This window comes from Lepidochelys kempii, chromosome 1 (assembly GCF_965140285.1).
Source record: "Lepidochelys kempii isolate rLepKem1 chromosome 1, rLepKem1.hap1, whole genome shotgun sequence".
Classification (NCBI taxonomy): domain Eukaryota; kingdom Metazoa; phylum Chordata; order Testudines; family Cheloniidae; genus Lepidochelys; species Lepidochelys kempii.
Window position 1 is genome coordinate 160,872,526 of NC_136380.1, and position 576,716 is coordinate 161,449,241.

The 576,716-nt window shown below is 42.2% G+C and overlaps 9 protein-coding genes, 4 long non-coding RNA genes and 1 pseudogene across 33 annotated transcripts; 7 read left to right on the plus strand and 7 right to left on the minus strand.

Moving 5' to 3' along the window:
• Positions 1-1,626: 1,626 nt before the first annotated feature.
• B3GALT5 (beta-1,3-galactosyltransferase 5) lies at positions 1,627-37,636 on the minus strand. Of its 4 annotated transcripts, none has more exons than XM_078854535.1 (3): positions 37,483-37,636; positions 4,868-5,067; positions 1,627-3,938 (listed from the first exon to the last, which is right to left on the minus strand). In XM_078854535.1, the coding sequence occupies exon 3, from the start codon at positions 3,936-3,938 to the stop codon at positions 2,994-2,996; it is 945 nt and encodes a 314-aa protein (XP_078710661.1). In that variant the 5' UTR covers positions 4,868-5,067; positions 37,483-37,636; the 3' UTR covers positions 1,627-2,993. The 4 variants fall into 4 exon arrangements, with proteins under 4 accessions (XP_078710661.1, XP_078710659.1, XP_078710664.1 ...); XM_078854533.1 differs by lacking the exons at positions 4,868-5,067; positions 37,483-37,636 and adding exons at positions 22,721-22,832; positions 25,138-25,268; XM_078854538.1 differs by lacking the exon at positions 37,483-37,636 and adding an exon at positions 22,721-22,802.
• Positions 37,637-42,910: 5,274 nt separating this feature from the next.
• On the minus strand, positions 42,911-136,706 carry SH3BGR (SH3 domain binding glutamate rich protein). Of its 3 annotated transcripts, none has more exons than XM_078854542.1 (8): positions 136,622-136,706; positions 75,083-75,268; positions 62,849-62,929; positions 56,063-56,137; positions 55,390-55,491; positions 48,017-48,046; positions 45,321-45,408; positions 42,911-43,379 (listed from the first exon to the last, which is right to left on the minus strand). In XM_078854542.1, exons 2-7 carry the CDS (start codon positions 75,203-75,205, stop codon positions 45,361-45,363), a joined length of 459 nt encoding a protein of 152 aa, XP_078710668.1. In that variant the 5' UTR covers positions 75,206-75,268; positions 136,622-136,706; the 3' UTR covers positions 42,911-43,379; positions 45,321-45,360. The 3 variants fall into 3 exon arrangements, with proteins under 3 accessions (XP_078710668.1, XP_073216679.1, XP_078710669.1); XM_073360578.1 differs by having other exon boundaries at positions 45,321-45,411; XM_078854543.1 differs by lacking the exon at positions 48,017-48,046 and having other exon boundaries at positions 45,321-45,411.
• Positions 76,938-78,717, plus strand: LOC144930128 (protein FAM200C-like). The gene is given in 3 exon segments (XM_078851186.1): positions 76,938-77,424; positions 77,427-78,122; positions 78,125-78,717. Coding segments are annotated over 3 exon segments (1,776 nt in total).
• Positions 96,641-131,181, plus strand: LCA5L (lebercilin LCA5 like). 4 transcript variants are annotated; one of them, XM_073360521.2, is made up of 9 exons: positions 96,679-96,723; positions 100,128-100,480; positions 102,906-103,420; positions 111,603-111,740; positions 114,711-114,804; positions 116,521-116,598; positions 126,252-126,361; positions 126,709-126,832; positions 128,325-131,181. In XM_073360521.2, the coding sequence occupies exons 1-9, from the start codon at positions 96,683-96,685 to the stop codon at positions 129,077-129,079; spliced, it is 2,208 nt and encodes a 735-aa protein (XP_073216622.2). In that variant the 5' UTR covers positions 96,679-96,682; the 3' UTR covers positions 129,080-131,181. The 4 variants fall into 4 exon arrangements, with proteins under 4 accessions (XP_073216629.2, XP_073216622.2, XP_073216648.1 ...); XM_073360538.2 differs by having other exon boundaries at positions 96,690-96,723; positions 100,397-100,480; XM_073360528.2 differs by lacking the exon at positions 116,521-116,598 and having other exon boundaries at positions 96,641-96,723.
• On the minus strand, positions 132,995-144,487 carry GET1 (guided entry of tail-anchored proteins factor 1). Its single transcript, XM_073360591.2, has 5 exons — positions 144,270-144,487; positions 139,411-139,576; positions 138,016-138,083; positions 136,622-136,736; positions 132,995-134,221 (listed from the first exon to the last, which is right to left on the minus strand). The coding sequence occupies exons 1-5, from the start codon at positions 144,357-144,359 to the stop codon at positions 134,148-134,150; spliced, it is 513 nt and encodes a 170-aa protein (XP_073216692.1). The 5' UTR covers positions 144,360-144,487; the 3' UTR covers positions 132,995-134,147.
• A 127-nt stretch (positions 144,488-144,614) lies between these two features.
• HMGN1 (high mobility group nucleosome binding domain 1) lies at positions 144,615-154,734 on the plus strand. 2 transcript variants are annotated; one of them, XM_073360611.2, is made up of 7 exons: positions 144,615-144,935; positions 145,546-145,578; positions 145,666-145,695; positions 145,774-145,833; positions 149,327-149,458; positions 150,982-151,013; positions 153,557-154,734. In XM_073360611.2, exons 1-6 carry the CDS (start codon positions 144,921-144,923, stop codon positions 150,994-150,996), a joined length of 285 nt encoding a protein of 94 aa, XP_073216712.1. In that variant the 5' UTR covers positions 144,615-144,920; the 3' UTR covers positions 150,997-151,013; positions 153,557-154,734. The 2 variants fall into 2 exon arrangements, with proteins under 2 accessions (XP_073216712.1, XP_073216704.1); XM_073360603.1 differs by lacking the exon at positions 150,982-151,013 and having other exon boundaries at positions 144,617-144,935.
• Positions 148,898-163,237, minus strand: LOC140917540 (uncharacterized). Of its 2 annotated transcripts, none has more exons than XR_012160885.2 (3): positions 158,785-160,514; positions 149,679-149,712; positions 148,898-149,483 (listed from the first exon to the last, which is right to left on the minus strand). It is a non-coding gene; the product is annotated as an uncharacterized LOC140917540 (long non-coding RNA). The 2 variants fall into 2 exon arrangements; XR_012160884.2 differs by lacking the exons at positions 148,898-149,483; positions 149,679-149,712 and adding exons at positions 156,507-156,840; positions 162,802-163,237 and having other exon boundaries at positions 158,785-158,884.
• Positions 163,238-163,507: 270 nt separating this feature from the next.
• Positions 163,508-277,077, plus strand: BRWD1 (bromodomain and WD repeat domain containing 1). Of its 8 annotated transcripts, none has more exons than XM_073360442.2 (42): positions 163,508-163,772; positions 163,936-163,994; positions 164,152-164,181; positions 164,351-164,410; positions 167,979-168,129; positions 170,896-170,994; positions 171,688-171,848; positions 173,649-173,870; positions 178,740-178,840; positions 182,166-182,236; positions 184,084-184,184; positions 186,886-186,926; positions 195,195-195,293; positions 196,550-196,700; positions 197,368-197,502; positions 199,610-199,738; positions 200,675-200,900; positions 201,787-201,972; positions 202,797-202,980; positions 204,311-204,404; positions 205,557-205,697; positions 207,619-207,704; positions 215,991-216,183; positions 218,111-218,236; positions 218,372-218,479; positions 218,912-219,036; positions 219,175-219,257; positions 220,038-220,149; positions 224,059-224,120; positions 229,518-229,673; positions 229,974-230,094; positions 236,984-237,109; positions 238,164-238,242; positions 239,889-239,933; positions 242,829-242,975; positions 250,706-250,858; positions 251,178-251,347; positions 254,355-254,587; positions 255,814-256,011; positions 256,629-257,606; positions 261,524-262,504; positions 271,021-277,077. In XM_073360442.2, the coding sequence occupies exons 1-42, from the start codon at positions 163,706-163,708 to the stop codon at positions 272,217-272,219; spliced, it is 7,989 nt and encodes a 2,662-aa protein (XP_073216543.2). In that variant the 5' UTR covers positions 163,508-163,705; the 3' UTR covers positions 272,220-277,077. The 8 variants fall into 8 exon arrangements, with proteins under 8 accessions (XP_073216543.2, XP_073216552.2, XP_073216561.2 ...); XM_073360451.2 differs by lacking the exon at positions 271,021-277,077 and adding an exon at positions 262,873-263,137; XM_073360460.2 differs by lacking the exons at positions 256,629-257,606; positions 261,524-262,504.
• Positions 210,132-210,250, plus strand: LOC140905662 (5S ribosomal RNA; annotated as a pseudogene).
• A 10,529-nt stretch (positions 277,078-287,606) lies between the features above and the next one.
• Positions 287,607-309,927, plus strand: PSMG1 (proteasome assembly chaperone 1). Its single transcript, XM_073360662.2, has 7 exons — positions 287,607-287,872; positions 290,267-290,376; positions 293,579-293,730; positions 294,315-294,377; positions 298,340-298,538; positions 299,186-299,322; positions 309,400-309,927. Exons 1-7 carry the CDS (start codon positions 287,739-287,741, stop codon positions 309,472-309,474), a joined length of 870 nt encoding a protein of 289 aa, XP_073216763.1. The 5' UTR covers positions 287,607-287,738; the 3' UTR covers positions 309,475-309,927.
• Positions 309,928-332,323: 22,396 nt separating this feature from the next.
• Positions 332,324-384,900, plus strand: LOC144930909 (uncharacterized). Its single transcript, XR_013636390.1, has 3 exons — positions 332,324-332,445; positions 357,269-357,458; positions 384,552-384,900. It is a non-coding gene; the product is annotated as an uncharacterized LOC144930909 (long non-coding RNA).
• On the minus strand, positions 369,527-372,875 carry LOC140917565 (uncharacterized). 3 transcript variants are annotated; one of them, XR_012160904.1, is made up of 3 exons: positions 372,856-372,875; positions 371,601-371,721; positions 369,527-370,405 (listed from the first exon to the last, which is right to left on the minus strand). It is a non-coding gene; the product is annotated as an uncharacterized LOC140917565 (long non-coding RNA). The 3 variants fall into 3 exon arrangements; XR_012160903.1 differs by lacking the exon at positions 372,856-372,875 and adding an exon at positions 372,661-372,711; XR_012160902.1 differs by lacking the exon at positions 372,856-372,875 and having other exon boundaries at positions 371,601-371,941.
• A 134,322-nt stretch (positions 384,901-519,222) lies between the features above and the next one.
• Positions 519,223-537,343, minus strand: ETS2 (ETS proto-oncogene 2, transcription factor). 2 transcript variants are annotated; one of them, XM_073360648.2, is made up of 10 exons: positions 537,037-537,343; positions 532,423-532,494; positions 528,599-528,719; positions 526,666-526,785; positions 526,128-526,328; positions 525,022-525,105; positions 523,859-524,080; positions 523,465-523,732; positions 522,708-522,822; positions 519,223-520,735 (listed from the first exon to the last, which is right to left on the minus strand). In XM_073360648.2, exons 2-10 carry the CDS (start codon positions 532,492-532,494, stop codon positions 520,520-520,522), a joined length of 1,419 nt encoding a protein of 472 aa, XP_073216749.1. In that variant the 5' UTR covers positions 537,037-537,343; the 3' UTR covers positions 519,223-520,519. The 2 variants fall into 2 exon arrangements, with proteins under 2 accessions (XP_073216749.1, XP_073216739.1); XM_073360638.2 differs by having other exon boundaries at positions 536,664-537,343.
• A 17,606-nt stretch (positions 537,344-554,949) lies between these two features.
• Positions 554,950-574,034, minus strand: LOC140905343 (uncharacterized). The gene is made up of 2 exons (XR_012156830.1): positions 573,896-574,034; positions 554,950-555,599 (listed from the first exon to the last, which is right to left on the minus strand). It is a non-coding gene; the product is annotated as an uncharacterized LOC140905343 (long non-coding RNA).
• Between the last annotated feature and the right edge of the window lie 2,682 nt (positions 574,035-576,716).

A 576,716-nucleotide genomic window follows, 5' to 3' on the forward strand; every position in this document is an offset into this window, starting at 1 on the left:
AAATGGGTATAGCAGTACTTCCTCACAGTGGTTTTGACAGGATAAATACATTCCAAAAGATAATGAGATACACAGGGGCCCTCTAAGTACCTCAGAGTTTTGAGCCTGCTCAGCAGTGTGGAAGACTTATTTAGGCTCTATTTCTCAGAGGGCAGCATTAACCTAATAAACAGGAATAACGACTATCCTGAGAAGGTGTCTCTCACATCCCAGGTGAGTGCCCTAATCACTAGGCCAGAGGGTTTTCAGCTGTGAAGGTTTGTGTGTGCATCTCTCTCTCTCTCAGGAAAAGGGGGCTGACCTGGGTTATTCTCCCAACTCCAGGACAGGTTTCACAGCTATGAATGCCAAATGACGATAGGTGCCTAACTGCCTTTGAAGGGTTCCTACTGGCTAGCTTAGGCAGCTCCCCACTCAGGTTGGTGACTTCTGTGAATCCCTTTCTTAGGTGCCTGACCCTCTCCATGCATTGTATAGGGAGCCTGGGTGCCTAACTCAGGGCTGAAGATTCCTCTAGGTGGCAGGGTGTTGCAGCTCCTAAATCCTTTTGTGGATTTAGCCCTTGGCCTCTCTGCCTCAGTTTTCCATCAGTAAAATTGGAATAGCAACATCTCACCAACGTGTTGTGAGGATAAATATATTAACAATCAGGATTTGCTCAAACACTGTGTTGATATGTATTTATAGGGCGCCTAAGATGGAGATGGAACATCCTCTTCTGTCCCTTGAAGTTCCAAGGCATCTGATTCTAAGATTCCAGTCTTGGCCTAGCTCTAGTCCTAGCAGCCTTTCCTTGTACATTTAACAATACTTTTATTGATAAGACATAGAAGTCATTTATAAAAATAGTTTACCTTCACATTTCCATGACCCTTTCTGCAAACAGTGTAATTTTTTACCCAAATGTTTTGTACCACAAAGAAGCATATTGTGGTGGCAGCTACAGTGACAGTATCATATACTATCTACTCTGGAAATAAAGTTCTCCTGTTCTTGACCAAGGGAATTATATGCTTGCATTGGAAAAGAAACCTCTTATTAGAGCAGTGGTTCTTAACCAGCGGTCCGGGACCCTCGGGTGCCATGAGCAGGTTTCAGGGGGTCCATCAAGCAGGGCCAGTGTTAGACTCACTGGGCCCCAGGGCAGAAAGCAGAAACCCGACCGCATGGGGCTGAAGCCCAGGGTCCTGAGCAATTTAGCTTCACGGGGGCCCCTGTAGTATGAGGCCCCAGGCAATTGCCCTACTTCCTACCCCCTAACTTTTAAATGTAGAGAACCAGTCTTGGCTTTTATATGTAGAGAATCAGTCATTGTGGCACAGGTGGGCCATGGAGTTTTTATAGCATGTTGGGGGCTGGGGGGCTCAGAAAGAAAATGTTTGAGAACCCCTCTATTAGAGGACCTCTCCCCCAAGGTATTTTAGAGACGGAAAGATATGACTCTTTGTTTTTTAAAAAAATAACCCTTTTAGAAAAATGAATTTCAAAGCATTAGTTGCACTCTCAAGTAGAAGACAACCAGACAGACAAAAAGCTTTAATAGCAATCTTTTATTACAATAGTATCATACAGCAAGTTTTGTTAATTTGATATTTATATGTTCTATGCAAATAATGTAAAGAGTGTCATACTTTTTATATCAGCCTTAAAAAAGTCGCATGTGCAAATTCAAGGGGAGAATAGACTCATATTTAAAACATTCACATTTTGTTACATCAAATACACTATATACAAATAGCCCTTTTGTTCATTCAGCTTTTACATATATGGCCTGAGTATAATCATAACAATTGAGGCTGCGGTTTTCAAAAGAGACTAATGGAGTCAGGTGTCCAAATCCCATTAACATGATGGCGGCACCTCGTGCTCTTCAGCCCCTTTGACAATCCCAGCAGAAAGGGAAATGTGATGTTTGAGTTTAGAATTTTGCACTATTTACTAATTGCTCTGCATTCAAAAATATACCTTGTACTGAAGGGGGAATATAGCATGTTGAAATACATTATTTATTTACCAACTCCAATATTCTGTCAGCACTATTGATTTTTTCTTTCCATTGGGTTCTCGATTAAGCCTTGTATGCATAATTTTAAATGTGAAATGTATAACAGAAAACTAATGCAGTGATCTTAAACGCTCAGAAGTTAACCTATGGTACTTAAGACCCTGCTCCTCCAACAGGCTCTGAATAGGTAGATCTGTACACCTGTGCAAAGCCCCATCAACTTCAGCAGGGTAAAGGGTTTCATGCAGATGCATGTCTCTGCTCACACACAGCTCATTACAGGAGTGTGGCCTAACCTTGTTATAATGTGTCAGGGAATGGACTTTGGACTGTAAACTTTTAATGTTAGGGAAAATGAAAAAAGGATAGAGAGAACCAAATCATATGTAAGCATTCCCAGCCTTCTGCTGACATTACTATACGTGTTGGTACAGAGACAAAGCAGTTTTGTTGTCTTTTGCTCTAAAGAAAGTCCAGTGTTTGCAAATAAATAACAGCAAATTTGCAGAGGGGCAAGAGATTAAAATATTTATCTGTGTCTTTTTGACTTTACAGGTCCCCGGCCTGACTTCAGTGGCCGAGTTTTGCCTGACTAAAGGCTAGGTTTACCACCTTTGAAATGCAAAAAAACCCCGGCACCACTCCCACCCCTACAAGACCCCTGCAAATCCTGCCCCCAATAGCCACTTACAGTATCTAGAGAGATAACACATATAGATAAGATTGATAACATCATTTTCTTACTTAAACACTGCAGCATCTTTAGCTGGACACAGAAAATTTTAACATTAGATATCCCAGTGTAATGTGGTGATAATAATTCAAATCTTTAGACCCATGTAAAAAAAAAGGCAGATTAAATTATTTTTCTGGCAACTGGCAAATCCATAAAAAAATGGCCCAGCCACTCAACTACTGGCCAGGTGGTAACCCTTCTAAAGGCTGGTCCTGGAGCTTTTTTGTGTCACTTTTCGTTAGCTCAGCTATTTCAATCATCTGGGCATTTTTCATCCATTGAGCTCTCCAGTGCATTCCAGTAGATCAGCAGTTCATGAGGTTTCACATAATGGCATGTCACAATTTTCTTGAAGCGACAAAGAGAGAACTCAACCCTGTCTGAGAAGAATGTCTGTTCTGAATGAAGTTCCTCCAGGTTGATTTTTAGTTTAGCAAGACACAGTCCTATGAAAACATCCTCCAGTTTAATAAAAGGGACACTTTCTGAAATTTTATAAATCTGACTAGCAACATCGGTGGAGAAAACATAACCAGTCCCTGAACAAAATGGAGGATATGTTAGTCCTGGATATTCATCTTTACTCACATACCATTTACTATATATCTTTCTTATTGGGAAGTCATTCATCTTTAAAAAGCCTGTGAAGAATCTAGTGTTTCTGTTTTTTCTTAAAAGAAGTTCGGTCAGGTAAAAGATATTGACAAACATATCTGTGTCAGTTTTCATCACAAACCTGGATTGATGACAAAATTTGTGAACCCATTCAATTCCCATCATTGTCTTTAAAGTCAAATTGTAATATGCATCTATAAAATCCTTCTGGATAATGTCTCTGTATTTCTGACTTTCAGCAATAATACCAGTTTGATCATTTTGGTTCATGGTGGTTCCCAGAAGAAAATATGTCATGATGAGGTTGCCAGCAACTAGTCTGTGTTTCCCCCAGGTTTCACGGATAGCCATCCTAGCTTTATTCTCGCCATGTGACGATGTCACAAGGAGTACCAGGAACGGAGGAGTCCTACTGCAGTCTATATTTGGCAACTGCAAAAAGTTTCCGCTCTCTGTTATAAAAGTCAGTGACGTGGCCTCTTCCTTCTTTTGACAGAATATACCAATTTCAATCAAATACAAACAAGCAGAGGCCAATACTACAATTAAAAACAAAAGAATTTTGAACCTCTTTGAAGCCATCTGAAAGAAATAAAAACAAATGGTACATTGGAAAATAATCTTGCTCCTTTGTATACCAAACTCTGTGCTATTGCTTGGGGATTTAAGGGTGTTCTCCCTTCTGTGGGACTCAGCAGAGTGTAGCCTTGCCCCCAACAAGATCAACATACAAACACCCACTGATGGCAAGGGCATTCATGCAGATACGCCAGACCCATCACAGACTCTTTGCCTCCAACATGACATAGAAATATGACTATCAGAACTACACTGCCAGGAACTCTCCCACCAGCTAGTGCTCCAAGAATGCATCCCTAAAGAGAGAACTCTACAACATTGATTGTAGGAAGCAGGCAGGAGTTTACCACAGACCTGATGGGAGAGGATAGTAGTAATAGCTTTATACCTTATTTCTCCATTCATTTTTTGACAGGTGACCATGCCCTGAGTTCGCAAGCATGGGCCACTTAAAAAGGCTAAACTAGACCACTAGTCTCTCCTTATCTCCACCCCGCCATTTATAATGGGAGCTGCATATCGATTCAGAAGTTGCTCCTATGCTTTCCTCCCTTTCTGGGGTCCTCTAGGGAACAGTGTTGAGGTCTTGGTGGCCATTTTGAAAAGAAACAGCAGATACGTTGAATTGTGTTTCTCTTTTGTACAGTTCTGTGTTGGTTCAAATGATTAAAACACAAAAAAGGAGGGCTTTGCATTTTACTCCTCTTTTTGGAGGAAAGATGTAATTAAAAAAAAGTTAAACAAAATAATTCATGCTTGTAAGCACAGAATATTCTTTGATTATCTCTTAATCCCTCTTATCCACTCAGTACAAATCTTAGATGGAACAAGCCAGAAAAGCCACAAAGTCTTAGTGATGGGAAAATAAAACACTTTTATATTCATAGTTTAACTCCGAGAGACAATTATAATTGAATTATTTACATACGTACAACGTGTGTGTCGCCAGTATCCTTTGAAAATTGCAGTCACAAAATAAAATTTTAGAACAGCTGCGAGTTTTAGACCAAAGGGAAAAGAGGGCAGAGAGAAGAGTATATAGAGTTATTTCTTCTTATGACCTTAGATATTGCCATTCTCTAGCAGTTATTCTCAGCTCTGGATCCCTGCAGAGCCACCAAGAGGTTCTTTCCTAGAATGTGGGGAAGAGAAAAAAAATGGTACTACAGAGACTACTCTCTCTCTTTTTCCCCATGTACTTTTGATAGGGAAATTAGCTTGATCTTCTAAAATTAAAGCGTTGGGCTTCTACCCATGCAAGGAATTAAAAACATACATGGTGGCATACATACAAAGGCAAGTTTATATTCTTCAGAGCCGCAGGTTCCTTGGGAGCTTAATCCTCTGGGATTGCTCTGTGTAGAATGTCCAAAACCACTTCAATGTCCTTCTTTTACTCCGATTCAGGTTCTTGAAATACCATGAAAATATCTGGTCACGAACGTAAGTGTCCTTAAAGTTCTGAATAACTGTTCTTGGCGCCAAATCCAACTCATTTTACTCACATGAATGGTCCCATTAATTTCAATGACACTTCTCGCATGCATAAGACAAGCAAGATTCGGGGCTATTGCTTTATTATAGATCATCTCCAGTCTGAGGCCTGCAGTGAACTCCATTGTTACTAGACACAAATCCACTTTTCAGATATATATATAAAAATACGCCACATGCCTTCTTCCCTTCATTTGCCTGTTAATTGTCTTTAGATTGTAAGCGCTTCTGTTCAGGGATATGTTTTTTTAATATGTTTGTAAGGCTCCTAGCACACTTTTGAAGCGACTGTCTCTGTGGAGTAACTGCTCACTAATGTGAATAATGGAATCACAGTCTGGCCCTTAGTGCAAGAATGGAAACCTGTCTGGTTCTGAATATAAGCATGGTAACCACTAGCTCCATTTAATCTTTATCCAGGTTTTTTGGCCTTTAAGTTCCCCTTCCTGCAAATGATCACACGCAGCCAGAGTTGAAAGGTTTCTGCTCTGGCACAGCAGTCTGCCTGTATGGATTGGAATCTCAGTTAGAAAGGTGCATTTACTGGAGCAAAGCAATGTCTGGTTTTAATTGTTTTCAGTCCAATTGATACTTACCATTTTTACTTGCTTCATCATACACTTTAAATTCCATTATGCTAATTTTAAGAAGTTGAATGTTCTTTTACTCTTTTGAAAGAAATTGTGTGCATGCACCCAGAGGTGTGATTCTTAGAAACCAAAAAAAAATATGAATTGAATGCATTTTCACTCTAATAATATTTTGCTTTTGCAATGTTCTTTCATTCATGTAGCTGAAGTTCCCCTCACCCCCCCTAAATTTTCTTACCCAGATAAATTCAGTAAGCTTATTTAGTTTTGGTGGAAGCATTTGCTGCTCACTGACACAGAGTCCTTGGTCTCTTACCTGTTTTTATTTTATTCCCCTGGTAATCCCAGAGGCAAGGCAAGAATGACTATCGTGATAATATTTTCAGTTTTGTGTATAAGCTGTTTTTTCTCTATGCTTCTCATCATTGTAGTAGCTGAGCAGTTGCAAACATTAATAGATTTATCCTCACAACAATCCTTTAAGTATCATTAGCCCGATTATACAGACGGGGAATTGAGGCTGAGAGAGATTAAGGTCGTTATCCTGAAAGTTGCTCCCTGCAAATGGATCCAGACACCTCTGTGGGGTCAGCACAACTCAGTGGGACTCCATGAAGGTTCAGGGATCTGCCCACACAGATGCAGTTGCAGGTGTGGGACCTAAATATCTAAAGCTGTGGGCACATAATATTTGCAGGCACTTTATAAAATTGTGGTTTACCCAAATGTATACAGAAAAACTGTGGGAGAGCCAGCAAGAGAATCCCCCTTTGCTGAGTTTGCGTCCAATGCCTTCACCACAAGACCATCCTTCCTGCTTACAAGTGAACAGGGGGAATCTGGAAGTTAAAAAAATACCTAATATTAAAATAGGCGACTTCCAAAACGACCCTGTTTTGGCTCATCTTTAGTTCAGTATGCTGAAGTTCTGTTTGCCTTCCTCACTAACAGCTGAGCTGCTGCTACCTTTCAGTGCCATAAAGCAGGTATTGAAATTCCTCAAACTTCCAGCTCCTCTCAATGTATACATTTTCAGTCCTGCTCAATGCATGCACCAGTGGCATATAGTCCAGTCTGCTGCATGGGGTACATAGGAATCAGAAGGGTCACAGTGAAGTGAAAGATTGGTTATATGGTTGCATCCCTGCTCCATGCAGCCACAACTTGCTCCTTGTGCTTAGTGGGCTATGGCTAACCAGAAGGGAGAGGGTATCAAGGAACAGCCACTACATGTAACATGGTCTACTAGGACTCCACTGTGAGTTACAGTGCAACTTCTTTCACAAAGAACAGCCATAATTCTTTCACCATGGCTTCTCATATCACAGACATTTGCCTGTTCAGAGTGTGGGGAACCAGCCGTTGGACTCTTGAAAGTAGAGATGTTGAAAACATCAATTATTTTTTGCAGGCAATTTAGAAAAATTTTCTTTGTCTTACTTAAATTTCCTGGTTGCGGGGGAGTGGGACAATTTTTAGTTAAAAGGTTAAAACTATGAAGGGAAAACCAAAATATTCCATTTTCAAAACACTTTTTTGGCAAAATGTTTCAGTTTTCAGTAAAAACGTTTGGTTTTCAAAAAATTAAATTTTTTTACCAAAATATATTTTCAGATTTGACCAAAATGGATTTTCATTTTGGACATAAAGCCGTTTTCCACCTAAAAAAAAAAGTTTTGGCCAATTTTTTTCAGACGCGTCTACTTGCAGACCCTCTTGTCATTGTTCAGGGTGGGGGAGATGACCCATGGAGGGGAAATCACTCTGTGAAGATGTTCCCAGATGTGTACGGTGTGCACAGAATTTCCTCATGGATTTTTGGGTTCTGAATGATTGCCTGGCCCTACCCCTGCTGTGCTGACACATTTGCAGCGACTGCCTACGCGAGCCTGTGCTCTCTAGGTTTAGCCTCTTCAAAACCATGAATTTGTATAGGTAAAACCTCCCAGTCCACAGCATTTTGCCCAGAAAATGGACGACACAGGCCTTGCTCCTTTCTGCCACGCACTTCCCTAAGAGTCCTTAATGGGCCTGTGTACCTGCACTACTATGAATATTTTTTAAACATTAGCTGAAGCCCATGTGCCTACACAGAGTACTGAGCCATATCTGTCAGCCTTACATGTATAACCCACACACCTCCTGGGCGTGGTGCTCCGTCCCCTCAGTGGCACTGAGACCACTTGGAGATTAATGAGTCTACTACAGCCTTAGCTAAAGGCCTTGTGGCTTTTTGCTCATGCAGTAGATGCTCGTGCACTCAGCTCCAGAGACCCCAGTTCAACCCTGCTCGCCAACGACTGGGGGTCTGTCAGTGTTACACGTGCACTACAGTTAAGTGTGGTTTCCTTCCAAGTCATAACAGGATATTTTCAATATTCACCATATTAAGGCTGCTTCAGGAGAAATACTCCTGGGGGAATTCTGCGCCACTGCATGTCTGCAGAATTCATGTCCCCTGCATATTACTTTGCTTCCCTACAGAAAAATGACTTTCTGACAGGGAAGCAAAGGGAAGCTGCAAGAGCAGTCACGCACCACTCCCTAACTGCGCAGGTACATTGTTTCAGGCACCCGGAGCAGCCGGTGGAGGGGTAAATCATTGTGTGGCTGGAGACACCCCAGCCAGTGGCTCCTAACCTGTGCTGGCGGCAGGAGAGGGTGGGACTTCCTCTTCCCCTACAAGGAGTGGCTGGGGCTGTGTCAAACCCAGCCCCAGAAGCCTTCCCCAGCTGCAGGAAGCTCAGCATCCTCCCCTGCTTTCTGACCCCATTGCTCCTCAGCTGTGGGGGGTGGGGAGGGTGTCACTCAATGGGGACCTGCTCCCCCATCCACATAACCCCCATGCGTCCAGACCTCCCATACTCAGACACCCCTGCCAAGTCTCACCCAGTACATCCAGAACCCCCCTAGCCCTCCATACCCAAATCCCACCCTACTGAACCTTAGCCCCTGCATCTGGAGGCTGCCTACACCCAGACCCCCTGCCTCCAGACCCCCACCCATGCACCCAGACCAACCCCCACTGAGCTCCCTGCACTCAAACCTCCACCCTGATGCACCACCCCTTGCACCACTTTGAGCCCCCACAGCCAGACCCGACACCACTGACCTCCAACTAGCTGCACCCAGACCCTGACCCCACCAAGCCCCAGTTCTCCAGCACCCAGACACCCCCCCACTGAGACCCCCACACCAAGACCCATCTGCTGAGCCCCAATCACCTTCATCTGGAAGCCCCTGCAGAGTCCCATTGCCCCTGGAACTCCACCAACGAGCCTGTGTGCATCCAGATCCCCCACACCTAGACCCCCCACTGAGCTGCCTGCACCCAGACTGATCCACACAGAATCCTCTCACCCCACACCTGGATCCCCCCAGACTGAGCCCCTCTAAAATTGGATCCTGCCTGGTTGAGCCTGCCTGCTCCACACCTGGTGTGCCTGGCACAGAGGGGAAGGGCCCCAGGGTGTTTCTGGGGCAGGCCCAGGCCTTGTGTTGTGTCAGGGTCATGTACAGCCTCACCGCAGAGTCCATGTCTCAGGGGTGGGGTGTGTGGAGGTGCAGGGTGATCTCCCACCTTCGTGCAGCCAGTGGCCTGTGCTCCCTACTGCCATGCTGGAGCCTCTGCATTTATTTATTGACAAATAAAACTTGCAGAATTTTGCAGAATTTTAAAATATTGTGCACAAAATTTTTAACTTTTTGGTGCAGAATTTTTAAGTTTTTGGCACAGAATGCTCTCAGGAGTAGAGAAAGGAGCATCTTGTGGTTAAGGCACTGAACTAGAATTCAGAAGAGATGGCTTCGCTTCTCAGCTCTCCAAAAGATTTCCTGTGAAATCTTAAACAAGTCACTTTCTCTCTTCATTCCCCATCTGTAAAATGGAGGTAATAATACTCCCTCTTGCCCACTCGTCTCTCGTCTGTTTATATTGCCAGTAATTTGGGGCATGGGCTACCTTTTACCATGTGTATGTACAATGCCTCACAAAATGGGGCCCTGATCCGGACTGGGGCTTTTCAGCTGCTATTGTAATACAGATAATCAGTAAATAACTTTGGTGGGATACAGGCTTAAAATTAAGCAAACATTTAAGCATTCTGCTGGACTGGGGCCTAAAGCCCAGATACTCAAAGGTCATATGCTCCTCACTTTTATTGATTTCAATGGAAGTTAGGACCCTAAATACCTTAGTGGATCTGGGCCTCAGTCTCTAATTCAGATTTCCATCCTGCTATGTGCATATGCTTATGGAAAAGTCCTACAGAATTTAATAGGGATAAAACAGTAGGATTCTACAGAAATTACTCTAAAAAACTAGAGAGATTTATAGCAAATTATCTCCTTTCTATAGGTTATCTTGAACCTCCTCTAGTATTTTATATCATGAAAATATATCTTTTCTGTTCTACAGGAAAGTCATCATTTTCTATTAAGTTCTATTAAAAGGAGGTTAGATTAGATGACCCTTGCAGTCCCTTCTAATGTGATGATTCTATGATTCTACAGGACTTTTCCGATATGGGTTTGAGCTGAAGATTGCATTGTGTCTAGTTTTTCAAAGGGTTTTGCTACTTCCATTGCTTTATCTGCACGGTGTTCTTTTTAGGGTATTGACCATTACCTGCTTTTTTGCCATTGAAAACTTTTTCCTTAGACTCACTGGTGCAGCAGTAAAAACAATGAGGAGTCCTTGTAGCACCTTAGAGACTAACAAATTTATTTGGGCATAAGCTGTCATGGGCTAGAACCCACTTCATCAGATGCATGGAGTAAAAAATACAGTAAGCAGTATATATATGAAAAGATGGGAGTTGCCTTACTAAGTGAAGGGGACAGTGGTAACTAGGCCAATTCAATTAAGGTGGAAGTGGCCTATTCTCAACAGTTGATTACTTTTGTAGTGCTAACGAGGCCAATTCAATCAAGGTGGACCTCGCCCATTTACAACAGTTGACAAGAAGGTGTGAGTATCAGCAGAGGGAAAATTACTTTTTGTAGTGACCCATCCACTCCCAGTCTTTATTCAAGCCTAATTTGATGGTGTCCAGTTTGCAAATTAATTCCAGTTCTGCAGTTTCTCGTTGCAGTCTGTTTTTGAAGTTTTTTTATTGAAGAATTGCCACTTTTATGTCTGTTATTGAGTGTCCAGGGAGACTCAAGTGCTCTCCTACTGGCTTTTGAACCACGTTGCCAACTCTGTCCCCATATCTTTTCAAGGGACATCATCATAGGACCTAACCACATCAGCCACACCATCAGGGGCTCATTCACCTACACATCTACTAATGTGATACATGTCATCATGTGCCAGCAATGCCCCTCGGCCATGTACATTGGCCAAACTGGACAGTCTCTACTTAAAAGAATAAATGGACACAAATCAGACGTCAGAAATGGTAACATACAAAAGCCAGTAGGAGAACACTTCTATCTCCCTGGACATTCTATAGCAGATTTAAAAGTAGCCATACTTCAACAAAAAAACGTCAAAAACAGACTTCAAAGAGAAACTGCCGAACTACAATTCATTTGCAAATTTAACACCATTAATTTGGGCTTGAATAGGGATTAGGAGTGGCTGGCTCACTACAAAAGCAATTTTCCCTCTCTTGGTATTGACACCTCCTCATCAATTATTGTGAGTGGACCACATCCACCCTGATTGAATTGGCCTTGTCATCACTGGTTCTCCACTTGTAAGGTAACTCCCTTCTCTTCGTGTGTTAGTATATTTATGTCTGCATCTGTAATTTTCACTCCATGCATCTGAAGAAGTGTGTTTTTTACCCATGAAAACTTATGCCCAAATAAATCTGTTAGTTTTTAAGCTGCCACTGGACTCCTCGTTGTTTTTGTGACTCCATGGTAAGATTGGTACAGTGATCCAGGAGTTCACATTTGTCCCTGGCTTGGTGAATTCTAATTACAGAACACAACACCAGCTTGGGCTGTCTGCCCTGTTTTTGACAGTCTACCTGAGGTCAGCATTCACAGTCATGAGCCACTCCAGACAAAGACAATGCGTGTAGCTGTTTATTGCTTTGTCTAGATCTGTATACTTCTTGTGCTAGATAAAGAGTGATTGGTTTTTAGAACCCTTTCAAAGTCTGTGTGTTCAATTATCACGTGTCCCTAAGGATGTGAACTGTAAACCAGAGTAACCACAAGGTTGGAGCTTTGGGGAAAAGTTGTGCTTAAGCTACTGAGAAGTCTGGCGGTGTCAGCACTGGTCCTGGGGGCCTAAGGCAGATGGGTTCCATGTTGATGAAGGGGTAACATGATCAAGAGCTTATGTCCAGGAAGTGTTCCAGAGAGGCCAAGAAAAAAGAGAGCACTGTTTACCCAGACCATGAGAAATGTAATAGCACACAAGTCTAAGGACCCAAATACAGCAGCCTGGTGTAGTTCTACAAGGGCGCTGTGACACCTTAGTACACCCACATATAAAGCCTTAGGCATTGTTTCCTGTTAAATATAGCTTTAAAATGTTCTAGTTATACATTTAAAGGACTTGACCCTCTAGAAAACAGTTTCTGCTAAACCAAAGGGAAAATTGGAGACTGTCATCTGACATGGAAGCCCTTCCTTTAGGCCCTATTAATTATTATATTTATTTATACAGTACAAGAGGTGTAAGGTTGCCTGGCATACAGGATCAGGGAAAATATTCCTGCCATAGGGAGAGGAGTAACAGTCTGGAGTCCTTGTGAGAAAAGGAGACTAAAAATGTCAGTTTAAAGAAATATTCTGCTCAGTTATTCTGGTGCAAATCTGGAGTAATGCCACTGAATTCAGTGGAGTTACTTTAGACTGGCACCACCAGTGTTACTGAGATCAGAACATGGCCTAATGAGCCAGCTACATCACCTTGGTGTGGTTTGGAGAACTTATTTCCCCCTCGCTGTAGTAAAAGACAAAAAACTAACAAGAGACTCAAAAGTCTTATGACACAAAAAGTAGAAGTCTGTTGTTAAATATCAAACAGAAGGGACGGTCCTCATCTGATGTAAATCAGCATTGCTCTGTTAAAGTCCATAGAGCTATCCTGGTTTACACTAGCTGAGGATCTGAATTAAAATGGTGTTATTATTTACTACAGGAAGTGTCTGTCTACTTTTGTTTATTTCTTAAGTGGCAAAACTCAAAAAACTTCCATTGTGGCCAAGAGCTACCAGTTCTTCTCTATCCACTATATATTGAATGGAGCCAAAATGTCAATACAAGGTTCATAACTATGTGTTAATTTAGGCATGAAATTTCCGCAGAGCGGGAGTCAAGCAGCCCCTGGGAACAGAGGAAGTCGGCACCTGTGAACATAGGTATGACCAGGGAATAGAGTATATACAGAGAGACACAGTAAGGACTTGAATCAAGTTAGTAATGATAGTTGTCTTTTTCTAGCTACAGAATCAAATTAAACACTTACATAAGTAGTCCCTTTGAAGTCAATGGAACTACTCATGTGTGTAAAGTTACACACAGGTAACTGAAGGATCAGGCCCTGACAGTAGCAAACAATGACATTTTATGCTTTTTGTGAGTTATTTTTTGTCTGCACCTAGTTGGATACAAAAATCATTTTAGTAGGTTTAACAGACTTAAAAGTGGCAATTCTTCAACAACAGACTTCAACGATAAACTGCAGAACTGGAATTAATTTGCAAACTTGACACCATCAAATTAGACCTGAATAAAGACTCGGAGTGGCTGGGTCGCTACAAAAAATAATTTTCCCTCTGTTGATACTCACCCCTTCTTGTCAACTGTTGAGAATGGGCCATATCTACCATGACTGAATTGGCCTCTTTAGCACTGACCGCCCACTCGGTAAGGCAACTCCCATCTTTTCATGTGCTGTAATATATATACCTACCTATGGTATTTTCCACTCCATGCCTCTGATGAAGTGGCTTATAGCCACAAAAGCTTATGCCCAAATAAATTTGTTAGTTTCTAAGTTGCCATAAGGACTCCTCGTTGTTTTTATTTAATGACAGTAGATGTTGAGATTCAAAAAGTTCAAGCATTATAACTGCTAAAACACAAACTGTCAACATCATATGTCAAAATGTTTGCCTTAAATCAAACTCTTAAGTTCTCAGGCAGCATTTTTCTTTCTATGACTATCTGTAAATTTTGATTATTATCTATGGAAATAATTTTTCTTTGGTTTGTGTGTTTATGATGAAGTTGATGTTTAACAACATTTATCATTAAAAATCTAATCTTTCCAAGCCTATAAATAGCTCTTGCTTCATCATGAAAAATTATTTATTGCATCCTCATTTACAAATGCTTATGGAAAGCTGTGCTGACATCTAGTATTGAATTTTTATAATTAGTCATTTGAGTGAAAGAGGAAAAACATGAACATGATATTTTTTAAAAAAGATGAGGGGCTTTCTCTTGTTACTTGGGAGTGATCTAAATGGATATAAAGAACGATGAAAAGAAAGGATACACAGAATTGATAGAGCTGCAAATATATCTTTGAACAAAAGAGAACATATTAGTGATACACATGTTGCAGATATTGCTATCAAATTTCTGAGACTATCAGTAAGATTTAAGAACAACCCAATAAGTTTTCAATCATGTGCATTCTTTTTAAATCAGAACCTCTTTTGGAAGGTTTCTTTTACCATTTTAGCCACTTTCATTGCCCATGTAAGATACCTCAACCCAGCACCCCCCTACCATTCTCTGCCCTTTCACTCCATGACAATTCTTAGCTTGTTTGTTTTTTAGTATTTTGAGGGGTTTTGGTTTCTAGTGTAGAATTTTTTCAACTGTGTCTTTTAACTATCGTATATATGTGTGAGAAGGGGAGTTTGGTGCTTTTTAAGGCTAATGATCCTAGAAGTTGTCCAGTCTATCCATAGAACTAGCACAGTGCAGGCAGTGGCAATGCAGGCTTCCTTCACTCCTCCATTAATGTGCCAAACCTCAACCTGGAGGGAACACTTCCAACTATTCATTTCAGTGGTGCCAGGCAAACATTAACAAATACACTCACAGGGCATGAACCTGTAAGATCACCCTTGTGGTGCTTACTAATGTAAGTAGCCCCATCAGCTTCAAGGGGACTGCTTATGTGCATAAGTGTTTTCAGAATTAGGCCGAGTGATTGTTTTCTTGATTGTTTGCATAGAAGTAGGGGGGAGGGGAAATGCCTTAATAGTTGGAAGCATATAATCCAGGTGAGATTTCAGGCAAACTGAGGAGGCAGTGAGGGAACCTGCATTACCATTACCTCTTCTGTGGGTAGGTAGGACAATTTCCAAGACCACTATGGCACCTTTTAAGAGCAACACATACGCACTCTTATCAGTTAGATTATTTATTTATCAACAGTTTAGGAATTCTCGATCAATATACTCACGCTGAATGTTAAATACTATGTGTATCTTCTTGCTTAATTTTATACAGTATTATAAATACTTTAAAAACAGCTAATGTAACAATTTTTAAAAATACTTGAACATCTGCAGATATTCTGTGCTGTGTCAGGACCACATGCTGCACGCTTTGTTCATTCTCGCAAGCCCACTGATTTGTGGGGTATGACTTATGGGAGCAAGGCAGTGCTTAATTTGTAATGGAAGAGCTGCTGGGGCTCAAGCAATTAGATGCCGGGGCTCAAGCAGTTTTTTTACTTTTATAACTGATGTGGAGACCCCAGAGGTGCCAGGGCTATGAACTGCCAAGACTAGAAGTGCCTCGGCTCAGCCCCAGCAAGCCCTGATACAAATAAAACACTGGAGCAAGGCAAGCTGAATTTCGGTCCTAATCCTGCTCTCACTGAAGCAAGTTTTCATTGACTTCAGCAGAAGCAAGATCAGACCTGACGGAAGGGTTCTATATGCTAGAGTTAGTTACCCTCCCTTCCAAAAGTTGTCTACTATTGCAGTTTCTTAGGGGACTAAATAATGTGGATGCATATGAAATAAAAAGAATCCAGATCCCCTTACCTCACGTTTCTGCAGAGCACCCTCCGCTTTTATAGCCATATTGTATGAAAGCTGCAGTGAGTGGGCTAAAATCTCTGTCACAAGAAGCAGATTAGGGTCTTTTACTTCTTCACTGGTGAGTGATCCTGATGCAAATGAGCCCAAATAAGATGAGAAATGATAATCTCCTTTAGAAGTGGGAGTGGGAGCAAATATCAATGTAGCAATGGAACCCTGATCTCTGTGTGTGGGAGTGTCTCTCTCCCTCTTGCTACCTCATTCCCTCTCTCTGGTAGTTAACAGACTAACAGTATCACTGCAGTGTGATTGGCAGGAAAAGGAAAGTTAGGAACTGTCTACAAATGTTCTTATTTTGTACTTGGAGAAGGGGGAAAATATACCCGTGCATACACCTTAAATCACAACCATGAAGATAAATCCTAGCAGATCTAAGAAAATTGTGTTCTAACAGAATTAGCCCTTTGTTGAGGAGCACTGAGAAAGCCCCAGCTCTACTCTCATAATGGAAAGTCACATTGCCTTGCGTCTCACAGTGGGAAACAAATCGCCCACTGCCAAAGAGGCAGTCTTGAAGCATTCCCCAAGTTATGAGAACTTCTCCACTGACAAATCACAACACAGTGAAAGGGGGTAATGGGGCACATACCAATGCTCCCATAAGATTATCACTGACATGGCTTGGCACACACCCTTTCCTGATCTCTGTTTCCCCTTCTTTTCCTCCTAAACATTCCTCGCTTGATAATTGTTTTTATTTCTTTAGCCATTTATTATTTCCATTCTATTATTTCAGGCCCTGATTCAGGAAAGCAGTCCTACTTAGGATAGCTCTGAAACATATGCTAAATTAAGCATGTGCGTAAGTGCTGTCCTGAACAGGAATGGATTTAAGCTTGTGCTGACATGCTTTCCCGAGTTGGGGGCCTACATGCTAGAGCTATGTACATAGATATGAATTTTTTCTGTGGTGGCCTTTTTTTTACTATTGACAATCTGAGATGTTTAGAGGCCTTCAATTATTGTATATGGGGTATTTTATTCTGTTTTTTACTTTGTATATGCTTCTACCTTGTCAATAATGTATCCACAAATAATTACTGATTTAGTATTGTCTAGATTTATGCAGAACATGTTTTAGGGGGAAAATGTTCTGTAGGCAGCAATCCTCTCAAAGAGAGCCTTAAATCCTTGAAGTTATGTACATACTTAAGTGCTTTCCTGAATGAGGGCACAAGTCCCATTCCTGCAAGGTACAGCAGTCCCCACACATACTACCCATTGCAGGATCAAGGCCATGCCTGGGGTACTTGATTCGTTCACACACAGGAGTTCATTTCCTTTCTAACTCAGTCCTTGGGGGATAGATTCTGCATTCTTTCCACAGGATAGGGGTGAGGGTGCAGTATCTGGCCCTTCCACTATACGTATTTCTTCCATATATCTTTCCCATCCCCCTTCCCCTCCCCCGGTATCTGTTGCAAAAAAGTTCACACAAAACTCCCACCAATCCACAGTGTCTTCTAACCAGGAGAAATTTGCTTAACTGCCCTTGAATCATTTCCCAGAGTGCCTTGCATACTCCCTTCAGAAAATAAAAAGTTAACGTGAGTTTCTAGGGCCCAACTCCACACTTCTTTTTGTGGCAAAGTTAACCCTCAAAGTGCAGTTGACAGGACAAGGTTTCAGTGCTATTTACCTAAAGAAAATCAAATGTATTGGTTACAGTCCCCACCACAGCAATTTGCAAGCCCAGCCTTTAGGCCTCAATAGCGCATTGCAATGAGGCCCACCATGTTCAAATGGTCATCTGGACTAAGTCATTATTGTAAGTGGAGCATTTGGTGTGCCAGGGCTGATGTGAACTTCCTCCAGACTGCTGGCTGCCTGCCTGCCTGCAGCTTGTACAGTTCATGAGCTGCCTATGTGGCCCTTAGGCCCTGCAAAACCACATAACTTTAAGCATGTAATTGAACTCAATGAGGGCATTAAGTGCAATAGGACTACTCACACACTTAAAATGAGGCATATGAATAAGTCTCCGCAGGGTCAGGGCCTTAGTCATAAAAGGCCTGGTCCTGCCAAGTGTTAAGAACTCCTGTGAGGCAATGAGTGCCCTCAACTCCCATTCAAGGGATGAATGAACTCCTCTAGAATGTACAATGACTTTACCATATTCTACAGAGGGTTTCACATAAAAGCACTTGCACCTTTTAGATTTTATTCAGCAATCCCTTTAAATCAGCCTCCAAATTTTGATAGTGCAGGTCATGATTTTCCCCAGGATTAAATACTGGTAGACTTTGCAGTATCTTATCCATTGTTAATAGGAAAACAGTGCTGCTAAATCTGCACCATCTGGTAGCCTCTAATAATGAGGCATGTATAAATAAGTGCTTATGATGACAGTCTCCCCTAAAAGATCCAATTTTGAGAACTGTATCACCCATCTAGTTGCATATGTCAAAGTTCCAGGGATGCTGCAGCTGTATTGCCCCTCGATGGCCCACCAACAGCACTGTCTTTAGGCTTCTGGCTCCCAGCCATCACTCCCTCCTGACCGGGGATATGAAGGCTGCGTAGTTCCCTGCCTTATACCGTGATAGCGTCAGCAAGCCAGTCCGCCTGAAAAGGCCACCACCTGTGCTTTGCTTTATGACCAGTGTCATGCCCAGAGTTACAAGTTACCACACAGCTCCTTCTAAGCAACCACATTTATTCTTCAAGTAAAAGCATTACAGAGAAAACATAAAAACAATAAAAGTTCCTAAACGCATGCTAAAATACTAACTAGAGATCATCCCCCTGCAACTCCAGCCTACGGCACTGGTAGGTTTTAGTCCTTCAAAACCCACAGCTGGGTTTCCCCTGTGGTTACAAGTTCATATCCATCTAAAAAAGATCCAGGATTAGAACAAAGGTTGTTTCTTTATACCGCTGGGGCCTTTGGTCTTGGCCTTCTGTAACAGGTAATTGGCAGAAAATGACCCTCTCCTCAGGGCACAGCTTCAAAAGGCTGGGTTTTTGCATAACTGGAGTTGGGGAATTTGCATTAACTTCTCCCAAGGGATTCCGCAGGAAATCCACTTCACACTTATTGTCCCAAAAGTCCATACTTCTCTGGCACATTTTCAGTATAGTCTTTCTAACTCCCAGGTCTTACATCTGTCACCCTCCAGAGAGGTTACATACAATCCCAGCCCACAATAATACATACACTTAATGCAATAAGGTCTTTCAAGGATATTGCAGGAAATTGCCAAATCTGTCACAGCATGAACACAGAGTCATAGAGTTTAAGGCCAGAAGAGGGACCGTTATGACCAGCTGTTTTGACCTCATGCCTAAATCAGGCCAAAGAATTTCACCTAGTGATTCCTGCATCAACTCAATAACTTGTAGTTAACATAGAACATACATTTTAGAGAGACAGCCACTCTTTATTTAAATAGTGCTGGTTGGGAATTTTCCAATGAACCAGTTTTTCATCAGAAAATGCCAATTCAATGAAACTGAAATATTTTGTAGAAACATTTTGGTTTTGATGAACTTTCACTGAAACACAGACAGGTTTCCATTAGAAACCTGCCTAGGTTCCCGCCAGCTTACCTGGTGTGCTGCTCTGGAGCTGGGCTTCTAGTGTCAGCAGCTCCAGGACAGCCCTGCCCTACATAGTGTCTTGGGGGAAGGGATCCCTGGGCTTCCAGGCTCCTTTCCACAGAGCCAGAAACCTGGGAGCCCTGCCTGTAGCACAGACTCTCAAGGTCTAGCCTCCCAGCTCTGCAGCAGGGAGCCTGAGAGCCCAAGTTCAAGCTGGGGCTCTCAGGTCTTCTACACCCCCTGCTCCATGGCTGGGAGCCCAGCAGCCCAGGAAGCATGGGGAGTTCTGGGTCACACAGTTTGGGGAGTCCCCCAGGAGTTGGACAGCCAGCTGCTCCATTTCATTTAGAAAAGAATCAAACCAAAACTGTTTGATTTGTCTAAAACAAAAAAATTCACAATTTCCATCCTGTGGGAAATGTAGAAATTTCTAGTTTTCTAAAGTGTTGGACTTTCCCATAGAAAGGAAATTCCAAGTTTCAACCAGCTCTAGATTTAAAGACTGCAAGTGACAGAGGATCCACCCCATTCCTTGATAAGCTGTTTCAGTGCTGAACAACCTTTGCTGTTAAACATTTGTGCCATATTTTCAGTGTGAATTTATATAGCTTCAACTTCCAGCCTTATATCTTGTTATGCCTTTGCCTGCTGGATTAAAGAGCCTCCCAGAATCAGAAATCTTATCCCTGTTTAGGCATTTATAGACCATGATCCAGGAGTGGCAGAAGGTCCCTAAAAATGGGGGGGCCAACAGTGCTGAACTCCTGGCCCTAGCCTCTGTGCCGCCCCTCCCCGCTGGGGACCTGCCCCTGCACCGCCCCTTCTCTCCAAGGCCCCACCCTCACGCCACCCATTCCCTCAAGCCCCTGCCCTCACACCGTTCCTTACCCTGAGGCCCCGCTCCCGCACCACTTCTTCCCCACAAAATCCCACCCTCTGCTTGCTCCTCTTCGCCCCCCCATCTCTCAACTTTACAACCAGTAAAAAGTGGGGGGGGCATTGCCCGCAGGCTGCCCCCCTTCCAGCACCCCTGCCATGATCAAAACACCTCTTTAATTTTCTCTCCAATAAACTAAATAGATTGAGTGCCTAAGGTCTCTCCTTTCTTTAGCTTTTCGGTTTTCAGTGCAGGAGTTATCTGTTTTCTGTGTCTATACAGTATGCTGCACAATGGGGCCCCAATCCAGATTGGGGCTTTTGGGTGCCACCATAATATTAATATTTACTATCACCGCTACTATTAGTAGTGACATGTTTTCCAGACCTCTAATAATTCTTGTAGCTCTTTTCTGAATTCTTTCCAGTTTGTCAACATCTTTTTTTGAAGCGTGGACACCAGAGCAGAACACAGTATTCCAGTACTGGTATCATCAGTTAAATGCAGCGGTAATACCATTGCCTTACGTCTACTTGATATTCCCCCTGCTTATACAGCCAAAGGTCACATTAGCCCTTTTAGCCACAGCACTGCTCTGTGTTCAGCTGTTTATCTTTCATAACTCCTAAGTCCTTTTCTGTGTCATTGCTTTCCAGGATACAGTGTCCTATCCTACAAGTATGATCTATATACTTTGTTTTTACAATTATATACAGGTCATCTAATCTGAAGACAAAGTACTGATTCTGGAACTTGCTGATGGCACTTTACAGTAACTAGATATATGCATGAATCTGTCTCATTTTCAGATACAGTTTGTGCTGCTTTTTCCACATAGTCTACTTTCTCTGTACAATCCAGCCTTCTGCATTTTGTTCTTTAGAGCAGTGGTTTTCAACCTTTTTTTCATTTGTGGACCCCTGAAAAATTTCAGATGGAGGTCCTACCCCTTTGGAAATTCAGACTGTGGTTCATGGACCCCTACCATAGAAGTCTTAGACTGAAAACTGACTGAACAGAATTCAACTATAAATGTTACATGTGCTTGGACTGGCATTTGACGCAGTGTGAGAAAGGGTGCCAAACTGTTGGCTTCTCTGGTAACAACAACACTTCTGGGTTTTGACTTGTAGGTGGGGGTAGTCACATAATTTTGATCAGAAAAATGGAATGCCTTTTCTGGGATCTGAAACTTTATTTTCATAGTCACCTTTTGTGGACCCTTTAAACATCGTCTGTGGACCCCCAGGGATCTGCAGACCACAGGCTGAAAACCATTGCTTCCTCCCTTGACCTGCGCCACTTCCAGCAGCTCCTATTGGCCTGGAGCAGTGAACCACGGCCACTGGGAGCCGCCATCGGCCAAACCTACGGACGCGGCAAGTAAACAAACCGGCCTGGCCCACCAGGGGCTTTCCCTGCACAAGCAGCGGAACAAGTTTGGGAACCACTGCTTTAGAGCATATGGCATTGCGTGTGGCTCACAAAATACAAGGGTAGCATTTTCCTTTATTTTTAAGTAACCTATCTGTCCAGTTTATTGTCAAACACACAGTATTTGGAAAACAATTTTAGATGGTCATTTTTCATACTCACAGATTACAGGACTTCCAGTTGTTTGAGAAATACTTAGCTACTCCAAACATAATCAAAGAAAATATAACAGAGGGCAGGGAAACCAGTGCAAGCAAATGAATCCTTGCATTCTTGAGAAAATACCACCCAGACAATAGTACAGTCCCATAGAAATAATGATTGACAACCAAATTTCCTATCACTCCTTTTCCTCCAACTGGTCTGCCTGCCAAGATTTCCTGAATCTGGCTGGAGCCCGGATTTAGGGCCCTGGAGGGTGGGAAGGTCCCAGAGCTCAGCCTCCAACCCAAGCCTGGAAGTCTACACAGCAATGCAAAGCCCCTCAGCCTGAGCCCCGTGAGCCCAAGTCGGCTGGCACTGTGCAGCTGCAGGTTTTTCTTTGCTGTGTAGACATCCCCCTAGGAAACCCCAGGAGGATTAACAAAGGATCAATTGATAATAGATAGCTAAGAGTTTGCAGTAGTTGGTTATGAGTCACATCCCAATACTCTTTAACAACTGGACCTGTCTACCATATATGCATTAAATCTTCTCTTTCATCCCAATTTGGCCAACATTTATCCCCATTCAATCTATATATTGTACACATTTTTAACCTGACCGCTGTGAAATATCATTGAAACAGTATCTTAAAGACATTTTCTTTTATCATACCACAAACTGAGTCCTCTTTTCCGGATCAAAGCCCATTCCTTTGGGGTAATTCATTTATTCAAATCCTTTTCCCACCATGTCATATATGGACATTTCTTTTCAGGAAAGTTGTCTGCAAAGATTAAGATATTAGTTATAATTTTTTGTTTCCTAGTTGACCAGCAGACATCATTTCTATTAAGTTAGTTTCTGTATAAAAATTTTCTAGGAGATTAAGTAATATAATGCCTAAGATACTGGTACCATGGGAGAGTGGGCCAACTGATAATTATTATTATTTTATTTATTTCTGGTTGTTCATTTACTGAAAACACTTTTTTTTTTTTTTTACAAAATTTGGACATTTAATGAAAAAAACTTGTATAAAAAAAAGTTTCTGTCCAAACAAACATTTTGACCAACAATTTTTGACCAGCTCTATTTATAAGTTATTGACAACTTTTTACCAGCCTTAACTTTAATTTAGACTGTTTTCCAGAAGAAAGAGCCAGTGGTCAGCTATGGAGAGTGAAGTTCTTAAGGACAGCCATTGGGATTCTGTGCCTCTCCAGAGGTATATAGAGGAAGCAGCCCCTTTGCTCCCCCAAACTGCAATTGTGACAGGCCCTTGTACACGTCAAGCAAATGGGGGAAGGCTCCCTGTGCATTCCCACCCTCCCTCACCACACCACACCACACCACACTGGAGCTCTGAGCTAGGTAAGTGTGTTGCTGTTAGCACAATAGAACAAAGTACTGTATTAAAAAGAGTCCCTCCTTCTTGTAATTCTCTTGCATTTGAGCATGTAAGCACCTGCTTTTAGCTTTCAGATGGAGCTCAGTAAATGGAGTTCCAGTTTAGAAAAATAAGGCAATTTAATTTTTGTTTTAAAAAATAAGATACTGGTACCATGGGAGAGTGGGCCAACTGATAATTATTATTATTTTATTTATTTCTGGTTGTTCATTTACTGAAAACACTTTTTTTTTTTTTTACAAAATTTGGACATTTAATGAAAAAAACTTGTATAAAAAAAAGTTTCTGTCCAAACAAACATTTTGACCAACAATTTTTGACCAGCTCTATTTATAAGTTATTGACAACTTTTTACCAGCCTTAACTTTAATTTAGACTGTTTTCCAGAAGAAAGAGCCAGTGGTCAGCTATGGAGAGTGAAGTTCTTAAGGACAGCCATTGGGATTCTGTGCCTCTCCAGAGGTATATAGAGGAAGCAGCCCCTTTGCTCCCCCAAACTGCAATTGTGACAGGCCCTTGTACACGTCAAGCAAATGGGGGAAGGCTCCCTGTGCATTCCCACCCTCCCTCACCACACCACACCACACCACACTGGAGCTCTGAGCTAGGTAAGTGTGTTGCTGTTAGCACAATAGAACAAAGTACTGTATTAAAAAGAGTCCCTCCTTCTTGTAATTCTCTTGCATTTGAGCATGTAAGCACCTGCTTTTAGCTTTCAGATGGAGCTCAGTAAATGGAGTTCCAGTTTAGAAAAATAAGGCAATTTAATTTTTGTTTTAAAAAATAAGATACTGGTACCATGGGAGAGTGGGCCAACTGATAATTATTATTATTTTATTTATTTCTGGTTGTTCATTTACTGAAAACACTTTTTTTTTTTTTTACAAAATTTGGACATTTAATGAAAAAAACTTGTATAAAAAAAAGTTTCTGTCCAAACAAACATTTTGACCAACAATTTTTGACCAGCTCTATTTATAAGTTATTGACAACTTTTTACCAGCCTTAACTTTAATTTAGACTGTTTTCCAGAAGAAAGAGCCAGTGGTCAGCTATGGAGAGTGAAGTTCTTAAGGACAGCCATTGGGATTCTGTGCCTCTCCAGAGGTATATAGAGGAAGCAGCCCCTTTGCTCCCCCAAACTGCAATTGTGACAGGCCCTTGTACACGTCAAGCAAATGGGGGAAGGCTCCCTGTGCATTCCCACCCTCCCTCACCACACCACACCACACCACACTGGAGCTCTGAGCTAGGTAAGTGTGTTGCTGTTAGCACAATAGAACAAAGTACTGTATTAAAAAGAGTCCCTCCTTCTTGTAATTCTCTTGCATTTGAGCATGTAAGCACCTGCTTTTAGCTTTCAGATGGAGCTCAGTAAATGGAGTTCCAGTTTAGAAAAATAAGGCAATTTAATTTTTGTTTTGGAAACATACTTCTCAGTTAAGAAATTTTAAGAAAATACTGCATAACACGTGCACAACAAATTATTGTTGCTTCACTTATACAACAGCCTCCTCAGAGCCAATTCAGCAAAGTAGACAAATATTTTGATTCATAGCTACATCTAACAGGAACCTTCAGGTATAGTCAGATATTAAAATAAACTATTTTGTTGTATGAACTACTTTTTGCTCATGTAAATTCCCAGAGTTTGAGAGTAATTAAGAATGTCAAAACTCACATTTTCTCCTCAGGTCTTCAGGCTCAAGAGGTGCCCGAGCTAATATTGCAATCAGCCTCCTTTCTGTGCCCACTTGAATATAGAAAAGCCTTTGGTGCACTGATTAAAATCCCAGGACTGAGGCCTCTTGGACTGTGAGAACCACTTCAAGTATGTCAATGCAGTAACCATGGTAACCAAGCTACTCATGCATACTTAAAAAGAAAAGGAGTACTTTTGGCACCTTAGAGACTAACCAATTTATTTGAGCATAAGCTTTCATAAGCTACAGCTCACTTCATTGGATGCATACTGTGGAAAGTGTAGAAGATCTTTTTATATACACACAATGCATGAAAAAATACCTCCTCCCACCCCACTCTCCCGCTGCTAATAGCTTATCTAAAGTGATCACTCTCCTTACTTTGTGTATGATAATCAAGTTGGGCCATTTCCAGCACAAATCCAGGTTTTCTCACCTCTACCCCCCTCCCCCCACACAAACCCACTCTCCTGCTGGTAACAGCTTATCTAAAGTGACCACTCTCCTTACAATGTGTATGATAATCAAGGTGGGCCATTTCCAGCACAAATCCAGGGTTTAACAAGAACGTCTGAGGAGGGGGGGGGGGTAGGAAAAAACAAGGGGAAATAGGTTACCTTGCATAATGACTTAGCCACTCCCAGTCTCTATTCAAGCCTAAGTTAATTGTGTCCAATTTGCAAATGAATTCCAATGCAACAGTTTCTCGCTGGAGTCTGGATTTGAAGTTTTTTTGTTGTAATATCACAACTTTCATGTCTGTAATTGCGTGACCAGAGAGATTGAAGTGTTCTCCGACTGGTTTATGAATGTTATAATTCTTGACATCTGATTTGTGTCCATTTATTCTTTTACGTAGAGACTGTCCAGTTTGACCAATGTACATGGCAGAGGGGCATTGCTGGCACATGATGGCATATATCACATTGGTGGATGTGCAGGTGAACGAGCCTCTGATAGTGTGGCTGATGTTATTAGGCCCCGTGATGGTGTCCCCTGAATAGATTTGTGGGCACAGTTGGCAACGGGCTTTGTTGCAAGGATAGGTTCCTGGGTTAGTGGTTCTGTTGTGTGGTATGTGGTTGCTAGTGAGTATTTGCTTCAGGTTGGGGGGCTGTCTGTAGGCAAGGACTGGCTTGTCTCCCAAGATTTGTGAGAGTGTTGGGTCATCCTTCAGGATAGGTTGTAGATCCTTAATAATGCGTTGGAGGGGTTTTAGTTGGGGGCTGAAGGTGACGGCTAGTGGCGTTCTGTTATTTTCTTTGTTAGGCCTGTCCTGTAGTAGGTAACTTCTGGGAACTCTTCTGGCTCTATCAATCTGTTTCTTCACTTCCGCAGGTGGGTACTGTAGTTGTAAGAATGCTTGATAGAGCTCTTGTAGGTGTTTGTCTCTGTCTGAGGGGATGGAGCAAATGCGGTTATATCACAGAGCTTGGCTGTAGACGATGGATCGTGTGGTGTGGTCAGGGTGAAAGCTGGAGGCATGTAGGTAGGAATAGCGGTCAGTAGGTTTCTGGTATAGGGTGGTATTTATGTGACCATTGTTTATTAGCACTGTAGTGTCCAGGAAGTGGATCTCTTGTGTGGACTGGACCAGGCTGAGGTTGATGGTGGGATGGAAATTGTTGAAATCATGGTGGAATTCCTCAAGGGCTTCTTTTCCATGAGTCCAGATGATGAAGATATCATCAATATAGCGCAAATAGAGTAGGGGCGTTAGGGGACGAGAGCTGAGGAAGCGTTGTTCTAAGTCAGCCATAAAAATGTTGAGCTCTATCAAGCATTCTTACAACTACAATACCCACCTGCGGAAGTGAAGAAACCACATACCATACAACAGAATCACTAACCCAGGAACCTATCCTTGCAACAAAGCCCGTTGCCAACTGTGCCCACATATCTATTCAGGGGACACCATCACAGTGCCTAATAACGTCAGCCACACTATCAGAGGCTCGTTCACCTGCACATCCACCAATGTGATATATGCCATCATGTGCCAACAATGCCCCTCTGCCATGTACATTGGTCAAACTGGACAGTCTCTACGTAAAAGAATAAATGGACACAAATCAGATGTCAAGAATTATAACATTCATAAACCAGTCGGAGAACACTTCAATCTCTCTGGTCACGCAATTACAGACATGAAAGTTGTGATATTACAATAAAAAAACTTCAAATCCAGACAGCTTATGCTCAAATTGGTTAGTCTCTAAGGTGCCACAAGTACTCCTTTTCTTTTTGCGAATACAGACTAACACGGCTGTTACTCTGAAACCTGTCATGCATAATTGGTGCATATGAAGTCATGGCATAATGGTACAGGAAAGTTTAAAATAAAGTGGTTACAATCAAAATTATATTGCAGTTTAACACTGGAGAAAAATGACTGTCTTTAAGAAATGAAGAAATCCAAAACATCAGGAGTGAACTTTTACTATTCAACAATCAAACATTTAAACAGTTAGTTACTGTAGTCTCTCTAGTTCAGCTTGTCATAGGTTTCCATTTAAAGCATGATTTTGAACCCCTCTAACAGGGGTGGCCAAACGTACTGACTCTCCGAGCCACATACAGTAATCTTAACAAATTTGAGAGCTGGGCATGCCTGCAGGGGCTCGGGGCTTCTGCCCCACATAGGAAGCACCAGCCGGGGCTCAGGGCTTCTGCCCCACATGGGAGGTGCCAGCTGGGGCTTGGGGCTTCTGCCTCGCAGGGTATGCCTGCCCCACTCCTGCTGAAGCCCCAAGCCCTGGCAGGCACCCCCTGTGGGACTGAAGCACTGAGACCTCCCTCCCCATAGGAACTGTAAGTAGGAGTGCTGGGGGTAGTGCTGGGGGTTCTGCCACACCCCTTGGCTTGAAGTTGTTTCCATTATATACAATGTTTACAGTTTGGTACAATAGCTCTCAGCACCCCTACTATAAAAATTGTTCCAGCACCCCTGTCCCTCCCCCCGCTGAGCAGAAGCCTCTAGCCCCACCACCCCACTGCAGGGCAGAAGCTCCGAGCTCTCCCCTCCCCATTCCTCTCCCAGTCTGGTAGGCAGAGAATGGGGGGGGAGCGCAGAGGGAGCTCTGCGAGCCACACATCAACTGTAAAAGAGCCACATGTGCCTCACAAGCTGCAGTTTGGCCACCCCTGTCCTAGAATTTCAGCAAAGGGAAACCAATTTCCCTGAAATGTCATGTGTATACTTCTACAGAACCTAAAGAGACATGTTCAGGAAAGTCTGAAGTTAATGAAACAAGGTATATTATCAATTATTACAATAGATATAAGAGATTAAAAGAAAAAGATGATTCGCTTTTTAGAAGTTTCCTAAGCTTTTTTTCTACTTGATATTTCAAAAACATTTTGGCCTGGCAACTCTAGATTTGTTTATTCTATTTACTTTAGTATGGATTGACTAGTTTTTGAAAGGGGATGTGATTTTTGGAGCAATTTGACTTTCTTAAAAAAAAAGTCTAAGAAGTTACAGAGTTACTAGAGGAACTTGGACTGTGGCTTCTTAAAAGCTGTGGACCAAATTATACTCTGAGTCACACTGGTGTAAATCCAGAATAACTCCATTGAAGCAAATGAGGCCAAGTTTTCCCCCTCAGACACAGATGCACACAACTCATTCTGGATTCTCTGGAAGCTGTGTAAATGTATTTGAAGGGACAGTTTAACCCACTATTTCAATAGTCTGACTGAGAGCAGACTCTAACCCTTTATTTGTGCTTGCTGGTTACTACATGTGGGATTTAAAATTAAACATTCACCAGATGAAGGCTCCATGCTACCACAATACTTCTTCTGAGGCTTTTAAGCCTCACAGGAAGTTTGTAAATACTATATTAGTCCTGGACCTTCCAAAGGCTTCCTCTCCCTCTACTTGGTAGTTATTAAATGTTTAAAAACTGGGAATTGTAAATTAAGGACAAAGGCCCAGTTATTCACAGATCACTTAACTCTCATTGATATCAATGGGAGTTAGGTACCTAAATACCTTTGAGGATAGAGTTAGGCACCCGAATACCTTTGGGGGATCTGGGCCTAAGTTTCCCAAATACCAAACATTTGAAAGTTTGGGAATTTAGAGTTCACGTAGTGCAAATAACCTTAACTCTACCCTGTCTTCCTATCTCTGATTGCTCTACATCTGTGTGGGACACACTGACAGCCACACATCATAACTTTTTCTACTGTATTCTCAGTGTTCTTCCTGTAATGTTTCATATTAAGCATACTAATATGAAGAGACCACATAAGAGCCATGTAGCAAACTAGACTATCCTTGATCCTTGCTTTATAAGCCAGCTGTCCAGTATCACATGATAAACAAAACAACACTACCCATCATACATTCCTGTTATAGTAAAGAGACTACAATATTTTCACATCTTGCCCACTATGTACAATGTCACTGTAATAAACCACATATCCAAGGCAAATTAATAAGGAATATGTCTAACCCACACCCATTCACCCACCTTCTTCCTGGAAACTACAAAGACAACTATAATCATCTCAAACACTCTCTTGATGTGAGGCTGAGACCCAAACATCTGAGAACAACCCTCCTTCCTGCCCCTCATCATTGATCAAATAACGCCTGTAAATCATAGAAAACCTATTCTCCAAAATAAACTATTACCTGTTGCATGTAGAGGATAAAGGATCTAGGACAATTACAGCTGGTCAAAAAATCCAATATTATTTCAGTGAAAAATTTTGAACAAAACAAGTTCATTCTAATTTTTTCACTGAAAATTTATATTTTTTTCATTTAAAAAATCACAATGAAAAGTTGTTGATTTGAATTCACACCTTTGTTTCATTCTGGGTTTTTTTTTGAAAACTAAAAAGTAATAAAAATATCAATTCAAAAGAAATTATTACTATTTTTTGTCAAAAATTTCATTTGCTATAAAATATTTTGATTTTGGCAAAATTGCATTTTTTAATCAAAAAAAAAAAAATTGTGGCCTGAAAATTTCAACCAACTCTAATGAAAAAAAATTGAAAAGTAATTGTGATAATTATCAGAGATATTTTTCTACGTCATGGAATGATGCACAGTATTGCAACATGGGGACAGCATTTGTGGGATCTTAACTCTGAATTTCCACACCTGTGTAGTTTACTAAAACTTTAGGTCAGATTCATCCTGGGTTAAAGGAGTTATTGCACAGATTAATTTGGCCCACTACCTTTAACTGAAAATTTTCAGGCCCTCATATTACATATTTTTATAATTACTTCACACTCATAAGGTTCTTCTGATGTAACCGATCTGTCTGCATAACCTTAAGCTTCTTGCCTGGCAATTATAATAAAATTTTGTGAAGAAATAAAGGTGAGTGGTGCTGGGTGTTAGAAGTAGGGTAGAGCAAAAACAGCAGAACAACTACCACCTTGCCATTCATACCACCAGCCCTGGATAAAAAAGCATTGCATTTGGCACTAGTACAGATGACTGTTGATTGGAAAAATCAATTTCTTTCTGGTGGTTACCGAGAAAATGGATGGGAATCATAAGAAACAGCCATTGACTGTAAACTGTATGGTTTGAAATTACTTAGCAGTGCCCACTGAGCCATTTAGTCCTGATCCTCTGATCTACTCAACTCAAATCTCAATACTGACCTGCTCAGCCAGAACACAGGTATGAAGAGACCAGGCTCTCAGCTCCCCACATTGCCCCTCTTAGGTCAGTGGAAGGACTCCTATTCAGGACGCACACCACCAACCCCAGGAGGGTAGTATGGACATGTACCACCCCTAAGATAGGTTGACTTACCGTTCTAGCGTAGACATACCCTGAGACACAAATTGACAGCCCAAGAGTTCCTTCTCCATATCAACCTCCTGAAACTCACAGTGGTCAGATATGCCTGCTAGCACTTCCTTCACATGATCAAGGTCAATCTGTCAAATTCATTGTGACGTTGCACATACTTTATGAAAATATGCTAATGAGCGTGAATATAATGTAATTGAAATATGCTTCATGCAAAAGGTCTCTTGTAAGGTATCATTACAGAGCTTATAATCTGACTGTTCGAAGGCATCAGCTAAAAAAGCCATCTCATCCACAGATTTTACATCTTTGTCCCATAGACATTGCTTTACATCAGCCTTACATATGCTTAGGAAATGCTCTTGAGCAACAAGATTCAACATTCCCTCCAAACTTGCCACCTCTTTACCCCTCACCCATTTTCCCAACAAATTTTTCATTTTGTTTACATATTCCCCATTACCCATACCAAGGGGAGTCTCTGACACAACTCAGACCAAACGTACTGCTTCAAGTAGAATCACTAGTGCAAGTACGGTGGTACTTTCCAGTGCACAGTACTGGCAAGAGATTTTAGGGGGTACAGGGTACTGGAGAGACTTGGGGCTAGCCTCCACCTCCAGAGGTGGCGGGGGGGGGGGGTGCTGTGCTCTGGTCCTTAAAGGAGCAGAACATGGCTAGGGAGGGCATTCATTCTTTTTATGGCTTTAACAGCACAATGCATATGCTAACAAACTTAAACAAAGGCTTTGTTTAAGTTTGTTAGCATATGCATTGTGCTGTTACCCTGGTCAGGAGTCTTCAAGAGGAGAGGGGTGAGGGGGATGGAAAGTGTTTAAAAAGTGGTTTTGGCTCTGTTTCTCCCCGTTAGTCTGAATTATCCATGACATTCATACTGCATCACAGGAAGTCCAGATCATTAGAGGAATGCCTCTGCTTGCACTGACCAGAGGATGTTTGGATTCTGATGTCAGCTCAGTTCTGCAGCCTGACAGCTTTCAGGTATTGTCCCCAGTGTACATAGAATTCTTCTTTGCAGCCAAACTAGTCTAATATGCATTTTGCTGACTGGAACTGAAGCAGCAAAACAAAGAAAACAAATGCCTCATTTTCCAGCTTTATGGGTGAGAGAACTGTAAGTGAAGATTATAATGCCAGACACTGATGACCTTAAACCAGCTGCCTCAGGAATCTGCCAAGAACTTTGCTGAAAATATGTTCCTCATTTTAGCAACATAGCTAAGACTTATCACACATCTGCCCTCCTTTATTCGAGTGACACTCTTTCTGATCTGACAGCTCAGGCATTGTCAGTTTCATCTAGAACAATTTACAAGCTTGGAAGCTAATCCTGTAAACCCTTAACCATTTGATCAATCCCACTGAAGACAATGGGACTATTTGCATGTCTATGGACCACTTTTGTGGTAAGAGTTTCAGGAGTCTGTTCTGTTCCTATAAAGGAAGCTGAATCTCCCATTGAAATGCAATGTTTGGATACAATACCATAATGCAGTTTAGGATACAGTTCTACTTAAAATTTGTCTTTTAATAAGTCATACATATACTGAAATGGCTCCTCACACAACTCCCATATTCCATATAAACAGACGGAAATACTACATATTCTGGGGGAAAGTGAGTAGTTAAGCATGTTGATGTTTGTATATGCAAACACCCATTTCATCACTGTACTGGAAAATATAGCTGAACTTAATTTTCTATGGAATTTGAAGAAAGTTTAACAGCCCCAATTGTTTTCTGTGTTAATCAGTGTGAACCTGAAAAAATCACATGCCTTCTAAGAGAAAAGAATCAGTCCACACTTACCAAAAAAAAAATTCCTTCCAACTGGTGTTCAGAAGAGTGCTACAAGACACAAACATAACCTCATGAGCAGAGGGCAGAGAAGATACCCTCCCACATTATGACTAGCAAAAATAATAAATAATAATAATAATAATAAAATCTCAAAGAGGCAGAGGTTCACAGATTCGCAAACCTAAAAACCTGTGTTATGCTTTAAACCACCTCAGCACATACCAGGTTTATGAACATTCAAAAGTTAACTGCAAAGGAACACTGCAGCCCATTAACCTGAATGTGTGCCAGCCAGTATGCCCTCACTGACTAAAGGTGCAGGCACACCTGAACAGCTAAAAATTAACCTTGCCCTTTTAAGCTAAAAAGAGTCATGTCACTGGCTCCATCTCTGTTGTTACATAACAGATAAAACACCTGTAGGGCATGGTGCTGGCACATAGGGTCTCAGGTACGTGGTGTGATTTTTCAGAATCTCTTTTGGGAACAGTCATGTAGGTGAAATAGCTGGTACTTATGATTATGCTATTTCTATGCATGTATATTCATCTTGGTATCTGAAGTTATGAATATTAGCTATGTTTACTACATGTTTGCTCCTGTGGTAACGCCCACAAAAGTATGTAGCCAGCACATGAAGGGACAAGTCAAGTTGAATGGCCCATTAAGGAACACTTAGCTCACAACGGACCCGGGAAAATGCCCATCTACACTTCATGGACTTTTTGTGAATGTTCTAACTGGAATATGGGTCGGGGTAATGGACATATAACTTGCCCATGTGACTCCAAACACCATCTTTCACAGTAAGAACAGATTTCCCTTTACTTGGCACTTGGCAGAAGCTAAAAGGCCCAGGCCTGGAAACATATCCATTTTGCCTCCTTCCTGCTCTGGCCTCTTTCCTGCTCCAGCCTCTGTACTATGAACATATACTAATGGGAGCATTCTAACCAAGGGACTGAGGACTTTAAGGTAATCTGGAGCCTTCATATTTCCTTGATCCTTTGCACATGGACTTATGAGTTGGATATGGTACAGAGACTGTTCTAGCCTCATTGATTGCTGATTTCTCCCTTGCAACTGACAAAGATCAGATGTCTGCTGACTTCCTCACATGAGTCAGCAGCTTTGATACCTGTGGTATAAGCAACATAGCCCTTGCTTGAGTGGTTTTGTTCTTTCCTCTCCAAATGTCAAAGCCTGTTTCCATTGAACTCAATAGCAAAACTCCATTTGATCTCAATGGGAACAGGATTTGGCAGCAAGAGATCAGAGAATGCGATTTTGATCAATTGCTTATCTGTCCAGAGACGGTTCTCATGCATGTTCTGCCAGGCTGATTTTGATTGCCCTTCCTGTATGTCATGCTGAGGAAAATAATAAAACAATTTGGGCTGTAGTTCTATCAAAATGCACATGGCACACACCGTTCTATGCCTCTTTTCCATCAAACTCCAATGGCGCAGCATCTTTGCTTTCCTAGTGACTGGTGGAGAGCAACACTTAGATAAAGGCAAGTGGCAGAAGCTTAGTTTGTACATAAGGGAGGCACTAATCGTGTGTTAAGGGAAAGTGGGGTGATTGTCCTTCCTGTCCTTCTTTCATTTAAGAAGGGGTGCTGCTGGATCCTCAATGACACCTGGAAGTACAGGTGGCACCAAGGTCCCAAAGCATAATTTTACAACTGCATCTGTTTAACAGATGCAGTTGTAAAATTTTAGACACATAAGGGGGATGCTGGAGGGGATGGGGAGAGTGTGGGGGCCCCGGGCGGGGTGGGGAGGAATCACATGGAGGGTCATGTGCAGAGGTCACGTGCCCTCCCTTGTGTCCCTCCCATGAGTGCAGTATAGGCAAGAAATTATTTCTGCTTGCACCACTTGGTAGAATAAACAAACAGATTTATTAACTATAAAGATATATTTTAAGTGATTATAAGTCAAAACATAACAAGTCAGATTTAGTCAAATGAAATAAAAGCAAAACACATTCTAAGCTGATCTTAACACTTGCAATACCCTTAGAAACTTAGATGTTTCTCATCACAGGCTGGCTGGTTGCTCTTCAGCCAGGCTCTCCCCTTTGATCAGCGCTTCAGTCGCTTGGTGTGGTGTCTATAGATGTAGGTGGAAGAGAGAGGAAGAGCATGGCAAATGTCTCTTCCTTTTATCATGTCCTTTTCTCCCTCTTGGCTTTGCCCGCCTGCGCCCCCCCCCCCCCCCGAGTCAGGTGAGCATTACTGAGTCTCTCCAAGCAACAGTGAGCAATTCCCCTGGTGTGGCCTCATGCAGGTGAGACATTGCATTGTAGCTTCCTTAACGGACAATGGCTGTTGATGGGTTGTTTGACACCCGACCCGGGCGTTGGTTACTTTCCTTGCTGTTGCCTCTGGGGAGCTAATATCTGGCTGATTCCCCCAATTTACAGCATGTTTTAGTAACAACCATACTACACAATTCTCATAACTTCATATGCATTAATGATGTACATATATGGATAGAGAAATGACTTTCAGAAGATCATAACCTTTCCCCTGATACCTTACAAGGCATGCTTTATACGTAAGATCACGATTATATGAAAATGAGGCATATGGGGGTTACAGCACGCTCCCCCAAGGTACAGAATGTCACACACCTCCAGTGTAGTTTGATTGTATGCCAATAAAGAAACCACAGTGACAAGTTTAGAGTTGAGCTGAATTCTTGGGAACTGAGTCAATAATGTCTCAGAAGCCACTCCAACATATTCCTGACTGGATAAAGTCTCTAAGGCTACCCCAACAACCGCATGTGGGAAGTGAACAATCAAATTGTCAAACATATTTTCCTCACCTGGAGTCTCCTGGGAATAGACCCTGTGACATAGGGCCAGAAAGGGTTAAGCAACTTGCAGGCTAAATGACCCTAAATTCAACCTTTAAAGACATATTAGACAAGTATAAAAACAACCAGGAGTCTGGTGGCACCTTAAAGACTAACAGATTTATTTGGACAGCTCTCCAAACTGAAGCAATTACTCACCAGCAACTACACACCACACCACAGAAACACTAATCCAGGAACCAATCCCTGTAACAAACCCTGTTGCCTACTCTGTCCCCATATCTACTCTAGCGACACCATCATAGGATCCAACCACATGAGCTACACCATCAGGGGCTCATTCACCTGCACATCTACTAATGTTATATATGCCATCATGTGCCAGCAACGCCCCTCTGCCATGTACATTGGCCAAACCGGACAGTCTCTACGCAAAAGAATAAATGGACACAAATCAGACATCCAGAATGGTAACATACAAAAGCCAGTAGGAGAACACTTCAGTCTCCCTGGACATTCAATAACACTGCAATTGTCTACCAGCTGCAGGTGTCCTAAGTCAGCTGACTTGGGCTCGGGGGTCTGTTCAAAAGCTTCTTGTGGTCCGGATCCCTCTCCTACAGCATTACATTATTTTTTTTAATTGTGATTTAATACAGTTAGTCAAGTTTTCACCTAAGCAAAACTTACATAGCTCACCATGCGGGTGAAAAGAGAGGATTTGAGATTATATCTTCTATGTTGTTTTGGTGTGAGAATATAGAATTTATACTTCCAAAACTAGGAGACCAAAGTGAATGTACAAGCTGAATGTATCTTTGAAATGTGTACTGTTAGTCGAATGTGTTGACTGAGGGAAACAAGGTCTAACACAACTCAATGGCATTTCTCTGTTTGTTTATAGGACTGGACCATATGGGTACGTCTACACTGCAATTGTCTACCAGCTGCAGGTGTCCTACGTCAGCTGACTTGGGCTTGGGGGTCTCAGGCTACAGGGCTGTAAGATTTCTGTATAGACATTCAGGCTCAAATGTCTACACAGCAATGTCACAGCCCCACAGCGTGAGCCCAAGTCAGTGGATATGGGCCAGCCATGGGTGTTTAATTGCAGTGTAGACATACCCTAGATTTCCCCAGAGCAAAGGGTCCACTAGCAGGTCTTCTTAACTTATACACCATGGGGTTGATGTAGGGCAATTAACAATATAAATGGAGAGATAATTAAAAAGAAAATATTAATGAAAGTGTGTTTAGCAAATGGCAAAGACAACGTAAGGGAAAAGGCTACTACAAACACCAAAGAAGATGCATTTTAATTAAATATCAATGTAACTTTCGCACCCTCGTGGCCAAGATGGAGTCTGCTCTGCAGGCAGCTCTGGCCAAGAGACGGCACATGCAGGAACGCAGCAGGAAAAATCCCTTCCACCCCAGGGGCACCTGTTCCAACCCCCCCCCCCCCCCCCCCGAGTGAACACACAAACCCACAGGAAAAGTACAATGGATACAACAAAGGGAGATATTTATTTACAGAGGGATGAGAGGAGAAAAACAACAAGGAGAAGTATAGGGGGAGCAGTAGAACAGGGTTGCATCCAAACCAAGGCCCCACCGGCCCAGTGGTAGCACAGTCTGAAAGGGCAGACACTGCACACAGAGTTCAGGAGTCCTGAGCAAAGTTCCAGTCCAGCGGTGAGTCTTGGATGCTCCTGGTCGTCTTCGGCGCCAGTGAACTTTCCCCAACAAACCCCCCCCCCCCCCCCCCAGTGCCCTCTTCTGCCGCTCTCTGCAAAGCCACACAGAGCGACCACCTCCCCCGCTTCACTAGCTACAGCCTCCCTCCTTATTCCCAGTGCAGAGTCACAAGCCGCAGTACTCACAGCCCCATGCAGCTCTGGGCAGCAGTGATACTGGGTCCAGCTCCGGCCTGTCCTTCTCGGGCGCGTCCTCCCTGGCACAGTGCTCCTCCTGGCTCCTGTCCTGGGGAGTCCCCGACCGGCGGCCCTGTCCTTCCCAGGCTTCCGGCAAGTTCTCTCTGCTTCACTTCATCCAGGGCCTCCAGGCTGCAGCCCTTCCCTCTCTGGAGCCCCAGAGCCACACCCCCAAGTTTCCCTCCTTTCCCTCACTGCTCCCCCTCCCTCCTAGGAAAAAGATTTAAAGGGGCCCATGCTCTCTAAACCCCAAAGGGGTTACATCAATATGCTGAGTAACTGGAAAAATTTGAAATTAGATTTTTGTGTATGAAAAACTGATTATTCAGAAGCTTGTAACAAAGGTTCTGTTAAGTGAAACACAACTGGTTTTTTAAAGAAAGATTTGTTTCTATCGTCTGTGTGATGTGACTAAAGAATTTACCTCCACTAAAAGGTGCCATGGCAGTATTTGGAGATCTGCTGCTCCCAGCTGCTGCACCATCTCTGGCACATGGGGAATTGGGTACAGTTGGACAGCTCTAAACTGAGATTTATTTCTCGGGGACTATCCTGCTTCAGCCATCAGCTAGAAGGGGATGAGCCAAACCCTTTCTCCTACTTCCTCTTTGAACCCCCTACCCCTTCCTTTTATACTCCACGGCCAGAGTAGCCATGTGAAAGGCAAGGGGACCTGTTACTTGCATTCTGCAATGTTCTTTGCTTGTCACAGCCTATTTCATGGTGCGTATTTTTTTGAAAAGTAGTTACTGTGTTTGTATCTACCAGACCTCATATTCCAAGATAAGGAGAGATGTACTTTGCAGATTGGCAGGTAGGATTGAGACATTTTACTGATCATATTTTAAAAATCTAAATTAGCAGTACACTATCAAAGATCTAACAGCATAAAATATCTCAGCTGTTCAGGCATGGTCTGAAAAGGAGAAGAAATTTAGCGAACAACTTTTGACGTGTTTTAGTCATAAGCCAAAATATTACAAACTACTTCTGATTTTAGAGTAGCAGCCGTGTTAGTCTGTATTCGCAAAAACAAAAGGAGGACTTGTGGCACCTTAGAGACTAACTTCTGATTTGACTTTTTGAACAGTTTCGATTTGTAATGGATGGGCTATAGCAGTGTTTCTCAAACCTGGGTCAAAAATCCCAGTGGGGTCACAAAAGGCAATCACGGGGGTTGTGAAGTGTTGAAAATTGTATAATAATCTAAAGCAAAGATAATCTTGCTGCCTGGCTCCCCACATATCCTCACCCTTCAAGGCCAAGTACCCTGTGTCACCCTCTTGAAACACACAAATAGATTTTATAGGCATATCACTTTCATCATGGATACATTTACTTTAAGAGTAAAAATGTAAGGAGTGAGTGAAAAATGTTGACTTTGACTAAGAGATTGCCAACCTGAAAAGGTTGCGAAACACTAGGATAGAGCAACTGCAGCTGACTAAAGAGGAACATTACTTGATGCTTGTACCAAGGAAACTATTGATCAAGTACATTTGTCTCCATTCAATTCATCCTCAAGTTTCATCAGAAGAAACCCTTAATGTAAATAAATGTCATGAAAGATGGTTAACCAAAATAGGGTTCTGTAGTTTAATGGTATGATTTTACATCATTCATTTCCTAACACAAAGGAAATTCCAGTATAACTTCCTTCTCTAAATGAAACTAAAGGAAAACACAGGCACTGGGCTAGAAAGCATTGTTTCAAATCCAGTGAAATCAGTGGCTTTCACACACTGGGAGGAGCAGAGGAAAGTGATGTATTCCAGACACAATATAAACAGATCTGCTTCCCTCAGTAATGCAGAAGAATGGGTGCTGCAACTAAGCCAGCTGTAAACAATTCAAAGGGAGGAGATAAGGAGAGGGTAAAAAGCTGTTTAAAAGCATATTTGATCTCCAAATTCTAACAAAGTTTATCTGTTTATTTCAGGCCTTGTCTACACCAAGGATTTTCCAAGCTTCAGCCATCGCTGCCTATCTACTGTAGCTGCACAAGTCTAAACCTTTAGCAAAGACAGGCAAAGTCAGTACAAGCCACGGTTTGCACTGACCCAACATACCCCCCACTTGATACTGAGGGATATTGCCTATACTCGGGGTTTTCATCTGCTGGTGGCTGGCCACAATGGCTGTCATCATCATCATGATATTCCTATTATGCCTCTGGTGTTTAGGCAGTGACAAAGCTTCTCCACTCCTGGCTGTTTCTGGCAAGTCTTTCAATGGTTCCCCATCAGGTTTTCCAGCTCGGCTTCCACAGCTCTTTGCCATGTTGTTTTCGGGTGGCCTCATTTTCGCTTGCCTTCCGGTGTCCATCTTATTGCCACTCTGGTGATGGAATCAGTTTCCATCCGAAGCATATGACTGATCCATCTCCAATGCCTCCTGGCAATGATGGTGCTCAGATCCTCTTGGCTGCACTGTGTCAATAGATCTTAAAGTGAGATTGTTCTGGGCCAAAAGATACGAAGGATTTTTCTGAGGCAGGTTGTATGGAATGAAGACAGTTTGGACATGTCATACTTTGTCATTTCCCAGCATTCTGCACTACAAAATAGTGTGGAATGGTGTTGTCCATCATCCTGTCCAGAAAACAGAAAAGTTTCTCCTGAGGCTGTTGTTAATCTTCCTGATCCCATCCATCTGCTCTCGCTGACACCCAGGATGTATAAGCTGTAGCGTCTCATCTCGGCTATGACCTGAGCTAACTTCCCTGTTTTGTACATTGTCCGTATATTCCAAAAACCAAGTCTGGTTTTCGTCTTGGTGTTGAGCACTTCAGTCTTCATGCCAGTTGCTTCCTTTCGGCTTTCACCACTGGCAGTCATACGGGTCATTGACTCCTGAAGGCCATCACACACAGTAATGGTCAATTTCTCTGTCGCTGTTTCTGTAATGTATTTTGTTTTTTACGGGACAGGGTTGTTAGCCCTGTGCCTAACCCCCAACCTGGAGGACCAGGGTGTCTGTTTTTTCTGGCCCCTCCCCCACAGACCAATGCAGCATGGTTGAACCTACCAGGAGCAAAAATCCCCTGCCAACACAGACTCTGGGGATCGTTAGAGCATTCAAGCTGTCCCATCACGACAAGGCACAGACAACAGGGGACAATGGCTGTAACTAAGACAAATTCCACTGTTGAGAAGGGGCTTGATTCACCTCGCCCATGTTGGTGTTAATCAGAAGTCAGTCCATTGAAGGCAATGGTGATGCTCTGATGTACAATCAGTGTAAGGTCAGAATCAGGTTCCAGGCCTCTGATACAACCTTAAAACTTTATCTAATAGTTTACCTTGTCTTGTATGGGCATAACAACTGGAGAGAAGGTTTCTTCACATCGGGGTGCAATTCATCCCTTCACTGTGGAGGGCATCAGCATAAGGCTTAATGCACCACATAAGCTTTCAGGACCAAGGCCTTACTGGTGTATGGATTTTGTGCCGGTTCTCTTCAGAGAGTTGAATTTCATCCATGCTGGTTTAATCATATGCTTCATGATGAGGGAGAGGATTAAAAAAAAATTGAAAAAGGAATCAACTGATGTAAAAATAACTTGAGTGCTTTTATTAGACCAGGCTGCAGCCAGTACTCTCCCTTCATGGTCAAATGCAGAGTCACTGCTGCCTAAAGTATTCCAGCCGGTGCACTCAAAAGACATTTGCTGCCATAAATGCATGGTCAGGGTCCCAAGGGAATGGGACAGAGGATTTTTGCCTTGTACCCATGAATACATTGTATTCCTTGTTTGGAAATGTTGTAGGGGGAGAGACAGTTGGGCACGCAATCCTACTGATTTTCAGAGGGAAATGGGCACCAAGTTGTCCTTTTTATCTTTGAAAATCTTCCACCTTAAGGAACAAGAAAATCATGGCAAGACAATTCAATACTGAATATTAAAGATGGCGGGGGGGGGGGATTGTTGGTGAGGAGCCTTCCTGAGGTAATTTACTTTCAAAAGAAAAAAAGCACCAGGTAGTCTATAAATACAATTATGGTGGCAATTTAGCCCAACTGATGCTATAACTTACTGTGACGTGTATTTTTCATGATTATGGTGCATGTTTTGGTGTGGGTGTTAATGAGGGGTTATTTTCTATGGAGTTAGATCAAGGGGGGTTATGAAACCAAGCAGGAAAGATGAAACAACAGCCTAGATAAGGAGCTTCCTCACAAACACAATGCCCTGATTTATAGCGATGAAAATGTGACTTCTCAGCCCCAGCCCTGGTGACATAACTGTCTCTGAAGAGAGAAGCCAAAGGGAACGCTAAGCCATTAGAGGATGCTGGGGTCTAGAAAAGGCTGGGGATTGAGTGAGTGCCAGGGGGTGCCCCAGGATAGCAGCAGAAGCTGACAGTCTGGCAAGGCAACATACAGACAGGGAAAGGCTGATGTGATCAGGACAGCCTCTTTCTCCCAGCCAGAGATGGGGGGTTAGCTGGTCTGAGGGGCACTAACAAAAGCTGGCCAGGAAAGATGCAGATGTACCAGGCCCAGGCGTATAGTGCTTTTATTAGTTTTACCCTTTGCTCTACATGTTTTGTACCTTTAGCGGAAGGAGTAAGTAGTGCTTTGGTCTGAAGGCACTGTCTGAGTCATTTTAATCAACTCTCTGGTCACAGGTCCCCATAATGAAAGGGCTGACAGTTGTATTAAATGCAGTTGGGCCTGTTGTATTAATATAGTCGGGGAAACAGTGGGGCTGTAGCCCAGACTGCAGGTTTCCACCCAGGGTGAAGTGCAGGAAGCCAGGCCTGTCACGCAAGAGAGACTAAAAGGGATCTAAAATGCAGTTTGCCCTGTAATTAGCATAGAATCTCAGGGTTGGAAGGGACCTCAGGAGGTCATCTAGTCCAACCCCCTGCTCAAAGCAGGACCAATCCCCAATTTTTGCAGCAAATCCCTAAATGGCCCCCTCAAGGATTGAACTCACAACCTTGGGCTTAGCAGGTCAATGCTCAAACCTCTCCCACCAGCCAAGAGCCCCTCTCCCCCCCACAAGCCAGACTCCAGCCCCCCCTTCGTTACCCCCTCCCCCGCTAGCCAAGAGCCCCTCTCCCCCTACAAGCCAGACTCCAGCCCCCCCTTCATTACCCCCTCCCCACCAGCCAAGAGCCCCTCTCCCCCTAGCCAGACTCCAGCCCCCCCTTCATTACCCCCTCCCCACCAGCCAAGAGCCCCTCTCCCCCCAGCCAGAATCCAGCCCACCCCCGACCTCCTGAGGGGAGGGACAAACTAGGACAGCGGGTAGAGGGAATTATTCTAACCCCTCTCACAACCCCCTTCCCCACAATTGTGACACATTTCATGGTTAAATTAATGCCTCGGTGGACAAACAGAAGGCCTGACCTAAAATGTGTTTATTTAAACTACTGTACAATGGAAATCACACTCATTTTAAAGGCCAGTTCAGAGATAAGCAACACAAAGCTTGTACACAGGGATCTTCTTTGGAGTTTTCAGTGCTGAAGTTCTTTACCTCCTAATACAGTTTTGATGCACAACTGTGGTTATTTACTGAGTGCCGATAGTGTGCTTGGCAGAGTACAAACATGGAGGAAGACACGGTCCCTGCCCCAAGGAGCTTACAATCTAAAATTAGACATAGACAGTACTGTTAGAACATATAAAGCTAAGATATTGTCAGACAGAATTAAGGTGACCCACTTTAACAAAAGACCAGAATACCAATATATATATAATATAGGGCAGAGTGGTGTCTTGTATTTTGGGGATATACAGATGTCTATACATGTGTTGGTGCAAAACGCAATGGTGGGTTGTTTGGGGGGAAGAGGTGGTTTTATTTTCTCTGGTGCTGCACGGACTTGTGCTTCCTGAAGAGGAAAAAAGTAAATAAATAAATAAAAGTAGCACTGTCATAGAATTTCACATACAAAGCACTGTACAACATTAGGGCACATTAATCCCCAAGCAGTGAAGGAACCCAATGCTGGGATGAGGTATAGTAAAAGAAGGGAGGGCTGGCCCCTCATCCCTCACAAAGCCATGCTGAGACACTGGGTCTCCACCCTGGCATCCATGAATCTGCTGAGTTCTGTGGGTGGAAGCCCAGATACTGAAGTCACTGGGAATTCCATTAACTTCAAGGGGCTTTGGATCAGCTTCTGCCTATACTGCAAAGAAGGAGAGAACCTGTCCCACCAGCGACAATCTGCAAGAAACACTGAGTTTCCCATTCCCTAAACAAGTGTTTTCCCAGTTGGGAGCTGAGCTGGCCCTTAATAACCATTTCTTTTTAGAGAAGAAGGAAAAACAAAGAAAACCTGGGGAATTAAATACAAAAACATACTTTGATGTAACACTAAATTTACAATATTAAACACTCAGACATCTGGTCATGGAAGCATTCAGAGGCCCTTTCTCCTCTCACCTAGCAGGTGCTAAGTCAGGAGTAACCCTTCGAAGTCAATGGAGTTGCAGTGATGAAGAATGGAGAGAACTCATCCACATCAGACATATTGAGTATGATGATTTATTAGTTTGTACTGCTGTGTCTATATCTTAATACAGAATGGGCTCAGTCCTGGAGTTGCATATGCATTCAGAAATGCATGTACAACTCCAGTAGGAGATGCATGACTATTTCTGAGGGGAAAACTGAGCTCCATATCTGCAAGGTGGGTTTTTTCAGAGAATCTTAACCTTTACATTTCCAGACTTCAGGGTTTAAAATGGGAACTTATTCAATATTTATTTATTAATAATTAATTATTATTATCATTATTATTATCATGGACAATTTTACTTTTTATATAAAAAAGTGCTTTGAATAGAACTGATTATCATTTTTACAAACCATGTAAACATTCCAGTTGTGCAGGAAGGAACAAAAGTTCAATGTACTGGTGAATAGCACCCTAGTATGCAGCTACTGTAAAATAACTCTTTAGTTATAGTAGGTGACACAAGTCTATCAGATCACTATGATTTTGATCCATTCGCAAAATATCAAGGTGGGCAAAAAAAAATCTGGGAAGAATCAAATCAATCAAAAAAAAAATCTCCAGAGTACAGTATACAGAATTAGGTATTTAAAAAAAAAAAAAAAAAGAAAAAGATGTATGACTCTAGGGACTTGCTATAAAAATACACTTCAAATACATCCACTTGGCCAAAAAAGAGGGTGCGAGTCTCTCTGTCTTCTGCTTATTACTAGCCAAATCAGAGAAGTGATAATGGCAGTCCTCGGTGGAACTGATCATCTTGGCTTCCTAGTTAGGAGACTGGCCTCCTCTGATGACATCTATACATGGTTGAGGCCATAACGAGGGGTGAAAAGGATAAGTGTTGGTACCTGAAATACTGAGTATGGAAACCCCCAACACCCTTTCTATATTTTCTTTAGGGATAATGAGAGGGGTTATGTGTAAGGGCTGATGCTTGTATTCCTATCTTCCTCCGATTGCAAAAATAAATATAAAAAACAGCCAGCTGCTGAAGTTAAAGGGGCACTGTCCCCTTAAAATCTAGTCAAAAAGTAGTTAAAAAGTAGTTTCACACACTACACTTGCCTTTGAGGCTTCCTGGTGTTCTTTTGATTTTACAAGTCACTCTTCCTGTTTAAATATATATATTTGTCTGACTTTTGGTAGTCTAAAAGACTCACAAACAACAGGGAAAACTGACTGACTATACAGGGGTGGGAATAGTAATTAACTGTACACAAAGTGCTGTCAGGGAGAATCCGGATTTTGAAGTATATGATGCTTCCTTATGCTTGTTTAAAAACTAGAGCAAGCTGACTTCATAATTACCTGAAAAACCTTTTGAAGAAAAAAATGCCATAACAAAGTACTAAGATTCTTCCTCTTCCTCCTGTTCTTCTTCTTCTTCTTCCTCCTCCTTCTTTGTAGAACGGGGGTTCAAAAGTGATCACAGGAAAGTTGAAAGAAAAATGAGCAGTCTTGAAATACAGGTCCCTAAATTTGCAACTGTATCTAGATTATGTATCTAGCAGATGTCACATTCATTAGTGTATAAAACAAAATTAGCACAGATACATTTCATGATGGTTTTTTTAAAAAAAACATACACACAGTGCACTAGCCTTATGGTATTAACAGGCAAGCTTTGAGGTATAAAAATGCTTTTCACAAAGCAGTTGGGGGAACAGATACATCTAAGCTGTAAACAGATGCTAAAAGATTAGATTTTGAATATACATGTATGCAAATATGATAAGCATCTGACGTTTTGGATGAGATCTTACTCTATAGCAATGAGAAATTCAACATACATGCCCCATGAACTAGGCTACTGCAAAGCCTGAAGTCATTCAGAGTCAAATAATAAGCCTGTGTTTCCATTTCCAACATGTTCTTTGCTTTTTGAGACATAGAATGAATTTCAGAAGTGAAAAACAAAGCAAAAAAAAACCTTTCTGACTAAGGAACATCAGCCAGCCAAAGAAGCCATTATCTGAAAGTTGCCATTTCCATACCACAGAGAAAACAGCCTATGGGTATGTCTACACTGTAATAAAAGACCCCTGGCATGGGCACAGCTAGCATGGTTAGCTGACTTGAGCTTGCGGGACTTGGGCTGGAGGGCTATAAAATTGCAGTGTAGACATTCAGGCTCAAGCTGGAGAAGGTTGCCATTCAGGCTCAAGCTGGAGCCTGGGCTCCAAGACCACATGAGGAAGGAAGGCCTCTAAGCGTGGGGTCCAGCCCAACCCCAAATGTCTACACTGCAATTTTATAGTCCTATGAGCCCAAGTCAGATGGCCTGAAACTCAGTTCTGTGGATTTTTTAATGATAGTGTAGACATACCCTCTGTTTGCTCTATCTTCCTCCGCATAGCAAGTGAAGCTTTTAGCAGGCAGTTCTACTCTGAAAGTGACTAAAATGGCATTGTAATGTTTTGCGTTTATTGTCCTTCAGTGATTTCTGGATCAAATATGCTCCCTTTGCAAGTAAAAAGTATTGCTAACTGCCACACCTACAAAGTCCACCCACATTGTGAAAAATTAAGGTGGGTTCTTTCAGGATTATGCATAACTAACAATTAAATACTGAGCAACTAGAGTTCAGTTAGAAGTTCTGATGATGATATGTGAGGCAGAATATAACCCAGTTCTCTCTCCCAGAACTATATTGACTCTGCAGTGCTAACAGAAACAATAAAAAAAAAAATCCTTCAGTCAGCAAAGTTAACGGTTGTAACTAAATACACACGTAGGTGTGGAGCTCTTGAGTACGAAGGTGCCAGTTTAACATAACTGCATTAAAGAACCATTCCTGCAGAATCACACTTTATAAAGCAAACTTTATAAAGCATTAAAATGAGCTTCCCCTTAGAGTAACTGAACTGGAAAATGCCCATCCAAATGGAATTTCATATGGCATCTTTGGAAGTATTTCCAGTCTATCCTTAAGAAGGATTTCTTTGGCCAGTGTTGTTGAGAACAATCCAAGAAGCCTCATAAAAAACTGACATCAATCCAGGTTTTGTGTATTGGATTTGAAATTCAAATCCATTAAATTTACAACATCAAGTGTAGAGATACATTTTTTAAAAAAAGCTCTGCATGACATCGCTGTGATGTATGAATGTTCAGTGAGATGCTGGAGCAGAACCTAGGGAGATGTCTGAAGAACATCAACACAGCAATAAATGGATGCAGATTCCTTCCACCTTTTACAAGGGAGTCTCACTTCTCTCAAGTTTAGAGTTGGAAACCAAAGTGAAAGGGTTTTTACTCTTCTGAGGCACTGGCTGATAGAAGGAGTGAATACAGAAAAGCTGGGGCATCCCTAGCTATGAGTAGCTTGTAGGTCTACGTGACACAATACTGACCATAGCCATGTATATATAATAAACCTATGACAGAACACAGTAATGTGGAGAGATTTAGAATGTATTAGCTATTTTCCAGTATGAATCAGCAATTAACTCCCAAGGGTAATTAACCTTACTGAGGATATTAGGGAAAGATTTAGGACATAAACTGCAACCCCGGGGGAATACTCATAGAGGTAAATTTAATCACCTGTGAAAAGGTTTGATGGATAGGGCTCTAAGAATCTTGGGCAGGAAAAAGTTGCCCTGTAGAGACAACAACACCTTAACTGGAAGGATGGTTTTTAGGGATTCAAGATATTTGTAAAGCATAATCAAGATAGTTTTAAATTAATGAGTTTCAAAGGAAATGAGTGTCTTGGGAACCCACAGCAAATTTTATTAAAGAGCCTTTGAACAAAAGGTTCTTTTCATTTAGTTTCTAATTATCAAGGTCAAAGGTCTGCTCCTCAACCAGTTAGATACGGGCACTGAACAATAATTGTCCCTAACCAGACTTTAATATCAGTATTTCAAGTTTGGAAGTGGGTAGATGTCAAAGAGATTTGTGAATTTGCTAACTTCTGTTGGAGTAGATGGGGATGAGTGGGCACTGCACGCATGCACACACCATAATTGAAAACATAGTGTCTGAACATTCTACTGCACCTCTGTCACTGGGTGTTCTTCCTCCTTTTCCTACACAAAAAGATACAGAAAAGATTTTTAAAAGGGCAGATCTAAGAAAAATGTCAAAGGTCATAGAGGGAAAACACAGGTGAGACTAAAACCAATTTAAATTAAAGCAATTATGTGGAATTATGAGCTATATTTTGAAGTATTGTTCCCTTGGGGCTCACTCCCAAAGAACACTTACACTATGGTTCTACTCGGAAAAGTGACTACAAAATTATAATAATAGAGTCTTATATCTTTTGTCACTTAATGACTTCCAGTCAATTCTGCTCAGTTTACAAGCAAAGCACTGCTGTTTTTAGTCCTAATTGTCCACCCTTCAAAATCAAAGTGGAATTTGTTACTGAGTCTGCCTAAAAACCCTAAAAATATACATTACAATTATTTGGATGTGAATGTGTGCATATTTAATTGTTTTTCCTAAAGTTAATTAAGTATTTTAGGGGGAAAGTGTCAGTGCAGACACCAGTGAGAGTTGGTGGCCGCACTTTAAGGCCACCAAAAATTTGTTGTGAGAACCCCTTGCCTTGGCTACTTGGGAGTGGAGCTTTTGAGGCCCAGTATCCTGGAGCAGCTCACAGCAGGGATTGGGTGGGAAGAGCTGTCAGGCCCTACATTTACCACCATTTGTTGCTAGTTCCTGATTCTGCTGTTGTAACTTTTGTTGTGGAGTGGCCTTCCAGAATCTGGGCTCTTCCATATAGGGTGACCAGACAGCAAGTGTGAAAAATCAGGACAGGGGGTGGGAGATAATAGGAGCCTATATAAGAAAAAGACCCCAAAATCGGGACTGTCCCTATAAAATCGGGACATCTGGTCACCCTACTGCCATACAACTCCTTAACTGAGACAGAGCCACAGCTTATTGTATCATCTGTCATATGTTTCTTGGCATAGATCAAGATATCTTTAACTAGCCAGGATTCCATTCGAATTTTTCTATGACATAATCACCAGCACAATTAAACAGGCTGGATTATACTCTACACCGAGCTTTCCTTTTTAAATTGTATGAAACAAAATAGTGAATAGAGCCAAAATGTCAGTACAAGGTTCAAAACTTTGTGTTAATTTAGACATGAAATATAAAACTATGGCACTGTAACTGTTTTATTTTGGTTTGAATGAGCAGAAGTTGGTCAACATGGTAAACTGAAACTCCAACTCGGACCTGACTAGAGTTCAGAAGATGCAACCATATGGTTGCAAATTACAGTGGGCACTGATGGAAAGGTCACCCTTTCAGAACATGAGACACACTGATGGCTTCTAAATTAACTGTAACCAATCAGGGGAAAACCTGGGCACGGACAGCTCAGTGAAAACCTCTGCTCAACGGCCAGATATGGTCAAAAAAGCAAACCAGAGGAGTTAGGCTGTAGAATAAATAGAGAATAAAACTGAAACTAGTGTAATGCCATTATATACATTGAAGCTACATGCTCACCTTAAAGACTGATGTCTACCTATCTTATGTATTTATATAGCCTCCATGACCATAGTAGCTGAGTATCTGACAATCTTTAACATATTTATCCACACATAATCCCTGTAAGGTAGGGAAGTGCTATTGTCCTCCCTTTACAGATAGGGAACCATACAGCGTCTAAGTGATTTGTTCAATTTCGTATAGGAAGTCCATGGCAGAGCAGGAAATTTAACCTAGATCTCCTGAATCCTGGGCTGGCACCCTAACTGCTACACCACCCTTCCTTTCTTCAGTTTTGGTTACCCTCCCTTACAAAGAATACAGCAGAAATAAAAATGGTGATCTTCTAGGAGCTAGCAGAAGTTCATGAGTCTAATGGGATCTGGAGTACTGTATGACAGTTTTGGGGGGAGATTTTTTCCTCTATTTTGTGCCACTTGAAGGAACATTTGAACATTGCTGGAGTCTGGTGGGTGAAATATGCTCTTTGAGAGAACTCAGAAGAAAAATCAGGTTATGCCATAACCATAAAAAGATCACTTTAAACACATTATTCCCCCCCATACCCAGCTGTTATACTGGCCAAAAGACACTGTTTTCCACCGGGGACTCAAACCTATCTTGTAAAAAATGAAGACCAGAAAGTTGTTAGTTGTATAGAAATGGCATTGCATTATGTCATTACAAAGCCTCTCATACACAGCTGCTTGATACCTGTTAAGACTTCAACAACTAGTTCCAGCATTCTGTTCCCATTTGAAAACCATTAGACTAGAATGCCAGCCTGAACAGCAAGTAACTCAATACAGCCAAGGGGTGTTCTACAGCCTTATCCAGGGCTTCCCCCGAGGTCTGAGGAAAGAGGTATTAAATGGCCACCATGTGCAAGCTGAAAGTGAGCAAAGCTTGGAACATGAACAGATGCAACTGAAAGATGAAATTCAGCCCTGTGCCAAGAGCTGGCACAAGGACTAGGCACCACCTAAGTCCCAGTAAAGCCCTATTTTGAGGGTTAAAATGAAACTTTAATGGATGCCTAACCCTTATGCATGGAGGTGCATCTGATCCTTAATGATTTAAAATAAGTGAAGAGTGGGAAGAGGCTTTCAGAGAGGGGTACATCCTTTGGGAAAACCCTGCAACCAAAGGAAAAAAGCTTCTGTCTTCATTTTTAAGGTCTGTTGCTGGCAAAGAGGTGAAACGTCTGTGACTCCCATTCAAAGAAGACAGGCTCAGTTCAGCATAGTGTTTCTACTACCTTCTAAGCCACACAAGCTACAGAAGATTCTGGGTACAGACACAGCAGTAGGTCCACCTATTCAGAAGAAAGGTCAGACTGCAGCAGAAAGACATGCCCCAACCAAACAACTACAGTCATGCAGAGTAGTGGTGGGGTGGGGGTGGAAAGGCAGTCATGTGGAAAATCATCTCCCTCTCTCCATACACCAGGGTGAATAAAAATCAATGATATTTTTTAAAAAATCAGATTTTTTTTATTTAACTCAAATTTTTGGATAAAATGCTTTTTGAGGAAAAAACCTATCTAAAGATAGTTTTAATTAAGATACATTATAGCTCAAAGATATCTCATCATGGAATAGGGATTATAACTTCTAATTCTATAGTATGAGACAATATATTCATTTAATGTTTAAGAAAAGTTTTGAAAATGAGTTCCAATAATTCATGGATTAGGGAGCCAATTTTATGGGGTTCCAGGGCTTCTGTATAGATTATTTAGGTTAATCTTTCTATCTACTCAATGGGACTCAGTGCTCAGTCTAGAAGATACCATCAGAGATGCTTAGTTTTGCAGTTCTCAAACTGTGGATTTGTGTCTCCAGAGATAACATGCTTGTTAAGAGCAAAAATGTTTTTAAATAAATAAATCAATACTATATAGAGGTGAGAAATAACAGACCTCAACCCTGTTGTCCCTCTGCAAATTTGTGTACACAGAGTCAATCCCGTACCTCTCTCTAAAAGTGCAAAGTTTCAAAAAGTTCAATGAACAGAAGATTGTCTGGAGATAAATGTAAGAAGGGAGGGACAGGCAATAGGAACAAAAGTGAAACTGTTTGAGCAGCAGCATATTCCAGAAGTTTTGAGGTCTTTCTGAGTGTAGCCTTCATTGATTTGAGATCTACCATACCATTCTCTCACTAGAAGGGAAAACCTATAATGGCAGCAGGCCATAAAAGAGACCCAGTTTGGGAATAAGAACCATTCAAGAAATATGTTTGCTGATGATGTTTTAAAGAAAGTCACACCAGTGAACTGGTAGAAGTCACGTAAGCACTTGGATTCAGAGACTGTTGAAGTGATAATCTCACTTTTAACAGCAGTAGCTTCTTCTGCCTGTGTAGAAAGAATATTTTCTTCCTTTGGACTAATTCATTCAAAATTGAGAAATTGTTTGGGACCTGAAAAAGCAGGAAAGCTTGTTATTCTTTTCCAGATTATGAACAAACAGGAAAATGAAAGGGAAGACGACTGAGTTAGCTGCAGAAGCCAATATTTTAAGTTTCTCATGTTGACCTGGTTGACATAGTCTATTTAATTTCAGTTTTTTTCTAAAAAAAATATTTCATTTAACTATTTTAGTTTAAAACAATTTTAACAAAAAACAAACCTGATTTTAAAAAGCCTGAATGTTTAACTACATTAAAAAATTCAGATGCTTGTTTTGTTAAAATATTATATGTTTGCTGTTGAAGAAAAAAATCCAGAACAATAACGTTGTTTTAGCTAAATAAAACAATTTAAATGTCTGTCTGGTGATGTTCTCCTCCTAATACAGCATGGCAAGAAAATGCTCCAAATATTAATGATTAACCTGTTGAATTGGAGATAGTTCACCTCCCAATGACTTCATAAATATCTGCTTCAATTACCTTTGGTAAATGAAAAAAACCAAACAATCATTCATTTTCTGATATAGCTGTAAAAATAATCTGAAATGTTTTCAAAATAAATCACTTTAAAAATGTATATTGTGTACCTTCTTAAAATGAAACCTACATCTATCTCTGAGTTGTGAAGAATATGTATTAAGGTTATAACCAGTGATGGGCTGCCAAAATCTTAACAACGGGTTCCCTCCTCACCCCACGAGGGGGTCGTGGCCCACCCCCACCCCCCGGGACTCGTGCCCCATCCAACACCCCCACGTTCCTCGACGCCCGCCCCCCAGGATCCCTGCCCCAGCCACCCCCCTCCCCTGTCCTCTGACTGCCCCCAGAACCGGGCAGGAGGGTCTCGTGGGCCACCGTAGTGGGTGCCCACCCCTAAGAGCCAGAGGCACCTGCTGGGGAGCGAGGTGGGGAGTCCCGGCGGTGCTTACCTGGGGCAGCTCCCAGGAAGCATCCAGCAGGTCCCTCTGGCTCCTAGGGGCGGGGGAGCGTAGCTGGGGGGGGGGCAGGGGGAGCAGCTGCTCCCCCCACTGATCACATCAAAAGTGGTGCCTTAGGCACCGACTCCGTGGGTGCTCCAGGGCTGGAGCACCCACAGGGAAAATTTGGTGGGTGCAGAGCACCACCAGCAGCTCCCTGCCCTGCACCCGGCCCCGGCTCACCTCCGCTCCGCCTCCACCTCCTCCCCTGAACGCCCCCCACCCCCCCAGCCTGGCTTCCCACGAATCAGCTGTTCGGCGGGAAGCCGGGGAGGGCTGAGAAGCAGGCCGCGGCTTCCCACTCAGGCCGAGGGTGGCGGAGGTGAGCTGGGGCAGGGAGCGGTTCCCCTGCGCACCCCCCTGGGTTACCTGCTGCGGCGCGGGCAGCCCTCCTCACAACCCCCTGCCCCAGCTCCCCTCCACCTCCCTGGGCCTGAGAGGGAAGCCACCGCCTGCTTCTCAGCCTGCCCCGGCTTCCCGTGCGAACAGCTGATTCTCAGGAAACCTGGGGGGGTGGAGAAGCAGAGCGGGGCGGCGCATTCAGGGGAGGAGGCAGAGCAGAGGTGAGGTGAGCTGGGGCCGGGGGTCGGGTGGGGAGCTGCCGGTGGGTGCTCTGCACCCACCAGATTTTCCCCGTGGGTTCTCCAGGGCTGGAGCATCCGTGGAGTCGGTGCCTAAGGCGCCACTTTTGGCCGGTTAAATTTAGAAGCCCTTTTAGAACCGGTTGTCCCTCACGGTTCTGAAAGGGCTTCTAAATTTAACAACCGGTTCTAGCGAACCAGTGCGAACTGGCTCCACCTCACCACTGGTTATAACAACCAACAAGAATGCAGTTTTATGTAGAAATCCATGATTAAATCGAGTCTTCCTGACTAGTGATTTAAATCATGATTTAAATCAATTTGATTTAAATTAAATCCACCCTGTCATACACATGGGCAGTCTGTGCCACGCACTCAGGGGAATTGGACCAGACCAGTAACTTAAAACACCTAAACAAGGAGGAAGAGGTTCCCCTCTTCCACAAACATACATAACCATCTCCACCATTCTGGATCTGCAGCATATTCACAGACAGCACTCCCACGGGCTGTTGCTGTACCAGACTCCTGAATAAACCACAAGGATAGCTGTATAGTTCCCAGCACATTTCTATCCACTGGCACCTTTCTGAAGTTAGCAAATTAGAGCAGGACCTGACTGGTATCTTTCACAAATAGTGGCAAAAATCCAGAGTGGCTGGTGACGGGACACTAGATAGGGAGGGTTCTGAATTACTACAGAGAATTCTTTCCTAGGTGTCTGGCTCATGGGTGTTGCCCACATGCATCTAACTGATCACCATATTTGGGGTCAGGAAGGAATTTTCCCTGGGTCAGATTGGCTTAGTCCCTGGGAGGGGTGGTTCATCTTCCTCTGGAGCACGGGGTATGGGTCACTTGCAGGTTTAAACTAGTGTAAATGGGGGGTTCTCTGTAACCTGAAGTCTTTAAACCATGATGCGAGTACTTCATAACTCAGCCAGAGGTTAGGGGTCTATTACAGGAGTGAGTGAGGTTCTGTGACCTGCAATGTGCAAGAGGTCAGACTTAATGATCATGATGGGCCCTTCTGACCTCAAAGCCTGTGAATCAATAAGGTTTGCACCAAGGCAGTGCAGACGCAGTGGTACTGGCAATGCTTGTGCAACATGAGGAGCACTTTTGTATGGGGAAAACAGGGTTTTACAAGCACCTCAGGTGCCTGAACCATTGATGGCAACAACTTTTCTCTCCGGTATAGACAGTGATTGAGCTTCTAGTTTCCGGATTATTCCTCATACTAGTTCTTAGTTCTAGGTGAGCTTAAAAAATGTGCATGTTTATAAGTGGTGGGGGGAAGCTGGTAACTAAAGGACAGCTATTGTTAGTCAAGACCTGCATTTACATATGTTTCCCATGCAGGTCCGGTGCAACCACTGGGCGAACTAGGCGGTCGCCTAGGGTGCCAAGTGGTTGGGGGCGGCGGTGGAGCGGAGGTAAGCTGGGGCAGGGGGGCGCGGGGAGGGCCGCCTGCAGCAAGGGGGGGACGGCGCACAGGGGAACCGCTCCCCGCCCCAGCTCACCTCTGCTCCACCTCCTCCCCTGAGCACCGCCCTGCTCTGCTTCTCTCCCTCCCAGGCTTGCGCACCAGACAGCTGATTGGCGCCGCAAGCCTGGGAGGCGGGAGGAGCGGCAGCGTGCTCGGGGAGGAGGCAGAGCAGTGGTGAGCTGGGGTGGGGAGCTGCCGTGGGTGGGGGGCGGCGCAAGGTGGAAGTTTCGCCCAGGGAGTGAAACCTCCTTGCACAGGCCCTGTTCCCATGATTTTTGTGAACTTGAAGAAGAATGCACACAAATGCCAGTTGTGGCCAATTTTAAGATCAAAGTATAGCCAGCTCCACCCTGAGAGTTATGCTGAGGAGTTTAAAGATTTATATGGAGACATCTGGATTTAATTAATTTAGCCCAGATGTGGATTAAACTTCCAGAGAAGAAAAGAGAAAATTACCTGTTGCTCTTCTGATGGCAGTTCAATAGAATTAGCGACTGCATTTACATTGTCTTCTGTGTGTGCCTCATTTTCTTCAGTTACTTCAGACTTTTCAGTCTCCTGACAACAAAGGAAAAGCACAGCAGAAAGAACATCAGAGGGGGAAGAAAGACAATAGATGTACAAAACTGACTGCTTATGTGCTCTCTCAGAAACTCACTGTTCAAAGCCAAATAACCATTATACAGTTGCCAACATTTATTCAGACATTGGGCTATCTGACTTATTTCTTTCCAGGGAAATGTACAAGCAGCTAGTACAGAGTTCATTTTTAGTGCTGATGCAAGTTTACGTGAACTGTTCAAGATCACACTCATCCATACAGAAACCGTGGTTGCATGAGTGTACTCACTCCCTTTAAGACAAAAGGAGCCTCTTTTTTAAGTATGTGAATAGGCCCTAAGGATTTATTTGTCTGTTCCTTTTTAAAAAAAACAACCTCATCTCTAGCTCTGCTGTTAGGCGAAAGGGCCACAATCCTGTGAATTCAATAGAACTATTCAAATTCTTAAAGTTAAGCATGTTGCTTAAAGGTTTTGTTGGACTGGAACTCAGGGGGAATAGAACATGCTGGATGATTAGAATGGGTGAAAATGGACTTCTGAGGGTGAACAAAATACTCAGTTATTACTTCCACAACTTTGTGCTCTTCACCCGAAATGTCACCGTTTGGAAGGTTTGATGTCTCTTCAGCAGTTTTCACCTCCTGAATCAGGGAAAATGAACAATATGTGAGAACCTGAATGAATCTACAGAACAAAGCTGGAGAAAGAGCAAGCAGGTGCTAAGAAAAAAAATGTTTAAAGATGTCTACCAGCATGACAAATTTTGGCAACTGACTCAGTACCTCTTTATACTGATAGTATTATTATTAAAAGGGCATTCCAAGAGCCATTTGTTGGTTTAGTGTGCCCTTTACACTTCTGGCTTTTGGCCATGCAAACTAACAAAGGAATTCTAGAATGAAAATGCTAGCCATGCCCCATAAAGGCTCTTAACCTTAAAAAAAGAATTCTAGTATTATGAGAGGTTTTATAAATTTGTTGAAATTCTCTTGCAAAATATTGCATTTATCATTTTGCTTATGTGAATGACAGTTCTCTTTAGAGACACTTTTTTGTAGTGACTCATAAAATTTAAAGACATAGCTCTTATTGAGCATAATCTTTAAAAAAAAAACTGTTATGCCTTTAGATTTCTTATGCCCCTATCCTCACTGGCATTAATGACTTTTTATAAATATTTAAAACATACACAAGAAATGAGGATAAAATGTCCATAAAAATATACCACCATACAAACTATCCCAGGCTAACAGGACACTTACCCAAAATACAAGCTTAAAGGAATGGTTAGGAGAATTAGACTGTTAGTAATATTTTACCACCAAATATATACACACACCCAGCTTGACTGAGATGTGCATGTCTACTACCAAGGGCAGAATTTAGCTTTGTATGATGTGTGAAAGAAACTGACTCAAAAACATATGAATGATGAATATAGAGTCATACTGAAATAACACCATTTGGAACCTAGTCATGAAACTATCACTTCAAAGCACCCCAAATAGTTTTTATTAATTTAAAATTAAGCAACATTCCTGCAAACTGATGAGTCTTTTTCTTGTCAATAAAACACATCTATCAGTAGTTCATACAGCTACCTTAAGAGTGCACATTTTCTCTTTTTCAATTTCACATTCAGAGATGCTTTAAAAGGAGAATTCTCCATTTACTAAAGTATATATGGGACTAAACTTCAAAATCAGCATAGCAAATCCAAAAAGGATTTAGGGATGAGTAACACATACAGGTCCAGATTCTCATCTGCCATAAATCAGCATCGCTCCATTGAATTCCTAGAACAGCTGCAGAAAGGAATAGTGTAGCAGGGAGCTATCTGCTTTCTGGAGTTCTGGGAGATGTAAGCTATGCTCCATTTTTGCTAAATAACAGTAGACAAGGATAAACCCATTACTTCCCCACAACAAATAAACCACTGTCAGCATTCAAACCTGGCTAACTACCCTGAAGCCATGATGGTACAATACACTGCTTGCTAACTTAATTTAATTTAAGTCACAGTCTTCTCATGAACAGGATGCCTCTCCTGTAACATTTGAGAAAAAGATCAAGGGATAAGTCATGCTATACATCTGAACACACAGCCATGGTTTTAAATTAGTCTCAAAACAAACATCCCCAGAAACAATCTCTTGACTTCTTTGAAAAATGGGTTCCCTTTACAAAAACAGTAGCTTGGATATGCAAGAAATAGAAATATTTTCAAAACCAGAAGCATACTAGGGGATAAAGCTATAAAAAGCCGTCAGCTAATCTATACCAACTAGAGATTAATCTACCAATTAGGCATTACATTGTAAGTGTTTTTCTGATTGATGGTTCCTTTTTCTTTACTTTATCTCACCTAATTATTTCTTGACACCCCATCTAGGTTTGGGGGGCCAGAGGGAGGTTGGTTGTTTTTAAGCTTGCTCAGTACCGCAAGATTATCTTTCCATGCACATTAACAAAGACTGATAAAGAATGTTGAAAACAGAAATGCCACTCCCACCTTCTCCAAATTCAGCCAGACTTCTAACATAGCCATTCAGTCTCACATTACGTACAAGTATGAAAGAGGTAGGGGCACCAGGAAGATATCTCTCCAGCCTTACCTCATCACCCTGGTGATACCTAGAGACTAAGGTATGTGAGCCTAAATCACTAGAGTTACAACCTTTATGGGGCATGACTCAGATTCATATGCCTAAACCCCTCCATCTACACTGGGGGTCTGATCCAAAGCCTGTTGAAGTTAGTGGAAAATCTACCACTGACATGTATGACCTTTGGATCAGGCCCTAAAAGTATAGCCATCCCCTGCATTCAGATCTGAAACGATACGTTCTTTTTCGTTTGGAAGTTAGGATTAAAATAGACCGGGTTTAAGATCAGGTGGTCCTTCAGCGCACATAAATAGATTAAAGAGCTTATAAACACAAAACTTCTTCTCTCCAGAGGAGTATAAAACTGTATTACTCATCCATGTTAAATGATACCATAGGAGATGTAATAACGGTTTTGGAAGGCTAGAGATGTAGCGGCAGATTGAATTAGTCCTGGTATAAATCAATAAGTAATTTGGCTCTTTGCAATGTCCTGTAAATTGAGGGCTAACAACCCCATTGGAAATGATAATATACTCAGCACTTAGAAAAAAACATCAGGTGCTTTGCCCTGACCCTGCAAAGACTTATGCAAATACTTAATGGTAAGCACAAGTGTGATCTCTAGTTGAGTTCAGCCGAGCTCCTTGTGTACTTAAAGGTAAGCACACATTTAAGTGTTTTGCTGGATAAGGGCCTACAAGTGCTGTAAAAACATGTATCAATATTATTATTAATTCTTTGTATTGTAGTAGTACCTGGGGACCCCAATCATGGAGCAGGGTCCCTTTGTGCTAGGCGCTGTACAAATTCAGAACAAAAAGATGGTCTCTGCCCCAAGAAGCTTACAATCTAAGTGTAAATGAGAGAAACTGGTGGATACCACAGATAGGCAGGGCTCGTCAGACAATACCAGTCAGCATGAAAAGCATCATAGCATACCAGCTTCATGCTAATTGTCCTAAAGCCTCAGTGAGGAGAGATACTGTGAGGGAGAAGCACACTAACTGACTTGTTGGCTTTATAAATTTTCATGTTATGGTTTTAAAAAATTACCTCTGTGTACTAGTAAGTTCCTAAGACAAGAAGAGATTTACTGGGAAATATTGTTTAAAGAATTGCCATTACCACCACTACCCTTCTAAATTCACCATGCGTCTCCAAATTCATGCCACTGGCCATCGCTTTCACATTTCTCCCATTACACTTCACACGAGGGCTGAATTGACAGTCAGGTGAAAGAAAAGCAGCAGCAGCACAAGGAGGTCATTTATATGACAAGCTATAACCACTCTGGCCTCCAATGAAGATGCTGAGAAATACTCTGCAATAAATGCTAAAAATAGGTGTTTGTCCTGATCTGTAGATCTCTCTCAAATTCAGCTGCAGATTTTAGATGGTGCTAGCTGTAAAGATAGTTCCATGTTTTAATTTTTTTTTTAAATGCTGTAAGGCATTCAGCTCCAGATCTGAAAGGCTAGCACCTTGGTACAGCAGTTAAAGCAGTAGAAACCATTCTTTGCTTGTTACTAATAGCACCAAAAGGTTGTTTTTCCGGCAATAGGTCCTAAGCATATTGTTTTCAACATTTGTGGCGTTGCCACTGACTGGACATTTTAATAGCCTCAGGTGTAAGCTAGGAATAGGTGAACTCTTTAAGGGGAAAAATAAAGTACTTTGCTCCACAGGAAAAAAAAAACACCTAGCTGAGCAATGCATGAAGGAATGGATGGTGTATGAAGTGAGAAAACAGGAGAAATACAATTTTCTTAATCCTATTGATTCACCACATTTTGATGATGATGATATGTAGCACATGTAGCTTCTTTAACACCCTAAACGCTCTATGGACATTCACTAAATTATTTCTCACAAGACTCCTCTGAGATAGACATATAAGTGTTGATATTCCTGGGATAGAAGTGGGAAACTGAAGCAGAAAGTTTAAAGGATTTTCCCAAGGTCACCCAGGGAATCACCAGCAAAGACACAATTAATAGTAGTAATGCCTTTGTTTTATGTATGTAAATAATGTAACTTTTCGTTTGTAGCTCTCAAAGCTCTTTACAAAGGAGGTAAGTATCATTATCTCCATATTTACAGACAGGGAAAGAGGTGCAAAAATGCGACGTGAGTCACCAAGCAGAACAAGGACTAGAATCCAGGTCACTTGAGTTCTACTCCAGTGTTTTGTCCACTAGGTCATGTTAAAACAAAGGAGTGTATTGCTACCAATCTTGTGCTCAGACTATGTCTCACCCGCCCACTTGACTCATTATATCCACGTCTGCCATGAGAATGATGGCAATATTTAGATCTGATCACATTTGAGTATGATCAAAGATAGAGTTATAAGCCCCCTACATGAACATGACATGTTAGGGACAAGTCAGCACAGCTTCTGTAAAGGAAAATAATAGCATGCCTCTCTATTATGCTAGAATGCATGTCAACAAAATATAGTGGATAGAGGAGAACTGGTAGAGATAGCCTATATGGACTTTCCAAAAGCCTTTGATAAAGTCCCTCACAAGAGGCTATTAGCAAACGACAGAATTATGATGTGAAAGATAAAGCATTGCCATGTTTTAGAAACATGAGAGAGAAAAAAAGAAGAGGAATAAATGGTCACTTTGCATAACAGAGCAAAGGTTAACAGTAGAGGAGCCTCTGGGACCTGTATTAAGACCAGTACTCTAAGACCTAGGAAAGGGGTGAACAGTGAAGTGGGGAAATTTACAGTGGATACAACATTATTTAAGTTAGACAAAACTGGTGAAGATTGTGAAAAAATTTACAGGGACCCCACAGGAGAAAGGAGGCAAACGATTCATAAAAAAAAGTGATGTATATGAATACTGGGAACATCCACAATTACATTGGTTAGGATTAAAAAAATAGAAGAATATAAACCTTCATGCTTCAGGTCAAAAGATGACCACTAACTGATGAGATTAGGAATAAATTTTCTCTGTGTACAGGTTAATTTCACAACTGTCGGTTGCAAAGTTTCTTGCAGCTTTCTCTGAAGCATAAGATGTCAGAGATGGGATATTGGACTAGATAACCACTGTTCTGGTCAAATTTGGAAATTCCCTTGTTATCTCTATCCCTTCTATAGGTGGAGTCGGTCTATTATAACAAGCATTAATTATGAATCAGTGTTGTGCACAAGTGCCACTTCATCAACACAATCTGCACATTAGTGAGGAGGATGGAATGCCCCCTCCAGCACCATGGAACAGATGTAATTCAACAGGCAAGAGGTGATCAGCTATGAAACCGTGTGCAGGGGAAATCAGCACATCCAGCACAACAGAGCTGGAATCTGAGCTTTATGTGGGACAGTGCAGAAGGGTGGCTTGTGGCACACCATGGGACTAGTTAAACAGCCCATGGTTGTAAGGACCCAATATCGACAACTCCCGCCGTCAGATTAAACAGAGTCACAGTCTCCCATTTCCTGATAGGGGATATCCACCCAGATAGGGGAATGGATTCTGTATCCGAGCCCTGCATAGTTCTCCCATACAAAGCCTGTTCACTCAGGGCTCTGTGCAATGGGGTTTGTATGGATTTCACCCATAATTTAATTAGGGATTGCCGTATGGTTTCAAAGTTGAATATGGCAAAATATATGTGCTTTTTTAAAAGTAGCAGAAGAGGTTGTAACAAATTCCTGGTGAAAGAAGACTTTCTATTGGAAAGCCTTCATTGTTGATTTTTTTTCTTAAAAGACTTTGCTGCAGTCCTGTGCCAGCAAACTAACTTCTTATTTCAGAGTAACAGCCATGTTAGTCTGTATTCGCAAAAAGAAAAGGAGTACTTGTGGCACCTTAGAGACTAACCAATTTATTTGAGCATGAACTTTCGTGAGCTACAGCTCACTTCATCGGATGCATACTGTGGAAACTGCAGAAGACATTATATACACAGAGACCATGAAACAATACCTCCTCCCACCCCACTCTCCTGCTGGTAATAGCTTATATAAAGTGATCACTCTCCTTACAATGTGTATGATAATCAAGTTGGGCCATTGAGTGGTCAGTTTGGATGAGCTATTACCAGCAGGAGAGTGAGTTTGTGTGGGGGGGAGGGGGGGGGAGAAGACCTGGATTTGTGCTGGAAATGGCCCACCTTGATTATCGTGCACATTGTGGGGAGAGTGGTCGCTTTGGATGGGCTGTTACCAGCAGGAGAGTGAATTTGTGTGTGTGTGTGGGGGGGGGGTGAGAAAACCTGGATTTGTGCTGGAAATGGCCCACCTTGATTATCATGCACATTGTAGGGAGCATGGTCACTTTGGATAAGCTATTACCAGCAGGAGAGTGAGTTTGTGTGTGTGGTTTTTGGAAAGGGGGGGGGGGGGAGAAAACCTGGATTTGTGCTGGAAATGGCCCAACTTGATTATCATACACATTGAAGGAGAGTGATCACTTTAGATAAGCTATTACCAGCAGGAGAGTGGGGTGGGAGGAGGTATTTTTTCATGCTTTGTGTGTATATAAAAAGATCTTCTACACTTTCCACAGTATGCATCCGATGAAGTGAGCTGTAGCTCACAAAAGCTTATGCTCAAATAAATTGGTTAGTCTCTAAGGTGCCACAAGTACTCCTTTTCTTTTAACTTCTTATTGCAGCACTTGTCACTGTCCATTATTTTACATGCTGAATCAGGGCCTACACCTCCATCTTTTACTAAATTAAAATGAATGGGCCTCAGCAAAGAACAGAAATTCATACCTTTGAACCCGGAGGAGGTGCCAGACCCAGGAATGAATAAATAATGTTTTCTTCCTTGGCAGAGAAGAAGGATTCAAAGTCCTAGAAAAGGAATTAAACAAAGAACAAGAAATTGGTAAGAAGCATACGCAAAAGAGAACAGAACCTACAAATCCTTCCATACATTGCCCCAAATCACTACTCTCATGACTAAGGATTTTCAGAATCTGAGACATAGAAAGAAGCATATTTAGAGCAATGTGTTTAATGCCACTTGGCAAAACGAATACACTTCTGCATCTTTGTAAGGACTAGGCAGAATCTGGCCTTAAGTTAGGTACAACAGAGCAATGGATGAGAAACAAAGTAAGGGGGAAGGAAGGACAAGGGTTACAACAGTGATGGATCATAAGATGTGCTTGATATTAAATACACACACCCTGTTAGTTCCTCTTTGGATAAAGTTGTTAGACTGTAAGTGTCCCAATAATTTACATGTACGTACATGGTATCTCCAGTGGATAACCAGACCTAGGATCACACCAAAACCAAACCACTGGCATCATTTAAAAACAGCACCCAAGACAGATAGTAAGAAACACAGCAATTTCAATGTGTTCCTGGTATCTAATAATACTCTATACGTAAGTAACCTTATAAGTGGATACTCTACCATACCCATGGTAGAGTTACCTCTACATTTTGGTAAATTAAGGACAACTGTATGAAAAATGTAGTCAAACTTATTTTTAAACAAACAATACCCCATAAGGTTTTATCTGTGATATAAACTCATACATTTTTATCACACTATATACAATCCTTTGCATAATTACTGCTGAAACACAAGACAAAAATGCATCATATATTATTGAGTATCAGCTATGCCAGACATTAGGTACAAAAATAAGGGATTTACCTCAAAATATGGGACACTCCTTAAAAATAAGGAGCAAGTGATCAATCTACTCTAGAGATCCAGATCACATAATGAACAGGATGTTTTTTTTTCAATTTCTTCCTTAGAAGTTTTCTTTGTCACAGAATCATAGAATCTCAGGGTTGGAAGGGACCTCAGGAGGTTGTCTAGTCCAACCCCCTGCTCAAAGCAGGGCCAATCTCCAATTTTTTCCCCAGATCCCTAAATGGCCCCCTCAAGGATTGAACTCACAATGCTGGGTTTAACAGGCCAACGCTCAAATCACTGAACTATCCCTTCCCCTCCCCCCCCCCCCGCCACAGGTAAAAGCAAATGCAGGAAAACAACACAAAGTGCTCAGTGTATTTAGCCCTGGTCTACACTAGGACTTTCGGTCGAATTTAGCAGCGTTAAATCGATGTAAACCTGCACCTGTCCACACGATGAAGCCCTTTATTTTGACTTAAAGGGCTCTTAAAATCGATTTCCTTACTCCACCCCGACAAGTGGATTAGCGCTTAAATTGGCCTTGCCGGGTAGAATTTGGGGTACTGTGGACACAATTCGACGGTATTGGCCTCCGGGAGCTATCCCAGAGTGCTCCGTTGTGACTGCTCTGGACAGCACTCTCAACTCAGATGCACGATTGTTTGCCGTTGCTGTGATGCAAGGAGGGGCGACTGATGACACGGCTTACAGGGTTGGCTTAACAGGAAGCTAAAATCTACAAAGGGGGTGGGGCTTTACATCAAGGAGTATTTCAGGCAGGACTTCACGGAGGGTTCCAATAAGAAATGGTGCACCTAAGTTATTGTTCTTATTGGAACAAGGAGATTAGTCTGGCCTCTGATTGATACATGGCTAGATTTACCTCGCTGCACCTTCTCTGTGAGTGACTGCAGTGTGACCTAGAGGAATGAGTCCCCTAGAAGGGGGGCGGGGGGAGGTTTGCAAATGAGTACAAAACAAATCTGGTCTATTTCTTGTTTTGATACACTCCATCTATCTTTTACATCTTTGGCTGGCAGCAGACGGTGCAGAAGGACTGCATGCCATCCACATCTCATGGCTGCTCGGCAGAAGATGGTACAATAGGACTGCTAGCCATCCTCATTTCTTGCCTGCCCGGCAGAAGATAATGCAATAGGACTGCTAGCAATCCGTATCACCTGCCTGCTCACCATAAGATGGTTCAATAGGACTGACTGCAGGACTAAAGAGAATGACTTGATCAAGTCACTCCAAATTTAGTTCCTGCGCCCATGTCTGCCCAGGCGCTCCTGATCGACCTCACACAGGCAACCAGGAGCACCTCGGACATGACGATGATGGCTACCAGTCCTATTCCACCGTCTGCTGCCACAAGGCAATTGGTTGCTGCTGCTGTGTAGCAATGCAGTACCGCGTCTGCCAGCACCCAGGAGACATACGGTGACGGTTACCTGAACGGGCTCCATGCTTGCCGTGGTATGGCATCTGCACAGGTAACTCAGAAAAAAAGACGCGAAACGATTGTCTGCCCTTGCTTTCACGGAGGGAGGGAGGGAACAGGGGCCTGACGCTATATACCCAGAACCACCCGCGACAATGTTTTAGCCCCATCAGGCATTGGGATCTCAACCCAGAATTCCAATGGGCAGCGGAGACTGCGGGAACTGTGGGATAGCTACCCACAGTGCAACGCTCCGGAAGTTGACTCTAGCCTCGGTACTGTGGAAGCACTCCGCCGAGTTAATGCACTTAATGCACTTAGAGCATTTTCTGTGGGGACACACACACTCGAATATATAAAACCGATTTCTAAAAAAACGACTTCTATAAATTCGACCTAATTTCGTAGTGTAGACATACCCTTAGAAAGTGATGAAGACCTCTGTGTAGACACCAACAGAAGAAGCAGCTTAAGTAAGAGATTAAGTAAAGAATATAATTGTCAACGTAGATGGTTTATAATGAATACTAAAAACTAATTTCAAGACTCATTTGACTTAGCTTTTAAAAATGGTTATCGTAACTGCCTTTTTTAAAAAAATAACACTGCACAGCACTGAGATGCTTTCACAAAGGATGTTGTATAAATATAAATTTGTAGTAACATGCAAATTCTTTTTTCCCAATATAGCTTCACACACAGAGTCAAATACTGCACATTTATAATTTACAGGTGCTGCAGCTGGTCTGCCTAGCTTTATAAGGCAGTTGCTATTTAATGGTATACAGTCACTATGTAACTTATCTTTATGGAATCTCAAAAATCTTTATCGTGACACAAGTTGGGCAAAAGGTACAGACTCAGACTCATAGACTTTAAGGTCAGAAGGGACCATTATGATCGTCTAGTCTGATCTCTTGCACAACGCAGGCCACAGAATCTCACCCACCGACTCCTGTAACAAACCCCTGACCTATGTCTGAACTACTGAAGTCCTCAACTTGTGGTTTAAAGACTTCAAGGTGCAGAGAATCCTCCAGCAAGTGACCCGTGCCCCACGCTGTAGAGGAAGGCAAAAAAAAACCCAGGGCCTCTGCCAATCTGCCCTGGAGGAAAATTCCTTCCTAACCCCAAATATGGTGATCAGCTAAACCCTGAGTATGTGGGCAAGACTGATGAGCCAGACACCCAGGAAAGAATTCTCTGTAGTAACTCAGATACCACCGTATCTAGCATCCCATCACAGGCCATTGGGCATATTTACCGCTAATAGTCAAAGATCAGTTAATTGCCAAAATTAGGCTATCCCATCATACCATCCCCTCCATAAATTTTTCACACTTAGTCTTGAAGCCAGATATATCTTTTGCCTCCACTGCTCCCTTTGGAAGACTATTCCAGAACTTCACTCCTCTGATGGTTAGAAACCTTCGTCTAATTTCAAGTCTAAACTTCCTGATGGCCAGTTTATATCCATTTGTTCTTGTGTCCACATTGGTACTGAGCTTAAATAATTCCTCTCCCTCCCTGGTATTTATCCCTTTGATATATTTATGAAGAACAATCATATCTCCCCTCAGCCTTCTTTTGGTTCGGCTAACAAGCCAAGCTCTTTGAGTCTCTTTTCATAAGACAGGTTTTCCATTCCTCAGATCATCCTAGTAGCCCTTCTCTGTACCTTCTCTTAAACATGGGAGACCAGAACTGCACACAATATTCCAGATGAGGTCTCACCAGTGCCTTGTATAACGGTACTAACACCTCCTTATCTCTACTGGAAATACCTCGCCTGATGCATCCCAAGACCGCATTAGCTTTTTTCACAGCCATATCACATTGGCGGCTCATAGTCATCCTGTGATCAACCAATACTCCGAGGTCCTTCTCCTCCTCTGTTACTTCCAAGTGATGTGTCCCCAGTTTATAACAAAAATTCTTGTTATTAATCCCTAAATGCATGACCTTGCACTTTTCACTATTAAATTTCATCCTATTACTATTACTCCAGTTTACAAGGTCATTCAGATCTTCCTGTATGATATCCCAGTCCTGCTCTGTATTGGCAATACCTCCCAGCTTCGTGTCATCCACAAACTTTGTTAGCACATTCCCCCTTTTTGTGCCAAGGTCAGTAATAAAAAGATTAAATAAGACTGGTCCCAAAACTGATCCCTGAGGAACTCTACTAGTAACCTCCTTCCAGCCTGACAGTTCACCTTTCAGTATGACCCATTGTAGCCTCCGCTTTAACCAGTTCCTTATCCATCTTTCAATTTTCATATTGATCTCCATCTTTGCCAATTTAGCTAATAATTCCCCATGTGGAACCGTATCAAATGCCTTACTGAAATCAAGGTAAATTAGATACCCTGCATTTGCCTATGTTAAGATAAATAGGGTCTGTTATCTGTCCCCCTGCCCTTAATATTTATATAAGAAAAGTAAGCACTTCATGATTTGAATTTACATTCAAGCTCAAAATGGCAAACTAACTGTACCAGGTACCTCCTTTGACCCTTACTCATAAAAAACAGTTACTAACCTTCCATAACTGTTGTTCTTCAAGATGTGTTGCTTATGTCTATTCCATGTTAGGTGTGTGTGCTTGCCACATGCACCAGTGCCGTAAGTTTTTCCCTCAGTGGTATCCATAGGGGACTGGCTCTGGCATCCTCTGGAGTGGCGTGCATATACACCAGTATAAGGGGCACCGCCGGCCCCACCCTCCCTCAGTTCCTTCTTGCCGGAACTCTGACAGAGGGGAAGGAAGGCGAGTCATGGAATGGACATGAGCAAAACATCTCTAAGAACAACAGTTACAGAAGGTTAGTAAACATTTTTTCTTCTTCGAGTGCTTGCTTATGTCTATTCCATGTTAGGTGACTCCCAAGCAGTATCTCCAGAGGCGGGTAGGAGTTCATGAACGTGTCGATCGCAACACAGCTTTGCCAAAGCCAGAGTCATCTCTGGCCTGCTGGGTGAAGGTGTAGTGGGTCGTGAAGGTGTGCACCGACGACCACATTGTGGTCCTGCAGATAGCCTGGATAGGGATTTGTGCCAGGAAGGCTGCTGATGACGCCTGAGCTCTAGCTGAATGGGCCATCACTATCGGTAGAGGTACAACCTGTGCCAACTCATAGCAAGTACGGATGCAGGTAGTAATCCAAGATGAAAGCCTCTGTAAAGACACTGGGAGGCCTTTCATCCTGTCAGCCACTGTGACAAAGAGTTGAGTCGATCTGCAAAAGGGCTTGGTGTGCTCTAAGTAGAGAGCCAGAGCCCGTCTGACATCCAGGGTGTGCAAACCCCTCTCCTCGTTGGACGTGTGAGGCTTTGGTCAGAACGCTGGTACGAAAATGTCCTGGTTAACATGAAAGGGCAACACCACTGTTGGCAGGAAAGCTGGATGGGGATGCAACTGATCCTTGTCCTTGTAGAACACCGTGTATGGAGGCTCCGACATAAGGGCTTTAATCTCTGAGATTCACCTCACTGAAGTGATAGCCACAAGGAAAGCAACCTTTCACGACAGATGCGAAAGAGAACAGGTAGCCAGAGGGAGAGGCTCAAAGGGAGGGCCAGTGACCCTAGGGAGGATTAGGTTAAGGTCCCATTGGGGCACTGGTTCCTGGACCAGTGGAAAAAGCCTTTTGAAGCCCTTAAGAATCCTGATCGTCATTTCATGTGCGAATACTGATCTGCCCTGGACACAGGGATGGAAGGCCTTGATTGAGGAGAAGGCTAGGCCCTGATGTTTCAAGTGAAGCTGGTAGTCCAGAATGGACTGCAGAGAAGACTGAATATGGGAGATCCTCCACTCCAATGCCCAGCAGGAGAAGCACTTCCCTTTTAATTCATGTCTCACAACATTTGTACAAGTAACATTTAATGTTCCTAGACAGTGAAGTTCTCTTGGATACTTGAGGAGATGCCTTTTCATGAAGTTTTGTGTCGGAACCATCTATCTGTCTCAGGTTCTGAACACCTTTTCCTCCTGTTTATGAATGCTTGTCAACAAGTCAGGGAGCAGAAAGGATAACAGCTGGGCCCAGATCTTCAAAGGTATTTAGGAACCCAACGCCCAGGCATTTCAATGGGAATTAGGTGCTTAAATACCTTTGAGGATCTGGGCCCATGTAACTAAATCATGGGCCCATGTCAGACCAGTCATGACATGAATGAGGAATAGGTTTCATGACTATTTTGTTTAACAATTGTAAATGATGAGCAAGTCTGTAATAAATAAAATCAAAATCTGTTCATGGATAATTCTCAAACAGGGGTCAAAGGGATGATCTATGTGCTGTAAGTAGCTAACCAAGCTCTAATGGTGACTAAACGGTGCTATGTAGAAGCTGACTGAAATCAGTATGGGCATAGAACTAAAGGACCTAAGTGGCCTGGTTGACTGGATAGATGAAAGATTCACTTTTGGGCAGCAGCTCTTGCAGTTTTGCGGGCTGAGCAGCCTGTCCCTCCATATCTGGCTATGTGCCCACGAGGTTTATTGTTTTCTATTCCGCATGTGACACCTCTGCTGCTATTGTTTCCAGATGTGACCTTCATGTTCTGGAAAAATGTCTGATGCTGAACCTGGCATTACAAGATGAATCTAATACCAAACAATAAAACAGGGAAAAGATGTAGGGCTCTGTCTAGAATAATATACCAGGGAGTTCAATCTAATTATGCAACAAGAAAACTCAGCTAACCAGTAGGGAAAGAAATAAATTTCCCCTTGTAACACTGGGAGCTAATGGACTGAAACAGTGGGGCAATTATTATTTTATATAAGCCACTGTCTAGGAAAAATGCACTATACCTGGCTGAAAGAGAGAACTCAAATATCAAGGAAGATTCTCCTATAAACCTTTCCTCTTTACATTTCCTCTCCTTTTTTTCCATTCATATCTTCCTTCCCTCTCTGCTCTTTCCCTTTTCTGTATCCTTGTGTGTGGTAGATGTGATGGTTTTATGTTTTGTGTGTATTGTATCTTTCCATTTCTAGGAATTTTTCACATCTGCAGAGCTCATTGCCTGTTTTGTTCCCAGAGTTGCTCGGTGTGATAAGGGAAAGTGGGGTGATTGTCCTTCCTGTCCTTCTTTCATTTAAGAAGTTTTCAATTTGGGGTGCTGCTGGATCCTCAATGACACCTGGAAGTACAAGTGGCATCAGGGGCCCAAAGCATCATTTTACAATTGCATCCGTTTAACAGATGCAGTTGTAAAATTTTAGACAGGTAAGGGGGATGTCAGAGGGGTCAGGGAGAGCGTGGAGGCCCTGGGCTGGGGGTGGGGCGGGGAGGAGTCACATGGAGGGTCACACGGGGAGGTCACGTGCCCCCCCCCTTGTTTCCCTCCCATGAATGCAGTACCAACAAGAAAGGATTTCTACTTGTACCACTGCCAGCGATGCAGGTGCCTGGCTGGGCTCCAGAGACGTGCTGCCCCACATGGGCCTATGCTGCTCTCCGGATTTTCCCTTTTCAATGTGGGATGTCAGGGAACGCCCTCTCCCGGTGCGCTTCCTCTGCTTCTTAGCAGGTACCGGGGGCTGGGACCGGCATTGGGACGCTGATGCCGGTGGCGCACTTCGCACCAATACCACTGTGCTCGGAGTCCAATCTCAGCGGCTTGGAGACTGGCGCGAGACCCAACTCCATGAGGAGCACTCTCGGTCTTATGTCACGCTGCTTTTTAGTTCTTGGCTTGAAGCTCTTGCAGATGTGACACTTATTGCTAACGTGGATTTTCCCCAGACACTTCAAGCAGCTTTGATGAGGGTGGCTGATTGACATAGGCTTTTTGCAACCATCACAAGGCGTGAAGCCCAGGAACCAGGGCATGCCCTGTCCCTGGGCTAAGTCCCTTAGGGGACTATCTAACTTATCTGCAGTACTATTCGCTAACTATTAATAGAACTAAAAGAACTACTTATCTAAGAACTAGTTATACAATGAACAATAGGAAGAACCACTGGGTAAGAGCACTTGCCGAAGCAAGGAGATGCTCTAGCACGGTCACTGGCGATAAGAAAAAACTAGGGGAGGGGGAGCCGGAGGCCCCCCTTATACTGGCACATATGCGCGCCAGTCCAGAAGGCATCAGAGCCAGTCCCCTAGGGATATCACTGAGGGAAAAATTTCCGGCACCAATGCATATGGCGAGCACACACACCTAACATGGAATTGACATGAGCAAGCACTCGAAGAAGAATATTTATGGTATGGTATTGCCTTCCATTGGTTTAAACACATTACTATAAGGAGAGGTTATTTGCCCATTGCAAGCCCATATGCAAATATAAAAGCCCATGGGGCCTATTAACAGTTTCTGTCATAAAGTGGTGAATATTTATCATGTAAGCGATGCATATGCCAAAGCATTACAAGCAAAATAATCTGGTCGAAATGCTATCCATTGGAACCATTGCAGTTACTCTGTGTTTTACTATTTGCTTCCATTTATATTATAGGTTCCTCCTCCTCCAAAGTGCCTAGCCCGATGTGCCTTAGACATATACTTGCCTTCTTCAGTGGGGGCTTCATTGGATCTATAGCATTGCTCACTTACAACTACATGTGGAGTAAACAAGAACCCAGGCTCTAACATACAGGTTATGGAAAGAGATCAATAAAAATACCATAGATACTTAACTGAAAACTCAAGCAGGAAAATACATTCAAAATGGGACACAAGACCACCCTTGGTAGGAAACCTTTAGTCTTGAGTGACTCAGTATCGCCTACCCTAGGTATTCAAAATTCATGAGTCAGGCAGCCAAAAACCATGAGAGTGATTTAAAAATCACAAGATTTTAAAAATAATGAATCTGAGGTGCTTTTTATTTGCCTTCTAGGCTTAAGCCATTAGGGTGCATTCGGGTCATATTTTCAAACTTTCCTCTACAACCATTAGGGCTAGAACATACGCTCTCTTTTTGTTTAAATCAAAATGAGATTTTCATGTAATCACATGACTCTGGGAGCTGGAAGTGAAGATAAACAGTAAATTATCATGAGATTCATTGTAATATTGCAAGAGTTAGCTACGCACACAAGGTGAAGAACTGTCTGAATTAACTGGACTCTTAGTTCCAGGAAAAATTATGAAATAAATTGTACTCTGATTCAAGGAACAAATTAGATAATGTACATTCTGAGAGAGAAGTCCTGAATTTTTACAGAAGTGAAATTGTCTAATTCTAAATTATATGAGAGTTTGGGCTATAACTCAAAATAGGATCACATACAGAATTTCACATCTGGCCTTTGATCACCTCAAAGTTGAGGCCCAAACCCAAGCCACAGATCTCTTCTTATCTATAACAAAGGAAGGAAACCTGTTTGCTGAGAATCTGTGAGAGGAAAGGCTGTCTCCTTGAATCTTTATGATCTGGACAAGTTGTCCCATTTAAGAATATCCATTTTTTAAATCTTTATGAGGTCTGATCATCAAAAGACAAGAAACATTGGACTGAATTTTCAGAAAGGGAGCCCTAAGGTTCATGTGCAAAAGAAGTTCAAACAATTGCACACTTACAGCTGAGTATTCATTTATGTTGGTTCTGAGCATGACTGCATGTACAAATAACTAGATAGCTGCCTAAATATCTACGTGCAACAGCCAAATTTGCATGCAAAGATAAGCTTGTATTTTTGCCCATGGAACTCTGAGTTCCAGATATAAAAAAAATATTTTAGTCATTTGAGCGGGGATCAGGGCTTATTTTCATTTGTAAAGCACTTAGCACATTGTGTGCACTACCAGAAAAATATAATACATAAAATAAATAAATAAATTATAACAATAATAATAATAATAATTGTATTCCTCTTTCAGAATTACAATCTTGTATATTGTAAACTAATTGTAAATATATCTTTTTTCTACTAAGTTCTGTTACCTCGGTAATTCTAATGGTACAATCTATTTATGTCATCAAGGAGATGATAACTAAGGCTACGTTTTAGTCACTGGTATTTTTAGTAAAAGTCATGGGCAGTAAACAAAAATTCACAGCCCGTGATCTGTCCATGACTTTTACTATATACCCCTGACTAAAACATGAGAAGGGAGAAGGTGCAGGGGACAGCCAGGCAGGGCCCCCCGGGGTGTTCGGGGGGCACGGCCCCACAGGGTGCTGCAGGTGCTGGGGGGCGCAGCCTGGGAGGGCACTGCAGGTGTTTGGGGAGGGTGTGAACCGGGGGGGGGGAGGTGCCACAGGTGCTGGGGAAGGGTGGCCTGGGGGGTGCCATGGGTCCTTGGGGGGGCCTACCCTGCGGGGGCGCCATGGGTGCTGGGAGGAACGGGGAGGAGCTGCAGGTGCTGGGGGGAGCAGGGAAGTGTCCTGGGTTCTGTGGGGTAGGGTTGGTGGGGCTGGGGCAGGCTCCCTACTTGGCTCCTGAGCTCCACGTGCTACTTGCTCTCTGCCCCAAACCCTGGTTCTGCAGCTTCCATCGGCTGAGAACTGCAGCCAATGGGAGCTGTGGGGGCGGTGCCTGCCGGCAGAGGCAGCACGTGGAGCTAGGAGCTGAGGGAGGGGAGCCCCCCTCTCCAGGTAAGCACCACCCCACACCCCAATCCCCAGCCCTGAGCTCCCCCCCATGCCCAAATTCCTGCTGGTGGAGGGCAGGGGGCCTAAGACGGCTCCAATAGCAGCCAGTGCACCTGGCCTGGGGGCTGCCCAAGCTGCTCAGGCGGACCCTGGGCCAGGCACACCAGCCACTGCAGAAGTCACGGTGGTCAGGAAAAGTCATAAAATCCATGACTTCCGTGACAAACACTGAGCCTTAATGATAACTAACAGCCTGATCCAATGTTCATTAAAGTCAATGACAGCATTTCAAGCACTGGATGAGGCCCAAAGGGGCTTCTTCGTAGCAAATGCGCAATGTGACTCAAGTGGTACGTTACCAGGATTCATCACCAAATTTAGTCCGATGGTTGGATCATTAGCTTCCCCGGCTCAGTCCAGGTACAGACTGGGACCTAAGGGGCTGTCTGAGAGTGCTGAGAGAGTGTTATTCACAAATATCCATACGGAAAAAAAAAAAGCTCTATTAAGCATTTACAGATACAGTCACGGAGCCTAAACAAACTAATGAAACCCCACTCTTTGGCACAAAGGGGACAAAAGGAATAGAAATCATATCAGAAAAGGCCTCAAAGTTGCTGGAAGGAAGGAAGGAAGTAGAGCCAAGAAAGCAACATCCTGCACCTCCTCTCTGAGCTCCAGTGGTGCCCCTCTGCACAAACATCGTAGGGGTGGGACTCCCGGTTTATTTGCTGGGGATCCCACATTTATTTGCTTGCTTTGTATGTGTGGGAGGAGGTCATGTCAATCCAAAGGATGCAGAGCTGGACACCAGGACTGGGGAAAGGGACAGTTGCTCTCTAGGGTCTTGCCCCCTGACTACCCAGTGGAAGTTGCAGTATTGCCCATTCAGCACCCTTTAGCCCCCTCAAGATAGGGCAGAAGTAGAGTGTGAGCAGGGAGCCAATAGAAGAACAGCTCATGAATAAGCTATGCTATATTAGGGGCTGTGGTGAAGTGGGAGGGAACACATGATTTCCAGGGAGCTCCCATAAGAGTGGCAGGCTGACACTCCATGTACTTCACTGAACCCACAAGTCACTGTCTCTGCAGAGGACAGTTAGGAAACTCCATGCAGTTCACCAAGCAGAGTTTCCCTAATAAGTTTTCCCTCCCTGTAGGTGTCTCTGTGAAAGGGGACAATCAGGCCCTCTATTTTCTCTTCTGGGCTAAAGAAACATCTCCTAAATCTATTAGCTCGAAAGAGGATCTCAAATGATTTGAAGAGTGGTGGAATTTAGGGCACTTGTGAAATGTCCTGAAGGAAGAATGTCTGCAAAGTTATGAAAATATCAAATGACATCTCACCCCACAGTACTGCTCCTCATTGAAGATCTGTGGAGGGAGGGGGATTCCATTTTGTGGCTTCTTTTCACCTGGGACGTTCTCTCTCATCCATTTCCTGTTGTCCTCGTCACCAGCTATGTCCATTTGCTTAAAGTCAATCTTGTTGGCCTCTAAGAAGCCCACTACTTCTTGCTGTTTCTTCTTAATCTAGTTAGAAGACAGAAGGAAAAAACAAGAATTGTTATTTTCATGTAAACTAAAAAAATAGAATCGTTATATTAAGAACCAATGCAGCTATATCAAACTTGATGCTTTATCCAATATAGAACAGATTCCTTTAAGCTAGTCTTTACTTATGAAATTTTATTCTGCCAGGAATCTTTTCTTTTGGGCCTGCCCCTTAACACTTAGGCCACAGGTACAATTAAGGATGCTTGATGAAAAATGTTTCCTTAGCTCCTGTATTGGAAACTTTCCCCACTCAATCTGTGCTTTGCGGTTTTACAGGAACATCAAGAAGCGTTGTATACACAATGTTAGGGCATAACTTCCATTGTGTATCAGATAAAATTTAAACATGTCACTTGTACATTTTTATTCTAATATTCTGAGCAATTGGAACCCAGAAACCAATCCTGCAGCATATGCCATTAGTTTGCAGCTATAATTCTGATGATTATTTTCTGTTTGTTTGGTGAGAGGCCTGCACTATTCAGGGACTAATGGCATGAGTTTGAGTTTAAGCACCATGCATGCTTCCTCACAGAGTTCTGCTAATCACATGCACCTAATCTGTGACCAGCAACATCTGTGTTCCAGACCTGGGTCTCTCTTACTGCCACTTTTGCTAAACCATGTGGGAATTTAATGACATGTCAAAATGGTTACTAGAATGATCCCACCAAGGTAATTTTTGCTTGTGACTCATCAGATGATTTGAAAGCTGATTTGCAGAAATGAAACATTTGACCACTGAAACCCACAATGCCACCTAGCCAATGTAATTCAGATCTTAGCAATGAGACAGGAAATAAGCCTGCAATTTAATTTACTGCTATGTGTCTATAATCTAATCAGACTGAAAAGCTGGAGAAGAAGTAGACAGTCAGAACATTTTATTAAAGGACTCATTTTCATTAGCGTTATTGTTAAAAATAATAATGAAAACCCCTCTGTGTTTATTTCTACTAAGACAGAAATAAAATGACAATGTGTACAATTTTGGGACAAAAACTTAGCTTTGTAAAAAGGGCTAAAACAGACACTTGGGATGCAAACACTGATACAAAGTGTTTAAAACATACAAGTGAATATGCAACTGATCAGTCTAAGACAGTGGTTGTTAACTTGGGGTGCTCTTTCAGGGTGTGTGAGACATGCCAGATTTTTTTAGAAGGCAAATCATCAAAAACGCAAATTAAGCACAGGCACATACGTACAGCTACTTTGTTTCATTAAACCTCTGTATTTATTAACATTATACGTTTTGTAAAACGATTACTGTAATATACAAACAAAACATTTATTTTCAAGTTTTTAAGCTAATTGTAGTGAAGTTATCTCGCTACAAAATACAGTGTACCGCCACGTTGCAGGGTATTTCTTGACTCATGCGCAGATGATGATGTGGCAGGGCCGCGGCTTTGTTTGAATTCAGTTAGCCTCTAACTGTTAGTGCGTTGGTTACAGTTTACTTCCACAGCAAAACTCCGCAACATCTCTGGGTAGTACTTCCCTATTTTTGTGTGCCTACTGGACTATTATTTGTGGTGAGTAATAACAAAACTATTTTACATATATTTAATATGCATTTAAAAAAGTGTATGGGCTCCCGTATCTCCATTTATATATTTTTTTCATTTCAGTAACCCTTGCCATGTCGAAGAAACGCAAATGGAAGGACGACTGTGTTCGTTACGGGTTCACTTGTACGAAAGAGAAGGATGGAAATCAACGACCACGATGTGTACTGTGCAGCTCATCATTTTCAAACGCCAATCTCAAACCATCGAAGCTGTCTGAACATTTCAACAAACAGCATGGTGGTGCGGCTGCTGGACATGACATTGACACCCTGACGTCTACGAGGGCACGATTTGATCGTAGCGGAACCTTGAGGACGTTTGGGTTTGTGTCACTTGAGAAGCCCTTGTTACAAGCATCCTATCAAGTTGCATATTTGTGTGCCAAGGAAAAGAAGCCTCATACAGCAGCTGAGGAATTAGTGAAACCTTGTGCATTGGAAATGGCAAAAACAGTATTGGGACCAGATGCACAAAAGAAGCTTCAGCAAGTTCCCTTGTCAAATGGCGTGATCCGTTCTAGAATTCATGAGATGAGCCAGGATATCTTGCAGCATGTTATAAAGATATCAAAGCTAGTCCTCTTAAAGTGGGTATTCAGCTCTACGAGTCAACTGACGTTGATGGCTACAGTCAGCTGTTGGTGTTTGTGCGGTACGTAAAGGAGAAAGAAATCTTAGAAGAATTGTTGTTCTGTGAACCATTGCAATTAACTAAGAAAGTAATTGATGTGTTCAATCTCGTCAAAGACTTCTTTTTGGAGCATAGGATAACGCTTGACGTGTGTGGATCAATTTGCACCGATGGTGCCCCTTCCATGCCAGGAAAAAATTCAGGATTTGTTGCCTGTGTAAAGAAAGAAGTACTTCATATCATGATCACACATTGTATGTTGCACCGTCATGCACGTGCCGCAAAGACTTTGCCTACAAAATTGAAGGATACTTTGTCTACTGTGGTGAGCACGGTAAACTTCATCAGAGGACGTGCTCTAAATCATTGCCTCTTCCATGCTTTTTGCGAAGAAATTGGTGCCGAGCACATTGTCCTTTTTTTCCATACAGAAGTGAGGTGGCTTTCCCATGGCCGAATGCTTACTCGTATTTTTGAAATGCGTGAAAAAATAAGTCAGTTTCTTTGTAACCAAAGCAGTAATTTAGTTGATGACTTCGAAAATAGAGAGTTTATCCTTTGCCTAGCGTACATGGCAAATGTATTCACACACCTAAATGAACTCAACACATCTATGCAAGGAACTGGATGAACACGGTAACAGCCAGAGAGAAGTTATCTGCTTTTATTCAGAAACTTCCAGTTTGGATAAAGCGTGTTGAGAAAAGAAATTTCACTAACTTTCCTTTTCTTGAAGAAACAGTTGTTTTGGAAAATGAAGGAATGACCATCACAACGGAAGTGACAAACCATTTGCAACAGTTGAGTGACTCTTTCCAAGGATATTTTTCCACTAGAGATCTTGATGTGGCAAAGAAATGGATACTGGATCCATTTCTTTTTAACCTGGATTCCATCAATGATAGTGATTTGATGAAAGATGATCTCATTGAATTACGTGCCAATGGCCAAATCTTAATGGAGTTTGAGACAATGAAGCTTGAGCATTTCTAGTGTGCTCAACTAGCACCGTTTCCACAACCGGCGAAGACAGCGCTGGAGATCCTTGTGCCATTTGCCACTACATACGTGTGTGAGAGAGGATTTTCATCACTCTTACACATCAGAACAAAGGTCAGAAACCACCTAAATGCAAGTGATGACATGCGTGTGGCTATTTCAAAAAAAGTTCCTCGTTTCTCAAATCTCATTGAACAAAAGCAACAGCAAAAGAGTCAGTGAGCTGGTAAACTTAAAAGAAGTGTGTAATTTTTCATGGATTCTTAATTTTATTGTGAAATTAAAATAAATATATAATTCTCTCTCTTTCATTCTACAGTTATGAAATATCTAGGTTTAAAGAACTGACCTACTTCAACAATTTTTTATAAGGGGTGCGAGAACATATTTTGAGAACCAAAGGGGTGCAGGCTGCAGTAAAGGTTAAGAACCACTGGTCTAAGACCATGTCTACACTACAAAATTATGTTGACCTAAGTTATGTAGGCAAAGAGCCGCCACAATTATTTTGTCTCTTGTGAGTGTCCACACTACGCTTCTCGTGTAGGTGGTGTGCGTCCTGACCAGGAGCGCTTGTATCAGTGCAGAGTACAGTGCACCATAGGTAGCTATCCCACTGTGCAACTCATCACCATCCAGCGCAGGGTGTTTTGGGAAGTTTTCGCAATGCCTCCTGGGGCCAAAATGAGTCATGCAGGAGTGACTGGGAGCAAGGGTTCAACTTCCCATAAAGTTATGTGCTCCATCCCATCATTTCATCTGCATCTCATAATATTTCATGCCTCTTTTCAAAATCCCCACAACTCGCTCATCCCTCCTTGCTGTCCACCATCGCTGGCAGAAACATGCATCCTGCACAGCTCTGACTATTGTGATGAGCATAGTGAGCACAGGCCATCTGATCCTGCAATATTTGCAGAGATGCAAGCAAAGTCATGGATAACATGACAATTCCTTGGAGGTTAGATTGCAGTGGGACATAGAAAGAAACAATTAAAGGTTGGTGGTGACATTCACAGACCAAATGCACAGGGTGGAGTGCCTGTTCTGGGCCCAAGCACAACCTCCCAAGCCAGGCTCTCACAGGCAGCCACCCTGCTGCACAGAACAGGAAGCCAGAGTTGCCAGTGTGAAAAGTGATTGGTCCTGCCCCCTCTGCTACCCACCTGGGCCTCGCTGCCAGGACAGAGGCCGAGTGTGCTGGAAGGCAGGCACAGCAGAAGGACAGAGCCCCTCTCCCTCCCTCCTGGCAGACCAAGAAGAAATGGGGGGTGTGCACTTGACCCCACATGCCTCCCTATGCATCGCCAATGCCTGAGCCCTCCAGCACAGGGACACCAAAATGAGAACTGCATTTACAGTTGAGAAGCGAGTGGCGATTGCACTATGGAAACTTGCAATGCCAGATTACTACCGGTCAGTCGAAAATCAATTTGGAGTTGGGAAATCCACTGTGGGGCTGTTGTGATGTAAGTGTACAGGGCCATTAATCACCTGCTGCTACACAGGACTGTGACTCTGGGCAGTGTGCCGGACACAGTGGATGGTTTTGTAGCAATGGGATTCCCAAACTGTGGTGGGGCAATAAATGGCATGCTTATCTCTATTTGAGCACCAGACCACCTTGCCACAGAGTACATCAACAGAAAGGGCTACTTTTCTATGGTAATGCAAGCGCTGGTGGATCACTGGGGATGTTTTACTGACATCAATGTGGGCTGGGTAAGGAAAGGTGCATGACATGCACATCTTTAAGAACAGAGGACTTTCAGAAAGCTGCAAGCAGGAACTTTCTTTCCCGGCCAGCAGATTACCATTCCCATTGGGAATGTTGGAATGCCAATAGTGATCCGGAGAGACCTAGCCTACCCCTTACTCCCCTGGCTCATGAAGCTATACACCTGTCATCTCAACAGCACCAAGGAGCGTTTCAATTACAGGCTCTGCAAGTGCAGAGTGACAGTTGAATTTGCCTTTGGTCGTTTGAACAGTCGCTGGCATTGTCTACTTATGAGATTAGTCCTCAGTAAAAAAAAAATCCCAATGGTTATAGCTTCCTGCTGTGACCTACATAATATCTGTGAAGCAACAGGGGGGGAAAGTTTCTTGCTGGGTGGTGGAATGGCTGTCTGGTGAATATGAACAGCCAGATGCAAGGGCTATAAGAAGAGTTCAGCACAGAGCTATATGGTTCAGGGAGGCCTTGAATGACCATTTTAATAGTGAGCCACAGTAGTGTGTCTTGCTGCAGTGTGCTCTACCTGGCCTTGCGCTTTTACAGCCTGATATGAACCTTGCAGTGAGTGCTGTGTGTGTAGGAATATAGCATTGCAGATGTAGATGCACCTATTAATATTTTCTGTGAATAATGTTATGGGTTCTGTGACAAAATGAAGTAACAGGATTTGGTGAGTGTCAGGCCTCCTCAGCACCAGACAGCATATGTTGCAAACTAATAAAAATGAATTATGTTCCAAAAAAATAGAATTTTATTCTGTAATCAGGCAAATAAAAAAGCACATATAGAACTTAATAAAACTTAATAAATTAAGTGAACAGAACTTATGAAAGGGAAAGAACAGTCATTTCTATTTCAGGTACATGCACACCAGCCATGTATTTCACAGGTTAGTGTACATGGAGCTGTGATTGTCTTTAATGTCTCCCGGGTTGGAGGGGTAAGGCTCGTGCATGGCTCTGATGCCACGTGGAATGTTGTTGGGGGCGGGGGGGGGGGCATCAGGAGATTCCAACATTGAGTTGTCTATGGGCTGCAGAGGGAGGCGAGCATGGGATTCTTGGACCTACAGGTCTATCAGATCCGCAGCATCTCTGTTTGCTGCCTCAGAAGCCCATTATATCTGGTGCACCTCCTTCGTCTTATCCTGCTTGAGCTCCCAGACTTTTCTCCTTTCTACTCTTTCCTTCTCCACGCTGTCTGCAAGGGTCATCCTCAAGGCTCTGGTCTCATTCTCTAATGCAGCACAGGTTTGCAGCATCTCCTGGACCATATCATCCCAAGTCCTCTTCTTTCTCCTCCTGACCTGGCTCAGGCATTCCACAAGTGTGGAGGGAGAGACCCTCAAGGCCACAATACCAGCAGCTGAAGATACAACACACAGAGGGTACCATTATCAGTGTATTCACAACAGAAATTGAAACTTAGGCTACTGAACTCACTCCCTTTGATCCACACAAGTTGTAACCACTACATTCTCACTTCTCCTTGAGATTGATACAGAACAGCGCCAGTCACATCATGAGCCATGGTGAGCCTAGGGAGCAGGAGGTCAAGGGGAGAGATTAAGGAAATGAGGGATAGTTGGGGATATCTCACAGGCACGAGTCTATGTGTATAGGGCAATGGAACTGAATACTCACACCGTTTTCCACAGGCAGTGGTGATTTTAGACAATATCTCACTCCTGAGGGTAAAAGAGACAGAGAGAGCCCAGCCGGTGCTGGCATCCTGATGCCACCCAGGCCCATACACTGCTAGCCTGTGCACTGCAATGGTGTCGGCTGACGTAATCTCTGAGTGGTGTGGGAAAGTATACTACCACAGCAGCAAAAATAAGGCAGTCCTCCCTAGAAACTTTCAGCAGAGGATTGCAAAATACCTCCATGAGAGTTACTTCGAGATCTCTACGGAGGATTCACGGGATACCCCGGTGCACATAAACAACTGCTCTGTGTGGCCCCTCTGACTAACTCTAGAGGGGAATGAAAAGCACATAGCAACTTACCTCTCCTGGTTGTTTCACTGCCTCTCCTAGCACAAGTACAAAAGAGTAAATCAAGAGATGTGTCCTGCTACTTTGGGGGTTCCATTCCTGCAATTTCAAAGCAAACAGCATACTTACCAGAGGTTCCTTCCCTTGCATCAGGCTAGGCCATGCTTGACTGTCAGCACTGGCTGGACTGCAGTGGAGTCAAAAACATGGCCTGGCTCACTACACAGCTGGATCACCTAGTCGCCTGTCCCCCATACTCCTCCTCCTCTCCTTCATCCACCTCCTCTTCCTCTCCGTTCATGGTGGAGGCCTGTGACTCAGGCTCCTCCGAAGTATCCACGGGGCTCTTAGGGGTGAGGGTGGGGTCTCCGCCGAGGATGGCATGCTGCGGTTCCTCACCAGATCGATTGTTGGCCCGCCTGGCTTTCTGGTAGGCCTGCCACAGCTCCTTGGCTTTCACACAGCACTGCTGTTTGTCCCTGTTGTGGCCCTTTTCCTGCATCCTCTGCCCAATCTGCTCGTTCATGTTGACGTTTCTACAGCTGGATTAGAGCTCTGTCTGCCCAGCCTCTTCTCCCCACAGAACCAGGAGATTTAACACCTCTTGGGTACTCCAGGCAGAAGCTCATCTGCAGCATGGAGCCAGCTTGGTCAGCTGCAGACTACAATGGAGAGCTGCTAGGTGTGTTTGCCAAGTTGGGCAACAAGGAAAAGGAATTTCAAAAATTTGCAGGGCTTTAAAGGGAGGAGTGGCTGCCTGGCCCCTGGGCAGCAGAGTTCACAACAGTAACCAGACCAGTGAGGGTGGGGCATTGTGGGACAACTCCTGGAGGCCAGTAACAACCAATGTAAGTAACACAATGTCTACACTGACACTGCATCGACCTAACTGCACTGACCTTGCCTCTACGCTGCTCAGGGAGGTGGTGTTATTAAGTCGGTGTAGTGGGCCAGTTAAGTCAGCGAGAGCAAAATTTAAGTGTAGACACATCCACAGCTAGATCAATGAAAGCTGCCTTGCGTCAACCTAACAGTGTAGTGTAGACCAGGTCTAAGAGGTGGTTTTGTTTTGTTTTTAAAAGGAGATCGTTTTTAAAAAGGCCATTTAACTGCACAGTTCTTTTAAGGAAACTTTCTGATGACAGGATGGGTTGCCTTGGGCACTCACAAGGGCATCACATCAAAAGAAATTAACATGAGAACATCTGTATAAATCATACACAAAATAGACATTCAAACAATACTAATGCTTATACCTAATCCTATAAAAGCCAGTAAACACACTGCTGACAGCTCTAATTCCAGCATTATCCCATCTCATTGTGCACAGGAATTTAAGCACATATGGTATACAGGGCACAACATCACCTAGTGCTCCAAGAGCTTTGTGAGGAGGAACGACAGTTGAACTGCAACCCAGCATTCCCTAGTTTATGGCTTTAAATATGGGTAAACAAGGTTTGTCTAATTTCAGACTCACATAGGTATAGTGGGATAGAACATTCAGCTCAAACAATATTAGGACAGAGAGTAAAACAAATACAGAGACATTTAAAAAAGGAAACCAGAGGTGGGGGAAGGACCTCAACGTTTATTATTTTTTAATATCTGGTGATTCTTAAGCCAGTGTGGTACTTAGTGGGGGGTCATGATTTTTGAATGCCTGGAGCTGTCAATGCTGTATTATGCATTATTTACACATAGTTGTAAAAGGTGTGACTCACATTAATGTTATCTCAGGTCAGAGGCAGCTTCAGATTTTAAAAAGTATCAGTAAAAGTCGATTGTACTATGTTCAAAACAGTTCTGAATAAAAATCTTGGCCTGTGTTTTAGTATCAATACACGGGACTGAGGGCATACAAAGTATCATAACAGCTTATACTGTATTGGTGAACAAAATATGGAAATCAGAAAATAGGAATTCTGTTCTCATCTCTGCCCCAGACCTGTTATCTGTTGTTTGCATTGCAATAACTTTAGGCACCCCAACCAGGGCCCCCATTGTGCTAGGCATTGGGTACTTAGATAAAGTAACAATCCCTGCCCATATAACCTTTAACAGCTCTATGCCTCAGCTATAAAATCATTAAGGCCCTACTTGAATCCCGGGATGATCTTCAAATAATTGCGGCTGAATTGTGGACAAGACATGAAAAATCACGGAAAAGTAATAATGGACTTTTATTAATAGCAGCAATTTGGAAAAGCCAGAGTTCACCTATTTGTTTTTTAAAAAAATCCTGGAATGATATAAACCCTTAAGTGTTATATTATGCCTGCTAATTTTTTTGATAACCAGACATTTTGCTGCAACTATATTACATTCTTTTTTTTTTTTTTTTTTTTTAAGTGACCGGTATTGTCAGGGTTCCTTCCCCACTCTGAACTCTAGGGTACAGATGTGGGGAGCCGCATGAAAGACCCCCTAAGCTTATTCTTACAAGCTCAGGTTAAAAACTTCCCCAAGGTACAAACTTTGCCTTGTCCTTGAACCCTATGCTGCCACCACCAAGCGTGTTAAACAAAGAACAGGGAAAGAGCCCACTTGGAGACATCTTCCCCCCAAAATATCCCTCCAAGCCCTACACACCCTTTCCTGGGGAAGGCTTGATAAGAATCCTCACCAATTTGTACAGGTGAACACAGACCCAAACCCTTGGATCTTAAGAACAATGAATAATCAATCAGGTTCTTAAAAGAAGAATTTTAATTAAAGAAAAGGTAAAAGAATCACCTCTGTAAAATCAGGATGGAAAATACTTTACAGGGTATTCAGATTCAAAACACAGAGGATGCCCCTCTGGGCAAAACCTTAAAGTTACAGAAAACAGGAATAAACCTCCCTCTTAACACAGGGAAAATTCACATAAACCAAAAGATAAACTAATCTGCCTTGCCTGGCTTACCTATACTGGTTGCAATATTGGAGACTTGGATGAGGATGGGTTGGAGAAGATGGATTTCTGTCTGGCCTCTCTCAGTCCCAAGAGAGAACAACATGTAAACAAAGAGCACAAACAAAAGCCTCCCCCCCGCAAGATCTGAAAGTATCTTGTTCCCTTACTGGTCCTTATTGGACCTCAGGTGCCAGCCAGGTTAGCTGAGCTTCTTAACCCTTTATAGCTAACAGGATGTTGCCTCTGGCCAGGAGGGATTTTATAGCACTGTATACAGAAAGGTGGTTACCCTTCCCTTTATATTTATGACAGGTACAATGTAAAATTCAAAAGACTAAATGTCTTAACACAACTGCTGTAGAAATTGAGTCCAGTCACTTTAGCCTTTTACATTGAATGTTAGTGCAGTACTAATTGGATACTCAAAATGTATGCAAAATTGTGGACCGTATAAAGTAGGGTAATTAAAATCAAAATTGCAGAGGAAGACAAATATTGCAGGATCCCCAGTTTCTGCAATATCATGAAGTAGGGCTTTAGTGATAACACTTATCTCTGTGGTGGGGCTTACTTAAGCAGTGACTGTGAAATTATTTGAGTCCTGAGATGCTATTTTGCAACTCTACTGCACCTATTATTTTGTGTGCCAGTAGTAAATGCCAAAATATAGTAGTAAATAATAATAATAATAAATGCTGCTCACACATAGCATGCCCTTTTTGCTATCATCTGTACAGATTAAGGTAAACAACCCCTCTCCATCACCAGTGCAAGCCTGACTCCACCCCTTTACCACTCTTGCATCTCAGTAGGGACAAGGAATGGATAGTCGACTCATAGATGGAACAACAGCTCCTTTCCTCCAGTCCCTTGGAGGGGATTGGACTGGGAGTTAGAATCATAGAATATCAGGGTTGGAAGGGACCTCAGGAAATCATCTAGTCCAACCCCCTGCTCAAAGCAGGACCAATTGCCAATTTTTGTTCAGCTGTTGGGTCCCTGCTGTCCTCCTCTCCATTCAGGAGGTGCCTGAGGGGGTAGGGGTGTGAGATGTGGATGTGGGGTGGAAAGAAGAAGAATACATTAAGGGGGATATGATGAAATCATCATGCTCATGCTCTGTTCAGACACTGCTCTTCTATGCACTCAAATGGTGAAATTTATGTCCTTGTGGAAGGCCCATTCAAGGCCCTCGTGTACATTACTGAAGTCTCCTTCACCCTTGTGTGGGTGAGGGGATGGTGCAGATAAATCAGCCATACAGGGTGCATTCTCTTTGTGCCAAAGGTGGGCTCCATGAAAGCTCTATATAGATCAATCTAAAGGGGTACCTAAGGTGGGGCCCACAGGATCTGATCTCACACATAGCTCCCAACAGTCCCAGGTTTCACAGGACTATCCCACTTTGACCTCCCAGACCGCCTGCCCCAGTTGAAGTGACTTCTGGTCCATGGGTCTGGCTGGGCTTGGCTCCCTATTCTGTGCACTGTGACCTACCCTCGGTGCACAGGGTTGCAGCATCACTGTTTTGATCCAGCTCCCCTGACAGGTGGGCAGCTGGTCCACATTTGAGTGAGTGATGCTGCTGCATCCTGGCAACCACTGGTAGTTTCATCTGTTGTGGAGTAAAATATTTTCATCTATATCCCTGGCATCCAAAGTTTACCCACTGACCAACTGTCCATAGGTGTCCAGCAACAGCAGAGGGTATCTGGTCAGCAAGTTTATAGCAGCATTAAAGCTGGCAAATAAAGTTGATGCAGTTCTCTGATCTGACGCGATAAAAACAATCTGTTTCTGATGGGCTGACAGAACTATTTATGTTCATTACATTGCTGCTTCTGTTGTGGCTCGGCATGCTATCCTGTTTGTCTGTTTGCAATATGAGCTCAAGCCTACATTTGGCCAAATTCACCCACCCCGTCCCTCCCAGATACTAGTGCTCTGGCATGTATTTCAAAGTAAAAGAATACAGTTATTCTGTATTCAGCACAATCCTGCTGAATGGATGAGTTATTGTAAAACTGAAGTGTAAGGGCTCAATACTTCAAATACACAGGCCTTCACTTGCCCTCAGCTGGCTAAGTGCCTGCTATGTGACCTCTTTCCTCTCCCCTCCTCCGCAACCATGCAGTGGACTGATATATACACTATCCAATCCAAACATTAACACACACAATTGTTATCAGGGTCAGCAAGAATTAAAAGCCTAAATATGTTGTTTACATTTTATGAAATACATTTTATGAAAGCAGGCTCTCTCAGGCAGAAGCGGCTCCGTGCAGCTCTCCAGCTAGCTGCCAGGGAGAGTGGCCGGACAAATGTGTGCGATGAGACGCAAAGAGAGAAGGACAGACAGCTCCCCTTTCCCCCCCAACAGATAATGGGCAGGGAGAGCGCTGCAGCCCCAGGCTTGGCACAGGGTGGGAGGGGTCACTGGGCAGGGGATACACATGGGTCAGTCATGTGTTCTCCCCTATAGCTTGTGCCCCCATAGTATGGGGAGGCACAAGTCATCTATGCCTGGCAGGCTGCCCCCATCCCTCTCAGCTCCCCATTTCCCTTTGGGAGTGGGAAGAAGCCGCCCAGGCTTCTTGCCCCTGCAGAGCAGGGTCCAGGTGCCCCAACTTCTCACCGCTCTTCCACCCTCCCTACTACCTGCCAGGAGCTGGGCAGGTTTGTCAGTTTCACAACTCAGCCATGAAATTGACAAGACAGTCAAGGGTCCCAACTGAGCAAGGTGGGGGAAGCCGCCTGGGCTTCTTACTCTGACTTTTTGCTGAAGAATTGCCACTTTCAGGTCTGTTATTGAGTGGCCAGAGAGATTGAAGTGTTCTCCAACTGGTTTTTGAATGTTATGATTCCTGATGTCAGATTTGTGTCCATTTATTCTTTTGCATAGAGACGGTCCGGTTTGGCCAATATACATGGCAGAGGGGCATTGCTGGCAGTAGGAGAACACTTCAATCTCCCTGGTCACTCAATAACAGACCTGAAAGTGGCAATTCTTCAACCAAAAATCTTCAAAAACAGACTCCAATGTGAAACTGCAGAACTGGAATTAATTTGCAAACTGGACACCATCAGATTAGGCCTGAATAAAGACTGGGAGAGGTTGGGTCATTACAAAACCTAAACCTAATTTCCCCAATACTAATTTCCCCCTACTTTACTCACACCTTCTTGTCAACTGTCTGAAATGGGCCACACTCATTACCACTTCAAAAGTTATTTTTCCTCCCTTGGTGTCCTGCTATCAATTGAATTGTCTCATTAGACTGACCTCACACTTGGTAAGGCAAATCACATCTTTTCATGTATTTATACCTGCTCCTGTATTTTCCACTCCATGCATCTGATGAAGTGGGTTCTAGCCCACAAAAGCTTATGCCCAAATAAATGTGTTAGTCTCTAAGGTGCCACAAGGACTCCTTGTTGTTTTTGCTGAAACAGACAAACATGGCTACCATTGTGAAACTTGTCAATTTCAGGGTTCCTGCTGAGAAATTGACAAGACAGCCAAGGTAAGTAATACAGTGTCTACAGACACTGTATCACACCAACATAAGCCCTACAATGCTACACAAACAGGTGGCTGTGAAATTATCTAGTTAAAATATAATCATGCAAATCATTATTGTGACCACTGTTATATACTTGCAACGAATCTTATAAAGAGTGTAACACATGGCTGGAAAGGATTAAGCATCTTGCAGGCTAACTAACCCAGAGTCAGCCTGTAGAGACATGTTAGAAATGACAATTAAGGCCTTTCAAGGCTAGAACTTTGAAATGCAAACCTCTATTGTTAAAGAATGAAAGGTGATACTTATTGTGTGTATCTTAGATGATAGCCATGTAATCAGACAGTTCCTGTCTGTCACTATAACTATTAATTCAGAGATCAAAAGGGAATATTAACATTTAGATGAATCTTGGGTGAAATACTGTCATTGTCTATATTTCTCTTTGAAGTTTGTAATAGACTACCTAATGGATAAACTGCCCTATGTTAATTTGTGTAACTAATTACAGGTGGTGCTTAGGAAACAAGAGGTTACATCAAAAGACTATTGTTTACCCATGACTGTATGGTCAACCAAAACTATATAAAAGACCTTTGGGTCCTGATCCTGACATCTCAGATCTGCGTAAGCTTCATCAGGGGTGGTTTGAGCTGCAAGACTGAGGTCCCAGTTCATCGGCAAACACCCTGAATATGATATTGGACATTGGACTATAACCTATGGACTAAATTCTAAAAGAACTCTTTGCAACTACAAAGCTCACCATCTCTGCTGTGTATCTGAAATTCAAGAATTGAACTCATGTCTGTAGGTATATTGATCTTTTAACCATACTCTGTCTCTTTTCTTTTTTAAAAATTTTAGTTTAGTTAATAAGAATTGGCTGTAAGCATGTATTTGGTTAAGATCGGGAATATCCATTAACCTGGAAGGTAACGTGTCTGATCCTTTGGAATTGATGAAATAAGACTTTCAGAAATCTTCATCACATTTGACTTGGGTACCTGGATGGAGGCCTGAGGCTGGGTTACTGTAAGGGAACTGTGTTGTTGGTTTCTGGGCAACTAGTGAGGTAATAAAGAAGCTGTTTTGTGCTGGCTCGGTAAATGTAAGTACTGAAATATCCACCAGCTTTGAGGATAGTCAGCCCCATTCTTCGCAGTTCACCGTAACTGAGGGACCTCAGATGCCCCCACTGGGATTCTGTTCACAGTGGCAAACCCTTTTTGTGTGGGACTAGGATGATCAGCACAGAGGAACCCCACCCTCTGCCACTCTTATTATGAAGGGAAATGATTGGACTTACTGAGAATATGCAAGGTATGGGCCCAATCCTGCAAGCACTCTGCATGGCAGTAGACACAAGGAGCACTTCTAAGTGCATTGACTCATCTCCTTTTATAATTACAGATTGATTCTTAGAAGGCAGGTGAGCACATAAAAAGGTCAGATATAACAAGAGCTTATAAAGTGACATAAAAAGATTTCGGAGGTGTCATAACCATGAACGGCAGTAAGGAACATTGGAGGAGATATGGTATTCTCTCTCCTTAAGAATGAAACCCCCTTTTCTATTTATTATACAGCAGTGTACTTCTTAAGAAAATGTATCAGCTTACAGGATTTCTAAACACTTTAAGAGATAGTTAGGAAATGACTTCAATGGTTATCACTTTTTCAAGCCAACCATTTGGTAAATCTAGATGCTAAAATTAAGTGTTGATCTTCATCTTTCCTTAATGAATAGCTCTGCATCAACTAAATGCTTCTATTAGGATATCTATAATAGAGAATGTATTTAAAATATGTAAAGATTTAGTAAGGGAAAAATATATACAATAGATTTCACTCCAGAGCTTAACTGATTTTCACCAGCTGAGGATCTGGTCTATGGCATCAAAATGTAATCAGGTTCACTGGACTCACTTTGGGAAAATATTTTACTAAGTCAATAGCATATTGCAAATACAGATCCATATGAGTAATTTTTAAAACAGCAACAATTGAGCTAGACAGAAAAGGCGGGTGACACGGTAAAATCTTGTATTGGATCAGCTTCTGTTGGTGCGAGAGACAAGCTTTTGGGCTACACACAGCTCTTCCTCAGGTCTGGGAAAGATACTCAGATTATCACAGCTAAATACAAGGGTGAACATAAATATTTAGCATAAGCAGGTTTCAGAGTAACAGCCGTGTTAGTATGTATTCGCAAAAAGAAAAGGAGGACTTGTGGCACCTTACGGTTAGTCTCTAAGGTGCCACAAGTACTCCTTTTCTTTTAGCATAAGCAGTTAGCACCCATTAACACCACTTCACCTTGAATTGTCCTTTAAAATATGTGCAAACTACTTATGCTAACCTATCTGTTCAGCCTTGTATTTAGCTGTGACACCTTTCCCAGACCTGAGGAAGAGCTCTGCTCTGTCCAGCTGGAAAGCCTGTCTCTCTCACCAACAGAATTTATTTAGTCCAATAAAAGATATTACCTCACCCACCATGTTTCTCTAATATCTTGGGACCAACACAGCTACTATAACACCACATACAACAATTGAGTTACGCAGACTTACACCTTTTGAGTTTGGGCCAGTCGTGTTTTTATTCTGTTTCAAAATAAGAAGCATTTGAAGTAACAGCCAAACTGGAGGCTGCATCAGTAATACCAGTACAATTTAAATTCTGAATTGATAAAATTCACAGAAGGACAATACAAGACTGCTACAAAATAAGGCTTAAGTGGGACTTAAGCAATGTGTGTGCCTTGTGCTGGCCCTCTGTATGAGATGAGTTTCATGCTATATATATTTAAAGTTTATAAAAAAGGGCACTTTCCATTCCTATTGCTCTATAGTAATACTACAATAAGAACAATATGACTTCTTAGAAAAATCACTCAAGCAAAATATTTTGTTAAGGAATAGTTAAGTTTGCAGGCCCATATCAATAGTCTGAGTGTATGTTACCTTTTGAGAACAGTGGTGTTTAACAACGCATAAACATAACACACCTGTCTAACATTAGAAATCCAGGAAATGCAGAATTAAAGTTGTGCTTGAACCATTTTTACACAACTAACAAAAAAAATAAAAAAAAGTCAACCAAAATGTGTTGACATTTCACAAGCATAATATTCATATACAGCTAACAACGACTGAAGATTGGGCTCAAAAAATGCAAAATTTATAACGTCCATCTGGCATTGATCACCTTTCTTAGCAATAGTAGTTCAGTAGTAAAGTAGTAAATTGCTTTAGCAGTGCTTAAACTGGTGCATCTGGATGATAAGCATATGTAATCTACTGTTCAGGGCATGTTATGTGTCCCTTTCATTTCAGTGCCTTATCCATAGAAGAAAGGAATCTGCTACAGATGCCAGCTAGGTGAATATACAGTATCTCTGATTCAGGAAAGCACTGAAACGTGCAGTTTTAAGCATGAGTAGTCTCATTGGCAGCAATGATTTAAGCACGTGCCTAAGTGTTTTAAGGAATTGGGGCCTTAGTCCAGAGGCTCATGCTCTAGTCTCACATATTCAATTCTTGGGAATAACCAAAATGATAGCCATTGCACACACGTAAAAAAAGTCTGCAGAGTGACTTCAGTCATGCTTGCAGCCTTTCCTCAAGGACAGCTGATTGGGAACAAAGATAACTAGGTATGACTTTCCTTCCATGATCAAACATCAGAAAAGAGTAAATCTGTGCAAGGTAGATGGCAATTTATACAGCCATTTAAATAATCTGTGCTTGACTACAGATTAGCAACCCAACAGTATTTTCCTTATCGCTGTTCTCATACTTTACATCTCATTTTTTCATATAAAAACAAAAGGTTGGTAAAATGGGTCTAAAAAGTCTACAATAAAAGTGTTTCAAGCTGAAAAGCTCTGTGTTAGCAAGGTTAGTAAGAGCTTTGTCATTTCTCTGTTATGATCCTTTTGAGGCATTAGTGGGGCTCTACTTAGTTGCCAGAGACAGTGACTCGTCCAGAGAATGGTAGCTTTTTCGGTACTTTTCAACTCTTCTGCTCTGGAAGTTTCTTAAGGAGGTGGTGTCAGTGTAACTGTAGAGATGCAGTTACAGTTATGTGCATGCACTAGCCAGTTTGTTTACTGTGTCACCGTGATTGAGTGATTGCTAAAGCAGGGCTGCAATCTGAGCTCCTCTGGGAACTGGATATAAAAGGAAATAGTCCTTTCCCAGTTCCCACCTCCCCTGGATTTCCAGCTCTCTCTTCTCTTCACATGCCCTTAGCTTCAGCCAACGTGTTGTGCTGACAGCTACAGCAGCAAGGTTCAAAACTAAAATCTCCAGTATAGCTTTTCAAGAGACAAAAAAAAAAAAAAAAAAAAAAAGGGGGAAAAAAAGGCGCAGGGAGGAATAACTGGGAACAATTTTACTCTTTTCACTTTGGTTCTGGCTTATTCCTGGAAACAATATCCACTATGCAACAGCATTAAACCCTAGCCGAGTCACAAAGTATTGATCAAAAGTAACTATATATAATTTCTGCTGCAAACAACCTAGCTCAATATTTTTAGGGCAATGGGCAACAGAATAGCCTATTTTGTATACACCTATTGTATATATTATTTGCAAAGAGATTTCAGTCTATTAACTGAAATTATATTTAGACATCAATATATTAATTGCAATTAGAATTTAAATACGCACAACCCACATTTATTAACTATAATTCTCCATGTGTGGAGGCACTTGCAAGAATTAGCTATTAGATATGAGACTAGAGACATCTCACTGTTTCCCTCCCATTCAGACCCAGGCTCACCTGGTAACTAATACATACATATCCCATACTTAGACACCAGTTAATTCACAAAAATACTGATCCTGATAGAGAGAGGGTAGGGGTGAAACATACATTACATGAGTAACCTACCGCTGTAGACCCAGAAGATGTGGCTACAAAGACTTTGATCACCATTTTGACCGTTATAGAAGAGAACCACCAGAACAATCCTGTTATCTACAAGTCACCGGAGCCCTGAGAGTGAGCCTGACATGCAACAGCTCCCAGGGCAGCCAGAATCCCTTCCCAAATGAATCTCCCCTCCACATCAATCTAACCAGTTTTAGCCTCTCCCTCCCACTGTTATCCTGGGCTTTCCCAACTTCATTGGCTCTTTTAGGTATTTTGGGAGCCTAGAAGCTGGGAGAGGATTGGTTGGCAAAAGTATCTATAGCAGAGAGACTTGCACCTGCCCCTAGCCTCTTCACTTTAGAATTGACCCGGTGACAGTCCATAAAAGGCAAGGGAGAGTGGTGCACCAATCAGACAGGGCAAGGGAAATGCTGGTGGGGAGGGGAGGGGAAAGAGTGTTGGAAGAGTTTGCAAAGCTGCAGAACAAAGTTTAAAGGGATGTCAGCATTTTCATAATAATCCCCTGTATTCAAGAGCTCACACCCACTCTTGGACTAAAATAAGGAGCCTCAGTTTGAAGTTTATACGTAGAGTAACACCCACAAACTCTACCTTTAAAAACAAAACAATTTGGAAACAACAATTCTGAGATCAGCCTGAACTAAAGCCGCAGTTTCAAACACTCTGAGGCTTTGCGAAATTCAGATCAGGATCCAAACTTTATGGCTCTATTTTCTCTTTGCAATATATGTTAGGTCATTGTGAATTTATTTTGGGGTGGGCAAGATGGGGGGGAGGCATGCGGATGACTCTATGCATGAGACACTAAAAAATAAGTTTTTCTGTACTCTGTGTGGCCAATGAAGATCCCATGGTACTTTTTGTAAAAGTAGGGCCAGGTTTCCTTGTGAAAATATTCTCTTCTCTGAGTAGTACAGGGCACTGGTTTTCCATGTGATTGCTGCTTTTCCTCCCATAGACGACTGCCTGTCAGTGGTGCTGAATACACATATTGTTTAGCTTTTGGGGATCTTTCAGAATGAACTTTATTTTAGGAATGTGAAATATCACATTTTTAAACTGTAAGGGCCAAATTCACAACTGGTGTAAGTAGGCTCATCTCCATTGATTTCAATGGAATTGAGACTCCTAATGCCAGAGGTGAATTAGGCCTCAAGAATTTAGGCCTCAGTTCTGCAAAACGTTTTAAAATGTTTAACTTTAAGATTCAAGGCTTCAAGGCTCCAATCCTGCAAATGCTTAACACTGAACATAATGCTAACTATAATTGACTCCAAGAGAGTTATACTTATAGTAAGTAGTAAGAACTGCACTTGGCAAATGACTTACTACCTATTTGGACCATTATATAATTTTAAAGATACATTGCTCTGTTGTGTGAAAAATTATTTCCCTCTTTATGTAAATGGAATTCTGAAGAAATTTATTGAAAACAAACAACAGAATGTCAAACAAACAACAGTGTCAACAGAATGGATACTTTATAAAGTTCACTATTTCTCAATCTCTGTCACCTGCTTCTCCAGTAAGGAGGCGAGAGGCAGTCTTACAAGTAGTGAAGACAGGTAGTAAAAAGCTTTCGCTGACAATTTTTCTAAAAAAACAACAAAAAAAGAAACTATGCCAAAAAAAAAATCGTACTTCATGCTAAAACTCAGCATACAAGCATTTACCCAGGAGACTTTTTTTTACTAAATTCAACAAAAATTATTTTAGAGCAGAGCAATGATATGAATTCAAAGAAACTTGGACCCTGTTTTTTGTTAAATTTGGATAACGAATGCTGAGATAGCTCAAATAATGCCAGACTTCCATTGCATCTGTCCTCTCTGTTTTTTTCCCTCCATCCTGCCCCACCTCCACTCCCCTCTTTCCTTTTCTTATCTGGTTTTATATTGTCTGGTTGTGCAGCTCTGACAAGCTGTAAAGTGGTATAACAGAATAATTCTATTGGATAGCCTGCAAAAATGTGCAATATCTGGTAACATATACAAGCTGAGTCATTTACCTTTTTGTATTTTTATGGTTTCTTTATTAAAATAAATTAAAAAAATCACAAAATAAAGAGTTTAGCCAGTTTTCAACTATTACTTTTATTTATTGATTTGAATAGCATCTTTTACAGGCCTCAAAATGCTTTGCAGAATTACAAATGAAGGGTCTCATCCTGTAATCATTTTCTACAAGTCATAGTACCAACTATCATGAATAGTCATGCCACTAATAATTATTAAACATACCAGTATTCACAGGATGGGGCCATTAAGGCATTTAGTACCTTGCAGGACTGTGACAAAATGATGAACAGTGCATTACTCATTTTTATTACCCAACTATCAAGAGCAAGATCCTGTAGGCACTCTGTACCTGAAACTCCCATTGAACAGGATCTGGCCCAAATTTCTATTGATTTAAAACGTCATATTCAAGGTTTATGCAGTGGGGCACAATTCCTTTTATTCCCAGGTTTGAAGAAAATTGTTTCAATGTTTATAATTATATGAGTAAAATATCTATTTAAATTTTTCATTAATATTTTTTATCCTAATATACTCAATTAATTTCATTTCAGCCCCTCCTTTCTCTGGAGCTTGAGAATAAGGCTGGGTGTGTTATTGCCTCCTCTCTCTTTGGGATAGCCTGTAAGGGAGGATTTTGCTGTGTGTGTTTCACCCCTCAGTCATAGGCTCCCTACAGCATAATAGCACTGCTGGGATTGTAGCGAGAAGAGAGCCTGGTGTGTTTCTAAGGCATCAGACATTGGGGGTTATTACATGGATCTGATGGAGCGAGCAACAGGAGCGATCACTGCTGCTGTTCACTGTAAAATAGATCCGGGGTGGCCTTCCCCTTTCAACCCCTGTGGGTGGATATTGGGGGCTCTGATAACTGGTGTAGGGGGCAGCAAGGCAAACACCACAGAGCGCATTTATTCCCGAATATAGAAAGCGGGGACGGGGGGGGGGAGGGGTGCGAAGGCGAGGAGAGGAGAGAGCATGTGGGAGGGATCGAGCAGAAATAGGAAGGGGAAGGCGGCTGAAGCAACAACCCCCCCCTGAGAACACTGAACTACAAGCCCCAGGATGCACAGCGCCAGAGTGCCCCGTTCCCATAGCAACAAAGAAATGAAAACAGCTTCTCCCGCTAGGGCAGTGGAGAGAGCCAGGTAACGAGGGGATGAGAGCCCCTCCCTGTGCGGGGTGGGGGGGCAGGGGAGTGGGGGGGGCAGTGCGAGGAGAGAAGGGGGGCTTACCTGTGGGGGGGCAGGGGAGTAGGGGGGACAGTGCGGGGAGGGAAGGGGGGGCTTACCTGTGGGGGGGGCAGGAGAGTAGGGGGGACAGTGCGGGGAGAGAAGGGGGGGCTTACCTGTGGGGGGGCAGGGGAGTAGGGGGGACAGTGCGGGGAGGGAAGGGGGGGCTTACCTGTGGGAGGGGCAGGAGAGTAGGGGGGACAGTGCGGGGAGAGAAGGGGGGGCTTACCTGTGGGGGGGCAGGGGAGTAGGGGGGACAGTGCGGGGAGGGAAGGGGGGGCTTACCTGTGGGGGGCAGGGGAGTAGGGGGGACAGTGCGGGGAGGGAAGGGGGGGCTTACCTGTGGGGGGGCAGGGGAGTAGGGGGGACAGTGCGGGGAGGGAAGGGGGGGCTTACCTGTGGGGGGGCAGGGGAGTAGGGGGGACAGTGCGGGGAGGGAAGGGGGGGCTTACCTGTGGGAGGGGCAGGAGAGTAGGGGGGACAGTGCGGGGAGAGAAGGGGGGGCTTACCTGTGGGGGGCAGGGGAGTAGGGGGGACAGTGCGGGGAGGGAAGGGGGTCTCTATCTGTGCAGGAGAGAGGTGCAGAGGAGCTCCAGGGGGCCCCTCAACCAGGTTGACCTTCCTGGCAGCATCTCCATCCCTTGTAGGGCTTGTGGTGTCCCAGATTCTAACTCCATCCCATTCCTGCCCTAAGCCCATTTGTTCTTCAGACTGAGGCGGCCTGGTGGTGCCCTGGGCCTTGGACTGGCTGATTGGGGGACCCACTGAACCATATGGTAACACCCTCCTCACCCAGGCTGTGCTGTCCTGTTCTTTCTTTCGACTGTCTTCAAACCATAATTAATCTCTCCCCTCTCCCCACTCCTCACCCCTATTTTTGCTGCTTTTGGATGCCTGGGGCCAAATGATGGTTGAAACGGAGTTTGTAAACCGTGTTCGAATGTAGACCCTTGCCTAATACCTAGGCTAAAAGATGATTTCTGATCCCTGATGGATCATTGCAGTGGCCCAGAATCACGGCGGCAAAGTACTGCCCCTGCCACTCTTCCCACCCCATCTGCTCCCAGAATATCCCATGCATTAGGGTATCCCTTGTGGGGAGAGAGGAGAGGTCCCTGCACAGGGGTGAATTCCCCTGACAGGTTTCATATGATGTGAAGAGGAGGCAGGGTGAACCCCACACAGGAAGCAGTCCTTCGAAGAATCACAATTTAAAAATGGCACTGCTGAAAGCGTAACTTAATCTGTTGTGCTAGCTCCTAGTAGCTCCAATAAGTAAAATGCAGTGAATAAGCAATTACACATCCTCTGATTTGTTGTTCCGATCTCATGTGAATAATAACTAGAAGTGTGTGAAATATTCAGAAACAAAACCCCTCAGGTATTTTCTGTCTTTTTATCAATATGAAAATTGCCCTATTTTCTGAAAAACTCACCAAAATTCACAGTTCATTTTGCTCGAAAACTCGAGTGGAGGGAGGAAAGGACACATTTTCAAATGCAATTGCGCCTCTTTGAATATATGGCAAAAGCACATGAAAATGTACCTAAGTCAAGGACTCATAAATCTGGAAATGTCTTAGTTTGATGTTATTTTCTGAATAAAATAGAGTTTATTATTTCTTTTTATCCTCACTATTTAATATGAACTCCCCGACTGGTACACTAAATTTTGTCCCTCTTCTGAGACTCCTGAGAACATATGCCTATATGGTGTTAAGCTCTTAAATAACAAAGATTATGTATAGTATTCTCTTTCTAGAATCTAAGGGTTTGTCTGCACAGCACAGTTAGCCTTGAGTTATAACTCGAGCGTTATCCCTAACTCAACTCCCATCCACACACAAAAATCTCTAGCTGGAAGTAGATGGTGTTTTAAGCTTGAGCTAGCTGGCCTGTCCGGGCATGTCTACACCGCATCTGGGAATGAGCCTTCTGGCTCGGGTCCACAGACTCATGCTTGCGGGGCTTGTGCTAGCACTATAGAAATAGCTGTATAGACATTGCTTTGACATTGTGGCTCAGTCTGGAGCATGAGCTCTTAAGCCCCTTGCCAGGCTTCAGAGGCCAAACTCCAGGCTAGCTGCAGCGTCTACAAAACTATTTTTAGAATGCTAACATGAGCCCTGCTAGCATGAGTGTGTGGACCTGGACTGGGAGGCTCCCTTCCAGATACAGAATAGCCATGCCCTGGGGAGTTGAAGCTCCAGTGCTTCTAATGCTCGAACTAGTAATGTAGTAGGGTTACAACAGGTCCAGTTACAACTCAGCAACAGCTTCTCCAGTCACTCTATGCTGCTAAACAAATCACTCTGTAACTCCAATGTTGAGTTGGACACAATGGTGAAATGAGGACAGACACATTGATGGATTTTAAGTAGCAGGCCACAACTTTTATTAAATTTTAAATACAGGGGAGGGGTGCTACCTGCCCATCACATATACTCTCCTGTACCAGCAATTTAATTGTTTCCAGTGTGGGAGTTACAGGGCTCCTACCATATAACCCATAACTCAGGGTAAGCTCTTTCACTGATGGCCCCATCAAGTTTCCCTACCCCTTGAGGCTGACGGGTGGCATTTGTTTTGAAGTGTGGTCGCACTTGAGCTAGGCTAGCTCCAGTGCATTAATCTGAGTACTAACTTGAACTAGAGTGGCCAGGTGCTCGGTTTTCGATCAGAAAGTCTTATTGAAAAGGGGACCTGACAATGTCTGGTCAGATCTACTGACTGGACACCCAAAGTCTGGTTACTGCGGGTCGGGGAGGCAGGGAGGCGCAGAGTCATCACCCTACACCAGCCACTATTTAGCCGGGGCTGCCTTCTATGGGCATTGCAGCTCCCAGCCCCGGCTCTGCAGGCAAGTACCTCCCAACCCGGGCAGAGGTGGGGGAGAGAGGGGAAGAGCTGCAAGTGACGGGGGGAAGGGGAAAGAGGAGCAAATGGGGGTGCTTCCTCAGGGGGATGGGGCAGGGAAGGAGTGGGACCTCAGGGGAAGAGGCAGGGAAGGGATGAAGCCTGGGGGGAAGGGGTTGGGCAGGGACAGGTCTTCAGGGGGAAGGTGTGGGGCAAGGATGAGGAAGGGGAGGTTCTAGCTCTCCTGCTGGAGTGTCCGTTTTTTAAATATTACAAAGGTGGCAACCATAACTTGAACTAATTGTTGCAGTGAAGATGAGCCCTAAATTATTGCCTTATTTCAGCCCACACAATTGTCTGTTTCTATTAGACTTAAGGAGAAAATATACTTTTGAACAGGCAAATAAATACTAAGTTTTTTCATGTTTATGTGTATAAACTGACAAACATTCCACTCCTGATAGGTCATGGAACCCATTTACAATGTCCTCTACTAGCAACACAATGATGGCCCTAGATGACTGTTTCCTCCGTATTATAGTGCCAGAAGATAGTAAGTCAGAAAGCTACACAAGAAGCAGAGGCAGTAATGAATCTCCTAGGACCAGTAAGAGCACCAGAAGCAGCAGTAGTAGCAGAATTAATGATTATAGTAGGTGCAGTAGAGAATGTGAAAGTGAAAGTTCTCATGTTAACTACTCTGATGATTTTCTCACTGACTATTTGGAATCAGCTGGCAATAGCAATTATTTAGAACTGTCAGGAACCAAAGAGAAGAAACTACAGAAGAAAAATAAGAAAAATGATCAGCCAAAAGGTAAAAAGAACATTGTTCTTGTTTCCCCACTAATGAATTAGATTTTTGACAATAGCTAAATAATATACATATGAAGATTGGTACTATCCCCAATTTTGACAGTTTTTGTCTTAATATGTCACATAAAATAAAAATAAGTTTTTTGTTTTAGGTCTATTTCAGTCTCATTTGTCAGCCAATGTAATATTGAATTAGCCATATTATACAAAATATATTCCTTCTGTGTAAACACTAACAATAAAGAAAATATCCCCCATCAAACCCACATTTTTACTTTCATGTCTGGAAATGGATTTCCTTAATTTCCACCATTCAAGTGCACAAAGTGACTGTAAAACTCAGGGGCCAACTCCTACCCCGTCCAAGACCCTTGCAGGGTCCCAAAAACGTGTCCAGCCCGAGCCTGAACGTCTACATTGCAATTTTATAGCTCCACAGGCCTAACCCTGCGAGCCTGATTCAGCTGACATGAGTCAGCCATGAGTCTTTTATTGCAATGTAGACATACCCTTTGAGCCTTCTTCCATGCAGCCCCATACAACTGGAATTCCCAACTCCCATGACCTCATCCATCATGCCTCCACCCCTATCTCCTTCAAGCCCCTCCTTTTGAGATACTTCTTCCAAAAGGCCCATAAACCTAGTCTTTCCCTCAAAGAATTGTTAATAAGACAGACTAGAGAAAATAAACAAATAAAACTAGAACACACTATAGTGAAAAATCATGGAATTAACAGGACACCAGCTAACTTCACTGTGTAATCACTTGTTTGTGTAATCCCCTCCCCAACCTTCATCTGTAACATGATCCAGTGTCTCGAAGTTAAAGCCAGACAAATTCAGGCTGGAAATAAAGTGTATTTTTTAACAGTGAGGGGTAATAAATCACTGGACCAATTTACCAAGGATTGTGGTGGATTTTCCATCACTGGTAATTTTAAAATCAAGACTGAATATTTTTCTAAAAGCTCTGCTCTAGGAATTATTTTGGGGAAGTTCTGTGGCCCGTGTTACACAGGAGGTCAGACTAGAAGATCACAATGGTCCGTTCTGGCCTTGGAATCTATGAATCCGTCAGGTCTGGCCTTACCATGAGGTGAACTGCAGCGCCTCAGGTGCTAGACTGTGGGGGGGCCCAATAGGACCCAGAGTTTCAGAGTTTTGGCCCAAGTGAGGGGGCATGGGGGCGTCATTTGAGCTCGCCACCTCAAGTGCCAAAATGTTGTGGGCTGGCCCTGGAATCCGTGAATCTATTATGTTTTCTATTTAAAGCCTGTTCTTGTAAATAGTTCATATCCAGAACTCCCACTGAGTTCAACAGGGGTGCTTAACAGGACCTGGCTCTTAGATTGCCAGCTGTTCAAGGCAGGGACCCTGAATGCATATTTATCTTTAAAATGGCTAGGAGATTTTGGGTGCTATATAAATTATAATACTAATTCTCTAGAAATGCACTTCCTGGAATGCCTTAGAGTTACTTTGAAATTGAATGTATGCATAAAAGCAAGGAAAACAGTCAGACTTATAGTCCCAACCCTTTAAATTTTCAGTTATACTTCAGAAAGGGACATTGATGCTTAGTAGTGGTACCCTTAGAATTTCAGGCTGTCAAGAATATTTATCAAATACAGTATATAGAATGGAAAACTGTATAACTATTCTAAATGCCTGATAATTTAAACAACACTACATATGTGTTTCTAAGCTATTTTTGATTTAGTTCAAATAAAAAAATGGTTTTAAAATGATACAATTGGTACAGAATTCCTAGATGCAGGTGTGTTAGGAAATGTGTTATTACCATCACTTTGTTTTCTGAATTTTTGCAGTAAGTTATTGTTTTCTTCCTTCTTCATCATGAATTGAATTTTCCTAATCTAGGGCCATATCCAACTCCACTGAAGTCATTGGGAGTCTTTCCATAGGGAATTGGATCAGGCCCGTACAACCTAATCCTCTGACAAAACACACACTGACTTCAATAAATTACTCAGAGACAAACTTTATTTTAGGTGGCGCTGGGGAGACTGTTCTGTAAGCACATCCTACCAGCCCCAGAGAAAGCCTAATTTGTCTCAGAGAAAGCTGTTGCTGGAATATTAGCACTAAGGCTATCTAGAGTGAAGATGGTTCCTGCAGGAAGACAGTGGTCAATAGAATGAGGAAGTGAGGGAACCTTTGGACCTCATATGGACCTGACTTTAGTTGTGGCCAAATGCTGCCAGGAAAAATCCATGCTATAGATGTATCAGCACAAAATATTTGAACAGTGAATTTTTAGTACAGATTTTGAACTCTGTGCGATACATACTGCCTTTAAGTAGCTTAGGATAACTAGTTATGAGTAAAGATATGTACTGATTTTGCTTTCTGTACCATTAAATGATATGTAAGTCACTATTAGTTTGTTTTGGTCTGAATGCAGGAGGCAAGAAGTTGCCACCTAAGAAGATGCAATTCCAGAATACTTCATTTTTAAGTACTCAGAATAATATGATTTCCCAGAAAAAAGATGCTACGGCTCAACGTATATTATCTGCAAGACTTCACAAAATTAAAGAACTGAAAAATGAACTGTCTGACCTCCAGCATAAACTGGAAGCATCAAACTTAGAAAACCAGCTTCTGAAACAGCTTCAGTATCGGCACTTGAAAGCAATAGGTAAATATGAAAATGCAGAGAATAACTTGCCTGATATTATAGCAAAACATTATAGTGAGGTAAGATCTCTAAGGGGACTCCTTAGGAAGTCTCAGGAACAGGAGCGAAATACATCCAGGAAGCTTAGAGAAGTTGAAGCAGAGCTGTTAAAGACTAAAGATGCCTTGCAAGTATTGCAGAAACTTTCAGAAGACACGAATCTTGCAGAGAGAGGGGAACTTACTCATAGATTATCAATCCTTACAGAAAGAATGGAAGCCAATGATAAGAGAATACAGGTAATATGGAACATGTCCTTGTATTTTTAGAACTATAATAGGAAACATTTTTGTGAAAGAATAATGCAAGATTATTAATCAATGCATATAAAATGAATATTTATAGTGCAAGCTAACAACACAGAAATTCAGAGCCATTTGTTTTAATCCAAAGCTTTCCAAAGTTTAGTGATATTATGAATGAATTACCCATAACTTTAATAAAATCTTGCAAAAATGTATCAATGAATTAAACTTGGAAATAAAGATTAGTCAAACTGTTGCCCTATTACCTTTAAAAATATGACATACTACTGGAGAGCTGTCTCCAAGTCTCCCATTCACTCCTTAGTACAGGTGTAGTCAAACATATTGCAGCTGTTGACTAGTGAATTAAGCATGAGTCAGAAGTCCTAGTCTTAGGTCTACCACTGATCTGATACTTGGCACTAGGGAAAAGACTGAATTTATTTGAGCCTTAGGTTATCCTTCTGTTAAAAGGATGGACAGCATTAAAGGAGGGTGATGTGAGGCTTTATCAATGAATATATCTGAAGTGCTTTGAAATTCTTGTATGAAACGTGCAGTATAAGTGCTAATATTATTATTTATTTCAAGGGGGTTTTTTTGGCAGAGTTAATATTTAATTAATTTATATTGTGACCGTCATTGTGATATCTAAGGGTATTTGACCAAAACTAATAAAAACAACGTTGCCAACATTTAAGTAGACAGCACCCTTGTTAGGATGCAATATTCTTCCAGAAGGAAATGGAGGGAGGTGAAGCATGAAGAAATAATAAAAGATAATTCTCAGTAAAATGAGAATTGGGAGAGTAGCCATTGGGAAGAATAGAAAAACAATTGCCTCATAAATTCATAACACTATTTCCCCCTTATTTCTGGGTGTGGCGATCCCCTAAAACTTACCTCAGAGCTAACATGATCCCCTATCTGCCCACCTTTGATGCCTCTCCCCCTCTGCACTACAGCGACCTGTCTCCTGTGGACAAGCTTGTATATCGTTCTTTCTGAAGCTCACTAAGGGTATGTCTACACTACGAAATCAGGTTGAATTTATAGAAGTCGGTTTTTTAGAAATTGGTTTTATATATTCGAGTGTGTGTGTCCCCACAGAAAATGCTCTAAGTACATTAAGTGCAGGAACTCGGTGGAGTGCTTCCACAGTACCGAGGCTAGCGTCAACTTCTGGAGTTTTGCACTGTGGGTGGCTATCCCACAGTTGCCGCAGTCTCCGCTGCCCATTGGAATTCTGGGTTGAGATCCCAATGCCTGATGGGGCTAAAACATTGTCTGGGTACATATCGTCAGGCCCCCGTTCCCTCCCTCCCTCCGTGAAAGCAAGGGCAGACAATCGTTTCGCGCCTTTTTTCCTGAGTTACCTGTGCAGACGCCATATCACGGCAAGCATGGAGCCCGCTCAGGTAACCGTCACAGTATGTCTCCTGGGTGCTGGCGGACACGGTACTGCATTGCTACACAGTAGCAGCAACCCATTGCCTTCTGGCAGCAGACGGTGCAATATGACTGGTAGCCGTCATCGTCATGTCCGAGGTGCTCCTGGCCGCGTCGGCCGGGAGCGCCTGGACAGACATGAGCGCAGGGACTAAGTTTGGAGTGACTTGACCAGGTCATTCTCTTTAGTCCTGCAGTCAGTCCTATTGAACCGTCTTATGGTGAGCAGGCAGGCAATACGAATTGCTAGCAGTCGTACTGTACCATCTTCTGCCGGGCAGGCAAGAGGATGGCTAGCAGTCCTATTGTACCATCTTCTGCCGAGCAGCCATGAGATGTGGATGGCTTGCAGTCCTTCTGCACCGTCTGCTGCCAGCCAAAGATGTAAAAGATAGATGGAGTGGATCAAAACAAGAAATAGACCAGATTTGTTTTGTACTCATTTGCTTCCCCCCCTCCCCTGTCTAGGGGACTCATTCCTCTAGGTCACACTGCAGTCACTCACAGAGAAGGTGCAGCAAGGTAAATCTAGCCATGTATCAATCAGAGGCCAGACTAACCTCATTGTTCCAATAAGAACAATAACTTAGATACACCATTTCTTATTGGAACCCTCCGTGAAGTCCTGCCTGAAATATTCCTTGATGTAAAGCCACCCCCTTTGTTGATTTTAGCTCCCTGAAGCCAACCCTGTAAGCCATGTCATCAGTCGCCCCTCCCTCCGTCAGAGCAACGGCAGACAATCGTTCTGCACCTTTTTTCTGTGCGGACGCAATACCAAGGCAAGCATGGAGGCCGCTAAGCTCACTTTGGCAATTAGGAGCACATTAAACACCACACGCATTATCCAGCAGTATATGCAGCACCAGAACCTGGCAGAGCGATACCGGGCGAGTAGGCGATGTCAGCGCGGTCACGTGAGTGATCAGGACATGGACACAGATTTCTCTGAAAGCATGAGCCCTGCCAATGCATGCATAATGGTGCTAATGGGGCAGGTTCATGCTGTGGAACGCCGATTCTGGGCTCGGGAAACAAGTACAGACTGGTGGGACTGCATAGCGTTGCAGGTCTGGGACGATTCCCAGTGGCTGCGAAACTTTCGCATGTGTAGGGACACTTTCATGGAACTTTGTGACTTGCTTTCCCCTGCCCTGAAGCGCATGAATACCAAGATGAGAGCAGCCCTCACAGTTGAGAAGCGAGTGGTGATAGCCCTGTGGAAGCTTGCAACGCCAGACAGCTACCGGTCAGTTGGGAATCAATTTGGAGTGGGCAAATCTACTGTTGGAGCTCCTGTGATGCAAGTAGCCCATGCAATCAAAGATCTGCTGATATCAAGGGTAGTGACCCTGGGAAATGTGCAGGTCATAGTGGATGGCTTTGCTGCAATGGGATTCCCTAACTGTGGTGGGGCCATAGACGGAACCCATATCCCAATCTTGGCACCGGAGCACCAAGCCGGCGAGTACATAAACCGCAAGGGGTACTTTTCAGTAGCGCTGCAAGCTCTGGTGGATCACAAGGGACGTTTCACCAACATCAACGTGGGATGGCCGGGAAAGGTACATGACGCTCGCATCTTCAGGAACTCTGGTCTGTTTCAAAAGCTGCAGGAAGGGACTTTATTCCCAGACCAGAAAATAACTGTTGGGGACGTTGAAATGCCTATATGTATCCTTGGGGACCCAGCCTACCCCTTAATGCCATGGCTCATGAAGCCATACACAGGCAGCCTGGACAGTAGTCAGGAGCTGTTCAACTACAGGCTGAGCAAGTGCAGAATGGTGGTAGAATGTGCATTTGGACGTTTAAAGGCACGCTGGCGCAGTTTACTGACTCGCTTAGACCTCAGCGAAACCAATATTCCCACTGTTATTACTGCTTGCTGTGCGCTCCACAATATCTGTGAGAGTAAGGGGGAGACGTTTATGGCAGGGTGGGAGGTTGAGGCAAATTGCCTGGCTGCTGGTTACGCGCAGCCAGACACCAGGGTGGTTAGAAGAGCACAGGAGGGCGCGGTACGCATCAGAGAAGCTTTGAAAACCAGTTTCATGACTGGCCAGGCTACGGTGTGAAAGTTCTCTTTGTTTCTCCTTGATGAAACCCCACGCCCCTTGGTTCACTCTACTTCCCTGCAGGCTAACCACCCTCCCCTCCTCCCTTTAATCATTGCTTGCAGAGGCAATAAAGTCATTGTTGCTTCACATTCATGCATTTTTTATTCATTCATCACACAAATAGGGGGATGACTACCAAGGTAGCCCAGGAAGGGTGGTGGAGGAGGGAAGGAAAATGCCACACAGCACTTTAAAAGTTTACAACTTTAAAATTTATTGAATGCCAGCCTTCTTTTTTTGGGGCAATCCTCTGTGGCGGAGTGGCTGGTTGGCCAGTGGCCCCCCCACCGCGTTCTTGGGCGTCTGGGTGTGGAGGCTATGGAACTTGGGGAGGAGGGCGGTTGGTTACACAGGGGCTGTAGTGGCAGTCTGTGCTCCAGCTGCCTTTGCTGCAGCTCAATCATACACTGGAGCATACTGGTTTGGTCCTCCAGCAGCCTCAGCATTGAATCCTGCCTCCTCTCATCACGCTGCCGCCACATTTGAGCTTCAGCCCTGTCTTCAGCCCGCCACTTACTCTCTTCAGCCCGTCACTTACTCTCTTCAGCCCACCACCTCTCCTCCCGGTCATTTTGTGCTTTCCTGCACTCTGACATTATTTGCCTCCACGCATTCGTCTGTGCTCTGTCAGTGTGGGAGGACAGCATGAGCTCAGAGAACATTTCATCACAAGTGCGTTTTTTTTTTCTTTCTAATCTTCACTAGCCTCTGGGAAGGAGAAGATCCTGTGATCACTGAAACACATACAGCTGGTGGAGAAAAAAAAAAAGGGACAGCGGTATTTAAAAAGACACATTTTATAAAACAGTGGCTACACTCTTTCAGGGTAAACCTTGCTGTTAACATTACATACATAGCACATGTGCTTTCATTACAAGGTCACATTTTGCCTCCCCCTACCGCGTGGCTACCCCCTCAACCCTCCCCCCTCCCCGTGGCTAACAGCGAGGAACATTTCTGTTCAGCCACAGGTAAGCAGCCTAGCAGGAACGGGCTCCTCTGAGTGTCCCCTGAAGAAAAGCACCCTGTTTCAACCAGGTGACCATGAATGATATCTCACTCTCCTGAGGATAACACAGAGAGACAAAGAACGGATGTTGTTTGAACGCCAGCAAACATACACTGCAATGCTTTGTTGTACAAGGATTCCCGAGTACGTGTTACTGGCCTGGAGTGGTAAAGTGTCCTACCATGGAGGACGCAATAAGGCTGCCCTCCCCAGAAACCTTTTGCAAAGGCTTTGGGAGTACATCCAGGAGAGCCGCAAATGCCAGGGCAAAGTAATCCTTTCACATGCTTGCTTTTAAACCACGTATAGTATTTTAAAAGGTACACTCACCGGAGGTCCCTTCTCTGCCTGCCGGGTCCAGGAAGCAGCCTTGGGTGGGTTCGGGGGGTACTGGCTCCAGGTCCAGGGTGAGAAACAGTTCCTGGCTGTCGGGAAAACCGGTTTCTCCACTTGCTTGCTGTGAGCTATCTACAACCTCATCATCATCATCATCATCTTCTTCGTCCCCAAAACCTGCTTCCATATTGCCTCCATCTCCATTGAAGGAGTCAAACAACATGGCTGGGGTAGTGGTGGCTGAACCCCCTAAAATGGCATGCAGCTCATCACAGAAGTGGCATGTTTGGGGCTCTGACCCAGAGCGGCCGTTCGCCTCTCTGGTTTTCTGGCAGGCTTGCCTCAGCTCCTTAAGTTTCACGCGGCACTACTTCGGGTCCCTGTTATGGCCTCTGTCCTTCATGCCCTGGGAGATTTTGACAAAGGTTTTGGCATTTCGAAAACTGGAACGGAGTTCTGATAGCACGGATTCCTCTTCCCATACAGCGATCAGATCCCGTACTCCCGTTCAGTCCATGCTGGAGCTCTTTTGCGATTCTGGGACTCCATCATGGTCACCTCTGCTGATGAGCTCTGCATGGTCACCTGCAGCTTGCCACACTGGCCAAACAGGAAATGAGATTAAAAAGTTCGCGGTTCTTTTCCTGTCTACCTGGCCAGTGCATCTGAGTTGAGAGTGCTGTCCAAGCGGTCACAATGGAGCACTCTGGGATAGCTCCCGGAGGCCAATACCGTCGAATTGTGTCCACAGTACCCCAAATTCGACCCGGCAAGGCCGATTTAAGCGCTAATCCACTTGTCAGGGGTGGAGTAAGGAAATCGATTTTAAGAGCCCTTTAAGTCGAAATAAAGGGCTTCATCGTGTGGACGGGTGCAGGTTTACATCGATTTAACGCTGCTAAGTTCAACCTAAAGTCCTAGTGTAGACCAGGGCTAACACTGCTCTTGTAGGAGGCTGCTAGAGAGCTATGGAGGATGTTCCTTCCTTACCCCCAAGGGTTGGGCAAACTGCCTTTGCAGTGTTCCCAGGGTCTTAGGGGTTGAAACACCAAGCATCACAATGCCCAACTTTTAGGCGCCTAGAAAATCACAGAAAAAACACTAAAAAGAAAAGGAGTACTTGTGGCACCTTAGCGACAAACAAATTTATTTTGATCACAAAGCCTGAATTTGGTGCCTAGGCTCCTATACAATGAACGGGGAGAGACAGGCAACTTAGAAAGCCAACACACTAGACAGGGAGCCAGCTAAGCTACCCAAGGGAGATGCTGATGAGAGGGGTTTGCTGAGCCCCAATCTCTCTCTGAGATAGGCACCTAAATCGGGGCTTCAGGGAGGTGCCTAGGTCTGTTTAGTGATCCACAAATGGGAACCAGGCACATAATGTCAGGTGACCTAAGCCCTTCTTGAAGGAATGAGTTGTGCACCTGCCTCACACCACACAAAATGGCCACTGGAGGAGTAGGAGGTGGTGGTGGTGCCCACCATATAACTTTAGCTCTGTGCTTAGAACACTCACCTTATGCTCTTAACTACTGAGCCATGGGATATTCTGATATGGGGATCCCTCAATCTCTCCTTTGAAGCTGTTTCATTGTGGATTAAATAATGAAAAAGTGAATGGGCCTGGGGTCTCCCATATGGGTACCCTAACACACACACACACACACACACACAAGCAGTCATTGGATTAGAGAGAGAGAGAGAGAGAGAGAGAGAGAGAGTGAGAATGACTTTGTAGGCTGGTGGTTAGAGCACCCACATGGGAGACCCCCAAGTCCAATAACCCCTCCTCCATTCACTCCTTCATTATTTATCCACAAAGGAACAGCTTCAGCAGGAGAGACTGAGGGAGCCCCACATCAGAATATCCTGTAGTTCAGTGGTTGGAGAACCCTCCTGAGAAACAGGAGATTCCCCTGCTCAAGTCCTTTCTCACCCTCTGGCAGAGAGGGGGGAATTGAACCTGCATTTCCCACATCCCAGGGGAGTGTTCTAACCACTGGACTAAAAGTTATAAGGTGGGCACCACTCTTTCCTCTTCCAATGGATTTTGAATGGGACCCAGTCTGGAAGGGAAGGCACCTACTGGATCAAGCCCCATATGCAATTTAGGCAGCTCAGTGCCTATCTTCCCCCAGTTCATTAATCACTCTGGGCTTAGGTGGGAGGGAGGCATCTGGACTCCCAGAGTGGGGCAGTGGTGGGCATGTCCCAGAGTCTAAAACTTAGGCACCTAGAGAACTTTTACAGTGGAAAGTTAAGCGCCGAGTGAGTTTAGGTGCCTACAGGGTTAGGCAGCGGCCAAGCAGAAGTTTTGTGGATTGCAGTGCTGCCACACATGGGGATTTAGGGGCCTAACTCTGGAGTTTAGGGGCCTAAAGTGCTTCATGGATATCTTTACTTTTACTCCTTCCAATTTAGATGTAGATCATTCAAATTTGAATTCATAACAGTATCAAACACAAATATTTTAATCAAAAAGTAATGGCGTACAGAACTGTTAAAAATAATGTCCCTGAGAGCGTGTAATAAAGGCATAGGATGAGAGAAAATAAAGAGGATTCCATGCCTTTAATGTCTCATACTTCTTTACTCTCATTGTCTTTATGGGGAAAGCCTCCATCTCCGATTTTTAATAAAATCTCAGAACAGTGAAGTCTTCCATTTACCCTCCAGAAATTCATTTCTACTCTATCAGAAGAATAACTGAACTCAGCTGCCATTCTGAAAGCTGTTCATTTGTAGAACCCGCGTTGAGAATCAGTAGAAAGTCTTGCTCATGAAGACTTTGCAGGATTGGGTGCTTAGCTTATAATTTTGATACTGACACAATGGCAATTACAGTTTATCCCCTGGATTCTAAATGATACAGGACCTGATTCTCATTTATACTGCCAGAGTGGTGTAAAGGGGCCTTAATGTAAATGAGAATCAGGTCCTGATGATCTCCCAAAAAAAGACTGTACTGGATTAACACATTAGGAATTTAGTATATTGAGTTATTTTTAATTTTTTAATACCTATATATTCATTTTGTTTGGTAACCAGCTTTTTGTTAATTTTAGATGTAAATGGATACACTGCATTTTTGTTTTATTACAAACTTCTAATTTCAGATTTTATTTACAGTAGAATATGATTATTAGAAGTTTCATTTTTCATTATGTTACTCTGCTTATTTTTTAAACCTGATGTGAATTGAAATTCTTCAGCTGTTACAGTGAGTATATCTACATGGTTAAATATGTAATGTTTCTAGGGCTTAGAAAAACAGCTGACATTGAACAGTAACATCTTTAGTCGTCAATTGGCAGCTGAGAATAGAAAGACTATAGCAGCTCGGACAATCACAAAGAACTTACAAATGGAAATTAAGTCTCTTCAACAAAAAATTAAGGTACTCAAGGTTTAAAATAGGGTTTTTTTTATAAAAGTGCCACATGTCTTGTGTTACATGTTCCTGTTACTTTCATTATATTCTTAAATAAGATAACTAAGGAATATGTAATGCAAAATGTATACACTGCAAAAATATAAAAAAGTAAAATAAATTAAATTATCATTACATCTATTTGTCAGAATCTGAAGTAGATTAATAACTGGTAGAAATGCAATTAACAATATCTGCCTGTTACCATTTGATGAGTCTGGATCAGCATGTTATGCTATAACTGTAGCAGGGTCCCACAGGGGTCGGTCCTGGGTCTAGTCCTAGTCAACATTTTCATTGATGACTTGGATAATGGGGTGGATAATATGCTTATAAAATTTGCAGATGACACTGTGACAGGTTGCCCTCCTTAGGATGCCACCTGATGTGCTGAGATACCACTAAGCCCGCCTGTTCTGCCACCTGGGCATCTTTTTTACCTGTCTTGCGGAGCCAGGCTATTAAGCCTCCTCCAGCACACACACAGGCAGCGCCATACCCAACTGCAGAACAACACAGATGCTGAGATCAGCTCTGGAAAGACTCATCTTAAGGGACTTGCCCCAGCACTCAGGTGTCCACCTCTCTTGGAGTGCAGACCCAAAGGTATATTATAAAATCCACCTCCTCCCTCAGTGTGGAGGAACGTATGCACAACCTCTTATTCCCCCACCCCCAATTATGAATTGCACAAACGGGGTTATATTATAAACAAGAAATAAGTTTTTTAACTACAAAAGGTGAATTTTAAGTGGTTAAAGAGATAGCAAACAGAACAAAGCAGATTACTAAGCAAATAAACAAAACACGTAAGCAAAGCTTATTTCACTAAATAAATTAGTTACAAATAGTAATTTCTCACCCTAGATATTGTTGCAGGCAGATTACAGAAAGTCTTGAAAGGCAGCTGCACTGGTCTCCAGCTTGAGACCTCAGGTATTATTACTCACAAGCTAGACACCCTTCCAGCTTGGGATCAACCCTTCTTCCCCAGTTCAGTTCTTGGTTCCAAGTGTTTTTCAGTATCTCTTTGGGTGGGGAGGCAGAGGAGAACCACAATGAGGTCACTCCCCTGCCTTATATAACTCTTGTGTAAGGCGGGAACCCTTTGTCTTCCAGTGGAAAAACACTGGCATTCCAAAAGGGAAGGTGGGGTATCCAGAACCAGGTTACTTGGACCCATGTCTCTGCATGGCTGTGGCAGCCATTGCTCATAGGCTGTTTCAAACGTCCACAGGAAGACTAAGCTATTTTACAGTCCATTGTCTTTGCTAATGGGTCATTAGCACTGTCTGGCTTTCTCATTGTTGTACCTGAATGGCTAGTTGGGGGTGCACCCAAAGTATCCCATTTGAAATACAGATACATAGTCAATATTCCTACTTCAGATACAGAAATGATACAGGCGTACAAATTAGATAATCACATTCAGTAAATCATAACCTTTCCAATGATACCTTACAAGACCCATCTTGCATAAAGTACATCTCAGTGATGTCATACCCATATCATAAGCATATTTTCATAAAAAATATGGAGTGTAATGTCACAGACACCAAGCTGGGAGGGGTTGCAAGCACTTTGGAAGACAGGATTAGAATTCAAAACGATCTTGACAAATTGGAAAATTGGTCTGAATTCAGCAAAATGAAATTCAATAAAAACAAATCCAAAGTACTGCTCTTAGGAAAGAAAACTCAAATGCAGAACTACAAAATGGGGAGTAACTAGTTAGGCAGTTGTACTGCAGAAAAGGATCTGGATGTTATAGTGGATCATAAACTGAATATGAGCCAACAATGTGATGCAGTTGTGAAAAAGTCTAATATCATTCTGGGTTGTATTAATGAGAACGTCGTATGTAAGACATGGGAAATAATTGTCCTGTTCTACTTGGTACTGGTGAAGCCTCAGCTGAAGTACTGTATCCAGTTTGGGGTGCCACACTTTAAGAAAGATGTGGACAATTGGAGAGAGTCTAGAGGAGAGCAACAAAAATGACAAAAGTTTTAAAAAGCCTGGGGTCTTTTATTAACCCAGAGTAAGTAGTTAATACCTGGGGGAGCAAACATCTGTGCATATCTCTCTATCAGTGTTATAGAGGGTGGACAATTTATGAGTTTATTCTGTATAAGCTTTATACAGAGTAAAACGGATTCATTTGGGGTTTGAATCCTATTGGGAGCTGGATGTCTGGGTGCTAGAGACAGGAGCACTTGCTAAGCTGTTTTCAGTTAAGTCTGCAGCTTTGGGGGCGTGGGTCAGACCCTGGGTCTGTGTTGCAGCAGATTAGCGCATCTGGCTCAACAAGACAAGGTTCTGGAGGCCCAAACTGGCAGAGAAAACAGGCTCAGAGGTAGTCTCAACACATCAGGTGATAGTCCTAAGGGAGTCTGTGTAACCCAACCTGTTGCATCTCCATCTCTTGAATGTAATGTTATGAAAAATCGATATGAAAGAATGTAAGTGTGTGTTAAGGCTTAAAAGAGATCAGAATTCAAATTCTGAGTTTAGATCTCTGAAGAAAATGACAGGTTTCAGAGTAGCAGCCATGTTAGTCTGTATTCGCAAAAAGAAAAGGAGTGCCACAAGTACTCCTTTTCTTTTTGAAGAAAATGAGATTGCTAGTTCCCATTTATGGACATCATAGGCTCACTCCCATTGGCACAATTCACCATGGTTGATAGTTTCTGTCCAAGAAAGGCTTTGGACTGGAATGTGAGGATTTTCACATTTGAGTTAAGATCAACGTGTATTGGTACAGTGATGTGTTAAACCTTTTACAAAGTGTCTGCCTGCAGAGCGTTTGTCTCAGGCCACAGCTACTTGTTCTCTATTTTCATGAACATTATTACATTCATTAACACTATTTTAAGATGAGGCACTGGAGCTGGTAAAAGGTAATCATTAAGTTTGATAGTGTGGATTTTTTTTTAGGAAAAGGAACGAGAAGTTGGTATAAAAAATATCTATGCAAATCGGATGCTTAAAGGTCTACAGGACAAAGCTGATCCAGTACCTCGCAAAAAAGGTACTGTATATCTGTAATATTTTTTATTTTTATATATTTTAGTGTTGAACTTGCATTGCTTTATAACTGGGACATAATGGGATAAATTTTCTAAAACAGGGACCTAAATTGCACCTGTAAATATGCAAAATGGGTTCTTGCGCATGCAGTTACCCCTTTGGACACACAATTACTTTTCTTTGCTCATGTGGATGCAACTAAGTAGCCCATTTCTGAATATTTAACTTAGTTTATGTAAATGAACTTTGGGCCAATTTTTACCTTTTTTTAGTGACATTTACATAGACTGTACAGTATATGATACTGTGTCTGTTAATACTTACAAAAGTTTTGGAAAATAAAGTGTAATAATGATGAGATGTAAGCAGTGTTTCTGCCTTAAGTACATAATCTCTGCATCGTTAGATCATTAGCATTCAAACAGTATTTCATATTACAGCACCACAGATTTTGTATAGTATGTTTGAACATAGCTGTGCTCTCTAACACCACTGTAGTTAAGGTTATGTCAGGGTTTTATTTGTAAAATCTGTTAAATTTTAAATTTATAATTTGTCTGCAAAAATTACTTTGGCCTGAAATTTAGCATTTTATTAGTCTAGTAGCAAACTTGCCTTACCCATTTCTTTAAAAATCAGATAGGCAGTTTAAAAATGATATAAATACTATTTCTGATGGTATGTGTGTAACCAAGATAACTCAAAAACTAAGATAAAATACCAGCATTGCTGCTCCAATCTTTACAAGTTAGTGGTTTTAGAAAATCAGATTTCTGGGATTCAGCTTGCCCCCTAAATCTAATTGCGTTTCTGCTGAGTCAGCTGATCTGAATCAGACAGAGCCAACAACATCCAGTGAGAAGTCCTCTCTGTGATGTCACAGGCCTTCGGTGCCTTTGTTTCAGGTAGCTTTTTACAGCAATGGCACTTCAGCAGAAATTGTTTCTATGAAGAAAAATTTCAGTTAGAAGCTTTCACTCTTATATTTGATCCATAAGATGAGTAAAGGTTTGGACAAGGTTTGCAAGAGGTGTGTTGCAAATTTCTTCAGTAAATACTGCCAAATATCCTGCTAAGAGGACAGGAGTAAGACATTTCTAGGCTGCTGCATCCAATCCGAGGCTTCCCTCTCCTCAGTTCTAATAAGGTAAGACTCTGTACCTCACAGTACACTTCATCCAGCTCAAGCCTCGCTCATTTCCACTCTCAGTTTATAGAGATGTTTCACTTGGCTATGGAAGAAATGCATTATACCCTTATCAGCCTGTCAAGATATCTGATCACTGAATTATATCTCTTGTCACCTCTGCCAGTCATCATGTGCAATAAACAAGGATGGTTATTGTTGTTCTTTGCAGTTTTGTGTGACACTTTCCACCTCGATCTAATTGTCATATCCAACAGTGTCTTTTGTATATATGTTAAATGTTCAATATCTTACGAATGCATACATGAGTTATTATGTGTTTATGTTGTTTGTCTGATAGCCCTTGTTATGTGATGCTTCCATTCCATGAGTTAGAATGTTTTTGGAGAACAGAAAGTACTGGATTGTTGCTGTTGTTTCTAAAATATAGTATGGGTATTATAAGATATGCATATACTGTATGAACTCACTGCAAATATACGGATGTTGTTTTAATTTTTTTTCAATATTCATTTAATGAATAGTTTCTTGAATGATTCTATCATTTCCCCCAACTAACATTTCAAATAGGGAGGAACCCTTTTCTAGGAGGGCTGGTTTCCAGTCACAGAGAAGGAAACATTTCTTGGCGTTTACTTACAGTACCAGGTAAATAATAATAATAATTAATAATAAAAACAGGACCCAAATAGCAACTGGATGAACAAATTTAAAATAAATTAAGGACATTCAAGTGGCAACTTCAAAGACTATTTTCCTAACCCGTAAGCCCTGGAGATTCTGTTATACATTAATCTCAAAGATGCATAACTTCCCATGAGCCTTTCACAGCTAAAGCTTCTAAGGGTATGCCTACACTACAGTCAACACAGTACCACTGTAGCACTGTAGAATAGGTGCTTCCTATACTGATGGAAGGGGTTTCTTGTCAGTGTAGGTAATCCACCTCTCAGGCTTGTCTACACTTACTGGGGGATCGATGCGTGGCGATCGATGCATCGTCAGTCAATCTAGCGAGTCTAGTGAAGACCTGCTAAATCGACTGCAGATTGCTCTCCTGTCAACTCCTGTACTACACCGGATCGAGAAGAGTAAGGGGAGTCAATGGGAGAGCGTCTCCCGTTGACATCGCGTAGTGTGGACCCTGTGGTAAGTAGATCTAGGCTACGTCGACTTGAGTTACGCTATTCACGTAACTCAAATTGCGTAGTTTAGATCGACTTTTCCCTGTAGTGTAGACAAGACCTTGACAGTAGCTAGGTCGATGGAAGAAGACTTTAATTGAATTAGCTGTGTCTACAGTAGGGGTTAGGTTGACCTAACTATGGGGTTCAGGGCATGAAATTCTTCATAGGCCTGATCATAGCAGTTAGGTTGACCTGGTTTTTATGTGTAGACCAGGCCTTAGACTTGCATTTTGAGGGTGAGAGATCCCAGACTAGGGCTTGCTTCTAAACAGTATTTACAAGACTGATGGTCACAGTGACAGGTTGTCTGACAGAAGAAGAGCATAAGAACATAAGAACAGCCATACTGGGTCAGACCAAAGGTCTGTCAAGCCCAGTATCCTGTCCTCTGACAGTGGCCAATGGCAGGTGCCCAGAGGGAATGAATAGACAGATTATCATCAAGTGATCCATGCCCTGTCACCTAATCCTAGCTTCTGGCAAACAGAAGCTAGGGACACCATTCCTGCCCATCCTGGCTAATAGCCATTGATGGACCTATCTTCCATGAATCTATGTAACTCCCTTTTCAACCCTGTTATAATATTGGCCTTCACAATACCCTCTGGCAAGGAGTTCCAGAGGTTGACAGTGCGGTGCATGAAAAAATACTTTCTTGTGTTTGTTTTAAATCTGCTACCTATCAATTTGATTTGGTGGCCTCTTGTTCTTGTATTATGAAAAGGAGTAAATAACACTTCCTTATTTACTTTCTCTATACCACTCATGATTGTATAGACCTCTTTTATAGAAGGGGAACTCTGTTTTCCTTTGGTTAGCTTCATAGATTCCAAGGGACCATTGTGATCATCTAGTCTGACCTCCTGTATAACACAGGGCATAGAACTTCCCCAAGATAATTCCGAGAGCAGAGCTTTTAGAAAAACATCCACTTTTCATTTAAAAATTGACAGTGATAGCGAATCCACCACTATCCTTAGTAAATTGTTCCAGTGATTAATTACTTTCACTGTTAAAATGTATGCCTTATTTCCAGTCTGAATTTGTGTAGCTTCATTGAATTGTGTTATACCTTTCTATGCTAGATAGAAGAACCCATTACTAAATATATATTCCTATAGACGGTTATCAAGTCACCCCTTAACCTTCTCTTTGGCTATGTCTACATTACAGACCTTACAGCGGCATAGATGAACCGCTGCAGTGGTGCCGCTATAAGATCTCCTGTGTAGCTGCTCTATGACGGTGGGAGAGAACTCTCCTGCTGGCATCATTAAACCATCCCCAGTGAGCAGCAGTAGCTATCTCGGCAGGAGACCATCTCCCGCCAACACATCACTGTCCACACCAGCACTTTTGTCAGTGAAACTTTTGTTGGTCAGAGGCTGTTTTTTCACATCCCCCAACGGACACAAGTGCTAGTGTAGACAAAGCCTGTGTTAAGCTAAATAGATGAGTACTTTGAGTCTCTCACTATAAGGCATGTTTTCTAATCCTTCAGCCGTATTAAAATGCATATTGGTTGCTTGCATCTAGTTTACCAAGTTTAGTTAGCATAAACAAAGTTCAAACAGACAATCAGAGAGATTGCAATAATTGAATTGTTAGAGAGCCTCCTTCCTAGTTGTCAGAGTAACAGCCGTGTTAGTCTGTATTCGCAAAAAGAAAAGGAGTACTTGTGGCACCTTAGAGACTAACCAATTTATTAGAGCATAAGCTTTCGTGAGCTACAGCTCACTTCATCAGATGCATATCGTGGAAACTGCTGCAGACTTTATATATACACAGAGAATATGAACCAATACCTCCTACCACCCCACTGTCCTGCTGGTAATAGCTTATCTAAAGTGATCATCAGGTGGGCCATTTCCAGCACAAATCCAGGTTTTCTCACCCTCCACCCCCCCACACAAATTCACTCTCCTGCTGGTGATAGCCCATCCAAAGTGACAACTCTTTACACAATGTGCATGACAATCAAGTTGGGCTATTTCCTGCACAAATCCAGGTTTTCTCACATCCCCCCCACCCCCATACACACACAAACTCACTCTCCTGCTGGTAATAGCTCATCCAGACTGACCACTCTTCAAGTTTAAATCCAAGTTAAACCAGAACATCGGGGGGGGGGGGGGGCGGGTAGGAAAAAACAAGAGGAAACAGGCTACCTTGCATAATGACTTAGCCACTCCAAGTCTCTATTTAAGCCTAAATTAATAGTATACAATTTGCAAATGAATTCCAATTCAGCAGTTTCTCGCTGGAGTCTGGATTTGAAGTTTTTTTGTTTTAAGATAGCAACCTTCATGTCTGTGATTGCGTGACCAGAGAGATTGAAGTGTTCTCCGACTGGTTTATGAATGTTATAATTCTTGACATCTGATTTGTGTCCATTTATTCTTTTACGTAGAGACTGTCCAGTTTGACCAATGTACATGGCAGAGGGGCATTGCTGGCACATGATGGCATATATCACATTGGTGGATGTGCAGGTGAACGAGCCTCTGATAGTGTGGGTGGGGGGATGTGATTTGTGCTGGAAATAGCCCAACTTGATTGTCATGCACATTGTGTAAAGAGTTGTCACTTTGGATGGGCTATCACCAGCAGGAGAGTGAATTTGTGGGGGGGGGTGGAGGGTGAGAAAACCTGGATTTGTGCTGGAAATGGCCCACCTGATGATCACTTTAGATAAGCTGTTACCAGCAGGACAGTGGGGTGGGAGGAGGTATTGGTTCATATTCTCTGTGTATATATAAAGTCTGCAGCAGTTTCCACGATATGCATCTGATGAAGTGAGCTGTAGCTCACGAAAGCTTATGCTCTAATAAATTGGTTAGTCTCTAAGGTGCCACAAGTACTCCTTTTCTTCTTCCTAGTTGTGTCAGTCAACAAATAAGAGTGCACTAGAATCCAGTCTTTTCTTCATATGAATGTTCAGACAGGTACATGAGATATATCCCTGTGGATAAAATTACTTCTGAAGAGCAATTTTTCCCCTTTGCAATAATACAGGATTCACCCCATGATAAATATTTATCAACAAGCTCCAGTAGATACCTCCCCACTCTGCTACAGATGTGCTCCCCTCAGTTACGAAGTACACATACTGATCACTGTGCTATACTCCTATATAATCCATATATTCCTCATGGACAAAATATGAACATTCCCTGGAAATTACATTTCATATAAGCTTGCAGGGGCTGTTGCTATCCTCCATGGCTATAGTTTTTGGGGAAAAAAACTTTTTTTTTAAATGGAAAAAACAAATTAATGGATTTCTCAGCCCATTATCCCTTGCACATGAACATGAGACACCGATACTAGTCTGGGTTAGGGGAAGGAATTTTTGTGCAGAAGCCCTTCGTTAAAATATTGGCAACATGTTGCTGTCCCGAAATTGGAAAACTAAACTGGCACTTCTTTGATGAGGGGCAAGTACTTAAACTTCATTTGCTAGATACTATCATAAGGAAACTTTCACTTCTGTGAATATTGCAGAGTTCTTAGAAATTGAGTGGCAATATGCAGACTTACTGTTGTCTTCTGTCTATTCCTTTCCTAATGTACTGCCTCTACTGAATGTCTGAATCCCAGTAAGTGTTAGCTGGCAATTCATGTTGTGGGATTTAAAGACATGTCACTGCCTGATACTGGCCCTGTAAAAAGGAGCAGGGCTAGTGCACCTGTGCCTTATCAGTACAGTCCAATCTGGCCAATTAATTGATCTTAAAAGCGGGTACCTGAGCCTTAGGGGAAGGGAGACCCAGTGAGTTAGGAGGGAAGATCTGACAGAGCCAGGAGATTATGCTTCCTGGGAGAAGGCTGAAGGCAGGAGAGCAGCAAGAGGGATTTGCTGGCTGGTGTCCCCAAGCCAGGGGGCCAGGGCTGAAGGCCAAAGAACAGCAGAGGGAGTTGCCTGCTGGCTCTAATCTGGAGAGCTGGAGCCAAGGGCCAGAGACGGCTGAATACAGGGAGCAGCAAGGACAGAGGTGGATTAAGATTTATTGAGGCCCTGGGCACAAAGAACATTTGGGCCCCCCAAACCCTGGGAGCCCAGGAGTACCAGAACTGGGCCATGCCCTCCCTCTTTTTAACGTGTTCGTAGTAGCCCTGGGCAGGCATTAAGTTGTGGCGGCATGGGTGTACTTTGTGGGGGGGGAGGGGAGTTTGCCCCTCCAACTGCAAGCCTTGGGTAGAGGCAACAGGAGGAGCAGTGCCACATGTGGCTGCTGCCTCAGGCACAAAGCCCAGGCAGCAGTGCAGGAGCAGCCTCGCAGCAGGAGCGACCCAGTGGGGAGTGGGCGGTAGACTGGCACCTGGAGTCAAGTGCAGGCACTGAGCAAGCCTGAGTAGAGTGTGGTGGCCATTGAGGCCGGGCCAGTAGCAGTGGGAGCTGCACTGGAGGAGCCCTCCCTGCCCAGCTCCTTGCTGCCTGTGACCTTTCTGGGGCTCCCTGCCTCCTCCCAACTGGGCCAGGGCCTCCTCTCCCTGCAGAGCACATCTGCAGGCCCGGGGAATGGGGCAGGAGGCTGGACTGGAGTCCCCACCCATGAGTCCCACTGGCAGCGCTGTGCCCTGGGGTGCAGGGACACGGGCTAGGGGCTGTTCTCAGGCACCCTGGCCCCCACCCAGGGCAAGTGGAGGGTCTGGGGCTCCCCACAGCTGCTCAGGCTCCCTGGGCATTGCCCGGCTCTGACTTCTGTTCTGGCTGGGGAGCAGGGCAATGGGAGGGGGGGTGGGGGAAGAGGAGGAGCAGGAGGTGGGGGCACAGTTCCAGTGCTGGTGGCCCCCACACTTCTACCCAGGTTTTGGTGCTCCTGCAGGGGCCCCTAAATTGGCCAGGCCCCCTGGGCATGCGACCCATTTGCCCGTGTGTTAATTTACTACTGAGCAGGGAGCTTACTTGCTGACATCTCTAGGGCCAGAGAACAGGACCCAGAGGGACCATGAGAGAGCCTGGGGGAGTGAGGAATGCTCTCCTGGGAAAGATGATCTCCTAGCAGAGAAGCAGAGGGGGTTCATGCTGGGAAGAGAGATGTTGCACTCCAATTGGATGAGCTGGGGTTGCTGCTGTCCTTGCAGAGGGACAGAAGAAGAGGGCCAACAAGGAGCCTAGGTGTGGTGGAAGACACCAGAATATGGTATGGATGGGCTCCCAGCAGAGATGATAGGAGGGTGCTTGCTGGGAAAGCAGGATTTTTAAGAACTATATCCACAGGGTGTGGAAATGGACTGTGTTTGGGACTCTTGTTGAGGACTAATTGAGCTACGTTTTGGTAATAAACCTTGTGGATGGACTAGAGGGTAAGCTTGCATGGAGTTACTGGGGACTCAGGGAACTGAGGCAGGTGTAATTATCATGCTGTGGGGGGAAGTGGGTGCTCCAGGTAGGGCTGCCCTGTGACAAAACACATATCCCCACTTCCCACCCAGAGTAGGGTGACTTTTTTTAGTTATGATGTGTTGGCTTCAAATTTTAGTTACACGGCAATAATAAAGTTTTACTTTAAGTCTTATACTTCTTTTGTTGTTGCACTTTTGTTCTATTGTGTTATTCTTATTTAAGTTCTGTTTCTGCTTGCATGAGATGAGGAAGCTCTCAGGTGGGGAGAAGTCTGTAATTTTATATATGGGGGAAGAGTTCTGACAAAGGTCTGAGGGCTGGTATCTCTGCCAAATGGGTTTGGTTCTGAGCCTACCAGTTAGGACTGATTTAGAACCCAGAACTGGAAATGCCACCAAGTAACTTGTCTTCTGTCCACATTCTGAGTTGGTTTTCCCATGATCACCTTGATCAATCGGTCCATCAGCCCTCACAGAAAGAGCGCCGATCACAATATGTCATTGGTGTTGTTGTAGCCAGTCCTTCAGCCACCAACGGGCCAGGCTCTCAGTGGCACTTGTCCATGATATATTAAGAAAAAAGATATGCTCCCCCTCAAAATGGCCATTTTCTATTTTTTCATTTGTGAAAAAAGACTAATTATATATTTCTTGCGTGTCTGAGTTAACGACTTGAGATTGTCGAAATTACAGGGTCAATTGAAATTATCTTAATCTAAGATTATCAATCAGATTAGTACAGCACTATACAGAATGAAATAGATACATTACTACCCTTTGTTGTCAGACTAAGAGCTGTATATCTGTCTGTCCTGCATCTGGAAGGGACGTGCAGTTTTCATTCTCCCAACCTAAGTTTCCATACCAGTATCATTATATAGGGTTTCAGACAAAGGAAACCTAGTTGCCAAGAATATTCTCCCAGAAACATATATTGTGATGTCATTTCTATAGAGTCTCAGTTTACCTGATTCACAGGAGAAGGCATGATTATTTACAGCTGAGAGGACTAACAATTCTTCAAATTAATATCTCTCAATGGGTCTTTCTTACCCCACAATCATTCTTCCATATTGATTTCCCCAACAGAAAACATCTGACTGCTATAACAATAATTTCTTATTAGTTTTCCTAGTTAAGATATGCTTATGCCAGCATTTTATATGTATGTTAAGGAGATGGTTTTCCAAGAACATGAAGGTGCCCTGGAGTTATTAAATACAGCATAATGAATGAATTTCTGAATAGGGTTATTTACTGGTCAAGACCAGTGTTCTAGGCCTTAGAATTCAGACATACTCTTTGCTGAAGATAAAGATTCTAAAGAATAGCTAATATATATAAATGAATCAAATATACAGAAATAAAGAACTAAAGGTATTACTGTTTACTAACAGGTTTCAGAGTAATAGCCGTGTTAGTCTGTATTCGCAAAAAGAAAAGGAGGACTTGTGGCACCTTAGCGACTAACCAATTTATTTGAGCATAAGCTTTCGTGAGCTACAGCTCACATCCGATGAAGTGAGCTGTAGCTCACGAAAGCTTATGCTCAAATAAATTGGTTAGTCAACTAAGGTGCCACAAGTCCTCCTTTTCTTTTTGTTTACTAACAGGTACTAACATAAGGCACATCTAAATCTCTAGCTCCCCCTAGTCCTGAATCTAAGAAATGCTCAAAGGACTTCTTCTGACAAGGCTTTTAAAACAACTCAATAGCACTCACCAAAGATTCAGAAAGAAAAGGAAGGTTCTCTGTAGCAGTGGCTCTCAATATTTCCTGACTATTGTCCCCCTTTCAGGAGTCTGGTTTGTCTTGCGTACCCCAAGTTTCACCTCACTTAACTACTTGCTTATAAAATCAGACATAAAAATACGAGTGTCACAGCACACTATTACTGAAAATTGCTTACTTTCTCATTTTTACCATATAATTATACAATAAATCAATTGGAATATAAGTATTGTACTTACATTTCAGTGTATAGTATATACAGCAGTATAAACAAGTCATTGTCTGTATGAAATTTTAGTTTGTACTGACGTTGCTAGTGCTTTTTATATAGCCTGTTATAAAACTAGGCAAATACCTAGATGAGTTGATGTACCCCCCTGGAAGACCTCTGTGTACCCTCAGGGGTTTGTGTATCCCTGGTTGAGAACCACTGATTTATTGGACCATTGCCACCATAGCTGTCCACCACACTGGTCCAAAATCCTTAAGAAATAATTTCCAAAATGCTAGCTATGAAGATCCTTCCTAGCTACCACCCAGCAACAGTTCAAGGGAGACAAAACAAAGCCAACACCAGGAAATCATGCTGCAGCCAATGCTCTGGTTTCAAACCGAGTGTGCTAGATGTAGAAATACTCATGCTGCATCCTCCCATTACTGGTTTAACCAATTGATTTGCTACTCTAAGTTATTATCAGAAATGCTCTGATCAGGAAAAGGAAACGCTGACAACTTTGTGTTCAATAAATGAAGCCCTCATGATGACACCTTTTTTTCCCCTTCTGCTATGTTTTTGTACCCCTTACATGGGGCTAGATTCGCAAAAGGTGTATGGGTGTTGCATCCTGTCGTCTAATGAAATTCACGGCCCTTTTTAGGCATGGAGTGAGAGTTAATTTTTTTTTAAAAAATTCACAGAAGCCAGCATGCTGGGAGCAGGGAAGCCATTTAAGCTAATCAGAAGGAAATGACGAGGAGTGGGGCTTAGGCCCCATCTCTGAAAGGAAGTTAGGTGCCTTCCTCCACTTGGGATTCACAGAGTTAGGCATCTAAGCCAGTTCAGTTTTTTCTCATGAAAAATCAGGAGGTAGCACGAGGAAATTATAGGCAATAGCCCAGTGGTTAGGGTGTTCACCCAGGCTATAGAAGACTCAGCTTCCAGTCCCTCCTTTGCTGGACTTGAACTCAGGTTCCAATATAAGTGCCCTAATCACTGGGCTCTTTCAATCTCTCCTGTTGAAGCTATTCCACTTTTAATAATTATTATTAATTGGGCCAAAGAGAGAGTATGAGAATGACTCTATAGCTCAGTGATTAGGGTACCCACCTGCAAGAGGGGGCTTCAAGTCCCTGCTTTAAATCAGGCAGAATGGGGACTTAAGCCTCGGTCTCCCACATGGCATGTGAGTGTACTTCTCGAAAGCTTATGCTCAAATAAATTGGTTAGTCTCTAAGGTGCCACAAGTACTCCTTTTCTTTTTGCGAATACAGACTAACACGGCTGTTACTCTGAAACCTGTCACTGGGCTATTGGTTATAAGAGGGAAAATTGACACCACCACCATTGTCTTTTGTGTGTTAGGCATGCTCTGAATATGCCTACCTGTCAGGTAAGAGGCCATGGAACACCTAGTTTGTGAAACTTGGCAGGTCTTAGACATGAGGTAGGGCATCAGGACTTAAATGGCTTTGTGTATGCCTGCTGGCAGAAGCATAGGTCCCTACGGGACTCCTCTGGTGGACACTTAGGCACTTATGGAGGTTAGCCAGCAGCTGAGTAGTGGTTTTGGGAATGCCAGTGGTGCCTGTTTTATCTGTGTGGATTTTGATAGAAACTGTTACAAACCTCTTCTGCCTTATGTTTTTTTATAAAATGGCATTATGGGAATAAAGAATACATACCCGGAGCTAGAGATGTTTAAAATAATAGATTTCCATACCAATATTGGTTTTATAGGTATTATCTATTTCCAAATATGGCATTGTTTCAGAAACTCTGTGCTTCCCTTTAATACTTGCTCTTCTTTCTACAGGTGTTAGTTTAAGCAAATCAGTACAAGTAAATAAGCAGAATTTTAGATCAGCACAGGTTTCACATCATCAAAAACAAGGAATAGTCAAGAGTGCAGCTCTATTCCTAGAGGTATGAAACATTTGGATCCCATTTAACCTCAAAGTTTCTAATGTGTTTGCTCCTATATCATACTTCATTCCATAATTTTCAACTTTTTTTCTGAATATCCTTAATTTCAGTGTGTTCTGAAGATGTATTGCATGCACCATTTTTTGTTTAAATATAGTGGTATTATTTTAAACATATAAGGATACTTTTGTGAGGGCAAAAGTTACTATATGAAATAAATGTATGATAATCTAAATAGAACAGAAAATACCAAAAATGAGCGTCTTGAGTCACAAAAAAATCACTGATCATTCACTAACATAAGTGTAGCTTTTTTTACCATTATCTTTGTTTATCTTGAATTGTAGGAGAAAAAGACAACTGAAGACATAAATCAAAAAGTAGAACCCTATGAAGATACAAAACATAAGATAGAAATTGAACCAACCAAGAAACCATCAAAGCAAGAAACTTCTAATAAAACATGTAGAGGTATACTTTTAATTTTTCATAACCTCATTTGAGCTTATGCAAACAGAACAAATGAACTACAGTACACTGGTAATATACGCTGCCGTGATGGCCATTAGTCTGTATCTGACATACAACAAACAAGTTCAACAACAGCGTTAATACAAGCCACTGAAGTCCACCTTAGTGATGCTGTAGCACTTATGTAAGTAATTTATAGTTGGTTTATATATGTCTGTGCTTCTGGCCTTCTTATAGCATTCTTGGTGACAATATGCAGAAATCAGGTGCCTTGTTTGAGCAGATAATGGATTATGGTGGTTTTATTGACAATTTATGCTGATCAACTTGATCCTGAGTGATAGGCTGCTGACCCCTATCATCTGGCCTTCAGAAGGGTGGTTTCAGATGAGGGTTGAGAGGTAATTTATGCTGCTACTGGAACCTTGTCTAGAGTTTGTCTCGGTCTACCTTGTCTCCCCAATTGTCTCAACAAGGATTGAGATCAGAGCCCATCTGCTCTCAAAACTTGTCCTCCTTTTGGTTTGTCATACCCCAAAGGTGCACCAAACCTGCTTGACCCTGTTTTGACACTATTAATGCTGTTATCCCTGAAGAGGCATATCTGATGTAGCTGCATGAACAAGGGGAATCCACCCTGCAAGGGGGGGAGGGTTTCTTACTGAGCCAAAATCACTCCTTGGTGGTCTTCAGTCCTTGGTATAAGGCCTTTCTGTTTATCTCTGTTAATCTTTGACTATTTTCACTTCTCCTTGTGATCTACTTTTTCTTTAAGGTTGTGTTTTAGCTCATTTTATTGTTTGGCAGTGAGTAGTTCTCTCCAAGACAGTGAGACCATCCCTATTTTTTTTTAATTGTATAGCAACTTGATATATAAGCCTTGGGTGCTCTCTGTGTGTATACTACCCCCCCAAAACAACCCAAGTAATGCCCACACTACAGAGCCAATACAGCTAGGATATGATAAAGTGGAATCTATTCCACCTTATTCAACATCAACAAAATTGTCACTTAAGTTCCAGAATTCTTCTTTATGATGGGTGATGATACTGAAGACAAAAAGAACACAATGTGAGTTTAGATCCCATGTTGAATTTGTTTGCAGGGCTGGTAGTTGGACTTTGTCATATAGAAGTATATTACTTTTCTAGGTTCACCATTTACAAAATCATGGAGTATTAAAAATTATCATGAATAAAATTATCACATTTATACACTGAATAAAGTTAAACAACTGGAAAAAAAATGTAATAAAAGCCTAGAGGAAAACTCTAGGGTCGATTTAGCGTCCGGGTGCTCTATCTAGATCTAACAAATCTTCTGGCATACTCATTAGTGAACAGTATCTTCTTAGTAATCTCATAAAACTGGTGAAATATAAACAAGAATGATGTTATATAGATTTACAGAGGTAAAATGTCTTTGCACTATCTAATGCTCTTAAACAATTTTTAAATTAAAAAGATTCCTAAATAAAAATATTCCATTGTAGAATTTTTAAGAGATGAAATACAGCTCACAGAAGAAAAAACTCATTTTGAATTTATGGAAAGAAAAAAGAAAAATAGAGAAGTGCAAAAACGGAAAGCTGACTTACTGAAAGAAGAACTGGAGAAACTGATGAAAGCAGGACAAACTCGACCGCCAAACGATGTCCCAATAAGGAAGAATAATCAGGAAAAAGTTGTAGCAGAAGAGAATGAAAAGGAGGAAAGAAAAAGTAAACAACTAAGTGACAAAGGAGCAGCAGAAGATAAAAGTGTAACTTCAACGCAGAATAACAGAACACCCACTAGACTAAAAAAACAGTATACCTTCACAGAAGCCACTGAAAACTTGCATCAGGGGCTTCCTGCATCAGGTCCAGTGTCCAACACAGGCAGCCTCCGCAAAAACAGACAAGCTGGTCAGCACCAGAGTGAGACAGCTGAATTGAAGGCAAGAAATTCATTTGGCATATATGAGCCATCATTTGGTAAAGTTACCAAAACAAGGCAGAAAGACACTGCTGCAGAGGATGGATGCTATGTTCGTACAACGCTAAGAGAGAGGAAAAATTCTCTTATGGAAGAACTCTTTGGACCAAGCGGTGTCTTAAACAACCATTCAACCCCTAACACAAAAGGGCTTGATAAAGAACAAACAATTGTGGACAATGAAACGTTACATAATTATACAAGTGAGATTTCAGACTCTGACACTGGTCTGCAATGTGGAGATTCTAAACTTACACTAGGAAAGTCTTAGCTAACAACTTCATCCTCAGACTTAAAATAGTTTTAATATTCAATTGATTTATAAGTTAAATTGTTTATCTTTAATCTTGAAATATGCAGTATGTTTAACATTTGTTGAAAAGCAGTGTGTTGCCTACCAGTTTTGGGTTTTTGCCTTCATTATTTGTAAGATTTCATTTAAATCTTATTAGAATTTTTATCTGAACCATTCTTCAGCAATAAAACTGAAATGGAATACTCAGTTACAGGAGAGTATTTCTCTACAAGTGCATTATCCCAGTGCTCATGCACTCTACTCAATTGGTTGAACATTCTTGGGCATATTAGAATTCACCATAATACAGAATATTAAAACCATGTTTATGCTAGCTGCAGTGAAAGGCTGTCAAAGCTGGAAAGCAGTTGAAGTCTGTCTGGAAAAGTAACACATTAAAGAAGGGCTTGTGCTACAGAACAGTGAAGACAAATAGGATTGAAATATCTACTGGATTTAGGGGGAAAATTCTGCCCCTATGAAGTCAGTGAGGTCAGGATTTCACAAGTGTTTTAAATATGTGTGTAGCTTTTAAATCTGAGCCCCTAGTCTAGCAAAGCACTTAAGCAGTTTCATAACTTTAAGCACAAGTAGTTCTTCACTACGACTATTCCTGCTTAAAGTTATGCAAGTACTTAGATACTTTAGTGGATCAGCGCCCATATATAAAATGCTTTAAGACTATAAAAGTAATCATCTGTAAGCTATGTTTTTATCCAATAGTGGCATGACTCTAAAAGCTGAAGCGTTTCAGTAATCTTGTGTCAGAATAAGAGAATACATTAATTCAAACTGCCATAAGTTTAAAGTTGAAATGCTGGGGGCAGATAGCAGGCCTTTATTGGTGAAAGGTCTTCAGCTCTGGAATTCAATCATCCACCAACCCTCAAGAATGACAGGCAGCCTTTAGGGTGAAATGCAAGATCTTTCACTTCAATCTGGATTTCTAAGTGAGATTTGTCAGCTGGCTAAGGTGATTGATTTGCTTTTATGGTCATTATTTGGCCCTGATACAATAAAAGTTAGAGTTCAGTCCTGAAATATCCTCCAAAATTCAAACAAAATTATATTTTCACCAGCTCCAGAAAGCTCTGAAGCTTCATTTGTTGCCATTGAAAGTTAGAATTCCTCAAAGCACCCCACCCCAACCACTGGACTCAGGTGATGAAGTCTGCACTATTTTGCCCACCTAATATGTAGTTTTGGAAAAGTAGGGGATGCCCACTTCTCAAGTAGCCTTGCCTTTGTTTACTGTTTTGGTTTTTTAAAATCTGTACAGTCACTTAAAGTAGGATGTTTCAGATACGTAGCAAGGGTCAGAAAAATCAAAGACAGATTTTTTTTTCCTAATTTTCAAAAAAGCCAAGGACATTTAAAAACAGTTGCGTAAACATTAATTATCCTGTAACAGATTCCAATCACTTTTCAGGATTAAGATACTCTGCATGTGTTCACATAATAGTATTTCTCTTGGTATTTGATAGCTTTTCTCCTAAAGATAAGATACTTTGATTAAACTTTGCAATGAAAAACTTCAAAGATCATGGGTGTCATCAAAGATGCATGTGGAAAGAATATCTATGAAATATTTCTTTTGTGTGATTATAGCCATACCCAGCATATGGAGCAGTCACATTCAAAAAATACTTAAACCAACACCTTTGTTCACAGTTCTCAGAGCCAAAACTTCATTGCTCTTGCTCTCCCAAGGAGGTTAATTAAAGAAATCAATAGGATTACTTGTGTGAATAAATAGAGCAACACTTGGCCCAGTAAATGTAACCAAAACAGACAACACAAATCTACTGCTAAAGCAGCTTTTCTTTTGGAAAAAGATGCTGCTTCTACTGGTCTTGCTGCTCTTTCACTTCAAAACAAATGAAATGCAAGACTTTTGAGCATCAGCAGATGCGTCTAGGGCAGAGGTGGGCAAACTATGGCCTGCGGGACTGTCCTCCGCGGCCCAAGCTCCTGGCCAGGGAGACTAGCCCCCAGCCCCTCCCCTGCTGTCCTCCCTCCCCTGCAGCCTCTGCGCAACGCACTGCCAGCACTCTGGGCTGCGAGCTCCCTCCGCTCTGAGCGGCATGGTAAGGGGGCGGGGAGTGGGAGGGTTGGATAAGGGGCAGGGAGTCCTGGGGGGCACTCAGGGGACAGGGAGTGGTTGGATGGGGCGGAGGAACAGGGGGACTGGATAGGCATGGGAGTCCTAGGGGGCCTGTTGGGGGGAGGGTGTGGATAGGGATCGGGGCAGTCAGGGGTGGTGGTTGGATAAGGGGTGGGGTCCTGGGAGGGGGTAGTTAGGGGACAAGGAGCAGGGGGGTTGGGAGTTCTGAAGGGGCCAGTCAGGGGGCGGGAAGTGGGAGGAGGCCAGGCCGTTTGGGGAGGCACACCCCTACCCGGTCCTCCATACATTTTCACAACCCCAAAAAGTTTGCCCACCCCTGATCCAGGGGACCAGTGTTAATAGTATGGTTAAAATAATCTCCGTTTAGTGCCTCAAAGTTTGTGTATGTAATGCACTGTTTCCTCGTTTATCTCCTTAGGAACTACCAATTATCTTCCAATAAAATGATCGTTAATCTTTTCAAAAGTTTTAATTAAAATGAATATGGCATGAACCACCTATTTAATGAATAAAGAAACCATGCACACCGGTTCTCAATCCCTGTATTTTTTTCTTGGTGCTGCATATTTAATGCATAAATATTAATACAGACTCAACATAACCAACATAAAAAAACACATTAAAAATTCACATACAAAGAAAAGCATTTCATGCACACACACAGAACAGATATCATGACCTTAAGAATTCATTCCTAAACAAAGCGTTCATCTGGGGGCGGGGGATGAGAATCAGGCACATCCCTCTAGGACTATGAAGGGAGCTGAATGTAGTGGAACAGATGCGGGTCCATTGCACCGGGCAAGCAGGTGAGCCAACGTTCCTGGAACTTACACAGGCGTGTTATGTGCCCCTTTCCACGTGAGTTTTTTCCATGCCAGTGTAGAGGCATGCAGGGCTTGTGGATCAGGGACTCTGCAAATCCACTGACCATTGGCCCTCCAGGAAAGGAATGACATGGGCAGTGGACAGTGTAGCCCAGCAGTTGCAAAACAGTTTTATCACTGTTCAGCAGGTTAGTAGGGAGGTCCCTTACCCTGCAGGACCATATGCATCCAGCCTGTTTACTGTAGCTTAGCACTGGAGAAAAGAGGATTCATTCCAAAAAGTAAAGTTTTTCCTCTGCTAATTATCGTTTTCTTCAAGATTTTCTATTACTTAGAAATCCGAGTCCCTGACTTACTTTATTACCTTGCAGACTGTCTTGGGCTATCCTGGAAGATGACGTTACTCATATTTTGAAATGTTTCAGAGTAGCAGCTGTGTTAGTCTGTATCCGCAAAAAGAGAAGGAGGACTTGTGGCACCTTAGAGACTAACAAATTTATTAGAGCATAAACTTTCGTGGGCTACAGCCCACTTCATCAGATGCATCAAATGGAACATATAGTAAGATATATATACACACACACAGATAAGTTGGAAGTTACCATACAAACTGTGAGAGGCTAATTAGTTAAGATGAGCGATTATCAGCAGGAGAAAAAAAACTTTTGTAGTGATAATCAAGATGGCCCATTTAGACAGTTGACAAGAAGGTGTGGGGATACTTAACATGGGGAAATAGATTCAATATGTGCAATGACCCAGCCACTCCCAGTCTCTATTCATTACACATATTGAATCTATTGTTACGTATCCCCACACCTTCTTGTCAACTGTCTAAATGGGCCATCTTGATTATCACTACAAAAGTTTTTTTTCTCCTGCTGATAATCGCTCATCTTAACAAATTAGCCTCTCACAGTTTGTATGGTAACTTCCAACTTATCTGTGTGTGTGTGTGTATATATATGTTCCATTCTATGCATCCGAAGAAGTGGGCTGTAGCCCACGAAAGCTTATGCTCTAATATTTTGAAATGTTAGTGATTGCGCTTCCTTCTGAAGTTTAAACATTTCCTGCTTCTCCTCCTCAACCATGAAACAGGAAGAGACTGGCCACATCGTTCCTTCCCAACAGAGTACAAGTTGGGGCCATGCTCTGGCATGTCTTTGAGACTACCGCTTTTCTCCCTCTTCCTGGGCCAAGACAGAAAGAGGAGGAAAAAAGGAGACTTCAGGACCAGAGCATGACCCCAGTGATATTCCCTCAAGATAGGGGGAAGAGAAGTATTTTGACAGGGAGAATCAGGTCTGGGGCTAGGAAGAGCCATTTGGGAGAGGAGATAGAATACGTTCAAGAAAGTGGGTCTCCATTGTCATTTGGGAGCAGACAGGAACAAGTAGCCAGCCACCACATATTTGGCAGTTGAGAGAGGGCCAGGGAACAACTCTAGATTTCAATTAAATCAGTGGTGCATCTTCTAAAACAGCCCACAAATGCTGAAGTCCGCAAGGTAAAGTCAGGAAATCGCATTCTAAAATAAGCAAGCAGTAAATCTATCTCCCTACTCCACCGAAAGAAAATTATGTGAAGCAGTCTCCATACTTCTGCCAAAGAAATAGTAAAGCCCCAAAAGAATCCCCACCCACTCTGTAATTCACCTTAAAAAGCTATAGTTAATCCAGCATTGCAACTGATTCTCAGTGAAACTGTAATGACAAATTCTTGTTTCTACAGTTAACCAGTGTATATACTAGCCATCAACAACAAAAATGAGGCGTTTATCAAAAGAAATGTTATTCTTTAAAAGTTATTGACTAAGAACTTGAGGGATAAGTCAAGGGAAGAAGGTATGACCAATAAAGCTTATTGATAAATATTGAACTGAAATAAAAAAAGATGAACATTAATTCATGCTTAATTATTACATTGTATACAACAATTGTTTCCTTAGATGGACAGGGCTTTCCCCCTTTATACACCAGAAGTGAAGTACTTAGTGCAAGCTCTGTATTTTGTCTCTTGTAAAAGACTCCAGGACTCCACTTTCTAACTGTAATAACGGAAATGCAGTTTAGAATTCTGGGATTCCTTCTCAGCTGAAAGGGTGAAGCATAATGGCCACAACTTTGTTGCAGACGACAAGCCAGCATGTAATTCCAACACCCCCTGAAGAGAGAGAAAAACCTGATGTGCATCATTGTATCAGTAACTCTCAAACACACATCTCTAACTCTGGTAAGTAACTCAGGAAGTTTCAAAAATGAAAATTTTAAGAAATCAAGGGATAAAGTATTTATACCTAATTCTGAGAGAATCTGAAAGTCAGGGAGACGGTACTAAATGAGAGGTACAGTATGTATGTACCAATGGGTGGCATACATATCCTGCAGCTTCTAAACATACCTGTTGTATGATTAGAGATATATAACTTTGCTGTTGAAGACAAAGGTGAAGTAGAAAGGGAGCACCACAGTAGAACCTTCCTTTTAAATTAAAAAAAAAAATTCAAGGTGGGTAAAAAGAACGTTTCCTGAAAATGCTCTATTTTCTTAAAGAGATGTTTTAAATATGTATACCGGGGAAAAACTACTAACTCCGTCACTGCTGGACCCTCCCTCCAGATACTCTTGTGCTACTGTTTTAAATGGCCTTCCCACTAAAACCAACAGTGTTGACATACAGTAGTTATCTTTGGCAGAATAGAGTGTTTCCAGACTGAAGGACACCAGGAAGTTCAGCAACAATAAAGTGGTAAGTAAACAAAAAGAAAAAGATAATACTCCTTAAAAATTAAAAGTATTACAAAACTAAAGAGAATTGTTGTTTCCAAGTGAATGTACTGCTGCACACAAGTTTAAAAAAAAGTGCCAAATTCTTAGAAAGTAGAACAGTAATTTTTAATCAAAAGCTGGATTTTCTTGGCATCCCACAAAAGCTGCTTGACACTGACCAATCACATTTCACAATTCACTTTAGGCTGGCAAAGCAAAATAAAAAACAAAGGGAAAGATTCTGGATGAGCTTTTAGTTCATTATGTGGCTTTGAATCTTTTTTGGAAAGTTTCTGCATTTTTATGCTATGTCAATTCAGTATCATGTTTAAAAAATGAAAATTATTTCCTTGGGATAGAGGTGGAGAAACTATTCTTTTCAATGGTTTTAAATGTTTCTGTACTGGCAGCAGCATAATTTAGAAGCATTATCAAGAGCAATAGCCTTCCTTCCCTCATGATTATCAACTAAGACAAAAGAAGAGGATGAGAGAGAGAAAATTGAACAGAACTGTTCAAAGCTTTATGTATTGTTTAAGTAAATGCCTTTCAAGGACTAATCCTTCCCAGCACCACAGAAACAGTCCTGTCTCAGCAAATTATCATGGTGAATAGGGACCATTCTCAAGAAAGCTTTTAAGTGTTAAAAAGATAGCAACATAATTTAGAATCCTTTGAAGAGGACACCATTGGCACATATAGGCTTGTCATCTGTGTTTTAGCTTGTGGGCATATATATACGCGTTATATTGTCCTTGCAGTCTGCCCATCTGCTCAGCTCGTCAGTATACGGCAGTCAGGGTCTCCATTCAGAAACATGGATCTGAGACCTCAGAGAAACCCTGAATCTTGAATTTACTGTTAGGTAGTGCTGGAGAAAAGTTGCATTTTTTTACCTCTCTGTTGAAGCTCTTGTTTTCAAAATGATAGATTTTCAAAGATCAGGAAGACAATGTGGAAAGATATAGTATTTTTTAAGGTAGGCAAAAGTTTAGACTTGACACCTTTTAAACTGTCTACCAACACCTTGCTAAGGTCTCTCACTAAACACTGAATCTTTCAAAGTCAATGTAAAGCTCCCCTTGACTTCAGTGGAAGTGGGAGTGGGCCCTCGAGCATTACTTTTCTAAATTCATTTCAGATCACTTTATATATGACCTGTACATGATTACTCTAATCTAATGTGAGGTTTTGGCTTTTATTAATTTAAAATTGATCTCTAGTTTATTTTCCCTACATAAATTCCTTTCAACATCTTTTTAGTTTTAACATAATAAAGGAAATACATACAGTTTCTCTCAGAAGCAAAGGCAGGGTTCTGCTAATGGCCAACGGCCCAGAAAGGAATATCCCAAATGGAAATATGGTGAATGAGGTTTGTAGAAGAGACCAGACATCCAGGGAGGCTTCAGGAATTGCTTAAACTTACTTCCGTAAAAAAATTAAAGCCAAGAAGGGAAACACTACAATGCATTTCTGTGTCTAGGCCCCCATGCAGCCTAATCATGTTTCCTTCAGCAAAGGAAGCTGAGAGCAGGCTGTTCTGTCTCTAATCACTTTTTTCAAATTTCCCATAATGTGAAAGAGGCCTTTATTTTTAACGTTATTTAATATTAAAATTGCAGTAGGGCCCAGAAGCCTGCTCAGTAAAGACTGTAGTTTAAAATTCTCTTTGTTATTAGAAAGATAGGTAAGGAAAGCATTTTTATCCTCCATGTGCCCTTTCTCGTTATACTATTGGAATCCACATACACTTGGAGAAGAGAAATGTATTCTATTTTACACACAATCTTACCTGCCACTCCTGTAGGAAAGGCTACTAAACGTTCCAGTGGTGCTAGCCATTTGCTTGGAAGCACAGTAACTGGCTCAGAATAATATTTCCAAATTAGTGAGATCATCAAGGCAGCCTGGAATGAAAATTCTCATTAGCCAGGACAATAACACATGAAAAGTATGTTCAAATTTCTATTTTGTGGCAGTAAATTAAAATATGAATAATTATGAAGTGCAGTTAAACTTACAAATGTAAGACCATGCCCATAAAACTACAAAAAGTTGTTACAATCTGAATGCTACTTAATCATCTTAACTAGACACACAATATTAAAATGTCAACATCAAAATACGGTCTCTTGGGGGACTGGATGGCTCATAGAAAAATGGTGCTTTTTACCTGTAGGTGCTGGGTCAATTTTAGCCCAGATAAACAGTGATCAAAAGCTGTTACAATCTGATGGATTTTTATTTTTTTCAACCAGGATAAACTGAGTTGATGGTTATAGTCTGCTACAAACTAGACTGGTGTCCACATCAAGAGAGGGAAAAAAAACACCTCACAATGGATTCTAATGGTCACCTTTTTTGACAGTCTCAGCAGAGAGACAAAACAATGAATTGGCATGAAATCTGAACTATTCAAGAAATGAATCTAAACCCTCTTTCAAGGAAAATTTCAGTCCAAACAGTTAAAGTCTGGTAAAGTTATAAGCAACTGAAAACAGGGTCTTATAACTGTAAATGTGTAAGCAACCTTAACAACAGGCAGGGCTACCAGCCCAGTTTACAAAGATAGATAGCACCTATCCTGGGCTCCAGCTGCCTCTGACATAAATAACAGAGCAATGACTTAATAGATAAGGCAAGAAGCCTCCTCTCCCACCAAAGCCAGAAAACAGCAGACCAGACTTTAAATCAAACTCAAAAATCCCTCCTCCCCACAAATACCACCCTTCCCCCCCATTAGCAATATCCTCTCTCCCTGGAAATAAGTGTTTTACTGATGAGAGGGTTTGCCATGCTACATATAGTCAGAATGTCAGATACACTTCTATGGCTTTATCTACATTAGCACTTTTGTTGGCAAAACTTTTGTTGGTCAGGGTGTGAAAAAAAACCCCACACCGTTGACCAACCTAAGTTTCACCAACAATAGCGCTGGTGTGGACAGCGCTATGTCGGCAGGAGAGTGTCTTCTGCCAACACAGCTATCACTGCTCATTGGGGGTGGTTTAATTATCCTGGTGGGAGAGCTCTCTCCGGCTGGTGGGAAAGCTGCAACGGTGCAGCTGTGCCGCTATTAGGTCTGTAGTGCAGACATAGATAAGTATTAGCCAATAGCTGCCGAATGGTAAAATATCATTGTAAGTATTTGTTTTAATAATCCATCGTAATAAAGTGTTCACTTACTTGTAAAATGTAGAATACAATATTTATCACCCACTTTATTTTGGCTAATTGAGCAGTTCGTGCTTTCACTGTGAAAAGAAAAGAAATATTGCCATCTGTATTATTTATATAACAGTAAATGTGCTTAGCTCAAACTGGTGAATTAACAACATTTCACTTTCCAAATGAAAATATTCTGTTCAAAAATTATACTCCTATTTATGTGCTGTCTCTGGCAATTTATTATTGGAAAACATAGGCATTCTTTTCATCGTCCAAAATATCAGTGTATGCTACAGAGTATCCCTCTGCGAGTAAGATGCTACCTACTTCCTTAACCAAAGCTACTCTGGGGAATGTTTGAAATAGTGGTTCACCAGACTAAGAAATGTCATGTGTAACCAAGAGTTCTATCCCCAACCAAAGGGAATCTCTATGGCTGCTGACCTATGAAAACTTATGTTGGATTAAACACAAACGAGAGTACTCTCTTTTCCATAGGGACAGTGCAATCTCTTTAGCAGACACAGACTATTGCATTAGGCATTCTGTCACTGACTTTTTTTAACCATTTGGGCTCAGGGAATGTTGTCAAGAATACTTTCCTGCCCAGCTGAATGAATCTCATTCAAAATGAAAAATCATTTTAGTGTGATTAGTCCAAATAGTTACATCTGACAAGAAAGGCTGTTTTCTCAATTTGAGTTTCAACCACTGTGATGCTTCAGAGCAATGTAAAGGAATCCACCAAAAAGAATATATCTTTAAACATGGTGGCCCAGCGGCCAAAAGCTTTATTAAACAGCTTTGTAGAGACAATGCACTGTAGTTTTACCAAGAGATAAACTAGGTGAGGCCAACCACAGGCAGGAGGCAGAGGACTGACCATGTCTAATTAGCTTGTGCTAAAATCTCCAGTCAGTGCCTTGTCTCCATTAGGACTTTACAAAGGGACTGCTAACATGCATTAATTATCCTGCTGAAGAAAAAAACACCTTTTTGCAATGAAGCCAAAGCCTTACTAGCTCACTTTCATGTCTTAAAGACACGCTGCTATTTTGACTTGAACTAAAAAATTCTAGGTGTACTGACTGACTGGAGTGTTTCTTCAGACATAGAAAATGAAAACTTGTCTTCTGCCTCAGTTTCCTTGTGAATTCTTTCTCTGAATTGCTGCAGTTTGGGGAGATTCTAAATCCCACCCCTTTAGTATTATGTACAACAGAAATAAAAAACAATATTAATAAAGCCCTCAAACTTAAAAACAAAAAAAAACCAGAGACACCACTGCTTAGGGATAAAGAAAAAAGTGAAAGGCTCTACAAATAAGGTCAAATACAGTCAAAATAAAAACACATACTTGGAAAAAGATGTGTTTTTAGGTAAACTGAACAAGTGGCAAATATTGCACTCTACCATGAGTTTTAAGTTTGTCAGTCATTTTGTTAATCTTTCTTTCCAGTCGGGCATATCTAGCAAACTCATCCATCATACTAATGGTTGAGAGTTCTTGCTTCATGTTCTGAATGTCAGCTCTCATCTGGGACTCCTGCTCTGCATCCTTCTGTAGCAATCTGGATATCTACAAAAAAAAAACAAAAAAAAAAAAGGAACTCAACCAGCTATTTAGTCAGAATTTAGTATATATTTATTTTCTTAAATATATAAAAGAGCAAATACCATACTTTCTATATACTTGTACAATTTAAAACTTATACCACAGAATAAATTTACAATATCAACTAAAGGACTCAACAACCTCACAGAACAAATTAATCTTTACTCCCACCCCTCAGAAAAATCTTGATTAAATACATAGACTGCAGCATAGCCTCAATGTCAACAAATTCTGGTTCTTTGTTAAGCTGTGAAATGGAGTTTGAGTGTTGAGGCCCAGTCACTAAGGGCTTGTCTACACTTAAAATGCTGCAGCAGCACACGTGCACTGCTGTAGCACATCAGTGAAGATGCTACCTACACTATTTGGAGGAGTTCTTCTGTTGGCACAGATAATCCACCTCCCCAAGAGACAATAGCTAGGTCAATGGGAGAATTTTCCCGCCAACCTAGCATTGTCTACACTGGGCCAGGTCAGTTTAACTGCTTCTGGATTTTTCACAATCCAGAGCGACAGTTACACCAACCTAATTTCATAGCTCATTTTATTCTCTAGTAGTCAAAGATTGGCTTAACCCCTGAAGCATGACATTTAATATCCCTTCCAAAATTCTTGTTACCTTTAAGTATTATAATTCTGATGTCCTTGCTATCCATATAAATGGCTAGGTCCTTTTTTGAATCTTGCTAAATTCTTGGTCTCAGCAACTTCTTGTGACAATGAGTTTCATGCTTTAATTACATATTATGTGAAAAAATATTTCCTTTTTACCAGTTTAAATTTGCTAACTTTTAATTTCATTGACCGTGCCCTTGTCTGGTATTGAGACAGGGAGAACATTTCTCTGTACCGATCATTATTTTATAAACTTGTATCATCTCCCCTCTGATTTGTGTCTTTCTAAGCTAAGCAATCCCCATCTCTTCATATAAGTTTTTCCATGCCCCTAATCATTTTGTCTTCTCTGAATTCCCTCTATTTCTGCACTATTGTTTTTAAGATGATGTGAAAAGTGCTGTAGTCCTCTAGCTGAGGTGCACCACTGATTTATACATTTTCCAATTTATTTGCCATTCCATCTCCCGTGCATCTTAACATCTGGTTAGGGTTTTGCTGTTGTTGGGTTTTTTTTTTTTATATCCACACTGGAAGAGGTGCATTGAGCTGGCTACCATAAAACCCAGATCACTTTCCTGAGCTGATATAATTAACTTCCACCTAACAAGATTCTATGAGTAGTTGAATTTTTTTCCCTCCAATGTGCATTACCGTGCATTTACTGACTTTTGTAAAGAACCCAGGAGGAAAAGGGAGAGGAAATAATATGGCTGATAAAAGTGCACAGGCTAAAGGAGGGTCAGAGAGGACCAGCAAGAGACCTAGCGGGGCATCTCAAGAAGCTAAGAGTGCTGCAGTTACAATTTCTGGGATAGTAGTACTCTACATAAGACAAACATGTACAGGTTCTTTATTTTAAACTCTTGTAACTTTGTGCTTTATTCCAACTACTAAATAAATATATTTTGTTTTAAGGCATCTGTTACACAATATCCCTGGTCACAGGTTCCTGAAAGGAGAAAACACAAGTGTCCAAAACCAAGTCAACCTTCAGTAATAAGTGGTTGATAGGGAACCAGGTGTGCTACTCCATGCCTATCTAAGAGTAGAATTGTTTGATTCCATCCCAAAACAAGTTAAGGACAAAAAGCCTAACACTTCAGGCGGTAGGTCACTCAAACACCACAAAGAAAACAGAGCTGCAACTAGTAATGATGACATCGGTCTTCTAAGTTTTTTTACTTATATAGTTTGTTGATTTTTCTAAAATAATTTCAGTACACCTCTTTAAGTGTTCCATTACTTAACTATTGTGAGATAAAAAGAATGGGCTGGGGGGGGGGGGGAATTTTGCAGTGTATCTTTCTGCCTAACTTAAAATGAGAATCCACAATCTGAATGTTGGGTTTATATGGACTTATTCTTCAGAGCAGTGGTCTCCAACCTATTTACGCAAAAGATCACTTTTTGAATTTAAGTGCAACCCAGCATCTACCCCACCCAGCTCAGTCCAACCCCCCGCTCTCTCTGTTGCTCACTCTTCCCCCACAACTCACTTTCACTGAGCAGGGATTTGGGAAGGGGTGCAGGCTCTGGGCTGGGGCTGATGGGTTCCAAGTGTGAGAGAGGGCTCTGAGCTGAGCCTGGAGCAGGGGTTTGGGATGCAGGAGAGGGTGAAGAGTGCGTGCTCTAGAAGGGAGTTTGGGTACAGCAGGGGGCTCCGGGCTGGGGCAGAGTGTTGGGGTGCAGGAGGGGGTACAGGGTGCTGGCTCCGGGAGAGGGCTCAGGGCTGGGGTGCAGGCTCCCGCCAGGCGGCACTTACCTCAGTCGGCGACACAGCGGAGCTAAGGCAGGCTCCCTGCCTGCTCCAGCCCCATGCCACTCCCAGAAGGGGCCAACGTGCCCCTGCAGGGTGGTGGCACATGGCTCCGTGTGCTGCCCCTCTGCAGGCACTGCCCCCGCAGCTCCCTTGGCCACCGTTCCTGGCCAATGGGAGTTACAGGGGCAGCGATTGCAGGCAAGAGCAACGCAGAGACCCCTTCCCCCCCAGGCCGTGCTTGCCACTTCTGAATGGCATAGGGCTGGAGCATGCAGGGAGCCTGCCCTAGCAACAGCACTGCTATACCGCCAGACTTTCTGCGGCCGGAGATCACGATCGACTGGGAAAGTCTCCAGGATCTACAAGTCGACTGCAATCGATCGCTTGGTGACCCCGGCTCTATAGTTTCTAAACATTTCTAAAATACTGTCGATAAAATAGAGTTACGTCTTTCATGATAATGCTGAATAGCTACTTCAGAAGGATGATGTTAATATTTAAAGTTAAAGATTTTTTCACGGTTATTTTTGGTAAGTCACAGAAAGATTGTGAGCAATAAACAAATTCATGCAGGCTCGTGATTTGTCTGTGATTTTTACTAAAAATAATGGGGATAGGGCCTGATGGGGGAATGACTGAATACAGACGACAAAAAAAGATTCAGAAAGTGTTTTTTGACAAATGGATCCTTACTAGGCAAATTAATTAACAATATAATCACACAAGTTCCAATTATTTTGGTAATTTATTTCAAAATCCCTGTCAGCAAGTATGTCTATAACAATACAGACCAAAAAAAAATTCAAGAAATGTTTTTTGACAAATAGTTTCCTTACTAGGCAAATTAATACAGAACTCTGAGTAATCATTCATTTTAATTAAAATACAGAACCACATTTCCCACACCCCTCAGAAGCAGTGCAAAGGCTTGGGGAAGTCAGGGATAATGGAGGAGCTGAAAGAGAAGGAAGTAATTGCTGGGAAGGAGCCTAGAAGTGAGGAGGGTTGGTGGGTGTGTATGAGAGAAGCATGGAACAGTTGTGATTTTTTGGGAAAGGAGATTTTTAGGGAGTTGAGGAGCCTCCCCCATGCAGACCCTGGCCGACCCCTAGCCTCTCCCACTCAGTCAGGCACATCTGCCACCCATGTCCCCATGTGTCCCTGCACCCCCACGCCTCTTCCCTTAGTCCCTATGCATCCCTGCATCCCCTGCCATTCAGCCCCCATCCATATGTCCCCCCACTAGCCCTTCTGAACCCACCTGCGTGACCCCCCCAGCAGCCCAATCTCCCCCCACACACACTGGTTTTGTCTGTCCCCCATACATCGTGCCTCCTCACCTGGCCCAATGGGCAGAGCCAGGCTCGCTGAGCTGGCTGCCCTCTAGTCTGGTGCCATGGCAGCCCCAGTGGGTGAAAGGTGTAGCTGCAGCACCTGCCCAGCAGAATGTATTTTTTGTAGAGAAAAAAAAGTCTGTGGGGGGGAAATGAATTCTACGCGTGCACAGAATTCTCCCAAGAGTATAATAGGTTCAATTTATGGATGAGGTTGTAGGAGTACAATCTGTGGCTGGACACGAAACAGTGATTAACATACAAGGCCTCTGTAAAGGCCCTTTTGGTCACTAAGAGCCACCAAGGAATGTCTGGGGAGGGAGGTCAGTTTTTCTGAGACTCTAAATGAGCTCTCCGCTCGGGTTACTGGCAATTGATAAAACCCTGAACCCGGCCGGGGCGAGCGGCGTTTCCTGCACAGGCCTTTAACGAGCACCTACCACTAGGACGGGCCCTTGGCCTCAGGGAGCCAGGTGCCATTTCCAGGGGCAAAGCCTGGCAGTGACAGCAGTCGCCTGAGGCCAGAGCACAGAAAACCCGGGGTGGGACGAAGCGCTTTACGCACCCTTGAGTCACGACGGCCCCGATAGGGCCGAGCTCGGCGCGGGACAGCGGCACAGGCCGGGCCTTTGCCAGCCAGGCCCCAGGGCCGGGGCCGTTTCTCCCAGGTGCCTGTAGCTGGCCCCGGGGCTCAGGCCCCAGCCTGGGCTCAGGAGACCGCGGCTCAGCTTCTCGCCCGCCCAGGGCTCCCTGCGCCAGTGCCCCGGCCAGGCCGCCCCAGGCTCCCGAGGGGCGCGCGCGCCGCAGCCGGGCTGTGGTCCCTGAGAGAGGGAAACACCGGCAGCGTCTCCGGCGTCCGAGCCGCCAGCCGGGAGTTTACGGCCACTGTCGCGAGCGGGGGCTGACGGTTGCTAAGGAGGGAGCCCGGCGCGCTGACGTCACTTACAATAGAGGAGCAGGTGGGCAGGAGGATTTTGAGAAGGTTGCACAGAAACACCGAACTCAGCACGAGCAGCCACGCGCCGCTCTCCGCCATCACCCACCCCTCGCAGCCACCACCGAGCTACCGTTACTACAACGCGCACGCGGCCGCCATTGTCCAACCGGACTCCTCCGCCTCGTGGCATTGCGCATGCGCCAACCGCCCCCCCAACCAGAAACCCGCCCCATCCCTGCTCCAGCATAGAGGGCAAGCGGGACGGAAGGCGTGGCCATGTGAGAGACCTTGACCAATCAGGTGGGTGCTCATCCCCCTCCCCCTGCTGGAGTGATGGGCCACGCCCCACGTCCCAGAGTGAGCGACAGGGCCCGCCCCAGGGGCTTGTTGTGATTCGAAAGCAGCCCCGCGGGAGGCTCGACCCAATGGGCGCGCGCGGCCGCCAGTGAATGGGACGCGCCCCCTCCCCCCTAATCCGGCTGCATCCTGTTGCAGAGCCGCTGGCGCTCCTGGGATGGGGGAAGGGCGGGCTCCGACCACTGCGCAGCCAGACTAAGATTCACGCACAGGCAGCAGCCGCTCGCTGAGAGCGAGTGAACACGGGAAGCAGCAGAGACCTCAGCTGCACCAGCGAGTTGTTGGTCGGAGCCACCTCGCGTCATGCCGAGGAGAAAGGTGCGGGCTGAAGCCGCTCCCCACAGCACCGAGCCGCCGACCGGACGCTGCGGTGCCGGGCTCAGCCCGGGCTTCTCGCTTCGCTGCCCGCAAATTCGCCGGGCTCGGCTGACACTCGCTTCGGGGGCCGTTGGGTCAAATGGCGCCCGGAGCATCAGCGCCCCCCTCCTGCCGGGCTCGCCGGGACGCCAGGCGGACCCGCCAGCCTATCTCGGCGCTGAGCGGCCGCGGGGCCCTTCTCCCGACCCGCGGCTGCTGCGTCACTCGAATTTTTTTAGCCGTTAAACGCGACGGCACTCGGGGTTGGAAATCCGAACGCGGCGGCGGGAAGGGGCGTGTGTCTTGACGTCACTCAGCCGTGACCGCCTTTAGGGAGGGGGAGGAAACTTGGGCTTTGCGCTTGCGCACGTTTGTCCGATCACTCGCCTATGCGTTTCAGAGTAACAGCCGTGTTAGTCTGTATTCGCAAAAAGAAAAGGAGGATTTGAGGCACCTTAGAGACTAACCAATTTATTTGAACATGAGCTTTCGTGAGCTTATGCTCAAATAAATTGGTTAGTCTCTAAGGTGCCACAAGGCCTCCTTTTCTCCTGTGCGTGTTTGTTTGCAGGTGAACGCGGCCGAAGCGGAGGCGCGGGACGAGGTAAGTGCCGGGCTCCCCGCGCGGGCTCCCGGGGGAGGGCGCGGGGCAGGGATCCGACTCTCACGCTGTGTCTGTCTCCCCTTCTAGCCCAAGAGGCGGTCTGCGCGCCTGTCAGCTGTAAGTATAGACATCCCCTGGCTGCCCCTTCCTAGGCGCTGTGTGAGGGGCGAGCACTAAACCTGCTTCTCTTTCCAGAAACCTGCCCCCGCCAAAGCCGAGCCCAAGCCAAAAAAGGCGGCGGCAGCAACAGCAAAGGTGAGTGAGACACACCTATGAATGGCACAGACTGTCCTTGTGTGGCTTGGTCGACACACCAATGTCCAATGTTGGTTGGATGATACAGCTGGATCTAGGGCAGATTTCAACTACAGATAAAAATATTTCGTATCTTTATTGCTACCTGAACGGGAAAGCGTGTATGTACTTGCATTTTAAAAGACTACATAGAAATTCTTGGTTTAACATTACAAAATGATTTTTGGACTTGTATTGAGTTCAGTATTAACTCAGGGCATATGTATTGGCAGAGCTGTACTGATGCAGCTGCGCTCCTATAGTTCATCTGGTGAAGACACTCTGTAATACATAGACACATGTGAAATACGGAAAATATCCCATTTTCTAGTGAATTTAATCTTGGCTATGTAAAATAAAGTCCTTAAGTTGCAGCTGTGAAATAATTTAGTGTTCTGATAGTATTTTCTGTAAATGTACTTGTGAAGGAAGTATATGACTATATGTGACAGTTCTAACCAGTAGGCTTGCAGTATGCAAATGAACTGAGACAGTCTGTTTGGGTTCTCAGCCATAATTTTACCCACTATACATGATTAATCTTCAAATTAAAAAAATGACTTTTTCTCTTCTCTTGACCTCAATTTTAGAAATAGAGATGCATGAAGATTTTGTGTATAGAAGCCTTTTAGATTAAATTTATATAATATTGAATGTTTGAAATGAAAAAGTAGGAAAGCTGTGAAGCATGGCTAAATATGTATGTCTTAAATTTTGCTAATATTCCCAATAAATATGTTCATTCCCATGACTATTCTGTCTAGAAACCCATCTGCTGCAGTTTACTTATAGTATTTGTGTATATAATAACAATTGCCTGATAAATCCCGTTCTTATTGCATAATACTGTTCTATAAATAAATGGCTGTGCAAAGTGTTGAAGTATAGTAGTGTCCTAGTTAAAAATTCTATCCTTTAGATAAATGAAGGTATTGCATCCTCTCCTTTGCCTCTTTTCTTAATACAGCATTATTAACAGTGAATTCCTTAGTCCTTTTGTCTAAACACAAGAACAAGTCTTAATCTGCTGTTCACTTAATGGCATCAATAAAATTAATGTTGTTAAACAAAAGTATTAAATTGTTCTTTTATATTAACTCCATGCTGCTATATTAAATATTTTCAAACCGTGGATATCAGCTGAAGCATTCTTAGAATGCAACTCAATGATACAAAGTTTGTTGGGAAGTTTGTACTGAATTTTTTTTTTTTTTTAAATGAAAATATTACTTCCATTGAGTCAGAAGAAACCTCTAGCTTAACCATACTAGTTCGGGCAAAAAATATAAAGCCTATGTCAGCTGACTGTTGAATGTGCTCTTGAAAACATTTTAATGCATTATTAAATTTTTTCCATTAAGTTATAAAAAGAGGATAAAGCTTGATGTGTTTAGCCCTTCTATTTCAGAAGCACCATACATTATTATTCGGGCTGTCAGGCAATTAAAAAAATTGATTGCAATTAATCATACTGCTAAACAACAATAGAATACCATTTATTTACATGTTTTGGGATGTTTTCTACATTTTCAAATGTATTGATTTCAATTACAATGGAGATTACAAAGCTATGGTGCTCAATTTATATTTATTTTTATTACAAGTATTTGCACTGTAAAAAATGTGAAGAAATTGTATTTTTCAGTTCATTTCATACAAGTACTGTAGTGCAATCTCTTTATCGTGAAAGTTTAACTTAGTGTAAAATTATGTATAAGAAAACCTGCATTCAAAAATAAAACAATGTAAAACTTTAGAGCCTGAAAGTCCACTCAGTCCTACTTCTTGTTCAGCCAATCGCTTGGACAAATAAGTTTGTTTACATTTGCAAGAGATAATACTGCCTGCTTCTTGTTTACAATGTCACCTGAAAGTGAGAACAGGCGTTCTCATGGCAGTGTTGCAGCCAGCGTGCCAAGATATTTGTGCGTCAGATGTGCTAAAGATTCATATGTCCCTTCATGCTTCAACTACCATTCCAGGGGACATGTGTCCATGCTGATGACGGGTTGTGCTCGATAACAATCCAAAGCAGTGCGGACCAACACATGTTCGTTTTCATTATCTGAGTCAGATGCCACCAGCAGAAGGTTGATTTTTCTTTTTTGGTGGTTTGAGTTCTGTAGTTTCCGCATTGGAGTTTTACTCTTTTAAGACTTCTGAAAGCATGTTCCACAGCTTGTCCCTCTCAGATTTTGGAAGGCACTTCAGGTTCTTAAACATTGGGTCGAGTGCTGTAGCTGTTTTTAGAAATCTCACATTGGTACCTTCTGTGTGTTTTGTCAAATCTGCAGTGAAAGCGATCTTAAAATGAACAACGTGCTGAGTCATCATCTGAGACTGCTATAACATGAAATATATGGCAGAATGCGGGTAAAACAGAGCAGGAGACATGCAGTTCTCCCCCAAGGAATTCAGTCACAAATTTAACACATTTTTTTTAATGAGCATCATCGGCATGGAAGCATGTCCTCTTGAATGGTGGCTAAAGCATGAAGGGGCATACGAATATTTAGCATATCTGGCATGTAAATACCTTGCAAAGCTGCCATGCAAATGTCTGTTCTCAATTTCTGGTGACATAAATAAGAAGTGGGCAGCATTATGTCGTGTAAATGTAAACAAACTTGTTCTTCTGAGCGACTGGCTGAACAAGAAGTAGGGCTGAGTGGACTTGTAGGCTCTGAAGTTTTATTTTGTTTTTGAGTGCAGTTATGCAACAAAAAAAACCCCTACATTTATAAGTTGCACTCTCATGACAGAGAGATTGCACTACAGTACTTATATGAGGTGAATTGAAAAATACCATTTCTTTTGTTTCTCATTTTTGCATTGCAAATATTTGTAATTAAAAATATACGCTTTGATTTCAATTAGAACACAATACATGAAAATGTAGAAAGAATCCAAAATATTTAATATATTTCAATTGGTATTCTATTGTTTAACTTTGCGATTAAAACTGCAATTAATCATGATTAATTTTTTAATCCCGTTTAAGTTTTTTTTGAGTTAATGGTGTGAGTTAACTGCGATTAATTGATAGCCCTAATTATTATTTTTGTTACAATATTAGCATAGACAAGTCATGGACTTTGCAAGCTTCTCTGGGCAATTCTACCAATGCATTTCACTTCTGTCTTCCAGCATGTATTTTCCTCAGTGTTAGGCCTCTCAAACAGGTTGCCATTCATCAAATTGTATAGTGGTTATGTAGAGGTAGTTATGGGGTCTGAGAAACCACTACTAACCTTCTTACAAATATTTTCGTTTCTGATCCCAGTTTGACTCTCTTATTTCTGGAACGGAGATATTTTTTTTTCTATATATCTATGGAAACCACCTTCACTGGTTATGGAGTATATAGTTTCTGAGGTTTTTTTAGTAATATTGAGAATTAGTAACCAACTTGTTTTAAAAGGTTATCTAAATTCTTACATTCATTTAATTGTAGGATAAATCTGAGGACAGGAAAGCTCAATCAAAGGGGAAAAAAGGACCAAAAGGAAAACAGATTGAGGGGACTAATCAAGAAGAAACAAAGGACAACTTGCCTGCAGAAAACGGAGAAATTAACAGTGTGGAGGTATAGTAGTAGCTTTAGTCTTAACCTAGACAAAAGATTAGTTCTTGATTATGAAGAGTTCATATAATGTAGTGCACTAGTTAATCTAAACATCTATCAGACATCAGATTTAGTTTCTGCAAAATCTAAGATATAAATGTATGTTGCTGAGATTTTCACAGCAGCTTAGGGGATTTAGCCATGCATCTTCTATTAACTTTAATGGAAGATATATAGTTACCAGAACTGGTGTGAAAATTCATTCAAATCTTTTCCTGTGGAAAAATAAGAAACATTTTCATAACTCAATTTCCATGGAATATAGCTTTTACTAAAAGCTCAAAATGAAAAGATTTCAGCCAAATGTGGCAGTAGAGCCTCAGGGGAGTTGTAGGTTGCTCCTCATGTGCCCCATCTCTTTGGGCTGTGAACCCCAGCTGGAGTACATCTCCCATAATGCATGATGGCAAGGAACTTCATGTTGCATACAGCCCTCATCCAGAGAGGAGACTGGTGCATTACGGAAGATGTGTATCTGGGGTCCCAGCCCATGGAAGAGAGTGAGTACACAAGGAGCAAACTACAACCCGTGAAATGCTACAACTAGTCAAAAAACAATGTTTTCTGCAGAAAGTGAGAAACATCTCACAAAAATTCCATTATGTTAACCAACTCCCTCCCCTCCCAATAGCTGACAGAAAATTTTCAACCAGCCTCAGTGGCTTTGTCCTCTGACTGTTCTGAAAATCTCTAATAGTTTCTAGTCTTCATGGTTGCAAAGAAATACTCTAGAAGGATAACTGATGCAAATTCAAAAGAAGACTTTTTAGAGCTATTTTCAGGCTGTCTGCAATGTCAACTGCTTCGTTCATCTCAGTGGGATATTAATCTGACTTGGTGTCAGTAGGCTCAATACATTGATTAGCCAAACAAAGGTCAGAAATAGTATTTGTTGAATGCAACAGTTGTTCTTCAAGCGATGATGTCCCTCTGGGTACTCCGCTGTAGGTGTGGCAGCGCCCCCTGTGCCTGGGATTGGAAATCTTCAGCAGTGCCCATTGAACTGCACATGTGCACCTCCCCCTGTCACGCTATGAGCAGGACATGCATGCGCACACGCAGCTAGTGGGTCTCCTTTACCTTCAGTAGATAGTACCTTACCTGTCAGTTTCAGGGCTGGTCTACACTACCGCGGTAAATCGATCTAAGTTATGCAACTTCAGTTAAGTGAACAACGTAACTGAAGTTGATGTAGTTATATCCACTTACCATGGTGGCTACACTATGCTCTGTCGATGGGAGAGCATCTCCTGTGGCCTTCCCTTATCCTTCTTGGAGAGATGGAGTACACAAATCGATGGGTGAGTGCCCTCCCATGGATTTAGCATGTTTTCAGTTAAAATCGCTGCATCACAGTTAAATTGATGCACTTGCTGCATCAATTACAGCAGTGCTGATCCACTACTAAGTGTAGACATGTTGAGTGTAGTTAGTACTACAGTACTTGTATGAGGTGAATTGAAAAATATTTTTTGTTTTTACAGTGCAAATATTTGTAATCGAAAATAAATATAAAGTGAGTACTGTACACTTTGTATTGTGTTGTCATTGAAATCAATAGATTTGAAAATGTAGAAAACATCCAAAAATATTTAAATGAATGGTATTCTATTGTTTAATTGTGATTAATCGCACTGTTAATGTTTTTAATCACTTGACAGTCCTATTTTAAAGATAATGTTCATTGCATTTTTACTGCATAAATTTATCTATCAAGATGTATTCTTTCAAAAAGAACTGGATACCTTCGTGGAGGATAGGTCCATCAATCACTATTAGCCAGGATGGGCAGGGATGTGAAACCATGCTCTGAAGTGTCTCTATACTTTGTTTGCCAGAAGCTGGGCATGGGCATTGGGGATGGATCACTTGATTACCTGTTCTGTTTATTCCCTGTGAAGCACTTGGCATTGCGTACTGTCAGAAGACAGGATACTGGTCTAGATGAACCATTAGTCTGACCCTGTATAGCTGTTCTTATGTTCTAAGCTTGTATGAATTCATTATTTTGAAGTTAAGGGACAAAATACTGGCTTGATCTAGACCAGTGGTCACCAATTGATTGCAATCTCCAGTGGTGCAACAGGGCTGCCTGCTTTGGCCCCATGCTGCTCCCGGAAGGGGCCAACGAGCCCCTCCCGCCTGGGGGGGCAGGCACATGGCTCTGCATGCTGCCCCTCTCTGCAGGCATCGACCCCGTAGCTCCTGTTGGCCAGGAACAGGGAACTGTGGCCAATGGGAGTTGTGGGGGAGGTGCCTGCAGAGAGGGGCAGCACGCAGAGCCACGTCTCTCTCCCTCCGCAGGGGCGCGTTGGCCCCTTACAGGAGTGGGTGGGACTGGAGCAGGCAGAGAGATTGCCTTAGCTGTGCCATTGCCCGAGGTAAGTGCCGCCTGGCAGGAGCCCACACCCAACTCCCCTCTCAGAGCCAGCACTACATAACCCCTTCTGCATCCCAACTCTCTACCCCAGCCCTGACCACCACCCCCCCGCTGCACCCACGTGCCCCCCAACCCCCTGCTGCAGGCTCAGCCTGGAGTCCCCTCCCACTCTCCAAACCCCCCAGCCCAGAGCCTGCACCCCCTTCCCCAGCCTGGTGAAAGTGAATGAGGGTGGAGGAGAGCGAGCAATGGAGAGAGTTGAGGGTGGAGTGAGTGGGGCCTCAGGGAAGGGACAGGGTAGATCCTAGGTTGCCCTTAAATTCAGAAAGTGATCTTTTTACATCCAAGATTAGAGACCACTGATCTAGATGCTCTGCCACTATTACTCAGTCGAGATATTTAATTAAATATCTGCAGAGATGGACTTCTAAATTCAAGAATACTGTGACATGATCACGTTTCGTCTTAAAACATGTTAGGAACCTTGAAATAGTTAAAGTAACAATGCAAATAGTGCAGTGTGGAATAACCCATTCAAACGTTTGCTTCTCTAAAGATATGCTATTCCCCAGGATCTAAGCTTCCTAGTATGAGAGAGTACTCATTAAATCTTAAAGTATTTTGACCTTTAAGGGCATCAATTAATGAAATGGACTCCTTTTTTTAAAAAAATCCCTTCACCTTTAAGCCTGTCTTGAGCTGGAATTGTTTTACATCACTACCTCATATGCATTCTAGAATCAGTAATACTGTTTAAAAAGTTAACCGTTTAAACAAAAACGCGATCCTGCCAGCGCGGTTGGGGCTAGGGCTCCTTCAGCCGGTATGGCCGGGCTGGCTGGTGCTGCGCCGGGCTGAACGGTTAAGACAGGTTAACGGGTAAAACTAATACTTACCGGTTAACCTTTTAAATTCCTAATATGAGGAGCAGACTTCCTAAAATTTGAGTCAGTTACATTTCACTTTAAGTTGATTTGTGTTGTAGAATGTTGTCAAAGGGGACTGAGACTGGTTCATTAATGATTGGTTAAGCTCATGAATCAAAATGCGTGAAGACTTTAAAAAATACCATATATACTCATTCATAAGCCGAATATTTTTTTCTAAAAAAGTGATGCATCAAAGAGCGGGGGTCGGCTTATAAATGGGTCTACACCAAAATTTGATGATTTTAAACTCTATGAAATCATTGCATTGAATATCTAATACGTTGTAGTTTCATTTACCTGGAGCCCCTCAGTTCCCTGTGGCTGCGGTTCGCCATTCCCAGCCAATGGGAGCTGCCAACCGTGGCCACAGGGAGCTGACGGGCTCCATGCTTGGGAACGCTCCAGGTAAACAAAACGTCCCGGCCCGCCAGTGGCTTACCCTGACGGGCCAGGAGCCAAAGTTTTCCAACCCCTGAAATATAGGGTCGGTTTATGAAAGGGTCATACTGTTTTTAGCTATCCATCTTGGGGGGGTCGGCTTATAAACGAACAGGCTAATGAATGAGTATATAAGTGATCATTTATCCTCCACATTTGATACGAATTTTGCTCTAAAATATACCTGATTTGTAAATCCTTTTGAAGCTACCATACTTCTTTTACTGTTAGATCTTGTGTGTGAATTAAGACGTTGAGAATTTCAGGAAACTGTTATACTAAATGTTCTCTATTTCTCCTCCCCTTTTTCAGGCTCCAGGGTCTGATTCAGCAAGAGAGAAAGAAGCCAAGTCTCAGTAATATCTCTACCAAGTCTTTTATCAGTGGTCCCAGTACCTACCTTCCTTGTACAATTCAGAGGAATATTTTTATCAACTATTTTGTAAATGCAAGTTTTTTAGTAGTTCTAGAAAACACACTTTTTAAAAGGAGGGAGTCCCGCCACATCCCATTTTTTTTACATAATTAGATAAGTGTAAATGCTGCTTTCTTTTTTTAAAGATGTAAAATCAGATACTGGTTGTCTGTTTTCTGTGTAGCCAGAAATTAATGGAATGTTAGATTAGGGAGAGACTTTGAAATTCTGATTACACTTAACATTCCATAGGCTGTGAGGAACAGTTTTTATATCCTGTTAAATGAGGCATGACACGGATCAAACTTTGGAATCATAAGTTGAAAATGTCTTAACATTTTACATATCTGTATCCACTGTGTCTGTAGAGTTACTTCTGTTATGAAACTGCTCCTTGGTGTTGGATCTCCCTTTCAGAATTGTGTATTATCTGTGACTTATTTTTAGTAGTGGTAGTTTTATTTTTGTCAATAACTTTGTAACTGTGCTGTGAAAGATTGGAAACCTTTATTGGGTGTGTAGTGAGTGTGATGTTACTGAGCCCTGGTCTACACTACAGACTTATGTCAGTATAACTGTGTTGCTCAAGGGTTTGGAAAATCCACCCTCCTAAGCGATGTGGTTATACCAACCGAACTCCCAGTGTAGACAGAGCTATGTCAATGGAAGGGCTTCTCCCATCAACATAGCTACTGCTGCTTGGGGAGGGGGAGTACCTTCGCCAATGGGAGAAACTCTCCTGTCGGCATAGGTAGCATCTTCTCTAAGCGTTACAGCAGCACAACTCCCAACTGTGCAGCTGTGCTCCTGCAGTGCTGTAAGTGTAGACAAGCCCTGAATAGGTGGAACTTTCTGTATAGCAGATCTAACTTCATATGACCGTATTCAAGATACTGGTACATCATGTCCAATTTTAAAGGACAGTTTGTCAACACAAGTTAAGATGAAAAGTCACTGGAATAATGGTTTTTTAAAAGAGTAAAAATATACAAGAATAAAAAATTATACAAATTGTTCATGGTGTGTCTATGTACTGAACACCAAACGAGCCAATAAAATCTTGGTTATAAAAGGACATTGCTTTTGTTGCCCCTGGGTTGACTTCAGTGACTCGTGTAACTCATACAGAAGTCTGTTTACTGGATTTTATTTTTCTTTGAAAAACTGAGAGAAACATGTACTAATTGATACTTTAATTATATATTCAGAGTGAATAATGTCATTCCTGGAGGTGAGGATAGAGAGGGATTTTTTTTAATTGCCAAGTGTCCAGTTGCAGTCTTACCTGGGTTGACCAATTGGAATGTTGATATCATAATTAAAATTGAGTGGGATTGTATGATGAGGTTGCCTGTGCTGGTGAGACTCTGAGTGCGGCAGCAGCCCCTGGGATCCCTTCCAGTTAATGTTTTATGTTCTTAAAATCTCATCTTCAGGGCTTCATTCGGTCAGCTGCTGGGAGTCAAAAGGAAATTTCCCCCTTCCCTTCCCTTGATGTATTCTGTTTTTTGCTTCTTTTTGTTTTCTTTTCTCTAAAGCATCAAAGATGGGCAGGGTTGGCAATTTACTTGGGAAAATTAGTTTAGGATTGGGCTAGTATTTACTAGTATCTAGTAAATACTGTCTTAATCTGGGAAAAATAAAATTATTAGAACTATACTAATGAAAAATACTGAAATATTTAGCAAATTGGTAATAGATTTGCAGTAATATAGTCTGCTTAATTTTAATTATAGGAACTAAAAACAAAAGTGTCAATTTAAAGCTGTACGCTATTGTCTAGGCTACCTCAAGTAGAAACTGAAACTTTGGAATCTGAGAATGCCTGTTCTTTGTTTAGCTATGAAAATTAGATGTTTAGCAAACCAAGAAGAGGAATTTTCAGATTGAGAAGTTTGTTAGTTTGGCAATTTAACTCAAAAAACTGTCTAGTCCATTACACTGTCTCTTGATCTGGCTGGCTGGAGTGCAACTGAACTGAACGAGTAGAGTGACTTAGGACAAAATATTTCTGCATGAGCCAAGGTGGAGGACTACTTGACCCAATTCATAACTATTTTGAAAAAGTTCATAAAGTTAGCAAAGAGTCTTAAATGCAGAAATTGCAAAGAAAAGGTGAGTAGGAAGGGAGGCTGAGGAAACATTTTACAAAATCCACTGGAAAGAACAGACACCAGAACCACTGACTTTAGCTAAACGTATGCAAGTATTGGAATTGGCCTCTGAGGATGAAGATACGGATAATATGATATTACCATTGCCAAGTTACAGTATGCTTCTGGGGATACACAGAGCTGTGCGCCATTGTGTTATCTCTCTCCCTCAGTAAGGATGAGTTTTGCTGGTGAGTAGACTGTGTCAACCCCCTGCCATGCCAGCCTCTCTTCCTTACCCAGCAAAATCCGCAGGACATTCCTGACCGACTTTGCCTACCAGGTAACAATTAGTGAATTCCAGTCCCTAAGCTTCTAAGAGATGTTTCAATTCTATGCACAACTCCTTTCACTGCTTTCACAGAAGATAACAAGTTTGCTGTCCTGTTAGTACATCACAGCTTATTAACTGGTGTAAATATACTAGGGCTGTTGATTAATCGCAGTTAGCTCACGCGATTAACTCAAAAAAAAACCTAATCACAATTTAAAAAATTGTGATTAATCGCATCGCACTGCTAAACAATAGAATAACAATGAAATTTATTAAATATTTTGGATGTTTTTCTACATTTTCAAATATATCTATTTCAGTTACAACAGAACATAGTGTACAGTGCTCACTTTATTTCTGATACAAATAACTGAACTTTAAAAATGATAATAGTATTTTTCAATTCACAAGTACCGTAATGTAATCTTTTTATCATGAAAGTGCAATTTATGAATGTAGATTTTTTTTGTTACATAACTGCATTCAAAAACAAAACAATGTAAAAGTTTAGAGCCTACAATTCCACTCAGTCCTACTTCTTGTTCAGCCAACAAAACAAGTTTGTTTACATTTACGGGAGATAATGCTACCCACTTAATTACAATGTCACCTAAAAGAGAGAATAGGCATTCATGTGGCAATGTTGTAGCTGGCGTTGCAAGATATTTACGTGCCAGATTTGCTAAAGATTCATATACCCCTTCATGCTTCAGTTGCTGTTCCAGAGGATGTGTTTCCATGCTGATGACACTTGCTTTAAAAAAAAGGAGGGGGGGTAAATTAAATTTGTGACTGAACTCCTTGTGGGAGAATTGTATGTCTCCTGCTCTGTTTTACCCACGTTCTGTCATATTTCATATTACAGCAATTTTGGATGATGACCCAGCATGTTTGTTTTAAGAACACTTTCACTGCAGATTTGACAAAACGCAAAGAAGGTACCAATGTGAGATTTCTAAAGATAGCTACAACACGGGACCCAAAGTTTAAGAATCTGAAGTGCCTTCCAAAATCTGAGAAGGACGGGGTGTGGAGCACGTTTTCATAAGTCTTAGAAGAGCAACACTCCTGTGGAAACTACAGAACCCAAACTACCAAAAAAGAAAATCAACCTTCTGCTGGTGGCATCTGACTCAAATGATGAAAATGAACATGCATCTATCTCTCTGCACTACTTTGGATCATTATTGAGCAGAATCTGTCACCAGCATGGATGCATGTCCTCTGGAATGGTGGTTGAAGCATGAAGGGACATATGAATCTAGCGCATCTGGCACATAAATATCTTCCAATACTAGCTACAACAGTGCCATGGGAGCACCTGTTCTCACTTTCAGGTGACATTGTAAACAAGAAGTGGGCAGCATTACGATTGGATGAACAAGAGTAGGACTAATTGGACTTGCAGGCTCTAAAGTTTTACATGGGTTTATTTTTGAATGCATTTTTTTTTTTACATAATTCTACATTTGTAAGTTCAACTGTCATGATAAACAGATTGCAATACAGTACTTGCATTCGGTGAATTGAAAAATACTATTTTTTATAGTGCAAATATTTGTAATCAAAAATAAAGTGAGCACTGTACATTATTCTGTGTTGTAATTGAAATCAGTATATTTGAAAATGTAGAAAACATCAAAATAATTAAATAGTAATCTGTTATTGTTTAGCAGCACGATTAACTTTTTTTAATCACTTGACAGCCCTAATTTACACCCTTTCTCTTCACACAGCATTTCATGGGTTTATAGTAGAGGTAAAACAATTTTATTAATAGAAGTGCATGGACTAAGTGTACTAAATAGAAGGGAGTGAAAGTAGAATAGATTACAAGCAAATAAAAGTGAAAATGTATCTAAAACTTAAAAGCCATCTTACTACATTGAGATGGTTTTTCTCACCAAGTCTCCTAGGTTTTACTGGCTAGTGTTGCCAGCAGGCCCATCAGAGAGATTAGATCAGTTGATGCTTTGAGTAGTGTCCCTATGGGTACTCCAGTGTAGGTATATCTGCACCCTCTACTTTTAAGGGAGATGAGTCTAGGGAGATGCCTGTGAGCCACTCATGTAAGGCCTCTAAGAAAAGGTCCACGTGTCCCCATAGCGAGCCCCGGTCGAGCAGAAAACCATTTCTGGCTCTGTCCATATCTTTGGTATCAATGGTACCAAAGCCATCTAAATCTAAACCCAGCGCCTGCAATGTACCGAACTGACAGGACAAGTCAGATTGCCTTTGTGACAGGTTGTCACTCCCAGGGTGCAGTCTGGGAGCAGAGAGAACCGCTGTGGGCTCTGACCTCCCTAGCTGGGCAGGCCTCTCGGGCTGTTGTCTTCAGTTTGTCCTTGAGTGGCTTAGATAAAGCACTAAGGTAACTCAACTGGCTGTGTGGTGTCACCCCTGTTGTGGGGTGATAACAGGGCTCTAAGGGGCATTAGGGCTGGCCCTACAGCTACCACTACGGGAAACATCTCTGACAACTGTGCACGTGGCACGCACAAACCTAGCATGGAATGGACAGGAGCAACACATCTTAAAGAACAACAGTTATGGAAGGTTAGTAACTATTTTCTCAAAGGTATAATGAACCTCTTCCCACAACCCAGACTTCCCATTCCTCAGTGGGATCTCAACCTAGTGCTAAAACGGTTGACACATTCCACCATTTGAACCTATGGTCACTTGTTCATTAACTCACCTTTCCATGAAGATGGCACTCCTGATCACCATCACCTCTGCAAGAAGGATAGGGGAGATAGCGGCTTTGATGGTGCACTCCCCTTTCACTGTGTTCTTGCCTGAAAAAGTCACACTTAGGTCACATCAAAAGTTCACTCCCAAGGTGATTTCTGCATTTTACATGAATCAGCTTATTCAGTTTTCAGCCTCTTATCCTAAACATCAGGATAATAGGGAATCCTCCATAGGCTCAACATGAGGAGAGCCTGGGCCTTCTATTTGGACAGAACAAGAGCTTTCAGAAAATCTCTGAGAATCTTACTCTCCATTGCAGACAAGTCAAAAGTTACAGTGATTTCAGCTCAAAGACTCTCTAAGTGGGTTATGGGCTGCATTAAACTTTGTTACCACTTGTGTAATGTAACACCCCCATCTTCAATGTGCATGCATTCTGAGGCCAGTCTCTTCCAGTCACCTTCTTGAAGGTATCCTATTATCAGAACTCTGCAGAGCAGCTACCTGGACATCTGCACCCCACTGCCATCCTGGGGGATTCATTTGCAGATGCCAAATTTAGTGCCACAGTACTATCATTCATATTGGACTTGACTGAAATCTTAGCTCCAGGGGTGGGCACTGCTTGAGTCACCTACAGTGGAAGAACACCCATAGGGACGCACATCATGAAGAATCATTGTTACTGCTCAAAGTTAGTAACTTCTTTCTTTTTGTCTCCTTTTAGATGAAAGATCAATACAAAGTCTCTGTTCCTTGCATTTCCAAAGGGATTTCTTTGCCTTATAAGTCAGGAAGGCTTCCTGGGTATTCAGTTTCTTGTGTCTCTGAGGTGCAGGAGCCATGTTCATTCTCTGTTTCCGTTCAGGCTCAAGATGATCCCTGCTGGTTTAGCTTTGTTTACAGCTAATGCAGATTTCAGTAAACCCATTATTTTGTCTCAGACAGACCTGTTTATCACCTATACCTAGAGTAGGCTTCTTTTGTTTTAAACATGTTCTATTAATGTCATGCAGAGGGAATCCATAATTTCACATATTAACACATGAATTTTACCATATTAATAACCATGTTGTTAGCTTTCATATACCTCACAAGTCATATTTTGTACAAATATTGCAGTAGTATGTAGGGTGTGAATACAGGGGTGCCACGGGTTAGAAAAGTATATTAAAAGAAAGCCAGATCCAGGTTGGCTAAAGCCAAAGAGGAGGAAGTATCACTGTCAACCACAAATGGATATGTTTGTAACAAAAACAATCCCAGAACTAAAACAGATAGAATTGAGAATTGCAGAATTTTTTTGTGGCTGTGATATTTCCTTTTCTGTTATTGAGAATCAACTTTTCAAGCAATGACCAGCTGCCTAAGGCCAAGCTCCAAAGCATCCAGTCAAAAGCAGGTAGAAGATGAACTGTTAGATGTGGTTACAGATGGCTTGAGGGTGGAGGCACAAAACAAATTACATGGAAAATAATTTAATACTGGATGCCTGGAACAATGTGCACATTGGCCCAATGACAGCTAAATGTGCACAGATAAGGGAAACTATGGTTTATCAGCAGCTGATACTGGAAGCAATAAGAAGAATGGAATGTAGTGTGCTATCCTAAGAGAAGCCAAAAGAAACAGCAGATAGTATTCACCCAAGAGTTCTGAAGGAACTCAAATATTAAATTGCAGAACTACTAATTAGTATAAAGAAAAGGAGGACTTGTGGCACCTTAGAGACTAACCAATTTATTAGAGCATAAGCTTTCGTGAGCTACAGCTCACTTCTTCAGATGCATATCGTGGAAACTGCAGCAGGCTTTATATATACACAGAGAATATGAAACAATACCTATTCCCACCCCACTGTCCTGCTGGTAATAGCTTATCTAAAGTGATTTCCAGCACAAATCCAGGTTTTCTCACCCTCCACCCCCCCACACAAATTCACTCTCCTGCTGGTGATAGCCCATCCAAAGTGATAACTCTTTACACAATGTGCATGACAATTAAGCTGGGCTATTTCCTGCATAAATCCAGGTTCTCACATCCCCCCCACCCCCATACACACACAAGGTAGCCTGTTTCCTCTTGTTTTTTCCTACCCCCCCCCCCCAGATGTTCTGGTTTAACTTGGATTTTAACTTGAAGAGTGGTCAGTTTGGATGAGCTATTACCAGCAGGAGAGTGAGTTTGTGTGTGTATGGGGGTGGGGGGGATGTGAGAACCTGGATTTATGCAGGAAATAGCCCAGCTTAATTGTCATGCACATTGTGTAAAGAGTTATCACTTTGGATGGGCTATCACCAGCAGGAGAGTGAATTTGTGTGGGGGGGTGGAGGGTGAGAAAACCTGGATTTGTGCTGGAAATCACTTTAGATAAGCTATTACCAGCAGGACAGTGGGGTGGGAATAGGTATTGTTTCATATTCTCTGTGTATATATAAAGCCTGCTGCAGTTTCCACGATATGCATCTGAAGAAGTGAGCTGTAGCTCACGAAAGCTTATGCTCTAATAAATTGGTTAGTCTCTAAGGTGCCACAAGTCCTCCTTTTCTTTTTGCGAATACAGACTAACACGGCTGTTACTCTGAAACCTACTAATTAGTATGTAACCTAGCACCTCAATCAGCCTCTGTACAGGATGCCTGGTGGATAGCTACTATAATGCTGAGTTTTAAAAAAGGCTCCAGAGGTGATCCTGGCAATTACAAGCCCGTGAGCCTAACTTCAATTCCAGGTAAATTGATTGAAACTATAGTAAAGAACAGAATTATCAGACACATAGATAGCACACTATGTTGGAGAAGACTAAACACAGCTTTTGTGAAGGGAAATCATGCCCCACCAATCTAATAGAATTTTTTGAGGGGTTCAACAAATGTGGACAATGCATACTCATAGAAGAAGTACGGGGAATAAACAGGAAGAACTAGAATGTTCGTGAATAAACACAACTATGAAATAGTTGGCATCACAGAGACTTGTTGAGATAATACATGACTGGCTATAGAAAGGGGTGAAGCTTGCTCAGGAAGGAAAGGCAGGGGGAAAAAAGGAAGAGGTGTTGCCTTGTGTATCAAAGGTCTATGCACTTGGAGTGAGGTTGAGATGGAAATAGGAGACCAACTTGTTGAAAGTCTCTGGGTAAGGATAAAAGGGGTAAAAAAACCCCAAGGATGTCATAGTACGGGTCTACTATACCTAACCAGGAAGAAGAGGTGGATGAGGCTTTTTTTAAACTAACAATTATTCAAAGCACAGGACTTGGTGCTGATGGGGGACTTGAACTACCCAGACATCTGTTGGGAAAATAATACAGCAGGGCACAAATAAACCAACACATTTTTTAAATGCATTGGAGATTATTTTTATTTCAGAAGGTGAAGATAGCAACTTGCAGAAAGGCTGTTCCAGATTTGATTTTGGCAAATCAGGAGGAACTGATTGAGCATGTGAAAGTGGAAAGCTAGTTAGGTGGAAGTGATCATGAAATGATAGCGTTCATGATTCCAAGGAATGGAAGGAGGAAAAACAACACAATAGAGATAAAAGGATTTCAACATGGGCAGTAGGTGGATCTTTCCTTGGGGAGGCTAGCCCCGGCTCCGCCCCTTCAGCGGGAGTTAGGCATCTACATACCTTTCATTATCTGGACTAAAGTACACTGCAGTGGAGCGTGAATGCCAGCAGCCTCATGGAAATACAGAATATTTTTTGGATATTTAGGGGAAACTGTGTGCTGTTGGTAACCCTAACTCAGGCAGCGTAGCAAAGCTCATATCCCTTGCATAGGCCTTAAAGTGTCACAGACTCTCCCGATCCAAACCTTATTTGTAAATGGTCATCGTGAAGCTAAAGGCAGAGTGTTGAGAGTGAAAGTAGCGCAGTAAGGGACAGTGACCTGAACACGTTTGCAAGGCAAAAGGACATGGGCAGTTAGAAGCCCTGTGGGCTCTTCGCTGGGAACCCAGCCCAGGGAGGTGCTCGGCCCACCTTGAGTTCTGGGACCCTTCAAGCGAGAACCAACCTGGAAGCAACACAGGGATGGACGGGTCAGAGAACGACCCAGCGGCGCTAGTTGGGCACCAGCGCCTCCTGCCTTGTTCTGGGGGGTTTGGTCCCGCGGGCGGGAGCGCTCAGGGGACCCCCTAAGAGGTGCCCGATTTCACATGGGGCGAGGGGAGGCGCCGTTGTCGCTCGCTCCCGTCACAGGGGGGCAGGGGGCAGCAGCGCCCTCGCGGAGGAGACGCGCGTTGCCCCGGCCCGGGCCGCCACCGTTCGCCCTTCCCCCACCCCCGGGGGAACCCTTCCCAGCGCAGCCTCCTGCCCTTCCGCAGCCGCCGGCCCAGGCCCCGCGGCCCCGGCCCGCCATCACCAGCCCGCTTCGGCCTCCGCCGCGGCGCAGCAGCTGCCCGTGCAGCTCCCGCAGGACGTCGCCGGGCGGCCGCACGCACATCCCCCACTGCGCCTGCGCCGCCAACGTGCAGACGTTCCTTCAGTGTCTCGTCACGGCCTTTCTTCTTACGTCCCCTTCCGCGGCCGGATCTCGCTTCCCCCTGCACCCATAGCAGCAGCAGCAGCGACCTCCCCATTAGCTCCAGCACTGACAGGCCGCGGGCTGCTTTTTACCCCAGAAGGGTTCACAGAAGAATATAAACACTCCTCTCCAGCGCCGCCCCCTGTGTCCCCGGCGAGGGACTATTTTTTCACCCACCCCTCCCCGGCGGAGACGGCAGCCTCGTCACTGCGACGGGTCGCTCCGCGGCAATGGCGGCCGGGCCGTGGCTGAGTTAGAGCGAGGAGGGGGAGGCTCGCTCGCGGTGGGGGAGGCGCTGATAGGACTATGCCGAGCGGGGCCCTGCCCGCGCCAAACGCTGCCTGAGCCCGTGTCCTGCCTGGGCAGCGGTAGGAGCCGCTGGGCCGCCCCCGACATGGCCGAGCCCTCGGTCCCCTCCTCCTCCTCCGGCGGCGGCGGCTCCCTGCCGCTCATGGAATCAGGTAACAGCCCAGCGCGTGAGGGAGCCGGCCGGGCGCCGCCGGTTCCTGCTGCTCCCCGCCGCCATCTTCCCGGTCATGATTATGAATTACAGTCGCTGAGGGGCTCCCCCTTCCCCCCCTCCCCCGCCCCGCGTTCATCGCTCTCCCCCCGTCTCTCTTGCAGAGCTCTACTTCCTCGTCGCCCGCTTCCTGAGCACCGGGCCCTGCCGGAGAGCGGCGGAGGTGAGTCGAGCCCGGCAGCGCCGCGCGCCCCGCCGCCGCCAAGGGCTCCGCTGCCTGGCCCCGAGCCCTGTGCAGCTGCGGCGGCCGCTGAAGCAACGGCGAGGTTTGGTTCCCCCCTCCCTAACTCGTGTGCATCTGTTTCTTCCTTCCCCTGCAGGTGCTGGTGCAGGAGCTGGAGCAGCACCAGGTCTGTGTGTGTGACACTCTCTGTTGCCTTTCCCCCTCTCCTCGTGCCTTTTTCCTTTAAGTCATTCATCTCCTTTTTTAAAAAAAAACCAACCCACGTTGTTTTGAATTTGCTCTCCCCTCACCCTTTCCCCTTTTAATCACTCATTTTTGTTTCTTTCTCAATTTAGTTGCTTCCTAAAAGGTTGGATTGGGAAGGAAATGAGCATTGTAGAAGTTATGAAGATTTGGTGAGATTTAAAAACAACGTTGAATTAGAATAATAATGTTAATGTTAGACCCGCCACTTAATAAAAAGAGCCTTTACGTTTATTTTTGTATTTCACTCTGGGTCTGGGAGGAGACAGAAGGGTGACTTTTAGAAGGGGTGTTTGACGTCTTTACCTTAAACTAACAAACAAAAACATAAGGGGCTAGGGCTGTTTTTAATTGGAGGATATTGTTATGTAGCACAGGCGGGGCTGGAGGTTGTGCCACTTGCCCTTGTTCCTGCCTACCTATGGGGAAGAGCCAATCTGTTAAGAGGTTTCATTTCTGTGTTTCACTAGGAGACTTGTTAAGCAGGTTTTGATTGGATGGTATTTATCTTCTATTTGGTTTCCTACATCTGCTGCTTTCAACAGATTAGAAAACAAAATCACTGGTGCAGAAATTGTGGATGGGGATTTGTAGTGGTGTCTTTCTGATTTACTGGCCATAGTGTGTTCTTAATAATCAAAATGTTCCAAAAGATGCCCTTTGGCTCAGGGCTGCACAACTTGTGCCAAATTAATTGCACTAACTGTATTTACATCTCTACTCTGAAATTGTTGTAACTGTTCCTGGTGTTCTGTGTTACTGTTTCTAAAATACTACATGATAATGTGTGGCTATGTGGATACAAACTAAAGGGAAGACAGCATCAATATAGGAAGTCTGTAGTTCAGTTTATATTACTTTTTAAAAAAGCTTGGAGTAGTTAGTTACAAGTGATATCAAATTCTGTTTTTTTCCTCATGTTTTTCCCTACTTTGACAAAGTAAAGTGGTATGTGACTGAAGGTACAGGGGAAAGAGTGATATTGACTACACACAATTAAAAAATGTGAAAAATATAGTTATAGGTTAAAAACAAAAAGGTAGCCACAAATGTAATTTTGGATTTGACAGTTCTCTTATTTGAGCAAATGTATATAGTACTGCTTTAAATCAGTACACTGGAGGACCAATCCTGCTCACTTTACTTGCATGAAGTCAACAGGATTACTTTCCAAGATCTGGCCTAAATTTAGGTAAGCACAGAAAGTTTTCTTGTAAAGGACGTATGTAGGCAATTCGATTCTTCTGCAAATGTGGTGCTGGCATATATATTCCTGTGCTGAGTCTCATTGACTTTGGGGCTTCATGCATCTGTCTGTGCATGTGACTTCATAGGATTGGAGCCTTTGTGTGTGTCCCCCTTCTCCCCTACAACAACAACAAAAATTCCTGTGTGTGCTGTTAATAGTTTAGGTTATCAAAATTTCTGCTTTTTGTCATATCTTTTTTACTTTGCCATTTATGCTGTTTAGATACTTTTAATTGTCTAAGTGTAAAAATAGGCTTATCAGTTTCACACTTCTGGTTTTGGGTTTCAGGAACAGCTGGCAAACATTTAAGGCCCAAAACCTGCAGTGTTGACCATTTGGGTGTATTCCATCTCACACCAAGTGCTCATTACAGAATCTGAGCCTGAGCTTAAATAACTGCTGTCACAAAAAGTCAAAACCAACCATTAAAAATATATATTTTATTAGGCTTTTTAAAATTTCCTTTAACGAGACTTGCATTGGGTATAAATTACACAAAGGTAGTATCTTTTTATAAATTATATTTTTATATATAATATTTTTATAATTATATTTTATATAATTTTTATAAATTATATATTTTGTATTTTGTAAATGTGCTTGAAGGGGGAAATTAAGCCTTCTACTTTGAAGCATCTTGGTCAGTACTCTTGTGTCTCTTTACAGGATGTGGCAAACATCTTCAATAAATAAGATTTTAGTATACTACTTGATCTACCAAATATTGTTTCGCAATCAGTGTTAGTAACATGATTACTGTATTATACATTCAGATACGTTTCAGTGTGCAGTAACACTGACTCTTTCACTGAATTCATTTGTCAGGTTTTCAAATACGAAGTAACGAATAAACTTTATTTCAGTGTCTTGAGTAATCACATTTTTTCTTCAGGCCAAAAAACAATATAAATATTATGGTTTTAGAATTGACACTACTTACAGCACTGGATTTTTTTAAAGCTAATTTAATTAATGTCACTAATTGTCACTAATAATAAATAGTAAAAATTCCATTTAGTTGTCTTGTTTACGTTCTGCTTACTACTTGTATTTATGTCAATTAAGTCACCTTAACATTAAGTGAGTTCCACTTTCAGATTCTTAGTGCTGCAGTATTTGGGCTTTAAACACTGCTGGGGATTTCTTAAAATTTCAGTGTAAACAATCATTTTTATTTTTTAAATTACAGAAAATTTTCTATTGGTCCTAAGTTTTATAATTTATTTATTTGAAAACTTAACTTTAAGGTAATTCGGGTGTAATTTAAGTTGAGTTTGCCCTTTTTAAATATACAGAAGTCGAGCCAGTGGTTTTGGTTCTCACAACTGCAACTCATCCTCCATGTACGTATGAAACGTATATGCAGATTAAGACAAATAATTGCCAAATGGGTGTACAGCAATAGTGTGTGGGGGTTTGATTTTTACTTTTCTGATTATGGGACAACTGAGCCTCAAGTTAAGGTTGACTTATTGATATTTTGATATTTTTATCTTATGGGAACACTAATTCATACTTATAAACAAAAATGTGGCCAATTTGTGGAGGCTGTGGGAACCCCAACTTTGACTCTTACTCAAGTAGGTTGTCAGTCATGAAGTTGTATACATGTTTTTTTGCAGCGAACTTTGAAAAAATGAAAATATGAGAAATGTGCGTGCATTTTTGGTTGCAAGATGTTGTGTTTGTGTACAGTTGGATTCTAAATTAACTATATCTGAGAATCCTTTGTGAGTGGGTAAATTACATGATCTTATTTCCCTAAGATGTCTGTGGAAGTTTTGCCATTGAGTCAGTGTGAGTAGGATTGTTTGCTGCATCTCATAGTTTCCTTGAAGAATCCAATGCTCTTTCCAAAGGAGCTAGGTAGATGACTTGAGCCTTAAGTGATGTCAGTGGACTACAACTTTCCAGTTTGTACAACTCTTATTCAGCATAGCCAATTATATTCATTTGTCTCGTGTTTGACCATAACCTAACTTTTTTGGACCTACAGTAGACAAAAAATGAGTCAAGGAGTCTTAATATTTTTGTGGAGTGTTGGTTAAATCAGACCCCAAAAGAAGTGAGCATGAGACATAATTACATCATGTAGAATTGAAACACGGAAATTTGTGTCCATCTGGAGCAAAGTGATGGTGTTGCTTATCTGAAAGCTTTACTCTTAACTGTAGTAAAATATCTTTTGTGGAAAATACTGAATATGAGAGGGTGCTCCAATCTGAGCCATTTGTGTGAAGTCTGTATTTTCCATAGTAAGATGCTGATGTATAGTATGTCTCTTTACAACAGCTTTCCCATTCCTGGGTAATTCACTACTGTAAAGATCAGAGTTCATATAGCTGATTCTGCTCTATGAATTATAGAATATAAATATTTAGGCACTTCTAAATGTTAATGTAAATACTGACATACATAGAATCATCTATTTTAGATATACCATATTTGTTTTAAACTTAAATTCTTATCAGGTCTTATCCAACAAACATGTGGCTCCAGATCATTTGTTGCAAATTTGCAAGCGTATTGGCCCTATACTGGATAAAGAGATTCCACCCAGCATTTCACGAGTGAATTCCTTACTTGGTGCAGGGAGGCAGTCATTGCTACGTACAGCAAAAGGTATTGTTTTATTTTTAATTATTTAAATTTTTGCAATACTGTGGGGGGTGAGGGGAAAGGGAAGCCTGTCCAGGGGTCTGAGTGCTATTGCCATGTATAAAAGCAAACAAAAGTAAACCCCGCAAATTTTCCAAGACTAGGAGGGGAAACTGAAACAACAGTGGCCAGTTAGGGCTTTACAGATCAAAAACAATGGACTGACTTCACCCAGAATCCAATAGAGAGCAAATGCAGAGATATCTCACCGTGTTCACCTAGTACTTTCCAAATACTTTGCCCAGTGCGTGGATAGGGGCACAGAAGAGGGCTTGCTTGCTTATGTTCAATCCAGATAAAGAGGAAAAGGTGTTGGTAGGATGAGGGGAAGCAACTGAAAGATAAGTCAGTGATTATATGTGTGCCTTTACTCTGGGTATATACCTGCTGGTTGTTATGAGCATTTGGCGTTTGGGTACTGTTGGATTCCCAGCTGCTCTGTGACATCAATGACCAGGACAGCTTTTTTCATTTGCACTTGACCACGAGTTGAGTTTCTTTGACCTGCACTTCGCTAATTTGATCCATGGTTTTGTTGTTGTATCAATTTAATCTTGGTGTGCTATGCATGGAGATAAATGTGAAACTTCACTTAAGCCAGCTTCTTCAGTTTCTGAGCAGATTAAGGTGTAGTTGCACCTCCAAAATTTCTAAAAATAGACATTTGGTGTTTATTGCTAGATTGTGAATGTAGGTGATTAATGTTTAATTTTTGAGCAATGGTTGCACAATTGCTTCTTTCATAGAAGCTGGCAACTTACTTTTCCTACAGAAAGGCATGACAATCTCTTTCAGAGAGGAGGGACATGTATCTGCCGTCCAGTGAAGGTAGCCAGTACTAATCAAGCTGTCTATGACTGAACAGAACCACTGATTGAAAATTTGTGGATGTTATGGAAGAGGCAAAGAAACCCTCTTCTCACAGTCATGACAAGATGTTTTAAAAAACGCAACCTTTTGATACGTGTCAGATTGGCACAAGACTGCTGTTACCAGTGCTCTACCTGTCTTTAATCCCACTTCAGTTGTTGATGGGTCATTCGTAAGCATGGTGACCTGCGAGAACAAGGTGGGGGAAGAGAATGCCTAAAAGCCACTTAATAGTTGAGGACAAAATATTATAAAATCCAACCCAAACCCTTCTTAGAGTAGTTTTTATTTGGAGTAATGTTCTCCCTTGGAGCCTTTTGGAAATGCTCTGGTTTTATGTGCCTTCGTGTACCATCAAGTGTTCTTGGCTTCAGCTGAGGTCCATTCCAGTCTCAGTTTGTGGAGATATCTCTCTGAGTATCTGCATCAGATCATGATGAGGCTTTTCAGTGTATCAAGGCACTCTGTACACGAATGCCAGTCCCTTTTTGACTCTGCTCGTGGCTCTCAAGGGGGATAACATGGAAGTGATCCATTTTTTGGAGTAGGAGAGCTCCTGCACTTTGTGTTTGACAGAAATGGCTCACTATAACGCCACCAATTTGCCGGACTGGTTTTGGCACGTGTCTTCCCATTCACATTTTAGTAATACGTGTGAAGTCAGGGGTCTCATTCCTGATCACGGCAGTTTGACAGTAATGCTAGGCTGGTGATTAAGTAATCAGTAAGACCTTCAGGTTTTTCCAGAATATTTGTGTGTGTGTATATGAAATTCTGTGGGGTCTGTATTTTTTAACTGAAAAAAACATTTTATGAGGTGGAACTATTTTAGTGGATGCCAGTGCATTTCCCAGTTACCTCTCTTCTGCACTTTACAAGCTGCACAGCGAATGACGCAGTGACTTTGCGTTTGTTGTGAATCAAACTTGCTGCCATTTCAGCACTCGACCTGTTAAAATAAAAAAACTTTTAATATTGGGGAAAGTCTCCTCTCTTCCTGTAGTCAAACAGCTGACCTGTTGGCACAAATTTAAAAATAAATAAATAAATAAAATCCACCTTTGGGCAGAAAACAATCCTATAAAATTTCAGCCTAAAAGGTGGTAATGTTGGAAGGATATAAAACGGGTAGAATGGAAATGCTTGTGCAACCCGATCTGTAGTACTAGCTACTTACATATAATATGTAAAAAAGTGTCTCTTATGGTGATATTAGATGGACAGAGTGCAGCTTTTTGAGCGGGAACTTCTAGTTTTAAATAAATCTAAGTGCTTCCATTGTTTTGGAAAAAGGGACCCAAAATACTTTTCAAGAATAACCTGGATATATGTGATCTTATTTTTATTATCTGTAAACTGCCATGAAGACGGTGCTAAAAATATATTGTGCAAGAAAACTTTATACATTGACTTCAAATAGCCAGAGTTTTCTTGCTTTATTTATCACAACATTAGTAATGCAAATAATAACTCAATTAGTAAATCATTTACTGGAGAATGTAGCATCTGCATTTTGTGCAGAAATGAGTAGGTTGGTACTTCACAAATAACTGAAGTCCTCTGAGCCTTTGGAGCAAGTGACTAAGTGTGTCATTATCAAACCTCCCTTGCCAGGACAGTATCGTAACCTGTCTTAAAACTAGGCTTTCAAACTGTTGTTGGAAAGTTTTAGGTTGTGAGGTTCTGAGCTTCTTCAGCTCTTATTAAACTTAATATTGCGGTACGAGGCCCTTTGGCAGGCTTGTTCATTACTATTTTTGCTAAACTTTATAATGGATTTTAGAACAGTAACGTTTGTGTTGCTTTTCTGAAATGTGCTCTTATGGGTAACTTTCTATGCAACTAATATTGATGTTAAAGATTGCAGGAATACTGTTTGGAAGGGCTCTGCTTTAGCTGCTCTTCGTAGAGGAAGACCTCCTGAAATTCCTGTGAACTATGGCCCTCCACCAAACCTTGGTACGTAGATGATAAAATCACTTCGAACTTTAGTGTGATATGTATTTCTTCACACTTATACTCCCGATGCTTCTCTTCATATAAATAGTGATGGAAATTGCATTTAAGAACCAGCTCTAGAAGTTTACCTTTAGAATTTTCATATTACTTCAGTGGGGCTTTGCATGATCACATGGGTCCACCCATGTAGAATTCATTGCAGGAGTAAGATGTTAAATTCTAAATGAAAGTCTTTCTGCTTTAAAAAACCTAGTGTACTAATAAGCAAATAGAGATACTTATGGGATCTGCAAGTCAGTGGTGTTTGGTTAAAAGGACTCTGTTTACCTAATTTATGAAAGTACATGGCAAAATACAAGATAGAAGATGCTGTCTGTTTTTGTAAAAAAAAAAAAAAAACTACTTTATTTGGGGCGAGGTTAAATTAAAAAAATGCCCCACTTGTTTGTAACATAAACCCACAAGCTCAGAATAAATTTTGGAGTTCTGTGCACAAGCTAGAGAGTCACTTTACTAAATCCAGTAATCTGTTGGTTATGGAAGCAAGACAGAGTGGCTATCTACAGGAGACCTGTTTTTTTTTTTTAATTATTATTATCTAGGCCCCCTAGAAATAATTTTTAAACATGGCTTTTCACATGATTTTTTTTTTTTTTGCTTGCATTCTTTAATCTATTTGTATTTCTGTTTTAGTGGAAGTAAATCGTGCAAAACAATTAACTGGGTATGCAACATATAGAACATCGTTTCCAGGAAGTATGTATCAGCACATAAGGATGCATAGGCGGATTCTTGGCCATCTCTCTGCAGTCTACTGTGTTGCATTTGATAGGACTGGACACAGAATATTTACTGTGAGTTTATGTTGTGAATGATGGGTCTTCTAGAACTATTTCTAATTGGATATCGGGAAAGTAGCTTTTAAATGCTCAGTATTTATACCTGGAATATTCAGACCTCAAAATTTAAAGTTTAGAAATAAAAGATAATTATCTCCTGCACTTCATTTGGGTGAACTGTTTGGCATGTGTATGGAGGGAGGCATTTTTGAACTCTGTTAGCTGTTATTCCTTATTAGGTACTGATATCTACATACATGCTTTTTTCTCTGATACATTTCTGTTTTGGGTGTTGCATGTTTGTGAATAGTGGAGAAGGCGGCTGGTTTTATGGGACAGAGCTTTTATTTAATAGCCATTATTTTGGGGATTTGGTAGTGGAGGGAAAATTAACAAAAAGTCCAATTATTTTGATGTCATTTCAAATGTCTTCTGCTTGTGTTTGATATCAGAAACTGCTGTTATCTATTTGGATGAAACTAGGTACTGTGAACTTCAGAGTAAGCCAAAATAACAAGGGATCGCTTTTGTGTCATCAAACAGGCTGAAACTAACTTTTTTCCACTTAGGGCTAGAGTAACAAAATAATTTAAGCAGCTAAAATGGAAGCTAGATACCTAAATCCAACATTTAGACACCACTGAGATCCTCAAAACCTCTGCTCAACTGATGTCTAAAATTCCTCAGTGTCTCTGAGTTCCCACCAGCAGTGTCCCTTAGATGCCTAGGTTTCTGCTAATGAGTATGCACACACTCATTGTGCCTCTCTCCTGTCTAAACCCCAGCAGGGTCTTCAGACTGGGTGTTGCCCCACTTGTGAGGCTTGATCCAGTTATTCTCAGAGCTTGCCAGAACACTCTGTCAGTGCTGGAAGGGAGTGGTGGGGCGGGGGGAGGAGAAGGAGGCAGCCTCTCTTATAATCTTATTCCAGTGCCTAGGGCACTCAATTGCATGTGGGAGTTCCTAGTTCATTTCTCTCCTATACCTGATGTGGCAAAGAAATTTGAACTTGGATTTCCTACCTCTCAGGTGAGTGCTGTAGCTCTTGGATTATACTTATTTTTTTTTCTTCTCTTTTTGGCTCAATGAATATTTAATTATTTATGCGCAATGGAATAGTCTCAACAGGAGAGATTGAGACCCACACCACAATACTCTATAGTCCAGTGGCTAGGGCTCTCACCTGAGAGGTGGGAAATCCAAGTTCAAGTCCCTACTCCGTGTTAGGCAGAGGGGGAAATTGAGTCTGAGTCTTCCACACACCCCAGGTGGGTGCTCTAACCACTGGGCTAAAAGTTGGAGGCTGCTTCCTCCTCCCTCCCTCTTTCCATGGCTGTTTCTTGAAAAAACCAGTTTAGGCACCTAACTCCAGGTGAAGGTTCATGGGTGAGAATCCCAAGTAGAAAGAGATACCTAATTCGATTAAAGGGGTGGGGCTTAGTTCACATCCTTCTCAGTATTTCCTATTGGCTAATTTAAGATGCTCTCCACTGTGTGCTCGTTTTTGTGGATTCCATTCTTGGGTGCATAATTCTCCCCTTGTTTTATATTAGCAGCCTAGGTGCCTAACTCAGGGCTGTGGATTCCAAGGGATGGCAAAGTGCCTATGTCTTTTTGTGACTCGAGCCACTATGCGATATGACTAAATTTAGGTTCCATAAATACCAATAGCATAAGCAGGGTTTAATAGAAAATCTTAATTTTCCATACTCAGAATGGAGTTCATCATCTTTAAAAACAAAACTGAAGCAGACCGTATCTTGAGTATTTTATAAACTTGAACTTATGCCAGGTTCTGTAACCGTTTTTTCTTAGGGTTCAGATGATTGCTTGGTGAAAATTTGGTCTACTCACAATGGCCGCTTGCTCGCCACACTACGAGGTCATTCAGCCGAGATTTCAGATATGGCTGTGAATTATGAAAACACTATGATTGCAGCTGGAAGCTGTGATAAAATGATCAGGGTATGGTGCCTGAGAACTTGCGCACCAGTTGCTGTGCTCCAGGGACACACGGGATCCATTACATCTTTACAGGTATATTTCTAATTAATGGGCATGTCTATCCTTTGTGTAGTAGCTTTGTGTTAACATCTAATAGCACATAAGCATTAAAACATACTAATAACGTAATGATGTTTAGTTTTATACCTTCAAAATCATTGTAAAAACCATTGACTGTTTTTTAGTGTAAAACAGAAAGCAACGTGTTTTATTTGATCTTGTGGTTTTATTTTGCTGTTAGTAAGAATTGTAGTATTGAATAAAAATCCAGTATCATCTTTTGACAAAGGTGTGTAAGCGAAAAGTATTGTCCAAATAGAAACAAACAGCAATACTGTAAAAGACAACATTCAGGAGTCAGATTTATTATGCTGTTCTCTTGCCTCGACCTGATTGATACACCCTACACTTCTAACTCACTAGAATTTTGGCTGATGATAGTGTTTTTTAAAAAAAATTCATGCAGTGCTTAAATACTGTGAAGGTCTTGACTTGAGGAAAGTACATATAAATATTATAGGTGTTCCAATAAATTGAAATGCAAGATGTTCAAAAAGCAAACAAAGAAGTTCAGACATTAAACAGGTTACAGAGTAGCAGCCGTGTTAGTCTGTATCTGCAAAAAGAACAGGAGTACTTGTGGCACCTTAGAGACAAGTCTTGTGAAGAGAGAAGCCAGTCAGCCCCATGTGGCTCTCAAATCACAGAATTCCATTTATAAAAAAAGCAAACTTGAAGGCACTAGGCTGGCTAAACCTGTAAACAAAATCTGAGATAAATTGCACAAAAAATCTATCCTCAAAACTTAGGTCAACAAAGCTACGGCATTCAGGGGTGTGGAAAAATCTACACCTGAGTACCGTAGCTGTGCCAACCTAATCCCTGGGGTAGACATAGCTAGGTCAACCAAAAAAAAGCTTTTACACTGACCCAGCTACTGCTGCTTTGAAAGTTGGAATTCTTTCAGTGACAGGAAAAACCCATTCCGTAACTGTAGTCTGTGTCTATGCTGCAGCGTTAGAGTGGCACAGTGTTACCAGATTTACCTGTTACTTTGGGGTATGCTCATTTATTAGAGTTTCTCTTCGGGGGGGGTGGGGGGGTTCTGTAATTCTATCAATGTACTGCTTGTGTCACTTGTGTTCTCATACAGAGCTCTACTTCTCTCTTCTGAAAGTTTCCTCCCAATGGAGCTATCCTGCAGGACCTAGGTTCCCCAGGGTGGGGTTCTTCCAGCCGTAGAATCAGATGAACGAGAACACACACGCACACATTAACACAGCGCATCTGAGAGGACCAGGTTAATCAGCACTCCCAAGCTAACTCCTTACATGTCCCTGGACTCAGTAGGCTGAGTCAAGTAGCATTTCCAAGCTGTCACCCTCATAGGCCCTTGGATTCAGCGGGCTGGGTCCAACAGCACCTCCAAGGTGTCACCCTCATATGCCCTGGGCACTGCACCGGAATAGAGTACGTCTGAGCAGCCTGGGCTGAGCAGCACTTTCAGTCTGCCACCCTTATATGCCCCTGGACTTAGCAGACTGGGTCGAGCAGCACTTGCAAGTTACCACCCTCATATGTCCAAGGTTCAGCACGTCCCTATTCCCACTTTCACATTACTTGATGAGCAAACCACACAGGATTTTTGGGCACTGCAGGGATCTTTATCTTAGGTATGAGGAGGGTTGCTGCAGAGCAAATCAGGAAGCCAAAAAAACACCCACGGGGCGGGGGAAAGAGAGAGAGAGAAGCAGCCAGCTTAACCATGAAAGTTATTTATTGCCAGGTAACTATAGGGGAGCCAAAAAAACAAAACAGTTTTATAATCAAATTTAAGTTAGATTTAATATTATAAGTCAGGTTTAGAAAACTATAACTGATCACACAAGTGAAGGTCAGAAGGCTATACCTAGAGAGAGAGAGTTGGGTTCTCATCACTCCATGAAGCTTGAATCGATCAGGATTTCTAGGTGGTGGTGGTAGCAGAGGGTCCGGAATGCTGGAGACCTGCAGAGCCCACAGCATGATCAGTTAGGAGAAGATTCAGTCCCCATGGATCTAATGCAGATTTTGGATCCAGGCATCAGAACACATGAGCATGTGTAGGGGTTTTTGTAGGGAAAGAACAGTGGTTCAGGGGAGAACACTAGATTTGTTTGTGGGTAAACTGATGGCTCAAGGAAGTATACCAAAGTTGTTTTGTTCAGGCTAGACAATAGGAGCTGATCATTCCTGGCAATGGGCGATGTTCCTTCCAGGGAGCCCACAGTGCAATTAGGCAGCTTCAATGTTTTGGATACCATTAAAGGATTTATTAGTACAATTGGTCTGATAACTACTGAGCTGGGTGTGTGCTGGTGTGGGTTCATTAACATCTGGAGCAGAGATCCCCATCATGCAGTGCTTTCCTGCTTTTCTGGTCCCATAGTTCAGTGTGGTTCTTGCCTGGAAATCTTGGTTCTCCATTCTGTATGCTAATGGAGATGCATCCCTGTCCCATCTTTGATGCAAATGAGGCTAGGGGAGTTTCCTTAATCCTGTCACCCTTGTCCAGAGGAGTTTAGTTGTCTTCCCCCACTGCCTTTTCATTGCTTTTTGTAAGTCTTTCTTCTGATCTGCTTTGGTTCAAGCAAAGGCTGGGTGGAGGGGGAAGGTCTTCTGTGAGTCAGACAGGCTGGGTACTGCACTCTGGTTCCCCAAGAATACAGAGCTGATAGGTAACAATAGCTTCAGTTTTATGGCTGTGCTGCTGTAATGCCTCTAATGTAGACATGACCAGGGATGTGTTTGTGTCATGAGTCAAGAAAGCTAAAGAGAAATTAATTCAGTAATAGCAGTTATACTAGTCATAGGATGCACTAAGATTATCTAACCTATAGGAGGACAAGTACCTGACTCTCTCAATTGGTGGCCAAAGTCTAGGGAAATTCTGCTGCCCATGTGATAAGAGCCTGGATTTAATGTCTCTGTTATGTTAATACCCTCTGACAGTGAAAATTAGTTACTACTTTTGTATTTTGAGACAAATAACTCCTAACCAGTAAAAATTTTACAGCAAATTGAAGTTCTGATAGGTTGGAGGGGGAGCGGCAGTAGAGTGGTAGGTAAATGTGGCAAGTTATTTTAAACTTTGTGGCTTTGACATGACTGAATTTTCTTTCAAACTGTATGTTTGGTATTGACATTTACTAAGGTCAGAATTTTCAAAATTATAGGTGCCTAAAGTTAAGAATAGTTTTGATTCTTTTTTAATAAAAGGACAATATTAGGATAAAATTTACATATTTCATTTAAAAGAAAATATATTAATACTGAAGGATACAAAACAAAAATAAAACTCCTATACGCACGAAAACATGCTACCTTAACTGTTCTATGTCAACATAAATTATTAAAATCAATACTTTAAAATATCTAATCTACTCTTGTCACTTACATTGTTTCCATTCTCTCAGTTTAGAGTAAAAATAGACTAATCAGTTTCACATCCCACTTGTATGTTAGGATGTTCGGAATATTCCTTTCAAAGAACTATTTCTCAGGTTTAATATTAATTTATTTTAAACTTACTTTATATTTCAGAATTAAATTGATTTGATAATGTGTGAAGAAAAACACCCTAAGCTTGAGAAACAGCAATCCACAGTTTCTGACTTTACCTTAAAACATGCAACCATAGGACTCTTATTTTGGGAACAAACCATGCACAAGTGTGTTCTGTATGTTCTGTTGTGCGTAGTAGGTAATCCACTGTCTAGTTTCAATATATAATGTACTTTAATGTGAGTGCTGTGTGTTAATCATTGTCTTCCAAACTTTGCATATTTTAGGACCTTGTAATTCCACTTTTAACAAATCATACAGCAGGTTATTTATTAGAAACTGTATACAATTTGCCACCAGTGCAAGCTGGTTTGGGAGAGAGAAGTGGAAGGCTGGCATCTTTACCACCCCCTTGTCTTACAGAAATCAGTAGAAGATGAGCTCTCTTTCACCCAATTCTGTTTCCCTACAGCACTCTGGAGTTGAGGTTCCTTTTCATTCCTGCACAGTTTGTGGTGCTTGTAAGCATGGCTTTGTCTCAGCACCCATTATCCCTGACTTTTAAAATGCAGAATGCGAGTAGGCTGGTGGACTTGTTGAGTATTTGTACCTGAGACAGTTGTGTTGAATTTTCTTGTTGGCTGTAGCTAAGCTTTGTAATTTTAATGCTACTTTTACAAAATTACAAAAGGTTTTTGGTGTTGGGAAGAGTTAAAAAAAGTTAACCACTATGTATGTTGCTTTTCACATCTCCTGTGTAGCTATTTTTAAATAGGTAGCCACCTGTGTAGCTTTGAATCAGAATCCTTAAAGAAAAACATCAGTATGTGAACTTACATGTACAGAGCAAGTACCTGTAAATGGTTAAACAATGCTAGTTTGTGTGACCTGGTTAAAACAGAATTTATAACAAGTACCTACTGAGTGCAGATTTCCTCCACTGTCTTTAGAATTCTGTGTTTGCTACCTAGAATGATTCACTGACAAATTTTCAGTGAACTGCGACAGTCAATTGAGTTTTTTTTAAAAGGAGTAAAACATCTCCTGCACTTGCCTCTTTTTTTCTTTTTAAATATAGTCATGGCTGGAATACACAAGATAAACCCAACTTAAAAAGGGAATTTAAGACGCAAACCTTTGATTTCAGGACCTATAACTTTGTTTGTGTCAACAGTTGAATTTCAACTGTTCCCATAATTCATTAGAATCTAGAATAATTTAAAAAAATTATATGAATTTGTAAAAAGTTAACTTATTTCCTTACTTATAAAATAATTTCAAACAGGTAACATTGTCATTAAAAAGAAAAAGTTGGCAAGTTTTTATTTTAACATTTCCTGTGTATGGCTTTAATTTTAGTTTAGTCCAATGGTCAAAGGCTCCATGCGCTACATGGTATCTACTGGTGCAGATGGAACAGTTTGCTTTTGGCAATGGGATGCAGATTCCATGAAATTCAGGTATGTAAGTGGGTTGCTGTTGAGCTCTTCAAATGTCGTCTCTCCTTTCTTGATTACAAGATGGCAGTTATTTTGGGGGGTGTAAATTGACTTGTTACGTATAAATAATCTTTTGATGTTTATACACAGAAAGCTTAATATCCCACACAACAGCCTACAGAATATTTTAAGTGCCATTACACACTGCATTCATTACAAAATTGTGATTGATTCATTGTCCGGAGGAACAAACAAACCAATTCACTAGCTTCTTACGACATCAGAAATGCTGTGGGAAAAGTAAAATTGAGAATCTTAGTATATTAGACCCATATCGTAAAGGTATTTTTGCTGTCTTTGAGTTTGACAGTCCTGTTGTTCTGGGACCCATTACTTTTGTTCATTTCATGAAACTTGTGTGTAAAAATGTATTTAAAAGATGCTGCTGTCATTCAATTCATAACTGCCACAATTTACTGTTTTGATATGCAATTTTTTTACTAAATTAGTAATTAGGCTATTCCTAGTACTAAGCAGGAATCCATGATCAGAATATATTTAATATTTTTCCATGGAAGTGTTCATAATATCTAATACAGAATACTCAAATTTGTTGAACTGTTCCAGTATGTCTAATGTGGAAACTTCCAATACTTGAGCAAAAAAGTCTGTAATTCAGATTGTGAAAAGAAATCACTTATGCCTGTGCCAGTGAAAGCAGTGTAGTTGCAAAGGTGTTACTAAGGCATAATTTGGCCCAAAGAGCTTTTTAATGATACATGACACAGAAAAGTCCCAGGTTCACTCTCTGTTCCCAGTTTGTTTATAGGGCTAGTAGTTAAAAAATAAGTTTAAAAAATATATACAAGTAATATTTACTTCTATAGTGCATTTCAACTGTAGATCTCAAAGCACTTTACATTTAATATTATTGTGTCCAAAATCCCCAATGAGGATTTGGCCCCCATTGTGCTGGGTGATGTACAAACATAAGACACAATTCTTGCCTTATGAGGGGGTTTTGTAAACAAAATACATGTGTTCTGGAAGTCATTAAGGTATTTAGCATGGAAACCTATAATGCCATTTTTACAGTTAATTTTTGGAGTAGAACAGCCTTTCAGTTGTAGGATTTTTTCTTAGTTGACAAAGTTGGGTATATAATGGACTTTTTAAAATCTTACCTTTTCATCTCTCCCAGATCCATGTTTATCAGTATCTGTTCCATGAGTGATTGCAACACATGCTTAGCTGGTGACATTGCATCATCACAGAGCATGAAACCAAGCTTTTTACTCAACAGTTGCATATCTTTACAAAACTTTGATTTTTAAATCTGTTTTATACCTCATAAAATTACATGAAGCTGCAGAATCCTGAGACATACCTTACCCTTGTAGGCCAAGCTCCACACTTGGTACAATGTCACCAGCATAGCACTTACTGGATATGTCATGGAGTGTGTAAATCAGATTTGCAAAGGAGAGAGAACCCAAACTGTGGGGTTTCCATATTACCTCTGCTATTTTAGGCTGTGTATTCATAAATTTATGAATATATTTAAAAAAAATAGGACTGTCAAGCGATTAATCTGATTAATCGTGCAATTAAACAACAATAGAATACCATTTAAGTATTTTTGGATATTCTGCATTTTCAAATATATTGATTTAAATTACAATACAGAATACAAAGAGTACAGTGCTCACTATATTTTTTATTACAAGTATTTGCATTATATAAAAACAAGAGAAATAGTAGTTTTCAATTCACCTAGTACAAGTACTGCAGTGCAATCTCTTTATCATGAAAGTTGAACTACAAATGTAGAATTATGTACAAAAAAACCTGCATTCAAAAATAAAACAATGTAAAACTTTAGAGCCTGCAAGTCCTCAGTCCTATTTCTCGTTCAGCCAATCGCTCAGACAAACAAGTTTGTTTACATTGGCAGAAAATAATGCTGCCCGCTTCTTTTTTACAATGTCACCTGAAAGTGAGAACAGGTGTTCTCATGGCACTGTTATAGCAGGCGTCGCAAGATATTTATGTGCCAGATGCACTAAAGATTCATACGTTCCTTCATGCTTCAACCACCATTCATGGGGACATGTGTCCATGCTGATGACGGGTTCTGCTCGATAAAAATCCAAAGCAGTGCAGACTGACGCATGTTCATTTTCATTATCTGAGTCAGATGCCTCTAGCAGAAGGTTGATTTACTTTTTTGGTAGTTCGGATTCTGTAGTTTCTGCAGTGGAGTGTTGCTCTTCAGAGACTTCTGAAAGCGTGCTCCACACGTCGTCCTTCTCGGATTTTGGACGGCACTTCAGATTCTTAAATCTTGGGTCAAGTGCTGTAGCTGTCCTTAAAAATCTTACATTGGTACCTTCTTTGCGTTTTCTCAGATGTGCCATGAAAATGTTCTTAAAATGAACAACATGTGCTGGGTCATCATCCGAGACTGCTATAACATGAAATATATGGCAGAATGCAGGTAAAATAGAACAGGGGATGTACAATTCTCCTGCAAGGAATTCAGTCACAAATTTAATTAGCGCATTATTTTTTTACCGAGCGTAATCAGCATGGAAGCATGTCCTTTGGAATGGTGGCTGAAGCATGAAGGGGCCTACAAATTTTTAGCATATCTGACATGTAAATTCCTTGCAATGCCGGGTACAAAAGTGCTATGCAAATGCCTGTTCTCACTTTCTGGTGACATAAATAAGAAGTGGGCAGCATTATCTTCCCATAAATGTAAACAAACTTGTTTCTCTTAGCGATTGGCTGAATAAGTAGTAGGACTGAGTGGACTTGTAGGCTCTGAAGTTTTACATTGTTTTGTTTGAGTGCAGTTATGTAACAAAAAAAAATCTACATTTGTAAGTTGCACTTTCACATCAAAGAGATTGCACTACAGTACTAGTATGAGATTAATTGAAAAATACTGTTATTTTTACAGTGCAAATATTTGTAATAAACAGTATACACTTTGATTTCAGTTTCAACACAGAATACTATATGAAAATGTAGAAAAACATCCAAAATACTTCATAAATTTCAGTTGGTGTGCTATTGTTTAATAGTGCGATTAACGGATTAATTGTGATTAATTTTTTTGTTAATCGCATGAGATCAACAGCCCTAAAAAAAAAAAAAAAAAAATCAAACCGTTTACTGTAATTCCAACTTCTCACAAAGAAAACATACACACTTTAGCTCCTCAACATTGGTGATTGTGCATGTGTTTGTGGCAATGTGAACTCAGATTTTGAAAGATTGTGTTAACCTTTAATCTTTACGTTGCATGTCCTGATTTTTCAGCAACTTTTTTCTTTTAAAGTAATCGGCCAGTGAAGTTTACAGAGAAATCCAGGCCTGGAGTTCAGATGCTTTGTTCTTCTTTTAGCATTGGTAAGTTGTATGCATGTTGATATTGGTTTTTCCACTAATGTACAGACACATTCTGTCAATTTCAACTGTCCTACATTTGTAATAAGTCTTATAATTCCTCTCCTTACACTCCAGAATTGGATGTAAGGATCCATATAACTTTATCCTGTTCTTCCTACAAAGCCTTGTTCTATAGAATCATAGAAATGTAGGGGCTAGAATGGACCTAGAGGTTATCTAGTCCAGCCCCCTGCCCCGAGGCATGCCTAGACCATCCCTGACAGGTGTTTGTCCAACCTGTTTTTAAAAACCTCCAGTGTGCAATCCCTGTCAACCTCCTGCAGAAGCCTCTTCCAATGCTTAACAAATCTTATAGTTAGGTTTTCCATAATATCTGAATCTACACCCCTGACTCCTTCAGACTTGCTCCCAGATCCCTGCAGTCATTGCTGATCTGATTGGGGTCATACCTGGCAGTATCATAAGTGTCTATGTGGATGAGCAGCATGGGGTAGTCGTCAGAGACAGATGAACCTCGCAAACTTTCCATAACACCTAGGATGCAGGCTCCGGGCAGGTAGGGCATCTTCCGGGACAGCCGATCAGGCCAGCAGATGGGTAACGTTCAGCATCTGGGAAAGAATGGACAAAGATTTTCTTAACAAAGAACTTGTTGCAAGGTCCAGTTGTAAGCTACTTTGCCATCTCCTGTGCTGAGCACATCAGCTACTTCTGGAGCATTCTTCCTAGTTGAGCAACAAGAGTGTAGTGTAAATACAATGTTGGGCTCTTACATAACATTATAGAAGATGTCTGATACGCCCTGTCGATACCTCCAATCTAGAGAACTACATGATCTCTTGCATTTTCAGTGGGGGTGTGTGTATATATATATATATATGTGTGTGTGTGTGTGCTCTGTGCGTTCAGTAATGCTCTGAAGATCTATCACAAAAACAGTAGGTTGGCTGAAGGTATTGTGACAGATCTGCTGCTGCCTTTCTGGCTTGTGATTGGAGGGTGATAGCTCATCGGGGCTGGGGAAGGCTCTGTAGCCCTTAAGAGGACCGTTGGAGACCTGGGGGGACAGCGCTGAAGGTAGCTGTTCCAGATGGTGACTGAGCTGGGGTTTCTGGAGTTGGATTCATCTGTGTTAAGAGAAACAAGATACATGTACATAATGTAAATAAAATACACAGTGTGAGGTCCTATCAGTTTTTCTCCAGTAACCAAAACTGACCAGCTATAAGGCCCTGAAATTGACCAGCATACTTATAAGGGTCAACAGTATATTTAAAATGTGTAATGTGAATTTATTGGCTTTGCATGCACTTTGCACATGGCTTAATGTCTTGTATGTTTTGACTATGCTTCCTTCAGTTCCCAGTGATTGGATGAATTCTTTATAAATAAAAGCAGGAGAATGAAAAATGTGTCTGGATTTTTTTCACTCTTTTACTGTTTCCCTGCTATAAAATCTCTCCGCTTGACCCTTAATTTCGTTTACAATATGTGGATATTTCCAGTGAAAAATTGCCGGTGTAACACACTCTTTTGAAGTATGGAGAAGTCTTTCTGCTCTAAAAACAGTATATAATTTTAACTGCAACCTTGTTTTAGAAAGTTCTCATTATTATTGTTTCCTTTAATCTTTCATACTAAAATGTAGTGATTTTACTTTTTTATTATTTATGGCTAAAAAGGATTTTTTAAAAAAATGAATTTTCACTCCACCTTTGTATAGTGGTGGGAAAACAGCAAGAAATTTGACATTTGTCAGAATTTTAATCTATCATGTTCTACCTGATATTGTAACAAATTAAAATTCTTATCTGTGTCAGCTTTTTAATTACTGTTTGAATTTTCAGGTGGTACATTTCTAGCAACAGGCAGTACAGATCATGTTATCAGGATGTATTTTTTTGGCTCTGAAACACCTGAAAAAATAGCTGAACTGGAAAGCCATGCTGTAAGTAAGATTGTTAAATCTACAAGTCACCTATTTAAAATACTTGAAGAACTGTGTTGGGGCTTCTAGCAGCATTCTAGATATGGCTTTAAAAGTTTTCTGGATTAGATTTTCCAGTATGCAAAATTTTAAGTGACGGTAACTTGAAACACTTTATATGGGTTAAATGAATTGAGGGAACATATCACAATGATGTTCTTTTAAGTATGTTTTATTTTAGGTATGTTTCATACGCTAAGGCCTCCTTATACAGTTCTGCAGGTGTGAAGTAAGGTAAATGTTTGTTCTTGTTTTAAGGCTCTTTTACACTTCTACAGCAGTATAAATGCAATTTATTACTGCACCACAAATGAAAGTACGCACTTCTGTCTTGCATGTTTAACAGTAGAACCCTTTTTAAACATGCAAGACAGAAGTGTGTACTTTCATTTGTGATGCGTTAATAAATATAGGTTATACATGTTAAAATGATTATATTTATCACCTATGGATTTAATCTTGCAATACTGTATGCTATAATTTGAAATTCAGTGACTGTTTTAGATCAGAAATACAGTTTATGGCTATTTTCAATAAATATTTCTTCTTACAACATAAGTTCTAGGATCACTAAAGGCCACTTGAGTTGCATTAGTTTGACTCTTTGTATTTGACAGGACTGCTCCCAACATTGCTTTCCCTAATGGCTTATGTAACCGACTGAGTATCTTCAGTGATGGTGCCCAATTTTCTCTTCAATTGCTCTTACTGTTAATAACTTAATGGCTAGCCTAAGTATTTTCTAACATGTTCCATGCTTAAAAAAAAAAAAAAAAAAAATCCTTCCTTTATAGATGTTCTCTGGGGCCTGATTCACATTTATACTGCTCTGGAAGTGTAAAGGAGCCTTAAAGCAAGAATAAATTACATTTACCCTTACTTCACACTTGCAGAACTGTAAAAGGAGGCCTTAGTGTGAGAGAATTTGACCCTTTGTGTTTATAGACATTGTGATCTTGGGTCCTCTCCAATACCATAAAAACTTAGCTTCTCTCCTTTGGTTCTTGTAACTGTTATTACTGCCTTATTTGGTAACTTGATTTAGTGTTCCTCCCCTGTTTATTGCTCATCTCCTGTAGGAACCAGATATCTACCTTCTATTATGGGTGCAGAAGCATTAGAGGAATGTAGACCAGCAAGCATGCTGACTTAAAAAAAAATCCGTAGAGAGAATGAGTGGGGGTGGAGGGGCAGGTAACTCCTAATTCCATAGGACCACAGTTTTATCAGTATGAATTGGGGATGGTTACATTACTTGTGTGCCAATAAACCTTAATACATGAAGGTGTGGTATATAATGTGTACCACATGCTTAATAAAATAGCGTTTGAGTTTTTAAATTTTTTATGTATCATTTGCCTGTGAAGTAAGGCACCTTTAGCACCATGAGTCCAGCTGTACAGGACTCTGATAGTTTTGTATCTCTTAAATATGTTTAAAACACCTCCTACATGTCAGTTTTAGAGGCAGTTACCTTGGTAATTTTCAGGGTCAGAAACAAGAATTGTCTTGTTAGGAAGTGGTGTATTCACTTAAAGTGTAAAAATCATATTTCCAGAGCTCATAAGTTTAAATATGCTAAAAAGAAACTTATCAGTTGTGCAGGATGGGGTAGTGCATGTCGTGGGCCATGGGCGGGTGTGGTTTGTGGAGAGGATTCTATATTTAGGCCAAGGAGAAAAGAACACTCTTCTGGCAGGTTATTTTTTTTTAAATGACTGAAGTTGTTTAGAAGTTTTAAATGTTAGAATGGGTGTCAGTTGTGATGCACTAGTGGTCAGAGTGTAAGAAAGGCTGTCAAAGATGTATGAGAATTACATTTTATCTGTAACTATGTGGTCTAAATGTGGTGATTAAATTTTTTTCCCAAGCGTTATTGATGGCTTTTTAAATACTTACTGTCTTTCTTATATCCCTGTTTCAGTTGCTTTCTTTCCAAATAATACTTTAACTTCCTCATTTTAATTATATGTTTTGGGAGGTGATAAGAGTTGGAGTGTTGATCATTACCTTTAGAGAAGACTTCCAAAACTCGCAAATTTTCTGGTGTGGGTACATCATCTCCTTGCCCATTCATTTTATCTTGATGAATATGAATAGCTAACTATTGTGTGTGTTTGGAGTGGGGGGAAACTTGCTTACTCTGCGCAAATACAATTTTGCTGTAGAAACCAGTTCCTCTAGATTCTAACTTGCTTAGGACAGTGAAAGTCCAAATTCAAATTTAAGTGCCTAGTTACTAATGGAAAGCTACTTATTGATGGGTCTGCAAAGTTTCACAAATTCATTCCAAGTATGTTAGCAAGATGAGTTTAAAAAGTGGACCATTCTTTTAAAAGTTGCAATTTAAATTTAGGGTCAGAATCTTAGCAAATTCTACTAAGATCATTGTATAGGGATCTGCTGACCTTTCAATTATATGTACCAGTTAGTATCAAAAATATTCTGTACTGTGAAACTTTAATCAAAATTGTTCTGAAATGGGAGAGTTTTCTGCAGTGTTGCAAAAGAGATCACATTCTCTGGGACTTGGCTAATACTTTTTTCTGATCCTGTATGTTAACGTCTTTTGTAAAGAAGGCTATGTACATTTTTCTAAAAGAAATTAAGTTCCTGATTAAAAATTAACTTCTAACCTCTCTTAAAAACTTTTCTTTTGCAGGACAAAGTGGACAGCCTTCAGTTTTCGAACAGCGGTGATAGGTATGTTGCAAGACTCAAAATGTAAATATGTCCTTTAAATGTTTTGGCATTAAATACCTACTGTTGCACTCATATGGAGTGCTCAGCTAAGAAAATCTGATACAGCTATAATTTGAAGGATGGTCTACGTTTCTCTAGAGTGCAGTGTTCACTTTAGTTTCAGCTCTGTGCTTTTGTTCCCTGTGAATATTTTAACATACCTTCAATTTGGATAAGCTGATTTTTTTTTAACTATATAGGAAAGTGTTGTCATATTTCTAATAAGAATTAAGGGTGGGCTTTTCAAAGCACTAAACGCTGGCCTAACTCTGCTTCTTCCATTTAAGGCAATGGTAAAATTCATGTGGTCTTAAATGGGAGCAGAGTTAACTGATGCTGAGCAGTTTTAAAAACCACACCCTTAAAATTTACAAGGCAACAGTGCATATATTTAAGCAAAGGACCCTGTCTGGATTGTCCAGGTTGATCTATCCTTCTAGTCACATTTAAGATTTCTCTAAAGCTGCTTTTTTTTCCCCCCGTTTTTTGTGCGGTTTTTATGGTGTTTTGTTTTAACTGGCTTTCTGGTAGCTTGTTGGAGAGAGATCTTGAATATTGGGTGTGATGTAACAGGAGAAGGGAAAACACCTTTGATTTGCTAGCTTCTGCTACTGGGGGTCCTCACAGTAGATGGCTCATCCTTTGACACTGCCAAGATCCCCTCTCACTCTCCCCCCACCCTTGCTACACACACTTTCTGGTACCCGCTTCTCTTCCCACAGCTAGAAATGTGCTGTGCATCCTGCTAGTGTCAGTTACATCACAGGGCACCTTCTCTTCCCCTCATCTGAGCCATCAGTTTCCCAATGCATAATCCAGCCTTGCAGGGCATACTCTCCATTTAGCCTGCTTATCAGTTCCAGTGTTACCCTTTTTGTCACCCTTTTTCCATGTCGGATGCGAGGAACGCTACACCTCTGCATCATATCCACTAAGAGCCCCCTACTTGGATCTAAGGCTTCAGGGAAAGGAAGTAGTAGGAAGAAACTATTTAATGTTATCATAATGCCCATAGGGCCGTCAAAGTGTTTGGACCCCCTTGTACTTTGTGCTGTACAGAGACAAAGATAGATTCAGTTTCTCTTTGAGTGCTTGTTCATGTCCACTCCACTCCAGTCAGGTGTGTGTGTGCACACATGCATGATGGCCAGAAGATTTTTCCCCTAGCAGCATCCACTGGGTCGGCCTGAGTACACCCTGGAGTCACGCCTTCATGGCGCTTAATATAGAGCCCTGTCACCCCTTCAGTTCCTTCTTACCGCCAGTGACAGTTGGCTGGAACTTAACTCTTGCTTAGCAAGCACGTTCTCTACTCATTGTATATAGTTACCTTAGTCTTAGAGTTCTTAGCATAGAGTTGTTGGGGGTTCCCCCCCATCCTGCCTCCCCAGAGCAGTGGCATGCTGCGATCCCTGGGGTTTAAAAACTGTGTGGCGTGCGCAAAGCACATGCCAAAGAGCAATCCACACTCCTCATGTTTACAGTGCCTAGGGGAGGGACACCAAAAGGATAGCTGTAAGATCTGCCATGTAAGATCACCCTAGAACTCTTAAAGAAAGGAAACAGCAGCTGAAGGTGATCCTAGTGGAGGCAGCCTATGCCCTCACTCCGACCTGGGCTCAGGGGACCTGGCCTCTAACGCTTAGTCTTTGACGTGGAGCTCCCCCGCACCGTTGTCAGGCTCAGTGCCAAGAAAGGACTCCTCTCGAGATGCTTGGCACCGCCATGGCACCTCGCGAGGCCCAGCTGACAGCAAGTACCGATCCCACTCGCTGGTGCCTCAGAAGAAAAAGAAACTGGACAGCCGCTCTCCTATGGCCAAACCCAGAGATGTGAGACCCCAGGTGGGCCACAGTTCTGGATCCCCTGCTGGGGCCGTGTCAACTCCTGCCCCCCACCAGTCGCCGCTCCCTACACAGCAGCTACAGCTCCCTTCAATGCCGGAGGCTTACCAAGCCGCTCAGGACCTCCTGCACCTTACGGTGCTGTTCTCGCCCCCCAGGAGGGAAGAACCTTCAGTGCTGGTGGACCTGCCCCAACCCCCTGGTGCAATCAGAAGGGAAGCCGGCTATGATGTCGAGGTGCTCCCCCTTGCTATGTCCCTCAGCGCCGGCTCACTTGGACAGAGAGCCTACCCACTCAACCGAGCTCTTGACGCTCAAGGCACCGAGGCTTGGCTCCTCCGTGGTCTTCAGTCTCAGAGACCTTGGAGTCAGAGTCTGACTCCTATCACTCCAGGAGAAGCAGGAACTGCAGATCAAGGTCTGGGAGAGACAGGAACGAGCCCCAGGTGTGGCCTCTGTGATGGCAGAACCCGCCTCAGTGGCCCTTCTGGACGCCCTGGGCTTTTCACCAAGCACAGGGAGGAATCCAAGGTCACAGCTCCATGATGTCTTCTGTGGCTTCAGCCACCTTTGTCACGCCATCAGCTACACGTCTGCCCTCGGCACCTGCCCACACACCAACGCCTCTGACAGCGGCACCATCATTGACTCCAGTACTGTGCTTGGTTCTCACTTGGTTCTGCCAGCGTCCTCGCACTGTCTCCCACGCCGGCACCATTGTCAACTACGACGCAGGCACCAGCAGCGTCGACGTTGGGCCCTCCGCCTTCCTCAGCGCCTGTGAGCGGATTGGCGCTGGTTCCTTCGGTTCCTCCTATCATACTGATGGCTGTGCCAACTCTTGGTCTGTCGGCTGCAGCTCTGGCACCGTCGGCTGCACCCTTAGCACCAATGCTGCCCCTAGAGTCTCGGGGGATCCCTGGGGCAGATGGCAGGGAGCATCCGCTCATTATGAACGCTTCTTCCTCTTCATTACTGGATGAAGCATTGGTGGGTACAGTCATAACTCCTGCGCTTGAGGACAACAGGGTGCTGCAGCAGTTGCTGTGCAGGGCCACTCAGGGTCTGGGCATTAAGGCCGAGGAGGTAGTCAAGGAGGCTGATCCTGTGGTGGACATCCTTGCACCCTCAGGGCCTTCCCGTATTGATTGTGGACACCACCAAGACCCTGTGGCAGACCCAAGCACAATGAGAGGCATTATTTCATTCCCTCCACAAGGGCTCGGACATTTCTACTTCCACCCACCCCCTGACTTTCTTGTTGTGGATGCTGCTAACCAGTGTGAGACAGGGCTTTCAAGGGCCCTCCCCAAAAAACAGGGAGGCTAAGCGTCTAGACCTTGTTGGGAGAAATTCTATTCTACAGGGGGTCTGCAGCTCCATATCTCGAACCAACAGGCCATTGTCAGCAGGTGCAGGTACATGAACAACACCTGTGCAGTGATGGCTAAATTTACTGAGCTCCTCCCTTCGGACTACCGAACCAAGTTCTCGGCTTTGGAGGAGGATGGGAATCGAGTCTCCCGTGCTTGCCTCCAGGTTGCATTGGATGCTGCAGATGCTGCCACTAGGCTCATGGCGCCTGGCTACAAGTCTCTGGGCTCCCTTAGGAGTAGACCAATAGACCATTCAGGACCTCCCATTCAAGGGTGAGACTCTTCTCTTGTCCGTCTTTCAAAAGAGGCTGCGCAGCCTGAAAGACTCACGAGCCACCCTCAAGTCTTTGGGTCTGCACACTCCAGCCACATGGCGGAGACACTTCCGACTGCAACCTCCTCCGAGATTCCATCAGCAGAACCGACAGGACGGTTCTTGGAGGAGGAGGCAACACCCAACCTTAGGTCAGGGCTCTGGCCAGCCCAAGATGCCCTCTGGCCCTAAACCAGCCTTTTGAAGGTGCAGTCAAGGACAGCGCACCAGATCAGAGACTGCATCTACTCCGCCTTACTTTTTCCTCCGGACTATCCCCTTTCTACCGTGCATGGTCCCGTATCACCTCAGACTGCTGGGTGCTCTGCCCGGTAGAGAGGGGATACTCCATCCAATTCTGTGCCTTTCCACCCCCCTTCCCTGTCCCTCTTCAGGGACCCTTCTGATGAGCATCTACTCATCCAGGAGGTGCAGTTACTCCTATCACTAGGGGCAGTGGAGGAGGTTCCTCTGGAGCACAGGGGCAAGGGCTTCTATTCCCGGTATTTCCTAATACCGAAAGCCAAAGGTGGCCTCAGGCATATCTTTGACCTGCGAGAGCTCAACAAGTTCGTGAAGAAACTCTGGTTCTGCATGGTCTCCTTGGCCTCCATCATCCCCTCACTAGATCCAGCAGATTGGTATGCCACGCTCAACTTGAAGGACGCGTACTTTCACATTGCAATCACTCAGACCCAGAGGAAGTACCTCAGGTTTGTGGTCAATGGTACCCACAAACAATTTACTGTCCGCACGTTCAGCCTGTCAGAGGCACGTCGAGTATTCACCAAGTGCATGGCAGTCATCACCGCGTTCTTGTGGAGGCACCAGGTACAGGTGTTTGCATACCGCAACAACTGGCTGATCAGTCTGCTCCAGGACCCAAGTGAAAATTCAGGTCACATTTATCAGAGCCACCTTCGAGAGCCTGGATCTACTCCTAAACTAAGCAAAATAGACTGTCTCCTGTCCAGAGGATAGAGTTCATAGGGGCAGTACTGGACTCGACCCAAGCCAAGGCATACATGCCACAGGCGAGGTTTCAGGCCTTCAGCAGCGTAATCCGGGGCATCATGCATTTCCACACCACTCCGGCATGAAACTGTCTGAAACTTCTTAGGCACATGGCGGCCTGTACCTATGTGGTGTGGCACAGCAGACTCCGCTTCGACTGCTCCAGTCGTGGCTAGCGTCAGTCTGTTGTCCAGCCCGGGACGGCTTGGACAGGATCATGATCCTGCCTCGCCTGGTCCTCGACTCGCTTCGGTGGTGGACCGATGCTCAGCAGGTGTGCTCAGGGGTCCCCTTTGTTGCCCCACAGCCATGTCCGTTGTTGGTGACGGATGCGTCAGACTTGGGCTGGGGAGCTCATCTGGGAGACTGCATAACTCAAGGCCTCTGGTCTCAAGCAGATCTGTGTCTCCACATCAGTGTCAGAGCTGAGAGCGGTGTGCCTAGCATGTCAAACATTCTGTCCTTACTAATCGGACAATGTGTATTAGTCATGATGGACAATACAATAGCAATGTTCTATATCAACAAATGGGGGTGCATGCTCCTCTCCCCTGTGCCAAGAAGCCTTCATGCTATGGGACTTTTGTGTAGAATATTCACCTGCAGGCTTCGTACCTCCTCAGGATTCAGAACGAGCTGGCAGACCACCTCAGCAGGTCGTTCCACAGCCATGAGTGGTCCCTTCACCTGGACATCGCAATTTCAATCCCCTAGTGGTGGGGGTTTTCCCTAGTAGACTTCTTTGCCATGTGACGCAACAGGAAGAGCCAGCAGTTCTGCTCCTTCCAAATTCACAGCCTGGGCTCCGCAACGGATGCATTCTTCCTCCACTGGGGAGGTTCTCTCCTATACGCCTTTCCACCCATACTGCTCATTCACAAGGTGCTGCTCAAGATCCGCAGAGATCAAGCTCTGGTCATACTGATAGCACTGGCCTGGCCCCATCAGCACTGGTTCAGTTCCCTCCTAGACATGTCCGTGGGAGCCCTGATTACTTTGCTGCTCTCCCCAGACCTTCTCACACAAGAACGCGGACGTCTCCAACACCCCAACTTCCAGTCGCTCCATCTTATGGTGTGGAAGCTCAATGGTTAAATCCATTGGAGCCTTTCCTGTTCAGACCAGGTTAGACAGGTCCTCCTTGGTAGTAGGAAACCCTCTACAAGAGCCATATACCTTGCCAAGTGGAAGAAATTTTCAGTCTGGTTGGCGCAGTGCCGTTCGCCCCCGATGCTGGCTTCATTGCCGCACGTTCTAGACTATCTCCTTCATCTGAAGCAGGAGGGTCTCTCATTGCCTTCTATACAGGTGCACCTAGCCACCATCTTGGCTTTCCTCCTGGGTGTGCAGGGCCGCTTGGTGTTTGCTAACCCCATGGTCAGCCAATTCCTAAAGGGGCTTGACAGCTTATACCCTCACATCTGTCAACCGCTCCCTGCCTGGGACCTCAACTTGTTCCTTTCTAGGCTCATTGGGTCCCCCTTTGAGCCTTTAGCAACATGCTCCCTGCTCTACCTCTCCTACAAGGTCGCGTTCCTGGTAGCAATAACCTCAGGTGTCTGAGCTCAGAGCCTTGACATCAGATCCTCTCTACACCATGTTCTTTAAGGACAAGGTTCAGCTCAGGTCTCACCCTGCTTTCCTCCCGAAGGTTGTGTCGCAGTTTCACATCAACCAGGACATCATCTTCCTGGTTTTCTACTGTAAACCTCATTCCAATGCCTGGGAGCAGAGACTCCACTCTCTGGATGTCTGCAGGGTGCTGACCCTTTACATCGAGAGGACGAAAGCGTTCAGAAAGTCAGTCCAGTTGTTCGTGGCAGTGGCGGACAGGATGAAAGTCAGCTGGTTTCATCCCAACACATCCCTTCATGGATTGTGTCCTGTATCCATGAGTGCTACGACCTCACATGTGTTGCTGTACCTCCGATCACTGTACACTCTGCCAGGGCGCAGGCTTCATCTACAGCATTCCTGGCTCAAGTTCCCACCCAGGAAATCTGTAGAGCGGTGACGTGGTTCTCCATACACACTTTCGCCACGCATTATGCGATTACCCAGCAGGCCAGAGATGATGCGGCCTTCGGAAGAGCAGTACTCCAATCAGTGGACAGCTCCAGCCCCCGCCCCCTCCGAACTTGGCTTGGGAGTCACCTGATTGGAATGGATGTGAACAAGCACTGAAAGAAGAAAAAACTGTTTCTCACGTCTCATAACTGTTCTTCAAGATGTTATTCATGTCCATTCCAATACCCACCCTCTTACCCCTCTGTCAGAGTAGCCGGCAAGCAGGAACTGAAGGGGTGCTGGGTCAGTAGGGCTTTGTATTGAGCGCCATGAAGGCGCGACTCCAGGGGGCACCCAGGCCAACCCGACGGCTGCTGCTAGGAGAAAAATCTTCCGGCCATCGTTGCACGCACACACCTGATTGGAATGGACATGAACAAGACATCTTGAACAACAGTTACGAGAAGTGAGTAACCGTTTTTTCTTGCACCAAGGAATTTACAATCTAAGAAATGGACTTATTTGATGAAGTGTGCCAAGTATTTCTGTGACACGGCACTGCTGTCTGCTCAGCTGTTTTCTTTTGCTAGTGGATTCAGCAAACCACCCTAATTTTACAATGTGCTTTGATCAGGAAATGAAAGCAGGGTCTGGAAACAGGTATTTCTGTAACAAAATTGTATGAAATCATTTTAAACTTTTTTTCTTCAAGTATGGTTTTGTAGAAAATGTATTTTACAAAAAAGTGTGGCTGCATGAAAAACACCCTAACTGCTGCTATTATATTAAAATGAATGGGTATGATGTTATTAAATGCAGAAAAGATCCAAGACCATAACTGAGTGGCATATTGATAAATCAAAAAAATATTTGTGTCCTTTAGTTCTCCTGGTATATTTGCAACTGGAACCATAAATTGCATACATCTGGTTTTTACTGGAGACCTAGATAAGTGACTAAGAATGCTTTTGTAATCTACATCTGGCCTGGAGGTTGCAGTTTTTCCTTCTAAATATGGCTCTTTCTACAGTAATCCTTGTCTTTGGCACTTTCATATTGCAGTAATCCAGTGCTATCTACGTGGGGCTACTATTTTATGCAATCCATAAATTATAATCTGTAAAAAGTATGACTGCTTTCTTGCTTAGCCATGCTTCTTGTGCAGGATATGGATGGAGCTCAGGCATAAATCTACCCTTTATTGCAATTTCTTTCCCAGTGCAATTTTAAAATATGATTTTTGATCTGTAAAGCCCTATATGGATTGCATCCTGGATATCTCAGGCTTACCTTCTCTGTCTGATGCCATAGCATTTGAGCTAAGGGTTTTGATTTAATAAGGAAGGACCTGGAGACAGGTTTTTCATGAAGAGTCCTTAACTCAGAACTTGCTTTCCTGTTGTTTTGCTGGTTCTCAAATTTGTTGACCTTGTGCTTACATAGAAAGCTCATCTTTTTCTTTGGCTTTCTCTGGGAAAGAAATCTGAGTTTGGGTTGTTGGAGAGTCTAAGCCTGGGTTGGAAAGATAACTTGTTTTGGTCGTTATTCCATTTTGTAGGTTTTATTTAACCTTGTGTTTATGCCCCCAGAACTCTGGATGGGTGCATTTTTAATTCGAAATATTGTGAATATCTGCTTTTGTGTACTAGATAACATCTTTTACAATTATTTCAAGGTTCATAAGTGGCAGCAGAGATGGAACAGCCCATATCTGGCGCTTCCAGCAAACAGAATGGAGGAGCATCTTGTTGGACATGGCTGACAGGTTACCAGGGTAGGCTGAGTGTCTTCTATTTATGTGTGTTTATGGGGAGTCAGAGTGAATCTTTCAAAGTACCTATCTGCTTGGAATCTAATCTAAATTCTGCACCTTTTAATTTTAAGTAAGCATGTGTGTTGTTTTTTATTAGTCTATTAAAGAAGTTCCTCTTCTGTATAATATCCATTTTTTTTCATCAGAAGAAAAATGCCCATTCTTTAGTGAAGCCTGCTGCGTCTGATTCCTTTCTAGCAATCCAGAAGCCCTGTTCCTACCGTAAATTGTAACTTTATCATAACTTGATTTGCTTTAATTAGCATAGCAATTTGATTTTTTTTCCAAAAGTGTTCTCTAGTTTTCACCCACATATTATGGCATCTCAAACTGCTCCCAGAGTTTCAAAATTAAAATTCCAAAAATCTAAATGTGCTCCTAATTTTGAGGAAGTCAGTTTCATATGGGCTCCATCTAAAAAGATGGAGGTAATTTTGTGCACTGTATCCAATAAATACACTAACATTTTTAGCAGTGCTTTCCCATCCCTTCTTCAGAGGCCTACATTCAGTTAATTGAATTTGTTTTATTTTAGGTCTCCCTTGTTTTCCACAAATCTTTTTGACGTACACATGTAGGGACTGTGAATTAAGACACACAGTGGGTTCAACAGTCTTTTTTTCTTTAAAAGAGAAGCAAGAGTAACTTACAATCAGACTTCAGGGCGGATTGAGACTCCCAGGTCCTTGGTTTCTAGTATCTTTATAGTTTATTCTGGTTCTTAACTTCAATATTCAAATAAATTTCTTATTGAACTGTACTGTGACAACTTACAGAAACATCCCATTCTCATGAAATTTATCTAATTAAAAAAAAAAGTGAAATAGGATAGCTGAGCATTATTGGACTGTTGGGTGAGGGGTTTTTTTAAGTATCAGTTCTTCAGTAGATTCACTAACATTTTGAGCCTAAAACATATCAGTGGTATATTTCCCTTAAATTAAAAAGACACTTGTTTTGCATGCAATTTTGTGATTTAAAGTAAAACCTACCAAAGCAAGAAAACTCAGATTTAAAGTTTTTAAGATGTCAACACATTCTACGGTCAAGTTACTGCAGAAATATCAAAATAGTGGACAAGTTACGCCTAGAGTTTAATCCTTAGCTCAGTATGTCAGATTCTTAGCATCACAAGAGTTTGATTTTTGTTTAGATATTGAAATGAACATTTATTTTAAAAGTTATACTTACACTGGCGCTGGTCTCTTTTTAAATAGTGACTCTCATTCTGAAGAAGACCGATTTATGAAGCCTAAAGTAACAATGATAGCTTGGAATCAAAATGATAATTTTGTTGTTACTGCTGTGAATAATCATCTGCTAAAAGTTTGGAATTCTTATACTGGGCAATTACTTCATGATATGGTGGTATGTAATGATCTTACCTGCTTTTTAAAATATGCAGCCTTTCTCTTTTGATAGTATTAAAGTGGCATTTGCATGTTGAATTGGTCATTACATTTGATTGTCTTGGAAGCTTGTATCTGAATATAATGCATGTATCGTACTTATTTGAAAAAAAATAAACACCCAAAAACCCAACAGCTTTCCTTCCATCAAAAAACATCCCTGTTTGTTTGAGTAGCAGCTGTGTTAGTCTGTATCCGCAAAAAGAAAAGGAGGACTTGTGGCACCTTAGAGACTAACGGATTTGTGCAAAACAATAAAATTGAGCCCACCTTCCATGTGAAGTAGGGAAAAGCTTGACTTTTCTCGAATAAATATCAAATCCCATTTTTCAAATTAAGTAGGTATGTTGCCATATTGGTTTGAATCCAGACAATGGTATAGTTCAGAAACAGTCTTGTCTTTGTCACAAGGTGCCCTGACTCTTGCACCCATGTACAGTGTTTGTCACTTTCACAATTGCATGAATGTTGAGCCACCAAAAGTTCAGATTTCTGGAGGCAGTCTTGAGGGTCTTAGAAGTGTTAGATGATGGAGGAATCATGATGGATGCATGAATTCAGAACTGACTAACGTATTAATTGTAAACTTGTGATTTTTGTATGCCTATTTTTCTATCTTAAAATAGGGACATACGGATGAAGTATTTGTGTTGGAGACCCACCCTTTTGATTCAAGGATTATGTTATCTGCAGGCCATGATGGCAATATCTTTATATGGGATATTACAAAAGGCATCAAAACTAAGCATTATTTTAACATGGTAAGATCAAATTATTGTACATTCCTCTGCCTTTTTCAGGATTTGCAACATGTTTGAGCAATTGTGATCATAGTGTCTTCTCTCCCCATTTCTTTGGCTTCTAAAATGGTGGTTTGATATTAATTTGGCCCTGTTGGTCTTTAAAGCCCTTTACCTTGTGTAGTCCCTTGTTCTATTTAGACCAGCACCTCAAAGCTCATTCTGACAAATAATTACATTGTCAGCTGTAAGAATGCTACTGTCATTTAAGTCAGCAAGTGATGGTGCCTTTTTTTGTGGTTCACTGTAGCTATGCGATGACTCACTGGTGCGGCCCCTCCTGCTGGTCGTCCAGGAAATTAGCTCTCCAGCATATGGAGCGCCCTCTGCAGGCTGGTGTCTCGCCAGCCACTGGTCCTGTGTCCCTCCTGGACCCCGGTGCCCTTTACCTCAGGATTCTGCCCCAGCAGTATCTCCTCGCTCTGGGTCTCCTCTCCCAGGGGAACCCCCAACCCTCTAAACCCACCTTGCCTCAGTGGCTACTGTCAGTCATCAGCTAGGCCCCGCTCACTGGGGCAGACTGCAGGGTAATGGCGACTCATAACTGCCAAGAGGTTAGGGCCAGCTGCCTCTGCCTATTCCCAAGCTGCCCCTCTGCAGCCCCAGTACCTTTCTGGGCATTTACAAATGCCTGCAGCCTGGGGGTTTACCAGGCTGGAGCTCCCCAGCTCCCTTTGCGCTTCCCCAGCACTGCTCGGCTTCAGGTACCTTCTTCTCAGGCAGCTAGTCCTTCTGACTCCAGGGCTAGAGTGAGACTCCTTTGCTTCTGGCTTACAGCTGTCTTATAAGGGCCAGCTGGGCCCTGATTGAGCTGGCTGCAGCTGTGGTCAGCTACACTGTCGGCTTCCCCCAGCTGTTCTTAATCCCTTTCCCTGCTGCAGCCTTCTTCAGGGCTGCTTTTAACCCCTTCCGGGCCAGAGCAGGGTGACCACCCCACTACGTTCACCCAGCTATATGGAGCTCATTTTATTTTTGACAGCTGTCTTAGCCCATCCTTCTCCACTTTTAAATAACTTATTTTTTCCCCAAGTTGTGCTAGTATAACCACTGTTCACACTTTTTTTGTTTCTTTCTAGATGTAGACAATAAGGGATTGGCTGTCTTGTATTTTGTCTTGAGGATATCTTTGTACAGTGCTATAACAGTGAGGTGCTTTGAAAAGTAGCATTTGATATTAAAGTGGGTTTGTTTAAAAATATAAAGCTTTGTAAAAAGCATGTTTTTAGCTGTTCAAATTACAGGTGATCCACAACTTTAAATAAGGCCTTGGCTACACTGGGAGGGGGGGTCGAACTAAGATACGCTATTCACGTAGCTGAAGTCGAAGTATCTTAGTTCGACTTACCTGGCCATCCTCATGGCGGTGAGTCAACCGCGGCGGCTCCCCCGTCGACTCCGCTTACTCCTCCTGCCGAGGTAGAGTACAGACTTCGATTCGGGGATCAATTTATCGCATCTAGATGAGACACGATAAATTGATCCCTCATAGATCGATCACTACCTGCCAATGCGGCAGGTAGTGAAGACGTACCCTTAGTCTCTCAAAATTTGGACCTATCTAGGAAACTAAATAGTTGACTATAGACTCTTGACTTCGCAATCTAAATATAATTTTATGTTCCTCTTTATTTATATTGAGAATAGGTTACATATAGTAGAGACCTAGGATAAATCTCTAAATTTCTCATATTCCCCTCTCAGCAGGGAAAAATGGACTGTATTTGGGGGTATGTTGCTGGTGGGGCCCAAGCTTGTAATCAGATCTGCATGGGTGAATGCTTCTGCCTTTGCAAAGTCCAACTGACTTCAGAGAGACTCTACAGGTGTTAAGGGGGTTTCAATGCAGATCCAATTCCAAGATGGGAGTCCTAATTATCATGTAATGGGGAACGTTAAATAAACTAAATGTAACAACAAAATTTCACTGTAACGTGTAGTAGGAGAAATATGACCTTGTTTTTAACTAACACGGAGTCTCTGGTAATTGAAGTTTGGAGAAGGCTGTACAGTATTGCTTGTTCCAAAAAATATGACACCACTTACCTTGAATTTCATGCCCTCAATCTAGATTGAAGGACAAGGACATGGTGCTGTTTTTGACTGCAAGTTTTCATCAGATGGACAACATTTTGCCTGTACAGATTCTCATGGGCATCTGTTGATATTTGGTTTTGGGTGTAACAAGCCTTATGAAAAGGTAAGTTCAGATTTCTGTTGACATTAGCTTTTCATGATGATGACTAGAGGAATATAAATTCATGTGAAAAATATAATGCACACTTGGATATATGTATTTACTATCTTGACTTTTGTTTTTTGCTTTTCTTAATAAGCAGTAATTTTTCTTACAAGAATGTATGAAGTACCAGTCTATTGTAAAACAACAAACAAAAATTTTGTAAAAAATGACCACTCTAGTTCAACATTTATCATTTGAGGGTTTTTTCCTAACTATCCTACCTATTCAACTTGGGATCAAAAAGTGAAAAGTCGTTCATTTCTTCTTGCTTATTTTTATATTTTATACTTTATTACCATCAGTAATAGAAGTTCTGACTGTTACCTTTTTGACACTTTGCACCCCCACTTTCCTTCAGTGCAGTTGCTTGGATGTAACTGAAGGCTTAATTTTGATTGCAGAATCTTTTTCTGGTGTTAACTCTTGATGAAGAAAGAACCCAACCTGACTTTGAGATCCTATGGCAAATTTGTAGGTTAGCAGTTGGAAAATCATATGTTTAAATGGAAACAAAGCAAAAGTTTGCTAAATGTTAAATTAAAAATGTAAATTTGAAATGCTGTTTTATAGTTATTTTTCAGGGTTAAACAGCAATTTTATTTAATATAGCATTGCAGAACTTTCAATGTATTATCCTCTCAAAGATCTCCATACTGAATACTTTTAACTGCTTGCCTATCAAAATTCCTTGCTTTTGTGAGGGATATATCGTCAGAGCAACACAAATCTAGGATGGCATAGGATCTTTGTGTGGCTTTTTTCCTTTTGAGAACTTGGTCTCTCAATACCGATTGTTGCAATAGGAGGTAACTTAGTATAATTTTCTTCTACGTGCAAGTTCTTTAACATATCCTTTTTTCAAATTGACAGTATGCAAGCTTCATTTCTTTCCAGATTCCTGATCAGATGTTCTTCCACACTGACTACCGACCATTGATTCGAGACGCTAACAATTATGTCCTAGATGAGCAGACACAACAGGCTCCTCATCTCATGCCACCTCCGTTCTTAGTAGATGTGGATGGAAACCCTCATCCAACAAAATACCAGAGATTAGTACCAGGAAGAGAGAACTGTGCAGACGAACATTTGATTCCTCAACTGGGATATATAGCAACAAGTAAGAATAGTAGTTTTAACTTCAGGATCTGTCTGTGTCTGTCTGACTAGACTTTAGAACCATTACAGTTCTTTTGAATAGGAAAAGATTAATGTTCTACATTTACCTCAAAGCTATTTTTATATTTTACTTGAGATTTATGTACTTGTCTTGTACCGCAAATATCTACCGGATGTAATATTGTCTGATCAAGCGTATTTGCTATAGTTTCACCTTCTAGTTGCTGGTTTACAAAGAGGATATAATCACAAATGCACTGGCAGGTAATGAAGGTGGTGGTTTAGCACAAATTGAAAAAGTGAGAGTTCTTTGGAACAAAAGATTTCGTCCTTCTAGTGTCTTTTAGTTTATAACTGACTTCCTGGCTGTATGCAACCATAGCATGGGTATACAAGAATCAGTAAAGAATTTGAGACACACGTCATATTAAATATTACCCAAAAAAAAAAAAATCCTTGCCTGTGGTATGGATAACATCTTAAAATTATTGAAACAGCTTCTTAATCTAATTTGCTTTTATGCTGTTTACGCTTTGCATTTCTTGGTTTGGAGAAACAGTGAAAATAGTCTGTTTCACATTTTTATGGAGGTTTTTTGGTTAATTAAATTTTCTGATGCCATATTTGGGTTGCAGCGATTGCAAATATATTTTTTAAAACTCATGAATTATTTCTGTTCATTTTAGGTTTGGGAAATGTCCTTTTTAAAATATGAAGTAATATAAATAACTTGTGGGTGATTATCTACATTATGTTTCAGAATTATCCTCATACTCAATTTTAGACCAGCTTAATTGTTAAGGTGTGCTGTGAAGGTGATCAGCACAGCCAACTTTAGTTCGATGGCTGTTAACCATTTTGCTTGTTGTTTGCATTAAATTTACCAGGTGATGGAGAGGTTGTTGAGCAAGTGATAGGCCAGCAAACTGTTGACCAGGATGAACAAAGTCTGGAACGCAACATTCTTGATGGCATGATAAGACAGTTACAGCAACAGCAAGACCAAAGAACTGGATCAGATCAAGAAGTTGTTCCAAATGGACTACAAAATGGAGAAGGAACACCTAGAAGAGGTCAGTAAATACTGATAAATATTTGTTTAGGTGTGGGGAGGGGGAAATCACTTCATCTGAAGAGTTTTTTGTGCTACTTTTGAGTATGAAATAGACTAGAACCCATGTGGACTATCTGTTACCATCTGGGATCAAGATGCCCTATAAAACTGGGATTTTTGGCTGTGCCTTTTGGGCTAAAACACCTCCAGGTACTTCTGTAAATGTATCTAAAAATGTTGAATCTCCAGTTTTTGGTACATACAACCTTAAACATATAAAAAGCATTGGTTTTGATTGCAGGCAGCTAAATATTTAAGGATATATGTAGAGTACTGTAATATTTCAAGAGTTCTTGAAACTCACTTTTTACTTGTATTTTTCTAAAGTTTGCAAAAATGTCTTTTCATTGATTAATGGTTTCTTCTCCCTTTCTTTACCTTGTGGACTTCAAGTGGATTTAAAATGAACATGATTCTGTTCAACATGTATATACCTATGACTATATAAGTGTCATGCTGGGAATAGTATTTAGGTAGCTAGCTGTTGGTGCAAAATCAGCAGGAAAAACTCAGAACATCTTTCATACTGTGTTGCCTTTCACTGGGGTTTGAAAGTAGCAGTGGAAGTAATAAAGATTTTTAAAACAGCTTGAAATCCCGAATTTATTTATCACGAGAGAAGGCAATCTATTCACACAGTTTGATTCTTTAATATGTTTCCTGTGAGCTTTCTTTCGTTGGAGAATGTTAATTTCTAATTTACAGTCAAACAATTGGGGCAAACTAGACACCAAAGGTGTCCAGTGGCAGAGGATTTTCTACTCTTTCATCATATTTTTTTAGGGTTTAGAAGGCCAAGTTTAGACATCCAGTCCCCCCCAAATATTGGTCTGCGTCGCAGTGGGCAAGTGGAAGGTGTACGTCAAATGCATCAGAATGCTCCACGAAGTCAAATTGCCACAGAGCGAGACCTTCAAGCTTGGAAACGAAGAGTAGTTGTACCAGAAATACCACTGTATTTATTCAGGTGCGTGAAAATTTAGCTGGCTCATATGAAGGACATCTCTTTTTTTAAAAAAAAAAAAAAAAATGTTGCTATCAATATTACTCCAGATGTTTAATACCTTAATGTTCTCCTTTATTCAGTGCTATTGGGCCTACACTAAAAATATACTCCTGTGCAAATTGAAATTATTAAATGTTAATTTCAGTTGCGTTCAAAACTAAGTTGGTAAAAGTATGCGAAATAAGGGTGAAGGGAGAACTAACTAGTTGGAAAATAACTTGAGCATGTAAGAGGATTTACTGCAAATAATGAAGCCTGTTCCAAAAGAATTGAAGGGCTAGTTAGGTTCACTGAATGCTCCCCATTTTTCAGAAAAGTGAGGGTTATAAGGTTACATTCACTAACTTGGAAAGATTAAAAAAAATATTTGGGGGGCTCCTGAGCGACTCTTCTCCTGGTACAAGTTGCTGTCCAGCAGTAACACAGGAGGAGCACTGCCTGAACAGGAGGCAGAAGAAGGTTCTTGAAGACAGCTGGCTGTTGCTTTCATACAGGAGCATTACATGCCTGGGAGGAAGAGGAGTAGCATTTGTTGCTGAGGATAAGGAACAGCAGCACTTGTAGCCAAGGGGGCTGTTAAAAGCTTTTTCCTTCAGCCCAGCCTCAGAGCCAGGTGTCTGCAAAAGGGAAAGAGGACGAACTCCTGTTGTCATCATCAACTGCTTGCAAAGCCTGGTGGTTGTGGGGAGGAAGAGAAGCAAACCCTCTAGTGTTAAATGTATCAGCTAAGATTTTGGTTGAATCTACTTTACTTGGCCAGCATGTTTAAAAGAAAAATCTAGAAACCTGTTCCTTTGCAAACATCAAATATGTTCTTGATGCCTATCACTGTACATGGTGCCTGTTAGCATGATTCTAGTAGTGTAGATGGGACCAAAAAGGTGTGTAAGGGAGGTGATCTATCCATATATTTGGACCTACTTCTACTGATGGGACCATAGATTGAAAATGGAGTGGGGATTTATTTCATCCTACAAGGTGGTGAATTTGGGAGAAAAATCCTCTTGTAAATTCTGCTTATCAACCATGTCTGCCAATGTGTGAGGAGAGTTTTTTCTTTATGAATTGATAGCTATATAAAAACCCTAAAAATGTAGAAACCATAGAATTTCTTCATCATGTTATAACCATTCCAAGAGAGGTTAAAATTTGGACATTTAAAGTGTCAATTTTGCTAGGTCCAGTGTCGGAATATAAAGTATTGTAAAGAAGACAAACCTGTAACTACTCAATTTACTTTCAGAATTGTGATTTTACTTTTATTTTGACAAGTTTCAAAAATCTCTTGTAGAAAACAGGAGGAGTACCGTATTGCAAAAGGAGAGGAAGAGAGAGCACTCTATACAACAGAGAGGAAAAGGAAGACATTTCAGTTCTCAGAAAAGGTATGAAACTGATATAGTGAATGATGAGCTCTTAACTTCTGCATGAGAGAGCCACGAGTTGAAAAAGTACGTACAAAAGTCTCTGAAGATACCATCTTGCAGGATTCTCCCAGATCCCAATGCCCCATTTTTCTGGTAATTTTTTTATTTAATGGTGACTCCCTTGAATTGGCTTTTTTTTTTTTTTTCTGGGAGCTTCACCTTCCTCCATCCACGGAACTGACTGGAACTTAGTTGGCAGCTTGTTTGACAGTCGAGAGCGCCTGGATTGGACTTCGTGCTGCTATTATTGTATTAAAGGATTCAAGATTTTATAGACAGGGCAGTTTTCCCAGTCACCTACAGTACTAATGAGTGTAAACATAGTGAGAATCCTCCAAGATATCTTCAGAGTTTATAGAAATTAGTTCGGAATAATAGGCTAGTTAACTTTTTTTTTAATTGAGTAGATTTCAAGTTGGTGTGCTACTAACAGTAAGTGAAAGGATGGATTTGCGACAAGTTCTGTTAGGTTGTAAAATAACCACTATTAATTTTATAACAGCTTCTTAAAAAATTGAACCGTGAAAGTGGCCTGCCTTTCTCTCAAATTCAGAAGGACTATATATTTCTTGTTTTAATCTATGTTGTCAAAATAACAGCTTATTTTTATATTTAAAACAACTCTTGTTTTTGCCTTACCTTTCTTTATAGTTATGTTGTTTGTATCTTCTCATATGACATAATTTTTTCTTTAATTTCATAAACTGCTCAATTCCACAGAAGATAATCAAACTACAGAATAAACTAGGAGTCTGTTTATGTAAATAATCATAGTTTCACTACACAACTATAATTAACTATAATTACAGTTTTAATCTTTTTTAAAAACTTACTGCATTAGGAGTTACGATTTTGACACTACTGTAAGGTATACCACATTTAAGCAAAAAGTGGGAACTCTGAATAGCTTGTAGACCTCAGCTCTTCAAGAATAGATACTCTTTGCATTCTTGTATGTTCACAATATTTGTTACAAGTCTATACAATTAAGTTTACTTTCATACTGTAAAGCTATATTTAACTTATCTATTTATGCAAAAATTGGATTGCATTAATTCAGCATTGTATCTTTATCTGTAATGCCTTACTTTTTACTTCTGTATATATTAGAGTGACTCTGAAGCTTCACTGATACAATCCAAGCGTAGACTGCATAGGCGTAAATATCCAAGTTATCGAACACGGAATAACACAGAACAACTTGATTCATCTGATGAGGAAAGGGATGACTGTTTTGGCTTTATAAACCAGGTAAGTGCTTTTCCAAATTCTTTAATTTAGTACCTGGAATTAGTGGAAAGTATTGTGAACGTTTCATAAAATGTCAGATTTCTGTTGCAGAAAATGCATGCATCCCTGTTTTTACAAAAACAAATATTTCTTTAATATGCTAACTGTCAACAGATATTACTAGTGCTCTAGGTTGCCCAACACTTCAGTTATAAAACCTTGCTTTTGCTTGTTTAAAAGTACTGTTGCAAACTGTCTGTCTGTTTGGGCTGCTATTTTCCATGCCAGTCATCTGCCTCAGGTTGAACATTTCTGAAAATTTCAGCAAAAATAGCTTACCCATTTCCAAGGAAGAGATTTTTTTCTATTGTTTTTTTTTTTAAAAAAAAACAACCCACCCTTACAATTGTTTCATTGAGAAGCTCTAGTGCCTTTATGCTTTTGTAGTAGGGATTTGAAATTTGGCATTGGCTACACCCTAGTTTCAGATGTCTTTTGTTGTTCTGTGGAAAAACTGCCCAAATTTATCCAAATTTATAATTCTTTGGTAAAAAGTATGTTTGCATATGCTCAGTAGTGAGTTTTGGCAGCTAAATTCTCCAGAGATTCTGTCTGTGTTGGGCAGGGGTTGAGCAGGAGTTTCCCTATAAGCGCTGCTCTTGGCTGCGGTAGTGGTGGGCACAGGAACAGAAAGCAGTGAGACTCTCTTGTGCCTTTCAGTGTTTCCCTTCAAATGCAGAGGGAACAAGAGCTGGACTTGGGGATTGAAGAACTGGGGCTGGGAAATATGGTAGTTGAAGCCAGGGGGAGAGACTGGTAGCTATGCTATAGGGTTGAGTCAGGGTCGTGTAGTGAAGAGACTGTTGTCTGTAGGAACCCTGCTTCATCTGTTGCAAGTCAAAAAGTGTATAGTGAATGAGACAGGGTTGCAGGAGTAGAGGACAGTATCGTGGTTAAGGCAGTTGAATGCACAGGCAACCTTAATTCTGGCATTTCTTAACTCTGAGTTCTTGACTATGCAACCTTAACAATTTTCTTTTAACATATGTTTCGTGCAGTATGCTGTAGGATACAACCTGAGTCATGACCAGCTCTGATAGCCCTCATGCTGATACGCAGTTACTAGGTCTATTTTCAAAAAAAGCAGTCCTTAACTTCACAATGGCCTATTGCTCCTAGGAATCTGAAATTCACATGGGCAAAAACTGCAGGAAATGTTAAAACTTTTGCAGTATATCGCGGGATATTTTACGTTCTATGTAATCCATTTTGTATTTAAATATACACTGCTTTACTTCAAAAAATTATTGAATTTAAGGCCAATCTATATGCTGAAAATCTACAAAATCACCATGCCCATTTTGTATGAAATATTTAAGGAAAAACAAATTTAGAGAAGTTAGAATTCTTCTGTTTTTATGGGGAGGAGGGGCATGGTATTTTTTCATTTGTGAATCCCCTTCCTCTACCATGTTAAATCCTTCTTTTGCATGGTAAGTGAGCCAAATTCTGTCATACATTGACTTTGTGAGGACATCAAGAGTCTAAGATATTGCAAATTATATTTCAGAATGAGTATTAAAATCTTGCAAAGCGTGTGCAGTCAAAGAATTCTACAGTATTCCTAGGCAAAACAGTGAGGCTACCACTGGGAGGTGGGCTGTTGTAGCCTTGGAAACAGCTGTAACAGTTCTTACGGCCCCTGTGTTTCTGTGCAGTCTACCCATGTTGAATAATTTAATGTGCAGTGCTAGTTTGTATTATTGTTGAGGAAGTCAGCTCAAATAGAAATTAAAGAACTTTACTTCACTATTTTTAATAATCTGTTATTTTTTAACGTACTAAGGAGATCTTAGTGTTTAAAACAATATAAAACTTACAATATGCACTGCAAAAAAAAAAATTAAGATTGATAGTCAACTAAACTTTTTTTTAAATCCAGGAAGCAGAAGAAAGTGACTGTTTGGATTCTTCTGATGAGGAGGAAGAATGGAAAAGTGACAAGAAAAGCAACAGTAACAGTTCTAGGTAAAAAAATATTTCTACTTTCTCACTTAAGTCTTTTCTGAATGTTGTCAAATTTTGTTTTTGAATGTCTAACACAAATGTAGATTAAAATCTCCCATATAAAGATCTAGCATGATTAGGCTACTTGAAGAAATCCATTCTTTGAAAACGCACTGGGATTAGGGGCTTTTTACCAGCAATCAAGGAAGATGGTGAGTCAAGGGACCTGTGTGTGTGTGTGTGTTAAACAAAAAACCTCACCAATATTCACTTCTTTACTCTTACTGAGATTTTTTTTAAAAAAAGTGAAGCCACATTTTGTGCATGCCAAATACAAATATCTTGTTAAGGCAACATTAAAGTTAAAAAGTTGATGTTTGGATTACCACAGTGATTTTTATTATCCGTCATAGAAATTTAGGACTGGAAGGGACCTCGAGAAATCAAGTCCAGCCCCCTGCACTGAGGCAGAACCGAGTAAACCTCTACCATCACTGACAGGTGTTTGTCCAATCTGTTCTTTAAAACCTCTGGTTTTAGGGGATTCCACAGCCTCCCTTGGAAATCTATTCCAGAGCTTAATGACCCTTATAGTTAAAAAGTTGTTCCTAATATCTAACCTAATCTCCCTTGCTGTAGATTAAGCCCATTACTACTTGTCCTAACTTCATTGGTCATAGAGAACAATTGATCACTCCTCTGTATAACAGCCATTAAATATTTAAAGACTGTTATGTCGTGTCGTGTCTCTCCTCCCCCCCACCCCACCCCCCCGTCTTCTCAAAACTAAACATGGCCAGTTTTTTTAACCTTTCCCCATAGCTCAGGTTTTCTAAACTACTTATTTTTGTTGCTTTCCTCTGGACTCTCTCCAGTTTGTCCACATCTTTCCAAAAGTATGGACACTGTACTCCAGCTGAGACCTCACCAGTGCCAAATAGAGTGGGACAGTTACCTTCCCAGACTTACATACAACATGCTTTTAATACACCTGAGAATATTAACCTTTTTCACAACTGCGTCACGTTGACTCATATTCAAATTGTGATTCACTATAGGCCCCAGATCCTCTTCAACAGTACTACCACCAAGCCAGTTATTCCCCATTTTGTAGTTGTGTATTTGATTTTATCCTTCCTAAGTGAAGTACTTTGCATTTGTCTTGTTTGAATTTCGTCTTGTTTGAATTCAGGCTGGTTCTCCAATTTATCATAAGAAGTGCATAAGCTAAATTAAGTATTTAGAAATCAGCAAATACAAAAGTTAAGTAGTCTGATACCACTCTTTCTCAAATACAGTTTATGAATGTAAGAATGTGCGGTGACCTGTATTGTTTTAATATGAGAAATGCAGAATTTTTGTTTCCTGGTGTGAGTCTTCAGTGCACATTAAGGATCTGTGAATAGTGAGTCCTTTACATTTAATTTCATAGGCTTGTAAAGGAAAAAGTTGGAAGATTTCCCCAGTAGTAGGGCTAATAAACAAGGGAAAGCACAGGCAAGTTTCACCTTTTAACGTCCTATAACTGTGTCCTTTAAGAATTTATAGGCATGATTTGGCTAATGGCTATTTTAAGCTATGTACATGTTTCTGTGCCAGTGCAGAAGACGTAGTGATCCCAGAGTTTACCAACATTAAGTTCTTTGAGAAGATGCAGCCGTATATTCCTAGTAAAATGGCAGTGCTCATGCTTTTAGACCGTCCCTTGGCTTTATGAGGTAGCGCCGCCCTGGCCACTCTGTTTCCTACTCACCGCTTGACAGCTGAAGTCGGAGCTCTGTGTGGTTCTCGCTTCACAACCTTGCAATTAGTTGTTTACTGTATATAATTAATAGTAGTGTTAGTTAAAAGTTACAGTATATAGCACAGTGTTAGTGGCAGTGCTCCCCAGTGATGCCCTCACCTGGGTTCAAGCATTGCCCTTTGTGGGGAGTGGTGATTCCTAATAGCGACCCCTACACGTGGTGCTTGCTCTGCCTTGGCGAAGCCCATCTTAAGGAGAACTGTTTGATCTGCAGATCATTCAAAAAGAGGACTTACGTGGCACGGGACCTTTGCCTTAAATAGCACCAGCTTGAGCAGTCCATGAGCCTGACCCAGTACTGAAGCTTCTGACGCACCATCTGTGGAGGGGAGCGGAGGGCAGACACCTCGTACCATCAAGTTTGGCTCAGACATCTGTTGAGGCTGGTACCGATGAGAACAGTGCTGGTACTGACAGTCTTAGTGGTGTTGACATACCAGGCTGCGGCAGAATTACTTTGCCTTTTGGTACCATCCTCGCTGCAGGTTCAAGATTTCAGGGCTGACACCCATGATGGCCCTTCAGTTGGAGTGTGCCGCTGAAGTCTTGGCACTGAACCACAAAGCTCTCATTCTGGGGCTTGGTATGGACATGGTACCAGAGACAGTACAAGGGTCTTCGGTACTGAGGCCATCCTCTGCACCGACACAATCAACACCACCCTGAACACACCCGATCTTGTCTGATCTCGGAAGCTAAGCAGGGTTGGGCCTGGTTAGTACTTGGATGGGAGACCTCCTGAGAATAGTGGGTGCTGTAGGCTTGGGGGGAGGGATAGCTCAGTGGTTTGAGTATTGGCCTGCTAAACCTAGTGTTGTGAGTTCAATCCTTGAGGGGGCCATTTAGGGATCTGGGGCAAAAATTGGGGATTGGTCCTGCTTTGAGCAGGGGGTTGGACTAGATGACCTCCTGAGGTCCCTTCCAACCCTGATATTCTATGATATTCTATGATTCTACCACAGATGGTTCCATGGAGGCTGTCGCCGCGCTTGATGTCAACGCACCCGGGTGCTCCAGTACTGTTGTTTGCACCAAGACAGACCCTGCCTGCTCCATCAGTCTTTTCAGCACTAGTGTTGCAGACTACATTGGGGGCGCCTATCTTGACCTTGTTCTGGGCCACAGATGAGTCGGATCGCCCAGTGGAATCTCCCCTCCCACATCTCCTAGGTCTTGGGACTCCTATGCTTCAGAATCAGGTTTCTCGCCCTCCCACTCCACGTCACCTGAAGAAGTCTAGAAGCCACTGGTGGACCAGTACGGCTACCAAAGTTGGTATGCACCTCAAGGCCTGGCGCCTACTGGCCACCAATTCCTTACCCATACCAGTGGCCACCTTGGGCCCGGTGACAAGCCGTTTGCTCCTGGAGGTCTTGCTTGTTGTCAAAGTCAAAGTGAGATCCCCTGCTGATGCAGCATTAGGGGCTGTGGACCAGCCACAAGTCCAGATGCCTGCGGTTTCCCATCCCATGGAGCAGCCAGAATTTCCTCATCCGGAGACACTGCACCAGGAGCAGGATCTGCTGGTAGTCCAGCCAGCAGCCTCATCCTTGTCCCTGGATGGTACGGTTTTGCCTGGTTCATCTTCCCCTTCCACCCAGAGGACTTCAGGGCATACCAGGACCTATTATGTCAGGTGGCCTTGTCACTGGGTATTCGGGTGGAGTTTTTCCAGGAGAGTACCCATAAACTTGTGGACATTTTCCAGTCCTCTGTCCCTGGGAGAGTGGCCTTCCCTATTAACGAGGCACTCCTCGGTATCGCTGGTGGCCAAGCGGTTGGAGAAGAGCTATTTTGTGCCGATACAGGAATACAAGGGGTTTTATTCCTATCTGGCTCTGAACTCCCTGGTGGTCACAGCAATGAATGACAGGACTCAGCAGAGCAGATTCAAGTCGTCGTCCTCCAAGGATAGAAACTCAAAAGTGCCTAGGTCTTCTAGGCAGGAAGATATACCTCTCATCATCACTGCAGATGAGGATCGCGAGCCAGCGAGTCCTGCTGGCCAAATATGACTTCCTCAATTGGTCAGCTATGGCCAAATTTAAGGAGCAGTTGCCCAAGGCTTCCTGGATGAATTTTGGGTGTTGTGTTGCAGAGGGCTGCTTAGTCACAAAAGTCAATGCACTCTGCCCTTCATGTGATGGACACTTTGTCAGGGCGATGGCCTCAGAAAATTACTAAGAGGAGGGCTTCCTGGCTCCAGAACTCAGGAATTACACTGTATGTCGAGCAAGCTATTGAGGACTTTGCTGTTCAATGATAAGACCTTGTTTTTGGACAAGACTGATGAAATCCTGCATTCCTTTAAGGATTCATGGGCTACCTTAAGGTTGTTGGGGGTATATATGCTACCTGTGCAGAGACACTGTTACAGGGCTTAGCAACTGCAGCCATACAGGCCACAGCACCCCTTCCCCCCAAGACAGTAAGCCTGCCCCAGGAGGAGGGATAAGTCTCACAAGGGGAAGCACTCGAGCTCGGGGCCTGGTCGTTCTTCACACCCTCCTTCGACATCTGCTAAGCACCCATTTTAACTTGTTGGTCTAGAGCCCTGTGCCAGTTGTTGTTCTTTCTCCCTTGTCCACCCATTCCTTTGCAGACAGGCTGTCCTGCTTTTACAATGCCTGGGTCTCGATAATGTCTGACTACTGTGTCCTACACACTGTCAGATCAGATTACGCCATCCAGTCTCCACACCCCCTCTCCATCCCTCTTCAGGTTCCCCTCTCACGAGATGGTGCTCTTCAAGCATGTCAGCTCTCTGATAGCATTGGCAGTGGTGGAGGAGGTTCTGTGAGAATGGGATGAGGCCTGTCCTTGACCTCCGTGAACTCAATAAATCAAGCACGTGAAGTTCTGTGTGATCACTCTATCAGTTATCCTCCCTGCTTTGTCTCAGAATGACTGGTTCACTGCTGTGGACTTTGCAGACTTTGCCTACTTCCATATGGCCATTCTGCTGAGTTAGTATCTTCGCTTAATGGTAGGAGACTGCCACTTTCCGTACATAGTTCTCCTGTCTGGGCTTCCTTCTGCCCTCTGGGTTTTCACCAAATGCATGGCAGCGGTCATGGCATATCTCAGGAGGAAGAGAATCCATATCTTCCCCTATCTTGATGACTGGTTGCTGAAGGCAGCTCCAGAGAGGACGTTTTTGCTCACACTGACACCACACTATGCTTACTCGACCATTTGGGTCTCAGTCTAAACACCATGAAGTTGACCTCCACTCCCACTCAGCAAATAGTTCATTGGGGCCCTGTTAGATTCCATGAGGCCAAGGGCGTTTCTGCCAACCAACTGCTTTCAGATGATTCACCAGCTGTACCTCAGTTTGCAATAACAAACGTCCATGTGTGCCTGAACCTGTTGAGCCACATGTCCGCACATAGTCCACCGTACCAGGTTATCTCTTCATTCTCTTCAGATGTGGCTCAGGATGGTTTACTGTCCTGCCCTGCATTCTCTAGGCAGGTTGGTTCACCTTCCTCCATCAGTCCTGCAGTCCTTGCTCTGGTAGGAATCTCCGTGTAATGTGGGCAAGAGATCCCCTTCTCTCAGCCTTCTCTGACCCAAGTCATTGGTTACTGTCGCATCCCTTCTGGGCTGGGGAGCACGTCTGGACTCGCGGTTGCAGGATCTGTGGTCAGAACAGGAGGCCTTACTCCATATTAGTGTGTTGGAGCTTTGGGCCATCAACAATCTGTGTTATGCCTTCCAAGACCAGATCAGGCATTCAGTGGTCACATACTTAAGGACAGTACCACCACAATGTATTATATGAGCAGATAAGGGGGAGCTCACTCCAGATCATTCTGCCTGGAGGAGATCAACATGTGGCAGTTCTGTATCGAAAAGACATCACTTACCAGGGGGTCAAGAAGTGTCTTGCCGATCATCTCAGCAGGGTTTTCTTCCCAACCATGAGTGGTCCCTAAAGATGGAAGTCCTTCAGATGATGTTCACAACATGGGGCATTCCGACGATTGACCTCTTTGTGATGAGGGAAAACAGAAAGTGGTGCCTATTCTTCTCTTCAGAGGGACTCATCCTAGCCTCCCTCTCTGATGCTTTCCACTGCAGCTGGAAGTCTACTCTGCTGTATGCATCCCCCTGCTATCCTGGTCCTTCCCCAGGTCATTACTAAGCTGAAGGTGAATTGAGCCAGACTCATCCTCGTTGCCCTGGCATGACTGAGGCAGCATTGGTTCTCAGATCTCTTCGATCTGTCAGTTTAGCCTCCCATGCTGCTTCCTCTCCTTCCCAACCTCCTCACAAAGGACTACGTCTACCCTGCATTCAGTGATCAGCTCCTTGCACCTTATGGCATGGCTGCTGCATGGCTGAATGAAGAAGACGGGTGTTGCTGGGAGGCCATTCAACAGGTCCTACTTAACAGTGGACACTTTCTACTAGAACGCCCTACCTGGCGAAATGGAAGAGGTTTTCTATGTGGTACTTGGCCCATGGGGACCCATCCAGCAGAGGCTTCCATCCAGGACATCTTGGAGTACCTGTTATACTATCAGGAATTGGGCTTAGCATTCAGCTCTCTGAGAATGCACTTAGCAGCAATATCAGTGTTTCATCCACCTATCCAAGGGAAATTGGTTTTCTCCTGTGCCAAGGTGACACGATCTCTGAAAGGGCTTTTCCACCTGCATCCTCTAGTCTGAGAACCAGATCCCTTCTGGGACCTGAACACTGTTTTAGCCGCTCTAATGGGGCCTCCATTCGAGCCCCTTGCCTGTTCTGTGTCAGAAAACTGCATTCTCGATTGCCATTACCTCTGTCAGGAGGGCGTTAGTTGCAGGCCCTGATGGCTGGGCCTCCTTACGTGCAGTTCTTCAGGGACATGGTTATGCTTCAGCCACTCCCAAAGTTTGTATCCAAGGTGATCTCTGTTTCATTTGAACCAAGCGATTTATTTTTCCCTAAGCTGCATTCTTCCACGTAGGAACAACGCCTCCATATCCTTGACGTTAGATGCTGTGTATCTTTCCATCTGAACAGGACTGAACAGTTTCGGGCTTCGCCTTGCCTGTTAGTAACATGTAGCGACCGCATGAAAGGACAAGCTGTCTTTGAGCAGACCATCTCTAGATGGCTTTGTCTTGCATTAAGAGTGCATATTAGATAGCATTGGCCACGCCTCCAAAGCTGGTATGGGGACATTCGATCAGAGACCGGCAACATCAGTGACATTCCCAAATGACATGTCTATATTGGACATTTGTAGGGCAGCCACATGGTCGTCCATGCATACATTTGTGGACCTTTACGCAATGACCATTTCTTCCAGAGCAGACGATAATGTTGGAAGAGTGGTCTTGCGATCCTTGTTCTGGTAGACTGAGCTCCGCCTCTGGATGGAGGTACTACTTCCTAGTCACCTACCTGGAATTCGTGTCTGCATCTACGCGAAGAAGAAGAAACAGTTACTTGCTGTAACTATGGTTCTTTGAGATGAGAGGCAGACTTGTATTCCACGACGCACCCTCCATCCCCTCTGCATTGGAGTCTTTTCCTGGGCTTTCGGTGTAAAGGAACTGAGCAGGGGTCAGAGCGGTGCTGCGTCAGATAGCCAAGGAAGGGACTACAGGCACGAGGCACAAGCGCCACACCTCCTACAGGTATTGCCAGGCAAAAGACTCTGGCTCCAGTGTGCACACAGATCTTCTTGGAATACACGGCTGCATCATATTTTTCTTTTTACTATTAAAAGTACTAATCCAAACTTCTAAATTGGCCTGATTTCTAAGCCATGGTGAAATCCATAGTTTAACAATTATAAATGTTTTTATATCAGCAGACTTGTCTTCAAAAGCATGCACTTAATTAGCTGCACACAATGTGCACTGCATATCTTAAAGTCTGTGCCTATAAGCTTAATAAAAATTTGCGTATATTTAGTGTGGCATATTCTGATTCTCAGAGTTTGTTAAATCAAACACAATTTTTTCAAAACTGTTCTCATCCTCAGGGATGACTGTCCATGCCAAGTTACAGCTGTTTTTGTTGGAATCCTGTCTAACAATAATAAGCTATGATTAGAATGGCTTTTAGAAAAGGGAAGTTTTTGTTTTTTTAAACCCTCAATGAAATAGAGATGTCTGAAAGTATGTATCTTCTGTTGCCTGTGAGTAGGCAGGATGTTCCTATTTATTGGAATCCTGCTTCTGAAATACAGTAAAGGAACACATTAAATGTTGTACAGAATTTCTATAAGGACAAAAATGTCATAGTTGCATTCTAGTGACTGAAGAATTAGTGCCATAAGTTAAAACTGCTAGCCAAAGTGAAGGAATTAGAAATGTATCACAGCAATTAAATCTTCCTGTACTACTCCTGACAACCTCCAAAACCACTGAAGATCAGGACAGTGGAAAAGGAACTTTACACCTACAAATATTGTTATAATTCATTTAACATTCTTAACTAGTTGTCAGCTGTTTGAATATCTAAATTCCATTTGTTTCCATTATTTTCCCCATGAACAGTGACTCTTCAAGTAGATATTCTGACTGGATAGCTGATGCAGGAATAAATCTCAAACCTCCTGTGCGAACATCTCGACGCAAAGCTATCAGATATTGTAGTACTTCAGAAGATGAAGTATCAGCAGAGAAATCTTCTCCTCCAAAGAGGAGAAGAAAAAGAAGGAAAAAACCCAAACCGAAAAAGCAGGAAGAGGTATTATACAGTTAATTCCTTCTGTTCACTTAATTCTTGATCGATATCTCTTTTTACATTTTAAATCTTGCACCTGGGAATTTATGGAGTTTGTATACGTTACCTCCGTATTAGGCAGAGGTATTTATGATATTACTAACTCTGGTTGCTCCTTCCCCTTTTCAACACCCCCCCCCCCCCCCCACACACACACAACATTACATCGTCTAATTAAATTTTATGGACTTTGCTTTACAACAAGTAACTAAAGCCTCCTCACTCTTATGAGGTCCAAACACATGGCTTTTCTTACCCTTTACCACTTTTATAGCATCTTTGAATACAAAAGCAAGGAATGCAGATACTTAAGGGTTTTATTTGTTTAGATTTTAGAACACTCTTGGTGCTTTTCTGAATTTTAAAACAGTCTTTGATACAAAAACGTCTAAAAACAAATTAATTGAACTGCCATTTAGTATCCTCAACACAAACCTTTCCATATCTAGCTGATCCACTCTTATAAGCCTGCCCCTGTTTCTCAGTGCCCATTCGAGAAGTCAGATGCCTAGAACGCCAGAAATCTGGATTCGGGAGAGCTGTGACTATGGAATTTGGTTCTTCTACAAAATGTCTTTATTTTAAATTGAGGGGACTCCAACTCTGGCATCTCCACTGATTACAGTTGTCATAGTATATTACATTTGAGGGCAGATGTGTCTTCCCTGGTAACCAGTTCCCAAACCATTTAAAGCTTTATTGTTTAAAACCAACACTTTAAGCTCTCTGGAAACTTACTCGCAGCCAGTAAAGGCAGATAAGAACTGATGTAATGTGCTGTCTGCATGATGTACTGCTTAATAGACAAGTGATTGCATTCTGCACCAGCTTCACTTTCTGAATCTTGTCAAGGTATGCCTTACATAAAGTGCAGTATAGTAATTCAATAGGCCTAGAATAACCAGGGCAAATTCTGCATCCAAAGTGAAGTCACATTCTCCTAGTCAAACATTAGATGGTTCACCATACTGATGATTAGGATGAGAAAACTTTTTAAATAAATTAAAGAAAATAACTGGTTAGAACTTCAGCCCTATCACCAAAGGAGTGTAAATAATCATTCACTTAAATAACTTAAGTCTTCAAAACAGCACAAGTATTAAATGGTTTATAGGCCTTGTTCTGGCCTCTGCACAGGGGGGAATTTTACCCTGAATTCCTTGGTAAATTCTAAAGTGATGGAAAATAGCGTTCTGTAATGTGGAGAACGAGAATCTTTGAGCGCTTCAGGTAATTCTGCAACTCTTGTAGCCAGGGGACTGGTGGTAAAACAGAGTGCCTTTCAAATGTATGTCATCATACAATATAAAATGTATGTAAGTGTGTTTTTCTCAAAGAATTATTTTGATTATATAATCACCTTTGATTCTGAATATTAGTTTTGAAGTGGCAGATATATAATAACTTGGAATTTCTTTGCTTTAAGCTACACTTGGTACACATCTAAATAGTCTGAAGGTTTTCTGTTTAATAAAATGAGATCTATCTCTATCTATATATCTCTATCTCAATAGTAGTTGCCAGACAGTGTACATTAGAATAGTAGTTTCAAAAATTAGACAAGTCTTTTGATAGTCATGTTAAGAACTACCATGCAGCTCTGAGAGAACTGTGCCCTACAAGTTTATTGGGAGTAGAGTACTTTATGGTTGACATACTTAATGATGACAATGGAAGAACTGCAAATATAGGAAGAACGAAAATACCAAACTTGAGTACCAAAATGTGGGCTTTAGGAGATTTTTGGTCTTAAGGTCCTGGATAAAGCTTAATTGATGATTGTTTCATGGTATTAACTTTGTGTAGACTTTAGAAGAAATTCTTGGATGACAAGTTTTCATGACACTGCACCAAGAACATAATTCTAATGTATAACTATCCTGTTTATCAGAATGTGCAGAATAGTACTCCCACACAGCCAGTAAACGAAGATGTGTTATATCTCTACCATCCTCCTGTTTGGATAACTGACACAGCACTTCGAAAATCTCCTTTTGTTCCCCAAATGGGTGATGAGGTGAGAGCTTTTATCAAAAAGTGCTATAAAATTTTAGGTTATCTAAAAGTTAACATAGCAACTGGCACTAAAAATAGAAAAATATGTACTTTAATGTTTCAAGTAAATAATTTTTGTGGATTTTTATTTTTACAGGTAATATATTTTCGACAAGGTCATGAAGCTTATATTGAAGCAGTCAGAAAAAATAATATTTATGAACTAAACCCCCACAAGGAGCCATGGAGAAAAATGGTCCTTAGGGTAAGAATATATTGAAGTTGTTACATGTTCAATACTGGTAATATGTGTTTAACGGTTTACATTAGCATTTAAAATTCTTTGTGTAAATATAACTAGTGAGGACTTAGCTATGCAACTTCCCATTAATATCCTCCTACCAACGTAAAGGAGGAAGAAAGCTTTCTTCAGTCATCAAAGAAACCTTCAAAATTGCCCATGGGAGGCCTGGACTTCACTGCAATAGAAACATAAATCTTGATTTTAAAAAGGGTACAGACTCTGTGTAAGGATTTGGTTGTCTCCCAATAAAACCTCATACAGTATTTAACAATATTGGCTTTTGAGTGCTAAAACTATTCAGATGTTTTGTGTAATAAAACTAAACTAGAGATTGTCTCTAGTGTAGGGCTGAAACTTAATGGAATTTGTTGCTTTCATTTTTGTTTGTTATAGGATCAAGAATTGGTAAAAATTGTTGGGATACGATATGAAGTTGGTCCTCCTACACTGTGTTGCCTGAAGCTTGCCTTTATAGACCATGCCACTGGAAAACTTTCAGACAAATCATTTTCTCTCAAGTATGTGTTTCTCTGCTGAAAGCATATGCTAGATAACATATTTTTTTAAAAGAGGCATTCCTTAGCTTTTTTCCTCTACACAACATAGCATAATATAATATGACACACAAATGAAAGCTAATTTTATTTTTTATCTAGATACCATGACATGCCAGATGTCATTGACTTCCTTGTATTGCGTCAGTTTTATGATGAAGCACGGCAGAGGAATTGGCAAGCTTGTAAGTCTTCACCTTCCAAGTGTCTGGCAATACAGTTTTAGAATACAAAAATTTTCCACTGTGGCTAGCTTCTGAGTATGTTATGTACAATTCATTGTGTTGACATTGATTTAAAAACCGCTGTGTGGCTTGTGTCCTGACTATCGGAGACTTCCAACAGCTCTCTACCATCAGATGCTCCACTGTTGCACTTGAGGTCAGCTGAGACCCTTTTGCAAACAGTTTCTAGAGATTTGAACATGCTGGAATTAGATACTGATGGAGAGACCTGGACTATGAAATGGAGTTCATTGCCTCCTAAACCCTTTGGTATGCTAGAGCCAGCATCTGGCCTTCAATTTATAGTGTTAAGGCTCATCTGTTTTTTCAGGACTTTGCCTCATTGTGGTTGAAGTCATACAAGTTTTTATATATTATAAAATACTCAGCACCTTTAGTGATGCATGCCTTCCAGACTGAAACATATATTAACATCTTGTTGTTTACATGCTAGTATATGTTTGGATTTTAGAGCTTACTGTGAAAATGTACATTACTTTGTGTAATGGGTTATTTTTCTTTTATCTAGTGTCTGTTTTTTGACGTAGATACTTATAATTTTAAACCAAAATATACTATTGGAGGTCAGACTAGATGTTCATGATGGTCCCTTCTGACCTTAAAGTCTGAGTCTATTCAATAGTTTCCTCCCCAGTAATTCCATCCTCACAAAAAAGCATAATTAAAAACTTTTGGTTACCAGAATATGTATGAGTGGGGAAATGGTTCTTTCTCTTACAGCTGATAGATTCAGATCCATTATTGATGATGCTTGGTGGTTTGGAACAGTGTTGGGTCAAGAGCCATATCAGCCACAGTATCCAGATAGTCACTTTCAGTGTTACAGTGTTAAGTAAGTACAGAGGCTTATAAAATGTTTGTTTACACAGTATAAATCATGGCTTATATTGATGGGCTGGAGGTGTAAGAATGCACAAAAGATTGTTGGTTGAAAACCTAAAGCTCCATTAGCAAACTGTCTCGAATGTATTACCAAAATGCAGTAATTTTTCATGAATAGTAACTTAATGAACATAACTTGCTAAATACAAATTGTATTTTATATTTGTGAAAGAGAGGAACCTCTTATATATTACTATATATAATATAATAACTTATATATTATGGGTTACCGAATCTTCTCCATGGAACAGCCAAGGAAGATGCCTTAAAAAAAACAAAACAAAAAAAACACACAGCATCAGTAGTGCAAACTAACACAATGGAAATGATTTATTTTGGATTTTAATATTTGTCGGTTTGTACTGGGACATGGAAATGTTTAGTTTCTGTATTTGTTCTGTCCAGATCTTGCCAGCTTTATATGTATTAATATTCAAATATTGGATCCAGAACAAAATTGACTAAGATATGCTCATATATTCTTAAATTTAATTTTAATATGTAAAATGGTATGCAGTGTGCAAACCTACTGAGTGGCAGATATGGAAATAAAAATATTTTTGGAAGCAAAGTACATCTCAAAGTATTTAATTTTAATATCTATTCCCTTGTAGTTTAAAATCCAAAATATGTTTGTCATGGTCTAGTCAACCTCCTTTATCATTGTAGTAGTTCTTGTTCTTGGGAAGGACAAGTGTGTGGAGCTGCTTTTTGGTCTCTCATTTAGTGACATTTGCAACATATGTGAGAAGAATCTACAGCTGTTGGCCTTCATTTCTGTCCTCTCTCTCCATACTACAACTATGTTAAATCTGTAATATATGTGCTAGCTTACCACAGTGTAAGGTTTGGGAAGCTCTGCTTTACCTAGCTGCATGCATGTTAATCAGCTATGCGGAGGGGGAGGGGTGCGCCCGCATGCGCTACATACAAAAATCTTATGTCACCTCTTCTACTCAAAAGCAATCTGTGCTTCTATCCATAACGGAAATTTCCTGCTCTGTCAGCAGTGCTGTCCTTTTATTTAATCATCTTTGCATGCTATTTCAGCTCCTCTAAACTTCCTGTTCTTTCTGCTGTCAGCTAAATTATTGATACAATGGGTCAAAATGTTCAGAGAAATGGTGGTTCTGTCCCCAGCTCTGCCCACAAGCTACTTTTTTGCTTTGACTAAACACCAGATTAGTAGCCAGTAGTATCAACCGATGTATAATGCACAAATAATTAGTGGGGCGTCACAACAGCACCATAATTTGACATATGGTTAGTGTACCCTTCAATCCATTAAAGATGACAGAGCACAGAATGCAGGGTCCATGATATCCATCGGCACCATAGATCTGCAATTACCTATATTTCTTTATGGGCCTTTGAAACCCTGCTTTCTCCTGACCCCCAGTTCATTTGAAATACCACTTACTTGCAAAAGGTTAATAGCAGAGGAGAAATGCAGCAATATCAAAGTGGCTGAAATTGCTATGTGACTATACCTGTCCTCTATAAACCACCATAGGATGAGTTGGACCAGCTCATGGTAGCTTGGCAAGTCAGTAGCAGGCTTTTTTGGACATGGGATCTTGTGTTCGGAATCTGGGAAGCTAAGAAACTTGCTTCAGTTTAAATAGTTTTAAATTTGTGCAAACTCCTACATGTGGACGCTTTTTAAAATCTGTTTACATCTGGTTTATACCAACTTAACTTTGCAGCGATGTAACTAAATCAGTTAAACCATTACAATTATAGGGTGAGCTGCACCTCTGTCCATTTGTGATCTGAGTATGCCCCACTCAGGTGTTTAGCCTTGTGTCTTTACCTGTGTTTGGGGTGGAATTTTGCAATTTTCCCGTTCTTGGACCAGGAGCTAGTTACAGTACCCTTTGCATCAAAGATTGTTAACTACAGGTGTTGCTGGGTTTGAGAATCTGTGATTCTTCCCTTCAGGAGCTTGTGACCAAACAACTGTCTTAAAACAAAAGTGTTGTTTCTTTAGCAGTCAGAGCAAAACTTTGGAGAAAAAAGGATATTAAAACAGTCTATGTGCATGTCTGTCTTACCTGAAGTCCTGCTATTCCATGATGCAGACCTAGACAGACATGGCTTCTCCAGACAGCCCTGACTGGTTCCTGCATCTGTCTGATATCTTCCCTCCCCCCTCCGCCTCCCCCCCCCGAGATCCTTTTAATACTTGTTGAATTTTGTTCCCTTGTGTTTGCAGGGCCTCAGTCATACTTGGTTAAATCCAATTTTGTAGACTGGACAGTCAGTCACCAAAGCTAGTAGCTTTGACATTGTCCCTTAAATTATAAGTGTTCTTTGATAGATGGTTGTGTTGAGCCTTTCTTCCCCTTCATGCTTGAATCCAGACAGTGCTGAGTTTAAAATAAAAATTCATAAAGTAAATACCATCCCAATAACCAAACCAGCATACAGTATTCATAAATATCACAGGTTAGTTCCATATTATTCACATAGATGTAAAACAGGTGAAAGTTCTATAAGTAGACCATGCTTTTCCCAAAGGCTGGTCTAAACAGTTTTCATACCAATTTAACTGTATTGTTTTACTGGCATTGGTTTTTAAACCAATATAATTCTGATATATAAAGAGCTTATACTGAAATACGTTATATTGATAAATGTACTTGTGCACTGGTGTAATTGCATCCATACTAGGGGTTTCTAAACCAATATAATTAAATTGATACAAAAACTGAGTAAGCAAGCCCTAAGAAGTCTATAGTTTCTATGGTTGCAAAGTAAACCTTCAAACAGCAAACAGAGTGCAGACTGAACAGTGATGTCTGCTTGAGTTTGCAGACAGCTTAAAATAATTCTGAGAAGTGTAGATTGCCCTGATCAGCTAAATAGGTATTGGTTACAACACCTAACTATGGTAATTTAAATATCAACATCGTTAGCTATTTCATTGCTACTCAAAGCATAAAAAAATCTATACAGGAATTTAAATCAGTCTCTCATATTCAATTATCAAGTGAATATACTATTAGATGTGAACCAGACTAACTATTGCTTCCTCTTTTTCTCCCTTTTGCCTCCAATCCTATCACTTTATTTCTTCTTTTCCCTTTACTTTGTACCTATTAGCATGCTGCTCCCCATGACCGCAACAGTCTTTGTGCTCCACCAAACACCCCATTTCTTGGTCTACCTTCCTCCAAATCCCTCTGTATTTCCATTTCTTAAAACAATCCTTCTCCATTGACTGGAATATTTGCACTGTCCTTCTCGTGTACTAGTACATTGATCTTATTTGTTTTATTTAGACTGTAAACTCTTTATAGCAGCACATATATGATCTGTTTGTAAAGTGCTGTGTGAATTTATGGTGCTATGTAAATGTTTTAGAAGTAGCTAAACTGATTGATTGCTGTTGGCTTTGCTGAGTCAGAATTTTGACTATCCAGCAGAGCTGTTGCAAATTTTCCTTCAAACCTTCCAATATTTCCTGGCTGCTTGCTTCTATTTACTTTAAATACATTGTGAAATTTTCTGACATAAGCTTCAGACTGGTGAGTGCTTTTGACTGACTTTGTTTGAAATGTTCTTGGTCTGTAAGTTAGACACATTTTCTTTCTGTTCCCATTGATATAGTAGGAGATCAGTTAAGCATTGCCTGGAGTAGGAGCGCTATTGTAATTTTAAGCTTTTAAACCAAACTATGTTTGCAGTAGCTTTGCCTCTAAGAGAGCTTGGTTTGCTCTGTCCTTCCTATATATTTGTACTGCAAATTTCATTATGCTTAAAATCAAAGGAAAGATTCCTTACATTTGTTTGGAGAGAAACACTTATATATGAACATAATTTAACTTTTTTGTTAATTTCCTTGTTGTTTAAACAGATGGGACAACGGTGAAATTGAAAAGCTTAGCCCATGGGACATGGAGCCTATTCCTGATAATGGTATGTGAAAAAGCATTAAAAGCCTTTCATCCCCTTGTCTATCTCCAAAATATTTGTTTCATGCAAGTGGTAATACTAATCTTGATATTTTCTTATATGGCCCCTGTTACCATAGTACCTGAGCATAGTCTTATTTTATTATTGTAGGACACTATCATTTTTCATATACTTTTAAGGGTGGAATTGATATAATGGCACAGGTATTCTATTACGGTTAAGGGTCTGATCGTTTCCATTAAAACTGGTTTTGAGAGGAGGAAAGTGGAAGGAGGAAATTTGTTTTCACTTTAAAATCTCCGAATCTGGATATTAGGCTAGTTTTAGACTATTCCATGTCTTTTTCCATATGTTTTTTTATTTATTTTTTCCCCCCCATTAAATGGCTGAAGTATGTAGATCACAAACTTAAGTACTCCTATAGGTCAAAATGTGTATTCTATTTTAAAAACAAATAGGGGACAAGTGGAACCAGTCATGAGGCATAGAATCCTGTGACTGTGTCAGTTTTCTACAAAAGAGGCTTTGTAACTTTTGTTGTAATTCAGAGGTTCCATGGCCAGAAAGGACCATTGTGATGATCTAGTCTGACCTCCTCCATAACATAGGACATAGAATTTCCCCAGAATGGTTCCTAGAACGTATCCTTTAGAAAAACATCCAATTATGATTTTAAAATGATGAATGATGGTAAATCCACCACAACTCGTAGTAAATTGTTCCAGTGGTTAATTGCTCTGCATCAGAGCCCTGTTTTCTTCCTGCTTTCTTATTGGTGTGTTGAACTAATTAAGGTTGACATTTTAAAAATTCTCAACTTCTTGGCTTGTGCCAAGATTCCTACATTAATCGTAACCACACAACTCAGGCTGATTATCAAATATAATGAAATATGCACTCTATGTGCAGTCAGCAAAACTTTATAATAAATTACTAAGGTATATCTAAGGTTACTACTAGAATCAAAATCCGCTTTAATGGTGGTCATTCCAGTGGTCCATCTAATCCAGCATCCTGTCACTGTCATTTGTAAGTATTAGATGCTTCAGAGGGAAAGTTAATGAAACCTTGAAGAGGGCAGTCATGCAATAGCCACCCCAAAGGGAATTTTCTTCCCAGTTCCCTGAGTTAGGAATTGCCTTCCTTTCCAAGCTAACTGAAATTTTTTTATTCCTATCTAGTGTAGTTGTGGATGTTCTCAGCTGACTAATGCTTTTTCGAAGTTAGCTAAACTCTTGGCCTCAGTGATATCTTGTGATAAGTTCCACATGTTTGCTCTGTAATAAGAGCACTTGATTTACCTTCACTATACTGTTCATTATTTTGTATACTCCTCTGTAAACTAAGTAGTCTGTATGTTTTCAAAAGCTCTTCTGTGGTTAATTTTTACATGCTTCTAATTGGTCACCTGTCCATGACCCACCTTTTTTGCAGAACAGCTTCTGTCCTTATTTGTCCATCGCTAATGGGTTTATGTCCTCCACCTGTGGTATTCAGAGGTAGTCCATTTTTTCTGGAGGCTCTGGAACTAAATACCTTACTCCGGATCAGGACAACAGATTTTTGTCTCTGGCAACAGAAAAAGTTGGTGGTTCAGTTTCTCCCAGTTTTGTTTTATAACTTCAATTTCTATACGTTTTCATACAGTAGCAACACATAGTCTCTCTTCCTTATCCTCCCCTGGATTGGATATTTGACAGCATTGTGGCTTCAGCTGCCTGGATCTGCTGCTCGAGTACATTCCCCTCAGGCAGTAGCAGAGCTGTCCTACAATCATGGGGCTAAATTTAAGTGGCGAGTCTCATGTGAGACAACCATACACAGACTCTATATATGCCCTGCCTGTTCACAACACTAAGAGTCTTAAGAGATGGCTGGTAGTGGTCACAGAATGACTTAGATTGCAAGTTGCCCATGTTATCCATGAGTGTACAGACACTAATCAATGACTTATCCAAGGCAACAGATCCATTCATGACTAGCCAGCTGTGGCAAAGGGTTTACAGTCACCAGTTCTAAATCAAGAACATTTTGGACCCAGTGTTGAAAATATGTTCACCCAGGAGTCAAGACAGGTTTGGTAATGGTCATGAGTAACCATTTATCTCTAATGGCTTTGGATTGCTGGTGTCATGCATCAGTGTTGTGCCCTGAGTGGAATTTCTTAAAATGAGCCTTCAGAAATTCCTTGAGAGATCATGGAAGCATGCACCTGGTACAGTGGAAAAATTAGATGCCATTCTGATCACATCCAAATGTCCCTTTCTTAGCAGCTAAATACAGACCTTCTGAAAGCCAACCCAAATTCCACTCTATACCCTTGCATACTCAATATGGAAGAAAGCCTCATAGGTTGGGGAACAAAGTCCCAGCTCTGAGTACCTAACATTTTAGTTCACATAACCAGCTCTGTCTAACACAAACATAAACATTGGCCATATGGGATTGGACCAGTGGTCCATTGAATGCAGTATCCTGTCTGACAGTAGCTAGTACCAGGTGTGTCAGAAGAAGGTTCAAGAAATCCCACAGTGGTCAGTTATGGTGGTCACAGGGGAAGTTTCCTCCTACTTCCGGTTAGAGGTTGCTTGTGATTGAAGTATGATCGTTGGACTTGATGGAAAGTCAAGGAATCTCGATTGCACTGGGTGAAAAGACCAGTCCTCTGCAAACAGGGACTCTTTCATCTGAACCTGGACCAACTACAGTTGAGTCTGGGCATTGGAAGAAAATCAGTGGGGATTCTTCATTAGCCTTGTTGATGCATTTTGGTATCAGACAGAACTCAATCAAGAAACTTTACTCACTGGTCTGGTAAAATTGTTTCTGTGAGAGGGGAAATAGTAAGTTATTTTCTGGGCTGGAACAGACTTTTTTCTATATTTGTACAGTGCCCAGCATGATGGGGCCCTGGCCTCTGGATGCTGCTGTAATACAAAGTAGCAGTGTCTCCACTACATTAGAATTTCTCCACAGTGGTTGATAGGAGTCCTATGACCAAGCACCATAGCAAATCAGGTATCAGCCTAGTGGTGGTTTTAGGCAATCACAGTAGGCTGTCCATCTGAGTCTCATCAGGGGTCAGGTTTAATTGGAGTGACAAATTAAACTGGCTTGTGGCTGACCTTTGTAGTTGCCATTACCTCAGAAAGTTGCTGTGGACAAGATGTTAAAATCCTGCATGGTATGCTAGACATCTGGAAACTTTATGGAGAAGGAATCAAGGTTTTCTTTACAAGGTCCCTAAAGGCATTGGGGGGAGGAAGGGGAAATTGTATGAAACACATATAAAGAAAATTTGGAAAGTAGATTTCCATTCTTCTGTATAGGCATCCTTTGGTAGGAAGGTGCTGCTGGTTCCCAAATAATTATTTAAATTACAAATCTGTGGCTTTGTGGGCATGTTTCCATTTCTACCTATTATTCTACTTAAAACTCTGCTGCTTTCTTTCCCCCTCTTACGTTGTTCAATGCATGCTATTTCGCATTAGTGATGAATGAGGAAAGAAGCTGTGCTGCAGAATATGAAATTTAATAACTTTCTGCTAGTAGCTTCTCTCCTCATTCATGCTACCCTGGTAGTCTGATGAAAAGCAGACTATAATTCGTAACATTTAATTTTTTTTCTCTGAAGGGAGAATGAGACACAATTACACTAAGTTTAATATATTAGGTTTGTCTTCATGCTAATAATCGGTTGCCTGGAGTATTTCTGCAGTTTTGGAAGAATTCTTCCAGTGGCCTGAGCTGGAGGGCTAGGCTCAGTCTTGGAGCCTCCAGCAGCAACATTGAGCCACCTCCCATTTCCACTGATGGGGGCATTAACCAATTAGTGATCAGTGAATGAGAGAAGCTACTAGCAAAAATAAAACAAAAAACCCAAAACCCTAGAATTCCTTTAGAGCAGGGGTGGGCAAACTTTTTGGGTCAAGGGCCACATCTGGGTATGGAAATTGTATGGCGGGCCATGAATGTTCACAAAATTGGGTGTTTGGGTGCAGGAGGGGGGTGAGGGCTCCGGTTGGGGTGTGTGGGTTCTGGTGTGTGGCCGGAAATGAGGAGTTCAGGGTGCAGGAGGGGGCTCAGGGCAGGGGGCTAGGCAGGGGTGGGGGTGAGAGCTCTGGTTGGGAGTGTGGGATGGGGATGAGGGTTTTGGGGTGCAGGAGGGAGCTCCAGGCTGGGACTGAGGAGTTTGAAGGGCAGGAGGGTGATAACGGCTGGGGCAGGGGGTTGGGGCGCAGGAGGGGATCAGGGGTGCAGGCTCTGGGTGGCACTTACCTCAAGCAGCTCCCAGAAACAGCGGCATTTTCCTCCCCCCCACCCCACCCCCCGCTCCTATGTGGAGGTGCGGCCACTGCACACTGCCCCATCTGCAGGTGCTGCCCCTGCAGCTCCCATTGGCCACAGTTCCTGGCCAATGGAAGCTGTGGGGGCGGCTCTTGGGGGGGGGGGGGGGGGAAGGCAGTGTGTGGAGCTCCCTGGCTGCCCCTACACATAGGAGCTGGAGGAGGGACATGCCGCTGGTTCCAGGAGTCGCGTGGAGCCACAGCATCCACGGAGCGGGGCAAGCCCCTGACCCCACTCCCCGGCTGGAGTGGAGCAAGCCCCGGACCGTGCTCCCCGGTGGGAGATCGAGGGCCAGATTAAAACATCTGAAGGGCCGGATGCAGCCCCGGTCCATAGTTTGCCCACCCCTTCTTTAGAGATAGGAACTAGGTACGGTATTTCAGGTGATATACTATTGAGATATATAGCATAATACTCAGTATTTTTCATGCTATTCTTTAGGCATACTAACATCTGTTAGCTTTTTTGATCTCTGCTGCACTGCGAGCAGACTTGGTACTTGTCCTTTGAGTGGTCACTTAAAACAGGTTTCATTGTAGAACACAACATAATTGAAAGGAACTGCTAGTTTTTCTGTTATTCCATGGAACATATGGTATTACCCTGCATATCGTGAGTTCTTTATACGCTCAGTTACCCTTACTGTGCTAAGAAAAATGGTGTAGCTGCACTAGGACTACCAACTGTGTAAGGTGTAGTGTAATCAAAAATACTAACATCTTTTGCTAGTGGACATGTGCTTATCAGGCCTAAATTTAAACAGACAGTCTGTAAATGCAAACATTGTTAACAGCTACTTATATACAGTTTCCTTCGTTAAAAACAAAATTGGCCATTCGTACATTAACGTTTCTTTGTTGCAGATGAGTTTTTAGAATATTCTGCCATCTAAAGACATTTTGTGTTCCTAAACATCAAACTCCCCATCTTATGAGATTAGGCAAGATTTTACATAGTGTCAAACTTGGCAAGCATATAGCTTATTAAATTCTCATTTATTCTTTTGTTTGTGTTCTTTCTTCTCTCACCTCCCCATTTACTATAAAACTGTAGTTGATCAACCTGAGGAATTAGGAGCTAGTCTTTCTGTAACTTCCGAAGAAATGGAGAAGCTACTATACAAACCCCAAGAGGGAGAATGGGGGAAAAGATCTCGAGATGAAGTATGTGAGCAGATTATCAGTGGCATTGATCAGCTTCTGAATCTTGGTGAGAACACAGAAAATTAGGCAGTTCTTTGCTCTCATAGCAGTAAATTTTTATAAATTGGTATCTGAGACCTAGTGCTGATCCTTTTTTAAAGATTTATGATAAAGTACTGTAGTTTTGTGTGCAACCTGGTATACAACCTTTATCACAAATCTATATTCAGGTTAATAGGTTTATACATAACCTGTTTTGTTAATCGTGGTTATAGTAGAACAGTGTGAATGCTTGTATGAAAATCCATATGTATACAGGCTTTGAATTTGTTAGCTCAACTAACTGAAATATTACTATTTTTGACAGACATTTCAGCAGCTTTTGCTGGTCCAGTTGATCTGAGTACATATCCAAAGTACTGTACAGTGATAGCTTATCCAACGGATCTTTGCACTATTCGGATGAGACTAATCAACCGGTTTTACAGGTTAGTCTACTTTAGCAGTAGAAAAGAGGAAAACTATATTATCTTCACTAAGTTTCCATCAAGTTAAGTGACCTACAAAGATCTAAATATTTTTTTGGACAACGCACCAAAAAGGCAAAATGTTCTGTTTGTAAACACTGAAAATGAATAGCACTATATGAATGCAAAGCTACTAATATTTTATAAGTTATCTGAAAAGTGATTAGTTCTGTAATATTAAAAAAACTAAGATACTAGTTCCTTGTTTTCTCTTCTAGTGATATCACAATTATAAACATTGGTTTAAATTATTTATAAACAAAATTAGTTGAGCTATTTTGGAATAAACGAGCATGAAAACTGCACGTCTGTTTTTTAAGACTAGCAGTCAGGCAATGTAAACTGAATTTCTGAAGTGCCACGCTTGCCATAGATTTGAGGTAAATTTTCTGAAAATGGGACTTAGGCATTTTAGTGACTTAGGAGCCTGAATCTCGTCTTCTCAAACCCTTCTGAAAATGAGACTTGGGTACCTAAGTCGCATAGGTGTATTTGACAATGTTAAGAGTGTTTTAGTTATGATACATGGGGCTTGGTTTTCAGAGATGCTGAACGCCTGCAGTGCCCATTGACTTTAATGGGAGTTGTATGTGCCCAACACTCCTGAAAATCTGGCCCCTATTATCTTTGCATTTTAGTTTCCTCATCTGTAAAATGGTGATAAAACTCACCTTTTGTGAAGTGCTTTGAGATTTGTGGATAAAGTGGTAAATATATGTTTGCCAATTATTATAATTTGGTTAATAAATAGCTATAAGGATTTGGTTAGGAAGTGGTAAAATTAAGCCCTGTACGTGGCCATGCAGCACATCACCTCCATTTGCTTATAACTTGAGTCCTCAGTTTCTTCAAACTTGCAGAGGACCTTTACTCAGTAATGCTTCTTCTCAGGTCGTGATGATAAGGATAGATGGCAGGTGGGGAAGAACCCAGTTGGAAATGGTTATGTTTTAGGACATTGTGGTAGAGAGGTCATATTTTAACAATATTTATTTGTTTTCTTTTAGTTTCCTTTTCTGCTGGTGTGTGGCTTTTTGTTTTTTGGTGGGGGTTCTTTTTTTGGAATAGCACTCCTTCTTCCTTTAGAGGTGACTAAGATAACAAAATACATGAGTTTTCTGTATGCTGCATTCTCAGTACTCTATCAAAAGAGGCATCAGGTCTGTGTGGCTCAAAATAGAATTTGATACAATATACAGTACCAATTAAGTAACAGGGTTTTTATCATTTTCAGATGGGTCACATTGTTTTAAAATAATATATGGGCTTGAAAGCTTATGAACCTCCAAAGGAACTCAGGCCAAATGCAGTAGTGTCTATGCAAGTGAGATTTCAGAACCTGGGGGTGCCAGAATGCTTATTCTGAGCCATCAATATTTTGGATAGCTGGAAAAAAAACCTGCCATTGTGGATATTACCTTGGAAGTAGTTGGTTTTGAGGACTAACTCGTAGGAGCCTGGCGGACACAAACTTCATATACAAATTAACTAATTTTAATGTAGTTTTATCTTGATTTGTATTTTTTTTCAACTTAACTGACTCATGAAAGCATTCCACTCAATGTATGATTGTGTAGTCTGATAGTTGTGGAGAAATATGAAAGTATTTGCACTTTGGTCAGGAATATGCTATATCCCCAATGCTTGACTAGCATTAACATGAATCTCAAAATTGAAGGGGTGGGAGGAAAAAAAAGATTACTGTGTGATGTAGAAAGGGGTACTTATAAATTGTTGGACGCTAAGTAATTTTGTTTTCAAAATTACTAAAAACATTTAGTTTAGAGAAACAAGAAATGGGAGGCCAGCTCCTGCTGTTTCTCTTACTGCCAACTCAGGAGTGTGGGTTCCACTATTGACTCTCAGGGATTCTTCTACATTGCTTAGGGGATAGCAAGCAAACATTTAAGCCCAAGCAAAGTAATCAGTTATTAACCAGGGCTATTTCATTATTAAAGAAAGGAAAAGAAAATAGCACATATGACTGAACACAAATGATAAACTGGTTATTTCTATTACAATCTCTTCTGTATGGCTTTCTATGGAGAGTTTTTGACAGAGATTATGCCCCTGATAGTGAACACCTGTGAAGTGTGCTTTTCTCTTGGTAAGTTAAGACCAAAGTATATTATTTCCCAAAATTATTGTGAATCCATTTTTTAGTATATCCTTAGATAATGAAGAATGTCTATAGATGGACAAAAGTATTTTGTTTCAGGGAATGTGGACCTGTTAATAAATAACCAGCCAATTTATATTTGATAAAGTAAGCAATCTTAAAAACATCTTATGAAGCCCAAGAACATATTTAAATCAGTTACTTAGAAGAAGCCATTTAAAGAGCTGTCTTGTGACAGGCCAGTTAAGCAATATTAAAAATCTAAAATCCAATTAAATCCCCCTTTTTTCTGTTTACCAATGTTTAACCTGTCTCTTCTCATGAATACATAGTCTAATCACTTGATTAACAGGAGAAACTGTTAGTATTTTAAGTTACAATAGCATTTTAGTGTTCCAGGAAATGATTACAGGAGTTTTAAATCTAATCCCTTGGCGGTGACTTTAACTTTCTCTCACCAATCCATGTTGAAGTCTTGGGGTGGTTTCCTCTTGAGTCTTCTCTTTTTTTTCCTTCCTTCTTGTAGAGGTGGACAGGATGAGTTATGGAGTGCTTGCTGTTTAAGGAGCATATCAGGGACTGTGAGTGCTCACTTTAGAATCTGAAACCCTTTTTCTTTTGTGAAATTATAAGAAAATACCTCATTCATTCATGCTTGCTTAGATTCAGGTCGGTTGCTCTCTCCCTTTCATTGGCTTCAGGCCTTTGGTTTTGGTTTAGGTGGTACTTTGAGCTCCTGAATATGCAATATTTCTTTATTGCCTTTGTTCTTCTTGTGGCAGGAAAGATCCAGAAAATTCTTAGTTAGTTTTAATATTCTTTTTATTCAGTCCATTTTCTGAGATTTTTTTTTTCCTTTTCATTAGTTTGACAGGAAATGAAATTCTGTTTTCAAATAATCAATCTTGTTCTTAATATAAGAGTTTTTAATTCTCAGAACAGCTTTTTAAAGTTATCTAACTCTTAGAAAGTCTTTAGCCTAAGTTGTTGACTCTACATGGCAATTTTTCGAACAATGATTTTTTTTTCTCTTGTGTTGGGTGAAGGTTTGCTTGTCCGCTGTCAGTAATCAATTAATTCCCCATTGATCTAAATATTCTATGCTTAAATGGCTTCTTGCATTAGTAATTAGTCTAATATCTCATGTCCTTGCTATATTTGTATATAAAACATCTTACTATTCATACTGCAATGTAGTTGCTGAGCCGACTAGAGGGGATGCCATTTTAGATTTGGTTTTGGTGAGTAGTAAGGACTTCATAGAAGAAATGGTTGTAGGGGATAATCTTGGTTCAAGTGATCATGAGCTAATTCAGTTTTAACTGAACGGAAGGATTAACAAAAATAAATCTGCAACAAGGGTTTTTTATTTCAAAAGGGCCTACTTTCAAAAATTAAGGAAATTAGTTAGGGAAGTGGATTGGACTGAAGAATTTATGGATCTAAAGGCAGAGGAGGCCTGGGATTATTTTAAATCAAAGCTGCAGAAGCTATCGGAAGCCTGCATCCCAAGAAAGGGGAAAAAATTCATAGGCAGGAGTTGTAGACCAAGCTGGATGAGCAAGCATCTCAGAGGGGTGATTAAGAAAAAGCAGAAAGCATACAGGGAGTGGAAGATGGGAGGGATCAGCAAGGAAAGCTGCCTTGTTGAGGTCAGAACATGAGACCGGCTAAAAGTCAAGTCAGGTAGAGTTGGACCTTGCAAAGGGAATTAAAACCAATAGTAAAAGGGTCTATAGCCAAATAAATAAGAAGAAAACAAAGAAAGAAGAAGTGGGACCACTAAACACTGAGGATGGAGTGGAGGTCAAGGATAATCTAGGCATGGCCCAATAGCTAAACAAATACTTTGCCTCAGTCTTTAATAAGGCTAAAGAGGATCTTAGGGATAATGGTAGCATGACAACTGGGAATGAGGATATGGAGGTAGATATTACCATATCTGAGGTAGAAGCAAAACTCAAACAGCTTAATGGGACTAAATCGGGGGGCCCAGATAATCTTCATCCAAGAATATTAAAGGAATTGGCACCCAAAATTGCAAGCCCATTAGCAAGAATTTTTAATGAATCTGTAAACACAGGGGTTGTACCATATGATTGGAGAATTGCTAACATAGTTCCTATTTTTAAGAGAGGGGAAAAAGTGATCTGGGTAACTATAGGCCTGTTAGTATGACATCTGTAATATGCAAGTCTTGGAAAAAATTTTGAAGGCGAAAGTAGTTAAGGACATTGAAGTCAATGGTAAATGGGACAAAATACAACATGGTTTTACAAAAGGTAGATCGTGCCAAACCAACCTGATCTCCTTCTTTGAGAAAGTAACAGATTTTTTAGACAAAGGAAACACAGTGGATCTAATTTACCTAGATTTCGATTAGGCGTTTGATACCATGCCACATGGGGAATTATTAGTTAAATTGGAAAAGATGGGGATTAATATGAAAATTGAAAGGTGGATAAGGAATTGGTTAAAGGGGAGACTACAACGGGTCCTACTGAAAGGTGAACTGTCAGGCTGGAGGGAGGTTACCAGTGGAGTTCCTCAAGGATCGGTTTTGGGACCAATCTTATTTAATCTTTTTATTACTGACCTCGGCACAAAAAGTGGGAGTGTGCTAATAAAGTTCGCGGATGATACAAAGCTGGGAGGTATTGCCAATTTAGAGGAGGACAGGGATATCATACAGGAGGATCTGGATGATCTTGTAAACTGGAGTAATAGTAACAGCATGAAATTTAATAGTGAGAAGTGTAAGGTCATGCATTTAGGGATTAATAACAAGAATTTTAGTTATAAGCTGGGGACGCATCAATTAGAAGTAACGGAGGAGGAGAAGGATCTTGGAGTATTGGTTGATCATGGGATGACTGTGAGCCGCCAATGTGATATGGCTGTGAAAAAAGCTAATGTGGTCTTGGGATGCATCAGGCGAGGTATTTCCAGTAGGGATAAGGAGGTTTTAGTACTGTTATACAAGGCACTGGTGAGACCTCACCTGGAATACTGTGTGCAGTTCTGGTCTCCCATGTTTAAGAAGGATGAATTCAAACTGGAACAGGTACAGAGAAGGGCAACTAGGATGATCCGAGGAATGGAAAACTTGTCTTATGAAAGGATACTCAAGGAGCTTGGCTTGTTTAGCCTAACTAAAAGAAGTTTGAGGGGAGATATGATTGCTCTCTATAAATATATTAGAGGGATAAATACCGGAGAGGGAGAGGAATTATTTAAGTTCAATACCAATGTGGACACAAGAACAAATGGATGTAAACTGGTCGCCAGGAAGTTTAGACTTGAAATTAGACGAAGGTTTCTAACCATCAGAGGAGTGAAGTTTTGGAATAGCCTTCCAAGGGAAGCAGTGGGGGCAAAAGATCTATCTGGCTTTAAGATTAAACTCGGTAAGTTTATGGATGAGATGGTACAATGGGATAACATGGTTTTGGTAATTAAATATTCATGGTAAATAGGCCTAATGACCTGTGATGGGATGTTAGATGGGGTGGGATCTGAGTTACCCACAAAAGAATTTTCTGTAATAGCTGGCTGGTGAATCTTGCCCATATGCTCAGGGTTTAGCTGATCGCCATATTTGGGGTCGGGAAGGAATTTTCCTCCAGGGCAGATTGGAAGAGGCCCTGGAAGTTTTTTGCCTTCCTCTGCAGCGTGGGGCATGGGTCACTTGCTGAAGGATTCTCTGCTCCTTGAAGTCTTTAAACCATGATTTGAGGACTTCAGTAGCTCAGACATAGGTGAGAGGTTTTTTGCAGGAGTGGGTGGGTGAGATTCTGTGGCCTGCGTTGTGCAGGAGATCAGACTAGATGATCATAATGGTCCCTTCTGACATTTGTATCTATATCAGGCAGTTATTATATGAAGGTGTGCATTTTGATACAAAATAGTTGGAAAAATACATTAAAAGAAGCTTATACCATCTTAAGCATTTGAGAAACAACAAAGGTTTTCAACTTTAAGTGGAAACATGAGTTGGAAGTAAGCAGTGTCTTGTGTAAAACGTTTCCCCCTGTAAATGTTATCCAAGTCTGAAGAACGAAGACAAAATAAATCCATTTCAATAAGGATATTTCTAGAAATCTTTTGTGGGTTTAAAACCAGATTTTTCTTTGAAAAGTGTGGGGTTAGGTTTTTTTCGGGGGGAGGGAGCGGAGAAGAGATGGAGTTAGGCTCACTTTACCTCTGGATTTGTTTCTCTAATAATCCAACCATACAGTCTGTTCATAATCAGGTTTCTTCCTAAAAGTATTTACATGGTTTGTCTACTTGATGTTTGCTTATCCTTGGGAGATTGAAGCAGAAACCTTCCGGAATTTCTTTGATCAGCTTCAACATTTTGTAGCATAATTAGCTAAACATGTATATTATGTTTTCAATAATCCTGGCAGTAACATTCTTTTAACTATACCTTAATATTCAGTAGAGGTGCAAACAAGTTGGTAACTACTTAAACTATTTTATCATTTTTGCATCAATTTTGAAGTCTCTCTCTCCTCCCCCCTACAGCTGCCACTTCTCTGGCTAACCCTGAATATTTTATGCTGTTTTCCATATGAATTGTTTTAAATGAGATTAAGGTGGGGTTCTATACTATAGGATTGCCAGTTTAGTATACTAGACCTAATAGGGACAGATATTTACTGAGTTATTTTTCTTTTCTTCACTCCTTTTTAGTATTAAAAAATGTTAATTTGTTTTATAATCTTAAAGGAGGATCTCTGCATTGGTGTGGGAAGTCAGGTGCATTGAAAGTAATGCCAGCACCTTCAATGAACCTAAGAGTGCTATTGCTCGGTCTGCTAAGAAGATCACTAAACAGCTGTTAAAGTTCATTGAGTAAGTCCTATTTCAGTCTGAATATAATTGTATACATATTTCATTTACCTGGGTTGGAGATAGCACTTGAATTTCTCAATTTTGGCTTACTCCGTATTTTTTTTGCAAAGAATATTTGAAGCCTTCAGAAACTTTCACGTTCTAAACATTTCCTGAACTATTTATCAAACTAACTTTGAAGCATCTTGAGATGTCTAGTAAAGGGACATTTTTAGCACTCCTATTTAATCAGCATTTATTAATATTCGAGATTTGAGAAAGGTCATTCTATAGAACTTGTTCATGAGAGAACTTACAGCTGCAAGCAAAGGGTTCTGCTCATTCCCACACACCATCTGAATATAGTTTCATTAGGCATTTAGAGGTAAGTCAGTTTTACTGTTTGTCACACACAAGTATTCTCTACTCTTTTTTAATCTACCTGATCTGGTGTATTTGAGATTTTATATTATTTTTCACACTATAGAAAACCTGTAGGGTCTCCTGTTTTATCTAGACTAGAATTAAAGACCTCAGCCAAAGGCTAATCAACAAACTAGTGCTTGTAAACCATCTAGCATGGAGATGTTCCAATCACAACAAGTTACCATTTGTCCTACTGAAGACGTTAATCTTAAAATGCTTTAGCTGACCTGAGAGAAATTGTTAAACATGTACTACATTCTTTCCTAAATAGAGAATTCAGAACGTTTTATATCCCTTCCTTTCTTAACCATTACCACCTGCTTTTTCATTGGAAAAACTTCCAGCCGGCCACTCTAAATTCAGTTATAAATCTAAAGTTAGGAAGCTGAGATGGCTGCATATTATAATATATGAATTAGCTAGCAGATTCTGCAGAAATCATTTGAAATTGGTAAAAGGCATTTTTAATTAAATTATGTTGCCAATGCCCTGTTTACTGAGCTTAAAATTTCTTCCTTAAGCATGCCTTTTCAGACTTTAAATTCTCTTGAAAAATTATTTTCCACCGTTCATATGTGTTTTAAAGTCTAGAAAGTGGTAACCGTTTTTCCATTATTCATGTAGTAAAGCTTTTAATTCTACTTTACAGTGATCCAGTTTGTACAAACATATTTGAGCTTAGTAATACAACAGAAGATGAGCAGGACTCTCTTGATGCTGCTGATCTGGTAATAAACTCGTTTTTTTATTTTAAACAAATATTCAAAGTAGGAGCTTATTAGCTGTGATCAAGTAGAACTGTAAGTCTAGTTACTAGCAGCAGCAAAACTAATTTTAAATATTTTTTAAAACCTATACTTTTATAATATGCCACAATTACAAATGTCTGGGTTATAGACATATACCTGCTTTATATCCATATATTTTATACATAATTTTTATTTATATAATGGCCCAGTCCATTATTTGAACTTCCCCAAAGTTTGAGGATGTTTGGATCTGGTATAGGTAGATATACCATATTTCATAACTATATTTCAATAATTGTTGAGCTGTGGATATTTATATGTAAATAATATTGCACATGGAGTGTACATTTTACAGATAAATCACTGTTATCAAGTGTAGTATTCTTTTCCTTCCCTCCCCCCCCCCCCCCCATGTGTGTGGCTCAGTTGCTCCATACCTATTACATGTGTAGTATATACATATATTACTACATCTGAAGACATATTTATTGAATTATATGTAACTCTGGGTATTTTTTTTTAATTGGGGTACAAAAATCATTATATATTTAAAAAATGGTAATGCCAAGGGTTCAGAACACGAAATTATAGATGTGATGAGAGCCATTACTGTTTGATATAATTACATTCATACTTTTGCTCTGAATTCTTTTCTTTATTTAAAAAAGATAAAATTGATTATTGATTACTACATTTGATTATGCAATATAAAACTAACAAATTCACTTCAATATTTGAGAATAGTAGTCTAATGCATTTATTATAATGTGGTGAGTTGTTGATAGCAATGCATACAGTGTGTACATTTGGAGTGCCACCTTTTGGTATATTGGTAGTATACATAAAATTAAAAAATAGTATACTACTTTTACCAAAAAGACATTTCAAGTATTTTTTATTCCTAAGCAAAAGTTTTTAAAAATGCTGAAAGGCACATGTTCTCTATTCAGGACTAAGACCAGGGAAACTCTGAAATTCAGTCCATAAGTGACTCTTACTACTCAAACCATGAAAAACAGTGTTTCTCCAGAGTTACTTTTGGTGGGATTTTCATGCCTGATCGTCTTTTGCTTCTGAGCCAGACAGGCAAAACTTGAAAAACTGTAAGATTTTTCATCTGCCACACACAGTCTCTCATGCCCTTTAGTGCTGAAAGTTGGTGGTATTGAGCTCTGGTTTGTCATAAGGTATCCTTTTTATATAAAAAGCATCTGATAAGAGGTACCAAGAGTGCAAGCATCCTTCTGATGCATCAGTGAAACCCCCAACTCTGTGTGCCTTTGCATCAAGGCTTCCAGTATCATCCATCCATTGAGGTTCAGGATATGATGCTGGAGCCAGGAATGTTGAGTATTGATTTGTGTTTAGGGTCCTAAATAAGTCACTCCTCATTTGAGGCCTCCTTAAAGGCTACAGTATCCCCTTTGATGTTTCCCTCTTGGCTTGTCAGGAACTGTTGGAACTCCTAGCTTCACTGGACGGTTTTCTATAATGTCCGTCACAATAGATAGTATGTTTACTGTTTTCATTGTAGTATAAATTATAATGGCAGCTTTTGTCTCAATCGTTGTTACCTATTTTATGTTGTGAATTATTTTTGAAGTGGTGTGTGGTCTGTTTTGTAGGAGAATGATAAATGTCTTCCAAGAAGTTCTTACAGAAGAGTAAAAGTAAGTTGGCCTGTCCTTACCATAAATATTGAAATACCAGCTGTCTGAAAAGTTGGTCAGCAGAAACAGTAGTGAAATAGCAGAACTTAGTGGAGCGTGCTACCTTTTGTAATTAATGTCTTTCCTAACTTTCCTAGTGATAACTGCAAATAATCAGATACAATTTTTTAAAGATTTCTTCAGTTTTTTTACTTATTCCTGTAACGAAGTCATAATGCAGAACGTGCAATGGATACAACTGATATTAGAACAGACTTCAATAACTGAATAACTGCAAATATAGTACCTAATTAAAGAAAGGAATAAAGTGATCCAGGAAACTACAGGCCCTTTAGTTAGACCCTAATTATATGCAAGGTCTTAAAACAAATTTTGAAAGAAAAAGTAAGTAAAGGCACAGTGGTAAAGATAATTGGGTTAAAATACAACATGGTATTGCAAAGGGTAGATCATGCCAGACCAACCTGATTTCTTTGTGACGATAACTAGTTTTGTAGACAACGGGAATGCAATAGATGTAATCTATCTGGATTTCAGTAAAGTGGCTGATATAATTCCACAGGGGAAGTTATTAGTTAAATTGGAGAAGATAGGGATTTATACGAGAATCAGATGATGAGCTAAGGCACTGGTTAAAGGGGATGTTGTAATTGGTCATGCTGAAAGGTGAACTGGCATGCTAGAGGGAGGTAACTAATGAAATTCCTCAAGGATCAGTCTTGGGACCAATCTTAGTTAACATTTTCGTTAATGACCTTGGCACAAAAAGTGGAAGTGTACTAATATTTGTAGATGACACAAATATTGGGAGGTATTGCCAATATGGAAAAGGACCAGAATATCATAAAAGAAGGTTTGGATGACCTTGAAAACTGGAATAATAGAAACGGGATTAAATTTAATAATGCAGAGTGCAAACTCATGCATTTAGGGACTAATAAGAATTTTTGCTGTAAGTTGGGGACATATCAGTTGGAAGTAATGAAAGAGGAGAAAGACCTGGGTGTATTGGTCGATCATAGGATGACTGAGCCACCAATGTGATGTGGCCCTGAAAAAAGGCTAATGCAATCCTCGGATGTATCAGGCAAGATATTTCCAGTAGGGAAAGAGAAGTGTTAGAATCATTGTACAAGGCACTGATGAGACCTTATCTGGAATACTGATGCAATTTTGGGTTCCCATGTTTAAGAAGGATTAATTCAAAGTGGAATAGGTGCAGAGAAGGGCTACCAGGATAAGAGGAACAGAGAACCGGGAAACTGAAGAAGCCTGGCTTGTTGAGGCTAACAAAATGAATGCTAAGAGGCGAAATGATTGCTCTCTCTAAATACATCAGAGGGATAAACACCAGAAAAGAAGAGGAGTTATTTAACATAAGGGCCAGTGTTGGCACAAGAACAAATGGCTATGAACTGGCCATCAACAAGTTTAGGCTCGAAATTAGGCAAAGGTTCTAACCATCAGAGAAGTGAAGTTCTGCAATAGCCTTCCAAGGCAGTATTTGGGTGTAAAAAAACTAAATTGTTTGAAGAATGAGCTTGATAAGTTCATGGAGGAGATGGTATGATGTGGTTGCCTAAATGGCATGTGGCCCATCTTCAACTGCTACTAGCAAATAACTCCAACAGCTGGAGATGGGACACAAGATGAGGAGGGCTCTCAGTTACTTTCCAAGGTGTCTGACTGGTGGGTCTCTCTCACATGTTCAGGGTGTAACCGATGAACATATTTGGGGTCGGGAAGGAATTTTCCCTCGGGTCAGATTTGCAGAGACTGTGGGGGTTTTTCCACCTTCCCTTGCAGCAGGGGGTACAGGTCACTTGCTGGTTTGAACTAGAGTAAATGGATTTTTAGTAACTTGAAGTCTTTAAATCAAGATTTGAGACCTTCAGTAACTCAGCCAGACATTAAGGGGCTATTATAGGAGTGGTTGGGTGAGGCTCTGTGGCCTGCGATGTACAGAAGGTTAGATTAGATTATCATGATTAAGGCTACGATTTAGTCACGGAAGTCGCAGAAGTCACTGAATCCGTGACTTCCAGTGACCTCCGTGGCTTCTTCCAGTGGAGAGATGCAGAGTCCCCCACAGGGGTAGGGAGCTGTGGGGTACCCCTGCTGCCTGTGGCGGCCCCTGGAGCCCCAGCGATCCCAGCAGGTTGTGGGGGAGCCCCGGCTGCTCCCAGCTGCTGCGCAGCTGCCCTGCTGCAGGGACCCGCTGATCCCCATTTTGTCACAGATATTTTTGATAAGTCATGGACAGGTCACAGCTTCTGTTAATTTTTCTTTATTGCCTGTGACCTGCCCATGATTTTTACCAAAAATATCTGACAAAATCTTATCCTTAATTATGATGGTCCCTTCTGACTTTAAAGTCTGAGTATATGAACCTAATGTGTAAACGTTGGAATTATTCAGGAAACAAAGTCTTAGGTCTTTTCTTTAAGGTTTATACCTAAGGGACACAGGACAGTGTTTCTAGCAAGAAAACAGCTAGAAAAAAACCCAAGATGTGGGTGTAACCCCTTTGATCACTGGGTATACTTGTTTTCCCAAAGGAATTTGCAGAGATCAAGAAAGAGAGCATCTATGCACCCCTATCACACTTAAATATAATAGTATGCTTAATCCTCTAGGCCAGCCAATCAGGAAAACTGGGTTGAAGAGGAGAAAATTCTTACTCAACACTTATCAAAAATTGAAAAGCAGAAATTACAAAAAATGCAAAAAGTAGAATGCTTTTTGCATTTTTTTTGCTATTAATTTTTAGTTTCTTTACTAAGATACTACTCTCGAAGTTTAGCCAGCAATTTCTGCAACGTATTTAAAATTCTAATTGGAATTATTTTTGAAACTTAGTTTTTTCAGGAAGTAATTTTTTTTTTTTTTTTTAAGAGACGGGTTATGAAGAGACGAAGCAATATGAAAATTAACTATGATGAAAATACCTGGAAGAAACAATGTATGGAACTGGTGAATTTAATTTTCCAATGCGAAGATTCTGAGCCTTTTAGACAACCTGTTGATTTGGACCAATATCCTGTAAGTTATCCTTCATAAATCTTAAGTGATTTAATGTTTGTCTTATTTCTCTCTTTTGGTACAGAACTTGTACCATAATAAGACTGTCATTCATGAAGTTGGCTTCATAGATTCAAGCTCTTGGAGCTATGTGCTATATTCTCAGTCCAGAACTGTTGACACAAATTAGCCTTGCCATGTGCCTAGGTATCTATGTCCTATCATCTATGAAAAGATTTACATTGTCTGTATTCTTAATTCCTAGGTCTTTTTGTTTGTTGTTGAAACTGGAACTGCTTATCTCATACTAGTATCATTTTGTGTTGCTTGAAGTTAGTTACTTGTAATGGGTGTTTTAAAAAAAAAAATTTACAATTTCCTTGAGATTCATGGGCAGGGCTGTCAAATGCTTGGCATGAATTCAATCTGACCTATTTTTTTTATTTGTGGACCATATGACATTCATATTCTATAGAATCTAAGCTTTCATTTGAAAAATCGTCAATTCCTAGCCCCTGTGGTTGCAAAAGAAAACCTTGTAAATGTAGACCAATGCAGTGATGATTGCAGACAGCGTGAAACCGTGATTGAGAAGTGTGAACTTCTTTTGTGTGCATTAACTTCTTTGGACTGTTAACTTTAAATATTACTTTCTTGAACCACTTCATGGATGCCAGACTTTCACCCCACCTCTCCCCAGAGCTTGCAAAGACAGGAAGACTCACCTACAACTACTACTACTTAAGAAAGCCCTTGAGGCTAGATCCTCTGTATCTGTTCTGATTTCGGTTCAAAGGTCTAAAGAGCTAGCCTTGGCCCTGGTGGCCTCAGTCTGTTCCGTTTGACTGCAGGGTTCCAAGAAACCGCAGCCCCTACTGGGACTGGGATCAGTTCCTATGGCTCCTCCAGTCAAACCCCCAAGGTGATAATGTCCAAATTGAGGGCTGTCTGGTCAGATCCCACACTCTGGTTCTGTAAGAAAGGTTAAGGAACAGTTCGGCTGGTCTCGTTCATACCATACCTCGTGCCTCACAGCAGTCGGACTTTGATGTAATCCCTGTGGCAGCAGGACCAGGGTCAGTTCAGCTACCTCTTCCAGATGTATGCATGTGGTGTCTCTGAATGAGGGTCATCATTGCCTTCAGTTTCGGATTTTGAGATGCCGAGGAAGAACAGCATAGAAGCAAGATGGCCAACTCTAGCAGTGCGAGTTCCTGTGCATCAGAACTATGCATCTTGTCTGATTCTGGGAAGGCTGCCACAGTTCCAAAGCAGCGTCCTGTTCTACCTCTAGCTTCAGTAACAAAAGAGACAAGACCATGAGTGTCTTCAGATCCACTGGTTTCAGAGTAGCAGCCGTGTTAGTCTGTATTCGCAAAAAGAAAAGGAGTACTTGTGGCACCTTAGAGACTAACCGATTTATTTGAGCATAAGCTTTCGTGAGCTACAGCTCACTTCATCCGATGCATACTGTGGAAAGTGTAGAAGATCTTTTTATACACACAAAGCATGAAAAAATACCTCCCCCCCCACCCCACTCTCCTGCTGGTAATAGCTTATCTAAAGTGATCACTCTCCTTACAATGTGTATGATAATCAAGGTGGGCCATTTCCAGCACAAATCCAGGGTTTAACAAGAACATCTTGAGGGGGGTAGGAAAAAACAAGGGGAAATAGGTTACCTTGCATAATGACTTAGCCACTCCCAGTCTCTATTCAAGCCTAAGTTAATTGTATCCAATTTGCAAATGAATTCCAATTCACCAGTTTTTCGCTGGAGTCTGGATTTGAAGTTTTTTTGTTGTAATATCGCAACTTTCATGTCTGTAATCATGTGACCAGAGAGATTGAAGTGTTCTCCGACTGGTTTATGAATGTTATAATTCTTGACCTCTGATTTTGTGTCCATTTATTCTTTTACGTAGAGACTGTCCAGTTTGACCAATGTACATGGCAGAGGGGCATTGCTGGCACATGATGGCATATATCACATTGGTGATATATGTGATACATTCTTAAACCCCCCCCCCCCCCCCCGACGTTCTTGTTAAACCCTGGATTTGTGCTGGAAATGGCCCACCTTGATTATCATACACATTGGAAGGAGAGTGATCACTTTAGATAAGCTATTACCAGCAGGAGAGTGGGGTGGGGGGAGGTATTTTTTCATGCTTTGTGTGTATAAAAAGATCTTCTACGCTTTCCACAGTATGCATCCGATGAAGTGAGCTGTAGCTCACGAAAGCTTATGCTCAAATAAATTGGTTAGTCTCTAAGGTGCCACAAGTACTCCTTTTCTTTTTGCGAATACAGACTAACGCGGCTGTTACTCTGATTTCTGACACCAGACTCCCCGGTGGGGAAGCAACGGGCCATTGCTGACCTGCTGCACATTATACCATCTCAGATTCTAGGCAATTATTTGGATTGTTCTAAACCTATTGCTTATGTCTGTGTGTGCTTATGTCTAATAAATTGAAGTTTTAGATAAGAGCACGCTTACTTGTATTAATCTTCCATCAGATAGAATTGCTGTGCTTTCATTGATTTATTCCTGACAGCCCCTGGAGTGAAACAGTTTAAGTTACCGCTGCTTTGGGTTTTGAAAACCCTGGGTAACAGTGCCCAGGGACTTACTGATGACCATGCCAAGACCTCTTTAGTTACTCTTCTTGTAGAGGCGACATTTCATCTGCAAGGAATCTGAAAGCCCAGAGATCCTGTGGTCTGATTCCCCTGGATCTGTTGATGTCACTCCCCATCCTGACTGGGTTTTTGTAGTCGGCCAAATTTGTTTGGTCCGATCCCACCTCTTGTCTACCTATCTTAAAGAAGGCGGACAAACTATACCAGCTACCCTTGGACAGGTTCTCGTATTTTCATACCCACCCTGTGAACAACTTGCTGGTAATAGTTGCTGCCAGCAACAGGGCAAGGATGGGACAACTACACTTCACCCTGAGTGACAGAGGGGAAAGAAGATTGACTCATGGAGGAGAAAGGTGTTCTCCTCATCCCTCGGTATTAGGATGGTGAATTGGTGACTTATCAGGCAGTTATGGCTTGTGACCAGTTCCTTCTCTGGGAGAATGTTGTCTTCTCCAGGATGTACCTAAAGACAGGAGAAGGTTGTCTAATGCTATCTTATTGGAGGGTCAGAATGTAGCTAGGTATTTCCTCAGAGCTTCCTTCAGTGCCTCAGACTGCTGCCAGAGGATTGGGTCTGCTGTGGCTATCAGGATGCATACATGGCTTTGATCCTCTTGTATAATTATGGACACCAGAAGTAAGCTTGGACGATCTCCCTTTTGAAGGGGAAGGTCTTTTCCGTATAAAGACTGGCAACTTACCAGAAAAACTGAAGGATGCAAGTTTGACCGCTCAGTCTCTGGGATTAATCCCACCCATTGAAAGGAGGCCTGGCCCTCCTTTCAGTAGCAGAGGCAGCAATGCTCCCAGCCTTCAGCACCCTACTTTTCATCCAGTCAGAGACTCAAATTACCAACAACCTGCAGCCTCACAGAACGGTTGCAGAAAGAGACCTTTCAAACAAGGTTGCAAACCCAAATAGCCCACTTCCTCATCAGCCCCCTCATTCCGGAACACCAAGTCTCAGTTTTGACATGATGTCTGAGAGTCTAGGACCAGCCAGCTACCTTTTTTCTACCCACTCCTTTGGAGACAGGCTCTACCCCATTTCATCCACAAATGGAGGCAGGCAACATCAAACAGTGGATTTTAGAGATCATGGGAAAAGGCTATGGCATTCAATTAAGAAATGCTGTCTTCCTCAAACTCCCCTTTCTATCCCTCCTCAGGGACCCCTCTCATGAGGCAGTTCGCACAGAAGTGGAGAAGTTGCTTTGTTAGGAGCAGTCAAGGAGATTTCTGCTTACCTGAAGGGTCATGATTTTTACTTCTGATATTTTGGGGTGCTAAAGAAGAATGAGGGGGTTCTGATCGATATTAAATTTAATGGAATTGAATAAATACATCTGGAAGTTTCATTTCCATATGCTGACCCTGTCTTCAGTAATCCCTTGCTGTCAGTCCTGGATTGGTTCCCAACTCTCAATCTAAAGGACACTAATTTTCACATTTCAGTTTCAGAAACATCAAAAGTACCTTTGATTTGTGGTAGCTGGGAGCCATTTCCAGTACAAGGTGCTTCCATTTGGCCTTTCTGCAATACCCAGGGTATTTACAAAGTGTCTCTCTGTGGTAGCGTTGTATCTGAGGAAGCAGGGTATATTTGTTTGCCCTTATATGAACGATTGGCTATCAAAAGCTGCTGTGGTGAGGACTTTTCACATAGTTACTATGACCAGTCTTTTCTTCTTAGCATCCGAAAGTCAATCCTCTGTTCTACACAAAGGATCCTTTTCATAGGTGCCATATTGGACTTAGTGGTAATGAGAGTTTTTCTACCTGATGACAGGTTTCTCAAAATGAAGTAAGTGTCAAGAATTTGAAGTTGCCCCACATAGAGGGTGAGGTTCTTCCTGAGTCTCAGGGGTTTTATGACAGCCACTACCTATGTGACTGTTTGCCAGTTTAAAAATGAAACCTGTGAGGCAGGTCCCAGGCTTACAGTCGAAGTTGAGCTAGCCTTCAGCTGTTGGTCACTATACTTCAGAACATCATAGTCTCTCTGGACTGGGGGGCAAGCAGGACAAACATGCTCTGAAGTGTGCAGTTCAGTTCTTCAGGTTCATCTTGGACAGTGATTTCAGATGCCTCACCCAATGGTTGGGGGCGGTATGCTTGAATCATTTAAACAGTTCAAGGACATTGGTCTTCTCAGGAAAGAACGTTGCACATCAACATACTGGAACTAAGAACAGTTCATCTCGCTCTAAGAGCATTCCTCCATCAGCTGCCAGGAAAGGTTGTGCAGCTAGTAACAGACATGTCTGAAAAGTATTATATTAACAAGCAGTGGATGATCATTCCGCCTCCTTGTTTGCAGAGGTGATAAATCTGTGGGATTCATGTATCTACTATGAAATGTATCTTGTGGCACTACATTCGGCTGGGGAAAGCAATGTAGTTGTGGATAGTCTCAACAGAGACTGCTCTCAGATGCACATGAGGTCCCTAAAGATTAGGTGGTTGACCATATTTTCCAGATGGAGTCAACCCAAATGTGGACCTATTTGCAACTACGTTCCAAAGAACATGTCATTCTTCCTGTTCTAGAGTGGGTAGGAACAGACTGTGTCAGATGCTTTCCTGCTGCGCTGAGGAGAGGGGTCTGATGTGTTTCTTTTTCCCTTGATACAGCAGGTGATAGAGAGTTGTTAGGATAAGGCAAGATAATACTCATTGCCCAATCTTGGCCACATTAGCAGTGGTTTACTGATCTCCTTCAACTGTCCAGTGGAGTCTTCATATACCTCCCTCTGTCTCCAGACCTCATGTCCCGCGAGGGGGACAGGATTTTTCATGTAAGTCCCTTCGCTTGAGCGTGTATGGTCATACTTTGTCTGCTCTTGAGCAGTCGTGTTCATCTGTTCATACTAGTTAACTCTAGATAATGGTCCATTAGAAACTGTTATTTCCTAAAATGGTCTAGTTTTCAGGCATGGATGCAGAGGAGGTCTGATTCTCAATATTGGTTGGACTACTTAACGTACTTTAAAAAATCAAGAGTTGTCTAGTCTAACACATCATTAAAGGTCCATTTGGCAGCCATCTCTACGTATCCTGCTTTCGTTGATGGTAGATCGCTGTTTGTTCTTGCTTCAGTTAAAAGGTTTATAAAGGTGTATCTAAGATATGTGCCTCCTGTTAGGGACCCTCTCCTTTCCTTAGACCGGTTTTGACCATGTTGGTGAAATCTCATTTCGCCCCATTGGCTAAATGTTCATTTTATCATTTGGTGTTTGACTTTCACATTAATCAGTCTGTTAATTTACCATTTTTTCCTCTGAGCTACATTCTAGTGAAAAAAGATCTGTCCTCCATACATTGGCTGCCATAAGGGCACTTGCCTATTTTTTGGACAGAACTAAGAGCTTTTGTAAAATGACTAAATTGTTTCATATGCCAGGAACAACATGGGGTATACCGTTTCTTCTCAGACTATTTCCTGGTGGATTAAGCAATGTATTGCTGAGCGTTAAACACGAGCAAAAATTCCGGTAGCTGCTTCGATTCAACCACATTCCACTAGAGCTGCGTTGCTGCTTTCTTTTCTTGTCTGAGGCAGATGCCTCAGACTGAGATTTGCAAAGCTGCAACCTGAACTTCAGTGTTCCCTTTCACCAAGCAACGTGCTCTGGGGTTGGCAAAGTGGTGCTTCTGTTTTTATTCCCTGTTCCAACCTCCAGGTTAGTCTCAGTACTGCTTGTCAATCTTTCCCATAAGTAGGAATATGCAGAGCCACTCTCAGAAGAAATGAAGATTACTTACCAGTAACTGGAGTTCTTCAAGATGTCTCTGCATATGCACACTTCCCACCCTCCTCCTCCTTTCTGTCAGAGGCCTTGTGATTATGTCTCTGGCTTTGCAGTGGAAGGACCTGAAGTTGGGCGGGTGCTTCGTGCCCTTTATAGTCTCCACCTCAGTGGTGGGATACGAGAGTCCTATATCTGTTTCTGCTAGAAGAGGGTTCAACCAAAAGGAGGTGGAGTACCCATAAGTGGGAAATGTGGAGTCATCTCAAAGAACTCAGGTTACAGGTAAGTAACCTTCATTTCTTCCTAATACTTCCTCTGACCCTATTAAGAACACATCACATAACATGTAAGAACCAAAGTGTGCCATTAGTCATCTTGTTCATTTACTTGTATATTATGTCTTCCTAACAGTTTTTGTTCTAATGTTTTTTAGATTATAAGATATCTGTAGCAGGGACTGTCTGTGTGTGTTCAGTATTCTGTACAATTGGGCCCCAATCCTGGTTGGGGTCTTTGCATGCTAAAGTAACATAAATGTTCAGTAATACTCAAAGGTTCGGAAGAAAGTAGTGTTACTCTTCCGAGCTCTGCCCAGTTAAGATGACAAAATAAGATAATGCTCCAATAGATTATGTTGTCTGGGTTCTAGTCCTTGAGTTTGGCTCTCCCTTTATTGAGGTTCAAATACACCCATGGGCTCTGTTGGACTCCATGGTGGGGCTCAGATGCCTTGCTGGGCACTGCGCAGCCCCTTCTTAATTGAGGGGAGGGGAGAAGTAAGTGGTGGTATCTCTTAAGCCTGCCCTGTAAACTCAATCTACCAATTTACATAGTCACTTGGAGTAGATAGTATGAAAGATCTATGCAATGATCTTCCCTCTGCTTTGATAATTGGTGAAATAGTCAATGTTGACATTTAATGTTAACTCAGGTGCCCAATAATGATAACTTGCATTGAGAAGAATGGGGACAGTTTACCCACTCAAAGCTATAAAGCCCTGTGGACTCAGACATCACTGCATTAGCTGCTCTTTGTTTATATTCACGGTTTTCTCTGCTACCATAAAAGATGGAAACTTTTAAAAATGAAAGCTGCTGTAGTATGTACTCCCAGGTGGGACAGCAGCAACAGAGGCTGAACCTAAGCCATCTGAACCTAAAAGCTTGAGTCTTTTTTGCTGGGGTTGGGGTGTTTAAATTGCTGAGGTCAGAGCTCAAGACTTGAGACTATTCAGCTGTCCTTATTGTGCTAATAGAAATAATAAAATAACACACCAAAATTCTTCTGCTTTATTGTCTATATGCCCTTTTGAGCAACTGAAATTTTTTTGCTCCGTATCTTTTATCTAGGACTACAGACATATTATAGACACTCCAATGGACTTTGGTACAGTGAAGGAGACGCTGGAAGCTGGAAATTATGACAACCCGATGGAATTATGCAAAGATATAAGACTAATATTTAGCAATGCAAAATCTTACACTCCAAGTAAAAGATCAAAGGTAACTTTTTGTACGCTATGCTTTCATAATAGTCGTCAGGTTGGGCTAGGCTTCATTTAGTGTTGGGTCCTTTATTAATACCTATTTAGTAATGCAACAGAGCAAGCTACCAGTCTGGTGGGTTTGGACAAAGAATAGAGTGCAACAAAAGTATTCAGAAAAAGTAGGTGTCAGTCGTATGTCTCTTGTAGCTCTAATTTATGCTGAGTCATTTTGTCATTTTCTCCAGATGGTCTCTTCAGTAAATTCTTGTTTTTGTAAAACACTCAATTTACTCGTAAGATACTTTGTAATTTAAAGTTAACATCTCTTTATTTAGATTTATAGTATGACCTTGAGATTATCAGCGCTATTTGAGGAAAAAATGAGAAGAATCGTTTCAGACTTTAAAACTGGCCAAAAACACAATGAAAGACTACGAAGAAGCCAGAGATGTAATAGGAGGTTGCAAAGTCATAGCATGGTACAGCACCCTAACAAAACACTCAGGTAAATAGATTAAAAAGATTAATGCATTTGGGGCATTTTCACTATTGTAAAAATTATGCTTGTTGCATCAGTTTTGTAAGATGGCAGCATGATCTCCTAGGATTAACTTATTAGTTAAATGGTTAATTATAGTGAAATATTTAGTACAATTTTTTTTGCAGCAGTGAAGACTCGCAAAGAAAGTCCTTTGTGTAGTGCAAAATAAATTTATTACAAAACAGTTATGAGCTTATGAAGTAGAACCATTTTTAATCTCCGCTTTAGCCAGACAACCAAATTTTAACTGACTGAAATTATATGAAAGCTGGAAGGCTTAAATGATAACCAATTACAAGTTAGTAAAAGTTGCTAGCCATAATAAGGATAAGTTGTTATAACCAAGCATATATAGTAGGAAGTTATATTCCACATGTATTGTAATGTGGTGTTGGTAGCTCATGGTGAAGTTTACCCAAAATTTCCAAGAAAATAAGCCTCAATATCCCTAATGCAACATGGTTAATTCCATGTTTTATTCCACACTTTGTGTGCGTGCATGGTGGTGTGGCAAGAAGTCTCTGAGGGTCAAACCTCGTGGTGGTAGTGATTGATGCAAATGTAATTAGTCTAGATTTATCACCTACAAATCATTTTCAGCTGCTTCTCCACCAGTCCTTTTAAATGTGTTTTTCCCTTCTGTGCTTGCTATCCAGAGGCAATGGCTCTCATTGCCTAGCAACGTGTATTTGGATATATCCCTTTCTGTTGCCACCCAGCCATTCTGCTGCTGGCAGCAGAAGAAAGGTCCACCTACTTTGGCCAAATACAGTTCTTTATTTCCCTACTGTTTCTGGCAAGTAGTGAGCCAACTTAGGTTTTCAGCGCTTAACTGTAGAGCATATGGGGGCAGTGGCAGGTGCGCTGAGCTTATTAGGATCTGTTACAGGAGTATTCCTCACATTCTCAATCTGCTCCCTTCCCTCTACCAAACAGCAGGCAAGTATGGCTGAAATAAAGAAACACATAAAGAGCAGGCAATGCTCTATCTGAAACATCAGTCTCATTCATATCTGAAAAGGAATTGTGTGTGACATGTTCCCAGCACACAGACCTTCACTGAGCCGAGGATTAGGGTTTCAGAGGATTATTGAGACCTCATTTCCTCTTCAGCAGAATTCAAGGAGTGCTTCAGATAAGTCTCTGCAAATTACAAGACACATCTTGACCACAGCATGCACTTCTTGTCCCTCAAAAAGAATCTCTGGCTGTATGAATTTGTGGCTGCTTAATTAGAAAAATCTTTTTAGTGAGTCTATAACCCAAAGGAACCAAGTTACCACTTAGTATCCTAAAGTGGTAGGTATTTTCTAATGTGAGCAAACAAAATGGCCTCCTTCAAGGCTCCCCAGAAATCTCTGGATGACTTTCCTATATGTGGTGGATTCTCAATCTAATTCTTGCCCCATGTCTTTGCCCATGAAAGAGGACAGGGGGAGGAGGTCACAGAGGGGAACACTTGGTATGCTCCCAGCTAAAAGTCTGCTAGGAGGTAGCTATGGAAGAAGTGTACAAACGTCCCATAAACCAAGAGATGTAGTTTTATGTGTAAGTCTCTTAAGACAAGTAGAACAGGTGCAAGAGGTGCAGAATTCTCTCTGGCTAAGGCCAAGTCCACACTAAAGATTTCTGCCAGCCCAGTTGTGTTGGCCAGAGAGTTGAAGAGGTGTGGTTCTTGACCAACATAGTTGTGCTATCAGAAGCCCCTAGTAGTACACGCAACTATACTGGCAAAGTTGCACTTTTACCCGTGTACTTTGTTTTTTGCTTAGGTGTGGTGGAATAATATTCTAGTAAAATCACAGTTTTGGTGGTATAAGCTGCGTCCAGGGTAGGAGCTCTTTGCCAGTATACTATACCGGTATAGCCATACCAGCAAAGAGCCCTTAGTGCGTATGTGGCCTAAGTGTACAAGGATGCCTTATTCTAAACAATGAAGAACTCAAGATTTAAAGGACTAGTATATATGTTAATTCAGGGCTTTATCAGGTAACAAATTTTCCCTTTAGGCTTTTTTAATGCTTTAATTTCATTTATTAGAAGAAATATTTCTGGTGTCGAACAAGTGCTCTTTCTCTCTTCCATTCCTCTACCAGAAGAGCATTGTTCTCCAGTAATCAAACTGAACCCCAGGCTTGTGTGCAGCACTCACACAGGTTAGATTTGAGTTACGGTGGAAAACTATAGACTTCGTGTATTCATATTTCTGGGTACTCACATTTTATTTCAGAGAGCAGGATCTTTCTCCCAGGTTGTACCTGTTAGCTGGTGTCTTTGGGACTCTGTTTATCATAGGATATAATTGGTACACATGGTCCTTTTAAATGCCTATTGCAACTGATAAGTGAGGATTCTAGGGTACATCAGAAATCCAAAGGCAGCTGCTGCAACTTGGAAAATAGGGGGAAAAACATGATCAGCCTCAGATTTATGTATATATGCATAGTTGATATCTAATCCATTTCCTGATTTAATTAGATATTTTCACTGTAGGTGTAAATTGCACTTTTACCATGAGCACTTAGCATCAGCTACTGAGTTGTGAATGGTTTCAGAGTAGCAGCCATGTTAGTTTGTATTCGCAAAAAGAAAAGGAGTACTTGTGGCACCTTAGAGACTAACAAATTTATCTGAGCATAAGCTTTCGTGAGGTACAGCTCACTTCATCGGATGCATTCAGTGGAAAATGCAGTGGGGAGATTTATATACATAGAGAACATGAAACAATGATTGTTACCATACACACTGTAACGAGAGTTACAACTGCAGACATAATAAAATGTAATATTTTAGTTCACAAATTTAATCGCTTTTCACCAAGTTGGAAATGGTACTGAATACAGTCTGTTTTCTAGCAATAGCAATTATTGCCTTTTATCCAAGTTTCCAAATATTTCATTATTTCCTATTGAAATATTCTGCTCGCTTACATTGTATATTACAGTTATTTCTATTTCCTTTGTATGGCTAGAAATGTGAAGCAGAAACCCTTAAAATCTCAGGCAAAAATTGAATCTGAGCAGGAAGATTCTTCTACCCAACCTACCTCTAGCAGAGCAGCATGCGTTACAAGCCATAAAATAAATGCTAGCACCTATCCCCACAGTTCTGGTGAATCTTCTGATTCTGCTTGCATGTCCTCACGTGAAAGAAATGGAAAAGCTAGAACTACACCCGTAACAAATCATTCTGTGTTGTCATCAGGTGAGAAACAAAATCTGTTTTAAAAGTTGTGTTTGCTTATATATTAAACTTTAGCTATAAAATGTTTGCTAATATTTTTTTGCCTTTGTAGGCAAAGTTACCATAATTCCCATAAATTCTAGCTAAATAACTCTTAAAAATACAAAGCTTTTAAAATGCCTTCTGTAGGAAAACCTTGTCTCTGAGAACTGTGAATGTTTTGTAATAACATCTTGTGTTTTCATGCCGTTTGCATGTTAAGTATAGAAGTCTTCTGTTTTAAAGTTGTATAGAACCCAATAAGTTTCTTTAGTTTCAGCTTTTACTAGTGAAAAGCCTGCAGTAGGGGAAACTTATAAGTAAAAATACATTTATAATCAAAGAAGCAGACTTGTACACCATCTTTCAATCCTGTTGGTAATAGTCTGTGTGCCTGTACTCAGTTTCACATGGGGAGTCATCACGGAGCTAAATGGCTTGTTGAGGGGTGCGAGGGAGAAAAATGGTCCTGTCAGCTATACTTATTTGCTGCTTTAAAAATCTTCTGCTAAATGTGAAAATGGAACCTTGAAGTCTCAGACAACAGTCTTAGCAAACAGTGCTTGTGATGAACACTTTGAACTTGCCATGTCAGTACATTTAACACATAAATATGATTTATATTTAACTGTGTGTGTATTGCACACAAAACGCTATGCCAAAAGGCTATTAAGATTTCAAAGTTACGCACTCAGATGAAAGGAAGTGCTGGAATTAATGTTGCCTATGCAACACATGAAGGCCGCCCTGTCATATATCACATTTTTATTCCAAAGCATGAAGGTGCCAAACTCTTAAAGAAGAAGCCACCACAATTTTATTAACATTGCAAAGCCTTCCTTGAAAATGGCTGAACATTTTTAGCTGAACCTTAAAAAAAGAAAAAATGCCACCAGACAATGTAGCATGAAAAAATTCAGCCCACATACTTAGTTTGGCAAAGTCATGAGCAACTGAAAACTGTCTTACAATGGAAAATGTCAGCCAGCTATCACTCACTATAGGTGACACTACCAGTGCCACCTATAATGTATGCCCTACTGTCATTGTCGTCTATAAACAATACACTGTGAAACTAATTATATGGAAGTGATATGTGTAAGAAACATTCTGTAACGTGTAAACCAGCAAATTACAGCTACTAATTAATTTTCAAGGTAACTAATTTGCTGTGTTCCTACTTAGAATTCTAATATTTTTTTTACCAGAAAGTGAAATAGAAGGCTCTTCGGCTTCTTCCTCTGCCTCCTCATCAGGATCTTCCTCCTCTTCTTCAAGTAGCTCAGAGGAAAGTAAAGAAAGCTCTATGGCTCTTGCATCCCCAGTATTACACAATGGCATATCCAGAGCAAAGAACAGCAGCTTTAGGGAAACCAGAAATAGAGCAGCTCAAAGAAAGCAAATGGGTAAGATTCAATTAGTGTTTTCTGTGAATGGCCAATAACATAAGAAAATGCACATTCAGTAGTTACTATGTGGTGCAATTAAGTTCATGTTAATAACCCTTAGAAAAGTTAAAACTGTATGTTAACATTTTGAGTACGTGACTGAGGCTAGCTTAGTGGCATGGCACTTGTACCAATACTGTTGCTGTAAGAGTTAGACTTTTCTCATCTTACTGTCTGCTCTGGTGAAATAATTAACATTAGCACTGAAGAAAGTTACTAGTAAGGCAAAGAGATAGTCAAACAGTGAGGATGAAGGTTTTGCAACTCCCTTAGTTTTTAATTATAAAAAAGAAATTGAATACAACTGATACTGATGGTATAATGATGGTTTAAATACAAATAAAGCAAGCTTCAATTCACGGTGAATGCTCATCTTTTAGATTTGTGAAGAATGAGAATTGTTACCTTTATTTTCTAGTTAAATAAAATGTTCCATGTAAGTTGCAGCTACTACTACATTTGTACTTCAGTTCAGTTTGTGCCTGAGTTGAACTTGTTTGACTTTACAGGAAATTAAATTTAACATAAATGGGTGTCCTTATATTTAAAATTGACAGCGATCCTTTATTTTATAGGATCGGTTTCTCAGGGGAATAGAAATATCAGAAAAACTGCCAGGAAAAGGCTATATAGAAGTGACTCTGAAAATACTTCAGCAGTGGCTTGTGAATCATTGAGTAACAAAACTGGTAGACATAGAAAAATTCCACGCAGAAGTGCTACTGTGGCTGCTAATAAATTAAAGCTGATGAGTGATGTGGAGGAAGAGATCTCCAGTTCAGAAAGTATTGGCATTGGAAGCAAGAACAGAAAACTGCCCCACCGCAATGCTTCTGCTGCAGCCAGGAAACTGTTGTTGGAAGGCTCTGATGATGAGACAGGTTTAAAGTCTGAAAGTGAAAAAGAATTAAAAGAACCGTATGCAAGGAAGAAAAAACTTTCTCAGCCTGGTTCATCTGCTGCTAGAAGAAAATATATTAGTGAATCTGAAGATGGAAGTTCAGATTCTGAAACTGATACAAGAAAGGCACAAAAAAATAGGCAAAGCAATAGCAAAAAACCACCACACAGGAGAGTCTGTGCTGCATCTCCTAAAATTAAAAATCCCACAGTAGAATTTTCAGAGGATGACTCCAAAAGCCATAAGTCAGAGGATGGGATCAGTCAGGAAGTGTCCAAACAGTCAACTTCTACACACAAACAGCATGCAGTGAGCAACTCATCTGAGGATGAGGAAGATTCTGAGTCACGCAGGTGGAATGGTAGAAAAATCAAGAAGGTGACGAGTCAAAAACCTGTAACTCCATTCAAAAAAGCAAAAGTCTTGAGTGACTTGGAGGACACAGCAGAGTCTGAAACAGAAGTGAAGGAGAATGGAAGAAGTTCTGTGTCAGAGAGCATGGAAACTTCTGGGACTGCAGGGAGCTCAAAATCTGGACCGGATGCTAGTTTCAATTGCTCTTCTAATTTAGCATCTGAAACTGATACCAATAATAGTAACTGTAGCGATGCCATAAACACAAAAAGGAGGAAAAGGGAAGTCACTAAAAAAGGTATGTTTAAAAACTTAATGTAACTAAATCTGATACTGACTAAATTAAAATGTAGGATTGGTGGTTATTAGGAAGATTTGGACTACTCAAAATGGGTTCCTTGCCATTCTGAAGGAAACTTGTGTAGGAATATTGTAAAGTGCAACAATGATAGACGTATAAAGGTGTATGCTGTTAAAATTGGGTAGTGATCAGTGTAATTTTTCAGAGGAAAATTATTTCCCTTCCTCATGGCACTAGATCTCTTGATGAATGCTGAGTGTCTTACTATTCTGGAAGTATATTCATATGAAACTATTAATGCAAATATACTATTATATCATTTTTAACTTGTACTTTCTGTCCACATTGTAATATTTAGCACAGATGACAAAATATTCTTCAGTTGAGAAACATATTTAAGTATGAATTGTTTCATTTCATCCAGTAAGTTTACAAATGGTTTCACTGGGGACAGTTCATTAGTAGAATATGGAGTGTTATGGGTGACTCAGATATTGCCTTTGATAAGCTGTGCATTCAAGAATCAATAAATATGTATGTTCTAGATTCTGTTCTTGAATGTCCTCATGATAACTATAGCTAGAGTATATAGCACACAGCCACTATTAAGGTTACCTGAGTGTTTTCTTTCTGAAAGCCCATTTTCGTTTATTACAGCCTGGTGAATTTTTCACCTTTCAGGCTGGTTTCCACCTGAGGGTGGTCATGTTTTTATAAATGTGAGCAAAGGCATTTCTGCAGTTTTTGAGAATGAGTAGTTTGGAGGTGGGAAAATGCTTCCCCTATTCTTTAAAAACAGGACCGTGTAATTTTTAAAATATTTTTTATATATATATTTATATATTTATATATTTTTTTTAAAAACAGCTCCAGTTCTGGGAAGAAAGTAGAAATTTTGCATGGCTATAGGGCAGTGTTTCTCACCCTTTTTGATACCAGGGACCAGCTTGCTGCCTTCCTAAACTCTGCCAGGGAAATCTCAAGGATCAGCACCAGTCCGCGGACTGGTCATTGAGAAACAGATATAGGGTAATATTTTCAAAAGCACCTCACTGACTTAAAAACTTTCTCAGTTAGATGCTTTTCACAATGTTACTCATAGGCCTTATATTGGAGGTGCACTTTAAAGTAAGTGTTCCGATTAGCTCAGATTATCACTTTTTTTTTTTAAAACGTGCAGGCATTGTACATTTTTAATAACAATACTTTTTAAAAATAACTCCTGGAAATATAAAGTAAAAGGGCTGTTAATGCAGTCGCATAAAATTTTGAATAGAAATAAGTAATATGGTGCCCTCTATGTTGTCATGGGTATTTAATAAGGTTTCTATGATTTCCAGAGAAGCCCTGCTTCATTCAGTGAGATGTTCAAAAGTTCTTGCAAACCCCATATCATGGTTTGTCTACACACAATTTCTGCCTCAATTTAACTAAATTTATAGTTGTAAGCAAAACACATTTACATCAGTATGAAAGTGTTCACACTGAGGAGTTGCACCAGTTTGAGTAAGTTTGTTTTTAAACTGATTTATGTAAATTGGTGCAAAAACTCTGTAGACCAGCTCTCACGTTAGGTATTTTTGTGCAGTCTGGCCTAGTTTTATATCTAGGCATATAATGAGAGTCATATTTGAATTATTTCCTTTTTCTAGCATATTTCCTATGGAAAACATAAGATTGCAAAGTGAAGCGCTCAAGTCAAGAAATGTCATGTTTTAAGGTTGCATCTGAATACTTTGTATATTTGCCTCAGAAAAGTAATTTAAATTTTACGATCAACAGGGATTCTAGAAATCCTTTTGCCACAGGAAAAACTCGAAATTTGCATTTTTACAGAGAATCTTTAGTTTTTACATTTTGTGAAAAAATAACATGTATACAGTAGAACCCCATTTATGTGAGCCTCCATTATCCGGCTCTCCATATTAACCAAATTGGTGCTGTCGGTTGTCAGCCCCAGGCAGTGGGGCTCACAGCTGAAGCTCTTTGCCCATTCTCTGGATTATCCAAATTTTAGATGATCTGATCTGGCCCTGGCCCCAATTAGATCAGATAAAATGGGGTTCTGCTCTATATTGTGGCTAGGGAAGAAGTTCAGCCTTTCATTTTACTCATTGAAGAAAACAGATTTTGGGTTTTTTTTTATCGGACAGTTTTGTTTTTATCATGGGAAAGCTAGGATCCCTGATGATCACTTACTATTTTTTCCATAGATTTCCTGCAGGTTCCTGTATTCTAGCCCAAATTGTTTGCATTTACAATGGTGTAAATTAGGAGTAAATCAGCTGAAATCAATTAACTCTACTCTGAATTTACATGAATATATGAAAAAATGAATTTGAATAAAATAATATTTGGCCCTCAATATGCAGGTTGGATTTGTGTACAGCAGCAAGTGAGCCCGAGATGTGTACTCATTTAACTGTGAGAAAAACTTATTAAATATTTGTATTTTTAAATTAAATGTATTTGCATAGAGAAAATCTTTTTTTTTGTTGACAGCTAGCATTTTATATTGTGTACACTATTCCTTTTTGCTTCTAAGAAGCAAGTTATAAATAAATGTTGAATCCCTGCCGGGTCCACTGCAGACTCTACCTGCTCACTAAATGAAGATGGGGCCCTGTGAAAAAAGTTAACCTTTAGTTTGGCGTGTCCTGACTGAGTGCTTCATAGGCAGCCTTAACGTTGCTTTAACTTACATTTTCTATAAAATGCAGTCAGACCCTGATGTCAGCTAGCACTTCCTAACTAATCATACAGTATCTTTCGTAAATGTAAAATAATTATTGCTACAAAAATGACTTAATCGTTTGGGGTTTTTTAAAACACGGAAATATTTCCTTTGCTTATAGGTTTGATAAAAGTATATATTTGCAAAACAAAGTTTGGGCTGAAGTTGACCAGATATAATGTCCTTTTATCATTACATCTTCCTCATCAAATCTGAATTACGCATTTTCTGGATTTTTTGGATTAAATAAAACAAGTTTTTGGAGTTCTAGAATACTAGTAGTATGAATTTTTTTTCTACTTTTTAGATTCATTTCTTAATTCCTTTGTTTTAATTTTGGGGCTTTTATTTAACAGACTTAATATGGTGGTCGCCCACAGCTTTCTGTTGCCACAGATGACATGGTAATTTTTTAGGGCTCTGATTCATTCAGATAGTTTTGCATCACTCTGGGTCAAAGCAAGTATAAAACCAGCTGACCAAAGTTAGTAAAAGGATTACCCTGGTCTCAGCACATCTCCAGGTCACCTAAAACTGTTGTACCTATGCTGCCACAGCACAGAACATGTCAGAGGGAAAGGCACATATCCAGGATGGGCTCCAGTGATTCCTGGCTATTGGATAGGCATTTGGAGCCATGGAGAGCCAGGAATAAGAAGAGCAACGTGGAGTTGTGCTCATGCACTGGGAACTCACCTTGATGGCCCAAGGATTAGGGGAATGCAAAGGTGTTTGAAAGCCATCTTTGAATGGCCTTTGTCCCATATCTGGTCTTTTACCAAGAACAGATCAACCAAACTGCAACAAAACAAATAATATTTTTTCTTGCAGGTGCATTCTTAAAATGGGGGTGAGGAGATGGACTTTTCAGGGCATGTAATTCAGAGAACGTAAAAATCATAGGTGGAATGATGATATAGTTGGCCAAAACCTTAATTGCTCTCCACCGAATATAACATGTAATATGTTTGAATTACCCTTGCTATTATAAAATAAAAATACAGGTGTTTTTATCACCTTATTAAACACACAGTGTGAGCTGTTCTCCAGTGCTATTCGGGTTTGTACATTGTTAGTACTAAAATATAAATTTTTCTTGTTCTGTTTTAAAATATTTGTCATAAATTTGTCATATTTAATTTAACAAATATTTAAATCATTTTTATTTTTTATATTATAGGATCTTTCTCTCAAGAGAATGGTCATAGCAGAAGAGCTACCAGGAAAAGGTTCTATGGGAGTGACTCAGAATATTCAAAGGGGGCTTACAAAATAGTGAATGACAAAGATGATGGTCGTAGAAGAATTCCACGTAGAAGTGCAACTGTGGCTGCCAGTAAATTAAGACTAATGAGTGATGTGGAGGAAGAGATCTCCAGCTCAGAAAGTGTTGGCATTGGAAGCAAGAACAGAAAACTGCCCCACCGCAGTGCCTCTGCTGCAGCCAGGAAGTTGTTATTGGATGGCTTTGAAGATGACACAGGTTTAAAGTCTGAAAGTGAAAAAGAACTAAAAGAACAGTATATTAAACAGAAAACGCTTTCACAGACTAGTTCATGTGCTAGAAGAAAATATATTAGTGAATCTGAAGATAAAAGTTCAGATTCTGAAATAGGTGCACAAATGGCACAAAAGAATAGGCAAAGCAATGGCCATAAACAACCACACAGGACAGTCTGTGCTGCATCTCCTAAAATTAAAAATCCCACAGTAGAATTCTCAGAGCAGGACTCCAAAAGCCATAAGTCAGGGGATGGGAGCAGTCAAAAAGTATCCGACCAGTCAACTTCTGCACACACACAACATGCTGTGAGCAACTCTGAGGATGAGGCAGATTCTTTGTCAGGCGGGTGGAATGGTAGAAGAATTAAGAAGATGACCAGTCAAAAGTCTGCAACTCTTTTCAAAAAAGCAAAAGCCTTGAGTGATTTGAAGAACACAGCAGAGTCTGAAACAGAAGTGAGGGAGAATGGAAGACGATCTATGTCAGAGAGAATGGGACCTTCTGGAATTGCAGGGAGCTCAAAATCTGGACCTGATGCCAGTTTCAATTGCTCATCTAATTTAGAATTTGATACTGATTCCAATAGCAGTAACTATAGCAATGCCACAAACACAAAAAAAAGGAAAAGGAAAGGAAAAACAAAAGTCATTAGAAAAGGTAAAAATTTTAAAGCTAATGCATCTAAATCTATGATATTGTCTAGACAGAGGAAACGACGTAGGATTAATATGGATAATAATGACTGGGAGGATTTGGACTATACAAAATATGAAAGAGCTCCTCAACGCTCTAAAATCAGAACTAGAAATCAGGGTAGAAAGACTGCAAGATATGATGATAGAGATTTAGACAGTGTGTTCCAACTGGGAGATTATAGAACATAATGGAGGGAAATCTATTCCACTTTTGTGGTAATATTAGAATTCATGATGAATGGTAGCTGTTCTTTGTCATGAGATTCAGGGAAAACATTTATATTTTTCTGTGAAAAACTTAATCCTGTGACTATCCTTGTCGTATTTCAGATTGCATTTGCTGGTCCATGTAGCAGTATGTAGCAACTGATACCAAAAATGTTTCATTTTGGGGCAGTATTTTAGTGGAGACTGAAATGTTACTGCTCAGAGTAACAGTTTTCAAAACCAGTTGAACACTGGCCTGTATGTTGCTAGCACAATACTGAGGATCGGTGCTATATGAGAAAATTGATGGCAAGAGTTTTAGAAATTTCAGAATCTCAAAGTGGACTGTTCTAGCACCTGTTCCTTATTCTAAAGACTTCATCTAACGGTAACCTACTTTTATAATAAGTCTTATCATTAGTCCTGTTGATCTTGACATCATGAGTAAAGTAACAGTTACTTTACAAAGTAGAGAACTATTTTTATTTTTCCAAATTATTTGCTTTGTTAATGCAGTTGAATACATAAGAGCCATTAATTTAAATTTAAATAATTTGTATTGTTTGACTGAAAGGTGTTGTGTTTTAATACAGTGTTGCTTCCATGAGGTAAATTGGAATCTGCAAAATTATTTATTTTAATTTTTGTTTTGATGGCAGTTTTGCTACCTTTTTTTTAGGTGAAAACATAGTGTGTCCAGGATAGCAATATTCTGGTATTTATTTGGTGTCTGCATGCACTCCTGTTCTTACTATTGGTGTAAATTTTTAAGATGATAAAGCTTTTTGTCCAACAGATACAGTGATGTCCCCTATATCTGTTTCTCCAAATTTCATGGGATATTCTGATTTTTCATGTGTTCAGCCAAAGTGTTAAGTCACTCTTATGGTCCTTAAGAGATTTTCTTATGTACAGCATCTCATTGGCAGACAGTTGATAATGAATAGCCCAAAGTTGTAGTCTCATAGAAATGTTCATTAGCTTAATTTTGCTTTTGCAGTTTCAACCTATTCTCGAGTTTATTCTTCTCCATTTCTCATCTTTCTTTCATATGCATTTCCATGTGCTAAATGAGATGTAATTCCAGTTTGGGAATTTTTTTGGCAACTTGGCTCATCAGAATGACATTGGGATTCACTGGGCCATATCTAGTGTGTCGCTACAACTTCCTCTTTTAGGAGATTGGTGGTTCTTTCATAGTTGAGCCAACTTTAAAGACTCTTTACAGTCTTTATATTCTCTTTTCCTAACTATTCCAAAGATGTTAGGGAGATAGACACTAGTCCCAAAAACTGCTCTAACTACCTTATCTCCATCTTCTCCCCTCCCCCCCAACCTCCCAAAAAAAGATTGCAAAAAGTAAAGAAAGAACATCCCAAGTGCCCTAGCAGACCTTACTTTAGAGAATTCCCACAAATATTGCAACAGAAGCAATTGGGCAAGTTTTTTTTTACTTGTTCTTTTTGTTCTATTGTAAGTGGGAGGCATCTATACCATCCTCGTAGGGACTACAACTAGTTTTAGGGCTTGGAGAATTCTCATGACTTGTAATCCCCAGTAAAGGGGATTGAATCTAGCATATGGAGTTGTGGTACATGGAACTTGTATACATACTCTTTAGAAAAATCTCTCTCTCTCGCTTTCATCTCCTTTTTGCAGAGTGCTTTTTTTAACTATACTGCAGAAGGACCAGTCTTTTCCCTGGAGAGGTCTGCGCTTTGTGAAGCCAGAACATGTATAGCTTTACTTGTGGTTAGCACCCTACATATATTTTCAACTTCATGTAGCAATCAGTAGGTTGAATAGGAGTGTGGGGGAAATAGAGGCATGTTTTTACAGTAACTCTAAGATCCTGGATGAAATAATACTGTAGCCAGCAATGGTAAATAATTCACCAGATAGTAAACTGAATAAAGGAAAAGTAAGAATTTAATATTTTATATTCATATTTTGTTAGCCTATATTGTACCTTTGCATAAATTATATCTCTTATAGCTGCAGTACTCTTCCCCCTTTTTCTAGTCTCAAAATTGTTGTTGAATTTAAAGTAACATGCCCATGTACTACTTGACTCAACTTCTAAAAACTACTTTTTTTTTTGTTTGCTTGACACCAAACATGATTAAGAATGAAAACACAAAAGATAACATTTAACTACTCTGCCCATCTTGCCTGGGCGTGGGCTTGAAGAGAGGGTTACTATCTTTCATACCCCACTGTAAAAAAAAAAAAATGGGGCCCAGAGTTATTTTCCACCTCTAACTTCACAGCTGAAGAAAGATGACCTGCCTTAACTGCATTATAATAAGTTAAAATCTTCATGTTAAAGTTACCCTTTTCCAGTTATTAATTCAACCAAAATAATTTCTTCAAACTACCAAATATGAGGGGGGAGGATATGGAGTTGGGTCATCACTGTGTTTCTAACACAAACTTATCAAAATGTTGCCATTTCGTTCTTGCAAACTGACCTACATTTTTCTTGATTGCCACATAACTTATTGTCACACTTTAAAATGAGTATTGTATGCCGCCTTCGGCAGATAGTTTTGATATATTTTTGTGACATATGGATATATGTTTACATGGGGTGAGAATCTCAGGAAGAAAGTCATCTAAGGTGTTTTGTGACTAATTCTGCTATCTTGGCAATTTCCCACAAGAAAATTTTTGACCTGTTAAGATCTAAACACTTATTAATTTCTGCCAAATGCACCAAGTGATTTCTAACATCAATTAAATGTATAAGAATGGCAGGTAGAGTAGATGATCAGCAACAAAACAGTCACTGAGCCCTTGATTGCCCATTAAACTTTATATGTAGCTGCATTGCCATAGATACTTAGTTCTGTTCAGTTAATATTTTTTAAAGTATTGGCTTTATTTTCAGCACCCTTCAGTAACTTTTTGGTATTAAATGGCTCTTATCTGAAACTTGTTTTGTAAGTAGAAAATATTTGAATCCACTATATAACTTACTATTTTTGGAGACATGAAAAATTATTTTTCAAATTCTTTGAAGAGTTTTTTTTAATATTGTAAAAGGGAATCTTTAATTTTTATATAAAATATTACATCCAATTTGAATTTATATATTTTGTGGTAGAAAGGAAAGAGAAGTGATATAAACACCAAGGAAAATTTTCCTGACTTAAGACTTTATGTATTTCCTTTTAAAAGAAAAAAAGAGCTGCAAAATGCTATCTGTTCAAAGGTGATCAGTTAAAGATTTTTTTCTTAAACTTCTGTGGGAAAGTTGTTAACCATGATAAATGTGAAAAGTGCCAAAATAGATCAGCCAGCATTGAGCTTTGATTTTTTTTTTTTTTTTTTCTGGGGCAGGAGGGGGAATTGTTTTGCCATTGGTATGAAAGGTGGATGTTTTAACCTGTCATCTTCTGCAGCTTGAAGAAAATCTGGTTTATATCCCTTTTTTCCCTATTACTCTCTGGTTAAATTGTAGCTCTCAATGTATTGTACTTTTATGTTCTTGGATTCAAAATGTTAATATGTCTTCCAGTTTCTGGTATCTTAAATAGAGCAAAAATTCAAATATGAATCATTGTCTCCTCTCTTAATGAAAGAGTGCTAATCCTTCCAAAAAAAAAAAATTATACAATTCCTGAGTTAAAATGTGTCGGTTTATTTTTAATGTTTTTTCTTTACAAAGCAATAATTGGTTTTTAACAGCTAGATCAAACTGGCAACGATAAATACAGGTTTTTTAACACTGGATCAGTGGTGCAAAACCAGCCGTGAGGGCCACATCTGTTAATGCCAAACCTGAGGGATGCATCTAATTAATATAGTAAATTATGAAGTATTTTAATCTGAGAGATAGTTTATCCATAGAGCTTCTTGATGTCTTGCTTTTTTTTGAAGGTGGCCATACTTGTCATGGAATAATTATACTTTATATAGTACTCCTCACTCCCCAGATACAGCAGCCAACGCATTGAAGTGCTGATAAAATAGAGCAGTGTGATTGCTGACATTGTGTTATGGTTTGTTTAAATTGGTGTCCCTTTAAGCAATAAAATACTGCCCTCTTAAAATATAAGCAATGAAATGAGGGCATCTAATTTTAAGGGAAAGACTGAAAGACAAGATAGTATGTGTCAGGCAACACGAATGTTCTGAAACTTCTAGAAAAGCAAAGGTGTTCTTTATAAAATGAGAAGGGATGGAAAGAGTTCTGTGCTGCATGGGGCTCACCACAGCTGAAGCATAATCAACTGCTGATCTTGGATGAGATAAGATCTGTGTTGAGAGTAGTATGTAAAAACACGTGCATCATGGTACAAAGCTAAAGATGTGGAATCAAAATGTATTCAGAGCCAGCATCCTTAAGGGTTTCAAAAACCAATAGAGCTGATTTAAAGAGACACTGATTAGCACATTTCAAATGTGAGTTGCAAATATCCTTAGGCACCACATCTGCCCAGGAGGACAACTGCCATTTCTGTGCTTTTATAATTTTCCTGTCTTTAAAATGGTTTTATCTCCTCTATTGCTGTGTAGAAAATCCCACACATACAGGAGAAACTATTCTTTTATGTAGAGGAAAAAGTGAAACTAAATGTTGGCAATATTTTAGTGTAAATATGCAAAGGAAAACTAAAAATGGGAAATTTATTTTCTCATTTTTTCATTTATAGTAATTTGGGGGATTACTCAGACAGTAATGTAATTATTTTAAGTTGATGGGTGTCCTGCTCCTCAAGAGGCAGCCAATATGACAAATGTAAGGCTGTCATAATATAATTGTGATAGTTTAAATTAGTATGCAGCTCCACTCTGAACAGGCTGCATTGGTTTCTGCTGAAACTTAGGCTAATTTGACCCAAATTCACAGTTTTAGTGCCCTGAAAAAACATTTTCCATTGAATTTACAATTTACCAAAAAAATTTCACTCAGCTCTAACTGGACACAGTAGAATGAGGTTTATATGATGATTCATTTGAAAGCACTGCAGCTATTTAGTTTAGTCACTTTACTCCAGATTTTCCAAAACCAAAGAATTAAGGATGTTCTCAAGTTTATCACTGTTAGAGTGCACAGATCAGTGATGGGGTGGAGGGGAGGTGTCAACATTTTATAGTCCCTACCTGTCCTGTTCTAGACTGGAAGAAGAGGAACTCTTTCTTTGGAACATCAAGCATCAGGATGAAATTGGTGATTCAGGCAAACACTGTTCTCTGGATCTTCAGGGTACTTGTCTGCACAGCCAAAATCATTGCATCACAAATCACTTTGCAGTATTGGGTCAGTGCTTCCAAAGTCCAGCATTTCTGGTTGTCCTGGCAGCACCACCATTTATGGTAATTCTAGCAACTGCAGTAGGAGATTTATTGTATATACTCCTTTGATTGGCTTGTGTGAGGGGAGACATTTTTGGGGGGCATTTACATTTAATTGGGACATCTCCCAGGGAACTAATTAAGCTTAGTAATACTAAATAACAATACTTAATAAGGACAATTCTGCCTACACCACATTGTTTTAGGTGTCTCTTGAAATAGCTTTCAGTCCTGTTATGGCTGTGATACATGCAGTGTGAGAACTTCAGTAGTTTCTGTTCTGATATGTTATATTGGCTCTTTCCATGCCACTACATATTGCCACCAGTGTAGCTCCTGGCACTAGGCAGGCAGCAGACGTAGTCCTTGTCTCATTGTAGACAATGCCTTCCATTCAACTCCTAGATGGGCTTGTCCAGGGACAACAGGTTCTGCAGTTCCTCTGACAGCAGCAGCTGTACTAATAAAAATTAGTGTATGCTCTTACTCAGGAGTTCTTAATGGAGACAACAGGTCGTCCAGCAGATGTTCTAATTAAATGGATTAAGATTAATAAAGTATCACCACTTAGCACTTATGTAGTCCTTTCCATGAATTTGTGTTTTTCAAATTTCGTTTTTTCAGAAAATTGAGAATTTGCCAATACATTATTTTGAAAAAACATGAAACCAAAATGTATAGTGTCAACCTTGCTATTGTATATAATTTTCACCACAATATTTTATAAAGTTGTTTTGTTTTGAACACTCAATATTTACTGAGAATGTATGTTCACTAGACTATGAAGCACCTAATAACTAGAGCCCTACGCAGATTCAAAATTTGTATCCACATCCAATCTACAAAAATGGTCCGTGAATATAAAGTGGATATCCGCAGATTTGCAGATAGGAAAGTTGTATCCGTATCTAATCCATGATCCGCAAAAATGGTCTGCAGATAGGGATCGCCACATATATAAAGCAGATATCTTTGGATTTGCAGGGCTCTGGTAATAACATGCTTTCTCATCAAAGGCTAAATTAGAAATCTTTTTTTAAAAAAAGATTCATCCACAGAACAATATCAAATGTATTAAAGATACATTTCTGACCATCTGAGAAGGGTAAAAAGGGGTTTGTCCTTATTTGCTGCTTTGTGATATACAGATAACCTAAAAAGCTTTTTTTCCAAAAGTTTTTTCTGTTTTTAATCTCTGTGGATTGTAGGTGGTATTGTAATTACAGTAATAAAATATACAGTCTTAATACAGTTTTATGGAATTTCATTAAACCAAATCTATAAACAGTGATCCCATCCTACCATGGAATCCATTAGTGCAGCACAGCCCCCCCCCCCCCCCCGTTTCCTGGATATATTATTTTTAATATCTAAAGAAATTAAACAAACTAGGTTTTAAAGACATATCATGACATGTCAGAGAACATTAGATACTATCAAGTACTTTTATATTTAATTACATTAATTATAACATAATTAAGTTGATATCTTTTTGGAAAATTAACATTTCTTTACTAGTTTTGTACTTTCTGTTGTCAGTTTTTTCACATTCCACCCCTATCGCTGCCTGTTTTATGTCTCAAAAGGAAGATTTTTTGGTTTTTGGCCTTTCTGTTCCCTGTCACTGTGTAGTATCTGAGCACCGGTCATCTATGAAAATAGAGAGATATTTTGTCTTTCTTGCTTCACAGTCTGTAGAATAAATAGCATTGTAAGTAGGGCCCTACCAAATTCATGGTTCATTTTGGTTAATTTCAAAATTTTTAAAATTGTAAATTTCATGATTTCAGCTATTTAAATCTGAAATTTCACATTATTGTCATTGTGGGGGTCCTGACCCACAAAGGAGTTGTGTAGAGGGGAGGGGGGGTTGTAGTACTGCTACCCTGAATTCTGCGCTGCTGCTGGCAGCAGCAATGCCTTCAGAGCTGGGCAGCTGGAGAGAGGCAGCTGCTGGCCGGGAGCCCAGCTCTGAAGACAGAGCCACCACCAGCAGCAGCGCAGAAATAAGGACGGCATGGTATGGTAAGGTATGGTATTGCTGCCTGCAGAGCTGGGCCCTTGGCCAGCAGCTGCCACTTTCCGGCCACCCAGCTCTGAAAGCAGCACAGAAGTAAGGGTGGCAATACCGTGATCCTCCTTAAAATAATTTTGCAACCCCTTTTTAGGTCAGGACTCCCAATTTGAGAAACGGTGGTCTCCTCTGTGAAATCTGTATTGTATAGGGTAAAAGCACACAAAAGACCAGATTTCACAGTCCATAACCTGTTTTTCATGGTTGTGAATTTGGTAGGGCCCTAATTATGAATTTATAAGACCTCGTGTCTCTGTGTGAAGAATTTAAGGGAGAGCTATTCTGAAGAAATGAGGTATGTGTTCAGTTCTGAAAGTGTTACTGCCTGTGATCATTACTCTTATGGGAGTAAGTTCCACAGTCCAGATCTGGGTTGAAAAAATTCTTTTATTACCCTGATCATTTATCAACTGCATAAAATATTAAAATTCTTCTGGTAATAGAATTTGTACTTTGCTTTCTGAATGGCTGCCTCTGCATTAGCAGAACAAAATTTATTACAGGTTCATAAATATGTGTAATTTCTTTTAGAGACTTCTTTGCAATAGAATGATAGTTTTAACACTACTCATAGATATTTAGAATCTGGAAATCATTCCCCTTCTTGAAGGTAAGTAGTGATTTTTTGATTGACTGTCATTGTGAGCAAAGAACGTCGCTTCCTGTCCTCTTTTATCTCAAACAAAAGCACAACATTGAAAGTTAAAAGGATCTCCATTGCTGATCTTATTTTAAATAATTACCCAACGTAAATTGCACATCGCTGAGAAGTGCATAACCTGTACTTTAATTTCTGTGTATTTCAGCATTAGTAGTAAAGCTTGTACCGAGTAAACTATATGATTTTAATAGAAATATAAGTTATTTAAAGGAACTTTTAAATCTTTATTTTGTAGAATCAACCTCTGAGGAGATTGGACAAAATACAAAAGTGCTCAGGAGCAGGACATATATGAATGACTACAAAAAATATACAAAGTTTTCTAGTGAGACATTAAATGCCAAAACTGTTACTAGAAAAAAAACTCCATGCAGGAGTGCTACTTTGGCTGCTAATAAAATTAAGATAATGAGTGATATAAAGGAAGAGCTCTCCAGCTCAGAAAATGCGTGCACTGAAAAAAAGAACAGAAAACTGCCTCACCGGACTGTGTCTGCTGCATCCAAGAAAAGGCTAAAGGACAGCTCTAAGGTAGATGCCACTTTCAAGTCTGAAAGTGAAAAAGTAAAAGAGCAGCATACCAACAGTAAAACACTTTCTCAGCCTAATTCAGCTACTGTTAGAAGAAAATATATTAGAAAGTCTGAAAGGGGAAAATCTGAATCTGAAAAAGAGACAAAGATGACACAAAAGAACAGGCATAGTAATGACGATAAGCAGCCACACAGAACTGTCCGTGCTGCATCTCTTAAAGTGAAAAATTCTGCAGTAGAATTTTCAGAGGACGACTCCAAAAGCCGTAAATCAGAGGATGGGAGCAGTAAGAAAGCTTCTGACCAGTCGACTTTTGCACGCAAACATCATGCAGTGAGCAACTCTGAGGATGAGGCAGGTTCTGAATCAGGCAAGTTCAAAGGTAAAAAAACCAAGGAGGTGACCGGTCAAAAGGCTGGGATGTCTTTCAGAAAAGCAAAATGCTTGAGTGCCGTAAAGGACACAGAGTCTGAAACAGGAGAGCAGGAAGGTGGAAGAAGTTCTGTGTGCCAGTGGACTGATCCTTCTGGGACTGCAAAGATTGGAAAATCTGGAGCTGGTGCCAGTTCAAATTGCTCTTCCAATTTAGAATCTGAAACTGATTCTAGTAACAGTAGCTATAGGAATGCCACAAAAACAAAAAAGAGGAAAAGAAAAAGAAAAACTAAAGTAATTAGAAAAGGTAAAAATTCAAATGTATCTAAGCCTTCCAGAAGGCCCCAGCGAACAAAACGCTCTAAACTTAATCAAGAAAATGACTCTGATGACGTGGACTACACCAAATATAAAAGAGCAAATCGACGTTCTAAAATAAGAACTAGAAATGGGGGTAGAAGGACTGTGAGATATGATGATGGTGATGATGATAGAGGTCTAGATGACATAGATTGTGGAACATAACCTTAAGAGGAAAAGCCAGTCCGCTTTTTTTATGGTAATAGTGCTAGGATTCATGATGAATGCTGGCTCTTCTTTGTCCTATATTTCAGGGAATATATTTATATTTTTCTATGAAAAAGTTATTAATGTTAAATCATGACTCTCCTTTTCATATTTTGACTTGCACTTGCCTGCCCATGCAGCAGCATTTAGCACAGATGCCAAAATGTGCCTCATTATAGGGGCAAAATTTTGTCTTTACTGGTATTTTACTACATATAACAAGAGTTTAAAAAAAGTTAAACACCTGGCAACAGGTTAATAGCAGTATGTTGAGTATTATTTTGGGTGCTGCAATGTGCTACTACCTGGGCCTTACAATATAAGTGCATTCAAGAACAGCTGATTTTAACACCTCTTAATGTATGAAATCTCATTCAACAGTAACAGACTTGCAGATATTACTGTACATTATAAAAACAGTGGTGAATGATGACATTACAAACATCAGAAATAATAAATGAATATTACATTAATAATTTGAATTAGTACAGCTTTTCAAATGTACAGTGCTACCACTATTGAAAATACACAACCTGAACCAACTAGTAATGGAAAATATATATTTACCAATTTTTAAAAAATGGTATTGGTAAAAATAGGGTTTTGCAGACAGGTGGTACTGTCATTTTTAATGTGACTTCCATGCTGTAAATTTGAGACCACGAAATGCAGGTGAACTCTTGGGCCTAAGGGTTTGTGTGTGTTTATGTTTATAAAATATGAAAAGAAACATGTGCTGTGTATTTTTTAAAACTTGTGTATTTAAAACTTGTTTATCTTTTAAATGGGTGAAAAGTTTGAGGCTCAGAATATTATTTCAGATGTGTTTGCTACAGTTGCCCACCTGCTTCTTTAAATTTAAACTTTTTACCTTAAAAGTGCCTCATTGTTAGATTGTAGGTAAACCACACCAAATTCTGATTGTCATCATACAACATCTACATGCTGATGTTTAAGTTGCCATTGTTGAGAACAAAAATAATTTCAACTTATTATAACGTACAAGGGAAAGGGAGTTGGACAATTGTTAATGAGATTAATGTACATTTTTCAAACTAAAATATGTAGTTCTGCATCAGTTTCTGATGCAATTTGCAAAGTGTTCAAGGAGTGGTATTTAAATCCTTATCAGTGGCTTTATATGTTGCAGTGCAGTAAGAATCTCAAGAAGAAAGATGTTCATGAATCTGATAGCATAAAGACTTTTCTTAATGACAGTTTTATTTCAGTGGTGCCCCTTCATACCCAAAATTCATTCCATTAGTTCAAATCTAATTGTTTTGCTATCAACATTTAACCCTTCACTTTGCTGCCATAGATCCGTGCTGTCTAACCTTTAGGGCTTAAGAATCAAAAATACTATTTCAGTAAGGTCAAGGGACTACAATAATTTCTCTACCATGTTTCTGCTCTTTGCACTGTTCTGGTGGTACAAAGGTAGTGGAAGCCATCCATAAGTCCACTCCTGGAGATTCCCCCACTGTGGGGGTTGTCCCCCGTGGGCATATGGCACAGGCGTATCCTACATCTAAGATCTCTCCAAGTTCTGTAACTAACCACCTGCATTGAGGGTGGAGAAGGGCATGTTTGAGGGGGTGGGAAATTGGCTGGAATATTAGACTCTGGCTATTTTAGCTGGCAGATCATTCCTTGAGAACCACAGCAAGTTGGCAAAAGTTGGAGCAGTCCCTAGACTGCTTCAATCTGCACCATTACTGAAGCCAGAGCTGTAACTGGTGGTTGGTTTCAACTTTTCTCCCCCTTTCCTCCCACATTTCCTGATCTTCCTTGACTAGTTGTGAGGGAGAGGAGCCGTCCTTTGCTCGGTGCTCCCATAGGATCAGGAACAGGCACAGCTAGTCTGTATTAAGCCTAATGGAAATCTAGTTTATACCATTTGTGCCCTAATATTTTGTTCCTTTTCTGATTTGAATATAGCTCTTAATTCAGTATATTTTTGTAGACGTTTGTGGGTTTAAATTGTTCATCTTTCTTTGTCTCTGATTTTTTAAGCAGAGCAAAGATGCCAAAGTACGAACCAGATTGTCTATTGAGATTGTTCACTGTTTTAAGTGTTTTGTATCTAGTACTTTAGAAATGCCCTTCTCAGAAGGGATAAATGTTTGCTTTATCTGAAAATTAATTGGCTGCATTGTACAGTGGTTGCTTGGTTGGGCTGGTAATTAGGGGTTTTGAAGTGTAATAATTCGGAGTCCTGGAGTAAACCCTTGAGGATATAAGGGAGCCTCAGAATTCTTGCTATCTAATTGAAGTATAAATTAAGTAGGTCTGTTAGGATTTTTATTTTCAACCTTGGTGTGTAATTTTTGTTTAGGCCTAGATTTAAAGAGAGATCTTTTAAAGTTCAAATACAGTACTTTCAAAGGAAGTATACAAATATAATTATAGGTTCATAAAACAAGCCTAAATGGTTGGGGACAAACTCTGCCCATTGATGCATTCAAAGGGCTCTCATTCTGTGCATGAGAGGGGAAAAATTGGCTTTTCTAAAGTACAGTCTTTCATAAGTCAACTTGCATTGTTCATGCTACACATTTACAATATTTGACAATCATTCTCTTACACACACCCTAATCACTGGGAGAAAATAGTATTTTATTCTATGTTATCATATGCTCCTGGGTGCTATTTCAGTTTACTATGTATAGGCAGGTAGTAGAGGGTTCTGGTTACAACAGGAGGATAAACTTTTAAAAGGTAAATGGAATTATGGCTGCTGATTCTTATTTAGCAATCTTCCACCCCTTTCTCCCAAAGTCAAACAATTATTCTTTCACAAGCATCATTTATAGGTGAACTACAAGGCTATTTTTCACTATTTTAAGTCGTAACTCCATTCTCAGAAAACAACTCCCTGCACTGCTGAAGGCTTTATTGATGTTACTCAGCAATTGCAAGGGAGTTGCAGTATTTACAACTCTGGGCTTGGAAAGTGTGGGGGAGAAGTGGAGGGGGAGGGAGAGTGAGGAACAGCAGTCCATCCTGTTCTGTGTCAAGTTGTGGGCAGAAGAAAATGTTGAAAGTGCTGCTTGGGCAAGCAATAGAACTTGTCCACAATGTGTAGGAATGTGCTTGGAGGTGGACCCAGCTAATACGAGCCCATGTGCTACACCCCCCTTTGGGCCATAGTATGTGTTATAGGGGAAGTGCTCAGCTTCCACCCCACCTCTACCTCCAAATCTAATTAGAGCATACCCTGTTGTCAATAGCAAGCATTAACTGATACATTTATGGATGCCCCTGCCCAGAGCAGCAATACACTGTACTCCACAATAGGTTACTTCCACCTACCCTGTGGAATATTTCTGGCTGGCAGGTTTCTTGTAAAAGGAGAGGCACTAGGCTGCATCTCTGTTCTTCATTATTCATTGGATAAAACAAGATTGACTGTAAGATGGAACATCTATTATGAATCCAGACGTTGAGGGGGGAACTTCAATCTAGTTCTGTTGCTACTTGTATGCTTTAATATTAAAATAGTGATAAAAGAAACATGTATATCAACAGAGAAAATAAATACTGCTTTTTCTGGATCCCCAATCTGAGACATTAGGGTGGTGCCTCTTTCTTCAAACACAGGAGACAATTAAGTCTTGTCCATAGGGCTTGGACCTGCCTCTGGAGACCAAGTGGCTGTTCAACAATCCTATTTTATTTTTAAAGTACTAGTTTCTAAAGCTTGTTTTGGGGCAGGGGTATGTTCCTTCAAAGGGAAGAGCCTCCCAATTTTTCCTATGTGGTCCCTCCTCATTATGGAAGAGTAGGCCAAAAACCCCAGAAGTGCTAAGAGGAGAAGCAGCAGAAGAGAAGTTCTGACATAGCTGCTCACTACCACGGATCTTAAATTGTCAGTCTGGAGGGCAAGTTAGGACATATTACTCCCTGCCTGCTGAGACTTCTTCCGTAACCTTTCTGAAAAGACGGGGCTCAACAAGTTGGCCCTCCTCACCTAATAGGGTTTGGGGTTTATTAGACATAAATCCCCACATTTCCCCCTCCTCCTGGTTTTAATCCATTCCAGAGTAGAAAAGTTGCAGAATTCTGGCCTGCTGTCTGACTCTTCTTTTAAAAAAAAAAAAAAAAAAAACACCTCGGAGCTTTCACAAGGATCCACACCTGCATTTGTTACTAAGGGGGATGTTAAACAGCATCTTCTAGGGATAAACATCTCAAAGTCAGCATGCCCAAATAATTTGCATTCAAAAGTGCTAAAAGAGTTGACCGAGGAGATCTCTTACTTAAGGATGTTAATTCTTATTAAAACTTGGAGTACTGGGCAAACTCCAGAAGACTAGCAGAGTGCTAATGTGCCAGTATTAAAAAAAAGGGCAATCAGGATGGCCCAAGTAATTACAGGCAGGTGATTCTGATGTCAATCCCAGCCAAAATAGAAAAGCTGACAGGGATTCAACAAATAAAGAATGAAAGGATAAGAATACAGTTAATGTCAGTCAACACAGTTTTATGTACATTGGTGGTATTAAAAAAAATTCACTTTTTGATGAGATTACAAATTTGGTTGGTAAAGATAAATGCACAGAAGTATATTTTGAGTAAGTACACAACATTCTGATTAAAAATAGCACTGTACAATATAAATAATGGACATGTTAAATGGATTGAAAACTCTCTAATTGACAGATCTTAAAAAGTAATTATTGAATGGGTGTGTTACCAGGGTGGTTCCTCGGGGATCTGTTCAATATTTTGATTAATGATAAAGAAGTAAATATAAAATCATTGCTGCTTAAAACTTGTGGATGACACAGATTAGAGTTTCAGAGTAGCAGCCATGTTAGTATGTATTCGCAAAAAGAAAAGGAGTACTTGTGGCACCTTAAAGACGAACAAATTTATTTGAGCATCTGTAGCTCACGAAAGCTTATGCTCAAATAAATTTGTTCGTCTCTAAGGTGCCACAAGTACTCCTTTTTACAGATTAGAGTTGTAAATGATTATGATGGGGCAGTCATAAAGTGATCTGGATTGCTTGGTAAGCTGGGCCCATTAAAATGCATTTTAATACAATCAAATGCAAGGTCATACAGATAAGAACAAAAATGTAGGTCATACTTACAGGAACGGGGACTGTATCCTGGACAGCAATGACTAAAAAGGATCTACAGTAGGGGGTCATGGTGGATAGACAACTCAATATGAGCTCTGAATATGATGCTGTGGCAAACGGGGCTAATGTAGGGGTGGGCAAACTACAACCCGACAGCCATTTTAATCTGGCCCTCGAGCTCCCGTGGGGGAGTGGGGTCTGGGGCTTGCCCTACTCCGGCACTCCATCTGCAGAGCAGGGTCGTGAGCCACTCCGTGCAGTTCCCCAAAGCAGTGGCATGACCTCCTCCAGCTCCTACATGTAGGGGCAGCCAAGGGGCTCCACTCTGCATGCTTCCCCTGCCCCAAGTGCCACCCCCACAATTCGCATTGGCCGGGAACTGTGACCAATGGGAGCTGCAGGGATGGTACCTCCACATAGGAGCTGGAGAGGGGACATGCTACTGCTTCTGAGGGCCACTTCAGGCGTAAGCACTGCCCAGAGCCTGCATCCTTGAGCCTCCCCCTATGCCGCACCCCCCTGCCCCAGCCCTGATCTCCCTTCTGCCCTCCAAACCCCTTGATCCCAGCCCAGAGCACCCTCCTGCACCAAACTCAGCCTCACCCCAGAGCCTGTACCCCCAGCCAGAGCCCTCACTCCCCCTGCATCCCATGCCCCCACCTGCACCCTGAACTCCTCATTTCTGGCCCCACTCTGGAGCCCACATCCCCAGCCAGAGCCCCCACCCCCTCCCGCACCCAAACCCAATTTTGTGAGCATTTATGGCCCACCATACAATTTCTATACCCCATTGTGGCCCTTGGGCCAAAAGGTTTGCCCACCCCTGGGCTAATGCAATCTTTGGGTGTATAAATAGAGTAGTGAGTAGTAGGAGGGAGGTGACTTTACTTCTGTCTATAGCACCAGTAAGACCAATATTGAAATACTGCCTAGTTCTGATGGCCACATTTTAAAAAGAACGTTGAAAAATTGGAGAGGGTGTAGAAAAGAACAAAAAAAAGCTTTAGAGTGAGACTTAAGTTTAATCGGTTTAGCTTGTCAAAAAAATTAAGAGGCAACTATAGGGTATGATGATTTTCATGGGAAGAAAATAACGGTTACTAAAGGGCCCTTTAGCAGGGAAAGACATGAGAACCAGTGGCTGGAAGTTTCAGATCCATTCAAATTAGAAATCACAACCTTTAAAAGTGAGGGTGATTAACTATTGGAACAAACTATGAAGGAAAGTGGTAGATACTCATCTCAAAGTCTTCAGATCAAGACTTGGATGGCTTATGGAAGATATGCTTTAAGCAAACAGGTTATTAAGTTCATTACAGGGGCTACTGGGTGAAATTCTACAGCCTGTGTTAAATAGCAGGTCAGATTAGATGCCCTAATGGCCTCAAAATCCTCTTTTGCTTTTCTGGTTTAGTTATGTTCTGCAGCCTTAAGTTTTTAAGAAAAGCTGGAGCTTGTGGAGGACAATGACTATCTGGGGTGCTTTTCTGTATCTTTTTAGAAGGGGAATTCTCACTATTATCAGGGAACCTGTCCATATTCTTGGCAGGGCCTCCTATTTTCTATTCAGCCTGTTTGGGTGGGGGAGAATGGGTTTGGTGCCCCGTGCTCATATTTCAATATAATTGAAATGGTAATTCATAGTTCTTCTTTGAGTGTTGGTCCTTGTGTGTATTGTACTGTGGGTATGCCTGCGCTCCACGCACATGAGACCAGAGAATTCTTGCAAGTAGCATCTATTGGTCCATGCCTGGGCCCCCTCTCTCCTTATGTTCCATGCCGAAGGTATAAGGAACAGTGCAGACCAACACCTCTCCAGTTCCTCCTTACAGCCGTATGGCCTGAGTGGGAATCTCCAGTGTCTGGAATGGATCCTTTTCAATGTTTTCCTCTAAATATTTCAAAGTTTTATATGTAGTTTAGTTTTAAAAGCTCTGCTAGGAGGAGGGTGGAGACTGATGCTCGACTTGCAGCAACGTGTTTGGTTTTTTTTTAATCACAAGCTAAAATTCTGCATGGTTACGCTGGCATTGATAATACTGTCCTTAGAAAAAGATGTGGTTTACAGCTCTCGATATGAAAGATGCATATTTTCATGTGGATTTTCACCCTTCTCACAGAAGATTCTTCAGTTTTGTGTTAGATCCTGACCACTGTCAATACAGTCTAGCAACTACATCCAGAGTTTTTATGAAAGTGTTTTCTGTAGTAGCATCACAACTCAGACAGGGCTGTTCCACATTCATGGGGATCTCTGTAAACGTGCAAAAGTCTACCCTTGCTCAGACCCAGACTATAGCTTTCATAAGAGCTTAGTCTGACCTTAGACTCAGAGCAAGGGCTTGTGTCCCTATCAGCAGTTTCCAAGCCATGAGCAACCTGATAAACCAGATTATGCACAACCCATAGACAGCAGTCTAGATTTTTCTTACTCTCCTGGACTTACGTAACACTGTTCACCAAACTCTACCTCTGCTGCCTGAAGGCTGGACTTTGATCTATATATACGCTGAGCACGAACAGCAGAAATGCTCCAGTGACATTCCCCACTGAGAAAAGGGCCTCTCTAACTTGGTGGAAAGATCCCACACCAGTGTGCGTAGGCATTTCTTCCCTATTCCCCCACACCCGATTGACAATCACAGACATCTCCATGTTAAGTTCAGGGGTTCACATTGATGGTCACACAACACAGGATACTTGGACACCTCAGGAAACTAGAACGCACGTAAATCTCCCAGAACTCAGAGCTATCCGAGAAGCATACAGGGCGTTATTACCAGTAATCCAGGTCTCGTCGTATTCTTGCACCGTTAGACAATATGACAACTATAGTCTGCATAAACAAACAGGGAGGAGCAAGAGCCATTCCTCTGTGTATAGAAGTGGACAGTTTATGGAACTGGTGTGTGTATTCCACCAAGAACCCAACATTTGCTGGCAGACAGGCTCAGCAGGTACTTTGCCAGCAGCCACAGGTGGGGTTACACAGCTCAGTGGTGAACATCTTTGCTCAGCAGGGAACCCCTACCTGGGATCTGTTCACCTCTGATAAACAAAGTGCAGCACATACTTTTCCAGGGGAGCTCAGGGCCAATTCTCCAGAGGTGATGCTCTCCGGTGCACTTGGACAAATCGTTTGAACTATGCCTTTCTTCCTAACCTGCCGCTCCCTTGAGTGTTGCAAAAGATTCGACAGGGTGGAAAGAGTTATTCTCCTTGTCCTCAAATGGCCCAGGCAGTTCTGGTTCCCAGGTCTCCTGCATACGTTAGCCCAGCCACTCATCAGCATTCATCCCTTCCTGGAACTTTTGACTCAAGAACGGCAGGGTCAGTCATCCCAACCTGGAAGCTGTTCGCCTCATGGTTTAGTATTTGGATGGGCATCAGACCAAGAACATTCCTGTTCCAAAACTGTGCAAGCCATTATCATAGAATCATAGAATATCAGGGTTGGAAGGGACCTCAGGAGGTCATCTAGTCCAACCCCCTGCTCAAAGCAGGACCGATCCCTGACTAAATCATCTCAGCCAGGGCTTTGTCAAGCCTGACCTTAAAAACTTCTAGGGAAGGAGATTCCACCACCTCCCTAGGTAACACATTCCAGTGTTTCACCACCCTCCTAGTGAAAAAGTTTTCCTAATATCCAACCTAAACCTCCCCCACTGCAACTTGAGACCATTACTCCTTGTTCTGTCATCTGCTACCACTGAGAACAGTCTAGAGCCATCCTCTTTGGAACCCCCTTTCAGGTAGTTGAAAGCAGCTATCAAATCCCCCCTCATTCTTCTCTTCTGAAGACTAAACATCCCCAGTTCCCTCAGCCTCTCCTCATAAGTCATGTGTTCCAGTCCCCTAATCATTTTTGTTGCCCTCCGCTGGACTCTTTCCAATTTTTCCACATCCTTCTTATAGTGTGGGGCCTAAAACTGGACACAGTACTCCAGATGAGGCCTCACCAATGTCGAATAGAGGGGAACGATCACGTCCCTCGATCTGCTGGCAATGCCCCTACTTATACATCCCAAACTGCCATTGGCCTTCTTGGCAACAAAGGCACACTGTTGACTCATATCCAACTTGTCGTCCACTGTAACCCCTAGGTCCTTTTCTGATTTTTATACTCATCCCTGGTCATTTGTCCAATCTTCCACTTCTTGTAAGCTTCTTTTTTGTATTTAAGAGCAGCAAGGATTTCACTGTTAAGCCAAGCTGGTCGCCTGCAATATTTACTATTCTTTCTACACATCAGGATGGTTTGTCCCTGTAACCTCAATAAGGATTCTTTAAAATACAGCCAGCTCTCCTGGACTCCTTTCCCCCTCATTATTCTCCCAGGGGATCTTGCCCATCAGTTCCCTGAGGGAGTCAAAGTCTGCTTTTCTGAAATCCAGGGTCTGTATTCTGCTGCTCTCCTTTCTTCCTTGTGTTAGGATCCTGAACTCGACCATTTCATGGTCACTGCCTCCCAGGTTCCCATCCACTTTTGCTTCCCCTACTAATTCTTCCTGGTTTGTGAGCAGCAGGTCAAGAAGAGCTCTGCCCCTAGTTGGTTCCTCCAGCACTTGCACCAGGAAATTGTCCCCTACATTTTCCAAAAACTTCCTGGATTGCCTGTGCACTGCTGTATTGCTCTCCCAGCAGATATCAGGGTGATTGAAGTCTCCCATGAGAACCAGGGCCTGCGATCTAGTAACTTCTGCGAGTTGCCGGAAGAAAGCCTCGTCCACCTCATCCCCCTGGTCTGGTGATCTATAGTAGACTCCCACCACGACATCACCCTTGTTGCTCACACTTCTAAACTTAATCCAGAGACTCTCAGGTTTTTCTGCAGTTTCATACTTGAGCTCTGAGCAGTCATACTGCTCTCTTACGTACACTGCAACTCCCCCACCTTTTCTGCCCTTCCTGAACAGCTTATATTAATCCATGACAGTACTCCAGTCATGTGAGTTATCCCACCAAGTCTCTTGTTATTCCAATCACATCATAATTCCTTGACTGTGCCAGGACTTCCAGTTCTCCCTGCATGTTTCCCAGGCTTCGTGCATTTGTATATAGGCATTTGAGGTAACCTGCTGATCGCCCCTCTTTCTCAGTATAAGGCAGGAGTCCTCCCCTCCCCTCTCATTGTTATTAATTGCAGAAGGGTTTCAACCAGAAAATGTTACCTTGTCGAGTGGAAGCATTTCTCTGTCTAGGCCCAGCACCCCATGTGTCTCCTGATACTTTGGATTACCTCCTTATTCTCAAGATGGGTTTCTTCCTTAGCTTGATATGGGTTCACCTGGAAGCAATCAATGAGTGTCCCCCTCCAGCAGATGGTTACTCTATATTTACTCACCTCCAGGTTCTTAAAGGTCTTAATTAGAACTTTCCAATTGGTAATACTTGGTAATAATTGCCAACCCCTTAATGGCACTATAATTTAGTACTTTAACACTTACCAAGTCACCTTTCGAATCCCTGGCTACCTCTTTGATACTTCACCTGTCTATGAGGGTTGTATTCCTCATTTCCATTACCTCATCCGGATGGGTAGGTAAGCTGGAGAACCTAATGGCAGCCCCTCCTCATGGTATAAAGTCAATATATATGACTATATGCAAATTCATCCCAGTGTAGTTTTGAAATTTCACATAAACCAAATTGTCTATTTACCTGTGTTCTTCTTGAAGCCTTGCGCCTCCAGTGAAGTGACTTCATTCCTCGACATGAGACTAGCTCTGGCATTTTACCTACAGAGAACAAAACCAATCAAAAGTCACTTAAGTTTGTTTGCCATAGAAGAACAAGCCCGAAGACCAGCTGTTTCCTCCCAGAGGATCTCCATATAGATATGTGGCTGTATCCTACTTTATCAGCTAGCACACTTTCCTACCTCACATGGTGTACGGGCTCTCTCTATAAGAGTGAAGGCAGCTCTGGTAGTATCACTTCAAGAAGTAACTAGCAGCAAAGTGGAGTTCCATCTACATATTTACAAGACATTTTGATATAGTCCAAGCCTACGCTGATGCATCCTTTGGACAGTGGTTGTGTGAACAGCTTTACCACCTGCATCCTTACACCCTCCTTATTCTCCTCTGAGTACTGCTTTCAGTCACCCACAGTGGAATACAGAGAGGCCAGCACTCAAAGGGAAGAGTTCTTCGACATGTGTGGTCCTCATCTGTATTCCATTACCCACTCTCCTTCCCCGCTCTGTTGGATCATCTGATACACAGTAAGAGGTGAGGAACTGGAGAGGCCTCAGTTCCCACCGCCCCTTGTACTTTTTGGTGCAAAGTAGTAGGGGAGAGAGGATGCAGGTGTGCACAAACAGATACTACTTGCAAGAATTCGCTGGTCTCAGGCACAAGGAGTGCATGCATACCCGCAACTGAACTCAGATGGGACCACACATCTCTAAGAACTCCATTTATGAAGGCTAAGTAACTTCCCTTCTTTCTCCAGGTAGCTTTGAAAACATGGGGAAGAAGGTGGTAGCTATCATAAAGATTGGGGGAGCAGTCAGAGAAATCTGAACAAGCTAAATCTAAAAGTAAATACCTCCTATTCAAAACAGACACACGTTATCATTCTTCTACAATCTTGCGTCAAGGAGGTCATTTGGGAGGAGCAAGAAACTCTCAACAATGGGAAGAACTTCAGTTGGCAAACTGAGTAATTCTACCGGTTCCTAGAATGCAAAGATACTCTTTACACTTTCTACGGTTGATGGTGTAGGTGGATCCCTGGCACAAGAAATGGTAATTTCTGCTGAGTGATTTCTTCCCGAAAAACACCCTGCAGACAAAAAGATAAAAGCCACACATAAAAGGATCTTTGAAGCTTTTTCAGCTGTACTCACTCAGAGACACTCTCACAACCATCTGCTTCACCAGGGACACAATGTCCTGGTGTAATGACCTAAAAAGTGTAGCTACCCAGAACTAAGGAGAATTCAAGTTATGTTAAAGAAATATCTCAGGCAACTTAATTTGGAGCAGACTGATCCATGGATTCCATGAAACTGGCAGTCAACACTGGAGTCAGATGCGAAATCCTGTCTTAAGGTATGGACAGCAGATAATTTATTCAAAGCAAATATTTGTACCTCACAATTCTTAGGACAAATCTAGTTTGCGGAGAAGATTGATAAAGTGATGCTGACAACACAGATAACTCCAAGAGTTCATTCCCCACTCTGGAGAGAGCCAGAAATGTGCTACAAGCCTTCATTCAGGAGCAGAAGCACCTTTTGTTCTAGCCTACAACAAAGATACTAAACATGAGACTCATTGCATAGCTGGTAAATCTGGGTCTTGAACTCCAAGGAGAAACCTACACCTCAAAATAAGACCAATCCCTCTTTCCAGCTCAAACTATCAAAATAAGTACAGTTGTGCTTCCATCTGTACAAAAATAGATCTAGAGCAGAGGATATTCTCCCTTCTCCCATTCCCATTGAAGAATAACTTCTCAAACAGCTGGATCCATTGAACTTCAGAAAGGTGAGCACTGGAAATAATGCACCCTTGATATTCTGGAGCTCCAGGCTCATCTGCATCCTTTCTTCATAGCCTCAACCTCAAGAGACACCCAGGAATATCCAGAATGATTCTACAGCTACTAGAGATAGGAACAGTCTGTGTCCTTCAGTGTGAAAGATGTTCAAGACTCTCCATCTTCATATACGAAAAGGTCAGACGGTCATATTAGACTTCAAGATGCTGTCCAAGTTGACTTTTAAAGAAAATGAAATTTAAGATGGAGACTAGCTGCCACTATTGCTGCACGCTGTCCAAGAGATGTACTAAGATGTGGGACGTGGCAGAAGAAGCTCACCTGCATATTCCAATCAGAGTCCTTTATCAGCAACTTCTTTAGTTTATCTATTTAAAGAACATCTATACCACTACAAAATTTTATCTTTCAGCTTCTCCACCATCCACAGGGTCTTCGTAACAGTGTTGGTTGTGATTGTAGCTAGGGCCAGATGTTTCTGAAATTCTGTACCCATTTCTAAACATAGTACTCATCTGAGCCTCCTCCTCAAGGGCCTCACAGGAAACAACCTATTTCATTTTCTCATTTAAAACTGTCATTTTAATGTTAATTAACTTTTTTGGTCAAACTGTACTCTGGAAGAATAAATGCTTTGATAGGTAGATGATGATAATGCCTATACTTATGCCGATTTTCAGTCACTTATTTTTGCCAAACTTGACTCAGACTGAAATTATCCATGTTTGCTCTCAGCCTCAGATGGGTGTGTTTAAAAGTTAGCAAAAATAGTTCCACCATTGCTTCCAGAAATGAGAGAAAAAATAGGTAAGTGGAAAGCATAGCAAATTGTTCCTTTACTATGTATGCTAACAGTTTATTGTTGACTTTTAATCCTTTAGATGATGGGGTAGAGGACTGGTGTGGATCTTAAAGTTCAAGGTGTGCGGGCGTGCACGCACACACACTGAACAAAGCAGAGCATCAACATGTCTATAATGACCCTTTTAAATAAAACTACCACTGTAGGATCTTGCATACAAAAAGCTTTACTACAACACCATTAACATTGCAAAGTTCAAATTGCGTGTGCAATCTTAAGTCAGTCCTCCATGTATGTTTTATGAAGTTTGTGTGATAACATTATTTATTCTACTTAACCCTGCCTCAGAGCGTAGACAAGAGTGACAGTGAATGAGGCAGAGGGCTGCATGAAGAAAGATTCCTTATTTAAGGCAGGGGTTGGTGTAGGACCCTAGGAGAGCTGGTCTTTACCTAGCTCTATCACTGCCCTAACCAAGCCTCTGATACTGTATATGCAGTGGTGTTGTACCTATATTGGTCCTAGGACATTAGAGAGACAAGGTATCATCTTTTAGTGGACCAACTACTGTTGGTGAAAAAGACAAGCTTTCCAGCTTTCAGAGGCTTACGTGAAGAAGAGTTCTGTGTAAGCTTGAAAGCTTCTCTCACCAACCACCGTTGGTCCAAAACAAAATATTACCTCACTCACCTTGTTTCAGTAATACTGAATGCTCACAAGTGGGCCATATCAAAATTGAACAAGCCCTCCTAATTCTAGTATTTGTTTAGTTTCAAAAGTCAGCCACTCAAAGGTTCTGTTTTAATGTAGGAGTTTTTTCTTTGTATATATTTATTTAAAAAAGCAAAAGCAAGGCTACGCTCCCTTCCCTTTTTAAAGAAATACATCTTTCCTAGGCTGAAACTACTCCTAGTTGCTGTTGCTTCCAGTAAGGTGACCAGGTTTTCTTCACATGAAAAACTATTCTCTTAGCTAAGAGGCAGCTTGGGCCAAGACCCAGACCCCCCCAGTCAGTGTTCCCTCTCATTTTTCCCACCCAGGTGTGGAATGAATTTTGTTATGTACACCAATATGGAGGTGGTGTGTGACAGATGACCATTATATTAGCGCACGTACCATTCATGTGGTGGCAGCGGGTTCTGGGCTGGGGCAGACGGTTGAGGTGCAAGGGTTGAGAGCTTGGGGTGGGGCTGGGGATGAGGGGTTTGGGGTGCAGAAGGTGCTTTGGGCCCCTGGAGGCGAGCAGAGAAGAGGACTCCTGGCAGCACCCTCTTCCCCAAGGCAGCTCCGGGATAGGTGCCCCTACCCTCGCCACAGCAGGTTTCAGCCGGCTGGGTTCCCTCAGCACCTGCCTGGGACTAAATCGGCGGCTGCGCAGTTTACAGAGACCTTAGGCCACAGTCCCCGCCCTCAGAGCGTGTCCGTACCCTGATGCCCTGATTTTATAGCGACAGGCCAGAGAGCCGGGTGGAGCGAGCCTCCGCGGGCTGCGAGGCGCCAGCAGGGGGCGCCGCGGGGCTGACTGACTTGCCCCCGTTTCTGTTTTTTTACGCGCAGCCCTGCGGGGCGGGCCGCGTGACGGGGGTCGGGTGCGTGGGTGAATAAACGTCACTCTGTCTGACACCCCCGCTCCCCCCCCCCCGTCTGGCACGTGCCGGCTCTGCAGCAGGCGGGGGCGGGGCGAGGCGAGGCAGCAGTTCCGAGGGCTGGCGATGCTCCCCCTTCCCAGCCCGGCTGGCCCGTGCGCCGTTGTTTCTGCGGGGCAGGGGCGGGGCTCGCGCAGAGCGGTTACTCTATGGTATGCGCGGGGGGGCGGGGGAGTGTCACCCATTCCGCAGCTCGGTCTACACAGTGGGGCTAGAGCGGCGCCCGTCTCCACCCCCCCCCCCCACCCCCGGATTGGGCTAGCGTGGCTCCACCTCACGAGGATGGGCCTCCCGGGCACAGCGTTCTATCTAGGCTGAGCTTCGTTGGCGCCTGCGCAGTCGCGGGGAGGGGGCGTGGCCAGCGTTCCTGAGCCGTCGGGAGTGGACTTGGAGCCGTTCCGCGAAGCCCTGTCGCCGGTGGGGGCGGCCTGATGGCGACGTTTTTCGGTGAGGTGGTGGCGGCGCCATCCCGGGCCGGGGTGGACGACGAGGAGGAAGCGGCGGCGGCGGAGCGCGAGGAGACGCCCGAGGACCGCGAGATCCGCCGGGGGCTGGAGAAGAAAAGGTAGCGGGGGCAGCGCGCGGGGGGGGGGGGGCGCGAGCCCAGCCGGACAGGGCCCCACCCTCCCCTTCCAGCCCCCGCTGGAGCGGGCGGGCGCAGGGCGCGAGCTTGAGGCGCTCGGACGCTCTCTGTGGTGAACACGCGGGATCGGGCCCTGGAGCCGCGTTGTCTTTATAAAGCGCAGCCAGGGGGCGGCTGGGCCGGCGGGAGGGGGGCGATCCCTGCCAGCCGGATGAGAGCAGCCCCCTCGGGGGGGAGGCAGGTGCGGACTGGCCTGTGCTCAGCTCAGTTTCTGGTCTGAGCTTATTTTCCTCTCCTCTTGTCTCTCTGGGTGTTAGGGAGGAGTCGTAGCAGTGTAGGGCTGGAAGGGACCTCGAGGTCATCTAATCCAGTCCCCGGTGCTGAGGCAGGACTGGGTATACCTGGACATCCCTGACAGCTGTTTGGAGGTGTTTAAGAACAGGTTGGACAACGATGGGTATTCCACAAATTCTTTTGAGGTTTTTTTAAAGTGCTTAACTATCCTCAGAGCTGGGATTTTTTACTAATATGGAACCTAAATCTCCCTTGCTGCAGATTTAAGATAATTACGTTGATCACCTGCCTCACCTGCAGGCTTTGTAACAGCCCTTAACTGTGTTTGAAGACTATCAAGTCTCTCTGCTTCTAAGCCCCCTCAGTCTTCTTTTCTCAAAACTAAAACATGCCTATTTTTTTTTAACCTCTTAGTTTTCTAAACTTTATCATTTTTATGTTTTTACTCGGGACTCTCTCCAGTTTGTCCACGTTTTCCTATACTCAGAACTGCACGCACAACTTCAACTGAGGACTCACCAGTAGCCAAATAAAGCGGGACAAGACTTTCTGTGTTTCTATCTGACGTACCTGTTATTACACCCCAGAATGATATTAGCCTTTTTCACAACTGCATCACATTGTTGACTCATATTCAATTTGTGGTCCACTATGATTCCCAGATTCTTTTCAGCAGTACTAGTGCCTAGCCAATTATTCCCGATTTTGTAGATGTGCATTTGATGTCTTCCTTCCTACGTATAGTATTTTGCACTCATCTTTATTGAATTTTGTTGATTTCAGAGCAGGTCTCCAATTTGTCAAGGTGGTTTTGAATTCTAATCTTGTCCTCCAAAGTACTTGCAGCCCCCCCAGCTAGGTGACACTTGCAGATTTTATAAGCATACTCTCCATTATCCAAGTCATTAATGAAAATGTTGAATAGTACTGGACCCAGGACAGACCCCCTGCGGGACTCCACTATATACATCTCTCCAGTTTGATTGCAAGCCACTGATTACTACTCTTAGATTATGGCACGTACCTTATAGTAATTCCTTCTAGACGACATTTCCCCAGTTTGCATATGAGAATGTCATGTGGTACAGACACTCCCTGAGTTACGCAAGACCCGACTTACGCAAATTCACGCTTACGGAAAAAGTTCCATAAGCTAGAAATAGGAGGCGGGTTTTTTATTATTTTTTTTTGCGTAACGTTCGAGTATACATTTCTGACTTACACAAAATTCGAGTTACGCAAGGCTTTCCGGAACGGAACAATTGCGGAAATTGGGGAGCGTCTGTACTGTGTCAAAAGCCTTACTAGGTTGGCTTGACATGATTTGTTCTAGAGAAATCTATGTTGACTATTAGTTTGGGCTTGTCTACACTTACATTTTATAGCGCTGTAACTTGCTGGCTCAGGGGTGTGCAAAATTGCCCCCCTGAGCGCAGCAAGTCTGAGTACTTTAAAACACTTGTGTAGATAGGCTCCAAGCTCTGGGAGCCGTGCTCCCAGCGCTCAGAGCTTATCACACTCACACTTCAAAGCGCTGCCGTGGGAGTATTTCCGTTGGAGCACTTTGAAGTTTCCAGTGTAGCCATGCCCTAAGAACCCTATTATCCTCTAGATGCTTACCATTTGATTAGTTAATAATTTGTTCTAGTATTTTTCTACGTGTTGAAGTTAGGTCTGTAGTTCCCCAAGTATTTTGTTCCCCTTTTTAAAACTCAGTCCTGTGTTTGCTCTTCTCCAGTTGTCTGAGACTTCACCTGTCCTCCGTGAGTTCTCAAAGATAATTGCTAATGGTTCAGAGATTACTCCAGCTAGCTACTTAAATGCCCAAAGGTGAATTTAACCAGGTTCTTCTGAATTGAATACATCTAACTTATCTAAATATTCTTTCACCTGTTTTTTTCCCTGTTTTGGCTTGTGTTCCTTCCTTTTTGTAAAACAGGATGATTCTCACAAGAACTATTTTTTTTATTGTCTTTCTAGATCATACAGAGGGGTAAATGGATCTAATCTTATTGCACAACCTGTGTTCTCATCCACTGTTTGTTTTGTTTGTATTTAACCTATTTCTGTTTCTTATGCTAGGGAGGTCCACATCCTTTGGAGTTCGAAGTTAAGTGCATCTACTGGAAGCTTTATAGATGAGCAGTTTCCTTGCTCTAAGTTTATATTGGCGATTGGACATAACTCTGTAGGTAAGTGGTCCAGACTGAGAGAAAAGCTTTAGAAACTCTGTACAATTGTTCGGCCCTGCTCCCATTGTAACTTTTGAATACTGAGCAGTAAGAAGTAGGAACGTGGGGAAGGTGTGTGTGCTAAGATAGCACTTTTCTACTTGAAGACATGTTTCATTTTGCTTTGGGTCTCACCATGACTGTTAAACTCCCTTTTATGCAAAGGGTAGCAGCAATCTGGGTGCCTGGAAGAATGGGTAGAGAATTGCAGTGCTCCTGCAGGAGGCATTCTGGCTGTCCTCTGGAGGGATTTTAATTATTTCCGTTTTTCATTCAGGAGATAAACTTTTTTAGACCTGATGTTGGTGAGGAGAACTTTCCAAATGTAAACTTTCCAAATGTAAGCACCAATATTTCTGCAGTTGTACATTGCTTTGCCAGAAAGTGTCTTTATTTTATTTCTTTCGATACCTGCAGAAGGTAGCATTTAAAAAGACATTTTTAAAAAAGCATCTATCCCATGTGGTTATCTGACACTTCTTTAAAAATGCAAATCATCCCATAAAGATGACTTCATCGATAATGTCAATTTCAGTCTGCCACTCAGAAGCTAAGAGTATGAGCAAAGGCAGGCCCTGAAAATTTTTTCAGTGGAATGGAAATAATCTGTTTTGGGATGAGAAGAGAGAGAGTAACTTCTCACTTAACGTCATCCTGGTTAACGTTGTTATGTTGCTGATCAATTAGAGAGCATGCTCATTTAAAGCTGCACAATGCTCCCTTTTAATGTTGTTTGGCAGCCGCCTGCTTTGTCCACTGCTTGCACAAAGAGCCGCCCGTTGGAGCTAGCTGGTGGGGGCTTGGAACCAGGGTGGACTGGCAGCTGCCTATCAGGTCCCTGTGTGTGGCAGCCGTCAAGCAGGCTGTCAATTGCTAGGCAGTTCAGCTGTCCCTCCCACCACTGCCGTGTGCTGCTCCTGCCCTCTGCCTTGGAGTTGCTCCCGGGAGCCTCCTGCTTGCTGTGTGGGGAGGGGAAGGGGTGGTAATGTCAGTGTGTCCCCCTTCTCCCCGCTCCTGTACCCCATCTCCACAGAGCGGGGTGGGGCAAGACAGGGCTCAGGATGGAGGGAGCTTGTTGGCAACAGCTGCTGTCTCAACTTGCTTATCTGCTTAAAAAGGCAGTGTACTTAGAGTGGGGTCAGTGTACTTAAAGGAGCAATGCACGTCTCTCTCACTCACACACAATGTCTCCTCCCTCCCTTTGTGCTGCCTTGTAGAGTGTGAGGCTATGTTAACAACAATGTGTTAACCCTTGAAGGCTCAGCCGAGTACGAGTTCATCATTTAGCAGTTAGTCATTCCCTGGGAAATATCTTACCCTCTTCCACCCTCGGACTCCACCACCTCAACCAAGCTTCACAATCATCATTGCTGTGTACAGTATTAAATTGTTTGTTTAAAACTTATACCATGTGTGTATAATAGATATAGATTGTCTGGAGAATAAAATTTCCCTGTAACCTAGACACCCCCCCCATTTACATTATTTCTTATGGGGAAATTGGATTCACTTAACATCGTTTCGCTTAAAGTAGTATTTTTTCAGGAACATAACTACAACATTAGGCAAGGAGTTACTGTATACCTGCTTGCTCTGCCTTATAACAGCCAGGAAAACTGGGAGGGGAATAGAATAATGAAGACACCTCTTTCTTGCAGTCTGAGTCCCCCACAGCCATGAATTGGTAGGAAAGAGGAAAAATTCCTTCCAGCAGCCCAAGGGTGGATTGGGACTTCAAATTTCCAAACCCTGTTTAAATCTAGTCTTGACCAGGGTTTAAAGATGTAGTGTGAGTTTGAACTAGCTAACATAATCTAACTCTCACATTCTAGAACTAGTTAAGACAAGGCAAGTTGTACTTTAGCACTTGCTAAGCTGGTCAAGATAAAGCTTGGGTTTTTTGCTTCCCCCATGGCTTTAGCTTGACCTGTTTAGCATATGCTAATGTACAGCTTGCCTTGTCTTAACTAGAATTTTTGAAGGCGTGTGCTAGCTTGAGCTAGCTGATGTGATCTGAAACCTTTAAATCCTAGTCTAAACAAAGCCTCTGAGAATGGAGCATTGAGCAGAGTAGGGTAGGAATTCTAGCACCTTCGTTTCCTATCAACTAGGGATGGAATCTGGCTTTCTCACCAGGGATTTGCCCTTGGATTTGACTTGTGAGTGGGCCCCCCTTATTCCTCTCTTAATATTGGTGTCTGATTAATATGCTTAGTCTCTGGCTAGGTGGTGTCTGGTAAATTCTTCAAGCCCTACTTTTGATCACTTCCTGTAAATTGTGAAGTTCACTTTTGGCAAAAGCAGGCAGAGCCTTGCTCTGAGTCTTGGTGCTGAGGAAGAAGCTAGTACCAAAACCATGATGCTGTGGATTAACAAGCTAAGAAAAGTTGCTTCACTCATTAAGACAAAAGTGCAAGTAGTATTTGAACAGTGCACTCCTGCTATTTCCGCTACTTGGGTTTGATTTGTTTCAGAATTGAAAATCACATCATGGTCCCTGTGATGGAGGCTTATATTGCATGACTGTAGCACTCATTCCCTGGGCTGTTGGAAATAGCTGCATTTTAGCATGTTCTGTTTGAGTGTCTAATAATGGGAGATGAGTCTGAAAGGGAAACAATTCTGAACATATTATCATGTAGTTTCAACCAATTAACGAATGCAGTAGATTTGATACTGATTTTGGACGGAGATGGTTCTCTCTGCCATCCAGACTGCTACCAAAGATTTTGTGAGGGCTTAAGGAAAACAGGGAGACAGGTCAGGATCGGTACAGAACTTGTCACAGTGGACAGTGTCTGTTGACTCAATGACAAATAAGGGTCAAGCTTTTTCTGTTTGTTTTGTAGTATCTGATGAGAAAAACAAAATATTTCCAGGTGACACATGCAGTATTTAGAATATACATAACATATATTTGATTAATATTAACTGAGATTTTTTTTAAATTCTTGACCTTTCCAGGTGAAAGGGCACTAAAGTTTATGGTTTTGTTGCAACCACTAGTGTGTAATTGATAATGAGTTCCTCCAAAAATCCCAACCACAAACAAACTGTAGTAATCCAGTTCAGGAGATTTGTGTAGAACAGTGATTTTTGTTTCAATGGGAATGTCTCACATATCTGATATTACTATATAAACTAATACTGATGTTGTTCACAGCTTTCCTGTCCTCTTTTGTCCTGAATTCTGGATGCTGGGAAGCAGTTGGAGCTGTCAAATTATGGAATGAGTGGTGCAGAACATCAAATACAACAAGTGTTCTTCCAACAGATGCTTTCTGTTTGTTCTACAAATTAATATCTGATCCAACAGTAAGTAATCATTTAAAAATGATTCTCTCTCCCTATTTGATTTTCTGTTGAGAAAGAGAGTAAGAGTGAGTCTTTTCAGCAAAGAAAACCAATAAGGTTGCAGTGTTCTTAGCTTACCACATCAAAAAAATTGATTTGACAGCTCACTTGACGAGGTTGCTGAGACATGCGCTGCATTTCAGGAAGTTTAGGGTACTCAGTTCTGCCACGTAGCTGTACTAAATTATGGAATTCAAGGTTACTTCTAGGTGTTAACTCCCACCCACAAAGTCTAGGGCTAATAGGTGTTCTCTGTGAACATTTTGAGTCATATCCTCAGTTGGCATAAACTGATGTAATTAAGCTACATTGATTTACATTGGATGAATATCTGGCCCTTTATGTACAATACAAGGAAGATTCATGGCAAGATGGAGTGCTTCATACCAGTTGCAGATGAAAAATCCTCATTGAAATGGTAGTAGTATATAGTGTGAGTGTAATCAATATCATGTTCATGTAGAGTCTGTCTCATATTAAAAAGATATTGAAAGGAACTGTAACTGAGTTGTCTGACTCGCTTGTTTACAATTTTGTCTTTTCAGGTATTATTGTGCCAGTGCAATTGCTATGTGGCTGAGGATCAGCAATTTCAATGGCTTGAAAAGGTAAAATTTAGATTAACAGGAATTAGGCAAAGAATTTGGGGGGGGGGGGCAGGGACCTCTTATAAGAAAAACAAAACACCTCTTCTTATAATGCTCAGTTATTTTCTATATTGCTTTCCATTCCCTTCCACCCCCACCCCGCAATACTCAAAAACTAAATGTTGTTTGAATTTTGTACCAGGAAGTTCTGTCAAATCCCACTATGGCTGGTACTGGTTGCGTCTGCTGTAATTAAACTTTCTAAAACAGTTCCAATAGAGAGAGCCTCTGTTTTCTCATACTCCTTTTCAGAAACATCTGCCTTTCAGGCTTAAATTTTCTGGGGTTGATTTCAACAGAGGTGAATTATTCTAACCGCGTTTGGGTTACAGGAATATGGAAAAAATTTGTGTGTTTTTGGTTGGGTTTTTTTGTCTAGGAAAGAAAAATGTAACAGCACTTGTACAGAGCTACGGCTGCCAAAAATAACTAGTTTGAAACTTAGCATGGGCAAAGTCCTCACTGAGGAGTGTGTGTTCTTCTTTCTTTGAGGGAGAAGTGCTCAGTTCCTGCCTCTCTTGTTCCATCACTATAACTCTGCCCATTCTACCGTACAGAGAGGCTGCTGCTGGAACAATTTGCAATATTGTCAACCCCAGTCACTCAAAAGACATGAGTCAGATCTGAAACTATTATGTAATCAACTTCAAAATCATGATATTCTTAAATAAATATTGGGTTCTTTTTGTTTGCCTTCTAGTTTTTGAAGTGTAGTGTACACTCAGATCCTATTTTTCATATTTTTTCCTGCAACCTCATGGGTTACAATTTTTTTTAAAATTTTTTTTTTTAAGTGAAAGCTCAGATTCAAATAATCACAACTTCAGGAGCTGAAGTATTAACAAACACAACAGATGTTGCGAGGCTTAGGTAAAATCATAGGAGTTTGGTAACATTATGCAAATTACTTGTGTAAAAAGTTCGTGGCAGTCTTGGTGAGGCAGAAAGGAAAATAAAATGTGCTTTATAGATCTGCAAAGAGATTTTAAAATTGAATTGTACCCTTATATATATTAAAAAAAGTAAAGACTGGAGATTGATTTGTTTGCTTGCCTGAGAAATATCATCAATGTCATGTCTTTCCTAGTTTGTGGTTCTAGGAACCTTGTTGTTCTGAGCTCTTAAGTGACAATCTATGGGGCAGAGATGCTAATCTGTAACAAGTGTTATATTCTATTAGGCATTGCAGTTAAATAGATGTTAATAGAAACTTCAGCTTTCTTTTTTTGGTTAGCAGTTTGACTAAAAACCCCCCTTTTCTTCCTTTGCTGCTCTCTCCCCCCAATGCTCTGCCTTCAATCTCCTGTGAATTCATAATTTTGCTGGTTCTTCAGTCACTACAGAGTCTCTCCCAAGGAAAGCATAAATCATCAGAAGCAAGTCTCTTTTTGTTTTCAAGTTATAGGGTAACAAAACATTAATGTGGAGGATTGTCTATCTTTAGGAGGAATTTAGTATTTGGCTACCATGTACATAAATAAGAGAACTTCTGTAGCATATTTCCCATATTGTTCCTTGTCTTCTTCATGGTGATGAATCCTAAGAAGGTGGTGGGAGGGATATCTGCACATTTTTACTAACTAATCAGTTGTAAAAATGACATAACACCATGTAGAAAATGAAGCCATTTTTAGTAAGTGTGTACTGATCTTAGAGTAGACAGTAGTAACATCTGAAGGTTGTATGTGGAAGAGTCAAGGATCCAAAAATGTATTCCTATTAGGGCTGTCAATTAATCGCATTTAACTCTTGTGATTAACTCAAAAATGTTAATTGTGATTAAAAAAATTAATCGTGCTTAATCGCACTTATAACAATAGATTACCAATTGAAATTTATTGAATATCTTTGGATGTTTTTCTACATTTTCAATATTGATTTCAATTATAACACCGTATACAAAATGCACAGTGTTCACTTTGTTATTTTTTATTACAAATACATGCACTGTAAAAACAATAAACAAAATAGTATTTTTTTAGTTTACATCATACAAGTACTGAATTGCAATCTCTTTATCGTGAAAGTGTAACTTACAAATGAAGATTTTTTTGGTTACATAACTGCACTCAGAAACAAAACAGTGTAAAACTTCAGAGCCTACAAGTCCACTCAGTCCTACTTCTTCTGCCAGTCACGAAGACAAACAAGTTTGTTTACATTAACGGGAGATACTGATGCCTGTTTCTTATTTACAATGTCACCTGAAGGTGAGAACAGGCGTTCTCATGGCACTTTTGTAGCCGGCGTTGCAAGGTATTTACATGCCAGGTGTGCTAAACATTCATATGCCCCTTCATGCTTCGGACACCATTCCAGAGGATATGCTTCCATGCTGATGATGCTAATTAAAAATTGTGTCAATTAAATTTGTGACTGTACTCCTTGGGGGGAGAATTGTATGTCTTCTCCTCTGTTTTACCCACATTCTGCATATATTTCATGTTCTAGAAGTCTCGGCTGATGACCCAGCACATGTTCATGTTAAGAACACTTTCATAGCAGATTTGACAAAATGCAAAGAAGGTACCAATATGAGACTTCTAAAACTAGCTACAGCACTCGCCCCAAGGTTTAAGAATCTGAAGTGCTATCCAAAATCTGAGAGGGACAAGGTGTGGAACATGCTTTTAGAAGCCTTAAAAGAGCAACACTTTGATGCGGAAACTACAGAACCTGAACCACCAAAAAAGAAAATCAACCTTCTGCTGTTTGCATCAGACTCATGATGAAAATGAACATGCATCAGTCCACACTGCTTTCGATCGTTATCAAGCAGAACCCATCATCAGCATAGAAGCATGTTCTCTGGAATGGTGGTTAAAGCATGAAGGGACATATGAATCTTTAGCACATCTGGCACATAAATATCTTGCAACGCCAGCTTACAACAGTGCCGTGCGAATGCCTGTTCTCATTTTCAAGTGGTGTTGTAAACAAGAAGCAGGCAGCATTATCTCCTGCAAGTTGGAACCAACCTTGTTTGTCTGAGTGATTGGCTGACCAAGAAGTAGGACTGAGTGGACTTGTAGGCTCTAAAGTTTTACATCGTTTTATTTTTGAATGCAGTTTTTTTTACATAATTTTACATTTGTAAGTTCAACTTTCATGATAAAGAGATTGTACTACAGTACTTGTATGAGGTGAATTGAAAAATGGTATTTTTTTACAGTGCAAATATTTGTAATAAAAATAAAGTGAGCACTGTACACTTTGTAGTTGAAATTAATATATTTGAAAATGTAGTAAAAATCCAAAAATATTTAAAATAAATGGTATTCTATTGTTTAACTGGTCGATTAATTGCAATTAATTTTTTTATTTGCTTGACAGTCCTAATTCCTATTTTTTCTGCAACATTATTTCTTGAGGTCAAAATAAATAAACCTTAAAAATTCCCAGGCTGTCCCTAGAAGTTCTCAGCAAATTTTAACTTCAGATAGAAGGAAATGAGAAATCTAAAATGTGGAAACAAGCCAAAAAAAAAAAAAGAATTAGCTATTATGGAGTATCTAGTGAATAGATAAACTTGGAAATGTAATCTGAAGGCTCTTTCTTAATTTACACAATCATTCTGATTTCATATGGATTCCTTTCCCTATCCACTCTCACATTAGGAAAAGTAATCGTTCAAGTTTCTCTGCAGAAAGGGCCAACAATCTGAAGCCTACAGAGCAAGTCAGTAGACTTGACAGATGTGTAATTGTTACCTCCTCCTGTTTAGTAGTTTGTTTTGATTGAAGCTGTAGAACACAGTAATTCCTGCTTTTGAGGGTGTGGTAAAACTGTCAATTAACTTGGTAAATCTGAGAGAAACTACTTTTTGCCATCTAAACTAAAATGAACCCAGTCTTCTGTAATTGGACTCCATTTCTGTATTACCATAAACCTCACTTATGCTGGAATTAATATTTTCATTCCAGGTTTTTGGCTGTATGCGGGAGGAGGATCTGCAAGTAACCATTCTTTCGACATGTCCTGTAACTGATTATAAAACTCCTGAATCCACTTTAACGCTTCCTTCTCCTTTTCTGAAAGCTTTAAAGACAAAAGAATTCAAAGAGAGAGTCTGTTGTCCACTGCTGGAGCAGCCAAATATTGTACAGGGTCTCCCTGCTGCTGGTATTATGCAACTTCATTTATACACTTGCATTCATCCATTTATTTTTTTTGCTGTATTGCAAGGTTATGCTTGTGTCCTATGCTAGCCATTGACATTTATTGGTGAATGTTAATTTTGAACAGCATAACGTTTAACAGATGATCCTACTTTTAAGTTTATCCTCCAATATATAATTTAGTGAATGAGCCAGGAAGATAACATTAATTATCTTATCATTAATTATCTTGAAAATTAATTCACAGCACTTTGGCATTTTCCACATCGGTATGTAAAACTGCTGAGATATACAAAAATTATGTTCTGTAATTAACAGCTTATACTGTAAAATGTAATGTTATGTAGTATATCTTGAACCAGGAGTCATCCAATGAAATTAGCAGGCATAAGGAGGTACTTCTTCACACAATGCACAGTCATCCTCTGGAACCCTTTGCTGGGGAATGTTGTGACTGCCAAAAGGATAACTGAGTTAAAAAATAATTAGATATGTTCTTGGGGGATAGTCCCTCAATGGCTGTTAGCCAAAATGGTCAGAGATGCAACCCCAGAGCAAAATGATATATTACTTAACTTGAAACGAGATGTTATGCAGTGTGGATTAGATTACTTTGATGTAACAGTCTTTTTTCTTTTTGGTTATATGTAGTTCTGAGTTATTGTCAAGTATGGCAGATTCCTGCAGTGCTGTATCAGTGTTACACGGATGTCATCAAACTGGACACTGTTACAATTGAAGCATTCAAGCCTGTGCTTTCTTCTAAGAACCTGAAGAGTTTAGTCAAGGTAAAGTTTAATTTTAAAGATTAGTGGAAAGTTCTGTCACTTTGGCCTCCATCACTGTAGTATTGGAGTGTCTGAGGTTGTAGACCGGGGTCGGCAACCTGCGGCGTGCGTGCCAAAGGCGGCATGCAAGCTGATTTTTAGTGGCACTCTGCTGCCAGCTGGGGTTCCGGCCGCTGCCGCCCACACTCAGCCCGCTGCCTGCCTGGATGAACAGAACCCCAGGCTGGCAGTGGGCTAAGCGGGGCCGGTGGCTGGGACCCTGGCTGGCCGGAGCTGGCGGACGGAACCCCAGACCAGCAGCAGGCTGAGCAGCGCAGCCCGCTGCTGGCCTGGGGTTCTGGCCGCTTGGCCCCGTGCCAGCTGGGGTCCCGGCTGCCAGCCCCGCTCAGCCCACTGCCAGCCTGGATGGATGGAACCCCGGGCTGGCAGCAGTCTGAGCGGAGCCGGCAGCCTGACGGCGACCCCGCCTGACGGGCTGGTGGACGGAACCCCTGCGTGGCTCAGCCTGCTGCTGGCCTGGGGTCCCTGCTGCCAGCCTGGATGGCCGGGACCCCAGGCCGAGCGGGGCTGGCAGCCGGGACCCCAGGCCAGCAGCGGGTTGAGCGGATCAGTCCGCTGCCGGTTTGGGGTTCCAGCCACCAGCCCCTGGCACACACAACCTTAAATTACAGTAAATAAATGAAGACTTGGCACACCATTTCTGAAAGGTTGCCGACCCCTGTTGTAGACTAATGAGACTTAGATGTATAGTACAGACGCTCCCCGGGTTACACAAGACCCGACTTACGCAAATTCAACCTACGCAAAAAGTTCCATAAGGCATAAATAAAATTTTCGAGTTGCAAAAAATATTGCGTAGCATATGGAAAGGTAAAGTACTGTAGTGCAATGTGCAGAGAAATACAGCAGTAACATCTCCTACAAGGGAAGGCTTTGCACTCTCTCAGTCTCGTGTTATTTCAGTGATACTGTATTTCTGTTTCAGAGTAGCAGCTGTGTTAGTCTGTATCCGGAAAAAGAAAAGGAGGACTTGTGGCACCTTAGAGACTAACAGATTTATTTGAGCATAAGCTTTTGTGATGTAGCTCACGAAAGCTTATGCTCAAATAGATTTGTTAGTCTCTAAGGTGCCACAAGTCCTCCTTTTCTTTTTGTATTTCTGTTGTTTCACCCTATAATTTCATTCAAATCATGCCTGGAAAGCGACCAAGTGATAGCAAGTGTGCAGGACCAGTTTGTAAGCGAAAGAAGATTGATTCAGAACAGAAAATGAAAATAGTGAAAAAGTACAAAGGTGGACAAAGCCTGTCGTCAGTTGCTCGTGAACTTGAATTGGCTACCTCAGCAGTGAAAAGTATTTTGAATGATAGTGCACACATAAAAGAGCATGTGAAAGGCTCTGCTCCTTTAAAATCAACAGTCCTAATGAAGCAGCGTTCTGGTTCCATCTATGAAATGGAAAAATTATTAACAATGTGGTTAGAAGATCAGATTCAAAAACGTGTGCGCCTTAGCCTAATGATTATTCAAGCTAAGGCTAAAAGTATTTTTGAAGACATAAAGGGAAAATACAGTGATCCTAACACACAGTTTGTGGCTAGTCATGGGTGGTTTAATAGATTTAAACAATGCAAATTTTCACAATGTAAAAGAGAGTGGTGAGGCTGCTAGTGCTGATACAAAAGCAGCTGAAAAGTATCCCGAAGTGTTACGAAAACTTACAGAAGAATGTGGTTATACAGCACAGCAAATCCTTAATGTCGATGAGACTGGATTGTTTTGGGAAAAAATGCCAGACAGAACATACATTTCAAAAGAGGAAAAGACAATGCCAGGGTTTAGAGCTGCAAAAGATAGGCTGGCACTTTTGCTTCAGGGTAATGCAGCTGGAGATTGCAAATTGAAACCGTTGCTTGTTTATCATTCAGAAAATCCCCGTGCGTTTAAAGGCATTAACAAGGCTACCCTTCCAGTTCATTTCTATTCAAATCAAAAGACTTGGATCACAATGGCACTTTTCGAAGACTGGTTTATAAATTTGTTTATCCCTGAAGTGGAAAAATTCTGCAGAGAAAATGACATCCCATTCAAGATTATGCTTATCATCAATAATGCTCCTGGAGATCCCGCACATTTAGACAGTTTTCATCCTAATGTAAAAGTCGCGTTTCTGCCTCTTAACACAACTTCGATCCTACAGCCCATGGATCAGGGTGTCATTGCTAATTTTAAAGCCTATTATCTACGAAGCACATTTGCACAGGCAGTAGTAGCAACTGACGGAGAGACTGGCAAGACTTTATACAATTTCCAAAAATCGCATAACATTTACCTAGCCATCATAAACATTGCTCAGGCCTGGGCAGAGGTTACCCAAGTTTGTTTGAATGCCATATGGAAGAAAGTGTGCCCACAGTTTGTACACAGCTATAAAGGTTTCAGAAAAGATGAAACATAGGAGGAGGTGGCAGATGAAATTGTGAAGCTTGCCAAGCAGCTTCAGCTGGAGCAGACTGAAGCTGAGGATGAAGTTGAAGTAGAAGAGCCACGACACTTCAACACCAAGGAGATGGCACTTGCATTTTGTGAGATTGACTCTGCAATGGCAAGGTTTGAGAAGTTGGACCCCAATTCCTCACGATTCTTGAAAGTGAACAGAGGCATTGACGAAACGCTGGCCTGTTATAGACAGATATATGAAGAGAAAAAAAAGGCCGCTATCCAGTCATCTCTCAATAAGTTTGTAAAGGCCTGCAACGTCCACATCTCCACAGCCTTCCACTTCCAAAGCCCCCTCTGGCAACCCCGATGATGTAATGTCTATCTCCTCCTCTCCTTCCTCATCTACAAATTGAACCCATTGTCATCCACCACCAAAATGCAGCCTTCAGTGTGCCAGGATAACAATAGGATTAAGGTAAGATACTTTAAATGACTGCTTCTTGGAGCAGCTGGTACAGGAACCCACAAGGGGAGAGGCAACTCTCAATCTAGTCCTGAGTGGAGCGCAGGATCTGGTCCAAGAGGTAACTATAACAGGACTGCTTGGAAATAGTGACCATAATATAATAACATTTAACATTCCTGTGGTGGGAAGAACACCTCAACAGCCCAACACTGTGGCATTTAATTTCAGAAAGGGGAACTATGCAAAAATGAGGAGGTTAGTCAAACAGAAATTAAAAGGTACAGTGACTAGAGTGAAATCCCTGCAAGCTGCATGGACACTTTTCAAAGACACCGTAATAGAGGCTCAACTTAAATGTATACCCCAAATTAAAAAACACAGTAAAAGAACTAAAAAAGAGCCACCGTGGCTTAACAACCATGTAAAAGAAGAGTGATAAAAAGCCATCTTTTTAAAAAGTGGAAGTCAAACCCTAGTAAGGTAAATAGAAAGGAGCATAAACACTGCCAAATTAAATGTAAAAATGTAATAAGAAAAGCCAAAAAGGCGTTAGAAGAACAGCTAGCCAAAAACTCAGAAGATAATAACAAAATGTTTTTTACGTACATCAGAAGCAGGAAGCCTGCTAAACAACCAGTGGGGCCCCTGGACGATAGAGATACAAAAGGAGCACTTAAAGACGATAAAGTCATCGCAGAGAAACTAAATGAATTCTTTGCTTCAGTCTTCATGGCTGAGGATGTTAGGGAGATTCCTAAACCTGAGCCATCTTTGGTAGGTGACAAATCTGAGGAATGGTCACAGATTAAAGTATCACTAGAGGAGGTTTTGGAATTAATTGAGAAACTTAACAGTAACAAGTCACCAGGACCAGATGGCATTCACCCAAGAGTTCTGAAAGAACTCAAATGTGAAATAGCGGAACTATTAACTATAGTTTGTAACCCGTCCTTTAAATCAGCTACTGTACCCAATGACTGGAAGATAGCTAATGTAACGGCAGTATTTAAGAAGGGCTCTAGAGGTGATCCTGGCAATTACAGACCGTTCTAATGTCCGTATCGGGCAAATTAGTTGAAACAATAGTAAAGAATAAAATTGTCAGACACATAGAAGAGCATAAATTGTTGCGCAAAAGTCAACATGGTTTGTGTAAAGGGAAATCATGTCTTACTAATCTATTAGAGTTCTTTGAGGAGATCAACAAGCATGTGGACAGGGGGGATCCAGTGGACATAGTGTACTTAGATTTCCAGAAAGCCTTTGACAAGGTCCCTCACCAAAGGCTCTTACATAAATTAAGCTCTCATGGGATAAGAGGGAAGATCCTTTCATGGATTGAGAACTGGTTAAAAGACAGGGAACAAAGGGTTGGAATAAATGGTAAATTTTCAGAACGGAGAGGGGTAACTAGTGGTGTTCCCCAAGGGTCAGTCCTAGGACCAATCCTATTCAACTTATTCATAAACGATCTGGAGAAAGGGGTAAACAGTGAGGTGGCAAAGTTTGCAGACAATACTAAACTGCTCAAGATAGTTAAGACCAAAGCAGACTGTGAAGCACTTCAAAACGATCTCACAAAACTAAGTGATTGGGCAACAAACTGACAAATGAAATGTAATGTGGATAAATGTAAAGTAATGCACATTGGAAAAAATAACCCCAACTGTACATACAATATGATGGGGGCTAATTTAGCTACAACTAATCAAGAGAAAGATCTTGGAGTCCTCGTGAATAGTTCTCTGAAGACGTCCACACAGTGTGCAGCAGCAGTCAAAAAAGCAAACGGGATAGAGAATAAGACGGAGAATATTTTATTGCCCTTATATAAATCCATGGTACGCCCACATCTTGAATACTGCATACAGATATGGTCCCCTCAACTCAAAAAAGGTATACTGGCATTAGAAAAGGTTCAGAAAAGGGCAACTAAAATGATTACGGTTTTGGAACAGGTCCCATATGAGGAGAGATTAAAGAGGCTAGGACTTTTCAGCTTGGAAAAGAGGAGACTAAGGGGGATATGATAGAGGTGTATAAAATCATGAGTGGTGTGGAGAAAGTGAATAAGGAAAAGTTATTTACTTGCTCCCATAATATAAGAACTAGGGGCCACCAAATGAAATTAATGGGTTGCAGGTTTAAAACAAATAAAAGGAAGTTCCTCTTCACTCATCGCACAGTTAACCTGTGGAACTCCTTGCCTGAGGAGGTTGTGAAGGCTAGGACTATAACAGGGTTTAAAAGAGAACTGGAGGTTCAGTCCATTCATGGAGGTTAAGTTCATTAATGGCTATTAGCCAGGATGGGTAAGGAATGGTGTCCCTAGCCTCTGTTTGTCAGAGGATGGAGATGGATGGCAGGAGAGAGATCACTAGATCATTACCTGTTAAGTTCACTCCCTCTGGGGCACCTGGCATTGGCCAGTGTCAGCAGACAGGATACTGGGCTGGATGGACCTTTGCTCTGACCCAGTATAGCCATTCTTATGTAAATGCAATATTTTTAATTGTTGTAATTGTTTGTTTGGGTTTTTTATGCTTGCACAATATATGTTTCCGACTTACGTAAAATTTGGGTTACACAAGGCTATCTGGAACGGAACGATTGCGTAAGTCGGGGAGCGTCTGTATTTGAGAAAGAGACAAACTTGGATTAACAGACCTTCCTAAATATAAACCTTAGAAATTGGAACACTTAAATTCCTTAAGCTGCTTCCTTCTGTGATAGAAGCTCTAGATTCACAAGAATCATTTCATTTTTGAATTTATTATAATCAGGTATTTAAAGGAATAACTTCAAGTGACTATTGTAACTAGAACTTCCTATAGATCTTATTAAAAGCCTCTAAGCTACTCCTGTTGCTTACTGATCCGTGAGCTAATATCTTACAACTGTGCATCCATAGTCAAAATGGCGCTATTCTATTAGCTGTGTATCAGATGAGAGCGATTCTAGATCTCATTTAAACATTATTTTGAAAACAATTTTTTTTAGTTGTATCAACTTCTCTTAAAGCTGAAAGAGTACAAACTTCAGGGACATATTAATCATAAAGGGCCAGATTTTTAAAGGTATTTTTGCCTTGGTATGCTCAGTATTGCAACACCTAACTGATTTAGGAGCCAAAATCTCATTTTCAAAAGAAATTTAGGACCAAAGTCCCCTAAACGGTCAGGTCTTCTGAGTCCTAGTCTAGTGCTCTATCCACTGGGCCACACTGTCTCCATCAGCAAGCAAAAAGTTGAGTATTTTCCTTTTTTTTAAAATGTTTGTTTACAGAATGGCTTCTGTAAAGTACTTGCCCTGCTTTTGCCAGTTGAACGTGAGTTTAAATGGAAAAAGTGATTGGTAGGAGAATCTTTGAAATGCTCAGGTTTCAGCTGTGACTGAGATGCAAATTCCAGGTTTCAGATACCACCTATGAATTTTAGGTTACAACAAGTCTTCTAAATTGATATTAGAATTTTGTTGAGGGGAAATAAAAATACAGCCTCCTTCCTCCTCCCTTTTGTGGGTGTTACTGTTTGAGGGGGGGAATACAGGTTAACAAGTCCCGGTGTGTGATTCAACTGGAGACCTTTGGAGCTTTCACTGGCTCTCTAGATATCTTCTTTCATAACACCTGACTCTTACTTATACAGTAACTCCTCACTTAAAGTCGTCCCAGTTACGTTGCTGATCAATTAGAGAACATGCTCGTTGTGCAGTGCCCCCTTATAAGTTGTTTGGCAGCCGCCTGCTTTGTCCACTGCTTGCAGAAAGAGCAGCCCATTGGAGCTAGTCATGGAGGCTTGGAACCAGGGTGGACCACCAGCCCCCCTAAATTTCCTGTGCGGCAGCTGCCCAGCAGGGCCTTCCTTACTCATATGCAAATTTTCTGGTGGCTGTGCAGCTGCGTTCTGCTCCAGCAGCCAGCCTGATCCCCTGGCCGGCTGAACCAGTCAGGAAAGCTGCTCCCGCCCCTGCTCCGCCTCTTTCCCAAAGCCCCCGCCCCTGCTGTGCACCCACCCCACCTCCTCCCGCTCCTGCTCTGCCCCAACCCTGCCCCCACTCAACCCCTTCCCCTGAGCTACATCCACGGGGGACTGCAGCAGGAATCAAGCACACCCTGCACTCACCAGATGGCAGGAAGTGGAGCGACCCAGCCCGCTCCGCTCCACCATCTCCCAGCCATGCTGCCGGTGAGTGCTGGGGGACAGTTCCCCCCTGCCCCCCGCCAAGTCCCAAGGCTGGGAGCCAGGGGAGCAGAGCGGAGCAGGCTGGGGCCAGGTCGCTCCACTTCCCACCGCCCCGTGAGTGCGGGTACCCTACAATCACCCGGCGGCGGGAAGTGGAGCAACCCAGCCCCAGGCCGCTCTGCTCCGCCGGCTCGTGCTGGGGGTCGGTTTCTCTCCTGCCCCTCAAGCCTGCTCCTGCACCCGCTGGGGAGCTGCGTAGGGCACCAAAATGGCTAGGGACAGCCCTGATTGCCGAGCAGTTGAGCTGTCCCTCCCCCCACTGCCGTGTGCTGCTCCTGTCCTCTGCCTTGGAGCTGCTCCCAGGAGCCTACTGCTTGCTGTCCAAAGGATGGGGCGGAAGAGGGGTGCTAATGTCAGAATGTCCCCCGCTCCTGCCACCCCCACCCTGCTCTACAGAGCAGTGCGGGGGACACAACAGGGCTCCAGAGGGAGCTTGCTAGCAGCAGCTGCTATCTCAACTTGCTGATCTACTTAAAAAGGTAATGTACTTACAGTGGGGTCATCGCGCTTAAAGGGGCAATGCTCGTGTCTGTCTGTCTCTGCCATGCTGTCTCCCCTCCCTCCATTCGTGCTGCCTTGTTGAGTGTGAGGCTACATTAACAACAATGTGTTAACAAATCCGCACAGACACACCCCTAGAACCCTGACCAGGGGTATTCTATCTGCTACCCAAGATCCATAAACCTGGAAATCCTGGGCGCCCCATCATCTCAGGCATTGGCACCCTGACAGCAGGATTGTCGGGCTATGTAGACTCCCTCCTCAGGCCGTACGCTACCAGCACTCCCAGCTATCTTCGAGACACCACTGACTTCCTGAGGAAACTACAATCCATTGGTGATCTCCCTGAAAACACCATCCTAGCCACTATGGATGTAGAAGCCGTCTACACCAACATTCCACACAAAGATGGACTACAAGCCATCACGAACAGTATCCCCGATAATACCACGGCAAACCTGGTGGCTGAACTTTGTGACTTTGTCCTCACCCACAACTGTTTCACATTTGGGGACAATGTATACCTTCAAATCAGCAGCACTGCTATGGGTACCCGCCTGGCTCCACAGAATGCCAACATTTTTATGGCTGACTTAGAACAACGCTTCCTCAGCTCTTGTCCCCTAATGCCCCTACTCTACTTGCGCTACATTGATGACGTCTTCATCATCTGGACCCATGGAAAAGAAACCCTTGAGGAATTCCACCCTGGTTTCAACAATTTCCATCCCACCATCAACCTCAGCCTAGACCAGTCCACACAAGAGATCCACTTCCTGGACACTACGGTGCTAATAAGCAATGCTCACATAAACACCACCCTATACTGGAAACCTACTGACCACTATACTTACCTACATGCCTCCAGCTTTCATCGAGACCACACCACACGATCCATTGTCTACAGCCAAGCTCTACAATACAACCGCATTTGCTCCAACCCCTCAGACAGAGACAAACACCTACAAGATCTCTATCAAGCGTTCTTACAACTACAGTACCCACCTGCTGAAGTGAAGAAACAGATTGACAGAGCCAGAAGAGTACCCAGAAGTCACCTACTACAGGACAGGCTCAACAAAGAAAATAACAGAACGCCACTAGCCATCACCTTCAGCCCCCAACTAAAACCTCTCCAATGCATCATCAAGGATCTATAACCTATCCTAAAGGACAACGCATCACTCTCACAGATCTTGGGAGACAGGCCAGTCCTTGCTTACAGACAGGCCCCCAACCTGAAGCAAATACTCACCAGCAACCACACAACAAAAACACTAACCCAGGAACCTATCCTTGCAAAGAAGCCCATTGCCAACTGTGTCCACATATCTATTCAGGGGACACCATCATAGGGCCTAATCACATCAGCCACACTATCAGAGGCTCGTTCACCTGCGCATCTACCAATATGATATATGCCATCATGTGCCAGCAGTGCCCCTCTGCCATGTACATTGGCCACACTGGGCAGTCTCTATGTAAAAAAATAAATGGACACAAATCAGACGTCAAGAATTAGAATATTCAAAAACCAGTCAGAGAACACTTCAGTCTCTTTGGTCACTCGATTACAGACCTAAAAGTAGCAATGCTTCAACAAAAAAACTTCAAAAACAGACTCCAAGGAGAGACTGCTGAATTGGAATTAATTTGCAAACTGGATACAATTAACTTCGGCTTGAATAGAGACTGGGAGTGGATGGGTCATTACACAAAGTAAAACTATTTCCCCATGTATATTCCCGCCCCCCCCCCCCCCCACTGTTCCTCAGACGTTCTTGTCAACTGCTGGAAATGGCCCACCTTGATTATCACTACAAAAGGTTCTCTTTTTCCCCCCGCCGCCCCCCGACTCTCCTGCTGGTAATAGCTTACCTTTCCTGATCACTCTTGTTACAGTCTGTATGGTAACACCCATTGTTTCACGTTCTCTATGTATATAAAATCTCCCCACTGTATTTTCCACTGTATGCATCCGATGAAGTGAGCTGTAGCTCACGGAAGCTTATGCTCAAATAAATTTGATAGTCTCTAAGGTGCCGCAAGTCCTCCTTTTCTTTTAACTGTTGAGGGCTCAGCCGAGTGCTAGTTCATCATTTAGCAGTAAGGCATTCCCTGGGAAATATCCCACCCTCTTCCACTCTCTGACTTCACCACCTCAACCAAACTTCACAGTCGTCATTGCTGTGTACCCACCCCCCATTTCTATTCATTCTTAGGGGGAAATTGGATTCGAAATTGGATTCGTTTAACATGGTTTCGCTTACTTGCATTTTTCAGGAAGATAACTACAATGTTAAGTGAGGAGTTACTGTAGTTCGTGTTTTAATCATATTGCTATTCACTGTAATAAAGTTTTGAGTGGGTATGATTGAACTGTTGTGTAACCTACTAGTGATGACTATTTCTTTATTTTACTAGGATGTGTCCAAAAGCACAGAGATACTGAAGAAATTAGTGACAACCAATGAAATTCATAACAACATCTATACGTAAAGATAAAGTGGACATTTATCACCAATCAGGACATTCAAGTCTGATGTGTACTTTTGTAACTCCAGTTGCTTATTTGAAGATATTTTGGAATTATAGCTGCTTCTTTAAAAGTGGAATAAATCCTAACAGGTTTTTTTTATATTTTGAGGTACTCTTTTTATTTGAGCATTGTTCAATGCCTAGAGTGGCTTTACACATGTCAGATTTTCTTGCTTCACTAGATGGGAGTATATTTTTAACAGTTTATTAACCCAAAGAAGATGACTTTGGGAAAAATGTGCATTTCATCCTCTAAGTGGATCGAATGACTTGTTTTAAATATAGACATGCTATATTCAAAACAGAAAAGTAGGTTTGATATCTAATGTCATACTTTGTAAAATTTATTTTGAGTTATAAAAGTTGAGTTGTCTTAATCTATGTGGGTGATCTGAATAAAGATACTCAGAAGTTCTCAAATGTTATATACAGAATATTTATATCTTAAAGACATATTGGAAATTTACTAATGCAGATGGTGGAATCCTGAATTGTATTTTTACACCTAAGTAGAAGTGGTGGGAACATGGAATTATCAACTATCTAGGAAGCAGGTGAAATACATGACTCCATTTTTACTTCCCTTTGGAATTTGCCTCAATATTTTAGCCACCCTTCTCTTACATAAAGAGAAATTATACTTCATGGTAGTCATATATTTTGCAGGCCAAAACTTTTCTTAGGTGATTCTTAGGTACTGCAGTAATACAAATGGTAATCAAAACTGACTTTAATATTAAAAGTCTGTCTACATCCATACAATAAAAATTTGCTTCAGCCATTTTAACTGAGTTGACAAAGGAGTAATAAGAACAACAGTCACCTTTATGCTGAATAGGAAATTTTCAAAGAGAAGCAAATAGTTTAAATGTTCAATATTTAAAGTTAAAATGATTTTAGAGGTTAATATTTTAAAAACCTATCACTTATAACGTTGTTCTGACTGTGTTTTTAAAATTAAATTTTGGAATTGGCATAAAGCGGTGGTACACTAACTGTATATTGTCCCTGCCCGTGTATTCAAAATCATAATTACAAATGTGGCATGAAGAGTTAATATTCTGTTGCAGCCAACTGTATCAGAGTGCTGGTGCTACAATGAGAACTTTAAAATATATTTGGGTCATTTTACAGGAAAGAGAGATTACTTTGAATTTGCTGTGGCTTAGATCGTTCTCAGCATAGTCAGTTTGATTTTTTTTTTATGGTAAAAGCTCACTGGAATACTTGTAACAGTACAGTTTTGTGTCTTAACTGCATTACTTTGCCTGGTTCTGAAATTTCTGACTCACTTTATATTGTGCTAGAATCTCAACTGCCCCTGCTATATTTGGCCTTATAGTGTGATAATTGATGAAGGTAAGACCAAGTCTTCAGCAAATTTTATTAGTGTAAAGCCTCTCATCATTGGGTGCTTTCATTTAAAGTACTGTTAATATAGTAAGAGTTTAGAGCTCAGGAAAACAAGTGGCCACCACTATATAAGTGGTATATTTTGAAATGTACAAGTGAGGAGACCTTTTTCCTTTTTTTACTTCTAAAACAAATTTTACTTAATTTGAAGAAAACCCGTTTCTAGGGTTGCTTTGTAGGTATGACCTGAGATGAAAATATTTTTGCCATGAAAGAATTGTTCATTGGCTACCCCACTTGCTTGCTTATACATTTCAAATGTGAACATTTATTTATTGTAAATTGAAGATTGCAGAGGAAAACCTTGAATAAATAACAATACTTGTAAACTTTTACAGCAGTGGTTTTCAACCTTTTTTTCATTTGCGGACCCCTAAAAATTTCAAAGGAGGTGTGGGCCCCTTTGGAAATTTTAGACATAGTCTGCGGACCCCCGGTTGAAAACCACTTTAGTGTATGGTAAGAGGTCTGCAAAAGGTTGCTGTTAGACAGCGTGTGCAGACCCCCAGGGTTCTGCAGACCACCGTTTTACAGAAATAGAAAGTATATTTCTAGTGTTTGTCTTAGTTACCACTGCAGTTTGCAACTTTTCAAAATAGTACCTTAAATACAGCTGAATTTACTCCCAGCTTATACTAAGCAAAAAGGAAAAATTATGTATTTATTATGAAGGTGTTTTAAAAAAAAAACAAAAAACTGATAAATCCAAAGTCTGGATATCAAAGCTAGAAAAATTAGAACTGGGAAAAAAGTGTATACTGTGTTTCTAACAAGGAGTGACTTATCTTTGGGAGTAACTTATCAGGGGATGTGATAGGGTCTTCATAATTTGAAATCTTCAAATCAGGACTGAATGTTTTATAAAAGATGTGCTCTAGTTCAAATTCATCTCACTGAATGAATTACTGAGTGAAGTTGTGTGGTCTTGACTATGCAGGAGATCAGATTAAATCTAATGGCCTGAAAATATATGGGTCTGATCCAGTGCCAACTGAAGTTCATAAGCCTCTTTCCATTAGCTTCAGTTGGCATCAGCTCATGTTCTGTGGATCCGAAATATCCGCCATCTCCACTATGAGAAAATAGAACAGTGATTTGCTTTTTAAAAAATCCTGTAGTCTTTTTCAACATGGATTCCAGAGGCAGCAGCTTAACAAACTCCCTTCCCCCCACAAAATTTGCAACCACAATTCTGCCCCTCTGGCCTCCCCTCCCCCCCAAACACCTTCCTCAACTTGGAAGAGTTTTCTTCTTACAAGTCTTATTATAGGGGGACCTGGCAGCCACCCCTGGATACAAGTTGCCCGACATGTTTTTATAAGATTCTTGCAATCTGGTTTGAGAAGCTATAACCTCTCCCTATGTTGCTTGCAGCCAGCCTTTGAAATTCAGCAGGGAGAAAGGCACTTATCTGGCTCCAGAGGTTTTTTTTGTCCTATGAAGTTCAAGTTTGGTTGAGACATAAACTTTAGAAAATCACCGTTTCTCTGCTTTTGTTCCGTCATACCAAAGTAACAGCACCATGAACATTCTAATCTAGGACTGGGCTGAGATGTTCCCACCAAAGCTGTGGCCATAGTAGCTCACGCTGCACTGGGACTCCCTGGAACAAACAGCTGGGCGAGGCTCCCTCCACTAACTCCACCCCTCCGACCCAGTATGTGGCCCCTGCACCTCTCTTCCTTTCCACCTGGACATCACCTGGGTAAGGAACTCCCTAAATCTCTTGGGGTAGGGAAGAGAAAAAGAGCCAGCCTAGGGTTCCTTCAACAGCCCACTCCATGTTGGATCCACCATGCGTACCCCCTCTCTTGGGTGCAAGCTCTCCCTGATCACCATGCATGTCTCCAGCAGGCCATTCTACCTTTCCCACACCCCAGCCTTGTCGTGCTCTCAGCTAATGCAGTTAGTCCTGTAGCTTGAGTTGCCCTGTAGTGCTGGACAGTCAGAGTTCAAGCACTATCAGTGATCCACGATGAGGGGTTATTACAATTACAGATTTTTTTTACCTTTTTCCTTTAAAAAACAAAAAACCTATGGGATAGTACACAGCAAAAACTGCTTAAAAACATATATTAAGGTTGCAAAGTCAGGAGCGCAAAAGTAAGGAACAGCCCATGCAACCTTAATTCAACCCCCTTGTGCCATATGCATGAGGATAGTCTTGAATTACATATTTGGATACTATTTTTTTCCCTAGGACCCTTGCCTCATTAAGAACAGGATGGAGAGTGCCCAAGGAATGAATCAGAATTATGCTGTTAAGGAAGTTGTTTGTAGGATTCCAGCTTCATTTGCTCTAGAAGTTGGAAGATGTGTTAGCAAACAAGGTAGGAGACTGCAGGAAATGAGGTGATGGTCTTATGGTTAAGGCAGGTGAATCTCACATAGGAGAACTCATTTCTAACCCTACTTCCGTCACAGTCTTCCATTGTGATGCTAAGCAAATTATGCAAGACACAATTTTGGCATGTGGCCACTAATTGTGTGTTCCTTGTTTTCTGGATGAAACATAAAATAAGATACCTGGGCCTGATGAGCAGAAGTGCTGAGTACTTACAACTGCAACTTAAGTTGATAGGAGGCATGGGTGATCAGTCCCTGTGTAATAAGGTAGTAGTGTCAGCAGGAATGAGTTCCAGTCGTGGCTTTGTTTCACTGTGTCTTGCTCAGGCAAGTCTTTTTACCTTAATTTTACCTTTATAATAATGGTCTCTTAGGGGAAGCGCTCAGTTACTATCATGATGAATACCCTAGAAAAGATTGAGGAACTAAATGCTTCTCTTTTCCTGCCCGTATTGCTGGTTTTGGATAATGTGTGGTAAATAATGCACTAATTGAATGATGAGGATAAAAACATTGTGAACAGCAGTTTCAGATCCAGAACATTGCCTATCCTTGATACCAAGGGAGGAAGGGGTCCTGAGGGAAAAAAAATACCATGTAATTAGACTGTTATAATTACGTGTACAAGGGGGCCAAATTGAGGTTGCACGGACAACCTAGATTCTGGCATTTCCTAACTTTCAATTGCTTGACTTTGCAAAGTTAATAAATATTTAAACATAGTCTTTGTAACATAGTTTTTGTATGTGACAATATAGAATACAGTGTTCGTTGAGGTGTTTTTTAAAAAAGCTATATTGTACGGGCTTTTAAATGTGTGCATTTCTAAAAACAGATTCCTACCTTAAACAGTTGCTAAAAAGAACATGCGTAGCTACTTGGGTTTTAGCCAAGGGGTTGCAGAGAGCTGCCACAGTCAGTCATATTGTCCGCCTTGCTTTTGAGGCTGATTAGGATATTTCAGATATTGAAATCGCTCTGGTCTGACCATCTCGTAGACAATTTCAAGGGAAGGGCTATTTCATACTCATATTGTTGACAAAACTGGGTTATTTCATCACCACCTCATAGACTTTAAAATTAACCCATTACTTCATAGAGAGCTAATTCAAAGAACAGAGGGGCAGGCAGACTAGTCTCATGATAGCTGAACCCAGTGAGCAATTGTTCTGCTCCCTTCTCACCACGTTGCAGGTGAATGACCAGTCCTGCAAAGAAATAACAAAAATAAAGTTTGCTGACCCAGGGGCCTGTGCTGCTATTGCGAGGTTGTCACAGGATAAAGTCAGCCACTATGTAGGAAAAGGGACCACAGTGGGAAGAGCTAGGAGCTGGTCACACAATAGGGTAAGAAGCATCCTGGACAGGACCATGATGTGCCACTGTCAGCCTTCTAGGGCAATAGGTACAGGCAATTCTTTGGTTTGTGGTTTACAAAGAGCTGCTATAAAACAGTTAAACATACAATTTAAATAGTGCCCAAGTTGGCTATTTCTCTTCAGCAGTGTGTTTGCACAGTTTGTATTAAGCACCAGCAAGCAGCAAATATGACATAACTTTGCTGTAGCGTATATGAAGAGAGGTGCACAGGGGATGTGGATTCAGCCCAAAAGCCTGCTCAACACCCTCTCTAACACTTTTTTCCCCTATATTTTCTTCTTTGGCATCAGCTGTGTGAGAATTTATGCAAAGAATATTTACTTTGATAAGTACTGAAATATAGCCGACTCTCCTTTTTTTATATCAAATTGTACATGTAGTTGGCTTTTTTAGCCTTCTTCCAAGCTAGTGTAGTAGGTATATTTTATTTATTCATTAACATATATTACACCTCCTACACTCTCTAGGCATATGTAGGCATTTTAAAAAAGATAAATCCCTATTTTTTTTCCTAACAACCCCTCCTGCAGATTAAAACACACACCACTGTATTGAATGGGTACCTCTTGGGTAATGGTCACTGTCGGGAATAGCGGGGTCTCTTGAAAAAACTGCAGGAGCGAGTTTCCTGAGTTTGTGTGTGCATTTGTGTTCACCACAGCTTTTTGTGTGTGAATACTCTTCACTGCGTCTTACCGAGCACTCATTCGATTGTTTCACTGTTCTGCGAATAACAGCAGACTAAAAAGCCATGTAAGAAAACCTGCAATCTTTGACTCTTACTCATTTTTATTTCTAATGTGCTCGTGTTCATTTTAGCATGAACTACCTGAAGAGATTGGGCCCTTAAATGCACAGAAATAAAAACACTGTCTCTCAAAATATTTTCATTAGCCAGAGGTGGGCCATATAATGCTCTGATTTTAAGAATTATGGTCTCCCGGTAACAACGCCATAGTTAAGGTTGCATCAGAATTTTCTGTTCTATAGGGTATGTACCTCTGGTGTCTCCCCTTTTTTTGGAACCCATTTTATAAACACACCTTGGGGGACTTGAACCAAATTTTACTCACTAATGAGCATGTGGAGCGATGGCCAGTGTTTTTTTTGGTGTTTGAAAGTTCTTGGGTTTTTAGGAAATTTGGGAAAACCACAACTTTGGAAAGATTTCTCTCTCCTCGCCCTTCACTCCCATGCACAGTTGCAGCTGCTTGAGCAGTAATCTTGCAACATCAGAGACAAATCAGCCGCTCACCTTCCTTCCAGTTTATTTGCATACTAAGGGAGAGTCACTATTGCGTTGGTTGTCCTGGAAATGTGGCAGCAGCTGCCTTCCATAACTGATTTACCTTAGACTAACATAACATTATCGAGAAGGATCACAGGAGGGAGCTGTAATGAAAGCAAAGGAGATTGTATTTGAACTGTGGTAAGTTGCACTGTTGCCTTTCAAAGATCAATTGTTTACCTTCCTTAAAAAGGTGGGTTTTTTTGGAAGCAGAAAAGATGATACAAAATTGCAGCTCCCCTTCCTGTGTATTGTTTATCTGCTTCTTACAAAGTGGGGAATTGTAGCCCTGAGTCCCTCTTCAGTTCTCTGTTACACACAAATAAAAATATCATTGAGCAGCTGCAGGAAAACTGGAGTTCCATTTATAAAAAAGGTTCACAAAGATAACAGCAACAAAATCAATATTGAAGACAATGAATGTGTGCTTTATTAACAAAATGGCACATTTATAAAAATTTCAGTTAAAAATAGAAAATTCACCAACAAAAAATGTTTAGTTAAAGATCACTCTGGTCAATAAATCATAAAAATTAGGAAACACAAAGTTAAGGATTAAAAAGGCCTAAAATGTTACAAAATCAAGGACTCATTAGTTAGGAAATGCCAGAATGAATATTGCTAATTCCCTGCCCAGCCCTAGAGTGCCGTGTGGGCAGGCAGCAAGTGCCCCCCGCTGCCCCAGAGGTGGGCACGCCCCTGACCCAGAGCATGGGGTGGGCAGGTGGTGTGTGGACCCTCCCCCAGCCCTGGAGCATTGGGTGGCACAGCCCCAGCAGGCTTCCCGGAAGAGGAGCAGTCTGCATGGGCTGGGGCCAAGCTGCAAGCAGGTGGGGGCCTTGGGGTAGAGTATGGGCAGGGCCACGTTGGGCTGTTTGGGGAGGCACAGCCTTTCCCTGCCTATGCTACCTGCCATGGCACTGTTCTACTCTACTCATCTAAGATATGCCTCACCGCCTACACTGCTATTTATATCCATGGTAACTGAGCATGCAGGGTCTGTAGTCTACACACTGCCAAAAGTGTAGATGTAGCCTGTGTAACTATATTTACCCTGTCAAGTTTCCTTCCCTACTCTGAACTCTAGGGCACAGATGTGGGGACCTGCATGAAAACCTCCTAAGCTTACTTTTACCAGCTTAGGTTAAAACTTCCCCAAGGTACAAATTATTTTACCCTTAGATTTCCACTTCTACCACCAAACTTTATCTGGGTTCCTGAAAAAACAGAGTTTGGACACGTCTTTCCCCACAAAATCCTCCCAACCCTTACACCCCACTTCCTGGGGAAGGTTTGGTAAAAATCCTCACCAATTTGCATAGGTGACCACAGACCCAAACCCTTGGATCTTAGAACAATGAAAAAGCATTCAGTTTCCTTACAAGAAGACTTTTAATAGAAGTAAAGGAATCACTTCTGTAAAATCAGGATGGTAGATACCTTACAGGGTAATTAGATTCAAACAGAGAGAATCCCTCTAGGCAAAACCTTAAGTTACAAAAAAGACACACAGACAGGAATATTCATTCTATTCAGCACAGCTATTTTCTCAGCCATTTAAAGAAACCATAATCTAACACATACCTAACTAGATTACTTACTAAGTTCTAAAACTCCATTCCTGTTCTGTCCCCAACAAAAGCATCATACAGACAGACAGACCCTTTGTTTTTCTCCCTCCTCCCAGCTTTTGAAAGTGTCTTGTCTCCTCATTGGTCATTTTGGGCAGATGCCAGCGAGGTTACCTTTAGCTTCTTAACCCTTTACAGGTGAGAGGATTTTTCCTCTGGCCAAGAGGGATTTTAAAGGGGTTTACCCTTCCCTTTATATTTATGACATACCCTATGCAGTTTGTCAGAGTTATCTGTACTCACTTAAGTCCAGAAAATGATTGTAGTGGCTGAAGCCCATAGCCACTGATAAATGGGAACCATTCTGCTCAGTACTTGTACGGTGTAGCACTGAAGTTCTAAAATATGCCCTGCAGATCCCCAAAGGTGCTATAGTCAGCATGCTGCCCTCAGACACAAAGAGGGTGTGTGTGTAGAGAGAGAGAGAGAGAGCGAGATGGTGAATTAAGTGGCTTGAGAAGGAGGCTGGGATCTGTCAACTCCTGACATCACCTGCCTCTGCTATTGACTTGCTGTGTGTCCTTGGGCAAATCACTTAAGTTCTTTTTTTAGTTTTGACACCTTTCAAATTGTCTGAGGTTCTGGGTGCTATATAAAAAAGTAAGCTAGTGGCAAGGCCCCATGTACTATGTGGCAAGCTTGACCTCAACTCTCCTGCAAAGCCCCCTGAATTCTGCAACATTCTAGTACAGCAGACAGGGGATTTATCTGCCTGTTTAAGTAAACTAAAAAAATGGAAGTATTTATTGGATTAAATATTAAAGCAAATAATACAATTGGTATAGTATTTCCTGTATTATTTGGTTTTGGTCAGAGTCTGTCAATCCTTAGTCACTTAAGTAATACCTTACTAAAAATAGGAATAATTAGTAAGTATGGTGGGGCTTAACCCTCATCACCTGCAAGGCAAGGGAAAGAATTGTAGTTATTAATTGTGCTCTGCACCTGGAGGGTGAGGAACTAATTGCCTTCTGGCCAGAGGAGGTGGAGCTAAGACTTATAAGTAGACTGAGCAAGCACACTTTTGTGGAGATAAGTTGCTGTGGGTGAGAGAAGCCCTGGGATAGGGGTTAATCAAACAGGTAACAGAAAGATTGGTACAAGAGTAGTAGGGGAGGTCCTGAGATAGAGCTATCAAGGGACCTGTCTGAAAAGGGCTTCAGATTGAAGATTTGATGGGACTTTATCTGAATTACTGGATTACTCCAAAAGGGTAATTTAAGCTTTTTTTTTTTTAATTTAACGTGGCTGGAGGGCTAGACCACAGAGCACTCGGAGAGGGAGTTGAAAGAGGATATGGGTCTGAGGGAGACTCCAATAAGGGGTTCTAAAGATGAAGACTCCATGTCTAGGCACAAAGGAGTGCCCTAGAGGTGAGAGTGGGTACTCATGCTAAGGTACTACTCAGCGTAAGTAAAAATGGTAATCTTGATGCTTTAATGTTAAATTTAACTTAATTCAGCTGTGATTGAGGTTTTTAGCTTTGCTTCTGAATTTTTTTTTCCCAGAACCAAGAATCTGAATCAAATGAGGTCTTCAGTGTATTTACAGCTTTTATCTTTTTGTCCACATACTATGTGTTTCAAGTAAAATCTTACTAATTAAGTAAGATCAATCTGTGATGGTTTTTTCCTAATTAATGTTCTTCTGGGGCTCCTAGGAAAATAACATTCATAGGACTAGCAGAAGAGAAGTGCCTTAACATTGAGTCTACCCTATTCCAGCCACAATCTTCTGCTGAAAGATTGCTCTGCAGGGCAGCCTGCTTCCACAGCTGTGAGATTGAGTAATGCATGTGCCTGTCTTGAAAAGTGGCCTTTAATATTAGAATTTACAGCAAACCAGCCTGATGGTCTCTGGTGTTGACATGTGGTTGCCAGACTGTTTAATAGTGTCTATAATTACTTTAAAATCTGATGCACATTATGAAAATGCAGGAGTGTTGAATATAAACCATATTTTAATAATTTGACCACCTGTACTCTATCCTAATCCTAAAAATAAAGAATTTGAGATCCTCTGTACATTTATTTGTAGCAGATGTTAAATCTTTGGTGTGTTTTATGTACTAGGCAACCTATATTAAACATGACCCTTACAAAAATAACTCAAAGCGTATTTGTTTCAAAGAATTAGAATTCTTTGTATGAGGAAGTGGATACAGGAAACTGTATCCATTGTTGTGGTTGGTTTTTAGAGGTGTGCTCACAATGGGATGAGATGTTTGAATCATTACTGTGGTTGGACAGAAGTATTTCAGGGTTTAAAAGATGAAAGCCTCTTTATTTTGTTTTAGTAATTTTTCTCAGCTGTTATTTCTAGCCCGGATATTTTTTTCTATGCTAGTCCCCTCTCTGACATTAAAGAAATGACCCTGATGCGCTAGATTGCGGGTGTCAAATCCTTTCTGAAGTAAGGGATACATTACCCTTTCATTCAGTCTGGGAGTTGAGAATGAAAAGTTTGCTGGCAAGAAGCACATTTTGCACTCTTATTTGACTGCAGAATGTAGCTTTTTAGCGAGCAAAGCTAAATGCTACATTTAAAGACACTGTTAAAAAGTAAATGCATTTATGCAACCTTCCTAACCTCAAGTGCCGCAAAATTCATGAGTCAGCTGCAAAAAAAAACAAACAAAAAACCTTAGGTTTATTTCCCTTGTTGGGTTTTTTGAGCGGTTGTGGTATACATGATCACCTTTTCAAGCTTTTTCCTTAAATGAAGATGAATTGAACCTTTGTTTATGAAAATTGACACTCATGTAATCACGTGACTTTAGGAGTGGGGGCTTTAAGAAAATCTCCAAACATCACAAGGCTTGCAATAAAATCATGAATTGCTCTACCTCCCCCCGCCACCCCAATGCATTTTATCTTCCTTCCTCCCTCTGTTAGGAAATATACTCCCACCCACTTTCCCCATCCCTTTGGGGAAAATCTCACTACCCACTTTCTCTTTTCTACCCCCTCACATTTGTCTCCCTCTATCCCCATTCTGAGGTAAATGCTGCCTTTTCCCTATCACTCACCTCCACCTTGACCCCATTTTGCAGAATCCCTTTCCTTTATTCATTTTGGGCATTTTTGTGGGCATGGGTGGGGAATGCTGTGGAGTTCAGCTGTAGCCGCAAAGTTGGTGGGAGAACCCAGTTCTGTGAGAACAGCACTTGTAGAAGCAGGGAGTGCAGCAGAAAGAGCCATGGTGATAGTGATGATTTCTCAAAAAGCCACTGGTTGGCTGTGGTAGGGTGATTGGGCCCAGACACCAGAATCTTATGTGTGAGCTCTCTCCAACCCCTTGAACTGTACAGCAGGTCCCTTTTGAAGTGGACTGGGCAAGCTATGGACTGGAGAGACTGGTCAAGGGAGTCCTGGGACCATATCCAGGCTCTGGGCCACATGTTGGACATCCCTGCTCTCTACTATGTGTACTGTGGTAAGGGCTATGGATCCCCAGTTATGGATTAGGCCCTATTGTCGAAGTCATTGTACAAACACACTTCATTATGACAAAAAAAAAAAGTTTGACATCCAAGCCCAAGTTTTCAACACAGGCCACTGATTTTGAGCACCCCAGTTTTGGGTGCCCATCTTGCCCCTGATTTTTACACTTGCAGCTCAAGTTGAAGTCTATAGTAGTTGCAGGTACTTACCACCTCTGAAAATTGAGGCCAAGGAGTCTCAAGTGGTCAGAATCAGTGGCCAATGTTGAAAATGTTGACGTAAATCACAGTGCTGCTTGTGCCCTCTATAGGAGAGGCCCACATGGAGTGAGCTACTACATGCATTAAATATTGTGGGCTCTCAACTATAATGAGGCTATTAGCCACTCTAACAGTGTACACAGGGCTAGTTTGTTTGCAGTGAGAATTGTACCTGGCATGAATTTTTGTTGCCTGATCTAAAACACCCAGGTCCGCTAGCCAATATTACAGCAGGCTCATCAACTTCTAGCGATGATAGGGCACATACAGGGGGCAAAGAGCACTACACTGAGTGGGGGTGTGGTTTTCACAATTCTGGCAAGGATGGGGCGGACTTGCCTTCCCTGTAATTACCTGTGCATACAGAACTTTCTCATGATCATTTAGAAATCTACTATGTTCACAGCATCCTTTTGCACAGTGTAATAATGAAAGGTCACTACAGTAGTTCCATTTTATTTCCAAATATTCTATCAGACCTATCCATTCACGCATGTGCAACGAGCAAATGAAAAGGGGGCAAGAAGATGTCTGACTTAGCTCTAATTATGGGTCACCTGTATTTAAAAAAAAAAAAAAAAAAAATAAAAATTTCTCTGGACTGAAACTCTGCTTACAAGGATCCAACATAGGAAAAAGTTTGGTTTTGTTTTAATGTTGTTTGGTGTAGACTAGGCTTTTTTGTTTTCTAACATATAAGCATTAGTTTAAAATTGACTGGTCCTGGCAATACATATCCTGGCATTCTGGTCTCTGAGATAAATCATTTGCATAATCACGAATGTCACCAAAATATCCATTAGGGGTTCTCGAGTACATAGGTCTCTGTTAAGCACATGTTTATGTGCTTTGTTGAACTGGGGCTAGGGGAGAGAGAGTGCTGTTTTATTTTTTGTTTGTTTCTCTGTGTTTTTAAAAGGCTCCTTTGAATACACTGGTACTTGGTAAACCTGAAATGAACATTGCAAAATATCTTTCTGAAAGAAAACAAGCTCACGAAAACTACATTTCAAAGCTTTTTCTTGGTGTATTTGCAGATGTATTTCCTTTATACCAGTTGTACTTTTCTTCATTTTAAAAAACAACTTCGAGTCCAGGACTAATTCCTGTCTTGACTAAGGTATGTCTCTGATAGAGAGACTGTACTGGCATGGATACATCATAATAGCTATGCTGGCATAACCCTGTTGTAGAGATGTCGCCTACACCAATAGAATGGGTCTTTCAATCAGTGTAGGACACCAATCCCTGAATGATGGTAGCTATGTCAACAAAAGCATTCTTCCATTGACATGGTGGCATGTACACTTGGGGCTACGTTGTCATGGCTATATTGGCCAGGGTGTGGTGGTTTTTAACTCCCCAGAACAAGTCTAATAACGTTATAAGCCAGAAAATGTTAAAGTTAAAATTCACATGGTGATTGTACACAGCAATCCCATGAAATCACTTGGTCTGAATTAGACTGAGTAGGCCCCTCAGATATGTAGCATGTCCATAATGTATGCTGGGTCAAGACAGGTGATGGGGATTTTGTTTCAACTACCCTAAGCACTTAATGTATCTCTAACAAATTCTGTTTTGCAAATCAGCTAATTGTTCTCTTATTGAAAACCTCTCTAAATAAGCTTTGGGTACAGATGTATTAGCAGTGATGTTTCATAGCATGGTCATGTTTTTTGATCATATGACCATTAACCCACCCCATTGTCACCCTTAGGGGTAATAATTCTATGAAACCCAAAGAGATCTGGGGTTTACCATCTTTTTGACAGTTTCTGGTCATGAAACTGGTCATGAAACTTAGGGATCCCAGTGCCATAAATTGCTATTACCTCTCAACCTTAGCAAGAGAGAGCTTTGCTGAAGCTTAAACTGTGAGACCACTCCCTGACATACTAGTCTGCTTTACCAGGAAACTCCTTGAGACTCTGCCAGTCTCAACCTTGCCTTGCAGGTAACATTCAGGGAACCCCAGAGGTGTCTCTGCAGTGTCCAGTCCCCCTCTCTGGACATGCAAACTATTAAGTCTGCTGTCTCCAAAGAGACAGCATACAGACAAATAGCCCGTTAGCCCAACTGAGGACAGGCTCTTTATCTTTTATACACAGCACTGAGTTGGTTTATTAATAAATGTATTCTTAGTCTTACTATAATGAAAAGACAGTTACCTTTTCCGTAACTGGTGTTCTTTGAGATGTGTTGCTCATGTCTATTCCACAATAGGCGTGCTTGCTCGCCATGTGCACCAGTGCCGGAAGCTTTTCCCCTAGCAGTAGGGGGGGAGCACCCCCCTCAACCCCTAGAATGGCGCCTGCCTGGCATGGTATAAGAGGAGCTGTGCGCTTTCCCCCCCCACCCTCAGTTCCTTCTTGCAAGACAACTCTGACAGAGGGGAAGGAGGGTGGGGTGTGGAACAGACATGAGCAACACATCTCAAAGAACACCAGTTATGGAAAAGGTAACTGTCTTCGAGTGATTGCTCATGTGTATTCCACTATAGGTGATTCCAAGCTATATGTGTTGGAGGTGGGTAGGCATTCACAAGTTCCCAGGACAGAAGACAGCCCTGCCAAACCCAGCGTCATCCCTGGTTTGGGGGATGATCGCATAGTGCGAGGTGAATGTGTGAACCGAAGACCACGTGGCGGCCCTACAAATGTCTGGGATGGGAATGTGGGCCATGAAGGCAGCCGACAAGACCTGCGCTCAAGTCGAGTGTGCCCTTACAATGGGCGGTGGGGGGACACACGACAGCTCATAATAGGAACGGATGTGTGAAGGGATCCAATTGGAAAGCTGCTGAGTGGAAATCGGCTGGCCCCTCGTGCGCTCAGCCGAGGTGACAAACAGTTGCGAGGACTTTCTGAATGGCCTCGTCCACTCGAGGTAGAAAGCCAGAGCCTGCCACACATTGAGCATGTGGAGATGGCGCTCCTCACTGGACGCATGAGGCTTGGGGCAGAGGACTGGCAGAAAAATGTCCTGACTAATGTGGTAGGCGGAGACCACCTTTGGGAGGAATGCAGGGTGTGGGTGGAGCTGGACCTTGTCCTTATGAAAGACTGTGTATGGCGGCTTGGAGGTCAGGGCCAACGCGATTACAACCAGGAAGGCCACCTTCCATGAGAGGTGAGACCAGGAGTACGTGGCCAGTTGTTCAAACAGGGGCCCTGTGAGATGAGCCAATGCCAGGTTTAGGTCCCACTGTGGGACCGGGGGGGTCTAGAATATGGAAAAAGGAACTGGCCAGTCATAACATGGGGAAAATACCGTGCGTTCTTACACCGGCGGATGGAAGGCCGCTATGGCGGCCAGGTGCACCTTGACAGACAATGGCGCTGGGCCCTCAGGTGGAGGAGGTAGTGCAAGGATAAGCTGGATCAGGGCAGCCACAGTGGAGACACCCTCGTCCGCCCACCTAGAAAACCAGGACCACTTGGCCCTCCACTTGACGCGCTTATTTGGCGATCTACTTTCAAGGAGGACACGCTGAACCTGTTCTAAACACTTCCTTTCCTCTCCACCTAACCACTGAGCAGCCATGCCGTGAGCTGAAGAGCCACTAGGTTGGGGTGGAGGCGGCGGCCCTGGTACTGAGAGAGCAAGTCTAGGCAGAGTGGCAGTGGCCACAGTGGAGCTACTGCCAGGCCCATGAGGGTCCCGTACCAATGCTGCCTGGGCCACGCTGGGGCAATCAGGAGGACCCGGGCCTTGTCCATCTTTATCTTCTCCAGGACCCTGCTGATTAGAGGGAATGGGGGAAAGGTGTAGAGAAGCTGGCCTGACCAGAATAGGATAAAGGCATTGGAGATCGCGCCCTTCCCCAGGCTCCCACTGGAGCAGATCTGGGGGCATTGCCAGTTCTGCCAAGTTGCGAATAGGTCCACCTTTGGAAGAGCTGGTGGGCCACTTCCAGGTGGAGGGACCACTCATGTTGTGAGGAAAAGTCCCTGCTCAAGCAAGCCGCCCTGTCATTCTGGGCGCCCGGTAGGTGGAAGGCCTTCAGGTGGATGTCATGGGCTATACAGAAGTCCCACAGCCCGAGGGCTTCATGGCAGAGGGTCAGGCCTCGCCTTGCCTGTTGATATAGAACATTGAGGCCATGTTGTCCGTGAGGACCCTGACTACCTAGCCTTCCAAGTGCAAGCAGAAGGCCATACACGCCAGCTGCACGGCCCTGAGTTCCTTGATTGTTTATATATAGAGTCAGGTCTTGAGCTGACCACAGGGCTTGGGTCTGAAAGTTCCCCATATGGGCCCCCAACCTAGGTCCGATGCATTGGACACCAGCTCCAACAACGGGGCCCTGTCCCTGAACGGGACTCCTTGGAGCATGTTGTTTGGGGTGGACCACCACCATAGGGAGGTGATCACAGAGTCCGGCACGATTAGGACTTTGTCCATCCTGTCCATGGCCTGGGAGAACTTCAAAGCCAACCAGAGCTGGAGGGGCCTCATCCTGAGTCTGGTGTGATGGACCATGTATGTGCACTCCGACATATGACCCAAGAGCTGCAGGCAAACCCTGGCTGTTTGTCACTGGGAACCTTGTGACTGAATCAATGAGACCTTTCAGGGTCTTGAATCTGTCTCAGGGGAGAGAGGCCCCGGCCGACGCTGCATCCAGGAATGCCCCAATAAACTCTATGCATTGAACTGGGACTAATGTGGACTTAGTGGTGTTTACCAACAGGCCCACGGTGGTTCACGTGGACAGGAGGAGCACCAAGTGATCCCTCACCTGGGACCCGGAGGTGCCCTTGACAAGCCAATCGTCCAGATAGGGAAATATCTGGACCCCCCCACTGTCTGAGGTAGGCTGCTACCACTGACATGCATTTTGTAAACGCCGTGGGGGCAGTGGACAGACCAAACAGGAGGACCATGAATTGGTAGTGATTCTGTCCCACCACGAAATGGAGGAAGTGCCTTTGCCCCTCGAATATATGGATGTGGAAGTACATGTCCTGTAGATCAAGGGCAGCGTACCAGTCCCCGGGATCCAGGGAGGGGATGATGGAGGCCAGGTGAAACCATGTGGAACTTGAGTTTCACCATGTAGTGGTTCAGATTTTGCAGGTCCAGGATGGGCCTGAGCCCCCCTGTTTGGCCTTTGGGATAAGTAAATAATGGGAGTAATATCCCTTGCCCATGAACTCCTCGGGCACTACCTCTATCGCTCCTAGGAGCCGCCCCACCTCCTGCTTGAGCAGAGCTTTGTGCGAATGGTCCCCCAAAGGGGACTGGGGTGGTTGGGCAGGGAGGAAGTCAACTGGAGGGTGTAACCCCGGGAGATGGTGTTGAGGACCCATCGGTCCGAGGTTAGCCGTGACCATTCCGGGAGGAAAGCACACAACCGGTTGGAGAAAGGGAGCTTTATTGGGTGTGGATCCCTGATGAGGACTGGTGGGGTGCCCCCAAGCATCCCTTCAAAAGCGCCTTTTCCCTGCCAGCTTGCCCTTGGAGGACCCAGGCTGGGGGGGCAGGCTGAGACCGCTTCTAAGGGCATCTCTTATAGTCCCGCTGCTTCTTATGGGCGGCCTCATACTTTGGGAGGGTGACCTGGGTGGGAGTCTGCTGCGGCTTGAACTTAGACTTTTGCCAGAGCCTGGACATAGAGGCCCAGAGTCTGGAGGGTTGTGCGGGAGTCTTTCATGCCATGTAGCCTTGTATCTGTTTCCGCTGCAAACAGAGCTTTCCCGTCAAACAGAAGATCCTGCATGGAAGACTGCGCCTCACTGGACAGTCCAGAGAGCAGGAGCCATGACGCCCGTCTCAGGGACACCGCGGAGGCCATGGATCGTGCAGCCGTGTCCATAGCATCCAAGGCTGCCTGCAGGGATGCCCTAGCAGCCACTGCCCCTTCCCTCCACTAGTGCCTTGAAATCCTTCCTATTGCACTCCTGGAGGGAGTCCCCAAACTTGGGCAGGGAGCCCCACAGATTGAATTTGTACCAGCCCAGGAGAGCCTGATGGTTTGCCACTCATAACTGGAAGCTTGAAGACTAATACATTTTCCTTCTGAAAGAGTCCGGTCTCTGAGAGTCTTTGCTTTGGGGTTGGGGCTGGCTGACCTGCTGTTCCCTGTGGTTGACCGACTCGCCCAACTCCCTGGTGGTTATACAAGTACTCATGCCCCTTAGGGTTCCGTCTTAGTGGACCAGTACTTGTGTTCCGCCTTCTTAGAGATGGAGGCCAACGAGGCTGGTGTTTGCCACAGGGCATTTGAAATCTTAGCCACCCCTTCATAGAGAGGCAAGGCCACCTTACCCGGTGCTGACAGGGACATCACATTAAACAGGGAGCCTGAGGGTTCCTCTGCCTGGAGGTGGAGGCTTGCTGCCATCCTCTTTAAGAGTTCTTGATGGGCCCTGAAGTCCTCCTGTGGGGTAGAGCGGGGGCGGGGTGAGGGAGCCAATGTGGTGCTCTGGGTATTGGTCGGCACCGGAGGGTCCACCACCTGGTCGGACTCCGGGCACGGTGCAGAGGACGTACGTCCCACTGACTCCTTTCTCGGGGGTCTGGAGAGGGAGGCCGATGGTGCTTCTGAAGCTCCGGCCACAGAGAGAACTCCCACTGGGGGCTGTGCCAGAGGCCACGGTGTCCACTGGTACCATTGGGCCAGCCACAACGCTCGGTGCCATTGCACCTGCTGCGGCACCAGCGGAGCCGGCTGTTCGGGTTGGCTGGCCTGGCCCATCGAAGGATGGCTATGAGTGGGGGCCAGGCTGGGGTAAGATCTGCTGCTGTTTCTGGACCAGGAGGAGTAGCGGTGCTGGGATCTACATCAGCCATGAGACTGTGATCTCAACATGGAGGACCAGTACCGACGGTAATAGCTGATCCACGAATGGCCTGGACGGGTGGACCTGCGACAGCGAGACGCCAGCAACTGACGCCCAGGGCTGCGATGTCTTGGCGGAGACTTGGAGCAGGAGTCCAACTGGGAACGGCGTTGAGGACTGGGCTGTGACCGACTGTGGTACCCCCTCCAAGACTAGGACCATTGGTGACACCTGCCACGGTCCCATCGACATTCGCTCCTTGAGGACAAGCGGTGCCGAGAGTCCCGGCTGGCCGGAACCCAGCCCGACAGTTGGCATCGAGGGCAATCCACATGGACTCTGCCCCAAACAGTAGCTGCGCAGTGAATGGCGTTGGGAACATTCCCTTGACCGAGACCGGTACTGGGCCAGAGGTGACCGCAGAGATCCTAGTGGCGGCTTGCCTCTGGAGCATGGGGCCAACATTGGCGGTGTTTCGGGCACTGGCATGGACATGACGTCCCAGGCTGCCTGGAGGGCTTCAGGCATGGATCGTTTCCAAAGGGGCTGGGCTACTCCGCTCAATGTGAGTCGGAGGCCTGGGGCCTGACATGGGCCTAGCCTCTGTCCCAGACTTCCCTTGGTGCCACTGTGAAGAGGGAGTCTTCCTAGTCCTCTTAGCGTGCCCTGTGGATGGGGAGCAGTGCTGACTGGTCGATGGCACCAGAGGGTCGCCGCGTACTGACAGTGTGGTGCTGAGTACCAGTTCAGAGCAGCGTGCTGGAGTCGGGGGTCAGTGCTGACTCCATCAGGATGGCCTGGAGTCTAATGTCCTTTTCTCTTTTGGTCTGAGGCTTAAACGACTTGCAAATCTTGCACCTTTTGCTGATATGGGTTTCTCCCAAACAGCGCAAACAGTCTGTGTGTGGGTCACTTCTTGGCATAGAACACCTACAAGAGCTGCAGGACTTAAACCCCGGGGGCGGGGCATGCCATGCCCTGGCCCAGGCTCACTGACTGACTAAACAGCTAACTAACAGGTACTAACACCGAACAAACAGTTCTAGGGATGAGCTACAGCAAAGCTGGAGCAGAGTAGTTCCGAAGCACCTTCACCGGCAAGAAGGAATTGAGGGTGGGGGGAGCACGCGGCTCTCCTCATACTGCGCCAGGCAGGCGCCACTCCAGGGTGTCGCTAGGTCGCTCCCCTACAGGTACTGCTAGGGGAAAAACTTCTGGCATAAGTGCACGTGGCAAGCACGCACACCTACTGTGGCATACACATGAGCAATCGCTTGAAGGACATAGATTTGCATCCGATGAAGTGAGCTGTAGCTCACAAAAGCTTATGCTCAAATTGGTTAGTCTCTAAGGTGCCACAAGTCCTCCTTTTCTTTTTGTGAATACAGACTAACACGGCTGTTACTCTGAAACCTGTCATAGATTTAAGTGATACTAAGCAAGAGAAAATGGGACCAGTATGGTTACAAACAAAACAATCTTTCTAGTGTCTACAACTTAATTTTAGCAATTTACAGTCTGTCTCAGCAGCTTTCTTACTTACATCAAACTCCGCACTTTCATCTCGTGAGGTAGCAGAATCCATTGTTCGCAGAATCAAAGGGTGCTGACCAGTTGGGTTCTCAACCTTTTTCTGTCTGTGGCTCCCTTCAACATGCTATTAAAAACTCCAGGGCCCTGTGGTGGTTGGGGAGGGGCTCAGGCATAGGCGTAGTTTCACTTCTATTTGGAGGGAGGGGGGCAGAGGCTGGCAGGGCTTGGGCCAGCTCTACACAGCAGAGTCCAGGGAGGCAGCACCACCTCTACCCCTGACTCACCTCAGCAGACCACCCAGCCTGTCTGGGTTGTGTGTGTTGGGAATTCAGCTCAAAAAGTTTGAAAACTGCTCAGGGTGCAGGCAGGGGGTAGCTAGGAGCTGTGCATCAGGAGGTCTCCCCTGTGGTCACTGCTTCCCAAGGGCTCTGCGAGCCACAGAGCTGGGTCCCCCTGCCTGGGATGCTCTTACTGGCTGCATGAGCTGAGGAACAGCTGCAACCCCAGGCACCAGCAGCAGATGGGGAATGCCATGGCTGCCTGCTCCATGACACCAGCCAGAGCAGCAGCTGCCCTGCACTGCCCGACTCCAGCTTCCTGCCTCCGACATGTCCAGGGTGTGGGGCCTCGGGGGTGGGGAGAGGAGGAAGGAGGTGTGTGTGGGGCTCTCTTTGGGACTGCCCCGTTCTGGCACTGCAGGGGGTGGGGGGTGAAACCAGTGCTTGTGGGTTTCAGCCCCATGGGGAGGGACACTGGGGTTTGAAGTTTCAGCCCTATGGCAGGAGGTGCTGGGGCTTGGGCTCTGGGTTTCAGGCACAGGGTCCCATGGCACCCCTGAAAGGGCTCATGGAACCCCAGTTGAAAACTGCTGCTCTAAGGGATTCTCTTTCTTTATATAGTCCATAAACCTTTGCTATGCATTCCTTTGAAGTGTATACACCAGAGAGTTCTTCTCCCCAATTGATGGGCAGATGCCATGCCCTCTCCTTCATCCTCTGGAAAATTTGATTTTTGGATTGGCTTATTACATTGTTTACCTTTAGATGCAAATGTACTTTAATTGTCCTTTGCTTGTAATCAACGCAGATTGGTAAATCCCCATGCCTTTTTCTAGGGCAGGCTTGTTTATCAAAGACTGTACTTTCAAAACTTTTATTTTAAAAATGTATTTCCAGCATACATAAGTATACCTCGCACAATGATATTCATGATCAGCATGTCACCAGTTTTTATATAACAACTTACAAGACCTTGTTTGACTAAATACCTTAACAGTGTATTGGTTGTGCCTTTTGCCATTTGGTATGAAGGGACTCCATTAATTAATTATGCCTTCATTAGAGGAAACCATCCTGGGGTTTGGCTGAATCCAGAATCATGAAGGAAGAATTAAATGGCATGTTGGGAAGAGACTTTTGTTCAGAATGTTAATTGCCAATATCTAAAGACTATTAGTGTTGACTCTGTGCCCCACATGTGCTTTAGTTTGCCAAGAAAGCATCTCAGTTGTCCTCCCCAAGTTCTTGTTCAGTGTAATAGAATTCAGCCATTGTTGATCTTGATCTCTGAAATGTAAATCAATGAGAGCAAACTATCCCTGCAGATGAAGGGCCCCAAGCTGCAAACTTTTTCATTCAGAAATATGTAGGTGCATTGGCTTCAGTGGCATTACTTGTGTGTAAGGATTCCTCAGCTAATGATTTACAGCTGGGGCTCAGCTCCCCTTAGGAAGTCCTCTCCACAATCACCTTTCCAGGTCCAGGAAACCCTGTTCAACATTCCAGGCTTCTCTGTCAGGTAAGATCCAGAGCACGTTGACAATCTGCTCTAAAAACCCTCTCTGTTTTTTTAAAATTCTTCTGTAAAATGTTAGTTAAACATTGGATCTGGTCTTTGGGCTTTCATGTGTTTTTAATTATGGCCACATGCTGCACTGAATTTTATGCACCCCACCTCTTCTCAGGCTAAGCAGTTGGCCATATATACATATGGCCAAGGCAAAATGGCTCAGGGGTTAGCAAAAGCACTGTATTTTCCAGCTGCATAATGAGCACTAAACAGAAGATTGTCTATGTAACAATTTCAGATTCTCCACTACATTGAAAATGACACCTGGGGGTGAGAGTAACAAACATGTTTGTCGGAAAAACATATCTCCAGAAATGTTGCCACAATGTAAAGCCCAATGCTTTATATGTATCATCTATAATAATGGTAATTAAATCTATTGTCTAGAGAGCACCTGTTGCAAAGTTCACTAAAATAAATGTCTAAGCTATTGATTTAGATAGGCTCTGGATCAGCCTCTTAGTACCTAAATCATACTTGACTTACCTTTTTAATCTTTAATCATGGAAGACGTTTTACTTCCAGCTGCCATTAATGTATTGCAGATGACACCAGCTTAATATACAAAACAACATATGGTTGCATATGGAATAATTCTCAAACCTTAGTTTACCAAAAACAAACCAGCTTAATCTTGTATTTAGGGAAAAAGTTTTGATGTGTGGTAGTGGTTTTATTTATTTATTTATTGGTCTACCACTAAGAACTATGAAGATCTGTGTTAATGGCCATTTCAGTCCTCTGTCTAGCTTTAGGCTCGTAAAATATTCAGTTATGAGAACACTTTAAAAATGTAATGGGAAAATAGGATCCTATCCTTAAAATAACATAATAGCATTTCCTTGTATTTTATTTCTCTAAGGCTTTTTCTCCACTACAAAATCTTACTGTCCTAAAACATGACTGTGAAGAGTCAAATTGGCTACTGTGATGCTGATTGCAACTTTGCAGTCTGTGTAGACAGGGACAAGCTGTGGTCAGCTAAGAAACACCAATTGCAAGGTACTTTAAAGGTACTTTCTGAAACACTTCAGTGTGTGTTAGCAGTTCAAAATGTTATGTAACTATATGATTTCCCCCCCCCCCAGGTTGCTGGCTGAGTAAAATTATCCATGTTCCCTCCTCTTTTGGTGTTAGAATTTTCACCTTCTTTAAATGCCTTACTGTCTATTTACTTTGTTTTTTAGCAGTTTATTTTTAAGGCACAAATTTTAAAGATGAGTCTTCACTGTATGACAGCTTAATTTGAAGGGAAGATTATACAATATTTACTGCTTTAAAATTGAGAATACATACCTATGGAATTCTTAAAATGCAGTTTGTTTTAGTGAACTAATAGTGTGAGCTATTGACAGTCAGGTTCTCAAACTTCATTGCACCATCACCCCCTTTTTGACAACAAAAATTACTACATGACCCCAAGAGGTGGGACCAAAGCCTGCACCCACCTGAGCCCTGCCATGGGGGGTCAAAATCCAAGCCCCACCACCCTGGTGGGAGGGGGCCAAAGCCTGAGCCCCGTTGCCCTAAGCAGGGGGACCAAAGCCAAAATCCCAGTGCTTCAGCCCCAGGAGGAGGGCCTGTAACCTGAGCCCTGCCACCCAGAGCTGAAGCCGCTGTGCTTAGACTTTCTGGGGCCCAGGACCAAAGCCAAACACCAGCCTTAGTGACCCCATTTAAAATGTGGTCGTGACCCACTTTGGGGTCCCAACCCACAGTTCGAGGCTAAGTGAATCTGAAGGTTTATTCTATTGAAATGTTAGGTTACAGTTTCACCACAAGAGGGTAGTATTGTTTAGTACATGTTTTGCCTATTGAAGAGAGTGTCCTTTAGTAAAATGAGCGCAGCATACTTCAGTGGTAAGCCTAACACATAATATTGTGCTGTTTGCCTGTATGACAATCCCATGCAATTAGAAACCCAACAGTAATTTTGTATTTAGAGGCCTTTACAAATATTTATAATATGACCGGTGAGACTGCAATGGCATTTTAAATTTAGACTTTGGCTGAATCTTTCATCCTTCCTTAGAGTTGTTTACAAGGATTCTGCTTGTGAGGCTATAAACTCTACTAATCTCTGAATTTTCTCAGGGAGTAGCGTGTCTTCTGTTAACATTATAGTCACTTAAGTACTTTTGGCGGGGGAAGGGCTTATTCACTCATTTACACTTCCAGGTGTATGTTCAGATTTTTATAAATGCATATATTTTGAAACTCATTATTTTTTTTTCACACCAAATGTTTACAGATATCATAAATTATCTGGGACTAGCTACAATCTAGACCTTAATGGTATTTGGGAAAATCTAGATAATTATTAAGGCTGTGCTTCATCATTACTTTTTAAAGTGGGCCTCTCATATTTGCATTTTCACTGTATGGCTCTGAAAAGCATTTAATCTAAAACCTGCTAGTATGTTAACTATTTTAGTCATCAGTGTTCTCCATCAACGTTTTGCTGTTTTTGATTGGCACCAATTTTATAGGACTTTGCTTTTCCCGCTGCCATGGTACATATATTGTGCCATGTTTTTAGATACTGGCTGATTTCACCATATGGCTTCCATATGGGAACATGTTGCTCTTGTTAGCCACCTTAGAAGCAGCCTGTCAGCCAGGTTCCCCACTCAGAAACAAATAAATTGTCTAGTGTCTACTGTATTTCCTTTCAGGCTGCACTCTCCACTTGAAACTTGGCCACATTTCAGAGCAATCAAAATCCAATCAGCAGTCGTGCAAACTCCATATGTTTTATTTCCAGACTATGCTATAGAGAGGAAGCTGAAACTATTTTCAATATATAACAATGTTAGGATGACATGCCACAGATCTCTTTACATGTTTTCCATTGAGAGAGTGTGTGTGTGTGTGTGTGTGTGTGTATATATATATATATATATATATTTTAAATAAAAGCAAAAGCCCCATTCAGTAGAACAGAGCCACTCAGGTTTCATGTAGAAAACTGTGGTCAGCCAAATATTACACATCCAATTAACTTTCCTGAAAAGCAGAGCACCACTAATACAGAGTGATACAAATGTAAATTACAATTAGTCTGACTTGTTGTAAGTATGGTAGAGTCCTCTGTGTCTAAGCCTCAGATTTTAAGCAAGTTTGACGCACTAACTTTTTTACAATAGTGCTTTATAAGTAGCTAGCACTAGGAGTTTCCACAACACATGCTGGTTGGTCTTTGGGCCTCTTCTGTTTAACTCAGCAGCTTGTGCTAGTACAAGTCAGCTTGTCCTTCATAGAAAAGGACAAAGCCCATTTCACAGATCATTAGACTGAGGCAGAAAGCAGCAATGTCCAGTACTTCAGAGGCATTAATACCACCTTCAAGCTATTTGCATGGATTTTGCTTCCTCCAACATGGATGTTGGATCAAATAGGTTGGTTTGCCTCAGAGAGTCTTGATCTCAACAAGCTTTCAGAATGCCCTGTTGGTAGGGTGACCACCTTTTCAAAAAGCAAAAGCAGGATACATGCAGGAGCGCTGCCCGGGCCAGAAACCAGAGACTGGCTGTGGTAAGACCTGCCCGGGGTGCCCCAGACCCTCCATCTGCCCTGGAGAAGAGTGCAATGGGTCTGGATATACTCCATTTTCTGGGGTAAGCAGTGGGGGAGGCTCTCTGGAACAGATGCCCCTCTACAATGGTCATGCCAAATAGGATTCGGGGGAAGTGACCAGGAGGGCCTGTATCGTGGTATGCATAGGGCCTTGGATTACCTTAATTTGACCCTGATTAGAAGTATAGAAAGGCTGAGCAGCTGCTTAGTCTGTGCCCAGTGTAAACTGTCCATATGTAATTTATACTGCGTTATGTGCATCATGATGCTCTGTTAGCTAGGCAGGATAATATTCCAGCCAAAAGTGATTGCTTGTAACTACCATCAGATGGCGCTGCGCTATATAGATTTGAATGAGCTGCAAATTAAAAACTGCACTGTTAAAAGAAGCCTTAAAATTGACTCTCTACTCCTTATTGTAGGTCTAGCTTTAGGCATCTATTGATGTGTGGCTTTTGTTTGTTTTGCCCTTCTTGAAAAAGAACTGAGCTGCCAAAAATCATTTCCATTTTTTGAAAAGAAATCCAGTTTGAAGCTTGTGTTGCAGCATTCAAAATGAACCCATTCTTCGTTTTCCACTATAGTTATAAATTTTTACCAAAATCTTCACTAATATTGGTTTTTGAATACTTTGTTAACTGAAATGAGGATTTTTGGTAAATTGATTTTTCTGTGATACTTGGTGAAAATTTCATTGGGGGGAGGGTGGGCAGAGCAGGGGGAAATATTTCTTTTTGTGAAACTTTTTTTTTTTGAGAGGCCATGTTTCAACAACAAAGCAACTTAGTATGAATTTTTGACTAACTCTTAAAAATGATCTTTGCAATAAGGGACTTAAACAACCTGTCTTAAAACTCACACTGACCTAAACTTATTTGTGTATACTTACAGCAATAAAAAGTACCATGCATTAGCACTGGTTTATAGATCTTAGAGTTGGGCAGGAAATGGTTTTTGCTGGAACTTGAACCCGTGTCTTCTGCATCCAGGGTGAGTGCCGTCACCTGCTAGGTTATTGACTGTTCTGGCATTTCCCTCTCTCACTTTGACTGGAAATTCCATCCTGGGCTCTTTTGGGTTCAATGGCTTTTCATTTTCCACCAGAAAATCTGTTTGTATAATTTCCAACCAGCTCTAAACTTCTATTTCCCACTGCTGTTTCAAAACATCAGTCTTACAAAGAAGCACATCCAGGTAAACCACAAAGCCAATGTTTAAAAGTATTACTGCTGTCTCTTAAAAATTCTCTGCTTGAGTCCAATCCTGCTCCATTGAAATCAATGGGAGTTTTGTGTTTGACCAAATATTGCTAAATTGTGTAGGTCCTATATTCCTATGCCTTGTTATATTTTGCACCTATGTCCCCTCTGGCTCTACCTCAGTGATACTCCAACTGAGGCTAGCAAGCCACAAGTGGCTCTTAATGTGACCCTTGCAGTGATTTGCAGCACAATATTAAAATTTTAATTATTAACCAGTTGGGATGCTTTTACTATGTTAACCAATTGTAGTTGACAAAATACTTGGTCAGTCATTTTGTTGAGACTAATATATATATATAATTTCCCCTGTTATACTGTTTATGTATGACTATATAATTCAGAGTTTCATTTACTCTAGTAACAAGTCACACTACTGTGACTCTTGGATAATGTTGATCACTAATTTGGCTCCTGAACCAATAAGGTCTTAGTATCCCTGTTCTACAGGGTATTTTCCCTTTTCAGATCAACAATTTAGTGAATTATTAACCCTTACAACCCCTAGAAAATACATAGCAAAACTGTGCATATACGCTGTGATAAGACTGGGGAACATTTATAGCTAATTTCCTACAATATACATATGTAGGATGTACATTGGTTTTAAAAATTGTGATTTTAAAAAAAAAATTCTTGGGACCCAGTCCTGCAATTGGGCCTGTTCAAATGCATGAGAACTGGTGAGTTACTTATTGGAAACTGACCAAACAAAAGAGAAATGGATTAGTCAGTTTTCACTGTCTATAGGGAGAAAAGACTAAACAATAGTGTAAGTGGAAAAGGTAAACTAGAGTTTCAACATTCGTTTAGCTTTACCAATCTAAAGGGTGCTAAGCTATGGCTGTGTGACCCGGTGGCTGAGCACTTTAGGAGGCTGCCTGGATTTCTGTTTGGGTTGCTTTCTTCTCCCTCTTCCACCAGGGTTTAGTTTGTAGTTTTGGATGACTATATTCAACACCTGGGAACTAAGTGTTGTTATCAAGGGCCATTAACAGCTGCAGAAGATAGCCATTAAGGCAACAGGAAGTTGTATAAAGATGAGATCAGAGGGTCGGTGAGGCATGGGCAGTAGGTATTGTCTGGAACTTGACTAGTCAAACTGACCGTGCTGAACGCTCCTGGGATGCGTTTTGGAGGTTGTTGTGCTGCCCCTATTCCCAGGTATTGCGGAGGCAATGGAGGTGAGACAATCTCCAGGGTACAATCTGGAATGTTGAACAGCTGTGTCCCCTTAAGGCTGTAGCCTGGGGTGCCTTTTACACTGCTTTGCTGTCAGAACAGCCACAGCTGGCCTGCTCATGCAGCCTGCAGCATGAAATTCACTCCCAGCTAAATACAGGAGTGTTCAGACCAGTCACTCGTGAATTACATACAGGGCAACACCCATAAGCTCTCTAGTCCCAATCTTGTTCCCTGAGAAATGTGCCTCTTGTACTGTCCAGCACACTACTGAACAATGCAAGCTCATAGAAAGCCTGTAATTTCATCAAAGGAAAACGATATATGCACTAGCCTTAGTATCCCAAATGGAGTTTCCTACACACTTTAATCCAAACACAATAAAGATAAAACAATAAGATATGTATGTTAACTATAGAAAGATGGATTTTAAGTGATTACAAGTGATGCATAAAAGTCAGAATTGGTTACAAAAGAAAATAGACATTCGCTTGCATATTACTCTTAACTTCACAAACTAAGTGAACATAAAAGCCAAGGGTTTGTCTCACCATATGCTGTTGTAATTTTCACAGACTGGGTCTCCTTTCAGTCTGGAACCCCTCCCTCTTGGCTCCGCTTCTGTGAGAGTCATTGATCTTGGAAGCAGAGAGATGGGGGAGAAGAGGTGAAGTATCTTCACCCTCTGTATAATTTAATTTTTTCTTGTGCTAGAAACATCCTTGCTGAGTCATGGTGAGACACACTCCATTGTGGATGAGAGGTTTGAATTGTCCCTTTGATTAAATGTAAATTTCTTGTTTACACCTTTCTTCCTCCTCCGATGGCCCTTTAACACCTGTCTGGGGTGCAAGTGTGTCTTGGTCTCTAAAAAACCAGGTTGTGGGTATTAACTAGAACATAACATAAGAATGGCCATACTGGGTCAGACCAAAGGTCCATCTAGCCCCGTATCCTGTTTTCTGACAGTGGGCAATGCCAGATACCCCAGAGAATGAACAGGTAATCATCAAGTGATCCATTCCCTGTTGCTCACTTTCCAGCTTCTGGAAAACAGAGGCTAGGGATACCATCCCTGCCCATCCTGGCAATAGCCAGTGATGGATCTAGCCTTCAGGAATTTATCTAGTTCTTTTTTGAACCCTGTTATAGTCTTGGCCTTCACAACATCCTCTGGCAAAGAGTTTCACAGGTTGATTCTGCGTTGTGTAAATAAACACTTCCTTTTGCATGTGCCAGACACGCTAGCCTGCTACAAACACAGATCCAGGTCTGAACCATGTCCCCTAAAAGTTGCAGTCTTAACTGAAAACAGCGTAAGAAGTGATCCTGTCTCCAGCACTCAGATACCCAACTCCCAATGGGGTCCAAACCCCAAAAATCAGTTTTACCCTGTATAAGCTTTATACAGAGTAAACTCATAAATTGTTCGCCCTCTATGATGCAGAGAGAGAGAGGGCTCTTTTTCTCCCCCCGCCCCCAGGTATTAATACATACTCTTGGTTAATATTTAAAAAGTGATTTTATTAAATACAAAAAGTAGGATTTAAGTAGTTCCAAGTAATAGAACAAAGTGAATTACCAAGCAAGATAAGATTAAAATATGCAAGTCTAACCTTAATACAGTCAGAAAGTGATTACAGATGAAATCTCACCCTCCGAGATGTTCCAATAAGCTTCTTTTACAGACTAGCTTCCTTCTAGTCTGGGTCCAGCAATCACTCTCACCCCTCAGTTACTGTCCTTTGTTCCAGTTTTTTTCAGCTCTCCTTTGGGGGTGGAGAGGTTACCTCTTGAGGCAGCTGAAGACCAAATGGAGGGGTCTCCCAGTTTCTTGAGGGTGGAAACCCCTTCCTCCCCCTGCATAGAATTCCCTCTACAAGATGGAGTTTTGGAGTCACCTGGGCAAGTCACATGTCCATGCATGACTTCATTATCTACAGGAATGTTCCCAGGAAAGCTCAGATGTGGATTGGTGTCTATCAAAGTTTATTGTTGGCTTAAGTGTTTCTTGATTGAGCACTTACTGAGAATAGTCTTTTCTCAAGAAGCTGACCAAATGCTTCACTGAGGCTACTTAAAATCAAACAAGTACACAGCCTATATTCATAACTTTGAATACAAAAATGATACATGCATACAAATAGGATTAATATACTCAGTAAACCAGTGGTTCCCAAACTTGTTCTGCCGCTTGTGCAGGGAAAGCCCCTGGTGGGCTGGGTCGGTTTGTTTACCTGCCGTGTCCGCAGGTTTGGCTGATCGCGGCTCCCACTGGCCACAGTTCGCTGCTCCAGGCCAATGGGAGCTGCTGGAAGCAGTGCGGGCCGAGGGATGTACTGGCCACTGCTTCTAGCAGCTCACAGTGGCCTGGAGCAGCGAACCGCGGCCACTGGGAGCCGCGATCGGCCAAACCTGCAGACGTGGCAGGTAAACAAACTGGCCCAGCCCGCCAGGGGCTTTCCCCGCACAAGCGGCGGAACAAGTTTGGGAACCGCTGCCGTAGATCATAACATTTGCAGAGATATGTTACATGGCATATGTAGCATAAAACATATTCCAGTTATGTCATATTTACATTCATAAGCATATTTCTGTAAAGCATTATGGAGTGCAATGTCACAGTGAGTTTTAAGGGGGGACTTTTGGGAAAGGATGGAGCTTTGTGGACCAGACATTGCCTACAGTATCAGTGGCTAATCTTAATGACAAGTGCTGGTGAGGCTTGGTTGGCTGAGTCCCATTTACTACATATGCTCTGACTCCAGGTGGAATGTGTGTGCTCCAACCCCTAGTCTGGCTCCAGTGCAAGTTAGAGAAGGCCCAGGTGAATCGGGAGGGTGGACATTAGTTAGCACGGCTGAGGCATTAGTCTGAATCGTCCTGCCTTATATCACTAAGGGCAAATCCAGTCACTGGTTCCTTGCCTGAATATCTCAGCTGGGAATGGGGGAAAACTACAGGTGAAGTGGAGCAGAAATCTTCTCCCTGCCTTCAGGTGGCAGAGGAGAGAATTCTTGCCTCTGTGGCCCTACTGCACCCACTCTGCTGAGGGAACAGACAAGACTAAGCATACATGCAATGGAGGGATTCTTTGGCCTTTGGCTCATGTATTCACCCTGCATACTGTGGTGCAGGCAACCACCACAGAGCTGGTCTCTGTATAGGGGGCACACTCCCTGCACAGCCTCTCCTGTCCTGTAAACCTACCATCCACGAAGTGTTGTGGTGATGGTGTTTGAAGTACCAGTCGGGCAATTCAATGATTTGTGAGGAAGGGGAAATGAGGACGTAGCTTTCCCGCCTCAAGGAAGGGGCTCTTCATTCTCTTCTACCCAACAAAAGAATGGATCAGAATTGTGGGGGGATGACTTGTTTTCCCTGCAGTGCTTCTAGGACTAGGGACTTCCTGTTGTGTGAATGAGGTGAACTTAGCAAGGGGGAAGATGTTTTATTACTGTGCCTGTGTCTGAGGTATGGGGTTCTTGGTGTCCCGAGAGGCCGTCTTGGAGGGATGTGACTTTCTCTGAGAGGAAAATACACCTCTTTCCTTGCCAGCCCCTACCTCTTCCACTTTATCCCAAATGCCTGTCTAAAGTAATCTGTCTTTCTGGTCACTCAGATCCCACCACCTCCATGCCTTTCCTGCCCTCACTTGAGTTGCTTCATTGTCCTCCTGTCTCCTACCACTTCAAATTAAACTCTCCATCATCCTGTTTAAATTCTTCATGTTCTTTCCCTGATCTCACTTCCTCTTCCCATTCCTTGACCCCAACACTCTTACCTTATTGTTTCTATTTACCCTCTTTGTACTTGCTTCTCCGCTCCTCCTTTTGCCATGCCCTGTGCTTGGTACAGGATCCCACTTCCTCTCCTGGGTCGTCTCCTCCTTCAAATCCTGATCTCTGCTCATTATCCCTTCCCTGAACTGGTGTCCTCTAGTTTGTGTTTGCCTGGTATTGCTTTGGCCTGACTTCAATAGGAGCAAGACTGGGCCTGTGGCTTGTTAAGCCTGTGAGGGCAGAAATGTCTGTCTTTCTGCTTGTTAAATGCTATGTGCATTTACAATGGTGCCACAAATAACCTGTAGTAATTGTAATATATTGTGTATGCGTGGCTACCTAGGGGAGAAATGAGTCCTTCTAGTGCTATAATGGTGCCTTTTTCTATAGAAACTAATACATAGGGCTGGATTCTTGCCCAGTGTAAACTGGGATAGTTCTTTTGGCTTCAATGTCTATTAATTCCTCTTTGGTCACAGTTCATATTAATATATCAGGCTAATAAATGCAGCATGCTAGTGCAGGCATAGAATACAGCAGATACAGTATTCGCAGAACATAGATGCTTAGCAGACTAATTCACCAAATGTGGTGTTTGGGTGGCTTTCAACATCCGAACTCAAAATAAATTTCAATCATGCTTCACTCTTAACTGCATTGAAATGTATCCCATAAAAATGGCTTTCATGGTATCGTAGGTTGAAAATCACAGCTATACAAGTCGGAGACACTGCCTCATTAGTCATTGGTCAGTGATAATGAATCTCAAAGAACCTCTGAGTGATGGTGCTGGGAATGACAGCAGTAAACAGAGTTGGCTAAAAGTATCACATCTTTGCCAACATGTACGGGCCAACTGTGGCAAACAAAATCAGTCTACCTGATGACAGAAGAATCGCTGGCACGGCCCTCACCCTGCAGGGTACCAAGAGATTGGCTGATGGGATGGCTGTGGCATAGGAAGAGAACAGTGTGTATTGTGAATAGGCTATAATGTTATGTCGTGTACCCAGACTAAGGAACATAGGAGAATAGAAATGAAATATATTCCATCAGAAACAAAACTGCATGTGGTAAAGGGAGACTGACCACTGTGCTACTGCAAGGGTTCAAGTTGTGCTATTTTAGTTTAGGCAGGATAGATCTAACAGGGCTTTTCCACTAAGTTTTTTTTTTAAAATGTGAATTGTTCTAATATATTAGAACTAAAGAAGCGTCAGTGAATAAGGCATTGACCTGGGAGTTAGGAGACCTGAGTTCTAATCCCAGCTCTGCCATTGACCTGGTGTGTAACCATAGGCAAGTCATTTCAGTTCTCTGTGTGCCTCCGTTCCCCATCTGTAAATTAAGGATTATGTATTTTCCTGCTTCTGCAAAGCTCTCTGAAATCTATAGATTTCAAAGTGCCCTACAAGGATTATTTCATAGTGCATGAGACTTCGGCTACTGTTCTGGAGATGTGTAACTTCATGCACATGAGTATTCTCACTGAATGCAATGGGACCACTTCTGTGTACAGATACTTGTGTGTGAGTACATTCAGGATCAGGGGCTCAGTTTGTTTGGATTTCTGATACTTTAGGGAGAAATGTGTCCAACAGACCTAATTGTTTTTTAGTTGAAATGTAATATAAGAAACAGAAAAATTGCACAGTAAGAAACTTTTAAATAAAAACCCTGGACTGCTGCATTATTTTAGAAATGTGTAACATAAGCCCCAGAATCATTTTGGTTGATATGTTGTTGTTTCAGAACTGCCACCTCACTCTCTCAAAATTCAGCATATGCATTTGAAAGAGAAATAATATTTTGCGTTTTTATATATAAAAATAGTGCTTTTTGGCCTCGCATCTCAAAGCCCCTACAGATGTTAATTAAATACTCTTTCAAACCCTGTGTGAAGCACTTAAGTGTTGCTATCAGACCTGATTCTCATTTACCCTAAAATCCCCTCTCCCATGCCTTCCACTGCACTGGCAATGTTAGCGTGTGTAAAAACTCCCCTCTTCCCTCATGAAGACAAGGCTCAAGTGCGAATCAGGTCTGAATTTTCAAAAGTACTGATTTGGGGCTAATGCCCCACTTGAGGCACTTTTAGGAGGCATCTGATTTTCAGAGGTTGAGTGCTCAGCACTTTCCAACAAATCCAAACCCCTTTAAGGTGTCTCAAACACTAAGCCTCCCAAAATCACTTCTGAAAATTCAGGCCATTAATGTTCACAGGTGGGTAAACTTTGTGTTGCCAAATACATTGGGGATAATGATTTTTATTTATAAAATGTCTCTAACCCACCAGCCAGCAGTTCTTGAAGTGCCATAACATAATCAATGTATACGTGCTTAGGAAAAGACGTATGTAAAGGAGGTTGGCTGATCATTTGTCTTATGCAATCTGTATTGAAAAGGGAGAGTTAAGTTACTGATCTGGTGCCTTTTGAAATAGTTTTCATAAAGAAGAGTGAAAAAATAACACCAGCAATAGACAGGCAACTGGAAACAATCAGCAGGTTTGCAGCCAAGATAGGCAGAAGGAGTGAAATATACCCTTCAACCTTCCCCATGACTGGGCTAGTTGGGCCATGAGGTATTCTAAACTTTTGCTGAGAAAGGATAAGATTTTCCCAATGTTCTTTAGAATTCTGGACTGTATTCTTTATTGTTGTTTGAGTGCCCTTATTTACATGGAGGGAGCTTTTAAATACAGTGTGGCAAATTCAAGACTATTTTTCTGAAAATAACTCTCCACTTGGAAGGAGAATGAACAGTGTTAATCTCAGATCCTTGCCTGCATTTCCTATAAAGTTTTTACTTCTCCATTCCTAGGAAACACTGCACTTATTCTTAAGAAATAATTCATATTCAACATGTTACTCATGGTATAAAACTACAGTGCAAAACTAATCTTTAGAAGAAAAAGTGGTCCTAAAAAAAAACTAGCCAACTCTGCAGTACCATAGAATCATAGAATATCAGGGTTGGAAGGGACCCCAGAAGGTCATCTAGTCCAACCCCCTGCTCGAAGCAGGACCAATTCCCAGTTAAATCATCCCAGCCAGGGCTTTGTCAAGCCTGACCTTAAAAACCTCTAAGGAAGGAGATTCTACCACCTCCCTAGGTAACGCATTCCAGTGTTTCACCACCCTCTTAGTGAAAAAGTTTTTCCTAATATCCAATCTAAACCTCCCCCACTGCAACTTGAGACCATTACTCCTCGTTCTGTCATCTGCTACCATTGAGAACAGTCTAGAGCCATCCTCTTTGGAACCCCCTTTCAGGTAGTTGAAAGCAGCTATCAAATCCCCCCTCATTCTTCTCTTCTGCAGGCTAAACAATCCCAGCTCCCTCAGCCTCTCCTCATAACTCATGTGTTCCAGTCCCCTAATCATTTTTGTTGCCCTTCGCTGGATTCTCTCCAATTTATCCACATCCTTCTTGAAGTGTGGGGCCCAAAACTGGACACAGTACTCCAGATGAGGCCTCACCAATGTCGAATAGAACGACACATGAGGAACGATCACGTCCCTCGATCTGCTCGCTATGCCCCTACTTATACATCCCAAAATGCCATTGGCCTTCTTGGCAACAAGGGCACACTGCTGACTCATATCCAGCTTCTCGTCCACTGTCACCCCTAGGTCCTTTTCCGCAGAACTGCTGCCTAGCCATTCGGTCCCTAGTCTGTAGCTGTGCATTGGGTTCTTCCGTCCTAAGTACCTAGTGTATATGGACTTGAATGCTAGGCAGAATGTTGAAAGAATTTTAAGGGTTTTTTTTTTTTCCTCCCTGAAATATATTTAAGAAAACTCTTGGCTAAATCTTTTACAGATGGTAGACAGCTTAACTGCTGTGGTAAACTTGCCTGACGTTTTTGGAAAACCTTGGGTGCAAGAATAACCCATAGAACCCAGCAAAAATGGTTTCAACTCCTACAAAGAGACACACATGTTTTAGAGTCCTGGCTTGTCTGCAAAAGTTTCACCCAGGGGGTGTGTTTGGGCTTTTCCCCCTCTTCTTTTTTCACTTAAGACCTTTTAACCAGCATGAAAATATTACATGTATTATTTGGACAGCAAATCAGAGACCCTAAATGCAGTAAATGAGGGTACAGTATTCCTCTGTAATGGAATGGCTTCCTGGAAAGCTTTATCCTGTACACAGCTGGATAGCCTTTTAAAAAAAAAAAAATTAAAAAATCACATGTTAATAGAAACAGCTATTCAGGTGTGTTGTTACTCTGTACTCCTTTGTTCAGTTACCGGATAAACATCAAAACAAAGGCACATAGTATTCCATTCTCAGTTTATTGTTGAATGGCTGAATCCTTTGTATGTCATCAATACACAAGTCACATATTGCTTTGTTATGCAACATCATGGTATTTCTAAACTGATGTGTCTGTCCAGGGCTAAATAATGAACAAGCTCTTTACTGGTCGTCTGGGTATGAGCAGAGAGAAGGGTGGGGGGAATCTCCAAGACAGCACAACATTTAGGCTATATTTCTTTCTCCACATATGCCTTTTCTCATCAAGCACTTGCTGAAAATAGTTCCCTAAATTCCTGTACATAATTGCATTATAGCCCCCTCTATGGGGAGTAACGACTGGCACAATAAAACAATTCTTATTTTATAGAATGCTGCTACTGTGCATATTGCATGCTAGTGCTCACATACATACAGAAAATTGCTTAGGGTTTCGTTGTTAGGATGATCTAAAATGTGCTTTTCAGTATTTTTTCGAATCGTGCTTAATTAACCTCGCGCCTGATAATACAGTTATTGCTTTGTGGTAGTAGTTTAGACAAATATTTTGTATTTATATGCAGCCTTTCATCAGTCTTACAGCACTGGGGGAAAAAAAAGTAGTAATCATATTTTTTAAAAAAGCTTATTCCTCTGAAATGATCCAACAAATTGCAGTAACATACTACATTAAGTAAATCATTGAGTTCTTTTTATTTGCTTTCTGGCTTTCGTGGTCATATTTTTAAGCTTTTTTCCTGTAAGCATGAGGGATAGAAATTGGTGTGTCAAGTGATCTCATGACACCAGGAGCTGGGGCCTTAAGAAAAACCCCAAAATATCATGGAACTTGTGATTAAAATGTCAAGAATCTGCAACACTGACTATATAAGGCAAGTTTCATTTTCAGTGTGGGGGAGACAAGTACTGAGGCAAGATCTGGTGTGGCGCTTACCGCTAAGGGTATGACTACATTGCATCTGGTAGCACATTTCCCAGTTTGAGTAGACAGATGTGCCCCAGCTCTGCTTGACCCAGCAAGCTAAAAATAGCAGTGTAGCTACGGTAGCACAGGTGGTGGCTTGAGCTAGCTACTAAAGTATGTTACAAAAATATCCAGGTGAATTTGTACTCCGGCGGCTGGCCTGAGCTGCTACCCCTGGCTACCCTGATGTTTTTAACATGCTAGCTCGAGCAGAGCTAGCCCATCTGCCTGCTCGAGAAGGGAAGCACCTCCCTGCTGCAGTGTAGACCTATTAAGTGAGCCAGGGAAGGAGCTGTGGCTATTAACGATCTTTCTGGGTGAAGGGAGGGTTTGTTTGAGACCAGAGAAGAGCGCATGGATGACAAGGAGTCTGTGGGACTATGCTGAAGTAGATAGGGAGAGGGTCTGAAAAGGAACAAGAAAGTTAGGAGCCACCAGAGCACCTAGTACGTCTGGATCCACTGACACAGATGAGGCAGTGGTGCCAGCGTCCCCTACCCCTCTGGATGATGACAGCCAGTACCAAGTCTGCTAAGAGGGATGGCTGACACCCTCCAGATCCTGCTGGAGGAGGTTCAAGATCCTACACAAGCTCCTGGATGTTCTCCAGTCAGCTGCTCCCTATTAATGAGGCTGTTTTGGAAGCTGCTCAGGACATATGTTGCACACCCACTATCTGTGACCTTTACCCTCCCCCCAAGAAGGCTGGAAAGAAAGATTTCATTATCCCTAAGAAGGCAAAATATTTATTCTCACCCGAACCCAAAATGTCTGGTACAAGTGGTCATGGAACAGAACAGACTACGCCAACTGAGATCTAATCCCTCAAACAAGGATGTCATGAGATTGAATCTCTGGCAGAAAGAATTTCCTCAGCTCTATTTTGTATTGCAGTCTAACAGGCATTTGCTCTCAAAGTATGACGTTATTAACTAGAGCAAGCTGTTGGAGATCACCAATAAATTACCACAGGAATGTAGGTCCAAATTCCAGGCTGTCCTTGACAAAGGGAAATGAATAGTCAGGTCATCGCTTCAGGCATCACTTGATGCTGTGGACATGGCATTTCACTCTATAGTGACCTCGATGGTCATGAGATGGGCTTCCTGGTTGCAGTCAATGAGGTTTCCCAAGGAAGTTTGGGTGACGATAGAGGATCTCGCCATCAAGGGTAACCACCATTTCAGTTAAAAGACCAAGTCAGTTCTCTCACTCATGCCACCCTCTTATCCTTGGAAATATGCATCCTGGTGTCTCATCTCACAGAAAATACCTATGTTGTGGTGTCTCAGAGTATTGGTCAGCCCCACAGCCATTCTACCATCAGAGACCCTATGAACCCTACAAAAAGTGCTAGAGGGTACAATGTGACAGATACCCTGTCCCACCATCATCCCCCTCTCTAGACCCAATGCCTAACAAGAAGGCATTTTGATGGGATGTTCAAGAGCTGTCAACCAGTCCCAGTACAACCAGTCTCCCTTCAGTGGCTGCCTGGTCTTTTTCCTTCCAATGCAGCAAGGTCTAACTTCAGACTGAGTCTTGCACATCATTGGCTACATGACAAAGTTCCTGTCTATTTCTTCCCCCAAGCCCTTCCATGTCCCTTTTATTCCCCAGGGACCCCTCTCACAAAAGGATTCTCGAACAGGAAGTAGACTCCCTGATTTGGCTTGGGGGGTTAAGAGCAGGTACCTCCTCAACACAGGGAGAAGGCCTTTTACTCCAAATATTTCCTAATCCCCACAAAAAGACAGGGACTGGAGACCCATCCTGGATCTCAGGTAGTTGAATGTTGTCTTCTGCCACTCAAGATTCAGGATGATTACTGTAGCCTCTATAATAACATAAGAACAGTCATATTGGGTCAGACCAGTATCCTGTCTTCCGACAGTGGCCAATGTCAGGTGCCCCAGAGGGAATGAACAGAACAGCCAATCATCAAGTGATCAATCCCATCACCCATTCCCTGCTTCTGGCAAACAGAGGCTAGGGGCACCATCCCTGTCCATCCTGGCTAATAGACATTGGTCTCCAGGAATGTATCTAGTTCTTTTTTTTTGAACCCTGTTATAGTGTCGGCCTTCAACGTCATCTGACAAGGAGTTCCACAGGTTGTCTGTGCATTGTGTGGAAAAATACTTTCTTTTGTTTGTTTTAAATCTGCTGCCTATTAATTTCATTTGGTGACCCCTAGTTCTAATTCCCTCCCTGAATGTCGATGACTGGCTTGCAGCTCTTGATTTAAAGGATGTTTATTTTCATACAGATATCCACCTGGTGCATAGGACATCTCTGCATTTTATGGTGGGTTGATTTAGAGCACTTCCAGTATAGAGTGCTCCCCTCTAGTCTTTCCATAGTGCCAAGGCCTTTTACAGAGGGGTCATTGTTATAGTCACAACACGCCTGTGCCATCAGAACTACTGTTTACCTTTTCTGGTCAATTGCTCCCTACACTTCTTGATACATTCACCATGCTGCTCAACCTTTGCCGCTCCTTAAGTCTTCAAGTAAACCCAGGAAAGTCCACTTTACCCCCCTCCCCCCTTCCTCCCAGTGACTATACAGTTTACAGGAGCAGTCCTGGACTCAAGGGTGGCCAGGGCCTGGTTGCCACAGCACAGATTCCTAGCGATGAAAGAACTCAGCATCCACCTTAGACTCAGCCTCAAATGACATTCTGGTCCTGTGTGGTGGTCCTAGGCCACATGGTATTGTGCATGTATGTGACACCCCACCCCCCCCTTCACCAGACTTAACCTGAGCAGCCTCCAGGCCTGGCTGAGGAAGGCCTTCATCCTAAACATGGACTCTTTGGACAAGAGAGTCTCACTTCCGCCTAATATCTGGGCATCTCTCCCCGATGGGAGAAGAGAGACAATGTTTGTGTGGGGTTCCCTTTGTACCCATCACGCCCACAAGAACCCTTGTCACAGATCCCTTCTAAGCTGGGGAGCACACTGAATAAACACGTAACTCAGGTTTCCTGGACTCCACAGCAGTCTATGCTCCACGTCTATCTCCTTGAGTTTCGAGCCATACACAGAACATGCGAACAATTCTTGCCTTTCAACTGATCCCTCCTGTCCAGGTCAGGTCACATAACATGTCCACTGTTTAAACAAATAGAGGGGAGCAAGGTCTGCACCTCTCTGCAAGGAGATGATAAAACTTTGCAATTGGTGCATCCAACATCAGATCACCCTCTTTGCAGTGCACATACTGGGGCTAATTTAACTCTCAAGCAAACAGCCTCAGCAAGCATTTTTACAAAGGCTGTGAATGGGAGCGCCATTTGTCAGTGATCCAGAAGATATTTATCAGTGGGGATTCCTATCTTGGGACCTCCTCTGTCACTTATGCAAACAGCAAGCACCTGGCTCACTGCTCTTGGGACACACACGGATGCTGCTCCAGAGTGGGTGGCTTCCTAGTGAAATGGTCAGACTTTTTGATGTATGGCTTCCCTCCTAACGCGCTTCCTCAAAGATCAAGATGGGTTAGGTGACAATATCAATGGTTCCTTGATGGCCAACACCGTTCTGGTTCCCGCTGGCTCTACAGATGGCCGCCCATCCATGCATTCGCTACCAGACATCTCCAAACCTACTGTCACAGAACAGGCATAATCAAACATCCCAACCTGGCACCTTCAATCTGAGAGCCTGGATTTTTGGATGAGCATTAGACTTAGTGAAATCCTGCTTGAAGGCGGTCCAAGCCATCCTTAATTGTAGGAAGCCCTCTACAAGGAGAGGTTATGCTGCCAGATAGAAGCACTTTTCCCTGTGATGTCATGAGCATCCAGAAGGGTCTAGAATTCCCTTTATCCTGGACTATCTCCTCTTGTTGAAATTTTCAAGCCTCTCAGTTAATTGTGAGTGTGTTTAGCAGCTAATACATTCCATTGCCTGATGGACAACTGGCTCAATTTTCGTCCACGCCACAGCAGTAAAATTCTTTAAAAGTCATAGTGAGAACCTTCCCATGTATGTCAAGGCTGGTGCCAGCCTGGGATCTCAACCTGGTGCTCTCTGCCTTACTGAAACCACCACTTAAGCCCTTGGCCTCCTGCTCCCTATTGCACTTAGCCATGAGGAAGGATATCTACACTGATAGTACCTTGGCTGTAAGGCAAACTTGGGCCGTAGGGCAGATCCATCTTTCACAGAGAAAAAGTATCCCTGAGACTGCATCCCAAGTTCATTCCCAAGGTGTTCTCTGATATTGGTTTTTTTATTTAAATCAGACAGTCTTCTTATCTGCATTTTACCCGACGGCTCACAAGACTAAGGAAGACGTGAAGTTCCACTCCCTAGATGTGCATAGCGCTCTGGTTTTCTAGCCAGGTAGGACACAGGCCTTTAGAAGGTTGCTGTGTCTCTTCCATCCCCTGATGGAACATGGAGATGAAGGCTTCACCTCCATAGCAGGGAGGCAGTATCCTCCAGAGACTTTCAAAATGGATTTCTAGTTGCATCCTACACTGTTTTATAAAGGGTTGGAGCTCATCCTTCTGGGCTCATTTGACAAGCACACAGGTGGCCCCAATGGCATTCCTGCAAGGGGTCCTACTCTGAGATATGTATAGTAGCAACCTGGAGTTCCATCCACACATGTACCAGGCACTATTTGTTGATTCAAACCTCTGTGCAGGATGCTTCTTTCAGGTCAGCAATCCTCCAAACTGTAGTACAGAGCTCTTCCCCACCCACCTCCTTATAATACCCGCAAGAAGAACATCATAACAATGGCCCTATTGGGTCAGACCAAAGGTCCATCTAGCCCAGTATCCTGTCTTCCCACAGTGGCCAGTGCCAGGTGCCTCAGAGGGAATGAACAGAACAGGCAATCATCAAGTGATCCATCCCCTGATGCCCATTCCCAGCTTCTGGCAAACAGAGGCTAGGGACACCATCCCTGTCCATCCTGGCTAATAGCCATTGATGGACCTATCCTCCATGAATTTATCTACTTCTTTTTTGTACCCTGTTAGTCTTGACCTTCACAACATCCTCTGGCAAAGAGTTCCACAGGCTGACTGTGCATTGTGCGAAGAAATACTTCCTTTGGTTTGTTTTTAAAGCTGCTGCCTATTAAACCCATTGCCCATAGGGACCAGCACTTAAAGGTAAGTAACCTTCCTTCCTTCATAGTCCAAGGAAGTTCTTTGAGGTGTGTGGTCCTGTGGATGTTATGTGACTCATTCTCCTTCCACACTGCTTGGACCCTCACGTGATTTGTGGTAGAGTAGGAACTGGAAAGGTGGTTGGTCTGTGTTGCTACTGATGCCCTTGGTTTGCAGCACAAGGAGGTGTAAGGGCACAGGTGCAGACCAATGCACACTACTATAGAAGAATTTCTGGTCCTAGGCACATGGAGCACGTACAGAGTGCATACCCGTAGAGACCCCACATCTCCAAGAACTCCAGTTACTATAAGGGTAATATTCCTTTTTGGGTGGAGGACTGCATAGCTTAGAGTACCAGGGACAGCTGCCATAGAGGGAGGGCCCCCCTACAGTGCCACCTACAGAGGTGGTTTTGGAAATCCTTGTGAAACTTGGGTGAAGAATCTTGTGATCCCTGCGCTGAGGGGCAAAGCAATATTGATCTGTTTGCCCTGAAGAGGGTCAACAGTGACTCCTGGAGCCATGCACTGCAGGGTGAAGGCTATAGCCTGGGTAGTGCCAAGAATGAATTGTAGGGTGGGGGTTCTTCCCTCCCCACCCCCATTTACCCCAGGAGGTGAGTACTTTTTTTGGCTTGTCCAGAGGGCTAAATTGCAAATCATGCTACCGGCTTTCAAAGGGAAACTGAGGTAATGGATGCATTCTGATGCTGGGGCAGGTAAGATGCTTCTCCAGGACTATTTGGCACCATATCTGTGAAATGCTGGTCTTGAAAGATGAAACCACCTTGCCTTTGGTTTTATGGACTGATTTCTGAAGTGGTTTGTCTTTACAAATGGCTAAAGTGTAACTGTACAACCTTTCATAAAATTTCTTATTGTTTTTAGTGAGGTAATTCTGAAAGGGGTAAATCCAGCACTTAGTGACAGAGCTCCCCCTTCTTTTCCCGCACCCCCTAGGAGTGAAACCAGCATAGTTCTGTTAAATCAGTGATGGGAGGGGTATGCACAGGGGTGCTGGAGGTATGGCAGCACCCCGTGGTTTCATGTAACAATAGGAGCCGAATGCACGGCTTCAACCATATAGAAGGTATACAGTTTTATGCAATGGCTTTCAACACCCCTGCTATAAAAATTGTTCCAGCATCCCTGGGTATACAGGGGTTGAGTGCCACCTCTGCAGAGATGAATGGAAGCAAACTATGGAAAGGGCAGGGGTTCCAGTGCTTCATGCACTCTCCAGTGCTCTCTCTCAAGGTAACATTGTTTTGGGGCAGCTTCCTTCTCCCACTTCCTTCCAAGTTCCTCACAGGGAAGTGCAATTCACAGCTCTCTACTCATGCTGGGTGATGGGTCTTCGGATTCCATCCGAAGTGTTCTAGGCACTCTGTATAAAGATGAGAAGACAAAATTCCTGCCCTGAGGGGATCTCAAGCTGTGTAGGCACTGGATGTGTGATGAGAGGCAAAGTGATTGAGAAGAAAAGTGTAGCGTGAATGAGACTACCCACTTCAGTAAAGGACTTTTGTGTAAGTGGTTGCAGGATCAGGGCCTTGATCCTGACAAATTTTAAACTTCACACCATTGTCTGTGTTACTCACAGAATCAAACCATATGTATCTTAAAAAGTGCAGAGCTGTATTTTTAACCATTGTCCTTGTTGCTGATACATTGATGTTCATTATACTCAAATAACCAATGTCAGTCAGGTTTATTGCTGTAAGTCAATAATACAGAACTTTTTTCCTGTACTATATGATGCCAGTCTCTGGGAAGCCATCTCATGCAGTGATGTTACACTTGCCTTACACCAAAAATGCGCTCCTGAAGTTTCACGTTTCATGTGGTGGTATTTACATGTCTATTTACATGTCACTAAAATTGAACACATCAGTTTTGTCCCAATTTCCTAATTCATTGTTCTCTTCCTTCCTTGTCTTTGTTTTGGATACTAGTATTCCAGGTACTGGTCCATTAAGGTACCTCCCCTAGCTTGTACTAAGACGTAGAAGGAATAGATCTTAATTTTATTATTATTTTTTTTTTACAAGTTTCCTATTTGCTTATGCCAAATGCTTGCTTCAGCTAATGTAAGGTGTTATGGGATACTTAACATAAGAGAGCAATATTATAGTAAAGGGATAGCCCAATTTAGCCTGTATAACTGCCATACTATTTGTGCTTAATGCATACTAATGTACATATGATGTACATAATACATATTATTATGCTAGCCAGAATATATTGGTCAACCTCCTTTATGGCAAGCTTATTTTTATTCAGACCTTTGAATCATGTATGTTTTTGTTTCTTTAATTCTTAACACTCACTTTTGGCTAGTTCTTACTGCCAGTTACACCTTTCACTGGTGTAACTGCAAGCAGAATTTGACCCTTGGTTTCCAATTCGTTTTTTTTTTTCTTCCTGGCTTGCCTCTCTCGGCTTGCCTTGTGTAACCTTCATTTTGACTCCCAAACCATTGATTTATATAGTTTAGTCATGGATCCCATTCACCTGTTCGTGTTATCCAATTACAGACTATGGAAAACTGCAGTCAGCAAGCTTTCTCTAGACACCATGTATCAAGAGCAGGGTACATTTTTCTCTTGTGCATGTCTAGGAAAATGAGTCTAATACAATAACCACCTTTTTAATTTCCAAGGCTTTTAGAAGCCAGACAACTGTCAAGGCATCTTTAGATTCTCTTTGTGAGTGTATCTGTAACGATCAATTAGCTGCTGCCTCTGAGTTGAGTGATGTCCCAGCAATGCTCCCATGTGTGAAACAAACATTTCTATTTGTACCTGTCGCTTGCTGCAGTTAGTCTTGCTATCCCTGTGGGCAAAAGTAGCCTGTTGATGAGTATGGCTAGTGCACAATGAAAATAACTTCTCCATCTCAGCCACTTAATCATCTGGACCGGATTCCGCTCCTATTGAAGTGAACGGGGAAACGTCCAGTGATTTGAACAGAAGTAGGCTAAGGCTTTTGCTTCAGAGACTAAAGGACTGGCGAACAAATTTCTTGACTGGATCTACATCTCCTGCTAATTCCCTTCCCTTGTCCCAATCCCCAGCATACCTGAAAACTAGCTCATGAGCCTCTGATTGCTTAAGCATTTAATTTTTATTTCCATCACAATCCCTGCTGAAAGCAGGGAAGTCAGTGCTATTCAGGATTACTCTAATTCTTCTGAATAATAGTGTTAGCAGCTAGTACTAGCCTATCCAAAGGGGGCAGGGAGACAGGGTGTGGACCCTTCGCCACTGTAGCAGTACTGGCATAGGTGGGGTTGGAGGGTGCAGGTTACACCCATGAAAGGGTGCAGAGCTGCTTCTCCAGCATTCCCTCTACCAGAAAATGCTATAAAGAGCAACTGCTGAATCCGCTGGAATTCCTCATGAGTTCCCACAGCGGCATGCGCCATCCTTATGCCTCCCACAATGCGAGCTAGCTCTGAAATGCCGGGTGAAATCCTGGCACCATTTTAAAGTTAATGGGGATGGGATTTCACCCACCATCTCTACAGTAATATAAATCTTTCCAATTATGGTCTGTCTCTTCTTTATAGGTAATAAGTAAAAAGAGGGTAAACATTTCTTTTCCATCTGCAGAACAATATTAGGATGGTACATGGGAGAAAATGCATTTACCCATCACTATAAAGCAAAGGAAGGCATGAAACAGTCTGCCACTGTTCACTAGTCCCTCCCTGGTGCATCGTTCTTTTAGCAAGTTTCTTACTGTAAATGTAATGATTATCAAACCCTGTGAATTATACCATCCACAGCAGAACGTCTGGCAGAATATTCTCCTGGAGGGAATGAGAATTCTTTGGTCCCAAATTTACAAAATAACAGAATTGTAATGAATGTGTTCGATCATTTGGACACTTTTTTATCCGTGCACAAAGAAACAGCATGTATTTCTGAGTAGATGAACCGGATTCACCATGCATTTCTAAGTTTGAGTTTATGGGCTTGCTCAGTGCAATTCATTTTATCGATGCTGATTTAATAGAATCACAGTAAAAATCTGAGCTACAAACATGTAGATGTCTCTCTTAAACAGAATCAGGCTGAAAAACAAAAAGAAATGTGAAAAAACTACCTAGATCTTAGAATGTTACATGAAGTTAGAGGAGGCAGCTTCTCTGCCTCTCTTCCTCCGGTAACATGGGAGAAAATTGATCTAAGTGCTTGTTGAGTGTTGGTTGATAAGGTCAAAGGTTAAACAAGACTTCATGGAGCTCTGGGATCATGCTCCTTCCTGCAGAGAAAGGGGGAAAGCCTAGAGTGCTTAGCCCAGATTTCCTCTTGTGATAACCTCTGATCCTTCACTTTTTTCTTATGGGCTAACTGACATACAATAGTGTCTTTTTTACTTCAGTGGTTCAGTTCACACGCAGCACAAGCAAGCGGTGCATTCAGGTAATGGAAACATGAGCTCCACTGATATGCTTATGCAATATTTACAGACAACAACTTTCCTCTCACTTGTTTTCAAATATTTGGCTCTAGAATTGAGAGAGATGAGGTAACTCAGATATCTCAATTATGGGGCTGTAGTAGCTCTGGGAAATGACCAGTATTATTTGATGGAGGCTGGAGCAGGCAGATTTGATTTTGGATTAGCAGATGATTGAATCGTATAAAAAGACTAACTTGGCTGCCGTTATATTTTATGTGAATTTCCCGCACCTGAAAGGTGCCAGCTTGACCTCCCTGGAGACTGCAGTGCTCTGCCTATGGAGATATCATTGGACAATGGCACTGCAAATTTGTCTCTGCTACTTTATCCATGACCAACTCTGGCCATGGAAGATGTGCAGCCAGCTCTGTTTTCTTGGCTTCTCTGCTCAGTTTGCCACTGATGTTGCTAATTAGTGTTGATTGTCATGTGTACACACGTCCACTGGGAACTTGATGGAGGCCACCAAACTCATTTCACATAAGTCATCAACCAATCATCCGATGGCAACAACTGCCGGTCATAAGACCTGAGCTGAATTTGAACCAGTAGCATTATATTCTTTTTATACTATGTTCCGTTTAGTAAAAGATTTTTGATGCTAGGAGTCAATTAAAATATATAGTGGTATAGATAGGAAAAGTATTTTTCCTTTTAGAAAGTAAGGAATGAGAAGAATGATAGTAGCTTAACCAGTTTTTCACATCTTGTGTCCTAGATTATATCATTAAGAAAAAGGAATAGATATTTTATTCAGAGGATAACTTGTACAGAGTTCACCTCCAGACTCAAACTCTGTGCTCTGGGTGCATTACCAAAATGGATTTGATTTAATCTGTAAAATACAAACCTCGTGTGTCCCTGGCTGGCACGGGTGATGCTTATACCTGGCTCTTATAGGGTGCTTTTCATCAGTAGAGCTTAAACGGCTTTTCAGTGTCATCATCCCTATTTTACAAATGGGGAAACTGAGTCGGGGTGAAGTGACTTGCCCAAGGCCAAGCAGGCCTGTGTCAGAGCCAGGAACCCAGGTCTCCTGAATCCTGCTCTATGCTCTAATCACTAGATCACATTGCTTCCTGTTTTAATAATAATGCTATAGATATGCTTGTATGTATACTGTAGCACCATTCTCACTTACTGTATATTAGTTGTTGAGTGTTGTTTACAACCTCTCTTCTGGTTGCTTTTCTTAGGATGCTTATGCTTCTTGTGAAAGCCAATTACACACAGACCACAAAACACTACAGTCCCTTTGGTTGAGATATCTAGAAGCCTCAGAAATAGGATGTGAATCTGTAAGCTTTGTTCCTTGGAAGGAACTGTGTTCATCAGCACACTTTGATCAGCACTTGATTGCACAACAGAAGACAAAGGAAGAATGAGGTCAGTTGCTTTAAAAGAATTACATATTAACTTTTTAATTTGTCACCATCTAAATGTGGGTTTAACTTTAACTAGAACAGGTTATGCAATGTGCAGAACTGAATGTATGTTCCACGAAAGCCTATTGCTAAAGAGACACCAGTACATTGTGTTGAACTCCCATGCAAAACTATGGCCAAAATAAGCAGGCTTGTGAGTTCTTTTACTAGGCACTTTTCTACAGTGTTGGACACTTCTTTTGCTTTTAACTTCCATCTCTTTCTTGCTTGTAAGCTGCACATTCACTGCAGTCCATGCTACAGGTTACTGTCCCCCAATGATGAGTAATTGCAAGATGAAACGTTTCAGAGTAGCAGCTGTGTTAGTCTGTATTCGCAAAAAGAAAAGGAGGACTTGTGGCACCTTAGAGACTAACCAATTTATTTGAGCATAAGCTTTTGTGAGCTACAGCTCACTTCATTGGATACATTCAGTGGAAAATACAGTGGGGAGATTTATATACACAGAGAACATGAAACAATGGGTGTTACCATACACACTGTAACCAGAGTGATCACTTAAGGTGAGCTATTACCAGCAGGAGAGGGGGGGGGATGGGGAGGGCTGGGAATCCTTTTGTAGTGATAATCAAGGTGGGCCATTTCCAACAGTTGACAGGAACATCTGAGGAACAGTGGCGGGGAATAAACATGGGGAAATAGTTTTACTTTGTGTAATGACCCATCCACTCCCAATCTCTATTCAAGCCTGTTAATTGTATCCAGTTTGTAAATTCATTCCAATTCAGCAGTCTCTCGTTGGAGTTTGTTTTTGAAGTTTTTTTTGTTGAAGAATTGCAACTTTTAGGTCTGTAATCGAGTGACCAGAGAGATTGAATTGTTCTCCAACTGGTTTTTGAATGTTCTAATTCTTGATGTCTGATTTGTGTCAGCCCCCAACTAAAACCTCTCCAACGCATCATCAAGGATCTACAACCTATCCTGAAGGATGACCCATCACTCTCACAGATCTTGGGAGACAGGCCAGTCCTTGCTTACGGACAGGCCCCCAACCTGAAGCAAATGCTCACCAGCAACCACACACCCCACGACAGAACCACTAACCCAAGAACATATGCTTGCAACAAAGCCGCTGCCAACCGTGTCCACATGTCTATTCAGGGGACACCATCATAGGACCTAATCACATCAGCCACACTATCAGAGGCTCGTTCACCCGCACATCTACCACTGTGATATATGCCATCATGTGCCAGCAATGGCCCTCTGTCATGTACATTGGTCAAACTGGACAGTCTCTACGTAAAAGAATAAATGGACACAAATCAGACGTCAAGAATTATAACATTCAAAAACCAGTCAGAGAACAATTCAATCTCTCTGGTCACTCGATTACAGACCTAAAAGTGGCACTTCCTCAACAAAAAAACTTCAAAAACAGACTCCAAGGAGAGACTGCTGAATTGGAATTAATTTGCAAACTGGATACAATTAACTTAGGCTTGAATAGAGACTGGGAGTGGATGGGTCATTACACAAAGTAAAACTATTTCCCCATGTTTATTCCCCCCCACTGTTCCTCAGATGTTCTTGTCAACTGCTGGGAATGGCCCACCTTGATTATTACTACAAAAGGATTCCCAGCCCTCCCCATCCTCCCCCGCCCCCCCCCCCCCCGCTCTCCTGCTGGTAATAGCTCACCTTAAGTGATCACTCTGGTTACAGTGTGTATGGTAACACCCATTGTTTCATGTTCTCTGTGTATATAAATATCCCCATTGTACTTTCCACTGAATGCATCTGATGAAGTGAGCTGTAGTTCACGAAAGCTTATGTTCAAATAAATTTGCTAGTCTCTAAGGTGCCACAAGTGCTCCTTTTCGCAAGATGAAAGAGTTCTAGGCTTGCCAATCTAGCCTGGGAAAGCTCCTCTCGCTTTATAATCTCTGGTCCTTGTGCATGCGTCTCTCCTGTTGAAGTGGATGGGAGTTTTGTATATGGAAGCACAGTAAGATCCAGCCCTAAGTGCTGTGATTATACTGTGTATAAGCATGCTTGACAGAGAAAGGGGGATATGTAGTGAATTCATTTTTATGCCATAGTCCAGGTTGCATTTTCTGATCACATGCAATGTCCTAGAAAATAAGTGATTCCACTTGGATTTCTTACAATACTGTCTTATTATCAAATTGTTACATATTGAGTTTTACAAGTGGTCCTTTCTTTCTCATAAAAACAGGCCTATGTTAAATGAATGAAATCCCCTTAATGGAGATCAGGGCGCTATTGTAGCAGGCACTGTACAAAAGGTGCTTTCTGTTCTGATGGGTTTTTATAATCTAAATGGACGAAGGGAGGGGAAGGAGGCCACAGAGCGATGAAATGACTTGCCTGTTATTAGTGGCAGAGCCAGGATTCAAACCCAGGTTTCCTGAGTCTCAAGCCCCACTGCCCATCTAACTTCTGTGGCAGTTTTGCTATTAGAAAGCATGGGGAATCTGAAATTTTCCAAGCTAGTTCTTTCAGTTGTACTGTGATATGTGAGCTGAGTGGGTTTCTCTTGGGGAATATCGTTCAAGTGGCAGCCTGTACTGAGACAGGGTAAAAGCCCTACACACTGAATGGGAATTCTAGAAAAAAAATCTGCCACCATTTCAGAAGCCTTTCAATTTATATATATATATAATTCTTAACTAAATGTTTCCTAGGCATCTTAAGGGCAAATCCTAAAGTTCTCTGGAATGATCTGCAAAGACTCAAAGTAGCAGGATCTATGTGTTTATGTATGATAAGGGGACTAACCTGTGGGAAAATCCTGTAAGGGGAAATGTCTACACCTTTGTACTTTGTGGAAGTGACAACCATTGCACGAGTCTATGTAGAGGGGCAGCCAATGTCCCCTTTGAATGGGAGCATGAGCACAGGATCCTTTTACAGTGCAAAGTGTCACTGCTCGTGGCAGAAGCAGTTGGCCCCATCCATTACTTCCTCCTCTCTTTTAACATGAGTTGGGGCTGAGGATTTCTTTCCTTAATGCTACTGCGTTGTAGCTTCATTTCAAATGAACAAAGCCATCTTACTTTTGCTTTTCTCGTGAGTTCAGGAGTGGACCTTAGTGTACACTAACAAAATGCTAGAGCTTTTGTTTAAAGAGACATGACTGATTTCTTTCTATCCTCCATACACACTGGAAATCCCCTTTAACCGGAATTCCAATAAATGTCTTGTTGTTGGAAACATTCTTTCAAAAAGTTGTAATCACTTTGAAATCTCTATAATAGACCATTACATCATAGAGAGCGATAAACAGCATTTATTCACCACGGGCATTAAGGGACTCGGCATAGTTTGGACAGAGTGATGCGTGGGTGAGTGTGCTGTCTTTAATTTTTAAAAATAGTTGAGGGAGGCACCAGAACTCAATTAGGAGAACCTGTTTACTAAAACTTTTTGCCTGTGCACCATACCAAGTTTGCAAGTGACTTTTGGATGCCCAATTTGAGACACCTTTAAAAGACCCTGATTTATCAGAGAGTGCTGAGCACTCACACTTGAAAATGGGCCCCCTTACAGTGTCTCAGATTGGGCACCCAAAATCACTTGTGCCTTTTGAAAGTTTGAGGCCAGTATACGCCCCACTTTTCTCCAACAAAATTATTTAGGTACTAATCCATTCTTGTGTTGGTTTAGCCTTCATTAATGAATGTGTGTATAATTACTCATCTGAGCATGATCCTGTTCTTTTTCCAAAGGTCTCTTGACTAGTGCTGCCCTCTCTAACTGCCTAACATCAAAGCATTGAGTCAGAACATCAGAGGAGAGTCAGGTGGCTTCCCCCCCTCGCCGTTCCACTTACAAGATTTCTCACTTTCTCTTTCTTTCTCAGTTTCATTTACTTGGTCTATGGAGACAAGGAGCTGCAGAAAGCCGCATAGTATTTCATGTGAAAACACAATTATACTTTTTAAACAGACTGATATTTTTGTCTTCCTGAAGAAGGCCAGATGGCTGGAGTTGCAGTAAAGAATCTGATAAGCAAAAGTCTGAGTTACAGAAAGTGTGGCTAATTCATATTATCATTAAGGATGAGATCTATCTTCCATTCTAATCTTCCTTTCTTTTCCTCCAGTTGCTCATAACTCTGTCATACTAGTTCATTTTGGGCTGAAATTTTCCTTGCTTGTGTGTCAGGTCAAAGGTTAAGCGTTCTGGAAAACATTAGCGGAATCAGGTCAGTTGTTCTTGTTCTATATGGGGGAGGGCAGAGGGAAATATTCAGTCAGGAAACTTTGCACATGTATAGTTGAGACTCCAAAGGCAAAAATATCACTCTTGGCTTATTTTGCAAAGATCATTGAGATCTGCAGCCAAGTTGGAAGAAAATCAGGTCAGTAGTTTTTTCTTTAAAGTTATGAGCACATAAGTATGGCAGATGTTGTGATCCTACCTCTCCTATTGAACTCACCCTGCAAGTAAGAGTTGTATCACCGCATAGAAATGCGGAGTAAGTTTTTTATGCACTAACATGTAAGCGAGGTTGTTATGAGCCTCTGGCTGGGTGGAGTCAGGGGCAGACATGGGAGATCTGCGAGAAATCCTACAAACAGCGAGGTTTAGGGAGAAATCTTTGAATGAGATTCATGTTGGCTTTACCTATAAAGCCGGGGGGGGTGGGGTGGGAAAGGAACTTTGGGGCTTTGAGTAGCAGGTGTTTAGTATTGGGAGCAGTGGGGTAGTACCACTTGCTCACGTGTTGCATCAGGGGATACATCCTCCTGCAAAAAGGAGTGACAATGTGAGAGGTCCTAAAACAGATCTAAAATTCTCAAACTACATTTTTTTAAGTTTTTTTTTCACTAAACAAATTCTGTACGACTTTTTTTTTCCAAATTGCTTTTTAGAAATTGCTTACTATTTTCAACCAGCTCTAGTTATGAGGCATCTGCCTTTTAAGGGTGGGAATTCTAGGGTGTATAATCCAGAGGGACTGATAGAGGATATTGTCCTGGGATGGGGGGAGGTTGTGACTAATCATGTGACCAAGAGCCAGGCTGGCTAGGGCAGCATTGGATGGGGGTAGAGGGGGTTATCTAAGGCAGCTCCATTGCACAATCAGGATGCTATGCTGGGGAAAGCAGGCTGTTTGAGTCTCTTTCCCACAAGTGACTGAAGAGGGAGGGAGGGTGGGTGGAGACTATGAATAACCCTGTTCCTTAGGAAAATCGGTGGCAAACTTTTTCAAACCTAGCAATTGATCACTTTAGATTTTCAAGGATCTCTTTGCAAGGAGTGGTGTTAGGATCTAATTTCTTAAAAATGAAAGTTGTAATCAACTCTGACATTTCAAGGATTCCAAAGTAAGAGAGGCCTGTGGTTGAGCTTTGTAAAGACTAGCTCTGACCCTGCACATAGTACAGTGCTGAATGGGGGGAGGCAAAAACTTCCTGATCCCAGAAATGATTGCTCCACCACCTGAAATGTGAGATTAATTTCACTGATGTTTAGTATGCATGCCTGTAAACGTATGGAAGGCCAAAAGTCAGATGGAACTATATAGTAAAAAGCATACACTGCGACACCAGGTTAGGACGATGCCGTAGAAATAGTGCGTAAAAGCAGAGGAAATTGAAAAAGGTGCGAACATGAGCTCTGGAGGAGATGCTGATTGTACTGAGCAAAGTGTTTTGAAATCCTCTAATATGAGAGGATCCTAATAACTTCCTGCTATGAGGTGCTTGGACTTCTGCTCTGGTTATCCTTTTAGTCATGGCTTCTCAATGACCAGAGGCTTGCTCACATTTCTTCACTACCTTTATTGTAGTGAGGAGGAGAAGCCCACGTTAAGATGCTTTCCACGTACTTGTATCTGGCAACTAGGAAGAAGCAGTCCTGATGATGGAGACTGATGCAATGCACTTGGACAATGTGAGGGGGAAAAGGTGGTAAAGAAATGAAGAAGCTGACATACAACATATTTGCTTTTGACTTTCTGACCTAATGCAACATCAATCACTAGGTCAGTTAGCAGTCACCCATGGAATGGAGGAGTAATCATTGAAATCAGTGTCTTGCCAGTGAGGATTTTGCCCCGTGTATTCACATGTGCAAAAAGTCTTCTTTACTAGTGACTTGTCGATACTTGCAGTAGCATAATTATCAGTAGCGGTATTCGTAAAGCATCAACAGGGAACTCAGTACTGTACGAGACCGATGCTAAGCCAGACCCTGCCCCAAATGTACATTTGGGAAGGAAAATAACAAATCCCTCTGAGACACTTACCATAGTGATGAGTTATCTGAGCATCTGGTCACATTGTATAAACTGACAATGTGGGATGCTAAGAACGTACTGTCTTTTCAGTACACAGATAGATGGAGATTGTGGTTTTGTAAGGTGGGCAGGGCATCGTGAAGAGTTAGGCCTTACCTTTCTTCTTGGAGGTTAACTACTCCATCATTATTATAATTTATTATAACATCTAGGAGCCCTCATCACAAAACAGGACTCCATTGTGCTAGGCGCTGTACAGTCACAACACAAAAGGATAGCCCCTGTCACAAGGATACAGGCAGGGAGTACAAAGAAACAATGAGACAATTGGTCAGCATAACAGGCAGCTCATCAGCAGCCTAACCATTACTAAGATTTGTGTGGACCCTATGGCCTGAAGCCATAGGGAGTAGACCTTACTGTGGACATCCGTTGGTGAAATGGGAAAAGAGCAGCCCAGATTTGCTTGAGCGCTCCACAGGGGACAGTGCTATCTGATGGCATTGGTTACAGAGCAAGGGGCTGGCTATACTGGAAAGTCAGGTCAACCCAGCTACATCATTCAGGGGTATGAAAAATTCATACCCCTCAGACATTAAGCCCACCTGAGTCCCAGCGCAGACAGCACTAGGTTGATGGAAGAATTCTTCCAGTGACCCAGCTACCACCTCCAAAGGGGGTGGATTTACTACAGCGTCGGAAGATCCCTTTGGAAACACGACAGTGGCACAGCTGTAGTGCTTCTAGTGTAGACAACCTGAATGGACCAGGCCTCATGTGCATTTGTTCTGTGATGCTGTGGGCATCTTGGTTAAAATACAATTATGTTTTGAGTTTGCGGGCAATGAAATGAAATGAAGGGACAAGAAAGGAACACCTAATGTGCCTGGGGTCACCCTGACTGAGATTGCAGTCCGGCCCGGTTGGGTAAGGGAGCCTGGATAGAGTTAAAAGTAGAGAAGGGCAGGATGGTGGGTGGGGTGGGGGAAAGAAGACTGCTGGCACTGGGAGTGCCATTCTGGTGGTAAGGATTCACTTTAGGGTCCTGAATATCACCGATCCCTCTCTAAATAGCTGAGCCCAGCCAAGCCAGCTATAAAACGGCCTGGGTAGAGACCGTCGAATCATGGAAGTCAACAAATGCCTATGCAGGTGGTGTCGGAGAGAAGGCTTTGGATTCTTTGACCGTGGGATGGTGCTCTAAGAAGGAGGAGTGCTAGGCAGAGACGGGTTCCACCTAACGAAGAGAGGGAAGAGCATCTTCGCAAGCAGGCTGGCTAACCTAGTGAGGAGGGCTTTAAATGAGGTTCACCGGGGGAAGGAGACCAAAGCCCTGAGGTAAGTGCGGAAGTGGGATACCAGGAGGAGGCACGAGCAGGAGCGCGTGAGAGGGGAGGGCTCCTGCCTCACACTGAGAAAGGGGCGATCAGCAGGTTACTTCAAGTGCCTATATACAAATGCACGAAGCCTGGGAAGCAAGCAGGGAGAACTGGAAGTTCTGGCACAGTCAAGGAATTATGATGTGATTGGAATAGCAGAGACTTGGTGGGATAACTCACATGACTGGAGTACTGTCATGGATGGATATAAGCTGTTCAGGAAGGACTGCTTCCTGACAGCTTTGGGGGGGGGAGGAGGGATAGCTCAGTGGTTTGAGCTTTGGCCTGCTAAACCCAGGGTTGTGAGTTCAATCCTTGAGGGGGCCATTTAGGGATATGGGGCAAAAATTGGGGATTGGTCCTGCTTTGAGCAGGGGGTTGGACTAGATGACCTCCTGAGGTCCCTTCCAACCCTGATATTCTATGACAGGAAGGGCAGAAAAGGTGGGGGAGTTGCACTGTATGTAAGAGAGCAGTATGACTGCTCAGAGCTCAAGTATGAAACTGCAGAAAAACCTGAGAGTCTCTGGATTAAGTTTAGAAGTGTGAGCAACAAGGGTGATGTCATGGTGGGAGTCTACTATAGATCACCAGACCAGGGGGATGAGGTGGACGAGGCTTTCTTCCAACAACTCGCAGAAGTTACTAGATCGCAGGCCCTGGTTCTCATGAGAGACTTCAATCACCCTGATATCTGCTGGGAGAGCAATACAGCAGTGCACAGGCAATCCAGGAAGTTTATGGAAAATGTAGGGGACAATTTCCTGGTGCAAGTGCTGGAGGAACCAACTAGGGGCAGAGCTCTTCTTGACCTGCTGCTCACAAACCAGGAAGAATTAGTAGGGGAAGCAAAAGTGGATGGGAACCTGGGAGGCAGTGACCATGAAATGGTCGAGTTCAGGATCCTAACACAAGGAAGAAAGGAGAGCAGCAGAATACAGACCCTGGACTTCAGAAAAGCAGACTTTGACTCCCTCAGGGAACTGATGGGCAAGATCCCCTGGGAGAATAACATGAGGGGGAAAGGAGTCCAGGAGAGCTGGCTGTATTTTAAAGAATCCTTATTGAGGTTACAGGGACAAACCATCCTGATGTGTAGAAAGAATAGTAAATATGGCAGGCGACCAGCTTGGCTTAACAGTGAAATCCTTGCTGATCTTAAACACAAAAAAGAAGCTTACAAGAAGTGGAAGATTGGACAAATGACCAGGGATGAGTATAAAAATATTGCTCAGGCATGCAGGAGTGAAATCAGGAGGGCCAATTCACACCTGGAGTTGCAGCTAGCAAGAGATGTTAAAAGTAACAAGAAGGGTTTCTTCAGATATGTTGGCAACAAGAAGAAAGTCAAGGAAAGTGTGAGCCCCTTACTGAATGAGGGAGGCAACCTAGTGACAGAGGATGTGGAAAAAGCTAATGTATTCAATGCTTTCTTTACAAACAAGGTCAGCTCCCAGACTACTGCACTGGGCAGCACAGCATGGGGAGGAGTTGACCAACCCTCTGTGGAGAAAGAAGTGGTTTGGGTCTATTTAGAAAAGCTGGACGAGCACAAGTCCATGGGGCTGGATGCGCTGCATCCGAGAGTGCTAAAGGAGTTGGCAGATGTGATTGCAGAGCCATTGGCCGTTATCTTTGAAAACTCATGGCGATGCAGGGAGGTCCCGGATGACTGAAAAAAGGCTAATGTAGTGCCCATCTTTAAAAAAGGGAAGAAGGAGGATCCTGGGAACTACAGGCCAGTCAGCCTCACCTCAGTCCCTGGAAAAATCATGGAGCAGGTCCTCAAGGAATCAATTCTGAAGCACTTAAAGGAGAGGAAAGTGATCAGGAACAGTCAGCATGGATTCACCATGGGCAAGTCATGCCTGACTAATCTAATTGCCTTCTATGACGAGATAACTGGCTCTGTGGATGAAGGGAAAGCAGTGGACGTGTTGTTCCTTGACTTTAGCAAAGCTTTTAACACTGTCTCCCACAGTATTCTCGCCAGCAAGTTAAAGAAGTATGGGCTGGATGAATGGACTATAAGGTGGATAGAAAGCTGGCTAGATTGTCGGGCTCAATGGGTAGTGATCAATGGCTCCATGTCTAGTTGGCAGCCGGTATCAAGTGGAGTGCCCCAGGGGTCAGTCCTGGGGCTGGTTTTGTTCAATATCTTCATAAATGATCTGGAGGATGGTGTGGATTGCACCCTCAGCAAATTTGCAGACAACACTAAACTGGGAGGAGTGGTAGATACGCTGGAGGGTAGGGATAGGATACAGAGGGACCTAGACAAATTGGAGGATTGGGCCAAAAGAAATCTGATGAGGTTCAACAAGGACAAGTGCAGAGTCCTGCACTTAGGACGGAAGAATCCCATGCACCGCTACAGACTAGGGACCGAATGGCTAGGCAGCAGTTCTGCAGAAAAGGACCTAGGGGTTACAGTGGACGAGAAGTTGGATATGAGTCAACAGTGTGCCCTTGTTGCCAAGAAGGCCAATGGCATTTTGGGATGTATAAGAAGGGGCATTGCCAGTAGATCGAGGGACATGATTGTTCCCCTCTATTCGACATTGGTGAGGCCTCATCTGGAGTACTGTGTCCAGTTTTGGGCCCCACACTACAAGAAGGATGTGGAAAAATTGGAAAGTGTCCAGCGGAGGGCAACAAAAATGATTAGGGGACTGGAACACAAGACTTATGAGGAGAGGCTGAGGGAACTGGGGATGTTTAGTCTTCAGAAGAGAAGAATGAGAGGGGATTTGATAGCTGCTTTCAACTACCTGAAAGGGGGTTCCAAAGAGGTTCTGCTAGACTGTTCTCAGTGGTAGCAGATGACAGAACAAGGAGTAATGGTCTCAAGTTGCGGTGGGGGAGATTTAGGTTGGATATTAGGAAAACTTTTTCACTATGAGGGTGGAATGCTGGAATGCGTTACCTAGGGAGGTGGTGGAATCTCCTTCCCTAGAAGTTTTTAAGGTCAGGCTTGACAAAGCCCTGGCTGGGATGATTTCGGCAGGGATCGGTCCTGCTTTGAGCAGGGGGTTGGACTAGATGACCTCCTGAGGTCCCTTCCAACCCTGGTATTCATTGATTCTATGAAAACCGTGGACCGCGAGGAGCTGAGTTGGCTTGGACTGAAGTTGTGGAGACAGCACCAGGGATCAGGTGTCCTGGAACATTTGGTACAATGGGGGTGCTGAGAGCTACTGAACCAAACTGTAATCCCTGTATATAATGGGAACCACTTCAGCAGCAACCCCCAGACCGCTAGTTCCAGCACCTATGGCAGGGATTTTGGTGTGGGCCTCCCTACCCAGCAATTAAAGCTGAAATCACTTCAGCTGGATCAGACAGCAGAGTCCCCAGTCACCACTTGACCTGCCAGAATCCTTGGACTCCAGAAAGCCAGAACAACCAATTGTGATTGGGGGAGCAAGGAAGTGGTTAGAATGTGTTAGTCACTCAAGTACCAGTAAGACTGAGCTTGGGGCTATAGTTAATTAAGACACTTCCATAGGGTGGGAGTCTTACCTAATATCGTTAATTTGTTGGTTGCTGGCTTTTCCAAATTTGTTCTGTTTGTCCTATCTGCCCCCTCCCCTCCAGTCAACTTCTGTTTTAAATCTCTGGACTCTGTGCTTGTGAGTGAGGTGGCACTGCCCCCCCAGGGTGCAGTCTATCATTTCCCAGGTTTCTGGGTGAGGGCTCGAGCCTGTGTTAGTCTTTAGAGTGACCCCCTCGAAAACTGAAGCCAGCTCTTTTAGCTGCTGACAACAGCTGACAGAAGAGTTACATTTTGTCATGGGGAAGGAGACATTTTTTGAAGGGGGAATTTGAAGGGGGATAATGAGGTAGCTTTGTGGATGTTTATGGGGAGTGCCTCCCGAGTGTGAAGGGCAGCACGGGAGGAAGCATGAAGGTACTTGCTTGAAAAAATTAACAAGTGGGCAGTGGAGGCCGGCATCTTAGGCTGATCGGAGGTGAGCACTGAAAGCTTGATGCCAAATGAGAGATGATAGGTATGGTGGTGATGGACCAAGAAGAGCCTTTGAAAGTGAAGACCAGTGCAAACCTTATACAATATTTGTTAAGCTATAGCTGGTTATTTTGCGTGCAACCCACAGAACCTAATACTGAATTTGCACTTTTCATCTCCCTGGCAAGCTAGATCTCAGAGTTGCAGAGGGATAGCAACTGTGAGACAAGGCTTTAGTTTTCCTTTAGGCTGCAAGAGTCCTTTTTTTTTTTTAATTTATTTGTTCTGGAAGTGAGGCAGTTATTTGGTAGAATTTGTGAAAGATTTAACATGCCTGACACACAGATTTCGAGGAGGATGGAGCTGAATATGGAAAAGTCCATCATAGCTACTGTCCAAATACGAAGGAAAATAAGGTACGGTTGTTTTGAGATCCCAAAGAAGGTACAGTATGTTCACAAGAATTTATTTGGTTTGAGAACTGACACACATGCATGGAAAATTACTGTGCTGTTTATGCTTTCATATAATATAGTTTTACATTTCCTGCATGTTGAACGTTAGCAATGGTACTAATTCAGGCTGCTTAGATTGGGCCAGCAACATTTCGTGGCAGTCTTTCCCCTGTAGAGTCCTCTGTTCAAATCCTGCATTAGGTCACAAGTAACAACTAAATTCATTGTCCCATCTCAAGGTAGCTGCAGAATGGGTTAGGGCACATTGACAGAGCTGACGGCCTGATCCAAACAACTCTTGCTGACTTCAGTGGGCTTTGGATCAGGCTGTAAGAGAGAGGTTACACAGTAGGAGACCCAAACCCACTGAGATTCCTAAGGCTTTTCACTGACTGTCATGGACTTTGGGCCAGGCCTTTGTGTGCTGCTTGCATCCTGTCTGCTCCAGCCAGCATTAACAGTATCACTTTCATGAGCACCATAGTAACTCTCAAATCAGCCTTTTCAGAGTCCTTTATCAACAGGCATGGACTGTGCATAATAGACAGGCTTACATTCATCTGACCCTCTTGCAGGCTCTGACTGAGAAGCAATCTAAAATGCCATGTCACAGTAAGTATATTATACGTTCAAGACTTGAAGGCCAGAAGAGACCATTAGGACCATGTAGTCTGATTTCCTTTGTAACGCAGGCCATAGAATTTCACTCCGAGTTAGGACTGAGATTCTACTAGCTAGATTTTTCTAGCTTGAGGGAAGATTTTTAAATTTCACTCTTCTTAAACCCCAAATGTGGCACATTTTCTGTCTTGATGCTGGAATGTTTAACCAACCTGTGATTTGATTTATTTCCCCCTTCAGCATGCTCTTCTGACTCTGGAAGAGAGAGAGCATTTCATCAGTGCAAAGGGGACACGTTCCTTTGTTAAACTTTTACATTCATTTAAAAATACCCATTTACGTAACAGAATAATATGAGTAAAGAACTCAGTGCACCATAGCAGTGTATCAGGTGATGAGACTTTCCTTGGTGCCTGCTGAATTGGAAAGATTTTCTAATATCTGAACCCTTACAAAAAAGAATAAGTGAACTCTGTGAAAATATAATAGTAGGTACTGTATGCTAACTTAAAACCTAATGTGTTATTACTGGCTTTTATACACCTGGTTACCCAGGGATAAAGCAATATGATATTTATAACCGGGTGGTACTGCTTTGTAATCTGAATATATTGCATTCACACTAGTGACTTGAACAAAGTGTTTCTTCATTTCTCAAACCATTTAATGGTTTTCTCATAAGAAACCATGAAGTCAGTTTTGTTGTGTTTGTCAGCTGGGTTTTGACTGTGTGTATTTTGCTCCACAAGAGGGTTATTCAGAGCTCCCCTTTGGTCTTAATTAATTGCAGACCCTCTGGAAGGCAAGCCCTGTGGGGTTGGAGAGCTTCCAGTCTGGTTTCCATTTAGCCTGTGGGCTGCAGCTAAGCATGTTGAAGAACTGTTGGCACATAGCTGTGTGAGTTCAACTACTTCGTAAACTCTTGCAGTGTTGCTACAGTTAGTAATGAGGGAGAACGTTAAAAGGCATTCATTGATGATTCTCCAACCAGGATCCATGGCTTTTCAGTTCAGGACTTTATAATCAGAAAATAAGTTTACATGACTTTAAAAAAAAAAAGCGTATAGCTCCTTTTGGAGACTAATTTCCTATTCACAGCATTTAAATCTTAAAACTTTCAGCTGTGCTTTCTTTAAACCCTCAGTTCTATTCCAGGATTTTCTTGATTTTTTTTTTTTTTTTTTTTTGTCTCTTCAAAATGCCAAGTTCTCATACCAGGGAACAAGTCAAAACTTTAGATGTTTTTTTTCCAGTCTGCCAAACCTCTCTAAATTCCACCATATTTTTTATTTGATTTGCAAAGGTTAGACTTGTAGCAGTGTGCAGTAATCTTTTCTATTGAAAACTTCCAGATATAAGGAACAGCCATATTAAACATATAATGTGCAAATACTGCTGGTGGGTTAATACACTTATGTCTCTCTCCGTATTTTGGTTTATGCATACTTACGGTTTCATGAATACAGATCTTTGCGAGTATCTCTATTTGCGTTGGAGGTCTGCTATGGAATTCAGACTGAGAAGTAAAGCCAAGTGATCTATTCCTAGATGAATTGTGAATCATGTACGCTCTAGTAAAAACAGAAGGACCATCAGGATATTGTATAACAACATTTTGAGATGGAAGGAGAGGCAGCTTGACTGAATTCATCTAGGGATCTTTTGCTACTTTATAGCACACAGAAATTAAAAGTTACTAATGAAATAAAGCCCAGAAGGAAACAGTCACATGTAAATGTCTCTTCCCCCCCATCACCTCCCAGAGGATCTGGGGAGTCTTGGGGAAAATTCTGCATTTGGATCTGGATTTCAGCTCCAGTATCTACCCTTCCTGCATGCACAGGGCTCCTGTTGTTCTCAATGAAATTTTAATGCTTGGGGGAGGGGGAAACTATATGCAATACAGCTTTACTTTGTATACTTTCATGACTTTCACACAAATGGCATTGCAAAATGCTTTATAGAAGTAAATGAGAGAAATTAAGAAGTATAGGCCAGGGACAAGATAGACTTTTTTGATGAAATTAGAAGAGAGAGTCTGACAGTCTATGGCAAAGTAATCTGAGCTGAGACCAGCTATGGGGATATCTCTTCTTAGAGCTGTTAGATGGTGTCAAGGTTCCTTCCTCACTCTGTACTCTAGGGTACAGATGTGGGGACCTTCATGAAAGACCCACTAAGCTTATATTTACCAGCTTAAGTTAAAACCTTCCCCAAGGTACAAATTTTGCCTTGTCCTTGAACCCTATGCTGCCACCACCAAGTGTTTTAAACAAAGAACAGGGAAAGATCCCACTTGCAGACGTCTTCCCCCAAAATATCCCCCCAAGCCCTACACCCCCTTTCCTGGGGAAGGCTTGTTAAAAATCCTCACCAATTTGTACAGGTGAACACAGACCCAAACCCTTGGAACTTAAGAACAATGAAAAATTAATCAGGTTCTTAAAAGAAGAATTTTAATTAAAGAAAAGGTAAGAGAATCACCTCTGTAAAATCAGGATGGTAAATACCTTACAGGGTAATCCAATTCAAAACATAGAGAATCCCTCTAGGCAAAACCTTAAGTTACAAAAAGACACAAAAGCAGGAATATACATTCATATCCAGCACAGCTATTTTACCAGCCATTAAACTAAAGGAAATCTAACGAATTTTAGCTAGATTACTAACTAACTTAACAGGCGTTGTAAGGCTGCATTCCTGACCTGCTCCCGGAAAAAGCATCACACAGACAGACAGAATCCTTTGTTCCCACCCCTCCAGGTTTGAAAGTATCTTGTCCCCTCATTGGTCATTTTGGGTCAGGTGCCAGAGAGGTTATCTTAGCTTCTTAACCCTTTACAGGTGAAAGGGTTTTGCCTCTGGCCAGGAGGGATTTTATAGCACTGTATACAGAAAGGTGGTTACCCTTCCCTTTATATTTATGACAGATGGACAGGGTGAAAAACCCATCATGCAAAATGAGAGGATGAGACTGTTTAAGCAAATACATTTTTTTCTTGCTTTTATTTCATTAAGTGATGACACTGTGTTTGGTGTTGTACAAATAAGGGGAAAAATGGTCCCTGCTCCAAGGAACTTGCAATTCTGAATGCATAGGCAAAGATCACACACACACACATGCACTGGGAAACTCCGAGAATGGTGCTAATGTAAGGCCTTGTGTTTTGGGTTTTTTTTTTTTTTTTAATAATAGGTATTAGTGTTAGCTTTGTAGAAGAAGTGGGTATTAAAGAAGGATGTGAATGTAGAAAGGTGTAGGAGACAGCATGGTGGGAAGATGGAAATGAGACCTGCACCGTGGAAGAGCTGAGCAGGATTCATTGCCTGACTACCATAGGAACTGCCAAGTCAGACCAGGGGTCCCTTTATTCCAGCATTCTGCTCTGACGCTGGCCAGTTTGACACTTCCAAGGATGGACCAAGAAACCTCATAATAGAAAGGAATTAAATGAAGGCAGAGGCCTAGGCAAGGGTGATGCTGAACAGAGCCCAGAACGAAAGGCTGAGCCACTTAAACTCACTGTGGAAGAGACGATGAAGCTAGTGGAGGGATTTACAGAGGGATATGATGCAGCCAGACAAGACAGGCAAGGAAGATTATTTCAGCTGAAGCTTGTTTATGTTTTCATTTCTTTCAGCTAGGAAAATTTTTCCCACTATTTTAGTGGGCACAGGTAACACACAACAGGTGAGGCAAAGTTCCGCTGCAATGCCCCCTTTTCCATTGCTCAGAGCTTTTTCTGAAACTAATTATCTTCTTTTCCTCCCCCCCACAACCTTCGTCTTGGCCCAGAGGCAACTTGTTTGTTGAAGGACTGAAGACGGATAGTTCAGCTGTGTTCGTTGTTACATCTGCACACAATAGGAATTGCCACACTGAGTCAGACCAGGGTGACTGGCCAGTACCAGGTGATTCAGAAAGAGGAATCCTGCTTCAGGCAGCTATGGGATAGCCTGCCCCCAGGGGAAGTTTTTCTCCTCACCCCTAAGAATTAGAGGCTGGCTTATGAGTTGAAGCTTTACAGTTTGTGTCCCCTCTAAAGCTTTTCAAAATTTTAGTATTGTAACTGGGGATGATCTTATCCATCTAACTAACTAGGTAACCCTTTTATTGAATCTTGCTAAGCTCTTGGCCTCAAGTGAATCTTGTAGTGTGGCTTCCGCAGGCTAAACAGGCATTGTGTGAAGAAAATGTTGGCTTTGGCAGGTGAATGAGCCTAAAAAACCTCTTCCCCACCCATATTCCAGTGAGAAATTTTGCTCTGGCAGACTCAGTAATGGCTGTGATTTTGTTCAATCTGCTTGTTTTCTAGATCTTATTGAGAGCTAAGGAGTAAGCCAAGTTTTAAGTAAAACAATAATCATTTGAAATGTCTGAGCATTTAATTCTTTTGTGCAAGCTGAGTAGAACTTGCTTCTCTTGTTTAAAAAAAAATTGATTGATCTCTGAAGTTAGAGAGAAGGAATGGGACTCTGAAGTTTTGGAATTAAATTTTCATCCACAAATTAGGGCAGCTGAGTTCTAGGTTGAGAGCATCGATCCAAACTGTTCCAGATAATAAAACTTAAAAGCTCCATTGGACCCTTCACTTACTTTTATTTAAAGAGGGCAATGCTATGTAAAAATAGTGTGACTGCAACATTAAGTATAAGGAATGAAGCACACAGAATGGAGCTGGAAAGCAAATGCTAAATTTGTCCAATTATGCTTTATTTTAGTGTCTTGCTATTACTATACATTTGTCAAGCAATTCAATGTAATAGCGCAATTTGGGGAATAATTTCTTACACAGTCGTACATACAGTAAGGAACAATGCAGCTATGGTCTTCAGATTTGGCTTTTCCTTTTTAGTCTCAATATGATGAATGAAATGAGTCAAACTGTAAGAACATCAGTTGCTTTAAAGTTTATGAATTTTCAGTTAGCAAGCTGAAACTTTTTTCAGATAACGAGTCAAAACTACAACAGCCTAGGATAGTGGGTCATCTCACATTGAGGTGTCCTATCAAACGATGGAGTATTTATCATTAACTATAGTATCAGGATAAACTAACCTAGAATTTAATATTCAAATAATAACAATCATGTAATATGCTTCGAAAGCGTATGTCATATCCTCTATGTGGACCTGCCACTACAGGGAGATAACTGCCTATTAGCTGGCTGTTAAGGGAGTAACTCCTTTATCTAAGCTAGTAAAGGTCTGTGCTTCTGTGCTAAAGCTCTGAAGTTCATATCCTGCTGATGACCTGGGTTGAGGGTCATTACATTAACATGCTTTATTAGATTCTGCTTTGGAAAAACTATTCTGGAATCAACAGGGTTCACAAATTTATGGATGTTAGGAAACAAGAAATCTGAAATTCTCTAGGATAAGCTCGAATCAGATCGTTTGATTTGTGACAAAGTCTAAAGATTTCAGCAGATACTTAAATGTTACATAATTGGAGCATTAATGCATCTGAAGAATTCTCTTCCACTAGCATCATCCAAATAATCAAAAACCCAACGCTTCTCAAGTATATTACTGTTTTCTTCATCGTGAAGAAAATGCTTAAGAGAATGAACTGGTTATAGAACCAATACACTTTTAGGCTGATTTACAGAGGTGCTGAGCCCCTGTAGCTCTTAATGAAATTAAAGGGATCAGCAAGTATGCAGTACCTTCGTTGAATGAATATTTCACTGGCTTGAGCAATGGATGCTTACGAGCATCATTCATTAGCACCTGGACTGCAATTGTATTATGAATTCAGCCTGTGCTAATAGAGGAAATTGGATCTTTATCGACCAGATGCTACATGATAAATACTTTATCAATAAATTGGCATAGAAGATTAAATGGCACTCTGAAATAAATGAAGTGTGTGCGTGCATATGCACACCCATTAATTTTGCTGAGAAGCTCTAAAAGCTTATTTAAGAGGCCTAATGATGTCACACCTACATATCTAAGTTGCTCTCTGGCAGAAGCTACGACCTCTGTGCCATTGAACATTCAGACTCACTCTGGCCTTTGGATTCTGGCTCAGTGGTCTGAAGGGGGACGACGACAGCTCTAAGGCAGCCTCCGCTCCTCCATAACTTTGTCTAGCTGTGTGTGTGCTGCAGGTCTTGGCAAGATGGTCGTAGGGATCTGTGAGAGGCATAAGGGCCCTGGAGCAGGTACTGAGATTTCCAAGCAGCCCTGTTTCAGGATGACCTGATTACCTAATGTGAGGGTGGCCCTAGAAAAGGTAGGTCAAACAAGCCCTGCCTCATTGTTTTACATCCTGGCTCAACTGTTTTTAATAAACAGAATTGCTTGCAGAATATTTGGACCCTTGGATATGACTTTGATCTGAATTTGGATTTGAGGAAAATGGCTGTGTTGAATAACGAGCTTGCATGCTTCAGATTGCATGCTCTTTCGGAAACTTGCCTCTCAGACACAGGCTTTGTAAGGGGGACAGACTACGCTATTTACTGGCATGAGAAACCTGAAGGCGTAAGGGGAGAGTACAATTATAGGTTTTGCTATCAGAAATGATTGTATGTCATCGTGTGAAGCTCCAATTGCAGTGTTCATGCGTATCATGACACTTTGAGTTAGTCTACCGAAGGGATTCATCAACCTCGTCAGTGTCTATGCTCCAACTCTGCAGGCTAGTGACGAGGAGAAGGATAGCTTTTACCAACAGCTGGAAGAACTGATTGTCTGGATTCCACAGAAGGAACCCATCCTAGTACTTGGAGACTTCAATGCAAGAATGGGGTCCAATGCTGAGATCTGACCTGGGAAGGGTCAGAGAGTTCTTGAGCTCTGTGCCAGGCAAGGCTTATTGGTGACCAATGCATTCTTTACTGGTAACATCCGAAAAACATTGTGGAGACATCTGAGGTCCAAGCACTGGCATTAGCTGGACTTGGCACAGACAAGACATACATACTTGAAAGATCTCTTGAATACATGATCCTTCCAAACGGCAGACTGTGACACAGATGACGCTCTTGTCAGCTTGAAATTTCATTTTGCAGCAAAGAAGATCCAACGTAATAAACCTGCTGTACAACCTCATATTGTCTTGTGCCAAATCAATGATCCTGTCAAGAAACGGCTTTTTAATGAAGTAGCAAAGACAGCTGGAATGAATTAAACTGCTTCAGATGCACGGGAAGTCTTGAAGACAAGTATCTACAATATGTCAATCAAGAGGTTTTTTTTGGAAAGAGTACTAGGAAAAAATGTTGACAGTTCATAGACCGTTTGGACATACTGCTGCCACTCATTGAGAGGAAAAGATCTGCCCTGATCACCTACTACTGATTCCATCAATAACCTAAGAGAAGCTTGTAAGATTGTTCAAATAGCTTCCAGGAGGTGTGGTGAAGAATTTTTGGCTGGGTATCTGACCGCATCCAGCGGGTGGATAGTGCAGGTGACAGTAGAAGGTTGTATGAGGGCATTAGAAAGACCATTGGGCTGATTAAAGAACAAGACAGCTCTGCTGAAAGCTCTAGGATAATATCATAACTGATAAAGGAAAGCAACTGGAGAGGTGGATTGAACACTATGGAATGATATACTCAAGGGAATCTGTAGTAGACCAAGTATGTTAGGCAAATTGCCTGGGTTTGAAGTTATCACTCCAGTGAACCTACACTAGAGGAACTTGGGAAACTTTCTGATGAGTTGTTCAACAACAAAGATTCAGGATCTGACTGTTTACCGGCTGAACTCTACAAAATATACAAAGACTTGCTGCAAAGATTGCACGAGGTATTGCTATTCTGTTGGAACAAAGAAACTGTTCCGCAAGATTTTAAGGATGCTTGTTTCATCTAGCTCTATAAAAACAAAGACAGAAGTGATTGTAATAACCACAGAGAGAGATTTCTTAACGTTGGGGGGGGGGGGAAATCTTAAACTGTATTCTTTTACCTAGACTTCAAACTCTAGCTGGGAGAAGCTATCCTGAGAGCCAGTGTGGCTTCTGCTTGGGAAGGTCCACCATAGATATGGTCCTTTCTTTAAGAAAATTGCAGTAAAAGTGCAGAGGGAAACATTTCATTGTATGTGGCTTTTATAGATTTCACAAAAGCTTTGACACAGTTGGACAGGGCTTTACATTGTTGTGAAGAAGCTAGGTTGTTCACCCATATTGCTAAACCCAATGAAATCTTTACACGACAGCATGAACGCAACCGCAACGTATGAGAACCAAGAGTCTGATTCCTTTAACATCAACAATAGAGTGAAGCAGGGTTGTGTACTGGCTCCTACATTGTTTAAAATTTCTCATTCCTGCTTCAATATGTGTTCTGTGATGTTCAAGATGGTGTCTATCTTAGCACTAGACATCATGGTGGTTTGCTTCACATTGCAAGGTTCAGAGCTAAGACAAAGGTGAAGGAGATCATCATAAGGGATCTGTTTGCGGATGATGTGGCCCTTGTGGCTCACTGTCTTGATGCCCTACAACATATTAGCCAGTTCTGATTCATGCAAAATCTTTGGGCTAGCAATAAGCTTGAAGACTGTTACCATGCACCAAGGCTCTTCGGAATCAATTCTAGATATCACCTTAGAGTATTCAACTGGATGTTGTTGACCAATTTTTCTACCTTGGCTCTGTTATCAGCAATGTAGATCTTGATGCTGAACTAGCAAGTACAGTCAGTAAAGCAGCCAGGAACTTGGCTCTTTTGCAAGACAGAGCCTGGAACAATAATAAATTGTCAACTAAAGTGAAAATCCGTATTTATGAGATGTGATTTTTATCCACTCTTTTCTATATGGTTCAGAAACATGAACCACTTGCATCAAACATATCAAAAGACTAAACTGCTTTCATAGACGATGCTTGTGTAAAATTCTTCAAATAAGATGGCAAGACAGGGTGACAAATGTGGAAATGTTTAAATTGTGCTAATATGTGTTTCATGGAAATGTTGATTAATAAGAGACTCAGGTGGCTTGGACATGTCAAGCAAATGCCAGATTACAGGATCCCTAAGAGTTTGCTGTACTCTGAAGCTCATGAATGGTCTAGAAAGAGGCAGACTGCTGCGCAGGTTTTGGGATGCTTGCAATGATGACTTAGTATCCTGTTTAGAATCTCTGTGGATGATTGGGAAAGGAGTACAGTATCTGAGCACCTCACAATCATAAGTGTAGTTATCCTCACAACACCCTCTGGGGTAAGGTAGTGCTGTTATTCCCCTTATACAGACAGGGATTTGAGGCACCAAGACTGTGGCTTGCCCAAAGTCACACAGGAAGCTGGCCATTGAGTAGGAAATTGCACCCTTGCCTCCCAAGTCCTAAGCTTTTTCCCTAACGCTCTCACCATCCTTCCTTCTCGCCTCCGCACAGTGCATGTAGAATCCAATCATTCTGATATGGTAGCACTTTGGACCCACTTTGCACAGGTGTAATGTCTCCACAAAGTGCCAGGTGGCAAAGAATCAGTCCAGTGAGTCTAGATTTGCAACTTTCTAAATATGTTGCATTTCTTATTTAGGTAAATGTTACCCATGAGAAAATAAGTGCCTAAAGGCACTCAAATCCTATGGTTTCAGATAATATTCAGGGATGATAAATGTTGAGATATATCTGCAGGGTTTATAAATAAAGCATTCTTCAGTCTCCAAGAACAACCAGAGGCGGGCAGCAATTTCCTTTTGCTTTGAAAGTGACATCTTTTGTGAACAGGAGGACTCTGACTTTGCGGATGTTATTTCATGGGTTTGCATATGAACCAGGAACAAGAACAAGCAAGCCTTAAGAGGGTTAGTCAGAAAAGGCCATATTGCACTAAACAGAAAACTAGGGAAATGGATGCAGAGGGGGAGGAATATGCTGGAAAAAACCTAATGTGTTCAGGTACTTCTACAACAGCAGCAGCATTTGTAGGTTTTATGAGCCCTCTTGGGCACAATTATGGTTTTGTTCCAACCCTACTGCAGAGAACGTAACTGAGATGAGGTGGAACCAAATGAATTATTTGTAAGTCGTCCTCAAACAGATCGCTGTTTTCTCTAATTCATTTGTTCAGAATTATGCACCATATAAAGTTTTGGGCTGTAGCTTATTTGGAAGCACTTCATTGTGGATGTTTGAATTTCAAAGAGTTGAACTGTTTTGCTTAGGTATCCAGGACCCATGATCTGATTCTTTTACCTGATTGGATGAGCACAACTCTCACAACCAGGTTTCTGGTGCCAGCACTCCTGACTATAAATTTATAAAAAATTATTTTCCACGTATTGTTCATTTCCTGATTGTAATTAGCTGTGTTGGTGAACATTCCTGTTAGTAAACTATTTTATTATATTTGCAGACAGTGAAGACAAAGTGATCATGAACAGCTGAAATTAATTCATTTAAAAATTCTGACACTCTTGCACCATTTGTCATCTGTTATTAACATTCTTAAATACATGGTGGTAGTAGAAGAGATGCTAATTATACCACTAACTAAAACTTTTAGTTCAGTGGCAGATTTTAGAGGATTTGGGGAAGCAATCTTCCACACTGCTTTTTCATCAGTATTTAACCCCTCACCCCCATTTATAGGGTTGGTGTTTCATGATAGATACAGCCTGGAGTTGATGAAGTTTTTTGACTTCTGACCTAAACAGGACCCAAACATGATAAAGAATGATGGCTACTTCAAACAGATCTGAGAATGAAATTATTCTTGGTTACCTCAAAAAAACTAAAAATGAATTTAATACTGTTCAAAAGTAGGTGCCAAACAAGCATACTTAAAACCTGATCCAGGTCACTAGCCTCCCCATTGACATCAATTGGCTTTGGATCAGGCCCTTACTGCAGCATGTAGGAAACCCAAAAGATAGCTCTGGGGAAGTGTGTAATCAAGACACAGGCTAATGAGTATTTACACTTAAAAAAAAAAAAAAGGTGGGGTGTGTGTGTGTGGGGGGGGGGAACTGGGGGGAGCTAGTAGGTAGCAGGGAAAGATAGAAAAGCAAAGTAATGCCATTGAAGTAGGACCCCTGAGGTCCTGTAATCAAGTAAAACAAATTATATAAACCATGAGTGTAAAAATCTGCCCAAAAGCTGTTAAAACTGATACCAAAATTCACCTTTCACATCTATGGCTTGAACCTTGATATCACTGGTCATTCAGACTCTAGTAGGAGAGCAGAATGACTGAGATGAGACCTTTCTCTTTAGATAAGAAATTTTATGCCAGAGTGTCACTGATGACAGAGAACACAGAGGGTGCTCTGCTCCAATGTCCGAGTGCTGTAAATCCAAGCTGGAGTTAGTCAGATGACATTTCTCATACTAACAAAGGTGAGACTGCAGCTATTTCTTCAAGACCCGTTTAATCACCTAATCAGACAGGGTACCACTGAGACAAAGTGAAGCTCCTTGAGGAGGTTTCTGTAGCTAACTATCCCTGAACTGTTACTGTCCTCATGAAATGGCAAGGGAACTTTTTCAGAAGCTAATGAGTCATTGAAGAACCACAGCTGCACACCAGTGGATCTTTATAACATCCAAATCCCATTAAATTCACAGTTGTTCTGTATTATTTTTCCACTCATTGCTGACTTATTATGAAGATATTGATGGTATAACCATTTAGGTTTGGTTTTACATAACCAGCCTTCTTTTTGCCTGACTTAGTCACTCTCGTTTTAGTGACACTACAGCTGCTTTTGGGATGATGAATGCTGATGTCACAAACAGGCTAGTACAACATCGCTGAATGAATCAGGCAGAAAGAGAAATCCAGCTTTGAAAACAGCGACTTTCTGTTTCCACACAAATACTTTGGTAAGCAGTAAAGAGGGGCAAAGAAATAGAAGTTAGTAAGGCTTTAGGAGAACATATATTTCAGAGTTTGCCAGCGTGTGGCAGTGGTCCTTTAATAATTGCAGTCTCATGAAGTTAAATACTGTATGTTCCACACTTTGCTGCAGAAGCCAAGTTGGAAAAGGATCCGGACAGCCACTTATAGGGTGCACACAGAATTCAAAACAAAGTCTGAGACACCATTTAAATAAAAAAAGATGTTTTTAAAGTGATTGCAAAAATTACAGTAACCTGACCTGAAATGTGGTGGATGGAAGCAAATTACTAGTGCACCCTGCCAGGAAGGAGCAATTTAAAGATGCCTTTAACACTTTTCACAATAAAATGATTTTCATAAGCAGCTTGTGTGTCTTTCTTGCATCCTTGGATTTGTTGCTTTTGAGTACATTCTGTTATGAATCCTGAATCAAACTTTTTCCATAAGAGCAAAGAATTAACATGCTAGTACATTGCAAGCCTGTTGGTATATACTTGAAATATGCTACATTTCGGTAAGGAATAGAGTTGAAAGCCAATGGGAGCTGGGTGCCTAGCTGCCCTTTGTGCCTTTAAAATTTCTCCCCAGAATTGCTGATTTATTTATATCTGTAGCTTTTATTTCAGAGACATCACTTGCGCTAGCAGTGTGGAACTCCTTACACCAGGGAGACATGTTGTGCTTATACATTGTGTTTCCTAGGGATTTGTACTGTTGCCCATCTGAGCACTTTTCATAAAGTAGGTTGGTTTCAATGGGAGTTAGGTGCCTAAACACCTGTTGAGGATCTGGGCCAAAGGCCTTAGTGGACTCCATAGAGTCTCTGGCTCTTGTCCCTGTTAAATTTTGTGGAAGTGAGGGAAGGAGCTTGGCAATAGCTGGCACTCAACTGGGAAGCAGCTTTTAAAGGCTCCCCCACCTGATGCTAGTCTGCTGATGTAGGGGGTTCCCTGCTGTGAGGGGCTGGAGAGATTAAGATGTAATGCTGTTTGTGGCTAGAGGATCTTCAGTGCCATTAAAGACTGTGGTCATAACATGTAGAATGCCATAACCTTGAGGACTGTGGTCTCTATTCTAGATCTGGGAGACCTGATCATACAGGTGTCAGAATGATTTCTTGGTGGGGTAAGCTTATTCAGAGAGCTGAATCCTAAAATGCACCAGCTTTCTTTAAATCGTGGGGGCAGTAAACAAAAAGCCAGCTACTGTACAGCCATGTCTGCTGTGTACTTTTGTGTACTGGAACATAAGAACTGCAATGCTGGGTCAGACCAATGGTTCATCTGGCCAAGTATCCTGTCTCCAATGGTGGCCCATACCAGAGCTTCAGCAGGAGTGTACGGAACAGGGCCGTTGGAGAGATCCACCCTGCTCTTCCCCGTCTGGCAGTCAGAGGTTTAGGGTTACCCTGGCCATCTTGGCTAATAGCCATTGCTGGATGTATCCTCCTTGCATTTTACTAGTTTATTTTTTTTTAACCTAGTTATACTTTTGACTATCACAACATCCTCTGGCAATGAGTTCCACAGATTAACTGTTAATTAGGACTTTTGTGGATGTGTGGTGAGCTTTACTAAAGGAAGAATAAAGGATGACTAACTCCAAAGGTAAAGATGGCTGGGAACTGAGATATATGCTGCTAGGAATAAGGCAGGAGAATGGTGATTTTTTGGGGGGGAGGTGTGTGTGGGGGAGAGGGGTGGATGCTAGTAGTCTGAGCTGGAGATTACCTGGTTAAAAGAACGGTAAATAAAATAAAGGAAATGTCATTCTTTGTTCTCTGTTCATTTTGTCACTATGCTCAAGAAATGCATTGGTGTCGTCATGCATGAGGTGACATATAGGGAACGATGGTGACTTGATGCAGTATCATAAGCGAGGTCACCATGTACAACCCTATAGTTTGATGTCACCATACAGGATCACAGCAGAATAGGGTGGGTTTCCTCATTTGTAAGAATGAAAAACGCAAAGTGCTGAAAGAATAGAAGCAAAGGGAAAGCGCTATGGTTACTAATATTATTTGTATTACTGTAGTATTTAGGAGCCCCAGTGAGGGACCAGGATCCCATTGTGCTAGGCACTGTACACAGAACAATTTAGGTACCAGATTCTCATAGGGGAATAACAATAAATAATGGCATGAACAGTATTTAAGTGCTTCTGAGCACATGCAGAGTCCTCCATTGGCCTGAAACAAGCAGGTCTTAGTGTGTGCAAATAGGGAAACTTGTATATGTGAATCATTCGCTTCGTGTTCACGTGATTTGTGCCTGTAAATGACACTGCATGTGTAAAGAGAGGCACTCACAAGCAGGGAGGACAGAATTTACTTCTGTGGATAAGACCCTGGGGACCATCCTCAGGCCTGGTGAACTCCAGAGCTAACCATAAAGTGGTCCTAGTTGTGCCTGAGCACTGTCTAGAGCCCCCGGCACCTGCCAGAGAATAAAAGAGGAGAAATAAAGTGATAGAATACAAAATAAAAATGCTGGACTGTCTAAAGTCTCCTTACTGACCTTTCAGGAAATAACATGAAGCCGTATTGCTTTTTTTGGTGACTAATTTGTATTGATTTTTTTTTTTCAGAAGGAAACAGACAATGAAAAGTACAGAAAGGTGAATGGATTGACACTTGGTAAGTTTCTAAATACTGCACGGAAGTGGTATTACTTTTAAATGCAAGTGGTAAAAGTGATGGTGGATTAGGAAAATGAGGCTTTTTGTGGTCTCTCTTTTAAGTACTGTAGTAACTGATCCTGCAAGCTGTTAAATCCACAACTACTTAACAGTTCTGCTAAGAACTATAAACTGGACTTTTCTTTTTATTGACTAAGCAGTTTGTTTATCTGACTGTAAGAGAGAAATACAGAATCTTATGGATCTTTGCTGCTGTTGATAGCAGAAGCTTGGTTAAATTTTAACTCTATAAAAGTACTTGATGAGATTAAGTCCATGACAGGTGCTACTGGTACTAAATAGATGTGGTCACCGCAGACACACTTGTGGATGAGAAGTTAAACTTTTGGGGGGAGACATCACCAGTATGTCATCTTTGAGATAACTGAATGCATTAACGCAAGGCCGCCTTTAAACTCAGAAGTCACACCAATTTAACAGTATTATTTTAAACCGATTTAGGTAAATCCAAGCAACTGTGTGTGTGTGTACACTCTCATTAGCTTACATCTGAATATTGGTGTATGAGAGAAATGTGCTGTAAATATAGATGGTATTAGATTCACAAACATGATTTCAGTAAGAATGTTCAAGTACAGATAAAAATGTTGTCTTTAAAATATTAATAAAATATAATAGACACCCTCCACTTAAGCCCCTAAATACGAGAAACTCAGAATATGTACATTTTAATTAGGGCTGGTCAAAATTGGCAAAATGTTTTTTTTTAGAGTGGGGTGGGGAGTGAAATTTCACACCGTGTTCACACACAATTCATTTAGCATGGTCCTCAGAGCCTCAAAATTATGAAAAAGTTTCTTATACATGCAGATGCCACGAAAGTGAGGCATGCTATTTTCCTGTGAATACTTCACTACCTTTTATTTTACTCTGGTCTGACAGACAGCGCTCTCTGTAAAGTGACACGTATTGCAAAATATGAGGCGTGTGGGCTAGCATTCCTGGGGGGGAAGAGTCAAGCTTGTGGTGAGTGGTGGTCAGTATCTGAAGTAAGGTGCACGCCTGTGAGTGAAGTAGTAGAGGATATGGACTGTTAGCTTAACTTTCTTTTCCTTGCTTTTTTGGTTGTCAGTTATGTCAGGTGTGTGGCAACCTGAGCTATTTCACAATGAAGTTTTTCTTTTTTCTTATGCATGAGTAGCTATATTTTCTGCTTCAGTGGGGCTACCAGAGTACTACTTGGCTCATAAAGTTACCTTGATGGTGTTTCACATGAATGAAAAAGACTATATCATGCATGCTCTCACTTGCCATTCAGTTTTCTGACAGTATAACACCAGGGTGGGGCATTCCAGGAAGACTCATCATACATTTTATCTGAAGGGCATTCGTTCTACAGCTCACACCTTTCATTAGCAAAGCAGACGTTCCCTTTATATAACATATAACTTGGAAAGTCCTCCCCACCCTCTTTTTTTCTCTTTGAAATAAAGGGCCTGATTCTTCACTCTGTTACAGGTTTTGCACCAGTATAATTCCATTGACTGCACTGTTAAACCAGTGTAACCGGGAGGGTGATCAGACCTGAAGATTTATTTGTGGTTTTGTTCTTTAAATTTTTTTTTAAATGGCATCTGTTTTAATTTTGAAAATAAAAAGTCATTGTGGTGGAAGATGGTTATTTTACACTCTTTCAATATTATGTAAACTATTCTGGATTTGTCAGTACTTTTCTGGTTTTAGAAAAATGGTTGGATATTCGAAAAGAAGGGAGATTAATGCTGAAGTTAAAGACCATATTCATTCCTGCCTCTTACTCCCTCTCTGTCCAGAGACTACTAGATGACCTGACCACACACATAGAGGTAGATACAATGGAAAATCTGTCTGGCAATTTGAGTGAACTGCACAAAGGCAAATATATGACCTAGCTGGATATAATCTTTCATTCAACTAGCTAATCACACAGCTGATTCCAAACCAGGCATCTCTACAGAGAACAGTAAACAGGAACAATACATTAAAAACCCATCTAATAACTAACTTTATATGAGTTCTGTAAGCCTATGGTATTGTCCTTACCCAAGAGCCAGCTGGAACAAAAGGCTTAATTTCTAAGATTATATATAAATAAAAATTTTGTTCGGAAAAGATGTTGACAAGAAAATAATCCAGGTGAAATGACGGGGGAGAGATTTGGGGAGGAAAAAAGATCTGAATGAGTGGATCTGGTTATGGGAAGGGGGAAGTTCATCTTCAATTTGCATAGCTCCTAGTTTTTTTTTTGTTAATTTATTGTACAGATTGCATTTGACTCCAGTTAAGATCCATCATATATTTGCTACTAGGGGGGTGCTCTATTAGTGGGGTTGAGAGGAGAGGGGAACATACTTGCACGTGTGATGGTAGCGTCCAAGAACTGGACGGTTTTAGGAGGAAAGTGTTAAAGAAATTCATCATATTACAAAATGCCAGATGTCTAGAGATCTCCTGATCTGCTTACTCAATGCTCCAGTAAAAGATCTATGTTTTAAACAGAATGACTAATTTATTTTTTATTGTTAGCAGCTAGACTCTTTATTACACATTACTGGGGAAAATGTCACTTCTGCCTATGAAATAGTAATAAAATACGGAATGTTCTTGGTGGTATAGTAAAATCTGGAATGTTCTTGTAACTGAAAAGTTTTCATACCAATTCTGTACACAAGAAAAGCACCAAAAAGACAATAGATATTTAGGAGTTTGGCCACCCTTTTGAGTGTCCTCAGAGGACGAGGGCTCCTCAGCCAGCAAGCCAGAATCTTTAGCCAGGTTCTTTGTATATTAAACTGATCCTGAATAAGTAATATACATTGTAGTATGTTAACATTTAACATAACATTGCCTTAATAAACAGTTTCAAAAAATTGTCCAATGTTTGTCATGATTCTCCAATTTTCTTTAGGAGTTAGAATCTATGCCCTAAATGAATGGTATTTCGTTGTGTTTACATCTTGTTAAAAAAAATTACTACAAAATGAAAAGTTCAGAACCAATGAAAATATGAGCTGTGTTTGTTTTCATTACTTCCAATACCACAAAGGGCTATAGTGCAAAGGAGGTGGGTATGTAGGACATTTCTCACTATTTAATAGGAGAATGTGATGAGCTTTACAACTTAAGAATCACTTTCTTTGTCAGATTGTAAAGCTTAACAGCAACGTTTTAAAAGGGTGTCTTAGCTCACAGCAATCTCTGCTACCCTAGAGAAAAAATGGTATCTGGGCAAAATCTCTGCTTCTCAATTGGTGGAGAGTGGATGCTTTACTTGTGGAATTTGCTTTGGCTCAGTGAATTTTGCTAACGGGTTAGTTGAAGATCTCTTCCCCAGGTTAATTCTAGGAAGATTGAACTCTTAAAGATGTAGTGAGTTTACAACACAAGCTAGGTAGGTGCAGGTGCTGTAACCTAATAGCCAACAGAGTATTAGCCTGTATGTACCTGAATCTATTTTTAGGGTTGAAAATAATCTGATAAATACACCTCTTATCCTCAATCCCGAAAGGCTTTCTATTTGATCTGAAATTTGTCTTTGGAGTCTCAGCATGTCTTAAATTCTGCAGAAGGGTGCTGTGGGGCTAGGAATGAAAGGAGGGAGGAAGAAAGGTTGAAGGTAGAAAAGTAGAGAGGGAGAAATGAAATCTGACTGTGAAGAGATTTGGATAAGCATTCGGTCTTAATGGCTTATCTGAACTGAACTTTTGGGGGTTTGCCCGTCACAACGAAATATCTCCAGTGATGCTTATTCCACAGCCTCTCTGAGCAGCTTCTTCCCTTGTCTAATTGACTTCACTGTTTATGAAGAGCCTCGTCATAGCACTTATCCTAAAGGTTTCCTTTCTTCAGTTTAGACCATTAGTACTTCTGGTCTCTGCACTGACACTGAACCAACTTCTCCGCTCCTTAACTAAGCAATGGGGATTTTGCTTGATTTGAGGACTGCATAATGTGGCCTCCTTTTTTCTTAGTTTTCTTTTTCCCGGCGGTACAAATTCTGTTCTGTTAACTTCTCATGTTGTATTTTATCATTTCTGGGTGTCCTTTACTGGATTGTTTTCAGTGTATTGACATTTTTATAGTAGGGTGTCCAAACTGAAGGCTGTACTCCAGCTGCAACCCACTAATGTTGCATAACAGAATAAAGAACCCCCTGCTTCTAGGTACAAATGCCTGTGTTTATGCATTCTAGGGTCACATTTTGTGTTGTGCAGCAGTATTATAATAAATGTCTGTGTTCAATTTATTGCCCGCTATTCTATCCATACCTCTCTTAAGGTGGTAGTGTTTCTGACCAGCATCCTCCCTCATTTAATACATATGCACGCTGGATTCTTTCATTAGTGTGAACTACCTCTGCATTGATCTGGATCAAATCTCATCTGGACTAAACTCCATTTTAGTTGTTTTTTTCTGTTAGTAAATATTTATATAGTGTGAATTTACCTGCAGACTAACAAGCCTACATAAGACACATTTTCTCCTCTGAAATGCTTAGTCTAAATAAGACAAGTCAAGTAAACCGAGTCCTGACCCGGGACTTTTTCTGCTCCTTTCTCCAATTTTTCTCTATTTTGCTGTATTTTAAGTCTGCCTCCGACAGTATGTTGCTGGCTACTCTTCCTACCTTGCATAATGGGCAGATTTTCTCAATGTGCTCCCTCATTTTTTCCTATAGATAAGGGATTAAATAAATTTGGACCTACCACTGACTCTTAGAGAACTCTGCTCAATACCTCTGTACAGATCTACATAGTACCATTTCACAACTATGCGGTTTGTTTTTAGATCGTGTATTCTCTCCCTCTCTCAGATCTCATTTTAATTTCAGTTGGAGGAGCTCATGTACAACCATATTGAATTCCTTATGGAAGTCTAGGTATGTTACTGTATATCCATTATACTCGTCTGTTTAATAAATGTGGTAGATTACATTTTAAAAAGTTGTTGTGTTGATATGATTTTGCTTTTTAATAACCCCTGCTCTCTATTATGTATTGTTGGGGTTACATTTTAGAGAGGATTTGGTCAACATCTTTTATAAATATTATTTTAAAATGTTACAATAAAAAAGTTTGGTCTTTTTTCTTATTTGTTTTCAATCTTGAACAAACATTCTAAGGAAAAGATTAAGCTATAAGTAAGAGTAGGGTAAGGAACAAAGAAAGTTTTTGGCTAAACGATTGTCAAGAAAAAATAAATTAGAGGAATGAATTGAAAGTGGAAACTGTTTATGGGCAAAGGGGGGGAAAAGAAAACCAACATAGAAAGAAACCACTCAGGAAAGAAAATGCTGGAAGAAAACTGGTTTCAGAGCAGAGAGGAAGAAAGATAAGGGATGATGATGATGATAGAGCTGGGTAAATACTGGGGGGAAAAAATCCATGAGTATTTGCACAAATGTTTCAGTGAATTTGCTTAGCCATGCTTGCATCCCTTTTGCATTTGCTCCCTGTGTACATTAGTACAATCACCTTTTACTGGCATGAACATTCATGGAAAGAGTATTTCAAAGTTGCAGGTACAAGTATTTGTAGAAACAAGAATGTATTTCACATGTGAATATTTGCACCCAAATTGTTTGCACTTTCATCCAATCAGGAAATAGAAACAATACAATGTGACTTATGTGACCAATCCTGACTAACACAACTGATCTAGCAAATAAAAATACTCACACAGAACCGTTTGTGAACAACCACACACAAAAATTGGCAAACAAAAAATGTGTAACTTTTTTGAATAATGAAATCCTGTTTGGAAACTGATGTGCCGTTGAATATTTCATTAACAGAAACAGATGGTATCATTGGCTAAATTTGTTGTGAAATATATGTTCATCTTCAATTATTAGGGATTGCAGATGGGGTGGGCCAGTAACATGGAAAGATTTAGAATGAGAACCAGAATCTTAAAATTAATGAGAAGGCAAAACAGAGTGCGGGGGGGGGCGGGTATATGGAAGCTAGAGAAGTAAGGGATCACCTAAAGATAAGCACTAGGGTGCTGAACATGCTGTTTGTTTTCTTCAAAATGCTTCTTACTATTTAGCTCGTATTAATTTTAGGATAATTGGCCTGTGATTTCTCATATCATACGTTCTCCCCTCTGGTCTCTAGGCTTATATTAAACGTATCCTTCTCCAAGTCTGTTACCTCATCTGCTCTCCATAACTTCTCAAAGGTAACTGATGACCACTGGCTGTGATCCTCCTCATCCCATTCCTTAATAACCTGTCATCGGACTCCACTGATTTTAATGTTTGTAAATCCGCAAAGTATGTTTTCACTTGTATCTTATTTCATTCTGATTCCTGCTATTCCCAGATCCACTCTATCATTTGTCTCGCCAGGTCTCCTGCTGCTTCCTCTACCTGTGTGCTGAAGACTGCAACGATTGTGGAATATTTCAGTTGTTCCCCTACCTTCTGCTATCTGAACTCTTACCTCCTTCATCAGGGTCCTACACATTCCTTCATAGTCCTTTTACCCACACTATATATAGCTAGTTTTATAAACCATTTAAAAAAATCCCTTAGTTAATAATTTATTTTTCACTTTCCTTCTGAGCTAAATGGTAGCATTAAGCCACAGCCCTGCTTTGGAGTTAGTGCGGAGCTCATTTCTCCAGGGAGAGTTCCAGGAGTGATTGTGCACAATGCTTCTCCTGGAGAGTGTAGCCAAAGCATCACTCTCAGAGAGGATCCCCTCTGCTGCTGGAGCTCAGCTGGTGGATGTGCATGAGGGTGGGCTGCAGCCCTGCTTGCTCCCTCCCCTCCCCATCGCTCGTAGAGCATTTAGATGTGCTAACCAAAAGTGATGCTTGTGTTCAGGTGACTATGCCCTACCTGTGTTGAGAGGATGGGGTGGGTGAGGGACTGTACTCTTTACTCCCTCTCTCCCAGCACAGCCTACAGGGACCAACCACAATTTGGCCCTTTACCCCTATAGTTCTTTACTGCCAAGACAAACTCTCCCCTTATAGTTTCTCCCTTTTATTGTAAATTTCCTTTTTTCCTGCTCGGTGTCTTCAGTCCTTAGTGCATCCGCATTGTATTCTGTAACTTTCCTAGTTTTCTTTTGTAGAGAGAATCATTCTCTGTCTCTCTCGCCTCTGCCACTGCTCTGTATCTCCCTCCCCCATTTTACTGACTGAATATAATGCTTGTGGAAGGTGCTGGATTCACTCCCCTGGAGACTGAAGCCCACTATTTATTCCTGCAACTGGTAAAGAACAGGCAGTGCGCTTATAGCTCCTTTTCCTGAGAATCTCAAAGTGCTTAATGGAAGTGGTGGTGGTTATCCCCCTCTCAGAGGTGAGGGAACAACACTCTCACCCAGCTAGTTTAAGGGACTTGTTTGTGGTCACACAGCGAATCAACACCGGAGTCGGGAATAGAGCCCCATTTCCATTCACTTGCTTTAATCACTGCACAGCAGTGCAAGTTTCCCCATTCTGTACTGCTAATGTATGTCAAACCTGACCTGGAGAGAGTACCTCCAGGGAGATGAGAACAGTTTTTCTGTGCCCATTCAGTCCTCTACATCTCTGCTCGGATGGCCAAATAGTCCCACTTCTGGGGTGGATAGTTGCCTACAAGCCACCGAACAATTATCCAGTGAAGAAGACTTTAGTCACTTCTGACCTAGGCCCTGTTCCCAGGCTGATCTTTTCCTCACAATGTCCCTATGCTAGAGCTAGGTGAATAATTGTTTGGTGGGGTTACTTGTTGTTGGATTTTTGTGTGTGCTTTTTGTGTTGGCAGTTCTGAAAAACTGGAGAAACAATTTGATTTGGGTTGAACTGAGTCTGAAACTGTTGTGAATTTTTGGTGAAATCGAAAGGTCTGTTCCAGAGCGAGGATTTGAACCTGGGTCTTCTATATCTCTGGTGAGTGCCCTCCTACTGGGCTAAAGGTTATTGGGGCAGAGGATGAGGAGAAAGCTGCACCATTATCTCCTCATCATCATCCTCCTCTGGCTGTTTGGAAATGGCCAAAACTATTTGTGTTAAATTTGTGACTAGTTTCAGGTTGACAGACACTGTATATTTTGCTGAATATTGTGTTGGTCCCAAAAACTTTGCCCAGGTCTTCTCTGCACTTTCTCATTCCTGATTTTTTTGTCTACTTTGTTGGATTAGTCTGAATTAGGTGTTAAACACTTTGTGGGCAAGTGATGTGATCACTTTGTGGAGTAATGTGTAGATTACAAAAGTAACAGTTTGAACCAGTGCCCTAAAGAACACACTTCAGCGCCTGATGCAATAAACCTAGTGCCGGTAAATTTGTAGCTGGCAGAGCAGCACTAACCGCTATGTGTTGAAACACCAAAATTCTTGCCATGTTCCTTAAAAGCCTCGCATTGTACTTGGATTAATCTCTGTAGCTTTGCCCTCTTTTCACATGTGCTGCAGCAACTTGTCCTGGATTTGCATCTGACCTGTAGGCAGGTTTGTTTTCTCTTGAATGTGGAGGGAGAGAGGAAGAGGCATGGTTATTTCTTGTTTGACTCTATAAAGAAAAATGACTCTCTTGAGTTTACGTCTAAGTTTCTGAATTAAATATGAGCTCCGGGTATGCTATGCTGGCGAGTCAAAGCTCACACAAAGAGAAAATCAGAAGCCTGTCAAAGCGTGGTCTGTTCAGGCTTTCCAAACTGGTTGGTGTTCAGAGCTCGAGAGCTAGAAAACATTTGTATTGCACTCTGTATGAAACTTTTTTTCATGGCTCTTAGGCATATTTTACCTGCCTCAAATATTCTGTACTCACCTGCTGCAGAAGGAGTGCAAAATCTAGCAGTATGATGAAGTTGACTGGAAATGGAACCCTGCTTTTTGCCAGTTTGCATAAAGGTTGACTCAGACAAAAGGGGATTAGAGTGTCCTCCTTCCTACCACTCCCATGCAATTAGACAGGCTAAAACTACTACTTATCCAGTTGTTTGTCTTTGATGGCCACATTGTCAGCTGGTGTATATCATCATACACCATTGGAGTAAATGGAGATGCATCAATTCACAGCAGCTGAGGAGCTGGCCCTGTCAATTATTGATGATATAGTTCATTATTAAACGTAAGTGCAGCAGTTGGTACTCTCCTGGCTGGGTTCTCATTGTGTTTATTCACAAATAGACCTCATTGAAAGAATCTGATCTAAATAGGAATCAAGAGTTATATGGGCAGGAAAACAGCACTGCAAAATACAATCTCATCTGCATCTCCTATTTCCTGTATGATAAAAAAAAATTGGCTTTCCTTGGGCTTTGTTACATCCACTGATTTGAAAAGCAGCTGAATGAAAAAAGGGTGGGGGGGGAGGTTGGGAGGCCCTGAGTTCTAATCTCAGTTCTGCTACTGATGCACTTTGTGACCTAAGACATGTCACTTAACGTTTGGTATCAGTTTTCACATCAGAAAAACTGGAATATTGTTTACTCACTTACCTGCTAGGAGTGTGGGGAGAATTTAATAAATGTCTATCTGTACAGTAGAGCTGGGTGATGTTTTTCAGCAAAAAGTTTTTTTCAGCAAAAAGTGAAGATTTGTTGACACTGAAACATTTTGATTTTTCCAAATTTTGTGTTTATTCAATATGAACGATTCAGTGAAACTGATGTGAATTCACAAAATGTTTCATTTAGACATTTTTGCAATGTTTTGATTTTTGGTTTGAAATGACTTTTCACTTTAAAATTTTCTTTAATTTTATTTAAAAAATTCAGAACTATAAATTATTCAAAAGGGAAAAGAGACTCTTAATTTGACCTAAAATGTTTTTTTTTGACTCTTTGATTCACTTAAAATGTTCATTTTTGGTTTTACTTGAAAAGATTTTAAAATTGCCAATAAACAGAAAAATCCTGTTTCCCCAGCTTTGCTCTACAGTACTTCTGAATACACAAAGTCCAACAGAAATGTTAAGTATTTCATTTATGTGCCAAGAAAATTTATCTGAGCACTGAAGAAAAGGGAATTTTGGTATTTGGACAGTACGAGTCTAACAAGACAAGGTTTATTGCCAAGAAGGATTTTTAAACTCATGAACAAATGGACTTCCACAATGTATGTATTAGGAGGTTGTATGCAGTCTATAATCTATAAAAGTATGACCCTGCTAACCAAAGACACCATGTGACCGACAAACATAAAGTTAATCTGTGTAATCTATTGCATCTGTAATGCATATCCATAGTATTTAGGCACCAAATGCTGATGATGCAGCACAGAGGTGAAGGAGAGATCCCAGAAGATTAACCTGTATCCACAAACAGGCTATGAATAGAATTAGAGTGACAAAAGTGAGTGCTGACTGTCAAGAGCCTGCAAATAACTGTCAACGCTCTTATCAGGCATATGCAAGAAACATTTGTTTCCCTTTAAGTGTGGTAAAGGATGGAAGTGTGACCAGTTTACCTCTGAAAGCCCTACCCCTAGACTCTGAGGATGCCCCAGTTCTTTCTGAGCATGCTTAGTGCAGTCCATATGAATTCAATACATCTGATTCCCCATCTCACAATCAGGTAACTAGTTTCTTTATTCATGTTAGGTTTCATGTTAGGAACTGCTACTGAAGCCTGTAAAAGAAGGTTCCTAGGGTTGAAGTGTCAAGATTCCTTCTGGGCCTAATTTGGATCTCACCCAGTTATAAATCAGGAGTAAATCCACTGATGACAATGGAGTTACAGCTGTGTAAAACTTCTGAGTAGTGGATGAAAGCTTGATTCTGATAGCAAACTCAGACCCTATGGTTTTCAAGCTTAAAAAATGAGAAAGTCCCAGCATTTTGCTCAGTGGTACCCATAATTAGTATGTTTTCATAACTGAAAAGAGTAGGAAGTTCCTGTTAGTTCTCACAGGGCATATTGCTCACTTTCAGAATGTCACTTTGAAATGGGGAAATGTGTTTTTCCATACGGTATCTTTAGGAATATGTAACGTTTTCTTTTAAACTATTGAAAATGAATGACTCAAAAGGGAAGATTAAAAAAGAGAGCAAATAACTGACACATCAGAACTTTTCCATGGTAAGACAAGATAGTATTATGGAAAACAAACAACACTTTCCAGACACTTCTGGTGCACTTTGAACACTCAATCCAACTGCCACTGGAGTTAAAGGACAAATTACTATTGGTTTCAGTGGGATGGGGCCCTGTCACCATGTGGGCAGCTCTGTTTTTGTTAACATCCAAAAGGTGTCAAACATCCTATTCTCATTCTGGTTTATGGGAAATTCAAACGTATGTTGTGGGAAGAGTTGGATTTGGGAAGTCCAGGTTTCTATTGCTATTGTGAAAAGGGAAATTCAGGTGGGAGAGAGTGTTCCTTGATTTCAACAACAACATAATGTTAATTTACAAGATATAATAGAAAGCCAGACTACCTAGAGCATTGCCAAAGTCATTTTTTAATTACTGGGGTGAAAAGGCATCTCAGACACATTGGGCCTCAGCCTTTGTTTGGACAGGAGAGAGGGGAGGGTGTGGGTTAAAGATCCCCAATCCTGAGGGTTGGTCTGCCTCAGCCTGGTGAGAGTTGGCGCAGCCCTTGACTGTTCCATCTTACGCCCATGGAAGGAAGACTGCTGCAGAGAAGCACCACTGTGTCACACCCTTTTGCTCCCTCTTAGCTTGGGGTTGGGAGAGACTGGTGCAGTAGTCCCTCCCCCCAGCTTTACACCAGGGGAATTCTCTGGTGGTTGTCATAGCAGGCCCTAGCCTAATCCAGTATCATACCTTGCAGCTGCTTCAGTTTCTCTCTTCTGGGGTCCCCAATAGTAGCATATAGATTTGTCCTTTGAGTCATCCCCTCCTTGGGGTTCTGGTGTATTGAAATAATAGTTCAATGTTAACTCAAATCAAAGCCCCCATTTCCCAGATTCTACAGTTCACCAGGCTCAGTAGCTCCTTCCCAAAACCAGGTCCAGCTGCTGGGCATTCTCTAGATCCTCTTTCTCTGTACTCATTATGGAAAAGTTCTCCTCGCCTGGCTTCCATGTTAAACACGCTGGGCCCAATTGTGCTTTCAGAAGAGCTAAAACCAGAAATTGGCCCACTTTTTCTTTTCCCATGTATGCATCCAGCCTCCTCACATAGTCACCTTCTTCTTCTGCTCAGTGTAATTTAATGGAGACAGCTACTTTATTAGGTAAATGTCACCTGGTACACTGGGTGCTTTATTAACTTGTTAATGTTATGTGTTTGCACTCTGTCTAACCATAACATTTAATTTAAAACAGCAACAAATTTATAAGGAGTGGGCTTTCCGTGATGTTGTAAATACATTGTGCACGGATAAATTAATTCAGAAATCCTATAGCAATCGGTCTCTCTGTTTTTGAATTGCAAGAAAAAGAATTAATTTTCCTACTGGGCTCTGTTTATCTTTGCTCTATTGGTTGCTGAAATGACTTTTCTCCAGTAAGTCTTTGTAATTCTCTCTCTCCATGACAACCAACACAAACAAACTGAAGGTCCTAAAAAGAAGTGGTGACTGGAAGTAGAACCTATGGGGAACAGGCAAAGCAATCTTTAAAGTTCTTAATTATGCAACAGTGATTTTTTACTTCTGCAATGCTAATCTCATTATAAATGTATTGTCTTAGATTCATTCGCTGGGACAAATCCCCCCGCTAACCTGTGGATCTGTCGTATCTGAAATCTCTTCCTCTTTCCTGAATAACTGGCTAGGTGGTAATACTGCTGACCAGGACCTGGAGTTTATAGTGGGTCACAAATTGAATGAACCAGGGACGTGATGCAGTTGTGAAAAAGGCTAACAACATGTTGGGGGGCATTAACAGGAGTGTCGTACATAAGACATGGGAGGTAACTGTCTTGCTCTACTCGGCACTGATGAGGCCTCAGCTGGAGGACTCTGGCCATTTCTGGGTGCCACACTTCAGAAAAGGTGGGGACAAATTGGAGAAAGTCCAGAGGAGAGCAACAGAAATGATAGAGTTAGAAAATCTAAACTAGGAGGAAAAGCGAAACCGGACATGTTTAGTCTTGAGAAGACTGAGGGAGGACCTGACACCTCTTCAGAGAGATAAAGGGCTGTTATAAAGAAGACTGTGATCCCTTGTTCTCTCTGTCCACTGGAGGTAGGACAAGCAGTAATGGGCTTAATCTGCTGCAAGGGAGAGTTAGGTTGGATGTTAGGACAAACTTCTTAACTATAAGCATAGTTAACCTCTGGAATAGGCTTCTCTGGGAGGCTGAGGAGTTCCCCCTCACTGGAGGTTTTTAAGAAAATGTTAAACTTTGGCCAGGGAAGGTGGAGGGTTACTTGGTCCTGCCTGAGGTCAGGGGGCTGGGCTTGATGACTCAAGGTCCCTTCTCATCCTACATGTCTGTCAATAATTGCCCATTTTCCTGAAGGTGGGGTGTCTCTCTGTCTCTGTCCATGTGTCTAATAGTTTTCCTTATTCATGGCAGATTTCCCATGCCCACATCCGCCAGGCTTCCCCTGTGCAGCCTGGACACGCCTGCAGTCTTTTCATTTGTTTGACCATGAGGATTCCTCCACTCTAGTACCCCCTTGGGTGTTAGTCACTGTTAATGAGGCTGAGCCATCGTTCTGCCTTCCCTATGTGCTGATTAGCTGTACTGGCCAGCAAAGGAAGCTAGAATGTGTTGCCTCTGTACTGGTTGCCACTTTGGACAGGGCCAGAGTCTCCAGACCTGAAAGCATGAGGCTCTCTATAGCTTGAGTGAAAGAGACAAAGTCTCTAGCCCGAGCCTGTGACAGACTGTCCCCACCTCTGTGGCTTGGGCCTGGCGGGGGACATATGACACACGCTGAAGATCCATATCATCTGATCTGCTCCCTTTGTGCCCAGTTGTATGCGCAAAACTGTGCACTTACCGCAGTTTTCCATGCCAAGAGCAATTATGTGTCTAACTTGTGATGTGTGCACACCTGTACTAGATTTGCACGTACAATGGCAATGTTTGCAGGTATAAGTTAGGAATACAGTGGCATGTCTGTGTTTTTTGACAACGAGGCCTATTATGTCCTACAAAGGTCTGGGGGTTACACAGAGGTTACACAGAATCTGAACTAACTTCTTTTATCAAAATATTAGTTTTATTCAATCAACATGTAGTTCCAGCCAGATAAACAGAATACCTTGCAGAGCTTTTGCTAACGTGTTATAGAAATGTCTCCATGTTCGTGTACTTACATGACAGAGCTAACTGTTTCCAATTGCTCATAACTTTCTGAGACCTTTGAACTATGGGCTGAAACTCAGACCTATTATAATAAGCAATAATTTCCATGTCCATACTTTATTAGTATCATTAGTATAGCTGTTTGTATAGGAGCCCCACGCATGTGCCAGGACCGCATGGTACGAGGTGCGGTACAAAGAGGACTAAAAGACAGTCCCTCTTCAAAGAGCTTATTGTAACTGACCACAAAGGAACGAGAAGCTGTTGGTGATTTTTGTGGTTTGAATGTTTTCTTTCTGCTGGAAACTAGATGGAGATCATCAACTCATATCTGTAAATAGTCATCTGGGTTGAGTTTTAAGCAGTGACTTAGTAGTTGAAAAGCTCTGTATCCAGTTACTAACCCCGTAAGCCATGAAGCCATCATAGGAACATGTGATTAATATAATATATATTCTGCTGTGATCATCTTGCAGAATATGTCGTGTTGTGAAAGTTTTCTTCTTGCTGGAAAATATTTATAATGCTGTTAATCAAAACAGTACTTCTCTGTGCTTATAATGTTTGGATGCAAAGTTTCAGCATGCAGCTTGTTACTTTCTAAATAAGTAACAGAACAAATGAATCAGTGGAGATACTAATGAGATTTCAAAATTAGGGACAAGTTACAGTTGGTTCTTTCTAACCTGTATGCAAATTTGGATATTAAAAGTCCCGCCAGCTGTTTCTCTGAGGTTTATAGCTACTTGCTCAGTCCAGGTTGTGCAATCTTGTAAAGTACTCTGCATACCTGTTTTCTATGGCAGCAACATATCAGCTGAAGTGGTCACAGTGAGTGTTTAATGAGATACGTTATGACAGCTACTTGTTTCCATTTGGGTGGGTGTTTGTATGAGATGAAACACTGCTACCTTTCTTTGAATCTTTGTTTTCTTCCTGGATGTTCTAAAGGAAGGTTGTCACTTGAGAATTCCTGCCTTCCTCTGTATTTTAATGATCACTACAACTTTTCTATCCTAAAATCCTTAAATCCTTTGTGATTTAGATGGTTTTGGTTTATTTCAAAGGGAAACATCCAGTGACAACACTGGTATATTAATTGTTTCCACGGATTTTGAATCAGAACATTTTTTTGAAAGCTTTCAAGGTTTTGTTGTTTTTTTTTTTAAAAAATTTTACATGACCGTGTGAAGAGGTGGTGTGTCAATCAGATATAAGAAAACTCAATATTTGTGTGCTAACACACTCTGCTGCAGGCCATTCTTCTGTCAGTCAGCCTGCCCAGTATCACACATACATTATTTTAAAGGAACAGTTAGGACATGTAGCTCTGCAAATATAGGCCCCAGTTCTGTGTTGTCTTAAGCATGTGAATTACTTTAAGCTGAGAGTAGTCCCATTGAGGTCAAAAGAGTCATCCTATCGAAGTGCTTACACTTTATGCTCATACTTAAGTGTCAAATTGGAACTACAGAGAGAGGCCAGAAATATGCCAGACATCCTAAAGCAATGTAGGACAGAGTGTAAAATTTTTTCTATAGAATAGGAAAAGCTGTTTTTTCTGGAGGCTGCTGTGTTCTGTCCACATAAGACAGTGGTTGGTTGAAGTATCATACTAGAAGAGCCTCCCCTCCCCTCCCCTCCCCTCCTCAGGCCCCACCCAAATGTTATTGCAGTGAAATTCAAGGTGGCATTTCCAAGATGCAGTAGTGAGCAGTGCAAAGGAACAAAATAGGTGGAATAACTGGTATTTACTGCTCTAGGTATATTCATATTTAAACAGTATTTGAAGTACAGTCTTTATGCACAGCCAGAGGGTGCCTAGCTGTAAATAGGGGCCTTCCTTCCTGGCCCCATCAGACCATATAACGTATTTCAGAATTCTCCAGGCACACTTTTGGGGGAGGGGAATTAAGGAGGTCATATCTGCCTTGCTCTGAAGCATCCAGGTATAGGACACTGCCACATATACTTCTTATCTCATACCTGGCAATAGATGCACATCTGCCTCGGTCTCTCTCTCTGTTTTATACTACTGCCCGTCACCGTAGTAGCTGAATGCCTTCCACGTAAAATCAACACCAATAGCCAAGTCCCTAGTGGACTTCGTGTTGTCTCTGAGGTGGGACACGGCAAGGGTTTTAGTCTGAATCCATTTCTTGTTGAGTTTGGATCTGAATTTGGATCCAAGCTTTGTGCCTTGGGACTGTGTCTAGACATGACATGATATATATGTGAGATGTGGAGTAAGAATACATTCTGAATGTACAGGAGAGTTAAATTGTTTGTTGTTCCCTGCTATAAACTCACATAGGAGGATTCATTCCGATGCTGTAGGAACTGTTTCCATGGGACCTGAGGTGAAGTGTGTTCGTAAGTACACATGTAGGGCTTCAAGAACTCATTGACATTACCATTCAAAGACTTCAGCTTTTGAATACAGTGATTTGAATACCAAACTGTTAGGCTAACAAACTTGAGCTGTGGGAAATTGTCCTTGGGATGGGGGAGGAGGGAACGCATTGACTAGAGATAGCTGGAAGAGGGGATAGTTTAGTAGGGGTAGGGATGCAGAGAGGGTGTGTCTATGATTAGCATGCAATATGTGAATGAGAGATGACTTGATGGAGAGGGACATATAACCCTCCCCTGCTTAACTTATTGTTGAAGTTTAGCCTGGAAAGTGCCCCTTTGCTGAAACCAATGCATCACTCACCTGCTGGCCTTGCCTCGCCTCTTTGATTTTGAGGTCGGGGTGCAATGTGGAGTCCTGTAGTAAGGCAGAGTGAAAACAGGAAAAAGAGACAGACAGGTGGACAGTATATCAGGCCAAGTGCAGCTTCTGTGCCTTACTTCAGTAACAGGGCAGGAAAGAATGGGCAGAGGTGAGTTCAGTAGAACATAGGGGTCAATTCATGTAAACTGGGTTGTCTGAACAGTAAAGAGCAGTTAATCATGAAAGAAGACCAAACAGAGCAGAAAATCCTAGTAGATAAAGTGAAATGATTCAAGGATATTTTTACATTATTATGTAACAGAAATATTGTCCAAAACTCAAAGAAGGAATGATACGATGCTTTAGAATGTCATGTAATGTCCTCCTAGCAGACCATGGTTTCATCTGATAGATATCACAAGGACAGAAAGAAATACTGTGGGAGAAGAATCCCTCACAAGTAATCCTAGCACCTCAGGAATTTCAGTTTTTGCTGACTCGGGGGAGGGGGGTGAAGGGGAAAGGGGAAATAATCTGAAAACCAGATGGATTACTAGATTCCAAGGCCGGAAGGGATCATCGTGGTCATCTAATCTGACCTCCTGTACGACACAGGCCATAGAACTTCCCCAAAATAATTCCTCGCAGAGATCTTTTAGAAAAAACATCCAGTTTTGGTTTAAGAATTGTTAGTGATGGAGACTCCACCATGACCCTTGGTAAATTGTTCTAATGGTTAATTACTGTCACCATAAAAAAAATTATGCCTTATTTCCAGTCTGATATTTTTTTCTAGCTTCAATTTCCAGCTGTTGGATCATGCTGTACCTTTCTCTGATAGATTGAAGAGCCAATTATTAAATATTTGTTCTCCATGTAGATACCTATAGACTGTAATCAACTCACTCCTGCCCCTGCTCATTCAGTAACCTAGATTGAGCTTTTTGAGTCTGTCTATCACTATAAGGCATGATTTCTAATCCTTAAATCATTCTTGTGGCTCTTTTCTGAGCCCTCTCCAATTTACCAACATCCTTCTTATTATTACATATTTTATGATTATTGCTACATATAATTAGAGCTTTGTGGTACAAGAGTGACTGAAGCTATGCAAAACACAGAGAACTGCTTTATCTGAGCCTGATGCAGGCGTTCCATTGAGGGGGTGAAAGGAACACTATTGGGCTCAAAATGGCATTTATTTATCTGGTGTTAAGGAAAATGGTAGATAGCAACAATGTATGAGAATAGGATTAGAAGTGCTCGCCACTCCTAGCTCTTATTTCAAACTGATTTTTAAAGGATCTTTCAGTAGAGTTCCATTTTTATGGGAAGGTATAAAGATTTGGCCTTTGGCGACCAAATCTTCAGAACATGGCCTTCATTTTGTGGGGGGAGGAAGAACTGGATCTGTGCCCTTTTTTATGCTTCTTTGAGGTATAAAGAAGGCCTTAGCTGGTTTCTGCTTGGGTTGTGTACTATTGTGGGTTTTGAAAAAACAAACAAAACTTGTTTGTTGTCTTTTATCTTTAAAAATGTCAGAAAGTCTTGTCTTCCCTGTTTTGAGGCTTGTTTTTTTAAAGCAATCACTAGGAATTAACAGAATTTGCAAACCCACTTGCACATGCAAAATGCAGAGGAAATGGGTTTTGTGGGTATAAATGCTAGCAGTGGCATGCACAAGTGGTATCCCACACAAACTATGCAACTCAGTATATTGCATGTGAAAAAGTGAACAGCCCAAGTAAAGGACAGTTTTTTATAATGCTGTTTCAAGATGTGGCCCCATAGATCCCACTTTAATGTAGAATGGAAAAATTTGGAAAGACAGAAAAATTGATTACAAATGATCAGCAGAATATTTTTGTATTTGTAATGTCTATATTTTAATACATTTGAAAACAATAGTTGCAAATTATTTCCTTCTTACTTGCCATATCTGACCTCCAGATTCTGTATTTCCCCTGCTGTAGTGGAGAGCATCCCAAGTAGTGACATATCTGTTTTTTCCTCATGTACTGTACACAATCCAACAACTGATGCATCTCATCAGATCTACCTTTAAGAATTTCAGTTGTTTTTTTTAAACAAGTCTTTGCTGCGGCATGAAATCCAAAGACAAAGAACAAACTTGTGCATCTCATTGGAACAAAATCAAAGTACATTGTGTTATCTTTTATCACAACATGTGCATCAATTTTCTTTCACTGAATAGCATAGTAACTCAGATGTTCATTTTCTCTTGTTTTGTTTTGTGCTGATGCAAAGATGGGCTTAACATTCCCACCCAGAGCGTTCTCATATATGCATACATGTGCACATACGCAACTAGAATCTTTAGGTTAGTAACTGCCCTATGGGGCAACTTTCAGACTAGGTCAATTTTGGGGGCTGACAATACTGGCATTGATGGGCCTCCCTTTAACTTTGAGGAAGGTTGACTAAGTGGAAGCTTTGTTCGCCTTTTGGGCTAGATAAAGGTGTACATATATTTGCCACGTAGCAAAAATTAGTATTACTAAGGCCTGATCTACACTTAAAAGTTTTGCCAGCATAGATATGGTGTGTGTGAGAAAAATATCATGTGTAACCATCAAAGCTATGCTAGCAAAATCCTGACTGTAGATGCAGTTATGACAGCCAAAACAGTGCTTTTACTGATATTACTTATTTTGTTTGGGGACCTGGTGTAAGCTATGCTGCCAAAGAAGTCTTTGCTGGTATAAACTGTGTTTCTGCTAGTTACACTGGCAAACCATTTCCTAGTGTAGACAGGACCTCAGGGTGCTTTCTTTGTATATACTCACAAAGGGTTCTATTCACCCCGGGCAAAGGGCCAAAACAAAGTCTCTGCACCATTAAGTTTCACTTCAGTCCCAAGCAAGCCCAGTTTGGAAGAATTAAGTGGGACATAGGCCTGTTCAGGCCCTCTGCCCAGGCGTGAATATCAGCCCAAGTGTGTTCCACACGCCATAAGTAGAAGAAAAGGAAAAGTGAATTGCATAAGAGAAGAATATTTGGTCTAGTCGTGTTTACAAAGATATAAGCCAAACATACTTCCAGAAGCCTCAGAGCACTGAGGAAATTTGTTGAGAAGAGGCAGGAAAAGTTGCTTATGTTAATGAAGTGTGTGGTTATCAATAGTTTCTTCTGGGGGAAGCAGGAAGTAAACACTGTATTTTTGCTTCTTTCAGTTTGCTGTATTATAGACAAATCATAAGTAACAACCTTCAAAGCACTTTATGGAAATGCTTCTTGGTAGAGTAAGTTAACTGTAAGTCTATTTAAAAAGAATCCAGTCTTTTTATATTGCCTTAGGGCTACGTATAGTCATGTTTACTTTCTACTAGGATATGACATAAGTGGAAGAATGTAGTAAACTTTCCAGAGAAATCAAGCCATGTCTGTGTGTGGAATTCTCTTTTCTCCCTTCCTCTGTCTTGTTATCTGGAATAATTATTGATGTCATTTATTATCTAATTAGGCATGTACTCTGGTATTTTAAGAAGTGAGAATCACTTTATGTAGTAGCTGGTAAGTAAGTGTGGTTTATTTGATCTTTTTGAGAAAAGAGCTTTCCCTTGAGGACTGTTCTTTATTTTTAGATATGGTGCTATGAAAGTTTCAGTGAGATCCAGCAAGAATTCTTCTTAACACCAATGGCTTAATTTTAAGTACATTCTAGAATGTATTTTAAGTACCTATTAAGGTCCAAATACATGCACGTGTCAATAGAAATATAGCAATACAAGCAACTCACACCTGATCAAGCTCCCCTTGAGGTCAGCTCACACTGACTTCAATGGGAGTTGGATCTGGCTCCCTTGTACACTGCACTGGAATTTCAGAGTGAATATCAGACAAATATATTCAAATAAATTGCAGGAGGCTGCACCTTTATCAATCATGAACCCGCTTCTCCTCTACTCTGCACCTTGTATAGGCTCTTGCACCTCTGCGTAGTTGGTGTAGATGCTCCCATATCGGAAAGGTAATATTTTACAACTGCTTTGCACAGGTGGTGTTGATGATGTGAGGTGAAAGGCAGGGAGAATCAGGCCCCATAAATACAAAGTTCTGAGGGTAGCTAGTCCTTCTGTCCCCACCCAGCGTAGCAGCTAACCGGCATATCAGTCTGACTCACCAGACAAAATGTGATCTGACATTGCAGAAACATTTTGATGAGATTCAATTAAAAAATTATTAGAAACCAACAGAATGTGGTAAGGTTTTCACACTTTTTCCAATCTGAAAAGCTGTGGACAACACAAGCCCCAGACTGGGGCTCTGCCAAGGGCCCCCATATGGCCTTGGATTTAAAGGATCTGAGATGGGGATGAACATCAGCATATCTTGCGACAAACTCTTGTTGGTGATGGATGTGTGGTTTACACCAGGAGCTGCCCATCTCATCCTAGCTCTGAGACTGCTAATTGAGTCACTGCTAAAGGAAACTTCTGGCCAGTCATTTGCGATGTTGGCAAGGTGTCAGGCATTGATTCAGAAACTACCCTGGAGTGCTGAAGTAGAGTTCACTCAGCAGCATTGAGACCCCTGAGACAAAATATGCCCGCAATTCTTTTAAACCGTTCAGCTGCTCTGTTGCTGCCCCGATGAAAGGGCGATGTGGTAGCATTCTAGAACTGAAAAACCGGCCATGCTCCAGCAAGATAAACTGTGGACCAGTGTGAAAAACATCTGGGGCAGTCCTCAGCCTGTGATGTTTTTGTGTAACAGGCTGAAAATGAATTGCAGGGGACAGATCTAATTAAACTAAAAGAGAGCACACAGATAAGCAGGCCATTCCTACAGTCACAAAGTCCTCATTAGTGCAGGGCCACTAGATGTAAAATGAGCATGGCTCCACATCCAGTGGGAGAATGTCATGGAAGTCCCTGGTTAAGCAATGATCGTGTAGTGCTCACATCAACCGTGAGCTGTGTCCCGCAATCCCACGGCGCTCAAGGGGTCATTGTGCTTGGCATTGCACAGGTATGTAGCAACAGGTAGTCGCTGCTCCAAAGGGCTTCCATTCTGAAGAACAGACAAAAGAAGTATTATTTCCATTTCACAAGCCCAGTAAACAGCATGTAAGATTCAGCTGTTTGAATTGCAGCTGCTATTGACACCTTGTTTATTAACCACACTAAGTGGACAACAACCTGTAGGAAATCATGGGACAACTGTGGAGGACTCCATTAGCTTGCGAGGTGCTACAAAAGTGGGCAGTAGAAAGCACTTGGTAACAGCAAAGGTAATGGCAGACCAGCAATCGTTAACTCTGCGGGCCTGGGGGAGGGAGGCTTCAGCGTTGCCTCTCTTGGTTGAAGCCTCTAGGCTCTATTGTCATACTACTAATAAAGAATAATTTCCTTCAGATTTCCAGTGAAAGTTACCCTTTCCCTCACTGGAAACATTTCAACATGTTCCTAACAGGCTTGAAATGCACAGTTAATATTCCCTACCATTCCACTGGGCAGGGCCAGATTAAGGCACAGGCTAGGGGCTGCAGCCCGGGACCCTGCAAAAATAAATCCCAAGCAGCAATCTCTGGGCCGCTGAAAGGGGCGCTCAGGCAGGCTGCCTGCATGCTGTGGCCCAATGCTGCTCCCAGAAGCAGCTGGCTGCTAGCATGTCTCTGGAGCCCCTGACAGGGGGGAGGTGGCTCTGCGCGCTGCCCTCGCCCCAAGCACTGTCCCCACAGCTCCCATTGGCCAGTTCCCGGCCAATGGGAGCAATGGGGGTGGCACTTGTGGGCACAGGCAGTGCACGGAGACCTGCTGCCTCCCTCCCCTCAGGGGCCGCACAGACGTGCTAGCAGCCAGCCGCTTCCGGGACCAGCATGGGGCTATGGCAGGCTGGCAGGCAGCTTGAGCCCTGCTGTGCCGCCTGCTGGGAGCCGCCTGTGGTAAGCGCCTCCCACCCAGAGCCTGCGCCTTGCACCCCCTCCTCCACCCCAATCCCCTGCATCAAAACTCCCTCCCAGACCCCACACCTGCTCCTGCACCGCAATCCCCTGCCGCAGGCCCCTTCTGCACCAAACTCCCTCCCAGAAAAAAGACTTGTATACAGGGCTCCCACAAAATCTAATAGCCCCAGCCCACAGGAGAGTTAATCCGGCCCTGCCACTGGGGTATAATCATTGTACCATAGAGCTGGGGACTAATATATTTCTAGTTAAGGGAACTATAGAAGAGATGGTAACTAGTGGCAGTTGAGAGCCATTCAAAAGCACAATGTATTGTGGTGATGACACATTTGTCCATCAAGCAGGGTTGAATGCTGTATAGTAATAACCTATTAAGTCTTTGATCCAGGGTTCCAGTTCTCGGGCTGTCCTTTTTCTGCTATCCATTCCACCTGCAATCTGTAAACGTCTACTCTCCATTCCCATCTCTCATCCACAGAAAAGGCCTCGACTCTCTCCTGTTGGGAAGAAGTCTACAGCTGATGCAATTTCCACTGATTTGCTAGAAACTCAAGGGTTAACGTGACAGGATTGCATTGTGCTGGTGCTTGCTTTCATAGAAAATGTTGGGGTGAAATCTCTGTTTCTTATGGAGCTAATGGAGATCACCCACTCTTTGGGAACTGTTAAATCATCCCCTCCTCCCCTGAGCTGTCTTATTCCCGGGGCTCTGACAATATATTTGAAGGGCTCATTTTCATCTTTGGAATAGACTGGATTGCACAAAAGAGAAGGTATTTAAAAGCAAATCACACGGGAGGATAGAACTCTGCTTCTCCCTGCAAATGTCGAACCCCAGCCCCAATTCCAATGACACAAGTGGAACCATGTGCTATCCGTGATATGTGCTCCATCTGTTTTTTTCAGAAATCAAGAAAAAGCATTTCCAGCAAGTCCATTTAATATAAGCTTGTTTGCTAAATGGTGCTGCCTTCCTTATTGGTTCTGATTTAAGCACTGTTTAACTAGGAAAACAAATGACTTAGTTCCTCCTCTGCGAGCAGTTGTATTCTGGTAGGTGGTGGTTACCATTGGTTGGGAGTGGGAGGACATTTTTGTGGGAGCCTCTTCTTTGGCATAACATTACTGAATAGAATGAGTTATTTATGTACTTGATGGCTGGAAAGATGTGCTGGGCATGTTTAGAACTCTCAGGACCTAGACGGTCATCTTACAGTATGACAGTAACTCTAGTCAGTTTAGGCATTCGGCTGAGATTTCATCAAATATGTAAATAAAACTTTAAAGAAAATGAGCTTGACTTGAACATCTGGAGGACTAGAAGCAGGAAGAATAAACAAAAGCTTCTGCTGTCTTTCGTGCCAATGTTTACTAGCAGCACAGAGACAAATGCAAATGACTAAAGCTGGGGAATCTATTTTTAGCAAGTAATTTATGTGACATATTTAACCCCTTTCTTGTTCACAAATTATCCAGGAGCAGGCTTCAGTTCGGACCAATTTATTTGTTAGCTGAATATATTTGTGAATGCATTTCAGCATATGGGTTGCTGACCCCATTATTCAAAATATCTGGGTGAAACTTTTTCAAAGAACAAGTAAGTTGCTGTTTGGGGTGACTGAAACTATTCTTGAATTCAGGTTGAATTTGGCAACTAATTTTGCTTGAAAATAAAATGTGAAATTCTTTTGTCCAAGTCAAAATATTTCATTTTGACATTTTCTACATGAATCGTTTTGACATTTCATTTGGAAACAAACTGTTTTGTTTGAAAATATCATGTGACCTGAACAAATTCTGTGAGGAAAAACACACACAAAAACTAGTTTCAGTTTGAAATTAACCATTTGGGGGGGAAAAAAATCATTTCAGCCGTTGAACCAAAAGATCAAGTATTTGCTCAGCTCTGCTCTGCATTGACTGTTGTCTGAGTATTCATGGTTCCTGTGGTGTGATTTTGTCACACCTGCAACAAACTTTAAGGACAGCTACGTGAACACTTCCACCAATGACATTTGTACAAATACATATTTGTGGTGGTCATTTGCAAAGCTTTCTGTTTCTGCAGATGGTTTTATGAAGACAAATGTGCTCATGCAACAGTTTGTGGAAAATTAATTAAAGGGTTGTGGCACATTAGGGCTGTTTGTTTGAGTGGATACTCCTCATCTCTTTTGGCCGTATTGACCGTGCTCTACAAGTAACCTACTGTACTTGATGGCTGTGTGGGGGCAGAAAGATTGATATGTAAGTAAGAGGAACATATCAACATGCTTTGCACAATTTGTACAAGGGTAAGTATAAGTTAGCAGCCTGAGTGCACTAATTTCTGTAGGCCGAATTATCAGTAAGATCTTCACTGAGCCTCCCTTTTGTATCCACACAATTGTGAGCTCAGATAATTGCAGGTGAGTTTACTGTCACTTGGGTTTCTCAGTAAGGTATTTGGACATCTAAATGGCCTAGATTGCATCTAGGAATCATGGCAGGAACAAAAATGAGGCCCCACATACTCGGGCACAAGAGAGTGACAGAAATTATTTGTGCCACCAAATGTAGGTGTGAAAAGGAAAGAAGGAAAGGCAACTTTAGTGGTAACCAGAGTCAGGTTTTGCAAGTTTTATTCAGCTGGCAACAGGGAAAAGAGCAAATTTAAGATATTTTAAAACTTTCCCTTCACTGGTGGCTGACTTTGTTGTTCTCAATGGTCCAAATCCATGGCTACGGCTGAAACTCTGCACTGTGCAAGTTGTGGGACTGGGGTCTAAAAGAGGAGTCTAAAAGAGTGTGGCTTGGTTACCCTAGCAAAAGGACGGTTGAGAGGGGACATGAGTGCGCTCTCTAAATACAGCAGAGATGTAACTACCATGGAGGGAGAAGAGCTAATTAAGTCAAAGGAAAATGTTGGCACAAGAATAATATATATTGAGGCTGGCAATGAAAAGGCTTCTAACCATCAGAGGGATGAGGTTCTAGAACAGCATCTCAATATGAGTATTGGGGGGGCAAACAACTTAATTAGCTTTAAGAACGAACATGATATGTTTAAGAGGGATTATATGACGGGGTTGTCTGCGATAATGCGGGATGGACTATATGACATAGGATGTCCATTCCAGTCCTATGCCCCTGTGATGCACAAGGGCATCCTGTCCACGTCCTCTTTCCTCTGATCATGCCCTTTTGCCTTGCCAAGCCTGTAATAAAGAAGGGGATGTGGCATATGCGCCCCATATATCATCTCTGTGCCACTGGAAGATCACTCTCTTGCTTGGGAGATTCTTCCTGGTCTAGTTATACCAGCTTCTGGGCCAATTTAGGCAAGTGGTGCAGTGGAAAGAAGCCTCACTGCACTGGGCTATCTGGCCCAAGATGATTCTTAGATAAATATTTTATTTTGCAGTGGTGGTGTAGCTGTGTTGATCCCAGGATATTAGGGAGACAAGGTGGCTGAGGTAATATCTGTTATTGGACCTACTTCTGTTGGTGAAAGAGATGAGATCCTGAAGAAGAGCTCTGTGTAGCTCAAAAGCATCTCTTTCACCAACAGAAGTTGGTCCAGTAAAAGATATGACCTCACCCACCTTGTGTTTCAAGTATTTTATAACTACAGTGGCACACAACCGGAGAGGGGCCCCACTGTGCAGTACAAGTTCATTGGTGGAGCTTCTAGAGCTGGTCAGGAAATAGTTTTCACATCCTGGGAATAGTTCTGAGAGTTGAAAATGTTTTTCCATCATGAGTTGGGACAAAAGGCCGAAATCTCAAAAATAGTCACCAACTGAAAACCCTTTTGGTTTCTGGTCAATCAAAACATTTTGCAATTTCTAAAATGAAATGTTTCATTCCAGTTTCAACCTTCCCCCCCCCCCAAAAAAAACCACTTTTTTCCCCCAGTCAATTTAGTTTACATTTTGAAACAAAAAGTTATTGTGAACTGGACATTTGCACATTTTGTTTTGAAAGTATCAAGTTTTTTTCTTGACCTGTTCCACTCGAGGAAATTTGTCAAACCAGACTCTGTTTTACAGTTTTGGCTTGGCTGAAATAAGGATTTGACAAAAAAATTCCCAACCAGTTTTAGTCCCTACCCCAAAAACCTTACAATCTAATTCAAGACATAACGAGTCAGCAGAACAGCAAGTAGGAGAGAAAGGTGGGGGGAACTGAGCACGAGATTAATGGTAGCAGTATCACATGATGGTATAACCTAACCGTGTGTGTAGCTTAATAGTTCCAAATCATGTACAAGTTTTCTTTAAATGACCATTTAAAAAATTCCATATTGAATCATCACCCCTGGTGCTCCCTGAACACCTACCTACCTACCCCTGGCCTAGCTTTGGTTAAGAAAACATATTTGAGACTGCTTGGTTTTGTTTTGGGGGAAGTGGAGGGGAAGAACAGGAAGCTTAAGTTAGGGAAGATTCTTTTCTAGTTGAATATTAAAGCATGAAAGGGAAGAAAACAAAACATATGGCAAGGAATGTATCCAAGTCCCAGCAATACCCTTATCTTTCCTTTTCTGCTGACTTCCTGCTAAGAATGCTTTGGCAGCTTTTAGGACAGTGTCTAAACTTTGCAAGCATAAAGGAATTCAAATGGAACCCTGGACGTCATCACATTTTCCAAGTTGGCTATAAATCACAGTTTGTTATGGTTATTTCTTGTGAGGCAGAACATGTGCAAGGAGATAAGAGCCCAGGGGAAGGAGAAGGGGAGGATATCTCAGAATAAAAGGCATACAAGTAGGGAATGCCTTATAAGAAATGTTTTGCCAATATATATTTACATGCAGAGGTAGCTGAATGTCTGTTGAGGAACTGATGTCTGCTCTATTTATTTATTTATTTATTTAATTACTCAGCCTGGCATGGAATTAAAAAAAATCTGTTTCCTGCCATTCTGATTTGGCACAGCTGAACATGGTATTTTGCCCCCCTCCCCTCAGGCAGTCGCAATATAGCGAATCATAGGGCAGATCCTCAGCTGGTGTATATCAATTGATGAAAGTGGAGTGCTGCTGATTTACTGAGAACCTGCCTCCTAGAAATTAGAGATGGAAAAGACTTGTACACTCTACATTCCTGCCACTGTGAGTTCCCTATTGTACATTTGTCCTGTCTAATGTTAAATATCCCAAGCATGGGGGCTTCCACTGTTTTTCCTAGGAGACTGTTCTACTATTAATTCAAGCTCCCTTTCAGAATGCTTTCCCTGATGTTCATCTCAAATTTTCCTGTTCTTAATGCCATCCTACTGCTCTTAAATTTACGCCTCCTACAACTCTAACTAATTGCTGTCAATCCTGTGTGATTATACCCTTCAGATATTTGTTAGAGTAATATGTCCCTCCTGCTCTCCCCCTCAAACATCCAGGGGCTCTGCATTTGGAGTCACTCAGAGATCAGAATCCAGTTCAGTATTTAGCTCTTTAAAACGTTAATCTTTTAATCTGGCAGTTGGACAATCTACTGGTGGGGGGATAAATTGACTAACACAACACTGGCCGAGGTGTGTGGTTATCATGGATGCATTGTGTGATGGCCAGGTGCCTGTAATTACCAAAGTAATGTGTGCTGTGTGTCACTGCTCTTATAAAAACAAGAGGAGCGTGTCTGGTTGACCCATGACCTGTTGTTCTGGCTGTCCTCATGACCCCAAAATCTGGTGAACCAATCCGGTTCCTCCTCCTATCTAGCGTGGTTCATAGCCTGTAAAATGAATCATACCCAGTCAATATGCATTACATGCTGTTCTGAGTCTGCCTGTATGCCATTAACTGTGTTGTCTCCTGCTCCTGTTGCCAGATGCCAGAGAATAGAGAGGGTCGAATGGCTGGTGATCGGATGTTTGTTTTCAGGTGTGTTAAAGGAGGCATTTTCAGCAGGGATGTTCTTTGCTTCTATAGAAATAAACCTACTTCTAATTCAATGGGCCCTTTTCCGTACCAACAAACTGACTTTAAAATAAAGCCAAATTAAAACATTTCTCTTTAAAATACCAGTTATAAAATACAGTGAACCTGATACTTAATCCTCATCCAGTGCCTCAGCAAACATCGATATCTTTTTACTAAAGATTTAAGAAGAAAATTGACTGGTGGTGAATTTGGAGTTAGGAAAATCAGGCAGCCACTGCTTATTCCTTCTCCTTCCTACCCCCAGAGAAGCAGGATAGCGTGGGGACCATGAGAAGAGCATCTGGCAGCAATACCTTCTTTCTGTAGCCCTCCAACCCACAGAATTAGACAGATCCAGTATTGGTAGCTTTTCTTTCTTTCTTGCTCCATAAACAAAGAATGGCTGGTCATTAGAGTGGGTGGAAACCATTATTTTCATGGGAAAATTTTTCAATGTTTTTGTGTTTCTGGAGTGTTCAGGACGGACCCATTTTTTCATATTGCTAATATTCTTAATTTGATCAAAAGTGTTATCAAAATGGTTATTGGAATGGATTCTTTTTTCTCAAAAAAACTGGGTTTAAAAAATTTTTTAAAAAAGAGCATGCCATTTTTCAGTTTTTTGACAAAATAGACTTTTTTGTTGAAAAGAAAAGATGTCTGAAGAAAGGACTCCTCTTTTTGATGAAAAAACCTTTTTATTTGAAAAATATTGACTGGCTGTACTAGAGCCAACTGCCACTGCGTCTGTTCCCCATGGGGGACAAACAGCATTGCTACCTCCATGCTGATGAGTTCCAAATAACAGAAATCTGCTTGAAATGAACCCCTCCTCAGGCCACGCAGTGGCCAACGAGTGGACATTTAATGGAGATAAAGCAACAAATAAACTGTTTTACATTGCTTGAGATGAAGTGTTGCCACTGGGCGGTGACAGGTTCCATTGTACTTAACCATACGTTATCCCCCTTATTTTCTTCCTTTTAAATATTAGTCATTCACCATTTGTAAAAGCAATTCCCTTATTGAGGATAACAATTTCATTAGATGGGTCCAAGCTGGGACTACCACTCCCCCCTTCCCATGCACTTCCTAGGAATGTGCAGGGCCTAGAAGTGTGCAGGAATAACCCTCTTCCCCTTCAGGGACACTGGGACGCCCCCTCCCCTGAGCCACATGGGCTTGGAAGAAAGAAATTCTAGGGATGAGCCAACATCAAGGACCAAAGATACTGGAGCTGGTGGGAGCAGACAGAGGAGCAGCCTCAGCAAGGACCCAAGACAGATGACATCCTAGTTCTGACTCTGGATTTTCTCTCCTCTATGCTGATTGGCTGTTTGCTCCAACGCCCCGATAGTTTCTTCACCTCAACTCCATCTGCCTTCTATGCTCCCCATTTCTCCTCCCTTCTTTTTGTCCTCTGCCTTGTCTCCTCACCCCATCCCTTCAATGTTGCCTCTCCCTTCCTTTGTCTCTCTGTTTAGTCCATTCCCTCTCAACAGAATCTCACCCCAAAAATTAAATAGACATGGCCCTAACATCACATTGTTCTCTCTGCTTGTACGTTATAGCCTGGCACCCTCCCCTGTGTCTGTCTTGTCCATTTAGCTTGTCAGCTCTTCAGGGCAGGGACCATCTACTACTGCGTCTGTACAGTGCCTAATACAATGGGGCCTCATTCTTGGTCCGTCTTTAGGTACTATGATAATCATAATTTGCAGGTGACCATACTACTGTGGGCTGTGATCTCACTGGCTTTCATAGGCTAAGTAGGGAAAGGCCTGGTGAATACCTTGAAGATGCACCTTCAAGGAAAATTCAGGGTGCTGCAAGAAGTGCTGGAGACACTGTTCCATTTGAGGCAATGCTGAACCAGTGTCGTAGCGGAGAGAGCGGAGCTGCTGTGGGGAGTGCCCATCTTTTGGAGGAAAAATAAGAGAGGCCAATTGTATTCTTGTGCTATTTCTGGCAAGGGAATAAGTGTTGCCAACTCTCACAATTCTATTGCAAGTCTCATGATATTTAATGTTTTCCTTGTAGCCCCGGCTCCTAGAGTCAAGTGATTATGGGAGAATCTTGGCTTTCATTAAGAAGAATAAGTACATTTCTAGATCTCACGGTTGCAAAGAAAAGCTCAGAATTGTGGCCAGGTGCATCCAGAAGGCAAAGAAAAACCACCCTCTTTTATTATTTAAAAAAATAAAATAAAAATCTCATGATTGTTGAGTGCTTGGAGTTGACAGTATCGTTCGTATTAGCCCTGATGTCCTGGCCAAATTCCCATTGGCTTTCTGCTTTCAACTTTCTGGTTATCTACCCCCTACAGTTAAGGTAAGCATTCACACACACTTTCAGGCACCTTTACGCTGCCAGATTGGTGAGTAAGAATGAGTGGGTGAGAATCAGGTCTATTATATTTCACATCGTATGTGGCTGCATTTTCAGGGATTCCTATGCATGTTTGTGTAGTTCTGAAGCAGCTTGAAGTGTGCACTGAGATCATGCTGGGTGAAAACCATGATACAAAATGTCAGGTGAAACTTACTTTTACTGCTTGGCTGGTTTTGTTTTTTGCTTTTTTATTTTTTATTTATTTATTTATTTTTACAGCGTAAGGCCCTTATATGTTTTCATCTGCTGTCAAACGCCTACTAATTTCATAAGTATTAGCATGCATTGATTGAGGGCAGTGTCTGTGCAGTACAGTACAGTACTCCTCACTTAATGTCCTCCCGCTTAATGTTGTTTCAAAGTTAAGTTGCTGCTCAATTAGGGAACATGCTCGTTTAAAGTTGTGCAATACTCCCTTATAACGTCGTTTGGCTGCTTGCTCTATCCACTGCATGTGGAAGAGCAGCGACTTTACAAGGGAGCATTGCACAAGTTCCTCTTCTCCGCCTCCTCCCCCTCCCTCCCAGTGCTTCCCCCACTGCCAAACAGCTGTTTTTGGCAGCGCTTAGCACTTTCTGGTAGGGGTGGGGTGGAGCAGGGAAGCACCGTGTCTCCGGAGAGGAGGTGGAGTGGGGGTGGGAAGAGGTGGGCCTGGAGTGGAGCAGGGACGGGAAGAGGCGGGCCTGGAGCATCCCCTGGCAAAGTCAGCGCCTGTTCTTCTCCGGATAAGCTGCCACTGCTGTTGTGAAGGCGCTTCCTAGTGTCCTTGCCTGCAGCGGGCTGTGCCTGTGTGGGGTAAGCCAGGGACACTTTGCAACCACAGTACAGTATATAATGCCTTTTATCTGCCCCCCCCCGCAAAAAATTTCCTTGGAACCTAACCCCCCACATTTACATTAAATCTTATGGGAAAATTGGATTCATTTAACATCGTTTCACTTAAAGTTGCATTTTTCAGGAACATAACTACATTGTTAAGTTAGGAGTTACTGTATTCAGTGGCTTCAAAACATTCCACTTCTTTATAGGTTACCCCTTTAAAAAGGGAACTATTGTAAACCTTTCCAGTATCCTCTTTTAGTTTTGAATAACAGTTTAATCACATACCCAGGGGTGGAAATGAATAATTACCAATAAATTTCTTTGCAATTTTCAAGATTCGCTATGTGCTACATTCATTGTGTCCAAGTTTGTCACATGCCCGTGATTCATGTGTGCCTGTATCCAGTATAAAATTAGTAGGTGTGTCTTATAAACAATAATAATCGCCCTGTGAGTCAAAGTAAAATTCCCCCCATTCTGTGGAGGTGCTTATTAATCTGGAATTTTAAATAAGGGGAAGGGTTGAGTGTAGATGGGTTATACTCCTTGCTGAATCTTGAAGCAGTTAACATTTTTGGCTTGTGATGGGTCTTCCAAAGCATGAAGTGTGAGTGTGTGGTCTAATAAAACCATTAGTTTGCCTGAGCCTTGGCCTCTGATGGCCATTAATGGCAGTTCAGTCCCCAAGGCCCATTCAGCGTTTGGCCTCTCTGTTGGGACGCCCAACAAGGACGCCTACAAAATGTTCCTTGAAAAATGTTGTTTTTTTTTTTAAAAGTGATGGTTTATCTAACATCTGGACTGTGTTTCTCTTTGTTGTACTCCTTTATGTAATTTGTCCATTTTGTTTTGATTTGAAATGACTCTCTGGGTATGTCTACACTGCGGCTTGCAGCGTGCTTTCCAGCTAGGGTGACCAGATAGCAAGTGTAAAAAATCGGGACGGTGGTGGGGGGTGCCTATATAAGAAAAAGCCCCCAAAATCAGGACTGTCCCTATGAAATCGGGACATCTGATCACCCTGTGCCTAGCACAGGTCGACAGACACATGCACGCTAAAAGTAGCCATGTAGCCAGGGGTAGCACAGGGAACAGCTGGGGCCAGCTGCCTGAGTACAAATCTGCCTGGATCCCTGGGTATGTACTCAGGTGGCTAGCACAAGCTGCCACCCATGCTACCCCTGGCTCCTCTGCTATTTTTAGACTCCTAAACTTTCAGGCCAGAAGGAACCATCATGATCACCTAGTCTGACCTCCCGCACATTGCAGGCCACAGAGCCTCACCCACCCACTCCTGTAATAGACCCCCCTAGTCTCTGGCTGAGTTACTGAAGGGGGCGAATCTTGATTTGAAGACTTCGAGTTGCAGGGAATCCACCATTTACTCTAGTTCAAACAAGCAATTAACTGTGCCCTATGCTGCAGAAGAAGGCGAAAACCACCAGGGTCTCTGCCAATTTGACCTGGGGGAAAATTCCTTCCCAACCCCAAATATGGCAGTTAGTTGGACCCTGAGCATGTGGGCAAGACCCACCAGCCAGACAAGTGGGAAAAGAATTCTCTATAGTAACTCAGAACCCTCCTCCTCTAGTGTCCCATTACCAGCCATTGGGGATTTTTGCTGCTAGCAGTGGCAGATGGGCCACCTGCCATTGAAGGCCATCTCAGCATACCATCCCCTCCATAAGTGTGCTATCTTAAGCAGAGCTAGTGCATCTCTGTCTACCTGATCTGGGAAGCATGTCCCAGTTGCAGTGTCCTCATGCTCCACCCATCCAGGCTTTTAATGTGTTAAGCACATTTACCAAAAGATGTAAATATTGGAGATGGATCCCAATCAAATCCCCAGATTCAAACATCCCTCAAATCTTGGGGGTGGTCAGACCCAATCCAAAATTTGCAGCTGGACAAACCATTTAGTAGTGATTGTATACAAATTTTGACCTTTACAGCTCTGTTTTGTCTTTAGTAACGGTCTAAGAAGATGTATTCTCTCCTTGATATGCACAAATAAATACCTGGTTTCAGAGTAACAGCCGTGTTAGTCTGTATTTGCAAAAAGAAAAGGAGTACTTGTGGCACCTTAGAGACTAACCAATTTATTTGAGCATAAGCTTTCGTGACGAAAGCTTATGCTCAAATAAATTGGTTAGTCTCTAAGGTGCCACAAGTACTCCTTTTCTTTTTGCAAATAAATACCTATAATAGACAAATAGATCTTTTTACTCCAAATAAGAGACGTCACATTATGTACCATGTACATTTTTTCTGGAGGACCAATAAGACTAAAACCAAATTTTCCATTATATTTATAAGATGTTTGAGAGGCCTCATAATACAACTGCTATTAGGATAGCTTAGAAATGCTAGAAACTGCATTTACTACTTTTTAAGATAATGTCAAACTGTAAGTTTCTGCCAAATCTCTAGTGTGAAGGGCTTTGAATCTTTTCATATATGGACCTGCTGGATTTCATTCTGGTAATGGGAAAAGTAGAAATGTTTCCTTTCTTTTGCAACTCCCTATTCCAAAATTGACAATGTCTACGGTGCACATTTCTTAATGAGGTTTGAACTAAAAGTGTGTGTTTTTTATACAGTGCCCTTTCACAAAAGCCCATGTTCACTCAAGAATAATTTAGTAATATTCCCCCTGGAGTCTTTGCATAAGCAAGAGCAGAGAGAACCAAAAACAGAGAAATAAACAATAGGAATACTTTGGTGCTGTATACACAGCACATTAGATCATTGCCCTGTAAAAATCCAGTGTTTCTTCTAGATTGCTCCTTATGAAGTCAACAACAGCAATTAAAATGGCTATTAAATCTTTGGATGTCATTCCAAGGCATAATATTTTATAAATAAAGGCCAATATTCATTAAATGCCATAAACATGTTGAGCAATAATGTAAAGCCACGTTTATCTGAATAGAATGGGAGACTCATAATTTATTTGTATAAATGGAGTTTTGAATTTGCAGGATACTTTTTAATGTAAATGATGCCATTTGAGGGTAATCATAACCCTGATTTAGATACTGGGATTTTATTTTTTGGGAGGCTGGGGGAAATAATGAGTATTTGGCTATATAAGATTCTACTGAAAATAGGGTTTTTAACATATTCTAGAAATGTGCATTATATTATGCTACACTGACTCAGATTTTATTTTATGCTATCAGAGCTCTGTGGCAGAAGAGTGAATATATGCAATCTGAATGTGGTCTGTTTTTATTGAGTTAATCGTATACATTTATAAAAATCATACACTGATTTGCTAGTGTAATACCCATGTGGACATCGTTAGTATTTTGTGATATTGTGGACATAGGTCTTCTAAGTGTGAAATCCACAAATCATCACTTTCAATGGCTGATGGTCTGTGAAGAGTTAAGGACTGTACATTCAGAATTTCCACTGTGTGTGTGTAATGGGGTAGACCCTCCTCTGGAGTAATTTGTCATAACTCTATTGATAGTAATGGACCTGTGAAAATTTACACCAGATGAGCATCTGCCCCAATATTGAGTGTGTATAGATATGTGCATGATTATCATCTATATGGTGTGTGTGGGGGGGATGTATGCACATGTGCACGCATATGCATATTCACACGCACGCACACTGAGCATACATGATTAACGTTAGGCAAGTGATTTGAGGTAAACCAGTTACAGCAACTAGCTGGATTGTGTTATACGGTCATGTAAACATCAAAGGAGAGATTTCCATAAATTGGGTAGACAGGGTACAACATTTCTTCTGTTTCCGTAGGGATGTTGTGTCTTCAGCCATGCATATTTCTCTGCTGAATCAATTCTGACACACCTACACAGAGCTGTGATTTGCCTTCAATAACTATTTATGCCTGAAATAGAAACAAGAAGGAAGGTGCAGTGATATTTATAAAGCCAGTACCTTCTTCCATAAACATTTATAGCTTTGGACACTGAGCCGCACAATGTAAGAAAATAAAAACTAACCACCTTATTTCTGAAGAATTGATTTTGCTGTTTTATATCTCTTCTCCATGTGTGGTGTGGTGGGTTCTGCTCATTAGCTAGCAAGATGTGATTGGAATAACAGAGACTTGGTGGGGTAACTCACGTGACTGGAGCACTGTCATGGATGGGTATAAACTGTTCAGGAAGGACAGGCTGGGGAGAAAAGGTGGAGGAGTTGCACTGTATGGAAGAGAGCAGTATGACTTCTCAGAGCTCCAGTATGAAGCTGGAGAAAAGCCTGTTAAGAGTCTTTGGGTTAAGTTTAGAGGCGAGAGCAACAAGGGTGATGTTGTGTTGGGCATCTGCTATAGACCATCAGACCAGGAGGATGAGGTAGACGAGGCTTTCTTTGGACAACTAACAGAAGTTTCCAAATCACAGGCCCTGGTTTTCATGGGGGACGTCAATAACCCTGACATCTGCTGGAAGTTCCAGGAAGCTTTTGGAGAGTGTTTAGGTCAACTTCCTAATGCAAGTGCTGAAAGAACCAACTAGGGGCTATGTTCCTCTTGACCTGCTGTTCACAAACAGAGAAGAATTGGTAGGGGAAGTAGAAGTGTATGGCAACCTGGGCAGCAGTGATCAGGAGATGGGCGAGGTCAGGATCCTGACAAAAGGAAGAAAGAAGAGTAGCAGAATACAGACCCTGGACTTCAGAAAAGCAGACTTTTAACTCCCTGAGGGAACTGTTGGGCAAAATCCCCTGGGAGGCTAATTTGAGGGGGAAAGGAGTCCAGGAGAGCTGGCTGTATTTTAAAGAAGCCTTATTGAGAGCGTAGGAACAAACCATCTCGATGTGCAGAAAGAATAGCAAATATGGCAAGCGACCAGCTTTGCTTAACAGAGAAATCTTCGATGAGCTTAAACACAAAAAAGTAGTTTACAAGAAATGGAAACTTGGACAGATGACCAGGGAGGAGTATAAAAATATTGCTCGAGCATGCAAGGGTGTAAGCAGGAAGGCCAAAACACAATTGCAGTTACAGCTAGAAAGGGATGACACTAAGCTGGGGCGGGAGGTAGATATGCTGGAGGGTATGGTCCAGAGTGACCTAGACAAATTGGAGGATTGGGCCAAAAGAAATCTGATGAGGTTCAGCAAGGACAAGTGTGGAGTCCTGAACTTAGGACGGAAGAATCCCATGCATTGCTACTGGCTGGGGACCGACTGGCTAAGCAGCAGTTCTGTGGAAAAGGACCTGGGGATTACAGTGGACGAGAAGCTGGATATGTATCAGCAGCGTGCCCTTGTTGCCAAGAAGGCTAATGGCATATTGGGCTGTATAAGTAGCAGCATTGCTAGCAGATCGAGGGAAGTGATTATTCCCCTCTCTTCGGCAACGGTGAGGCCGCATCTTGAGTATTGCGTCCAGTTTTGGGCCCCTCACTACAGAAAGGATGTGGACAAATTGGAGAGAGTCTGGCAGAGGGCAATGAAAATGATTAGGGGCCTGGGGCACATGACCTATGAGGCGAGGGTGAGGGAACTGGTCTTAGTTAGTCTGCAGAAAAGAAGAGTGAGGGGGGATTTGATAGCAGTCTTCAGCTACCTGAAGGGGGATTCCAAAGAGGCTGTTCTTAGTGGTGGCAGATGACAGAACGAGGAGTAATGGTCTCAAGTTGCAGTGGGGGAGGTCTAGTTTGGATATTAGGAAAAACAATTTCACTAGGAGGGTGGTGAAGCACTGGAATGGGTTACCTAGGGTGCTGATGGAATCTCCATTCATAGAGGTTTTTAGGGCCTGGCTTGACAAAGCTCTGGCTGGGGTGATTTAGTTGGGGTTGGTCCTGCTTTGAGCAGGGGGTTGGACTAGATGACCTCCTGAGGTCTCTTCTAATCCTAATCTACTATGATATTCTACCTGTGATAAAAAACTGGCAGTCATCCTCTACTAATAGTTGTTTCTGGGAAAATCTGCAGCAGTTAAAATGGAATCACATAATGTAAAAGGAAAAAGACATTTGAGAAAAGCTGCAGGAGAAAATTGCAATAGTAAACAAGTTTGAGATGACAGTGCCCACGTATTTGAACCCCAGCACTGATCTTCCTCAAAGAAGTTCAACACTTTGTCCCCTGTGCCTACTTATACTCATATTCACCCTGCCCCAGCACTGGGAGCCCCAGGGTGTAACTGCTCTTTGTGCTAGTTGAGGAGAAATGTGCTACTGCTCCTCTTCACTGCACACTGACATTGGGGAGCTAGCGTGCAGCCTCTGACCGGCTAACTGCGCCAGCAAGCCAGGGTGCTTTCTAATATATTTACAGTTGTCTCCCAGCCTGACTCTCCTGGCTCTGGATATACTCTGAGTATCCCAGGAGCTCGAGAGAGTAGAGGCCCCAAGTTCACCCCTTCCCTCCCGCCACCCAAGGTGGAGGCAGAAGAGCTCGTGTTGAGAAGGAAAGCTAACAAAGAGGGGCCCCACAAAGGGAAGGCCCTTTGCAGCTAGACCAGGGGTTCTCAAACTGGGGGTCGTGACCCCTCAGGGGGTCATGAGGTTATTATGTGGGGGGTCACGAGCTGTCAGCCTCCACCCCAAACCCGCTTCACCTCTAGCATTTATAATAGTGCTAAATGTGTGTGTGTATGTGTGTGTGTATATATATATATATATATATATATATATATAAAAAGTGTTGTTTTTAATTTATAAGGGGGGTCGCATTCAGAGGCTTGCTGTGTGAAAGGGGTCACTAGGACAAAAGTTTGAGAACTACTGAGCCAGGTGCTTGGCACAGTCATAGGGCTGTCCCTGTCAGAGATGGTATGTTGCTGTACTTGATGTTTGGCTTGCACCTGTCTAATTACTCATGAGACCAAGTTGTGTCAGGAGGGAAGGTGCTTTTAAAGATCAAACTGTCATTGTCCAACACACGAGACAGCCATAATAAAGCTACCAGTGCTCTCTGACCGCTAGGGATGCTGAAAGTATCCAGTGCTCCAGAGCGGGCTTGCCTGAGTGGGTGGCATTGTCATGGTCCCTGCCACACTCACATGTACAAAGATCACCATGCTTGTGAGAGACCAAGCTGTACTTTTTTTGGGGGGGTGGGGGGTAATGTAGAAAGGGCAACCCGCAGTCATGCTCCCTGTAGCACGTTTGTAGGCATTATACCTGTGCCTGGCCTCTGTAGCCATAATGTCTCCACAGCTATTGGAAGACACTGCTGTGGGGGGACACTCCTTCCCACCCTCCAGCGGCTTGGCTGGCAGAGCTGCTAGTGAGCGCTGGGCTGTTGTGATGCTCGCTGACCATCTGCCAACATTTGTTTGTGCTTACACCTTGGCTGGTGTAAGTCCTCATAGCTCCTTTGAAGTCAGTGGCTTCACTGACCTCCATGGAGCTGTGCCAATTGACACCCATGGCAGATTTGCTCCATTGCACTGCCTGCATCTGTCGACTGTGATGGTGTTATGTTGCTGTCAGGCTGAAATGGAGGAGAGAGATTCAGGCCTGTTCTGGTTAAGGAAATCCAAATGAGTGACCTGTGATTCTCCAATTTGCAACCCGCCAGTCGTGTTAACTTACTCATAACTTGATATTCTGGATCTGATGAAACTCTGGGGTGGGATTCATCAATAATGGAGAGTGGCCACGTGTTAGTGACAGACACCAATCCTGACACATACCACTGGTATGGAAAGCAGGTGCGGAAGGGGGCCAGGTAGTGCTGGGATCCTCTGGGGCAGGGAAAGGGCTGCAGGGTGGAAGTTATTGTATTGCGCGGAGGGACTGGGTGAAATAAGTCTGGTACTAGCAATGGGGTGGAGGGAGACAGCCAGTCAGCAGGTTGGATCAGTGGAAGGACTCTGAGGCCTCTTTGAGGTGGGAGAGGTAGGTGGAGAACCAATGCTGGGGTTGAAGAGAGAGGAGGCAGCCAGCCCAGACAGCAGTAAGGAATGTGAAAGGAGCTAGAGGATGCTAGGAGTGCTGATGCCATATGGCAGGGGACACTTTGTTTTTGATCCATCTGAGTGGATCCAAACTCACCAAATTGAATCTGAGCTACGGACTCATTCTTTCCCTACATTGTCCAAGGTTAGAAACAAATGTTTTTAGATTCCTCTGAGACTGCTTTTTTCATTTGGTTTACTACTGGTGTGCGTGGTTATTGCATAGCAGTGCCAAACTGCAGAGACCATTAAGGGCCATATTTCTGAAAACAAAGGCTTTCTTGCATGCAGAAAAAGTGCACAAGTGTACACTTGCTTACAACTGTGCACACAGTTCCTGCAAGATGTGTGCTGCTTAGGTAACCTGCATGCAAATATCTACCTAGACTGTTAACTTTGCATGTGCAAGTAAGCACAGATAGAAGGCCAGATCCTGGAGTGCAGCTAAACTACACAGAGTACAAGCTAGGTTGTGTGCTTTTCTAAAGCTCCTCTTTCCACTCTCCTGGTCCTGTTACTGCTCTATGCATGCCAGTCCTCTTGCCCTGTGTAAGGAGCAGTGTGAGGGCTGATCTAACTTATGCCTGGCTGCGATGGCCACAGGGATCCAAACTTACAGCTGAGGATCAGCATAGCTCAGGGCATCCTGGCCTGGTCCATTTTCTTCTGGCTATGTTTCCTTTCCACTGTAATGCTTGTGGCAGAGGCACTGAGGGGTGTAAAACCCTTGTTGTCTGGTCTATGCCACTGACTAAAGGATTCTCCTTGCACTGTGGTGATGATCCTCCTTGGGCAGGTTAAAATGGCTTTTGGCCGGCATATGTCCAGGATGTCACACAACGGATGTATGGCACTAGAGGATCTGACCTTAACGTTTTTTACATGGTAAAAAACATTCTTATGGGCACTCAATGGGCCAGATTCTGCCCTGGCTTTGCAGCTGTGCAGGCCCCTAGACATCAGTGTGAGGCTGCGCGGATTTAAGTGGGGAAAAAAATGCCCTGATTACCAAAGTGTTGATGACAGACCTTTTTTATTACAAAAGGGTTTATCGTGATCTATCTAGTCTTAGTCTGTCTGTTGTGCAGAATGCCATTCAACACAGTATCTAGGCAACAGCTACATGCTGGAAGTGAGTGACCTGGTCCCAATTCCAAGTGCTGGTTAAATCTTTATTACAGTGCAATTCTCCTGTTGTAGACTGCCAGTGACAATGCCCAGTTATTATAACTGCTGGGTAGGTGATGTCTGTTTTTGTGTTCAGCAGTGGCCCGTCTCAACCCCGCCCTCCTCTTAACCCATTTATGGACAAAACTTCCTGCTTGGAAATGATCCAGTCCTACTAAACTCCTAAAGTGAGGTGACAGATATTGGGTAAACTAGATTGTTTGGGAACCACTCCCAGTGGATGGAATTATCTGTGATTCCAGAGGACACCTCCTGTGAACTGCTTGCCTGAGATTTAACTATTTGCTAACTAGAAATTAAAAAAGCGAAGGAAAATCTAGTCCTGATGGGACACTAGATAGGGAGGGCTCTGAGTTCCTACAGGTGTCGGGCTGGTGGGTCTTGCCCACATACTTTGGGTCTAACTGATCACCATATTTGGGGCTGGGAAGGAATTTTTTCCCAGGTCAGATTGGCAGAGACACTGGGGTTTGTTTGTTTTTTGCCTTCCTCCACAATATGGGGCACAGGTCAATTGCTTGTTTGAACTAGAGTAACTGATGGATTCTCTGTAACTTAACATCTTTTAAATCAAGATCTGCCCCCTTCAGTAACTGAGCCAGAGGTTATAGGCCTATTACAGGAGTGGGTGGATGAGGTTCTGTGCCTTGCAATGCGCAGGAGGTCAGACTAGATGATCATGATGGTCCCTTCTGGCCTTAAAGTCTGAGTCTATGATTTTAGCTGCAAACATTATAGTAACCTGTTGTGACCCTATAAACATTTTATTGTACGGCCAGTCCAAGAGCCCTTCTGTCAGGGGTGGAGAATAAATGGCAGGAGTGAGCAGCCTTCGCATTCAATGTGTGGTTAATACCGAGATGAGGAACCTAGAACATGGACTCTTCTGCATATGGGTGTTAAGGTGACTTCAAAGCACAAAGGTTATCACATTGCAAAGCTCAAGTCTATGGAATTCAAGCCTGTAATCTCCTGATTTAGCTCAGCATGGTCAAGACAGGCCTTGTTTAGGGAAAAATACAATCCCACCTGAACTTTTTCTCAGTTGCAATTGACGTCCCTCCAATCACGTAAGCTTCATTCAGTCATTAAATTCACTTGGAAGGTCCAAGAAAACCTAAGATCTGCCACATCACCAGAGTTCTTAACAAATAAGCCTGCCCCATTCACAATAGGTCTGCTGCATCTTTATCTGCAATTCATAATGTGACTGCATGGGTGTGGTTGAGTTGGAATCAAGAGTTGCGGGTCAGCAAGAGTGATGGAGGAAGAGAAGAGAAGCCAAAAGAGTGAAGAGTACTTTTTAAAGGTGTCTTTTCCTTGTGCTCTGGAGTCTTCAATGGAAGATAAAAGCGAAGAGCAAAATGGAATGAATCCCACTGAGAATTTTTCAGAGCTTTTTGATCTTGTGTATTTTACGTTTAATTATGGTACCTGTGACCAATTATACAGAAGGAATAGTCACCCAAAGAAGATGTCAGGGTACAGGACAATGTGATCACACATTTAAGGCATTTTTCCTGACTAGCTAGTCTGTTATAATATGACACTGGTGAAGGGGAAAAAAATACAGTATGATCTGGAAACGAAGACCGCACAGCTATTGTGTCACATTTACTGAAATCAATAATAAGGGATGTAGTAAACTTGTGTCCAATTGAAAAGATGGGATGGGGTGTCTCTAGAAGATGGACAAAAATGTGATAAGCCATTCTGAGCTTATTTTTTTGTTGTTTTTTAAGAGTCATGATCCTCTACTGAACGTGTATATGCGTTCTCTAGCTATTTGTGTGCGCATACATTTTTTTCACTACCAAGTTAAATCTGTCTGTCCATTTATCTATATACCCATCCTCACCTTGAGGGTCCTATACAGATTAGCTGCTGCCTGTCTCCTTGTCTCCTTCGCTATGTTCAAGCTGCACACTCATCCTAAAGGCTTCATAGACGCACTGACCAGGAGGGCTGACAGTTGAATTATGTGGTACCCTACTTAAAAAGCCAAAGAACATTATCCTCTGAGTTGTTCTTTTGGGTGGAAAGTCTGAAGCCATCACAAATCCATCCACTCCCCCAAGTTCAGTAGAGGGAGAGGAGGGGGAACTCTCCTCCTGCTATTAGCTGTGGAGAGTGCACTGTGCTTACATGTGCTCCTCCCGTTAACCCCTGCGCAGCACCTCTAGCTTGGTGGTGTGATGCCAAGAGACAGGGCTCTGTGATGTCACTGATTCAGCACCTCTAGCTTTGTTGGGTGTCATCAGCACCTTTCGTTTACTGAGATGATGCCAGGGCACAGGTGTTGTGAGCTCACTCACTGAACACGTCTAGCGTTCTGGGCTGATAGGAAAACACAGATCTGCTGAGGTTACCGCTCCGCCATCAGCAATGTTGCAGAGGAGGAGTGCAGAAGCCTGGGTGCTTCCTCTTTATCTGGGTCGGTAGCTGCCCACATATTGTAGCAGGCCAGCTGAACTGCTTGTCTCTGTGCCCAGAGTCTCAGGCCTGAGTCTCCACTCACTGACACCAGCTTTATACCAGACTTCAGTGGATGTACTCCTGATCTATACAGGTCTCCATTAGAGGTGAATCAGGCCCCCAGATCTGACTCTGTGAGAGGGAGGGATTGCTTACTGCAAACTTTCATAGGGGTAGGGTAGCAACATTAGTGTATGACAGATCTGTAGTGTGTGCTAGGGTTGCCCACTTTCTAATTGCACAAAACTGAACACCCTGCCCTGCCCCCTACCCTGGCCCTTCTCTGAGGTCCCTCCCCACACTCACTCCAGTCTCCATCCCTCTGTCACTGTCTCTCCCCCACCCTCACTCACTTTCACTGGGCTGGGGCAGGGGGTTGGGGTGCAGAATGGGGTAAGGGCTCCAGCTGGGCATGTGGACTCCAGAGTGGGGCCAAAAATGAGGGGTTCAGGGTTTGGGATGTGAATCTGGGCTGGGGCAGGGGGTTGGGGTGCAGGAGGGGGTGAGGGCTCCAGATGGGGGTGTAGGCTCTGGGGTGTGGCTGGGGATGAGGAGTGCATGAGGGGGCTCTTGGCTGGGACCAAGGGGTTAGGAGTGAGGGAGCAGGCTCAGGGGTGGGGCAGGGGGTTGGATGCAGGAGGGGGTTCAGGCTCCGGCTGGGGATATGGGCTCTTAGGTGTGGCCAGGGATGTGGTGTTTGAGGTGCTGGAGGGGGCTCAGGGCTGGGGCAAGGTGTTGGGCTCTGGGGTGCAGGCTCTGGGAGGGAGGTTGGGTGCAGGAGGGGGTTCTGAGCAGGGCAGGGGGGTGGGATGCATGTGGGGGTTTGGGCTCCAGCTGGGCAGTGCTTACCTCAGGCGACTCCTGGTCAGAGGCACAGTGGAGCTAAGGCAGGCTCTCTGCCAGCCCTGGCTCCGTGCTGCTCCAAGAAGCGGCCAGCATGTCCAGCCCCTTGGCGCAGGGGAGGCCAAGTGGCTTTGCATGGTGTGTGCTGCCTGCGCCCACAGGCACCACCCCTGTAGCTTCCATTGGCTGTGGTTCCTGGCCAATGGGAGCTATGGAGCCGGCGCTAGGGGTGGGGACAGCACATGGAGCGTCCCTGATTGCCCCTGCGCCTAAGGACCGGACGGACATGCCAGCTGCTTCTGGGGAGCTGTGCGTAGCCAGGGCGCGCAGGGAGCCAGCCTGAGCCCTGCTGTGCTGCCGACTGGACTTTTGATGGCCCAGTCAGCAGTGCTGACCAGAGCCACCAGGGTCCCTTTTTGACCGGGCATTCCGATCGAAAACCGGATGTCTGGCAACCCTAGTGCATGCATGCTCACCCAGCATGGTATCAGTTTTGCCAGCTCTGCCGGCCTCTGGCTCTTTCAGGTGGACAGTCAGGTGAGATTGGCAAAAGCCAAAATAAACTCTTCTTTTGGTAAGACCAACAGGGACAGGCCCTGAAAACAGGACCATTCCAGTTTTCAGAGACACATGATAATCCTATTTAGTTATCAAACCTGAAATTTTGTGGATCATTCACATGAGCCTGTTATTTTCTTTTTGGAATGGGAGTGTGGGGAGAGGAAAAGTGGGTCACCAGGAGTCAGTAATTTATTTTGAATTTGTATGGAGGGAAACTGGTAGCAAAATATTTTGCAGGCCTGGCCTGTTTGTAATATACATGTTAATTATTACTGCACCTGATACAGAACAGGGAACATTTCCATGTAGGTGCATAGTTTTGTATTCCTGCTTTTTTTTTTCCTTCTCTCCATTAATTTCTTTCTAGCTTGTCCAACTTTTGGTGAGCATTTGACTTTTGTTCCAAGAAAAGCAAGTTGTGGCAGCAGGGCAAATGGGATTTCCCGAGTCCTTTCAACTTTTATCCTGAGGGCTGGGGTGAAAGACTGCCAGGCAAAGAGATCCCATCCTTGATGTAAGGAAGATGATGTCATCTGTTTCCAAGAAGGACACCCTGAGTAGTGGACAAAGTGATATTTTATGTTCACACTTCTCTAAGCAGCTTTTCTTTAAACTATCTAGGTGTTCAGGCACAAATTCCATTACTCATACCCCTTTAGGGGGTATAATTAACCTTTGACCTCTTCCTTCTGTGTATAGCAGTGGTTCTCAAACTAGGGCCGCCGCCTGTTCAGGGAAAGCCCCTGGCGGGCCAGGCCGGTTTGTTTACCTGCCGCGTCCGCAGGTTCGGCTGATCGCGGCTCCCACTGGCTGCGGTTCGCCTCTCCAGGCCAATGGGGGCTGCGGGAAGGGCAGCCAGCACGTTCCTTGGCCCGTGTCACTTCCCACAGTTCCCATTGGCCTGGAGCAGCGAACTGCGGCCAGTGGGAACTGCGATCGGCCGAACCTGCGGACGCAGCAGGTAAACAAACCAGCCCGGCCCGCCAGGGGTTTTCCATGTACAAGCGGCGGCCCTAGTTTGAGAACCACTGCTGTACAGGGTTCTTTTAGTTGTCTGTTTCCAGCTAGTAGCCACTCCTTAGTGAAATAAACAAGGCTAGAACGGTCACATTGTTGCCCCCACCTGTAGTGAAATCCTGCTTACAGACTGAGGAAAAAAGACCCTTGACACATGATTATGGCCAGTAAATTCTGACTATGAAGCCACTTTTTATCACTTTTCCCACATTTACCTCAGTTTGTCGTCTGTTGCCTTGCCCAAGCCCTGTTCTTACTCATCAAGGGTTAACGGAATTCATAGAGAAATGAAAGATCATCCCCTCCCATGCCACAGCAGGCAAGAGTAACGTATTTTATTTGAAAGACTTTCAGTAACACAATGAATAACTTCCCTGCTTCAGATTGATGTCTTAGCTCTTTGTCAATGGAGACCACAGAGTCCAAGAATGAGAAACTTTAGGATATGGCTAATTGTACTAATAAATGGTAAGCTTAAATATATAGAGGAATTACTGCTAGTTGACATTGTTCATCTTCTTAACTGCCTGTTTGCTTACTCCTTCTAGGATTAAGTTAATCTTTAATTCACAGACTTCCATGATTTTGGGAATGTTTGTGTCTGTCTCTCTCCGCCAGCTGCCTTCCTGTATTTCAATAAACTGATGTGTGTGTAAATTGTATACAAGGTACGAAGAGGAAGGTTGGGTTGAGGCTGGCCTGAAAATCTGGGCTTATATGTCTGTTTTCTCATAGCTGGTCCTGTACTGGCTATACAACAAATGCAAGGCAATTTATCTTGTGCTGCTTGATACAAATGCATTTAATAACCAGTCTTGCCTTAAGTGATAATGATTTTCTTGAACATGGCAATGTGTTGAGAATGAATAATGTGTTTCAGCCTTATCTACCTTCGTCCACAGTAAAGTAACACAGAATAAATATTGTCTCACTTCCTTTTTAATATAGTTGGAAAATAAAAAGGAATGGTGTCTAATACTCTGATTTCCATACCTCTAATACATTTCATATTAGAGCCTGAGTATTTTCCATGGCAAATCCACACACAGATGAAGTATACCAATGACCTTTACTTTTGTGTAACTGTTGGTTACTGACACTCATGCAGGAGCCCTTTCAATGAAACTTCTACTACTTAACTTGTAAATTGATTGGCAAATAGTGGGTACAAATTAGAGCCATGGCTGAGAGCTTCATCACAACCCAGCTTAACTATGAGCTTTTGCCTTTTAGAAGCAAGAAAGAGAGTATTCTAGAGCTGCTAGGCTTTGACCTGTTTTCTCCTATGACTTAATGTCATGTGATGCATTTCCAGCTACTTGTCTTAGTTGCCTAGCAGCTGTGGCTTAATTGTTCAAGATGATGTTTTCTCACTCATATACCAGACCGATGTTGGGTAAGGATGGATCCCTTGTAAAACATTTGCTCTATTGTGTGTCAGTCATGAGATCTGCCTAACTTATGCAAGCATGTGGTAAGCCCTTGTGGCTGACTTGCTACATACAGATTATTGCCAAACTTTTCAGCAAGGAGGACACTGTCCTTTGGCAAACTGTTCTGTATTGCTTCTACATATGATCACAAAACTACCTGTATGGAGTGTTTTCCTTCTTGGACAGATTCAATAACGATACCACTGTACTAATTGTCTCTGGCTCTGTACATTATCACGGAAAGTTTTTTATTTTTTAAATGATCTGGATGCTCTTCATTCACCAATATGTTCTGAAGCGATGACAGTCTTTTTAGGGTAATGTTAATCCTTAACATGAAACTACAAGTTGTTTTCTCTGAGTTTTATTTAGCTACAATTTGTTGTACAACGCAGTAGCTATGAGAAGAAATATTATAAAAAATATGCTTACTGGTAAACCCAGTGACCTGCGTTGGCTAAGCACCAGCTTCCAAATTCCACCCTGTTACTCAGTAGTAGGTGCAACCAGCTAGTGACGTACGTATTGCAGCCTGAGGCTTTTTTAAAAAAAAAAAAAACCCACATAATAATTTGCAGATGTTGGCAATTAGCAGTGGTGCCTGCACTGAAGCCCGCAATGGGTGCCAAACCACAAAGATAGATCATTTTTATAGTCTGTGATTCCTGGAACTGAACGATGGTTAAAACAATCAATATGTAAACACAGAGATGCAGCATTCCCTTCTGGGAAGCTTGTCCATCACCATTGCTGCTGCTGCTACTACGAGCTCGTTAGACTGAGTCTTCTCCTTGTGTAATAAGTCCTTCTCTCTCCTCCTATAGCCCATATTTCTTTATTTGTCCATATTGTACTATTCAGACCCAGAGGTGCCAGGAGGCTTATATAACTCAACCAAGAGTTGGATGTTAGCTGGATAACAGTATTTTCACAGGTTTATAAGCTGACAATGCAAATGGTTCTGGGCTGAACCTAGGTATGTGATTGGTGTCAAGCTTTTTCTTTTTTTAAGTGTGAATTTTGTGCTTGAAAGTGCCGTATTTAATAACACTACAAACTGAAAGCTGCTGTTGATCCAGTGAGCAGTCAGTGGCAGTGCAGGCTTTCCCATACTATCCCACCAACTTATTTTATCCTTGATTTGGAGGGACCACCTAAGAGTGAGGGGAGCTCATTCTCCAGGCCCCTTCGGCAACTGGCATCTCTACTGAGGCTGAATGTGAGCTAGAGCCAGTTGTGGTGGGTGGGCTTGGGTGATGCTCATTTGTCCACCGAGAACTGAACAAATGCCACCAGTTCATTATACATAGGCCACCAAACAGCGATTCGACAGGAACCGCTTTTGGTCACTCCCTGCCTAGATTAAAATGCTGGCTGTGAGCCTAATAAATTCACTAGCAACACAGTAGGTCAGTACTGACCTCCTAGACCATTACTTACCTATATTTATCATCATCATCGCCATTTATTTGTATTACCATAGTGCCTAGAAGCCCGAGTTGTGGCACCAGGATGCCATTGTACTGGGCACTGTACAAACACAGAGCAAGACTGTTCCTGCCCTAGAGAGCTTGCAATCTAAGTGACAACAAGAGACAACAGGTAGACAGACAAATGCAGGAGCACAAGGAAAACAATGAGACAATGTTGATCAGCATGATGGACACTGATATCCACATGCCAGTTGCCTAACCCTTTCCAAGATATTTGTAGGCTTTCTGGAAAAGGAGAGCATTGAGGAAGGTTTTGAAGGAGGACAGTGAGGTAGCTTTGCAGATGTTTATGGGGGAGCATAACACGAAGGTTCTTGTTTGAAAATTTAATCAATGCAGGCTGGCATCACTGAGCAAATGGAGGCAGAAGTCAACATCTCAACAGTGAAGTGCCTTGAAAGTGAAGACGGCAGCTTATATTTGATATGGTATAGAAGGGGAAACCAATGGAGGGATCCAAAGAGAGGGAGTACGTGGTCAAAATGATGGGCCAGGAAAATGTTTGCTGTAGCATTCTGCATGGATATGAATGGGGCAATATGGCACTTATAAAGCCAGAGAAAATGATGTTGCAGTAATTGAGGTGTGAGAAGATGACAGCCTGGACAAGCTGAATGGATGGATAAGAAAGGCTACATCTCCAAGATGTTATGCAGAAAGAATGTGCAAGATTTAGAGGGAGCCTGGATACGAGGATATAGTGAGAGGTCTGAATTGAAGATGATGCCCAGGTTACAGGCAGGATGTTGGGGTTGTCTACAGTGATCAAGAAAGGAGGCAGCACAGAGGGTTTGTGGGGCAGATTAAGAGCACTGTTTTAGCTATGTTGAGCTGACGGCCAGATATCAATGTGGATGTGTCAGAGGGACAGGTCAAGATTTTAGTATGGACAGAAGGAGACGGTTTGAAATAGAGAGGTAGATCTGTGAGTCATCAGCATCAAGAAGGTAGTTGCATTTGTCTTTGCAGATGGTTGTAGAGGGAAAAGAGAGGAGCCTTGGGGAATCCTCACAGAAAGTTGGCGGGAGGACGAGGAAGATTCTCTGAAGGACACATTGAAGAAGCAATTAGAGAAGTAAGAGGAAAATCAGGAGTGGACAGAGCCATGGAAGCCAAGAGAGGACAAGTTTTCAAGTAGAAGAGCATGGCTGACTGTGCTGAAGATGGTTGGTAGGTCACCATGGACTACTGGTTCTGAACTTTGGTTAGAAAGAGGTCATTAGTGGCTTTAGTGAGAGCAGTTTCAGTGGAGTGCAAGGGGCAGAAGCAGGATTGGAGAGGGTCTAGGATGGAGAGGAACTCCAGACCGCTATTGTAGACAATATGTTCAGAGATGAAAAGGAGAATTTAAGGTCCTTCATCCAATTAACAAGCCCTGGCAATGCAGGCTTTCCTATACCATCTCACTAATTTATTTAATCCTTGACTTAGAGGGACCACCTAGGTGTGAAAGGGCAGGTAGAGAGTTGGAGTGGGCAAGTGGGCTCAAGGGTGAGCTTTTCAAAATGGGAGAAACTGAAGCATTGTGAGGAGAAAAAGCCAGAGGACAGTGAATGATAGGTTACAGAGAAGAGTAAGGGAAGGGATGAGAGTGGGTGTAAGGGAGATCAGGAGTCGGGATGGGATGGGACCACGGGCAACTAGAGGGATTAGAGGAGAAAAGCAGGCAAAAACATCTGTATCTTTGATGGGGAGGGGGGTTAGAGGAGAGAGTTGTAGGAGGGGGAAGGAAGGCTGTGTTGCATATTGTCAATTTTCTCTTGGAAGAAATTAGCACAATCTTCTGTGGAGAGAGGAGTGGAAAGAGGCAGAGGGCTGAATTTGAGGACTGACTCAAAGGTGGTGGAAAAAGCAGCTGGGATTGTGGGCATGGGATTCAATTAAGTTGGAGAAGTAGAATTGTTTAGGCAGGAAGATGTCAGAACTAAAGGAAGAGAGAACAAACCTGTAGTGGAGGAAGTCAGCATGGTCATGGGATTTTCTCCAGAAATTCTCTGTAGCACAAAAGGAGTGTAGAAAGTGGATGTTGGTGGTGAGCCAGGGCTGGGGGTTGGCAGGGCTGACCTTGTCATGGGAGAGAGGGGTAAAAGACTCAAGTTTGGAGGAGGAGACAGAAACAGAGAGAGAATTAACAACCATATCAACAGAAGAAAAGGAAGAGTGGGCAGGGCGGAGAGGTTCTGAGAGCAGATGAGAAGTCGTCGTTGCTGCTGGGCTGGAAGTCACGGAAAGACCAGGGGCTGATGGGTGATCCTGAAAGAGACCAAGTAATGGTCAAAGAGGGGGAACTCAATGACAGAAAAATCAGAGAGAGAGAGAGAGAGCAGTGCTTGGTGAAGACTAGGTCAAGTCAAAGGCCATATTGGTGAATGGGAGAGGTGAACTAGGACAACAGGTTGAATGAAGAGGTGAGCGTGAGGAAACCTGCAGCAAAGGGGTTGGATGAGTCCTGAACATGGAAGTTGAAGTCATTGAGGATCAGTGTGGGAGACTGTGAGGAAAGGAAGAGAGAGTGAGTGAGCCAATAGTCAAAATCTGATATGAAGGCTGGTGGAGAAGAGTTGGGTAGACAGTAGATAACAGCAGCATGGAAGGTGAGAAAAGAGATGACTCAGCTGTGGTGCTGTTCAAAAAATAGAGTGGTAGGGAAGGCAGAGAAGAGAGAGGTGAAAAGTGGGAGAGAAGCAGCCCAACACCCTAACAACACCGGTGGTCTGATCCAGGGCAGGGAGTGTGAGAGAAGGAGAGGCCTCCCTAAGAGAGGGCAGTTGCAGAGGCAGTGGCCGACGAAGGGATCCAGGTCTCTGAGAGAGGCAGGAGCTGGAGGCTGAGAGAGAGGAAGAGGTTGTGGATGGCTGTGATCTTTGTAGAGAGGGAGTGGGCATTCACGAGAAAGGGAGGTGGTAAGCATGAGGTTGGGAATGGGAAGAGTGGAGTTTTAGGAGGAGATGGGTGTGGGAGGTGGGGAGGGTGGGCATGGAGGGAGGGACAGGGTTGGGGCAAGTGTTACCAGAGGTGAGTAGGAGAATGTGGATGTGCCACTTATATTTGTTCTGGTGGGAGAAGGAGGAGGGAGACCAAGGTGGAGAGGGGAAGAGAGGTAGGTAGAGCTGGTGGGAAATGTAGAGGGGTGACGGGAAATGGAATGGAGGAGACAGTGGGGGAAGGGAGGAGGAGGACAGCTCCTAGACGCAGAAGAGAGGTATGGTGAGAGCCATGGATGAGTGGCAGATGGACAAGATTATTTTTTAAAAAGAAAAGGGGGGGGTGGGGAGAGGATTGTCTGAGGGCATGCTCTTATGCTGTCTGATGGCTGGAAAGGACTCCCTAGAGCACCGCAATCACAGTTCCTTTTGGTGCATCTTCATTCTCCGCCTCCTGCGCTATCCAGCCCCCAAATTCTTCTCCTCTTCATTTTATACACAGTTCATTTTGGATGTTTTACATTCTGAGTGCAGCATGCACTCTCCTCTCGGGTCCTGCCAATGAGGCTTAAAAAAGTCTTTGTTTTTTAAATTGAAATGGCCGGTATTGGGCCCCAAGGTGGATCAGAGGACTTTAGTATTTTGGAAAAAATAATTAAAACCAGCTACTTAAATTATGTGCACACCTGGAGAGACTTATAATCCTCTCTGTATTAATGTGAGCTCAAATAGTACATGTGTTTGAGCAAGAGGCCATAAAGACTGTCTGGGTGAATACTACATAATTTATGATAAACTTCAATGAAAGCTGTGTTCCACCTCAATGGTGGGTGAAGAGATCCCTTATATGCACCAGATTCATTGCCTGGAATCTGCTGGCAGAAATCCACCTGAAGTGGGGATACAGTACTACAATCTGCCCTAAGTCTGCTGCTTTTAGGGGTTTGGACCCAAGGGCTGTGGCCCCCAAAGTGGTCATGGATGGCAAGGACACCCAGGACATGCACAGATTCTGCATGTACTTTGAATAACCTGTGCCAGAGAGGCTATCATGGATCCTGGAGGAGAATGTAAAGCTATTGTTCGCCAGTGGAACCTCCCAGGGAAGGGTGGGATACCACCATCCATCTCATTTCCGGAGGTGAACTCCCCCACGTTCTCCCACGCACACATGCTCCTGAGAGGAGAGCTGGCTCCATTGAGACAGTGCAATACTCTGAGCCCAAAGGGTGAATCAATTCCTCATTCTGTAAAGGGATCCTTCGAGAGGAAAGAGAGTGAAACATGAAGTCGCATCAGGGATGAGTTTGGCCCATCATTTTCAGCACGTAAATGACAAAGAGATCATAATTCTCCAGAGTTGAATCAATGTAAGCCAGTTTTTTATTAAGGTCTTCAGAGAAGCCTCTCCAATCTGCTTTCTTGAAGTTGAAGCATCTACGCATTGGTACCAAATTTGGAGTTATGGCTGCTAGGGCATTGATTGTGATTGATCTGTGTTGTGTGTGTGATGGGTTCCAACATGTCGTCTTTGCACATAATTTCTATGCTGCTGTCAACAAAGGCGAGATTGGGATTACACCTTCCCCTCTATCAGGAGTAGTTTTGAGTCATGGATCAGGCTTAGGTGATGTGCCTTGGCCCACATCTTGACAAGTCTCCATTCTCATAATTTTTGTGGTAACCCCATGTGATGCTGTGGCTATTAAAGTCACCAGTGATCACGCTTGCTTTGTTGTGATCTACATTTCCTGGGCTCATAAAGGCAAATGGTTCCCCTGGGGCTCATAAACAGATGTTATGGAGACGTTCATATCAATGGTCACAACTTCGATATAACCGCTCCATCATAGATTTTGCATTGATGATGAGCTCTAGTTTCACAAAAATAGTGCTGTGGTATTTCTCGTGCTGCCTTTCAATGGCTAATTTCATCCCAGGAATCTACGGCCTATTGTTGTTTTGCCCTCTGTGTGTTTCCTGGAGACAGAGCACATGACATTTGTAGTCGGTACACATCCCGACAATAAGATGAGTGCCCTGATTTCTTTCACAATAATCAATCCAGTTTTTTCACACAGATAAAAACTGAAAAATTTGGCCGTTTAAAACATTCACTTCTGAGGAACTTGGTTTAATAAAACTTGTGGCATGTCATCTGTTCACAATAATTTGCCATTTTAAGCAAGGCTCTTTGTTTCTGGGAATAAAAGATTGTTCTTTATATACATATATAGTTACAGTTCAGAAATATTGCATCAGCTTGGTTTACAATGCATTTAGTTGCACGAGTAAGGTTGGTGACATTACACAACAGAACTCAGTTCCCCCAGCCCACTGTGACTCAGCATATTGTCATATGTAAAATGTAAGAGAGACACTGCGTGAAATACAGACATTGTTGAAGTCAATGTGGGTTTTGCCATTGGCTTCAATGAGGGACAGGGATTCACCCAGTAAATTGATTTTTAAGTTCTTATGGAAAACTGCCACCCTATGATTTTCATAAAAATGACATGAGCTTTACGAGTCATGTTTTGTCTGCTCGTAGGCTGGCACTAAGTGCAGGTTATTGAGCATGTCTGTATAAAGTGCTAGAGTGGATGGGGATGCATTTTTGTGGCTTTGTTGCTTTCTTGCTGACAGATTCCAGCGTGCAGTGTGGGGCAATTGTCCCTCTGCCTGGAGGGCGCTCTCATGTTGGGTACCACAATTCTGTAACCCCACTTATCCAATATGTATGTGGGCCAGTGAAGCGAATTATATACAAATCTCTGGATTGAAGGATTCACAGTATGTTGATGACCCCCAGCTTTATATCTCTGTCAAGTCCAGCCAGTGAATGAGGCTGTGCATTTTTCCTAGTGTCCATGCTAGGTTAGGAAATAAATTAGAGCAAATTGGCTGAGGCCCATTCCTGAGAAAACTGAGGATTATGGAGTGTGGGCGAAACAAATGGAAGAGTTGGCAGAGGATACGTGAACTTCTTTGACAGAGGATGTTTGGGAACTTCGACAGTAAACAATGGTCATGTGGGGGTTTGGTTAGATTCCCAGATGCTTTCGGACGACAGCAATGACCAGGACAACATTTTGCCATTTGTATCTAGCTAGGAGGCTGCAACCTTTTCTCTGGGATATGGACCTAGCGACCATGATCTATGCCTTTATCACCTCTCGACTGGATTACTGCAGTGTGCTTTACCTGAAATCCATTCAGTGGGTGAAGATAGAGCAGAACGCAGTAGCTTGCTTATGAAGCAGAGTATCTGTCTGAGCACCTCACACCAGTGTCCAGAATCTGCACTTGCCATCTGTTTATTTCCAGGGAGAATTTAAGGTGCTGATTTTTAACTGTAAAGCCTTAACTGGCCTGGGAACCTTCCTATCTGAGAACACCCCTCTTCTGGCGCCTTACTGTTCTGAGTAGTGCAGAAGCATATAAGCTTTAGCCACTTCACTATATAAGTACAGGAGCTGCTGATGGGGAATTGTGCGATGGCCCCTCATCTTTGCAATTCACTCTCACCCTGCATCCAAAGCCTTGTGAGTCTGTTGATGATCTGGGCATACAGCAGGTCCCACCTGTTTGAGCAGGCTTTGGTGGGGGTAGGGAGCTGAGGCAGTTGGTGGCGTGGCTTTTAGGAGCAGAGTGCAACAGGTAGGAGACTTTGATTGCTTTGAGGGAGAAATGTGTCGTTTTTTGGTGGAGGAGGAAAAGGAGAAGAAAATATTTTAATTAATGGCAAGGGTGCCTAGAGAAGGACAGGCTTCATTTTATATTGTCCTATAATCAAAATAAATATATAGAATCCTTACACAGTTCTTTAAAATGAATGCTCTCAGTATTGGAGGACTTACATAATTAAAACTGTGATCTGCCTAAAGTCACAGTGAGTCATTCTCAGAGATGGGATTAGAACCCATTGGTTCCTTTTTCCCAGCTCTGTGCTTAGACAAGCCTTTTAGACATTTGAAACTACACATTATGTTTGTTACTATTTCTCCCCCTTTGCTCTGTGCATAGACACTGCTTTGTCATTATAAGGTTACCCAAGAATTCTTGGCTGCTGGCAGTGATTGATTTTTATTTTTTAAAGAACAAAGTGTAGGGATGCATTCACTAAATAAAATCCACTCAACATAATTCATGAAGACATACACACAGTTTTAACTTTTTTTAAAAAAATTTGAGTTAAGTCTAATTTTGTGTCCTCCACCTCAGATCTTCGGCATTGATTGACACTTCTAGATACAGGTGGTGTTGTTTTTTAAATCTGTTAGGCACTATTATGTAAGCTGTTTAAAAGTGTTTCATATCTTTCTTTTAAAAGCAACTCTTACAAAGGTATTTGTTTTTCTAAGCACAATTACCATAGTTATATTACAATTTAGTCTAGCTACTCTTTGCACAGACGTTAGAGTGACCACACTCCCTGAAGATTCCTTATTGTAATTATATAAAACATTATTGCATTGGGGAAATAACCTGGTTGTTTGTTTGTTTGCTTTGTAATGAGGATTGATTTATGGAAAAAGCTTCTGCCAGATGTTTTATAGCTCGCTGTTCTTTTATGGTATTAATGTTAAATAAAATCAACATTTTAAAAATCTATGTTGTGTTTCTAGCTCTTGTTCCCATCTTACTGTTCTTTTGGTTGTTTGCTGTTCTTTCTTTCATCTGTTTTTCTCCAGGCTCCCGCATGCCTCCTGTAAAGGGCCTGCTTGATTCAAAGCCTAGTGAAGACAATGAGAGTTGTTCCACTGACTTCAGTGGTCTTTGAATCAGGCCCTAAATGCCTCTAGACTTCATTTTCTCTCTCTTCCAGACAATTTATTCATTCCATCCTTTATTCCTTTCTTGTGTTCTGTTCACTTTTTTTTCTATTTACTTTCTTCGTGCTCTCTCTGGTTGTTTGATTTCTTACTGTTTCATCTCTCTCTCTCTTTCATAGAATATCAGGATTGGAAGGGACCTCAGGAGATCATCTAGTCCAACCCCTCCTGCTCAAACCAGGACCAATCCCCAATTCTTGCCCCAGATCCCTAAATGGCCCCCTCAAGGATTGAACTCACAACCCTGGGTTTAGCAGGCCAATGCTCAAACCACTGAGCTATCTCCTCCCCCCACCTTGCCTCCATGCCTTTAGGGAGGACAGTTTAGTCTAGCATTTAGCACAGGGAACAAGAAGTCAGGGCTCCTGGGTTGCATTCCTGGCACTGCTGCCCATGAGCAACTCATTTAAATTTTCATTCCCCTTAAGTGAAAGATGCTGTATAGATGTAAATAGTAAATCCTTTGTTTCCCTTCCCTCACCCTAGCTTTCTGTAGCTCCCTATTTTCTCCACCTCTGTTCTCCTTTTGTTCTTTTTTCCTGCCAGGCACTATTTGAAGTATTTTCCACTGAATGCATCCGATGAAGTGAGCTGTAGCTCACGAAAGCTTATGCTCAGATAAATCGGTTAGTCTCTAAGGTGCCACAAGTACTCCTTTTCTTTTATTTGAAATCTGTAATTGAACAGGAAGTTAGTGCAATATTTGTTTGACACAATACAACAAAGACAACTCTACCTGTCATGTTTTCACTGATGGGCTTTGAAGAGTGGTCAGTCACAGAGCACCAAATGGCAGTGTTAAATGGGCTGATAAGTTTTAAACACAGCATTTGCTGAGCTGTTGTCAAAGCAGAGGCTTCTGTGATCTTCCTGGCTGGGCTCATGTCAAGATACAGCTGCTATGATGTCATTACATCAGCACCTCTAGCGGATGGCCTTTGTGAGCTCTCATCACCTCTGGCTTGCAGGCTATTATGAGGTCCCTAGCTCATCATCTGTAGTTTTCTGGGCTGATACCCCACAGAGACCTGTAATGTCTCCATTAACTGGCTACATTGATGTCTTGGTAGAGGTCTCTGAATTTTTCCTACTCGGCACATCTAGCTTCCTGATCTGTTGTTAAGGCAGAGGCCAGTCTGAGGTTAGTGGATTATCAAGTGTTGTTGGTTGACCTTGTGTGAAGGCCCAGACTTGTTGCCTCAGTCTGAGCACCTCTGTAGGTAAGTAATTACTTTCTACCTTCTAACATTTCCCTGGATACAGCATTCTTCCTCACTCCTAATTTTAACCTGTTGTGTAGTGTTGCTGTCTTCTGTTAAACAACTGCTATTTCCCACCTTATAGGTGCCTGCATTTCAGTAATTCCTGTATATGTATTTTTTAAGTCCTGAGGCCCTTTGAAGGGAAAGGCACTCATTGCTTATTCAGAGTATGTAAGTCACTTTACAAGTATTTAGTAAACTGCCAGCACTGTTCATTGCCTTATACTGACTTGGCAAAGTTTACTCACATCTTCATTGCCTCTCCTCTCATTCATTGGTTCTTAGATTGTTCCACGGTGTACTTCCAAGTAGTCTCAGAGAGCTGTTTCTTTCTCCTAGGTGAAACATTTTTTGGTCATCAAGCAGTGACAGTTCCTGTTTCTTGCTGTGCAGGTCACTTGGGCAGAGCTATGTGAATAAAGGGTAATTTTAGTTGACCGTTCTGAAAAATGGGGGGGGGGGGAAATTTTGCATCGACATGAAAATGATTTGTTTTCAAATGTTTTGGTGAACTGAAAAATTGAAAGAGAAGTAATTTGGGGTTAAAAAATATTTTGTTTGACTCAAAACAAAACATTTTGTTTTGATTGTCAGTATTATTTTTAGTAATTTAAATAATATTTTTTAATAAAATGAAGCAAATTTCAGAACAGAGTTTTGAATAGAAAAATAAAAACAATTCATTTTGAAAATGACTGAGCAAAGTGTTTTAACTTTTTCTAATTTTTGTTCTGTTTTATTTCAACACAAACAATGTGGTGAAATGGATGTAAATTTGCAAAATGTTTGTATTTGGTAACATGCATTTTTCATTGGGCAGAGGCAAGCCTCAGCCACAGAATGGTGTCCAACTCTACTCTTAGGGTTTCCAGAAGGTTTTTTGACCATCTAAACCAGGGGTCTCAAACTCAAATGACCACGAGAGCTACATGAGGAAGTGCATTTGGCCCGAGGGCTGCATCACTGACACCCCACCCACTCGCTGCCCCTAGCCCTGCCCTCACTCTACCCCTTCCATGAGGCCCTGCCCGTGCCCCACCTCTTCCCCACCCCCATTCCAACTCCTTCCCCGAATAAACAGAATAAAATTAATATTTGATGCTTTCTGGGGGTGTAACAGGGTGTACTGCCCCTTTAAGACAGGCTTCTGGTCCAATGCTACCCTATTCCTGGCTTCAGACAAGCCCCAATGATGACTGTGCAAACATTTCTGAGCCAAGAGGGAAGCAAAAAAACTAAGAAAAGTATTCTGAAAAGATCTGAAAAAGTGGTCCGGGCAAGGGAGCAGAGAGAGCGGGAGGCTAAGACTGGGTGTTTACTTTGTGGTCAGGATCCCAGGCGTAAGCTCCCAATAGAGGGTGTGGAGGAGCTCCCTTTCATCACCACAGCAATCAGGTACGGACGTACCGCTGGGTGCCTTGTTTGGAAATCCTTTAAAATTCATTCCGCCCCCTCCCTCCCCACTGGAACAAACACACACCTTCAGAATGGGCTTGGACTCCTATAGCTAAAATGGCAGTAGCCCCTGAGTTAAACTGCAGCATTTGCATGTTATGCTTCCAATGATACCACTAAGGGACTACTTATTAATAGAAAACTTAATAAAATGTATGGGATATGAACTTCCAAAAATGTAACCGGAGACACTCCAAGCTCATACAGTCCTAGGAAGGGGCTAGGATTAACAAATTTGGAGTTTAATTGTTCGGTGCATAGTCTAGCTCAGATGCTGTCATCGATATAAATAAGAGGAACTAATGCTTCAGTAAGGCCACATCTTAATCTTGCTGAGCTGGTGCCTGACCTTCCCTGTGAAACAGGTAGAAAACTCTACAATGAAAGGGATGGTATAATTAAAAACCCATTACTTGAGAAAAAACTTAATATACCTGTCTACAAAGGCTACAGTCAGCTCTCACTGAAGTCCACAGCAAAATTCCCATTGACTTCAGTGGTGCCCGCAATCTCCTGTCTGGTGTAATTAAAATGGAGAGAAGGTTGTTATATGTCAAGAGGTAGTAGACGCGAGCACAGGAGCTACATTAAAATGCTAACAAAGCAGTCTTCAGCATAGTTACAACAAAGTTAAATCCTCTCTCCCCCATTAAGGGAACCATAGTGACAGGGATATATAATGGAAAAGTGCTGTCTTACTATTTTATTTAAGACATGCCTTAATCCTTAAAAGTAGCACAGCTCCTGAAGAGAAGGGGTGGTTTTGTGGTTACGGTACTGGACTGGGACGCAGGAGATTTGGGGTCAATTCCTGGCTTTACTTAAGTCTTTCTATGTGACCTTGGGCGGTCTCTCTAAGGATATGTCTGGACTGTCATCCCTGGGTGTGACTGGAGCTCAAGAGGGCAAGCTATCTTTAATCTAGCTGGCTTAGGTCCCGTAGCAGTGAAGCTTCACCTTCGGCTGAACAAGCCCACCTAGAACCCGGTGTAATTACTAGTGTAGCAAGTTTGTACTGCAACAGCTTCATTATTCTGGGATCCAAGCTTGCTTGGCTATGGTGGCTTGAGCTGCAGTCACACCCAGTGATTGCAGTCTCGACATCTAGTACTTTCATGGATCAGGGATAATAATGCTTCCTTTGTCTCTTTAGATTGTAAACTCTAGGCCGGGACTCTTTCTTAGCATTTATATTTACAGCACCTAGCACAGTGGGGTCCGAGTTTCAGCTGGGTGCTACCATAATAAAAATAGCCTGACAAAAGTCCTCTCCAATGTTTCATGCGGTTTCCAAAGCATATTCCTGACTATTGGAAATATGCAGAATGTCAGCCTGTCATTTTTTGGGCATGGATTTTAGACTGTACTAACAGATGAGCAAAGGAAAGCTAAACTGAATTTGATGCAATTTAAAAATATCACCTAAGACTTATTAGACTCCACCTCCTCTCTTGAGAGGTCAGAAAAGGACGGTGTCTGTTGTAGATATAACAGACCAGGACGTACTGATGCACATACCATTTGTTCATGTCCAAAAATGGTACGATTCTGCTCAGATGTATTTAGCATGCAATGAAAGGGTATGGAGATATAAATTGCCACTCTTCTCATGGCTAATCTGGTTACATGGTATTTTCAGCACTTCAGGGTGCAATAAAATATTTCAGAAACTAAGCTTCAACTGCTCTTCTGTGTGTGAAGCAATTGATCAGTAATGCTTCCATATAAAAACTGCCAATGTTCTAGTGGTTACAAAATAGCATTTTAAAGTGGCTTCATGTGACTATCTAACACACAAAATAAACGACAAAGTTACAGGGTCAAACTTCACCCTCATAAAGCACATTGAGTTGTTACCATTTAAATTAGGGTTGGATTTGTCTCGAGGGGCCAGATTCTTAGCTGGTATAAATGGGCAAAGGGTTTAATTCATGATGGTCAGCGTTCATCCAGTTTTATGAAGGACCTAGGTGATCACAGAGGTTACAAAACAAATTGTAACTGAGGAATAGAGAGAAAAGCATCTTAAGGACCTGTGTGGATTGGTACAAACCTTTCAGGGGTGGGAGATGGAGGAAACTGGTTACAACATGATTGCCCTGGGCAGTTTTTCTCTCCCCCCCCCCCACTCATGTTCAAGCATAGTTCCATTGGGTAGTGTAGCTGGAAACTCAGCTATGTCACAGAACAGGGCTAAAACCAACCTGATTAGCACTATCCTTCACAAAAGAAAACATAAAATACCTTGGGGCCCACTTATTTGACAAATGCAAACACATTTGTCCCCCAACGTGTTGAAGGAAACAGTTCAGTGTGATAGTGGGGGTGGGATCTTAACATGTCTCCAAATAGTATTGGGTCCTACTTTTTAAAAAAAAAAAAAAAAAAAAAAAAAAAGTTGTGTTCTGGGAGGTATTTGTTGGTGCAGTAAGTCTATTTTCTGAGGACTGTGTTTGTCTTTACTCTCTTTATACGGTGAACTTGTTTAGACAAACACTTAGTTTGTGGCAAGCTGTTGTGTGAATCTATCCTGCCCTAGCCCGCTGCACGCTAAGTGTCCATGGGCCTTAGGACCATGCACTAAAAACCCCCTAGTATAGTTTAATCTACTTCTGTTTCAAAATGGGGTAGCTCAAAGTGTGCTACAGGGTACCTCCTCCTCCGGAAGTCCTTGCAAGAAAGGGCTTCGGTAGCTAGCTCCAGGAGACTGTTCAGGGCTGTGAATCCTGAATGGAGATCAATGTTGTCCCTTCAGCCCAGACTTAGGTCCCTAACGACCTCTGAGGTGTGGGGCTTATGGCACTCCCCTCTCCTCGGCATTTCCTACTGGCTAGTTCAAGGTGGCTCCCCGCTCAGCCTGCTGGCTTCTCTGGAACCCATTCTTGGCTGCTTAACTCTTCCCAGTATTGTAGATTCCACTGGGTGACAAGGCACTTAAAAATGGGGGTTTGCAGTGCCTAAATCTCTGTGTGGAGCTAGCCCCAAGTCAATATATCTCTGCTTAGGGTTTTACTGATCATAAAGCAGAATGAAAAAGCATGATTGCCATCTCACAATGAGAATGCTGAGCAAAACACCTGGAAGCACAAATACTAACTTGCCAACTTATGTACGCTTTGCAAAACTTTAGATTTTTTTTAACTAAATACCATCACTCACCTCAATTTTCGGATGTGACCGTTGAAATCTGAATGAGCAGCTGGCTAAATGGTCCACATCACACCTCAATCTGACTCCTGCCATTTGGGAGACCTGTGCTGATTTGTTAGACCTTTCCAATTTCACCATCCCTCATGCCAGCCCTACTCACGAGGGACTCGCCCTGTAAGAGCTGGAATCATTCCAGTCTTTCTAATGGGTTAACCATCAGGCTCTGCCTACACAAAGATGACCAGGAATAAATTAATAAGATGGGTTTACTTTGGACATGCTTCTACCTGGAAATGGGCAGTGAGCCAAATTTTTTAGAGGTGAAAGAACTGTCCCACATTAAAATTTAGTTAATTATCCCTGTTGCTCTGTATAGCTTGTAATGTGGAGAGAAGGGTGGAAGCTTTTAAGTATTCTGATGTCTTATCTGTCATGGTTTTTCTTTTAAAAACAAAAGTGAGTCCTGTGCTGCTCTTTTCTTCACCCTCTCCTCACTTACCCCACACCGCTGGGGTTCCATCTTCTGGGGCTCTTCCATGGGCTTTCCACCACTGGGCACATTTAGCCTGGTTTTCAGTGGCTCCTAAAGACACATCACTGCTAACAAAACAGTTTTCATGGAAGGTTCCAAAGCTTGTATGATGAATCTAAACTGGTTCAGTATATAGTTAGGCTGATAAAATACGTATTACATACTTAGGAAACCAGTACAGTAGGGTTTTTCTTTTAATGCTCTTTAAAAATGTCTATGAACTCTTTATCCAAGAAACTGGAGTGATTCAGAATTAAGTGCCAATCTAGGGCTAAATTTTCAGAAGTACCACTTTTTTTACTGGTTCAGTTTTTGGGTGCCCAACTAGAAACATCTAGGGCCTGTTTTTCCCAAAGGGGTGGAGCACCAGCAGCTTCTGTTGAGTGAAGGGCATTCAGCAGCTCTGCTGATCAGGACCAACATGTCTGAAGCTGGGCATCCAGAATTGGAGATATACAAAGTCACTGCCCATTTTAAAAAAAAATGTGGTAACCCCCCACCCGCCCGGATCCTTTTTTGTTTTGTTTTGTTTTTTGTTCAGTTGTCAGTAACATCTGGAGATTAAAACAATGCCATGACAGACTTTTAACAAAGGTTTGTTTTATTCGGTATCATTCAAGTTTGTCTTGTGATATTTTTGAATACTGTCAAAAAGTGTCTATTTTATTTTATTTTTAATAAAAAAGGAGAAAATGTGTTTCCCTAGCTGTAGACTTTGTATGCCTCATTTCAGCCTGGCAAAGCATTGTTTGATTTATAAACCCTGATAAACAGGTATTATACTGGAAATGCGCAGAGACCCTAATTTGTAGCTTCATAGAGCCCTGCTAATAAGACATTCTTGTTTTCAAATATTTTAAAATGAACAGAAGTACATAATGGAGAGAGATACAGTCCTGAGTCATATGCGAAGTGTGGTTTGGCCTTGTTGGTGGGAAGGGGACACCGAAGAAACAGCAGGAGTGCTGCTGTGGGTGAGCCAGCTGGTGAGTCTTCTCTCTGATACACCACAGAATTGACCTGCTGCTAAGGGACACCGTACTAGTGGACGTACCTTCTGTTGGATGAGAAGTAAAACAGAAGTCAGAACCCTCTCTTATGAGCCCCAATCCTGCAATCAGACCCAGGCAGGCAGACCTTTGCACCCACAGAGAGCCTCACTAGAGTCAACAGAGCAAGTGTCTGTTCTCACAGATCCAATTGCAGGATCTAGGACATGGTCATTATGAACCAGATTTAGTGGGGGAAATAAAGTATCAGAGGTCAGCACACAAGCTGTGCGTGTGTGTAAATAATATATAAAAATTGGAATTTGGACATACAAACAGGCATTTAGATATGTAAATGACTCCTGTTATAAACATGTGGGCTTAGCTACCATGGCACTTTTGGCAGGGGTAAGGGTGTTAACCTGCTTGACCTAGCAAAATTACAACCTTTTACTCACCCAAGTAGTCCCTGCAATTATAATTTGAGATGTTTTTCTTGACTTCCTCTCTTAACACAGCAATAAGCCACTCCAGGGTGTGCATTATTAGGCGATTGATGCATGCCTCAGGTGCATTATAAGACACAAATAAGAAGGTTGATAAGTGAATCAGTAGCCTACTAATGCACACCCTGAAGAGGCGCATTGCTATTAGAGTATGACTCATTCATTGTGCATGTTCTGGTTATTTTTTAAAAGTTTTGTGGGGGTTTATGGAACTATAAAAACTTGTTCAGAGGAAAAATATTTAAGCATATTTAAAGGCTAGAAAAAATTAACAAACAATACATGAAATAGCTTGGTTGATTTATGGTTTTTTGTTTGTTTTATGTGTGTTTTTGTGAGGAAAACAACTTATTCGGAATGCGGCAAGGACCATGGTCTGTCTTGTCTCTTGTGTGAGAAAGTTCTGTAACCTCAGTCTGGCTTCTGTGGAAATTCCGCACGCCATTTGGCAGACAGAGGATGGATCCAATGGAACACTTCTATCACAGAAGTCATGGTCACAGTGCGGGAGGGAATATTTTAGGTTACTAGGGCCAATCCCATGGACAGAGAGACCTTCAACCAGAGTCTACATTCAGGCTGGGAAAAAAAACAAATTTTTAACAGTGAATGTAACCACTGGAACAATTTACCAAGGGTGCTGGTGGATTCTCCATCACTGACCATTTTAAAATCAAGATTGAATTTTTTTTCTAAAAGATCTGCTCTAGGAGTTACTTGGGGAAGTTGTACAGCCTTGTTATACAGGAGATTATACTAGTCCCTTCTTGCCCTTGGAATTTAGGAATCTGGGGTTCCAGGACAGAAAGCAGAGCCAGCAGAATTATGTTTTCCTGGTGAACAGCTATGGTAAGCAGATGGACTTCTGTGTATCCACTGGAACTTTTTCAGGGTACGTGGCGAGATTCCTAGATATGAGTTGCAATAATCAAGTTTGGAGGTCACAAATGGATGGATCACTGTAGCTAGATCTGTGCCTCATAGGAAAGGGTGCAACCTTTCAGCCAGATGGAGATTGAAGTAGGTGTGTTTTGCTGGCAGGACTATTTCAGCATCCGATAGTGCTGAGGAGCTCAAAAGGACCCTGGGGCTGTAGGAATATTCATAGAAACAATGAATTTCAAACTTGTAAATGTGAGTATTCACACTGAAAACCTCGTTACGGCCCCAATTCTGGGACAGGATTAAGACCATTCCTATTAAGGAAAGCACTTGAGTATATCCTTAACTCTAAGCATAATTAATTTCCATGGGCCTTAAATGTGTGCTTAAGGGTAAGCACATGCTTAAATGCTGTTCTGAAAGCGGATGCTTTCCTGAATTAGCGGCTTACAGGGTATGTCTACACTGCACAGTAAATCCGGGATATGACTCAGGTTTTAGCTCAAGCTGCACTTCCAGCCACACACAAATCGATCTGACTTGGGTCAGCAAGCACCCAGGTCTTAGGACCCAGCTGAGCCCCACTGTGAGTTGGGTCCAAGCCCTGCCATTCTGCAGTATGGATGCAGCTCAAGCCACAGACCCAAGTGGAAGGTCTGTGTAGTGCAGTATGGATGCATTAGCACAAGTTGTAAACCCAGATTTACAATGCCGCATGGATGCTCAAGCGTGGGCTTGGAAACACTGAGTCCCACAGACCTGGGTTTACAATGCAGTGTAGACATACCCTAAGAGTGGTACTCTTCCAGTCAGTGAACAGAACAAAACCATGTCCCCTGTTTGTCCACTCAAAGCTAACCAACACAAATTTCAAATATTCACCAATTGCTCATGAACGGTTTACAAACAGACTTATTTTCTGAAATTACTTGCCAAATAATTTTAAAATAATTTTGAGAAAATAGCACTTTGTGGAAATTCTTGAACAGGCAAAAAGGCAGAATTCTTTGAACAAATAATTTGCTACAAATTTCAGAGTAGCAGCCGTGTTAGTCTGTATCCGCAAAAAGAAAAGGAGGACTTGTGGTATCTTAGAGACTAACAAATTTATTTAAGCATAAGCTTTCGTGAGCTACAGCAGCCGATGAAGTGAGCTGTAGCTCACAAAAGCTTATGCTCAAATAAATTTGTTAGTCTCTAAGGTGCCACAAGTCCTCCTTTTCTTTTTGCTACAAATTATTCACCAGCTGTTTTTAACGTGTGGTGCATTTGATCTCTTAATATGCAGCACTTTGAAATAAATCCATTCCTCTATAGAAAATGGCTCTTTTTAATTAAGCAAAATGTGCTAGCACGTGTTTGTAAGGTCTTACTTTAAAGGCATTGGGGTTAAAGCTTTCAAGTCCTGCAGGTAGAGTGCAGGGTTGCTTTGCCTCTGTTCCACATAAAGAACTTTAGCTGAGTTGCAGCTCAGCAAGTTAATGCTCTAGAGGCCTTTCTTCTCAGATCTTCTTTTGTTACTAAAGTCCTACCCCTGGTGTCGAGTGATGAATGTCTGGAAATGAACTGTGTGACGATTTAGCCCAGGAGGGGAGATGAAAAGAATTCAGAATGTTCTTTTTTTGTCATGAAATATGGAAATGTTTACTTGAATTATGAGTAACATATTAGTCTTATTCTCAAGAGCAGCAGCTCGGAAAAGAGTTTATAATTGATGAGGGGAGTATAACTGATTTATAGCTTTGGAAATATGTCATGGAGATTTGAAGTTTATGAAACTGTGCTGGTAATTAAAAAGAGTGGCTAAAATACCAAAAGAACAGGTTAGAGAGGCAATATATTTTATTGGACGAACTTCTGTTGGTGAGAGAGACGAGCTTTTGAGCTACACAGAGCTGCTGCTTCTTTAGCACAATTCAGCTGAGAAGTAAAGACAAATGTTTAAGGCCATTATTAAATAGGAGTTATTGGAATTAAATAGCCTCATTTATGGTAAAATGGGACTGTGAACTGCTCAGACAGATGATGTTTGGCTAAATGTCAAGGCTAACTGTGACACTCTAAGTTTCTTTCCCAGAGCAGAGGAAGAGCTCTGTATAAGCTCTAAAGCTTGTCTCTTTCACCAACAGAAGCTGGTCCAATAAGAGAGATTACCTCACCCACCTGGGTCTCTCTAAATTTCCATAAGGCAATGTGTGCTGGTCAGGTAGCAGCAGACAACTGTTGGGATTTTTCAGTGTTGTCTTTCAATGGGAGTTCAGCATCTAACTCCTTTAGGCTCCTTTGAAAATTGCACCCAACCTCTGCAACTCCTCCTGAATAGTGTCAAAATGGAGGCTTTTGGGAAGATGGGAGGAGTCTAAGATCTCCACAAGAAGTACATATGCTCCCCTATACAGCCAACATAGGTTAGGTGAGAGACACCACCATCATCAAGTGTGTAGTACTCTAGGCAACCACATATCTGCCTCAACACAATAGCTGTGAAAAAATCTGCACCATGAGTATGGCATCCAGACTCACTGTGAGGTCTAACACAATAAGCTCCATTCAGATCCAGGGACGTGTGACAACACAAAGTGACTGACTTTTAGCTTCTCTCTAAGTTTTCCTACAAAAGTGGGACATAGGGCTCCTAATTTTGACTTCCAAATTACATAAAATGAGGATCTGGACCAACGGTTTATCAGAATCTATTAGGAGTATTTCTATAGTACCAGCATGGTGCATATTAAAGGCCTGGTCCACAGCCCACTGAAATCAGTGGGATTTTTTTCCACTGATTTCATTAGATTTTGGATTAAGCCCTAATTTCTTCCTACAGGAGGCTCAGGATGTCATTTCCTCAATGCTAACAGTATCTTGTAACCCAAGACTCTTACAATCACTTCCATAGCTGGGTCTTTGGTGTAGAATCACAGAAATGTAGGGCTGGGGGGAACTCACGAGGTCATCAGGCCCAGCCCCCTCACTGAGGCAGGTTTAAGTGTACCTAGAACATTCCTGACCAGTGTTAACCTGTTTTTAAAAACCTCCAGTGGTGGGTATTCCAGAACCTCTCTTAGAAGCCTGTTCTAGCCCGTAATTATCTTTACTTATTAGGTAACATTTCTAACTATAATCTGTTGCACTATTACTAGGGCTGGTCAGAAAGCAAGAATTCCATTTTGTGAAACATTTTGAAGTTTTAACATCTGTTTTCATTTTGCATCAAAAACTTCTGAAATTTTTTTACAAAAATGAGAGAGAGCCATCACTCCTAAAATAGCCAGTATTCCAGTGGTTAGGGCACTCAGCTGGGATGTGGGAGATCCAGGTTCACAAACTGTTCTCTGCCTGCCTACTTCAGGTCAGCAACTTGACTCTAAGGATACGTCTACATTGCAGTGAGACACCCATGGCTGGCCTGTGCCAGCTGTCTCCGGTAAAGTGGCCAGACTGGGGGCACTGTTTAATTGCAGTGTAGACATTTGGGTTTGGGCTGCAGACTGAGCTCTGGGACCCTCCCACCTCATATGGCCCTGGAGCCTGGACTCCAGCCCAAGCCCAAATGTCTACACTGCATTTACACAGCCCCTTTAGCCTGAGCCCTGCAAGCCTGAATTAGCTGGCACAGGCCAGCTGCAGGTTTTTAATTGCACTGTAGACATACCCTGAGTCTCCCACATGCCAGGTGAGTGTCTAACCACTGGGCTATAAAGTCAGTCTCACACTGGCCCAATGAATATTTTATTATTTATTATAAAGTGGAACAGCTCCAACAGTTGAGACTGAGAAAGAAGGAGAGACTTACTTTATAACCTGATGGTTAGGGCACTTGTCTAATTCAAGGCCCCATTCTGCCTGACCATTGGGCTATTGGCTGTTCTGAGGTGGGGCTCTCTTTCTCTTGACCTGAAAAGGTTTAGTCAAAACTGATGTTTCCACAAAAAGTTTTTGTTTCAACAAATTGGCATTTTGTCAAAAATTTCTCGACTAGTTTTAATTATTGGCCAAATTATTAGAGTAGGTCACTCTTTTTAGGTGGGGACTGCATACCAAGTTATGTACTAGACTTTCATCTCTGGAGATTGAATGTAATTTGGGTTATAAGGAAAAATGAATTTAGTCATCTCATCTTTGTCCCTAGCGGTCCTCTATTTACAGCGTTAAGTCACTGTGCTATTAGAATTGACAGTGCCTGCACTACAAGAGGTGACAAGTGAGGTGCAATGGCTGAGCAGTAAGGAATCCGGCAAACTACTTGCTTCTGTTATACTTGGTTTGAGCCAAAACTATCAGTGCCTCACTTTCCTCTTCATTAAATTCCCTGGAATTTCACCTTCCTTCTCCCAAACTCTGAAAATATTTTTTATTGTAAGATTATCATCAGGTGTATATAGAGCAAAAATGGATTGAAGAATTTAGAAACTTAATCATCGCCTTCTAGAAAACCAAAGGCTAAAGATCAAATCTTTCCTAACATTTCTGAGACAACTTAAGGTATTTTCAAGAAAAACAGTGCTAATTAGCAAACAGTAAAATTTATTAAAATTTGGGAATATGTATGGCTGAGTAGATGATTACAAAGTGTGCTGAACATTCAAGACCCTGCTGTCACCATTATTAATCAGGCAGGATACATTATTCAGAATGATACAATTCTGTATCTAGAGATTAACTAACTCCATGCTTCCCTGACCTGTGAATTGAAAGCTACATACAGGAAACTAAATTAGATGATTGGCACAAAGCTGCCAGAGTACAGACACAGGTAATTTTCATGCTGTCCAATTCCCACTACCTGGTAGGATGTGAGCCCTGCAGGTCTTTATGTGGAAGTCACATAAAAAGTGCGAAAAAGTGTCAGGAATCCCAATGGTTTCAAAGCTGGCTACCCCCTCTGTGGAGGACCACTGTAAAGATGAAAAAGCAAAAAATCTACACATCACTGCTTTGATTAATCCAGACCCTTATCTGGAAACTCTGAGAGATACAGTCTGTATCTACGAAGAATATAGTGGGTAAAGTTATTTGACTGGAGCATGAACAAAAGTCTAAACAATAATGAAACAAAGGGCCAGATCTTCATTTGTGTAGACTGGCGCAGCTCCACTGACTTCAATCTATTAATGCCAGCTGAGATTCTGTCCCGAAGAGAGCGGTAAAACGTAACAGTCCAGATTCTAAGCTCATGTAAATGGGTGAAACTCCAGTGCAGTCAATGGAGCTTGCCAGTTCAGACCAGTTCAGGATCCGGCCTCATATATTTTGCCAAGGTTCAGTATAGTGCCAGATAATTAAATCCATTGAACAAAGTTAATACTCTGCTTGAATGATTTTTTTGTGATATTTTGGCATGTCTCTTCAGAATAATCCAATCTGTAATATGGACATGTGATGGGACAAGTTATTTCCAGCAAACTTGGAGTAATTGTGGTCACCCACAGAAACATTAAACAGTATAGTTAATGTTCTTGCTTCTCATTATGGTTTTGCTTACCATAATTTAGTGGTTATTGTCTATAGCACTTTAAGTCTTGTTGAAATGATTGGTGTTCCGATGGTATGACTAAATGTAACAACTTCTAGGTCGTCGTGATGCGCCACAACAGGATGGTTCTCAAAAGGACTCTAACAGTGATCAGATTGATTCTTGATGATATATTGATGTCATTACTAAACCTCTATCTGTAATCTATGGACTGTACTATTGATATCTGTCTCTGTAATTATTATTTATTCTTTGCATTACTTTAGTGCCTAGAAGTTCCAACCAAAATAGGGGGCTCGTTGAATGAGGCCCTATACATACACAGAATGAGAGAGTGTCCCTGTCGTGCAAAGTTTACAATCTACACAGTCAAGACAGACAAAGGGTAGAATAGTAATACTTCCCTTGTCCTCGTTTTACAGATGGGTAACTGAGGCACAAAAAGATTAAGCAATTTGCCCAAGGGAGTCCATGGCAGAGCTGGGAACTGAAACTAGGTCTCTTGATCCCAGTTCAGATCATCCTTTCTCTCTAGCCTATGTGAGCATATAGTTAAATTATTCATTCTCACAGCCATCAGTTACAGATTCCTGACTGATCTGGAGCTCAAATACTATTTGCAATGAAGTCAATGGCAAAACTCCCAATCATAACATTTGGAATAGGATCAGGCTTTTAGGCGTCACATTGAACTACCAGTTATTACATACAGTTATCACATCTTTATAGAAATACACAGTTTATTCTTCTGCATGTATAGCACCTCTCATGCTGAAGGATCCCCAAATGCTTTACAGTCTTTAAAAAGGGCCTGATTCTGTTCTGGTTGAAGTCACCAGGCGTTTTGCAATTATTTAACAGCAACAATACACAGCATTTTAAGACAGCTGGTGAAGACGTACACTACTGAAGGTGCAAGGGGGATTTAGCTAGACAGAATGTAACTATACAAGTTAGAATTTGGCCAGGAGATCAGAATTAACACCTCTCTTATGAAATGAACCATCGGGTCTTTCGTGGTGCTAAATTATCAGAAACTTGATGTTACATCTCGCCAGCAAGATGGCAGTAGAGTGACCCTTAATGTAATGCTGCAGCATTGGTTCATTATAAACTCAGAAGAAAGTGCTACCTACTAGATCACCAAAACCACTTCCTGTAGCACCAGAAGTTCCCATTCAAGTACAGACTCAATCTAATCAGGCTTAGTTAGAGACCCAACAGATCGCAGGAACATAGCAACAGCTATAAATATTACTGATAAAATAGAGCCGATGCTAAGGTCCAAATACAGTCTTTGGACATGTGTACACAGCTCCTTTGGACTTGGCATTGCAGGGCAGAATTGGATGCAATTCACTGATATTTCTGCTTGTTGGAGGAGACCTTTCTAATTCTGAAAGTTGAGAAAATGCCATTTTACCTTCATTACTTGGATGTTTTCCATTAGCATTTCATGCTGGACACTGCTATTGTTTATATAAGAAGTGCCTTGAGAATGATCTGACAAAAGTGAAGTCCTTTTTCCATCTTCTAAATGTTTCTGGAAGAAAGGCTATTTTGAGCATAGTAATATGTAGTGTACAAATGATGTTTTTTTTATATTTTTCAGCTTGGAGCAAGGAACAGTTTTCCTACATAAGACTGGGTAGTTAAGCCACTGTAAACAGAATGTGTGATGAATAGCTGTGGGGATATTGTGTGCATGTTTGTTTGGTACATATGGAAGAAAAAATTTTATTTTAATCCTACACCAAAACACACTTTCCCCTGTGTAAACAGAGAGATAATTAGTTAATCCACCCATTGCCAGTATCTAGTTTGCTACCCACCCAAACACTATACTGCATTTTGGATATTTCTTTTGCAATAACAACCGAAAAATTATCTACTCAAGTCTCATGAGATGTACTGTAATGTTTAGTGCTGCATGCAAATTTAGGAATATGTGGATTAGAAGACTGAACTGCACTGAATACAATCCTTTGACTTCTTTGCTTCATCAAAAACAAACCCCCAAACAGCTGTGTTTGCACTAAGGAACCCTCTTTACCCATCTGCTCAAAGAGGGCATTGTACTGTCCACCTGTCAATCATCTTAAGTTTCCCCTTGTTTCTTCCTCCTTTGTAATGATAAAAGTTTTATTACTGGAAAGAATAGATAGGCATATGTTGTCTTTACTCAGAATTACGGCCCTTAAGATAGGAAGTTTCCATGCACTATATTTCAGATACCGGATACTTCCAGTTTTAAAAAGACATAGGAACCCATCTCAGTGAAACAGAAAATAATTTTTAAGTTAAGAAAAGTTGGAGGAGGGAAAACACTCACTACCTGTGCTAAAAAATACATTAAACTTTATTACTAAAATGACTAACTTGTATGTAGAGAGATGATGTTGCACAGTAATTTCAGCTGTTCTATTTCTAAATCATTACATACAATTAGATGCATTGGTATATAGCTTGCCTATTTACCGAACCTAAACTAGTGTCCTAGAGTATGTATGATCATGAAAACTGAGAGATAATAATAATAATCAGCATTTATATGATGCTTTCTATCTTCATAGCAATGTACAGACGTCTATTTGACCTAGATGGGGGAGTACATACTTCAGTTACACGCAGTATTTGTGATGGTTCAGTATAACTATTTCTAATAGATGTTACCATTTATCAAAGTCTAGAATTAGTACAGTGGTTCTGCAACTTTTTAATTGCCATTTCCATCAATGAAATCCTTCCACTGCATGTTCTCAGAAGACCTTAGATTGCAGCCACCAGAACGGATTGCATTGACTAGGGCCGGTACATGTGCTACAGCCTGACAACCAGTGAGAAACTTTTTATGAAGATTTGAAACCTTACAAACTTCTCTGGCTCATTGAAATCAGAACGGGATGGGAAGGGCACAGATCTGGCAGCAGACTGATATACAGACTCTTACAACAATTATTTTGATACCATAAGATATATCGCCAAAATGTGACTCTAAATTTCAAGTAGGAGCTATTTAGAGCCCTTCATGTGTTTTTAATTTAATCTCACTAACCAAGCACAAAAACAAATCTGAGATTTCTCCTCCACAGTACTGCTAAGGTGTCCCACTTTTGGCTAATCATTTGGAGTCAACCTACATAACTTTAAAATCCAAATCTTATCTACAGGACTTAAGTCTATTGCCTCTGTTGTTTTTTTTTTTCTATGAGTTAATGTTTTTGGATACACTTTAAAGGAGATTTTACAGATGTGTATGGATAGTACTCATCAGTAATGTACTGTAAACTAAGCATGCACTGCAAATTGCACAATACATCACTGCTATTACTAAGCCATGATAAAATGACTACTTCTGTGATAAATGTGTTCTAGTCCTTTCATATGTTACTTGAGTAAATGATAAAAGCTGCAGTTAAAATTTAATAGGGTATGTTTACAAAGGCATTTTTCATGAATGCCAAAATCTACAATCTGTAGTCTGTATTTTTATATACCCCAAGGTGGAGTCTAGGTTATTTTTATGGTAAACATATGGAAACTTGTTCTACTTGCTAGTTTTTTTTCCAAATAAAGTTTTTCATTAAGACTTTTTGGTTGATCTATTCATGCTGTTTGAAGAATTGGAAATGATTGCTGTATTGTGACTAAATTTCTCCACTCTTTATAACGGACTGGAATGTGTTTGTGACTTTACTTCGGTAAAAACAACCACCATGCACCAAAAAACAAACAAACAAACAAATCTGGCATGTGGCTAATGATCTGAATGGGATATGGGATTCTTGATGGAAAACTATTAACACCTGTTGGGAATAGGAGTCTTTATTCCCAAAGCCAAATCTTCTTCAACATTTCTAAGAGCATCATAACTAGGAGATGTTACCTGTGGTGGCTATTAGTGGGTTCATTTTAAATTTGTCATACTGTTAGCAATTGTTGAATATTGTTCTACAACATTAGGGCTTGATCTTGTAGGCCCTTACCCATGTGAGGTCTTATCCACATGAGTAGCCCCATTGAAGTCAATCAGTGAGGATTTGCAGGATTGTGTCCTCAAATAGTAAATGAAAACACTTAAAGAATAGCAACAGACTCTTTTGAAACCTCTGCTGGATCACAGTCCAGAAGCTGGATCAGAACTTTTAACTTCAATAAAAATTTCTGAAATAAAAACAAAACATAACCCCTAATCTATGTAATAAAATATGCTCAGGTATTATTTACAAAGATTATCATTCAAAATAACATTCTGGAATGTTAGTATATTTGTGGATTTTTTTTAACGTTGTTGTTAATGCACCAAATTCTGCTCACTTTCATTGGTGTAAGTATGGACTAACTCTACTGACTTTAGAATTTGGCCCAAGGTGTATAAAAATGTTATCAAACATGACCGATCCTATTCTACAGTGATGGAACAAGAGATTTGTAGCTATTACTCTCATTAATGTGAATTGCTTTTGAGCCAGTTTCTGCTGCTTCCATTATGAGGTACCTTAGGATCCAAAACCTATGGAAAGATTCCTACTGCCTTCAGTAGGCTTTGGCTGAAACTGTAAATCCACAAAGAGGCCCTTATGCCCAGATTCACAAAGGTATTTGACTTTCAAATAGGAAATCAATGGGAGTTAGGTTCCTAAGTACCTTTGTAATCTGGGTCTTCATGTAGGGATGAGAAAACTCGTTTTGCTAAATTTAGGCTACACTTGCATTACAAGCTAGGGGTGTGATTCCCCTGCACATAGACACACTAGAGCTCATCTAGCTAACACAAGTACAAATAGCAGTGTAGCCATGGTAGCACGAATAGCAGCAACACATGGCTGAGCCACGCTGAGTACAAACCCTCCTGTAACCAGTGGGTACGTACTTGGCACCGCTCAGCCATGCCTCTGCTGCCCCTACCCTGGCTACCAGAGCTACACTGCTGTTTGTTCTCATGCAGGCGCGATGAGCCTTAGAAGCTGCTCTGCAGGTTCTAGATATCAAACAGAACTTGAAACTTTTAGGTTCCAGCTGCTTTTACCTCTGTCAACAATACTCTACGTATTTATTTTATTTTAATTCCTCCATAGGTGAGGAAGCTGGGGAGGGGGAGAATTATTTCAAACACAAAGCACATGTTTTGGTGTAGCTAGAAAATATGTTTTAATTAAATTTCCCTTGGGGAAAAATAGTAACAAGGATAAAAAGTTTTATGAAATTATAAAATGTTTTGCAAAATCCCAAACTTTTTAAAAACAGGCCAGCTAAGGACAGCTGGTCAAAGCAGCTTTGAAGCTACTTTTATTTACATCTGGAACCAGACTTGCCCCCAAATGAGGGGAGCATAAAGAAGTTTTATAGCCATCTCTCCCCAGGCTGAGCAAAGCTCAGATGCGCCAGAGTATCAAGGTGTTTTAAACTAAAAGTGAAAATTCAAGAGAACGTAGGTTTGGGTGATGGACTGATGAAGACTGGGAAATCAGAGCAAGAATGTGAAAGAAGCTGTGTGTTCAGGCAAAAGATATTAGATTATTCATAGTTTTTATATAGTGTGTGTTTATATTTGTATCACAGGGACTTTCAAAGCAATTGCAATTAAGTTTGTGAATAATCCTTGGTAAACACGTGACTAATACAACATGGATGACATCATCATAACTCTGAGTTGCCACCCTTAGTGAAGATGACACCATCTTTCAATGGGATTAGTCATTCATATAGTGCAACTCCCACTGATTATCCCTTAATTAGGAAATGTATACACCTGAAAAAGACAGGGTAAGTTATCAATAGCAGGACGTGACCTTTAATGTTAGTAAACTGAGTAAGTTAGGGAGACAGTCCAGTATATTAGATATTTTGCAGACATGGTTTCTAAAAATAGCACCATGTGCTGTACATCCTTTACACAGAAGTTCACAGGTAATATTGAATGGCTCTGTTCAAAAGTGAGTATGGGAATGTGAACGGTGTGATGATGCCACAATTCACCTCAGTATGAAAAATAAATAACATTGTGACCTTTATTTTGCTGGGCACTACTTAATTGTAGACACACAGCTGTAAATTGTAGGGTTATGGCTATGTCCATGATGAGAACGATCTTGGAAAGGTGCCGTGCTCAGCACAGAAATAAAGTTACACAGGGTCAAAAAGTGGTCAGGGATGGGGGTGGTTCTTATCATTCCATATTTATACTGCAGTAACATGTGAGAGCCCCAGTCATGAGACAGGCACTGTGCAAACACAGAACAAAACGTCAAACCTTGCCCCACAGAGCTTACAGTTTAAATTCTATCATATCATATGAAAAATGTTCACACATAGTGGCTGTTCCACCTCTGCAGTATAGGAGCCCAGAAAACTAGTGCTAACTCCCTTAAATAATTCTATATTTCAGTTTCTGAGTTTATAGAAGGGTCTTTTGAATTTTTTAAGGTTGCTGCAGTGGAGATAAAATTACAAAAGCCATCACAGTGTATACATATTTTAGCTTTAAAATAAAATTAACATCAGGTTCTACTAGCCTCTAATAAAAGCCCTACAAGAGAAACACCTTTAAACATCTTGGGCCAGGTCCTCTGCTGGTGTAAATCAGTGCAGCTCTGTTGAAGTCATCATCCCTCTGCACTGATGATTGCATTTTCAAACACAGAAAGGCACCAGCTGGCTGCTCCCCAATTCCTTACATTTAAAATCTGATTATATTGTTGTAGTGGGCCAGGAAGGAGGTCAGTGCTAGAAGCCTGATCCACTGAAGTCGGTAAGAGTCTTTCCAATGACTTCATTGAGCTTTGGCTCAGGCCCTTAGTAATTCCCAGTATTTAATAGAGAGATACTATTTCATTGTTACACTTGCCAGTGGGCTAAATAGGTATGTTACATCTCCCGCACTGTGCCTGATCCACAGAGGATGGGTCTTTTACAGTCCCAGTTAAAGAGCTTTAGCTCAAATTGTAGCTGCTCATGCTTTTAGTTCTGGGGGTCCATCACATAAACTCTCATGATTTTATTGCAAGTCTCTCAATATTTGACACTTTCCATAAGTCCTCAGCTCCTGGAGTCAGCTGATTACATGAGAATCTTAGCTTTCTTTTTTCTGTCTAAAGTAAATGTCTAGCCTTTATGGTTGTAGGGGAAAAACTTGAAAATGCAAATCTCAAAGGCTTAAAAACCAGAAGGCAAATAAAGAGATCCCAACATTTATTATCTTTGAAACCTCATAATTTTAAAGTCAGTCTCGTGATTCTGGGGAGCACAAGTCATGGTTTGAATGCTTGCAGTTGGCGGCATTCGTATTGTCTACACTAAGAGTAAGGTTGACTGCTGTAGTAGATCCTTTCCAATTGTTTTTCCCCTATGAGAAATGAAGAACAGTTCTTAGTAAAAATACAGTGATTAAGTGTGGAGTCATAGTTGTTTCATGTAGGTTTCTAAACCAGGGCGATTTAATGATGGTAATATTGTAGGCAGCATGCTCTTCCTGTTTTCAGTGACTGAAACCAGATCTGGGCTTGCCTTAATCACCCTAGTAGTTTAAGTGGCTGAGTAAGGGCTGCAGGTCAGACCTCAAGAGATTAGAAATAGGGGGCTTGTCAGTCTTCTTAGTGAGATCATGTAGGTGAATGTTCTCCCATTTCTTTCATAAATCAAAAATATTTAATCTAGAGATGGGACAACCCAGTGCTGGATTTTGGTGTTTCAAAACCTTATTGGTAACATAGTGCTTTTTGCACTTTAAACCAGAACTTTGTTTTGGTTTTGTGTTCATACCTGTAGATATATGGAGTATTACAGCCTTTCCGTGTTTTCCCTGTTTGCTTACAACTCTCAGACTGGAATTAACAATCCCCTTCTCCCCTGTCTTTGCTCACCCTTAAGTACCTGTCCAATTTTTAGCACTGCAAAGGGAAAAAAATCTATGCCAATTCCCACCATCAATATTGCAAAATATGGTGGCCTGGATTGTGCCTATTAGGCACTTGCCTGCAGTGGGAGAAGTGCAGAGAGATGCTGTGCTCTGGGATGGGAGGAGCAGGGAGCTCTAGAAGGAATTATGCCTCACAGAGATACAATGTCTCAGGGAGTGCAACGCTTAAGGCATATGGGGCTCTATCATGGGGACTGCTCCTGTGCTCTGGAAAGTGCAGGGAGTTGATGAGTGGGGCCAAAGGTTCCTTGTGCTTTTCTTCTCCTTTAACACCCACTCACATGCTAAGTGTAATCTTGCCCTGGACATATCTAATCCCACTGGAGCAGCTGTCGTAACATTATGCTCACTGTACCTGCATCTGTGCAAATATTGCTGTGGGTTTTTTCAATCTGTGTGAAATGTCCATGTGCTGCTGTGTTGTCCATGCCAGTACACGGTAAACAGTTAGGTACAGGGATCAGTGTTACAGGCTGGGTACCTGGTGGATTAGTCATGCTACTCATACTAGCAGTAATGAGAAATGCATGTCACATGGCACTGAAAAGGTACTTATGGCACCTTAAGACTTTTTTAGGATAATGACTGGTTTGAGTCAGAGCTTTACTGTCTTCTGATATTCAGTGGCCATCTGCCAGGGTGTATTTATTAATTTCTAATGACAACTTGGTACCTCTACTCAATCCATTAAAAGTCATTTTGTGTCAATTATTATCCACCCAGACTGGTCATCAGAGAGCTGCGGTGACTGGCATCAACGCTAATTGCAATGCACTGTAGAGATGTGTGTAACTGGCAGGTGTTCTTCCCTGCATGATGCTTTTTATCAGTATGATTGCAGCTGGACTTGACAAGGGAATGACGGTGGAGAGGGATGGCAGATACATTGCAACTTCTGGCTCAGAGAGCAGTCTGGTTGTAGCACTTTAGGTTTCCTGCACTGTAGTGAATAGGAGCTTAGGGAGATAGTAAAAGAAGAGAATCACAATAGTCTAGGTGTGACGTGATTAGGACAGAAGTAAGGATTTCCAGAAGAGAGAACATAAAAACGAGGCTGAATAATGGTACCAACCTCATACTAGTGACAGACAGATTGCAGAATTGTGGTGGTGGGGGGAGTGTGCAGGCTTTAGGGGTGACTCCAAGATTTCTGGTCTTGGGAAGAAAGTTAAGGACTGAGTAAAACATGATCTGCAAATAAGAAAATGGAAATTCAGTTTACTGCAGAAACAACAGTTGAATATCCCCCACAAGCCTGATCAAGAGGGACCTTCAGAACAAGAAGGTCTAATCCAGTCAATGGCTAGACTCCCATTGACTTCAAAATGCTTTGGATCATATCCCTAAGTTACAGAAATAAACTTGGAAGACAGTGGTCACCATGAAAAAGTCAACATTTTACCAGCTATTACCATGCCCACGGTATCTGAGAGACAATTACTTCCTGTTCTAAAAAATAGTGCTATGCAGCAGTAACTCCAATACCATGATGTGGTGTGGTGACTGTAGATAAATACTTATTTTTAATGGTGACCACTGCTTTAGATCAGTTATCGTGGGGATTCAGCACCTACTGCTGCAGAAACATTGAATTTCCAATTTGTTATTTGCGGATCATCTTTGAGGATAGTATTAGGGCAGTCAGAGATATGGCACAAAAAGGTCTTTGTTCTATTTCAGCAGCAGGAAACTATTGTCTAGTCAGGGGATTCTGGTAGGTTCAGAGAGCAAATCAAGTGAGATAGAACTGACATCAAATTTAAAGTTAGCAGTGAGACATCCTTGAATGAAAAGACCTATAGGAAAGAGCGGAGGGATAAGGACAGTGTATTCCATAATAGAGGGGGAATGAGTGGACAATGTTAAATCATCTATCAGAACTGATTAAAAGGAGCAATTGGAACAGTAGCCATTAAACATTCACATCCCTTTGACTGTATTGGTGCTGAACTCTGCTGTTTGTTTATATAAAGTTCATGAACCTGAGCATAAGACACATTGTTTGATCAGCACCTATCAAAGTTGTTCAAGACCTCAGACACTGTTTAAGTGCTTGTAGCTATTGTGACATTGAACAGTGACAATGCAAACACTCTGTAAATGACCAAACTGGGACTCGAATACAAACATATACTTGGTGATCAGAACCTGCTAAAATAAGTGAATGGTGTAAGCATACCTTTTGTTTCTTGTAATCCTTTATGGTATTTGGATAAAAATAATAATGCTTTAGTTTATTAAGAAAAGGAGTGAGAGCAGGAAACCAGACTGAAATTGGTCAGTGAGGTAGCACTTGAAGCTGGTGGTCAAAGGAAACTTCTTTCTCCAGAATGCGAGTTGGGAAAGAGGGGAGACATGGTGTCATAAATATAAAGGGAAGGGTAAACCACTTTGAAATCCCTCCTGGCCAGGGGAAAGCTCCTCTCACCTGTAAAGGGTTAAGAAGCTAAAGGTAACCTCGCTGGCACCTGACCAAAATGACCAATGAGGAGACAAGATACTTTCAAAAGCTGGGAGGAGGGAGAGAAACAAAGGGTCTGTGTCTGTCTACATGCTGGTTTCTGCCGGGGATAGACCAGGAATGGAGTCTTAGAACTTTTAGTAAGTAATCTAGCTAGGTATGTGTTAGATTATGATTTCTTTAAATGGCTGAGAAAAGGATTGTGCTGAATAGAATAACTATTTCTGTCTGTGTATCTTTTTTGTAACTTAAGGTTTTGCCTAGAGGGGTTCTCTATGTTTTTGAATCTAATTACCCTGTAAGATATCTACCATCCTGATTTTACAGGGGGGATTTCTTTATTTCTATTTACTTCTATTTTTATTCAAAGTCTTCTTGTAAGAAACTGAATGCTTTTTCATTGTTCTCAGATCCAAGGGTTTGGGTCTGTGGTCACCTATGCAAATTGGTGAGGCTTTTTATCCAACATTTCCCAGGAAAGGGGGGGTGCAAGTGTTGGGAGGATTGTTCATTGTTCTTAAGATCCAAGGGTCTGGGTCTGTAGTCACCTAGGCAAATTGGTGAGGCTTTTTACCAAACCTTGTCCAAGAAGTGGGGTGCAAGGTTTTGGGAAGTATTTTGGGGGGAAGGACGCGTCCAAACAGCTCTTCCCCAGTAACCAGTATTAGTTTGGTGGTGGTAGCGGCCAGTCCAAGGACAACGGGTGTAATATTTTGTACCTTGGGGAAGTTTTGACCTAAGCTGGTAAAGACAAACTTAGGAGGTTTTTCATGCAGGTCCCCACATCTGTACCCTAGAGTTCAGAGTCGGGGAGGAACCTTGACATGGTGGCATAGTGGTGGGATTAACCTGAAATCATTTTGAGATCCAGTTGAGATTTTTTGAACTAGAAATACAGATTTTAAAAAGGAAATTTTTTTTTCCTTTGGAAAGGAAGTCCAGAAAGCCGCTGAAACTGAAAGCAGCTTTCAGAGTAACAGCCATGCTAGTCTGTATTCGCAAAAAGAAAAGGAGTACTTGTGGCACCTTAGAGACTAACCAATTTATTTGAGCATAAGCTTTCGTGAGCTACAGCTCACTTCATCGGATGCATACCGTGGAAACTGCAGCAGACTTTATATATACACAGAGAATATGAAACAATACCTCCTCCCACCCCACTGTCCTGCTGGTAATAGCTTATCTAAAGTGATCATCAGGTGGGCCATTTCCAGCACAAATCCAGGTTTTCTCACCCTCCACCCCCCCACACAAATTCACTCTCCTGCTGGTGATAGCCCATCCAAAGTGACAACTCTTTGTCATGCACATTGTGTAATCAAGTTGGGCTATTTCCTGCACAAATCCAGGTTTTCTCACTTCCCCCTCACCCCCATACACACACAAACTCACTCTCCTGCTGGTAATAGTTCATCCAAACTGACCACTCTCCAAGTTTTAATCCAAGTTAAACCAGAACATTCGGGGGGGGGGGTAGGAAAAAACAAGAGGACACAGGCTACCTTGCATAATGACTTAGCCACTCCCAGTCTCTATTTAAGTCTAAATTAATAGTATCCAATTTGCAAATGAATTCCAATTCAGCAGTTTCTCGCTGGAGTCTGGATTTGAAGTTTTTCTGTTTTAAGATAGCGACCTTCATGTCTGTGATTGCGTGACCAGAGAGATTGAAGTGTTCTCCGACTGGTTTATGAATGTTATAATTCTTGACATCTGATTTGTGTCCATTTATTCTTTTACGTAGAGACTGTCCAGTTTGACCAATGTACATGGCAGAGGGGCATTGCTGGCATATGATGGCATATATCACATTGGTGGATATGCAGGTGAACGAGCCTCTGATAGTGTGGCTGATGTTATTAGGCCCTGTGATGGTGTCCCCTGAATAGATATGTGGACACAGTTGGCAACGGGCTTTGTTGCAAGGATAAGTTCCTGGGTTAGTGGTTCTGTTGTGTGGTATGTGGTTGTTGGTGAGTATTTGCTTCAGGTTGCGGGGCTGTCTGTAGGCAAGGACTGGCCTGTCTCCCAAGATTTGTGAGAGTGCTGGGTCATCCTTCAGGATAGGCTGTAGATCCTTAATAATGCGTTGGAGGGGTTTTAGTTGGGGGCTGAAGGTGACGGCTAGTGGCGTTCTGTTATTTTCTTTGTTAGGCCTGTCCTGTAGTAGGTAACTTCTGGGAACTCTTCTGGCTCTATCAATCTGTTTCTTTACTTCTGCAGGTGGGTATTGTAGTTGTAAGAAAGCTTGACAGAGATCTTGTAGGTGTTTGTCTCTGTCTGAGGGGTTGGAGCAAATGCGGTTGTATCGCAGAGCTTGGCTGTAGACGATGGATCGTGTGGTGTGGTCAGGGTGAAAGCTGGAGGCATGCAGGTAGGAATAGCGGTCAGTAGGTTTCCGGTATAGGGTGGTGTTTATGTGACCATTGTTTATTAGCACTGTAGTGTCCAGGAAGTGGATCTCTTGTGTGGACTGGACCAGGCTGAGGTTGGTGGTGGGATGGAAATTGTTGAAATCATGGTGGAATTCCTCAAGGGCTTCTTTTCCATGGGTCCAGATGATGAAGATGTCATCAATATAGCGCAAGTAGAGTAGGGGCTTTAGGGGACGACAGCTGAGAAAGCGTTGTTCTAAATCAGCCATAAAAATGTTGGCATACTGTGGGGCCATGCGGGTACCCATAGCAGTGCCGCTGATCTGAAGGCTGATCTGAAAGCAGCTTGTTTTTTCTCTGGTTTGTGGCCAAGCAGAGACAAAAGGGGATTATCTTTGTGAATTGCAGGTTTTCTTTGCCTGGCGGCAGGGTACTTAACTCCTGCAGGGAAATTCACAGTCTTCCAACCCAGAGTTTTTTTTCTTTTCTTCCTAAAAGTAAATAGGGGGTGTGTGTTCTACCCATTTGCTTTTTCTTTGGGCTGGGTAAGCAGGTTTCCAAGTAGTTGGAGGTTTTTTGCTTTAATTTGGGCCCAAAGCAGAGACAAGGGAATTGTCTTTTTCTGTAGGCTGACAATCACTGTCAGAGAATAGGTATTCTATTCCAGCACAGCAAAATTTTACAGCCAAGTTTTGTTTGTTTATTTCTAAACCTCGGGTGTAAAGTTAGTTAAAAACACAGAGGTTAGAATGACCAAATCCGCAGCTCGACTACAGCTGGAATTAGCCAAATTTCAGGCTGAGGAAAGACAAAGGGAACATGAAAGACAGATAGAACTCTTGCGGCTGAAGAAGGAGGAGAAGGAAGAAGAGAGGGAGCATGTGGAGGAGGAGAAGGAAAAAGAGAGGAAGCATGTGGAGGAGGTGGAGAGGATAAAGGCCCGGCAGAATATACCAACAAACCCTAGCAATCCTTCTCCAGGTACCACTTCCCATCCCAGAAAGTTCCCCACCTACAAGGCAGGTGATGATACTGAGGCCTTCTTAGAAAACTTCGAAAGGGCCTGCCTTGGGTACAACATCTCTACTGACCAATACATGGTAGAGCTGAGGCCACAGCTCAGTGGACCCTTAGCTGAGGTGGCAGCTGAAATGCCTAAAGAACACATGAACAAGTATGAACTGTTTAAATCCAAGGCGAGAGTCAGAATGGGGATAACACCCGAGCAGTCTCGTCGGAGGTTCAGAGCCCTGAGGTGGAAACCAGACATGTCATTTACCCGACATGCCTACCACATTGTGAAACATTGGGATGCCTGGATATCAGGAGCAAGTGTTGAATCTCCAGAAAATTTGCCCTTCCTAATGCAAATGGAACAATTCTTAGAGGGTGTTCCTGAGGAAATAGAAAGATACATCCTAGATGGGAAACCCCAAACTGTAATCGAGGCAGGAGAGATTGGAGCCAGATGGGTGGAGGTGGCAGAGAAGAAGAAAACTGGTCGCAGTTGGAGCGGAGACCAGAAGGGACCACCCCAGACCACACCCTATTACCGGGGGCTGCCCAAGGCCCCACCTACCTCCCAAAGAACCTTCCAGACCCCTTATCGTCCCGCCACCCCGTTCTCCAGCAACCCTCCTCGCCCCAGTGACCCGTCAGCTGGACGATGTTTTAAATGTAATGAGCTGGGGCATGTAAAGGCCAACTGCCCCAAGAACCCCAACAGATTACAGTTCATTGCACCGGAATCACACCAGAGGTCCACAGGCCCAGATACCTCCCAGATACCCTTGGAGCGGAGGGAAACTGTGAGTGTGGGCGGGAAGAAGGTCACTGCGTGGAGGGACACCGGAGCACAAGTGTCAGCTATCCATGCTTCCTTAGTGGACCCCAATTTAATCAACCCAGAGATCCAAGTGACGATTCAACCCTTCAAGTCCAACTCTTTCAATTTGCCTACAGCCAAGTTGCCTGTCCAGTACAAGGGCTGGTCAGGAATGTGGACTTTTGCAGTCTATGATGATTATCCCATCCCCATGCTGTTGGGGGAAGACTTGGCCAATCATGTGAAGCAGACCAAGAGGGTGGGAACGGTCACCCGCAGCCAGGCTAAACAAGCCGTGAGGCCTAGCTCTGTTCCGGAAGCTTCTATCAGGACCCGGTCAGAGGTGATGGACCCAGACCCCAGGCCAATGTCTGCAACAGCAGTAGTGGATCCAGTCCCAGAGACCCAGATGGAACCAGTCCCAGAACCGGAACCAGCCGAACAACCAACACCAGACCCCGTGTCAGCACTGAATCCAGTACTTGCAACCTCAACACCAGAGGGCCCCACCGAACCTAAACTGGCAGCGGCCGATAACCCTACACAAGAGGCTCAGCCGGAGCCTGAATCCCAACATAGTGCACCAGCGGAGAGCGGTTCACAGTCCACAGAAACAGCTCCATCCCCTATATCACTTCCAGAGGGACCAAGCCTAGGTCCACAATCCAATGAGGAACTGATGTCTCCAGCATCAAGGGAACAGTTCCAGACCGAACAGGAAGCAGATGAAAGCCTCCAGAGAGCTTGGACGGCGGCACGGAGCAACCCACCGCCTCTCAGCTCTTCTAATCGATCCAGGTTTGTTGTAGAAAGAGGACTTTTATACAAGGAAACTCTTTCTGGGGGACACCAGGAAGACTGGCACCCTCAGAGACAGTTGGTAGTCCCAACTAAATACCGGGCCAAGCTCTTGAGCTTAGCCCACGATCACCCTAGTGGCCATGCTGGGGTGAACAGGACCAAAGACCGTTTGGGGGGGTCATTCCACTGGGAGGGAATGGGCAAGGATGTTTCTACCTATGTCCAGTCTTGTGAGGTGTGCCAAAGAGTGGGAAAACCCCAAGACCAGGTCAAAGTCCCTCTCCAGCCACTCCCCATCATTGAAGTTCCATTTCAGCGAGTAGCTGTGGATATTCTGGGTCCTTTTCCGGAAAAGACAGCCAGAGGAAAGCAGTACATACTGACTTTCATGGATTTTGCCACCCGATGGCTGGAAGCAGTAGCTCTAAGCAACACCAGGGCTAAAAGTGTGTGCCAGGCACTAGCAGACATTTTTGCCAGGGTAGGTTGGCCCTCCGACATCCTCACAGATGCAGGGACTAATTTCCTGGCAGGAACTATGAAAAACCTTTGGGAAGCTCATGGGGTAAATCACTTGGTTGCCACTCCTTACCACCATCAAACAAATGGCATGGTGGAGAAGTTTAATGGAACTTTGGGGGCCATGATACGTAAATTCGTAAATGAGCACTCCAATGATTGGGACCTAGTGTTGCAGCAGTTGCTCTTTGCCTACAGAGCTGTACCACATCCCAGTTTAGGGTTTTCCCCATTTGAACTTGTATATGGCCGTGAGGTTAAGGGGCCATTGCAGTTGGTGAAAGAGCAATGGGAGGGATTTACACCTTCTCCAGGAACTAACATTCTGGATTTTGTAACCAACCTACAAAACACCCTCCAAACCTCTTTAGCCCTTGCTAGAGAAAACTTACAGGATGCTCAAAAAGAGCAAAAAGCCTGGTATGATAAACATGCCAGAGAGCGTTCCTTCAAAGTAGGAGACCAGGTCATGGTCTTAAAGGCGCTCCAGGCCCATAAAATGGAAGCATCGTGGGAAGGGCCATTCATGGTCCAGGAGCGCCTGGGAGCTGTTAATTATCTCATAGCATTCCCCACCTCCAACCGAAAGCCTAAGGTGTACCATATTAATTCTCTTAAGCCCTTTTATTCCAGAGAATTAAAGGTTTGTCAGTTTACAGCCCAGGGAGGAGACGATGCTGAGTGGCCCGAAGGTGTCTACTATGAAGGGAAATGTGGTGGTGGTGTGGAAGAGGTGAACCTCTCCATGACCCTTGGGCGTATGCAGCGACAGCAGATCCAGGAGCTGTGCACTAGCTACGCGCCAACATTCTCAGCCACCCCAGGACTGACTGAACGGGCATACCACTCCATTGACACAGTTAATGCTCACCCAATTAGGGTCCAACCTTACCGGGTGTCTCCTCAAGCTAAAACAGCTATAGAACGGGAGATCCAGGATATGTTACAGATGGGTGTAATCCGCCCCTCTGAAAGTGCATGGGCATCTCCAGTGGTTCTAGTTCCCAAACCAGATGGGGAAATACGTTTTTGCGTGGACTACCGTAAGCTAAATGCGGTAACTCGCCCAGACAACTATCCAATGCCATGCACAGATGAACTATTAGAGAAACTGGGATGGGCCCAGTTCATCTCTACCTTGGACTTATCCAAGGGGTACTGGCAGGTACCGCTAGATGAATCTGCTAAGGAAAGGTCAGCCTTCATCACACATCTCGGGCTGTATGAATTTAATGTACTCCCTTTCGGGCTGTGGAATGCACCCGCCACTTTCCAAAGACTTGTAGATGGTCTCCTAGCGGGATTAGGAGAATATGCAGTCGCCTATCTTGACGATGTGGCCATATTTTTGGATTCCTGGGCAGACCACCTAGAACATCTACAAAAAGTCCTTGAGCGCATAAGGGAGGCAGGACTAACTGTTAAGGCTAAGAAGTGTCAAATAGGCCTAAACAGAGTGACTTACCTTGGACACCAAGTGGGTCAAGGAACTATCAGCCCCCTAGAGGCCAAAGTGGATGCTATCCAAAAGTGGCCTGTCCCAAAGTCAAAGAAACAGGTTCAATCCTTCTTAGGCTTGGCTGGTTATTACAGACGATTTGTACCGCACTACAGCCAAATCGCCGCCCCACTGACAGACCTAACCAAAAAGAAACAGCCAAATGCTGTTCAGTGGACCGACAAGTGTCAGAGGGCCTTTAACAAGCTTAAAGCGACACTCATGTCTGACCCTGTACTAAGGGCTCCAGACTTTGACAAACCGTTCCTAGTAACCACAGATGCGTCCGAGCGTGGTGTGGGAGCAGTTTTAATGCAGAAAGGACCTGATCAAGAATTCCACCCTGTAGTGTTTCTCAGCAAAAAACTGTCTGAGAGGGAAAGCAACTGGTCAGTCACTGAAAAAGAATGTTACGCCATTGTCTACGCTCTGGAAAAGCTACGCCCATATGTTTGGGGACGGCGTTTCCACCTGCAAACCGACCATGCTGCACTGAAGTGGCTTCACACCGTCAAGGAAACTAACAAAAAACTTCTTTGGTGGAGTTTAGCTCTCCAAGATTTTGATTTCGACATCCAACACACCTCAGGAGCTTCTAACAAAGTGGCTGATGCACTCTCCCGTGAAAGTTTCCCAGAATCAACTGGTTAAAATCGTCCTTGAGATGTGGAAAATATTGTTAGTCTTTATGTACTTGGTAGTATATTTAGAGATGCATGTGTCTTATTAACTCTGTTTTCCTAGAGCTCCAGGAAGAAATCCCAGCCAGTGTTTCACCCTAGCTGAGATTTGGGGGGCGTGTCATAAATATAAAGGGAAGGGTAAACCCCTTTGAAATCCCTCCTGGCCAGGGGAAAGCTCCTCTCACCTGTAAAGGGTTAAGAAGCTAAAGGTAACCTCGCTGGCACCTGACCAAAATGACCAATGAGGAGACAAGATGCTTTCAAAAGCTGGGAGGAGGGAGAGAAACAAAGGGTCTGTGTCTGTCTACATGCTGGTTTCTGCCGGGGATAGACCAGGAATGGAGTCTTAGAACTTTTAGTAAGTAATCTAGCTAGGTATGTGTTAGATTATGATTTCTTTAAATGGCTGAGAAAAGGATTGTGCTGAATAGAATAACTATTTCTGTCTGTGTATCTTTTTTGTAACTTAAGGTTTTGCCTAGAGGGGTTCTCTATGTTTTTGAATCTAATTACCCTGTAAGATATCTACCATCCTGATTTTACAGGGGGGATTTCTTTATTTCTATTTACTTCTATTTTTATTCAAAGTCTTCTTGTAAGAAACTGAATGCTTTTTCATTGTTCTCAGATCCAAGGGTTTGGGTCTGTGGTCACCTATGCAAATTGGTGAGGCTTTTTATCCAACATTTCCCAGGAAAGGGGGGGTGCAAGTGTTGGGAGGATTGTTCATTGTTCTTAAGATCCAAGGGTCTGGGTCTGTAGTCACCTAGGCAAATTGGTGAGGCTTTTTACCAAACCTTGTCCAAGAAGTGGGGTGCAAGGTTTTGGGAAGTATTTTGGGGGGAAGGACGCGTCCAAACAGCTCTTCCCCAGTAACCAGTATTAGTTTGGTGGTGGTAGCGGCCAGTCCAAGGACAACGGGTGGAATATTTTGTACCTTGGGGAAGTTTTGACCTAAGCTGGTAAAGATAAACTTAGGAGGTTTTCCATGCAGGTCCCCACATCTGTACCCTAGAGTTCAGAGTGGGGGAGGAACCTTGACACATGGGATGGTGATTAAGGAGTGAAGTGAACTCTCCAGACTGGTGAAAATATAGTGGAAACTACAGCCAGTTGAACAATCTCTATTGACGCATTTTATTCACCTAAGATGGCTTCTGATCAAATGAAATTTTTCACAGAAAAAAAAATCCCCTTCCCTCCCCCCCAAACTGAAAACAGTTTGTTGCCAAAAACGAGAACCCCTCAGTTTTCTATGGCTGAACATGGAGAAAGCTTTGGTGGTTTGTTTTTGGTTTTATTAAAACCTGAAAAAGCTGAAGAAAAATAAATCATTTCCTGACCAGCTGTAGTGTAAATTCATAGATCCCAAGGCCAGAAGGGACCATTGTGATCATCTTGTCTGACCTCCTGTATAACACATGCCATAGAACTTCCCCCAAATAATTCCTAGAGCATCCAACCTTGATTTAAAAATGCCAGTGATAGAGAATCTACCACAACGTTTGGTAAATTGTTCCAGTCATTACTCTCATTGAATGAAGAGGCTGGTAATGGATCCAGTGACGAGGTGCTTCACTTCATGGCCCACACGAAAGAAATGATGGTTTCAGTGGAGGCAGGTGAGAGAGAAGGAGGGTGTCAGACTGCAGGAGGTAGATGTTTTGTGGAGGTGATGATATATCAAGGTACAAACAGTTCAGAATAAGCATGGTAGATGACCATTAACCTCAATGGTGACTAACGAGATCTCTGTGCTCAGGCACACATGAAGCCATGTGGTGAGAGAGGGAAGATGCATATCTTTGCGGGGTGTTGCACACTTTATTCCATGTATTACAGTGACAAGTTTACTCATGAATGTCAGAGACATGAATGAGTAAAGCACTCATAATGAGTGAAAAGCAAACATGCACCCAACCTTTTAAAAGGCATGTGTTTTTTTTTTTATTACACAGGGGAGGAGTGTAACTGGAAGAGTAGTTTCCATTTTAGTAATGCTTAGCTATATACAAACCAGGAAGGATTTGTGGGTTTTGGCATGAAAGGAAAGTGTAATATGCTGACGATATAAGGGACGTAAATCTATTCCTTTAATGATGTAGATTAGTATACTGTGTTCCAGGAATGCGGAGGAAGAATATTCTATGGTGGGTAATTACATTGGACAATGATCTATTGGGCATTGTTAACATCAAAACTAGGAATGGGCTTTAGGATGATTCTATAAAAGGGTCAAATAACTCCTATCCCCAATCAAAAACAACCCTGTGCATTAGGGTGTTTGAAATCTAGATTTATCTGTAATCTGTGACATTAGCCCATCCAATCCCATTTTTATACTAAAAAATATTCCTCCATCCCCAAACAAAAATAGCAACTCTGGTCACCATCTCCACCCCACTTCTAAAATGGTATCAAACCTCATTGGTTAGGCTGGGACCACGTGTGACTATTCGTCAGTGCAATCACATCCCTCCCTGCTTTTACGTTGCCATCCCACCATCCTCCTCCCACCCCAGTTGTCTGTTCAGCTGTCATAGATTTCAGTGGGTTTTGGGTAGGTGCCTGTTGCACATTGTCTAAACCCTAGATTGTTAGCTCGCTGCAGGTGGGATTTTTTGGGGGTTACTTGTTGGTAGAGTACCTAGTACAGTGTGGTTCTGGTCTCTGTTTAGGGTCCCCATAAGCTACTGCTTTAGCAAAGCTTGATGATAATGATAGACTTATATTCATGATGGTCTGGTTTGGTGGAAGTGTTACTGGCAACCCTAGACATCTAAAAATCATGAGGTTGGCTTAAAAATGATGAGATTTTTTTAAAAAGAATAAATGCCAAGTTTTCTTTATTTGTTTTCCAATTTCAGAGCCTTTTGGATGCACTCAGGTCACGTTTTCAAGTTTTTCTCTGCAATCATGAGGGCTAGAAACTTACTTTTTAAAAATGAAGGCTGAGATTCTCCATTAAGAAAAAGGCTAAATACCACACTAAAATCATGAGAGCTGGCAACACTGATTGGAAGAAAAAAATGCAGTAAAGGCAGCATGAGACAATTCCCGCCCCCCGCCCCTCCCCCCCACTCTGGACCCTGAGGAGTCCTTTTAAAATGTTTTCTTTTTAAATATAGTCTCCATTGTTCATCTTAGAAATTTGAAACCATTTTTCAAACACTGTTTACTCTCCCCCTGTGTTTCGAATGGAGTCAAAAATAACAATGGCTGTGTATGTTCACAAATAAAACCATGCTACCTCACAACATGTTTTGGGGCACCAGCATCAACTGCTTGGCCCAACCTTACAAATAACGTGAGACAGGTGTGTAAGGTTTCTGAAAGATGCAGTAGTGAATGTGGAGCTCAGTGGTGTAGTAGGCTCCATTCCCTGCTGGCCTATCATAGTGCCAAGGCCATTGACTTGGCCTTGTTGGTCCTAAGTGAGTTTCTCAGATTTGCCTATCTTATAAATAGCTAAAGAGGCTTTTAAAATCTTCTGAGCAGAGAGTTTATACAGTTGGCTACATTTCTACCCACAGAAAACAGTTATAATTGCAATACGTAATTTTCTAAAGATAAAGGCCCTGATTACCTCAGGGAGATCCACACACAGAGGGAGCTCTCTGCCAGTGGCTCTCCCCTACCCTGTGTAAATGGAGGAGGAGAGCAGGATCTAGGGAAGAGGCAGCCCCTCCCCAGCACTATCTCTTTCCCTGGACTTCCTGGCAGGCTCTCTACAGGGTAGAGATCTACATGTATGGGAGTGGGCAGGCAAGGGATAGGAAGAAGGCCAGCCAAGGTTAGGAGAAGGCAGGTGATAGTGGGAGGTCCATGGGGCTGGTGGGAAAACAATGGAGACCACCTGCAAAAAGTAAGTCTCCCTTTGTATGACCTTTGCCATGGTGTCCCCTTGTCAAAGGGCCTGACTGGTTGGGTTGTCATTTAAGTAATACACAGGTGCTCCAGACAGACAGGGAAAGAATAAGGTTAACTTATTTCTGCATACTCCCTCCTCACCCCAAAACCTGGGGGGAAAGGACAAAAACAAAAATGAGCAAAGAGCAAAATACATCACTCAGTTTATCAACAATACCAGTCTCTGCCACCAGCCAGTCTGAGAACAGAGGTCCCCTGCATCTCCACTAAAGTATCTGTCCTCTTTCTACAGTTTCCTGCTAACACAAAGTAATGAGTCACACACACACAAAGGGTAATAGCAAACCTCCTTCACAATGAGTAGCTCATCAGGAGAGGAAGGATAGTCCAGTGGTTAGGGTAGTAACCTAGGACTTTTATGACCTAGGTTTAATTCCCTGCTGTGCCTCAGATTTCCTGTGGCAAGTCAAATTTACAAATGGGGAACAGAAACACAGAGTGGCCAAGTGATTATAATACCTCACAGGGGTGTTATGTGGATAAATACAGTCAAGACTGTGAAATGCTTTGAGATCTACTGATGAAGATTGCTATGTAAGAGCTAGGTACTATTATTATCTCTTCTCTCAGACTGACTCCCTTCAGGGGTGCATCCCTGGAAAGGGAAATCTCAGCCAAAGTTATTGGTTTTTTTATGGAAAACTCATCTGGTTCTGGCTAATGTCACCCAAAACTGAATGCAAATTTGCCAGCCTTTCAGTAAATACGGGCTGAACTCTGCCTTTGGGTGGAATCAATGCAAAACTTGTCTAAGAAGTAACAAGTTTTACTTTGAGTTTTTGCCTTGATTCAATCTCGAGATTCGAAACAAAACTTTGGTGGGTGGGCTAGTGAGCCCTCACAAACTGAGAATGAAAATTAAAAAAAAAAAAAAAAGACATTATGTCCTGGCTGACATCAGCCTTAACGGTAGCATTACTATTAGGTACAAAGGCTTAGTATAGGCTGAGCAGGTACTACAACTCAAGGACCTTGGCCATAAAATCATTCACACTGGCATGGTTATTCATCAAGAGGTCATTCCTGAACAGCTGTTCCCCAGCACCACAGTTCAATCCACCAATTCCCCTTCCTTCCAAAAAGGAGTCCCTATTTCTGCTCAGTCATGTGCTCCGGGTTCCTTTGGATCTCACTGGAGCCCCAGAATCCTTTGAACTACAGTACTCCTTGTAAGCACAACTGCTCCTGGCACAAAGGATTCGGTGGTTTGTTTGGAAGCGAAAGCTCAGCTGAACACAGGTGAGCAGAAAAAAAGGATCCCCTTTTGGAGGGGGAAGCGACAGAGAACAAATACCACGGAACAGTGAAATGAACAGAACACCCATATATTATCAAAGATGATAACTCTGTGTGATCTCCTCATCACCCATTCTGCATTCAGAATACCCAGTTCTCTGGGGAATTCTTATTTGTGACTAGAGTTATCCAGAGCAGCTCACAAAAGAAGAGGGGACCGTAGGTGGCTGTTGAGGAGGTTAGCATTTCTCTGTGATTCAGTATAACCGGACCCCCTCCTTTTTCTGTGGTTTCATGGTGTGAATTTGAAACTGGCCTTAGAATTTACTGCTGACTGTTTACACATGATCTTGCAAAAAACAGTACATGCTGCTGGCGCAGATCAAGCTAGGGCTGCTTTACAGGAAGTTGAATAATTCCAAAAATAGCTGTATATGAGTAAATTTCTGTAGGATTTGCTTACAATTTTCATGGGTATTTTTAATGTCTCAGAGAGAGATGTAGGAGTCATTTTAACTTCAGCTCTGGACTTGTGCCATTCAGAAGAAATACCATCAGACCTGGTATCTCATTATTTTGGACCTATACATTGCTCCCTAAGGCTTTAGAAAAGTCTGTGAAAAATGTAAACAAAAGTGCAAAATCACAGAATATCAGGGTTGGAAGGGACCTCAGGAGGTCATCTAGTCCAACCCCCTGCTCAAAACAGGACCAATCCCCACCTAAATCATCCCAGCCAGGGCTTTGTCAAGCCTGACCTTAAAAATATCTAAGGAAGGAGATTCCACCACCTCCCTAGGTAACACATTCCAGTGTTTCACCACCCTTCTAGTGAAAAAGTTTTTCCTAATATCCAACCTAAACCTCCCCCACTGCAACTTGAGACCATTACTCCTCATTCTGTCATCTGCTACCACTGAGAACAGTCTAGATCCATCCTCTTTGGAACCCCCTTTCAGGTAGTTGAAAGCAGCTATCAAATGTTAGGCCATTGTAAACTGGTATTTTGAACCATTTTTCTGCTCATCCTTCTCCCTCTCTTTTTAGTCCTTCTGACAGGTCTTCTCCATTTCTACCTAATTTGATTTCATGATTTTTGAATTAGCTAAGTTCAAAAATCCATTTTGCTCCCCCCCCCCCCCCAATCTAAGGGACACTTGCTCCTCCCACCTTCAGATAACTAATAAATGGTTCGACTGATTTTGGTCAGGAACTTTCAAAGAAATTTTCACTTGGGGGCTGAGATTCATCCTAGGAAATTTCAAACCAAAGAACACTTTTGAGATAATTGGGGCTGTAAATAGGGGTTTAGGAAGAATGGCTCTCTGAACGCTGTGTTTATGTTGCTTGTGATGTTACTCACAGAAGAAACTGGCTCAGATTCTTTAGCATCAGAGAAAGTGAATGTTTTAGATTCTTTCAAAACACACAACAAACTACATATTTAATACCAGCTAAAAATGTTTTCATTCTATTGGCATCTTACAAAGAAAACTTATTTTCCAGCCAACCCTTTCAAAGCCACTTTTAAACAGCAGTAAGGAATCCTTTCTGAATTTGCCAAATCTAACAGGTTATAGATTCATTGTTAGGACAGGTTCTGATTTTAGCAATAATTATGTTGGTGATGTAGTAAAAGGCTACAGTGCAGCTTATTGAAGCTAATGCCACTGTAAGTATTACAGGTTTCAGAGTAACAGCCGTGTTAGTCTGTATCCACAAAAAGAAAAGGAGTACTTGTGGCACCTTAGAAACTAACCAATTTATTTGAGCATAAGCTTTCGTGAGCTACAGCTCACTTCATCGGATGTCACCGGGTAACAGATGATTCTAAATAGATACATGTGGTGGGGGGAAAGGTTGCTTGATTAATGAAGGGATTGTGTTTGAGTTAGGAAGTACCAGTCTGAACTTCGTATGCAGAAGTAAAAACATTTTGGCTGAAATTTTGCTTAAGTAATACAGATACATTACATCCCAAGCTACGTTTAAAGAAAGTTCAAGTTGTAAAGTCAAGGACCCAGCAGTTAGGAAATATCAGAGTCAAGGTTACTGTACAATCTCATTTCAGCCTCCTTGTGCATATGCTTTATGATACAGTCTTTAATTACATGATCAAATACTATTTTTTCCACAGGACTCGGTCCCATTCAGTGCAGAGGATGGATGGTGCTCTAGGAATGAGTCATTGGTGTGTAACGAAGGAGGACATTTTCTTTAGGAGCTCTGTTTCAAGAAGTTGGGAGTTGTGTTGTGAAAGAGGCAGGAAGTGGCAGAAAGAGAAAGGATAGCATTGCTGTGGTAGAGATTGGTTGAAATCTGACTGAAGCTACTGGGCATGACAACTGCCCTTCATTCAGAATAAATGTAAGAAGCAACTAAGCTCCTTTTTGGAGTAAGATAGCTGAAACAATAGAAACCACCACCCAAAACACAGATCATATGCAAGGCTGATCAGATGCTGAGCTATGTGGGTGCAGTGGTTTTGCAAGGATCTGAATGCAAATACAGCTGCTGGGTATTATATGGTAGAAGGGTGCTGACTGGAAAGAGGTTTGACCCTGTGGGCAAAGAAACTGTCTCCTCTTGTTTGGTTTCTGCAATGTTCACAGAAACAGGACTTAGTACATCCTCTGTAAATAAACAGGATTGCATCAAAGAAATAACTATCATAGATTTCTCTCATAATGGAAAATAATCACCCAGGCTAAAAAGGGGTAACAGTATTGTGAAGAAAGTTGGAATGCTGCCTTGGAGAATGGGATTCTATCCCTACCTCTGCCACAGAGTTCGTGTGTGATACAGAAACAGTCACTTAAAGCAAACTTTTCACAGGTGGTCACTATTTGTGTGTTCCTTATTTTCTGACTACCCAGCTTGAGATAATTGAGGTCTGATTTTCAGAAGTGCTGAGAACTCGCAGCTCCATTTGAGATCAGTAAGAGCTCTGCTCTGAACATAAAGTGCTGCAAAATGGGGTGAGTATTCAGAAAAATCAGTCCATGGTTTCTAACATAGGGCATCTAAAACTAGCTAACATTTCGGCCAATTTTGCCTTTCATCTCTCTGCCTGAGTTCCCTATGTGGAACATTAGGATAATAATACAACCTCACCTCCCAGGGGCATTGTGAAGATAAATTAATTAATGTTCAGAAAGAACTAAAGTCCAAATCCTCAAAAGTATTTAGCCTCCTAATTTCCACCTATTTCACTGGAAGTTGGGAGCTTAAATACCTCTGAGGTTCTCTGTCTAAAATACTGCAATGAGAGCATCTCAGGAAATCAGTAATTGTGTATTCAGTGCAAGCTTTGGATGGTGGGCAGGAAATAAGGCTTGGGAACACACACTGAAGGGAGAAAATAAAAAGAAATACTGGCTAGCTGCTCATTCACTGAGCACGGTCCATCCTGTACACTGAACAAGGCAGGCAGGGGTCCTGTGGAAAAAATGATATCTGGTCATGTAGTTAAAGACTGCATATGCACAAGGAGCTGAATTAAGTTTGCATGGGCAACATTTATCCTGACATTTTCTAACTTTGGAGTCCTTGACTTTGCAAGCATAACGTTAAAGCTGTTCACAGGACAGAAATTATATTTTGCAAAGGTTTTTGAGATTTTGAAATTTGGCTTTGTTCTGAATCCAACCAAAAACTCAGATTTCAAAATTCTCTCTGAAGGAAAAGTCTGCAATTTTCATTTTTAATTGATCAACATGTTTTGGGTTTTTTTGACTTTTTATATTGTATTATATTATAAATAGAATTAAAAAATGAAAAGTCTTTTCAAAATAAAAAATCAAAATGTTTTGTTCTGAAAATGTTGAAACAGGACATTTAGATATTATTGGAACTATTTTCCCCCAGGTTTTTCTCCAAAAAAAGAAATTTTGGCAAAATCAATAGGATTTCAAGGAAGCATTTTGACGGATGAGCATTGTCCAGTGGAAAAAGGTTTCATCTAAGTTTTTCTGACCAGGTCTGCTTAACATTCTTTTACCATACATTTAGTTGATGTAATAATTATATATTTGTACTATCAACAATTGTGTTTTATCTTTAATTTAAAAATTAGTAACCAAGTTCCCGTTCCTACAGATACTTAAGTTAAGAATCTAGCATTTTTATCTTATGTTGTAATGAAGGTGTTCTCCTGTAACCACTGTTCAGTGTGTGTTATCTGCACTGAAGCTGCAGAGGATATAATCCACCACTGGATTTAGGGGACTTAGTCCCCAGTTCTGCAAGGAGTTTTGCAGAGATTGATCTTTGTACCCATGTGGGACATAACTGACTTCAGTGTTCTTTTGCGGTGATGGCATTTAGCTCATGATGTAGAACCTCATGCTTCTATATTCAGTTCCCACTGATAAAGAGTATGATGGTATTTACACTATGTTTTTTCTTAGTTATTGAGGGGAAAAAAAAGAAAAACTAAAATCTAAAAACGCTACAGTCTATGTTTAATGAGAAAGAAAATGGAATGAAGGGCTTTTCTAGAATGGTAATTGGAGAAGAGCCCAAAGAGCCCAAAGACACATTGATCTGACCCCTTTTCCCCTGAAATTTTGGGAATTTCAGATCCAGACCTGGCCTTGAACTTCACAACTCAGAACTATTGCTAAATTGGGTGAAAAAACAACACTTTGTCCTCACCCTCCAAACTTTGGGGAAGAACTGATACAGTGCTGAACTTAGACTCAAGATTAACTGTTGGATTAATTTTACAGCCAGTGCAATTGTTGCATTACCAACTGCTTATTTTAATGTGTAGGTTCAGACGAAAGCACATGCTAATTTATACAGCACTGTGCTAGGCATTGGTTTTTGAACTGGTTCTCCCCAGCTACCCAGTTTGTCCAGTACTTCAGACATGGTCACTTCAGGGAGAGGTTGAAACTCCCCAGTGCCAAAGCTGCTAGTTGCGCTGGCTTGAAACAACCATTAAACTCCTTCGGACTGAAGCCAATTTCATTATGAATCATGGATATGGTGGATTACCACATGCTAGCCTTAAAGGACAAATAACTTCGCTACTGCAGGAATAACGGTCTTGGGGAGATCAAAAACAAGGAGGGGAAAAAATGCTTCCAGCCGTGGAAAGTGCTCAAAATGAATGGTGGTACGAGGATTTTATATTACCGACGCACATACAGCAAAGCAAAACCATACTTTTAAATGTTGGTGCTTATTTGGTAAACGAAGGACATGAGTAAGCTCCTTCATACAGTGGAGACTTGTGGGCCAAAATTTTCAAAAATGGGTGCCTAAAGTTAGGCTCCCAAGACCACATTTAGACACCTAAAAAGTGGTCTCATTTTCACTGACTTTTATGGGTGTTTCTGAGCACTTCTGAAAATCAGGGCCAAGACTCCCAAATCCTTATTTTAGGGGCTTAAAGAAGCGGCTTGATTTTGCCAAAATGCCTATCATAAATATAAAGGGAAGGGTAAACACCTTTAAATCCCTCCTGGCCAGAGGCAAAACCCTTTCACCTGTAAAGGGTTAAGAAGCTAGGATAACTTCCCTGGCACCTGACCAAAATGACCAATGAGGAGACAAGATACTTTAAAAGCTGGGGGGAGGGGGAGAAACAAAGGTTCTCTCGGTCTGTGTGATGCTTTTGCCGGGAACAGAAAAGGAATGGAGTCTCAGAACTTAGTAAGTAATCTAGCTAGATATGCGTTAGATTCTGTTTTGTTAAAATAGCTGTGCTGAATGGAATGTATATTCCTGGTTTTGTGTCTTTTTGTAACTTAAGGTTTTGCCTAGAGGGATTCTCTATGTTTTGAATCTGATTACCTTGTAAGGTATTTACCATCCTGATTTTACAGAGGTGATTCTTTTACTTTTTTTCTTCAATTAAAATTCTTCTTTTAAGAACCTGATTGCTTTTTCATTGTTCTTAAGATCCAAGGGTTTGGGTCTGTGTTCACCTATGTAAATTGGTGAGGATTTTTATCAAGCCTTCCCCAGGAAAGGGGGTGTAGGGTTTGGGGAGGATTTTGGGGGGAAAGACGTTTCCGAGCAGGCTCTTTCCCTGTTATATATTTGTTAGATGCTTGGTGGTGGCAGCAATAAAGTCCAAGGGCAAAAGGTAAAATAGTTTGTACCTTGGGGAAGTTTTAACCTAAGCTGGTAAAAATAAGCTTAGGGGGTTTTCATGGAGGTCCCCCCATCTATACCCTAGAGTTCAGAGTGGGGAAGGAACCTTGACAATGCCCAACACCCAGCAGCTTCCATTGGCTTCAGTGGCAGCTGCTGGGTTCTCAACACTCCCGAAAATCAAATGCTGAAAAATGGTGCCTAACTTTAGGCACTCATGTTTTAAAATCTTGGCCATGGACTCTCCTCACCAACATGAGAGAAGAAAGAGGAGGGAAGAACTAGCCAGAAGAAATAGTGATAGACCATGACTGAATATACAACTGCTGCATTCATAGAGAATCAACCTCCTTATTATTAACAGTTTCTATTGCACAACAAACTGTAATGCTACAATATTTAGACTTTGGAATAACTCTTGTGAGCTGCTCCTCAGATTCCAAATACAATTAGCCTCAAACAGAAACTATTTTTCCTTTAAGGTTTTATTAGAAAAAGTTTCCAAATAAATTAAAGGAGCGAAGTAACAAGCATGCCTCTTTATCCATAAGTCGAAAAATTCCCAGGCCCTAGGCTACTTCAGAGCATCCCTCAAAAATAACAGGTTTCCTGCCAGCCTAGGGATTCATTCTAGTTTGTTTATGTTCATGGATACGTTTGTGCGAGGGGATATGTGAAGAAATTCAAGGAAAATTAAGTGAAACAATGAATTTTGCCTTCACTTCTGAAAGTAGTGAGGTCCATGGCACTTCTGATCACATATGGCGACAAGTTCCATACTCTAGGTCCAGCTCTCCGGAAAGTTCTGCCTCCTGCCACGTTCATAAACCTCTCCAGGTCAGTCATCAGTTTTTGCTCCAATGGAGTGTAGCTGTCATAGAAAGTGATGCTGTGGAGGGAGAAGAGTTATTCGAAGCCTTCCATTGCTCTCTGAGATATCAGGATAGTAACCTTAAATAGTACTCTGCATGAAATGAGGAGCCAGGACAGCGAGCGGAGCACAGAGGGGGCATGTTCATTGCTGAGTAGTTGGGCTGCTGTGCTTTGAACCAACTGGAGCTTTATCACTATGGCTTCTCTCTTCGGTAGGAGGCTGGGGATCACAAATGTATATCCAGCAAAAGGAAGTGCTGGGAGTTTTAAACCATCCTTCATCTTCTGGATGATGTATCTAGAAAGGCCCTGTGGGATCATTTACATACAGGGCATAGATGTACCCAGAGGCCAGGCACATAATGTTGGGACCCCTGTCTTGTGGGAAAGTGCATTGTGGGATGTCTAAACTCTCAGAGCTATGGGAAGAAGGATGACTGGCTTTTCCAGATAAAGTGGGAAGGTTAGGAGTGCCCAGTGACATAGCAAAATAGTTCTGTGCCTGACCAGGGACCAAGCCATGTAGCATGGGTGCAGCTAGCAGCTATGTTATTGAAAACTATGTCTTTAAGGGCTATAGCTTCCAAGACAGGAAGGCTGGGGGAGGGCTGCTGCGGAAGCCCATGATCTGTCATTCAGAGACAATTTGGAACTGGGTCACTCAGTGAATAACTATCTTTTTCAAGTATCTTGGGCCTAGAGTGACCACTGAATAACACAGCAGGGACAGCACAAGGAGAAGTAAGCTTCACCAGTTAACCAATTATTAACAGTGTGCTGTGTGGCTACAAACCATATTTTTAGCCAACAGTGCCTGTAAAGTGGTAAGGGGGATGGTAAAACTTTACTGTAAGGGTGAAGCCTAAATCAGCTTCTATTAGATCCAAGATGCACCTTTTTCCAGTGCCTTCCAAATTGTGATGACTATTGTAAAAGTTCACTTAATTTTGTGGCTGCAAATACCTGGGCTCAAATTTTGCCTATGCAACTTGCATCCTCAAAACACAGGGAGGCCAGGTCTCAGTTCAGCTGAAAATATACTGCACGGTGTTTGGAAAGCACTTTCCATTGCAAACATGTAAAGAGAAGCGAGATCCTGCCTAGGCCTTGCTGGTAATGAATCATGGTAGATAACTGAATGAAATGACTCGGTCCCTATGATCTTGTAAAGTCCAGACAGGCAAACAGAAGTTACAAAGGGCAGAGCTTCACCTGCTTCCTCTCCATAAATGGTGCATGTTGTGTTCTTCCTACTTACCTCTGCTTGATCTGACGGAGTGCGGCTCAATTTTGTGGTAGTGCGTATCTTCCTTACACATGCCTCGAATGGTGACGCTGCAGCATGATGCAATGTGATGGTGCAATATCACATTATTATTTTTATTGTCTAGTTATATAGTCTCATAGATGTACAAAGTGGTGTAAAATGTGATAAACAAACATCCAAGGCCTGGTTCCAAAGAACTTGTAATCTACAGCTGCTACAACAGTGAACGGCATAGAGCAGAACAAACACAGGGAGGGGAGTGGCTGGGTCCCACTACTTTTACAGCATGACTGTCTGCCAGAATGCTAATGATCAAAAGCCCGATAAGCTGTTCCAAATGACAGTCCGCAGTGAGCTCACCCTTTTCCCTTTGACCTACTTTAACCTGTCTGTAAGTGTCACATAACCCTCTCTTGTACAGGGGTCCATTTATGTTCTCGACATTCGCATCTCTTGCAGTGAACAGGTGTGAATAAAATAAACTTCACTTGCTATCAAGACAAAGCCTTTCTGTTTTGTTTTATAAGGGCTCACAGAGAACATTTATGCTTGTCCCAGTGAAGCAAATTAATTGTAGTCTTAAAGGACAAAGTTCCCTATGTAGGTGATATGGCTCATCTGGCAGCCCTGAACTTTAGTTCTGAGAACAACACCTACGCTGCTGGGCAACTTGCCAAGAGCTGCACCCACATGGGAGTCAGCCCAGCCAAGATGAAAAAAATTAGCACTAAACCAGCATGATTCTTCTTTCTCTCTTTCTCTTTTTAAGAAAGCAGTTTAATTTTGGCGCCAACCCTTATCCTTATCTTTTTGATCTTTTCCTGAAACTTTTCTGAGTTCTTCCTGAGGATTCTGAAAACATTCTGCAACCCCTAACTAAACACCTGAGAAGGCCAGCACTGTAATGATGACTGCTAATGTTTGGGTATAAAACTAGCATTAAGCAGCAAATGTCCATACCGTACGACAGCAATAATACTCCAGTCTCATCAGCGTCCCCTTCCCCTCCAGCAGACTTTGTACCACTTCCCTTGCTGCTCTCTACACCTTCCTGGACTACTGCTGCTATTGCGATTCATTATTTGTATTATGGTGGTACCTAACTGTGGCCTCAATCAGAGATCCCCTTGTGCTAGGCACTGGCCACACACACAATGAAAAGACAGTTCATATCCCAAAGAGCTCACCATCTAAGACCATTATGATTAGTGTAATAAGCACAGGTCGCAGCACATCAGGCCACAAAAACTTCCCCTCCTTTATATCAAGAAATGTGTGGTAGGGCCAGGAACAGATCTTAGGTTTCCTAAGTTGGTCTGGGACTTTAAACACAAAGCTGTCAGTTCTCCTGAATTTAGTCTTGGCTCAAGACCTTATCTTCTAAGTTTCAGCTTGCGGCTGATTTGTGAGATGGATTGCAAAAACCCAGCAAAGAGTGAGTTTGTATTGTAAAAGCTGACACACTTTTAACTATACTATATGCATCTGCTAGCAGGCATTGCTATAATTATTACTACCTTATCCAGTGTTTTGGTTCCTGATGCTATCTTGTGTGGTTTTTGTTTACATCATTGCACCTTTGAGCAGCTTTGCTAATGTGTACTCCCCTTATTCTCTGTTACTACAGAGAATTCTTTCCCGGGTGTCTGGCTGGTGAGTCTTGCCCACATGCTCAGGGTTTAGCGGATCGCCATATTTGGGGTCAGGAAGGAATTTTCCCCCAGGGCAGATTGGCAGAGGCCCTGGGGCTTTTTCGCCTTCCTCTGCAGCGTGGGGCATGGGTCACTTGCTGGAGGATTCTCTGCACCTTGAAGTCTTTAAACCAGGCCTGCACACCTTGTAAAGCAGCGAGGGCCATATTACTCCAAAGAAAACAGCTGAGGGCTGAAACTGCCCCCTGCAGTGCCATCCGGCCCCACGGAAACAAACCCTCCTTCCCCAGTGCCACCCCGCCGGGTGTGAGGGGGTGCAGGGGTCAGGGCAGGGCAGGGGGTGTGTGAGGGAGGTGCAGAGGGCTGGGGAGGTGTGAGGGAGGTGCAGGGATCAGGGCAGGAGGCTGGGAGTGTGCGAGGGGGTGCAGGGGTCAGGGTGGGCAGAGGGCTGGGGGTGTGGACTGGGGTTGTGGGGGTGCTCACGGCAGGGGCTGGAGGGGATATGCCCCGATTCCAGCCCCTATCCTCCTCCTCCCCCCCGGAGCAGCGAGTGTGCTGAGGCTCCGCTTCTCCCACTCCCTCCTGCCGGCCAGCAGTGGCAGGGAGAGGGGGAGGGGATTGCTGGAGGAAGAGGTGGGGGAGGAGGTTGGCTGCAGCAGGAGCCCTAGCTGCCGGCAGCATCAAGCTTCTGCCCCCCCAGGAGAGAGCAGGGGGACGGAGAAGAGCGGGCCAGGCCAGGGCCCCTTTGGACCTGGCGCCAGTGGCGCCATGGTAAATCCGGTATTGCCGCCACTGCCCGCCCGCCCGCCCACGCATCATCCCTCCACCCCCCCGCCGCCCGCTTGCCTCCTCAGCCCCCCTCCCCCGCCGCCAGCTCACCTGCCCCCTGCCACTGGCCTCTTCACCACCCCGCCTGCCCGCCAGCCAGCCAGCCAGCGAGCCATTGGCTTGCCCCACCCCGCCGCTTGCCCCAGCCCAGGGGCCGCACAGTGAGCCCACCTACTCATCCTCCCTTGGGCCACACAGCGAGCCCACGGGGGCTGCATGTTGTGCAGGCCTGCTTTAAACCACGATCTGAGGACTTCAGTAGCTCAGACATAGGTCAGGGGTCTGTTACAGGAGTGGGTGGGTGAGATTCTATGGCCTGCGTTGCGCAGGAGGTCAGACTAGACGATCATCATGGTCCCTTCTGACCTTAAAGTCTATTGCTTACTACATTATTTTCTAATTGGGGAGTTTCCAGCAATAGCTGCATATGGAAGACTCCATCATTTACTCCATGTTAATCGATCACTCACACTCTGTGTAGGGCAACAAAGGAGGAGTCCCGGCAGGGTAAGATTAGCTGTCTGAATAGACTTAGCTAGGCTGTAGCATGAGGCTGTGCTAAAGCAGAGGGTTACGAGAGTCATCCAACAAAAGGCAGCAGATCCTGTGATGGAGGGATTGTGCAGTAATGTGCTTTTTAAAATAAAAACAGAATTAGCCAATTAATTTTGCTTAGTTTGAAAGTAGAAGTCTTGTTGTGAAAAAGCAGTTCAGTCATAGTAAAAGACCATGCTGACCAAAGCCTCTTAGCGAGCCAGAAAGGAGGATAGCCCAGTGAGCATTTTGATTTCAATAGCATTCCAAATTCTCTCACCGAACCCGTCAGCTGTAATAAAGAGATGAGGCAAAGGCCAAAGTTTGTCAGTTGTGCTTATTGTTCAAGACTATTAATTGGGAGGTATGTATTTTCCATATTAGCACCTTCACTTAGTGGTCATGATATTGGGAGCATAAACGACTGAGACGATCACGCTACGGAAATTCTGGGCCAGGGGTCTGGCCCTGCTCAGTCCCCTTTGGTAGCACAAAGGGGACTTAAAACTGCCTTCCTTGGCAGCTGAGGATTTCCCCCAGGGTGGGGGAATCCCTGGGTGGTGTGAAGTTGATGTAGCCAATTCTGTGCCATCCCCTTCTGGGCCTTGTCCCTGATGCAAGGGGCATTCCAGAGATGGGAGGGAGGCATAACTGTAATCCAGCAATCATGGCCACCATAACCGCCCTTAAGGAACCATTACAATCCAGCACAATTTACAGCTAGAGACTAAATAAGCTGTCCTCAGGATTGAAGTACAGGGAGGGGGTGGAAAACCTTCTCCAGCACGCCTGGGGAGTCAGCCCTGTGAGTGCTAGTCAAGCGGTACTGGAGAATGTTGGGGTTATGTGTAGCTTCGCTGCAGGGCTTTTCCACACCCCCTCTTGCAGACTTAAAAGAACTTTTGGATGGTATAAACAGCTTGGAACAAGTTTGATCAGGTTTTAACAATTTAGTGGCGCTTAGCTGAACCGCTGTTCTGGCAATGATGAAGTGCTTCTCCTTATTCACACACTGTTTATTGCAGCTCTTGTGCAGTTACGTTTTTAATCTCCAGGGAACTTTGACTACGATTGTTTCTATTTTCATTCTTGGAGGGAAAGAAACATACTCCAAAACAGGCTCAGCTTGCAAAGGCTTGTTCCGGCACCCTTGTGTTCTTTACCGTTTCAAGCAAGTTAAGGAGAGGGCAAACTATCAAAGGCAATTGAATGTTCATACTGGATTGGGGTTGCTTTTGCCACAGTGATCCCACTAGCTCAAAAACAGCTGTTGGTGGAAATGCTCTGCAAACAATAAAAGGTTATTGGTGGCTGTTAAAACTATTTACCTACTAGGCTGTATGGTCTAGAACAGTGATGATAACATTGTTGAGCATAAGTGCCAAGAACGAAGCATTGATTCACCAAGTTACCAGCAGTGACGGGGCTTCTGTTGCCTCCTCCATCCCCTGCCTGTGGCATGACCACAGCAGAGTGTCACAACACCCCAGCTCATCATAAAAGGAGGAAAATCCCGTCCTTCCCTTTCCCTCCAGTCTGACACTGAAATGGCTACGTTGGCTTCAGGTGGATTGCTCCTACACCTCTGTTGCCCAACTAGCCTGCTCTGCACCATGCCATGAGCCCACCCTTCAACTTTTCAGGACCCTCTTCTGTCTTCCCATCCCCTGCTCCCCACTGAAACCACGTAACCCTAGTTTTCTAGCATTGGGGTAGGGGGACGCGCGGGACTATCCTTCTCTCAGAGCTCCAGTTTGGGAGCCTAATAAACCAGAAGTGGGAGGAAACAAGTTTAGCTTGTTATTAAACACTTGTCCCTTCTTCCCCAATGGTAGCTTGCCCTACTATCATTTTGCAAGAGTAACATCTGGTTTCTCTTGGGAAAAGCTTTGTGCTCCCATAGGCCACCTAGTATTTTATTTCCTCTTTTTCCTGTGGTAATGTTGCTCTCAGGCCAAAGAGGCATCCATTTGAACCACAAATCTGGCTGCAGCATCTGTGCTAGAGCTGGTAAGAAACATTCTGGTGAAACCTTGTTTCACAGGAATTTGCCAATCTAGCAAAAGCAAAATGTTTAGTGAAGATGGTTCCATTTTAATTTCCGACCGAACCCAAGCAGGTTTCTGACAGAATCCTCTCTGGTTTCCTGCCAGCTTCTAGCTTGGCTCCTTGGTAGCCTGCCTGCCAGGCTGCTGGGGACCCCAAGATTTCCAAGGCCTGTGGTTCTGGAGCAGCGCCAGGGTCCATTCACTTTTGTGAAGAACTTTGAAATATTTCTTTTTTGTTCCTCATCAGAATGAAAAAAAATTTCAAAATAGCAAATTTCTTCACAAATGGGAATTTCCTTTCTCTGTCCAGCTCTACTGTGGTCATTGACGTACTGGGGGTTCACATATTTGCCTTTTTAGTGCCTGGGAGAACCAGTCATACTCCTTCATTCAGGCCCCTTTATTTAGTTTGATCTGTTCTATTAATTCAGCCAAGAATGCTGCTGATGAAAAGTGTAGAACTAACCTATATTGCCCAATTTACACAACAAAATATCTTATGCATTTCTTGGTTCATGGTGGCAGACTTTCTAAGCTAGTTTGTACTTCAAAGTTTCACAAGGTTCCACTAAAGTTTCACAAGGCCTCTTCCTAGCAAATATTCCAGGTATTTAACCTCTTCCTGGTCCTATACACATGTTGCTGGCTGTACTCTTAACCATGCTATCTGTAGCTCTTAATGTAAGCGGGGGAATAGTCCCGCTCTTGTGGGGAACTTTCCTGGCTTCTGCACTACCCCGGTGAAGTGGGCTAGCGAAAGGATCTGATTCCTTGCTCCCACTTCCTTTACCGAATGGCCTCCCTGCCCTTGAGGACTCCCCTTCCACTCTCCTGTCTGGCAGAGTTCTCATAACCCCAACAAGGCTGAGCCCAGGATTCCTGGGGGGCTCGACCCCCAACCCTGCTGTGGTCACCTAGGACAGGGGCTAGGGTGTCCCCACTCCGGGGTACTCTCTCTGCACTGGGCACTTCTCTGACTCACTGACCATTACATACAAGTTAAAGCAAATGCAAGTTATTTAATCAACAATTAATTTTAAAAAGAATAAAGAAAAATGGGAAAGGTTAAAGGAAACATCACCCTGCTCTGTGGCAGGGAACATCACAAACAGTGTCTCTGGAACATCAGGGCAGTTCACAGTCTGTTCCTTGTAAGTCCCAGGCCTCCTGCTCAGGCCCTGGCTGTGCTGCAGGGATGCTGTGGGTTGGACGCTTGCCCTGGTGGTGGCCACACGCTCTCAGGCTCTAGGTGGTAGGACCCTTCTTCCCAGTGTCGCCCCCGCCCTGTCGGGGTTATGATCCAAGCCTGGCCTGCAGAGCTTCTTGGCTGAGGCGTCTCCCTGTGCTGGGCCCGCTGCCCAGGGTCCCCCTCGGTCTCCTCAGCTGCTCACCACACCCAGCTCCAGACTGCTCCAGCCCCAGGGGCACCACTCTGTCTCTGCACTGCTGCTGCTCTGCCTCCAGCTCCCTGGGCTGCTTCTTTGGCCCCTCTGCCTCTGGTTGCTGCAGCTCTGCTCCCAGGACAGGTCTGCTCTGCAGGCTGCTTCTGTGACTCTGCTCCCAGCACTGACCTGCTTCCTGGGCTGCTTTTCTGGCCCCTCTGGCTCTGGTTGCTGCAGCTCTGCTCCCAGGGCAAGTCTGCTCTCTCTGGGCTGTGCCTCTGGCTTTGGGGCTGCAGCTCTGCTCCCAGGACAGGGTCTGCTCTCTCTGGGCTGCTTTTCTGGTCCCTCTGGATCTGGCACAACTCTCCTCCCCAGCTTAGCTTGGGCCCCTGCTTTCTCCTTAGCTCGGCCCCACTCTGTCTGACCCAGGCAAATCCAGCTCACATGGAGGACGGGACCTCCCTGGCCTCCTGACTCTCTGATTAGCCTGCCCACCCTGTCATTCAGGCTGACCAGGAGCATTGGCCTCTCCCCATTGTTCCTGGGGACTATCAGTCTCAGGGTCCTGGTTTCCCATAGACCCTTCCCCTTTTAGTACTGGGAGCTAGCCAACCAAAACACCCCCACTGACTGTTAGTAAGGGGGCAACAGTCCCCTTACATTAAGGTACCTTCTCCAGTTGTTCAAGATGCTTGAGGTAGTACTGTGAATGACTATGTCATCCAAATAGACTGCTGCATAGGACTCAAGTCCTGTAAAAGGCAAAGACAGTGTGCCAGTAACGCTAGTTTAGATTCAGGGTTGAGTTATACTTAGCTTTTCCTGTTCACTCGATCAGTTCATCAGTGAGAAGCACGGTATATGAGTCAGCTTTGACAGCACAGTAAGATTTAGAAGATATGTAGCTTTGTATCTTTCCTTCTTTGGTATCAAAACTGTTGAGCTTGAAGGATTGATCCCTCCTGTATCATTGCCAATTCTTCTTCTGATAAGAATGCTAGGCATGAACTGGTTTTCTACACTTTTAACTCCTAAATAGCTGAATAAATGTTCTCTAACATATACAAAAAAAGTAAAAACAAATTCCCCCTCCAGTTATCTTGAGACCTTGTATGCCAAATGTCAGCCCCAAATGAAGTGTCAGGTCTAAATGTAGTTAATGATTAAAACAGTTTTATTTTGGCAGTGTGCATGGTAGGCTCTGCCTTTAATACCAGTGCATGGGGAGTGAGGAACACAACCCTGGTTACCATAAACAGTCATAAGAACATAAGAAGAGCCATACTGGGTCAGACCAAAGATCCATGACGCCCAGTATCCTGTTCTCTGACAGTGGCCAATGGCAGGTGCCCCAAAGGGAATGAACAGACAGGTTATCATCAAGTGATCCATGCCCTGTCACCCAATCCCAGCTTCTGGCAAACAGAGGCTAGGGACACCATTCCTGCCCCTCCTGGCTAATAGCCATTGATGGACCTATCTTCCATGAATCTATGTAGCTCCCTTTTGAACCCTGTTATAGTATTGGTCTTCACAACACCCTCTGGCAAGGAGTTCCAGAGGTTGACAGTGCGTTTCATGGAAAAATACTTTCTTGTGTTTGTTTTAAATCTGCTACCTATTAATTTCTTTTGGTGGCCTTTTGTTCTTGTATTATGAAAAGGAGTAAATAACACTTCCTTATTTACTTTCTCTATACCCCCTTAGTCACCTCTTTTCAAGCTGAAAAGTCCCAGTCTTATTAATCTCTCCTCATATGAAAGCTGTTCTATACCCCTAATCATTTTTTGCCCTTTTCTGAACCTTGTCCAATTCCAATATATCTTTTTTAAGATGGGGCAGCCACATCTGCACACAGTAGTCAAGGTGTGGGCGTACCATGGATTTATATAGAGGCAATATGATATTTTCTGTCTTATTATCTATCCCTTTCTTGATAATTCCCAACATTCTGTTCGCTTTTTTGACTGCCACTGCACAAATAGTGGATGATTTCAGAGAACTATCCACAATGACTCCAAGATCTCTTTCTTGAGTGGTAACAGCTAATTTAAACCCCATCATTTTATACGTGTACTTGGGATTATGTTTTCCAATGTGCATGACTTTGGATTTTTCAACATTGAATTTCATCTGCCATTTTGTTGCCGAGTCACCCAAATTTTGTGAGGTCCCATTGTAACTCTTCGCAATCTGCTTTGGACTTACCTATCTTGAGTAGTTTTGTATCATCTGCAAATTTTGCCACCTCACTGTTTACCCCTTTTTCCAGATCGTTTATGAATATGTTAAATAGGACTGGGACACCACTATTTACCTCTCTCCATTATCATCTCACCCATGGTGTATTAAAAGAAGTTGCATCACTTGTTTGGTATTACCACCAAGTGGAATGAAAGACTCAAAGTTGCTCTGAAATCTGGTTTTCCAAAATAGTGCAGAATCTTGAGACCACCAGGCCAGCTAGATACGTCTTCAGCTGATGTGTCACACCTGGAGAATCTAAGCTAATTTCCCCAAATCATCTTTTGTTGCAGTCAGCATTCTTGCAGTGCATTGCATAATTGTCTGCAGATGATCAGTGTTGTATGGATTTTTTCAGAGGGACAACCTTGAAAATATCACCAAAGAAAAAAATCAAATAACAGTTTGATGGCTTTCTTTGAATATCCATCTGAAAATTTCATACAACACTCAAAGTATAGAAACTACATATGAAAGGTATAGGTTAGTTATTTGTTATAAATTATCATTTCATGGTCACCATTTCATATGGTATCACTTGCCTTGGACCAACCACTCATGTTGCAGAAGAATGATTTCTTTCTTTTATGTTTTGTAAGGAGAGTCATAATGCAACCTTCCCCTAGCTCCATAAAGAGGAACTCTGCACAGTGTATAGTTGGCTCATTCTCTTCCTTGCCAACATACTTCCCCACCGCAATTATTTCCCCCAATAGCTCATACTCCTGACATATATTGTGAATTAGGGCAAAAGGATTCTAAATGAAAAGGAACTGGGGGTTTCACTCATCCCCTCCATCACAGCAGTGTTCCACCACCACACAAAACTCGTATTACCAAATGGTGAGACAGGTTCTAGATGTTTCTAGTACTGAGGTGTTTGGTGTGGATTACACACACACTTTCCAGGAGCAAGTGAATGCAATGATCTATAGAACAAAGGCTGTGAAATCTCACTTTAGAATTGCTCACTGCATTGTCTGGAGCCAAAAGAATTCTATGGTGGGAGCTATGCTATTGGAGTTTAATGGTTTTACTGAATCAGTTCATGACAAGCTAGTGGAATGTTTCAGCAGGAGAAAGCGTGGTATTTTCCATAAGGTTTAATAATGGTTGCAAGAAAGTGAAACAAGCCATACAAGTTAACAGAAAGCACAACAGAACTCTCCGGCTTGAAGTTCAACCCAGTCCTATAGCCCCTGAGTGTAGCACCCAGTCTTTCCAAAGGCACCTGACGTCCTGGCTTCCAAGCAGCCACTTTTGTAGCTCTTCTCCTGAGCACCAGTGCCAGGGAAGGGAGATAATGACCTGTAGTTAACCCTTTGTTCACTGGGGACCAAGTAATGCCCTTATAAACTGTCACATGATGTGTGAGGTAGTTGTTAAGCTTTCACATTTAAAATATTTTCCCTTGGTTTTGTGTGAAATACAGTGTAGCCCAATATCACAATGGAAATCATATTGCATATACTGCACTTTAAGTAAGGTTTTTATTTAACCAATTTAAAGGCCTTTTTTATTGTAAATCACTTGGATTTATAAACTGACCAACCGATGAAAACCCTTTGATTCACGGCTCTATAAAACCATGCAGGAGGAGGAAGTGTTTGAGATAACTAGATAAGTTCGTGTGTCATTCTATAACCATTTTGTGCCCTATGAAGATGACTTTTAAGAATGTCTATTCATGTAGCTTTGCACACAGAAGAAAGGAAAAGTGTTGGCTTTGATTGTTTAATTATTTTGGCCTGCAATTTGACATTTGCCACTGGTTTTGCTTTTCTGAGTTATTCACGAGTTTTCTTTTGGACTATCTTAACCAGTTTGGGCTTGGTTCTCCACTGTGCCCAAGCAGAGCCCTGGGTGAGACCAGAGGAAGGGGACTTTCAGGAGACAATAGCTGGTTCAGTTGGAGTGAACTCTCTCAATCTGATGTAACACAAAGCAGGGAGCTGATGGTAGGAACCCTCAGAATCAGCATCTCAGGTAGTTTTGAATGTCTGTAATCCTCTGTTTTAATGACAAAGTGTTCATGGCATTTATATGACCTGAGTCTTTTCCCTTATTGAATTTGTATTCGTCATCTTGCCTTATACCAGAGCTGGCTACCTATGTGGTGAATCATGATCTAGCTTCCCCTAAAGGCAGTCTGACAGAAGAATGCTTTACACTTGTTAACTCTCAGGAGTCAGTATGAGAAAAGAGGTGGATGACTATTCAGAAAAGAGATCCTTCACAACTCAGAAACATGAACACCAGTGCTTGATTCTCATTTTCCCATTAGCCCGCCTCATTAAATATGCACAGTGTACTAAGGACCCTGGTGCCAGACAGAATGACCATAGTCGATGGAGTCGCATCAGGCTGTTGTACCAATAAAATAAAAACCAGCAGGATCTTATTAAAGGGAAAAAGGCAAAATACCACATTTATTGTGAATACAGAAAGAATCATAGTAAGCAGTTAGTTATAGCTATAACATTCCATTCAATCTCATATTTATTCACACATTCATTCATACAAACACACACACACACACATACACACCCACACACACAGGTTCTGCAAGGTTGTTATCATAGTTACCAGCCTTAGAGTTGCTTATGCCAAGCCACTGGCCAGGTGGCCTGGACATGAGGAGGGAGCAGGGCCTTGTCAGATGCTCATCTGATGCTCCTGGAAGTTGGTTTGCAGAATCAGACCCCAAAGTTCTCACTTTTTAGAGTCTATTTTTATAGGAATTTCTTCCTATGCCAGTCTATGGGAATTGCTTCATCATGCTGTTGCTGAATCAATCAGCAGATAGCACATTCCTGACGGCTCCAAGATGTTATCTTGTTCTTTGGTTCTCCCATTCTTGAGGCTGTTGGGTGGATTCCAGTCTGCCCTCCGGGTGGGGTCCTCTGGTTATTTCCACTTGACGCCTTCTTCAGCCGATGGACACTGGATTCTTAGGCTGGCACCTCCCTGATCATTCAGTTATTATCCACACCAAGCATCCATCCACATACATCCTCTATCTCTATTTTAATCACAATTGTTAATACAACAAAAGGGTGGGGAGTCTCTGGGTGCTGTTTCTGTTGTTAGAGTATTGCTTTGAGTCTCTCTCTCTGTGAATTGCTTTGAGAACAGACTCTGTCTTAGAATGTACTAACACAATTAGCAGCTTGCAAGTTTCATACAGAGAGGGAGAGAAACAGTACCAAAAACCAAGAGACCTCTTAATTAGTAATACCCTGGAATTTAAACTCTGGGGAATCAAACTCATTTGTGATTTTAATACAGAACTTCTTTAATATGATCCAACATAATCCCCCTTTTGACACTAAGATTTATAATCGTCAGTGTCACTTTCTATGTAGCCTATTCAAGAGAAAGTACTGTGAGAAATAGGAATTATGTTGGATCACTTTAGATAAGCTATTACCAGCAGGACAGTGGGGTGGGAGGAGGTATTGTTTTATGATCTCTGTGTGTATATAAAGTCTGCTGCAGTTTCCACGGTATGCATCCGATGAAGTGAGCTGTAGCTCACGAAAGCTCATGCTCAAATAAATTGGTTAGTCTCTCAGGTGCCACAAGTCCTCCTTTTCTTTTTGAGAATACAGACTAACACGGCTGTTACTCTGAAACCTAATATAAGACTGAAACTGAAAAGCACTTACATGTATGGCATGGCTGGTGACCTCAGCTGGCCTCTTGATATTGTCGTGCATTTTTTCACTCACAATTAAATACAGGCTCAAAATGGAGGGTGCATTTACTTGCCCCTTCAGTTGCATTCAGTTAGACACTTAATTACATATCTCTTATTCATATCTTAAAAAACCACACTCAAACCTGTAAATTGGGCACCTCGCTAGTCTATGCAGCCATGTATTACTTTCACTGCTACCTTCTTTCTTTCTCCTCTGCTACCTTCACTTGTTTGTCATACCCACTTGTGCTTGTATTAACTTAGACCCTGATCCTGTAAACATATATGTACGTGAATAATTTGTGCGTTTGCAGGACTGAAGCATTACGATGTGCATAGAAGCTATGTATTTATTGTGATCGTATCAGTACAAAGTTCTGAATTGTGTCTCCCCACTGACTTAGGATCTGATTTTTGCTGATGGCCTGTATTATTATGGGCACATTTCTCACACATAATTGTGTCTGCATTGAGGAACTGTGTGCAACTTTTAGAAGACATCTAATGATCTGATTTAAAAGTGCGAAGATGTAGACACAAAACTGCAGGCATGATTATTTATGGGCGCACACCTGCATCTGCACCTGCTTGAGGCCCAGTTCAAAATCAAACTTACAAAAGAGAGGAACAGCAGAATCACCCAAACAAATGAAACTGGCATTTTGCCCTGAAATTGCATGACTTTTAAACTTTGGAAAAAATGAGACCTGCAGGAGTTGATTCTGATGTCTCTTTCATAGAATCATAGAATATCAGGGTTGGAAGGGACCTCAGGAGGTCGTCTAGTCCAACCCCCTGCTCAAAGCAGGACCAATCCCCAATTAAATCATCCCAGCCAGGGCTTTGTCAAGCATGACCTTAAAAACTTCTAAGGAAGGAGATTCTACCACCTCCCTAGGTGACGCATTCCAGTGTTTCACCACCCTCTTAGTGAAAAAGTTTTTCCTAATATCCAACCTAAACCTCCCCCACTGCAACTTGAGACCATTACTCCTTGTTCTGTCCTCTTCTACCACTGAGAATAGTCTAGAACCATCCTCTCTGGAACCACCTCTCAGGTAGTTGAAAGCAGCTATCAAATCCCCCCTCATTCTTCTCTTCTGCAGACTAAACAATCCCAGTTCCCTCAGCCTCTCCTCATAAGTCATGTGTTCCAGACCCCTAATCATTTTTGTTGCCCTTCGCTGGACTCTCTCCAATTTATCCACATCCTTCTTGTAGTGTGGGGCCCAAAACTGGTCACAGTACTCTAGATGAGGCCTCACCAATGTCTAATAGAGGGGAATCTTTAATCATGTGGCAAATGATCTTCAGCAATACTGAACTTCTGCTTGCAGGTTAGGGCAGTACTTTGAATGTCTGCTTCAAACCATTTTATAAAGAGTATGTCTGGGCATTTAACAGAGGGGTTGGTTTGTTTATTTAAGTACCAGACAGAAACCACCATAGAAAGTTACTCTTGTACTATAGTAGCCAGTGAGACGAATGGAAGTCGAAAGGAAAAATTCCATATACATTGTGGCAAAATACCTTGTTCGCCTCAGTAGGCTCAGTCCTTTTTAGCCTTGGAGACTCAGGTTTGGGGCAAGGCAAATCGTTATAGGTGGCACAGGGTCCTGCTACTCCTCTCCTCAGTCAGTCCCTTGTGCTTGTTTTCCTTCCCTTCTGGGAGCGAGTGCAGCCTCCCTACTGGGAAGGTCTGGTGTCTTGCTGCAAACAGCCTACTGGCAACTTCCCTGCTCCTCTCACTCCCTCCCTCTTCCCCTCCTACCGCCCAGGGGAGGATTTAAAAAGGTCCCAAGCAGTTGGAGTCAGACGAACCTAATTGGTTCCCTAGCAACCCCTTTTCCAGCTGAACCTTATTGCCCCCTGGTTCTCTCTCCTCAGTGGATAGGGAGGGGCCTTTTAATCCCCTGGGACTAATTACTACCCCCTTTTATAGCTGTTTGTCCTGGGTTTACCACATATCCCCCCCGCACTGAACATTACTGGGTTGGGCTACTTGGGTCGGCAAACAGTGCACTCTCGACAGGCCATCTGCATTGCCATGTTGGATTCAAGACCTATGTTGTACTCTGAAGTGGAAGGGTTGAAGCGACAGGAACCATCTCGTCACTCTGGCATTTTTGTCTTTATTTTGGTGTATCCACTGCAGAGGGGCATGGTCCGTGACAAGGGTAAACCTCCATCCCAGTAGATAATAGTGGAGGCTTTCTACGGCCCATTTTACCGCCAGGCATTCTTTTTCGACAACAGCGTATTTCCATTTCCTAGGCAGGAGCTTCCTACTGAGGAAGAGGACGAGGTGTTTGTCATCCCTGACCATTTGTGAAAGTACCGCCCCCAACCCTACATCAGAGGCGTTGGTTTGTAGGATAAACTCCTTCCCCCAGTCTGGGGCCACGAGTATGGGGTCAGTGCAGAGGGCCATCTGTAGATCTGAAAAAGGGTCTTCAGCCGCGGTCGTCCATCTTACTATGTCTGGGCCCCGAGCTTTCGTTAGGTCCGTTATTGGGCATGCCCTGGTGGCAAAGTGAGGAACCTGTTTTTTTCGGAGTGGTCGGGGCCACTTCTGTATAGCTTCTAACTTGCTGAGTTGGGGCCTCACCATGCCCCTCCCTACTATATACCCGAGGTATTTGGCTTCAGCTAGCCCGAGCGAACACTTGGAGGGGTTTGCCGTCAGCCCCGCCTTCCTCAGAGTATCCAGCACTGCCTCCACCTTCTTCAAGTGTGTCTCCCAGTCGGGGTTACATATGATAACGTCGTTTAGATAGGCTGCTGCGTACTTGCCATGTGGTCGCAACAGTTTATCCATGAGCCTTTGGAAAGTAGCGAGCACCCCATGCAACCCAAAGGGGAGGACGGTGTACTGATATAGTCCCTCTGGAGTTGCAAAGGCCGTCTTCTCTTTGTCGGCCTTGGCCAGGGGGATCTGCCAATAGCCCTTGGTCAGGTCAAGGGTAGACATAAACCGTGCTTTTCCCAATCTGTCAATTAGCTCATCTATCCGGGGTATAGGGTACGCATCAAACTGGGACACCTCATTCAGCTTTCGGAAGTCGTTGCAGAACCTCACACTGCCATCCGGCTTAGGCACTAAAACCACGGGACTTGACCATTGGTTATGAGATTCTTCAGTGACTCCTAAGGCCAGCATTTTCCTGACCTCTGTCCTGATCTCCTCTCTTTTGGCCTCCGGGATCCGGTATGGCTTGACGTTCACCTTCACTCCAGGCTCTGTGAGGATGTGATGGTGAACCTCAGTAGTCCTGCCTGGCTTTTCTGAGAACACATCCTGGTCGGGCTGGTTGCTTTTAGGGGATGGTGCCCCTAGCACAACCACATGCGCTTCTCTATCCTGCCATGGTTTCAGCAGGTTTATATGGTAGATCTGCTCCAGCTTCCGGTGACCTGGCTGTTGGACCTTATAGTTGACTTTCCCTATGGCTTCTATTATCTCATATGGCCCCTGCCACCTGGAGGAGCTTGCTCTCTGCCGTGGGTATGAGCGCCATTACCCAGTCTCCCACCTGGAACTTCCGGGTCATTTCTTGGTGATTGTAGTATGTCCGTTGGGCCCCTTGGGCCTTCTCCAGGTGTTCATGCACAAGCAGGGCGACTTGGGCTATCCTGTCTTTCATTTGCAATACATGTTCAACGATGTTTCTCCCGGTGTTCGGCTGTTCTTCTCAGCCCTCTTTGGCCATGTCCAATATGCCCCTTGGGGGCGACCATATAACAGCTCGAATGGGGAGAATCCAGTGGAAGCTTGGGGAACCTCCCATACAGCAAACAGCAAGTAAGGCAGCAGGGCGTCCTAGTCTTTCCCATCATGATTAACCACTTTCCGTAGCATGTTCTTCAATGTTCTATTGAAGCATTCAACAAGACCATCAGTCTGGGGATGATAGACTGATGTCCTGAGGGTCCGTATATGGAGCATTGTACATAGGTCCTTCATTAACTTAGACACAAAGCGGGTCTCTTGGTTTGTCAGGATCTCTTTAGGTATCCCTACTCTGGAAAAAATCTGGACTAATTCTTTGGCTATGGTCTTGGACATGGTGTTCCGTAGGAGTATTGCCTCGGGATATCAGGTGGCATAATCTAGTACTACCAGAATGTACTGATGACCCCGCGCTGACTTCTCCAGTGGCCCTACTAGATCCATAGCTATTCACTCAAATGGGATTTCAATAATTGGTAGAGGTACCAAAGGGGCCCTTAGGTGTGGTCGGGGCCCATGTAACTGACATTCTGGACAAGAGGTACAATATCGCCGGTCAGCCGCATAAATGCTGGGCCAAAAAAACCTCTGCAGAATCCGATCAAGGGTCTTATCTATCCCTGGATGGCCCCCAAACAGATGGCTGTGGGCCAGATCCACCCACCCCTCTGATGCTTCTGTGGGACCAAGAGTTGTTCTACGACTTGCTCTTGGACCTGGACTACTCTGTATAGCAGATCACCCTTAATCACATAATATGGCCCTGGGCCCTTGATTCTCCCCTCCACGGGGACCCCATTTACCTCGACTACTTCTTTATGAATATTGCTGTATATTGGATCATTGGCCTGATCCTCACCAAAATTCCCAAGTGAGGTCCCCATTTGTCCAAACTCAGGAGGATCTACCTCTGTCTCTCCCTCGGGGAAAACCCCTGGGGAACAAGGTCCAGCTATTGGGTTGTTGATCTCCTGCCCCGGTATTTCCACTCATGGAAGCCCTGGGCCTGTACAGCTGACGTCACACCTGACCTTGCCAGGATTTCCGCCTTCAGCTGGGGGTAATCCACAGCTGTCTCTGTGGTCATGTCGAAATAGGCCTTCTGGGGCTCCCCACACAGAAATGGAGCCAGGATACCTGCCCACTGGTCTTGGGGCCAGGCCTCCCGCAGAGCTGTCCTCTCGAAGGTGAAGAGATATGCCTCTATATCGTCATCCGTAGTCATCTTCTGTAAATAGTTGCTTGCCCGCAGCGGCTGGATCCCCTGGGGCCCGTGCGTCCGCGTGGTCAGGGCTTTTAACTGGTTCACTACTTCATTCAGGGTGGCACCATCTTGGGCCGCCTGATTCATCAGAAATTGGTTCATCTCCTGTTGGACGTGTACTGACTCTTGCTGGGCAGCCATCTGCACCCTGGTAGCCTCTTGTTGAGCCGCAGTGGCCTGTACCAATGCCTTCACTAAATCCTCCTTTTTTTTTTTTTTTTTTTTTGTGATTTACCCTGCCCTGAGATGGCTTGCCACAGAGCCTTACTCACTCACCACATCCCACTTCTCACACCACATGTGGCAAAATACCTTGTTCGCCTCAGTAGGCTCAGTCCTTTTTAGCCTTGGAGACTTAGGTTTGGGGCAAGGCAAATCCTTATAGGTGGCACAGGGTCCTGCTACTCCTTTCCTCAGTCAGTCCCTTGTGCTTGTTTTCCTTCCCTTCTGGGGAGCGAGTTCAGCCTCCCTACTGGGAAGGTCTGGTGTCTTGCTGCAAACAGCCTACTGGCAACTTCCCTGCTCCCCTCACTCCCTCCCTCTTCCCCTCCTACCACCCAGGGGAGGGTTTAAAAAGGTCCCAAGTAGTTGGAGTCAGCCGAACCTATTTGGTTCCCTAGCAACCCCTTTTCCAGCTGAACCTTATTGCCCCCTTGTTCTCTCTCCTCAGTGGATAGGGAGGGGCCTTTTAATCCCCTGGGACTAATTACTACCCCCCTTTTGTAGCTGTTTGTCCTGGGTTTACCACAATATTTAGAAACCAGCCATTGCAGAGGCTCTGTATTTGGAGTTTGTATTTAATCTATGTTCAAGGGCAATAAAATAGTTCAAACACTTTGTGAAAGTTATTTCTTTATACATATATTTTTATGACCATGTATTAAGGAAAGAAATCCAGTGTGCGAGACAAGTAGCAGAAGTCATGAAGCCTGAGGAAGTAGTAATCCCTGCAGGCTTTTACTTCGCCCAGTATCCATGCCTAACACTTCTCCCCAAATACAAATTCTAGTTGTAAGACTGCACTGTGATACCATAGCTGGCAGCACCACAGCATTCCAAGCAAATGCTAGCATCAGGAGACAATCACAATGCCTGCCACAAGGCTGGAGGAAGTTCCAGCTGCTGCAATAAAATAATCGATTCTAAGGCCAGTGGGGACCACTGTGATCATCTACTTGGACCTCCTGCATAACATAGGCCATAGAACTTCTTTGAATTAGTTCCTGCTTGAACTAGAGCATATCTTGCAAGGAAATATCCATCTTGATTTAAAAATTGCCAATGATGGAGAATCCACCACAGTCCTTTGTAAATTGTTCCAGTGGTTAATTACCCTATCAAAATTTTGCTCTTAATTTCTAGTGTAATCCCACTGTCCAGCTCCAACTTCCAGCCATTGGATCTTCTTATACCTTTGTCTGCTAGACTGAAGAGTCCTCTATTATCAAATTCTGGTTCCCCATGTAAGTACTTATAGACTATGTGATCAGTCACCCCTTAACCTTCTCTTCGATACAAAACATAGATTGACCTCCAGGAGGTCAATCGCTATAAGGCCTGTTTTCCAATTCTTTAATTCTTGTGGCTCTTCTTTGAACCTTCTCTGGTTTTTCAACATTCCTCTTGAACTGTGGACACCAGAACTGGACACTGTATTCCAGTAGTAGTTGCACCAGAGCCAAATACTTAGGTAAAATAGTCTTGCTACTCTGACTTGAGATTCCCTTGTTTATACATCCAAGAATTGCATTAACTTTTTTAGCCACAGTTCAGCTGATTATCCACCATGACATCTCACAGCTAAAGGGCTCTGGAGGTTCCCAGGTTGATCCCCAGTGCACTGATCAAGATGGTGGCCATCACATAAGCACTGAAAAATGTTATCTTCTAAAAAATACATGGTAGAGTTAATTTTACAGATATTTCTGCCAAAGTACACAGTAGTTTAGTAAAGGAAAATCTTTTAACTCTCCTATCAGATTAATTATAGAAAACCACTACCATTTAATGTTTCTGCAACTATTACAACAAAACTCCTAGGTCTTTGTAGAAGAATCCAGTTGTTTTTAACACTAGTAAGGCCTTGCGTATTTTGAATAAGGCTCTGAATAATAATCTGATTACTCCTGTGCAAATATCCATACGACTTGACTTGAAATTTCAAATTAATTTTTAAAAAATTTGCAGTGAGCCTGACTCACAAAATTTGGGTCCAGATTCAGAACTTTTCCAAAGTTTGCATAGAGAAGTTAATTTTGAAAAAAAATATTGAAAGTTGAGTTCTCATGAATTGTTCTATGGCTGCTAACTTTCCTCAAAAAAACCCAGAGAAATCCCCAAACCAAGAATTTTTCTGCATGTCTTTTACCTTAGAATTCATGTGTTCCCTTAAAAGACTCCGTGATGACTTAAATTACATCACAAGAGGCAAGAAACTAAAAGCTTAACAGTTGATGGGGGAAGGAATTTTCAGTCAGGGTGTCTGTGTTTGTCCACACTGAATTTGTGTGTGTGTTTTTTTTCTTTTTTGCACTGGTATGAAAAGTAACTTGCATTTGAAATGCGGATAAGCCACAACAATGCAAGTAAGGGCTTGTTTATACAGGGAAGATATTCCTGTATAATGTACGGTATGGATTTAAAGTGCCATAACTGTTCTTGAATAATTTCCTATATGGTCACTCTTCTTCTGGAATAAGAGTAACTTTTTCCAGTTTAGCTTAATCCACTATCAAAATGGATTCTGGACTAAGACTGTCCACTTCCAAAGTGGATTCTGAATGGAATAAGAGTGTCCACATTTGGAGCTATTCCATAATAGCTATTGAGGAATAATTTATTCTGCAATAACTTCAAGTCAATGTAGGTAAGCCTTAACTATTTACACTAAGGCAGTATGTTTACATTAGAATTTTGCACTGCTGCAGCTGCACACAATGCAAACAACTGCTCACCTCCAGTGTAGAGAAGACCTAAAACTCTTTATTTGTATTTGTTTTTGTTAGTACCTAATTAACTCCAACACCAGTTGGTAGTTGAGTGAAAGACTGTCTTTGTTAAAGATTCAGCATTATTGCTCCTTTAATTGAGGTGTCAGAACTCACAATACATTTTCTCTGAGAACCTGAAATTCCTCCAGTTAAAGAGGGAACGGGAAAAAAGGAAAGGAAATCAGACTTGACTGCCTGATGCTTGTAATGTAAAAAGCAAGAAAGTGAAGGGGGGAAAAAAGATCCCCCAACCCACATCCATACCTACAAATACACCTTTTCAGGAAGGAGAATAAGCTGTTCTAGTATAATTATATCTATACTTGGGGCTTATATTGGTCTAACTATATCTGTAATAAATAAATAAATAAATCCTGTAACCACATAATTATACCAGTACAAAATCTGCTTGTAGATTGTCACCAGGCCTTAAAAATATTCAGAAGCTTAAACTACTGTCATTAACTTTTATGCTTTTTGTGATCCTGATAAACCAACAGCAAGATTATTTATTTATTTATTTATTTATTATTTTTTTGGATGCTGAAATGCTAGATTGCTCAACAACTCAGCACTGTGTCCTGGCAATCAACCCTTTAAGAGACCAAATAGTAGGGATTTTTACAACAATATGATGTAACCTTCAACTCCCTTATTGTAAGTGTTGTGTTGCAACCTTTGCCTGTTTTTAATCATAAAGCTGTAATGTTTAGAATAGAGAGTTTTTACTGCAACCTTAGCACACTAGCCTTGCACTTCAATAAATATTTCATAACTTTACCAGTGAAGAACTCTATGTTCAGTGACTTAATCAGGGGATTCAGTTTCCAGTTCCTACTTTTATTTTTAGCTAGATATGCTCAGTGGAAAGTTTCTCTTTGCTCTGCAGTTGAGAGCAGCTGATGCTTAGTTCTGTAGCTGCTCTGAGAGCAAAGTCCTCACTTTTATAGCCACAGAGGCCATCTCCATCTAGAGCTAGGTGTTGATTCCTCCAGGTCTTTGCCTGGGACAGAGACAGAACAGGGTGAAGCAAAGGTAGCTTCATGCTACCTCTGCGCTTCTCGTTCTCTTTTTCACCATAATCTTTTGTGTTCTCATGGGGCAAATTCTGACCCCTCCTCTACTGCCAAGGATAATTGTCCATAGACAAACCAGCGCCATTCTGCTTTTGTGGGAAGGGAGGTAGCTTTGGTAGACTTTGCACAGGGAGATTTTACTCTCTTCATGTCCTTGGGCCTGGGGAGGGGATATCACTGCATTCCAGCATGAGTGGGGCAGGAGCAGGTCTGGTGGGTCTGTGGCTATGCCAATGCAAATGTGGCCCAATGAAATGCTCTCTTATGGAATCTGTGGACAGAGCTTGAAAGATTAGCTCTAAAAGAAATGTAAACAGCTCCTCTTCATCTCCATGGGGTCTTTGTTCTGAAGCCTAATGAAGACTGTTTGAATGACAGTGTTGTTAACTAGTTCACTGTGAGTGGAAACATCCTGGGGATTTGTGTATCCATGGTGGGTGGACAGTATAGAAATGTGCAATGGAAAAATACTTGTTTTAAAGGTACTACTGCAGGAAGGAGAAAGGGGGCAGGAAGCACTAGGGCTGAGGGAGAAACTATGAAAGGAGGGAAGAAAAAGAAAGTGGAATGACAGCAGTTGCTTAGGGATGGAGCAGGGGAGGGAGTGCTGGGGAAACTGCCCCTCTGGCTTTAGCAGCTGAGGGGAAGTTCCACTCACACATGCTACCCCGTATTTTAACCCTTTCTCATCATTTCTACTCTGATGGCAAGGCTCAGGCCTCTCTTAGGTCCCTAGCTTAGCAGCTTTAGCTTGCTGAGGTAAAGCCAGGACAAGGCACAGAGGGGTCTCTGAGCTCACTGGCTCTGCACATCTGCTTTTTGGGCTCATGTCAAGGCCCAGGCCTCTGTGAGGTTACTGGTGAAGCATCTCTAGCTTGCTTCTTTTATGTGTAGGGACAGACTTTTATGAGCTCAGTAACTCAGCTCCTTTAGCTGTCTGGGGCATATCTTGGCAGAGACTCTCTGAGGTTACATATGCAGGGTACCATTCGTTTGCTAAGCTCATGTCAAGGTTTGGGCCTCCAGGAGACTTCTGGTTCAGCATCACTAAGTTGCTGAGATGATGCCAAGGCACAGGCTTTGTGAGGTAACTTGCTCAGCAGGGGTAGTGTCTTTACACAGTTTGATGAACACAAAACCAGAAAACCTGCTATCATTATCAGCTTCTGGTTTGGTGTCATTTCATCCTCTTGGGATACAGGTCAAAGGACATTTTGGATCTTAGGGGGAAATCTGTGTCCATATAACTGAACTGGTGTCAGTAGCTAAACAGTGTGCAGGCAGTTAATTTTACTCATTACTGGTTTGTCATCCGAGTCCCAGCTAAACTTGATTAACTGAAGGGTGCGGTTAGGGAATGTTGGAAGAGCCTCTATTCGACAAACTGTTCTGGAGCCTGAGCTGAAGTTTGCAAAAGAATAAGAATCTCAATCAAAACTGATTTTGGGTGGGTTTTGTGTAAATCATTTACAAACCTAGATAAAAGCAGCCAAAAGTGGGCTTAGGACAAGCTCCTGTCCTGTACAAGTGAGTGAAGATACTGTGGAGACACAATATTAAGGTATTAATAATTCTTGGATTCATTTGATTTCTCATGCTTGTTTTTTTCAGTAATTGCCCCTTCCCCTGACAGCGATTTCTGTAAAATTATTTTCCTTCTTAACTTCAAGTGCTTACTGTTTTATTTGAAGGGTTGCTCAGATGCAGGGCAGCTGGTGGGTTTTTTAAATATATGAGACCATTTTAATATTTGCTGGAGAAAAATTAATGTAATAAAAATATTATTCTTGGGCCTGACTTTTCTGTGGTGGCAAGAACTGCTGGTGATGATGGCTCTACTGAGTTATTTGTTAACGACTGCATTTTGATTGCCTAAAAAAAAAAAAAAGGTGGGAAGCCACACCAGCGCTCCAGTTTCTGCTAAACATCTGAGCTGCTTTTCTGATGGAAAGACTCACGAGTTTAAGGAAGGAAAATGTACTGTACATGGGCCTCTGTGCCATGTGGTGGTTTTCGTGGATGAGTCAATACACACAACTGACCTGGTTCAGGATGATATAATGGGGGTCAGAAATCAGTGCACCAGTGGTTACTGTTCAAAAATGTCTTCTTGAACTGCTTTCATTGAACAGTGTTATTGAAACTAGGGTAAAGGCAACAAACACCAGAAGAATGAAATAGCCATAGTGAGTTATTCAGCATAGTCCAAGGGTTATAATTTAGGAGTATTGGTATGAAATTTAAATAAAATGAGATTGAAAATGAGGACAAGTTTCTGATCAGTGAGGCCTATTGAACTGTGTGATAATCTTCCAGAAGAAATGGGGGGAAGGTCCATTACTTGACTCACTTAAAACTGGACTGGGCAATACCATGTACCATGCAGTTTAGGGAACAATCCTGCATTAGTAGCATTGGTATTGGTGATGGTATGGACTCAGGGTCTTTCCCAGCTGTGATTCTATTATTATAAATGTATGAAGACATCTATATGGACTTACTCATAACTGAGCAGCTTCCTCAATGTTTAATAAGTTTTGTCTGGTTAGATGTTTATATATATTTTAATTGATTACATACCTAATAAAATGAGAGCGGGGGGAACCCTATGAACTTTCCGAGTTGATATATTTGGAAAAACTAGGCTGTATTTTGAACCTTCCAGTCCTGACAAAGTCCCTTTTAAGAGAAAGTAGAATTTTGTATTGGCAACAATGCATGTGTTTGTTTAAGGAACCCACCAGACCTAACTTCCTGATGCAGAAGACAAGGAGTGTTGTGTCTAGGACACTGAGGGAATTGGAATTGTTCAAAAACAGTTAATCCTTATGTAAAGATTGTCCCTGTTAGACTGCCAGAGTCAGTGGTAGGCAGCTTGAGTTAGACCAGCCAAGTGGCAGTAGCATAAAGCTGGAGATCTGGGGGCTGATCCTTATTTCAGCAAGAGATGTGGGTTCTCAGCACCTCTCAGCAAATGACATGGGCAAATAGGGGACGTGTGTTTAATGCAGAAGTGGTTTCTTTGTTGGATTCACAGCTCTTCCTCCTCTACCCTGCAAATGCATCATTCCCTTCCACTTTGCCAAAGCCATCCTATTCCATGGTGAAAACCCTTAAGTTAAATGGGAGAATCACATTTTGCCTGATTCATCTGTGACCTTACATTCAATCAGTGACACTCAGACTGAGGCTTCGGAGCTGCAAGTGGCTCTTTAATGTATCTCCTGCAGCTCTTTGCAGCATGATATTAACACACTGTGTGATTGAATTATTCACCATTCTAAGTTATTAACCAATCGGGATGCTTTTACAATGTTGTTAACCAGTTGTAGAATACTTGGTCAGTCATTTTGCTGTGAGAATAATATATATAAAAAAAGTAAATTAAACAATGAATTCACACTACCGTGACTCTTTTGGGTAATGTTGATCACTAATTTGGCTCCTGAAACACTGAGGTCTGAGTATCACTGCATTAGAACCATCTTCAACATGAAATCAGTTTTAAGGAGGGGGATTTGTTCCCTAATTGTTCAGTATAGGTGGCTTTACCTTTAGCAGGACATCATCCTGGGATCATCTATCATACAACAGTGATTCTGTTTGCTATTGATTTGTACATTTGCATGTTCACTGTAAGTTCACTGATGTTAGCCTTTGTTAGCTAAAATTCACATGAATTAGTAACGCAGCAGGGGCCAGATCCTCAGTTGACATAAATGGGCACTGTTCTATTGACTTCCAAGGTACCTGGTCCTTACTGGAGTGGACAAATCTGTTCTCTTTGTGATCCACAGAATAATGAAAGCTTGGAATGAAAAACTAGGTTTTAAAATGCTGACTCCCAGGGAGTTACATCAGGGTGCATCTGCCTCTGATTTTTATGTCACAATTTATAAACTGTTTACCACCAGGATTGGTGTCTACCCATTAAACATATGAAACAGACTTTTTTCTTTCAGAGAATGAAAACTTTTTTGCGTGATTTCATAATACACAGGGAGCTAACCTTGTTATTTATGTCAGAGAATAAATGCCAAGAGGGAGAAAGGCAGGACAACAAAACATGTCATAGCTTTGTTCCTTCATCCCCAAACACAGAAAATGTTCAAAACATTTCTATTCATAAATGAGACCTACCATTAGAAAATCTCAGTTTGCATGGGGCAAATTATACTGAGACAGAGAGTTTATATAGTCTGCTTACTTTTAATAAATGTGTATGTTATATGGTTACTGACTTTGTATCCTATGACACACATTAGACATTAGACAGGACTCCTTCATAAAGGAACACACACATTGGTGTGTAATGTGAATTCTTCTCACTTTTAAGGGCATATTCCCCCCCACACACACATTTTCCTATTAGCATTAACACCAGTCACATGTCTAGCATATGAATCAAGAGAACAGTTGTGAACACATATACCTGAACTCATGAAAAGCTACATGCTGAGAAAGGGAGAGAAGTTATAGAAGAAAGATAAGCTGGAATGTCTCAGATTTGGCAATTCTGTAACTCTGTTGACATTTGCATAATACTTTGTGAGGGCAGCAAAAAGTAGCTGCTGGTTTCATAATGAACAAAGATCTGTGTAAATTGTAGCCATGAGATTGCAGCCAGTCCTGTTACAGCAAAAACCAATCTTTCCCCTTCCTATATTAAAACTGCATGTGAAATGTTGTGATAGTTTAAACCCTAACCATAGCACAATTACAGGTTCTTGTCTTCTTTTTCTTTTTTTACTCCAATATGTTTCCTTAGCAAAATTAATATTGCGGAGTCTATCTACTGGTAGACATTTATATTGGGTCACAGTATCGGAGCACCTTACAAGTTATTCAATATTAAGGGCCAAATTCTGCACTTAAACACTGTGCAAGGCTATTGATCTCAGTCACTGCAGAATGTAGTATATGTCTTTGAAATATCAGTGCAAAATGTGTCTTTTTAAAAATTAAGTGGGCCCTTAATGTTAAATGGAGTGAGACTTTGCTGTTACTAGTCACATATATGCTAAATACTTTTGAAAGGTGCTGAACTATTATTATTTGTACGAGGTTAATAGCTGGATGCCCTACCTGAGTTCAGGGCCCTATTGTGGAAGGCATTGTACAGACACTAAGAGACAGCCCCAGAGCACTTACAGGCTAAATAGGGCAAGATGGACAAAAGAAGCTTTATTATCCCCATTTTACAGATGGGGAGCTGAGGCACAGAGCTGAGGTGCCTTACCCAAGGTCACAGGAAGACTGACAGAGATAGAAATAGAATAGCATGCTGCACTTCTTACTCAGTGAAGTCAATGGGAGTTTTGCCTGAGTTAGGAAGACTGGACAGGGCCCTGCAACACCTCACTCATTAATAAGGTGGCACTTTGTAGATGAAGGTGGCATATTCATCTTGAGGAAGGAGCTCACTGTACCACTTTATGACAGCCTGGCTGTCTCTGGAGCAGAGATGACAGGCTTTGGAAGGATCTGCATTCAGGTCTTCACATCTGGAAGGACAATTGGGTCAGACCTTTAGGAATGGGGAGAATTTATTGGAACTTAGCAGTCACTCCTTTGGCTGTGGGAAAAGAGTAGAAGTTTTCTACATGGTTTGTTCTTCAGCCACATAGAAGATCCTTTTAAAATGGTCTTTACATATATTATATAGGGTTATGGCCTAGGATCTATGTCACATCCACTAATATGACACAGTGCAAATGGTTGGGTTCTCATAGACTCATAGACTTCAAGGTCAGAATGATCATCTAATCTGACCTGCACATTGCAGGCCACAGAACCTCACCTACCCACTCCTGTAATAGACCCCTAACCTCTGGCTAAGTTACTGAAGTCCTCACATCATGATATAAATATTTCAGCTTACAGAGAATCCACCATTTACACTAGTTTAAACCTGCAAGTGACCCATGCCCCATGGTGCAGAGGAAGGCAAAAAAACCCCAGGGTCTCTACCATTCAGACCTGGGGGGAAGATTCCTGCCCGACCCCAGATATGGATTCTGAGCATGTGGGCAAGACCCACCAGCGAGACACCTGGGAAGGAATTCTCTATAGTAACTCAGCCCTCTCCATCTAGTGTCCCATTACTGGATGTTGGAGCTATTTGCTGTTAGCAGCTGCAGATCGGCTACATGCCATTGTAGTCAATCCCACCATATCATCCCCTCCATAAACTTAACACACTCAGTCTTGAAGCCAGTTAAGTTTTTGCCCCCAATGCTCCCTTTGAAAGGCTGTTCCAGAATATCACCCCTCTGATGGTTAGAAACTTTGCCTAATTTCAAGCCTGAACTTGTTGATGGTCAGTTTATAGCTCTTGGTTCTTGTGTCCACATTGGTGCTTAACTTGAATAACTTCTCTCCCTCCCTCGTATTTATCCCTCTGATGTATTTATAGAGAGCAGTCATATCTCCCCTCAGCCTTCTTTTGGTTGGCTAAACAAACCAAACTCTTTGAGTCTCCTCTCATAAAATAGGTTTTCCATTCCTCAGATCAGCCTAGTAGCCCTTCTCTACACCTGTTCCAGTTTGAATTCATCTTTCTGAAACATGGGAGACCAGAACTGCACACAGTATTCCAGATGAGGTCTCACCAGTGCCTTTTTAATGGTACTAACACTTCCCTGTCTCTACTGGAAATACCTCGCCTGATGCACCACAGGACCACATCAGCCTTTTTCACAGCCGCATCACATTAGCAGCTCATAGTCATCCTGTGATCAACCAGTCATCCAGGTTTTTCTACTCCTGTCACTTCCAACTGGTAAGTCCCCAGCTTATTGCAAAAAATCTTGTTGTTTGTTAGTCCCTAAATGCATGACTTTCCACTATTAAATTTTATCCCATTTCTATTACTCCAGTTTACAAGGTCATCCAGATCATCTTGTAAGATATTCCGGTCCTCCTCTGTATTGGCAGTACATCCCAACTTTGTGTCATCTGCACATTTTATTAGTGCACTCCCACTTTCTGTGCCAAGATCAGTAATAAAAATGTTAAATAAGATTGGGTCCAAGTCTGATCTCTGAGAAACTCCACTAATAACCTCCCTCCAGCCTGACAGTTCACTTTTCAGTATGACCCATTGTAGTTGCCCCTGTAACCAGTTTCTTGTCCACCTTTTAGTTCTCATATTAATCCCCATCTTCTTCAAATTTAACTATTTCCCTTGTGGAGCTGTATCAAATGCCTTCCTGAAATCCAGGTAGATTAGATCTACTGCATTTCCTTTGTCTAAAAAATCAGTTATCTTCTCAAAGAAGATCAGGTTTGTCTGGCACAATATGCTTTTTGTAAAACCATCTTGTATTTTACCCCATTCACTTTTATGTCCTTAACTACTTTCTCTTTCAAAATTTGTTCCAAGAACTTGTGCACAATTGAGGTCAAACTAATAGGCCTGTCATTTCTTGCATCACTTTTCCCCCCTTTCTTAAAAATAGGAACTTTATTAGCAATTCTCCATTCATAGGGTAAGACTCCTGAGTTCACAGATTCATTAAAAATCCTTGCTATTGGGCTTTCACTTTCATGTGCTAGTTCCTTTAATATTCTTGGATGGAGATTACCCGCCCCCCCCCCCCCCCGATTTAGTACTGCTAAACTGTTTGAGTTTGACTTTCACCTCTGATGTAGTAATTTCTAACTCCATATTCTTGTTCCGATTAGCCACCCTGCCATTGCCCCTATGCTCTTCATTAGCCTCATTAAAAACTGAGGCAAAGCATTTGTTTAGGGGTTGGGCCATGCCTAGTTAATCTTTAATCTCCACCCCCATCCTCAGTGCTTAGCGGTCTCACCTCTTCTTTCCTAGTTTTATTCTTATTTGTGTGGCTAGAGAACGTTTTACTATTGGTTTTAATTCCCTTTGCAAGGTCCCACTCTGCTTGGCTTTTGGCAGTTCTCACTTTATCCCAGCCCTTTCTGACAAGAAGCCGCTTTCCTTGCTGATCCCACCCATCTTCCATTCCTTGTAGGCTTGCTGCTTTCTCTGTTTGAGATGCTTGCTCAAATCACCTGTTTGAGATGCTTGCTCATCCAGCTTGGTCTGCAACCCTTCCTTATGAATTTTCCCCCCTTGCTTGGGATGCAGGCTTCAGATAGTTTCTGCAACTTTGATATAAAGTAGCCTCTTCCACATTCAGATCCTTGAGTTCTTTGATCCAGTCCACGCCCCTAACTAATTTCCTTAATTTATTAAAGCTAGCTCTTTTGAAATCAAGGACCCTAGTTGCAGATCTATTTTTGTTTATCCTTCCATTTAGTTTAAACTGAATGAGTTCCTGGTCACTCGAACCTCTACAACCAGTTTTTCTGTGAGGTCCTCACTCCTCACCAGTACCAAATCTAAAATTGCAGCACCTCTTGTTCGTTCAGCAACTGTTTGATGAAGAAATCTGCTATCACATCCTGGAAAATGTAGGCCCTACAGTTAGTAGTAGCACTTGTCCTCCAATCTCTATCTGGGAAGTTAGTCTCCCATAATCACACAATTACCAGTAATATTTATTTCATTAAAAACATTTAAGATGTCTCAATCCATCTCTAAATTGGATCCTGGTGGTCTGTAACACACTCCAAGAACTGTATCAGGGGAACCTCTAGTTTTCCTCCAAAGTGATTTTGGCTCAAACAGGACTGTCTTATCCAGTCCATCACTTCTAATTTCTTTACAGTTCAACTCATCAATATACAAGGGTACTCCACCACCTTTCCCTTTATTTCTGTCTTTCCGGAATAGCACATACCCTTCAATACCCGTGCTCCAGTCATGACGACTATTCCACCATGTGTCTGTTTACCCTAATATCTGGTTTCACTTCCTGCACCAGTAGCTCTAGTTCCTCCATTTTGTTAGTCAGGTTCCTTGCACTGGTGTACAAACATCTTAATTGTGGGCGAAGCCAAGCAGCAACATTCTTTGCCTGACTGGATACACTGTCATTTTATGGCCAGTATTGCTTATCTGACTGGTGTCAGCACTATCCTTCCCCTTAATGTCCATTCTCCTAACCATGGCTGTACCCTTTCTTACTTGATTTTCCTTCCTCTCAATCTGGTGTGGAGATCACATGAGCATCTCCCACCCTTCTCTAGAGAACCTAGTTTAAAGCACTTTTAATCAGTTGTGCCAATCTCCATCCCAGAAATCTATTTCCCTCACTACTCAGGTAGAGTCCATCCCATGAGAACACCACTCAGGATTAAAGTAATAGAAGAGACATGTTAATGAGTACTGTGTCCCCCTACTGCTGTAACATTTTTTGTTGAATTTGGGAAATAGAAAAAAGGAAGTTGTGTTTAAATGCCCATCATATAAATAATAAACTATTAGGCTTCAGCTCTAAATGAGTGACAGGGCTGTGTTTAGGAAATGCATATTGAAAATGAACCTTTTATGAACTGAAAGTGAGATTAGGGCTGAAATACCCTATAATCAAAGCATATGAGTGGCACAGAAAGAGGAAAATAGGATTGTAGACAATAACATGGCTGTAAAGGAAATACTACATTGATGGCTCCTGCCCCCCACACCCATCCTAGAAACCCAGGCTAGAAGCAAGTCATTTCTGTATCTACAGTGTAGTACATTACAAATCCCACTGACAATTTTGGCTGCCTTTCCATTGACTTTATTGGGCTTTGGCTCAGGCCCTAGAAACTGTATTTCTGTTCAAGCTATACATTCCTCTGTTTGCAGATAAGACAGCTACAAACTGCAGCCTGAATTCAGCAGACCCCATATGTGGGCCTGAAATGGGGTGGGGTGAGCACAGTGTTTCCCCCTCTTTCCCTTGTAAGGGCCATGGAAAGGCTAGAAAGAAGGGCAGTCCCTGTGCATGATTTAGCCCTCAAAGCTCATGGTGCATCCTACAGCCATTGACAGAGGAGGTTCTGACCAAGACATTTAGAAGGCCAAGTTTCAGAACTTTTCCCACTGTATTTTGTTTTAAAGAGCACTTTATAAAACTACAAGTTCTGCTTTTACAGTAGGTTGAATTCAGCATAATGAGAGCAGAATTTGGCCCTTATTTTTGTAACTACTAAAACAAGGACAATTTATCTTTTAAAAACACTTGATCATATTGTTTCCTCCATTTTTTCCTCCTTTAGAGAGAGGCAAGCTTAAAAATGACTGGCATGTTATGGCCTACTATCTTATGGTGGGAAACAAATGACTTATGGTCTTTGCAAAGTAGCTTATTCCATACCAAGAGGTGTTGGGAATGTTTTCCAACATGAGTGGGAGTTATGCACCCTACACACATGCTTACCAGTTTGGGACTAGGTTGTAATAGCATTTCTACAGAACATGGAGTTATTCTGGAATAAGTGGTCCATAATTGCACTTTAAAATTCACACTTCACCTTAATCCAAATGATCAAATGCCAGTTTGAGTTAAAACTCTTGAAAAATATTAACTTCTCCAGATGATGGGGGAACATAAGTTCTTGTAACTTGAATCAGACATATGTACTGTACTCTCTAGCAGTAAAGGGGGAGAAGGCCAGCACAAGGCTGTTTGAGGAAGGGCATAGAGCCTTGTGCAACATATTCTGTACAAAGCTAATCACCACTGCAAAGAGTTATTGCCTGATTCTCCTCCCACAAGAGCTGTACACTGAGGTACTTCAACTCTTTTCAAGAGACTTCCTTCCAGTTTACACTGGTCTGAGAATCAGGTCTGTGACTTTAGAAGGTATTTCTGTTCCCAAAAAAAGGAATATAAGAGCCAATCAAAATGTTTAGGAATTCATAGAAATTATGCACACCATTTTTTCTGTTTAAGATGTTTTAATAAAGATTTGTCCATCCGTCCGTCCCCCCCACACACACACACAGTACAACACATTTCAGTGTACATCAAGCTCAGATAAAAAATAAGGCTCTTACAAATTACATTTTTTCAGTGAATTGTTTGTTTTTTTTGCAATAAAAATTAGCTGCTACATAAATCCCTCCTGATCTCTGAAAAGGAGCCACAATTATTTCCAAAAATAGAATTCATATTTTAATCATATGGGATAAACCAGAGGGGAAAAAAAAGACAACTCAAAAAAAAGCTTGTATATAAATTGTTTTTAAAAGGACATGCATAGAAGTGAAAAAACATGCGCCATTTATCAAGAAAAATTCCACTTATCCATGTTAATTTTTTTTTCAGTTAGGCGAAACAGGCCCTTTATGCCCCAGATTACATCAGTTTCTTGTAAAAATGCCAAAATGAACAAAGTTTACCAACTGCAGTCAGGGCAAAATATTCACCAATACCCTCCATCTGACTGTCATATTACAGGCCTACAGTATAATCATGTACAAGGCATTTAACAGACTTCCTCAAACTGCAAAATGTTGTATGTCCTATTCAAACATGAGACAAATATTTACATTCTTCCTATTTCAAACACACATACAATTAGTTTAAATTACATTATACAATATCTGTTAAATAGGAACATTAAAGAACTTCAAGAAGCAACATATAAATATATACAAACTGACTTGAAATGGTGTGATTCCCCCCCTCGGAAGAAAAAAATTATAATTGCTACACCAAATTTTGAAACATAAAACAAAAAACTTTTGTTTCTGTACCTAACATGTTTGTGTAATAAAATGTACAATACAAACTGTCTCACTCTTGGCTTTAAAATAAAAGGTTAAGTAGGTTTTTTTTTTTAAAAATGCATATCATGATGTAAGCAACGTGGTTAAGTTTTGAGCTAGAATTCTGATGTATAACTGGTCACTCTCCAACCTTTGGTATTAAAAACAACCCATAATAAAAGGCCAAAACATTTAACCCTAGAGCATTTTCATGTCTTCAGGTTAGAGCTAGGCACTGTGTCATCCTCCACACTGCTCCAAGGGACTTGGTGCAGCAATACTTGAAGCCATTGCATCTGATGAAATAAGGCCACTTCTTCCTTCAGCTTTCCCTGATTACAAAACCAGTTCAAGGTCCTTATTTCTTAACAGTTGCACCAATCTGAAAAGACTGACTGCAGATGGGTCCTAGTCACAGTTCAAAATCTTGCAATCTCTGCTAGTTTTGCACGATATCGCAGTGCTCAATCTTCTGTGTCTGGCTGTACTCCCAGCATGGCATGAAGTTCCTCTGCCGTGTACCCCAGCAGGTTCTGTAGGTCACATACAAACCGGTACACATAGCGTTTCCCTGATGTTTTGTGGATGATGTTCTTGTCATAATAATAGCGCAGGCCTCGGCTTAGTTTCTCATAGTTCATTTTTGGCTTGTTTTTCCTCCTTCCCCATCGTCGTGCCACCTTCAGCCCCAAGGTGGGGGAAGAAGAGAGAAAGGCAGAACAAACCAATTAAAGCATACTATCTCAGTTAGCTGATAAATAGGAAAATTAAACTTAATTTAGCAACCAAGTCATTTTGTTGGTTCAAATGCCATCAAATCAGTGAGGATACTTGGGTGAGTAAGAGCTGAAGTCTTAAACAATCTGAGTTATGGGCCAAGCTTTTTGGCCCAAGGGCCACACTGGGGTTGCGAAAATGTATGGAGGGCCAGGTAGGGAAGGCTGTGCCTCCCCACACAGCCTGGCCCCTGCCCCCATCTGCCCCCTCCCATCCCCTGACTGCCCCCCTCAGAATCTCCAACCCATTCAATCCCCCGAGACCTCACCCCCTATCCAACCCCCCCCGGGACCCCTGTCCCTAACTGCCCCCCTCCCCGAGACCTCACCCCCTATCCAACCCCCCCGCTCCCTGTTCCTAACTGCCCCCTCCCCCCTCCCCGAGACCTCACCCCCTATCCAACCCCCCCGCTCCCTGTTCCTAACTGCCCCCTCCCCGAGACCTCACCCCCTATCCAACCCCCCCGCTCCCTGTTCCTAACTGCCCCCTCCCCGAGACCTCACCCCCTATCCAACCCCCCCGCTCCCTGTCCCTAACTGCCCCCTCCCCGAGACCTCACCCCCTATCCAACCCCCCCGCTCCCTGTCCCTAACTGCCCCCTCCCCGAGACCTCACCCCCTATCCAACCCCCCCGCTCCCTGTCCCTAACTGCCCCCCTCCCCCCCCCCGAGACCTCACCCCCTATCCAACCCCCCCGCTCCCTGTCCCTAACTGCCCCCCTCCCCCCCCCGAGACCTCACCCCCTATCCAACCCCCCCGCTCCCTGTCCCTAACTGCCCCCCTCCCCCCCCCCCGAGACCTCACCCCCTATCCAACCCCCCCGCTCCCTGTCCCTAACTGCCCCCCTCCCCCCCCCGAGACCTCACCCCCCTCCCCCCCCCGCTCCCTGTCCCTAACTGCCCCCCTATCCAACCCCCCGCTCCCTGTCCCCTGAGTGCCCCCCCAGAACCTCTGCCCTTTATCCAAACCCCCTGCTCCCCACCCCCATACCATGCTGCTCAGAGCAGCAGGAGCTCGCAGCCCGCCAGAGCCAGCCCCACCACCCGGCAGGAGTGGTGGGCCAGAGCGCTGGCAGCACAGCAGTGGCATTGCTGCGGGGGAGGGGCCAGGGACTAGCCTCCCCGGCCAGGAGCTCAGGGTCCAGGCAGGACAGTCTCACGGGCCACATATGGCCCACCGGCCGTACTTCGCCCACCTCTGGTCTATGAGCATGATGCCAATAGGTAGTGGATGGGCGCATGAGGCACCTTGCCACAAAGGGTTTAAAAAAAAAAAAAAATTGTTAGTGCAAGAGAAGAGGTTAAGGTGAATTCCTCTCTCTCAAAGAGCTACACAACTCACACGTTAGGTTAGGTGGTTAAGTCACTTAAGGCCATATCCAAAGCTCACTGAAGGCAATGGGAGTCTTTTCATTGACTTCTGTAGGCCTCGGATCAGGCCCTTTAACTGCGTCAGAAAGGGGTTCCATCGTCAATTAGAGGGTTGGAGTTTATTCTGTTAGTGACTAATTTCCAAATGATCACAGCAGTCATTTGATGTATATCTAAAAACCAGACCTTTGAAGGCCTCACTATTCTGTGCATCTGCCATGTTTCTCTCAATTCCCAGGGGTTTTATCAGTTAAGTTACTTTCCTTAAACAGTTAAGCAATGCTGCAAGTTAAATGTAAAGGCAGCATGCAAAGACAGGACTATAATACACTAAACTTTTATGTACATTTAAGTACTTGACGGATGCTCTCGAAGTCACCCAGCAGTAAAACGTTTACAGAGGCAAAGACTCCTGATCTTGTAAACACTTTGCGTTGAGGGGTGTGCCTTTCTCTGATGGAGGATCAGGCCCTAGGTTTTTATTCAGTCACAACTGGCCACATACCTCATCTGGATCAGCAAGTTTAAACTCCCATCCATCTCCAGTCCAGCTAATAAATGACTGACAGGATTTGTCTGTTAGTAACTCCAGAAGGAATTGCCACAGTTGTATAGGTCCACTGCCTGTAAAAACCAAGAAGAGTAAAATTATTAGCCACAACTAAAGGCTATAGTAAGACACATACCATAATCCTAAGGTTTATCTAACTGATATAATTTTAAAATGTTTGGCTGAGGCAAAGAACGACTGTTTCTGTAACAGGAATCTGCTGAAGGATACATTATAATGAATTGAGTACACTATTTTAATTCAAAGTAGTTATTTGAACCAAGCTTTACTTCTCCCCCACCCCTTCACTTCATTCCTTTCTGCTGGCAGCTATATTTAAAACCTTAAAGGTCCTAAACTAAAGTCCGTGCCCTGATGAAGCTTCCAGTGATGAGCATTTTGCCTGAGTTAAGTAGTCTAGGAACAAGTGCTTAGTGGGTGAGTCAGTGCTGGTGAACTCCTTGAACTGACTGTTTTGTCTGGAGTTTCCCTTCTTTTTAGGCAGATGGAGCTCTACCAAGAATAGAATGCATTCCAGGTTTTAAAACAGGCTGTTTTTTACTAGAATATTGCATTATTAGTGAATAAATCATTCATGAACAAACAGTGAGTAAGGGAGGTTGAGAGGTACACTCTTCCTTTATCACAACGGACATATACCCACACAAGGGATCAGAAGCAAGAGAACAAGAGATATATTGTGGGACATCACTTGCCTGTAAAGCCTGCTAGAATTGCTGCTGGTATAACTGGTTTCCCTTGCTCTACAGGATCACTTCTTTCTTGAATGTAGTCTTTGAAAGACATTGTAGGTTTATTCAGACATAGAGACTGACTACAATCATCTTCAAAACTTTCATAAGAGGGCACACGTTGTACATCCACTAAAGAGGATTGGCTGTTCCAGGACTGAAGTTGAGAATCTGTGCTTTCATAACTTTCTGTGCCACTGTCACTTGATTCATGCTCTCTGGGCTTACCTAAAAAATTAAATAATGGTTGTTGTTCAGTTTATTTTGTATGTATAAGCCACATTAAGTAAAAAAGAGTGCACAGAGTATAGAGCCTTAAACTAATAATTAGCAAATGGAGAAGGTAAATCTTACCAGAGTTATCCATCAGCAAGTTCAGATTGTTTGTGAAGTCGCGGGTCATGGAGCAGTAGTTCACGCTGACGGTCTCTAACTGAGCTTTGGGGAACATCGAAAATTCTTGATCTGGGCTGAGGAGATTTGGTCCTGCAGAAGTCTGACATAAGTCACTCAGGAGGCTGGCTTTGGGGTAGCTATGCATTTGCATACCATAAGGGGCCTGTTCTGAATTAAAACCTAAAATGACAAGGGGGGGGAAGGAATGGATTAGTTATTCACTACAATCCTTCTCATAAACGTAATACCTTCATGTAAGCAGAACAAAACCAAGTCAACCCTTCCACTGCAACACAGACATACAGTTATGCCACTAAAAAAATATTTTTAAGCTGAAAACTTGACTGAGTAGGAACGATAGGGTATGGGTCTAATCCAAAAAGTCTACTAAAGTCAGCGGAAGGACTCCAATTGACTGCACTAGGGTTTAACCAGGTTCTGTATCACACAACCAGTATCTGCCGTATGATTTACAGATTGCCAGTTGCGCACAGAGCTCTCTGTGGTTTCCCAGAATGACAGAACAGAGAGAAAGTGCTGGGGAGGGGGCTAGGTGGTCCATAGCAGGATTCCTCTCTTGTTAACTGATCAGCAGATTGAGAAATACTGTGCTGAAAATACAACCTCATACACATAAGCAGCCTGGGGTAGGGGGGGAAGAGAGATGTCAGGAGAGGGCCACTGGTCCCTGTCCTCTCCCTCCCTATTTACTCCATCTGCCCTCTGAGGCTTCATATTGCCTCCACCTTTCTTCTACCAAAAAGAACCAAAAACATGACTCCTGCTGGACCCCCATCAGTGCTGCTTTAGATTCAGCCTGGTAGTTGTGGTAATGGCCAGTTTGTACTAAACCATTTATTTGTGCAGAAAAGTTATGAAATCCCAAATTTGTTTTTGGTAAATGAATTGCCAAAAATCAAGACTTGACTTTTATTAACCACAGCTTTCACACTGTCTTCTTTCCTCCTGGTTTCACAGACTCCAAGATTTGCCTCAAAAAAAATATCTAGTCTGATTATTTTCAGTGTTCAAACCAACTTGCAGAATTACAGTTTGTGATATCACGTGCAGCATAATGCTAAGGAAGGGATTTTAAATGTCAACCAAATCAGGATACCTACTTAACGAGTTGTTATTGACCCAGTGTGGGGCTGAGGTAAGATGAGAGTTTTCAACATATTGGTCCTGTGTCTTCTCTTGACTGTCTGAAAACAGAACAAATATCCTTTTTATACATCTGACCAGGACATTATGGGGAACTTCAAGGCAACTGGAGGTATTTGTGACAGTCATGAAGTTAGTTACCCGACAAACTTTCAAAGAAATAACTGCTGGTAGGGAAAATTTCATGCCGATGGAATTCTAATATTCAATCGGTCTAAAAATCTGCAACACATTTAAGGCCCTGATCCTGCAAACATTTCAGCAATTGCTTAACTTCATGCACATGTGCAGTCCCATAGAAGTCATGGGGATTATATACCCATACTTAAAAGTTTGTAGGATCTGGGCATTAGGTAAGTGTTTTACACACAGGACTATAACAGTGAAAAGACAAAAAGCAAAATCACCAAAACCCAGCTAGACAAAAGAACACTCAACTTCCAAAGTTGTTTAACAAATGCTTAAATGAAAAAGACAACTTATGGTAACAATGGGAAAAGAAAAAAAAAGTTCTCCCTTTTTTCAATGTAGTTGTTTTGGCTCTCATCTTGTTGGAGGATTAGGGTGGGTAGATCCCTGCATCCATGTGAAGCCCCTCGACAAAATTTGTCCTCATCCTTCTTTTGTCTCAATGAAAAGACCCTGAAGTCTCTGTCACTCTTACATTCATTCACTGACTTATTCCAAAACACTGGTAAAAGTCACTAGTAACATGACTTGACCTAGTTTGACTTTTGGTTACATTTTTCTGATTTGAATTATATATTGCATCAGATCCATCCTAATCTCATTTATATCAATGACTATTCTGTATAAAACTGCTGCTGAGAGAACTGCAGTTTGGCAGTAATTGACAAGCTAGAAACGACTGATTGCTTTTATGCTCTCCAGAAAGTGATTTTTTAAAGCTACCTTTGATAATGTTTAAAGATTTTAAAAATTCACTTTGAATTTTTTTAGGCAATTACAAAACCACAACTCGGTGAAATACATCACCATTTTGTTTGAGGGGGTTGCTTTGTTAGGATCACAGAGGAGTCGTCCTTTTTGGCTCTCTAGTTACCTTTTATCATCTGTTCCAGGTGTTCCCACAGAATGTCACCTACATAATCAGGAGCCAGCTCCAAGAAATGTTCCTTGCCCAGGTTGCACAAGTCTTGGCCGTTCATGACAAACTGAGGAAAGTTCACATTTGCCAAACTAAACTCCCTGGTAGCCCAAAAAAGCCATTGGCAAACCTGCTGTTCTGTCCATAGCCAAGGATCTGCAAATGGGGGGGTGGGGGGGTAGTTGTGGAAGAGAAAAGAAAAACGCGTAACATTTAGAGGCAACTCTTGATATTTATGTTCATAAGAACCTAAAATAAAAGTATAGGTAAAAAGATATTGAGAGTGAGGGCTCATGTTTAAAAGAGAGTTATCTAGGATATCTACTTCTGAAGCTCAAATATCAATGATTTAGTCTTAATTTTAAATCACTGCCCTAATTTTTCCTTCTATATTCTTTTAATCAGTGGATGAGCTCAGTTTACTTGCTATTCTCGTCATCTAACCAATCAGCATCATTTTGCACTAAAAAGATTATAAAAAGAAAGCACTTACTATTTGGGATACCCAGACGACACTGTTCCTTTGCAAAGCCACTGAAAGTAGCTTTTAAAGCTTGACTCATAACGGCCTTACTGCATGGGGTTAGGAGAGGCAATTCACAGCTGTTTGACTCTAAAAGAAAGGGGGAGGAGTGGAGACATTAGCATTTAGGCTAATGGACCAGACAAATAAGAATCCACAATGTTAAAGAACGAGCAAAAGAGGCTTCCAACTATAAAATGGGACCAAATATGGCAAGCCCTATCTGTAATAGTTATTTCTATGCCAGCGTAAGATTGTCGCAGCTAATGATGCAGACTCAGATTGACTTTGGTAGTAAGAAGTATGCCTTTGTTATGTAGAGTCAATTATCTTTATGAGAAAACAAGACGACTGCTTCTTCCTCTTCTCTCCTCTATAATCCAAGAGCCAAGTGACCTCTTGTCAACTCTGGATACCCTGCACTGAGCTTGAGAACCAAGTAACGAGGAGGGTAGTAATGATGAGTTGGCTTGTGGTACATTGAACACTGCACTAGATTGAATGTCAGACCCACTCATGCGTAGATCAGTCAATTGAATTTGTGGTGTTGTCATGTATTATTCAATGGTTAGAGTGTAATACATAAATTTGGCATTGGGAACTAGCTTGTGACCCAAAATGTAACTGGCTGATGATCCTGGTACTTGAATTTTATGCAGCCATAAATTGTTATAAATTCATAATCAACTCCTTAGTTAATGCTGCAACCAACTTCCATTCAAAGGAATAATTTAGCCCCCATCCTATCTTCTTTATTAGAAAGATTTGGCATGAAAATTTCCAGACTTCTTCTGGAAGTAAAGAGCATTTTCAAGTAAAGTTTGAAGAAAATTGGTCAAATTGTTTTTGCATTATCTGTCATTTTAAAAAGTTACCCGGATTTGATATTCTGACTGGTGTCAGACATTTCCTTGGGTTCCCTCTAGCTTGAAACCAGCTGGTCAATACTTCTTCAAACTTTCAACTTTCCACAAATCTCTTTGAAAACGAGTGCACAGATTGTAGTTGACACAGTTAGGTTGCACTCATGTTATTAATAATTGCTATATCTAATAAAGTTAATGTCACAGGGAGAGCATGCATACGCATGAGATAAGCTGTCAGGCTTTAGGACTGTGCATGAATCTGCAAAGCTAATCTAGCTATCTATGGTCTGCAATGAGCTCCACGTGAGCAAGCAGGTGAACCTCTGCACACATGTGGAGCTCACTGCAAGGCTGACTAAAAACTTAGGTGCAACACCCATCACCATTGTATTGGAGTAGCTCAGGAATAAGCCAGTCAGAGAGATCTGAGGTGAAGGTAAATTGAGAACTTTGAGTACAGTCCTGCTACAAGGATTTCAGTGCGTTACTTATGCAAAATTTCTAAAGCTGCACAATAAACCTGAGGGAAAGGGGGCCAAGGACCTTGCAGAGTTCTACATTTATACTAGTTCAGCGGGACTAAATACAGCTCTAATATTCTGTCTTTCCCCATTTTAAAAATACACCAACTTGAGTTATAGAAATGAACAAGTAAGTAAAGGTAGGTAAAGATTATTAGTAATGTTAATCTTAACAGATACACACATCCAAAGACCTTTTTAATTCTGCCTCAGTATGCCTAACTGGCCTTCTACAGACAACAGATCCTCTTATATTCACACACCCTACTACAGTGTAGGTTTCCGCTATGGGAAGCTGTAAGCCAGCAATAGAACTACTCATGTGAAAAAACTTAATGTATGTAAATGTCTGCAGGACTGAAGTCTTAAGGTAATATTAAAAAAAAGTCTTCTCTATTATTAAAGATTTATTGTTGTGCATCGTAGGTAACAGTGACAGAAACCTACTTAGAGAACCCAGCACTTTCTATTTTGACTGATGTGGCTGATCAAACTAAAAACGCAAGCAATATTTACCATAAGAAATCGAATCAAATCCTGTTGGTACTTCTTGAAGGGTTTGATCTTCATTTAATGAGGGAAAATATCCTGCAAACAGAGAGTTTGTGACGTCAAAGGCATCAAATGCTGGTTGATGCTGCAAAACAGTTTAGAAAAAGAATATTCAGTGTAAGTATTCTGCTAGAGCACTGCTAACAGCAACTACAAAGAGGACAGGTTGTTTGTATGTACACTCTCTCCAGGTACTATCTTCTGAAAACTATTAAACCATGAGTTCAGAGTATAAACAAATAACTATTAATGCAATGTTAAGGGTTGCATAGTTAAAATAAAAATGCAAAAGATTCTAACAGCAGCGTTCACTTTCCTGTGTGGCACATTCTGTATGTCCTATGGTAATCATTTTTTTTACAACATGAACAGTGGTATACTAAGCTACACATTATACAAAATAGATGAATGCTATGTTTATATAATGCAGATGAACTAATTTTTCTGTTAAGTTTCCTCTCCTTCTGCGCCAGACCCACAGATGGTGTAAATAAGAATAGATCACTGACTTCACTGGAGCTAAGCTGATTTTCATAAACTGAGGATCTGGCCTTCTGATTTTTGACTGTGCCACTCTGATACACTAAAATGCAAAAGAGCTGTGTTTAATCTTTTCAAAGACAATGCTGCCTGCATTAAATTGTTAGAAGTTAAATGACCCCAATTAGGCACTGATGCTTCTACCTCCATGAAGGTGAGAGGATCAAGTTCCCGGGTGAGCGGTTATTGACTGGAGGCAGTCTTCTGCAAGACTGTGTTTGAAAAGGCTGCTTTACAGTGTGACAGCTGCATCTTTGAATTAAAAGATGCTAGACTACTGAGATACAATGAAAACTACAAACTTTAGTTATAGTAGGCACAACTAGCAGCCATTTTAACAGGTGTGTATCTAAATTTTAACGGATTGCTAAATTGTAAAGAGATGTTACTATCATTTTTAGCCTTGTAACAGACAGCTAATGATGACTTCAAGTGCTAATTATTATAATTCACTAGTCCTTCTAGTATAACAAAAATAATTGCCAACATGAAGACGCAAGTAAGCTTACTTATATTTTTGGAAATATTCAATCTGAATGATATTACTTAAGACTGTAAAACAAACAGTCTTACAGGATTTATGAAGTAGAGTCTTTTCTTAGGTTTATTTTATTTTTATGGTTTAGGTAACCGGATTGTACCAACTACTGCATTTCATAAAAAGCAGCTTGTTAATCCGCAGCAGTCTCCAATGATTCTTTGCTAGTTTAAACCAATTAACAAGAATAAGTAGGACTGGCTATAATAGAATGTTTGAGGGGGAAAAGGAGAGATTTCTGATGAGCTAATAGTCACTTTTATTAAAGATTACAAATATTTGTAGAAAATCTTGTCTATCATTCAAACTCTGAAGTGCTCTAGTTGGGAGGTGGTGTACATGCGAAGTTATTACTGAATCTCCCAGGCCACATGCACCCCTTCTTCATAAATAGGTCTAAAAGTTACAAGCTTTTTCTACCAAAGTGAGCTGAATAAGTTTATACTTAACATGCCAACTAGTCATGAACAAGACTTGTAGCAACAGGTAGAGGCTATCACTAGACATTCCTATTGATGAGATTTAAAAACACAAACCAAAAGCCACAACCCAAACCTGTGGATACAGTATTTGAAAAGCTACAGGGCACAGCAATGATACCCATATGAGAGCATCTGCAGTAAAGGGGAGCCAGAGACTAAGGAACCACATACAATATCTGTAGACAGTTCCTATTTGCTTAGGCATCCACTTAAATGTTCATGCCAAGGTACAGATTTCTGGTGAGAATAAACTAATGCTCCTCAGCATAACACAGATTTGGTCTCAATTGACTGTACTAACTTAAATTGTTTTTGCAGAATAGCATATTAACTATCTGGTCTTTCCTGAATCCACCATGGTTCCTTTCTGGAGTTTACAGCTTTTCTATTTTGGTGTATGGTGCTATTTTTGTTTTGTAAACTGGCTGGGCAGAAACTCAAGACAGACACACACTTTGGCTTGCATGTAGTACTGAGGTTGTTTTTTTTATAAAAAGTTGCTATGCATTTCAGGGTGCAATTCATAGCAGCCTATGACCCACAGAAGGAAGAGGCTGGCATGAAGAAAAATCTAGAAGTCTTCCTTCTAATGGCTAATTTAGTCCAAAAATTAACTCTGCTGGTCAGCTCAGTGTAAGTAATATTGTTCAGACTAATTAAGATTGTTCGTGTACATATGATAGCAATAAGAAAAGTCAGAGTAAAGATACTTTAAAGATTTTTGTTATCTGTGAAATAGTTGTTAAAACCAGCTGGTCTGGTCTGCTACTAAAAAATGCTTTAAATGTTAATAGATAATAGCTCTGATTCACCATTTGTATCTAGAGAAAAGGCCAAGATCTTTCAACATAATCTGGAAACTCCTGTATTTTGTGTAAATAAATGACCGTTACAGTGACTCACTGAAGGGAAAAAAAGCAGTAGTATATGAATGAGTAGAAAGCATACTGTACCCATGTCTCATATTTCAGAAATGTAAAATGTATTAGTTAATGTTTGAACATTGCTCTGAATAGGTAATAAAACCCCATATGGGATAAATCCTGCTCACTTTACTCAGTCAACCAAAAAAAAAAAAAGAGGGGGTGGGGCATTATGTGGTTTCATGGCAGTTATGTATAAATTTAGTAATAAACTGTGCAAAACTTGAAGCAAATCCAAAAGAATATTTCACCATTGCATAGTTGTTTCCAAGAGTCATAAGGGTTGACCTAAGATTGCGACAAATTGTCATCTAACTCCAATTTCCTTTGTGCCTGGCATAACTCCTGCATGGGAGAGCACTCAATTCACAAATTTCACATAAAGCTTCCTATTATGCTCTATGAAATGAATATTTGGTTGCTGGTTAGCAAAACAAATTATATAAGCCAGGGGGTGGGGGGGGGGTGAGAGAAGAGGAGAAACAAAAAACAAAAACACACATTTGTAACTGACTTTAAACGAGACTGTGATATAGCCTCAAACACTAGCATTTCTCATAACATTCTAGGCCAAAAAGAGTTTGACTGGTCTTTATTTGCTTTTCCTTGATCATCACAATACAAGCGACCAATGCTTGCTAAAGACCTTTCATGAATAATTACAAAAAGTATGTTAAATGGATGTTCTTGCAGACAGTTACAAAAATGAAATCTTTTAAATTCTGTTTTTTCTAACCTGTCCTCGATTTGTAAATATCTTTCAAAGCAAGTCAAGACATTTGAACAACCGTTTCTTACATATAAGACTGAATAGTTTTGTTTTCATGCATTTTACTCTAGATTTTCATTTGGTAGATTTGCACATAACCACAGAGAATTTAATTTTCCCATACTAGACCAATGCTTTTACATACATCAGTCCTATCAAAAGACATTGACAGCCTTGCATGAAGTTAAATGTAGAAAGACCATCTAGGACCCAGTCCTGCTGCCCTTACTTGCACAATTCTGATTGAGTTCAATAAATTGAACATCAGAATCTGACTTTTCATCTTGCTTTCCAATCTTTAAGATGGATTTGTCAAATGTATATTTTCCTGTTTAAACAGGGTGCTTTAAATGGCTAGGTATAAAGTGTTTGTTCCTTATCTTATAAAAATAAACATCAGCAAGAAGGAACCCAAATGTAGTTAGCATAGTCTCTCTTCAGCATGCATATGCAGGTCTCTCACTAACATGAGAAATACACGCATGGAGTGGGAGTTTAGGCCACTTGTTTTTAGCATCTCTCCTAGGAAAACTCACCTTGAGCATTCCTCTGTAGACATTAGACACAGGGGCTACCTGATCCATGTTCTTGATTCCAAAGTCACTCATCTGAAATGAAAAGAGAACGTATGAAAAATGTGTTCTTGCAAAGGTGAGTCCATTAACAGGAGCACCTTATCTGCTCTACTGTAGACCATAAACTTGTAATGCAACAAAATGCTTCATTCAGAGAATCCTCTGACAAGGCAAGAATATGAAAGCTTTCATCTTGAGTACTGTGTCCTCAACACCGGGCCTGATTTACACAGTTTGAATTGGGATGAACTCCATCAAAATCATTGACATTAAAATGGTAGGAGATGTATATGTGAGAAGCGGATCAAGCTCTTCGCATACAAGATGAAAGTCTTCCTAGTACCTAAGTTTGTTGAATTTAAGTTTACAGGCCTACAGAAATTCTTTGCTTGCCAACTATTCATTGCTTATCCCTAGGTGTCTTCAAGTTTTGGTTCCAGTGCCTTAAATGTTCATGCTTTGACTTTTTGAATTTTGACTTTGTTTACTGGATTTTTACTAAACACCCATAAACGACTTACGACTTTCCCTTTCCAATTAGGGTGTGGGGTTGCATGTAAGATTTAGCGAGTCCTCTTTGTTTTCACTCAAAATATTTTGGAACTAAATCTTGGACAATATGTCTTTTGGGACAATCCAGAATACGCAATCAAGTACTGAATACAGGTTGTTTATAATGTGAATTATTAGCCTAAGAAAAATGTAGCTTCTGATAGATGGATACAAGTTTCCGTTATTTACCCTTTGACAATCAGTTGAATAAACAGTATTTGGAGACTAAGCAAAATAAGCAATAATCCATTGTGAGCAGATGTAATTTCACAACACTACAGGGTTAGGTACTTTGAACACATCAGAAGGAACATGCAGTAAGATGCATCTCTGAAAAAGTTGACTGTCTGGTAGATATTTTAATTCTATTACCCATTTTCCATTCTCTCCCTTTTTATGGAAATCGCAACAGAGTCTATTCCAAAGACTGATCTGAGTATTTATTAAAGAAAATATCCCCAAAGTGTTACACTACTGTTTTGCACATAACTTAAAATGTAACCAAGTTCGGTAAAAATATTTGTTTGAGGATCAACTGTCTGCTAAGTTTCTGCCTAAAATATCTTACTACAGTTATAAACTCAACATCTTAAGAGGGTTTGTAATATAATGGGACTGATAACAGACTTGTCTGCAGTAGCATAAAAATACTGTCCTATGGCCTATAATACAGAAACAGAATTGTGTGTGATTTTATGACTAGTTCTAATCTATGTTTGACAAAATAGTGACATATTCATAGTAGCTCACTCAAACAGAAGGCTGTAACGTAGGCTTACGGGCATTGCTCTGGCTTATCATAAGGACAAACCACATTGAACAAAAGTGATTTATCAGAATCCACTGAGACACTGTTCATTTAAAACTTTTCCTTTCATTTGGTCTTAGCACAATGCTGGCTTCTCCACCTTCACAGAAAGTGTTTAGAAACTAATATTAGTCCATAAATGCCATATCAGGAAAAGGTCAGCCCCACCATTCCTACATCAAAGCTGTAGCTATTAGAAAACTAAATTATTTCTGCCCCCCTTGGTTACTTCTATATACACATGTAAAAATAAAATATTTAAAAAAAATCAAGTACTCAAAAGAAACTAAGCAAATCAAAGAAGGTCTAAGCAAAACAAATACAGCTTGCTGTAATGATAAACATCCAAAGTATCTATAAAAATAAACCAATAAAACCAGCCTCTTTTCTCCTCTCCTTTGTCCGATCACTCAAAATCCTAAATATTTAAGCTTAAAGGCTCATTTTGGCTTTAGTGTCAACTGTTCTTCCACATACAAAACAATGACTGAAAACAGAGAACAACTGCATTTGAAAGGAATACAGTCAGGCAAACTTCACCTAAATATGGAAAATGCTAACTGGTGTGATTTTGTGGAAATGAGAACACAAAATATCCTCTCTCTTTTATGAGCATGTTGGTAATGAACAGTGATCTCTCCACAGTTCAGGTCATAAATTCACTCAAGTGTCCCTCGTCCCTCCCCTGAAGATATTACAATTTTAAATTAACATCTTATCCTGTTAATCCTGTTGTTGCTCCTTTTCAGAGTATCATGAATTTCTAAAGCTTTTTAGTCTCTGTTACTACTCCTTTTAATTTAATAGTATCTAGCTATAAGCCTCAACTTCTAGATATAGCTGCAATTTGTGATGCAGAAATGCTTTTGCGTATGTTTTCCCAATAACCTTAATTTTTGGCCCATCATTTATTGTGATTAGTCTGAAGATTTCAGGTGAAATCCTGGCCCCGAAGTCAACTGTAATCTTGCCAATGACTTCAAGAGGACTAGGATTTTACTTGTCTTTTTTTGGTCTCAGTAAGTGTTCACAATACAAGTAGTATTTAAAAAGGTGTAACTGGCATTTCTTCCAGTATATTAAACTGAACACTATTTCTCTATGCCAGTCTGCTCACTTGCTATTTCAACCACACACAATCACTTTGTCAGTGTTATGTTTTGAAGGCAACTGGAAATAGACTCTGTAGCACACAATTATGCACCAAAATCCTCATCAATATATTTTTTTTCCCTTTGATCAAATTCTTCAAGTACAACTTGTATGACAAATGAAAGGATACAGTTATTCATAGTGTTACCAGTTTGGGTGATCAACCAATGAGGCAAGGGTTTCCAGCTCTGTGATAGGGAACTCACCAGCATACTGGAAAATAAACTGGGCGGAGTGTGCGATACAGATCTTTGCAACAGAGAGACTTAAAGTTGGAGTATTTCATTGGGATGGTGAATGTGTCTTTTTAAGAACTTAAAAAGACACAACGGCTCAATGTGACTGGGCCTCACTACCCACTCCTCCACTAAACATTGACAACTGATTCTCGTTGGCTACAATGAGTAACTAGCAGAACACCTTTGTCAACACCTGTGCACGGCTGAGAGTGGGTGAACCTGAACAGACTCAACAGGATCAAGCAATTAACTAATACTTCTGAATGCTGGTCAACTTCTTTCAGCAATAACCAGGTACTTCCTTTACCTAGAGTAAACCTGTACCTATTCAAAAGAAAAACTAAAATCGGTGTTAATATTTGAGACCTAACTAATTAGGCAGCTAGTCTTCATAGGCTAGATCCACCAGTTCTTCCTAAGCAAAACTCCATCGGACTTCAAAGTGTTTCTTACAATGGGCTTTAAAAAAATAAAAATAAAAAAAAAAAAAATCAAGGAAGCTCTTAATTTCTAAGTTTAACTATTTGATTCCAGTTAGGAGTGATGCTTCCTTACAAGATAGATGACTTGTCACGGCTGACACACTTGCCCATAAAAAAGTAAGGTGTAGAAATCATGCAACCAGAACTACCAAAAAACCAAAACAACCCCCCACCACCACCTTTAACATAAACCACCCAAACAAAAAAACAAAAACCAGACCAAAAACATCTGATGCATCTGCCTATCAAATGGTGGCTTAGAAAAATATTTCTAGACGTATTGGGGGAGGGAGAATCTATATAGTTCTCACCCAAACTCCTGGTTACTGGTTTTAGATCACACAAGGGGCTTTTAAAACTTGGATTTAATTTTTTTAAACTGACTTTATACTGTAATGTACATAGACTCCTATGTAAAAGCTGCTGCTGTTGAATCTGTTTGCTCCCCCCAGCCCTCTTCTTCCCCCTCCACCCCCCCCCCCGCATTTGTATTGTAAGGTAACAATAAACAGTCGTATTGGCTGACATGTCAGCCAGTCTTTGCTACTAAAAAACAAAACAAAAAACCCACCACACCCCTCGTTGCCCCCCAACACAGTCACATCCAAGGGACTTCGGTGAGTTCCAACGTTTAACCTACTGCTCAAGCTTCCAGAGTATCAGAAACAATGTATAAAACAATGTTTAAGTATGCGCCACCTTCTTCCTACCCCACTAGGAGGATAAAGGAGATCATCATAATCCAGCGATAGATTCCAAGAACTCACAATTCAGCGTAAGACCAGCCAGGCTAAAAGAACTTCTAAATGTTTCTCACACCGGCAAGGCTAGGAAGAGCCTCCCTGTAAGGCGGCGGGGGGGACGGGGACGGGGGACGGGACACGACCTTCAAAAACCAATTTCGATGGGCCCTCGCCGCTTGACTCCAAATCGGCTCTCACCTACTTAACCCGATGTCATCTGACTCACCCATATAAAATACAGCGATTCCCTTACACGCCAAACCGGGCGGGGGGAGCAGCCGGGCTCGCTGAGGGAGCGGGGCGAGGAAGGGTCGTTCCGCGCACAGGGCGCTGCCCGCGCCGCAGTTCGAGGCGGCTCCCTCCCGCAAAGTTTGGGCGCCGGGGCAGATCCCGAGCCCGCTGCGGCCCGGCGGCCCCTCCAGCGGCGGGGGCGGCGGCAGAAGCGGGGGCTGGTCGCGCTGCAGGCGCCGCGCAAGAGCGGGCAGCGTGAGACAAGCGGCACAGGCTGCGGATCCACGCGGCGGCCGAGCGCCCCCTTCAAATCCATCGCGCCCCCCTCCGGGCCGCGCCGCGCCGGGCGGCTGAATCCTGCGCCTTACCTGGGCCGCCCCGAGCCGAGGTCCCGCCGGGAAGCTCTCCAAGCCCAGCGCTCGCTCCTGCTCCTCCTGCTGCTGCTGCTGCTCCCGCCTCCAAACGACGCCGCCGCCTCGTCCGGAGCCAAAATCGCCTTTGCAGGGGCGGGGCGCGGGGGGCGGCGCGGTGCGGTGCGTGGGCGCTGGCTGTGCCCGCCGCGGCTGCTGGCTCCGAGTGCGCCGCGCTCCGCTCTGTGCGCTCCTCCGAGCCTCCCGCGGGCTCTTCAGCGGGCAGGAAAAGGGGGCGGAGCGCGCCTCCCTGCGGGCCCGGCCTCCCCGGCTTACACGAGGAGGCGGAAGAGCCGCTTCCTTTTCTTATCGCGGGTGTTGTCCTTTCGAGTCGGCCGGGGCTGCCAAGCCAACAGCCGCCACCCCCTCCCCCGCCCGGGTGCGAACGGAGCCTGGGCTGGGGCTTTCACGGGCCCCCGCCTCTCTCCTCCGTCTGTTGGTTGTTTTCTTCCCCGAAGGGAGGGGGCCAGCCTGCCTTTGAGGAGTTTACATCACAAAAGAAGAGAGAGGGGGGAAGAAATACCTATATCCTTTGAGGGAGATGGCCGTGATTCTCTCCCAGGGTCCGGGGGACTTCTTCATCGGGGATGATTTTGTTTTTCCAATTCAGACTGGATGTTTTTCTAAAAGCTCTGCTCTAAGCATTATTTGGGGGACGTTCTACGGCCCCTGTTATACAGGATCAAAGAAGTGGGGGTTTTACCCACGAAAGCTGATGCTCAAATAAATCTGTTAGTCTTTCAAGTGCCACCGGACTCCTTGTTGTTTTTGTGGATACAGACTAACATGGCCACCCCCTGAGACTAGATCGGTGGTTTTCAACCAGTGCTTAATTTGTATGAAGGAGGAGCCCGGGCTCACACATTTAGGTGCTGGGGTTCAAACAATTTTTTTTTATAATCATACCTGATGCCGCAAGCCCAAAGGTGCTGGGCGATGAACTTCTAAGCCTAAAGGTGCCAGGGCTGAGCCCTGACACAAATTAAGTGCTGTTTTCAGCCTTTATTTTCATTTGTGTATCCCTAAAAATTGTGAATGGAGGTGTGGACCCTTTTGAAAATCTTAGACATAGCCCACGGACCCCTGAGGATTGTAACTGCTGTTCTGTGGCAACGACAGCCTTTTGCGGACCCCTTACACATAGTGTGCGGACCCCCAGGGGTCTGCAGACCATGGTTTGAAAACCACAGGGCTAGGTGATAATCCTGGTCCTGCCTGGCCTTGGAATCTGTGAAGCTAAGAACGTCACAAGCATATAAAATATTTAGTTTTTAATTACACCAAATGATGTACCAAACTATTGTAAGATGAGGTGTGTCAGGCTCTTGGGCACGGACAACATGAAAATAGTTGTTCAAGTCTGCCTTCCAACCTGGACAGTATTGAGTGCCATGGTAGAGGATGTATCACATTAAACTGACACTGGGTTTCTCCAGGGCCACTGTAACCTATGTAAATGGCTTTGTTGGGTATTGTCCATTTATCAGTGTAGATACTTCTAAGGACGAAAAAGCACAAATGTTGTCATTCGTTCCAAGCCTGTTTATTATTTCTGATGGAGGAGTTGCCATGCCAAATACTAAGTTATGGGATTGATGCAGGAATTTCTGGATGAAATTTTATGGCAAAAGATCATGGTCACAATGGCCCCTTCTGCTCTTGTATGTATCTTCTAGAACTGAGTACCTTTCACTGAAACACTTCTTGCTATCAGCTTGATAGCAGATCATAGCTGCTGTAGAATCACACAGAGAGATGCTTTTTAAGTAGCCAGCTCCCAAACCATTTGAAGGGTTTTAGATATAAAATCAAGACACTTCATCTTATTCCTTTAATGGGGAGGCTACAAGATCATTGAGATATGTAACCAGGATTCTGGAGCTCTACCACATAGAAAGGACAGACAATATCTTGGGACAGCTAAATATTTATTGGCTGTTCTTTTTCATGTAAGCAACAGGGAACTGGGGGACTACAAGTGAGAGTTCAATCTTCTGGGTAGCCTCAGGCAACAAAACCTTAGAGCTGACTGTACAGTGTGTTTTTGTTGTTAAGAAAACCTAGACCTCTCTTTACCTGCAGGACTGCAGTGTATTTATTCTGAGTCTTGGTCTTTCTCCCCCCTCATTTATTTCTAGGGTCACAGTGATAAAATTCATGGACCTTTTAGGTTTAAGATAGTTTGCAAGAAACCAATGTTATGTATTTGATTCTGTTGCTTTGTCCGAGACACTGACTGTTCTTTTTGTATCCTGTAAAAAAATATTTTGATAAAGCTGATGAAATTTTCATTGGTGACATGTGACTTTTTGTTGTATTAGGGGACAGCACAAGCTGGCTTTTTCAAGCTCTCAGGGAAGATAAGCGGATATTTTAAAGCCTATGTCTCTGATCTTTTCTGAGCTGAATTTCAATATAGTCTGTTTCTGAGTGTTTCAAGGGATGCAGAGTAAACTAAAGATTTTATGTAAACAAAGCTAAATCTTCATAGGGTCTCCTGGTTAACAAAAGAAAGTGCCCTAGGCATGCCCTGTCAATACAAAATCTCAACTGCCTTGTCTTGCTGCTCTTTCTCTCAAAGGGAGCAGTAGTTTATGCAGAATCCTGTTTACTCATACAGGTGCAGAACTGTCCTACTGGTTAAGGGAGACAGGCCTAGGTGTCTGCACAAGTAAGTACATCCATTTATTCATATCTGAATATCAGTGACATCGTAGCAGAATTTTCTAAAGCCTTCACAATCCATCGCTAACTTTAAGTACTCAAAAAGAAAAGGAGTACTTAGTGCCACAAGTACGCCTTTTCTTTTTGTGAATACAGACTAACACGGCTGCTACTCTGAAACCTTTAAGTACTCAGCAACTGATCTTCCAGTGACATGCCACATGCCATACATCTACTTTCTTGTCATCCCCTACTGTGATGACCCACCATTCCTTCCACAGTAACTTTCTCAAGTTTATTTCTAACTCTACACCTTTGACCAAAGTGCATAGGCTTGTGTCTGTTGTTTTCCGACATCAGAGTCTTCTTCTCTCCAATAATATTTCTAACAGAGGATTCGTTCTTTTTTCTGTCCAAGAGATACACAAGAGTCTTTGCCAGTGCCACCTTTCAAAAGCTTCAGTTTCCTTCTTGTCAGCACCATTAACTTCCCACAATTCACATCCATAAATTGCTATGGAAAAAATTAGGTTTTTCATCAGACACTCCTTTGTGCATTTCAAGGTGCTGTGGTTTTCCCACACTTTCTTAAGAGAAGCCATTCCAATCTTAGGCAGTTCTAAAGAAATCAGAAGAATCTTCTTGGTTGGATATATATGATCCCAGATAATTAAATTAATCTACTGCCTCTATAGTTTGTGACTTCCACTTGCATCCTGTTTTTGTTAGTCAAGTCACACACATGTATTTTGTTTTCATCACATTCAGGAATATTCCTCAGTAACTGTTTTTACAGACTCCAGTTTTTGTTGCATTGCATCCGTGGTTGTAGCAAAGAGTGTTTCATCTGCGTATCTGTGGTTGGTTAAGAGGTGTCCGCCTGTGGAGATCTCAGATCCTTCCACTTTGTTAAACCTTCCAAGGCTTGTCTCATAATAAATTCTCTGTATAAGTTAAAGAGGCTTGGGAACAAAATACATCCTTGTCTCACACCCCCGCACAGGGGAAAACCACTCCCTGTCACCTACTGCTATTTGCACTGTGTTCTGTTGGTGGGGGTAGAGACTTGCAATGAGTTGCTTTGAAATCCCCATATCTGCAAGTGTCCTCCAAAGATGGTCATATTAGGTGGCATGGTATGCTTTTGCGCAGTGTACAAAGCACGTGATCAATGGACGATCATACTCTCTTCATTTTCAGTGATGTGACAGTCATGATTTACTCATGTGCCTTGGCTGTCCCTGAAACTAGGTTATTGTGGTATTAGTTCTGCTTCTATCCTTTGTTTCATGTGATCAAAGCAGAACTTTGCTCATGTGAGATATCAGGAAAATGATAGGATAGTTACTGCACTCTGTTTCCCTTCTTTGGTATGGGCAGAAAAATTCCCTTCATCCAATCTTCTGTCCAATTTCTAGTCATCCATACACCATTCAAAATTTTCCACATAGCCTGTGAATGTGTCTGCTCAGTTTCTCACAGTCTGTCCTGCGTTCTTCTGTCTCCAAGCCAGTCTCTTTCACTCTATCATTTTCCTACCAGCTCAGACAACCTTTTCAGTTAACCATGATTTGGGCAGAGACTTTGGTTTGGGAATGTGTGCTTTGGTGGTTTCAGACATAACAATTTTTATTATGGGAAAAGCAGAATAAACACAAGACTGTCTTGGTCAAATCAGAGGGACAGAGAGACTCTGAGTCCATAGTGAAGAGAAATCACTTTTGAATATTTTCCCACTGGTTTTAATTAACACCCTTATCCCACCAAAGACTTATGAGAGTGAAGCCTTAAAAAAAAAAGTATGAATAATTGTATGTTTTTTTCTTACAGAATTTGTTCTTATAAGTCAACTGTGTCACTTGTTCTATTAATTTTAACAACGGTTCTGTACGTAGTATCTTCTGCAATAGTTTCAGATCACTTAACATTTAAAAGCAAATTTAAAATCATTATCAGATGTATACTTAAAACTGGTACCTATTCAGCTTTGTGAATTTGAATCAGAAGCAGATAGCAGAGTCATGACATGTGAGTACTCTTCAGGCCTTGAAAAATCTGCTTGCCCCTGGAAAGTGAGATGCTTCCCCTAGTGTATGCAACGGCCTTAAAGTGTCAACTTTTTGCACAATTTTTCATTCAAAACATTTGTTTCTCACTCTTAGTGAAAGTTGAGCTCCCCAAGAGGAGGTAGAGTGGTCCATCGGATAAGGCACTGGACTGGAAGTCAAAAAACATAGGCTGTATGCCACTGATTACTCTACCATTGTGTGTCTTTGGGCAAGTTACGTAATCTCTCTGAGTCTCCTGATTTGTAATTTGTGCATAATAATGATACTTTGTAACCCCTTATAAAGCAGATATCCGCAGATCCCCTTATATCCCCTTATATTTGATATCCGCAGATGAAACGTATTATAGCCCCAATTCAGAAGAGTATTAATGTAACTCACATTCTAGTTTAACTCTTGCTTTCATTCGTAGCATAACTTGGTAGCTGTTACTTTTATGTTCAGATTTCTGTACTGGAATTCAAACCATCATTTGAACATTGATTTCACATCTCAAAATCAGTATTCTTGGCATTAACTTAAAAGTAGCTTCTTTTAGTGCTGGTGGTACAATTTTATAATTCCCCCACTTGCTGCCCCTAAATAGTGGCTCCCCTGCAATTTGTGGTTCTGGAGGTCTGTACTCTATGGCTTGTAGACCAGTTTCCTCAAAATTAGATTCTTGAATTTAATACTTTCCTCATAGTGTATCTTCCATATAGCTTTTGCTCCAGCCTCTAGATAGGAGCTTGATACCTGATTCCTTCTGTCAAACGTGCACAAATCAGGCAAATTATGACGGCACACTTTTGAGAGAGACACAAAAATGGCTCGATTTTGATGATGACATTTCTTAATACAAGAAAGTCCTGATCTAATAGGGTGGCATCTGCTAAACTCATAAGGGAAACAATTATATACTGTATGTCAGCTGGATAGCGATCTTAATTATAAGACTGACAAGAACAATTATGCCACCATTAATAGAGGGGAAGCAACTCTCAGAAAGGATAAGATGACAGATTGGAAGTTACTCATTTTTTATTGATCGTTTCTGTGCTGGGATCCTATGCAAAAATAAAATCTTTTAAATAACTCCATTAAAACTAATGCATACATCACTATTTTAGCTGCCAGATAGATAATGTTATGCTATTTTAAACTGAAACAGCCAAATTTACATCAGAACTTGGTTTGAATTGATTAGAAACACTTGGTATTAATGCAACTTTGTCTTGTCTTAGGTGCTGCCCATTTTTATTTGTTTTAACTTACTATAAAACATGGTGACACGTGAATGGTGCATCATAAGTCAATGAATAATCCCAATGTCAGTGCCATTGTGAAATCTCCACTGAGAATGTTCATTGTGAAACCACTGTGGGAGACTGGCACCTTCTTTGCCGCTGAGTTCTCACATTGTTGCCAAGTGACTAGGAAGGTGTGACGGCCAGACAGTGAAAGGGAAGAGAAGTGTTAGGGTCAGAATTACTAGAAGCTTGTGTTGCATGGGAAATCTCCAGTAATTCTTCCAAAGATTGCTTTTCTCAGTACATGTCATCATATGCTGTCTTTCTAGTGAGGATGGAAGTGAGTCCTCAGATTTGGGGGATGGTTCTGGCTTGCTTCCTGCCCTTCCCGGTTATAATTTCTTCTAAACACTCTAAAGAATGTCCCTCTGACTTTGTGATTCCCAGTGAAAGAACTTGCTGAAATGTCAAAGTATTTAAATATGGGACATTTAATGGGTCAAATTTTTCTCTTGGTTATATGTCTCCCATTGATATCACTGAAAGCGGTGGATACTTATCTGGGGGCATAATTTGGGCCAATCTTCTTATCAATTTGACTCCGGCTACTTTACATTTAACCGCACGTCTCAAAAGGAGAAGGGTGTATCTGATTTCTCTGGTCTCAAAGTGCATGTTCAACTCTTGTTCTGTGCACAGAACTCCCACTGATGTCAAGACAGAGCAAAATAGGACCCTAAGAATTTATGGTTTAAATCACAAGGGGTGTGTGAGAGGAAAGGTATGAGGAGGGGCTTCATTACAATGGGCACCCAGATGAATTACAGCTGACTGCCTCAAAATTCCTCCTGGGACTCTGGAGAACATACTGGGGTGGAAGCCTGTCATGCTTATAAAGGATGCAGCGTGTGCTCACCTTCATGTTGATTCAGCTTCCCCAGTGGGGTGCATCGGGGAGGGAAGGGAAGCCTGAGGGCAGGCATGGTCCCACTCTCACCACCCCCTCTCCTCCCACTGAAGAGCCTAACAGTGCTGGCTGCACTGTCTTGGAATAGTCCTTGCACTCAAGGCTGCAAATTACAGCAGTCCCTGCTCAGGGACACAATATTGACGGTAGGCCTGTGCTGTCTCTCTTTTGAGTACCCATGCAGCACCTGCAACAGTCCTGCTCAATGGATCATTTGTATTAAGTACTGTTATAAAAGGAATCATCTTGGATTAAAAAGTCCACATGTGTGTGGACCTTAAAGATAACTTCCAGTAAAACTACAGAGGACACCACATATAAGGTCATAGCATAAGGGTTTGGGGAAATAACATGTCCAAAGGCTAAATGCTTATTTTTCTCAGTTTGAAAACATCAGCATGCAAACTAAATTCTATTATAATTTAAACAAAACAAAGGGCCAAATTCATCAACTCCATGATCTAAATGAAGTTGCAGCAGAGATTAATTTAGGCCATAACGTTTACGCAACTGGTACCCAGCAAATGATTGGTTGTATATAGTTAGAGTAGAAGTAAGAAAAGTGACCCTCCCAGAATCTACCTTTCAAGCCAATGTGTATTCCATTCCTTCTGAAGAAGAGACTTTAAATTATTTGAAGAACAAAATTTGACCAAGGTAACATCTGGAAAGACATCTCAGTGAGTCATAAAGTACAGTAACTTCTTCGTGTGTGTCATTGCTCTTAAAACATGCAGACTGGCATTAACACTGCAAAGGCAAATACTATGCCAAAGTTCTTTAGGCAAGTTTGAACAAAAGAATCAACACCATATATTCTGCTTGTGTTGAATAAAATTGATGATCATTAAATAAACCTTACAACGCAATCATTTATACTTATAAAAACTCAAAGATTTTTATGTTCATGTGGCTTTTGAATTTTAAAATGATCTGAGCATGACTTGCATAACTTTTGCAGTTGGACTGACGGAGATGCATAACACATGAATTTTATTATGTATCATACAATTTGAAAAACTAAGTCTTTACTCTTCATATTAAAGCAAAAGCTTAATCATTATACTACTCAGCCTTGCTATTGCTTAAGAGATTGCCCAAACTATTTAGAGTACACTTACTTCATTTGGTGCTGTTGCAGGCATAAAATAAAAAGCATATGTTAATACTCTGAAGGCCAAATTTGTCCAGAAACTGAAGAGGACATTCACTGGTTTTTGGATTTTGGATCTCTTTTTTTCCAAGAGATTGTGTCTTTTGACATTTCCTTTCAGCAACTGAAAGGTTTCATATCTTTTATTGTTTGCATTTTACATACTGCTCATTTCTTTTATAAGCTTACCTTTCTGTTATAAGTTTACCTTTCCTCTGTACAGATTTACCATGCTGTTGTCCCAGACTTTTATAACTAACGTGATCTCGTCACCAAAGTTAATTGGGTTTCTATTGATGTGCACAGTTGAATGATTCCTTCACCAGTAAATAGTATCCATGGTTTAATCTATACACTTTTTCCATATTTGGATTTTCACCTTTTTTAAGGTTACAGTAATTGCTGTTGGTACTCTGTTGCTGCTTTTGCCCCAGATATGTTTAGGAAGGCATTCTAAAATACAAAATCAAAAAGCCCCTGATACCAGGCTTGCTTCTTGTTCTGCAAGCTACAGCATTCTGGGCAAGTGAAAGGTTTTGTCACTGGATGCCACTTCAGAAACTCTGCCTTACCTATATCCTTTAACTACTGGTTTCAGAGTAGCAGCCATGTTAGTCTGTATCCGCAAAAAGAACATGAGTACTTGTGGCACCTTAGAGACTAACAAATTTATTAGAGCATAAGCTTTCGTGGGCTACAGCCCACTTCATCGGATGCATAGAATGGAACATATAGTAAGATATACATTACTAAAAAATAAAAAATTTCTCCTGCTGATAATAGCTCATCTTAACTAATTAGCCTCTCACAGTTTGTATGGTAACTTCCAACTTATCTGTATGTGTGTGTATATATATATCTATATATATATCTTATTATATGTTCCATTCTATGCATCCGATGAAGTGAGCTGTAGCTCACGAAAGCTCATGCTCAAATAAATTTGTTAGTCTCTAAGGTGCCACAAGTACTCCTGTTTTTTCTGTGCTTTAATGTGCAACCCAGCAGCAGTGAAGAATCTGCTCCCTATTGTAGTTAAGGAAAAATAAACATTTGTTATATTCACACGTCATGCTTCACATTATGGCTCAAATTCTGGCAGGTGCTACACATAGTCACCCAGAAGACACATGGTTCCCAGTACCAGCATTGTGGGGGAAGTTGTTTGACTATTTTGACCTGCACACAAATGCATTCAGAGGCAGGCTGCTCTGTGGGCTCTCTGAACTCAGATAAGCTAGGGCTGCCAGGGTGTAAGCCACGTGTTGGTGAAATTAATCACTGTGCAGAGGGTTAGCATGAGGTCTACACATAGGGTGACCAGATGTTCTGATTTTATAGGGACAGTCCCGATTTTGGGGTCTTTTTCTTATATAGGCTCTTATTACCCCCCCCCCCATCCCGATTTTTCAGATTTGCTGTCTGGTCACCCTGTCTACATACCACTTCAGTTCTATTTTAAATTTCCAGTTTCCTGCATGGGATATTTCCTACATAGAGAACAATTTAGGTCCTGCTGTCTAAAGAATTTGAGCTAAATATCACAGAAATACTTGGCAAGCTAAAGATAGTAGCAGGCCTGATGTGTAGATGGGTACACTGTACTTGGAAAATTGTCTACCGTTTGCTAACAGCCACCTCTTCAATGAGGCATGTATTTTGTCTAAGCGGCATCTTCTGCCTTTTTGTTTGCTTCTTCATCCCTAAAGTCATAATGTCAAATTAATCATTTTTATACCAGAGAAACTTTAATATCTACACCCATATGTATTCCAGAACACTGACAAGACAAAGCCATTTTTATACAACTGTAAGCAGCGATTGTTCTATTTTTCCAACACTTTTTTAAACAGGGCAGGTGCAATGACCATATCTCTTATCAGTTACTAACAATGAATCGCTCACATTCTTCAGGTATTACATGCTCTTATTAGTCATCCTGTTCTGTGCTTATCGGAATTCAGACAGACAAAACATTGCTCAAGGTGTATCATTTAGGATTCATTGAAGAATATCCGGGTGCAAACAGCAAATGAAGTAGAAAAATGGAGATGATGGCTTTTTTAAACATTTGTAGACAATGAACTTGGTAAGCCAGGTCACAGAAGAGTTTAAGAGTATTATTTATGAAGCAAAAACTACCACTGTCACTTGACCCAGCCATTGATCTACTTGAGTGAAATTCACTCAACGTATATAGAGCCTAAATACTTGGGCTTCTTTTGGGTGGATTGTAGGTCAGTGGGAAAGGTGAAATCCACCACCATACCCAACAGGGCCAATGTGTAGGACTGCATTACAGTCCACTGCCGGCAACGCCTCCTCCATGGCTAATCTTCCAGTTTATGGCTTGAATAGCATTCACAGTCCCAGTGTTTTGGTTGCACCAAGTTCTGGGGCCACCGTAAACACTGATCCACAACGCTTCCCACGGGTCAGTTCCCTGGCCTACCCACAATGTGGCCTCCTGCTCATGCCTATGCAAGGCTGGCATAGAGCTGGATGGGAAATGGTTTTCCTGTCCTGCAAGAATTTTCAGTGTTTTTTGTTTGTTTGTTTGTTTTTTGTATTAAAAATTCCTATCCTGAATCAGGATGAAAAGCTGAAATTTCAAAAAAATTTGTTAACTGAAAATCTGGAGAGGAAAAAAAATTGCATCATGTCAACTGAAACACTTCATTTTGATTTTAATCATTTAAAAAAACCTTACATTTTAAAACTAGAAATGTGGAAATTAAAAGTCATTTTGACCAAAACAGAACTTTTTCATTTCAAAGTGGGATGTTTTGACAATTTTTAACCTTGTTTCAAAAATTTTTGGAAATCGGTCCAAACCAGCTCCTGCCTGTGAACAGTTTTCAACAAATCAGCATTTTTCTAATGAAAAATACATTGTGTCTAAAAATTCCCAGGGGTGTAGGCTGGCAAGTAAAGATTCTTCTTGTGGTATAGCCCCTGTGCAGCCACTCAGCGGGCTGATTCAGTGTAGCATCTATGGGGGGCAGGGTGTTGACTCTCCACACCAGGATGAACTTCACCTTTTGTCCCAGACTTTGGCCTTCTTACTCCTTGCACCGGTGTGAGCAATTACTCAACTGAGCAGTCCCATTGCCTTCACTGGGACTTGTACTATAAGGAACTGCTCACTGGTGTAGGTAAAGCGGTCATAATCTGGCCCTTTCGGAATAAGCAACATTTGCAATTTAGTGCATGTGTGCTTTCACCCAGCATCTGAAAATGCTGGATTCCTGGGAAAATAACTTTGCTAATTCACTACTGTTACCACAGTGTAAAACTGCTGTTTTTTTATTGTTCCAATATAACCTATATTATTAATCTGACAGATTTATAGAAAAGCTGGGATGAGTACAAAAATGTTTTTAATTAATATTCCTTATGCTTTCTGCTGTAACTTCTAAATTCATCATTCCTTTTCACTAATGATCCGTGTTACTTTAGCAATCAGTACACACTTTATATCTCTAATTTGATTCATATATGAATCTGTGCTTTGGAAATATTATGCTTTAACATATATGGATAATCTTTTGAGCCAAGTTCAGAGAAGAGGAAAGCGAAAGCAACTCCACTGACTTCCATGGGCTTTATTATGGAGACTTGTATCACTTTCAAACTTGCCAGGTATACAAGGGAGAATCCAACTGTTCTGAGCTGATCTGTGGTCTGAGAAGAACAAACAATGTCTTGTTTTCTGCTCAACCAAATATAAAATTCAAAATATGGAGATTTTGATCTTGCCTTCTTTAAATCCCTTCTACACCCTTGCAGCAGCTTTGTCAGTTCCAGTAATTCTGGAAACCAATGCCAATTGCATGCAGGGGCCACCATTCCAGTGTGAGACCACCAGCCCCTGTGAGACTGTAGGGGCCACCACGCCAATGACCTGGTGGATGTGCTCAAATAGCAAAACTGTTGGTAGCTATCTATCTCACATTCACACCATCGGCTGCCCCACCCAGTCTCCTCAGAATTCCCACTAAGGCCATCCCTCCTACTGGCAGACCTTTCAATTTCTACCATTGCGAGACATGCCAAAATAGAGGCCTTCTAACTAAACATAGTTGCTTAAAAGGTGTGTTCTAAAAGGAACCTGTTGGACACCCACACAGAGGAGATAACGATCAGCCCTAGACAGTGAGAGGATTGGCTTTTGTGCAGAATACACTACAGTGAGAAAAGACGGGTTAAAATGCGCTGTAAATCATAAATACAGCTGCCTCCAACAGCACACATTTTGACTCAAAAAGCTTCCCTGATTTTTTTTTGTGCCTCTGCATCCTGTTTGCTTTCACACTCCAGTGGAGAGTTCAGCTACTGAGACAGAGGCGAAGAGGGCTTAATTGACCATGCACTTGACTCCTTTCGGCATTTTGAGTATTCTAAGGATATTTTCTTCCTCTGTTCCCATCCCCTTTCACATCTCATACACACACTTGGAGCTAATCAGTGTATGAAGACTCCTTAGACTGAGACAGCAAAGTTTCTTGGTAATATTTTTTGAGAGATGAGGGGAAGGTTTTGTGTTTATGTTTGTTTTGCATAACTTACCGGGAGCAATATCGCTGGGATGAGCAGAATAATGAATCACTTACACACATAAGTAATGTCCTGACCGTGGTGGAACTCGATGACTCAATGTTGATAATAGGATGCAGAACATACCTGCATTAATCTGGTTTGGATTTGAAGTGTCTGGAAATTGTTACCATCTGTAGGCTATTCACTGGCTAATGTGAAATGAGTTGGTGATTTCACACTGGCACCTATTTGGCAACTGGCCACCACAGTTGGTACCCATGTTGGTCAAGTCTTGGCAGGAAGGTCTGGGCTGAAAAAGCATGGAGACTGGGCACTCATCTGTCTCTAGAGAGCGGTCAGCTCTGTTATCTTTGTTTTAAATGCATACTATTTATCACTTGCATTACCCCTTATTGTACCATAATTGATCTGTGAATGATTAGGGGACTTCGTTATAGGTTTAAACAGAAGGGGACTGGTGGTAGTGTTTTCACTGAGAGTCCTGCTCTATAGAACCTGCTCCTCTCCCCACTTCAACAGAACCTATGTTTCTAGGACTTCGGGGTTCACGGCAAATTTTATCTATTTCCCAGGCTTTCTCTGGGATGGGACTGAGCATGTTTTAGGGAGTTTTTTTGTTTGTTTTTTATTTGGGAGGATTTATCAGAAAGTGGGCCTGTTTGACTTTACATCTGTATTTTATAAATTCTGAGCATTGGATGGGCACAGATTGATAAACATAAAACGCTAAAATAAATACAGCTTAGAGAATTTGAAATCTGGCAACTTTCATCAACACTAAATTCCCTAACCCTATCTTATAAACATTGTCTAATGTGGCTTATTACTGTCTTCATTTCAGGAAAGATGTGGACAAATTGGAGAAAGTCCAGAGAACAGCAACAAAAATGATTAAAGGGTCTAAAAAACATGACCTATGAGGGAAGACTGAAAAAATGGGTTTGTTCACTCTGGAGAAGAGAAGACTGAGAGGGGACATGATAACACTTTTCAAGTACATAAAAGGTTGTTACAAGGAGGAGGGAGAAAAATTGTTCTTCTTAACCTCTGAAGATAGGACAAGAAGCAATGGGCTTAAATTGCAGCAAGGGCAGTTTAGGTTGGACATTAGCAAAAACTTCCTAACTGTCAGGGTGGTTAAGCACTGCAATAAATTGCCTAGAGAGGTTGTGGAATCTCCATCATTGGGGATTTTTAAGAGCAGGTTGGACAAACACCTGTCAGGAATGGTCTAGACCAGTGGTTCTCAAACTTTTGTGACTGGTGACCCCTTTCACATAGCAAGCCTCTGAGTGCAACCCCCCTTATAAATTAAAAACAGTTTTAAATATATTTAACACCATTATAAATGCTGGAGGCAAAGCAAAGTTTGGAGTGGAGTCTGACAGCTCGCGACCGCCCCATGTAATAACCTTGTGACCCCTGAGGGGTCCCAACCCCCAGTTTGAGAACCCCTGGTCTAGATAATACTTAGTCCTGCCTTGAGTGCAGGGGACTGGACTAGATGGCCTCTCGAGGTCCCTTCCAGTCCTATGATTCTATGATTCATCCGGTGGTTGGATGGATGATGATGCTGATGATTTGTATTACATGAGTTTCCAGGTTCCCAATAAGAATCAGGTCTCAGGGTGTTGGATGCTACATAAACAGAGTAAGAGTCAGTCCTTGCCCCAAAGATTTTCTCAATTTAGTTTGCCAAGATGGAACAGGCAGGTGTAGTAGACAAGGGACTGATTGGGAAGAGCTGATGATGGTAACAGCAATGGAATGCCAGGTTGATTGGATATGCTGTGTGCCTAACTTGTAGTTTTCAAACCAGGAATTATATACTACAAAGAGGAGGGATTAATGAATTTCGACAGACCATTCATCTCACTATTATCATTGTCCTCCTTCAAATCCCTCCCTAAAATTTTTCTCTGCCATGACACCTACAAAAAGCTTGACAATGGTTAGGCAGCTAGCTTGCTGTGACCACTGATTTGCATAAGGAAGAAGGCACAAAGATGCTTGAGAAGGCATTCAGGCACTTGACTCCCACTGAAATCAGTAAGAGTTAGGTGCCTAAGTATCTGTGAGCATTTGGGCAGTATAGATGGAGCAGAACTGGGGTTGAGCAGATAGGTAGGGAAGGACTAAACTGTAGAAGACCAGGTCCTAGTAAGGAGCAAAAGTCTGTGTTTGATGCGATGAATAGTTTTGGAGAGAGGGGCCAAAGTGACAAGCCAGGAAGATGATTTTAGCAGCAGTGTTTTGAATGGCTCTGAATGGGGCAAGGTGAGTACCAGGAAGGCCAGGAAAAAAGTTGCAGTGGTCAAGATGGGAGAGAAATAGCCAGCTGAAGGATTAGACCACACTCTAGCCCTTGTTTATATGACAAAAAACATAAAGAACAAAATTTGAGGCCACTTTATCTAAATCAGTTCAGTGGCTTTTCGGCCAAAATAAACTCCAGTTTAGTGAGCTGGGTACTGAACATTATGGGTAATGTGGCGTGTTTATATTATTGCAATTTTTATTTTTATTTTTATTTAACTGTTTTGATGTCAAAATATACCAAGTGTGCCTTTTGGTGAGTGAATAATAGAGATCAGTTCTGCAAAATGTTATTAGTGGATGTTGTTTTGCTGTTGGCCACACCCCGATGTATCCTTTTAAAGATACTTCCAAAGAGGAGCTATGGAGATAAGACAAATATTTGGCAACATGCACTGAAGCAGTTGGTTGAAGTGGTCATTTTTAATGTTAATACCCACACATCTCTAGGGAACAGTGAACAATGTTGGAGTCATTCTTAATCACTGGTTCTCCACTATCAGTCATCAACTCCTCCTTCTCTACATACTATTATTTATAGAAATGACTAGTATGCTACTTTAAATGTGGGGTGCAAACTTATTTAATTGAAATTAAAATCTGAACTTGTATTTAGTGATCTGAATTCCTATCCTTACTCATTCATCTATCATTCATGAAAATTATGTATCTGGAATGTGACGTGCATACTTAAGATTAATTAAAGCCACCAACAGTATGCCGAAAGACTTGCATTTAAAATAGGGACTTGAATAATTAAAGTAATTAGTCAGATTAGCTGTAATGTAGCTTCTCAAAAATATGGAAGAATAAATCGCTAATTTTCTAGATAGAGCTGGACAAAATATCAGTTTGGTATTTAATTTTGTAAAGATCAGATCAATTAACTGAGGTGGTGCAAATCTGAACCTCTTTTTATTCAAACCTCTAACATTCAGGGAAGGGGATAAGTGGCAGATAAGTGGTTCCAGTATTGACCCCTCTGTATAAGGAGTTTCCATTGTTCAGAATACATAAATAAGAATTCAGTGTACCAGCAAGAATCCCCAAACCTAGCAGGACACTTCCCACTTTTAGTTTCCATAACTTTGGTTTATAATCCTTAATTTATCTACTAGCTTTCTACAGAGTGTAACAGCTCTTATTTCACTCGCAGCTACTGTACTACTGTTAGGGCACGGCTACACTTGCAGATGTAAAGTGCTTTGAGTTAAACCAGCCCTCGGAGAGTGCAGTAGGGAAAGCACTGCCATCTGTCCACACTGTCAGCTGCAAGCGCACTGGCGTGGCCACATTTGCGTCACTTGCAGTGGCATTGGGAGCGGTGCATTATGGGCAGCTATCCCACAGAGCTCCTCTTCCCATTCTGGCACTCTGGCTTGTGGGAAGGGGGTGGAGGGGTGCGGGGCATTCTGGGTCCTGTCCCAATGCCCCATGATGCATCGCTTTGCATCCCAGCAATCGCTGTGCTTCCGTCCACATTTGGCGCCATCTTTCAAAGTTTTTTGTACTGCGAGCTCTGTCTTCCCTTTCAGTCTGCAGAAATGGATCCCGAAGTGCTGAGGAACATGCTGATGGATCTCGCCAGCACGTCACGAATGGCAGTCGAGTTATTCCTTAAGCTACAAACTGATAGTGAGGAGTCCAACGATGGTGTCGACTTGCATAATGCATATGACACGAGATTGCTTGTGGCATTCACGGACATACTCACTGCAGTGGAATGACACTTCTGGGCTCAGGAAACAAGCACCAAGTGGTGGGATCACATCGTCATGCAAGTCTGGGATGACGTGAGGGGCTGCAGAACTTTTGGATGAGAAAAGCCACTTTCATGGGACTGTGTGATGAGCTTGCCCCCACCTTGAGGTGCAAGGACACGAGATTGAGGGCTGCCCTGCCAGTGGAGAAGTGGGTGGCTATTGCAATCTGGAAGCTGGCAACTCCAGACAGCTACCGATTGGTCGCTAACCAGTTTGGAGTGGGAAAGTCGACCGTTGGAATCGTGTTGATACAAGTTTGCAGGGCCACTAATCGCATCCTGCTCAGAAGAACCGTGACTCTGGGTAACGTGCATGACATTGTGGCTGGCTTTGCTCAAATGGGTTTCCCTAACTGCAGAGGGGTGATAGATAGCACGCATATTCCAATTCTGGCACCAGCCCACCAAGTACATTAATCGGAAAAGGGTATTTCTTTATGGTTCTCCAGGATCTTGTGGATCACCATGGGCGTTTTATTGACATTAATGCAGGCTGGCCCGGAAAGGTGCATGACGCACGCATCTTTCGGAATGCTGGCCTGTTCAGGAAGCTGCAAGCTGGGACTTTCTTCCCAGACCTGAAGATCACTGCAGGGGAAGTCGAAATGCCCATTGTGATCCTTGGAGACCTCGCTTACCCTTTAATGCTGTGGCTCATGAAACCCTACACAGGGAGCCTTGACAGCAGCAAGGAGCAGTTCAGCAACAGGCTGAGCTGGTGCAGAATGACTGTGGGGTGTGCTTTTGGCCATTTAAAGGGCCGCTGGCACTCTCTGTATGGGAAACTGGACCTGGCCGATGACAACATCCCCACGGTTATATCCGCGTGCTGTACCCTCCATAACATTTGTGAAGGGAAGGGTGAAAGATTCACTCAGTCATGGACCTCAGAGGTTCAGCACCTGGAGGCTGAATTTGAACAGCCAGAGAGCAGGGCTATTAGAGGGGTCCAGCATGGGGCTGCAAGGATTAGGGATGCCTTGAGGGAGCAATTTGAGGCTGAAAGCCACCAGTAATGTCTGGTGCCCTGCACGGGAGTGAAGTGCAGTGGATCCAATGTTAGTAGGAATCTATGTTTGCTACACTGACTTGCAGTGCCTGTTTCTTTCCTGGGCTAAGATATCTTTTACTTCATGCAATAATAAAGAATGTTTTCAAAGCCAAAAAATCCATTTATTGAAAAGAAACACAACTGCTTGGGAAACAGAAAGAGAAAGGGGGTGGGGTGGGGAACGAGACAATCACAGATTTGCGTATGTCCTGTTATCATACTCAGCCTTCCTGTCTGGAGTGCTGTGCAGTGAGTGCTGCACTTCAGGCTGGCTATACTGCATGGTGATGGGGGCTGAGTGCAGTGGGTAAGGGTCGTAGTTTGCAGGGCGGGGTGGTGAAGCTACAGGTGTTGGAGGCAGCTGGTGGCGATAAGAACCCGGATGATGGGGAAAGTGGGTTGGAGGTGACATGGGGGCATAAGGGAAAGAGTTTTGGGACAAGAGCTGCAGGGATGGGGGCGGGCAGGCACTGAAGTGCTCTGCCTGCATTGCTACGAGCGCCTGTATTGAGTCCACTTGGCGCTCCATAATGCTTAGCAGCCACTCTGTGCTTTGGTGCCGGTGATCCGCATTCTACTGGCGGATCTTCCTTTCACTCTCCTGCCACTCCTGTGCTTTTTGATTTTCATTAAGCGACTGCTGCATTACTTCATGCAGCATGTCCTCTTTGCTTCTACGTGGCCTCTTCCAAATTCTTTCGAGTCTTTTGGCCGTTGATAATAAGGATGGCTGAGATCTCAAGGTTGCATCTGTAAAGCCAAAATGCAACACTTAACAGAGGCAGCATTGTTCACATCAGACAGAACAATGATTTGGCCGTACTTAAAGTAGACAAGCACAGTCTACACAATAGCAGAAATTGCCCATCCCAAAGTGAGCACACATAACCCACAGGAGCCCCCAAATGGTGAGTAAGCACAGGGGAAAGGGGGACTGATTGTTTCATGGCCATACTGTCCTCTAGGATTCTGTGCCTTGGGGAGAGCCAACAGCTGCAGGGTCCCCTATATGGAACACTGTCCCCACATTTACCACAAGATGAGTTCGTCCTGGAAGATATCTTGCTGCTGAGGGTGACCTGGGAAGCAAGGGAGGGTCTTCTACTGCAATGTGGCTTCCTTCCTGGCTCATATGCAGCTTGCCTGTGTCCAGCAATGGTCCTCCCGCCCCTCACGGCACAGTGGCATGGACATGTAAGCCTGACTGGGACAAGTACCACAGTAGCTCTGCCAAGGAACCTGCGAAAGCGGATTGCCCAGCTTCTGCATGAGACCTTTGAAGAGATCACCGAGGCCGATTACCACAATGTGAGAGAGCACATCAACGCCCTATTCCGCATCTAGGCATGCATGCAGCACTAACCCTCCTCGCCCCAAGAGCCCGCACCAAATAATTTCCTTCCCAAAATAAAAGCCGCTTACTGGGCACGTCCTCTGATGTTTGTTCTTCCCCAAGCACCGGCCACTGTGACTGGCTACCTTCCTCCTGGCTTGAAAACAGCTCCTGGCTGCATGCATCTAGGGATTCTGGGGTGTCTTCCTCCTCAGCACCCTCGCTTCCACTTTCCTCCTCCTCCTCCTGCCTTGTTGAACTGAGCTCTGAATTGTCTATGGTGGTACTCAGAGTGGAGGTGGGGTCGCCCCCAAGTATTGCATCCAGCTCTTTGTAGAAACAGCAGGTCACGGAACAGCGGTTTGCCTCACAGGCTTTGTAGTAGGTATTCCACAGCTCCTTCACTTTAACCCTGCACTGCAGTGCGTCTCGGTCATGGCCCCTTTCCATCATGTCCCTTGATATCTGCCTGAAGGTATCGTAATTCCTATGGCTGGAGCACAGCTGGGACTGGACAGCTTCCTTCTCTCAAACACTGATAAGGTCCAGCCCCTCGCCATTGCTCCATACTGGGGATCGGCTGGCGCATGGAGGCATGGTCACCTGGAAAGATTCTCTGAGAGCACTCCATGCCTGGTTGAGCAAACAGGAAGGGGATTTTCAAAATTCCCAGAGAATTTAAAGGGCAGGTCTGATGGTTGGTCACCTGAGGGCAGGGCAGTAGAGTTCAAAGTGATGACCAGAGAGTCTAGAACAGGCATTGTGGGACACTTCTGGGGGACAATCAGGGTGCATTAATAGACAAGGGCATCCAAATTGGTGCTGGGGCGCTCCAGCCGGGGCGCAGCAAGCATTATGCTTCTTGTCGAGGTGGATTACCGGGAACGCTCCAGCTGCAGAGTCCGGGTGCCCTACGTGCCTTGCCAGTGTGGACGTGTCATGAGTTAGGGCGCCCAGGGCTGCTTTAATGTGTTCTAACCCACAAGTGTAGCCATGCTACTGTTAGTGCTTGCCTTAGATCTGTGTGCAAGATACAACATGGCAAGATATCTCATGTTCTTTATCCCTCCCTGTAGGCTTAACAAGCTTCCTAAAACTTTCAAGGAAGGTGTGATGGAATCTAACACCCACACTCTGGGAATGCACCTCTTTGTCATCATGAGTTTACAAACTACCACTGGGACTAGAACTCAAGGAGAGAGAGAGAATAGGAGAAAGATCTGGAGTATTGCACAGGTTTTTTTAAAAAAGGAGGACTTGTGGCACCTTAGAGACTAACCAATGTATTTGAGCATCAGCTTTCGTGAGCTACAGCTCACTTCATCGGATGCATTCAGTGGAAAATGCCGGCATTTTCCACTGAATGCATCCGATGAAGTGAGCTGTAGCTCACGAAAGCTGATGCTCAAATAAATTGGTTAGCCTCTAAGGTGCCACAAGTCCTCCTTTTCTTTTTGCAGATACAGACTAACACGGCTGCCACTCTGAAACAGGTTTTAAGGAATCTCCCAAAATTGAACCTTTTTGTTCTTTATCTACATCCTCCTTAGTTGGACTAGCATCCTTTACGTTCAGTGGCATTTTTTGCCTGTGTAATGGGGAGTTGTGGATAGGTTCCACAGTCACTGTACCATATGTATCACTAACTCAGTACTATAAAACACTCCATTTTTAGAGACTTGAAAAGGTTCATTATAAAACCTTCTTTTCTCTTGGACTTAGAGACTTTTACACAAAAGGCAATGCTAGTTAAATTATTTATTGCAAGATCTGAAATTTTGTATTTCCAAAAGCGTTAACGTGCTCATGCCAAATTCTGCTCTTGGTTACGCAGTTCCTGAATTTGGATCATTCTCTTCAATGCTTTGCATTAAAACCCAGTTCAGCAAAGCACTTAAGCACCATGCGTAAGTCCTATTGACTTCAATACTTAATTTTGAGCATGTGTCTAAGTGATTTGTTGAATGGGGGGCTTTGTTTCTCAACTGAATAAACCTACAGGGAGATGACTAGCAGGGTTTTTTTAACCAGCTCAGAAATATTTTTAGAGTCTGACAAAATGATACTTTATAACAACACAGAGTAAGCTGTTTAAAAAGAGGAAATAATGTCTCAAGGGAAGTCAGGAAAACGTTGCCATCTTTCTAATTACTAATCCTTTTGATGTTGTCAACTTGTACCTAAGCAAGGGGAATCATTGTCTAACTTCCTTCCTATTTAATGCGGTCACTTTATTGCTTACAAAAATGGCCATTGCTGGTAACACTTACCATTTAAGGTCCTGATTGCGACATACAGGCACAGCCTTGTGTTGGGGGTGGTGCTACGCTGAATAGCCCCAGGGAGAGCACTGGGAAGCATTCTGCCTTGAGGGGGAAGGCGGCTTCCCAGAGCTTCCTGGGGCACACAGAGAATGTGCCCTCTACACAATACCCCTTTGCGGGGTACCTGTTGCTCTTCCTTGAATGGCCTGCTGACTCTATTTATCAATGCAAAAGAGAGGCAGAACCATGCCTCTTCCCAGCCCCATCCTGGGATTCTATGTACCCCATGAAAAGTGTGGATCAAGCAACCCTTGCACACCTCTGATCACAGGGTTTGCAATTTTACCAGGCCTTTACATAGGCTGCACACAAGGTGGGGGAGGAAGACTTCTTAGTCTTTTTACTAATTTTGGGACTCTTTTTCTGGGAGTTACTCTTCCAAAAACACTTTTCATTATCACTGGTGCTCAGTGTTTGCTATGAAGGATTTGTTTATTCATGCTTTTTTTTTTTTTTTTGCTGCCCCTTAATTTATTTAGTTTTAATTATGAAAAAGGAAAAATCAGGCTTGCAGGCAAAAAGAAAAGGAGTACTTGTGGCACCTTAGAGACTAACCAATTTATTTGAGCATAAGCTTTCGTGAGCTACAGCTCACTTCATCAGACGCATCTTGCAGGCAAGTATTTCCTTAAGCAAAGACTGATAAAATTCACACTAAACTTGATTCAAAACTAGACGGAGGCTCTATACTGATACTATTCAAGAATATTCCTGGTCTGAAGCTGAGCTCAAATGCCACACTGTGTATGTGGCATGCAAGTCCATGTGGGCTCTGAGGTATTGTTATATTATCTTTCAGAGGGCCTTATGAAATGCTCCAAAATGTAAACTTGCTTTCGATGATTTTGCACGATATGTGGTATCAACACATTAACAGGTTTCTACGGTGTTTGTAAATGAGATTGATCCCTTGCTTTCCAATCTGTTTCCAAACATGCTGAAAATTCCTTGTACCTTAGTATTGTTATGCAGGTTTGCAAGCAGAAAGGTGCATACAAACCTGGTTAACCAGTCTAGAGGGAACTGTGTTTCTCAAACTGAAAAACAAGTGGTAGCTCCAAGTGGGTGGAATAAAATGACCTCATAGTCCAGATTTAAAATGTCCACACAAATAGTTTTAAAAGAAATCCTGCTGAAATGTGTAGCCTGATTAAAAAACAGTGACTAAAGTCAGCTCATATATTTGCATTATCATCATATTATTGGGTCAGATCCTCTGCTCATCCTCCACAAGCTCTGCCAATTTACACTAACTGAGGATCAGGCCCTGCATATTTAGTGGCTAAATTCTGTAGTCTTTACTTAGTTTTGGCCCCATTTTATCAATCCTTACTCAGGCCAGGTCTACACTAGGAAATTAGGTCAGTATAACTACGTTGCTCAGCAGTGTAAAAAATTCACACCCCTGAGTGATGCAGTTATTCCAGATAAACTCCTGGTGCAGACAGAGCTATGTCGACAGGAGAGCATCTCACGCTGACATAGGAGTACCCCTGCTGAGGGAAGAAGACCTCCCGTTGGCATAGGTAGTGTCTTCACTGAAGTGTGAAAGTGGCGCGGCTGCACCAGTGCAGTTACACCGCTGCAGTGTTTCAAGTGTAGACCTACTCTCAGATAAAATCCTACGGACTAAACAGTCCCTAAGAAAGCCATGTTTAAGAATGGTCATATTGGGTCAGACCAATGGTCCAGCTAGCCATCTGTCTTCTAACAGTGGCCAGTGCCAGATGCTTCAGATGGAATAAACAGAACAGGGCAATTTTGAGTGACCCATCCCTTGTTGTCCAGTCCCAGCTTCTGGCAGTTGGAGGTTTAGGGACACCCAGAGTATGGGGTTGGGTTCCTGACCATCTTGGCTAATAGCCATTAATAGACCTATCCTCCATGAACTTAGCTAATTCCTTTTTTTTAACCTAGTTACACTTTTGGCCTTTACAACATCCCCTGGCAACGAGTTCTACATGTGGACCGTGCATTGTATGAAGAATTACTTTATTATGTTTGTTTTAAACCTGCTGCCTATTACTTTCATTGAGTTTCTTGTGTTATGTGAAGGGGTAAACAACCCTTCCTTATTCACTTATTCACTTTCTCCACACCAGTCATGATTCTATAGACCTCTATCATAGTCCTGCCCCCCTGTTTGTTGTTTCTTTACTATGCTGAACAGTTCCAGTCTTTTTAATCTCTCCTTGTACAGAAGCTGTTCCACACCCCAACCATTTTATTGCCCTTCTCTGCATCTTTTCCAGTTCTAATACATCTCATTTGAGATGGGGAAACCAGAACTGCATGCACTATTCTAGGTGTGGGCATACCAGGGATTTATATAGTGGCATTATGATATTATCTATCCCTTTCCTACAGGTTGCTAACATTCTGTGAGCTTTTTTTGAGTGCTGCTGTACATACAGCAATGTTTTCAGACAACTAACCATGATGAGTCCAAGATCTTTCTTGAGTGGTAACAGCTAATTTAGATCCCTTAATTGTGTATGCATAGTTAGGAGTATGTTTTCCAGTGGAATTACTTTGCATTTATCAACATTGGATTTCATCTGCCATTTTGTTGCCTAGTCAGATCCCTCTAAAGCTCTTCGAAGTCAGCTTTGAATTTAACTCCCTTGAGTAATTTTGTACAGTCTCCAAACTTTGCCATCTCATCATTCACTCCATTTTCCAGATCATTTATAAATATGTTCAACAGTACAGGTCCCAGTACGGAACCTTGGGAGACCCTGCAATTTACCTCTCCCCATTATGAAAGCTGACCCTTTATTTCTACCCTTTGTCTCCTGTTTTTTAACCAGTTACTGATCCATGAAAGGACCTTCCGTCTTATTCCATGACTGCTTACTTTGCTTAAGAGGCTTTGGTGTGCAACCTTGTCAAGGCTTCCTGAATGTTCAAGTACCCTATATCCACTGGATTACTCTTGTCCACATGCTTGTTGACCCACTCAAAAATTCTAGTAGAGTGGTGAGGCATGATCTCTCTTTACAAAAGCTGTGTTGACTCTTCTCCAACATATCGTATTCATCTGTTTCTGATAAGTCTGTTCTTTACTATCGTTTCAACCAATTTGCCTGGAACGTAAGTTAGGCTTACAGGCCTGTAATTGCCAGGATTGCCTCTGGAGTCTTTGTTAAAAGTCAGCCTTACATTAGTTACCCTGCAGTCATCTAGTACAGAGCCTGATTCAAGTGATGGGTTACATACCACAGTTGGTAGTTCTGCAATTTCACACTTCAGAACTCTTGGGTGAATACCATCTGGCCCTAGTGATGTATTACTGTTTAATTTATCATTGTGTTCCAAAACCTCCTCTACTGACACCTCACTCTGGACAGTTCCTCAGATTTGTCACCTAAATGGAATGGCTCAGCTGTGGGGATTCCCTCCCCTCCCCACCCCCCCCAATTCCTCTACAGTAAAGATCAATGCAAAGATGGATGGAACATGGATGTCTCCTCTCCAGCATGGAAGGGACATTTGGCCATATCGGGTAATACCGCATCCCCCTTCTGTTGGACTCAGGTGCTCTGTGTGTCTGGCATCTGTACAGTAGGAGATGGTGGAAACTGTGCAGGCCAAGAAGCCACATTGCTCCCCGCAGCCTCACAAAGCTTTGGCAGAAAAGATAATGTACAGTATGATGTCCCTCTGCACACAGCGTTGCTCAGAGATGGTCTCTGAGGTGCAATTTCTCCCCAGGAAGTCATGCACCTCTGAACTGCCCCCAACAATTTCACCCTTAGTTGTTTTACCATAAAATGCCTTTCATACTGTGTATTAGCTATGTGTGGTCTCTTATTATTTAATGATCCACTGTGTTTAAGGCATTATACCATAAAGTTATTATTGTGTATAGATGTATAGAGAAAGTTAGGAGTACAATAGTCTATTGTGATTGGTACATTATACAAGGCAGGGTTATCGGGGGGGAGGGGGAGTAACTCAGTGGTTTGAGCTATTGGCCTGCTAAACCCAGGGTTGTGAGTTCAGTCCTTGAGGGGTCCATTTAGGGATCTGGGGCAAAAATAAGGGACAGTACTTGGTCCTGCTGTGAAGGCAGGGGACTGGACTCAAGGTCCTTTCCAGCTCTATGAGATAGGTATATCCCCATCGTATTATTATATATCTGATTTTATAAAATAGCTGCCCAACTCATAAATGATTTACTGGGATGGTAAGAGATTAGGAAACAGCACAGATTCATAAAGCTGACATTTATGGTTCCTACGTGTGTCCCCATGTGTCTTAAACTTTTTGAAGTGGTCTCAACCAAGCTTCAAAATCAGCACATAATTTTTTCATACAAAATCTTGCATGCAAATAATAATATCTCATCTCCCCAATCTCCATTTGCAAACACATGTAATTGTGTAGGTAAAATTGTATGCCCTAATTTAGAGGTTGCATTTGAAAATATACTTCTAATTATTCTACATTATATATGCAGAAAGTTGGCAATTGTAATGAGCCAGATAAATTTGTCAAGGTGTGCAGGTTCTGATGCTTTAGTGTGAGTATTTTTTTTATTCTGCAAGCTTTTAAGTAACTAAATACTTCTAGAAATGGAATTGTTTCTACTTTATTGTTTTGTCTTGTTGAATACGTGAGACCCATCAGTATTAACTATACATATATATATATACATTTGAGCTTGAGAGAGAGAGAGAGAGAGAGGAGAGAGGAGAGAGGGAAGATAGGTAAGGTAATATTGTTTATTGGACCAGCTTCCATTGGTGGAAGTTACAGGCTTTTGATCTACAGAGTTCTTCAGGTCTGGGGAAAGAAATCAGAGTGTCTGAGCTAAATACAAGTTGGGACAGATAGTTAAGCATAATGGGTAACGTTGTAGGAGGTCACTTGAAATGGAATGGGCAATAAGGGTCGGATTGTTATGCAAAACGGCTTTGAAGTGGGCCATTAAGAGTTAGCAGGCAGGCATGTATTACAATGTATTACATTGTATTGCCAGGAAACCGTGTCCCTGTTTTAAGTGATGAAGTGAGCTGTAGCTCACGAAAGCTTATGCTCAAATAAATTGGTTAGTCTCTAAGGTGCCACAAGTACTCCTTTTCTTTTTGCAAATACAGACTAACACGGCTGCTACTCTGAAACCTGTTTTAAGTCCATGGATTTTAGTGCCTAGCAGTGTTATGAATTGAAGTTCCTAGGCTTGCCTTTCTGCAGATGTTGTGCAGGTTTCCGCTGAGGATGAATTCTGAAAGATTAGATATGGAGTGGTCACTTTTGTGAAAAGGTGTTCACCATGGGTAATATGGTGTTTTTTGTCTGTCTTTTATCACTTTTTTGCGTGAGTTCATTCAAGAGTGTGGTGCTTGTCTGGTTTCACCCACACAGTTGTTACTGGGGCATTTAATGCACCGTATGAACCACATGTTGTGATAGGCATGTGTAGGCCCCGTAAATCTTGAAAAGCATGTTGTGGGTTGTGTTTAACACCATAGAAATGGAGATATGTCTGAAGGTTTTGCCTCTGTTGTTTTGGCAGGATCTGGTGCTGCTTTGAGTTGGTGTGTCCTTGTCTGCGGGGAAATTGTTTCTGATGAGATGGGGGGTGGGCAGTGTTTGAAGCCCACAAGAGGGGGTCCAGGAAATATTTCTTTCAAGATATGGTCCCCGTCAAATATATGTTGTAATAGTTTGATACCCTGTGTGGGATAATAAGTGACAACTAGGGGTGTATGGTCGGTAGGTAGGTCCCTGGTTTCAAGAGACAGTTTTGGTGTCTGGGAATAGCCAGAATGCAGAGGTACTCAGCCATGCCTCGTTTCTCACATGACACTTCATATTGTAAGGCTGCAAGAAGGGTGACACAGGTCTGTTATGCCAGCTCTGTGCCACACAGGGATTCCTTCTATGCCAGGGGAATTTCCATGTAGCTGGTTAAGCCAGGTTTTACAGCCACTTTAAGTTTTTTGAAGCAATGTGAAGGGGTAGTGGATGAAAAAACAGGCCCATTGTCTTAATCCCAACAGTGGCATGTATACAATGGGTATGCAGTTCCCATAAAATGATATATATCCACTTGTCAAAGGGGGTTTTGAGTCCAACGTTGGCAGAACTGCCTAGTGGTGATACTCCGGACTGTGCTACCCAGTGGTGAGAGTCAGTGGCCACGTTGCCTAGTTGTAGGATTCAGCAGCCGAGTCACCCAGTGATGAGAATCAATGGCCACTTTGCCTAGTAGCAGGATTCAGCGGCTATGTTGCCCAATAGCGAGAGTCAGTGGCCATCTTGTCTAGTGGCTGAATTCAGTGGCTGTGTTGCCCAGTGGCGAGAGTCAATGGCCGTGGACAGGGGAATCTGGGTCCACCCTGCTCCACCTGGTTCCAACCCAGGATCAAAAGAAACAGTCATTCGAATTGCGTGGCCTAGGAGATGGGCACCCCTATGACTGATCCCTGGGCCACTTCCTACCCCAGCTTCGGATCCTCTGCTGGTTTCACTGGTCTGTCTCAGGGTCCCTCTTGGAGTTCTTTCAGGTCACTCCCTCTGTCTGCAGTGGTTTGGCATCCTCAGTGCCCCCAGCTGATGGGTCTGCAGCAGCGTGACCATGGGGCCCGTTCCTGGCCTTTGGGAGCCTCCATGGCTCCTCCACAGGAGGCTGTAGCATCCAAGTGCTCTCCTGCTCCATCAGCCCAGACTGAGCTGAGTTGCTCCCTTTTGAACCCTGCCTCCGCTGGCAACGGAGGTGAGGGGCCATGACTTCCTGTGTCCAGAGCAGCTCCTTAACGCCGCCCCAGTGTGGGGTTGGTATACCCCGTCACACCACTTCAGCTCTTCCTTCCTGCTGCCCAGACTGACACACTCTTTTTATAAGCAGCCTCACTGTGAAAAAAACAAGGGGGCTGACAATGTCTGAGATCTAGTGAGAATGGACAAAATGACCTGTTTCAAGACTCATTTGTGACATTTGGACTCCATGGCTTCCTTTCATCAATTATGAGAAAAGAATACAGGCTTAAAAATAAACTAAGTTCCATAAGAATTTCTCTGTTAATAAACTTAGGTGTGAACACTTTACATTTTTATCTTTGTAAATATTCATTGTACAACTGTTCTTCCTTAGGATATATTCATACTGTATCTTATATTATTGGGATATATATATACTGTATGTTATATTATCCATGGCTGATCTTGTGCACCCTACTCTTTTTAATATTCTACTTGTTTTTATTGTCACAGAGTATCTTTAAATAAAAACACTTTATATATAATGTGTTAAGAGGGACAACATTGCAGTTGTTGTTTTGTGACCAAAGTGTCATAGCAGCAAAGAGTCCTGTGGCACCTTATAGACTAACAGAAGTATTGGAGCATAAGCTTTCGTGGGTGAATACCCACTTCTTCAGATGCAAAGTGTCATAGTCGTATTTTGGGGAAAGACATAGCAGAGGGCCAAAAGACTGGTATAGATGTATGACTCAGTATAAACTGTATCTGATACTTTTCAGTTTAAGATTATTTAAAAAACAAAATATTAGTACTGTCAGTTTTTGTGTGTATGTATGTGTGTGTGGCAAAATGCATATTTCTCAGTCATTAGTATAAGTAATGGATGTTGCCATTTGCATGAAGCCCCATTCTCTAGGTTCTAGACCAGGGATAGGCAACCTTTGGCACATGGCCCATCAGGGAAATTCATTGACAGGCGGGGACAGTTTGTTAACCTGCAGCGTCCGCAGGTTCAGCTGATTGCAGCTCCCACTGGCTGCGGTTTGCCATTCCAGGCCAATGGAGGCTGCGGGAAGCGGCGTGGGCCAGTGGGAGCTGCGATCGGCTGAACCTGCGGACACTGCAGGTAACCAACCCGTCCCGGCCTGCCAGCGGATTTCCCTGACGGGCCACGTGCCAAAGGTTGCCGATCCCTGTTCTAGACAAATCACTTCAGGCTGTGACCTGATGAGATCTCACAAGTTGAACCGGATTGGATGACATTCCATCATGGAGAATGTCGGGTGCTGCAGGAAGTCTTTCTGGTGATTCAGTAAGTGGCACTCTCTCTGAATCATTACTGAACCACTGTTCTAAGTCAGTATCAATGGAGCATTTCAGGACATAATGGACATAAACCTGAAATCCTCCACACCCATAATTAATAATTATAGTACGACATTTATTTATTGACAGAGTTGGGCTGTTAATCTGTGGTGTTCTTGCCAAATTCCAGTTCGGATAATTACATTCTGCGTAAGTCTCCTCCACAGTTTCAATTTGATATGCTATTCTTTTTTATTTTATAACCTAAAGGGTTTAAATTTCGGTCAACTTTACTTTCAACCCAGAGCTTGCTGCATTTCAATGGTAGATGATGATTCTGCTATCTACATACTTTGTAAAGGAAATTCAAGGGGTGTTGGATTTCTTGGGTTGATAGCAGAACTGGTCACAAGTTTTTGACACAAACTTTCAGTTCTACACTGGTCTACACTGACGCGTGCTGTGCTGCTAAGTCACATAAATGCATTGGAGAACGCTCCAGAGTTGCTTCTGCAGCATTAGAGCTACAGTAACTGACAGCTTGGCTGGTGGACTTGCATAGCTGTGGGTCCTCATACAACAGACTTGCATAGGTTCCACTGTGTTCAGATTCTTTTGGGGCCTGTACGTGGGCCAGAAGATTACTTATTTGTAGTACAGTATCACCTACAGGCCCAAACTGAGATCATTGTGCTCGGTACTATACAAACAGCTGGTAAGAGAAAGTTCCTGTATGTCCAGAAGAGCTTACAATCCAAGTAGACATGAGATTCAAAGAGTGGGGGAGAAAATATTGTACTGGTTTTGTTTCTTAATATGGGAAGCTGAGACAGAGAAACTAAGCAACTTGTCTGAGTCTGTGGCAGAGCTGGGAAATTAATCCAGATCTCAGAGTTCTAGTCTAGTGCAGCAAGGTCGTCCTTCCTTTCTAATTATACAACCCTGAACAAGAATTTTGAAAAATATCAGCAGTAAACTGATTTCAGCTTTCAGAATGATCTATTTGCGAGTTATGCCATCTATAAAATCTCCTATCATTTTAAGCCAAAGTTTCATTTTTAGATCAGTTACACCTTAGTCATAATTATACTTTGTACCAGTCATGTTTACAAGCACAACTTCCTGGCTCTGTCTGTTCACTTAGTAGAGGAATTCATCTGAGGGATTCAAATGGGAAGAATGAAAACTGGCATATGTCCTCCCCACAAAAACCACAACTGAGGCACCATCCACAACTGTAAGGGTGCTAAACTATTACGTCCACTGTGAATAGCATCACTCAGCATGACATTAATCTACCAACATGTTGTCTAAGGTCCTTGCTTTATTATTTGAATACCAAACCCCACCACCACCACCACCGCCCCGAAAGGCTACTCTGCTGGCCATAGCTTGATCCTAAGCACCCCACATAAAAGCCAGGTCTTTAATGATACTTTGTTTAATGAGTCAGAAGCATTTGTAGGATTTGTGTGGGAGCACAGAATTATTTTATGATGAAAGATTGAGTCAAAGTTTGTTGGCATCTCATGTAGTAGCTGTTTACATATAAACTTGAAACTAAATCTAGCAAACAGAGTGAAACCATCCAAGGCCTAAACTGTCATCTGGCAGAGTAGAATACTGCAAATATCAGATCAGAGTGCACAGAACCATTTGGCTGCTGTTAGCACTGAAATGAGCTGTTTGCCAGACGTTTGAAAGCTGGCCATAAAGCCTTTCTAGGCTCACTTGCTTAACCTCCTACAGCTTATTTCAGGTTGAGAAACAAGTATGAAAGCTGCCTCTGTTTATACATTGGTATGGGAAGGGGAACAAGGAAAAGAGCAAGAGTGACTTTCTTTGTGTGTGTTTTTTTGTTTGGTTTGGTTTGTTTGTTTGTTTTGTAAGTCCGCAGTAAACAGCCAGATACCACTCCCATTAAAGTCAACTGAAAAATTCCCATTGATTTTTGTTTCATTGATGGTAAGTTGAAGCCTAAAGTATAATAATATACCACAAAGGCAATGCTGGGGGCAGCCACTCCATTTCTCTGTAGTTTCCTTTGTATAAACCAGTAGAAATATATGGTGTCTCCAGACTTAGTCTGTCTGTAGCTTTCCTGTATAAAAACTGTACATGGACCATAATGGATAGAGCTTCCTCAATCATGGGGTGCTGTTCTGGGAAGGAGAATTTCTGGGAACTGATGGGGTCCACCTGACTAAGGGGAGAAGCACTGTGCACCAACTCACCGACATAGTGAGGACGGCTTTAAACTAGGTTCAAGAGGAGCAGATGACAAAAGCCCACAGGTAAGCATATAAAAGTTCATCTTAACAGGGCTAGATGTTGTGGAGTGGGGGGAACACAGAAAACTACAATAGGGTCATAGGAGAAACAAGAGGGGAATCAGTGGAGGAATCTGCTCAACCAATACAAAAAGTAGGGGGAATAACCAGGAAGAACTGCAAGTATTAGTACATAGGATACATTGTGACTTAATTGGCATCACAGAGACTTGGTGGGATGTAGCTCAGGAGTGGAATATTGGTACAGAGAGATATAATTTATTCAGAAAGCACAGGCACAGAAAAAGGGAAGAGGCATTGCACTATACATCAAGAATATATACACTTGTTCTGAGATCCAGAAGGAGGTGAGCGGCAGACCAGTTGAAAGTCTGTGGATAAAGACAGAAAAGGAGAAAACTAGGGGTGACATTAGAGTAGGGGTCTACTATAGACCAAATGAGGAAGAGGAAGTGGATGAGGCATTTCTAAAATAAATAGCAGAAATATCCAGAACACAAGACCTGGTAGTAATGGTGGCAAATCTAAAGGCAGAAGGCAATTTGGGTGAAAGTGATCACAAAATGATAGATTTCATGATTCTAAGGCAAGAAAGGAGAGAGGAGCAGAATAAGGACAATGGACTTTAACAAACTCAGAGAACTAGTAGGTTCTAAGGGATAAAGGAGTTCAGGAGAGCTGGCAGTTTCTCAAGGAGACAATATAAAAGACACAACTGCAAGCTATTCCAATGCAAAGGAAAGATGGGAAGTATAGTAAGTGAGTGATAGGGCTCCATTAGGAGCTCTTTAATGATCTGAAAATGAAAAAGGAATTCTACAAAAAATGGAAACATGGATGAATTGCTAAAGGGGAGTACAAAAGAACTGCACAAACATGCAGGGACAAAATCAGAAAGGCCACAGCACAAAATGGGTTACATCTAGCTAGGGATATAAAAGGCAATAAGGAGAAATTCTTGAAATACATCAGGAGCAAGAGAAAGACAAAGGAAAGTGTAGGTCCTTTACTTAGTGTGGAAGGAGAGCTAATAACTGATGACATCAAGAAGGCTGAGGTGTTTAATGCTTCAGTCTTCACTAGAAAGGTCAAATATGATCAAATACTTGCTACAATTAATATTAACAAAAATGGGGAAAGAACACAAAGCCAAAACAGAGAAAAACAGCTTAACAAATATGTAGTTAAGCTGAATGTATTCAAAGTGGCAGGACCTGATAAAATACACCCTAAGGTACTTAAGGAACTAGCTGAAGCAATCTGGAAACCGTTAGCGATGATCTTTGAGAACTCATTGAGGTCCCAGAAGTCTAAATAATGGCAAACATAGTCTTTAAAAAGGGAAAAAAGAGGAGCCAGGGACTTACAGACCAGTCAGCCTAACTTTGAAACCTGGCAAGTTACTGGAACAAATTTATTTTAAAGAATCAGTTTGTAAGCCCCTTGAGGATAATAGGGTTATAAGAAATAGCCAGCATGGATTTATGAAGGACAAATCATGTCTAGCCAACCAAGTTTCTTTCTTTGACAGGGTTTTTGGCCTAGTGGATAGGGGTGAAGCAGTAAACTTCATATATCTTGATTTTAGTAAGGCTTTTGACACAGTCCTGCATGATGTTTTCATAAGCAAACTAGGGAAATGTGGTCTAGAATAAATTACTAATAAAGTGGGTTCACCACTGGTTGAAAGACTGTATTCAGAGTTGTTATCAATGGCTTGCTGTCAAACTGGGAGAGTGTATCTAGTGAGGGTCCCTCAGAGTATGTCTACACTGTAATTAAATACCTGTGGCTGGCCTGTGTCAGCTGACTTGGACTCATAGGGCTTGAGCTACATGGCTATTTAAATGTGGTATAGTTTTTTGGTTTTCAAAACTTTAATTTTTTTTAGATGAAGGATTCCCCTTCCCCTCACATGTTGTCAGGAAATGGCCAATTCAACGAAACAAAAGCCATTTTCCACTGAAAAAACACTGACAAATTTTCAGTCTTCTTTCTTAGTGGATCTCAGTACAGCGTCACAGGATAAGGCTCGTGAAGTGGGATGCAGGCTGAAAAAGCTGTTGTTGTAACAACAGTAGTATACTACTGCACCATTCTGAAGATGATTAACAGGAGCAATGTCCACTTCGACATTGCAAAATTTGAAAGGTTCTCCTTATGACAGTTAAACAGATTCAGGTTCATAGAGTTTATTTCATTTACAACAGTTCTATACCAGAGTAACTTCATTGACTTCCGTGGAGTTACCCCTTATTTAACTGGTGTAAGTGAGATCGGAATTAGATCCTGTAGTACAAGCAAACATGGCTTTACACTGAACTTTATGTGGGCTAGATACATAATTGCTTTCATAATGGACAGTCCAGCTCTGTCTCCTTTAAGTTTTGTTGCTGTTTGTTTTTGTTTGACTCTCCTGTAGCTCAGAGTTTCTTCAAGTAAAGATGGAATTACCATCTTTCTCAGCAGCTTTCCATATGTGATGTACCTATATGATATTCTTGCGATCTGTGACATAAGCACTACCCCTAGAGTGTGTTATTGTATCTCTCTCTCTGTGATAATGTTTCATCTTTATGTGGTTTTTTTGTTGTTGTTAATCTTGGGACCTCTGCTGTGTGGTATGTTTCTGTAACCTTAGGTTTACTTACATTTAGCTTCACTGGGGATTTGGGTTGTCTGGTCTCTATGGAATGTGTCTTACAAGTATACCCCAGCTTTTAACAAAAAGTGGTGTTGTTTCACGATAGGTAATAAAATTGCACCCTCTATGTTTGAAAAGTTTAGAGTGCTGTCCTTCTCTGAAAAGTGCCTGTAAAAATATAATGGGCTTTCCTCTCTTTGTTGTCATCATCAGCTCTGTCTTAGTGATGATGTCCATATCAGTTAGTTCATTTTACAAGTGAAAGATGGCTTTTCTAGCTGCCAGCGCTTCAAACTTAGTATTCCACAAACAGTTTGTGGGTCCTCTGTATGCAGAGCCACAGAAGGTCACTGCAGGATGGAGTTCAGGGGGTGGGAGAACATTTTCATTGACTCCAGATCCACTGACAGATAGGAGTCCTTGGCACAGAGTCAGAGAGGAAAGCAGGAGGTTCTGGAACTGGTGTTGAGGCACAAGGCCTCCTCGCTGCTAGCCCTGTTCTCATTCCAGGAGGGACAACCCGTCTGAGTTTGTGACAACACAAAACAGTCTGAGATAAACTGTATGAGGTTCCCCTCAGAATTTTTCTCCCTTTCCTCATGATCTTATTTTTTGACAGGAAGGGGAAACTGAGCCTTAAATTCTTTACATGACCATGGTAGCAGATGGGCCATGTGGTAGATTCCCCCTTTTAATACACTATAATCCTGATTCTATATGTAATTTAGCATAAGATAGGAAATGTGTGTGGAGGTTTTTTTGTCACTATTTTAAGACATAACCTCACTCCATAATAACTAAATAAATTCAGTAAATCATAAACAGTACGACTGAGCACAGTAAAATAGTTTGAAAAGCATGAAGTCACTTAGAGGATGCATAAATATAATGAGGTTTCAATCATGGTGTAATGCAGAAAATATTCAATGGACTATCAAGGTTTTCTGTGCTATTCATTCACCATTTCCAGTCTAACACCTGCTCCAAAGTCAGTTGCTAAAGAAAACATAATAAAACTCACTACTCTTCAGAATGGGAGCAGAATACATTTGGGTGCTGATGATCAGATGCCACAAAACCCTCTAGAAAAAAATACAACCTTCTAGTATTGTTACCAAGACCAGTGGGATGGCCTGAGGGTTGTGTTTTTCAGCCTGCTGTTACACTAAGGGTATGTATTCACTGCAGAGTTAACTCGAGCTATCTACATGGGCATGACTTCTCTTGAGGTAGCCTACCTTGAGAATGGCCACACTACAAAACAACACGTGTGTAGCTGTGTCCATGCTGGCACAGCACTCACCCCTATGTGGTGATAAAACATTTGGGGGCATATCGCAGAGTTCTTTATGCTGCAGTAAGCTGAGCCACTCTGAATTATTTCCCAATGAATTGTGGGAGAACTTGTCTATCCTTTCTGGGCACATGAGGGAATTGTGGGAAGGCACTGGAGGACTAGTGGCACCTGAGTGGAACTAGCCTATGTCCACACGAGAGTGGTCATGTTAGCAGCTGATGAGTTGTAGTAACTTGAGTTTTAGCTCATACCTCTTGATGGGCCAGCCAACATGAGTTAAAATCACTAGGATGCTCAAGCTAAGGGCTTTAAAAATTTTTTTTTGGTAGTATTTGTAAGTACTGGGACAGGCAATTAAGGGTTCTTTTTATGGGGATGGGATTTGAGTTATAACTTTGTAGCTGTAAGGCGGTCACAGTTCTCTCCCTGCCCGTCAGGGAGAGAGACCACGCTTCCTCACTGCTGTGCCCCTAGAGTGACACCGTTCAGGAGGGAATTAACCGACAGTTAATAGTCCCAAGCCTGCAGTCCAGGCCAGGCAGCAATTGGGTCTGGTAGCCCCAGCCCTCAGCCACAGCGGGGCAGTACACTGTTAATGGGTCTGGCCCGCAGTCGGGCAGGGTAGCAGTAAGTCTATAAGCCTGGAGCCTTCAATCAGGGCAGGACCATAATCAGTTAATGGCTGTGGCTTGCATTCAGGCAGAGGAGCAGTGAGTCTACCTGCCTGGGGCCCTCAGTTAGGGCAGGGCAGCAATCAGGTAAGGGCTCTGGCCTGCTGTCAGGTAGAACAACACAGCAGTCTTGGGAGGATTAGCTCTCTGGCGGGAGACCCAGCAAAACCGTCTGGCATCCTAGCTCAAGCAAGTGCTAGACCAATGCAGGCCTCCTGGCCTAAAGGTGGGGAGGCTGCCACTCCCAGGGGTGGGGTGGCAGGGGTAGGGGAATGCAGGCCCACCTGACTCCACTGCATCCCAGCCCAGGACCCTAACAGTGGCAGAGTGGGTCAGCGGTAAAATCCAGCCGCAACACACTAGTTGGCTGTCAGTCAGTAACACAACTGACTCCTCTTTGGCTTCCCTGGGCTCCTTCCTACACTCCCAGTCAGGGGGTACCTGGGTTCCGGGGTTGTTATTAATCTCACCAGGGTAAATGGCTAGTGGCAGCCCCAACAGCTCCTTGGTGTCCCCAATGTCTGGCAGCTCCGGCAGTCCCTCCCAGTCTCTGGCACTGTAGTGGCCTCGGTCGGGTCTGGGCTTCAGCAGCGGGAGGGAGATTTCCTGCTCCTCTGGCAGCTCTGCTCCAACTGAGCTGGAGGGCCTGCCTTTTATATTTCCGGTTCCTGTCCTGCCCCTCTCCTTCCAGTGGGGTGGCTATGGGTGTCCCAGTTCTGCCCACCACAGGGCAGTCACGGTTCAGGTTCATAATGTACAGGGAGGGAAACCATGCCGCTCGCTACAGTAGCAAAGACAGGCCCTGAGCATTTCTTTCTGATCTACTCTCATTCTAATCACTTGTTAATGGCTGTATTGGAATTCCCCTTCCTAATCAGAGTTGAGAGGGCAGGAAGTTCAAAGAAATAGCCAACATAAGCCACCTCCCACTCTGTCCCAAAAAATTAAAATTGAAAATAAGAAGTCCACCAACAACCGTTTGTTTTATGGTAATTGGCTAATGTGATACAGAATTTGGCATGCTAAAACAGCAACTGGAATGAAGATACTATCATAAAATCAAATAAATCTTGACTTTATTAAAACTGGCTTAATAAGATCAATGTTTTTTCTTGGCCAAAATGTAAATTATGTAATAAAGTGTGCCTTATCCCCCAGGGTTGTTTCCACACTCTATTAACAGGTTATAGCAGGCTTTAAGTATGCATCACGATATTTTGAGTACCTGGGAATAAAGAACAGAGCGTCCTTTTCAAGATTGTATGTACATATGTCTGGTATGATCTTGCCTAAACAATTCACACCATTACCTAATCAATCTTAGCAAAAGCTAGAGGAAGAGATGCCATGAGTTACAAACAAAAACATCTTTCCTTTTAAACAATGGCTGTTTCCACTTACCTAATGATAATTAGCATTTCAGTAAAACTGCTAACAAAATTGATTAATATTCCTTTATCCTTACAGGAAAAAAGAGAATTCAATTATATGAAGTAAAACACTGGTCTCAGTTTCTTAATTTTGTAGAGAAACAGACTTTTACAGGGCTAGATGACCCAATCTATTTGTTTACGTGCGTCCTCCTTGATTTCTCTCCCACTGAACCCTGCTCCCCTTGGGCATTTAGCCACTGATTTCACAGACTTCAGTGAGAACAGAATTAGGCTCTAGGGGTAACATTTTCTAAAGCACCTAAGTGACTTAGGAACCTATGTTCCATTGACTTTCAACAGGACTTAAGTTCCTAAACCATTAGGCACTCGTGAAAATTTTACCTAAAGCCTTTATAACCCATCTTGTACCCTCTTGTGATCTCGTTGACTATATAATCCTGCTACCTTTGTTCTTAGGTGTTATGGTATTTCTGTTAGGAAAAAGTAAATTATTCTTTAAATATATAAACATGTAAATAATCACTGCTACCTTAAAGAACATATACTTATGAGAACAATAAAAATGGAAAATGCCAGGTCAGCTTAGTGGGAGACCAAGTTTTCTGTAATGAGTTCAGTCCTGCACTAGGCAGGATGGGTATGCTCTGGCGGCAGAGTACTCTGTCCTGAGGGGAGGAAGTGTCTTGAGTCCCTTCTCATAGTGGAGAAACAGCTTTGGAGGTTACAGGGGAAGCCACATCCATGAATGAGAAGCAGGGTTGGCATTGCACATTTCTGGGCCAATGGAAAAAGAACAAAGGGAAAAAAGGAAGTATCCTAAATCAGTGGTTCTCAATCAGGAGTACACGTACCCCTGGGGTATGGAGAGGTCTTCCAGGGGGTACATCCACGCATCTAGCTATTTGCCTAGTTTTACAACAGGCTACATAAAAAGCACTAGCAAAGTCAGTACAAACTAAAATTTCATACAGACAATGGCTTGTTTATACTGCTGTATATACTATACACTGAAATGTAAGTATAATATTTATATTCCAATTGATGTATTGTATAATTATATGGTAAAAATGAGAAAGTAAGCAATTTTTTGGTAATTGTGTGCTGTGACACTTCTGTAGTTTTATGTCTGATTTTGTAAGTAAGTAGTTTTTAAGCAAGGTGAAAGGTACACAAGACAAATCAGAATTCTGAAATGGGTACAGTCTGGAAAGGTTGAGAGCCACTGTCCTAGATGACCTCCTGAAATGAAAACCTCATATTATGTTGGCACTTACACCAAAGCTCCTGGGTAACTTGGTGTTGTACTGAACAGTAATATTGAGAATCTGCGTATTTGCCACTCATCTGTACATGGGTTTCCTGTTGGATGTGGCAGCTCATTGGAAATACAGTAGGAGGCATTATAGCTGCTCCTCTAGTTTGGGAACTATCCACACAATGAGATCTGTGCTGTTTCCTCTCATTGACATCATGCTCTCTGCTCTGCATGTACTTCAGGCAGAGCAAATGTTTCCACACTAGGGGGCTCAGCTCTCCATGGATGGGAGAAGGTAGCAGAGAGTGGGTGGGTTAGGGATATGTGTGGGTGGGGCTGGAGGACATACTGTATTTCACAGGCACTGGCAACACTTGGACTCCCAACTTGGATGACTCTCTTTCTCCCATCAGGTGCTCCAGCTACTCGTTGGAAGGTTTGGAATCCCCTAAACTCTCCAGTCGGGGATAGCACCTCCTGCTACTTCCACTGCAGAGTCTCTCTCTCTGGCGTGATGCAAACTCCTTTCACCAGCCAATGAAGAGCCAGGCAGAAATGGAGCTCTAAGGAAAATGAGCTTCCCCCAACCCCTAAGAGAGAGTGGAGGGGGAATTCTCTTATCAGAGGAGATGGAGCTGTGCC

Excerpts from the sequence above, each read along its gene's own strand:
- HMGN1 (XM_073360603.1), top strand. Across the intron at positions 145,579-145,665 it reads AAGCGGAGGCGCGGGACGAG|CCCAAGAGGCGGTCTGCGCG; the intron begins GTAAGTGCCGGG and ends CTCCCCTTCTAG. Across the intron at positions 149,459-153,556 it reads GAGAAATTAACAGTGTGGAG|GCTCCAGGGTCTGATTCAGC; the intron begins GTATAGTAGTAG and ends CCCCTTTTTCAG.
- SH3BGR (XM_073360578.1), bottom strand. The coding sequence starts at position 75,205 with ATGGACATAGCTGGTGACGAGGACAACAGGAAATGGATGAGAGAGAAC. Across the intron at positions 56,138-62,848 it reads CACCTCCTCCGGGTTCAAAG|GAGGTGAAAACTGCTGAAGA; the intron begins GTATGAATTTCT and ends TCCCTGATTCAG. Across the intron at positions 45,412-48,016 it reads AAGAACACCCAGTGACAGAG|AAGGAGGAGGAAGAAGAAGA; the intron begins GTGCAGTAGAAT and ends CGTTCTACAAAG.
- B3GALT5 (XM_078854533.1), bottom strand. The coding sequence starts at position 22,774 with ATGAATTACCCCAAAGGAATGGGCTTTGATCCGGAAAAGAGGACTCAG. Across the intron at positions 3,939-22,720 it reads AAAAGAGGACTCAGTTTGTG|ATGGCTTCAAAGAGGTTCAA; the intron begins GTATGATAAAAG and ends TATTTCTTTCAG.
- BRWD1 (XM_073360442.2), top strand. The coding sequence starts at position 163,706 with ATGGCCGAGCCCTCGGTCCCCTCCTCCTCCTCCGGCGGCGGCGGCTCC. Across the intron at positions 164,182-164,350 it reads AGGAGCTGGAGCAGCACCAG|TTGCTTCCTAAAAGGTTGGA; the intron begins GTCTGTGTGTGT and ends TTCTCAATTTAG. Across the intron at positions 224,121-229,517 it reads GGAGCCTATTCCTGATAATG|TTGATCAACCTGAGGAATTA; the intron begins GTATGTGAAAAA and ends ATAAAACTGTAG.
- ETS2 (XM_073360638.2), bottom strand. The coding sequence starts at position 536,984 with ATGGATTTGAAGGGGGCGCTCGGCCGCCGCGTGGATCCGCAGCCTGTG. Across the intron at positions 522,823-523,464 it reads CTAGCAGGCTTTACAGGCAA|TGGACCTATACAACTGTGGC; the intron begins GTGATGTCCCAC and ends TTTTACAGGCAG. Across the intron at positions 520,736-522,707 it reads AACTTGCTGATCCAGATGAG|GTGGCACGACGATGGGGAAG; the intron begins GTATGTGGCCAG and ends TTGGGGCTGAAG.
- LCA5L (XM_073360521.2), top strand. The coding sequence starts at position 96,683 with ATGAAAACAGCTTCTCCCGCTAGGGCAGTGGAGAGAGCCAG. Across the intron at positions 111,741-114,710 it reads CTCTTCAACAAAAAATTAAG|GAAAAGGAACGAGAAGTTGG; the intron begins GTACTCAAGGTT and ends ATTTTTTTTTAG. Across the intron at positions 116,599-126,251 it reads GCGTTTACTTACAGTACCAG|GTGTTAGTTTAAGCAAATCA; the intron begins GTAAATAATAAT and ends TTCTTTCTACAG.
- GET1 (XM_073360591.2), bottom strand. The coding sequence starts at position 144,359 with ATGGCGGAGAGCGGCGCGTGGCTGCTCGTGCTGAGTTCGGTGTTTCTG. Across the intron at positions 138,084-139,410 it reads TGACAAACTTAAAACTCATG|TGAAAGCACGAACTGCTCAA; the intron begins GTAGAGTGCAAT and ends TTCTTTTCACAG. Across the intron at positions 134,222-136,621 it reads CTTTCCTACAGGAGTGGCAG|GGGGTGTTGGAATTACATGC; the intron begins GTAAGATTGTGT and ends CTCTCTCTTCAG.
- PSMG1 (XM_073360662.2), top strand. The coding sequence starts at position 287,739 with ATGGCGACGTTTTTCGGTGAGGTGGTGGCGGCGCCATCCCGGGCCGGG. Across the intron at positions 293,731-294,314 it reads AATTAATATCTGATCCAACA|GTATTATTGTGCCAGTGCAA; the intron begins GTAAGTAATCAT and ends TTGTCTTTTCAG. Across the intron at positions 299,323-309,399 it reads ACCTGAAGAGTTTAGTCAAG|GATGTGTCCAAAAGCACAGA; the intron begins GTAAAGTTTAAT and ends TTATTTTACTAG.